The 576,716-nt window shown below is 39.0% G+C and overlaps 6 protein-coding genes, 4 long non-coding RNA genes and 1 pseudogene across 28 annotated transcripts in view; 3 read left to right on the top strand and 8 right to left on the bottom strand.

Annotated features, from left to right (window-relative positions):
• Positions 1–27,941: 27,941 nt before the first annotated feature.
• LOC132669656 (ORM1-like protein 2 pseudogene) lies at positions 27,942–28,544 on the bottom strand (annotated as a pseudogene).
• A 10,027-nt stretch (positions 28,545–38,571) lies between these two features.
• LOC132669154 (uncharacterized) lies at positions 38,572–49,902 on the top strand. The gene is made up of 3 exons (XR_009606029.2): positions 38,572–38,918; positions 39,012–39,148; positions 48,877–49,902. It is a non-coding gene; the product is annotated as an uncharacterized LOC132669154 (long non-coding RNA).
• A 10,575-nt stretch (positions 49,903–60,477) lies between these two features.
• FBN1 (fibrillin 1) lies at positions 60,478–294,752 on the top strand. Of its 2 annotated transcripts, XM_060618611.3 has the most exons (66): positions 60,560–60,724; positions 61,357–61,701; positions 89,289–89,371; positions 91,631–91,729; positions 100,532–100,627; positions 104,045–104,140; positions 167,017–167,214; positions 170,636–170,761; positions 178,099–178,224; positions 183,924–184,082; positions 188,603–188,782; positions 189,416–189,556; positions 191,227–191,346; positions 194,197–194,322; positions 196,007–196,129; positions 199,344–199,466; positions 200,540–200,692; positions 204,398–204,451; positions 206,018–206,143; positions 209,751–209,876; positions 210,825–210,944; positions 211,160–211,297; positions 212,141–212,191; positions 214,055–214,180; positions 216,264–216,491; positions 218,981–219,106; positions 219,225–219,353; positions 220,135–220,260; positions 220,372–220,497; positions 221,668–221,790; positions 222,874–222,999; positions 225,332–225,457; positions 234,417–234,539; positions 234,683–234,805; positions 235,954–236,079; positions 238,090–238,212; positions 239,987–240,109; positions 240,410–240,574; positions 243,153–243,221; positions 243,318–243,443; positions 244,639–244,761; positions 245,413–245,571; positions 248,549–248,620; positions 252,081–252,206; positions 254,989–255,111; positions 258,063–258,188; positions 260,145–260,261; positions 261,222–261,350; positions 261,983–262,102; positions 264,703–264,828; positions 268,544–268,693; positions 269,066–269,131; positions 269,639–269,755; positions 271,544–271,663; positions 273,179–273,301; positions 274,648–274,779; positions 277,191–277,316; positions 277,880–278,086; positions 279,989–280,114; positions 280,364–280,486; positions 283,262–283,378; positions 283,595–283,723; positions 284,814–284,933; positions 289,314–289,545; positions 292,050–292,224; positions 293,440–294,752. In XM_060618611.3, the coding sequence occupies exons 2-66, from the start codon at positions 61,538–61,540 to the stop codon at positions 293,827–293,829; spliced, it is 8,616 nt and encodes a 2,871-aa protein (XP_060474594.1). In that variant the 5' UTR covers positions 60,560–60,724; positions 61,357–61,537; the 3' UTR covers positions 293,830–294,752. The 2 variants fall into 2 exon arrangements, with proteins under 2 accessions (XP_060474595.1, XP_060474594.1); XM_060618612.3 differs by lacking the exons at positions 234,417–234,539; positions 234,683–234,805; positions 235,954–236,079; ... (29 more) ...; positions 292,050–292,224; positions 293,440–294,752 and adding an exon at positions 233,714–233,945 and having other exon boundaries at positions 60,478–60,724.
• On the bottom strand, positions 71,399–90,003 carry LOC132669152 (uncharacterized). Of its 4 annotated transcripts, none has more exons than XR_009606026.3 (6): positions 89,348–90,003; positions 83,256–83,317; positions 79,089–79,210; positions 77,729–77,845; positions 74,677–74,820; positions 71,399–71,752 (listed from the first exon to the last, which is right to left on the bottom strand). It is a non-coding gene; the product is annotated as an uncharacterized LOC132669152 (long non-coding RNA). The 4 variants fall into 4 exon arrangements; XR_009606025.3 differs by lacking the exon at positions 74,677–74,820 and adding an exon at positions 85,324–85,475; XR_009606024.3 differs by lacking the exon at positions 74,677–74,820.
• LOC132669151 (uncharacterized) lies at positions 283,671–330,834 on the bottom strand. Of its 4 annotated transcripts, XR_009606023.3 has the most exons (6): positions 303,433–304,116; positions 291,830–293,179; positions 289,766–289,948; positions 289,217–289,307; positions 286,047–286,140; positions 283,689–283,807 (listed from the first exon to the last, which is right to left on the bottom strand). It is a non-coding gene; the product is annotated as an uncharacterized LOC132669151 (long non-coding RNA). The 4 variants fall into 4 exon arrangements; XR_013556274.2 differs by having other exon boundaries at positions 283,671–283,760; positions 289,766–293,179; positions 303,433–304,123; XR_013556273.2 differs by lacking the exon at positions 303,433–304,116 and adding an exon at positions 330,285–330,834 and having other exon boundaries at positions 289,766–293,179.
• Positions 297,078–299,484, bottom strand: LOC132669153 (uncharacterized). Its single transcript, XR_009606028.3, has 2 exons — positions 297,931–299,484; positions 297,078–297,890 (listed from the first exon to the last, which is right to left on the bottom strand). It is a non-coding gene; the product is annotated as an uncharacterized LOC132669153 (long non-coding RNA).
• Positions 330,835–350,917: 20,083 nt separating the features above from the next.
• On the bottom strand, positions 350,918–382,716 carry DUT (deoxyuridine triphosphatase). 3 transcript variants are annotated; one of them, XR_014137804.1, is made up of 8 exons: positions 382,126–382,386; positions 381,490–381,625; positions 378,971–379,062; positions 377,286–377,330; positions 371,086–371,160; positions 370,879–370,949; positions 352,064–352,177; positions 350,918–351,413 (listed from the first exon to the last, which is right to left on the bottom strand). XR_014137804.1 is itself a non-coding variant. In XM_060618621.3 (7 exons), exons 1-7 carry the CDS (start codon positions 382,608–382,610, stop codon positions 370,403–370,405), a joined length of 501 nt encoding a protein of 166 aa, XP_060474604.1. In that variant the 5' UTR covers positions 382,611–382,716; the 3' UTR covers positions 370,338–370,402. The 3 variants fall into 3 exon arrangements, 2 of the variants coding, with proteins under 2 accessions (XP_060474604.1, XP_060474603.1); XM_060618621.3 differs by lacking the exons at positions 350,918–351,413; positions 352,064–352,177; positions 382,126–382,386 and adding exons at positions 370,338–370,459; positions 382,586–382,716; XM_060618620.3 differs by lacking the exons at positions 350,918–351,413; positions 352,064–352,177 and adding an exon at positions 370,338–370,459 and having other exon boundaries at positions 382,126–382,559.
• Positions 382,717–401,880: 19,164 nt separating this feature from the next.
• On the bottom strand, positions 401,881–502,823 carry SLC12A1 (solute carrier family 12 member 1). Of its 3 annotated transcripts, none has more exons than XM_060618615.2 (26): positions 502,404–502,823; positions 489,842–489,976; positions 489,611–489,686; positions 482,965–483,060; positions 480,863–481,002; positions 479,700–479,810; positions 477,662–477,773; positions 475,590–475,717; positions 456,683–456,767; positions 454,094–454,245; positions 452,834–452,941; positions 452,392–452,515; positions 450,517–450,618; positions 448,231–448,386; positions 444,736–444,835; positions 443,846–443,957; positions 435,535–435,675; positions 432,900–433,006; positions 429,141–429,223; positions 418,979–419,122; positions 416,029–416,160; positions 415,679–415,790; positions 413,758–413,844; positions 404,750–404,885; positions 403,083–403,150; positions 401,881–402,043 (listed from the first exon to the last, which is right to left on the bottom strand). In XM_060618615.2, the coding sequence occupies exons 1-26, from the start codon at positions 502,821–502,823 to the stop codon at positions 401,908–401,910; spliced, it is 3,303 nt and encodes a 1,100-aa protein (XP_060474598.1). In that variant the 3' UTR covers positions 401,881–401,907. The 3 variants fall into 3 exon arrangements, with proteins under 3 accessions (XP_060474598.1, XP_060474597.1, XP_060474596.1); XM_060618614.2 differs by lacking the exon at positions 482,965–483,060 and adding an exon at positions 483,562–483,657; XM_060618613.2 differs by lacking the exon at positions 482,965–483,060 and adding an exon at positions 484,193–484,288.
• Positions 502,824–507,557: 4,734 nt separating this feature from the next.
• On the bottom strand, positions 507,558–516,536 carry CTXN2 (cortexin 2). 7 transcript variants are annotated; one of them, XM_060618625.2, is made up of 4 exons: positions 516,313–516,536; positions 514,649–514,746; positions 508,978–509,064; positions 507,558–508,360 (listed from the first exon to the last, which is right to left on the bottom strand). In XM_060618625.2, exon 4 carries the CDS (start codon positions 508,301–508,303, stop codon positions 508,058–508,060), a length of 246 nt encoding a protein of 81 aa, XP_060474608.1. In that variant the 5' UTR covers positions 508,304–508,360; positions 508,978–509,064; positions 514,649–514,746; positions 516,313–516,536; the 3' UTR covers positions 507,558–508,057. The 7 variants fall into 7 exon arrangements, with proteins under 7 accessions (XP_060474608.1, XP_060474612.1, XP_060474610.1 ...); XM_060618629.1 differs by lacking the exon at positions 516,313–516,536 and adding an exon at positions 516,210–516,259 and having other exon boundaries at positions 514,649–514,683; XM_060618627.2 differs by lacking the exon at positions 508,978–509,064 and having other exon boundaries at positions 514,649–514,683.
• A 16,736-nt stretch (positions 516,537–533,272) lies between these two features.
• Positions 533,273–572,412, top strand: MYEF2 (myelin expression factor 2). Of its 2 annotated transcripts, XM_060618631.3 has the most exons (17): positions 533,274–533,575; positions 538,332–538,540; positions 539,770–539,822; positions 541,042–541,049; positions 541,152–541,245; positions 545,006–545,197; positions 545,956–546,109; positions 546,635–546,684; positions 546,803–546,866; positions 551,988–552,089; positions 553,588–553,638; positions 553,930–553,998; positions 554,242–554,340; positions 554,630–554,692; positions 556,397–556,605; positions 556,685–556,736; positions 563,921–572,412. In XM_060618631.3, the coding sequence occupies exons 1-17, from the start codon at positions 533,415–533,417 to the stop codon at positions 564,082–564,084; spliced, it is 1,794 nt and encodes a 597-aa protein (XP_060474614.1). In that variant the 5' UTR covers positions 533,274–533,414; the 3' UTR covers positions 564,085–572,412. The 2 variants fall into 2 exon arrangements, with proteins under 2 accessions (XP_060474615.1, XP_060474614.1); XM_060618632.3 differs by lacking the exon at positions 554,630–554,692 and having other exon boundaries at positions 533,273–533,575.
• The window catches only part of SLC24A5 (solute carrier family 24 member 5), a 26,429-nt gene continuing 14,372 nt past the window's right edge, over positions 564,660–576,716 (bottom strand). Inside the window, exons 3-9 of the mRNA XM_060618619.3 lie at positions 572,695–572,778; positions 572,498–572,601; positions 572,062–572,162; positions 569,980–570,263; positions 567,705–567,911; positions 565,705–565,806; positions 564,660–564,982 (exon numbers count right to left, since the gene is read on the bottom strand). Of these exons, the coding sequence (XP_060474602.3) occupies positions 564,660–564,982; positions 565,705–565,806; positions 567,705–567,911; positions 569,980–570,263; positions 572,062–572,162; positions 572,498–572,601; positions 572,695–572,778 (1,205 nt within the window). The remainder of the gene's footprint in view (positions 564,983–565,704; positions 565,807–567,704; positions 567,912–569,979; positions 570,264–572,061; positions 572,163–572,497; positions 572,602–572,694; positions 572,779–576,716) is intronic.

Genomic DNA, 576,716 nt, shown 5'->3' on the forward strand with positions numbered 1-576,716 from the left:
AACCCCAGATGATCTCCTTTCCTCAAGAGAAATTGGTAATCATCCTGTCTACTAAATGAGGCATTGGTTTGTTAATATAAAGTTGGTTGATGCACCTATACTGAAATACACTAGTTTGACTTTGGGAATGTTTGAAATGTTAAATATGGTTAGTGCCTAAATCTATAATGATGGGTTCTTTTATTTTTTCCTCCCTGACACATACCTTTATTTCCTAGAGCATTTTAAAGCAAATTCCTGACATTATAGTACTTCATCTGTAAATGCTTTAGAATTCTGGCTACTGCTGAAAAGGGTCAATATTTTACGCAGCTGGTCCAATAAAGGAAGCCACAAGACATGAACCTACTCCATGATAATGCCTCCTCACCTACTGATGGTAACATGTGCATAGTAATTTCTTTGTGTTTGTGTGTGAGTTGACACCAGAGGGCCTCAGGAAGAAAAAGGAGGGAAAATCATATATTCAGCTTACATTGGAGTGTAACTTTGAGGGAGATGAGATTTACAGCAGTGATACCCTTTTTGCACTGTTTTCCTAAATCCGTCTGTGTGGGAAAATTTCTTCTGGAAATCACTGATGCCTACAGATCATTATCTCGGGTGGAGTAGGGCTGAGGGAGGAGATACTGTATATAGAAGGTGAAATTTTCTGTAAACAGGTGGGTATCAGATGGTTCTGAAGTGGGAAGGGCCATGTGAGAATTTGGCATGGAGCTGGCAAGAAACCATACAAAAGAAGAGTGGGACTTTTCTAAAAGGTTCAAGAAATATCAAACAGGAGACTGGATCTCTTACAATTACCTGAGATGGAGGTTTGAATTATTTTACTTGCACTTTTCTTTTTTTTATCTTAGGTGCTTATCCACGTGCATATGTATTGCAAATATTTTCCTCATTTGTTGTGTACCTTTTTAATATTTATGGTGGCTCTTGCTTTTTGTTCTTTTCTGGCTTCTACCTTTGGGGCATGATTACTATTTATATTTTTTCCAGATAAAATTTTTAATCATTTGGTTAAGTTTTTAAAATGACATTGGAATTCTCTGGCATTTATGATTAATTTAGCTAAAATTGACATTTTTACAGAATTGAGACATACTATATCTGTCCTTTTAATTTTTATGTTTTTCAGAACTGTTTTTGCTTTTGTTTTCTTTATATAGGTCATGCATATTTCTTAACTTCTAGGTACTTTATTTTTTGTTCCATGCTTTAATTTCCAGTGAACTAATATTGGAATATAAGGGACTTGTTGATTTTTGTGTATTAATTAGTTAAAGGATAATTTCCTATTAGTTTTAGCATTCTTCCATTTGTTTTCCTTGGTCTTCCAGAAAGGCAATCATCAGCAGTAAATAATAACAATTTTGCCATTTCCCTTTCCAAATATACATATATACATATACATGTATACATATATACATATATGTATATATGTATACATATGTATATATGTATATGTATATATGTATACATATGTATATATGTATACATATGTATATATGTATACATATGTATATATGTACATATGTATATATGTATGCATATATATGTATATATGTACATATGTATATATGTATACATATATATATGTATATATATATATATTTGGAATGGGAAATGGCAAAATTGTTATTATTTACATAACGTTATTATTATACATTAATATATAACATGAATATATATATAATAACATTCATATTATACATATATATGTATATATGTATATATATATTTAGAAAAGGAAATGGCAAAACTGTTATTATTTACTGCTGATGATAACGTATATATACTGTTTTGTTAGCTTCTCTGATTGTGCTGGTTAGTACTTCTAGAGTGATTTTATATCATAATGGTGACAGGATCCATTCTTGCCTTCTATCTACTTAAAAAGAGAATGTTCTTGTTTCAGTGTTTCTCAAAGACCCTTCTGATGTACTTAAAAAAAAGAAAAAAAAAAGAGTTCAGTAGTAAAATGTGTTCTGCAAACACATTAGTATATTAAAGGCTCTGAAATATCTGTAGTAAATAGACTTGGTTAAATTTGTTTAATATATGCTTACCATTTCCTAAAAGTATTTAGTAATGAACCATAAACATCTCGTCTCCCCCCTTTTTTGGTAACACAATAACTATAATCTTATCCAACTAGTGCTTTACGTGTTTAAGCATGCTATTGGGTGTTGGCTTGAAATAATTTTTAAGAAGCCTACTTTACATAAATCCTTTGATTTATATTTTACTAGTAATTGAATAATAAATCTTATCAAATACATTTTAGTATTTAATTCAGATGATTGAAATGCATTTTTCCTTTGATCAATGCAATAAATCATATTACTAGATATAAATCTATAGATATTAATACATACTAAACTATCTAAAATAAACCATTCCATGACCATGGAGTTTCATACTTTGGTGTTCTGTATTTTATTTGCTAATATTTTATTTAATAATTTTTGAGTCTGTCATCACAAATGATATGGATTTCTAGTTTTCTTTGACATGACTAGTAATCAACCTTATGCCAATTTAATAAAATGAATTAAAGTCTTTCCTACTTTCTCTGCACCACAGGCCATAATCGTAGCATAGAAACTCTCTGTTCCTCAAGTATTTGAAAGAACTGCAGGTAGGACACATTGGGTCTGATGCATATTTTGGAAGTAGTTCATTGATAACCTTTTCATTATCTTTAATGGTATATCCAGATTTTCTCTTTAGTTTTTGCGGTAGATTGATGGCATCAATTGGCCCAGTTAATGACCCTCTCATATCCATGTTCTTTGCAGTGTGGTTTTGCAGCTCTTCCCATCAAGATGTGGATTCATTTTTTCTGCATCTTGAGTCTGGGCTGCCCTTCTGACTTGCTTTGGACAATAGAATCTAATACAAATGACACTGTGTCATTTCTAATCCTGGGCCTTATGTGGACATGTGTAACTCTGCTGGTGATTTTTAGTACCTTCTATGTGAATAAGCCTAAGCTAGCCTGCTTATGAGAGAACATACAAAGGAAACTGCAGTGTCCCATCCAAGATCATCCTAGACAAGCCTGTAGCCAGTCATCTTTTTAAAAAAATTTTTTTAATGTTTATTTATTTTTGAGAGAGAGAGAGAGAGAGAGAGCGTGAGCAGGAGAGGGGCACAGAGGGGAGACAGAGAATCTGAAGCAGACTCCAGGCTCTGAGCTGTCAACACAGAGCCCGACATGGGGCTCAAACCCATGCAACATGAGATCATGACCTGAGCCGAAGTCAGATACTTAACTGACTGAGCCACCCAGGCACCCCTGTTTTTTTCTGGATTTTGGGATTAAATGCTTCCTTCATTTTTGTTATTCTTTATTTTATGCTATTAAGACTATGAATTTTCCTCTCAGTTTAGCATTGGCAGAATATGTTTTCAGATGTAATTTTGTCCTTGTCAGATCTTATTATATCTAAATTGTTAATTATTACCACTTTTATTTCTTGTTTTACCATAAAATTAAATAGAAAATGAATATTTTATTTTTTAAGTGTCTTTGACTTTTTCTACATATCCTTTAGTTATAAACTTCCAATTTTATGGCACTATGATCAGGGGATATGATCTTTATAATTCTGAGAACTTTGATTTGTGTGTGTGTGTGCGTGTGTGTGTGTGTGTGTGTGTGTGTATGACCTGAGATAATATTACTTTCTGAAAATAAACACCTTAATTTTTAACTAAAATAAATCCCTTGATTTTGCTTATGGATTAATAAAATGTGAGACTTTATAGGTTGAGTGTTCAATAGTACTTCAGGTAGTTAATATTATATAGGAAAATTACAAAACCAGAAAGAGATAATAGGAAATGAGCATAAGAAATGTTGGGGAATTGCCATATAAGCAGAAAGAGAAAAGAAATCCTGGGTAGCTTTAGTCTTGGTTGATAGTATAGTCTTAACTGTTTTCGTTTAGTTAAAGAAGAAAGTGAGAGCAGGCTTTTTGTTTTGTTTTGTTTTGTTTTCTGAGTGGGCTTTTATGCAGAGACCAAAGACTTAAGATTGTGTAAATGAAGACACCCTGAATGTTGTCCCATCCCCCACTCCCACTTCCATTCATTCCTAGTCCATGCACATATAAGGAATATTCTTTTTGTCACTTGGGGAAAGACAGCAATTTTGCCACTAGGTACCAATAGGTATTACAGTCATGGAGTGTACCTTCATGTGGGTTCTGTCACCTGGGGAGAAAACTGTGGGGTTCCCCAACTGGGTGGCTAACTGAGAAGTCATGGTTTATAATGAGAACAGCCAGGCACTAATGATCCAGGATGTGTAGGTACAAGTAACCTACCAACCATTTCTAATGGTATTACCAACAATAAACAAGACATCTATGCCTGAATTCAAACTGCTACATTATATTCAAGTTGTGTTCTTGATTTATGCCATGGTCTCAGTTGATATTTTGGCTGCTATTCACATCTTTTTCAGCAACAGCCTGGATATGAATTTGATCCAAAAATCAAAAGGAATTTCAGGTTTCACGATTAAAAATACAATTGCTTCCTTATTTCTGTCTCTGACATTAAAAAAATACATATTTTATCTAGTTTTGTTAGGTTTTTAAATTGAAGATTAGGAGAAGAGACGGGAACTAATTATGGTTTGTTAGTAAGCATGGGAATTAGTTATGGTTTGTCTGATGACTTAAAGAAGGAAAAGTACTTTGGGAGAAATAAGTATTGTGTAACAGTAAATCCTGACTAGACTCTGAAATAGATAAACAGAAATTAAATTATTCAGATTTCTTTTGAGGAGGAAGAAAAGCTTTTTTGAACATTCATGGAGGAAACCACCAGGGGGCCTGGTGGTATACAGGCTTGGTAAATTGGAGTTTGCGGTTAATAAGCCTGCATCCTTCATTCAACCATGTGTTAGGATGCCAAGATCCCTTAACAACTGCAGATGTTAGGGTTTTTTTTTTATTGTTTTCTTGCTACGTATCTGTGAAAATGAACAACAACAACAAAAGCCAACAAATTTTAACGAATTTCTTTATCTGAGGTAGCAAATCTGAAGTGCAAAGGGCTGGATCTAGGCCTTTGCTTCATAATGATTACATATATGACAGCAACTCTGCAAACAAACCTATTTTACTTGCAGGTTCAACTTTAACAGCATTTTTGCACAAATAATTACAAACTACGTAACAGTGAGTATAAGTGGTTCCCCCACTTTCTATAGGCCTCTGCTTTTAACTACTCATACCACTCCAGAAGACTACCCTCATGTTCCTTTGTCTAGAAGCACAGGACATCCTCGGTACCCCCACGGACTGGCTTATAGCCAGTGACAGACGATATGAGGATTTGAAGGCCCAGATGATTTGCCTCTACTTGGGTCAACCTCTGTGGTGTGACTTACCCCCTGAACACTTCCATGGGACCTGGCCTAAGACCCTTTCTTAGCTTTTTCCCTTTCCCAGTCCCACTTCCCCTGCCACCTTAATGGTTTCTCCTGGAAGAACTTCCTTAAGTCACTGGCACATAAATCCTTATCTCTTGGGCCTGCTTCTGGGAAACCTGATCCAAGACACAGCTTAAGTACTTTAAGAAAAAAGAAATTTAGGGGCACCTGGGTGGCTCAGTCGGTTGAGCTTCTGACTTCAGCTCAGGTCATAGTCTCGCAGTTTGTGAGTTCGAGCCCCGTGTCAGGCTCTGTGCTGACAACTCAGAGCCTGGAGCCTGCTTCGGATTCTGTATCTCTCTCTCTCCCCCTCCCCTGCTCATGTTCTGCCTCTCTCTGTCTCTCAAAAATAAATAAATGTTAAAAAAAATTTAAAAAAAGAAAAAGATTTAATACAGGGAACTAGGCATTCTCAAAATCATTGAAAGGGTGTAGGAATCAGAGGCCACCATTAAGTTTAAAAATATACTGCCATAGTCACAATCTAAGGGAAGCTTCTGTCGCCACAGGCACAACCACCTCTCAGCAGCCAAAGATAGTGACTAGACAGTAGAACACTGTATCTGGCTACTGTCATGAAGACACCCTGTGTTGAAGACCTTGCATCCAGCTGCAACCATCTGAAACCTATAGCAAGGTAGGTGTGATTCAATTCCAATGTCCTAATCATGATATTGCAACTAACTTGCAGAGCCTATTTCAAATGTAGAACCTAGCTGCAAGGGAGTCAGGAAAATTTATTTTTTTATTTCCGAGTCTTTGCAGTACAGGAAGTCACCCTAGAAGGGGTTGGAAATGGAAGCTGGTTGCCAATTGATCATATTCACAACACTAGAGGTTAGAGGAAATGAATTGGTAGGCATTCATTTCAGAGACCTTGTGTATTACATTTTCTTGCCTGGAACATGTGTCTTCTCTGAATCCCTACTCTACCCAGAGCTTACTAATTGATGCTTATTTTTAGTTTTCACTTTAGATCAGTGTTTTCAAACTGTTGATTATCACTAATGAAAGGATCATAAAATCAATTGAGTATGTATTTACCAGCAAGGGGGAAAAGTATAGAATTAAGTGAAATAGAGTAGAATAGGAAAATGTGTTGTTTCATGAAATGTCTGTTTTGGTTTTGTGTACGTGTGTGTGTGTGTGTGTGTGTGTGTTGCTTGCACTGTAAATTTTATTTCTTAGTGTGGGTCATGGTCAAAAGGCTTGAAAAATAATTCCTAAATATAACTCCCTCATTTCCCTGGCATTTTGAGTCTGGGTGTGGTAATTATCCTGTATATTGCAGAGAACTCTGTAATGTAATTCACTTATTACAGTTCTTATTACCCACACATACACACACACACATGCACATTCAATATCTGTACTCCTCATTAGACTTCAGCTCCCAGAGGAGGGGTCAGATACTGTGTTTCCCTTGCTTTCTGTTACCTTGGCATGAGGTTGGTCACATGGTAGTTTTTTACACATCTGTTGAATGAATAAAGAGAAAGGGATTATTATGGACTCTTGTATCACTTAGCTACTCCTAGGTTTAATAGAAGACTCAAGACTCAGAGAAAATTTGAAGAAGTGCATAAGCTAAAAATAAGATGAACAGGAGAATTGACGCAAAGTAAAAGATATTCTACCCCAAATCAAACAGTAATATAGAACAAGAGCATCAGGGAACCCACAGAAGAGAAACTCTGGCCAGATCAACCTAGAGATTTCTCCTCTAGCCTCACTGCAAAGGCTTGTCACCAGCTCCTTAGTGCAGGGGAATAGGAGACATACAGGAAACATATTCCTAAAGGGTATAAATAGTTTATTGAATAGAGATCTCATCCGAGTGTCGGTTCGTTTATTCTCAATGGGTCTTTATGTACTCTTCAGCAAATCTTGAATTAATGAACCCCTTAATGGTATTATATGTAGATCTCTGTGCTGGGTGTACCTACCTAACCATAGAGGAAGAATCTTGTGAGTAAAGCCAATAAACAGTCCCTTAACCCTTAGAGAATTCTGCTGGAGGACGTGTATGTGCAACTGCTGTGTTACTTAATGAAATGTATGGTTGATGAGTTGAGTAGTAGTATAATAATGTATTAAAAATAATAAATGAATACAACCAGAATGTATAAAATGCGTATTATGTGCCTGGGAATGTGCTCAGAACATTATGTCATGCAACTTCTACAACTCTGGGAGGTTTTAGACATATTTTATAGATCAGAAAACTCAGACTCAGCGACAGCAACTAACTTGCTCAAGATGGGAGAGCAAGTGCATGGCAGTGAGGACTCAAACCCAGATCTGTCTCCCCGCTGAGCCTATGTTCTCAACCACTCTGGCAAAGCAAGTGGTGACTAATTGTCTAATCCTTTTTTGAGCCCTTAATTATTGCTTTCTGCTTCTTTGTGGCCTGAGATTTATTTTAATTTTTCCTGTGGTTGATGGCCCATGGCATAAGATTCCACATTCATATACTATAATTGCAAAAACCTTCTGTGGATGGCCAAGAAAAACTTCCTCTTCAGATTGCAATCACTTGGAAATATTTGCCTTTACTCTCTAAGCTTGCATTTACAGTTGGAATGCATAAGCATTTCTAGTTATTCTGCTTGTCCATTTAAAAAAAATTGTTAGGTACTTACTATGTGTCAGGCAGAGTTCTACATTGGGGATACTGATAGACATTATCTCACTGGAGGAGATAGACAACTTAAATTTGAGGTATATAATATCAAAAGTGGTAATAAGTACCAGTAAGAGCACGCGGAAGGTAGAGAGTGACAAATGTGTATGCAATGTATTTTTTCTAGGATTCTCAGGGTAGGTTTTTATGATAAGATGACATTTGAGCAAGGATATGTAAAAAATGAGGGAGAGAGTCCTATGGATATGTGGGGTAGCACTTTCTAGGCAGAGGGTCAGCAAGTACAAAGGCCCTGGGGTAGAAGTGACTTGACCTGTTTGAGAAATAACAAGTATGACTTGGGTGTGACAGCAATGGCATGCATGAGGGGGAAATTGTAGAGATAAGAGTAAGATAATATAGAGTCGATTGGGCTCTGCTAAGGACTTTAGCTTTACTTAATAAGAAACATTATAGAGCATTGATCAGTGGAATAATATGACTCAATTACTCTTCAGAAGGATCGCTCCAGCAGCTGGATGAAGTCTTTGATAAAGGGAGGCAACAATGGAGGCTGGAAGTCAGACAAAAAGAGGCAGTACCTGAGGTATGAATTGGATTCACACAGCAATGGTGAGGCTGGAGAAAAGAGGTGGAAACCTTGATATAGTTTGAAGATAAACTTCTAGGATATAGCGTCCAGGTGAATGGAGAGGGCTGGAGATACTTCAAAGGAGTTGTCAGCATAGAGATGGGACTGAATGAGCTATCTGAAGAGGGAATGTAGTTAGAGGGAAGAAGAGGTCCTAGGGTTGAACTCTGGGACACCACAGTGTTTAGAGGTTGGGAAGAGGAGGAAGAGCCACCCAAAACAATGGAGAAGAAGTGAACAGTGATGGAAAAGGAAGACCAAAAAGTGTGGCGTCCTGGCCAAAGCCAAGTGAAGGAAGTGTTTCATGAAGGAGTGTAGCATCAACCACATCAAATGCTGTTGAGAGAATGAGTAGCATGGGTCAGATGATTGAGGATTAACCATTGGATTCAACAACATTGCAATTGTTGACAATTTGGCAAGAGTTATTTAGGGGAGTGATGGCAATTAAATGAATGAGAAAAGGGGGTGTGGAGATAGCAGGTAGAACTAACTCTTTCTGGGAGTTTTTCAGAGAAGTGGCCTGGAGAAGGATATTGATAAAGAAATTTTTTATTTTATTGAGACAGAGTGCGTGCATGTGCTTGCAAGTGCATGAGTGGGGAGGGGCACAGAGAGAGAGAGAGAGAGAGGAGAGAGAGAATCTTAAGCAGACTGTATGCCCAGTGCAGAGCCCAAGGTTAGGCTTGATCTCATGACTATGAGATCATGACTTAAGCCAAAATCAAGAGTCAGGTGCTTAACTGACTGAGCTACCCAAGTACCCCTATTTGGTTTTTAAATATGGAAGAAATGACAGTATGTTTGTTCATGTAAATAATCCAGTAGAGAAGGAAATTAGCCTCGAATAACAGTGTGATTATCCACCTTTGAAATGGGAGGCAAGGCAATGCATAGGGACACAGATGCAGGATAGCGGAGGGGTGCATGTAGATTTACCCATCTGATTGCTTTTATTTTCTGAGTAAAATAATAACCAAGGTTAGCAATTAAGAGTTAGGAGGAGAGCAGAGTATTAGAAGTTTGAGTAAAGAGGAGAAAGGGTGAAACTGAATTGAACAGGAAAATGTAGGAGTTCCAGGCAGTATGGGGGCTCATTTGAGTTTTGTGGCTATGAATTCAAATGGAAACAAGTCAATATGTAGTGGGATTTTCTCCAGCCATCCTCAGCTGCTTGGGTGCAGGCCTGGGGGAGTATATGGAGAGTTGGATTTGCTAGGGTTGTGGGTTAGCCAGGCAAGCACAAGAAATTTTTTCCAGGCAGAAAACTTACAGAGGAACAGAAGGGGAAGGGAGTTGGGTGAATGAAAGGGGAATAGTTATAATGATTATTCAAGGTGTCTAAGCTGGGTAAAAGAGGAGACAAGAGTCAGCAAGATTTATGGACAGTGAAAAGGCGACAAGGTTGGATGTCCTGGTGGGGTCAAAGAACTAACGGTGTTGAGGTGCTAAAGAGAGATATCTGGATATATGGGTATGTGATGGTCACAGGGTGGAATGCTGGACACTGAGTTTATAAAGATAGGTATTGGCAATGACACATACTTGTGTACATTGCAACTTGGTGGTTCTTGAAAAATGGCTCTGTAATGTACAGAGGGAAATAGGCATTCCTTGGTTGCAGATAACCTACTATTGGTTATTAAAAACTGTTTTTTTAGGGTCACCTGGGTGGTGGCTCAGTGGTTAAGTGTCTGACTCTTGATTTTTGCTCAGGTCATGATCTCATGGTTCGTGACATAGAGCCCCACATCGGTCTCTGCACTGACAGTGCGGAGTCTGCTTGAGATTCTCCCTCTCCTCTCTCTACTCCTCCCTCTCTATCTCTTTCAAAAATAAACAAAAAAAACTGTTATTTTATGAAATATTGTTAAAATGTTAAAAGAACATGAACTTAATATTATTGTATTATTGAATCATTTTTCCAAAAGAAAAGTATTTGTGTTTTCTTTAGATTTTTTTAAAAGTTTATTTACCTATTTTGAGAGACAGAGGAAGCATGAGTGGGGGAGGGGCAGAGACAAAGGGAGAGAGACAGAATCCCAAGCAGGCTTTGCGCTGTCAATGCAGAGCCTGACGTGGGGCTTAAACTCAAAAATGTGAGATCATGGCCTGAGCCAAAATCAAGAGTCAACATTCAACCAACTAAGCCACCAGTCACCCCTCAGAAAGAATTTTTCTTAAAATAATTAAGAAAATATGAAGACTTACTTTGGGCCTAGGAATTCCACATCTAGAAGTTAATTAGAGATGTATGCTAAGATGTATTTTCACATTGTTCATCACAAAGTTAGATATAATAGCAAAATTGGGGGGGGGAGTTTATGGGAGCATTTATTGATTAATTGTGGAATATTTATATGGTGGAATACTACACAGACATTGAAATATGACATGGAAAAATATTTTTTGACATGGAAATATATTCATCACACATTGCTAAGAAAAGTGGTAGATATATTATGATATGTTTTGGTAAATAGCATAGGTGTGTTTGAATGAAGAACGACTGCACAGAAATATAGCAATAGTTAACTTTGGTTGGTGACATTGTAGATGATCTTTTTTCCTCTTTGTGGAAGAGCTTTTCTCTGGTTTTCAAGGTGTTTTAATTGAGCATGCACTGCTCTTGAAAGAAGAAGATAAGACAAACAATAATTGCTATATTAAAAATTCTACCTTTTGTAGTAACCTATACCTTTTAACAAATATTTCCTGTTTATAACTTGGTTCTTCCCTTAAACATGAGCAGAACAATTCATCCCAAGTTATTCTTAGTTTGATTAGGGCTCCTAGGCTGATAGGTAGCTGAACTTGAAATTCTTAGAATAGTTATCCAACTTCTGTTTCATCTGAGGGATTTTTAATGGCCATAAATTTTTTTTTTCACTCTTTTCACTGTATCTATTTCCATTTGTCACTTCACATGTAGCCTGAAAAAATAATAAAGCAGTACCAATTTCAAGTAAATTCTGAAGACACATCTAAAGAAAGAAATTCTCTTGCTCCTTTTGTAGTCATAAAAAGCTGTTTTTCTTCTTAAAAAAAATCATTTCCCCTATCAACAGACATTTAGCTGATCAGTGGTTCCCGATTGATTTCTCAAATGTGACTACAACTGGCATCCCTTGCCAGCAGTGACTGCAGGTTTCCAGATCACTTCCAAGTTGGGTGGGCTCTTTTAAGAGATATCTGTCCTATTGTCTTTTCTGGAAACAAGCATTTAAAAAGCATGTTTAATCAAAACCAACCATAGTTTTATTTTTCATTAAAGAAAATCTAACAATTTCTTAACATTCTCATTGGGTTGTCATAAGGATTCAGTTTTTTTTGTTAATGGCCTGGTTTGTTTCTGATTTTTCTGTTGCTTAATCTTCTGGGGCATAGAGCCAAGTGCATGTTTTCAACATTCAACTATTTTCTCTACACCCCAGGAAATGTGAAATGTGTGTCACATTCACTGAAAGATTATGCCTCCACAATGGGGTCTTCTTCATTTAAACATCTATTTTTGTTTATCAGTGTTAAAATTCTATTTTCTTGCACAATCTGAAGTGACCAAGTAGTTCTTCTGAGTCCCTTATTCTATTCTTATTCTAATACTGGATTTTTCCAAACTGAACTTTCTCTTACCAATGCATACTTCTAGATTTAAATATGATATACAAACTTTACTATCTTTGTGGCTTGGCTTGATATTTTTTTTCTGTATTATAAGCAAAATTGAAATAGATATGCATATGTCAGAATTTTCTTCATATCAATGGCTCATTGGACAAAGAATAAAACTAAATTTATAGAACATTTACTGGAAAGCCATCTACAATAAGACACTAAATTTTTTATAAAGATGATGTCAGATTAATACTTTGTTTGATTTGGCAATCTAACTTTGACTCTGTGTGTGTGTATGGCTACCTGTGTGTTTCTGTGTGTGTGTGTGTGTGTGTGTGTGTGTGTGTGTGTGTATGTGTGAGATCTCTACCACCAGCTGTACGTGCTTCATTTTTTTTTAACTATAAAATGGATTACTAAATCAACACCCATTTCATTTCTCTGAATTCCCTTTCAATACTTACCCAGATGGATTAATTTTAGCAGAGCTATAATCATACACATACACCTTTTCGGTTGAATGTACACTATGTCATCACTAAATGAAAACAAACTGTGGAAAACACAATTCGGAATGAATGGAAAGTTTGAATTGCAGGATATTTATGGAACTTGTTTCAGAGGCATTGAATCAAGGCTGCTTAGTGATGCTTCCCAGAGGTTTTGCTTTACTGAACAACCAAGATAGTTATTTATAATCAATTTCTCAAGGACTTATTAACTGGTCTCAAAGTAAGGAAAGGTGATTAAAAAGGCTGTATGTCTTCACTTGGAATCTGCTGGATCTCTGAAGTATTTATTAAAATGCAGCTTCTATTTCCAGTTTTAGCTCTGACATGTAAAGAGCTTGGAAGTTGTCACTCCTGCCTTTACAACAAGAAAAAGCTGAACAAACTGAAAATCAGCCTTATTTCTTGGACCCATCAGAGAATTGAGGTTGCAAAACAAATCACCGCCCTGAAATCTGGAGAGACCAGCAAATCTAGAATCCTAGCCGAGATCTGCTCGCTTGGAAAAGAACTCCCGGAATCATAGTATGAACACTTAAGTGGTTATTTTGATGAATTAGCTGGAAGCTGATTTTGTATTAACTTGAGAGTGAAAACCTCCTTGGGGCTATCGTCTTGGAAGTGTGTGTGGGGGGTGTCTGCATTTCATGGGTTTACCTCCAAGAACCTTACCACATTCTCATGGTGAAGACCAAAGAAATATCCCTGCATAGCTCTGGCAGGGAAAAGGGAAAAGCAACTCTTGTGAAATATGACTAAGCATTCTCCATCACAAAAGCCTGTTCTCTGTGGGGGAAACAATACCACTCTTAGCCCACCTAGAGGAAGGGTATTTCTCTGACTATAGCTCCCTCCTCCCTTCCTGTCTCACCTAAGTGGGATGGGGGGAGATAGGAAGCAAACACTGGTGAAGGTTGTAGCCCAGGGATGCAGGCCCACTAAAAGACAGATTTAATCACTTGGCCGCCACACAGATGGGGCTCCAGTACCTCCAGCTGGATTACAGCGGAAAGAACTGCAAGATTCAGACTCCCAGTGGGAGTTCTCAGGGAAACCCAAGGGCAACTGGGGAGATATAAACAAGGCAGTAGAGGAATTTGAAGTCATTGGCACCTTTGGCTACAGTAACATTAAACACAGCCCAGCTCTTAGCCAGATAAATATAAAAACCTCACACTAAAGGCTTATTTACCTCAATTCCTATTAACCAATATAGTATACTGTCATCGAAAAGTTACAATGCATGGGAAAAGGTAAGAAAAATCACTATCCGAAGAGACAAAGTGGGCGCCAGAACTAGACTCAGATACGACACAGATTTGAAATGATCAGATAGGGTATTTTAAATAACTATGATTAATATGTTAATGACTCCAATGGTAAAAGTAGAAACCAGGCAAGAACAGATGGATAATGTAAGCAGAGAGAAGAAAACTCTAAGAAAGAATCAAAAAGAAATGTTGGAAGTGAAAAGTACTGTATCAGAAAAGAAGAATGCCTTTCAGGGGCTTATCAGTACACTAGACACAGCTAAGGAGAGTCAGTGAAAGGAGATGGCAATAGAAATTTCTCAAGCTGAAATGCAGAGAGAAAAAAGAATGAAAAAAAAAATCCCCCAAACCAACAAGAATAGAATATCCAAAACCCATGGGACAATTTTGAAACGTATAACATACATGCAACTGGAATATCAGAAAAAAAGCAGAAGGAATATTTGAATTACTAATGGCCAAGAATTTCCCAAAAACTAATTACACCAAACCACAGAATCAGTAGCCCAGAGAACAACGGGCAGAATAAGTAACAAATGACCATACTTCTGCATATTATATTCGCACTGCAGACAGAGAAGATTTTGAAAGAAGCCAGAGAAAAAGAACTGCTTCCTATAGAGGGACAAAGATAAGAATTATAACAGACTTCTCGTTAGAAACCATGCAAGAGTGAAGTACTTAAACTGATGACAGAAAATCTATATCCAGTGAAATTACCCTTCAAAAGTGAAAGAGATATCAAGCTTTCTCAGGAAAACAAAAGTGAGGGAATTCTTTGCCAATGGGCCTGTCCTGCAAGAAATATTAAAGGAAATTCTTTAGAGAGAAGGACATTGATAGTGTCAGCCACTGAGATAAATAAAGGCATATTAAAATTATTTATTTTTCTTATTCGTAATCGATCCAAAATATAGCTGTTGGTTTTAATTAATGACAATAACAGTGTACTGGGTGATTATATCACATGACAAATGAAATGCAGGACAGTGGTGTCATAAGGGACAGGTGGGAGGCAGTGGGCAGTGGGTGAAAAGGTACCTGTGCTACATGTGACGGGGAATAGTGTTATTTAAAGGTGAATTTAGATTAATTATAAATGTGCACTGCAAACTCTACGTCAAACATAAAAATTGTTTTTAAAGGAGGTATAACTGATAAGAAAAGAGATAAGATGGAATTATAAAATCTTCGATTGATACCAGAGAAGGCAGAAAAAAAGGGGGGAAAAAGGAAAAAGAACAAATACAATGAATAGAAAACAGCTACAAATGGTAAATACATTTGCATCGTGTATCTTTGGCTAAAGTAGAATGTCTTGGACTTGTGCATGCCATGACCTGTTGGAGGATGTTTTCACGACTGCTCAGCTCACAGCCCCAACAGGTCAGGTGTGAGGGCACCCACTGCATTTGTGGGACACTGAATGACAGAGTCCTCAGTTTGGCTTCCTTCGCCTATTCCTGGGCCTCTTTCTCCTTTGCTGCCTCCTTCGTGAAAATAACTTGAATGGAACCCATGGAATGTTAGGCCAGAGGAAAACCCAGGACCAGTTTTAGGGAAGAGTTTTTTCTGCCAGAGGGAGCCTGGGCTGATTATTCTTCTCATATCTCTGCCCCATGGAGCACTCAGGAAAGATCTCTCACACAATTTGTGGATAAGCAAATGCAGGTACCGATGACAATAAACCCTTGGGAGAAATAATCATATAATTTATATTCCAGAATTCCATGACACCATCAAATGATGAGAATAACAAGAAAGTTCTGGCTCCAATTTCACCCACTGGAATAGTCTCATTTCCAGGTAGATTTATCAAATATTAGTTTTGTAAATAAGGCAAATACCATAAAACTTAAAGACTTGATATTGATCTAATAAGTAGTCATTGGATATAGTCAACTGACATAATTGTTAAAGTTTGGGATTCTATAGAGTAAGAAAAGAGCCCTCACCAGTCTATGGCCTTTAGAAATGTTGCTATGCTTTTTCCTATCATGCATATCCTTCCCATCATGCCTTTCTACCTCATCTTCCTCTGTTCAAATTCTATTTTAATCTTTATTTTTACTGTAAAATTAACATGCTCATTTTGTCCCATTAAAAAACATGCAAGTGATTCACCCTCATGTTTGCCACCAAATTAGGTCCTTTCTGCAGCCCCTACATAGAATTAGCACTTACCTTGATCACAATAAATATGCTTTCTAGCACTGAAAGACAGTTGCCTAGGGTTACAACATTCCTGAGTGACAAATGATCCAGTTTTCATCATTCAGTTTCTCCTAGGGATTGCAAGAGTATCTGTTAGGCAAAAAATAGGATCTGCCTTGACTTTCCATACTTCACAAATACTGGTCAGTTTAATTGCCTCAGAGGTTCATCAGATGTTTATCATTGTAAATTATCGTTATAAATTACTGCAGCTTCAAGTTCCCAAGAGGACATTTAAAATATTTTCCATATTTTAGTGTATTCAGATGCTTTCATACAATTAGACTAACATATCCTGAATTGATGTCCCATGGATGTTAATAGCTTGCAACAAAAGTTTCTTGCTGAAATATTTTTGAGAAATTGTGTTAAAGTTACTTTAAAAGATTTTAATTTTTTAATTTTTTTTAATGTTTATTTATTTTTGAGAGAGAGAGAGACAGACAGAGTATGAGCAGGCAAGGGGTAGAGAGAGGAGGAGACACAGAATCTTAAGCAGAGTCCAGGCTCCAAGCCCTCAGCACAGAGCCCGACTTGGAGCAGGAACTCAAACCGTGAGATCATGACCTGAGCCAAAGTTGTATGCTTAACCGACTGAGCCACCTAGGTGCCCCTACTTTATTTATTTATTTTTGCTCACATATTTATTTATTCATTTGATTTATAAATATTATTTATATTTTATATTAAAACTTTATAAATATATTTAAATTTTTTACTAAATATAATTTATTGTCAAATTGGTTTCCATACAACACCTAGAGCTCATCCCAACAGGTGCCTTCCTCAATGCCCATCACCCACTTTCCCCTCTCCCCCACCCCCATCAACCCTCAGTTTGCTCTCAGTATTTAAGAGTCTCTTATGGTTTGCCTCTCTCCCTCTCTGTAACTTTTTCCCCCTTTCCCTCCCCCATGGTCTTCTGTTAAGTTTCTCAGGATCCACATATGAGTGAAAGCATATAGTATCTATCTTTCTCTGTCTGACTTATTTCACTTAGCATAATACCCTCCAGTTCCATCCATGTTGCTGCAGATGGCCAGATTTCATTCTTTCTCATTGCCAAGTAGTATTCCATTGTATATATAAACCACATCTTCTTTCTCCATTCATCACCAACAACCAATTTGACTCCAATTCATCATCAACAAGTTGATGGACATTTAGACTCCTTCTGTAATTTGGCTATGTAATTTTGTTGAAAGTGCTGCTATAAACATTGGGGGTACCTTTGCCCCTATGCATCAGCACTCTTGTATCCCTTGGGTAAATTCCTAGTAGTGCTATTGCTGGGTCGTAGGGTAGTTCTATTTTTAAATTTTTGAGGAACCTCCACACTGTTTTCCAGAGTGGCTGCACCAGTTTGCATTCCCACCAACAGTGCAAGAGGGGTCCTGTTTCTTCACATCCTTGCCAGCATCTATAGTTTCCTGATTTGTTTATTTTAGCAACTCTGACTGGCGTGAGGTGGTTTCTCAGTGTGGTTTTGATTTGTATTTCCCTGATGAGGAGTGATGTTGAGCATCTTTTCATGTGTCTGTTGTAGGTGCCCCTACTTTAAAAGCTTTTTAGTACACTAAATCACATTGCTAGAAAGGGGTTTATTGTTAAATATTTGAACAGTGTTCTTTAGAACACTTCTAGAAATCCCTGCATGGTGAATTTAGCAGTTAACAGACAATTTTATTATTTTGAGTAGACATTTTCAAGAGAAACCATGAGAAGTTTGAACACACACACGAAACATACCTTAGCAACCTTTTTCACGTTGATTTGTTTTTGTGCATGAGCCAATCATGTGTAGGCTTGATGATAAGGTGATGTTTATGATGCAACCAATATTCTGGCTTATTAGAAGAGATGAAGAGATTCTTAGGACAGAGTACTTAAATAGGAAGCCAGGGGTGGGGGTGGGGGATTCTTGATAAAGGACTTTGAAACATGTTAAGGAGTTGGTTAAAGAAAGAGAAGAAGAAAAGAGATGACATCCTTGAAGCTATACAAAAGATCAGAGACACTGGATCTATAGAGAGGACATCCAGAAATGAAGCAGTAGCATTCCCTTCTTGCTCCAAAATACTAAGGAGGCTTCCCAGGTGTTGGCAGTTATGCCATTTTATGCCAGCCTGGGGAGGAAGAGACACATCTGTGGTTGTTGGTGCAGACTTCTTGCTGAGAAAAATGGAGGAAGGCCAGAGATAGCTCACACATGGTAAATAGGGAAGAAAGCATTTCTCCTGGAGTATATTTCCCAAACAAGATGGCCAATGCTAGCCCAAGTTGCTGCGATGTACTTCTGCAGGTTCACGTGGAATGAATTACGTTGCCTCAGGAGACATGGACTGTTTATCTAGTGGTTGCATTCCTGAGAAGGAAGCTAAAGGGCATGTAACAAAAAATAATGAGCTTTGGAGTAAAAAATCTGGATCCCGATCCTAAACTGTCGCTCACAAGCAGTGTGATTTGGGACAAGTTAGGCTTCCCTAATCTTAGTTTCTTTTTTCATTTCTAAAACGAGAATGATGTCTGCTTCATTAATATGCCCAGAATAAATTTTTCACATAGAAGCAGAAGCATTTTTTAACATTCCAAATATATTGGTTTGGCGTTGATTGAAATGAAAACTATAGATACACAAGTTATTTCAAATAAGAAACTTTAGAGACCAAGAAGAAATACGTTTTTTTTTTTTTAATCAAAACAACATTCTGGAAGAGGGAAAACTATGGAGAAAGTTAAAATATCAGTGGTTTCTGGGGGTTAGAGAGGAAGGAGAGGTAAATAGGAGGAGCACAGAGGATTTTTAGGCCAGTGAAAATACTCTGTATGATACCATAATGATGGCTCTATGCCCTTGCATGTTTGTTCAAAAGATGTACAACACCATGAGTGAACTGTAATGTAAACTATAGACTTCTGATGATAGTGTCCAATGTAGGTTCCTTAATTGTAAAAAACATACCACTTGGGGATGGGGGGAATGTTGATGATGGGGAAGGCCACTATGTAGGAAATCTCTGTACCGACCTGTTGATTTTGCCATGAACCTAAAACTGTTCTAAAAAATAGTCTTAATTTAGGGGGGCCTGGGTGGCTCAGTCAGTTGAGTGTCCAACTCTTGGTTTCGGCTCAGGCCATGACCTCATGAATCATGAGCTCCAGCCCTGCATCAGGCTCCATACTGACAGCACCGAGCCTGCTTGGGATTCTCTCTCTCCCCCCCTCTCTCTGCTCTTCCCCTGCTTGTTCTCTCTGTCTCTCCCTCAAAATAAATAAATAAACTTAAAAAACAAATAAAAATAATCTTAATTTAAAGAATCAAAGCACTAGGCTAGTCATTAAAGTTTGTTTAGATGGAGAAAATGAACAAATATTTATATACCGGTTACTTTGAAATTCATCTTAAATCTGTATCTTGTCATCATAACATTGAGTTTCCATTTAAATGTTTGCAAAAATAGTATTGTTTTAATAATTTAAAGACTATTAAGTTGTGAGTACGGATGCTTGCTCTAGGAAACTACAGCTGTTAAAATGTATAAGTGGAAAACTGTTCCCTTAAAATGTTAGCCATTTCTTAAGAGGTTGATTTCCCCCACCAACCTAGTGAAAATTAATCCCCTAACTATTCTTTGAGTGGTTTATTTTATGAACTAACCACTATAAAAAGATTGTACGACCCTCAAAATTATAAACAGATCTGAAGGGATTTTTTTCTTGAAAAAATATCTTACATATAACAAAAAAGTGGCTAAAATGCATTAACTTTAAAATACAATGCAGAAACTGAATTTTCCTCAACACATATAAATATTTGTCCTAATCAGCAAGGTCTGCAACCTGTTCCCTATTCCTTGAAAGCTCATATTCCACATAGCCCACAGTCTGGCCAAACCTCAAAAATTCTAAATTAAATATTTTAAGTTAGAGAACGACAACCCCATCTTTCCTCATTAGGACCTTGCTTCCAAGGGGCTAACCCACCTGGAGGCATGTTTGCTCGTTTAAGAGCCATTCTAACTTAGCTGGGAGATGAAGGACAAGGGAGATATGCACATTTTGGCAATGACAGCTGTCCTACACTTTCATAAAGTTTTCATTATCTCTGGGTTGGCTGCTGACTCTGTTTTGATAGCAGCCTTCTATATCAGCTGGCGGGTATGTGAGCAAGAGAGAAAGAAAGAGAAAGAGAATGATAAAGCAAATTGGCCAAAATATTAACAATTAGTAAATATAATGTATATAGGTGTTCTTTGTACTACTCTTACAATTTTTTTTAACATGTAAAATGATTTCAAAATAAAAAGTTAAAAATAAAAAAGAGGCATGCCGTGAGTTCCGTGTAAGAATCTCCCCAAACATCTCAAGCTGATTGGGAGGTTGGTTTGTACACAGGAAACCTCTAAACGATGGTGGTGCCTAACTTCCTTTTGTCAGCTCTGACTCAGGTAATATATCATGTTCTATGTGGATGAAAAATTAGTAACCTAAAAGGAAAGATGATTTGTCTGAGAAGACATACTACATCCCTGGTTTTCAAAAAAGTTAGGGACATAATCTAGACTTCCTGACCCTGACTCTATGAACGTATAATACTTGACTAGAAAAGTCTGAGAAAGCCAAATGGGCTTTTGCCATCCAAATTCAAACCCTAGTACAGGTGTCTTACAAGAAAGAGAAAAGTGTGTGTGTGTGCTGGGGTGGAGGGTGGGAACGGGGTGGCCTCGACGGTTTTTCCATACCAAGGCTCATAGTCCCAGTGCTTTCCCCCAGCCTCCTTCATCCCTCCCATACGCCTCTTTTAGGAATGGTTCCTGGCCCTGGAGGATTCCACGCCAACCTGGCTCAGGTCCTTATACTCTGAATAGTTATGAAATTTCATTTAGGAGCAAGAGTAAGCCAAGGCCCAGAAAGGAACATATGTTGCAGCAGCTCTGATGCTGGAGCCTGGGTGCAACACAGGGAGTGAGCCAGTAGCCCAGCAGCAGGTGGCCTCGTGGGCCATATGGATGTTCTCCATATGCACACCCTTCTCAGCACCCTGCCAGGGGAGCTTTAGGCAGGACGACCTCCTTTCTTTGGACGAGTTCATCGATTGGCAATCAAACTTGGGCTCAACTTTGACCAAAGCTTTAAAATATAGTGTATTAATGGAAAATTGGGGGTATAATAAGACCAATATATCAGGAAGTAATTGCTGTAGAAAAGATCATTTATCACTCACAGTTCCCAGGAGGAGGGAGCAAGCCATGCCACGGGGTGGGGTGGGGGTGAAGATACATGCGGAAGCATCATGGTCATTTAAGAATCAGAGGAAAAGGGAGGAACTGTTGTTGGCAAGAATCTTTATTGTAATTTCTGCAGGGCTGGATTTATAATTTGTATCACAAGCATTGTCACACACTCCATCTAACTGGACGATTTATGTTATACTCCCATTGCATCCACTGGTTTCTTGAGGCACCAAAATATTAACAATAATGTAAAGGACTCTAATAGAAATAGAGGTAGCAGCAAACCCAGAGGCAAAGGCAACTGTGATATAAAAAGTAGGATGGTTTCAACTGTTCAGAATTGGCTTAATGGCTATGCCAGTTGACTATGAAGAGAACTCTGAGCTTTCTGTGAAGTTCCAGGCAGGTAGAGTTCAGACTTAAGATGGTAGACTTGATACATTTGTGGTCCCTAGAGAATAAAGCTAGATGTGAATGAGAGTTTGAACTAAATGAACTCTGTACCCTATCCAGCTCTAGTACCATAAAATAACATATGGAACAGTTCAAGGAGAAAAGACAGTAGGCCAGCAGGATCCCCAGTCCAACCAAGTCTTGGTTCCTATCTTCTGAACCCTAGACCACAAAGAGCTAGGCACAACTTCTGGTCACAGTAGAGCCAGAATATTTGCTGTCTCTCTGCAGAGACAAATTTCTCGTGATGTCCCACTCAACATGTCTTAAATAGGGTGTTCAAAGGCCCCCAGGACAGGGCTAGCTGGGAAACTGCGTGAGGAATGGGGCACACTACGAAGGCAGAGAAGCAATAGAGGAATACTGTGATAGAAAAGAGGATCCACGATGAAGAAGATGGTTATGTTGGTGTCCCTATACACTATGGTTTTCTGTCATTATTTTACTGCTTATAATTCTGTGCCATTTTAGAATGAAGAGAAAGCTGAATGGGATGGTGAGTACCAGTCTAAGTGTTTGCAGGCATGACCTCTTACTTCTGACTTTGTGAATCCTTGCCTTGGATCCTTGCCATTTTGCCTTCCTAGGCTGCCTCCTAATGCTTCCCAGTTCCTCATATTTCCTTAATAATATCTGACTCATAACTGGCTCTCTAGAGAGTTTGAAAAGGCTTTTATATTGAGTGCCTGCATTGGTCACCTCTGTGAAATCAGTTGGGGGCTTTGCTCTATTGGATCATTTGTTTTTATGCTGGGCCACCTAAGAGGGCATTGGCTATAGTGATATCTAAATTTTCCTTTTCCCCTGTGATGTCTGGTTCCAACCTCCTTGTGGCAGTATTTCAGGGTATATCTCCCTTAAATGTGTTTTGACCACCCAACTGCCAGCTAGAACCAGGACTTAGATATCCTGGGTGGTAAGATTTAATGAGTGACTTTTATTAATTCCTAAGTAATAAAATTTAAAAATAAGTCTTCAGATGCATTTAAAAATGTGTCATGTATTATTTTAGGCATGTGAGCTATGAAATAATGGCAATAATGATGTGTTTAAGCCCATTAAATCATGTAGCTGGCTGAAAGTGTTCCATAAAATAGAGTGGGAGTAATAACTGTAGGTCAAATTGAATTTTGAAAGATGACCACACAGGGACCAGGCAGGCTCAAGAACATGAATATACTCTGAGGCAGAAAGCATTTTAATGGAATTTCCTGAGTTTCACAGAGAACACATGTAGTTTATAAGACAAAGATAGTATGAAGGTGTAGATATTCAGTAACTGATTCAGAGATCAAATCGGATGGCCTGCTGGGATAGTCCTTCCGTAAATCGATCCGTGTTTGACAGGTCCTATGTGTAAAGGAATCTGGCAGGCACGGAGGAACTCAAGGTTGATTTGTTCTAAGGTGCTTTTATGCATCCCATTCAGTGCTCTCATGAACCTTAATGAGGCAGGCAGAGCAAATAGTTGTCTCCCCACCTTACAGATGAAGCAATTGAGCCTGTGGTACCTCTCAAATTCTAATGCACATGTGAAGCAGCTGGAGCTTCTGCTAAAATGTAGATTCTGCTACGGTAAGTCTAGAGTGGAGGCTGAAGTTTTGCATTTCTATCAAATTTTCAGATGTAACTGATGCTGCTATGTGTGGTGAGATCTTATAGGACATGAATGATTCCAAGTGGTCTGGCCGAGAAAAATGAGTTCAAGACATAAATAAACAGGCATCACATGTTTGCTGAACTATTATCCTGATGCTATTGGCTAATTGTTGAAAAAGTATGCAGTGCAGATCTCCATAATAGAACTTACCATAGTGAATTGTATTTTACTGCACCCTGAGCTGCTTCCTCAAGTAGGTTCCTTGAGGAGAAGTAATAGTGGTGGTAGAGGTGGTGGTGGTGGTAAGGGGTAAGGTGGTAGTAAGTAATGACAAAGATGATGATCCTAAAAGTAATAGCTACAATTTATTGAGCACTTTCCTTGTATCAGGCATTGCACTAAGTCCTTCACATTACTGTCCTTAATCTTTTTTTTTTTTAATTTTTAATGTTTATTTATTTTTGAGACAGAGACAGAGCATGAGTGGGGGAAGGGCAGAGAGAGAGGGAGACACAGAATCCAAAGCAGGCTCCAGGTTCCAAGCTGTCAGCACAGAGCCTGACACGGGGCTCGAACTCACCAACTGAGAGACCATGACCCGAGCCAAAGTCAGACGTCCAACCGACTGAGCCACCACCCAGGCGCCCCTGTCCTTAATCTTTACCACAATCTTTCCCATGGGAAGTACTGTCATATCCCTAACCTACAAAAGAGGTATTTAAGAGAGAGAAGGTAATAGCTTAGAGCTGGTTTTCTTTCTTTCTTCTTTTTTCTTTTTGTTGTTGTTTTTGTTTTTTTGTTTTTTTGTTTTTTTTTTTAATATATGAAATTTATTGGCAAATTGGTTTCCATACAACACCCAGTGCTCATCCCAACAGGTGCCCTCCTTAGAGCTGGTTTTCAAATCCAGGTCTGTCTTAAGATAGGGGCCATATCTTCTTCGTATCATTGTCTTTTGACAGCTGGGGGTGAGGGGTGATTTGTTTCTTTGTAAAATGGATATTTTGGGTCAAGAATAAGTCTGGACTTCCTCCTAAGTGCCACAGTGGCCGAATGGGCTGCCCTGATGGAGTGAGTGCTCTGATTCTAGGGATTTCTTAAAATGAGTGAGCAACTGGACTAACTTAGTAGTTTTCAAACTGTTTTACAGAGTTGCTTCAGAAGTGACCTGACTAGGGTGAAATATAGGCCTAAAGGTCAGGCTCTGGACACTCCTCTGCTTTTACCAGAGAAGCACTGTTTTATCTGATTTATAGGTTCAGGTTCTGTGTGAGGTTGTGTTTGGATAAATGTTTCTAATGCTATAAACATGCCCAAAGTCTTTAGACCAGATGACCTCTAATCTTGTCCAAAATTAACATTGTTTAATTTGGTTGAGATCTCAGGCCAGTGAGTGGCCAAGTTTGGATAGAGTCTGGGTCAACGGGCTCTTTCTTCTACCCCATGCTATCCTGATGCCTAGAGCTAGTACCCTCTTCAGACAATTCACTGACAAAGTTACTTCTCAGAGGCCCAGTAGTTTAGGGAAAAGAACTGAAAGTTGGATGACCTTGGTACAAAACCTGACTTCTCCACTAATTAGCTCTAGAGGCTTGAGCAATCATTTATTTATCCATCAGATATTTATTCTATCTCACTATGGACCAGGTAGTGTTTGGTGCATTGGGAATACAATAGTGAACATGGCAGACAGAGTCCCTGCTCTCATCAAAGTCACATTTAAAGTAGTGATACAGAGAATAAAAAGTAGATTGATAAACAAGGTAATTTCTACTCATAAGGATCACTACACATGTGGAAAAATAAAACAGGTAAGGTCAGAGAGTGGAAGTGAGAACCTTACCTTGGGCTCTAGTAGGGGCTCTTGATGAATAGCTCTTTACTTTTTCACCTTACAAAGGAGGAAAAATTCTCTAAAAAACAGAAACATCAACTGAAACAAAACAAGGAGATCCACGTTTCTTTCTAGTTGGATCCATCCTTTGGTGTTAGGTGACCTGTACTCAATGGGAAGGAGCAGACGTACTTCTTTCTTCTGAGACCCCATCTTCAGAAGACTTGCCTGGGACATGTAGGCACTCAGCACATACTTGAGTAGGAATGAGAAAGGCCCACATGTGACAACAAGGTGTTCCAGGTCTCCCCCCGCCACTGCCCCCACCACCCCTTGGTTTTTACAATATGCCCAAGCGGTGAGCAAATGTCATCAGAAGCAAACACTGGTTTCCAGGCGTTTTTGTTGTTTCTTCCTCCTGTCTTGTTTTGGCAGGCAGTTTGCTTTATTCAAAAGAACACTCCACCAGGAGACCTGAGCTCTGGTTAAAGATTTGTCACTAATTGGTCAGGTGACCTTGGGGAGTCCTAGAGTTTTAGAGCACAAAAAGATCTTAGGGAAATTTTTCATTTTACGGAGAAGGAAATGAGATTACAAGACCTTAATGCAATTCAATTCAACCTTAATTCAAGGTCATTTGGTGTCTATGGACAGGTCTAGAACCTCAGGTCTCATGATTTCCAGTACACTGTTATTTCTGTCACAAAATGTTCTCACCCTACTGGGCCTCCAGTACTTCATCTGTAATATGAAGGGACTGACATGGCTCAGGGGCCTATTCAGTACACAGATGTGCTTTGTCCGGCTGGCATGGAGCCGTAAAGTCCTTCCATGTGAGTCCGTGGTGTGGGTCGTCAAGTCTCTGGTTTGGCACAGACCCTGTCACTCCCATTCACCATGCTCTGTCATCTGCTCAGCCCCTGGGATCCTGGACTAGAGGATTTCTTGGATCTCTTCAACCTTGAACACATCTGATATCAAGCCTTCTCCCTTCACCTTTTAGATAGAAGACAGAATTTCTGATGGGAAAGGAGAATCTTTTGGACCAACTTTGTCCCTTTCTGGCAGAAATACCACCCATCAAATCAGAGAGGAATGAGAAATTACAAAAGTTTAGTCATCCCAACCCAGAGAGGCCAAAATCTGACTAAAGGCAGCCTCAGCTTATTATAAATTTAACTCGTAGAAAACCACCTGGCAAGATCAAGAGGTGAACCCCTTTGGGCTTAGGAATAAAAGACCCCTTATAGCTAAAACTCCACCCTTTCAGGGAGACCCCTGCATCACACATGCAGAAAGTATGTGAGGCTGGAACACAGTGTTTTCTGGGATGGCGGTGTCCCAGTGGATCCGGTCTGAAGCTTAGTGCTGGGAGGAGCAATGTTGGCTACAGATATTGGCCTCGAATGAAACAATGACTATGCATGCTTCAGGGAATTTTACTAAGTATGAGATCACCCTGGCTGTACTGGGCTTTCTTCACACAGCCTGTTATCTCTAATTGGGGAGTTAGAAAAGGCAAGGACTTTAAATATCCCAGGGAGCCTATCCCCTGCCCCACAGAGTGAAGCTCTTTCTCTAGCCCTGCTATCTATCCCCCGTCAACAGAACACCGGCCTCAGATCCAGGGAGGGTCTTACCTCCTGTCATTCTGCAGTAGAATGCACACTGCTGCATGGTTTGTTCTGTCAAAGGACCTGTGTGGCCCAAGTGACAAAACGTCAATTCCATTATACCTCATCTTTCTGATCTCTTCATTCTCCCATTTGCTCATTTATTCAACAAATATTTATTGAATATTTCCCTACTATGTACCAGATACATAGTGCTTGAGACCTTCTTAGTTAACTGATATTTTCTTTAATGGCATTTTAAGGGATGCTAAGGGTCTAAGACATGTTTTCTTCATTCACTTTTCTCCTTACACCCACAATGATTGTGGGGAGCAAAAATATGATTTCTCAGATTCTACAGCTCTTTTCTTTCTTCTAATCCTATAGCCATTAGAGAGCCTCAAGGCTTAACTCTCACTATAGACTTCTGAATGATAAAAATAGGCTTTTAAAACTCCTGGCTTATATCTAGCTTAAACACACTTCTTGGGGTGCCTGGGTGGCTCAGTCAATTGAGCGTCCAACTCTTGTTTTCAGCTCAAGTCATGATCCCAGGGTCATGGGATTGAGCCCTGTGTCAGGCTCTACAATGAGTATAGAGCCTATTTGGGATTCTCTCTCTCCCTTTGTATCTCTTCCCTGCTCTCTTCCTCTCTCTCTAAAATAATTTTTTTTGAAAAAAATTATCTTTATTATAAGGAAAATACATGGCAAAACAGAGATGGAAGGTGGTGGGAGTGGAAGATCTAGAAAAAATCACCAAACAAGCTGGCCAAACATGGCTTCCTGCTGTGGAAGAGAGTGATTTGGCCCTTATCTTTCCCACATTTCCTGATTCAAAGAAATCTGCTGTTAGCAGGGCTGGGCCCAAGGAGCTCCATTTTCCTATCTGTTCTCTTCCTGGGAGTTTGGGAAAGGTTGTATAGTTCTCAGGCTTTCAAGATAAAGAAGACTATAAGGAGAAGGAAAAGATGTTACAGCCCTTTGTCATCCCCAGCCCCATCCTTCAGTATTTTTGATGCCAAAGAGACAAACCCCATGGGATTGGGATAACTTAGGCAACAATACTCCAAGCAGTGAGGCTGTGTTGATGAGGAAGTGAACAGCATCATACTTGGCATAGAAGCTGGCCAGGAGGTAGAGTACAATAGGAGAGATGCTGAGGAATTTGCGGGAAGAGATAAATTGGATCCCGTAGTCCATCTGTTCCCAGTGTGTCAGTAGCTGAGCCTTTCCTTGGTCAGGGGTCTCAAAGGGTGTCTCTTTCATTGTATGTAAGAAGACATACATAGCCAGGTTATGGATGACGTTGGTCAGGGTCCAGACAACAGGGGTGCTGAAGAAGAAGATGCTGAGTAGAACCACATGCAACAGTCCTGCCAAGATGATGTAGGCCAGCCAGATGCGCTGGCTATTCATCACTTGAGTGTTGGGGTTTACTTCGCTGTGTGCCACCCATACATTCATCCTGCTGGCTTCAGAAGCCTGTCAGGCTCAAGGTGTGGCACTCACTTCCGCCTTTCTAAAATACTTAAAAAAATTTAAAAACATTTCTTGGATTTCCATGTGAAAACTCAAGATGTTTAAAAATGAACTGTCTCTGTACAGCTAGCTATCCATCCTGGTTTTAGTATCTCTGTCATCAACACCAGTCCCCACCCCATCCCCGCCCCCCTGACCTCATTTTCTCGGTTTAAAAACCTTGTCTTCACTCACTTCTGATACCTCTGATACTCAGCTTCTCTACTGACTTCTTTCATCTTGTTCCCTGTGTCTGTTCCTGTCTCTCTGTTGTCACTGCCTTCTCCCCAGCTCATTTTTGGGTGGGTACATCAACCCCTGGCCCAATCTCTCCTGCACATACACACCAGACAAATGTTCCTTAAACAGTGCTTTCATCTTACCACTTCCTATCCTATGACATCTAAATCCTTTGCCAGGTTTCTGAGGCTCTTCATGGTCTGACTCCCCGCTACTGATCCAATAGCTTTTTCCATTTTCCTCAACATGCTCTCAGGTGGGTCTCTTAATGTTCCTCAAATGCACAAAGCTTATTTATATTCGAACACACTTTTATTCTCAGCCAAGGCAGGCTTCTCTTCTTTCTTCCCTTAGCCTAAATAGATCACACACCTATTATTTGGAATAACTCAAGTGTCGTTTCCTCCATGGACCCTTCATTGGCCAACTAAGCACCTCCTTCCTGTGGGCTTCCACAGGTCTATAGTTTACCCATAGTGTTTAGCAATCATTTACATTAGTCATTCATGGTTTGTCCATTGTGTCTCATATTAATCTCATCTCTCCAAGAAATCAGAGCTCGTTGGTGAGGAGCTATAGACTATACTATAACATATATACTCTATTGTACTATGTTATACCACACTACACTATACTACAGAATTTTGTGCCGAAGCTTCCAAGCCTAAGCTTTTTGGCTGATTGTATTTAGGTAGACTCTATCCACATTTCCCCATGAAATAGGATGCTATTGCACTTCACTGTCCCCTTACAACTCTTTGTGTCAAATAACAGTTGATTCTTATTAAGAAAAAATAACTAGCCATGCTTATCCCATCTTTGAGAATCCTTATCTATGCACACCTATCCATTATACATTTTCGGGCACAGAGTTTATTCTGGTGTTCTTGGCCACATCTTTTGTATTAAATTAAATCCCTCACTTTTTTTTTTTTAATCGCCTACTCACCTGATGTCAGAGGAGAAAAATAGTTTTAAAAGATATTAGAGAGATTAATTAACCTTCAAGATAGGTGTCTTTTTTCTGCCAAAGAGCTAGTCATTTACGTAGAAAAGTCAGTTTCTGCCTTTCAACATGAAAAATAATTTGCCTAGAAGAAACAGGAATATGGTTGTTTATCCTCTGGCAATATATTTAACCTTGAACTCAATGAGCTACAGATCTGTTCTTTTCACAATATAAATTGACTGTCAAGGATTTGTGTACCAAATGATTATGTGCTGCATATTTCTCTCTTAATTCATGCACACCATGTATTGTATAACATTACCTCATATGCCGTAACCATCATGTGTCACATGCAAGATACATAAAATACATCATGAATGTCCCACTAGATATCAAAGTCATCCAAGTCTAATTAACTTATTTTACGGACTCTTTCCTGTTCTTGTCCCAGAACATACAAACATCAGAAATCAGAAGTCAGTCTAAATGTTTGGATACCTTATTGTAGTAAATCATAATATCTTATTTTTCTATTCTTTTGTTATCTGTACATTTAGTCTGGATTTCTTTCAAGTGCACTTCTTGTTTTTTAATGTCACTTTAAAGCCATTTAAAAAATGATACACACAGGAACTCCTTCTCATATCAAATAGGTTCATGAACTGTGAATTATTGCCTGTGACTCATTTACCATTTTAATCCTCTTTGGTTTTTCAAGAGTCAAAAGATTTTGTCTTGCTTCATGGCAGAGCAAAAGTTATACTCCTTTTTATTCAGAAGAATCCATAGATGATAGGAAAATCTGTAGAAGAACATAAAGAAGATTTTCTTCACAAGCTTCATGGACATATTGAGGTTTCTAGCCATTTGGGATCTGCACTACCTCAGAGGAAGATAATACCCAGAACATGGTGGGCACAGAAGGCAAGTTGATGATATGGCCTGGACTCTGTTGCCTTTTCAGTGCAGGCTATTGTATCCACAGAGCTCAGACAAAAGAGAATAGGAGCTCCAGCCCATGACTTTGTGCGTGTACATTATTCATCAAGGGCACAAGTTTTATAAACACATTCCCCCACCCCACATCCATTCCCCTCTTCTTCTGACATGTGCTTTATGAATCCTCTACTTTTCCCATATGTATCAGGATCTGGAGTAACATAGGGAGAGCATGGGCTGGGCAATTTGGGGAGACCCCGTGTCAAGAACGGTTATGCGCCCCTTATCTTGAAAGAAATAGGAATTTATCCTCTCAAGGAAACTTGTCACATTCAAACAAAAAGAAGTAAAAGTAAGAAGTAACCCTGGGGCGTCTGGATGGTAGTCGATTAAGCCTCCAACTCTTGATTTTGGTTCAGGTTATGATCTCATGGTTCATGAGTTCGAGCCCCGCATTGGGCTCCATGCTGACAGTGTGGAGCCTGCTTGGGATTCTCCTCCTCTCCCTCTCTCTGTGTACTTCCCCTGCTCATTCTCTGTCTCGGTCTCTTTCTCAAACTAAATAAGTAAACCTTAAAGGAGTAAGAAGTAATCCTTATGCCTTAGAGGCCTTCAGCCATTAATATTTTAAAAAGCAAGACCTTGTGCTAATTGAAATAGAACCCTCAGGTTATGGGTTAAAACTTGTGGGTTCAAGCAGTCTGAGGTTCTGAAGTTCACTTGGATACCTATTGCCATCAAGGGATCGGTGACTGTGTATCAGGGCTCCCCAACCATCTTGCCTGGAGCAGCTGTGGCTGTTTCCATATTCACCCTGGTCAGGCGGGCTGGTCGGATCCCCAATCTCAGGGTGGAGGAAGCCGGGAGCCTTCCCAGAAGACCACAAAAGACAGGAAAACGCTAAGAAATCTTGCCAACTTGGATTGTAATTTCAGCACTTTTATGACAAATTCTTGTAATGTTTACTCATTTTCCCATTTTTTTTTCCCAGTAAAGGGTATATCTCTGCCTCCCAGGGTTTGCTACATTTTTGTAGCAGCTGTCATTGAACAATGCTTACTTTTCTCCTAGTTTTCATCATGAAGTTAGAATTCATTGAAGTGGGACATATGAAGTATTTTTTTTCCTGTGGTTTTGCGACCATATTGAAGCAACAGCAATAAAGGAAATGGGTGGGGAATTGCTATTAACTCTATTGGACTTGAGTGTTCCCAAACTGAACACATTATCTTTCTAGAAAGTTACTCTCAACTGCCTAAATACTAAATTCCTTTGTTTTTCTGTCCCCAACTTTATCTACTCTCTTTTTAACTAATCTGAAATGTGAATTATTTTTCCTGCTAAATGACATAGAATAACCATGGAACAGTGCTTTGCAAATAATAAGTAGTCAATAAATGTTCCAGAGTGAAAGCAATTCAATTGTGGTTTTAAACTGTCATGCCTGGAAGAGATAAATTCCAACAAATCATTCTTTTCCTACCCTTTAAAATAATGTTTACTTCTTGTCTCTTTTTTTTATATGTTTATTTTTGAGAGAGAGAGAGAGAGAAAGAAAGAGAGAGAGAGAGAGATCACTAGCGGGGGAGGGCAGAGAGAGAGGGAGACACAGAACCTGAAGCAGGCTCCAGGCTCTGAGCTGTCAGCACAGAGCCTGACACAAGGCTCCAACTCACGAACCGTGATATCACGACCTGAGCCAAAGCCAGACACTCAACAGACTGAACCACCCAGGCTCCCCTACTTCTTCTTTCTAATGCATATTAGTAGTAAGCTATATATAGTGTATAATTATATAGTATGAGCAAATAAAAAATCACTCAAAATTCTCTTATTGCAATGATAATATTTTGATATGTATTTTCTTTTGGCATATATAATTACATATTTATATTTATACATGCTCATATATTTAACTTTTTATTACATAGTCAGTGTTTTCCCAAATTATTAAGGGTGTGATTTTCTTTTCTTTTTTTTCTTTCTTTTTTTTTTTTAATATATGAAATTTATTGTCAAATTGGTTTCCATACAAGGGTTCCCATTGTGATTTTCAATAGAAATGCCATATAATGTATTCATATGACTATCACAATATGTTTATTGCTTTTTTGTTAGTCAACAAGATTATTTAAAAAAAAATTTTTTTTAACGTTTATTTTTGAGACGAGAGAGACAGAGCATGAACGGGGGAGGGTCAGAGAGAGGGAGACACAGAATCTGAAACAGGCTCCAGGCTCTGAGCTGTCAGCACAGAGCCCGACACGGGGCTCAAACCCACAGACCGCGAGACCACGACCCGAGCCGAAGTCGGCCGCCTAACCGACTGAGCCACTCAGGCGCCCCAACAAGATTATTTTTAATACAATAAAGCCTTGAATTGCGAGTAACTTGTGTTGTGAGCATTCTACAAGATGAGCAAACATTTCTAATAAATTTTAACTTGATAAATGAGTGGTGTCTTGCAATATGAGTAGTAGGTGATAGCAAAAGTCACAAAAGCACAACTAAACCAATGATTCTTCTCTCTCACTTTCTCACTGTGGGATTGTGGGTGACCGTCTCCTATGCTCAGATGCTCAGTCTCAGGCCACTGGGTTTGGCAAAAATCAGTGATTTTTAAGAACATTGGAAGGCGCTCACAACTGGAACTAGTGTATTTTTTGTCACTCCAAAACACCTATGGACAGTCCTTTGTCTTCCATACCAGAGTAAGCTTAGGAATGCTTTGCTTCTTTCTAGGTCAGCCTGCCTGCACATATAGGCCCTTTCCTCTGCTGCCTTGTTGCCAGTTACATTTAATTCAGTATATGACAAGAGTTTATTAATACTGTACTATAGTCAACATCTGTATGAGTATACCCAATGGCCCCTGTGCAGAAAAACATTGCATTGAACCAGTAGATAGCAGTGATTCCCTTAGTGATAGTGAAGGCCATCCTACACAATAACCCTCCTCTCTCTTGTCTCCCTCACACCAGCCATGAAGGTTTCCAAAGGTAAGTGCAGGTTAATTTGTTTATTTTTCTTCATATTTTGTATTTTCTTTATTATTTTGTATTGTATTACAGTATTGTAACCATTTTTATATGAATATTCTTGGGTTGTGGAATGAATCATCTTGAGTTTCCATTATTTCTTATGGGGAGATTCACTTTGATATGCAAGTGCTTTGGATTACAAGCATGTTTCCAGAATGAATTGTGCCCGCAAACTGAGGTTTTACTGTATTTCAATATTATAAATATTGAAATGAAGATGCTGTGACCATTCAGATATAAAGATCTATTTTTAGTTCTGAGGGTCTCCTTAGGGTTGATTTCTGGCATTGAAATCACTAGGTAAACGTGTTTTGGCATGTTAAGACATTTTTATTGTGGATAGTTTAAAGCATAAGGAAAAGGGCCAGAGTTTTTATGTGAAACCCATGCACCCATCACTCAGCTTCCACAATGTTCAGTTTAGGGGCAGTCTTGCTTCTCCACCACTACCCACACTCCTCTCCCCCTCCTGGGGTTATCTTGGAGCAGATACCAGGCATCTGGCCATTTTGCCCTGGAACTCCTCCTTAACTTTTCCCCTGGCCCTGCACAGCCAACCAGCAGCACATCCCACTGGTTTTATCTCCAAAACATACCTTGTGCCCACTCCCCTCCATCTCTGTTGGCATCATTCTAGTTCAGGCCACCACTCTCTCACCTGGACCACTCCAATAGACTCCTAATTGGTTTCCCTGCTTCTAGTCTTGCCCACTTATCTTAAGGTAAAGATCTAATACTTCCAATAACTATTTTAAGACTAATTCCTATAACAACTCATAATAAATTCATCTTGTAGAATTATTTGAATTTTTCTGTTGAGCATATTCTTTTTTAAAAAGGATTTCAGAGAGTGTTCAACCTGTTTCAAAGAGATCATTCTAGGTGCAACACCAACAAGTAGTCTCTTGACAGAGGAAGTAGGGGTGGGAGGGAGAGTTGTAGGCACAGATACAGATATATTCAGGAATATATAGATGTGATTATAATTACATATATATAGATTATGGAAACAGATACATATTGAAATCAATCACTAAGTGATATCTAAAGTTAGTATATCTATAGGTCTTCTAAAAATATATATATGTGTGTGTGCATATATGTGGGTATATATATGTATATATGTATATATATAACTACATAGAGATCTAGATTATGGAAACAAATAGAGATATTGCCAAAATCAGCCATTAAATGAAATCTAAAACTGGTATATCTGGACATCTTCTAAAAATCATATATATATATATATATATATATATATATATATATTTATATATATACACATATATACATATATACGTGTATATGTGATGTATATATACACATATATATAAATTATATATATAAATTTATAAATATATAAATCATTTATATACATATATGAATTTAGATGGTTGAGGGATAGTTCTGCCTAGAGAGAGGAAGTTAAATGACCCACTGAAGTTTCTTCTAGCTATTAAATTCTGTGAGTCTATGAAATTTCTTGATGTAATATACATTTCCAGGTGAAAATTGAAAAGGAAGAAGCTTATTGCTTTTGAAGACATGATAAAGATGAGCTATCAGGTTAAAGTCAAGAAGACTTTGATTAAATAAATGATGGTGATGCTTACCTACTTACTAAATACAATATGTCCATTTATATCTTGTCTGTCCTGTAGTTATTAAGGCCACTGTTGTCATGGAAAGTCTAGGGGGACTGGGCTGTGGTCATCTATAATGGTCTGTGGAAATTTGTGCTGACTCCTTAAGTTAGAAGACTCAGTTTCTAGCACTTCAACATTTAGAGCTCAGACTATGTCAGACAGCTCTTACTGATGTCTCTAGCTCATTTCAGTGGCAACCAACTCCATGAAGAGTCCCTCCAGCTTCATGCACCTGCAGTGCTTCTCCCTCAAGGCAGTCTCATGGCTGCTTCATGCGTCTCTCACCTCCTGCACATACCTTCTTCTCAGGGAAGCCCACCCTAAACCTGTGCTTGGAGAAATGAAAGAGTTTTTGCTTTGTGGGGGAAAGCTTAGTAGTTAAATGCTCCTTTCTTTCTTTTCCTAGATACTCAGAGTGCTCTGTGTCCACTTGGTAACACACCATGTTCTGACTCTCCCTCTTTCCCTGTGCTGGGCCCCAACTGGTCTTGTGGTAGGCAGCCTCTAAATGGCCCCTGGTGTCCTGCCTGATAGTATTCACACCCTTGGGTAATACTTTCTCTTGGATTGTAGGCTGAACCTAGTGACTATTCTAAAAACAATATAACAATGGATATAGAATGTCACTTCTGAGATTAGGTTATAAAAAGACTCTAACCTCCATCTTGTTTGCTCTCTTTTGCTCTTTCTCTCTCCCTCTCAGAACACTGGTTCTGGAGAAAGCAACCCGCCATGTTGTGAGCCTGGTGAAGAGGCTCATATGGCAAAGAACAGTTGTCACTAACCACTAGCCAGTGAGGATGTGAAGATTGCAAACACCCTCCTGAGTGAAGTGGGGGACAGATGGTCCCCCAGTCCACCCTGAGGTACCTTTCTTGTACCTTTTACCACCACTGCTCCAGCAGATGCCTTGTAGCAATCTTCTTACAAGGGCCCCTGAATGAGAGGCCCTGGGGTAAGCTGCTCCTGAATTCTGATTCATAGAAACTGTGTGATAATATATGTGTTGCTTTAAAAGGTGAACTTTTGGGGTGTAATGGAGCATTTGTAACACAGCAGTAGATAACAAACACATCATATACCCTTCATCAGCCCTCTCTTTCACTTTTCCCTGGGATCACACTTCCAGTAAAGTGCTCACAAACAGGATTTTGTCTCATACGGCTTTCTGGGGAAACTTGGCTAAGATATATTTTCTTTATGTTGTCTGGTAATTATTTGTCCATTTGCTCATTCTCTCTGTGACATGTGATCTCCTTTTATTTATTTGTTTAGCCTAGAATAAGGCAAGGTAAATCCTTTTGATTTGCTCCCTCCTCTCTTTTTCAGCTCAGGACATTTTTCCTCAGTGGTGTTTTGGGCTGTTATTTCTGTACCAGGTTTTCTCATGTCTCTCTCATGTCTCTCTCTCTCTTTAAAAACATTTTCCCTTTGCATTCTGAAGTAGGTTCTCATGTTGATTTTCACATTTCTGATTCAATTTTCAACTAAGTTATTCTCATTACCAACTCCAAATGATAGTGACTTCTCAAATTGATAAAGATAACTTTTATGAAAAACCTTTAGATATTTTAATTAAGTTTTATATTTCCCTTTGTTTGATAAATCTGTTTTTGGGATATAGAAGATTATGGTAATAGCCTGGAACCCTGGGGAACTCAAGAGAGGGATAAATCAGTGCCGAACCAGTGGCACGGTAGTGACTTGAGGACGATGTAGAAAGAGTGAAGCGGGGAGAGTATTACCTTGTTTTAACAACAAGCCCAACTGTATTATAATCAGCCTACATGTTTCCCATGAGAAGTTCCAGCCAGACGATACCATGCTCTCATGTGCTCCCCTGAGGCTGTGCATTACCTTTCTCTGATTTTATCTTCTTTAAAGCTACACTGGATACTTGTTTCTATTAGGTTCCATCTACATCAGAATATTTAGGGTGGGACCACTCTACTATGATTTATTCCAGGAACAGCCTTGGCAGTAAGCAAGCAGTGTCTTTATTTCACAGCTGGGAAAAACTGGTTCATAGAGAAATTAAATAATTTATCCAAGATCAGAAATCTGGGGGAATGGCAGAGAACTTTATAACATTCTCTTATTTGCAGAAATTCTTCATTTTAACAATTACAGTGTTTTGAAATCAGATAATTATGAAAATTTTTTTAAATTAAAAAATATTTGAGAGAGGGGGAGAGTGTGCATGTGAGCAGGGGAGGGTCAGAGGGAGAGGGAGAGAGAGAATCCTAAGCAGGCTCCATGCTCAGCATGAAGCCCCACATGGGGCTCATTCTCATGACCGTGTGATCATGACCTGAGCCAAAGTCAAGAGTCAGATGCCTACCCGACTGAGCCACCCAGGCATCCCTGTTTTTTAATTTAAATTGGGTCTTACTGGGGCGCCTGGGTGGCTCAGTCGGTTAAGCATCTGACTTCGGCTCAGGTCATGATCTCGCTGTCTGTGAGTTCGAGCCTCATGTTGGGCTCTGTGCTGACAGCTCAGAGCCTGCAGCCTGCTTCAGTTTCTGTGTCTCCCTCTCTCTCTGAACCTCCCCCGTTCATGCTTTGTCTCTCTCTGTCTCAAAAATAAATAAATGTTAAAAAAAAATTTTAAAAAATTGGGTCTTACTTTTAGTGAAATTCTCAAAATTTATCTTCAGCACCTACATTCTTCTATTTTGTGGTCTTTTCTTCTTCCCTCTTTTTTCCCCTCTCTGCTTATCTGTAATGTTTCAACCAAGGATCCCTTATCAAAACCTGGCCTTAGCAAAGGAGCTGAATCTATACCCTCACACAAGAAAGGTATTTATTAATGTTTAAGATATTACTTCTTTCTAAGAATTACAAATAAATGAGCCTTGTGGAATTTGGAGGACCCGAAAAGTTAGAATGGAGGGTTGAAGGAACTGAGGTGACAAGTGGGAAAGAAGTGTGGGAAGATGTCTGTTCTTGGCTCTTATAGCTCACCATGTGAGTTCTACTTACTTCTGTTGTTGGTCACTTGCAGTGACTAGCTGGATGCGTCAGGCAGAGTACATCAGGATTACATATTAAGAAAAAAAAAGACTTTATTTTTGACAGCAGTTTTAGGTTTACAGCAAAACTGAATGGGAAGTCCAGAGAGTTTCCAAGCACCCTCCTAACCCCCGCCCTTCCTCACTTCCTCCCCTCCTATCAATATCCTGTATCAAAGTGGGATGTTTGTTATAACTGAGGAACCTCCATTGACATGTCATAATCCTCCAAAGTCCATGGTTTACATGAGGGTTCACTCTTGGTGATGTACATTCTGTGGGATTGGACGAATGGATAATGACATGTATCCATCATTATACCATCACAAAGAATAGTTTCACTGCCTTAAAACTCCTCTATGCTCCACCTAGTCATCTCTCCTTCCTCTCTAAATCCTGGAAAACAGTGATCTTTTTACTGTCTGCATAGTTTTGCCTTTTCCAGAATGCCATAGTTGGAGCCATACAGAATATAGCCTTTTCAGATCGACTTCCTTTCACTTGGTAATAACATTTAAGATTCCTCCATGTCTTTTGATGGCTTGATAGCTTATTTCTTTTTAGTGATAAATAATATTCCATTGTCTCGTACCACAGTTTATCCATTCCCCTACTGAGGGACATTTGGTCGCTTCCAAGTTTTGGCCATTATGAATAAAGCCACTGTAAACATCCATGTGCAGGTCTTTGTGTGGAGTAAGTTTCCAAGTGGTGCACGATTGCTGGGCTATAAGGTAAGAGTATGTTTAATTTTGTAGAAAACTGAAAAAATGTCTTTCAAAGTAGCTGTACCATTTCACATCCCCACCAGCAGTGAACAAGTATTCTGGTTGCTCCACATCCTTATTAGCATTTGGTGTTGTCAGTGGTTTGGCCATTATGATGGGTGGGTAGTGGTATCTTGTTGTTTTTACTTGCAATTCCCTAATGACATATGATGTTCAGCACCTTTTCATATGCTTATTTGCCATCTGTATGTCTTCTTTAGTGAGATGTCTGTTTAGGACTCATCCATTTTTTTTTTTAATTTTTTTATGTTTGTTTATTTTTGACATAGAGACAGAGCATGAGTGTGGGAGGAGCAGAGACAGAGGGAGACACAGAATCCGAAGCAGGCTCCAGGCTCTGAGCTGTCAGCCCGGAACTCATGGACCCTGAGATCATGACCTGAGCTGAAGTCGGACGCTCAACCGACTGAGCCACCCGGGTGCCCCTCATGTCCATTTTTTAATCTAGTTGTATGTTTTCCTACTGTGGAACTTCCAGAGTCCTTTGTGTATTTTGGATAACAATCTTTTATCAGACAGGTCATTTGCAAATATTTTCTTCCTGTTTTGTCTTCTCATTCTTTTGAGGCTCACACTTCTTTTTTTTGTAATTTTTTAAATTTCTTAAATTTATTTTTGAGAGACAGAGAGACACAGAGCACCAGCAGGGAAGGGGCAGAGGGAGAGGGAGACAGAATCTGAAGCAGGCTCCAGGCTCTGAGCTGTCAGCACAGAGCCCAACGCGGGGCTCGAACCCATGAACCGCGAGATCATGACCTGAGCTGAAGTCAGCTGCCTAACTGATTGAGCCACCCAGGTGCCCCACACTTCTTTCACTTCTCGAAAATTTGCATTACCCCATTTCACTTTTATAGAAGTCCTACATTAGTACCTTTTTTCACTAACTGAAAGAAATCTTAGGATTTTCGCTTTTATGAAAAAAGGCAAAAAGTAAAAATGGTGTTCATGTTCAGCGTTCGCTTTGCTGTGAGCCATTATAGAGGCAGCACACACCCCCAGCAGGGACATAGGCACCGTCCAGCTCCTTCCTCGGGAACTACACTCAGCATCTCAGCGTCAACATGCCATAGCTCTGAAATGTGTATGTGGGCATCTGTGCTTTATCTCAATTTATTTTGTGCATCTGTTAGCAAGATGTGTCCTGAAATATCAGAAAAGCCCAAGAAGTTATTTTTTGGGTCTGGGAATGCTCAAAATTTTTCTATGTAAGTCAATGGTAATTGTTTCTCTGCTTTCCACTATTTCAGCCTTGAAGAAATTTTCATAGCAATGCTCTACTTTCGGATAAGGAGCGTAACCTATATTTTAAAAATAGTTTCTTTTTCATGTTCATTTATTTCTTTGTTTCTGAGAAGCAGCCTACAGAGCTGAGGTGATGAGGAAAGAACATTATGCTCTGGTATCCATGGAGTAGGGAGGGCCAAAAAGGACAGATAATTCCTTGTCTGTTTTTAGCTGCTGGACTGCAGACATCTCATCACTAGAAGCTATACAGAGATTAAGGAATGGAGTATGTGCCGTCTGGAACTGAGTTTGCCCCTAGAGATTTCTGCTATAGTCTTTGGAGCTTTAGGACCTTGTTGTCTTGGAAGTTAAACAGATCCCAAAACTGTTTCAACGTATCATATAGCTGCAGGATCAGCCTAGTGTCGCAGTGCTCCTTATCTATGAAACCAATTACGTCCTCCAGTGCATAGTGGAGTATCATTGTAATTTGCATTTCCTTGATAACTAATGATGTTGAACATCTTTTCATGTGCTATTTACATAATCTTCTTTTGTGAAATTTTAATATTGTGTTCATTTTTATGGGTTATTTTCTTATTGAGTTATAGAAGTTCACTATATTTTGATATAAGTACAATGTCAGATATCTATTACAACCAGTTCTCCCTTTGCCTTTGCATTTTCTTTTTTTTATAATTTTTAAATGTTTATTTATTATTTTTGAGAGAGAGAGAGAGAGAGAGAGAGAGAGAGAGAGAGCAGGGGAGGGGCAGAGAGAGAGGGAGACACAGAATCTGAAGCAGGCTCCAGGCTTTGAGCTGTCCACATTGAGCCTATTGTGGAGCTCAAACCGTGAGATCATAACCTGAGTCGAAGTTGGACGCTTTAACCTACTGAACCACCCAGGCATTCCTGCCTTTGCATTTTTTTAACAATGTCTTTGATGTTTTTAGTTTAGATGAAGTTCAACTTATCATGTTTCTTCTTTTGATGAGTATTTTTGTTTTCCCTGTCTAAAAAAATCTTTGCCTACCCAAAGATCACAAAAATATTTCCCTATATTTTTATCTAAAACTTTTTAATTTTTAAAAATTTTTTAAACATTTATTCATTTTTGAAATACAGAGACAGAGCGCAAACGGGGGAGGGCTAGAGAGAGAGGGAGACACAGAATCCAAAGCAGCTCCAGGCTCCAAGCTGTCAGCACAGAGCCTGACACAGGGCTCGAACTCACAAACCGTGAGATCATGACCTCAGCTGAAGTTGGCCGCTCAACTAACTGAGCCACCCAAGTGCCCCTAAGACTTTTTAATTTTAATTATTTATTTTTAAGTAGACTTTCTGCCCAATGTGGATTCCAGTGTGGAGCTTGAGCTGCTTGAGCCACCCAGGAACCCCTTAAATTTTTATTTTTTATGTATGTTCCTTTTAAGATTTTTATATAGGGTTAGATAAAGGTCAAGGCTTACTTTTGTCCATGGGGTTATCGGTTTTACAGTATCATTTATTTAGAAGACTGTCCTTTCTGTATTGACTTACCTTGGCACTTGTATCAAAAATCAGCAGCTCATATACATGTGGGTCTACTTCTGGACTCTCTTATTTATTTCATTGGTCCATGGGCTATCCTGTCACCAGTACCACACTGTCTTGATAACTTAATTATAGTGTAAATGCTCTAACTTTGAGCTGTTTCAAAATTATTTGGGGGGGAACTTCTTGTTCATCCAAATGTATAGCTCCATTCCTCCCAGCTCCTTCTTAAAACCAAAATTTTGTGTATGTAACACAACTATGAGCTGAGAAAGTGTCTGAAAGGTGAAAAAAGAGGACGAGCTGCCTAGGGACCTCAGGATTTAAGGAAGAATAAGGTGATGAGTTTCTGGGTTTCCCTATAGCCTCTCCTATATCATGAACCATGAGTTGCAGAAATCTCCAACCCAGACTGCCAGCAGGTACAGACATTCTCCCCCTGGCAAATAAATAACAAATAACTCTGTTCTCCCTTGTCAAAGATTGGGAAAAGGATAGCCTAACAACAAAACATTTTAGTTAAGGCCGGCCACACTCCATCTAAACAGCAATGGAAAAAACCACAGCCCCCTCTCCTATCCCACAAAAACAGACTGTGTGTCTTTGTTCCCCCACTGTGTGTCAGCAGGTTCTGAGTGGGAAGCTGATCTTCCATTTCCTGCAGAAGCACATGGTGCTGTCATTTCTATCCCAGGGTAGTGTCTGCAGAGTCCAGTGGTCAGCCGAGCCTCCATACCTATCCCCCCCACCAACCCTCAAGAAGTAAAGAAGTGTTGACTTCTTACCAATGTGGAGTCTTTCAGTAAATAAAATGATATCTTCCCACTTATTTAGGTCTTTTATTTATTTTATCAATGGTTTATAATTTTAGTGTAAGAACTTATACATGTTAAATTTATTCCTATGCATTTCATATTTTTATAGTATTTTAAATGATTTATTTAATAAAAATGTCTTTATTTGGCCTTGGAAGATACTTTTGCTGGATATAGAATTTGGGGCTGACAATTTTTGTTTGTTTGTTTCAACACTCTAAAGATATTATTCCAGATTTTTCTTGCCTTCATTGTTTCTGATAAGAAGTCAATATTTACTTGTGCCATTGTTCCCTGGTACATGATGTGTCATTTCTGTATCTCCTTTCAAGATTGTCTCTTCATCTTTGCTTTGAAGCAGTATCAGCATAGTTTTCTTCATATTTATCCTTCTTAGGGTTTGCTGAACACCTTCAATCTGTAAATATAACTTTCTCCAAACTAGAAAAATTTTTGGTCACTATTATTCAAAAATTTTTCTTGTTTCTTCTCTCTCTCTCTCTCTCCTCTCCTTGTATAACTTCAAATATATACATCTTAGACCTTGATAAAGTAAGTCCTTGAGGCTCTGTTAATTTTTTTCCAGTCTTTTTTCCTGTGCTCCTTATATTGGATAAATTTCTATTGATTAGTGTTCAAGTTTCTTAATTCTTTTCTCTATCTTCTCCATTCTATTAAACTCATCAAGTATATTTTTAATTTCAGACATCAAATTTAGAATTTTTTTCATTCTTTTTTTTTTTTGGGGTTTCTATTTCTCTGCCTTTTCATTATGGTCATATTTTCCTTTACTTCATTGATCAGAATTATAATACCTGCTTTAAAAATTCTTGTCTACTCATTCCAACATCTGGAACATCTCAGGGTTTGTCTCTATTGATTGTCTTTTTACCTGAAAATTTCTTGCCTTTTTCTGTTTCTTTGCATGTTGAATATTCTGGATTGTATCCTGGACATTGTGAATTTTAAGTTGTGATGACTTTCAATTTTGTTATGTTTCTCCAGAGAGAGTTGTGGTTTTGTTTGGTTTAACAGGCAATTAACTTTGCTGGGCTCAAGCTATGAACTCTGTCTCTTGGGCAGTAGTTCAAATTGTAGTTCATTTCTTATATCCTTAACTGGGTTAGTTGCAGTCTGTCCACCTATGCAAATTTAAGGGTTAGGCAGATATTTTGGATAAGTATAGACACATAATTTGTAGCTCCACCTCTCTGGTGTTCTCCTTTTTGGGATTCTACTCTCATGGTTAGCAACTGAATTGCCCCAAACTTTATACTCTGTTTCTTTAGTCTAAACAGATTGTGACTTTTTTGTAAAGGTTTAGTCACCCTGCACAATGCTGGTGGTAGGCTGTCTTCAGACTTAAAGTTGTAGGAAATAGGATACACACCCTGTGCCATTTCCTTCCTTTGGGTGTCATCTCCCCTCCAGAACCTACTTTTGTTCACATTCCCAGTCTTTTAGATAATTTTGTTATTATTATTTGTTTTTATGTTTTCCCCCCAGAGTTTACTATTACGGTAGAAGGGTCTAGTAGGAGGTTGTCCAGCCAAACTAAAGGTATTGTTTAAAAAAAGTTTTTGATCCATTTAACAATACATTTTGCTTGCAAATAGAATATAATGGATTCTTTGTATAATCCTATGTCCTATGTCGTTGCTGAATTTAGTTTACAGTTGTAGTCCTGTTTTTTGTAGATTATTTGTGTATTTTACATACATGATCATTTTGTCTGTGGCAGTTTAAATTTTCCCTCTCCAGTGTATGTCCTTTATTTATTTTTCTTACCTAATAACATTGGTTCCAACTCCCAGCAGTTGAATACAAGTGGTGAGATCAGCTCCCCTCCCCTTTGTTCCTTATCTAAAGGAGACAGCATCTGGTCTTTCACCGTTAAAGGTGATGTTAAGTGTATTTTTTTCATAGATCCCTTTATCAGGACATTTCTTATATTCCTAGTTTGCTGAAAGCTTTTGTTTTAAATTGGTGTTTATTTTGTCAACTGCCTTCTCTGTATCTCTTGAGACAAGCATATGTGTGTTTTAATCTATTAATATGGAGAGTTATATTGATTTAAAAAAAATTTTAATGTTTATTTTTGAGAGACAGAGATAGAGCATGAGTGGGGGAGGAGCAGACAGAGAGAGGGAGACACAGAATCCTAAGCAGGCTCCAGGCTCTGAGCTGTCATCACAGAGCCTGACGTGGGGCTAGAACTCATGAATAGCGAGATCATGACCTGAGCCGAAGTTGGACGCTTAACTGACTGAGCCACTCAGGCGCCCCTATCTCGATTTTTGAATGTCAAACCAACTTTACATTCTTGGGATAAAATCCACTAGTTCATAATACATTTTCCCTTCTATGTATTTCTTGGTTCAATTTGCTAAAGTTTTGTTGAAGATTATTGCCCCATAATTCTTTTTTTTAAATATGAAATTTATTGTCAAATTGGTTTCTATATAACACCCAGTGCTCATCTCAATAGGTGCCCTCCTCACTGCCCATCACCCACTTTCCCCTCCCTCCCACCCCCCATCAACCCTCAGTTTATTCTCAGTTTTTAAGAGTCTCTTATGGTTTGGCTCTTTCCCTCTCTAATTTTTTCCCCCTTCCCCTCCTCATGGTCTTCTGTTAAGTTTCTCAGGATCCACATAAGAGTGAAAACATATGGTATATGTCTTTCTCTGTATGACTTATTTCACTTAGTAAAACACTCTCCACTTCCATCTACGTTGCTGCAAATGGACAGATTTCATTCTTTCTCATTGCCAAATAGTATGCCATTGTATATATAAACCACATCTTCTTTATCCATTCATCAGTTGATGGACATTTAGGCTCTTTCCATAATTTGGCTATTGTTGAAAGTTATTGCCCCATAATTCTAAAGGATATTGACCTGTCCTCTCTTTTCTTTGTAATGTCTTTGGTTCTGGTGTCAGGACAATGATGAACTAATAAAATGAATTGGGAGGTGTTTGCTCCTCTTCTTTTTTCTGAATGAGTTTTTGTGGGATTATTGTTATTTCTTTCATAAATTTTTGATAAAATATACCAGTGAAGCTATTTGTGCTTGGTGTTTTCCTTGTGGGAATATTTAAAATTATGAGTATAATTTCTTGAATCGCTATAAAGTCTCTTCAGCTTTTCTATTATTTGCATGTGAGTTTGGGAATTGATGCTTTTCAAGAAAATTTTCCATTTCATGTAAGTTGCCAAATTCATTGGCACAAATTTATTCATAATTACCTTTTAATGTCTGTAGGATTTTTAATAGCATCCCCTCTTTTATTCCTGATAGTGGTAATTTGTGTTTTCTTTTGTTTTATCATGAGGAGTGCTGGATTTATATTATCCATAACAGGCTTTTAGGAATGTTAAAAATATTGGTCTACACCCTGGGAAGGAGGTGTCACCTTGGGCTCCATACCTCCCTGTGGCCAAGGTGAATTTCAGTTAGGGATATGGTTGTGCACTGTTAGCAATTAACATTCCCAGCAACTGGAAGATAGGTGTATTAGCTCAGAAGAAGAGATCTTGGCATAGAATAGCATTATCTACTTTGGAAGAGAAAACACATTGCTTTTTAAGTTTAACTTTTAAATTGTTTTACGTAATCTCTATACCCAATGTAGGGCTCAAACTTATGATCAATCCTGATATCAAGTGTAGTTGCATGCTTTGCTGACAGAGCTAGCCAGGCACCCAGAGAGAACACATTTTAATGTTTATTTATTTTTGAGAGAGACAGAGACAGAATGCGAGGGGGTTAGGGGCAGAGAGATAGGGAAGACACAGAATCCGAAGCAGGCTCCAGGCTCTGAGCTGTCAGCATAGAGCCCAATGCAGGGCTTGAACTCATGATGAGATCATGACCTGAGCTGAAGTTGGATGCTTAACCAACTGAGCCACCTAGGCACCCCGATACCACATCTTCTTTATCCATTCATCAATTGATGGACATTTGGCTTCTTTCCATGATTTGGCTATTGTTGATAATGCTACTATAAATATTGGAGACAGGTTTTAAACAAAGAATTGTCCTCTCTTAAAAGAATAAAAAACATTTTGCAAAGCTTTTTTTAATTAATGTCATTTGAGTATCCACATGCAGTTATAGTATTTATCATTCACAAATCATCCAGAAGTGAATGCGATACATGAATGTAGCTTCTTAATCATTCCCCAAGTTCTAACCCCAAATGGAGATTTGCAGGTCTTTTTTTGCCTGGTATTTGCCAGGAGCAGAGTCTGTTTCTCTTTAGTTACTCAAAATTCCTACCCTTCTTGTCATCAGAATCTGTTTCCCAAAATGTATCTGAAACTCAAAGGACAAATGCTGGTTAATAATAGGGTTATCCCTTCCAGGTTGATTTGTATGTTTATTAGGAATCAAAACTCTAAACTATAAACTATAGGAAAATGCAATTTTAATTAGCTGGTAAGTATAATTTCTTATAGATGCTCACCAGTGTTAACCTCCAGTCTCCAAAACAACCATCTACATCTCCTTTGCCTACTGGCTACTCCAGCCCAGCTGAGCTGCCTTTAACACTGCCACATACAACCAGTAATAAACATCAAACTCACCATCTTCTCCCTTTCACATTCCCAGATTCTCTCCTCTTCCAGTCCTCATTTCTGTTCATCCCCATCCAACCAGTTTCAAGTCTCACTGTTGTCTTCATCTTCACCTGTCTGTTGTTTTTCATATCCAATCATTTACCCGGCCATGATGGTTCTACCATGAAATCACACAGTAATTTTTCTATTCTGTTTCATGTGTGCTGCCACATCCCTGGAACTCATCCTCACTACTGAGACCCACAGGCTGCATTAGCTTCCTGACCTCTTTTCTTAAAAGATTTCTGTTCCTCAGTCCCTTCAGCATGGTGACAAAAAATTCATTTTCTAAATCATGTCATTCCCCTGTTTTATGTTCCCTCTCTCTCTGTCTCTCTCTCTCCCTTTGTGTGTGTGTGTGTGTGTGTGTGTGTGTGTGTGTGTTTGTGTGAGACAGAGAGTGTGAGAGTGAGTGAATAGGGAGAGGGGCAGACGGAGGGAGGGAGAGAGAGAGAGAGAGAGAGAGAGAGAATTCTTAAGCAGGCTCCCTGCCCAACATGGAGCCAGATGTGGAGCTTGATCTCAGGACATTGAGATCGTGACCTGGGCCAAATGAAATCAAGAGTCAGAAGCTTGACTGACTAAGCCATTCAGGTTCCCCTTATGCTCTATATTCTTTAATGAGGTGTATTTCCTGAAGTCCTCAATCTTCTGGTCTCACTTCCTAATCTAGTCTTTCACTCTTTTCCCCCTTTATAGGCCACCTGTTTTTGTCCATTTTCTAAACAGGTTGTATACTTCCCTGTCTTTGGTCCTCCCTGTACAAGAGTTCCTTTTCCCATAGGAGAGAAGAGTTCTACTATTTATCTGTAAAATACTGTCCCAAGTTTTCTACCCTTGGTTTATCTCTTCTTTTCTCCATGGCCTCTCTGGCATAGATCTCTCAATTCCTCCTCTGAATATCTAGAACTCCAATTCTCTACCTACTTAGTACATAAGTATATACTGCTGTATATTGTTAGTTCCATTTTCTTAGTGTACCGAGTTAAAAATATAATATTAGACATAACTATGACCCCGTGTCACCTTTCAGCTGAAGGAGGATCCCAGGCTGGTCCTTTCCTTTTGTGGAACACGTGGGAGAAACTGAGAGAAAGGAGAAATAACTCTACCCAACAAAGGGCTTGTGGACAGGGAGATAGGCTGAAGAATTCCAGGAGGAAGAATCCTAGTACTTTAAAAAATTTATTTACGGGGTGCCTGGGTGGCTCAGTCGGTTGAGCGTCCGACTTCAGCCCAGGTCATGATCTCGCGGTCCGTGGGTTCGAGCCCCGCATCGGGCTCTGTGCTGACAGCTCGGAGCCCGGAGCCTGTTTCAGATTCTGTGTCTCCCTCTCTCTCTGACCCTCCCCTGTTCATGCTCTGTCTCTCTCTGTCTCAAAAAATAAATAAACATTAAAAAAAAATTAAAAAATAAAAAAAATTTATTTACTTGTTAAATTCAAGTATAATTAACATATGGTGTTATATTAGTTTCAGGTGTACAATCTAGAGTTAGCACTTCCCAACATCACCCGGTGCTCATCACGGTAAGTATACTCTCATCCCCTCCACCTGTTTCACCCATCCTTGCACCTACCTCCCCTCTGGTTCTTTACATTTACGAGTCTGGGTGGGGTTTTTTTTGTTGTTGTTGTTGTTTTTCTTCTTCTTTTTTTCTTTGTTTTTGTTTCTTAAATTCCACATATAAATGAAACCATATGGTATTTGTCTTTCTCTGACTGACTTATTTCATTCAGCATTACACCCTCTAGGTACATCTATGTTGTTGCAAAAGCCAAGATTTCATTCTTTGTTTTTATAGCTGAGTAATATTCTATTGTGTGTGTGCATATATATAATACATAAATATATATGCACACACACAAACATACACACCCCCCCATCTTTATCCATTCATCTATCAATGAAAATAGATACTGGGCTGCTTCCATCATTTGGTTATTTAAAATAATGCTGCAATAAACATAGAGGTGCATGTGTCTTTTTGAGTTAATGTTTTTGTTTTCTTTGGGTAAATACCCAGTAGTGGAATTATTGGATTATATGGTAATTTTATTTTAAATTTTTTGAGGAACCTCCGTACTGTTTTCTACAGTGGCTAATTAGGCTAGCACTTTGATCTTGGACTTCCCAGCCTCCAGAACTGTGAGAAAGAAATGCCTATTACCCAAGCCACCCAGTCTATGGTATTTTGTTATGGCAGCCTGAACAGATACAGTGTGACACTGTTGAGATTGGCTTTCAGGTTCAGAGAAGAAGGGCTAACTCTTACGTGCCCCTCCACACACATTCTTATCTAGTCTGTAAATTCTTTTGGGACAATATCTTTTACTTCTCATTATCCCATGCAATACCAAGCAGTATTGTGAATGTAAGAAATCCACGTGCTAACCTGTCTTTGGTATTTCTGGACTTTTGTGCCTCTCTTCACCCAATTCTAATAGACCTGTCATAGTCTTTGGTGGGTATTCCAATGAGGTGGATGTGTCCTAGTGACTATGTAAGAAGATCCATTAGGGTTTTGGAAGAAGATAAAATGGGAAAAATACGTAATATCATGATATATAGGAAATATATATTTTGTCATTCAGGTGACCAAAATATATTTCTCATATATATTTGAGTTTTGTCCACAGTTTCTGGCTCACAACTCCCAAAACTCTTGGAATTTCCTGAGTGATAAGAGCAATGGGAGCACCTTTTGTTATATATGTTGGGCCTCTTTTCCTCAGTTCCTGAAAAGCTTCAGAGCCAAAAAGGTGAAATGGGTGTCTTGTTATTCATAACAAGTCCCTTTCCACCACCATTGGGTTTATGTTAATGAAGTGACTTTGGGAAATCACCTAAGGATGGGGGGCTGGTTGCCAGCAGAACCAACCATGAACAGAGGGGCAGAACTTTCAGTCCCAACCCCTGATTCTTGGGGAGAAGAGATGGGCTGGAAGTTGAATCAAGCACCAATGTCCAGTGAATTAGTCAATCATGCCTATGTAATGAAGCTTCCATAAAAACACAAAAACGAGAGGATTTGGAGAGCTTCCCAATCGGTGAACTTGTTGACATTTAGGGAGAGTGGTGCACTCAGAAATGGCATGGAAGCTCTTCCTCCTGTCCCAGGCATCTCTTCCATCTGGCTGTTCCCAAGTTACCTGCTTTATAATAAACCTGTGATCTGGTATGTAAAATGTTTCTCTGAGTTGTAAGCTACTTTAGCAGATGAATTAAACCCAAGGAGGGTCATGGGAACATCTGATTTATAGCCATTCAGTCAGAAGTACAGGTGACAACCTGGACTTAGGATTGGCATCTGAAGGACTTAGGATTGGCATCTAAGGGGGCAGTCTTGTATGAGTGAGTCCTTAACCTACAACCCAAGAAGAGGGTTGTTGGAACTTACAGTCTGTAGCCGGTTAGTCAGAAACACAGATAACAACATGAGTATGTGATTGGCATCTCAAGTGGAGGGCAGTCTCGTGAGACTGAGTCCTTAACCTGTAGAATCTGATGCTATCTCTGGTAGATAATGTCAGAACTGGGTTGCATTGTAGGATACCTAGCTGGTGTCCAAGAACTGCTCCTTGGTATTGTAAGGGAAGCCCCCCCCCACATACCTTGGAAATTGTGCACAGAATCCCTTTACATATATATGCATGCATACAAAATAATCCTATACATTTTTAATTTTTTGTATGTTTTAGAAAGTACATACAAAGTAGAATTTGCATACAGTATAAATGGTTAGTAATTATAACATTAGTATTGTAAATTTCCTTTGAGAGGATCAAATTCAGGATTTCTATACCTGGATATACTTCAGTGAGCTGGTCGCTTTAGAAATACAGATACCTAGGCCACATCTCAGACCTACTGAATCAGCATGGTATGAGTATCAGGGACAGGAATCTGAAGTTTGACAAGCTCCTTAGTTCAACTTGAAGCAACCCATCCATAGTTCTGCTCTTCATTAAAATATAACCCCCTCATTTTCTTGAAGAGGAAATTGAGGCTCCTGGAAGGCAAGTGAGTTGCCAAGGACACAGCAGATTAGTAGCATAGACCAGACCAGGACCCACGTCTGTCTTTTAATCCATGCTTGTTCTTTCCCAATTTCTGTGGTTGACTTTCAAGCTACAGGCATTGTTTTCTAGAGTTTCCCAGACTCTCCCTTCTCCCATTCTATCACTCTAGACACTTCCCAGGGGTTGGTTATCTGTGGAAAGTTATCTAGTATGATGTCATTAATATTGTTGCTAGCAGAAAATCACATAGAAATACAGCAAGTTCCTGCTGCAGCATGTTATGTTGCACAAATAGCTTGATTTCCAAATGGAACAGAAGGCAAATTTTCGGCTTACTAAGTCATACCTATTGTGATTGAAAAATATGAAAGCATTTGAGCTTTTTTAGATATAAGAAACACAAATGAAGGGTGTCTGACAAACCTATTGTCAACCTAGGTGAGTGGATGCATGGTGATCTTGGCAACGGAAGCAGAGAATTTAGGGGTAGGAACAGGTTTAGGAAGTTTGCTGATGCATCAGTTATATATTTTTGTGGAATAAATTACCTCAAAACTTAGTGGCTGCAAACACCACACATTTATTATCTCAGTTTCTGTGGCTCACTGTGAGTACTGCCTAGCTGTGTGTCTTGGGATGCATGTCTCTCACAGCTGCAATCAAGTTGTTGGCTGGGGTTGTAGTCTCTGTTGAAGACTTCCAAGGTCTTCATGGTTGTTAGTAGAAGTGGCTTCATCTGGAGCTGTTGTCCTGAGGGCTTTAGGTCTTCCCTTGCTGTCAGCGTCTCTCAGTTCCTTGCCACAGGGTCTCTCCATAGGGCAGCTCAGAACATAACAGCTGGCTTCCAGCAACATGAGCAAGCAGAAGAGCAAGAAAGGGCAAGAAAGATGGAATCCAGAGTCTTTCTGTAACTTAATATCAGAAGTGACATCTCATCAACCCTGCCACCCTGTAGCTGCTAGAAGTGAGTCACTAGGTCTAGCCCATACTCAAGGGAAGGAGATTACCCCAGGGCGTGAGTACCAAGAGGTGGAGATCTTTGGGGGTGATCTTGGAGGCTGCTGCCCAGCCTGTGGGAGGATGAGGTGGAGACACCCAGCAGGAACTTGGACTGCTAAATTTGAACCTCTAGGGAAGTATCTGGGCTGGAGATACAGATCTGGGAATTAGTAGCATTTTATGAGCAGGAGGTGAAATCATGGGAATAGATAAAGTCATCCAGGAAGAACATTTTTTTCAAGGTATCTACCATTTACTAGTATCCATGAATTACTAACTTCTTAGAGAAAATTCAAGTTGCAAGTAGGAACAAAAACATGTAGAAAAAGGTAAATGTCACCAAGAAAAGCTACTTGCCATTCCTAACTTGATTAAAACTTTGAGATTGGCCATGGAAACTTGGGTTAGGCCATGTGGCATTTCCTGGTATGATTAGAATATTATTAAGATCCTGAGGAAAGCTCGTTGTCCATTGAACTTCCTTAAGATAGGTGACTAATTGAAACCTGGAACTCTCCTGATGAAGAGAAACAAAGCCTTGTGTGTTTGTCCTCTATCAATTTTAAACTACAGATCTGATGGATCTCAGTGTTTCCAACAAGTTTGGGTGATGAATACTGTAAATATTCATATAATATGATTAATCATGGTCATTTAAAGGCCTCCTCCCACAGGCCCACGGGACCCCTCCCCTTCATAAGCACCCGGCCCAGGGTGTGTCACAGAAGCCTTGGAGAGCTAGAGGTGTGTCACAGTGAAGGATGGGGAAACACCTCATAGGGCTCCTTTGGCCCATGATCTTTCCTCCCTCTGTGCCTTTGCCTCATGCTCATCGGTTCTGCTGGAATGTTCTCCCAGTCTGTTTTATGCAGCCAAATCCTACCCTCCCTTAAAGGCTCTGCTCAAATCCCATCCCTTCCATTAAGTCTTCCTGACTGGACAAGCCCACCCCACCCCACCGCACCTCTCACCTCTCTGGACTTCTGTCTTGGTGTCGTTCATTTTGCAGGCTAATCCCCAGCCATTTTCTGTGCTTGCTTTTGTCTTATTCCTCAGGGGTTGGCAAACTATGGCCCATGGGGCTAATCTGATCCCACCGCCTGTTTTTATGCAGCCTGTAGGCTAAGAATGGCTATTGCATTTTTAGATTGTTGAAAAACTCAAAAGAAGAGTAGTATTTTGTTTCATGTGAATATTACATGAAATTTAAATTCGGTGTCTATAAATATTAACTTTTGTCAGTAAATTTTGTGGAAATTTACTTTCTTTTGCCTCTCTGTCCCACAGAGCCTAAAATGTTTAGTGTCTATCACTTAATGGAAAGTTTGCTGACTTCTGCTATAGGCACTTGATGTCTCCCTCCTGAGGGAGGGTGTAACTTTTCCCGGAGGACACAGTGCTGATACTTTATCGTGGCCTTTGCAGGGTCTACCGTAGTGTGGAGCCCAGAGCTGGTGTTTGGTTAATGCTGTTGGATGTAGCTGAGATAAGGCATTTTTAATTTGTGATGGATACAATGTTATGTCCTTTCTTGCTGTCCAGGCCTTTTCTCTCTTCCCCTCTGTGTTGGGCTGGTATCTGTTATGTCTGGTAGAAAAAAATGACAGGGAATACCAGGGTGGGTCACAGAACTCATGGCAAACACAAATGAAATGAAGTCTGGGAACCAGAGCTTTTGTTTTGGGTGGGGAGGAACTGTTTGCTTTGGGGGATTGAGGTAATGAAAGTTATTTCACTAACATAATTTAACAGTTGCACATGCTTTCTGCCAGAAGTACAACTCGGCAAGCCTCACCCAGGAACCCTGTCTGCAAAATGTGAAGATTAAACACCACAGTGTTGAACAAATTCTCCTCCCTGTTTGGCAGAACAAAAGACAAAAAACTACATATACACCTTGGTTAGATTGTGTGAAATGCACCATATGGACACAGACTAGAGAGGGAAGCAAAAAAAAAAAAAAAAAAAAAAAATTGTGTTAGTAGGTGGGATCATAGGAAGATACTTCCAAAGAATACACTTTTCTTTAAGTAGTTAAAATATTGCTACAATAAATAAAACCTCTGAAAGTAATTAAAATGAAAAAAATTGTATTCCTTCTCTAGCATGCACACATTTTAAGCTTTTTTTTTTTTCTTTTTCACTCTCCGCCCCCCTCACAAAGCCAGAATTTTATGTTGAAGCAGTACATTTTAGGATCCTGAGTATAAATATAGACACAAATATGTACAAATTTTCCTTAAGAGGAATATCTTTGTCATTTTAAACTGCTCTTCCTTAAACCTCACATTCTCTAAAACTGTAAAATGGGAATAACATTACTAACTTCCCACTGAACACAGTGCTTGCATACTCCAGGCTTAGTAAATGGTAGTTGTCACCATAAGGGTCTCCAATGCCCTAGACCTTGTGATTCCTACAGGCAGATATGGCATCTTCTTCACAGTTGAATAGTCAGCTTCTGATAGTGGCTGGCACATTGTGCCTGACTTTCAACTGAAATTGGTTAGATGAATAAATGAGCTAAACAATAATAATAATAAAAAGAAATGGGACATACATAGAGGTAGTCTGCCAACAAGCAGGCAACTTAACCCTACCTTCATTTCTTTTTCAAAGCCAAGACCCATTCATCCATATTACCTTGCAAGATGGAACAACTAAAGCACAGTCAATGGGACGTGGCAGGGCTCCATCAATAGCTGGAGAGCCTTAAGGCTTTCCTCCATACACAGAGCGATAAGGAAGAATAGGGTGAGGTTTTTAAGTGGCCATCGTATCGCCATCTTGAAAGGAAGTTAATGTATGTATCTGTTCATTTCACAAATATGCAATGAGCACCCGCTATGTACAAGGAATCGTTCCGTGGGACAGGATGTGAGGAGGAGCTAGAAACCAAAGCAGAGAGGCAGGGAAGTTGAGGGAAGAGGCAGGGCAGCTGTTATGATATTTCCATTTCCTGGGGGAGATCTTAGTGACTGCAGCATGGAGTAAACGGTGCTCTCAAATAGGATGCCGTGTAGATTCAGACCACAGTGAAGCGCAGGGAATGAAATGTCAGCTTCCCAGAAGACATGGTATTAGTGTGGGTAATACCATGTGTTATGGATACCGGGAGTGGCTCCCATTTACATCAACCCCAGATCTTGACTGAGGTTTCTGTGGGAGGTGGATGAGGCAGCAGTGATGACTTGAAAAGTACCTTTGACTTATTGTCAGAGGCATGGTTCTGAATCTAGCCCTGCCTCTAAGACTAGTTTTTGGAATGTAAGCCAGTTTCTTAACGTTTCTGAATATGAGCTTATTCATCTATTAACAATGGAGACAGAAGTATTTTCCCTCATAAGTTTGTATTAGTTACCTATTCCTGTATAATAGACCACCCTAAAAATTAAGAGGCTTAAAACTACAATGATGCATTTATTCTGTGAGTTCACTGGGAAATTCTTCTGTTGATCTACTGGGCTCACATTTGTAGCTGCATTTAGCTGGCAGCTTGGTGAGGGTGTTAACTTAGCCAAGACATAGTTTTTCATTCCCTACTCCTTTAAGGTGTGGCCATCTCAGGCCAACGTTTGCACCAACATCTCAAGGCAAAAGAGGGAGCTGCAAGGTCTCTTAAGGTTTAGCCTTGGAAGTCATACAATGTCACTCCTACCATATTTCTATTGGTTAAGGGAAGCCACAGACCAGCTCAGGTTCAAAGGGTTGGGAAATAGTATTTACTTCTTGATGAAAGATGATAGGAAATATTTTGCAATCTACCATAAAATTGTGGTCAGGATCAAATGAGATTATGTATGAGATTAGGTATTGTTTTCTGATATAAGTAGGTATTATTTCTGCTACTATCATATATGCATTATATTTTTGTAACTTCAAAATTCTACAACACTCAGTCTAACACTCAACACTCCAGAGCTAGTTTTTTAAAAAAATTTTAAAAATGTTTATTTTTAAGAGAGAGAGTCAGAATATGAGTGGGGAAGGGACAGAGAGAGACACACACAGAATCCGAAGCAGGCTCCAGGCTCTGAGCTGTCAGCACAGAGCCCGACGTGAGGTTCAAACTCATGAACCATGAAATCATGACCTGAGCAGAAGTCAGATGCTTAACTGACTGAGCCACCCCAGTGCCCAAAGATAGTTTTTGATGATATAACTGGTTGTATTATGAAAGATCTATGTGCCACCATCAATGGAAGGAATTAGGGCCACATGAGAGTCTTTAGTTAACTCATTTCATGAAGTAATGATTTAGTTTTCATTAAAAGACCTAGAATTTGATTTTAGAGTATTCTTATTCTCTTAGAAATGGTTTATCTCAGTTTACTCAGAACATCCTTGAAAGCTCTTGAGATGGTGCAGGGGACATCTGGACAGTGTGTGTATGTGTGTGTGTGTGTGTCTGACAAGTATCAGTGCCCCCAGTTTTTGGTAATAGTGTTTTGGTCATGGCATGCATCTTGTTAGGACAATGCATCAAGATGTTCATCATCCCCTGGCCAGGGTTGTGGGCAGGTTCCTTAAACTAGCTAGGCCAATTGGGACCTGGCCTTGAATTTGAACCCTAGTAGGGATGGCAGAAGGATCAAAATGGTTCGAATTTATTCACCCAAACAGTATTACTTTGAATAGGTTCTCCATTTGTTTCTGCTGCATCTACCCAGATCTGCATTGGTTCCCATTTTATTCCAGAGTCAGGTTCAATGAGCCATATCACAATCTGATAATACTTTAAGCAATTTCTTTTTGTTTAAATTGTCCAGAGTTAGTTTTCTTATAGACAGAGACTGCTGACGCAGATATTTATTCAGTAGATATAAAGTAATGGGAGTGGTCTGGAAGCAAAAATGCCAGAAGATTCTAACTGATCAAACAAAGCCAACAAAGTAGTTATCTTTTCTAAGTTTTCAGGACAGAAAATACAATAATTATGACAATTGAAGAAAAAAATTATAGTTCACCAAAACAATATATAAATATTCTAGTTGTCAATGCCTAACATAGTGCTTGACATACGGGTACATACTATAATTATATATTATAATTAATACATTATAAAATGAATGATTAAGTTGGGTGCAATGAAGTTTGAACAAGAGAATCATGAGCAAAAATTCCTCATGAATTTGAGGAATTTGAGGAATTTGAGCAGGTTCACTTACGATGGGTAGAATTCTTTGAAATGAGGAGGAGGAAGAAGGGAATTCTAGCCTGTTAACTTATTTTACAACCAGTGTTAGAAACTGTGATAAGTTTAATGAGAGGTGGCTCCTGAATCAGCAGGCATTGAGAAAAATCTTATTGCAAAGACATGATTTTCTGTATTTCATACTGAATTTTATTACTGGTAACATGCTGCTCTAATATATGCTGATTGCCTAGATAATGGGACTATTTCTTACCTATTTAAAAGTGCATTTCTCTTTCAATGATCAGGATTTTTTTTTCTCTTCATCCCTATGGTTAAGCCATGAGACCTAGTCCCAAAAAGGGGAGTTTGTGGGGCACAGAGCTCCCAACCAATATAAAAAGGAAGTAGAAAGTCCTTGCTCTACTGAAGGAGGAGTCCAAAAAAAAAAAAAAAAAAAAAAATAGGAGGACAAAAAGGGCAAAGGCAAGGGCGCTTGGATGGCTCAGTAGGTTGAGTGTCCGAGTTCGGCTCAGGTCATGATCTCAGTTTGTGGGTTCAAGCCCCATGTCGGGCTCAGTGCTGACAGCTCTGCTTCAGATTCTGTGTCTCCCTCTCTCTCTGCCCCTCCTCTACTCTTCTTTCTCTTTCAAAAATAAACATCTCTCTCTCTCTCAATCAATAAACATTAAAAATTTTTTTTAAAGAAGGGCAAAGGCAAGAAGCAAGCTTTAATGTAAATCTCTCCCTCAGAGGTGAAACTCTGGAAGGCATTTTGGGGTTGAGTTAGGAGTACATAATAGAAATGTTCAGGATTGTTGGAAAGGAGCCTGCAGGGCACCAGGGTTTTCTCTTTGTTTTGTGGGCAAAAGCCTTAGAAAAGCCTGTGTTCAGTTGCTGCTGTACAACATGTCACTAAGCGGGAGATTGTAAGAGAGATTACAGTGTCTCACATGTTGCTGGAGTGCAGGGAAAGCAGGCAGAGTTTCCAGATTCTCCAGAGGGTGCAAAACAGTTCAGAGCATTGTGGGCCCTTCCTGGATCTCCAACAGCCCTGCTTCTCTGAGCCATGGTTCCTCTGCACAGATGCTTTTTCCAGTCTGAAAAACTCCCCTACCTTTCCCTACCTAGGGAGCTTTTAAAAAATGCCCACGTTAAGTCTCCATTCTCGGCTATTTAGGCAGAACCTCCTGGGGCTGGGTCATGGTGTCAGATTTATTTCAAGGTCTCAGGTCATTCTACTGTATAGCCAGGGTTGAGAGCTACTACCGTAAGTCGAGTTATGTGTTTCAACTTAACCTCATTTCCTCAGGAAAGCTTTCCCTGTTCAGTCTCAACCTAGGTGAAGTACCTCTGTTATATATCCTCCAAGCAAGCATCCAGTATTTCTTCCTCATTGCATTTAACAATTGGGTCATTATTTTTTCAAGCTAAGTTTCCCTGTAGACTCTGCTTTGTGAGGGAAAACGAAACAAAACAAACATTCTGCCTTGCTCACCAAGAAGCCAGGTTCAATCATGCACCAATTGGTACATAGCTGGTGCTCAGTAAATACATCTTGGATGAATGATCTCCTCTACTCAATCAAGGATGTGTGACCAAGCCTCCAACTCATTAATCTAAGAGAAGTTTTACAGGTGAGACTTTAAAGTAGACCACATACTTCTAGGACTATGACTTCAAATGGACTCATATTTTTGACAGTTTCACTGTTTTCATCTTTAAGTACACTTGCCATCGCCATTATAATTCTGCGTGGTCAACATTATTATTTCCATCTTACAATCGGAAAGTAAATAACTTGCCCAGGTCCTTGTACCCTATTATCTAGGCACAAACAGTTGCGAATAAGGAAAGCCCCCTTCAACAAGGTTCCTGTTTGTGCTGAGTTCTTTTTCTTCTGGCTTGACAGCTGTGGCTGCTACACGGGGATTTTCTGGGGTCTCTAGTTCCAGCCGCCAGGGCCCACGGTGCGATTTCCTGCCTTCCGAAACCTTTATAATGTACAGGGAACACTGGGCCTTATCTATATAAGGATGCTGTAAATACTGTATTCTCCAAAGTCACTGTGCCTTGCTCGTCCTGGAAAGGCAGCCGTGTGTGTGTGTGTGTGTGTGTGTGTGTGTGTGTGTGTGTGTGTGTGTTTGGGGAGGTGAGCTAGGATTGTCTAGGAGAAGCCCAATCTTAGCTGTGGGCTGGGCAGGAGGACCATTGCTTTACCACCCCCATCCCAAATCTCAGCTTGCAACATTCACAGGCCTCGGAATCAGAGGACTCGCACTCAGACACTTGGAGCATCTTGGATTCATCCTGCGTGCCTTGAAGTGAGCCTCAGAAGAGCTGCCTCGAGTGGGCTCTCGACGTCCAGGGGGCATGTGCCAGCGGCGGCGAAACCTTCCACGCCCGCACACCAGCCCCTGCAGCTCCCTGTGCCGCGGCCCCGCGACGCGCCCTGCCCCAGCCTCCCGGACTCGGGTCTCCGCTGCGCGCCCGGCCAGAGAGGAGCAGTGAGGCGGCGCCGGGGAGGCGCGGGCAGCCAGGACGCGTCTCCTCTCGCGCCGGGGTCGCCGGGGCCTCCGGTGCCGCCGTCTCCAACGCGCGTTCTTGGTGCAGGTGGCACAGCTTTCCGCGCCGGCCGGGCTTCCCAGATCACGGGAGAGGCTAATCTCGGGTCTAGACCTCCCAGCGGCAGAGAGGGCTAAACCGCTACTCCACTTCTTGCCATCCCCCCAGCTCCTCACCCCAAAACGAAAAATCCCAGGCCGGGCAGAACCTGATCACCTCTGTCTCCTCCCAGCTGCGCTAATCCTGCGAGCGAGCGAGGCCCCCGCGCCGAGGCGGTGGCTGGCAAAGGGGAGTGGAAAGGGAGGATGGATGGGGCCGAGGGGTGGGGTGGCGATGAGGGGGATGTAGGAGGGGGTGTCATTTTCTTTTTCTTTCTTTTTTTTAAAAAAGTATTTCTCTCGCGAGAAACCGCTGCGCAGACGATACTTGAAGAGGTGGGGAAAGGAGGGGGCCGCGGGAGCCGCGGCAGAGACTGTGGGTGCCACAGGCGGACAGGCGGCCACAGCTGGGACAGCTGCGGGCGGAGCGGGGCAGCGGCTGCCGCGGGCAGGACCGAGGAACAGCCGCCGCCGCCTCAGGAGCCGGAGCCGCCGCTTCTCCAGTGGGTGCAGCCAGGGTCCCGACAGGGGTCGGGCGGCCACCGGGGGCTGGAGCTGCAGCCACGGAGGCTTTTGCGTTTGCGCCGCGCCGAGGGCAGGGACAGGGACTGGGTGAGGGGCTGTCCCGGAACGTCCACAGCTGGCGCCGGCCCTCCCCTGCCTGACAGCTTCCTGGCCCGGGGCTCCCGGTGCCGGGCTCCGCGTCAGATGCTCGGGGGGCGGTGGCAGCGCCCGGAGCCGGCCGGGGACGGCGCGGCGGGTTTCCAGCCCCGCGGCTTGGCGGAGAGGGCAGTCAGGGAAGTTGGGGCGTTCAAGCGCGCATCGCGCGCCTTTCGTGCCATTAAAAAAAAATAAACCCAGCGAGCCGGCTCCGGGGTTTCGAACCGCTCGGGACATGGGTGCTTTGAGGCGCGCTTTTCAGGCGGCGTCCGGGAGGCCGAGAGGCTGGCTGGAGCCGCGGCCGGCGGGGGCCTGGGCTTGTCGGCCAGCTGTGGACCAAACGGTCTTCACTTACCCAAAGTAACTGCGCCACGCTCAGGCGGCGCGCGGGCTGGGCTCGGGAATGGGGACCCCAAGGCTTCAGCATCCCGATGCCCTGAACGTCTCCCCCGCCTCGGCGATTTGTCTGTTGCAGCTGGCAGGGGCCGCCTGAAGTGGGAGCAGCGCCTGGAGAAGGCGGGAGGAGCCCGGCCCGGGGGACGGGCGGCGGGAGAGCGGGACCCCGGCGGCGCGGCGCGCTTTAGGGCGCAGCGGCGGCCGCGGATCGAGCCCGGGGCGCGGCGAGAGGCTGCGGGAGCCGGCGGCCGCGCGGCATCATGCGGCGAGGAGGGCTGCTGGAGGTCGTCCTGGGATTTACCGTGCTCTTAGCGTCCTACACGAGCCATGGGGCCGACGCCAATTTGGAGGCTGGGAACGTGAAGGAAACCAGAGCCAGCCGGGCCAAGAGAAGAGGCGGCGGAGGACACGACGCGCTTAAAGGGTAATGGAACGGGCCAGCTCCTTTGGCGTGGGTCTCCCCTCCCTCTTCTCCCGAGTATCACGATCCAGAGGGAACGGACAGGGCCGATTCTTGACACCGGAAAGATCCTTGAGAAGATCTCCTGGGGCTACCTTAGAAGTGCAGGGGGTGTCCGGCCCTCGCCCAGTTCGAGGCTAAACCGCTTTGCTGCAACGCTTTAAAGATTGCTGCCCCAGAGGAGATGTCATGGTGAAAAGGAATCTTGGGCCATTGTCGAGGCCGATTTTTGGAGGCGAGAAGGGTTTTTTGAGGAAGAAGGGGAGGAGCTGCCACTGAGAGGCGAGGAGAAGCCCATTCCTTTCCCTTCAGGCCAATTCCGGTTGTGTTCAGGGCAGAGTGCTTGCCTCGTGGGCACCTTTGCAGATGCTCTTTTGGTGAGGGGGTAAGGAGGGGAAGGGATTCTAATGACAGGCAGAGAAGACACAGTCAATGGTTGGCTCTCCACCGAGTTATGCTTATGAAAATTACGGACTGAATTTTCTGGTTGATACTGCCTTTGTGATGTCTGCACTGGAAGCAGAGCAGGGCAACTTTTTGAGAACTTGGGTTCTTTTGGGTTCTCACGGGCTCTTCATTTCATTGGGGGCAGTCATGCTTATGTGGACGGCCTTAAACGGGTGTTTTTAACCGGTGATGTATGTGTGATGTACATGGAATTGAGCATTTCCCAGGCTTCCTAAAGTCCCTATTACAGGAAATGTTTCAGCAGGAAGTATTTACACTAGGCAGGTTGATGGTATAAGGACTGTCAGTTCCCTGAATTGAAGAAGGGTGGGAATATATTTCCCTTAAAATTGTTCAGATTGAACGAAAAATCTGTCCTTATGAGATTGTTTAAATTCAAGCCCCCGTAGAAGTAGTAGGATAAACTGTAAATTTTATCTCCTTGGAGGAGTCTGTGAAATGACCCCAGACAGTATGCACATACAGAGGTTCTTTTGATTCTCATTGTTGCTTCTTTTTGAGTAACTCTGTAGCTTGATTATATGATCCCGAGTCATCAGGTGATGGTGTCCAATCTGATATGCGGCTGAACGTTTCCTTTATTCCTTTTTGTTATGGGATATTTTAATGAGATATATGTAATAAAATTTGTGTTTGTATGGCCTAGGTGGAGGAAGGAAAAAATGCAGTAAACTGAATGGACCAGTTTTTGAGTCTTGGTCTAGACCAGGGACAAGGTGATTGCCAGGGCCAAGCGCTTCGGCTGCGGTAAAATATGCACGATTTTCTGGCCCCGGGAAATAGTTATGATTAATTTAGTTCCATCTTGGCCTTTGTGGAAAATAAATCCAGGATTCCAACAGTGCAGGAAAGGAAATTTGCTTATCATGTTAAGCCTGATTCTGATTAGACAGCAGACATGCATTGCTGTGCAAGGCCCATGGCAAGTTCAACACATGGACTAAAACTCTGATTTTCATACGTTCTCAAAAGGACCTGATTTAGTCTAGTATTTTTCCTTAAAAAAAAAAAATCTCTGCTATATATATTATCATAATAGCTCAGCTCAATGGCATTGCTCCTATAGGAAGAAAGGAAGTGGGGTTTAAATTTGTGGATGAAAGTCTGCAGGGAGACATCAGGCCCAGCCAGACATTTGTCTCATCTCTGTGCTAACACCAACCAGCCTGTTTCCTTGGGAGGCACAAACCCAATGTGAAAACAGAAACTGAGCTTTACTTTGTTGCTTAACAGAATGTCCATAGATTTGCTCATACCACCACTTATTTCTCTTGGGTTTTCCTTTTTTTTTTTTTTTTTTTTTTTACGATTACAGGGCAACACCTCTCTGTGTCCTTCATAGTATTTGGTTACTAACATAGATGTTACTCTATTGTGAGCTATTCATAGAGCCTTCCTAAAAACGTGTTATTAATAGAACAGTGATTATGAGTGTGCCTCATTCTCATGTTATCTATAAGACTTTACATAAAGATTTGAAAAATAATTATAGTTAACATTTGCTGTGTAATATATCATATACTAATATAAAGGTTTTTATTTTTAGGCTTCTCATGTTATCTATAAGGTTTTATAGGTATATGTAGATATATAGATATAGATATATGGGGAGGTAAAAAAGTAATAATTTAAAAGGATATACAGTTAAAAGTCTTTCCTTCTTACCTCTCAGACACCATTTTTGTAAAACTATTATAGGCATATGTATGCATATTGAGATATATATTTGTATACACGTACATACATATACGTATATGTATACTGCGTATCCTATTTAATACATGCAATATACTGTACATACTGTTCTGAACCTTGCTCACTTCTATATATCTTTAATGCCTCCATCTGTTAATTCATATGGATCTACCTTGTGCATTCTCTTGGTGCAAAGAATACCATACATGGCTGGAACAGTTCCCTAATGATGGCTCTCTGGATTATATTATTCTTTTTTTTTTGCTATTTCCAAATTCTCCTACATGCCTATATGTGTACATGTGTAAATTTATATGTGGTATAAGTTAATAAAAGTAGAACTTCTGGAGAAAAGGTTTTCCCGTAGATTTTAAATAAGTACCAATTCTGCTTTTAAATTTGAATAGCATTTAAAAGGTATTTTCTCTGCTTATGGCTCTTAGTCTCCCATGAATAAGTCTTTTAACCATGCCCTGCTGTATAAATCATCAGGAAAAGCATTTGTGGGTAACGTTTTTCCAGTTATTGCTTAAAATTTCTATTTTTTGCTAGTTAAAATATTGCCAGCTTCAAAACTAACCTCTTTGACTGCAGTAAAACCTGTTGACCATTTTGATGGAAATGCACAATTTCTGAAGTGAAAGTGATTTGTAACCCCAAGTCTGCCTGATGCCCAGCTGGTGGCAGCAACTTTCAGCACCTCACTAATATTTCCTCTGGTTAAAATGTGCTTTAAACTCACCAGTGTCCACTGTGCACTCATCTCGTCTCTTCCACCAGTACCTCCTTGTCTTTCTTGGATGTGACAGGTGGCTATGGAATTTGCCTTGGTCATCTTCTTGGGATATGTATCCCTTTCCTGTTCGCACCCCGCCTCACAGACTGGGGATGTGCCTAACTTTTCCCCCTCAGAGACTGTAGTTCTAGCTTGTTTTCTTCTCTTCCATCCTCTTGCAGGTGTTTTGTGTGTGTGTGTGTGTGTGTGTGTGTGTGTGTGTGTGTGTGTGTGTGTTTTCCCCTTCCCACTGGGCAACAGAAGTTGTTCCACAGTGGAAATTTAAGCATCCTCAAGTTTCTTCCCAGCTTTCGCTGTGTTTTCTTAGACGAAATTGCCAATTTCTGTTTTTACAGGAAATCCTTTTTTTATGGAATGAGTGTGGTCCCCATTCACTCTGCAAAAATCGCATTTTTCTCTATTTTGAAAGGAGAATTTTGGAAGCTTCAAAAATGTTTTCAAATAATACATGTATAGTAGTTTTCCTTTGACTGGGGCACTGCTTAACATGTGTGAAGCGACTTTATGAGAAACAATAAAATCCTAGATTTATTGTTCGAATTTCAGTTCACAAGAATGTTTCTCAGCTGAATTCTTAACTTCTGTGATTAGGCCAAATGTGTGGGAGACTATTTGATTTAAAAAAACACACAGCTCTACTTGAATAGCAGTAGTTAGGAACCATTTATCCTAATAAATAAACATTTATGTTATATATAATGCATATATATTATATATAATATATTATCATATTTATAGATTTATATTATAATATATTGTATTATAATATATATTATTATGTTATGTGTTATATATAATAAATATTATTAATATTACCTTTTGCTTTAGCTCTGAAATAGGGAAATATTGCAGGAAAAATTGTCAAAGGGGAAAAAAGTCTTTAGAGTGAAACCCATTTTTCCCAAATCTGATAAGACAGATTGAGAATTTCTATCCTTGTTGCCTGGTTTATAAGTGTATGACACTGGATGTATTTCACATAATTTGTCCCCTATTGCGTACTTTTTTTGTCTTTGTTTGTTTATTTTTTCCAGAGGTCTTGTTACCAGAAAAATCCACACGGGACAGTTGGTACACAGGGTAGATTATGTGCTGGCAAACTCCAAGGGATTAATTACACTGAAGTCTGTTATGCAAATAAAGAACTTTAACAGGGGACACAAAGTTCTGTAGACTTTATAAAGTCCATTTACTTTACAAAGAGGACTTTAAGACTTCATCTGAAGTCAGGTAGGCTAATAATATGGGGAAAAGACTCCTGCAGTGGTATGGTTTGTCTTTGTATTTATTGAAAAGGTTAAGCTAAAATATTGCAATACCTTTAAAAAAAAGATATTTTTAAATAGAAGTTTTTAGCAACTCCACATTTTAAATTAGAAGATGGACACAAAATACTGATTTACGTTATGACTCATTTTGTAGCATTTAAGACATAGAGGTTGTTTACAAAAACGCGTAAGTTGTTGGTATTGCATGTTAACTAAAACATATATCAGCCTACCGTGAGATGAGGTTGAGGCTGATGGAAAAGGAAGTGCAGACATCCCTCCAAGCTTATTAGGAATTCTAAAGATCATTGAAATATTCCTTTGTTGTCTTGTGTGGCTGATGATTAAAAAGATTATATTATTAGGCCAATGACGCTTATCAAGCAAAATACTGAACAGATTATTAGGGTATTTACCCAGACTTTGTTTGCTTTTCCCTTCAATAAAACAAACAACCAATTTGTGAAGTTTAACCTTTGTTTTGATATGAATATAAGATTTCAAATATTTTTTGGAAATAGAAGGAAACTATATTAACAATTTCTTTGCATCTAGAAACCAATCCCACAAATGGGCCCTACTGATGCAACTTAGAATTTTTTTCCATGAAATTTTTTTTAAGAAGGCTGAAATCAGGCCGGAGTTATATGGCAGCCGTTGTTAAGCTTCATTTTCCCATCAGATTATAAAATCATCAAAGGCAGGACTCCTATCATAAGATTTTAACACTAACTGATCATTAGATGGGATTTCAAAGAGTTCATTAATTCAGGAAGCCTTGATTGAAGGCCAGCCTGAATTTAGCTCTGTGGAATGCAGAGACATCCAGCCTGTAGCCTGCAGGAGCTTCATATTTGGTAGGAAAATTCAAATCCATTATGGGAAGGACCAGGAGTCAGTGGGAAGGTAGCAGAGGGCATGGGGTGTAGGATTAAGTAAAAACAAATAACAGCAGGACGCCTGGGTAGCTCAGTTGGTTAACCATCCAACTCTTGATTTTGGCTCAGGTCATGATCGTATGATCCATGAGATCGAGCCTCGCATCAGGCTCTGTGCTGACAGTGCGGGGCCTGCTTGGGATTCTGTCTCTCCCTCTTTCTGCCACTGCCCCCCACAAAATAAATAAATAAAAAACACCTTAAAAAAACCCAGAAATGACAACAACAATTATAGCACTAGTAGGTGACTTTTAGATGACATTTATGTCTCGGGCGCTGCTCTCAGTGTTTTCCATCTGATAACTCATTTGATGCTCACAGCATTTCTGTTGGATGGGTCCTTTTATTAGCTTTTATGGCTGTGAGAGCCGAGGCACAAAGGTTAAATTTTAAGGACAAATTCTTAATATTAAGTTTTCTTTCTCCATTAATTTTAGTTATGGTTTTGGTTTTTCATTCCACTGATCAAAAATGTAGGACTAAGACTTTGGTAAAATTCCACTTAAAATTCCTAATATTCTTCGTGCTAGTTCACACATCCCAAGTATTGTTAATAATACGCTAAAATTTGTCAAACAAGAAACTTTCCCTAACATTTCTACAAAGACACTAATAAAACACAGAAGGAATCATAGAATGTCAGAGTTGGTGAGGTCTTTGGATGCACATATATTTTAGTATTATATTAATTTATATTAATATATTATATTATATTATATTATATTATATTATATTATTATTATATTATATTATATTATTATTATTATATTATTATTATTATATTATATTATTATATTATTAACCTTTGTTAATAATAATTTGAACTTTTAATAATAATTTGAACTTTTACTAAGGGTGGTAGGTAACCATCACAGGTACTGTCCTGCATTGCCCATGGTTCTGAATGGGACACATTCCTCATGATGTCATTCAGAATCTTTTGTTCTCATGTCCTATGTGAAAAATTTGTCAGAATAGAGTTGGAAGAGATGTTTCTCTTTTCAGTGGAAACTGTAATGCGTGTTAAGTTTTTAACCAACATGATAAATTATTTAATTTTTTATGTTTCGTTTTTTACCATGGTTGCCTTTAAGCTCAAAGCCATTAATATAATATAATTTTTACATGAGATTGCAGTAATAATGGTAAATATTAGCAAGCTCTGGTATATCACTGAGGTTTGCACTTTACATACATTAATTCATTTAATGTATAACTTCTTTATGAGAAAGATTATACCTGCTTGCCCATTTAATAGATGAGGAGATTGAGGGATACAGAGTTTCAGTAATTCCTCTGGGGACATAAACTAGTAAGAGACAGAGTTGGGAAATCTGGCCTCACAGTCAGTGCTCTTAACCAGTGTATTTTACTGCTTCTCAATTATAATAAATCTTATACCTGGTAAGTTTATTTCTTTCTCCCATACTCTTGATACTTTCCTTTCCCCAGAATCTTCCCTATCATTGCTGTGGGAAAGACTCAACATCTAATGAAGGCAAATGCAGTCATATGCCAAGGGAAGCATCACTGTGGGAATAGGATTCATCAGAAAAGACTTCACGGTGAAAGTCGGTAGGGGTTGGCAAACAGTGACCCAAGCCCTGTTTGTGTAAATGAGATTTTATTGAAACAAAGCCATGCCCATTTGTTTATATATCATCGACGTCTGCTTTCCTGCTGCAGCTGCAGAGTGGAGTAGTTACGACAATGTGTGGCTGGCAAAACTAAATTATTTGCGACTTGGTCCTTTACAGAAAAAATTTGCCGACCTCTCGTCTATGTGATAAATAAGTGACTATCTACTAGGACTGAGAACTTCTGGAAGGCAGAGTTCTTGTTTGTTTTATTTATCACTAGGGATACTGAGGAGCTGGGTATGTGGTTAGTGTTCAATAGACAATTTTTGACTGACCAGTTTTGATTGACTGGTAAGGTAAATTACATACATTAGAGCTTGGAGGAAATAGAGGAGAGAAATAAGGAAAAAAGTTGAGTGAAAAAGCTATGAAGGGAACGTGTGAAGGGACTGAGGGACATCGAGTATAGTTGGGCAGGGATTGCATTGCACACCTTCGAGGGGAACACTTCATAGTGTAGCCTAGGAACGTAGTGCCCCCTGGATTTGTGCAGTATGCAACTGCCTGTGCTTGTCCGTAGATGGTGACACCGTCAGTAGTGGGAGAGGGACTAAAGGGCACAAAATGTTACTATCTGATTGCTGTGAAAGGTGAGGATGGTGAACTAGTATGGGATTCTAAGATGGGAGCGTGATTAGATCTTTGCTGCTCTGGTGGATGTGTGAAAGGTGTGTGGCTTAGAGGTAGGGAGGCCAGAGTCAGGGGGACTGGGAGGCTAATAGAGGGGTCAGGGTGAGAGTGATTGATGGTCTGAGCAGTGGAGGTGGGGGAAGAGAAGGCTCATGTGACGTTCGAGAAGTAGCATGAGCAGTACTTGGCCACTTGGTTGGTCAGGAGGAGAGGCAAAGGGGAGGACACACCTACGGTGCCCCCACCTCCATGCGCCTTAAAACTTACTATACATAAAAACGATATAGCACCGTTAATAAAAAACTAAAGAGAAACAAAGCATCCCTAGTTCCTCTACTATAAGGAAACAAGCTAGTTTCATTTGTGAGTGTTTTGATTTTCTTATTGCTATGTAACAAGTTACCCCAAACTTAGTGGCTTAAAACAACAACAATTTTATTATTTCTTATGATTCTGCAGGCCAGGAATTTGGACAGGGCACAGTGGGGAATCTTGTTTCTGCTTCCCACAGTGTCTGATGGGGCTGGAGTGAGCGAGATGACTTCTTCACCTATATTTCTGGTTCTGTAGACTGGAGCCTGCAGTACTGTTTACTTTGGTGTGGTTAATCTAAGGACAGAGGAGGGGAATAAAGGAAGCAAAGAGCCACTTGTCAGGCTCTGCTGGGTGCTTTCCAAGTTTTAAAGCTCTCCTCTGAGGCCTCCTGCCTGGGCCTGTCCCTGGGGATGGAGCCACTGAGTGTGTTTTTTCAAATGGAGAAACTGAGCACCAGGTGAAGTTATCAGGCCTTGCTCAGGGTTAAGTGTCTATTGGGCCTGGATGTTGAACAATAACCTTTTGACCTCTGGTCACATGCTTTAGCCCCACGAGTTGACTACGGAGCTGACTTCAATGACTGAGGGCTAGCTGGAGGGGCTCAGATGTGTTATCTGTGTCGGCTAGATTCCTCGGTTCTCTTCCGTATGGTCTCAGATTGTCTCCTTCTCCACGTGGCCTCTCCACATAGACTCTCCAGCAGCACAGCCACACTTTTCACAGTGTACCTCAGGATTCCAAGAGCACAAAAATGGAAGCTACTAGACTTTCTTCAAACTTCGCCTGGACTGGCATGACCTGGAAATCCATGCAAGTCACAGGCCTCATCCAGACTCAAGGGCATGGACTAATAAGCCCTACCTCTTGATGTGTGCACCAGCATGTGTCTGCAGAGGGGGGAGGAATGTGGGGAGACATCTTTGGAGACTAGCTACCACAGTAGGGATTAGGTTTTTGAGAAGGTGATCGGATGTTTTAACTCTAACTTGATCAAGTCCCATTGACTTACTTCTTCATTGGAGATACTGCATTGTATTTTGCTGCTGTAACTTCGAATGAAAAATGCTACATGAACAACGTATCTTCATGATCTGTTAGATTAATGTTAAGGACATTGTTCTTAGCTTGCCCACACTTCTGCATTTAAAGAACTGATGCAACCCAGGAATAAGATTACAGTTCCTCTTCAACTGGCAAATTTTGTTTTTTCAAATATGAGAATTAACAGACTCCTAAAGTTCCCCCCCACCTTTTCCTTTAGCTTTTAAGACAGGGACAAATTTAATGCGTGATCACTTTAATTTATTAACTTAGGTATTTTGTGTATTTTGCCTTCCTTCTGTATGAGAGTTTGCTTTCAGCTTCTGTTAGTAGCTTCCTTTTCTTATATCTGTTGGTGTAATTTGCCTCAGAAACATTTTTGGGGGAATCAGGGATTATAACTACCCAATAAAAATAGATATGCGATTGCCAATAGTTGGTATTATAGCGAACTGAACCCTGTTATTTTTGTCGTAAATGGAGTAGTCACACCGTTAATAAAATAAAATTAACATGAGGAGTACTGTCAAATTTGGATTGTAGATCTGCTGCTCTATTATATATTATCCTAGTTTTTATTTCTTGAGACTTTACCACTTTCTCAAGTGGTTTTTTTTTTGTTGTTGTTGTTGAAATTATCGCTGAGTCTATTTATTCAGCCCTTCCGAGTGGAAGGGAGAGAGGAAAATTCCCTATCTCCACCATTCCCAGCCGAAGATGTATTCCAGACGGCAAGCAGGCTCCGAGTTAGGAGAGCTGCTCCCTGAGACAAGTGATTTGGTTCAGTGTTTTGTTGAAGGGTTGTGAATTCCTAGACCATCAGTCATACTTACATTCAAATATAAGTATCCAAACACATCTAAGTCCAAATATAGTACAACCATTTTATGATGTTAGTGTTGGGAGACAGGATTTATGTGGGCCCTATGGACACATTATGTCTGCTGTTAAGTTCGTGGTTTTGAACTGAAGTATAGGAATATCTCTATTAATCAAGGGAATGTATTCCAGAGACAGGGTTTGTTTTCTTTTGTTTTTCTGTTTCTTCTCCTTTGCCTCCTTCCTCTTTTTTCTTCTTTATCATCAACAGTTTCTCCTTCTTTTCTTCATCCTCCTCCTCCTTCTTCTTTTCTTCCTCCTCCATCATCATCATCATCATCATCATCATCACCATCTCATCTCATCTTCCTTTTCTTCTCTTTGCAGGTAACTTCAGAAGCTGAGCTATAAATAAAATAGAGATGATAGAGATATTAAATAAGGGTTAAAACATTAAGAAAAATAAATTCCAAGTAAAATTTAAAATTTTTACTTGGCAGTCTTGGGATGTTTGAAAAGAAAAAGCAGAGATAACGATTTTTTTAGGAGAGGGAAGGAGAAGGATTAAAGGATGTGGGAGGTGACAATTGGGAGAAAATTCTAGGGTGGAGAGTGCTATCAGCCAGGGATCTGGGCTGGACAGAGCAGGTGCTGCATTCTTACAGGTATGAATGACAGCCCCCTCATTCCAGGTGACCTGTGGCCTTAACTAGCCTCCTCAGGGGACTGAGGGCTTCTGGAGGAGCTAGACCATAAAAAGAAAGACACTTGGATGTCAGAAAAGATCCCTGCAAAAACATTTAGAGGGATTCAGTGGAAAAGCAGGTTAATCCATCATGTATGATGAACTTCTGTGTATGGTGCCATGTAAAGTTTGGTGCATCCCCCTTTTCCTATGGATAATGGCTTATTGTTCACCATTTCTCCTACCCATTGGTACTAATTTATAAGATTGTATAATCAGAGTCTAACAGGTTGGTGCCTTTTATGGGTAACTTTTAAAGACTGTTCTTATTTGAAAGGTTTTTTTTTTTTTTGGCATAGTTAATTATGACTCAGATCTTCCTTTATAGTCAGACCATCTCTCTTTACAAAAATACTATAACTTAGTGTCATAGTGGGACCAAGTCTAGAAACTTACAGATGCTGAAACCAAAGCCCAGAGAAAGTTCATTAAAAAGTGCTCAAGGTACTTATTTTCTTCCCTACTTCATAGGTGTGGAAGCTGAGCCACACAGTGGCAAGAGACAATTTAAGTAGAAGTATACTGTTGGGTACAAGATTATACCTCCTCTTTGTCTTCATATCTTAGAAAGGGTGATTGGTGTCTTGAAGTCCTCACCTGTGCTTCAAATAAGCACACTTCCTGCACTATGTAGGCAAGGACATTTGCCTTGTTCTTGTTTATTTGGCCTTAGGCAGTGCCATCAGCCTCTCAGTGGTCAATCCTGATGGGAAGGTGGGCACTAGAAATTTAGCTCTTCAGTGCTACCTTGCAAGTCAACAGAAGCCTCCATACTAGGTGTGGTTGAGTAGGATGGGGCTTTCCATTGGGGTAGTGGCTAGTGAGAGCAGCCAGGTAGGGGGTGGGAGAATAAGAAGGGGGAGGCTTCTCTGGGAATCTGAAGAGCAGCACCACCTCCTACCACCAGCACCCCACTCACACTTGTAACTGGCAATTAGAATGTCAAATGTCCTGGGACAGGCCATAGCAACCTTAGGTCTGTAAGCTCTGACTCTTGTCTTCTAACTTGCCTGACTCAGTTGTCTAAACTACTCATTTATACTTTAGATTATATTAAGAAACATGCCAATGAAGAAATACAAATCTTAAATTCTTGTTCTTTCTTCCGTATCATCTATCCCAATAATTTTAGAACATCTGCCTAAGCCAAGTGACAACTATTTTTGAGCGTTAACTGCATTTGAACGAGACCTAATGTTTAACTCTCAGAATGAACACCCCATCTCAAGTCTGTTGATATTATAGTCTTTCCAATGGTTCTAGGCAGAACTACATCTGGAGTATCTTTCTCTCCTCTTACTGATGGGGTTAATGTCTAAGGTGATGTGGGCAAGTGCTTTACAAGGAGGGACTTGATATGCAACATTCAAGTCGACAAATAGTTTTTAATCTATCATGGACTGCTGCTGCTTCACACCCCAGAGTTTAGGCCACTGACCTCAAGTTTGCAAATTTTATATCCCATTACCACCCTGTGAGCTCTATACTCCCTAGGGCCACATCGTTGATGTTTTAGCTGGAATCTGAGAAAGTGTCTGAACATTTCCTGAAGAGTTGGCTAGGAGTGATTTGGCAGCTCAGTCATGAAAACCCGGAGCTAGTGGCTGGGGTATACGTTATAATTACCTCACACTGTTTCCTATTTGAGCCTGGTTGTGGGTAGCTGGGTACAGTGGGATTGCTTGTGAGACTATATTTTAAAGGAGCGCGGAGTCATTTTCAATGAACGCTAATAACCATTGGCCATGTTTTTAGGGAGGAGTGGAAGTGTGGACATAGACATGCCTGGAGGCAAATCCTGGCTCCACCACCTACTAGGAAGGAACCCCAGACAAGTGGCTTGATCTATTTGACTCTCAATTTCTTCACTTGTAAAATGAGATTATAATGCTCACCTTTCTGGGTTGTTCTAACATTCAGGGAGATAATACCCTTCAAGTTCCTAGTATAGTGTTTTATGTGTTTTGCTATGGTGATGAGGATGATTATAATGCTGTTATGGAGGGGTTGGAGTCATACAAAGAGGCTGGATTTTTATGGCCAAAGCCAAAAGTTAAACAACCATTGGTATCTGGAGACCACAGTTTCAACTTTCTCATTTTGGAACCGATTACTTCAGAAGGAAAGGGGGCAAACTTGAACTTCAAACATTTTGAAAATATCATTTTAATGGAAATTCTCTTTGCCTCTGGAGGTCTGGTTATACCTAAAGACAGTGTGCTGATAAAGTTTTGATTTTTAAATTTCCCTTACCCCCAAATTGTGTTACCGTTATTGGGAAATAAACTTAACTGAGTGTGATCTCTTATTCATACGGCCCCCTCAACTCCTCCAGAGAAGTTTGTATTTTTTTATTGGTAGCTCTGGTGAACAGGCCTTGTCTCCTTCCTGCTGGTCATTTCTTTTGGCACCGCTCCTTTCACGTGCCCATCATTGTGGCCAAAGAAATGGGGCACTCGGGGGCCAGGCCTGAGTCATGTGGAATGGGTTCAAAGAAGTAAAGGGGTACTAGGTGGTAAACACAGTATCTGCACCCAAACTGAGAAAGCTCCCTTTCCATACACCCAGAACTCCCTCAACTCACTCTGTCATTACTGTTCCCTCTGGGTGCTTTGTGGGCAGACCATCTTACGTGATTTGGGGCCAGGCTGACTCAGATTGGCCACCTCTGAGAGGAGCCATGGCCTTTGCTGTCCAAGTGAGCGTTCCCTTCCCTTGGCTTCAGGCCCTGCAGCAACATAATGCTCATTCAGTACAAAGGATTCTTATTTGTTGTTGTTTTTCTTCTGAGTGCAATTTCTCTTGAGAAACTGAAAATCTTGTTTTTCATTTTCTTTTAATGATTTACACTTTGATTCTAATGAGAGTTGACCTTTAAGAGATATTAAACTACTAAGCATCTGGGAATGTGTAATAAAAACATACATTATTTTAATTTAGGCAATGCTTTGGTAGAGTTCCTATACCCTGCACCCTAACATACCAACCTCTGGTTAACTGATTGGCAATAAAGCCTAGGAAGTTGTGGTTGCTTCGTTTTCATTCACAGGCTGTAGAAATAAGAGCGCTTTCAATAAGGAATAGTTTAAACAGATAACAGTTATTTTTCTGTTTGTCATTAAAAATGCTCAAATTACCTAATATCTCTCATCTCTTTGGGGTAAATCACCCCGTCACCAATACAATCAAAGTTTATAAGAAAACAAAAATATAAAAACAAACAACCAACCAGGTATCTTCTCTGCTTTACTAACTTCCCAGGAAAAAAAAAAAACCCAAATAACAAAATAAATTTTTCTTTTTAACCTTTTGAAAACCTTTCAGGAATCTTACAAGAATATGCAAGCCATTTTTCTTTTCTTTTCTTTCTTTCTTTCTTTCTTTCTTTCTTTCTTTCTGTCAGCAGTTCTGACTTCGTATAGAAATTTTTGAACATCTGACAGAATTCTAGACAACAGTGTCTAATTAATTTGCCCTTGGATGGATTCCCTCTGCTCGTTTGCATTTGGGCCCTTTCTTGGAAATAGGTTGTTAAACACACATTCTCACATACTGAGGAGTCAGAAAACATACCAGGGTTCCTTGCTAAATGATTTCCTCCTTCTCTTTCATATTTCACATGACTATAAGAATTCTTCCACTTGTGAACAGAGCGCCAAAATTCAGTCCGTTTATGGATGGACCTGATACAAATCAATCCCTTTTCCTTCAGACTCATCTTTTGTTAACTGATGGGTTTATGTTGGTCATAAGGAAAGACAAGGGATCCTTATGAAAATGGATCATGTCAAAAAGTAGTTGTAATGCCTAAGGAAACCCATCCCCTGGGCTAACATGCTTAGTTGTTTGCAAGAGTGTGTTTAAGTCCTTTGTCCTTAGATTCCTCGTCTAATGAACATTAACCTTATTTGGTAGCTGCATACTTGAGATTTAGAGAAAAACTTTGGTTAGTTCTTGCCACTTGTGTAAGATGGTAAAGAGGCTGGGGTTGTACTGTTATTATTTCTAATGTTTTATTTTTTAAGTTTATTTATTTTAAGAGAGACAAAGACAGCGTGAATGGGGAAGCAGCAGAGAGAAAGGGAGAGAGAGAATCCCAAGCAGGCTCTACGCTGGTAGTGCAGAGCCTGGTGCAGGGCTTGAACTCATGAAACTGTGAGATCACAACCTGAGCCGATTCCAAGAGTTGGACAATTAACCTGAGCCACCCAGGCACTCTGGACTGTTGTTATTTCTAAATGGGGATCCCCATCCCACTCAAGAATGTTGAGTTGGATAACAGATAACAGTGGGTCTTTAAGGGGCACCTGACTGTCTCAGTTAGTAGAGCACACGACTCTCGATCTTGGGGTCATGAGTTTGAGCCCCATGTTGGGTGTAGAGATTACTTAAAAAAGTAAAACTTAAAAAAAAAAAAAAAGGAGGTCTTCAAGTGAATGAAAAAGGAAGAACGTGTATTGCCCTGGTGGCATGTAGAGAGGAAGGCTATCAGAATGAACTAGATCACATGCTGCTTCAAAGTTGTTTTTTTTACTTTTTAAGGTGGAGAATTTCAAATATATACAAAACTAGAGAGAATAATGCAATGAAACTCCAGGTTTAGCCCTTATCAGTTAATGGTCAATCTTCTTTTATCCACTTCTTTCCCCTGCCAGAGATTATTTTGAAGTAAACCCATGAAAAACCATTTAATTTGTTGTGACCATTTCAATATGTACCTCTAAAATATACGACTCTTTAAGAAGCATAAATATAGTACCACTATTACATTTAATATTAGTGGGGCACCTGGGTGGCTTAGTCGGTTGAGTGTCTGACTTCAGCTCAGGTCGTGATCTCGTGGTTCATGGGTTTGAGCCTGTGGTGAGGCTCTGTGCTGACAGCTCAGAGCCCAGAGCCTGCTTCAGATTCTGTGTCTCCCTTGCTCTCTGCCCCTCCCCTGCTCATGCTCTGTCTCTCTCTCTCTCTCTCTCAAAAATAAACATGAAAAAAGTTAAAAAAAATAAAATTAGCATTAACTTTAAAATACCCTCAGCTATCCAGTGAGCATCACTTTCTTCTTAAAGGTTGTTGCTGTGTTGAAGCTTTGTTTTGGTATTTGGCACCCATTCTGCTTAATTATAGCTTGCAACACGAACCCTATCACACCTTCCCCAGAGCTACAAAAGTGTTGAGAGGACAGTGCTGTTATCACTCAAGCTGAGAGGGAAATCTTCTGGTTTGGATTTCAGGGAAGAGATGTGTTGGCGGTTGAAAGGTGAGTTGCCACGTTCTCCATGTAATGGGCAGCGTGTCGACAGCCTCTGGATTAAGTTCTAGAGACCTGAAACTGGAGAGTTTTTTAGAACATCATCTGGGTCACTCTGGCCTTTGTGTAGCTCATTGTCTTCCTAAGCCAGGTCAGACAGTTGCCTGCATGATCTGCTGGTTTTGCTTGAATTTACTTTTCAAAAGACAAGTCACACCCATATTCAATTACATGCATAAAACACATTCCAATGGCAGCTATGAGTAGGTTTTGAATTATCCACATTTAGAATCTCTACATTGCCTCCGACCCACCCACTCCCCCAAATACTGAACATATTAAGAGCTGACTCATATCTTCACTAGAGGGTATGGGATATGATACTCACTACACAGAAGTACCAGCCTCTAGGAGTGAGTGTTTCTCAACTGTGTTCCTTTTACCATTGCTTTCCTTTTCCAATACATTTTATAAGATCTGTCTTAAAATGTTTGTTTTTGCAGACCTAAGAAAAGAAAACAAAAATACAAAAAATTATGGATAATTTCGTTTATATAAAGGCACACATTCTTGTTAGGGTATTTATGGAAACATCATTCTAATCTCTAATCTAAAAATCTCTAGTACTAATGTTGGAATGTTTTATTAATAAATTCTTTTTGTTTTTAATTAGTGATTTATGACATGTTTCCATTGTGTGGCCATTGTACAATTACTTCACTTCTCTGAATTTCAGTTTCCTCATCTGAAAATGAACACAGCAATATATTTTCTTGGTAGGATTCAGGAGAAGAGTCACATGATCACTTTGTAAATTATAAAGGTCTCTGAAAATTGCTAATTATTACTTTTATTCTACCATGTGTCTTCACATGGACTAGATAAATTCCCGAGTTAGTCAAATTTCCTCAAATTTAAATTAGACTATTCTTCTTAAAATTTTTCCAGGTATCTAAATGTTTAGAATTAAATGTTTATAACTTTGCCTCAGTTACAAAGTTAAAAAAGTCATCAAATTTTTTATGCCTAATACTGTGAATTGTTAGTTTCAATGAAATAATCTTTATAACTACATGGTTTTAGCTAACTTCTGACTGTTTAGAAACTTAAATTCTACCAATGATTTATTTTCTATTTTTTTGTTCCTTGGCAAAAACATTGTTTCTGTTCTGATAAAAGGGATTGGTAGATAAATGTTTTAGAAGACCCATTGGCTCTTGACTCCTAGTAAATAAAGTTTGAGGCACAAGGCCTCTGAAACTTTGGTAGCTGTAAAGTGTTTCTAAGTGGTGCACCTGAAATACGGAAGAATTTTACTTTCATACCCATGAATTCCACTTATGGGTATCTTATGTATTCAGTTTTTCATTGTAAGGTTTTAAAATTAAAAAAAGTAGATGAAATGAAATTGATTTCTTAGTAGTAATTATCTTTTTCATTATTTTAATTTGTTATTTAATTTCTTATAAACATTTGCCTTTTCAATAAATTAAGTGTTCACTACTCTGACAGAATTCTCTCTCACTTTTTGTCTTAGTCAGAGGCACATTTGAAACCCTAACCCTTTGTTTACCATTTAAGACTCAGGTGTTGTCCTAGGTGCTGGGTTGTAAAGATAAATCTGAATTTTCTATCTTAAGAGAACTCCCATTGCAGAAGAGAGGGAAATTATTGGATTCCAAGAGATCTGAAATGCTTGAGTAACTAGAGGATGAGATTGAGGTACCCAGGTAGACTTCAAAACTGACCTCCCTTGCTTCATCTGGAAGCCAGTCTTTCTGGAAGCGGCTCACTGAACTTTTGGTCTGTGAACCAGTCCAGGATACTGTTCTCATATTATAGTTGCTGGTGCGGTGGAACCTTTTGGTCTCTAAAGAAAGGTACAGTAAGGATTAGAATAGCCAATTACTCTCAGTTTTTTTGTTTGTTTGAGTATAGTTGACACACAATATTACACTAGTTTCTGGTATCTACTCCTCGGTTTTTAAGTCCCTGCTTTATTGACCTATGGCTATCTCCTGTTGGCTCTGACAGTCTCGTGCAGGCGTGGGGGATGGCACCGGGCCTGGGGCTGGGCAAGTTCCGATTCCAGCTGCCGCCTCAAGACTATGGAGTGGCCTGAGATGAAGGTGTTCAGTTCTTACAGCTCACTGGGCAGCTTACTGTAGCTGCAGGGACCACGGGTTTGAGTAGCCAAGTTTCCTTCTGGTTGCCTGCCGTGGAATGTGTTTTCCCATAGAAACAACATTTTAAATTGTGGTCAGGTTCCCAGACCAGCCTACAATAGCCTATTTAGCTGATAGAGACTGCTATTTGACTAGCCCAGGGACCAAACCACCACCTATTAACATTGTTTCTATTGGAAAAGCCGTTCTGAGTTTTAAATACCAATAGAGAAATGACATTTTGGAGCTCTACCTGTTTGTCCAATTGGTCCTCAGAACCAGAGTATCAAATCACTGTGCACTACCAGGTCCTGAAGGACCTCATTCTTTCTCCTAAGCCTGACCTCACTGGCTGGTTTTCCCATCTTTCATGGGGCTGCCAGCGCATTCGGAAGATATTATTATCTCCTTGGACAGAGCTCTTGGTCTGAGAATTTCTGGGAAGTGGTAGGAATCATGGTTTCTTCTGTTGGTGGTAAAGAGGAGAGAAGGGAACTGAAAGGATCAGTGAACTCCCCAGACACCACCCGGGTCTGCCTTTCGCTGTGCAGTTCTGGTCCACTCTCTTAGTTTACTTGTGTTTCAGTCATTTCTATCATTTCATCTACCCTTTGGAAAAGTACAACATGGCTTTAGCTTGACTAAATGGAGTAACAGTCAAAAAAGGAAAAGTCACAATAATCCTTAAACTCATAGGTAAGGTCAAGGGGTTGCAGAGTTCTGGGAAGTAGATTTCTCGAAGCACCATGTATGTTCATGGTGTCATTGGTCAGACCCTCTCAGGTGTTGGCAAGATGTAAATTTGAAACATGCACATTTTTCTATTTTGAGGCAATCCATCCTCATTATTTATGGAATCAAATAGTAAAGTTCCAACTTCATAAACAGATACACCTTTCCCTATGTGTAGATGGGAACACCTTTTATATAACCAGCCAGGGGTTCAGTGATGCCAGCTGGCCAGACATAGACTCCCCCTCCCTTAGAGAACTGTAGTGCAGAACTTCAGTGTAGACCATGACAGGAAGTTAGTCCGGTCATGGCCTTTAGAAGCTTGGGGCCCACTTGGATGGTTCAGTAGTTTGTGCAGACTTCTGTGTTCTCAGTGTTGTTTAATCCAGAGGACCAGAAGCAGAAAGTAGGATTAGCACCTACTGTACATAGCCGTGCTTCTGGTCTTCATGGTTCAATGTCTAGTTTCCTGTTATGGTATACCGTGTGGCTTTAAATTCTTCTTTTTTTTTTTCTTTCCTTCAAAGAGAAGTGTGCGCATGCGTGCGCGCGCACAGGTTCTAGTCACCTCTAAAAGATTCCAACAGGGTTTAAATTGACAGTCTAAAATGACCTCTGGGTTTTGGGAACTGTTCTTTGCAGCTTTCTGTTTCTTCAGCTTTCTTAGGCTGTGTATGAGAGAGAGAGAGAGAGTCCCTGATATGGTAACCTAAATTCTTGTACTTTTAAGTTCTTGGACTATTGCTTTTCATCAACACAAAATCCCCGCAAAAACATAGTTTAGGGTACCGAGCAAATGAAACTGTTGATGTGACAACCTCTCTGCTGCCTGTGCTGTGAGTTACCCCACTGGGTGGTAGGGAAAGTGATCCCCCAAGAAGCACCTCCAGACACACCCTTTTCAAGGCTGCACCATGAATTTTGTGACGGTTGTCTTTAGGAATTGGCCACAAATGGCTAGCTCCATCTTTGGTCTTGATCAGTTGCAACAACCTGCCACAGTGAAATGTGCACCAATTTGTGAGCTGAAAACCTTTGTTTCATTGCTTTGGGATTTTTGTTTCTCTTCTGCTAAAGAAATAAATAGAATCAGATGTTCATATACGAGTGTTTTCTCTACACTTATTTTTTTGAAGGAAATACTTTGGTCCCTGAATTAAAAACATTGATAACTTCACTGATCACAATAAATTAATGATTAGCATATCAGCAAAATAACCAAAGTATGAAACCATTATACATTACTGTTTAGCTAACCTTAGCCGTTCAAAATATGTATGAGATATTTTTCTTTAAAAAAAATTTTTTTAATGTTTATTTATTCTTGCGAGAGAGAGAGAGAGAGAGAGTGAGTTGGGGAGGGGCAGAGAGAGAGGGAGACACAGAATTTGAAGCAGGTTCCAGGTTCCGAGCTGTCAGCACAGAGCCCGACGCGGGGCTCGAACTCAGGAAGCACCAGACCATCACCTGAGCCGAAGTCGAACACTTAACCAACTGAGCTATCCAGGCATCCCGAAATATTTTTCTTTTAAATAGATTAATTTATAAGAAATAGTTTTCACTATTAGACAGTTTCCATGTTAGTGGCATTTGCAGCTGGCCTATTTATGACACCAAAGACATAGTATTAATCTTTGTTAATTGTACTTTATACATACTAAGGTACTCCGTCAATGTTATCTTGTGTGCTTCTAAATAGACTCCAGGATATTCTAGGCATTACAGACATTGTTTCTCTGCTTGAAGACCTATTAGTTTTGGAACAGAGTGGGTAGGGACAAGTTTCAGGGGAGAGAATCTAAACATATAATTATTTAAAATATATATTACAGGGGCGCCTGAGTGGCTCAGTGGGTTAAGCGTCCAACTTCAGCTCAGGTCACGATCTCGAGGTCCGTGAGTTCGAGCCCCGCGTCGGGCTCTGGGCTGATGGCTCAGAGCCTGGAGCCTGCTTCTAATTCTGCATCTCCCTCTCTCTCTGCCCCTCCCCCGTTCATGCTCTGTCTCTCTCTGTCTCAAAAATAAATAAACGTTAAAAAAAAAATATATATATATATATACTACAAATACACACATATGGCTCAATACGCTGTGTGTCATACATGTTGCTCTTTGTTTTACCTGTTAAAGAAATTAGCCAAGTAGTCAAGTTAGCGTACTTTTTAAATTTGTTGATTGCTATCAAATGTTTGGAATTAATACATTATTGAGAAAATAAATGTAGTGTTCAAAGAGCCAGAAATAAAATGTAATTATAATATAGCATATGTAGGTTTTTGAGAGGTATGTCTGGTATTGTGTTGGTAGGTTGAAGGGTGGTTGGGATTAATTGGGGAGGAGGATTACCACTATGGGGGAAGTGAAACTATACATTAAAAAGGAAACATGGGCAGGGGCGCCTGGGTGGCTCAGTTGGTTAAGTGTCCTACTTCAGCTCAGGTTGTGATCTCACAGTCTGTGAGTTCAAGACCCACGTCAGGCTCTGTGCTGACAGCTCAGAGCCTGGAGCCTGCTTCAGATTCTGTGTCTCCCTCTCTCTCTACCCCTTCCCTGCTCATGCTCTGTCTCTCTCTGTCTCAAAAATAAATAAAAACATTTAAAAAAATTAAAAAAAAAAAAAGGAATCATGGGGGAGGGGCGTCTGAGTGGCTCAATTGGTTAAGTGTCCAACTTTGGCTCAGGTCATGATCTCACAGTTTGTGAGTTTGAGCCCCACGTCAGGCTCCGTGCTGTCAGCTCAGAGCCTGGAGCTCAGAGCCTGGAGCCTGCTTCAGATTCTGTCTCCCTCTCTCTGCCCCTCCCCTACTCACACTCTGTTTCTGTCTCTCAAAAATGAGTAAACATTAAAGAAAATTTTTAAAAGAAGGAAACATGAAAGAGCAAGTATAAAGATGGAAGAAGGGTCTGGATTTAGCATGTATGTCATGGAGGAGAGGCGTGTGCACCAGTGAGGGCTGAGACGATAAAGGGAAGGAGTGGGACAAGAGGGTGGGGCTGAGAGTGGGCAGGTTAGCCTACCTGGCAGAGATCTGAAGCTGATAGTGAAATGTTCCACATCTTAGGGAGGGTGAAGTCTGTGTCTGGAATGTAAGAGAACAGAACTAACCATCGTGAACACAAAAAGATATTTAGCTATATTGTCCTAATGAAATAGAGAGGAAGGAGGAAGCCAGGAAAAAAGGTGATAATCAGTCTGACAGTGAAACACCAACATGTAAACCAGAGAGTTATTTGCTAATGGAGTTAGAGAATTGAAGAGGAATTTCAGCAGTGGGCTGAAATAAAACTAGTGATTCCTCTTTACAAGTGGGGGACATCAAGTTATAGCTCAGAGAGCTTTCTTCTGAGCCTACCCTGTGTGATGGGGCCAAGTACCCTCTTTACTCCTTTCTGTACTCCCCAGTCTCACCTTGATGTTTGTGTTTTACCTGTTGTGGCGACACTCTTTGCATGCTTGCTTGTCTTCTTCCCAGAGCAAATACTATGTCTTAGTCACTATGAAAAACTGGAACAGTTTATTTATAATTGCATGGTTACAGTCTTATTATCTTACGTTTTAGCAAACTTTTCACCATAGAACAGTTTGAGATTTACAAACAAACCAGAAGGATAACACTACATGATGTAGGTTGGAGAGGTTGGCAGGCTTATGCCTTCAAAGAAGAAAACCAGAATTGTCTGAGTCCCAGCCAGTGTTGACCCAGACAATCCAGAAATGAGTCCCTGGATCTGAAGAGCCCCCTGAAAGCTTGAGGAGGCCATGGAAGCCATTTTCATTACCAGGATTCCAAGTTTCATTACTTGAGATGTTGTGACTGGCAGATGGGCTGGAATAGTCACATGTGATATTCAAATCACTGCTAGTAGATGTGACCTCGGCCTTTAGCAAAAAGGGCCAGGATAAAGGCACCCAAATAACTGAGGAGAGCTTGCAAAGTTTGTTGGAGTAGTAGTGGATACCCTTATTAGATAGTGCTCATGGTTTTTCTTTTATATTTTCTTCTTGATAAAAAAATCTGTCAAAAAAACTAATAAAGTCATGATGTGTGGGTCACAATATGTGTAGCTAATTTGTATATTAGAGGTTTTTTTCATGATCTATCACATTTTTGACAGTGAAAATTATTATTTTTAAAAACTGGGGCAGTGGGATATTAGGATATTACCTTGAGCCATGTTACATGGACAGTCAGCTGGGGGGCATGCCTTTAGGTCCCCTGCACACTTATGCTTGAGAGGAGTAAATCATCATATTTTTCTCCCACAATTCAAAAAAGTAGGTCACTCATGCATGGAGTAGTGTCAGCCTCATTAACCTTCTTGCCCAAGGATTTAAATATGTCACATGTATATGAAATAAAAGCCCACTGAACTTTTTTTTTTTTCCCAGTCTTGTCTGAAAGGGAGTTTGAACTTGGGATAGGAAGCAGAAAGGCTATCTTGCCTGTAAGAGAGGCCAGATTTACAGAAGTGGATTCTGGCTAAGGAATGTGGACACACTGCAGACATCTTGTACACAGGCCAGTTCCTGCAGTGATGTGGTCAGACACGGTAAAGCCCAGCTGTTTGCTCCATTGAGAGGGGCTTTTGCTAGCCCACACAATCTCCAAGTGCCTTGTCTTAACTGGATCTGAGTATTCGGCCTGCTGAGGCTCACCCGCCCCTGGAGAGATTGGAGGTGGGTTGTTGTAAGCATTGTATTCAAAGCAACTGGTAAGAGAAGCTACAGATAAAGACCTAACAATTAAAACAATGTAATAGACAGTGGAAAGTGGACTGTAAATATATTTTTCCTTTTCCCCCTGAACTTTTAGAATACAGGTAAAAACAATTTATGCTTAAATTGGTAGTTTGTTGATGGACCTTTGGTGGGGTTTGTCACTCATTCCCTCATGAAGGCTATTGGGTGAAATACCATCTTGCCCCCAAAGGCATCTCTGCCGTAACATAGCAGTTAAGAGAGTGAACTGGCAGCAGGCTTCCTGAGTTCACATCCCCATTCTTTACTTCCAAGCTGTGGGACCCTGGCTGGTTTGTTTAACCTTCCTAAGTCATAGTGTCTTTAATGTTAAAGGCAATAACTTACCTCAAAGGGTTGCCTTGAGGATGAAATAAAGCAGTATGTTTTTAGCACATAGCATAAATTTCTTTTCTCTCTGAATTTTACTTTGAATTTGCCGAATGCTACTGCCACTTGCACTAAGCTTTAACTCTTGACTGTTTTTGGGCAGCAGGTTGCTGGGTGTGGTTGGGGAAATGAAAAGGAAAAGAAAAGTTTGAATGCTAAACTTTCATTTACACAAAAAAGTAACTCCATTAGAGATTTATCTTCTTTGTTAATGCTTTCTGTGTGAAACTTTAGAATAAAATCTTTGATATGGAAGTAATCCAATGTGTCTACTTTAGACTTTACATATCTTAGTGCTTTCCAACTTAAATAAGACATTCATTTATTTCTAGAATTAGAGCTGTTTTTCCTGTGTGTGAGTAGAATAAATACTACCCAGATTGTTCGAAAGAGTGCTGTTAGTTTGGAGTTCTCAAGACCAAAATTAGCAGAGGAGAATTCTTACATCTTTCTAATACTTTGCACTAAGCCATTTAACCTAGCAATATTTAATGTGTTAATGTGTTAAAGATTCAGTCATTGATTGAGGATATTGGTTGCAACAACTTAAACTGAATAATGCAATACTATAAGAGATAAAATTATCAAAATTAAAAAATTATTAAAATAAAAAAAATGTCAGAGCATGTGAACAAAACCACAGTTAGACAATATGTAGAATTTTAAGTAACACTGTGAAATGAAAACGTGATCACTAATGTAACGGAACTGTGAATGAATGAAACAGTTCATGCGATGAAACAGAAAGTACCCCATTTAGGAGAGAAGATGTTTATACTTTTAAGGTAATTGCTTTAAATAAAAGAGGATGATCAAAGTGTAGCAGCACATGTTTAAAAAAAAATGAACAGTTATTGGGGTGCTGGGTGGCTCATTTGGCTAAGCGTCCGACTCAGTCATGATCTCGCAGGTTCTTGAGTTTGAGCCCCCTATGGGGTTCTGCGCTGAGAGTGCAGAGCCTGCTTGGGATTCTGTCTCTCTCTGTCCCTCTCCTGCTCAAGCACTCTCACTCTCTCTCTCAAAAATAAATAAATAAATGTTTTTTTAAAAATGAGCTGTTATGAATGGGCATTAGGTGTGGATGCAAAAGAATTATTTTCATTTCCCCAGATCCTCATCTCTTGGGGCAACCAATTTTAACCATGTTTGGTTTTAGTTCTTCTCATGTTTCTCTTTATGACACCATGTACTGTGCTTGTACCTCTATTTCTAGATTTAAACAGTATCCATTGGTTCCATGCCATGAAAGATGGGGACGTAGCTCACTTAGATATCTATACCTTTTCTCTCTCTTTTCCTTCCTACTTTTAAAAAAATCATGGTATGACTTTCAGTTATTGGTTATTTTAAAACATTATATAATATACTTAAACCTCTGTCTCTTGGATCAACTACTTTATTTCTCTCCATACCTTTCTTCCTAACTTGATAGCTATACCATTACCTTTACAGGTGCAGGTTTAAAACATTTACATTTTGTTTTGAAATCATTGTAAATTGTAACATCTTCCATGTTTTGTCTGTAGGTTGATTGTAAACATTGAAAAAACAAAGAGGAATGTTTAGATTAGTATGATTTTCAAACACCTTGGAAAATCTTTTTAATATCTTGCTTTGTAGGACTGAAATTACTGATTCTGGACTCTTTTTTTCTTAGCCTTTTCACCATGTTATATGTGTTATTACTCCATAAATACACTCATTCTTGTCAGACAATATGTCTTGATTTTTGTTTGAAAACATAGTTACTCCAACCACAGGACACCTATAAAGGCTCAGGGGTCCTCTGAAGCTATTCCAGGATTTGGTTTGGCGTTGGACTGGACCCAGTGGAGTTGTAATGAGCTGTTAGTGGGGAAGGTTTGAGGTGGTTGACTCTGGCTTGAATTATCATTTCTAGTCTAGAGAAATTTGTGGAGTTTGGAAGGTTTGGTTACTCTAACCCTCACCCTAACCCCCTATCCTAACTTCTCATCTTATTCCCCTTTCCAAGATTCTGAGTTGCCCCAGGAAGTTCTGGGTACTCTGAATTGAAGTTTTGGGCACTACTTTGTCACAGAAGGGATACAGGATTGAGAGCCAGTGGCTTAGAATTTGTAATAAACTCTCCCTTAATCTCTTATAGTGCCTTTTGTTGAGTAGTTAATTTAGGTCAGAAAATGATTCTATCATGATAATAATGCTGTATTGCGTTCATGTCCATTATTTCATCTGATACACACATACACACATACACACACACACACACACACACACACACACACACACACACACACAATGTGGCCAAGGCAGACATTTCATTATGCCAATGTGCAGAGACATCAACTAAAGCTCAGAGAGGCTCCAGCATCGGGTGCATAGTAAGCCTTTTTCCATCATTTTATGTCTAGTTTTGGAGGAATAGGGCCCTTTCCTGGGTGCCTCCATCTTTCTTCCTATCTCTCTTTTTGGCCTCAGCATCAGTCAGTCTGAAGTGTGCATTTTGCCCTGCAGTGTTCTGGGTCCCCTGGGGCTGTGAGAGAGTCACAGGATAGAGCAAAGGCTTCACCTTTGTTCCCAATTCTGCTTGTGCTTGAAGCAATGAGTTCAGAGGAGATGAAGGGGGGGGTCTGTGCTGTTACACATGGTCTGCATATAGATGGAGAGTTTTTGAATACACCCCAACCAGAAGTACTTTATTTATTTATTTATTTATTTATTTATTTATTTATTTATTTTAAGTTTATTTATTTGCTTTGAGAGAGAGGGAGAGAGAGAGTGCATGCAGGGAAGGGGGCAGAGGGAGAGGGAGAGAGATAGTATCCTAAGCAGGCTCCACGTTGTCAGCACAGAGCCTGACATGGGAGTTGAACCCACAAACCATGATATCATGGCCTGAGCTGAAATCCAACAGTCAGACCCCTAAACCGACTGAGCCACCCAGGCGCCCCCAGAAGTACATTTTAGTTACACAGTTGTTTTTAAAGGTTTACTCTTATGGGGCTACAGGATTTATACTAGCAAGCCTTGGAATAGCTACTGTTTGTGAAATTGATTACAAAATGTTTGACCTTATTCATCAGCCCCTGAACTTTAGGAAGTAGCATTAATGTTTAGGCCCTCAGATATGGCATAGTGAAATGAATGGTTTCTTTCCTGTCTCTGTGTGTTCAGTCCTCTTAGTTTCTAGTGTAGAGTTAACTAGATCCTTACAACAGTTGCTCCCTTAAGTTGTTAAATATGTATCATCTGGATTCTGAATGGAAGCTTTGCTCCAAGAAACCTGATGGAGCAGAAATGTCTGTAAACAAGAAACCCAAAGTTACATTGACTTTGTTTTCCTGTAACTTCTGGTAATCAACTGTGTTTCCAAACTTTGGCTAAAGAAATATTTACATTTTTTTGCTTTTATTTTTTCTGACTAATGTCAGCGTTTGCGTTCCTGTAATTCTGGTGAAAGGAAGAATATGGCCACTTTTTAGGAGTGAGCTGGGACACAGAAAAAATATACACAGCTTCAATGAGTAGAAATTTAAAACTTTATATGCAGATTTCATGATGACCTTTCTTAACTAGATTGGTAGGAATTTTATTATTTAAATTAGACTCATATAACTCCATACATTTTTATATCTGTGCGTTGTGATAGAATGCACTACATTTTGCATCTCGTTTTTATTTTTCTGATGTACGCATAGGTGATATTAAGGGATATCCTTATTGGTATCATTATGTTAGAGTCCCAAACTACTAAGCCAGTGTTGGGTCCCATGAGTTTACTTTTTTTTTTTTTTTTTTTTTTTGGTCTACAAAAATTCGTCCTGTTCTTGTAACTCAGAGACATTTTTTTCCCCCTTGTATGTGGTCACATATTGTTTTTTAAAAAGTGTGGAGTTCTTCTAATTGGATCTTTGTTTGTTTGTTTGTTTGTTTGTTTGTTTTAGACCTAATGTCTGTGGATCACGTTATAATGCTTACTGCTGCCCTGGATGGAAAACCTTACCTGGTGGAAATCAGTGTATTGTCCGTAAGTAAATAGACAGTCTGTCATTCTTCATGTTCTTCTTTTGTTGTTTTGGTTGCATGGTGATTCTTAGTACTTGTTCCTTTGTAACTGCATACCATTAATATGTTTATAGCAGAGCCTTCCAGCTCTAAGATTTTCCTACTTCCTCTGAATCCAGATTGGGAAATACACTAAGTTGGTCAAACCGCTGTTGTACTTTAATTCAGTGACTTCCTTTGGAATATTTCTGACATACAGGGAATAGAGCCACAGGGATAATTTGACCAAGAGTACATGTTGCCTGGCTTCATAGACTTTGTAATCACTTGGATGGGATTTTGAAAAAAGGATACATTGCTGCTTTCCTTATTATAATTTCTAACTTTGTTGGCCACCCACAAGCCTACTCAAACCTTGTACATTGAATTTGGGTGGTTGAGGCCAAAGATAGACCTAACTTTCAGAGAGGAAAGGAAGTGGCTAGAGCATCAGATGAAGATGAGTAGAAAGACTAGGGAAGAGCTCACATGGTGCCAGAGATTCCCCCATTGATTCTGCTGCCACAGCAAACGTCCAGATTCTCATCACATACCAGAAATGTTGAGTGACAAACCACATGCCAGAAAAGATGCTATTTAAAGGAGATGTAAGTCAAATTGGTTATGGCATCTGTCCTTTATGAGCTTTTACTGACATCATACCTATGGAGGAATTTTCAGTTTTCAGAAAATTCTATCAGACAGTGGGAAAAGTTAGAGTTGAAAGGACATTAAGGAATCACTAGATCCACTTTCTGTGTTGGCCTAGAGTGGTCTGTGCAGAAGAACAATATTTCAACCAGTATTCTCTTGGTGACCTGAAAAGTTCACCCCTATCCCAGTTCTTGATTTTGACCAGAAGCATCTTATTCATTTGGCATATTGTGCTTTATTTAAGGATCAAAACTGAATCACTAAGAGAGATATATAATGGTATTTGACATTTTCTAAATCAACTTGACAGTGTGTTTCCCTTGTGTTCTTTTTTTAGATATTTATTTATTTATTTATTTATTTATTTATTTATTTATTTATTTTGTGAGAGCGTGTGTGCATGCAGGAGCACGTACCAGTGGGGGAGAGGCAGAGAGAGAGGGAGAGAGAGAGAGAGAGATCAAGATTCCCAAGAAGGCTCCACATTCAGCATGGAGCTGGACTCGGGGCTTGATCTCACAAACTGTGAGATCATGACCTGAGCTAAAATCAAGAGTTGGATGCTTAACTGACTGAGCCACCCAGGCACCCCTTCCTTGTGTTCTGTAGAATCTATAAGAAATGCTGTCTTCAATAGCATTTATTTGAATACTTATGTATTCAAATAAATTGTTTATAGGATCCTTTGACAGCTTATTTCTTAATAGTTTTCAGTCTCCATCCTAAACTTTTTTGGTGTTTGAATGCATTTTCTATCAAGTATATTATTTTTAGCCTTGCACATCTCATTTGCCTCTTGCAAGGTTATACAGGAATTTGAGGAAGAGATAATGTCTATGAGCATAAAAAGTAGTGGCCAAATCTTAGTCTGCTAATAAATATAAATCATTTGCCATTTAGACTTTCCTTCTGGCCATCAGCAGAGCATCTGGTGCCAGCGTATTAGTCCCTCAGTATCATGAAAGTGTAACTATTTTTCTAAAAGATGAACAGCTTCTTGACTGCAGAATCAGTGCTATTGTAGTGGATTCCCAACTTCTTCTCTCAGATTGTTGATGTACATCTTCAATGTAAAATCAAAGCTACTCAATGGGTAGGATCCAGTGTAGAGAATTAGTCTTAGCAGGGCATAGTATTTTTATAGAAATTATTAAGCAATAAGCATTTAAAATTAAATAGGCTCCCAAGACTACCTCTGCAACTCTTCTATCATTAAATTGTAAAGCTAGTATAAAAACAAAATGCTTGTAGGCATATAAATATGTTTAAATGCAGGACTTTTGTTTGTTCTGTTTTCCCTAAATAAGATATTGGGGACTTTTGATAGATTGAGTGCTGTGTGGAATAAGAGAGAGATTGAGAACCACTGGTATAAATAAGGGAGTTGCAGCATTTTACATCCAGAGCTTGTTTAGTTCAACAGGTTTGTTTTTTGTAAGTGAATAAACCTGTGGCCTAAGGTCATGAATCATGAAGGCAAAATTAACGAGGCACCTGAGAGCCCAGGTTTCCTCATTTGAGGGTTGGGTTCCTATAAAGCACCATGCTCTCAAGCCATGTACTTACAGACCTCTGGTTTTATTGACAGCCATTTGCCGGCATTCCTGTGGGGATGGATTTTGTTCTAGGCCAAATATGTGCACTTGCCCATCTGGTCAGATATCTCCTTCCTGTGGCTCCAGATCCAGTGAGTATAACATGTTATTATATATAATATTATTTTGTGTGGTTATGCCCTATTTTCTCCTAAATTTGCTTTTGGCTTTTCTCTTGCCTGCAATACATTTTTTTCACTAGAACATCTGCCTTCTCTGTTCTGCCCAAAATACTTGGAATGGCTTTCCTCAGTCTGGCCTCCCATTTCCTTCTTCACTCTTTATAAGGAAATTACCTATGGGACTTAGTTACTATGAATACTGTAAAGATTATGTTCTCCTGTGTAGGTATCACCTTATTTATCTTTGTGTCTCTAGTGTAAACACCATAAAAGATGCTCAGTGGATTGGTTGTTCAATGAACATTTTTGGCTCAAGAAAACTAGGCATTTTTCCTAGTGGTACTGAAATATGACTCTGATTAAACACTTTTGTAAAAACTGAAGACCCCTACTTTTGCAAAAAGAAGATGTAAGGAGTCATTATGGAAGTTTTGGGGGTGATTTTTCCTTAAGCACAAATGTATTTTCTCTTTCAGAATTTTATCACTTCATTCTGTGATGCCAAATAATACCCACAGTTCATTTTTCAGAGCCTTTCCTTGCTAGTTCTATTGTTTTCATTAGACTTTTGGGGTTTTTTTTTGGTTTATTTTTTTAAGTTTATTTATTTATTTTAAGAGAGAGCACTCACTCAAACTCACGAACCGTGAGATCATGAATGACCTGAGCAGAAGTCAAGAGTCAGATGCTTAACCGACTGAGCCACCCCTGTGCTCCTTTTTGGTTTTTTATTCTTTAAATGTGGGGTCCTCAGCAATGAATTAACTAGAGGAAATGTAGGGATTGGGAAGGAGGTGAGTCATTATTGGTTTTTAAAAAGGTTTAAGTTTATGCCTTTATAAACAGCCCCTCAACACCTTGACCATCATCAAAGCAAAAAACTTGGGTTTCTTTCCCATTGCCTATTTTTCCTTAGAAAATTCATTCCCCTTACAGTGTGTTCTGTTTTTGACAAGGTTTTCAGGAAAAAGTATTGTGGAATAAGAGCATTCTCTTTTGTTTATTGCAAGTAGAGACTTTAGTGTGGTCAAGGTTCATTACCTATTAAGACTCCTAATTTTAGCCCTGGCTCTCATGAGCCAATTAACAGGGTAGGGCAGGTAGTCCTAATAGACATTCTTGGTGCCCACTCACATATCTTTGCATTTATGGATGAGCACAGGTAACTCTACCTTATACCTCTGTAAAATTTTCTGGCAGGGAGCATACCAGGTCCACATGCAGGGCATGCTGGAAGTGCCAGAGGGTTAGTGGCCTTAGAAGCAATTGTTAGCCAGTGACAGACGGAGAGTGTTGGATAAGTGCCCCAGATTCCTTGCCTCTCAATTTGCAGAACTATGAAGTGTGTTCTCCACTGTCTCTTAGAGTTCCCTAGTGGATTAAGCCCCACCTGCCCACAGTGGTAATAGGCTCCATCATGTATTTATTAGCTTCCTTCTTTTCATTGTCTCACTTCCCTACTTCCCTATCAGTGTTTCCTGATGTTACTTATAAAACAGACTACGTGCATTTAAATTATTGTTTTAGAATTTTCTTCTGGTGGAGCATAAACAAAGACAGCCTACTACTAAAGATAGCCAGTTGCAGATTGGGATAGAAACTTCCCATGGGCTGGGAGTTATTTGCTTATTGCATTGAGAACAGCATATTCTTATTTGATCTCAGGTTAGTTTTGAATGTGCATCTTCCAAGCAATAGCAAATTCATTCTACAAATCAAGGGCGCCTGAGCTGAAGGAAATACAGAGAGGTAGACAAGTCAACTGGTGGCATTTACAGGAACATGTTGGACATCCTGATCTCTATCAGGCTGCCACAGAGAATTGCCTAAGGAATGAGGAAGGAGTCTAGATATCAAGTTGGGAACAGACCCAGTTGCTCAGATGGGCCGTGGAACCAACCACCAACAGTGTACCTCTCTGGCAGAGAGAAAATATAGCTGGATGACAAAACTAGGTATCCAGTTGGAAAGGTCTTCAGCATGATCGTGTGAGCTGCTAATAATTTCTCTGTCAAATAAAAATCATGAGATACAGAGATAGGATGTTGACAAATTGGTCGTAGTAGATTTCAAGCTAGCCTCAAGATAGGAGAAGTATAGTGATAGGTCCTGTGGGCCAGATTTAGGTGAGAGACTGGAGTCCAAGACTTGTGGGTAGTACTCTTTGAAGAAGTTTAGGTCCACCTATGGTACCTGCACATTGCACAAAATCTCTGAGTAGATTGCAGATCAGAGTGGTATGAGGAGGACAGTCTGGTTTCATCAAGATATTTGGAGCTTTAAATCATTGGCTTGGACTCTACCTATGCTAATATTGTCTAAATATCTTATAAAATTAAAATGGCAGAATGTTTTAAATGAAGGGTAGCTGAGATACTCAGAATTCATTTCTGATCTTTTGAAGTGATATTCTAGGGAATATCTGTGCTATCCTGTAGAACTTCTTGGCCGCAGTGTGTTTGACAATAAATGTGGAGAAATCACTTTACTAACTTTCCTACTAGTAGAAGGATAACTCGACAGAGAGAAATGTTTGTATTCCCAAAGGGGCAAACTTAGACCATTTATTTCACCAATATTTCCTGTGAGAAATTTTATACTTGTTATGTGATATGGGTCAAGGAGGCTGGGAAAGTTGTGGGGCACTGAGGCTTTAATTTTCTCATTTGAAAATGAAAGGAGTGTTGTTCTTTCAGGTTGTTTTCTACTTGAGTGTGCTGGGACTCTGAGAATAGGAAATGATCTCTTAGTGGCCTGAAGGAGAGACTGCATTTCCAGAAGGTCCAAACTGCCAGCCAGAAATTCCTTTGGGCACTAGGAAGACAGGGCTTCCCTTAATCTATTGGAACTTTTGCCACTGGCCATAGGGCACCAGGGAAAAAGAGAAGATTGGCCAGCCAGAGTCCGAAAAAATGGGGAAGAGGGGCAGAGAGAGAGAGAGAGAGAGAGAGAAAGACAGAGAATCCTAAGCAGGCTCCACGTTCAGTGTGGGAGCCCCACGTGGGGTTCGATCTCATGAGATCATGAGATCATGACCTGAGCCAAAATCAAGGGTCAGACGCTTAACTGACTGAGCCACCCAGGCGTCCCTCAAGCTCTTCTTTAAATGTATATAATATAGGGACACCTGGCTGGCTCAGTTTGTAGTGCATGTGTCTCTTGATCTCAGGTTTGTGAGTTTGAGCCCTACATGGGGTGTAGAGATTATTTAAAAAAATAAAAAAACTTGAAAATATGAATAATATGAAATAGATTATTATCTTCTTCAATAACGTATCTTATTATAAAAGTTGTTACCTGAATTTTATATTTAAGAATTTGGAGATCACTTTTATACTCCTCCTGTTTTATTATTTATGCTTTTAAAAAGGATTTTAAAAACTAAACTCTTTTTTTGAGGTAGAGATTCATATTCAGTTATAAGAAATAATATGGAGATATCCTGGGTACCCTTCATCCAGTCTTCCCAATGTTAACATCCTGTGAAACTATAATATGATATCATGGCCAGGATACTGTCATTGATACAGTCAAGACACGGAAGAGATCTATTAGTGCAAGGATGCCTCATGTTGCCCTTTTCTAGTCCAGTATGGAGCCCAGTGCGGGGCTTGAACTCCCAACCGTGAAATCAAGATCTGAGCTGAGATCAAGAGTCGGGCGCCTAACTGACCGAGCCACCCAAGCTCCCTGAGATACTTTTCTAATGGGGAGTGAAGTTGAAGTCTAGGTTCCTTCGATACCTATAGATGTCCAGTTACTGCAGTGCCATCTGTTTTTGAAAAGACTATCCTTCACCCATTTAATTACTTTTGCACCTTTGTCAAAAATCATATTTGTGTAGGTCTATATCTGGGTCTTTGTTTTATTCTATTTATCCATATATCTATCCCTTCTCCAATACCATACAGTCTTGATTACTGCAGCTATGTGAAAAGTCTTGAAAATGGAGTAGACGAATTCCTTTCACTTTATCATTTTAGCTATTCTAATTCCTTTGCCTTTCCATATAAATTTTAGGTTAATCTCGTCTATACCTACAAAAAAAAATCTTTCTAGGATTTTGATAAAAATTATAGTAAGCCTATAAGTCAGTTTGGAGAGTATTGATATCTTTCTTATGTGGAACCCCTTATACCTTGAAAATTTTTTTATCATTTTCAATTTACTTCAATTTAGGGCTGCTTGTGTTCCCAACAGAAATCCAAGCTCTAAGGGTAGAAGAAAGCCAGGGAAACAATTCTAGAGCAGTGTGTTAGCAAGTTTGAGCAGATATGAGCCAACCACGTGCTGAAAAGTGTGAGGACACTCAGGATAGGAAGGTAGTGCTATAGCTAATCTAGAAGTGACCCTTGGAAAGGTTTTTCAGGGAAGTGAGGAATTTATACGAACAGGGAGGAGAGGAGTGTGTGAAACCCGCTCAGACTTTAGAAATAGTTGAGTCCTTTGCTTTCTAGTCTGTCTTTCTAGTAGTCTTTATCACTACTATTATTTAACCTGTCTTTCTCTGAACTTTTCCCAGCTCTGCTAGGGTTGCTTTGTTTTGTTTTGTTTTGTTTTGTTTTCGCTCTTGTTTTAGATACCTTGGTGAAGTTGCTCTTCTGAGTGGTATGTCTTTAGGTACCACAGGACATTTATGCACTTAAGGAAAAATGTCAATACTGATATCTCTCTGAATGAAAATTATTTTTGTCCTGCCTTGATTCTGGCTGCCCCTGTGGACCTGTCTCAGGTGGAAAGTCCAGGAGTTAGTCTTGCTCTCTAATTTGTCTGCCTGTGCTTTTCCTAGTACCTAAATTAAAGTCACATACCTGCCATATAGATGCTTATTTGCAGATTGCTCTCCGTGTTCTTTCTGCCTCTGTACCTGCCAAGACAATGGCAGGCCTGTAGCTTCATTCCCAACTAATGCTTCCCAAAGAAAATGGTCACCTCAGTCCTGCATCTGTCATTCCCATAGCATGCTCAAATTGTTCTCTTCTGGTTGGTTATTTCATGAGCTGATTTGTACTGGGCTATCACCTAAAAGGAGTTTCTTCGATTCTTCTTGATGCCTGGCAGGAAAAGGCATTCAGCAAGTATTTATTGAATGACCAAAATGATTGAATCTGGAAAAAACATAAAATTTATTTAGGATACTATATAGCTGCAGGTAAATGTCAACATTTTCTGTTAGTTCTAGGATGTTGAGCCTTAACTGAAACTCTTTGAGGCAGTCTGCTCATTTTCTCTTTTTTAAAAGAGTCTATTTACTTATTTTTAGAGAGAGCACACACCTGAGAGTGAGCACAAGTGGCGAGAGAGAGGGAGAGAGAGAATCCCAAGCCGGTTCCACACTGTCAGCACAGAGCCCGATGTGAGGCTCAGTTTCAGGAACCATGAGACTGTGACCTGACCCAAAACCAAGAGTCAGACCCTTAATCACCTTAGCTACCCAGGTGCCCCTTGTCTGCTCATTTTCAATGGGAAGTCCTCATTGCCTCTTACGGCTCTGAGGGTTAACTGCATATGGCAGCTTGGACACTGACACTTGAACTCCGTAGTATTTTCAGTTTCTGGTAAAATCTTCACACAGATTGAGTGTAGGAATATATTCTGACTTGAGGTATTTAAAGCATGTAATATTTGAAAACATCCTTATGGATTTATGTGGAACCCTGGCTTTTTCTAGAGATATAAAACTTGGTCTCATAATTGCCAGACATAAGGGATGCTTGTTCAAACCAGTATAAACTTAGAATATGCATCAGTGGCAATAAAAAATAAAATTAATTCGTGTATATATACTCCCTAAATTGTTCCTGCTGTAGGGAAGCTGAGTATCTAGATCCTTTATTTCCCCACAGAAATCCTGAATGATTGCTCTCACTTTTAAAGAAATATGCTTTTCCCCTAAAGATCTAAGACTCACAAAGAATCTGAAATTCCTTTGGTAAACATGTTTGTGGCAAAGCAGATGGTGAAGATCCAATTATCTTTTCATAAGCTTGTTCCCCCTGCCCAAAGATTCATAGTTCCTTGGTTTATTGGGACCACTGGACTAACTATGCCTTACTATTTCACAAGTCTGGCCAAGGGGTTTTATTTTTTAAAGGAGACATAATATTTTATGTTGGAAAAGGTTTACCTGAAAGACAGTAGAAAAAATATAAAAGCCTATCGGAGATTTTTATTACATTGCATTTTACTGTAAACTTATCGTTTTTCCTGAAAGAATTCATTCTATTTTTCAATTTGAATAATGTAAAGTCACTATTTGAACTACTTTAGCTTTTTATCTCAAAGTAGCTAAATGGCTTTGTTGCTCATGTGGGAATGGAAATTAGCTCTTGGCATGAACCACTTTAATTGAAATCAGTTTGTGGGTTGAGTTCCTATGCTGCTTGACAAATGACATCATTTCCTGTGCTTTTCCCAATCCTCACTGTTTTTCTAAGATAGGATGCAACTAAGTTTAACTTCAATTTTTAAAGCAACTATACACCTTTTCCTGACCTACTTAGAATGTTATCCAAATTTTCACCAAATCTTTCCTTCTGTATATTTGTAGATCTTTAATTCAAAAGCATTTTGCCTGAGACATTTTAGTAGAATCATAGAAGCCTAAAATAACTGTTTTAATCAGTTTCCTGGGTTGCTTGACTTCTATAACAATGCCCCAACACAGGAGTTATTTCTGCTTTTATACATGGGGAAATGAAGATAAAGTATTTTTAATAGCAACCTACGTTAGGGCTGTACAATCGCTTGGAACATAATGGACAACTTGTCAGTCTTAGTTTTTAGGAATAGCTTTTAATGTCATTAACAGGTGGTATGAGTTACGTAAATGAAAATTACCTTGGTAAAGTTTTATATCACACCTACGAGTAAGCAAGATACTACTCTAGGCATATAAATGGTATAATTAATAAGCATGGTGTTTCCCACTCTAAAGAAGCTTTTAGACAAATGGGTTGGGGATAGGAGAAAACAATTTTTAAATAGATTAGGTTATATAATATACATTTCAGAAGAGAAGCATAAAGTACTCTGGAGTCAGAGAAAAAGGGCTCATATCAAGTGGGAGAAGGAGGAGAGAACAGAAAATCAGAAAAGATCAAAGAAAAGAAGATACATTTACAGTGGGTCTTAGACATAGGTAGGGTTTCAGTATTTGGTAAGAGCTGTGTGAGTTGTATGTTGAGGATTAAGGATTGGGGCAAAGAGACAACGAGACAGGTTAAGGAGGATATTCTACCAACAGACTAGAACAATGCGTTTGACATTTTGTATGGCATATAGAATGCACTGAGAAATATTTGAGTGAATGAATGAATGATAAGTGGATCAGGGTCTGAGTCATAGGACATGCTGAGAGTATTCAGAGAAGCCCTAGAAGGCTCATGGTTATGCTGAAGAGGACCTTGAATGCTGAGAGACTGAGGAAGTTCTTAGCACACTGGACATAGGGAACCTTTGGTGGTGCTTCAGTTAAGTGTGTGACATGTTCTTGAGAAGGTGTATCACTTTCAATTGACTTCATTAACTCTTTGGTCCTCTGTGAGGGCACGGTAAGTATTCAGTTCTGACATCTTTTTCCCCATTGTCATGCTGAGATTTGTTTAGCTACTTATGAAAATGGCCCTTTCCCCTGAAGTCCATAGCCACTCTTGGATACAGCAATGAGAATCCTAACAAGGGCTACCAAGGAAGCTGGCTGCTGGGAGGCGTCTTCTCTCTACTCATAGCAGATTTGGCCCCTATACTCCAGGAAAACTGAGCATAAGAGCAAGGCTGAGCATCTGGTTTCTGCTCTTTGATGGAAGGATGGGTTCTCTTCTCCCTATGTAAAATTATGGAGCGTTTTTCTGTGGGAATTTTCTCCCACAGCTTGGAGGGCAAGGTGGAGTAAGCTGAAGTTCCAGTCCCCAATCCTGGCCTCCTTGTATAGGGATGTGTCAACAAGGATTAACGACGCATTCAATCAAGCCTTTAGTCTTCTCCAAGTAGAGTAGATACTGTTTGCAGAGGACTAACTGGAGTCAGCCTAAACACTAGAGAGAGGAGAGCACTCGCCACACTGTCATTTTCCCTCACACGTGTCTTTCGCTTCAGTTTCTTCTAGTGTTTCTTCTCACATCCAAGGCTGCTACCCATGGTCCTTCTGCCCTGAACCCTGAAGTCATACTTCTGTAGGTGATAATGTGAGGAAGAGTGGATTTCAGACATTGTGGGTCTTATTTAGTTTAAAGTTACAGTTTAAACAAGCAGTTCTTTCTGAGCCAAGGCCAGCCTCCATTATCAGGAAGCCTTGTTATTAAATGCTGTTGTATGTAGTTTTTTCTTCAAAACTTCTTTTAACAAGATTCCTTCGAATTTGTCATTCAGACAATTTTCCTGGCCACCTACAGTGGGACTCTAAATCTTTGAACAGGAAAATTATTGCCTTTGTAATCACTACAATCTTCTCTCCTAGAGTTACTCAAGGCACTATTTTCTTGATAGAAATTACAGAAATGACACTGAGTGGGAAGTCCTGCTAAATTAGGGGAGTCATTTAGCATTATTAAAGTAAATATCAAAGAAACAATTACATTGTAACTGATTTTATACACACACAAAATAGCATGCTTAATGTTGTCAATTAGGTTATTTCTGCACAAATATGTGAATCTTGATAAACCATTTTATTTTCTCTCCAAATGACTACAATTCAATTCCTGTGAAGTGTTGCAATATACGTACTTAAACTGCAAAAAGTAAATCATTCTTTTTTTTTTCCTTTTCAAGTCCAACACTGTAATATTCGCTGTATGAATGGAGGTAGCTGTAGCGATGATCACTGTCTGTGCCAGAAAGGATACATAGGGACTCACTGCGGACAACGTAAGTAAACCTTATAAGTATTCTAGATGCTAAACTATGTATATGTGCTGCCGAAGTGAGCCCTAGATGCTAAACTATGTAGACAAATGTGTAGACAGATATGTAGATAAAAAGACTACAGGGATAAGTGCTAATAGATTTGGATTACCTGGGATGTGGCACTTTTATAGATGTCCAGTGAGTCTTAGATATGATCAGATCACTTACCTAGTGCACTTTGCACCAAAATTCTGATTGGAATTTTGGGAATGCCGGTTTGACTTAATTTCTTCTCATTTACCTTCAGCATCCCATTTACCTCATCCTTTTAATGTAGAATCAGCACCCAAGGTGCAGAATTCTTGTTTGTTCCAGATGTATATCTTCTGTTTGATCACTGAACATTTCCACCTCGATTTTCAAGAAGCATCTTAAAAGTATTTCAAAACTCAACCTCATCTTTCTCCCCAGAACATGTCCTTTCTCTTGATTAATGGTATCTGCATCTCTAGTTTCCCAGTGTAGATTCTGCTAGTATAATACTTAGCACATGATGTTCAGCTTGTTGGTTCGTTCATGAACACTGTTGTGTGTGTCTACAGTCAATCAGTCCTTGTACTTTGTGGAAGACAAAAATTACTTTTAAGAAAGCTTATTTTTTATTACACTGAGATGAATATACGTACCCTGCAGAGAATTTGGAAAAGCTTAAAAATACAAAATAATAAAATTCTCTGTAATGTCATCATTCCAGATATTACGTTTTAGTCTTTTAGTGCATATTTCGTACATGAGATCTACTGTATGCATAATTTTCAGACTACTTTTTCACTTAGTATTTTATTAGAAGTATGTTCCATGTTATTAAACATTTTAAAATGTTTTAATGGTTGCAAAATACCCCATTATATAGACATTTGCTATTTATTTAATGAATATTTAATGATGAGCATTTATTCATATTGTTTCCAGTTTTGTCATTGTATACATACTTGCTGTGACGAATAATGTTATTATAAATAAAGCAACATTGTGACTATCTATGCACCACAGTGTGGTAAGAATAATGATTGAGTTTTGTGTAGTCCACAACAGTAGCATGGAGAGAGGAAACACAGGATGACTTCCCCAGTGTGGGGAAACCCTTGTGATGAGTCTCGAGGGATGAGGTGGAGTTCTCTTGTCAGATAATGGGAGATGGGCCTTCTATGCAGCTGGCACAGCATGGGCCAAAGCCTGAGAATGTGACATAGTGTGAGATGTCAGACACAGCACGTGTTTTGGTCTTGCTAGAGCTTAAGTGCTGACGGAGGTGATAGGAAGGGAGATAAAATGAAAGTCATGAGCCAGGGTTTGAGTGCTTTTACACATACCATATCTTCATCCAAAATAGAACCAGGGGAGAAGAGTGAGATAGCAACAACCAAGAACATTCATCTGTTGGATTATTTGCTCTGTGTTTACCATGTGCTAGGCAAATTTTCAAACTCTTCGCATGTATTAACTCATTGGATAAAGCAGCGGCCTCCTGAATTAGAGGCCTCTGTTACCTCTAAAAGATGAGGAAACTGGGGCACAGGGACACCAGTAACTTGTTTAAAGTTATATGAGGAGGAAGTGGCAGAGTTGGGACTTGAACCCAAGCAGTCTGACTTCATGGCCCATGCATTTAATGCTATGAAATGCTGGCCTCATATATATCACATAAATGGTTTACAATGAGAAAGGTCACTGTGGCCACAGTGTAGAGATTAACTGCCGGGGAAAGAAACCAGAAGCGGGAAGATTAGTACCAAGGCTGTGGCTAGAGAGATGGCGTGATGGGGGTGCTGTTGAAGGCAGTTTTGGAAAGGGAATCACGAAGACCTGCTGAGTCTTCCTGCTCCCTTTGGACTAAACTGCCTCATGAGCATCAAAGTCTAGCACACAACAGGCTCTCAGGGAACACGTGCAGAATTAGAAAACCTTTCCTAGACCTCACTTACCTCATCTGTAAAGTGAGATGGTTGGCTGAGGCCACCCCCAAATTTCTTTTCTGCTTAAAATCTTTTCTTTCTGCCCTGATTGTAAATTAAGAGCCAAATCTAATTTTATGATGGGAAATGAACTCTTGCCGTAATTTTGGCCATAAGGGGTTGTGTCAGTTCATGTCCTCTGATCTCAAGTGGATGCCAGGACAGAATTGGATAGACAAGGGAGTTATTGTGGAAAAGGGCTGTAAAGAATAAAGAGGGGGAGAAAGCTAGAGTAGGAGGAGAAGGCCTTCAGACCATGATGCAGGTATGACCCTTGTGCAAGGGGAGTGGGATTGTGTAGAAAGTGCCTCAGACTATAATGCAGCTCCAGGAAGCCTGGGCCAGGCTGATGGGAGTCCAAAGCAAAGATTGCCCGTCAGGAGAGTTCCACGATGGGCAGAAATGCCCTGTCTTTGGACCCCACTGAGTTTGGTCATTGGGTGATAGCAGCCAGGATATATGTGTCCCTTATGTGAACATGAAGCAGATCTGAAGGTGGGGCAGCTGGAGGCGGTCAGCTAGTTAAGCAATGTACAGTAGGATTTCTTGGAGCGAGATCTGAGTGGCTCAACTTGATGACTTCCACAAGGATATAGACATATCGTGCAGGAAATATATGAAGTAGGAATTAATTCGAAAGGAGGTAGTTAGGGAAGCCTCATGGAGGAATGAGATTTGAGCTGGGCTTTGAAGAGTGGGTGGTACTGGCCAATTTGGCTCAGAAGAGCCTACCACCTGTGGATAAAGATGCCTAGAAAGAGGCTATGCGTGAAAGAGTTGCAAGATACTGTACAGAGAAACGTTGTTCAGGGCACGAGCTTTCAGTTCTTACTTTAATGCCTTTTCTGGCAAGTAAAATGTCCCTCCCTCCAGCGTCACTGGACTTATCTCATCAATGGATTCTGTTATAACAGTCAGTTGGGTCTTCATTATGGTGCATAAATATGGTCAGAATTAACATTTTGTTGAGCACAATTAATTGTGTGATTTAACATGCTGCATTTCTGTAATGGTGACAGAGGCCAATGTTTTCCCTCATGGGTACCCTTTGGAAATTAAGCACAAAATCATAAGCAAAAGAGTCAGCTTGCTACAATGCAGTTCTCATCCAGAAACATCTCTTGTAAACCACCACTTTAGAGGCAGAACCGAAAGCATTGCTCAGATACTTCCCAGAATGAAACCGTCAGCATTAACACAGGTACAAACCCACCTATTCCTGGCAGTTTAGCCTGAGATAACTGAGAAACACATACAGAGTTGGAACCGTAGAGTAACTGTTTAAAATGAATCCCGGGATGTTTATTTAGTTTTTGTTTTTTGTCTTTTTTTGTTTTTATTATTGTCCTTTCAGGGGATGTTATTACTTGACTAGCACCTACTTTCAGGTAATGCTCTCGGCTTCTCTCTCCTTATCTTACAGCTGTCTGTGAAAGTGGCTGTCTCAATGGAGGCAGGTGTGTGGCCCCAAATCGATGTGCCTGCACTTACGGCTTTACTGGACCCCAGTGTGAAAGAGGTATTTTTTTTTTTTCAACAAATTTGTATAAATCTGTTCTGGTAGCTAACACTGTTATTGACTTCAAGCACACATTGGCTTTATACAGCTGCTTCATGAATTTTGCTGAGCTCTAAGGGGGTTTCTGAACTGTCACTGGGAAGGTCCCTATGATGACAAGGCAGTGGCTCTAATTCTATGCATGTCATTCAATAATCTTGTCAGTGGCCTGCAGGACTCACTAGTGAGCATATGCATAAGTAGCAGTTGGCGTCAAGGTAAAAAGGGGAGAATTTTCCATAAGAATTAGCATTGAGCTCGTTGTTATCCTAGTAAATTAGAGAAGCGACTCCACATAAAACATCTGTATGGAAAGGAAAAAACTTAGAATGAAGAAAAATACTCTTAAAGATCTGTTAGAACCTACTGGGGACTGTAGTGGCACATAGCGTAGCATCCAAAATTCACTAGAAACATCTATTGCCGAGGAACTGGGCTTTCACATACTGTGGTATATCCATACTCAGTACAGCCCACTGATGTGTGTGTAGCAGTCCTCACTTTTCATAGGGAAACACCAAGGCTCAGGGAGGTCAAGGATGTGCCTACGTTCACACACGTAATGATATGCTTTAATCTGAATGTGGGTTTTCTGTTTAAGTGTTATGCTTACTGCTGCTCCTAATTAAAAGAAGTGTTCTACTTGATTTGCCTACCTATAAATGCAAATTTAATATCGAGATATATTTAGATGTGTAATATTCTTGATTTTTTCCCCCAGCCCCCTGAACTTTGGCTTTGATTGTCTTACCTCTACATTCATAGCCATTTTCTCATCGTTCCTAGTTTTGTGGTGAAGGTTTGGGAGGTTTATTTCATACAACGTTGCAAAAAATATTCATGAAAATACTCATTTAAAATACTAATGAACTTTTTAAACAGCAATCATCACTTTTATCCAAAGTTGTATAAAGATTTTTTTTTATTCTGTGTTGGAAAGTAAAGATTCAGTAGCAGATGTTGAATATATAGTGTATAAGAACAAAGAGCAGAGATTGGTATGTGAGAAATTATTTTCTGTTTCTATTTTTGCAAGTTCACCTAAATTCAGTTATTTGCTGATAAAGCAACAATACCTATTTTAGCAAGTAACTCTAGGTCAATTACTATTATTACTGGATAAATTATATTGTATCTTAGTTCAGTACCACGACATGGTATTGATGAGTAATGCACTGTGAACTCTTGGCCTTTACATTGCATTTGGCATAATTGGGAGGCCCCTTTTAAAACCGTTTCTCTTCACAACTTGAAGTATTTTTATTGACTTGGAGATATTCAGTATTCAGAATAACAAAGATACCCCTTTCAATTAGGTAGTATCATTCCATGGCCTTATGGAAGATGATGTGGAGTTTAAATTGTTGAGGTTAAAATTGTTAGTGTGTAACATGGAAAGTGTTGTGTGAAAATAATTCCTCAGATGATAGTACTACATTTAATTTGTTTTAGAAAAATCACAAATAGGAGGAAGTTAAAGGACATTTTACCTCTAAGAGCGTGATTAATAATTTGCTGCAAAAAATATTGATACCCAGAGTGCAGGCATTGATGATAAAACAGTCTAAAATAAAGGGGGCATGATATTTAACCATTCCACAGTTATTTCTTCAAAGACTTCACCTTTTTAAAATTTTTTTATTTTATTTTTATTATTTTTTAAAAATATAATTTATTTTCAAGTTGGCTAACATACAGTGTATACAGTGTGCTCTTGGTTTTGGGGGTAGGTTCCCGTGATTCATAGCTTACATACAACACCCAGTGCTCATCCCAACAAGTGCCCTCCTCAATGCCCATCACCCATTTTCCCTTCTCCCCTGCCCCCCCACCTCACCCCATCAACCCTCAGTTTATTCTCTGTATTTAACAGTCTCTTATGGTTTGCCTCCCTCCCTCTCTGTAACTTTTTTTTTCTCCCTTCCCTTCTCCCATGGTCTTCTGTTAAGTTTCTCGAGTTCCATATATGAGTGAAAACATGATATTTATCTTTCTCTGACTGACTTACTTCACTGAACATAATACTCTCCAGTTCCATCCATGTTGCTGCAAATGGCAGGATTTCATTCTTTGTCATTGCCAAGTAGTATTCCATTGTATATATAAAACACATCTTCTTTATCGATTCATCAGTTGATGAACATTTAGGCTCTTTCCATAATTGGGCTATTATTGAAAGTGCTGCTATAAACATTGGGGTACATGTGCCCCTATGAATCAGCACTCCTCTATCCTCTGGATAAATTCACAGTAGTGCTATTGCTGGGTCACACGATAGTTCTATTTTCAATTTTTTGAGGAACCTCTATACTGTTTTCCAGAGTGGCTGCACCAGTTTGCATTCCCACCAACAGTGCAAGAGGGTTCCCCTTTCTTTGCATCCTCCTCAACACCTGCTGTTTGTTGTATTAGCCATTCTGGCAGATGTGAGATGGTATCTCAATGTGGCTTTGATTTGTATTTCCCTGATGGTGAGTGATGTGGAGCATCTTTTCATGTGTCTGTTGGCCATCTGGATGTCTTCTTTGGAAAACTGCAAAGACTTCACATTTTACCAACGTTAAGAAATGAAGTGAATGTGTTGAGTTACTATTCTAACCAAAACTGCCATATTACTCAGGGATTTCTCCAAGTCTGGAGTTTAACTGTTCCTTTCGCGATAAGGCTATCCTGAAATTTGTACTAAGATGTAAATATATTTTGGTCCCATCGAGTCTTCACAGTGGTGATTATCTACATAAAACTAATCCTTAAATGGCAGATTTTCAGGCATGTGCAGTAGTGGAGGTTACAGAGGAAACAGACTCTCTTTAATTGTTACCCTTTGCCTTTTGTACCCATGAATACAGTCCTGACCTTCAATGGGAGAAGGGAAACATGAGTGTAATTTCCCTGAGCACGTGGGAGAGGGGAATCTTTTTGATTCCGGAATTATATTTCTACTTGTAGAGTCTTCCCTGTTTCTGCTCTTATGGAAGACATCTGCTTACCTCTTTAAAGAACTAGGGGCAATATATCCTTTTATCCTCAAATGTATGGTCGTGATTTCAACAATGATTAACAAAAATGTAGGACTGAGTCAGGATAAATCCATCCTGAAGCATGGGGAAGTGTTCAGTGTGACTTCCGATGCTGGGTTAATATACTGATTAAGTTGTTTATTACCTAGGCTGACTTATTAAGTTGTTCAATTACCTTGGCTAGTTGCATTATGCTTTAATTGGGATATGGATTTTTATTTTTAAAAATAACTTCCAGGAAGTCTTTACTAATCTCCTTTCTCCTTTCCAGGAGGCTAAGCCAAGTGGTCCTTCTGTACTCTCCCTTAACACTCTCTCCACGCCTGTTTTGATAGCACACATTATATGCAAACAGTGGGTTTCCATGTCTCTCTCCCCAAGTAGGGTATAAACTCTTCAGCAGCAGCTATGGTTTCATCAACTTTTTAATTCGCATACCAAGCTCAATGCCTAATGCAGAGTACATGGCCATTAAATGTTGAACTAGACTTATTTTAAAGCACCAGGAAATCTGAAGATATGAACATATCAGATATGAACAAATGTCTCCTAGAAGTATAATTGATGTTTACCTACTTGTGGATGGTCCTGGATATTTTGCACTGGTATCATTTTAACCAGAGTTTACAGTGTTGAGGACTAACTGAATTTGGCCCTGCCTTTCAGAAGTATGATCTTTCAGGGACACAAGACTGTCATTTTTCAGTTGGCAAGGATGCAGAAAAGAAGGTATATTTTGACTAAAACCAGGTGGCAATAAGCCAAATAAACAACTCCCTCTCATGATATACTGCACACGGAAAGAACCATCTCAAATGTCAGTTACAAGTACTTCTCAGAATAAGTAGCTTTGTCCCTGGCAGATATTGGAACTTCTATACATCTGTAACTACCTCAGAGAGCCAATACAAGTATAGAATACCCTTTGGGGTAGGATCTGGACACTGGCAGGATCTGGACCACTTTGAGCCAAAAAGTGAATCTTAATAATCCATGAATGTAGTGTTTGGATTTGTGATGGTGTCTCTATCACAAGCAGTGGATCCATGCTTGAATTGCAAATCATAACATTCGTTTAACAAATGCCATCATAATATGAAGCAAATTTGTCTCACTTGTAGCTTTTAGCCAGTAAAATAGTGCTTCTTTTTTAAAATTTCTTAGCTAGTTAGTTTCATCACACAAGTGGCAATGATCCTGTTGCCTGTTTCTCTGTACTAAGACAAGGGAAAGTAAAGACCTGTGACTTGTTTGGCCTGCAATGTATACTTGTAAAAACTGAATGTGAATACCTGTGGCTACATTTTCCAGTTTGCCACAGTCTTTACCACTTCCTATTGTAATGCCTCATGCTCACTTCATTCATTCAGTTTGCTTTTTAGCTCCTGGGGGCACTTAAGTTTGCCACCTCCTACTACATTCTACATCAAAGATTGCATCTCTTGGTGTTTTCTTTTGTACCAAAAGTTTCTTTTATTGTTCTTTCTTTTACTTTTTTTCCCTATAAATTTACACTTATGGTTTTCTGGATAACCTCCGGCACCATTCCCCTTCATTTTTGCCTTCTGTCTTAGTAAACTTGGGCATTGAGCAACTTAGTCAACTTTATCTTCTTGCCTACCCTCAGTGGTACAGTATGTTAGCATTTCGTAGATGATTGAAATGAGATTGGTACCTATTTTGGCACTGACAAAACAAGCTAGTTGTGTGTTGCCACAGTTACTGCCAACAAGACTATGTGGAATCACATTTTCTCTTGCCATCTTGCACTAGAATGCTGACTACTTAAAATCTTGTTAAATGCTTTTATATTAAACACAGTGAATCATGTGAGTGGATAAGACTTCTCTAGATAATGATAATGAGAGAAGAATGATAGGGACAGAGCTGAATTTGTAGATGAGGACGTGGTAATGATGAATAGGCTTAGGGAAGAAGAGAACAAAAGATAGGTACTGAGAAAACCTGAGGTACTGAGGAGAAGGAAGAGAACCAGGAGAACCCTGAGCCAAAGAAACTAAAATCAAGTTCAAGAAATAGGTTGACAATTGTTAGACTCTTCAAAGGGTCAAGAAAGAATGAGAGTCACAAAGAAGCCCTCTGATGTAGCAATGGGTGATGTGTAGTGATGTAGAATGTGCCAGGCAGTGTGCTGAACACTGTAAGTGGGCAATTTGCAACAACCTTATTAGGAAAGTCCTATAATGACCCACTTTACAGACGAGTGAACAGAGGCAGAGAGAGGTCAAAGAGTTTGTTCAAGATCAGACAGCTTATAAGGGGTGCAATCAAAAAATGAAACGAGGTAGCCTTTGCACACAACCACTGGGCTATATTTGGGTTTCACTGGAAGAGGTAAATAGTAACCATAGAGAATTTACTGAGGAATTGTAAGAAGAAATCCAGAACTAGGAGTTTTAGTGTAGAAGTAATAGATTTATAAAAAAAAAAAGCACTTTAAGAAATTTGGCTAGGTAAGTAGTTTCCCTCCCTGGTAGAGTTGAGCTAAGTTGCTTTTAAATAATTTTAAGAGCCAAGGGAAAGGAGTGTTGAGTATTGCTTGCATGTTTCTACTGTAGGGACTTAGGATATTTCTGTTTGCTTGATTTTGATATTTTAAACATAACAACCCACTCTTAGAAGGTGATTCTTGTGTGTTTGTAGTATATGTAAATTGACCTCAAAGAACTGAACCAACATTCTGAAATGTAGACATACGAAATGAGTATTGTTTACTGTAGTTACCATGGAAGGTATATAGTTTTCCTATGATATTACAATTCTTCAAACCATATTTGGAAACTCTCTTTTGAATTATCTTTAATTTTTTTAAATGTTTGTTTCTTTTTGAGAGAGAGAGAGAGAGAGAGAGAGAGAGAGAGAGAAAGTACAAGTAGGGGGGTGCAGAGAGAAGGGGAGACACAGAATCTGAAGTAGGCTCCAGGCTCTGAGATGTCAACATAGTGCCCAACGCTGGGCTTGAACCCATCGACTGGGAGATCCTGACCTGAGCCAAAGTTGAATGCTTAACCAACCGAGCCACTCAGGTGCCCTTGGAATTATCTTTAAAGAGTCAGAAATACATTCAAATGAGTGTGTGAACATTTTGCACCCCTTTCTGGGAGGCATTTGAATTTTTAGAAACAGCCTAAAATAGGGTCAATTCTAGTGACTATAGTGGGTAGTCAAACCCTTTAGTTGATTGGGGTTAAAAATTGACTTAGGTTAAAAAGCAGTGAAAAGAATTGTCTTGGATGACTCTTAAGGCACATGGAATTGGATTAATGTTTTAATGTTAAACTTTATGTGAGCCAGTGTAAGATACATACACCTTAATGTTAAACTTTGGAAGCCTAAATGCAAATAACAAGACATTTTCTATCATTACTCAATCTGGAGATCTTCATCATGTGCTATCTGAGTGTAGGCATGGATATGGATTCCTCTCCATCCCGAATCGTTTGTTCAGTGTTAAAATTCCTACTCAAGTCTAGACTCTAAAGACAATATATGGATTTTTGCCAACTCAAGAAAATCTGCTGGATATTTTGCTGGCTATTAATAGATAAATTATAGGGGAAAGCATTATTGAATTGATAGCTTTAAGAAGAAAGAACAATGGGGGGAAATGAGGAGTAGAATAACAATGAAAATGTGGCAATAATTCACAGTCCATCAGAGAAGCATGACAATGGAAGGTAAACTAATCTTTGTTCATCTTACTTGCATCTTTAGGGAATTCCAGTGTTAATGGAGCTGGAAAAGATGCTTAGTTTTTGTTTGTTTGGGGTTTTTTGTTGTTGTTTTGTTTGTTTTTGCACAGTAATGGAAAAATAGAACAGAGGACAGGTTTGTTGATTGTAATTCTGCTTCATTCTCTGTGCAGTTGGTATTTAAAAAACTCTGTTCCTCATAACATATCATCAGATTCTCTGATGATACAAAAATGATGGTTTTTCACAGAGCTCTTTTTAAATGATTTCATTGAACAATTTTCAAAAAAAAAAATAAAAAGAAAAGAAAAACAAGTATCCTGAAAGCAGTTGAGCCTTTATTTCGTAAATCCAGGGAAACAGTGTCTGCGGTGTGAGTAATGAATGGAAAGGACTAACATATAATGACCCAAATACGTAATAACCAGGTAGTGTATGATGGATACATACACCTTATAAAAAGAAACGAGAAGCATGACCTACTCTCAGACGACTGTCTAGAACGCTGCACAGAATTAAGAGGTGATTTTCTTGGGCTTTTTCTCCTGGAGATTTTCAGGAAAGTACTGATGAAATCTAGATCCTGTTTTTCTTTGAAGCCCCTGTTCTGTCTCTCTGAAGGTGTGGGTAAAACTGCACTTCTGATACTAATTGTACATTTTGGGTGGCTATTACTAAAGTCCCCATAATAAATGCCATAAGCTAACTCCATTTCTCAAAGTTTCTGTGAACTACAGTTTTCTTTTGTCTAAAAAGTAACATGCAATAGACTGCTTTCACTGAAATATATTGAGGCACTTGTGAGCCTTGCTTTTGGTATTTAGTCTAAACGGAAAGCAAATACCAGTGTGTAGATAGCAGAGGCAGAATGCCGTAAATATTACTATGCATCTAAAGTGGTATTGCAATATTTGGCAGTTGGTGGATCATTGGATAAACTTGATTTTCCTAGAACATTTCCAGGAAATACATCTGTTGACATAGACATTCGGTTTTTGTGGTTGAGTGACTGTATGCACATAAGGAACATATGCTATCATGCCTCTGGACACTCGGCAGGCCCATGTGAACTAGCAGGACTGGTGAGATGCCATCATAAAGCAGTTTAATTTTTGTCTCTTACTATCCTTCCCAGCCTGCTCCGTGGGCTAATTTTTCCCCTGCTGGTGGTTGAAATGTTCTGGTGCCTTTCAGAATTTCTCTGGTCCCTTATGTGAACAAAGATGTCTCTATTCTTATTGGTTGCTCACGTTTCGTTCCTCAAGCCCTGGATGTCCAGTGGTACCTCCAGCCATCTGGAGCCTCTTTGCTGCTGCAGGAAGCCCTCTGAGAAAGGACCTAAGCCCACTCCACACCAGCTTTCTCTTGCAGTAGTCCACAACTACCTGGTGAAAACACTTGTGCTTTTTTGCCACAGTACATCTTCAGAGTGCAAACCAACTTCAACACAGTAGCCGCCTCTCCATTGAACCACGTCCAAGCATCTGGCCAGCCAGTTTCCAGGCATTAGACGGTTCCCAGTCTATAGTGTCCTTCAAACTGCAGTGGATACATCTCATGTAGTCTGAGTAATCTCTTTGAAGCCCCTCTTATGATTTATCATAATGTGGTCCTCCACCAGTTTCCTAGAGAGCTCGTGAGAGTTCAGCTCTCTCTCAAGGACCCCCTTCCCATCTCTTACTACCTCAGACGTTTATATGTTTCTATTAGGCATGAGGGTTTAAGAGCCCTATGACCAGATTGTCACTACCTCCTTTGCAAATTCTGCATCATACTGTCACACTTGACTTAGAACATAGCATCTTCTTGTCTTGGTGCTTCAACTGAACTGTCCATTTTAACATCCTCTACTATTATCAAAACAAATAATTTGATGCAGCTATTAAATTTGTTATAAAATTTGGTATCATGGGGGCGCCTGGGTGGCTCAGTCGGTTGAGCGACCGACTTAGGCTCTGTGCTGACAGCTCAGAGCCTGGAGCCTGCCTCAGATTCTGTGTCACCCTCTCTCTGCTCCTTCCCCACTCATGCTCTGTCTCTCTCTGTCTCTCAAAAACGAATAAATGTTAAAAATTTTTTTTTAATTTGGTATGATGGTTTCATCTTCAAAGACAATTTGTTTTCAAATTTATTTTTTCTTTCTCTAAGCTCTTACAAACTTTTTAAAAAGATTAAACTAGTTTTTATAAGTTAGTAGCCACACTTTGGATCACTTTGGGTCACTTTTCAGCCTTGGGTACTCAAAACTCTATTGTACCACTGACCAACAGAAATATAATGTAACCTATAATTTTAACTTTTCTAGTAGCCATGTGAAAAAGTCAAAAGAAACAGGTAAAAATAATTTTAATAATATATTGTATTTAACCCAGTATAGTCCAAAGTTTTATTTTAATATATACTCAGTATTAAAAATTGAGATATTTTGCATTCTTTTTTCCATACTAAGACTTTGAATTCTAATGCATATTATGCCGTATCTCAGTTTAGGCCAGCTAAGAGTCACCTGTGGCTACTGGCTGCCATATTAGACAGCACAGCTTTAGAGCTTTGCTTCTAGTATTATATATCAACACCTCACCTAAGGTCTCTGTTAGGTCTCCAGTTTTCCTTCTTCCTGCTGCTGCTTCTTCAACTTAAAAAAAATTTTTTAAGCTTATTTATTTTGAGAGCGAGAGAGAGAGCACAAAAGCAGGGAAGGGGCAGAAAGGAGAGACAGAATCCCAAGCAGGCTCTGCGCATCAGCGCAGAGCCAGATTCGGGGCTTGAACTCACGAACTGTGAGATCATGACCTGAGCCAAGATCAAGAATCAGATGCTTAACCAAGTTCTACCCAGGTGCCGCTTCTTCAACTTTTAAGAAAGCAACATGTTAGAAAACCACAGCCTGTATTGGTATTTAAAAATAAACCAATGTAAAAAAACCAAACAAACAAAATTTGAGGTTTAGGATAGAGTCTAATTTCTCAGGAATTTCTAAGTTGAATTTTGTTTAAATATAAGTGATCAGCAAAATCTTTTGTAGTCATGTCAATTAGATATAACAACTATAGCAAAGGTTTCATAAAGGCTCAGCCCTGAGCTAGGCACTATGATGGAATCAGAAGGAAATTTCTGGTTCTTGTCATCAGGGACTGAAAATCATTTTTTGAAAAGTTAGAAATGCATATGTGAAATACTAAAATAACTATACAGAGTGAAGATTAAGCTAGGCAAAGTAGACGTGGGAAAGTACCACAGACAAAGGGAAGAGACAGTACAAAGATGCAGAGGCTGGAATTGCCAGGGGAAAATGGAGGACAAAGTTGCCCTTAGGAAGTCCTTGCTGTGCTCGCTTTCTCAGTGTTGGAGGCCTCCTATGAGAAAAGAGGAGCCAGCATGATGTCAACTTGCCTAACTCCAAAGAAGTGAAGGCCTATATCAGATCTCTCTGTGGTGCCCTTCTGTTCTACTGAACTATAGCTTCTGTATCGTTTCTGTCTGAGGCAGAGTATTGGGATTTCAAAAAATTCTTTGCATATATAAATTAGTGGGTGGACTAGTCTATTTCTGAAGCTGTTTTAGCTTAATCCTGTGGATAGCAGCCTGGAGACCCTTACCAATTTTATGTGCTCAATTGAGAGTCCTTGAGAACACTTGGTGTTTACGTTCCTAGTAGTTACGACCTCTAGAGAGTCTGTGCTGGTTTTGGTTTATGAATATATATTGGAAAAATATATGGGACTTCGTGGTCAAGATGATGTGCCAAAGTACTTTTTGTAGAACATTAGTCCCTTGGGGATTCCATGAAATGAGGTTTCCATGGTCAATAGCATTTTGGAAACTCTATACCATGTCCTCTTTTTGGAGAGGCAGTGGGTGTATTAGCATATTAGCTCTTGGGAGTTCTTCAGGAAGGTAATTGTTTTTTACTCAGCACTGCTGAATCCATGAATTTTAGAATCCCCATCCTTCCCCGCTTTTCTCCATTAACACCTTTAACATCTTCATCCTGAAGATCTGGAGTCTGATTTTTTTAACAGTTATTTTGAAAGTCACTTGACATCTCTGTGACAATCCCTTCATGTTCTACATAGATATTTTAAATCCACATATGATCCTTATCTGAAGGTGAATATTTGTCTACTACATGTCTAGAGGTTCTTGGAGACAGATGATGGCTATCATGTAGTAACTCACCTTTTGTGTTCCTATGAGGATTCATTTGGCCATAAATTGAAACACCCATTCCCTGGGGTTTGGCTTTCAAATATTCTAAAGTATCACCTAGGCAAGGTGGACTATCCCATTAAGTAGTGGTAAATAAGAGTTCTGAAATATTTGATATGATTGGCATGAATGCCATCTGGTTTTTATCAGCACTTGAGGGTTCTACCTACCAGCACTGGGACTCTCAGATATTCTTGGAACTAGAGTTTCTTTTTCTAGATTGGCTAAATTCTTTTCTCTCAAGGTCAACCTTAAAGCTTATTCCTCCAGTCCTTTCTTGGCCATAGGGAGCTCCACCTCCCAGCTCCATCAATTTCCTTGCACCTTCACTCCCATCATTCCTCCTGGCTGCCCAGGCCTCCTCTATGTTTCTATTTGATGGTCAATGCATGTATTAAATGTTTGGTCTTTGTCATTCATTTTAAGCTACATTAGCCATTTTAGTATTTTATTCCTCTGATGAATTCTTATTTTTCTTGTACTTCATTACATTTTTAAATGGGTGACCCAGTCCATGTCTAAGGGGATGTGTGTGTGTGTGTGTGTATGTGTATTATGTGTATCTTTGTGTGTGTGTGTGTGTGTGTGTGTGTGTGTGTGTGTGTATAATGATGGTTGTTAATGATTATTAAGAAGTAAGGAATGAGCATGTTCATCTTGTCAAAAACTTTTTTCGATTTACATTTACTGATTCTTGTTTTGAAATACTTATGTTAGCAATAAAAATATCTAGAATCCTATTTCATGGCTTTTAGGAAGCCTTATAAATAAGTTATAATATTTTAAGTTTACTTAAAAATATTTTCTTCTCTAAATGAAGCATAAGTGACATTGATTTAAAAATAAGAATATACACACACAGACACACACACACACACACACACACAGGTATGAATATGGATGTGAACATATAGACACACACATATTTTTTAACTAGTATTTTTTTAAAAATTAAATTTGACCTATCAGAGCCCATGATCTGGGAATTAACAAATTTGCTAATCTAGTTCTAGTTTTGGTGATTTGTATATAGTCTTCCAGCCAGGCTATGATGCTTCCCATAGACCAAAGAACAAAAGCTAGGTCTCATTGAGTACCAAACGCAGTGCTGTGAGGAGAGTGGGTGTTTATTAATTCTCTGTTGATTTACTTAATTTAGCTGTGGGATCTTGAAGTTGATGAGAGATAGCATTTAAATATTAAATGTTTGTCTAATATAGCATTTTTAAACAAGGTAATCTGAACAATAGCACCTACAAATGCATCTGTATTTCATGTGGAAATATGAGTACAGATATTGATGGTTGAAATGTGTGGGAAGTAAATTCTGTGGCACACATAAAAGGAAATGTTCTCCAACTTTCCTACCATATTCCCTCAGCAGCAATCCCTTTTCTCTGAACTGCTTCAGAAGAGCTTTATAAGTAAACAATAGATCGGGATATTTATTTCCTCAGGAAATAAAGAATTTTCTAATGGTGCAAATCATAAAACAGACCCATTTCTATCTCTGTCCCTGGAGAGCCCTCACCCTCCTCCTCAGAGGAGACATTGTTGACCTTTACTGTTGCAGGACACTCAACCAGGTGAAAGAAGAGACTTAGAGGTTTGGGGGCAAATTTTATCCAAGCTGAAAATGGTTTTATAAATATGCATTAGCTCTTAGAGATCATTTCTTTCCTAAAGTCTTAATGGAAAAGTCTTATATTCTGTTAGGGATTCTAGTGATTTATTCTTTAAATGAAAACCCATGAACTTTAAAAGACAAAAAGGCAAAGCCATGGCCCTCCAGAAATAAATTTTGATTCGTTCTTTGCATAATGATATGTACGCTTCATTTGCAAAGTGGGGAATATTTTGGAACTTTCTTCTTGTACCATAGGAAAAAAAAGGCAGAAGCATACATACATTTTAATGATATAAAATTGGCTTTGTATAACAGTGTATAATAGAAGTTTGAATTGCCATCTTTGAGGAAAAGAACACTTAAACATCATAGAAAATTCGTTGATTTAAAAAAAATAGCATAATTTGGAGTTGGATAGAGGTATTTCTTTTCAGACCTTATTTAGACTTCGTTTCTTTCTACAGTGTTTTTCCACACTGCCAAGCAGAACAAGCTATCACAAACCCAAACAAAAGGCAATGACTCTGAGAAGTCATTACAGCCCTTTACTGAGCCAAGGTGAAGTGTGCATAAGGGTTGCGTGTTCTCATGCCTCTTCAATTGTTATTCTTTATTTTTTATGAATGAGAGGAAGTGACAGGAAAATTATTTTCAAAACTAAATTTTATTCTGGGAAATCCTCATTCCAACTTGTCAATATCACATGACAATAATATCATCATTTTAATTTAAGATGCCTAATTAGGAGACTGTGTTTTTTCAATTGCCTGACCATTCCTAGAAAACTGGTTAAGAGCTCAGACTCTGAAAAAAAATCCTGTTCTTTATATTTATAAGTCTGATTCTGCTTTTTGTTTGTTTATTCATTTGTTTTGTTCCAAAGTGGAACCATATGGCATCTGTCTTTCTCTGTCTGACTTATTTCACTTAGTATAAAGCCCTCTAGGTCCATCCATGTTGTCTCAAATGTGAAGATCTAATCCCTTTTTATGACTAATATTCCATTGTATGTACATACCCCATCTTCTTTATCCACTCATCTACTGATGGACCCTTGTGATGCTTCCATATCTTGGCTATTGTAAATAATGGTTCAATAACATAGGGGTGCATATAACTTTTTGAATTCGTGTTTTCATTTTCTTTATGTAAGTATCCAGTAGTGGAATTTTTGGATCCTATGGTATTTCTTTTTTTTTTTTAATTTTTTTTTAGTTTATTTTTTGTGAGAGAGCAAGCAAGGGAGGGACAGAGAGAGAGAGAGAGAGAGAGAGAGAGAGAGAGGGAGAGAGAGCAAATCCCAAGCAGTCTCCCTACTGTCAGTACAGAGCCTGATACAGGGATGGAACTCACAAACTGAGATCATGACCCGAGCCGAAATCAAGATTCAGTTGCTTAACCGACTGAGCCACCCAGGTGCCCCTGGATCATATGGTATTTCTGTTTTTAAATTTTTGAGGAGCCTGTACACTGTTTCCCCCTGTGGCTGTACCAATTTGCATTCCCACCTGCAGGATGGTTCTTTTTCTCCACATCTTCACCAACACCTGTTGTTTCTTGTGGTTTGATGTTAGCCATTCTGACAGGTGTGAGGTGATATCTCATTGTGGTTTCGATTTGCATTTCCCTGATGATGAATGACACTGAGCATCTTTTCATGTGTCTGTTGGCCATCTGGATGTCTTCTTTGGAAAAATATCTATTCAGGTCATCTTTCCAGTTTTTTTTAATGTTTATTTTTTTTATTTTGAAAGAGAGAGAGAGCAAGAACAAGCAGGGGAGGAGCAGAGAGAGAGAAGGGAGAGAGAATTCCAAGTGGGCTCCATGCTCTGTGTGGAGCTCGACATGGGCCTCAGTCTCACAACTGTGAGATCAAGACCTGAGTCAAGAGTCAGGTGCTTAACTGACAGAGCCACCCAGGTGCCCTGGTCATCTGTCCAGTTTTTATATTTTTTTGGGGGGTTGGATATTGAGTTGTGTAAGTTCTTTATATATTTTGGAACCAACGCTTTATTGGATATGTCATTTGCAAGTATCTCCTCCTATCCAGTAGGTTGCCTTTTTGTTTTGTTGGTGGTTTCTTTTATTGTGCAGAAGCCTTTTGTTTTGATGTGGTCTCAGTACTTTATTTTTGCTTTGTTTTCCTTTTCTGAGAAGACATCTCTAGAAAAATGTTGCTTTGGCCAATGTTGGGGTATTTTTAAACCACACATCTCAAACCTCACTTATTAGAGTTTAGTATTGTTAAATGTGTCCATAGAAAAGTATGATATTAAGCTGTAAAGAAAGTGTTCAGGAAGAGACGTGAGTTTACCTATTGTACATCAGTTATTTCCCAGGCACTGTGCTAATCACTGGAGGTGTGTAATAGTACATGAAACATACTTACCTCTGTCTTCTAGAGTTACCTACTCATGGGGAAAGCAGAGATTGTAAAAGTTTAAATGCAGAAACACCAAAGTAACAATGTGGAGAAAGGTCATGAAGAAAAATAGAGGGTAGGAGGGCAGAGAACAATGATGCATGTGGGCCGACAGAGGTGACTCTCTGAAGGATGAGAAGTTATCAGCCATGTGAATAGTGAGCAAAAGCTTTCTAGGTGGGAGGAAGAACATGTGTCAAGGTCCTAAGATGAAAAGCACTTGTGTATTTGTGGAAATAAAAGAAGGCTTTACTGGACAGAGTTCAGACAGTGAAGAAGAGTGCAGGAAGATGACATGGGAACAGTGGTCAAGCGAAGACATGGGCTGCTGTGCTGTGTCATCCACACTGGGGAATAAGAACACTATAGATTTTTCTCTGGCATGTTAGCAACCTGATGGCTCAGGTTGTCTCTGAGAATCTGCCATAAAGAGCCCCCCAATACTGACTCAGTGAAGGTGGGAGAGTTCTTTTTTGTAGGTTTCCAATGCTCTTTAAAACCAGAGGTATCTTGAGTTTTATGTTACTTGTATTGTTTCTCCTCTCACCTTATGCTTCTGTTTAGGACTCTGACCCCTGGTTTTCCCCTAGGAAAGTGATTAAACTGGAACTTAAGATGCTTTTAAAATATATCAAACAAGTATGCCATGAAAATGGTTTGTTGAGGTTATCAGGCATGTTGAGATAATTCATGCTTTTGAGTAGACTTCTCCCTGGGGAACGCCTTTGGATGTCATAATAGCAATTCTGGTATCAATAAATCACTTACAGTTTGGACAAGCCATGGCCACCACCTCAGTCATTAGACATATTTGTAATGGTTTATGTGAACAATAACAACAACTACCTAGCAACATACTGTTTGGTCATATCGTTTTTATGATACCACATGTGTTTTTGCCACATGCCAAACTCTTGCTTTGTCTAAAATATATATTGCAAATTAAACAGCAATTATTGTTGGATGCCCACTGTGTACAATACATGAAATCATGATGCATGGTGTATGCCTTTACATAAAAATGACACATTGGTGTTTTTCACTAGTTTTTTAGTACTTTGCTGCCCCATGAGAGAAGGGACTGTGTCTGTCTTGTTTACTGTTTTATCTCTAGTGTTGGGCGCCTAGTAGCTCAGTAAGTATTTGCTGACTGAATGAATGAATAAATGAAGAGTTTTTAGGCACACTTTATTTTTTTCAAGTTTATTTGTTTTGAGAGAGAGAGAGAGAGAGAGAGCATGAGTCAGGGAGGGGCAGAGAGAGAAGGAGAGAGAGAATCCCAAGCAGACTCCACACTCAGCACATAGCCCAATGCAGGACTCCATCTCATGACTGCAAGATCATGCCCTGAGCCAAAAGCAAGAGTCAGAAACTTAACTGACTGAGCTACCCATGCACCCCAGGCATACTTCATTTCTTCTAACAAAAAAGAAATGAGTGATCTATGTTCAGTGGATAGTTTTCCACTTGACCTTTTAAAACCATGAACAGTGTCATATATAGCTAAATGAATTCTCTGAAGTGTTAATACTTTGGAAAAGCCAAACTTATGTGATCCCTTTCACATATGCAGTTCTTATATGCACAGCCTCACTTGGTCCTTGGTACAATCTTGTGAGAATACTCATGTTTTATAATCAAGGAAATAGAAAGACCGTCTGTGTCTCACCTAAGGCAGGTATCTAAGAAAGAGATCTCTGTGTTCTACCTTGGCCCAGATTATAGTGCATCCATATGTTCCCACAAATATTTGCCTGGATTTGGAACTACAATCATCTGTAGGATTATTTAATTCATCTATTATTAATTATCTTTATTTTAGCTCTATCTTTCTTTTCTTTTGATCCCATTTACCTCTTTGATTCTCAGTTGGCCTGCTGACACTTGACTATTTCCATTCTCTCTGTCTCTCAGTCTTTAGATCAAGTTTTGAAATACTAAATTTTATGTGACTAGACAAATCTTTGGGAGTGAATTTGTTGGGGAGAGCTTGTCTTTAATTGTAAGTGGATGTTGTATGATGAAATCGTTTTTGCCTAGGCCAAAGACAAATATAGTGATGGATGTGGGAGCTTAGCTGCAATTGAGCTATGAATAGAATAGGAAGAGAACATGGTCCCAGTGGAGCCTGAGAACACACAGATGTAGAGAATCTGGATGTATGAATGAATTGCTCTGCTCTGCTGTAATCTATGTAAAGTGTGAAATTAGACAAGGTGTAATGGAGTATGTGTTCAGGGAAGGGCTGAGAATTGGTTTTCTTTTATGATCAGTTTGTTTTCTTAATGCACACGTCAGGGGATTTACAGCTTTGTTCTTATTAAAATAACTGGGGATTTAGAGTAGAATAATCTCCTCTATAGCATGAGCTTCACAAGAACAGAGATTTTTGCCTGTTTTGTGCCTAGAATAATGACGGACACATAGTAGATGCTCAGTAAATATTTGTTGAGCAGAAGAATGGACTTGTTAACAACAGGACTGAGTTCAAAGTGGACTGAATGATTTGCAAGTGTGTTGTCGTAATACTGTCTGAGCTAAGTTAACTCAGTGACAGCTCAGGTTGACTCAGGGTTGGTGTTTGATTCTCGTCTGCCCCACTGTACCAGTACATGAAGTTCTTTTCACTATTTCCAGGGGGTAGCTTCCTACCTCTCTGACTCACTATATTTGATTTTGAAATTAAAATTAGCTTTAATTTAAGTTTATAGGAAAGAATAGTAACTTTAGCTAATCTGTGGCTGAAAATGGGACAAGAATGAAAAGAATTAAAATGGATTGCTTTGGATAGTCTAAAGTGACATGGATTAATATGCTATCAGTTTTCTTCCCCTGAGAAACATTCGGTCACAAGGCGATCTGGCTTTCAGAAGAAATTCAAATTTGGGTGTGTGGCTTTTGGCATAGTCTAACATCACTGGAATGGTCTAAGTAGATTTTGTTTCTTTTTTCCCATGCCTTGCCATAGTTGCTCAAAAAGACCCAATCCAATGTCTTGACTGTAAGGTTATCTGTCAGCCATAGGCTGAGCATTATCTTGCCAAGTCTCATTGAAAAGCCAGTTAACGGAGTGCATTTGAGCAGTGTAGAATACCATGGGAAGCCTCTCAGAAAACTTGAAAAGCTAATGTTAGGGGGGGATATAATGTGGAATTTCCTTGGAGAAGCTAAAAGAGCTAAAGATTGATTTATTGATTGATAGTTTGATCTCCAAAGAGCAAGGGTTGTATTTCATGTTTAAATGAAACATGTGCTAGGAAGCTACAGACTTTTAACAGATGCATTTCAGTTGACCCAAGAAATATAAATGTCATGTTTGTTAGAGTTTCAAGAACTAATGGTCCAAAGACTCTGTGTTTTCTTTTAGCCATGGTGCATTCATAGTGGCTGTATGTTCTTCTTTGATAATGTCACAATGTGGGTAGGTATGAGGGTCTGTTGGCCAAAAGCAACAGGAAAAAATGGAGAGGAAGGAAAAGAAAATTAAAATAAGATGTTCGACTGAGAAATAATAAGAATGGTGGATACCTCAGGCTTTCTTTTCTAACTTCAGTAACTGCAAAAAAGAAATGTCATAATCTATCTCTTCAATTTCAAAACTAATATTTTGTAGCTATCCACTGATTCCTCTTTCTTCCTCAAACTCTATAAAATATTAAACATGTTTCAGGAACTTCTCCTTCACTACATAAATATAAAATGTTAACATGAGATTATGCTATCAAAACAAGTATTCTCATCCAATATATTTTAAAGAAATTACAGGCAAAGCAATTACTGCCTTGAGAAACAAGGAAGAACTTATTCCTTTATCCATCACAAATTTATCCTTAGATTCTTATTATTTGGGCTCTTTTCTCCTGTTATCTTTTAATTCAGCCCATCTTAGAATAACATTCCTCTTAATATAGAACTGACTTTAGAATAAATAAGTTATTTAATGAACTCCTTTTTAAACTTCAAGAAGTAAATACAAATGATAATTCTTAGTCCTAATGGTTGTTAAGAGATACATGCACCTGGCCACCCTTAGGGCAATTTGGATGAACTGGATCTAAATGTGCATGGGTTTGATTAAGTATGGAAGAGGTGTTCATTGGTCAGGAGCATTTCCTAGGACATGGAGCCTGAAAGGGCCTGATTTATAATTTAATTTTTCCTTCCCTAACAGTTTGTGAAGGGATAGGACAGGAAGTGCTCTTTTCTTACATGGTTCTCTGGATCCATGTGGACTGAGAAAAGACATAGTTAAAAAACTCCACATTTAAGCCAGAAGATTGCTGAAGTAGTCTCCTCATTGTTCTTAGCATCTTGAGCTGTTCCAAACATCCACAGGTTTCAGAAAGCTAGCTCTAGGCAAGTTGAGACTTCATAGAAAAGAAAAAATTAAAAACAAAACAAAACAACACTAATTCTCTTTCTTCTCTGCTTGTTTGAGAGGGTGGTAGAAATATATGTTCAACTGTATGTAGTTGAAACTGCAATATAAAAAGAAAAAAAAGGCCATTGTTTTATTTTTAATTTTCCTTTCTCCAAATTTTTATTTATATTCCAGTTCACTAACATACAGTGTAATGAACATACAGTTTCAGGTGTATAATTTAGTAATTCATCACTTACATGCAACACCCAGTACTCATCACAAGTGCCCTCCTTAATGCCCATCACTCATTTAGTCCATGCCCCCTCACACATCCCCTCCAGTAACCCATAGTTTGTTCTCTATGGTTAAGAATCGGTTTCTTGGTTAGCCTCTCTTTTTGTTTTGCTTCTTAAATTCCACATGAGTTAAACATGTGGTATTTGTCTTTCTCTGACTGACTTATTTCACTTAGCATAATACTTTCTAGCTCCATCCACATCATTGCAAATGGAAAGATTTCATTCTTTTTTTATGGCTGAGTAATACTCCATTGTATATATATACCACTTCTTTATCCATTCATCAGTCAATGGACACTTGGACTGTTTCCATAATTTGGCTATTGTAAATAATGCTGGAATAAACATTGAGGTGCATGTGTCCCTTTGAGTCAGTATTTTTGTATCCTTTGGGTAAATACCTAGTAGTGCAATTACTGGATTGTAAAGTAGTTTTATTTTTAACTTTTTGAGGAACCTCCATACTTTTCTCCAGAGTGGCTGCACCAGTTTGCATTCTCACCAATAGTGCAAGATGGTTCCCCTTTCTCCACATCCTTGCCAACATCTGTTGTTCCCTGTGTTGTTGATTTTAGTCATTTTGACAGGAGTGAGGTGGTAATTCATTGTAGTTTTGATTTGTATTTTCCTGATGATATGTGATGTTGAGCATCTTTTCATGCGTCTGTTAGCCATCTGTATATAAAGAAAGATCATTGTTCTTAAAATTAAGCAACAAAGCTAGCAGAATCATGTAACTTGTTTGCTTCAGACATGGAATTAGCCATACATTCAATGAATATGGCATTTCTAAGAATTTATTTTTGCTAGGAACTTATCTATTACAAGCAGGTAAAGAATAACTTCCCATTCTCTGCTATGATTGTTACATTCAGGCACTTATCATGACACCCAAAAAGGTTTTCCAGTGCTCTGAGTGAAATCTCTGGTCCTCACATTGCATTTGTCTTGCCTGCCCTCACTTCGAGCTGTGCCCACCACTCTGGTACATAGTCACTGTAGGTGTCTACAAACCTTAACAAGCTGGAGATTCATTTTTGAAACTGACATTTTTTCACTCAATAATAAATCACAGGGGGCGCCTGGGTGGCTCAGTCGGTTAAGCGTCCGACTTCAGCTCAGGTCACGATCTCACAGTCCACGAGTTCGAGCCTGGCATCGGGCTCTGGGCTGATGGCTCAGAGCCTGGAGCCTGCTTCCGATTCTGTGTCTCCCTCTCTCTCTGCCCCTCCCCCGTTCATGCTCTGTCTCTCTCTGTCTCAAAAATAAATAAACGTTAAAAAAAATTTTTTTAAAAATAATAAATCACAGGATGCACTTTGGAGAATACAGGTCTAGGAATGGAACATTAACAAAGGATACATCAAACCACAGACACTTTTAGTTGGTCCAATTCACAGTGTTTCCACACAGCCTGAAAAAATAACATTATTACCAGCAAAAGCATTGTTTTGTCCATAATGTTTAGTCATTATTTCTGTGAACATACTTTTTGAACACACATGTGGAGGCAGGTACTCTATGCTTCTTACCTTGGAGATTTGAATTTTCTTCCTTATTTTTCTCTTTTAACAAATGATCTTAACATGAATTTGAACCATTTGCCAACCTTAAAAGGTTTGGTTTTTTAAAATATTTTTTTCTCAAATACTTGAATCAGTAAAGTCCCTCTTGATTTTCTGCTCCATCCCTGGCCAAAAATATGTATTCTAATCTTCAAATTCTTCTTATAAACACTGTGGTCTAAGATTGTTTGTTGGTATAAAAAGCAAGAATATTTTAGTAACAACTACAAAATAACAGCTTAATTTTTTAAAGTTGAATTGTGAAGCTGCCTAAATCAGTCATTTTGGTGCCAAATGAAGATTTCTTTTACAACAAAATATATGTCATAAATATACTAGTCTTAATGACGTATGCCATCTCAGCCCTTATGGGAAGGAGTTGCAAATAGGATGGTCATGCTGTATTAGCCAGCTCACTTCCTAACTTACACTCATTAATTCATGCATTATGGAGAGTCACCAACACATGGAATATTAAAGTAAAAATGACACTGTTGAATAATCAAAACTGTTGGCTATAGAATCTCCAGGGAAGGAGTGACAGTGAGCATTCTTTGGACCACTTAATTCAAGAAAGAACAGGCTTTGTTTATTTAAGAGGCTAGTTCATCTGTTTCCTGGTTGCATTCTAATTGTGAAAATGCCAGAGTGTATTACAATGGATAAAATGGGGGAAAAAATAAAGTATAATTTAAGTGGGCCAGGAAAGAGTGGTGGTAGATGTTTGAATGTTCCCTTGGAATTAATCAGTGGTTCATAAACCTAAAAGATTTTTTTATCTGAAGAACTGAGTTTCTGACTCAAGTTACACAGGAGAAAATACTAGTTGGCTTGAGAATGGAAAAACCTTGGTTCACATAAATTTGTACACAGATTCCTTTATCATGGGAGAATTGTAATTAGGGATTCAGAATCTTGAGAACATGATTGTGACCTAGTTATTCCTGTACTGCAAGTGCTCATAGGAGGTACTGGCTAGACCTGAAAATAATGAATTAAGAGATTCCAGCTGGGATATGATGAAAGCATTTTTGGGAATCTCTGTATCTTGGCTGGACCACATGGGTTATAACTTGGAGAGGCCTAAACTAGTAGTAGTATATGACAGATTTATAGCCCAATTGATGTTGGGCATCAGAAAAAAAGGCTGAGGTTAAAAAAAAAACGACTTGAAAATTATGAGCTTTAAAAGAATTGACATTGGAAGGGAGGCTGAAGAAGGAAAGCATGCATTCCTTATGAGAAGGAAAATAAAAATAATAAAAGTTGAGGGTGAGGCATTGTATGAGAAGCATGGTGGTGTGTTTTTCATAGTGAACCCCTCTTCTAGGACCCCTTGTCCACCTTTGCTTAATAGTTCTCCATGCTCCCTCTTCTACCTAACACGTTATATAGCTATTTGTGATCTAGCCCTTCCACTATGTTATTGAGATTCATGAGGACGGGGAGTACTTTTCTGCATGACTCCCCCAGCTACTTTGTTTTCCTCAGCTACCAGAGTGGTGTCTGACACGTAGTAGGCTTTCAATAGAAATATATTGAATGGATGAGAGAACAAATGGTATTACTTTAAGCCAAAAATGTATTTTAGTCTGTCTTTCCTTCATTCCTTCCTCTTTCCTTCCTTCTAGCAAGTACTTGTTACATGTGCTAGTGCACAAAGACTGAGGAAACAAGATTTCTGCAATCCTGGAACTTACAGTCTGTTGGAACAAATCCAGTCATGCAAACGATGGTGTAAATGAGTAAACGAGGGAGTCCAGGACAGGGTAATAGTGTTATGATAGACGTATGCGCAAAGTGTGATGGACGTATAGGGGAGAAAAACGCCTGTCAACTAAGAGGTCAAGGAAGATTTTTGGGAGGGGTGGAAAATTAAGGATTTATAGACCTAGAATGATTTGTATGAGTTGACAGGGGGGAAAAAAAAAAGGCTTGGCCTAGAAGAATAAAACGGGAAAACTGGAGGTAGCTCATTGTGAATGGAGAGATGATACTGGAGCAAATGGAGTGTGGAGGTAAGCAAAATGGGTAGTAATTTAAAAATTATTATCTTTACAAGATGTTTTGGTGTTTTCAGTGAGTCAGATATACTGAGGCTTCATAATACTTCAGACAAATAGGTGAGATCATTCACTCTGATCATCTTAACCTTTTCTGCCTCCCAGCTGTCTATTTATCCTTTCCCAACTTGCTATCCTAGGCTAAGAATTAAGCAGAGCTCTAAAGCAGGGTCACTATTTCTCTGCCGGCACATTATTTGGAGTCTGAAGACTTTGTTTTAGCGTAATAACTGTTTGCAAGGCTGTAAAGTCCGTGTTAGGACAGTGGCCCTTTGAGGCTAATTTCGTTATCTGTGATTGTGGGCAGGAGTTATTCTGAGAGAATACTCTTGCCTTCCATGTTATTTATACATGTTATTTCTAATTTCTAATCTGCAAGTGTTCTCTTCTGGAACCTGTTGTTATGATTAGCTCTAGGAATGCCTACCTGTTGAGTAAAGTGGGAGTTCTGTGTTAATTTGATATAATGTAACCTCTAAATTTTAGTAGTTTTAGGCTTAGTATCTTTATATATGATAGGTTTGTCATCCATATTTGTTCATTTAAAATGGCACTTAAAATTAAATGGACAAAGCAACAGTGAGTTTTATAAAATTAGATGCTATTTTATGTCTTACTTGAGTTTCCAAATGGGAGGCTCCTAATTGTTCTGATCTGATGTTACGTGGAAACCATTGCACACTCTTGACCTTTCCCATGTTCTTAATCATGTAAGCATTTCTTGGAGTATTTTCTAGCTCATTACATTTATAGTTTTCTTATTTTATAATAATAAGAATGGGAGATATTTAGGCTATAGATGTATCTGTAGAGTGAGCCTGCACAAAGTAGATGCTTTGTGCATATTTGCTGAATGGGTGAATAAGAGATAATTTTAAAACATACATCTGATTATTAGCAGCTGTCACTGTCTTTAGGAAAAAGTCCAGACTCCTTTGCAAGAGCAACCAGGCCTTTTACAATCTGGAACTGGTAGACCTTCTGGCTTTATCTCATGCTGTCACAACCAAAGATTCATGTTGTACACTTGCATTCACAGCTCTGTGTCTTGACTCATTCTGTCCTTTCTCTCTGACAAATTCTTTACTGATCCACCAGATATGAAACTTTCCCCTAGCCCTACTGCAGAAGAATGACTTCTTCAATATTTCCAAAACATTTCATATGTACTTCACTTTATGTGCTTTTCTCTCCTCTGGGTGGTACACTCAAGACAGAGACTCTATCTTATTTACCCTTGGGTCTAAGAGTCTAATACTGTGTTTCTGACCATAGAAAGGACTCAGTAATTTGTTTTGAATAACTAACTGGAGTGATTGGGTCAGGGCCAGGGCTTGAAGTTCACCTAGGTGTTTTAAATTTAAAAACATTTTTTTTAATGTTTATTTTTGAGAGAGAGAGACAGAGTGTGAGCAGGGGAGGGGCAGAGAGGGAAGGAGACACAGAATTGGAAGCAGATTCCAGGCTCTGAAATGTCAGCACAGAGCTGGATGATGGGGCTCGAACTCACAAACCATGAGATCATGACCTGAGCTGAAGTTGGATGCTTAATCAACTGAGCCATCCAGGTGCCCCAGAAGTTCACTTAGTTCTATAGCCCATCTTACACACTATGAAGACAGAGCCCTGAATTTGAGACAAGGCAGACAGGATTAGCAGGCTGAAGAGGCCTAACCCACTGCTGGGCCATCTGTAGGGAGGAGTGACCATTGCCAGCTTCTAGAAAGCTATGGATTCTGGCCTGTCTGCTCAGCTGGCCCTCTTCAGGGAAGAGTCCTTGAATGGTGCTGTCCTTGATGCCTTGCCGGCCAAGCCTTTCCCAAGAGATCTGGATCAGTCGGTTCACAGGATTTCTTTAGTTGTTTGCCAGGCATCTGGCTAAAGGAAGTATGACAGACTTCAAGGGACTGATGAGAATTCGAGATCTCCTTGTTGGGCCTCAAGTTGTAATTGAGAGCCATATCTTAGGAGCGTAATAGAGATTAGGTTCCTTAGAACTATGATTTTACATTTGCTGAAGCTTATTTCATAGTTAACTGTCCATCCACTGAGCCTTGTAACAGCTTTCTGTGTTATAGTAATAGATGTTGTGATTTTTATTTTTATTACATACTATCCCACAGTGTTTAATTAATAATTCATTGGATTTCGTTACCACATAATAAGTAATAGTGATGTTTAGTACAGAAATGTGATTGTCATTCACTGTGCCATATGAGATAAATGTGCTTCCTCACATGAGCCTCAGATGTGCAGTTCCAACATATAATTTGAATTTTTTTGTGCATTCTGGGCCATAACTCAGACTATATAGATATAAATATAAATATAAATGCAAAACTACAAACTTTCAAAAATCATTGGAGACAGTCCCAAAACATAGGTCCCAAAGGAGATTCCATTCTTAGTTGAAATGCTTTGTTAACTTCTTGTTTTCGGGTAGTATTCAAACTCCTTACCTTGGCACACAAGACCTCTTATGATCTGGTCCTTCCCTACTTCCCCAGCTCTTTCCCCACTGCTTCTGCCAGCAGGTACCTGCCATCTGTCTGTGGAACCATGCCCACTTCCTCCCTTTGTCCTGTCGTTTCACACTTACAGGGTTTTCCAAGTCAGGTTTTGTCTACTTTCAGTGACCTTTGTCTATTGTTTAAAATTTTTTGAAATGTAGAAAAGTATAGAGAATAATGCAACAGCCATGTGTAAACTCTCCACTTGGGATTAACAAATGGTAGCATCTTATGTATTTTGCCTCTATGGGAAACAAACAAACCATAACATTTCTGATAGGGCTGATGTCTCCTCTTTTTTTTTTTTTTTTTCTTCCTAGTTCCTTTGCCATTCCTCTCTCCAGTGGCTTCTGTCATTATGAATTTGTCATGTGTTTTTTCATCTCTACACTTCACTATACAGAAGAGCTCATGGCCATTTGTGAATGTGTAGATTTTGCTGTATACTTTCTCTTCCAGATTTTTTAGGGAATGTTAATTAAGACAATCCCAGTGCTACCTACTGAGAGCTCTGTGATATAGTAATAGACATTGTGCTTTTTGTTTTTATTACATACTATGCCACAGTGTTTAATTAATAATTCATTGGATTCTGTTAGCACATAATGAGCAATAGTGATGGAGCTTCTGGTGGTTTGGAGATTCTTTGTTTTGTTTGTTCTTTTAAATTTATTTATTTAAATTCAAGTTTGCTAACAAATAGTGTAGTATTGGTTTCAGTAGTAGAAAGTGATTCATAACTTACATAACCCCCAGTGCTCATACCTACAAGTGTCCTCCTTAATGCTAACAAACAAATTCATTTGTTGCTATATTTATTTTTAGAGTTTTCTAAAAATTACTGGCCTGGAGATTTTTGTGAAAGTCTTATAAGTTTTAAATTTGATTTGTCACTTTATTGGAAGGTTGGTTGACCTTTCCCCTTACAGTCTTCTTGCCCCCATACCGCAAATATAGATACTAATTATACATAATACATAATTTCTTTTTACAGAAATCATATTACATTTTCATTAACTTGGTAGCTGTAGCAGTGAGAATCTTTCATTTACAATGTTCAGAATTTTTCTCGGAGACCTTTAAAATTTTAACTCTTTACTTAAAAAATATCCTGGTATCAAAGTAATAAGTGTTCATAATAGACAAGGTGAAAAGTATTTTTTATACATGTTCATAATAGACAATGTGAAAAGTATTTTTTTAAGTCAGAAAAGTGCAAAGCTGTTGGAAAAATATACTCATAAGCCTCTGGGAATTACTATTAGCATTTAATATGCTTATTTAAGAAAATTTGGAAAGTGAAGGGAAGTAGGGGCAAAAACTACATACCATACTAATATAATCACAGTTGATATTTGCTTGATGTTATTTCCTTCTAATTTTATTCATCTGTAGATTGTAATTTACTTCACAATCAGGACATAAATGCAGTTCATATTGTATGTTAATCTATACATAAACATTTAAAAATATATAACCCTGTGTTCCCATTTTTTTGGACATGTGGGCTCTACCTTTAATTTTCATTTCTTCTGTTGTATCACTGTGTGTAATATTTTGTGCATAAAGATTTTTCTGTATTTAGAATAAAGCAGAATTATTAGAGTATGGCTATGAGAATATTAAAGTTCTCGAAACATATTGCTAGTATGGTCACACGTGCTTCTGAGTATCTAGGTCTTGGCTTCATATTCTTAACACTATTTCTTTCTAACATAATCAAGAAGAAACTACATTTTTGTTCATCCCTATCAATACCCATCAGCTCTTTATAGAATTCAGTTTTTAAATTTTTATCTTATTTACTTTAAATATTTTTTCAGGGGCACCTGGGAGGCTCAGTCGGTTGAGCATCTGACCTCGGCTTAGGTCATGATCTCATGGTTCATGAGTATGAGCCCCACGTCAGCCTCTGTGCTGACAGCTCAGAGCCTGGAGCCTGCTTCAGATTCTGTGTCTTTCTCTCTGTCCCTCCCCCACTCACACTGTGTGTGTGTGTGTCTCAAAAATAAACATTAAAAATTTTTAAAAATCTTTTTTTTAGATATTTGTATTGTTTACTAGCATACAGATATGTTACATGTAAATCTTTTCCTTATGGTTTCATCTATGGGGGTTAAAGAGCCCCTCCACTTTAAAATATTTGATAAATATTTCGATTTATATTCTTTCAGTGTTTTTATGGTTTTATTTTTACATATATTTGATACTTCAATTTGGACTTGCTGTAGGCTTAAAACAGATGCTACTGAAGTACCATTGTTCTGCCATGCCTAGCTTAAACCAGTGATAAATGCAGTGGTAGATAAATAAATTCCAGGATTCATCTGACATCTTTTTGTATCCAATCGATTCTTATTAGGAGTGTTCTTTAAATCAGATTGATGGGTGTTACTAAAATGTTGGCCAACCTTGGACTTCCCCAACTTGTGCTGCCCCTCTGTGGCTCCATGGGGATCTGGCAGTTGTCTCTGATGGATACGTTGCTCTTATTTTCTGATTGTCCTCCAGCTAGTTCATGCTGGGTTTTTTGGCCTTTCTTTTGGGCTTGTGACTCTGCCTTTCAGCATTACTCAACAAACCCATTTTCCTTAGGTCCTGGAAGGTCTAAAACACAGGGTCATTCATCCGTCGGCAGGATCCTTTCCAATCACCTTTCCTTCAGGATCTGCTTGCCCATCTCCTGCAGACTGGCCAGCAAATGCAGGTCGCCTGGGCCGGCTGGCACACACGCTTCCTTCTTACTAGCTGAAAGGCTTTCTTTTCTAGTTCCACTGCTTCAGAATAAACAAATATTCTGTTTATAGCAACAACATTGTGTGTGTGTTTTTAAAAGGAATGAGTATGGAGTAAGTGATTCAATAACTGATCAAAAGTGGACTTTAAAGTAAACTAGCCTTTGTGAGTAAGACAGCTTTTGCAACCTCCCAGGGTAAATGTGGTGAGCTCCTTATCACTCAGTGTTCAACAGAGATGGGAAAACATTTAAGAAATTGTATATAGCAGAGTCAAGCAGTTTATGAGGATAAACTCAAAAACCTTCTCACCCTAGGGTTCTAAAGTTATATGAGCAGGGGTACCAGGGTGGCTCAGTCAGTTGAGCATCCAACTTCAGCTCAGGTCATGATCTCACAGTCTGTGAGTTCGAGCCCTGCATTGGGCTCTGTGTTGACAGCTCAGAGCCTGGAGCCTGCTTCAGATCCTGTCTCCCTCTCTCTGCCCCTCCCCTGCTGGTGCTTTCTCTCTCTCTCTCTCTCTCTCTCTCTCTCTCTCTCTCTCTCAGAAATAAACATTAAAAAGAAATTTGAAAAATTTTTTAGGTTATGTGAGCATCTCATGTTCCACCTTTGTTTCTCTCAAAGTTTTTCCACCATTTGTAGTAGCAAAAGCACAAAACAAAAAGCCAAATTCTAGGGTCAGTTTAGAAAAAAATGTATTTTCAGAAATACAGGAAAAATATTTAAAAATGGGTTCTCTGCCCCAGGTGGTTAAAGATACAAAGCTTACTCATCTGGTAGGTAAACCAAAGCACACATACACAAAAAGAGTAGCAAGCCTGTATGGCTCAGATAGAACTGGAACATCTAACTGCAGATTTGTAAGGTTTAGTATATGGATGTATCAGTTCATATGTGCGTCTTTTAGGTAAATATAAGAATTGATGAGCCAGTTGGGTTTTTTTTTTTTTTTAAATTTTTTTTTTTCAACGTTTTTTTTTTTTTTTTTTATTTATTTTTGGGACAGAGAGAGACAGAGCATGAACGGGGGAGGGGCAGAGAGAGAGGGAGACACAGAATCGGAAACAGGCTCCAGGCTCCGAGCCATCAGCCCAGAGCCTGACGCGGGGCTCGAACTCACAGACCGCGAGATCGTGACCTGGCTGAAGTCGGACGCTTAACCGACTGCGCCACCCAGGCGCCCCGCCAGTTGGGTTTTTAAAGCAGCTTTTTGGAAACATATTTTATATACCATTCACCCATTTTTAAGTGTATGATTCAGTACTTTTTAGTAAGTTTAGAGCTATGCAGCCATTGCCACAATTTGAATTTTAGGACATTTAGAACATTTCCATCACCCCCAATAAGATCTTTTGTGCTTATTTTCAGACAGTCCCTTTCCTGTACCCCAACCCCACCCCAGTAACCACTAATCTATTTTATGTCTGTATAGATTGACCTTTTCTGGACCCTACATAAAAATGGAGTCTTATGTATGTAAGACATATATAGTCTGTTTTATCTGGCTTTTATTTTGCATAATATTGTAGTATGTGTAGTATGTATTAGTAGTTTGTTCCTTTATTGCTGAAAAATGTTCCATTGTATGAATATACCACATTTTGTTCATGTAGCTACCAGTTGATGGACATTTGGATTGTTTCCAGTTTGGGCTATGATAATAACTCTGCTGTGAATATTCATGTACAAGTCTTTGTGTCACTGTATGTATTCATTCCTCTTGGGTAGATACCTAGGTATGGAATTGCTGGATTGTATGCTAAGTTTATGTTTAACTTTTTAAGGAACTTAAAAGTTCCTTGCCAAATTGTTTTCCAAGTTGGTTGTACCATTCTACACTGTCCTCAGCAATGTATGAGGGTTCTAGTTTCTCCATATCCTTACCACCACTTTTTATTGTTTTTTTGCATTATAGCCATTCTAGTGGGTGTGAAATGGTGGTGCCTCATTACAGTTTCAATTGATAATTTCCTCATGACTAATGATATTAAGCACCTTTTCATGTGCTTATTCATGTATCTTCTTTGATGAAATACCTATTCACATATTTTGCCAATTTTAAAGTTGGGTTATTTTTCTTCTTGTTATTGAGTTACTGAGTTCATTATGTTTTTTGATGAAATCTCTTCATCAGAGATGGTAAATATTTTCTCTGTGACTTGTCTTTACTTTCTTGACAGTGTGTCTTGAAGTATGACAGTTTTTTTATTTTGATGTCAATTAATCCATCTTTTTCTTTAATGAATTATGCTTTTGGAATTGTAGCTAAAATCTCCTTGATTAACCCAAGAATTTAAAGGGTTTCTTTTATATTTTCTTCTAGCAGCTGCATTGTGTTATAATAAAGTTTTGATCCATTTTAATTAATTTTTGTGAATGGTGTTAAGTAAGGGTCAATTTTGTGGGGGAGTCATGAGGATAGCTAATTTTCTTAATATCATTTGTTGAAAAACCATCCTTATTGACTTTCCTTAGCACTTTTGTTGAAAATCAATTGACTCTAATGGGAAGGGTTTGTTTCTGGACTTGCTGTTCTGTTCAATTTGTCTATATCTCTATCTTTACTCTAGTACCATAGTCTATTGATTATTGTAGCTGTATAATATGTTCCATTCATATGTGTCTGTATAATCCATTCATTACTGTAGCTTTGTAGTAAGTTTTTTAGTCCTCCAAGTTTATTCTTTTTCCAAATTATTTTGTCTATTCTGGGTCCTTTGTATTTCCCTATAAATTTTAGCTGCACCTTGTCAATTCCTGCAAAAAGTCCCCCTGGGATAGTGTTTGCATTGAACCTACAGATCAATTTGTGGAGAAATGCCATTTTAATGATGATAAGTTTTCCATTCCATGAACATGGAATGTCTTCCCACTCTTCAATATCTTTTAGAAATCTTTTGTATTTTTCAGTGTGAAAATTTTGCACTTATGTTCTTAAATTTATTACTATAAATTTTATTGTTTTTGATACAATTTTGAATGGAATTTTTTTTAAAGTATTTTTAGATTGTTAATTGTTGGTATATGGAAATATGATTGCTCTTTATAGCTGATTTTGTATTCTGTGACCTTATTGAACTTGTTTGTTATAGTAATTTTTTTGTAGATCCCTTAGGATTTCCTACATACAAGATTATGTTGTTGATGAATAGAGATAATTTTACTTCTTCCTTTTAAAGCTGTATGCTTTTACTTTCTTTTCTTTGCATTACTGGCTAGAACCTCCAACACAGTGTTCAAGAGAAGGACAAAAGCAGACATCCTTGCCTTGTTTCTGATCTTATGAAGAATATTTATTATTTCACTGTTATTTATGATGATAGCTATAGGTTGAAGGAGTTCACCCATATTTACATTATATTTATATTTCATTAAGAGTGTCATCATGAATGGACATAGGACTTTGTCATTTGCTTTTCCTGCACTTATGGAGATGATCACGGTTTTTATCCTTCACTTTATTGTTATGGTATTTATATTAATTGATTTTCAGATGTTATTTTTAATTTTTTTAATGTTTATTTATTTGAGAGGGAGAGGGGGGGGGAGAGAGAGAGAGAGCAGGGGAAGGTTAGAGAGAAAGAGGAAGACACAGAATCTGAAGGAGGCTCTAGGCTCCGAGCTGTCAGCATAGAGCCTGATGTGGGGCATGAACCCACGAACTGTGATATCATGACCAGAGCTGAAGTTGGATGCTTAACATGCTGAGCCATCCAGGCGCCCCTGACTTTCAGATGTCTTAAGTCAAACTTGCATTCCTGGGTAAATCCTACTTGGTCATAGTGGATAATCTTTTTTTATATATAGTTGGATTCAGGTTGTTAGTATTGTGTTGAGGGATTTTGTGTCTCTGTTCATAAGGGATATCGGTCTGTAGTGTTCTTTCCTTGTGATGTCTTTTTTTGGCTTTGGTTATCAGGGTAATACTGGCTCATAGAATAAGTTGAGAAGTGAGCCAAGGGATGTTTATTTTTTAAACTAGTTACAGTCGGGAAGAGGAGAGGATGCTGTAGCAATGTTTCTTTATGGTAGAATTCCATTTAAATATTATTTTAAATCTGTTATGAACAAATACTTTTATAATATGTAATAAAATATATCACTAGAAAAATTATACAAAAATATATATATACAAGTTTTATTTATAAAATATATTTAGCTTATATGAAACAAGTGTGTCAAATTGATATAACAGTTTCTACAGGCTTATTACTTTTTCAAAATTGCAATATAATGGACATATAACATTATATTGGTTGCAGGTGTACAACATAATGACTTGATATCTGTGTATATTGCAAAAGGATCACCACGAAAAGCCTAGTAAACATCCCTCACCACATATAGTTACAGTGTTTTGCACTTATGATGAGAATTTAAGATTTATTCTCTCAGTAACTTTCAGAGGCTTAGTATTACTCTTAGTTTCTATACTTACTTCATCACAGACTGGATACAAACAGTTCTCCCAAGTCTGTCAGCCACCTTTGAGTAGTACTTGTGCAGGCTTCTCCTTCTCAAACTTTCACATGCATAGACATCACCTGAGGATTCTGTACAAATGCAGATGCTGATTCAATAGGTCTGGGACAGGGCCTGAGGCTCTGCATTTCCCTGAGCTCCTAGGTAATGCTGATACTGTTGGTCCCCAGACCACACTTTGAATCCTAAAGCTATGAGGTATAATGCAGATAGTACGATAGATGTGATTTTTTTTTTTTTTTATAACCCTATAATAGATTGCTTTGGGACATATTTTGGTTTTTCAAAGACAGTTGGATTGTTGTTCAGCGGTCATAGTACTCTAGATTATCAGTTGTTTTTCTTGGCCTCTAACCTTCCAGTCCTCCTCTATAAATTGAGGGGGTTGAACTAGAAGATCTTGGAAGTACCTTCCAGATCTCACAGTCTGTGATTTTAAGCATGCATGTCAAGGGAGAATTATGGCTGCATTTGCATTTTCTTTTTATATAAATCGAATACAATAGAAACCCTAAATCTTATGTTATTACCACGGTTCTTAACATGATGTTAAAAACTGATGATAAACATGCTTTCCTAAATTTTGGATGATACAGAAAGATTAGTAACAACATTCAAAGATTTTTCCATGTTGAAGCCTTCAAAAAGTGGGTGGGGGTCTTGTTTAACCATATAGTTGGAAATCCAATTAAAAAAATAATTGACTTGCCTAAACTGTGGAGAGACAAGTAAAATACGTGTTTATATTATGAAATTCAAGTTGACACAAAATAGCTGAAAGGCTTCAATTTCAGCCAAGTTGAAATGATCTCATTTTCCTTTATATTTCATTCTATTTACTAAGATACTTGAAACATTTTCCCCTGTTGCTTAAAAGCAAATGAAAAGGGTGGTAAATCAGTGGTAGAAATGTGTTGTCGAAACCTCCAGGGCCTGTATCCTACGTCTTCAGCACATATTGGTGTGATTCTGCTATTCTTACTACAGATGATTACAGCAAACTCTGCAATGAAGGGTGGAGACACTTGGTCAGCCTCCAAAGAAAGTGACTAATAATTGACCTAATGTACAGAGCACATGAATAACATATTCTTTGGGTAAAAAAAAATACGGTTTATGGGGTGTACGAGAGTTCACATCCCTCTTTCAGTTCTTCCAAAAGATTTAAGATACTAAGCTGCTTTATTACAGTTTTAATTCCTCAGTCTCAAATGCACATTATGCACAAATGCCACTCTGCAATTTAAGAACACCCTCCTGCCCCCAGATTTTCTTGAAGTAGTTATTTAGAATTTTGAAGAGAAATATTGTCAATTTTGTTACATGTAACTTTGCAGGGGCTTCACATTGTAAAAGGATTCTATTTTAGTTTTATATGCCGTTGAGCAATTGTTTCCCTTGGTGAGATTTGAAGCCTCCAAAATATATAGGAGTTTTGTTTGCTGAGGAGATGAGAGCAAAGTTAGAATTTTCCTTTTCTTTTTTCATCACGTTGAACATCACTTGAAAAATACACTTACTGTATTTCTGTTATTTTTGGCTTGGCTGCAAGATATTTTATTTGGTGGATTTCCTTTTATTCATTTAGTAATAATGGGGTCAGCTCAGCAGACCTTTTTATTTTTAATTAACCAACCCCTGATTCTGTTATGTGCTAAGACACATCCATTAATGTTAGGAAGGACACAGATCAAAACATTTTACAGTACTTCTCCCTGGGGGGTGAGATTATAGTTGAATTTCATTTTCTGCATTCCAAGTTTTTGAATATCTCACGAAAGCCATTTTTCTTCATTAAGAGACCACAAATATAAAATTGAACAAAACGTAGGGATTTCCAGATTTATTTCTTTAGCAAGAGAACTTGTTGGGTATGTGTTTAACATACACTATATACCTACTAGATGCCAGGCACTTGGTGATTCTGGGGCGATAAGGCCAGTGAGACCAGCTGTTATGCTGGAGGACTTCAGGCATAATGTCATCATCTCTCCAAAGTATGGTTGGGGTGGGGGGACCAATAAATGGCACCACCAATAAATTATTACCACCTGTAAAGTGCTAATAATTCCATACCTCTCCCCTGGGGCTTTAAAGAGGATTAACTGAGATTGTGTATGTCAGGTGCTTGGTCTAGTAGCTGGTGCATAGGAGGCTTTGGTTATGATTATTGTGCTTTGAACATGCACAGTGCTGGGGAACTCATTATCTCTGGAGGCAGCCCAGCCTATGCTTGGACGTGTTGGGGAAAGAGTGAGACCCTACACCCCAATGAAATCAGTCTCTGAAGCTGCTGTTCCACATGGCATTCCTTTAAATATCATAACTAGCATTTTAGGTTATTACATTAGTTTAAGCCAAGATGTGGTGGTGATTTTCCTGAGAGGGCGTCTCCATTCGTATCAAGGGGGATAGTGAGAAACTGGAGTTTATTTTGTAGTTATGCAAGTATAGAGTTCTTTTGTAGACATGTGAGGACCACCTGGGGCTTTGGCCTTTTACTTAACTAAACTAACTTTTTGTTATTAGTAGAAAATAAGCATTTCAGAAGACAAAGATAGAATTAGAAAAAAAAATTGGTGTTGGACATCTAAAACAGTTCAGACGAAGACACTGAGTCCAGAAACTTCAACTCAGTTCCCTCCAAAAATATCTTTTCTCTGACCTCACAACAAAACACACATAAAATCTCATTGGCTTTGTATCACAGAAATGTTTCTCTGTCCCTGCAGATGATTCCAGTAAGTTTGCTTTATTGATCTGGTTGCGAGGGGTGCTGCCCAACAAATAATCTTATACAATAAAAAGCCTCTGGGGACCATTTAATAGTCAGGGTGGTGTTAGTATCTGCATGATGAAGAGGATTATGGGTGAGCGAAGTTCAGCTAATCACAGGGTTATTGTTCTATAGTTAAGCAGCCACAGCGTCACTCTTGAGCTTTCTGTATGCCTGCCTCCCATACCAAGCATTACAGTCTTCCCCTAAAATTTCCAGACCACCCACTGTAACAATATAGTATATAAAAGGATCCAGATGCTCGGAAAGAGAACGGGTGAAGTGTAGAGCACGCGTGATACCTTCTAGATTTTGAGCACTGTTTTTTACATAACTGGCTCACTAAAGATATCAAACTTCATCTCCAAGTCTCCTTTCCAGAGCATTTAAAAATATATATCAGTATTGAATTTATCACAAAAATTATGCATTTTAAGATTGTACTTGATTCAGGAGTCGCTGTGTTTCCAACTTTGTACCTCTCTTTCAGTATTTCCTAGAGAACAGTGGAGATACAATTTGTAGGGTGTGCACACACACTGAGTTCTAAAGACAAATACAATATGGAGAGTACCATGTACGGGAGCTATAACCATGAGGAAAATGTACTAGATACCTGTAGAGTGTGCACTTGCAAAATGAGAGAAGAAAACTGGCTGAGTACAGATAACTTACTACAATTTAAGGCCTAATTGCTTGGAAGTTCTGCAGATGCTTTGTTCTGTATTCATTCTTGGGAAATGAATATACATTTGGAGCTTAGGCAGCTTTGCAGTGGTTCAGTGGTGGTCTGTGGCCTTGCCAACCTGGTTTGTTCAAAAACAGGTTTAATAGATGTGGCTCACCCTGGCCCCCAAACACTCTGTTCAGGACCGATGACTTATACGAAGGAAACTTCTTCATATGAAACTCACGAATTAACTTATTTATTTCAACCCTTTTATTTTCTCCCACCATTCTGTCTAATGTTGTTTCCCCAGTCCCTCTTTATCACATTACCGTATTAAAAAAAAATACTTAACTGGAATTTTAGCTCTTCCCCTAGAAAGGTAGCTTCAGGAAAGCAGGAACTGGCTGCTTATTTTCTGCTGTATGTTTAGAACCTAAAAAAGTGCCTGGCATATAGTAAGTAGGTTCTCAGCAAGGATTGATGACAAAACTTGGTCTGTCCAGGAACTTTTGGTTCACTTGTTCATTCTTTTATTCCTCAAGCATTTATTGAAGACCTCGTGTATCCCAACGACTGTAGTGGTAGTTAACTGGGTTAAACCTTGCTCTAAAGGAATTTATGAATAGATTTAAAAAATACATTTCTAATGCAGTAAACCTCTTCATTAAAGAAAGCATAAACTAATGAGATAATAGATTTAAAATATTTCATTAAGAATTCTAGAGTCTTCATGGGGCGCCTGGGTGGCTCAGTTAGTTAAGCATCCGACTTTGGCTGAGGTCATGATCTCGTGGTTTGTGAATTCGAGCCCCGCGTCGGGCTCTGTGCTGACAGCTCAGAGCCTGGAGCCTGTTTCAGATTCTGTGTCTCTCCCTCTCTCCGCCCCACACCCCCACTCCTATTCTATCTCTCTCTCTCTCTCAAAAATAAATAAAACATTAAAAAAACTTAAAAAAGAATTTTAGAGTCTTCAGAATCTTTATGAAAACAATAAATATAACTTCCCCTTGTAATTTAAATGCTGTAGCCAGATTATGAGCACAGGGCTTGTATGGGCTGCTCTTCGCCTGATTTAGACTAGGGACCCCCACTTGCAGGGAAGATACTTTCCCCAAACCATGGGCAGAGCTTTTCTATCTTTTTGCAAGCTGGCATGTCAGTATTTGAGTGGTGAGCCACCAGTGGGGCCATCACTAAGTGCCATCTCTAAAAATAGCAGAACTTTATCCTTGAAAATGAAAATGCTTTGGTTTTAAAAATATGTTTCTAAAAAATTTAAAAAAAAAAAAAAAAAAAAGGGGCACCTGGGTGGCGCAGTTGGTTAAAGCATCCGACTTCAGCCAGGTCACGATCTCACGGTCCGTGAGTTCGAGCCCCGCGTCGGGCTCTGGGCTGATGGCTCGGAGCCTGGAGCCTGTTTCCGATTCTGTGTCTCCCTCTCTCTCTGTCCCTCCCCCGTTCATGCTCTGTCTCTCTCTGTCCCAAAAATAAAATAAACGTTGAAAAAAAAAATTAAAAAAAAAAAAAAATATGTTTCTGTTTCTAATGAACCCAAGGCTTGGATTTGTTTAAAGGCATGCACATTTCCCTTTGCTGATGGCAAAAAACAAAACCTTCATGCCCAAGCATGAAGGTCTGTTCCATTTAGAGTCTTCTCACATTGACCCAATTCCCCATTTGTAATATACAACCTGGCCCCCATTTGATGAAATGTGGTATCTGTGGAGAATGTGTTCCGAGACCCCCAGCAGATGCCAGAAACCACAGAGAGTACCAAACTCTATATATACTGTTTTTTCCTATATAGACATACCTATGATAAAGTTTAATTTATAACTTAGGAACAATAAGAGAATAACAATAATAATTAAGAATAAAATAGAGAAATTATAACAATATACTGTAATAAGTTACATGAATGTGGTCTTTCTCTTTTTCAAAATGACTTGCTGTCCTCACTTTTCTTTTGATGATGTGGGATGATAAAATGCTTACATGATGGGATGAAGTGCGATGAGAGATGTGGACTTTATGATGCAGTGTTAGGTTACTTTTGGCTGAGGATAATCTGCTTCTGGACCACGCTGACCTTAGGTAAGAGAAACTATGGAAAGTGAAACCACAGATAAGGGGGACTACTGTACATAAAGTTTCTCTGAAATAGATGCATCCCACTAATCCATGGTCTCTTTGTGTCTAACTGTCCATCAAAGTTGCCTAAGATGTCACAGTACCGCAGCGTGGACCACTAGAGAGAAACCCTATGACCATCTGGCTCAGTCTCTACCTTTTGTAGGGAATGCTATGAAGGTCCAGTGAACTGAAGTTACTAACCAGGGGAGCTAATAGATCGGAGTCTAGATGTGTATCCATTCTCCTAATTTCCAGTGTAGTGTTTCTCAGATGTGGTCTGCTGATCACTCACATCAGAATTGCAAGGGTTGCTTAGTAAAAATGTGATTCCTGTTCCCCAAAGGAATCAATATTGTTGGGGCCTTAGTCCAGGAATTTGCATTTTAATAAGTTCATCAGCTATTCTTATATGCACTAAAATTTGGGTTTAAATCAAGCAACCTGCTTGCCCAGGATGACCTGCCTTCATATTTTCCCCTGCTCAGTAGGTTGACTATATCAACCATTTAAATATTAGTTCTGGGGTGTTAGGGTGGTTCAGTTAGTTAAGCATTTGACTTCAGTTCAGGTCATGATCTCACAGTTCATGGGTTCGAGCCCTGCGTCAGGCTCTGTGCTGACAGCTCAGAGCCTGGAGCCTGCTTTGGATTCTGTGTCTCCCTGTCTCTCTCTGCGCTTCCCCGGCTCAAGCTCTGTCCCCCTCTGCCTCTCAAAAATGAATAAACATTAAAAATTAAAAATAAACAAATATTAGTTCTGATAACCTAAGGACATTATTCTAGTTTGTGAGGTGAAGCCCCTAACGTAGAGAGAGATTATTTTTCCATTAGCGCAACAGTAAGAATATTTTCATTGGAAGGCTATTGATTCAGTGGCTCAATTGGAAATTCTCAGTGAAGTCTAAAAAGATAAATGCGATGCTTTAAAATTTTTAATTGAATCTAATGAAGTTTGAGTTGTCATTTAATATATTCATATTTGCTTGTGTTTTCATAAAAAAGACTTTTTGAATAAATGTTGAGGGCACCAATAAAGTGATTACCTATTTAGTGGGAGGGATTGAGCAGAGGGTGAGTGAAAGGGAAGGAGACGAGAATACTTTCTGTGCTTCTTGAGTTTTGAATTCTGTGAATGTATTGCCTATTCTGAATTTTTAAATTACATAAATCTTTAGAGCATTGACATTTCCTGTGGGACCGTAGCAGGTGATTGCTCTGATTCTGCCCAGTCTACATGAACACATGCTCAGGAATCTAGATCTCCCTGTAGCAGGAGGTAATGAACATTGTAAAGGTCAAGGCCAGGAAGGGAAGGACTGCAGATTCAGCTAATTTTAAGGAAATCACTAATTGGCTTGAAAATATAAGTCACTGGGGCGCCTGGGTGGCTTGGTCAGTTAAGCGTCCGACTTCGGCTCAGATCATGATCTCACAGTCCGTGAGTTCGAGCCCCGCGTCGGGCTCTGTGCTGACAGCTCAGAGCCTGGAACCTGTTTCAGATTCTGTGTCTCCCTCTCTCTCTGCCCCTCCCCTGTTCATGCTCTGCCTCTCTCTGTCTCAAAAATAAATAAACGTTAAAAAAAAATTAAAAAAAAAAAAAAGAAAATATAAGTCACTGAGATTGTTCACCCATACCCATGATCTCAAGACCTCTCCCCCACAGACCATTCATCACTGGGAATTCGGATGACCTTGGGAAAATCACTGACCCCTCTTAGACTTAGTTTTCTAGTCTGTAATGATAGTGATGAAAGTCATTGCTTTTCAATTTACCAGCTGTTTCTGAATGCATTCTTTTATTTAGCCTTCTCAACAACCCTGTGGGGTGGGTGGTATGGTGCCATCTCTGTTGTTTAGGTGAGGAAATTATGGCCCAGAGAGGTTACTTGGTTTAGGAAGGGTAACATAAGGGTGGGGTGTTTAACTTTCATTACCGGAATCTTTTCACTGTAACATGAAGTGGCATGGATTGGACAATTTCTAAGGCCTCTTCTAGCATTATAGTCCTTGAGTATATTAGCTATTCAGGACTCAGTCAACTTTATTGAAGTCCTTCAGAGAAATAAAAAAAAAAAACACTGAAGCCATGGGTTCTCAATTTTAGGAGCTCCCATTTGTAATTAGAGTATCAGAACATGCTCATATGAAGAAGACCAAGGAATACTTACAAATCTAGTACATACTAATCATAAATTATAAATATACTTGAATTTCTCATATCATGTACATACACTGTGAATCTAACTACCAAGAGCATGGGAAAGTCCAGTTCCCAGGGAATAACATCCAAGTCTCTCATTTCCTCCATTAATAATGATAATAATAATAATAATAATAACAACAACAACAACTGCTCTTTGATCACCTAATGGGGTAAAAATTTGCTATATGTTATCTCATTTAATCCTTACCACAATATTATTATCCAGCTACCATAGATACGGAAACCAAGACTTAGAGGTCAAGTGATTTGAGCAGCCATCTTGTAGATGGCATAGTCAGGTCACTAACCAGGATCCTTTATTGGTTTTAGGTATGTGAGCTTCACCTTATGACTGTTTAATCTTAATGTTTGCAAATGAATGTAGGATGGTTTCAGATAAGGACATATGGTAGAGGAAACTTGACTGACCCCTGCCAACACCAAGGGCAAGCGTGGTTTCATGCAATAGCAATTTTAAGTCATGTTTCATGTGTCCATTAGTAGAGAAGAGTCCATGAATTCTGCACTCTAAACCCTTTTTGTACGAGCTCATTTCTTGTGTGCAGCATCTTTTACCTCATTTTGCCTCCTACATATATGAAGTAGGAATAACAAACTTACCCTTACAGATAATAGATGACTGAGAGCAAATGATGAGCGTAGTAAACCATTTGATAGGATTTGTCTCTATAAAAGAAGGGTTTTGTGGATATGTTACTTTCAGTCTTTCTCTTGAGTATATTTTCTAAATTATTTTTCTGCTATTAGATATGAACACTTTCCTCTGTCATTCTTACCTTCCTATATGCCATCATCTCTTTCAATCTCCTCTCCTTTGCCAGAGTGAATCCATTCTGTACTTGAATACTGTGGAAACCTCTTGGCAATTCAAAGTCTTAGCATTTATCCAGTCATTCTGGGAAGCAAGGAGAGTTTACATTGTTTCCTTAGTTCACACAGACGCAGGCAAGGTTCATAGCTTGCCTGGGTTGGCAGACAGTTTTTGAAGATTGTAAAAATTGTGCTTTGCTCTGGACCCTGGCTGCTCACAGAGGTCTGCCTGCCTGTCCTTGGTCTGTGTCCTCGGCAGGCCTTTCACTCAGTCAGACTCCTCTAATGAGAGAGTTCTTGGATTTCAGTCTGGGGGAACCCAGCCTCCACCCACCAGACTTCCTGGAGAGCTCTCTGCCGATGCTGAAAGTGCCTGGGGCCTTGAGGATTGCATCAAGCTCCCTGTTGAAGGGGTCTCAAAATTCCTTAGACATAATTTATTTGTGGCTACAATTTGTTATGAAAGGAACCAGGCTGTTCCAGCCAATAAATTGTCAAAGGAGCACATACCTAAGATAGAGAAAATGGCTTGCAGTACAGAATCCTTATTCCCTTTTCTAGTGCTCTGCAGTCAGTATTTCCAATAACTTTAAATAAAGTTTATTTCTGAGCAGACCCTTGGTTTCTGCTCTTTGCATTTACCAAAACCCTTTGGGTATTTGTTGAGTGGGGGTGGGCCTTTTTATTCACCTGTTTCCTAGTCCGAACTTCAGATAATCAGCGCTTATTTCCAGTGTGAATTCAACGAGCTCTGAAACGACTTTCTTTATGGAAAATCAGACAAGTGGATGTGTATATGCAGTACTGCGTAGCTGGTGGTGTAAGCTTTCACCAGAAAGTCAGAGCCATATAGCACCTGTAGCTACTCCCATATTACATTCAAGATCGTCCTGGCTTTATAAAAATTAGCTATCAGAAAACAGACCCAGCTCACAGGCTTTGCTTCTTTGAAAATGGACTTTATGTCCACACCTATTTAATCTTCTTTCTGAATCTGATCCCTCTACTATTCGTATATCTCTGATTTTGCATCAGTGTATACCGTAGCCAGATATTTTGTATGTTTGTTTGTTTTTTGCCTTTTTGTATAATTTCCTTAGCTACTTCTATGGTATAGAATTAAGTATATAATTTCCAAAGCTAGTTGTCCATGTGCCAAAATAGCCTTTATTTTAGTAAAACAACTTTGTTTTGCTTGACTGTGCTATAAAATGACTTAGATAATTTATGTTTCTCTTTACCACACATTAGAGAATACCTGCTTAGAAAGGGTTTTATATCCTGGCTTAGAGTAGATATAATAGTTAAAACCCTCCCCCTTCTGGAATTATTAAGATATTAAAAAATTAAACCTCACGATAATAATGTTGAAATGATGTTCAAAATGATACTCAAGTATTTATAATTCTTTTTATCCTGGACAACATTATTTAGATAAACTAGATATTCTAGTTTGGAGGAGATATTCTAGAATGGGAAGTAGTTGAAGATGCATAGAAATATATGAAATGTGTTGTAGGATCAAAGCTTCAGCAGTTTGGATAGAGCCAAGAGAATTCCAATAGGGAGGTGAGAAATGGGGTTGGATGCTAGCTTAGCCTGACCAAGAGAGCTTGAGGTGCTAATCATTATTTGTGTTCAGCCTGTTTAAATTTTTCTTTTATAAGAAAAAATATTTTGGGACACCTGGGTGACTCAGCTGATTAAGCATCTGCCTTTGTCTCAGGTCATGATCTCACGGTTTGTGAGTTCAAATCCTGCATCGGGCTCTCTGCTGTCAGTGTGGGGCCCACTTCAGATCCTCTGTACCCCTCTCTCTCTCTCTCTCTGCTCCTTTCCTGCTCTCTCGCTCTTTCTCTCTCTCTCAAAAATAAACTTTAGAAAAAAAAAAGAAGACATATTTGAATGAAGTGAAAAAGCTACTCTAAGCTGTAACATAGCCACTAAAAGGGAAGCCTAGTCATTCAGATCTCAAAGCCTTAAAACTGACAAATTCATGTCCAGGTGGTGGCTTAGTTATATTTTAGGCACAGTGTTCAAGGTAAGTGTTACGTTTTCTTTTCAAATGAGAACCTTGCAAATGCAAACATATCAAATGATGGTCAATGTTATAAGGACCCTCCACAAGATAGCTAAATATGCTCAGAGAAGCCCCGGTGGAAGGAAGATGCTATAGAGGAAAACCCAGCTGTCTGATACCTTTCCTTAAACCTTCACCTGATTCTTTTCTCTTCCCTTTCCCAACGTAGACCCATCTTGCCTAGCCTTCTCAATGAATACTTGGCTTGAACTTCGTTCACTCAACTTTGTCGCTGACACACCCGTTGTACTGACGGAATCCTGGCTTGAATGGAGCTTGCTCAGCTGTGCGTTAGACAAACCCTTCTGGCTGACCTGGTTTAAACCTGGCTTTCTTGACGCCATCTCTGGCATGTTCCAAGGTGAAAAAGGACTCTGCTGCCCTTTCCATTGCTCCCCTGGAGGGGAAACCAATTGCTACTTGGCACCAGAGTTTATCAGGCCCACATCCAGAGTAGTAACATGATGTAGGGAGAATAGTACCGGGCTAGAAGGAAGGAAACCTGAGTTCTAGTGCTGGCTCTGCTTTGCAGTAGTTGTGTGACCTTGAGCAAATCATTTCCCTGGCCTAGCTCAGTTTTTTTGGTTTTCTTTTCATCTGGAAAGAAAAGTTAGGACCTTTCTGATCCTAAAAAATCAGGGAGGCACGTAATGTTAACAAATTTTTGAATGAATGGAGATTTTGGTTCCACGTGCCAATGAATCTTTCTACCTTCCACACTGACACTTTGCCCAAAATATTGGTCCTCTCTATTGTAGTTCAGTAGTATGCACTCAACCCACCTCTTAGTCTTGGGCTTGGGACCTCAAACCCTTCCTTCCTAAGATGAAAACTATGAGCTTGGGACACTTCCAGCTATTTTACATGTAACAGTTTACCTAAACCTTAACAACCATGTAAGGGGCTATTGTTATCTGCACTTGACACGTGCAGGAATTGAGGCTCTCTGAGGTTCCGTGACGGCACAGTGCCTGAGCTCACTACGATTACCTGCCATTGACATAAGAAGTACCTGGCATTTTGTGCAAGGGATCTCAGGGAACCCCTCTTGTTAAAGTCTCAAAGAAAATTATTTCTAACTGCATTTCAGATGCTTAGAATTTATGCTTTGCCAAGCACTTTTCCACTTAATTTTAAATCCAAGGGCATTTCAAGGGGAATTTAACCCATATGTTTCTGTTTCCCTTGTACTTAACTCATCAAAGAGGATTGTTTTGTAAACCTTAGCCTCTTCTTATGAGCACTTTTGAGCTCATATTTGGCTGGCATTGGCTGGATTTTGAATCTGCCATGGCTGCAGCTTGATGTTAAATCCTTCTTTCCAACCACTATTTCATGGTGGTTTCATCCTGTGAATGGATAGAAATTGAAGGTGAATTATAAAGACTCTTCCAAAACTGCACCAAGATTCCACTGATATAAAAAGAGATCCACTAACCTTTGAAGTTTGTTGTACTCACCTAAAACCTTACCCCATGAAGCTGTTGAACTTTGCATGAATATGTTCTATGAGGTTAAAAAATTAAATTCATAGATGCTGCATTTTCTCCTGAAATGATGTAGAGCAAAACTGTCTTTGAGAGATAAGGTAGTTGAGATGTTTAGTGTATGACTGCCTTGGAAAAGCCTTTTAGCTTAGAATCTCCTATTTGGGAAATATTGGAGTTATACAGTTAGTAGAAAGTTTCTTTCAGAGACCACCACTAGAAATGTAGAAGGCAAAACCCTGCTTATTATCTTAGCATGTAGATTAGTTGGGTACATTCAGTTCTGATATCCTGCTGAGTTGGAGAATTAATTAACTTCACATGAGCTCATCTAAGGAATGTGTATAATTGTTAGTAGTTGTGCATGACCCAAAGGGAAGCAAGAAAAAATTTTGTACCTGGTTAGAAGTTCAGTTCAACCAACATATATATTGAGTATCTTGGGTCCCTGGCATTTGGGGCTAGAGAATGAGAGGTCAGAGGCAAACAAGAGACTGTCCCTCCTGGGGAATTTACTGTTCAGTAGGCTATGACGTGTACCACAGGCCAGATGGTGCAAGTGCCAAATAGGCAATGTAAAGGTAATGCAGCACAGGAGATGATGACGTTCATTTTGACTGATGAAGTTGGGCAGGCTCCCTCCAATATGAAGTGTTTAAGTTTGAGCTTGAAGGATGAGGCTTTTGAAGGGGGAAAGGCATTCTGGGATGAGATAACCAGACATGTTCTTGGATAATATAGACGATGCCAAATAGTTTTCCCAGATCTCTGCCCTGTGTGTAGATGTGGGGTGGGGTGAGTCTGTGGAGGTGGATCAGAGCTCTAGAAGCTCAAGCTGGGCTAATGGGGATTGTGCACGGTCCTCAGTAATGAGCAGCTGGGATTAGCATGACAGCCTTTAACTGGGCACAGATTTGCAGTGCTGGAAGCCTTTAGTCTTAGATCAAGGGGAGAACATGGGAAAGTAGGAAGGAAGGAAACAAGACAGTGGAGAAACCGTGTGAAATTTACATAAAAAGTAACATAAATACCATATACACTGAAATTAACATAGCACATTAAATATGTCCTATGTTTGAATAGTGCACAAATGAGAGTCAATTCTTTCAGAGGGAGAAGAAACCAACCAAATGATGCATGCTATGTGAAAAGATCTCTTCTATTCACAGTATCATTATTTAATCCAAGATTAAAGATTTTACATACTTTAGCTCATATCTTTCTTACAAACATCCTGACTGTTATTATCCCTATGTATAATTAAGAAAGCTTAAGATCAGAGAGTAAATAATTTGCCCATGGCCACATAGGTATAGACTTCCATCCCTGTTTGCAGATAGTTACAAAGGTAATAAAAGAATACACACTGCTTACTTACCATAAGCACTAGAACAATGTCAATACCTATTTAGACTTTCCCATCCCGGCTCCTGGAGGTAACTGCCTCTTTTAACACATATATTTTTCAACTGACACCGAAATTGCTTCTGTTTTTTCATGATTTAGGATGGATATGTTTATGAAAACAAAATCATATTTCATGCAAACACTCCAACACTGCCCTGAGGGTTTACATATAGCTCCAGATTTAGGAGTAAAAGTAAGATCACTCATGCTGATACAAATAGTGCTTGAATCTTCAGGGTTGTGATTTAATCCTGATGTACAGGAAGACAACAAAAATGATATCTAAGAGGAGGTGTGAGTGCAAGGGCCTGACCCAAGATTTGAGAAGTCTGAGCTCTAATTCTGTCTGCTGTTAATTTGCTTTGTGACATTGAGAAGATTACGTCACCTCTCTGAGTTTTAGTTTACCCTTGTATAAATTGTATGATCTATTTGAGGAAGGCAAAGTAGTAAGAGGAAAGTACAGATTTTAGAATCAGAAACACCAAAATCAGAATTTTCATTCTGCTACTTAGCCTGTATAAGGCCTTGGGCAAGTTTTTTAACTTTACTTTGAGCCTCAGTTTCCTCTTCTGTAAAATGGAAGGAAAAGCCTTCCTCAGAACTGTGAGAATTAGATGAGGCAGCATGTGAAAGTAGCCAGCCAGCAACAATGTTCTATAAATGTGTGCTTTCTTTCCTTCTTCAATAAGTTTCTTTCCAATTCTAAAATGAGAGAGTCCAAAGCTCATCTTATACATAAACGTTTGAAGCACAAGCAGCTCATAATTATGGAATTTCCTGTATTGAAGGGCTAAGTACTTCTTTCAAATCAGACTTGTCATCAGAAGACTTTCCAAGGTCTGGATGAATCTTTTCAAATTAACAACAACATCTGGGATTTAAAACAAACAAACAAAAACCCAACTCCTCTCACACTCACAGGAATTAGGGGCAGGGAATGGAAAGAGAAGTGTGACAAAATTTCGTTTACCACCCTTTTCCGTCCCCTTCTTTGATCCAGAACAGATTAGAAGGCTAAGACTTTGTTTTTATTGGTTGTATAGACCATCTGTGCCTGCATAGGGTATCAGCACTGCTACCCTATTTAAAGATTGAATAATTCCTCACATTGATGCAAACGCAGTGATTACCTTTCAGTGCCCTTCCAGCCTCTCCCTGCCCACAGGCCTCCTCAGCATTTACACTGGTCTTTGCTTTCTTTTCAGTACATTCTTATTGACACATACTTTGAAATTGCCACTGTTTGGCCATAGCTCCAGGATTCCATCAGTTCCAGATGTCCACTGTATTTGTTTATATTTTTTATGATTGTTATGGTAACAAATCAAATACATATAACAATTGGGAACCTGGGAGGAAGGGGATACTGTTCTTTATTTTCAGTTAAAGGCAGTATATGGAGCCTATCACATTAAACAAGAGCTCAACTGGTTAGAATAGAATAGGGAAACAAAGGTATTGGTGACCTTATTTTGAAAAAATGGAATGTATTTCACAAATGAGATCTGGCAGTAGCTCCTGGGATGGTGTTGATGCATATGACTATTTCTATGTTAGTTGATTTAAAAATGTGTATGCATTAAGAGCAGAGTGTTAAGGCAGGTTAGCAGAGGCTGGTCATGGCCCAACATTTAGATACCTTATCTAGTTGCCAGGAAGAAAAATTAAGTTGATTTTTTAGAATATAAGTTCATGAAGGAAAAATATCTGGAATTCTCCTTTGAATTTGGGTGAAATTTATTTACGTACTTGATCTGCTTTGCTCAGTCTTTTTGCTCTCAACTTTTAAAATACATGCTACGTAAAAATTTTAGAAATGCAATATATTACTCAGATCATTCACTCACATATATGTCAAATGACAAAATCCGTGTACTTGGTGTCTTGGTTAGTAGTCAGTTTGCATCAAGTGATAGAAGACCCTACCACAGTGGCTTAAGCAAGTAAGGGTTAATTTTTCTTATGCTACAAATGAATTTGGAGGTATCAAAAATGTCATCAAGGACCACTGGCTCTTCTTTCTTTCTACCTGACCATCCTTAGTGCATAGGCTTTTGTTCTCATGATTACAGGTAGGATCATGGACTTTCCAGGTATCACATATCTTTCTAGAAGGACAAAAGGATAAAGGACAACGTGGTAATCCAGATGACTGTGTCTCATTTTATCAGAGAGTGAAAAACTTTACTTGACTCGCCATCTTGTAGGCCTCCACCTGCACCTTATTGACAGACCTGGGCACATGTCTACTACTAACTGGAAGGGGGCTAAGGAGAAAGTGACTCTGGAGGGGGGTGGGTCAGCTGTCCACCTGTGCCTTTCAGCTTGCTCAGAGCAAGAATCCAGGCTTGACTTGATCTTCATGTCAGCCTTTTCTTTCGCCCTATTCTGCAAATACCACCTATTATTCACAAGAGGAGGCCAATCAAGAGAGTAGAGCTGATTCAGAACAAATCTATCAGCCCTGCTGAAAGTACATGTCCTGTGGTCTATGGATCAGTGGCATCATCTGTTTTTAAGAATCTCGGAATACCTCAGTAATCTGGAACCATGCTATTTGTGGGAGGAAGGGGAAAGTGGAAGAACTAGGAATTCTGGTAGGTATTTTATATACATGCTTTCATTTACTACTTATACTCCCTGACTGAGAATGCAACCCCAGGAGGCAGAAGAAACTGACTCAAAGGGTAATGGCTTGCTGCCACACTGATCATCATAGTTTTAGGATTCAAGTCAAATGAGATAGATTCAGGGAATCACAAGTAGTTAATTATGGCTTGGACAAAGGGAATGAATAGTGTGTAAGATTATGGGTTTAGACTAACTTAGGAGATGTGTAATTTTTCATATTCATTCATTCATAAATACTTGAGTACTTATTATGGACCCACAGATTATTCTAGGCCCCGGGGATACAGTCTTAATGAGATAAATTATTTATCCTTAAGGCTCGCAGTCTGGTGAAGAACAATCATATAAATCAGTGATTATAGTGGAGGTTAATTAGTGCCACAGAGGAAGGAAGAAGAGAGTGCTTAGGGAAGACTTTCAGAGGAAGGGCATTCCAAGCAGAGGGAACATGAGTTGAGGAACTATAGTCCATGCAGTGTCACTCGACAGGGACCTCTCCTAGGGGAGTGGTGAGAGATGAAGCTGGTAGGGACCATTGCACGGAGTGCCTTAGGTTCTAATTTCCATTAAGTTCACTGTTGTGCGGTTAGAGGAAAAGGGGATCTACAGTAAAGCCGAGACAGTTGGGTTATGGAGGAGGAGCAAATTAAGAAGCTGTCAGGTGATGAATTTTAGAGGGTTTACAGGGATGAATGAGTGGGTGTGTGAAGGCTTCTGTAACACCCCCTCCCAAGTTTGTGGACTGGGTGGTCTGGGCTATGGTGATGCCCTTTACTAAAGTAAGAACAGTGGGAGGGCCAAGTTTCTGGTGGGAAAACGAGCTTCTATCAGACACATGTTTCCACTCACACTGCTTTTCTTAAGTGATGAAAATGACCTTCTCTCCCTAACCTGGCTGCTCTGTCCTGGCTCAGACCAGCTGAGAGACCACCAGGGCATCCGAATGGTTCGTGGCTTGGCCACTTAAAGTCCATCAGACAGGTGGAGTGTCTGTATCAGGCTGCACAGCAAATTAGTTGCTAAGCTGAGACTGAAAACCAGGCCTCTTGACTTTTCTGGCCTACTGCCTTTCATTTCTATGCTTACGGTGTATTCTGCTTAAATAGACGAGGTAAGAGCATCAATAAATATCTGCTGCCATTTGAGGAAAATCAGCTGGAACTTTGTGTGTTACTAAGAATTAGCTACTGACTTCTGTCTGGCTGTGATAACTTTTCTATAAGTTTATTTGTTCCTATGGGGGCCCCTCTTGAGTTACAATTGAAGTAAGAGGGTAGTTGCTAAAGTGGTGGTTGTTTGGTCTTGTGTTACTAACTGGGAAGGGTTTTATATTTTCACTTTTCTTTGAGAATGAAAAGTTCACTTTTCTTTGAGAATGAAAAAGTTAATCTGGACAAGTCACCTAAAATAGTGCCACACTCTTATTAGTTACTTATTAAATGGTACAGAGGTTTATGAATTTTTTGAGGCACAAATATTTTTAAGGATCTGATGAAAACTGTGGACACTCTTCCTCCAAAAAGGTAAAAATGCACACTGTGTATGGGTCAAATCCAGCTGGTTGCAAGTAATGAAACTAGCTAACGCAGAAAGGGAGGCTTGTTCCCGGGATGTCCCAGGAACTCGAGGACAACAGTGCACCAGGGCTTTATCGAGGGTTGGACCCAGGCTCTCTCAGCCTCTCCCTGAAGCCATGTGGTCTTGTTCTTGCTCCTGTCCGCAGACATTGTCCTTCCTCCATGCAGATAACCTGCTATGTGCTTCTTCAGGTACTGGCTGGCCTAGAACTCTGGAGGTAACATCACCTGAGGTTCCTGCCACCTGCAAAGATGAAAACCAGTACTCCCCAATCCGTGTTCGAAATTTCTTGAAGAGAACATGTGATTGCCCCACTTGGATCAGGCACTTAGAGACTAGGGCCCCTTTGCTGTGTCCAGCTTTGTCAGGCTGGTACGTATGGTTTATGTGCAACTTCTGGGCACTTTTGGACCTCCCGGGTCCCAGGTAACTGTGATCGTTAAGAATTATGGACTAGAGAAATTTGAATGCTGATAATCCTGCAGCACTACCTTTTAGCCATAAAACTACTGCCAAAAACAGAACATACATTTGAGTAAATGATGTTTGCATGAGCATAAGACTTAAGAACACTTGTTCCATGCAGGAACTGAGATTTTTGAATATCAGTAGTTAAATCCCAGGATGGTGAAAATGATGTAGATTGAATTATGACACTCTCCAAGATCATTGATATTATATTCCTAACTTTTACCCTTAAAGGTTTGGAAATTCAATTTTAATTATTGTTAACATGCTTTGTAAATATCCAAGGGAATACAATATAGACCTGTTCATATATACAGAGAGCCAAAATCTGGCTCAAGTTGTTTTTTCTTCCACAGTTGGAGAAAATTGTGGTGTTTGGCTTGCCTCTTGGGGCATGTTAAACCACTTTTAATGCTGTCTCTTATTATTTTCTAACCATATGCACTTTCCACACATATCTAACCAGCTGCCTCAGATGAAACCCAATGTCTGGCCAAGCTGATGTAAATCTTTAGTAAGTGGTAAGAGAGAACAGAGTAACACAGTGCCCCTTCAGTGTTCAGACAGTATGCGATTTAATAGTTATAGACCTCATAGTTTCAGGAGCAACTTGAGATTCTTTTTCCAGTTCTATAGAATGGAAATTTCTGAGCCCTCCTCCCACTGGCTGCGTGAGGTACAATTTAGCTAAAACTAGATTGACCTATTTGCCTGTATGGCATAGTATTAATACTTACCTCTTTAGATCATTTACCTGAGATGTCTGGGACATAACTATTACTTCGAAAGAAAATGATGTATATTGTGTAATTGCTATTCTATGCTTTAAAACAGTTGTCCCCTATAAAATGTACAAGTGTCACAGAACATCAAAACCCTTATGTTACCAGTTAAGCTGCCAAGAGGCCAGAAGCTGCCATAATTGTCTAGTTAGTAACATGTTCTCAGTCCTTATAGTAGATCTTAAAAATGGATGACCATGAAATAACAGCAAAAATGCAGTTCTGAGGTTATAATGCTTTTAGTCTTTGGTTTCTCAGAAAATCAGTCTTCTGCCATATTTTGATATCTGAGCAGGCACAGGTTTTTGTCACGAATCTTCTGTTGATTAATGACACCTACATGACTGAGTTTTGGAACCATGGCCTCTCCCATTCCCCCCCAGCTTCCATGCCTGTCTTCTGCACAGTTCACTCACGTGTTCTGAGGAATGCTTGTACTTTCTTCCAACTTGTCTTTCTTCAGTTGAGTTCAGTGCCAGACCCGAGCTGGAAACAGTCTCAGGAATTTTTCATTCATCAGAGGTTTTCTTCCAAAGAAAAATTCTGAGAAAAGGAGGGTCACCTTGAAAACTACTTGATAATATATTAGCATGGTTCAGTGATGCGTGTGTGTGTGTGTGTGTGTGTGTGTGTGTGAGAGAGAGAGAGAGAGAGAGAGGGAGAGGGAGAGAGACAGAGACAGAGAGAGAGAAAGAGACGGAAAAAGAGAGACAGGGGTGGAGGGGATGAGCAACACATACCCATAAGCTAATGACTATTTAGTAAAAGGCAATTCTAGAAATGACGCTTCTTAACCAATGTATCTAAACTATTGCACTGTCATCTATCTGTCTTGATATTACAGAAAGCCCATATTTATATGAGGCATTTCTCAGTTGTGGTTAAATAGCTGAATGCTTGTCCTTTGCTTTACGTTTTTCACCAGATCTCTAAGAACTGATAATATCAGCAGAGTGTGGTATGTATCAATTTCCTGTAGAATGAACTTAGGGCTGGCAGCGAGGATGCTAGTGGTCTTGGATTCCCTTGCCCTGTCATTTCATAGAAGCAACAGTGAAGTTCCTCTGGAGGAAATCCCACCCACACGCCAGGATTCCGTCACATATTGTTGGTCTGAGCCATGTGTACTTAATACTCGGGTTTCTGTGAGAACTGGCCAAACGTGTTGAAGTAAGAATTTCAACCATATAGATTAAATATAAATATGTGAATGTGATCCAACTACATGTTTGCTCGCAAAGAGAAAGGGAACAACAAGAAATTTAGTGAAAAAGCTAAAATGCACAGACCAAGATGTCATTTCATTATATATAGGTTTTATGGCATCGAGATGTACAGATAATATTGTTTTATGCAGGACCAGCCTCATCAGTTCAAATCACCTGATACTCAGTACTTGTGAAATTGGAAGAACTTACATGCTGATTATTGGTAGTTAGAGCCTGGTCTTCCTTCTGATTGCCCATGTCCATGAGTGGCTGGCCATGTATCCAACTACCTGAGCCGGAAACCCACAAGTCCTCCTTGTCTTTTCAGTTTCCCTCACCCTTCACATGCAAACCATCTTTAAGTGCTGTTGGTTCTCGCCTCCCAGAGACATCTGCCCGCTGCTGGCTGCTCCCCACTTCTGCACTACCACCTTTGTCTGGCCACCACCATCTTTCCCTGGATCCTTCAGGAACCTCTCCATTTTCACTCTTGAACCCTCTACGCAGCACACTTAAAAAAATAACATGTTGTGTTTCCAGTGGCTTCCTGTTGAGCTTAAAGCCAAATCCAAACTCCTTACTGTGGCCTAGAATGTGCTGTGTAATCCAGTCCCTGCCCAGTGTTCCAGGCTCATGGCGTGTCCCATTCCCCTTGCTCTCTGAGCCCTGGCCTCAGTGGTCTTCTCTCATTACGAGAGAAACCAGGCCCTCTCCCAACTCAGACCCACTGTTCTTGCTGTGTCTTAAACCTCTGAAGCACTTACTCTCCCTTTGCACAGCTGACTTGCTTCCCTCCTTTCGGCCTCAGTATAAATATCACCTTCTCCAAGAAGTCTTCCCTGATAACGATTCCCACGGTAGCTATCCCCCAATTATTCTCTATTATGGCAGCGTCCTTATTTCATTTGTAGACTAAATCACAGACTCAAATCTAAAATGATTTTAAATGTATTCACATATCTGCTGACTACTTTTCCTGCCAGCTTGTAAATTCTATGTAGTCAGGGACTTATCTCATGCTGCTCTCTGATACAGCACAGTAGCTCCGTAAATATTTGTTGAATGAAGAAATCCTTGATTACATTTTATAACTGTGAAGTTTACTCATTGAACTTGATCATTGAAGTCAGAATGTCTGATTTTATTTTATGCAGTGGTATTTTTTTTATTGTGGTAAAATATACATGACACAAAATTTCTTCATTTTAGCCATTTTTAGAGGTGTATCTCAGTGGCATTAAGCGCATTCACACTGTATGCAACCATCACCACTATCCATCTCCAGAACTTTGTCACCTTCTTGAAAAGAAATTCTGTACCCAATAAACAATAACTCCCCTCTCCTCCCTTCCTCCAGGCCCTGGCAACTACCATTCTACTGTCTGTCTCTATGAATTTGGCTAGGTATCTCATAGTAGTAGAACTTGCAGTAGAGTAATACCAATCAGTTTATTTTTCTTGCCCCTTTACAAACATAGGCCTTTACACTCTCTATGTGTAAGTCTCTTTACAATAATAATTCTATTAGCATCCTTCAGAAATTTAATTCCATTCATATAGAATTTGTATTTGGAAATTAAGCAATATCACAAGGCACTTTTACGATACATGAGTTGATCTAAGAATATGTTGACCCTGGAAAGTTTTATATTTAATATCACTGATCACAGAGCCCTTTACTCTTGTGTTGTTAATCTTGCATTTGGATTGCAGGGGATGTTTTATACTTGGTGGCTTTGAAGAAAATGTAAAAGAACAGATAAATCAAATTGTTATATAATACTATTGTTTTTGTCTTGCTGTTCCATAGCTGATGCTCTGTGGGGAAGCTGCAGTTTGGTTTCACATGGCACTCATGCAAGCCATTTGAAAACTGCATGAATCAGAGCCAGCTGCTTCTTTAAAGTGCAGTTTGCAGACCATGAAAAATGAAGACACTCTATGATTTTATTATCTTGATTGTAAATTTGTCACCCAACCCAGAATTTGACTTCTCTCCACCCCACCACCCCATTTTTTTTTTCTAGTAAAGGTAGTTTGGAGATAACTTTGGGGCAAAGTGAAAATGAATAATGACTTGTACGATGTACACGTGTAATGTATATATGTATATGACAAAGAATGTCAGGTAAATGATGATTCAGATAGGAGGCATTCTCTTCCCCGAACAAGATTGCAGTCCATCATAGGACAGAATAAAATGTGTTAACAATATTGAATTGCTGCTGCACGTAATTGGGTTCCACGGAACTATGGGCTGGATTTGGTGAACTGCTTAGTGTGCATGTTAGAATTAAATGGTATATATCACCTTGTTTCTGCAGTTTTGAATGCTATTTACATTAAAATTTATATTGGTAATACTTTTCTGAATTAAAGAAGTTAAAAGTCAGCAGAATGTTAACAGAAACAGTTTTGTGCTTATTCCTATAACCTATTTCTAGAAAAAAAATTTTTAGAAATTAGTTTTAGAGAAGGTGTACAGATACAGTTACTAAAAGATAAACATTTTGCATAACATAGCTTAGTAAATTTTGCCAAAAGCTCATATTCTTTAAGTAATGCTGTAGAGACCATATTCATACTCCTGTCTTGCATGTAGTATTTTATAAAAATGTATGGATTGGAAAGTATATTTGAAATTTACTGTATAATTAAAAAAAAAAGCATAGCTTGGATGAAATGGAAGAGACAATAATGTACTATTTTCACTAGAAAGTAGCCCAAGAAGGAATTCTCACCCCTTCAGAATTTTTATTATTAAAAATTTCAAACTTACATTAATGTTGAAATAGTAATATAAAGTATTATACATTAAATATTAAATTTAGATTAAATGTTGACATTCTCTCACTTATATACATATAATACTCTCTATGTGCTTATTTGTATATGTGTATATATAAATATATGTGTATATTATATATGTATATTATATATTAAATATTATGTATATATTATATATGTAATATAATTAATTATATAGTATATATTTGTTATATATATATATATATATATATATACACACACACACTCTGTTTTGCTGTATCATTTGAAAATTAAGTTGCATACATCACAACACTTCATCTCTGAACAAAGACATTCTCATAGATAACCACAGTACCATGACCACACCTAAGAGAACAACAATTCCCCAATATTATGTAATATTCAGCCCATATAAAATTTCCCCAGTTGTCTCTTTTTGAAACAGAATCCAAGTAAGGTTGGGTTATTAGGTCTTTTTAATCTAAATAATCTCTCTACCATACTTTTTTTTTTTTTACTCAGATGGGTCATTTGTTTTTGGAAAAGTTCAGAATAGTTGCCTTTGAAAATCACACATTCTGGATTTTCTGACTGTTTCCTTGTGGTTTCATTTGTCTTGTTCTTTACACCTATGTGTCCTCTCAGCTACAAGTTAGATCTGTAGGATTCATTTGATTAAACTTTGACTGTTTTTGGCACAAACTTCATAAATGATGTTTAGTAGTTTATATTTAGTCAAGTCGGGAGTCATGGAAGTATTTCAAGGTGATCTGTGACAGTGTAATTCTGGAGGAAATTAAAAGTTAACTTTTGCTGTTACTGATTCTAAGTTTGATTGCTGTGTTTGGAACCTGGATGGAGAATCCTTCTGGCGTTCCACTCACGTATAGCACTGGGCTGGGAAGTTGGAAATGGGAGTTCATGGTAGTGGAGTGATGTTATGTGTATAAATGTGCTTTCTTTTTTTTTTTTTTTTTTTTTTTTCAACATTTTTTATTTATTTTTGGGACAGAGAGAGACAGAGCATGAACGGGGGAGGGGCAGAGAGAGAGGGAGACACAGAATCGGAAACAGGCTCCAGGCTCCGAGCCATCAGCCCAGAGCCTGACGCGGGGCTCGAACTCACGGACCACGAGATCGTGACCTGGCTGAAGTCGGACGCTTAACCGACTGCGCCACCCAGGCGCCCCTAAATGTGCTTTCTAACACTGGGAGGGGAGAGCCTAGAAATGTGAATTCAATTGACTGTTAGGGCAGCAGAGTAGTGGGTGATTAGCCTTCTGAAATTTTTTTTTGCTGTTTGGTTTAGTGAGCTTGTGGTTAGTAAAATTAATAAAGAACATAGTAAAGTGCCTCATAATCCATCAACACTATTGAAAGGAATACTATGGAATTGGGTTATGTTGAGTAGTGGTGATTCCAGTTCATGAGCTTTCTCACATTTCTAAGGTTAGACCTTCAGGTAGGCAGTCAGCTAACTTGAAGATACCTCCAATTAATAATGGTACATAAGCACTTCTCAATAATGGTAAGAGAAAGAGAGACAGACAGACAGACAGACAGAAAGACAATTTAGAGCCCAAGAAGACAAAGTCGCTTTGGGGAGCTTTTGCAAAACACAGAAGGACACCCTGGCCCCAAGCCGCATCTACTGCATTGGATTCCATGGGGGTGGGAGGCGAGGGGCTGTGGGAGGACAGAGGTCCAGACATTAATATTTTGCGGAACTTCCCAGGTGATCTGCTTATGTCCCAAAGTTAAGAATAATTGGAGTAAGAAGAAATGGCAGCAGTTATGAGACTAATTATCATCATGGAACTTCTTTGCTTTAATTTTCTTTGGACTGAAAGTTCCCTGAACTCCTTCTTGAGGAGGTTGTATTGAAATTCCACACATTAGGAGTCTGATGTGTCTCAGGCCAACCTACCTGGAAGGTAGAAGCATGCTATGACCCTGTCATGGATAAATTGATATCTCATTCTTTTGTTTGTAATTTTTATGGAAAGAAGGATTTAAAATAATTGGAGCCTACTGCCCAAAATTATATCCTTGTGCCTTCCCTGCAGTTTGTGGTTTAGTGACTGGGCAGGAGTGACAAGAATTCAGTGCACCACAATATTCTTTCTTTGTGAATGATGCATTTGCTTCAGGGTGAAGTCTTATTACAAATGAAAGTGAAGTACCACCACAGGTCACAGCATTCTGAGCTGCAGAGCTGGGCAGGGGCCTAGGATCCGAGGCTGCAGATACACATTGGTTAGATCCTAAGTCTTGATAAATCTATGGGGATTGAAAACAGTCCTGAAGCCTCACCACTCAGAATGGGAACATGTACATGCAGAATTTCCCAGGAACTAGCCACACTAGAGTAAACCCATTAAAAACAATTAAAACTGCATTTTAATTTGGTAAAGTCTTGGTCTGTTGCCCTGGTTCATAGAGGTCTTCTAAGGAAGTGATTGTAAATCAATTTGCAAACAGAGAGTATTTTTAATAGTATATTTTAGTTGCATTAGGAATAATGATTTACATTGAGGGAATGAGTCAGACATTACTCAAGCATTGAATTAAGCACATTCCCTGTCTAGTGCTGGGACTATCTGAAAAAAAGAGTATGTAAATTTAGCCTAGTATCACGTAAGTGCTATGGGAATAATTGTAAATAATTGGATTATTAGTAAGGAATTGGGAGTGTGGGCAGATTTTTTTTTTTTCTGTGGTTGAAGTATTGGACAGAAAAACAGCATAACTTTGGCAATCTAAGTGAAGCACAGGACAAAAAGCACACACTGCCAAATCAGAATGACATTTGAAAACCACGTTAATAGAGCATTTACCTTCCAAGAGATTTTTAGATCCAATTCTATTTCATCCAAATTATGCGTCTCCCTCTGCACTCAGCAATTTTTATTGAAAATGTGGACCTACAAATACATTTATGTCCACTTACTAATATGCACTGTCCAATGATCTGGTTCTTTGTCCATAGTGATAAGTATTTAGTGTAGAAATGTGTTAAGTCTATAGATTCTGTTATACATACTCAAACTCTTGGCCAAATATCTAGTATATTTAATAAAGATGGGTCCCCTACGGGCTCTAGAGATGCCTAATGAAAATTGTCAGAATTAACAAGTGCCTATTCCATTCCATGTGTTTCATATTGAGATGAGGGTAAGAACTTGACTCTAGAAAAGTATGAAGGATTATTTTCTTTTTATGAAGGTTTTCCAATGAGGAATTCATGTCTGAAGTCATGAGCCAGTGTCAGACGGGACTGAATCAGATTTTCTTTGTATTTTGTAGTATGCCTCAATTTTGCTGGTGTCCCTCTCAAAACATGTGTTTGCATCTACCCTGATTCTTTGCAATCCTCTATATAAGGTCTTTCCATGAGGTATCTTGGCAAAGTGAAAAGCAAAACCAAATCCAAGCAGTGTCGAAGAGAGGATTGTAAATTCAAATTTCTGTTCCATTATGTTTTTTAAAAGATTGAAAATGACATGCCAGCATGAATCTGTTTGATTCAAACATTTGCACTTACCTCAGTAAATTAAGAGGAGAAAAAGAAACAAACTTAAAATCCTTTCCTTGTTACCTAACATAGAAGGTTTTATCTATTTTTTAAATAAGAGATTATGTTGCTGTGATCTTGCTGGTCTCAGAAGCAATATATGTATATGTAACCATAAAAATAATGATGGCTATTGCCTGAGACTAAACATTTCTCATCCTAGAGCAGTTCATCAGTAATGAACACTGTTGTATGTAATAATGAAAAATTGGAAGCAATTTAAATGACACGCAATAAGAAAATTATTTAATAAATTATGTTATAACTTGATGGAAAATTATTAGCAATTAAAATAATACTTTGGAATAGTATTTACATGGGAAAGTGCTTTTGGCAATGTTAAGTGAAAAAACCAGGATTAAAAATCATGTATTTAATACAGTGCTATTTTGTGATCAAGAATAAAACACATGTGAACTTAGGTAATAACCTAATATGTATACCATATATGTAGCAAGGGTTTCTTTAGGTACAATTACATGAGATTTTTATTTTCTTATTTATGTTTCTACCTTTTCCTAATTGTCTGAAATATTATTTATTTAGAATCACAAAAATATATAATAAAGTGTTAAAATAGAAAAGAAATGCCATATATTAGAGAAGTATTTATTAAATAACTATAGGTAACATTTGGAAGAATTGAATGAAACAATGAACGACTACAGCCTTTGAGTTTGCCCATGAGTTTACTGCATTTAAAAGCACTTTTGCTCCAAACTGTTATGGTACCGTCATGGTGCTGTCATTTTTTCTTTATAGACAGACTGAAATGAGGGCAGAGATTTTATTCAATAGCTCAAGCATTTAAGTTTTGTATTCTTGTTTCAATTCAACATCTATGGAAGAAGATAGTGGATTTTGAACAGACCTGGCATATTATAAGAAATATTAAAATATACCTAGAACTTGACTATCTAAAACTAAAAAATAACCAGGGGAGTAAAAAATGCATAAAAAAATTAAAAGACAATAAACTGAGGAAGTGTCAGGAGATAGGACTGGAAAGATAGATGGGGCTAGAGCATTAGAGATTTGAGGGGAACAAAGGTGTAAGGTTAGTCTTTTGGAATGGTAACACTGGTGGTGTTTATGTGCAATCTACACAATTTTTTGGCCCATTTGCATATCTGGTACTAGTGTTCATTAATATTTTCCTTTAAGTTGAGTTAAACTTTTTTTATTAATCCTCATCATAGCAAACATATTTGTGAAATCAGAGTCTGTTATGTGTATACTCTTTAATAATACAAATTAGAATTAATACATAACGGGGTGCCTGGGTGGCTCAGTTGGTTAAGTGTCTGACTTTGGCTCAAGTCATAATCTCACGGTTCATGAGTATGAACCCCACGTCGGGCTGTGTTCTGACACCTCGGAACCTGGAGCCTGCTTCAGATTTTGTGTCTCCCTCTCTCTGATTCTGTGTTTCCCCCTCTCTCTGCCCCTCCTCTGCTCATGCTCTATCTCTCTCCTTCTCAAAAATAAATAAACATTAAAAAATTTAGAAACAATACATGCCTATTAAAACATGACAATCTAAAGTCATCTTGCATTCCATCAGTGATACACATAGCACATTTTTGCAAGCACTTGCACGGAGAGAGGGAGATGTGAAGATGGGGACTCGACGTTTTGGCCATCCTGTCCATCTCTCAAGTAATACCATAATTTGGGCCTAGTCCTCTTGCTGAACTAGACTGGGTGACGTTTTGTTTTAGGAACTCCTTAGAAGGCTCCCCTTTCCACGTGGACGTTAGGGAGGTGCCATTGACCACAGGTGGCTCATTTTAGCAAGAGAGAAGGGAGAGTGAGGAAGAACATTTAGTGATAAGGAGGAGCTGGAGTCATTACTGCAGCAAAGAAAGCAGGAGAGAGAGAATACGGAGAACAGTGGCATGCATGCAGGTAAGATTCAGTTATTGTCCAAATGTGGTTATGGTCCACCCTGTTCACTCTTGCTGGTACTGTAAAGGAAGAGTTGCTGTTTGGTAAACTGCATATCTATGTCTCATGAGCTACTTAGAGAAGAAAGAAGCAAAGAAAAGTGAAAACCCAACCCAGCAGTTTCATTAGCACACACAGTGATTTTCATAAAACTGTAGAATTCAGTGGTGAAACTAACTTACTGGGGTTATTCAGTTATTTATTATTTATTTACTCCATCCCTGGACTCATGGGAAACTGTGCATTTCTGAAAATGACATGGGGAAACATGTGATGTTGGGTGGTGGATAGAAGCCTATGGTCTCTCCACAACCCTGCCTCCCTTATCTGCCAAGGTCATTGTAGAACAGAAAGGGATATTATGGTCTCGATTTCTATCATGGCTAGGCTGGGGACAGCCTGGCTTTGGTCCTCTTTGCTCACTACATGTTAATCTTTCTTGTTTGTTGGCTGCTGAATCCAGATTGACTTTCTCCGTTTAGCAAACAAAACAACAAAACAAAACAAAACAAAAATGAAGGCAGATTTTGCATCTGGTGAGAGTAATTGGAAGTTCTCCTATGGCCTTAGCTTATCTCTGTTTACTTTAAGATGGACTTTTGCCTAAGGGTTACAGTGATTTCAGAGCAGTGTCCTTCCTCTTTATACTAAATGCCTAATGTCCTTGCATGGGTAAATTTTTAAAAATGCCTACTTGTTTGTTTGCTTGCACATTTTTTTTGTATTTGAAAAAAGATGGACCCAATCCAAAAGAACCAGGTAACCATTTCTTTTGTTCAAAGAACTCCCAGGAAGAAAATGCCATGACTTGCTTCATTGCAAGTTTTGAAATTTTTTCTTTTTCCAGCCTAAATAATAAGACTCTAAGCTCCGTGAGGGCAGGGATGTGGTCTATTTTAATCACCAAAACATCTACATCAAGCACAGGGACTGATTCATAGTGGGCACTGGTACATTTTCTTGAGTGAATGTGTAATAATATGCTATATTTTTATAGGACATCACAACTGTAAAGTGTTTTCCATTTGCTCATTTGATTCTTACAACAGTGTCTTCACAGTGGATAGGAACTGGTGTTTTTATCCCTATGTTGTAGGTGAGGAAGATGGAGGTGAGCAGAATGATCTGCCCAAGGCTTCGCACAGAGTCAGTGATTTGTGGTTCTATCCCTGAAGACTGTTTCCCAGTTTGGAGTCCAGCAAGATGGGGCACAGCTGTTTCTCTGCGTGATGGTTCCTGCTTTCCTGGACCTTCATGGAATTCTCCTTCTTTATTTTCAGATTACAGGACGGGCCCGTGTTTTACCGTGGTCAGCAACCAGATGTGCCAGGGACAGCTCAGCGGGATTGTCTGCACAAAAACACTCTGCTGTGCCACTGTCGGCCGAGCCTGGGGCCACCCCTGTGAGATGTGCCCCGCCCAGCCCCACCCCTGTCGTCGAGGCTTCATTCCAAATATCCGTACGGGAGCCTGTCAAGGTAAACCCCTGGCTGATGGAGCTCTTAATGGATTCATCTTATTTGCTCTGGAGAGCCATTCTCCAGTGAAGTTGGAGAGAATGGAAAAGCGGTGTCAGAGACATAACTTCACGATTTCGCTGACGGCATGATATCCAACTTAGGCATTAGGAGCGTGGATCAAGAGAGAGCAGCTGGTCTCCTTGGAGTTTTCCTTGCCAGCAGCTCCCCCTCCAAACCCAGAGGTGTTTCTGTGGGGTGGTGTGATACTGGTTGCAGTAATGCTGTGCGTTAGAGCAATGCTATGTATAAACACAAAGCAAAATTTGTGAACAAGGTACTTTGTTTTTCTTATTTTTTTCCCTCCATTTGATATTGTTGGAGTTCCTCTGTCTCCTGGGTTGTCCTTAGTTGACCTCAAGAAAATTGTTCCTCTCTCCATTTTACATGCTACATTATGCTTTTTTTTTTTTTTACAAGTCAGAAATAAATTAAGATTTGTTTCACAGTTTTAAATATCCCCAGATGTCGCCTGCTTGCTTCTTCTCCTGTCTCCCATAGAAGCCCTTACTCTGTTTTTGGCTTTTACTCCTATTCTTCCAGCTGTACAAATTCTTTTATTGTCTGGATGTCTGGCAGGAAACAGGAGGAAGTGAACGGAGGCAGTTCAGCACTAAACTGATGGGATTGAAAACTCCCAGGCTGTATCTGCTTCCTTTAGACATCTTCAGTGCTTTTTTTTTTTTTTTAACAAGTTGCAATATTTTCAGAAAATTCAAGGTATGGTTTTCTGAGGCAAATAGATACCAGTTTGGTTTGGTTCTGTGTGTTAATTCTAAGGCTGATATGCAGTAAAACAGAATTTGAGATGAATCACACAGTTCTGTGGGTCTCCATTAAATTCTGCTTCCACAAATTCCACTTGTGATAAACACTGTTGGTCTTGGCTCCTGACTTCTGGGTACAACATACAGCTCCTTTATGTGCCCTTCAACTTGTCCTTCTGAATGTCAGGAGCAGCAAGAAGTCACTTTGGAACAAAGGAATTACAAAGGGGTCTATTGTGTGATTTTATAAAGTAAAGAGTTAGTTTAGTTCCCCCTTTCTTGGGAACCTTAGTTATTTTTCTTACCCTTAGAAGTGAATTTTGAAGAAATTCTTGGTTTTGGTGTTTGGAAGCCAGCTAATACCCGTGAACTCATTGACATAGACCAGAAAGCCAGATTTGGTGTGCCCAACTATCCATCCATGAGTCATTGTCAGAGGTTGAGGCACTGAGACAGTTGGGGAACAGAGAATGATGAGGGAGAGAGAAGAGTGGCTACTCTGTGACTTTGCTGTGCATTTCCTACAATCTAGACCTGTCCACCATTTTCTTTCTGCCCCTTCCTGACTCTGCTATTCAAGAGTCAGGAAAAAGAAAGATTTTTATCAGAAATTTTGTGAAACCCATGAAATCAAAATGGCAGTTATATTGACACTTTGAGAATGAAACTCTTCATGTTTGGGTGTGGGATTTTTTGGAGCAAGTCTGCTATAGGCTTGGGGCTCTGTTATCCTTTCCAGTGTTTTTAGACTTTGGGCCAGATGTGACGGGCTGTGGGCAAATGGGTTCATAAAGGAGCTTATTCTGTCTTCAGTCGTGGAAGGCATGGCCAGCAGAGAAGTGCCCTCCTGTGTATTTCCTCTTGGCCAAAAATTATGACCAACAGGACTATCAAATTTTGCTTATATGTACAATCAATTTCAAATAACATTTCAATAACATATTCAGCATATCAAGAGAATGGAAACTTCTGGTCTCAGATAAAATTGAGATCAGCTATAAAACATAATCTAATTATACTGCACATATAGTGATTCATTTGTGGGCCAGGACATTCCATTTAAAACAGTGACAGTTTGATAGCAAAATAAATTGTTGCTCCTTTAGTACCCTTTCCCTCATGCCAACTTTTCTGAAGAACATGGGGTAGTAGAGCCTTTAAAACTGGTGATCACTCTCTTGTTTCATACAATGAAGGGTAAAACAAGAGAGTACCCTAGGTTTCCAGATTTCTAAAAGAATATGCAAAGTGAGAGAAAGAAAAGTTAGACTGCCACTCTGGGGGTCCTTTATTAAACTAGACTTTTGTGTGTATTTATACACATATATACATACATATGTAATGAAGAGATGGAGAGAATGTACATATATTTTTTACAGTCTTTCCAACTCAACACAATGAGCCTGGATTGATTACTTTTGTTCCTAGAAAGTTCATATGTGGGGCTACATGTGGACCATAGTTATTGGGTGCCAGGGATATAGCAGTGAACAAAACAGAGGAAGAACCTGCTGTCTGGAACTTGAATTAAAGACAATGGGTTTATAAAACAAAACAAAGCAAACAAGCATTTATTCGGTCAGCTGGTGATTCATCCTAAGGAAAAAAGTAACCAAAGTAGGAAGGGTGGTGAGTGACAGGGGGCTGGCTGTTGCTGTTTGGCCAGTGAAGGATGTACTGCTATAGTGAACAGAGACCTACCCGATAGATGGGATGGTGTGAACCTTTATGGAGGAAGAATGATCCAGGCAAATGGGCCACTATTAAAAACCCCGAGGCAAGTGCATCCTTGGTATATTTAAAGAATGGCAAGGAAGCCAGTTTAGAAGGAGAGTGACAGAGAGGGAGAGGAGGTCAGAAGATGAGAGCAGAGAGTAGAGGGGGCAGGTAGAATCTTTTCAGATAGGTGCTTGAGTTTTGAGCTGGGAGGACACACTGACTTACTTTAAAAAGTTTCCCTCTGGTGGCTTCTCTGCCAGCAAAGTAAGACTGCGTATTCATCTCGGGTCTCTCTCACTTCTTAGTCTAATTTCCTGGGTTGTTTAATTTTTACTGCACAAGACAATTCTACAGAATGGAAGGTGAACATTTTTCCATTTCATCTGCATAAAAGCATTCACTGTCTCATATAGTCTCTGTGATCTTACGTAAATTCTGCTTTAACTGAATCATTCAATATAAGTCTTAGAGACAGTTTTATTATAGAAATGTGTTGCTTTTTGATTCTAAGAATTTCTTGAATAACTCTAGTTATTATTGTCAGCCTTTTAATCATTGCATCCTGTAACTTGCAGCTTTCATAATAAAACCCACAAAAATCAGTATAAATATTGCCTTCTACACAAGAGAAGATGGAAGGTGGGAAAATTAACATTTGTGACCTCTTACCAACCGTTACTAACCAACTTATGTTACTCAAAAATTTATTTTACATAAAACAATTGTGAGAAATAGTTTCTCTCATTGTATTCCAAATATTACAATGGACAAATAACTCGTTGACATAAATAGAGTAATATAGACATAAAAACTGTCACATTTTCTGCAGTAACTTTTATATGAATGTCTCCCTCTCTCCCTTTCTCTCTCTCTCTCTGTTTCCTAAAATCTGACAGATGTGGATGAATGCCAGGCCATCCCTGGGCTCTGTCAAGGAGGAAATTGCATTAATACTGTTGGGTCTTTTGAGTGCAAATGCCCTGCTGGACACAAATTTAATGAAGCATCACAAAAATGTGAAGGTAAGAAATACTATGCTTTGCAGTGAAGGGGTGGAGGGGCAGGCAAAACGCAAATCAACGACAAGCTTTATTGTAAATTGTTCCAAAATCCTTCTGTCTTTGTCATTCCTGTGAATGTGTAAATATAATATTCTTACCAGGAATAATATGCCTTTGTGCTAGTGAACCAGAAAAACCCTGCAGCTTTTTCCACTTTTATAGACCCAAAATAAGAGATCCATCTGAATCAAATTAAATATTAAAACATGAAATATTTTTGAACCAATATTTGGGTTAAAATGTTCAAGACACATGTTTTTGCATAGTTCTAGAGACATGAATTTAAATTTAATCATTACGTATCATTCAGAAGGACGTATCTTCTGATTTTTTTTTTTTTTTTTTTAGTTAAAATGTATGTTTGTTAGTTTTTGGAGAGATTAACTCTTCTATTTATGCTCCGAGTACAAGGTTAGTATTTTCTTTTGTGCCTATCAAATGGAAGCTTTTTTAATGGTAATCAAACAGAAAAATAACTGGAGGTAAATTTATACATTTGCATTTAGTTTCTAGATTGAGCTCCTAAAATGTGCATAGAGGGACTATGTTCATATGTACCGCTACTGCTGCTTGCCAAAAAGAGGCCTGGCATCCAAGGCCATAAGAAATGCTTTTTCCATGAGAGGGAAACATCTAGGAAATAAGTAGGCGGCATCCAACTCTCTTTTCTTTGATGAGTGCATGCACCTTGCATGTATAATGGCTGACAGTAATATAGCAAGGTACATCTCTTATCAAATTCAGCAGACAAAACTTCTTCCTTCATTTTTAGCTGTACCTTGTGTGATATAAAGTTGCATTTAGATGCATGCACTTTTGTTAAAAGCAGCTGCTGTTGTGTCTATACTCCTAAACCCCAGCAATGAGGAATAATTCATTCTAAGTCATGGGCTTAGTTCATTAATCTTCTTTGTGGATAGCCACAGTATATCATATGTGGGAAAGACAGCTTCAGATTTGAAGAACAGTTCATAAATGACACATGAGAAGTTTGATATCTACTTGCCCTGAAACTGAGTAATCTGAAATCTGGCACTGATGGAATTATCTTTATGGGTTAGAGTTTTTTTGTTTTTTGGGTTTTTTGTTTTTTTTTTTTTAGCGTTCATTCCTTTTTGAGAGACACAGAGACACAGAGCATTAGTGGGGGAGGGAGCAGAGAGAGGAGGACACACAGAATCAGAAGCAGGCTCCAGGCTCCAAGCTGTCAGCACAGATGTGGCGCTCGAACTCATGAACCGTGAGATCATGACCTGAGCCGTAGTCAGACACCCAACCGAGTGAGCCACCCAGGTGCCCCTAGAGTTGTTTTTAAGTTATTAATCACATAGAATTTATAATAATATGTTCTTGAACATGCTATGAACAGTTGAGGTAGCTGTGAAAAATACATTCTTCCTAAGGAATTAGGACTTTGTAAAAACACAGTAAGTTTCAAAGAACGATAAAGTTGACTCTTCCAGGCCAACGTATTTTAGAAGTTCTGTTGTAGATTTAAGTTAGAAGCAGAGGATGTTGCTACTGAATGAGGCAAAGAACTTAAGTACCTGTACCCTTTCATGTTATAAATTAAAGAACTGGGTATGGTAAGTGCCCTGTTTGAAGTCATTTAGATGGCACTAGCATTTACTTCTTTTGATTCACACTGTGGTACTTGTGATGTCATATTATATTGCCTTCTTTCCAGGATGTAAGCCATAACCTCCAATATTAATATTTATCTTTCCTAATATTTTGAAAATTTTTAGATATTATAGTATATATTTTCAGGTATTATATACATATATCTTTATGCCACTAATAAGCTGTCAGGTTTATAATAGCATGCAAAATCCACCTCAGCAATGGGTTGTGTCTTATATTTTCAGGTTTTCTCAGCTTGATATATTCAGCTTAGATACAGTCAGCTTCAAGATTGAGGGCACTATGATCCATATGACTTGTCCAGTCTTCTGGACAAGTTTTGCTTTTTGGAATTAGATAGCTTCCATCTTGGAGTAGAATTGTTTTCCTGTGTCCCTTGCCTTTCACTCACCTGTCAGTTAACAACTGTCAGGATTGATCACCTTGTGTGGTTGTGAACGAGACAGAAGATGCACAGATTTAATACTCAGACTGAAAGAAAAATCATTCAAAATCCTTTTGTTAATACTAAGAAACCTATTATGGTGCTGTATCCAATGGACAAAAAAATTCAGTCTGAAAATTACTTAATCCTTTTTCACAAATATTTTTTTTTCCGGCTGCATATTGAAATCAGTAGCAAGATAAAAACAGCATACTTTTGGCTAGACCTTTTTTTTTCCCTTAGCCATCTACGGTTACATTAAATTCAGATGATGGGTTTTTTTTCCCTTCTCTTTTATTTTTTTTTATGCAAAATTGATACTGGAAGAGAATGTCCTGTTTGTATTATGTGTACTCTGGCCTGGAAGCTGGTTCGGGCATTATTGCCCTGTCTTACTTGGGTAGGAGAGTAATCAGAAAGTCCTCTGAGAACGTTTGGTGAACTGGGTCTCCTCCTTCAACTCCCTTGCTTTTCTCCAGCTTTATGCCTGTCTATGGGAATGGCACAACTCTGGGCATAGGATGATTGATAGGATGGTCAATAGAAGCAATTCCAGAAAAACTGACCCACACAGTGAAGGGATGAAGAGAACATCTGTGTGCCCTGGGAAGATGGTCAGGCCACAGTGGGATTCTGTGCCCTTGTGAAAATCGTTCTGGCACTTTTCCCATTACTTGGAGTGGCTTTTAAAATGCATCTTCCTCTTGACTTGGAAAGGAAGGAACTGGGTACCTGGAAGCCCACAGTAATTTATTTAAAAAACCAATTCAATAAAAAATTGGCTTTAGCAAATTTACAAGCTGCTAACCTTTACTCCCTCAGGGATGGGGAGAGCAGTTTTTTTTTTTTCAGTGAGATCTGCCTTTTGCAGAATTCTCCCTTCTTAAAATATCCCTTTTCCCCTGAAACTATACCAAATTTTATATCATTACGTGCAACTTAGATTCCTTTGAAATGTAAACGATCAAGCAGAAGTGATCAAGTAACAATTATTAAATTTTCATAAATTTAAGAAGGAATATTGAGATTTATAGCTGTGATTTGAGGGGGGGGGAAGGGAAACAGAGTTCACGCCCACCTTCATTGTTGATTTTTCCAATGACTCTTGAGGGTGCACATTGAAAGAACACACGAGCCTTTTCTTTTTGGAAACCGAGTCCATATTTGCATAGGTTACTGTGGGAGGAAATTAAGAAATAAAAAGTGTAATTAAAGGATTAAGTTTTATTTCTGGAAGAAGTCCCTTGGATTCCTAATTAACCACTAATATTTTGGGACTTAGATTACCGCCAGCCCAGCCTTTAGCAATTATACCAGTGCTGCATGATGCAAAGGACTTTTTAAAAATGTAGCCCCTACATCTGTGTCCTCCCTAATACATGGCCAAAAACCTTAAGACTTGCCCTTTCTGAAATAGTGACATATTCATCTGATGGCTACTTGCTATGAGGGGCTCTTATCCTCTCAGGCACCAAGGACAATTCCTGGGGCTTCTTGACCCACTGACTTACTACTCCTGGGGCTACTTGACTTACAGTTGGGGCCCCATGCTCTGCAGCTCATTGTAAACCCTTGACTCCCACTGTTCAGGGTCACCAGCTCCCTACATGTTGCTGAACACAATTTCTGTGGTGCAGGCATAAGAGCCCTAGGAATAAGGTAGACCTGGCCCTACACCTGGTAATTTCCCCCACCTGTGTGATCTTGGACAAATCAGTTACCAGCTCTGAGTTACTGCAGCTTTCAAATGAGGAGGTTGAACGGGGTCCTTTCCATTTCTGTAATCCAGACTCAATTGTCACATTTCTCATTATTTCCCAGTTGTGATCAGATAGCAGGTGCTGTATGCGGGCATATATGGTATGACTATAAAATAGTAGGGCTGATAATATTTTCAACATGACTTGAAGAATCAGCTTATTTACTTTTTAGCCAGATTTTTTACACTGGATTTTCCTGTGTCCAGGCAGCAAATCTGGACAGAAAGGGCCTACCACTGTGTCCCTTCTTGGACACACAGCAAGAGGCCAGTGAGACCATAAGCATGGCTACTTCCCAGCAGCTTTGCCTCTCCCTTCTGCCCTAAGGAGCCAGGGAGAAGTGTCCAGAACACAGAAGCATCTCTTCCCAGTCAAGCCTCACTTCCCACCAGGCCCCCACAAACTGATTTACTTTTATGGCTGATATTTAATACAGACTGGCTCACAGAAATGCTAAGAAATCCACTGATCTCCAACTCTCTTATGTGGGATCCCTGAATTCTATTAAAGGGAGGTAAATACAGCATGCTAAGAGCCTGGAAAAAATAATAGATTAGTATGAGTTTCGAAGTATAAGTGATTTCGATTCAGATACTTTATTCCGGCCTTTTACAATTGAGGGGACTTCACCACAGCCTGGCCACAAAATCAGAACTCCTGCCCCTGTCACCATGAAGCAACAGGACTGAGAAGCAAGGAGTCTCAGGAAAGTAGAAGGGCCTTAGACACATGAAGAAAAATGGGTATGTCACCGAGGAGAGGACACTAAAGGGAATTCAAAACCATTTAAGCTCCTTCAAATGGAACAATTTGGCCTAGTCCAGTTTTATCTTTATCTGGGTGAAAATTAGGGAGGTGTATACTATGATGTATTTCCTGACTTACTGACCTCTGGGGCCATGCGCCTAAGTGGGATCCCTGCCCCTCTCCCTCTTGCCCAGCCCCTGGCAATGGGAGACTTGGGTTTAACATCACTTTATAAATGAACCTCTTTGTTCTTATTTTGAGTGTTACTCATGCTGGTTTTCTGAAGGCCTCAGGAAAATGCAAGAGCTATCCCTGGGATAGCTATCTCTATCCCAGAATTATAGAGATCAGGTCCTATGCCCATATCTATACTGTGAGTAATAGATGAGTTGATACACATAAAGCATTTAATCAATGCCTCACACTCAATACCTGTCAACTCTCATTATTATTATTGTTGTCGTTGCTGTTATCTTCAGTAAAGGGGCCAAAGCTAACCTAGCCAGCATGTGAAAGATGTCTGCTCCGTCCTGCCAGTTCATTCTGTTTTTTGAATAACGTTTTCTGATGTGTTTTGTCACTTAAATAACCCCTTCGGCTATTGGTGTATGTTAAGTGGCCTTAAAAAGGATGGTCACGGTCATTTATACTAACAGGTAGAAAAATATTTCTTTTAATAGACACTTGTTGTTCACATGATCTTCAATAGGAGTTTAATGACTCAGACATTTATCTTTAGGGACATTTTGAGGAAGGTATGTTTTCTTCTTGATACCTCTGTGTTACAGGGATACATCCTCTTCTATTCTTAAATAGGGTTATTGAATCCTCTAGGCTGAGCTTGTTTGTTTGTTTTTTGTTTGTTTTTTAAGTAGGAGTGTGGCTGGTAAATGCAGGAGGATTGATGGTAAAAAACTGTCTTAAAATGTGCTTGCTGATGTTATGCTAGTTCTAGAACCTTAGGCTCCATCCTTGGTGGTTTCTCAGCCTGACTTTCACTGACTCCAGTAAAATTTCTGCCGGAATAGAAATATACATCTTTACCATTATACAACTTCACAATGACAATGCTGTTTATGTTAGCATTGACTCTAATATAAGCAGGGAAATATTGTTTGGTTTAGCCTCTAGCCTAGCGTAGAAGAATGGGGATTTTGTTTTTAAAAAGGTTAAACTGCATGTAAACAGTGTCGCTGCTGCCTTTTTGACTAACAGGGTGAACTTGAGTCAGAAGACACTTGAATCTGGTCCACTTAGAACTCTATTTTGTTTTACAAGTGAAGAGCAGTACTTAAACTAGAGAAGAAATACTCTTTTTTTTTTTTTTTTAATTTAGGGCTTTCTGAGTGCCCACAGTGTAGTCTGGCCATTGCAATACTCCCAGGGCACTTGGGTCAAACCGCACCTCTCCCTAGGTGAGTGCAGAAAGCCCACTCCTCTTGGAGTCAAGGTCATGCGCTCTGAGTTTACTTTTAGCCTAACAGGAAGTTCTCAATTCCTTTTTTCCCCCTCACTGGTGCCACATCTGTTGACAACTGTCAGTGTCTGAATCTGGTTCTTGAAAAGCTCCCCTTGAAGGAAATGGCTGTATTTGTCCTAAGGAACTTTTACTGCTTCCTTGGAAGAGACCATTGGCCTTGGGCCCCGAGAGCTAACTCTAACCATGGCCTCTGCTGACCCCACAGGGTATTCAGTGGTTTTCAGAGCTTTCCCCACTGGTGCAGATGACCAGACCACCATCTTCCTGTTCTCCATGATCAGTCACTGGGTTTGGGCTCATGGGAAGCATGGAGTCCGGGCTGAGACGGCTCTCCACAGCTCAGGCAGTCCTGGAAGGAGCTGAAAACTGAAGGCTGTCTGCTGATAGCACCCCTAGTACTGGGACAAGTCCTTCCTTGAGAGAGATCTGGGTGAAGCATCCCAGTGCCCCCCACCATTCACTTACCAAACCCGCAGAAAACCATCATCATGGCAGTTTGAGTGCCCCTGAAAACACCAAGATGTCGCTGAGTCTTGGTCAGCGCTCAGACCACATGGTCTCTGTAGGATTTCAGTATCTGCTTTGTGGAAAATCCAATTGTAAAGAAATGTAGGAACTGATGCAGAATACAGAGTAATAAGTATAAAGGGAGATTAACTCAGTGCAAAACATGGAGAGAAGAGGAAAAACAAAATTTTAAACTAAGTGACATTTGGAATCTTAGCATGCTATAGTTAGTTGGTAAAACAGTACATACTTTTATTTATTTTTTTTATAACGTTTTTTTTTTAAATTTATTTTTGAGACAGAGAGAGAGCATGAATGGGGGAGGGGCAGAGAGAGAGGGAGACACAGAATCAGAAGCAGGCTCCAGGCTCTGAGCCATCAGCCCAGAGCCCGACGCGGGGCTCGAACTCACAGACTGTGAGATCGTGACCTGAGCCGAAGTCGGACGCTTAACCGACTGAGCCACCCAGGCGCCCCAACAGTACATACTTTTAGATTTTACAGGGCAAGTCTCTTTTATTTTGCGCTAATGTCTTGGGTAAGACTGTGTTGAAAGAAGAAGCACCCACTTCTGGGTCAATAGTCAATGAATTGACTATTTCATGTGCTGCTTTTATTCTGTAAAGATTGCTGTTTCTGGGGACATGGTTTGACTGGTGTTACATCTGAACCTCCCTTGGTGATGAACAGTTGTATACTGCATTCTGTGAATAGTAACCCCTTCTTTACATTTCAGATATTGATGAATGCACCACCATTCCTGGGATCTGCGATGGGGGAGAATGTACAAACACGGTCAGCAGTTACTTTTGCAAATGTCCTCCTGGTTTTTACACCTCTCCCGATGGTACCAGATGCATAGGTAGGTTTAATTATAAACAGCATAAACAGTGATTTCTACAAACCAGTTCCCTAATGAACATCTTTCTAAACACATTTGTTAAAGGGAACTAATAATTTCTCACTTTATGTAAAATGTACATTTACATTTCATTAAACAGTGGAGCACCGTCTTAAAGAAAAGAGACATCTTGTCCTCTTGTATTAGGATGTTTGCCTCCCAGAAAGAGGGATGATCCAGGAGCCCATACAGATGTCCTCGGTCTATAAATTAACTTTGCAGTTATGTTAAGTGTCAAACCTTCAGTCGTTTCCTGGGACCTGTGTTAATTTAGGTCTGAAATTTTGTAATAATCTCTTAATTGGTCTCCCTGCTTCCTGGCTTCTCTACAATCTATCTTGTCAGATTTATCTTCCTAAAATAGTGCTTTGATTAAATAATTCTTTTGCTCACAAACCTCTGGTAGTTTTCCATTAGGATTTGGAAATTAGTGGTTTTCAGTCTGTGCCCCTTGGATCCTTCAGGTATAGAAAAGGTCTCCAGAGCTGCTAGGGTGGGAGAGGGGAACAGTGAGAAGGGGGAGACTAAGGGGACAGGACCCCTCCCCCCAGTCAGTGCCCCCCACGTGCACACACTCTGCTTTTATCTAGTGGGGTGTTAGGCTTCTACATAAAATATCAATTAAAATAAGGGATTTTGTTATTAAAAATAGGTTTGATAACTGTCAGATTTAATGATTATTAAGACTTACCTCAAAGTCTAGTCTGCTAGAGAAAAGTTCAAGTTCCAGGTGTGTAGCCTAATACTTAAAGACACTCTCTGACCTCTCTCAGCCTTGCTGACTTATCAGCACAGTCCCTGCTTCTCACCCTCAAACAGGTCATTTGTTTTGATTCCTTCATGCCTTTAATCATACATGTTGTACCACTTAGCTCAAGCCCCCTTTCCTGCTTCTGCTCAGGCTCTCTGTCTTTGAAGATGTCCCAGATCAGCTTACCTGAAAGCGGTTTCTCCCTTACCTGAGGAAATACTTCTCATAAATGGTCTTCTAGGGACATTTTATGTCTGTATGTTTTTATCTCCCTAGTTAAGTTGTAAGCTCTCCTTAAAGCCTACATAACTGCTATCCTCACATATCCCTGGTGGTTCTTGGCACAATTCCTTGCATGTTGTAGGCACTCAGTAAGTATTTGTTGAATATCAAAATGAGTACTTCCTTATTATTAGGGCACAGCTAGGAAGCCTATGGCAATGGCCTTGGAGAAAAACAAATTCTATCTTTTGATGTTTGTCTCTGGCCCATATTTTCTGAGACACTCAGCTTCGCATCCTCACCACAAGCCATGAATTTCAGACCCAAACAGAGTTGCACTTGAAATTCTGAATTCCTTTTTACTTAATCATGTAATAAAAGCTGAGGGCGGTCTCTTTAGTTGACATTTGAATAAGTACAACCAGTGAGGGAAGCATATCTGGGCTTTTCCTTAGAAACAACGGTGGTGCCCACATTGCCTGATTTTCCAGGATCTCTCCACATATACTGGAACTGCAGGGAAGGGACAGCGGCTGCAATCCACAGAGCTCCTTCTTCTCCCCAAACTGGCCCAACTAGCACTTGACATCTGAGGGATATGCTTAGCAGAGAGGTAGATCAGAAGTTCTTTCTGGGCCAGAAAATGGGTAGATGTGTTTTTTAACCTTCAAAGAGAGCCCCAAATTATACTAAAATGATTAAAACACATTTACATATCAGATGGTTTACATTTTTAAAATACTTTTACCAAATATACCCATACCATTTACAAAGAAAGTGGGGTATGGGGAGGAGACTAAGATTCATGGGTGACCTCCTAGGTGTGAGCTATTATGGAAATTATCTGACTTAATGTTCACAACCATACTGAACATGAGAAGAAGCTGAGGTTTACAGAGTCCACATAAGTAATTTGGTTCGATTGCTTAAGCAGCTAAGAAGTGAAGTTGCTGAGATCCCAACTTGGGCCCCAGCCCACGGTCCCTAACCCAGTCATTGCTCCCTCCGGAGTGAACACCAGACACAGTAAACTCTAGGCAAGCAAGCTTTCTCCTTCTTTGGTACTTTGTTTGTTGCCATAGTTAGGAACTTGTTACATAAAATGCTCCAAGTGACCTTTCGGCCTTCCCTAATGCTGGTATTTCCTGCCATGGTAAATCACAGAGACACCCTCAACCGCCGCCCACCCCCCACCCCCCACCCCCCCCCCCCCGCCAAATATCCCTAGTGAAAAGAAAATACATACAGTCTCCAACTTATAAACAAATCCAAGGTTTGCTTTTAGGTTGGCTATTTGGAATTAGTAAATCTAACCAATAGAAAACCCCACACGTGGCTAGTGGTATATCACATCTTCCTTATACTTCTCTTCTAAGCATGAGATTCCACCTGTTACCTTTGGCCCCCACATTCTCAGGCTCTCAAACCTCCCGTCTCAGCACTCCCTTTGTCCTGTAAGCTTTTGCAGTATTATTTTATTCTTTTGTTCTGTGATCTTGCTTTGGTGCTTTATAATAACTTGTGTAGGGCGGTCTTTTCATCTTAGTGTGTTCTGTCTCATCAATTCCCAGGAATCCTGATGACATCCTGTACCTAGTTTGGGCCTCACAGCTCCTAGCTCCTGGTTGGACACAACGATGTTAGTGACTGGTTATGAGAGGCCTATTGATAGGCTAGGATGACCCGCAAACACCTATTTAATCCATAATATATTTGTTTTGATAGAATGTGACTTCTGCATTCTGAAAGAAAAGGCCAAGTGGTTCAGAAGGAGAAAAAGGAAGAAAGCTTCCTACCCCTTTTTGCCAGATGTCTTGGCCAGAGCAAATTCAAAATAGAAGAAGGCATCTATGCCTCCTCCTGCCCTCCATTTGTCTCCTCCAAATCCTAACATTCTTCCCCCTCAGCTTCCATAGGTCTTCAGATCATCCCAAAGCCACTCCTTAGCCTCTAGGTAGAATGATCCCACATTATACAATGGTTTCTTTCCTGCTTCCTGATGACATGGAAAACTTCAGGCTGGTGTGCCCAGGGGACAGTTCCTCCAAATGCCTCCTGATTTTCACATATTTTCCCTTCCTTTACTTGTCAGCCTATAGGTTTTATTCCGAATTATAAATATTGTAAATATGTGTATTTTTAACCAAAGCCCTCCTTGCAGAACAAGAAATCAGCCAAATGCTTATTGTATGTGCAGGTGCTGTTTGTAAATCAGAGATTGCCAACAACCCAGATATGGCTGGTAATTTTTTTTAGCTGCAACAGTCACCATTTTGATCAAGTCTCTAACCTACTGATATAACATCTAAGTCAGCCAGCAGGGCAGTAAAATAGTATCATAGTTAATGTGCAAACTAATAGACATTAGCCCATTAAGAGTTTGCAATTGGCAACTGTAGGTCCCAGTTTTGCCCCGAAAGATAGACCACACTGAAAATTATATATACAAATTGTGGTCAAGTATTTATACTGGGTTTTGACCACCAAATTCATTTGAAACTGGGATATAAGCCAGTTTTGAACATTTCTTCCTATTCTTAACAGCGTTTGGTTTCCATGCCCCAAAAATTTACTAATCCCTGAGTATATAAATTATCAGTGGCTTTAAAGCAATGAAAAGTAGAAACTAGGAAGTTTTATTGCTCCTTCTTCATAGGGAAGGTGCCACCTGTAGCTTCACAGAGCTTATCTTGTCTGCCCTCCTCTCTCCGGCCATTTACCCTGGATCAGGCTGCAATGAAACTCACTCTGCCTCTCTGTTGAGACTATTAGTCTGACTGCAGGTGTAGGAACTGGGGCCACAATACCTGCTAGTGTTTTTTTTTTAAACGTTTATTTTTGAGAGAGAGAGAGAGAAAGAGGGAGAGAGACAGAGTGTGAGTCTGGGAGGGGCAGAGAGGCAGAGAGAGGGGGAGACACAGAATCTGAAGCAGCCCAGACTCTGAGCTGTCAGCACAGAACCCAACACAGGGCTCCAACTCAAGAACGGCGAGATCGTGACCTGAGCCAAAGACTGATGCCTAGCCCACTGAGCCACCCTTGTGCCTCCCTGCTAAGTATTAAGTATTTTTCAGAAATAATCTGTATTCGGGGCGCCTGGGTGGCGCAGTCGGTTAAGCGTCCGACTTCAGCCAGGTCATGATCTCGCGGTCCATGAGTTCGAGCCCCGCGTCGGGCTCTGGGCTGATGGTTCAGAGCCTGGAGCCTGTTTCCGATTCTGTGTCTCCCTCTCTCTCTGCCCCTCCCCCGTTCATGCTCTGTCTCTCTCTGTCCCAAAAATAAAAATTAAAAAAAAAAAAAAAAAAAAGAAATAATCTGTATTCTTTCAAGCTGACCCCTAATTTTATTTGATGGTTTGTCTAGGTTTTTTTTTTGTAGCCTTCTTCCTATGATGTTAATAATTTATATGTGTCTAAGTTAGCCTTTTTTATTTTATTTTTAATTGATTTCTTGTAACCTTCAAGGTTTGATGGCTTTGTATTCTTAAGAATGATGTAGATGAAGACATTTATAGGTATGACCTTCTGTGATCAAACCTGAAGGTTAATATTTAGACCTACAGGAAACATAGTGGTGAAGTTTCAACTATAAAAACTTCTTCATTTTATAAAAGCATTTACCATTTAATTTCTTCAGATAGCAAGCATATTTAAAATAGTATGTAATTTTTACAACTTTATTGTGTATGGATATCACTGTGCAGTGATTCACTTTTGTTAAAGGGAGGTTCATCCTCAAGGTGTTAGGTGGATCAAGATGTTCTATACTTAGCTAGCTGCCTCTATTTCACGGTGCTTCCTCACCATGAAGCACTTAACTTTCTACTATGTCACAGGCTCCTTTTTGGTAGCCTAGACTTGTACTTCAGTGTGTCAATGTTGTCATGACAGTCAGACATGATGTAACCCAATAAAAGTGGTATAGAGAAATATGTCTTCCCGTGCTGCTTTGAGAAGATACCTTTCTGCCAAAAAAAAAAAAAAAAAAAAAAAAAAAATCTTTCAAGAACCATTACATCTTATGGGACTAACAACTTGGAATCATGTACATTTTGAACTTGTAAATAACCAGTGCCTTATAAAACCTGTTAGGGCCCCAGGACAAAAGGAAATCTTTATTAACAAGCATTGGATCTGACGGCAAAGTGGCTCACTCCTTTAAAAAAAATCTTGCAAGTCTGACTCACGGTTTCAGTCTGAAAAATAAGAAAGATCTTTTAGAAATGTAGACTATAGTGCAGACTTCATGTTGTTTTAAAATAGATTTATATCAATATTTACCTAAAGTGGCTCAAATTAAGTAGTTTGAAACCAAGGACAACACAGTCTCCCTTCAGTATAGAGACATGTCTTTATAACTAATTAACTGTCACTGCCAGTGATTTTCTTAGTCTCTCTTTTCCTATGGCACATATGGTTGTAATCATTCATTCCCACCTTGGGGATGGAATGTGGGACATTGGCCAAGTGCACCAGCTCGCAGGGGCGAAAGGTGTGAGACGAAGAGAGTTCTGACTGAGTATTGTTCCCAAGCAGGGCTCACCACTTCCCTCCCAGGAGGCGGGAGTGTCGGCGCATCCTGCCTGCCAGAGCCCAAGTGTGAAGCGTAGAGGTGTTGGAGGAGGAGAGGGGTGTTCCAAGTTCCATCCCAGTGATGTGCGCGTGGCTGTGCTTCTTTGTTCTCGCAGATGTACGCCCTGGATACTGCTACACGGCTCTGGCAAACGGGCGCTGTTCTAACCAACTGCCGCAGTCCATAACCAAAATGCAGTGCTGCTGTGATGTTGGCCGATGCTGGTCTCCAGGGGTCACTGTCGCCCCTGAGATGTGTCCCATCAGAGCAACAGGTAAGAGCCCTTCCAGTTATCTGCGGAGTATCCCCAGTTCTACCCCCACAAGCCCAGTGACAATGTGCATGATGCAGATCTAGTGGAAATCCAGGTAAGTGAAAAAGATTCCAGAAAATAAAAGAGACGATTCTCAGGGAAATTTCCCCAGACAATGACTTGGGGGGAAAAATCGAGATCCGTACAAATAATAATGTTTTCTGGTACTGCTTCTTCCTTAGCTTGCCTGTTACCGCTAAGTAGCAACCTTTTCAGAAGTACTTGTCCTCTCTTATTCTGTATTTCTTTTGGCTCTCAAATAGTCCTTAAAGCTCACTTGAATAAAACTCACTTCTTTCAGAGTCTTTCGGTGAGTTACTCTGGATACACGTTTCCTCCTTCCCTAACGTTTGACACTTTCCTCTTGCTTGTTGCCAATTCTTGTTGACTTTTTTTTCTCTTTGTAATACCTCTTTCATCTGTCATATTCCTTCCATTTCCACATAAAGCTCATTTTCTCTCATCTGGACTATTGCAGTGGCCTCCTAACTTGTCTCTATGAAATCCACAGCTGCCGTATACATTTCCCAAAGCATAACTCATCTGAAGTTTGGTTAAAAAAATTATGGCTGGGGAAAATGTAGGAAAAGATGTCCAGAAAATTTTTCCCAGGATGAATTCAGGCAGTATCTAGTGGTCCAAATCACTCCATTTCTTAAAAATAAAATTTTACTACTTGGCAGAGAGCATCTCGTGTCCTCAAATCTGACCCCAGTTCATCTTTTAATTCTTATTCTTTATGGTAGCTTTACTTTCTAGTTAAATTATACAATCAAGCTTTCCCTGAAGCCAGTCTGAAGATTTCTAAACTCAAATATTCTTTTTTTCCTAAAACTTCTCCTCAGTTGAGGTTCTTACTCCCTACTTCCTATCTCTACTACTTTGCCTGTTAAATGCCGTCTTGTTTGTTAAGGATCCTAACATGATTCCCAATATGACCTAATTCTTCAATGTCCCAAGATAACAACAGCTGGAAATGCTGCCTTCTGTCTCTGTGTTCCAAGTTTTTACTGTTGCTATGGCACAAATCCCATCTACTCTGCTTTGTGCCAATTTGTGTTCATGTATTGCCTTTTTACTAGTTGATAAATCTCATTAGGAGGTCTCATTCATTATCATAGTCCCATATTCTTTATGCTTTCATAACACTTCCACAATTTTTAGCAAAATCTTCCTCATAGGAGGCTTCCACGTAGAGTGAACAATTTATTAAATGACCTCTTTCCCGCCAGATTTAAGTAAGAACCGGGGTTATAGCTCCTTCCCAATCTGATTCCTGAATGTTGTGTTTGAATCAGAGTGTTTTAGCAGAGCAAATCAAGGTGGGGAAGGATAAACACAGAGTTAACGGATTACTGTAGAATGTTACACACAGAATGTAAATTTCCCATTATCATGGATTCTACACCTGCTCACAGACGTACTCTAAAACTTCTCTTTATTGCTGAGAATTATATGTGTGGATTAAAGAAGCAATAAGAATCTTCAATACATTTTAATGTATAACAAGTCGTATATTTTGTCTGATTTTCATACTGTCTTTGGACTAAAAATATAGCCCATTGTTCTTAGTGCACTAGGGGGAACATTTAGTAAGTTACTGTTTAGAAGAAGTACATGTTGTCCTACTAAGACACATGTCTTGGGTACCAGGAAAATCACTTTTTAAATATATATGTTAATTTAGGAATCAGCAGTACTGGTGAAGATTCCTTTCTGTGCTGAGGCCTTGAAAAGAGGAGAGAGGGAAGGGCAGGTAGAGGTGCTTAAAAACCTACTTTGGGATACATGAGCAGAAGGTTCTGTTCCCCTGTGTGGCTTTGCAGGGAACTGCTCTCTCATATGTACCACTGAGATACCCCAAATCTAAGATAGGCCCAGGGAAAAGCAGACTGACAGAGAAAAGCTGATTTGCAAATGAGTGTTTTGTTTGCTCAAACATTCTGGTAGCAATGCTATAGAGCTCTAGGCTCTTAACTTAAGGAGAGTGATGATGTGTATATATATATATACACATGTAGGATTATTTTAGACTGGTCAGCTTTTCACCTTGTTAAAAAAAAAATCAGTAGCATCTCCAGGTTACATGGAGATAGGAAAGATGGATATCAGTTGAACAAAACGAGCTGCAGTTCGCTGATCCTGAATGTCAAAGGGGCTCATGGGAAAGTTAGGAAGTTGGACCCACTCGGAGGTTAAGATGAATTTTCCTACTCAGGTTAAGATGAATTTCATGGCATGCTTAAAGTCATATACTCACCTAATTAGCAGAGATCCTGATAAGCTATTCAACTTCTTTTATACAAATCCTAAAAGACTAAAGAAAAAGGCTGAATTGAAGCTTGGAAGAAAACTGAGTCCCTTAATATAATTACTATCCAGTTAAATCCAACACATAGTTAATGAATTCCTCTTCTGTGAATTTGCAGGGCTAGATTCAGAGTGGGAATTAGTTATGAGTTAGTTATTATTCTTGACTTCAAAGACTGGGCACAGTCTTAGTGGTAGAAATGTGGGGGGAAGCTGGTAGCTAGGAAATGATACATGGCGCATCCATAGATCTATGAGAGGGATCACTGTGGTTTGTTAGGAGGGATTGTAGCCTCCTGGTTCAGGGAAGCATAAGCAGTATATAAATCCTTTCCAGATGCAGTCAAGTGCTACAGAATCTGTGGGTTAGTATTACAGATAAACAATAATTAAATGCAGTAATAGAATTCTCTAAAAACGTAAACTTAACCTGAGTTGGAAATATCATATGGGATTGAAGATATTTTAGTAAAGGACCAATAAAGAACAACAGAGTACATGGTAGCTAGGTATATTTAGCCACTTGTAAATTGGCAGATTTTCCCATGAGGTTGAAACAGGAATGTAATTCCATAAGACCTATTACAGCGCCTTAGAATAAGTCAGATTTAGTCCATAAGGAAAAGACTGATATTAACCTAATTTCTGTTACTGGATAAAACTAGTATAGAAAGTATCAATGGGAGTATCCTTGTGTGGCAATGATAATAAAACTGTTAACATTCTGGCAAAAGAGAGAGAAGAAAGAAATTAAAAAATCACGTGGTTAATTTACATATAAAGGCGAACTATAACAAAATATGGCTATTTGTAGGAAACATGAAAATGTGCTAGTAGTTAAGTAAATACATCCCTGGAAACCTGACTACTGTTTTAAAACACCTTTTGGGAAGCTCAGAAAAAAAAAAGGGTCACAAATCTAAAGAGGATTTATTCTGATAAAGACCTGGAATTGTGAGAAAGAGGAATCAGTGTATATGTGAAGTCAGAGGAAAATAGTTGATTAACTCAGGTATTCTAGTTCAGGGAATCATTATGCAGCATTAACACTGGACACACACACACCCCGCCCCCCTCCCCCCGCCCAGTATCCCTTCTGCCCTGTGGGGTGCTGCTTCTTCAACACTTTGTTGTCTTTTACAAATAGATATTCCTCAGGCCTCTCTGCACACACTTCTCTTCAGTTTCCACATCCATCCCTGGGGCTTTAAATACTACCTATCTACCGATAATTGCAAAACTTCTATCTAGCCCCTACTTCTTCTCTAGGCTTCAAACTCTCTTATACAGCTGCTGTGGGACAAATCTACTTGGATGTCTGACATCTCAAAATTCGTATGTTCAAATGGAACTTGGCCTCTATCCACCAGACCTGTTTCCATTGCAGTTTTCCCCATTTAGGTAAATGTCACCAACATCTACCCGTTTGCTAAACCAGAAGACTATGTCATTCTTGATTTCCTGTTCCCTCCTCTCTAACATTTACTCCTTCATGAAGTACTACCCACTTATTTCTAAAATATGCTTCAAATCTGTTCACTTCTGCCCAGTCTCATCACTGCCTCCCATGTCCAGCCATTGTTTTCTTGCCCTTAGTCTTCTGTAACAGCCTTGCCTCCCTTTAGCACATTCTGCATGCATCAGCAAGATCAATCTTCTGAAAATGTTCAGTTGATTACATCCCACATTAGTCTGAAGAGTTCCAGTGCCTTCCCATTTCACATAAAATAAAATCCAGGCTTTTTAGCATGCTTTTTAGAGCTCTGTGGGGTCCATAAATGGGATGGAATGGAGAAGGTGGCATTTGATTCTTCCTTGAAGTGAACCGTGACATAGGTAAAGACTCCTTAAATTTTGGGAGAGGCATGTGGTACACACCCTGGGGGGTTTGCTTTTAGTTTTGAATTACTGTTCCTAATAGTGACTATAGCTATTAAGATGGGAATGAAGCCAGTTGGCTTTTTCCCTTTTCTCCAATTGATCTATGTGGTTTCGTGATTGATTTTATTTAAAGCTGCTTTGATACTGGGTGTTGTACGGAAACCAATTTGACAATAAACTTCATATATTGAAAAAAAAAAAGCTGCTTTGAAACATAAAGGTGTCTTCTGCGGGCCTATGAGGTACACTGCAGCTCAGCTTTTGTGTTCTGTTGTGTCATGCTTTTCCAGAGGATTTCAACAAGCTGTGCTCCATCCCTTTGGTAATTCCTGAGAGACCAGGATATCCTTCCCCACCCCTTGGCCCCATTCCTCCAGTTCACCCTGTTCCTCCTGGCTATCCTCCTGGACCTCCAGTACCAGTCCCTCGACCACCAGTGGAATATCCATACCCATCTCGGGAACCACCAAGTAAGGAGTCAAAAGTCATCTGGTTATTTTTCTTACATTAACCAAGTTAACTTTTTTGTTGTTTTTAATGATGATTTGGTCATTAAATTAGCAGGTCAATTCTTAGATTAACTGTTTGGTTTACAGAGTGTTGTATGTAAGTTTCTTAATATGCCTATTTCATAGAGAAAAATAGCTTTCATCATCCTGATTAATGTCCTTTTGTCATTGATGTTTTGAGTCAACTGTAGGACAGTTAGTTAGCTAGTTACAGGAGAGATTTAAATCTGATTCACAGGGTGAAGTCATAGAGGAGGTATATACAATGAGTTTTATATAGTGCAAAGCAGCTTTGCAAGTAATTTCCAAGAACTGTTTGCCTTTGTCATTTACCCAAACTGGAGGCTTGAGAGCGAGGCAGAAAAGAGGTAGAGGTAGGGAGAAGTAGGCTACTGTGAGGCTGCAGGACCTGGCTACAGGTGATCTCTGTAAGCGGGCATAGAAATATGGTTTATTTGCCCCAGATGATCTTTGCCCAAAGAGAGTTTCCTTCCTTTATGTTTTAGCATCTTGCTCATCGTTAGTGGGTTAGGTGCTGATTAAAGATGTCCTAGTTAAAAATGATTTCAATAGGGTTTCATGTTATTCCTTTAGGGGTGCTGCCAGTCAATGTCACTGATTACTGCCAGTTGTTTCGCTATCTCTGTCAAAATGGGCGCTGCATTCCAACTCCTGGGAGCTACCGGTGTGAGTGCAACAAAGGATTCCAGCTGGACCTCCGTGGGGAGTGCATTGGTATGTGATACATATGGTTAGGTCTGCTCCGAGAGGCTATCACAATTCTGTCCCATGACTATATGGGTTTCCTGTGGCAGCTGTAACAAATCAGCTCCAAGTCAGTGGCTTAAAATGTAGTTCTGTATGTTAGGAGTCCAACAGAGGACTAAAATAACTGGGCTAAAATCAAGATGTCGGCAAGGCTGTGTTCCTTTTGGAAAGAATCCATTTCTTTGCCTTTTCCAGCTTCTAGAGGCCATCTGTATTCCTTAGATGATGGTCCCCTCCTCTATAAAGCCAGTGATATAGCATCTTCACATCTTGAATTCTCTTCTAATTCCCTCTTCTGCTTTTAAGGACCTTTGTGATTACACAGGGACCACCTGTACAACCCAGGAGGCTCCCCCATCTCGAGATCTGCTGATTAGCAACCTTGATTCCCCTTTGCCATGTAGCATATTCAGAGGTCTGGAGATTAGGACATGAACATATTTGGGGAGGGGGTACTCTTCCGCCAACGATAGGGACTTTTAACCTTCGTAATAAAATATGTTGAAGTCATTGCTGGTAGCTTCATATTAAGCCATCTCATCAAAAGTCTGACCATTAAAATAAAGCATTAAAACTGTCCCCAGATTATAAAATTTTGCACATTTTACTAACTCAAATGGATATAACTCACCGATTGTCTCTAAAACCGAAAAGTCATTAAAACTAAGAAACTTTGAGTTGTTGACAAGTCATTTAAGCCAGCAAAAGGAGGAAATGTAACAAAAGAATAATTCATTTGTTAGATTGGAAAAGAACGCCCATCTAATTTTTAAAAATAAGTCCCTTTCTTAGTTCTGTTATAAAGTCTAATTCTGTCATTAGGCAGAAATAAGGAGTTCTTAGTTTCTCATACTGTGTAGTTTCCTGGTGACATTAATACCCCTTCTAGCAACACACTAGGAGAGAGTCATTCAGTCCATAGAAGTCATCCAGAACTGGGTGGAAGAGGGGACACGTAGCCCCCCGTGGTGGGGGGGAGGGGACACACCTGCGGCAAGAAACTTGTGACTCTGGGTGAGTGGGTGGGTTATCTTCCAAAAACCTTAGTTTCCTCATCTTTACAAATAGGAGGATATAAACCAGTTCACTGATAAATATACTGATAGTTCTAAACAACTGTAAAACTAGTGGGAGCCTCTCTGGGTTGGGAGGTGGACTCTGGTCGGTGAGAATAACTCTTTGAATGATGTGTTTCATGTCTTGTTCTAACGTTCTCAGTGGAATTCAACAAGAGATGCTTAGATAAGGTGAGACCCCCTTTTGACTGAAAAATAGAGCTTCAGGAGATACTAGAATTCTGCCTAGAAGCCATTTCTGAAATGTTAGTCTGTTTAATTCCCTTAGGCCAAACTCAAGGAAGAGAAAATGTTTATTAGCTTGGAGTGTTGAATTGCTACGTGTTTGGCATTTTCCTCTGAAAAATGACACAGGAAAATAATACACTTTAACTGCTCAACCGGTTTTCAAGTGGCTTGTGACATGATACATTGTAGTAGAAAGAAAAAAGATCCTTTTCATTATGCTATTTATTTCTGAAAAGGAAAGTGTTTTAACATGTAAAGGAAACCAATAAAATGGTCTTAAAGTTGCGAGTTATTGCTCTCTAATTTCTTACTGAAATATACTGTATTTTGCAGATGTTGATGAATGTGAGAAAAACCCTTGTGCTGGTGGAGAGTGTATTAATAACCAGGGCTCATATACCTGTCAGTGCCGGCCTGGCTATCAGAGCACACTCACCCGGACAGAGTGCCGAGGTATGGTCCTAGCTGGGAACATGCAAAGTTAAGGGGACATATATGCTAAATAAAAGGTTTGCTTCGAAGGAGTTTAACAGAGTTTGAATAACCCTGGCCAGGAGAGGCTAATAGGCTTGTTGCCTTTTGCACTCAACTCCAGATATTGTCACTCAGAAGGATAGCGTCATAAAATCTGGCGGAGGTCCAAACCATTTTAAAAGATGCATCTGTTCCTGTGGGCATATCTTCTTTTCACTACTTTTTTGCCTCATCACTACTGCCTCTTAATTTTTAATCTGAGAGCTAGGGAATGGGGTTGTCCTTTGCTGACACAGAAACTGAGGAAAGTTTCAGGTGAAATTGTATGTAACTGATTTCTTAATGGAATGATCTAAAGTATAAGGAAAGAGTCTGTGACTTCTTGCTTCTTATTCATGTGGTCAGCAGTAGCATTGCCTGGAAGCTGATTGGAAATACAGAATCTCAGGTCTGACCTCAGACCTACTAAGTCAGAATCAGTATTTTTAACAAGATCCCCCAGTGATCCGTAAGCACTTTAAAGTTTGGGAAGCACTACTATAAGTGTTTGTTCACAAAATTTTCCCTTCAGGTTTGTTAATTTATTATGTCATCCTATATGCCTTTTACTGGATGACTGATATACTGTTTCTGCAACAGAAACAAGTAAGATGTTCTTTCAATCCTCAGGAAACTCAAATATCTATGTCTCTATAAATTTGGCACTGAATGAGGTATTTCACTGGTCACTAAAGCCAGATAAAAGGAAGAGAATTCTGTGTTAAAATTAAATACAAGGAAAGGTCAGAAGGTTTGTATCACTTAAAAAAAATTGCCAGCCATTAGTAAGAGTTAGTTTTATTTGTCTTCTTTTTTTTTTTTTAAGTAAAATCTCTTCACCTGAGTTGAAGTCATACAGTTTTTATTTTTATCGGTGACTGGTTTCAGGATCTTTGATTGTGATTCAGGCTTAGAGATTTCTTGCCATTGGTATATTTTAATACACTACCTGTAAATGGCAGTTTAGAGCAGAAGAAACCAGAGCACAGCATGTCCACCTGCTAGTATTTCTATTAATGGCCTACTTAATGAATATAGATAAGGATAGTTTGAATATTTAACAGAATATTTAATATGCTAAATAATTAGCATGTACAGTGTACTAGGCATTTTGCAATATAGAGAATAAACTGAAACCAATATCTAGAAGACTGCACTATGAAATAAGCAAAGAGAAAAGATTATTGAGAGCACTCAGCTGGGGCAAAAGCCAGCTGGAGTAGATGAGTGGTGTTATCGCTCTGAGACTTAATTTACTAGAGACTGAGGATTACCTAAAAGCCTCAAACACTGTCTTCCTCAAGAGCCTAGTGCTAAGCTTATCTCAAACATAAGAAGTTGATGACATACTCACATTTTGGGGTAGATGCAAGTTGCCACAAAACAGAAAGACTGTGTACTTAGCTGAGGAGAAGTACATGACAGACTGAAGAGAAGGGGACGGAAGAGACGGAACTACGGTAGAGAACTTTTAATGGCAAGCTTTCAGTTGATCTTGTGAGGCAGTGGGGAGCCCAGTGGTGTTCTGATAATAGTGAGGAGAGAAAATGCCGAACTCTGTATGCTGTTTATTTTATCCTCGGGCTTCAAAAGATTATAGAACCCTAAAAAAATTCTGCTCAAGAGTATGTGGCTTTTACTATTTTTTGGAGTGCGGAGCAAGTCAGATTTTTGCAAGGATTAAGAAATAAATGAGAGAGAAAAAGAGCGTAGGTTGTTGGCACAAAGATCAGACAGAAGAAAAGCCCAGACTGCCTCAGCTAGTCCAATGACTCGTGTGGAAACCACGGCTGGATCTGCCCAGAAAGAAAGTGCGTCTGAGGGTCAACCACAAGACAGCGTGCAGACGCAGGGTAGACAGAGTAAGCAATATGCCATGAATGCACATTCTTGTCGTCCAGAGGATGTTTAGGGTGCTTATGCGCAGGCACACGTGACCTCAACTCTGCACAGATAGTTCGGCCCCAGTCCTCTATTACACAGTTCCCTGGTATCTGTCTTCTGGGGAATAAGCCTGGCAAAGATTATATGCTCTGGAGACAAGGCAGTGTGTATTCATCCTCCTTGGTGTTCCTCCAGGTATCTAGCCTAGAAACTGAGGGGAACAGATAATCCAGTGTACCGTGTTGTCCAATTTGAGTTAATCATTAATCTTTAAGTGAGCGATCAGATATAGGTTATTCGAGTGACTGTCCTTTTTAACACTTGCATATCAAGCTCCGTTGTTTACTTTGGTGTAATATGAAACACAACACAAAGAAGGAGAGGTGCCCTCATATTTTATTTGCTATAAATGCTTATAAGGTTATAAAAGAAACTAAGAATATATAAACAAGAAAACTATACTTGGACCAGGACTGCCATAAGAAAGGTAAACATTTCAGTCATGTGATTGCTGGTTTTCAGATGGAATGACTTTTTTTTTAATAGGACTTTTGTTTTATTGTTCTGATATAGCTATGAGATCTGCCTTTTTGAGCATGTGTTGAAAGATGCCAGCCAAAGTTTAATATAAATGATGATATATACTGGCTCATTGAAGTAGCTAGGAAAATGGTGAAGACAAATTTTGTATATACGACTGAGATTTAAGGGGCCTAATTAGAACTTAGAGTTAGATCAAATGCTATTATGTTGGCAGTCTTTCTGTCACGTCTTGCAAACTCTAATTAATCATTTTAATATTGGATATCAAGTTTGGAGATGGGTTTGGAATGGAGGGAGGGAGAAATAAAATAATTTTGAGTCCGCCAAGTGAAGCTGTTTCTTCTGTTTTAACTTTAATCTTAGACATCGATGAATGTTTGCAGAATGGCCGTATCTGTAATAACGGACGTTGCATCAACACAGATGGCAGTTTCCATTGTGTGTGTAATGCGGGCTTTCACGTTACACGCGATGGGAAGAACTGTGAAGGTAATACCAGTATGACAGTAAGAGCGGTGTAATAATATGAATCCCCATTTTCCATTGCAGTTCCAATCAGAAGTCTCTAACAAGACCAAGCCAAACATTGAGTGAAAGGTCAAAGCAGCAAATATATTTCACAGATCGTTATGGGGGAGATAAGCATAATTTTCAACAATATTCGTACTTTTAATTACATTTCTGTGAGTCAAATAACATTTCAAATATATAAGGGGAGCTTGTCCTTGAGAGATCAATCCCTAGTGATAATAAAACTTCTATAGCATAAATCGTTACTTCCTAATTTTATACAATCAGAATTTGTACGTGGGTTTTTTTAATAGGACACACCTAACCTCATATATTTCTTTTTTCTAATTGAAGTATAGTTCATATAGGCCATATATTTTTTGTCATTTATAGTCTTTGTGTTTGAAGTGTCTGTCTAGTAATAAAATACTATTAAGAACCTGAAAATGTAAAATTTGTTTGAAACATTGACTACTGAAAACCAGCTATATTGCCTCTTGAATTAATCACCTCATTTGAATTGGGCTGTTTCAAACATTTTGTCTTTTTCCCCTGCCACTTTTTTTTTGAATTGAAAATATGAACATTATTGATGAGTTTCCACTACTTAGACCTTTAGCAAAAAATGAAGAATGCTTCTTATCGTCTTTCCCAACATCTTTGGGAAAGATCCCAAGAATCTATTCATACATTAAAAGAATTTCAAAATTGTTCTTAGAAACATTTTTGGCAGAATATTATCTCAGTGATTCAACTCAAAGACTTAATGCCAGAATTCTCGGTTGGGATAGAATCCTGTTTAAAAAAAAGAAAAAAAATCATAAATTACATTGGCCTAACTAAAGCCTGTAAGTGAAAACACACCATGTCTAGAAGAGCAAGTACCTCCCCCCAAGACAGCTGTAGTATTAAATAAAATAACATTTTGATTAATTTAAAGAAATAACCTTATGATCAACAAATCCTAAAGGTTAACTAACATAGCTATACTCCATAGTCGAGTCTTGTATTTTAAAAATACATTTTTTCCTACCTCTATTTAAAACTGCTTCAGACTTTAAGCTGTCTTCTGGTTTCTGCTTTATAAGAAATCAGGAGGTGAACAAAATACATTTCAAGTTCCATCATTCTTAGTTTTGCTTTTTGTTTTTATTTTTCAATATATTAGAATTAGTATCTCTGAAGTAAATATAGCCATAAGATTGTTAATACACTTTTCAGTTTGTAAACTGATATTTTTTAAAAAAAGTCCTGGTAGCTTCCATTGAGTCAAATTCATATATATATATATGTATGTATATACATACATATATATACATATATGTACATATATATATACACACATACATTCATGAAGTTTTATATATGTTATTATATATGAATTTCAAATCTATGTACATGTATATGTGTGTACATTCAGTATATATATAGTATGTCAGAAAATAAATTTAGCCCTATAATTTTCATGAATATGTCAAAAATTGAGAACTTAAGAATACGTATTTTGCATGGCCCTTCTTGTATGCCATAAAGAAAATTAGCCTTAGACTACAATAACAAAAAACAAAAGAAATGTGAAGGAAAAGAATTCTATTGACTCAGGTTGGCTTCTGTAAGCTTACTCTTCTGGTCATAAGAAAATGCATCCTCTGTATTTTTTCAGATATGGATGAATGCAGCATAAGGAACATGTGCCTTAATGGAATGTGTATCAATGAAGATGGCAGTTTTAAATGTATTTGCAAACCTGGGTTTCAGCTGGCATCAGATGGGCGTTATTGCAAAGGTTTGTGCTGTAAATCATATCCTTCTCCTGCTTTTTTTCCTTTCTATATTGCTTAGAGGTACCACTTTTCCTTCTTGATTCTTCCCATTTAAAGTATTCCTAATTCTGGCTTGAGAAACCTAAGTGGACATCCTTCTTAAGTCCAGCCATCCAGAGAGCTATAGTTTATGCTTAAGATGGCTGTTCTTATTTCAGAAAGGGTATTTGAGATCTTCCAAAGGAACCTGAAAGGCTACACTGCAAATGAATGAGAAGCTGAATTAACAGTAGGTCCACCAACAAATATGAGCAACCTTGTAAATAAGCTGAGTTATTCTTCTAACTTGGAGTTGGGAAATAAATGGTAATTAGGTTTTTCGATGACTGTCATTTGCCACCTCTTACACAACTTCACCTGAACACAATAATGTATACTCTTATTGCATTGATCTCTTCTCCATAGTTTCTTTCAGATTATCTTAAGAAACAAAAAATTTTTGATGGACGACTTATTTAGGTGTTATCAAGTCACATCCGCATAAAGGGAAATAGAATTAAGCAGAAGAAATAAACTAAAACCAAGAGCCATTGTTTAGCTCTGTAGCTCTTGAAATAATCTCATTGCTCTAGGTATGGAAACAAAAATGAAGATTTTTTAAAATATTTTTTTAACGTTTATTCATTTTTGAGAGACAGAGACAGAGCGTGAGTGGGGGAAGGTCAGAGAGAGAGGGAGACACAGAATCCGAAGCAGACTCTAGGCTCTGAGCTGTCAGCACAGAGTCCAACGTGGGGCTCAAACTCACAAACTGCGAGATCATGACTTGAGCCGAAGTCGGATGCTCAACGAACTGAGCCACTCAGGTGCCCCACAAAAATGAAGATTTTTATTTGTACTATTGAAAATTCAGGTTCTAAGAAGAGTCATCAAAATAAATTTGTGCTTAGTGTCTCTTGCCTTACATGGTCAGGGATGAGTGATCATTGCACTTGGGTCCAAGATCCGCATTGAAACCATACTTCTCAAGGAACCTCATATCCAAACATCCAGAAAATCTGTGAACATGCTGCACTCAAAGCCTTCAGCTCATAGTTTCAGGTGGAGAAGTGCTGAGTGTCAAGCTATTCAAGATTGAGAAAGCAGATAAAGTCCTATGATGCCTCTTCTCCAGATTCCTCTGGTAGACAGACAGCTTTGGTAAAGGTGTTATGGAAGAAAGCCTTGTATTAAGTCGTTGGCAAGATGTGCATTTTCCCTAGGCTTAAAAGAGCTTCTATCCCTTGGTTGTTTACCTACATTCTCCATGACCTTCACCTCAGTGGTTCTTAATATTGTGCAAATCTGTCTTCCTAGCAAGAGAAAACATTTGAATTTTTAAAATTTGAAATGGGAAATAGGTTTCTGTACTTTTGAGCCTTGTGCTGTGAGGAACATATAGTTTGGAAGACAAGACCAACACGTAGAAATATTCTACAATGTAAAACAGAATACAACAAAGTGCCAAATTGTGCAGATTAAGTGCTGTACAAGTGAAAAAGAAAGGGGAAGGGAATGGTTGCTGGAATATTTGGAATTAGGCTTCCAAACAAAATAACAGAAGGAAATGTGAAAGCCCCTTTGTGTGAAGACCTTTTACAAGAACACATACTCCTTTTGCTAATCCACAGAGCACACTAAAATGTATTTTCAGTGCCTATAGGCTGCCAGTGACCCCGGCCACAACTTCTCAGTATGAGGTATGGCCAATAGATAATGCTGATGTAATTATTTCAGAAGACACTATGACTTCATAGATGAAACTAGGTTTTGCAAATGTTTGCAACCAGTAAAGTATTTGGAATATTCAAACTAGAAATAGAAACTAGAATAAAGAAAAAAGAAAATTTTCTTGTATGGTGAATTTCTTCTTTTCTGTAGCTTTTCTCTTGACATCATTGGATAAGATTTTCTCTTAGAGCTGAGTATTTAGTTCTGAGGCCACAAAGATATGACTATCCAAATCTAGAATAAACAATGCTAATTTAATCTCTACAGTTAACTAATCTGATGAACAGCATGTCCTCCCCAATCACTCTCTGAAAGTTTGGGCCACAGACCCTCTCGGTCCGTGTAACATCTGTTGTCCTCATTAAAAAGCCTTTGTGTCACTTTGCAGGCTATAGCTGTCACCGTTTTACTGTAGATCTCAGCTTGAACAAAAAGGTGACCTGAATAACTGAACCAATTCGATTACATGTATTTAAATATAACTGCTGTTTTAAAATACAATCTGTACATGGAATCTTGGACCATCTGAATATATCTTGTGCCAAATAACACAAGCTAAGTAAAATGTAGAGGTGTTTCAGTCTCAATTTGCCTTTTTAAGGTCAGAAAAAGGAAATAGTTACATACACTAGCTGTATATTATAAAAGGAGTTGTTATAAAATGACTTGCTTCTACGTGTTACATGTTTTCCAAAACACAATTTGGTACCACTTCTCCTTCCCCATATTAAAGGGGAAAAATCTTTGCTATTATTAGTATGTGCCCAATAAAGTATTTTACCATACCTCCCTAAATATATACATATGATACTATAAAATATATGTAATACTTAGAAAGATTTTTCTCTGCTGAGCTCCAATGGCTTAGTGCTATTGTTGGCCAGAAATGGCCACCAAAATCTTCTATATTCCTTTTCTGTTTCTTTTCTATAGTGTTCCATCAGGGTTTTAGTTCTGTATCTCTTAATGCCTTGCTAGTCATCTCAGAGTGCTAAGATGTGAGTGATACTGGAATGGACGCCAGTCTGAGTGTTGGATGCTAAACAGAGAAGCTTCCCGCCCAGGTCAAAGTTGCAGTCCATTATCAAGCCAGATTTCTGACAGTCCTAGAAGAACTGCCATGTGAAACGTTCCACCAGGACCTTTGTCTTTTAGCTTCACTCTCCTCCTTTCTTCAATTCTGTTTTTGCCTTTGTGATTCTTATTTTGGATTTAAAAAAATCTCAGGAGAGTATTGTTGAAATGGCTTTTCCTGTGGTTAAAAAAAAAAAGCTCACATAGTCGGTGTCAATTTTTGTTACTGTTCTTTCAAAGGGCAATGAAATGCATCTCACTGAGCTTTTATTGTTGGTGCTGCATGTAATTTTCTATCTTTCCCATTTTCAAGTGTTGTAAAAGAATTGTAGACATGTTGTGGTTTCATGTAAATGTCACTCCATTTTTAATAAGTGCTTTTCCCCACCACAGACATTAATGAGTGTGAAACACCTGGCATCTGCATGAATGGACGCTGTGTCAATACTGATGGCTCCTACAGATGTGAATGCTTTCCTGGACTGGCCGTGGGTCTGGATGGTCGTGTGTGTGTTGGTAAGATAATGCCATGACTAGATGGATGGTAGAGATCCACCCTCCGTGGATCAATAAATCCCACCAATGACAAATGCACTCTACTGTAACAGATAATGACATAATTAATACTTGTGGGGGAACAAACCAACAATATCAGTTCTCTTCTTGCATAAGCTGGATATTAATTTAGGAGATAGAAAGATGAACTGACATAAATGAAAACCAGGGGAATCCCCACCTCTCCTTCCCCCTTTTCTTTTCTAATTATGTAGATGTCCTCAATTTTCTCCAACCTTCCATTGTTGACAGTGGTCTTTGAAATTGGCCTATATATGCTCATTATCTCATAGTGAACATTTTCAGGTAGAGAATTAAATGTCCAAAGGGAAGTATAGAATACAAAGGAGGATATGGATAATCAGGAAATTTATGTAATATTTTTGTGCGGCTTTATAAAAAGTTTGAAATTTATTGAGAAATAGATATGAATTTTACCCAAATTATTTTTAAGAATGGCAGTCAGTAAACCCTTTGAATTGGGAGAGAATTGGGCATAGCTGGAACCTCCCTCCCTGTTGGTAAAGATGACACTACTTAGTAAGCCAATGTCCAGAGATTTGTATAATGAACCTTCTATAGATTAAAGTTCCTCCGTTTTGAAAGTACATTTAATTCAAATATTCAATAATTGCATGTTTATTTTGAGGTAGACCACACTTCTAATAAAGATCTTATTTATCATAAGGGGAGTCACTGGTCACCCATCATTAACTTAACCTGTATTAAGCTCCTTCTCTGTGCAGGTCTAGGGAAGACAGAAATGAATGAGATATAATCTCAGCACTTAAGAGTCTCACAGTTGGGTACACCATGATAGTCCCTAGAAAACTGAAAGAGTCTGACAACTGGTTTCCAGTGCTTGAAAGCTGAATGCAGTTTGTGTGGGTTTGTCTCTTTCTGTTGAGACCTAAGAACAGAGGCATTTTCTGTGCGTTAGAACAGGGACAATGGCTAAATAAAGCCAGCTTCAACTTTGACCTGGGGGGTTATTGGAAGCGATAGTGTGATGACAGATGCCTCTTCCTGTTTAGACACACACATGCGGAGCACATGCTACGGTGGATACAAGAGAGGCCAGTGTGTCAAACCCTTGTTTGGTGCTGTTACTAAATCTGAATGCTGCTGTGCCAGCACCGAGTATGCATTTGGGGAACCTTGCCAACCGTGTCCTGCGCAGAATTCAGGTATGTGGTGTCATGGAGATGCCCCCATCCTGCCAGCCTTCTGCCACCATCTGCAATCTTTGCATTTATGGCAAACACGGAGAGAGATTATGTTATGCTCTCCAGATACATCACATACCTTCCTGGGGTCTTGACAGGGCTACTCAGGGTCTGATCACACATTATTCACCCAATCCTAATGGTCATTGGGAACAGGCAGCACGTTTGGAACCCCCATCCCAACCCCTCCACCTTAATAATACTCACGGTCTTTGGAATTCATGCAGCTTGCCTTGTTTTCTAAAGTAGTTTCATAATGTTTGCATTTTGCAGGAACTATTATAAAAGCAGAATTTTACAGAGTGTAAAAGTAAATAATTTTCAGATTACCTGAATATTTCCAACTTTTTTCCAAAAGGCCATGTGTGAATTTTGTTCAAATCCCTCATGTTGATTTAGGTGTGCCTTTCCTAAATGATTTTATTCAACCCTAGGGAAAAAGTATTTTTCTCAATTTGAAGTGACATGGCATAATGAAAAGAAAACTGGTTGGTGACTCAGAATTCTCCCCATCCACAGGCAGACAAATGGCTTAACTGGGGGGTTTAGTTCTTTGTAGATTTTTATTTATTTAGGAATTTTTCTCACCTACTTTCAAAAGGATTTAAGATAGCTTGCAATAGTATGCAGAATTGTAAAATAGAATAATATCGAAATGAATTCTTAGTTTCTTCATCTACAAAATGAATTATTTTAGGTAATCCAGAAGATCCTTTCCGGTTGTAAATTATTTTTATTTATAAGGCAAAAATAGTTTATTGAAACTAAAGCAATAAACTGTCAACATTTGGACACAATTTTAAGGTAGCTTGACATTTACTTTTAATGTCCTAAAATAAAGGTAGATCTAATACTGAAAACAAATAGCTTTGATTGGTTGGTTTACATCTAAGATCCAGTTAGTTCATTTCTGACCTATATATAGTCAATTAAAGATTAACTCACAATATTTAAACATCTGCCATTTTGAAAGTGATATTTGAAATTAGGGATATAGTCAATTAAAGATTAACTCACAATATTTAAACATCTGCCATTTTGAAAGTGATATTTGAAATTAGGGAGTTAGAAGAAATTAAAATATGAGAAGTTAGAGAATGTTAACTGGAAAACTTTAAAAGAAATGGGTAAGGCCAGTTAAGAAATAAAGCTTTATTCTGGCCGATTACATCACAGATTACCATTTTATATGTGATTAGCAATTAGTTCAATTCATGCCTACAATAATAATACTTCAATTATATAGCATAAAATATAATTCTATCTAACAAACATCCCTGTAACTTTATAGTTGTATATCATTAATACTACCCTGCTTGCTGTATGTTACTTTAACTTTTCAAAGTACTTTTCTTACATACTTGGAATTTACAAGATAGACGAGTATCATGAAAACTGGTGCACAGGGGTATAGGTGATTTATTCCTGTCTTCAATATGTGGAAGAACCAAACTTAGAATCTAGGACCCTTGGTGCATACAGTTCTTTGTTTTTACATTTTCCTCTGGACTAAGTACATCTCCAAAGAATTCTTATGATACCTAGGAAAATGAAGTAATCTTATAAAAAGATGACTAAAAGAGACCAGATTTCTTTAAGAAGTAAAGCTTAAGATGAGTTAAACTTGAAGCCCAGCGCCGCTAGCTTCTGTTTTCTATTTCAACACACTTGCACAGAAGAGGTCCACATGTGGAAGTGGTTTCGTTCAGTTTGGTTTCTCCACGTCTTTGGTAGATGAAAATGCCAAATCATGAAGGACCTAAATGGACAGTATCCCTCATTTCAAGAGAGAGGGGAGATTTTAAAAGGTACTGAAAATATTCAGAGGATTCCTTCTTTAGTCAATTTAATGAGAAACTCCAACCTCATCACATCTAACGTCCATCTTTGTGCTCTGGAAGAAAGCCAAGTAAGGCTCTATATTAAGATATTTCTCACTGACTGCTGAATATTTACTCCTCACAGGGATCAGTCAGTTAAACCCAGAGAAGTGGAAGTTTGGGAATTTTCTCATATGTCCCCATACCAGTGCCTCCATAGCACAACACTGAGTTAGCTCTGCAACACCTATCATTTATGAAATGCATGAGCCATGCCAGGAGCTGTGTTCAACACCTTACATGTTCTCCTAGTAAATGCATAGAACTGCCATGTGGCTTCGGTATCCTTATCTCCAATTTGTAGAAGAGGAAACTTATAGAAGAGGAAACTAAGAGGGAAAGGGCTTGCTTCCAAGACCCCCAACAGCAAGCATTGTCATCAGCATTCAAACCAATGTAGACCTGAATTCACTGACTGCAGAGGACAGTGCAAGTACCAGATTCTCCCCAAATGGAAAAGAACAATGAAAAGAATTTGCTTCTATTTAGGCCAAGCATCAGCTAATTTAGCACTAACTGTAAAACTGCTTTTTGTAAAACTGACATGATATTGTTTTTCCTACTTTGTTACTTACAGTTATTTCAAAAGCGTTTTAATTAATTGCTGACATGAGAAGATAATGACAATGCATTTCTTTTTGCTTTCAGTCCCAGGCTTGCAAACACACAACGGCAGCCACTTTCCCAGTTGTTCCTTTTTTGGTCCCATTTAGCATGATTTAAAAATTAAGGGATTTCACCACTTTTCTCAAGTTTACATTTGTAGGAAGGCAGAGGCTCTGAAGGATTCAATCTTCATTTTTAAAATCTGTGTAGTTCATTTGCATCCACTGTCATCAGGAATAGAATTTTCTAGCATGCGGAAGTATAAGAGCTATTTGCATCAGCAGCGAGGTGCTGTAGGCCTGTGTAAAAAGGCCCCTCCCTAATATCCAGTTCTTGTGCCACTTCAGCCCACAAATGATTTGCATTTGGCCTGGAGACTCTGTGTTGCCAGAAACTGTGGGCAGCTAAGGGGACACTTCAGTTTGTTTTCCTTGGATAAAGTACGATTCCAGTTAGGTCTCCATTTTCATCGTTCACTCTCATGCTCCTCTGAATATTATTGGAATTATATGTAAAACATTGCATCAGTTTTAAGTAGAAATCTGATTCCATCACAAATTTGGGTACATATTCTGTATTCTTCAATTTCTTAGTAAGATCTCAGTTTTAACATTATGCAATACTTTGCCTATAGATTTATCATATAGTATCCTGATGAATCTTTACTTTAAAAATACACTTAAATACAAGTGTAGAGGCTTTGTTTTTCTTGTGAGTGCAGACTAGAGAATTTGAAGAGAGAAATGAGAAAATGTTAAGAACTTGATTGTATTAAAAAAAAAAAGTTTGTACTAAGAAACAAAATTATTCCCAAGATGGTGGGAGAAAGTTTTATTAACAGTTAAGAAACCACACTTTAACAGGCACATTTCACTATAAGTGTGAAGTGTTCCCTGGTGGACAAAATCAAATTATAGGAAAAACACCTTTTCCGAAAGTGCTTTGCACAAGGCCTTGCTGTAACTTGCCTATATCCTTAAAACTTGTTTTCCATAGTGATGCGGAGCCTTTAAAATGGGAGCATGGTGTACCAGTGACTCCCTTGGGAGATGCCTCCTTTTCCGGTACCACTTTATTTCAGTTCTACTCACTTAGCAGGAAATGATGTGTGCAAAGCCAAGTGCAGATTGACCTGTTCTGCAAACAAGGGAATCATTTACTATCTGTTAATTTATTGCAGCGGAATATCAGGCACTCTGCAGCAGTGGGCCAGGAATGACATCAGCAGGCAGTGGTAAGGACTTGTTTGAAATTTGCTACCGTAAGCATGTGCAGAAGCAGCACTGGGCTTTCCTGTGGGTTTCCAGTTGGTCCCTTTACACCAGACTGGGGAGGTCTGGCCCCCTCTCTGGCCATCACTGTACCTGGGACTCCTGGAAGCCCCCAGTGGCAGAGTAATTATGGCACAGTGGGTCCTGGGATTGTTGGGTTTGGGTGTTGGGCTCAGTACTGAAGACTGGGTGCTCTCTTAGGGTGGTTGATGAGGACTGCAGTTGAGATACAATGACTGTGGTCGCTCATTCATGAGAAGAGGCAGTCTGGTCCTCCTCTGGCTCTTGCATTATCAAGTACAGTTCAGGGTTATGGGCTCAATTTAATCGTTGGCCATTCACATTTTGAACTGTCAAGTGTTCAGTCATTATAAGATGTCAGTAGGGAGCCGTCTTACATTTTGTAGCAAGCAGCGATAGCAATTAACTAAGTTGGAAGAGTATGAAATATTTCATTTAAGTGTGGGAGATAGAACCAGAAAAATATAGATACCGTAAAAGAATTGAAGTTAAAATGGAGAGTTGGCACAAAGCGCAAAAACAGGTGACAAGAAAGATGAAGGGATTATTTTATTGATATAAAACTAAATGATTTGATTCAGGAAAGCTCTGAAAAAAAGTAGACCGAATTGATTGTCAGTTTATCCTCTTGGTTAATTTCATCATTATGTGTGGATGAAGGTGGGGAGGAGATATTTGGGGGAAAGAGAGTAGTAAAGAAATTTATAATAAATAGTTGGGAATAAAAAAGTTGTGATAGAAACCTGGAGAAAGAAAAAATGTCAACCCTAGCTTATAGAAGAGTTAGGACCAAGATTTGAGACTAGATATTCACTGTCATTGTGCATCACCCTTGATTATAGAGCTCTTCTTAGTCTGTGAGCACACAGAAGACGGAGGACCCAGCCTTATCTGAACAGGGCAGCAGAGGCTTTTCCAGAACAGGTGGCATTTGAATGGGCTTTGCACCAATGAATAGTCCTGGCTCCAGACATTCCTGACACAGAGCAAAAGGGCATTGTATGTTCATGGAAGAAGTAAATAAACAGAGCTCATGTTTTAATTTAATCTTGAAGGTATTTTTGAACCTACAAAAGCTTGAACCACGAGAATGACACAGTCATCTCATTTTTAAGCTAAGTCTGGTGGCATCGTAGAAGGTACATTGAAGAGGGATGGGCTGGCAGCAGGGAGACCAATTGTAGGGACTTGGGCTGTGTGGCGGATCCACTTTTCCATCTTGATGTTTGAACCAGCAGAAGTCCAGGGGCTCTCCCTTAGCCTGATTAAGGATTGGTAATCTTGTAGTTCCAGCTCAAATGCCAAGTTCCTCACAAGGACTGGTGGAAGGAAGATTTGATTCAGAATATCTTGTAGTGGCAAGAAGTGATCAAGCTTTCTCATCAAAGTGAAACTTGATTTTCACCAGGTCCTAAGGTTTTTACATTTATTGTAATGTTATTTTTTTGACAGTTCTTTGACCTTTGCTTTAGAATGTTATTGATATTGAACTCTTTTTGGTGGTGCAGATATAAATGAATGTGCATTAGATCCAGATATCTGCCCAAATGGAATTTGTGAAAATCTCCGTGGGACCTACAAATGCATATGCAATTCAGGATATGAAGTGGATTCAACTGGGAAAAACTGTGTTGGTAAGAAGATTCACCTGTTTTCTAAGACATTTCATGCATCATGCATTCCTTTTTTTGTTGCTTGCAGGGAACTGCTTTTGAGTAGCTTTAGGACTGAGCAAATGGGTGATCTTCACTTTGGGTGTCAGCATGACACATACATGTCTCGATTAACTGAAATTTACATAGCTGAATCCTGATAATTTATAAGTAGTCATGTGTCATGTTCACTCCAAAAAAGAGAAGCTCCTTAGATGTAGAAAATACAGATTGTGAGCCGTTCTCTTGTGTCTACAAAGGCATCCCTATTTTTACCAAGAGAAACAACTCTTCTCCCAACCACTTATAGATTCAATCAAAGAAAATCCAGCTTATTTTCAGTAATAACTGTTCTCTGTTATGTTTAGCAAATACCACTTTTGATGCTTTAACAAATTTTAATGAAGGTACCAGCCAGTAACTAAGAAAACAAAACAAAACAAACAAACAAAAAGAACACCTTTGGTTGGGAAGAAAATGGTCAACATGGGCACCATTATTTTTTCAACTTTCTTCAGTTGCCTAGACTAGTATTTTCTAAAATGTACTGTCCATTCTGTAGTGTAGTGACATAATACTGCAGGTTTCCTGAAGTTGAGCTTCTAACACCAGAGTATTTATTCTCATGGGAATATGCCAGAGTGTACTGAAACCAAAATGTAAGATAGTGCATCCTTTTTATCTGAAAGCAAAACACATTTTACATAAAAAAAAAAATACTTCCGTGGAGTAGGATGAAAAGTAATAGGCTTTAATAAGGATAAAAGGGAGGCCTCAATTATATTTTTACTCTCTAAAAGCCATTTGGGTCTTCAGTGTTAGAACTTACTGTCTTCTGCCCTGGTGGTATTTTAGTGGTAGAGTTTGAAAAGTACTGCTCTAAGGTGGTCAGTTAATGGAACATGCAATAATTTCGCGATGCTGCAGATTGAAATAAACAAAAATGACTTTCTTTTCATTCTTTCAACACATGATCAATCAAGTATTAACTACTTGCCAGGTACTGAACTCAGCTATCTCCCAGACAGCCATTAGTTGACCCAAGAAAAGAAAGTTCCTCCTCCTATTTGTCCCTGGGTAACAAGCAATTTTACTTGCCATGGTTCCTTACTTTACCACTGCACATCCTCTTGGTGTTGAGGAGCTTGCTGAAATACTTGGACCCCTACCAAGAAACTTGTTGCCTTTGATTAGAGAAACAGTGCCTGAACTTTAAGAGGAATAAATTACATTATATAGAACTGTATTCCCCTGGGCTGAGAAAAATGGCCATGTCAATTAAGTAGTTTTTTAACAGCTTACTATGCTATGTTGAACTATTAAAAATGACCACCTCTGAAATATCCGTAAGTTGTCCCCTGACCTCTTGCCATTGTACACATTCTTTTCAAAGCTCCTTCAACCTAACTGTGTATTTCTGTCTCCTTTCAGGAATCTCTTTACCCCAGTTTGTTTTGATACTGTGAGATCATGGCTCTATCTGTGAGACTAGGGCTCTGTGTACAAAGAAAAGAGAGGGACTCTAGAGATAGAACAGAGAGGAAGGCTAACTCTAAATGTCCCAAAACAAGCCCTCAACCATTTTGCCCCCTCTGGCTCTCTGCAGGTCACCTATTCCCCACACACTCTAGCCTTCTCTTCTTCTTCCCTGTACTTCTATTCAGCATAAATAATGTTTACTTTTGTTTTCTAACTTCTTAAAGGATGCAACATGGCAAGAGTAGTTTCTGTCATGCAATGTACAGTGTGCAGGTTGAAGCAGAATATCGCATCTAATAGATGTCTTTGTTGTTAGGCCCGCCTGTAATGTCATAATGGGCAAAGTGGAGGTAGCAATTATTTTCGAAGAAGCAGAAATCTTACTTGAGTATTTTTCACTTGCTGTCCTTCTTCACTCATGGCTTGCACACTCATAAAAAGAAGTAACAGTAAATAAAAGCTTCTTCTCTGCCCCCCTTTAAATCACCTTTCATCTTAGTTTCAGGCTAAACTAGTACATAAAAAAATGAGGATAGGAGGTCTTCAGGGGAGCTGTATAGTTATCACAAAACCCTCTTCTTTCAACTACGGATTTCTTTTTCTTTCCCTAACTTTTATTGCTGTCCCCAAATTAGCCCTTCCCTCTTTGTGGTCTGCAATGACTTTTGAGAAGTGAATTCTTCCTCTCTCACACCCTTAATTTTAGGGCTTATTTTGTGGGGTACAGTTGTCATTTGAGTACACATGGTGTTTTCAAACTAGATTTACAATTTAATTTTTCTGTAAAAGCCTCTCTTCATCAGAAGACAGAAATCATTATTTATTTGAGCAGGCCAGAAAGACACAGAGATGTTTTGGCTTCATCCAAAAAATCACCCCATTGGAAGCAAAAGGGAGAGTTTGGGAGGCCGTAGGGATTCTTCGTCAACAAGTTAAATATATACTCCAAAGTTGAACTGATTATCATCAGGTCAGAAGTATGTTCATATTTCAGATTATGTTTAGAGATATAAAGTTAAGAATCAAAAACCCACCACAGCCGTCCCCTCCAGGGACTGGCTGGTTTTTATCTTAATCATAAAATCCTCGATATAAGGTTCCAGATTCTTCTGGCATCATCAAAGTTTAAGAATTGCAATACTAACTCTTTGGGGAAGTGTTAGCATTCCCTATATCATTTTGATAGACTTCTCACCATGTTGTTTGCTCATACAATAATATAACTTTATACTTAATTTTTCTATAATTTAAGTACTTTATAAATATATTGCTAATTTACTTGTATTTACCACTGTGAACCTATGATGATTTCTAGTACTGAATTGGTGTATCCTTTATGTTAGGGCTACTAGATTGTCAAATGATTATATAAGCAGAATTTGTTGATGTGTAAAAAAAAAAAATTCCTTGTGAACATATAGCCTATTCTATGTCTGTGTGATGTAGTTTAGGCCAACTAAACTATATATAACTATAAACTATATATAACAAACTGTTGAAGTTCCACACTTCCTAAATTACCTGAGTAACACATATCAAAAGTTAGATTTTACATGAGACAGACCTATTATTCACCCGAAAGTAAGGAATTTTTCTGAGCTCTCTGAATCTCAAGTCTAAACTCCTCATGAGAATTATAAACTCTATAGATTGCTTCACACTCTATAAACACAATCGGAGACCATTTCAGTTGTTCTAAAGAAGAAACAACCATCCTAGAACTAACACATATCAAAGTTGGACCATACTTTCTAAATGTTTATTTAGTCCCTTAAATCAATAGGATTAGTCCTTTTAATTCTGGCACAATGAAACAGTTGTATAAAGATTAATGATTTCCAGCAAATCCAAGTTTCTTCCTGTTAAAGAAAGTAAATTGAACAGTATCTGGTGACTTTAGACTTTGTAGATCCCTACTATAAATAATCAGATGAAACCCCTATTTTCCTCAAATTAGGTAAGTTAGGCAAAAACCTGTGGTAGAGGAGTTTTCCCTCCTTGCTTAAATTAATCATTTCATATGACCTTAAAAATTTAACCTATAAAAAGCAGAGAAATTGCATGCAAAGAATGAGCTCCCTCTAAAAGTTCATGTTCATTGGTTTTGCAGATATTAATGAATGTGTGTTGAACAGTCTGCTTTGTGACAATGGACAGTGTAGAAACACTCCTGGAAGTTTTGTCTGTACCTGCCCCAAGGGATTTATCTACAAACCTGACCTAAAAACCTGTGAAGGTAAACTATGTTTTTATTCTTATATTAGGTACTTTATTGTCTTTTGGTATGCCACTGGAAAACCATGAAAATCAGTTAGTCATATTTATTTATTTATTTGTTTATTTATTTATTTATTTATTTATTTATTCATTCATTCATTCAAGCAAGCAAGAAGGGTAGAGGGGCAGAAGGAGAGAGAGAATCCCAAGCAGGTTCCATGCTGAGCCCAACATGGGGCTCAATCCCACAATCCTGGGATTATGACCTGAGGTAAAATCAAGAGTTGGATGCTCAACCAACTAAGCCACCCAGGTGTCCCAGAGTCACCTTTATTTTAGACAATTATATCATTGTAATTGAGATTCTTTGGTCCCAAATGACAGTTGCGTATACTTTGTAAGCTACTATGGTACTTACCTGCATTTGGCATTTTATTTGCCATCATTTAAGACATGAAGAAAATATTACATAGCTAGTAATTCAGAGATCACACTTAAAATTTGCTCCAGATTTCCTGAATAAAAACATTCAGCCATGTGCCAGATTCTGTGCTATAGAGATATGCTCAATTACTATTCTTTTTTTTAAATTTCTTTAATGTTTATTTATTATTGAGAGACAGAGAGACACAGAGCGTGAGCAGGGGAGGGGTAGAGAGAGGGGGAGACACAGAATCCAAAGCAGTCTCCAGGCTCTGAGCTGTCAGCACAGAGCCTGATGCGCGGCTCAAACCCACAAACTATGAGATCATGACCTGAGCCGAAGTCGGTTGCCTAACCAACTGAGCCACCCAGGCGCCCCTCAATTATTATTCTTGATTTTCCATCTAGTCTAGAAAAAAAATCTATCTAGACCAGCTTTACTATCTAATAAAGAATATGTAGTAGCAATTGAGGACACAGTTTAAATATTCCTTCATGCCCAAGACTAGTTTTTAGCAGTAATGTAGACCTCTTTTTGTTTTAGACATTGATGAATGTGAATCAAGTCCTTGCATTAATGGCGTCTGCAAGAACAGCCCGGGCTCTTTTATTTGTGAATGTTCTTCTGAAAGTACTTTGGATCCAACAAAAACCATCTGCATAGGTATTTATTCTGCTGTATCAGTACTGTATTTAGTGTCTACTTTTGATGCAAAAGACCTTATTGCATAAGAGTTTAAGTACGGATAAACAAAGTTTAGATTATCATTATCCCTTGTTTCATGATGCCCTTCTTGCTGTAATTCCAATGCACATATTTGAATGTTTGATAAAGATTTTATTAAGTATCTAATAAAATCTTCTCCAACCTCCTTACAGAAACTATCAAGGGCACTTGCTGGCAGACTGTCATTGATGGGCGGTGTGAGATCAACATCAATGGAGCCACTTTAAAGTCCCAGTGCTGTTCTTCCCTCGGTGCTGCCTGGGGGAGCCCGTGTACCCTATGCCAACTCGGTAAGAGAGAGACAGGCACTGTGGCTATGGGGCCCATCCCACTGGTCTCTTCGCTTAGAAAGAGGAAACCCAGTACTTTTTTCATTTAGGTTCACCTGGGAATTTTAGATTTAATTCCACTGACCTCAATGAAACATAGTGCTGAATAGGAAACTAAGAGAAGTGTCAAGGACAGTAATTTCATGTGATTTGGTTATTATTGTCTATCACACACTGTAATGTGGTTTCCTGATGTTGCCTTCCTAGATCAGCAGTTTCTATGGGCTCTCTTAGAACCTCATACTTAGGGCTTTTTGCAGGCATAGATTATTTTCCAAAAATAGACCGACATAAAGGAACCACTATTCATGACCTAACTTCTAAATCTGTTGCAAAGCTGAGGTTTGAGAGCCTTGCTGATGATTTTATTGATTTGGTGTCTGGGTATATAAATGTGTGAATTTATATGTGTGAATGCTGCAGGCTAGGAGATCTTCAAATTTTAGACTTGGTCTTCCATATTCATGTTACAATAATCATATACTGTGACTCCTATTTTAGAGTTGTTAGCAAGAGAGAAATCTAGCCAATTTCCTTCTTAGTGATCACCTTAGCATGATCTTTAGGGGAACTTTGGGTCTTCAGAATCAGAGGAACTGAGCTTAATTCAAAGAGACATCTCATTCTCCTTCTTCATCTATACAGTCTCAGAAACACCTTGTTATCTTAGACTTATTCATAGCAACGAAATCTAATTCACGTCCAGGTACTCCTTCATGTTTCTTACGCTATGTCATACAAAGTCTGGATATTGTTATCTCAAATTTGTTTTTTGGTTTTTATTTATTTGTTTGTTTTTTACAGATCCTATATGTGGTAAAGGCTATTCAAGAATTAAAGGAACACAGTGTGAAGGTATTTATGATTATTTATAAACCATAAATTTCTGTGTGCAAGAAGAATGCTTATGTTAACTTGGACTGGATAAAGTTGTCATGAAACTTTACAGTAAGAAATATGCAGCAGAGAGAAAAATTAATGAGAATTGCAGAACATAACACATGTTAATTTCACAAGCATATATATGCTGTCGCCAGTGTTGGATCACTATGGCCACAGGGCAGGGTGACTGAAAATGTTTTAGGCTGACCTAAAAGAGTGACTTTTAGAGTGACTGCACTTTCAAAACACTATCAGGAAGACAAAAGTGGAAGTTTTCAATGAGACTATAAAATTTGCATTTTTTCTTGGTTTGTCCTGGGTTTTGTTTGTTTGTTTGTTTGTTTGTTTGTTTAATGGTCATGAATGATATAGAAGGACATACTCTGTTGCCTCGTTTTTGAAAGTTTATGTGGATCCTCTCCAGTCTGCTGTGATTCTTTCTCACGGAGTCCCAGATAGATGCAGGTCAGGGTGACTAACACAACCTGACATGACACAGCAGCTGAAAAATTTTAAAAACAGCAATTAGTCCCATATGTGGAATGAAATGAAGTTTTTTCCTTGCTCACATAAAGAGGAACACTACAACCCCCACCCAAGGTCTTGCTTTCCAAATGATGACTGAATCCTTTGGCCTTTCTCTGGTCCAGACTCACGGTTAATAACTTATCTGACCTCAGCAGCACATTTTGATGTACAAGTGGCCAGAACAAAAAACCCAAAAAGGTAAATTTCCCCTCCCCACTTACATGTCTCACAAGGAAAGATTTCAAATAGATTTTTTACCATCACTCACTTGGAAAGTTAATTCTTCTAAATAGACACAGTGTGTGTGTGTGTGTGTGTGTGTGTGTGTGTGTGTGTGTTAACTAATGTTCCCCTTTTTTGGCATTGGCAAGTATATTTCTTTGAATTAACTTGATGGTGAATATTTTTCCAAGTTAAGTGCAGAGAACATACTGAGTTCCATTAAGCACTGGGAGGGACTGGTACATTTGAGAGAGACTGGGTGAATGATGAATGAATGAACATGAGCATCTTTTGACTCTCCCTAACTCAAGCTGGGACAGAACAGTCTGAGACCATTGCTGAGTTAGAACTATATGCCTTCTGGGGACATCTCAACAGATGACACTTAAAAAGACACTTTTGACTGACCCCACATATTTCCCAGTGGGATTTTTCTTAATGCTCACCTTCACGCAATCTCTTCTTTGTTCATTTGAAAGACCAGGTTTCTGTCTCTACTTATTTCCAGACATCTGATCTCATAAAGCTAATTATGTGACTCCTGGGAGTCTTACCTGAGATGTCTATAGTACCCAGAGCTGTCACCAAGAACTCACACCAACTCCCAGCCTCTGTAACTCAAAAATTACTGGGTTGCCCAGTGGCTCAGTTGGTTGAGCATCCGACTCTTGGTTTTGACTCAGGCCATGATCTCACAGTTCGTGAGTTCCTGAGTTCGAGCCCCACATCAGGCTCTGCGCTGACAGTGTGGAGCCTGCTTGGGATTCTCTCTCCCTCCCTCTCTCTGACCCTCCTCTATTCACACTGTCTCTGTCTCTCTCAAAATAAATAAATCTTAAAAAAAATTACTCGCTAGGACCAATGGAGAAACTCTTATAACTTTGGTAATAGGTGGACTCAGCATGGTTGCTATTCAAAGATCCCAGAAATTCTACATCAACTATTTGGAGGCAAACTAATTTTGTGAATTTGTTTGGTTCAAAATGGCCTTTTCTGTTGTGAGAATAATTATGACCCCTTGTATGAAATAAAACAGAATGATGTTGTATAGATATTTTAACTTCATGCTTTTTTTTTTCTTCATAGATATAAATGAATGTGAAGTATTCCCAGGAGTATGCAAAAATGGCTTATGTGTTAACTCTAAGGGATCGTTTAAATGTCAGTGTCCCAGTGGGATGACTTTGGATGCCACAGGGAGGATCTGCCTAGGTAAATCCTGAGCTCATTACTTTTCTTATGACCATCTCCTAAAGATTATTAAAGAGTCAGTTAACAAGACAAAGTTGAATATTTGGTTTCAAGTACAGATACACACACGCCAATTCAACATTTCCACTAGGATTTATGGTGGTTTCCTTGACAAATAGGCTTCCTCACTCAAGCTCTTTGTTTATCCTTTATACAAAGAGTAGAGAACATGTTAGTGAAGAGAAACTTTAGTTCTATATTGATGTAACTATTCCTTAAATATTACCATCGTGGTTATCATTCCAAAGCTCTTAAATCTGCCCCCATATGCCATGGACTATAGGATACAAGGTGAACAGAGGCAAGAACATTTTTGCTTGATTGAAAACTGTAGCCCATGGCCGCTAGGCATGTGCTGCCATTGGCAAGATGGACAGGTCCTTGCAGGAAACTCTTATGGGTATGAGTGAAGAGTGCCACAGTCCTGAATAGTGAAGGAGCCCAGGGGTACTGTCACTTCTAATCATGGTGGGATTCTCCATGCCAACTGCTCAAGTCCAAGTGGCAATGATATGGAAGATGGGACCCTGAGTTCTTAGAAAGCTGCCCTATGGACTTTTAATGACAGCACGTTTGAGATCCCACAATCGTGTGTGGCATCTGCCAGAGTTATTCTGATGCTACTTCTGTGGCTTCTGACTGCCAGGAATATGTCTCTTGGGTCACTCGTTTCTGAGTCCATGACTCTGAAAATGATGCTCAGATACATTGTGTATCTGAAACCATATTCCTCTGAGATCATCCTTAACCACTATAGGTGGTTAAAAGAGTGATATGAGGGTAAGGGATTCAGATTGTTTATGAGTTAGAACTAACTAACCTTTAAATATAGAACTGTATGGTTTATAGCATAAGCAATATGGGAGGGAAAAGATGGAATCCCAAGGCTTGAGTCTTGTTGCAACCATGGATGTCAATTACTCTCCTCTGGAGTCAGCTTTTGTTTAGGAGGAATGAGCATTTAATGAAAACCTTCTTCTAGGTTCTTCAGTCAAAAGATGCTTCAGTGTTTAATGTAGAAATCATTTTAAAAGATAGGAGCTATCCATCTGATTAGAGGCAACCTGAATGTAGAGTTGCCCCAAAGACTTCAGAAGCTTTCTGACATTAAAGGAAGTTCAAGCACTTAGGTGAATGGTTAAAGACCACACTGTGAAGGAGAAAGAGAGGGAAGATAATGCCTTAGGTTTTAATTACACTTTACAGTTTCCAGACACACAATCTCATCTGAGCCTCACAGTACCGCCCCCCCCAAGGATGGGTGCAACATCATTTTACAGATATGGAAAGTCAGGGACAGGGTTCATAATTTGTCTAAGACAAGCAGCTTCTTAGTTGCAAGACTAAGCTCCGGGTCTTCTGACATCCACCATGTCACTTCTCCTACTCTCCCTTACGATTCCATGAATTTGGGGTTGGGGCTAGAGGTGCCCACATGTGCCCCAAAGAATGTACACATAAGACCATGTAAAGGTGAAAGAAATACTTGAGAAGAGGAATGGATGGCTTTTCTTTGTATTTTTCCTCTTTAATCCCAAGTAAGGCAGTCTTCATTTTGGAATTTAACATTGCACCTCTCCAAAAATGAGGTATGCTGGAGCTGGCTTAAGTGTTCTCCAGTGATAAAGAGTGCAGCTTCCTTGTAGCCAGAGAGCAGACGTCAAGGCATTATGGAGCGCATGCATTGGTAGTAAGCATGTCTGTACAGGGAGCAGACATCTCCCAAAAGAGCATTGTGGGATTTCCCAGAATACTGTTCCTCATGTAGAATTATCAGAAGGTGCCTAAACTTGAAAGGAATGTTTCCAGAAATAGGAGGTCCAAATAAATATGAGCTACCAAAGAAAAGGGAGTCTTTATTAGGTGGGAATACCCATCAGAAAGCCTGAGCTCCTTTTGGAAAAAAAAAAAAAAAATCATTCCGGCCAATAAGTACATCACAGATTATGGTGTTTATTGTACTTCGCCTGACACAACTGGTTGGCAGCTGGGGCCAGTGAAAACAGAGTAGCTCTCGTCAGCCTCCCTGTGTTCCATCTGGCAGATATCCGCGTGGAAACCTGCTTCCTGAGGTATGAGGACGAGGAGTGCACTCTGCCCATTGCCGGACGCCACCGCATGGACGCCTGCTGCTGCTCGGTCGGGGCGGCCTGGGGTACCGAGGAATGCGAGGAGTGTCCTGTGAGGAACACGCCTGAGTACGAGGAGCTCTGTCCCAGGGGGCCTGGATTCGCCACCAAAGAAATTACAAATGGAAAACCTTTCTTCAAAGGTACAATGGTTTCAGTGCTTGATTGCTCCTCTTTTTAGACGGACTGGAGGTTCTGCTACCAGGAGAACTACAGTGAACAACACCCATGTGGCCATCCCTCGATGATCTGAGCGTACATCGTTCACCTGCTGGGTTAACAGACAGCAGATGTTCACTCTGCGACGGCTTCTCCTTCCCCACCTCCAGGACTGCCCGAGGTCACTTGCCTCTCCCATTAGCTATTTATTAAGTGTTAACGTAGATTATAGTACTATCCTAAACCAAATAGAAACAAAAAGGCAATCTTCTTGGGGAATTTTAATTCCATCTGCTAATGCTAAATGATTTTCCCTTTTATCTCCTGATTTCATCTGGGTCACTTCAGTTCACCTGAGTATAGATATTGGGGGTGAGTGGCATGAGAAGCCAATGGCAGGTCCTCTTGGTCCAAAATACAGTGAAGGTCATTCCTGTGCCAAACACATTCCAGTGCCTTATGATATCTCAAACACTATTTCGGTTTATTATACTATAACCTAAAATTCATGTAAAAAAAATGAGAAATTACAGATTTAATCTAATTCCGAAATTGATTTAACTTTTTATGCACAATGATGCATAACTTGTTTACTTTAGCACATGGAAAAAATCATGACTGGTTTCTCAGAATTCCAGTTTTTCAGAGAGTCTCAGCTTATATTCCTGGTATAGATTTTTATCTTGGTTGCCCAGTGTGTCTGGGCCTAGTTAATTACACTTCATGACTAAATCAACTTATAAAACTGGGAAATGAGTATATGAATATTGCTTAATTATTCTTATATAAAAAGTGTAAACTTTTTTTGTACCGAGTGTTCAGTCCAAGAAACCATGGGGATTAAAATTCTGTCTATAGAGACAGTTTCTAGATGGCCTCTTAAATGTCTCCTAAGTAAATTCAAAGGAATTTGAATGATTTGCTTCCAAAGACTGTGGCAATCCATTGCCACAGAAGGACTTATTCTGGAGATTTAATTTGTCTTTCATGACATTTTGTAGAAATGAACTTGTATACTTTGAACTTTAGGTCTTGCTTCAGAAAGACTCCTGAAAGGAGGGGCACCTGGGTGGCTCAGTTTGTTAGGCATCTGACTTCGTCTCAGGTTATGATCTCACCATTTGTGAGCTTGAGCCCTGCATCAGGCTCTGTGCTGACAGCTCAGAGCCTGGAGCCTGCTTCCGATTCTGCGTCTCCCGCTTTCTCTGCCCCTCCCCCACTTGCACTCTGTCTCTCTCTCTGTCTCTGTCTCTCTCTCAAAAATAAATAAGCATTAAAAAAAAAAAAAAACTCCTGAAAGGAGATCACAGGGTACCTATGCAGTCTCCTAGTGTACAAGAAACTCTTTTAATTATATTAGTAACACCTTAATATTAATTGAGAAAAATTTTTAAATTTTATACATAATTCAGAAAATATTTTAAATAGTATACAGTATTTACAAATAGTTTAAATTATAAATGGCATCTTTTTTGCCATTCTTATATTTTAGGTGTATCCAAAGAAGCATCAAAAAGAATAGATGAATATCTCATTCCACTATACTCTCAGTTGGTTGCTGTGAAGCAATATATGCCAGTCATCTTCTATGTGCTTTTAAGTATGGATGCTAGTGGTTTAGAATATTTAGTCATTCATTCAGCAAATACTTAAGTGTTTGGTATGTATCAGGCAGTGTGCTGGGCTCTAAAAGTCCAAATAAACACCCCCTCTACTTCCCTAATATTGCTTTCTAAAATGTAGAAGTTTAAAAGACTAGAAGCATTTACAAAATCATAGTTCTCATGGATCATCACACATTCTTTAAATTGCATATTGCCAAGGGGCACCTGTGTGGTTCAGCCTGTTGAGCGTCCGACTTTGGCTCAGGTCATGATCTCACGGTTCATGAGTTCAAGCCCCACGTTGGGCTCTGTGCTGTCAGTGCAGAGCCTGCTTTAGATCCTCTGTTCCTTCCACACCCCCAATACCCCCCCCCCACTCTCTGCCCCTCCCCTGCTCGTGCTCACTGGCACTCTCTCTCTCTTGCTCTCTCCCAAAAATAAATAAACATTAAAAATACAATACATTACAATACCATACAATACAATACAATACAATACAATACAATACAATACAATGCATGTTGCCAAGACTTTAAATCAGGACCCTCCTGGGTTTTAAATAAGGGCATTGAGGGGCGCCTGGGTGGCTCAGTCGGTTAATCATCCGACTTTGGCTCAGGTCACCATCTTGAAGTTCATGGGTTTGAGCCCCAGGTGGGGCTCTGTGCGGACAGCTCAGAGCCTGGAGCCTGCTTCAGATCCTGTTTCCCTCTCTCTCTGCCTCTCCCCTGCTTGTGCTTTCCCTCTCTCTCTCTCTCTGTCTCTCTCTCTTTCTCAGAAATAAATAAACATTAAAAAATAAAATAGGGGCATGGAAAACTCCTTATAGGATGCTCAGGAACTTTCTGCACATTTTATTTTTCTTGAAGATATCAACGAGTGCAAGATGATTCCCAGCCTCTGCACCCACGGCAAGTGCAGAAACACCATTGGTAGCTTTAAGTGCAGGTGTGACAGTGGCTTTGCTCTTGACTCTGAAGAAAGGAACTGCACAGGTCAGTGATGGGCTCCCCTTCCTGGGATACCCTTTAGAACTCTTCACCTTTAACATATTGCCACAAGAATGAAAGCTGTCCTGATACTCATGTGCTGTCACTTACTGCCTTCATTCAGACATCGACGAATGCCGAATATCCCCTGACCTCTGTGGCCGAGGCCAATGTGTGAACACCCCAGGGGACTTTGAATGCAAGTGTGACGAGGGCTATGAAAGTGGATTCATGATGATGAAGAACTGCATGGGTAAGTGTGTGACCATCTGATCCGCACAGGAAGAGAGGGATTCCCTGAAGCTTTGATAACTCAGAGCCTCCCTCCCAGGATTCCCCAGCTCCCCCAGTGGACTGGTTTCCTGACCAGTGAGTCCAGAATCAGTCTGGGGCAGAGGGAGACTGACATGCAGAAAGCATGAGGGAATTCATGCTGTGAGTTGGCAGGTGGCCTAGGATACCAGTTATGGGTCTAAGAAGTGAGTTTAACACCTGGAAGAGACACCCCATGGAAGAGAGAACAATTCAAACATTAGCTATGTTGGAGGTCACATTATGGGGCTTCTGTCCAACATCTAGAAAAAGAGATTGATTACGCTGGCTGTATTAGATCGGGTTCCCTAGAGAGAGGCCTGAGATGGGGATTTTTGTGAGGTAGTACTCTCAGAAAGAAGCTATAAGGAAGTAAGGGAAGCAAATTAGGGCAGGGAAAGAGGTCTCTTAGCCCTAACCTGATCCTACAGGGGCCTCTGGAATATGAATGGCACCAAAGAGTTGTCCCGCTGTTAGACAAGGAGGCCACATTGTACAGTCCCGTGCCAGCCACTGGGAAGCCCCCAACACGGGGGTGGGGTATAATTCTCGCCTCTCAGACATTTCTGGGTGAGAGGGACAGTGGTTCTCCAAGAAGGGAGTCTGTGAGCCATGGGCAGCCAGGACTCTAACCAACTGGGTGCACTGAGGAGGGCACTGGCCTGGGGTCCTGGACTAGGACACCACCACCATCGTCAACATGGGCCATCACCATTTTGCAGATATCGATGAGTGTCAGAGAGATCCTCTCCTGTGCCGAGGAGGTGTTTGCCTAAACACAGAGGGAAGCTTCCGCTGCGAATGTCCTCCTGGTCATCAGCTGTCCCCCAACATCTCAGCATGTATAGGTAAGGAAGAAGACTTTCAGACCACTTATTTGTCCTCAGCTGTTCAACCCACGCTTCTGCCACAGTTAGAAGCTTCTGTCTGGATGTTAACTATTTTTATTTTCTAAACAGACATCAACGAGTGTGAACTGAGTGCGAACCTCTGCCCCAATGGCCGTTGTGTGAACCTCATAGGGAAGTATCAGTGTGCCTGCAACCCTGGCTATAATCCAACTCCTGACAGGCTGTTCTGTGTCGGTAAGTTCTCTCTTTCATTTTATGTCTTATTTAGTCTCTTCCTAAAACACCCAAACAATGTTCTCTGAGTTTTGTTTTCATCACTAGTTACTTTTACTTTATCTTCCTTATTTTCCTGCAAGTAAAAATTCTTTTCATGGTGGCTCACGATCTTTGGATCTCACCTCCCTTGTCTGTTTAAAGAACCATTTAAATGAAGGATGTTGTATGTTTTAGCTCTAACAAGTATAATTTGAGCCGTGCTGCTTTGAACGGTAGCACATGCTTTGTTTATGCACGTGCGTACCCAGGCAAATCAGCAAGTGATTACTAACCACCTGCCATAAACAAAGCCTGGGTTCTGTGACAAAGACAAAAAACATAGGGTACGGTGTCTGCCCTTAGGTGGTTTAGATCAGTTAAGACATTTCAAAGAATAATTATTGGAAAGAAGACTGTGTTCTGTTCATATCTTACGTTGAGATGGAGGCCAGGTCTGGCACTTCTTAAAGACGGGGTTTTGTGGGACAAGCATTTTGCTTTGTGGACGGTCCTCTGTGGGTTTAGTGGGAAGAGTGGCATAGAAAGCCCTCTGGGTTTATTGTGCCCAAAGTCAAAGTGAAACTTTTTAAAAGCTGCCAGTTTTTGCCTGGTTTGGGGTGTACATCATGTGGAACTGCCAAGTCTCACATGGTTTCCACCCAAAGCCATAAATCAGCCCAAATTTTTCTGAAACATGGCCCAGGACAACTGAGAATTCCAACTCAGGTTCTTGAAAAGGATTGGAATCTCAGCCGATCTAACTGAATGTCAAATTTATAATTGAATATGTGACCCAGAGAATTTCATCCACGTGCCCATTATCATATCTGGGATTGTTCTTTTGTCCCTAGCATTTATCCTACATTGCATGTGGCACAACATGTGCTGTGTAACTGATTGTTCGTTTAACTCCCAGCTGCAACATAAGCATGATGAAGGTAGGGATAGGATGTGTCTCATTCACTATTAGATTCTTATCTCTAGCACATGGTAGGTTTGTCCTTTATATGTGTTGAAGGAATTGAATGACCCAATGACTTCCAGTTGCCCTAGGATGTTTTTGTCTTGTTTTGTTTTTCTTTGGAAACTTTAATCCCATGCCATGATCTCAAACACAGAGCAAGGTGATGTTGTTTTTATTTTTCTTAGACATCGACGAATGCAGCATAATGAATGGTAATTGTGAGACTTTCTGCACAAACTCGGAAGGCAGCTATGAATGTAGCTGTCAGCCAGGATTTGCACTAATGCCCGACCAGAGGTCATGCACTGGTGAGTAGGGCTTAGCTTCCTATGAAATCTTTCAATAACAGGTCCATACCTAGAGTGGTTCAGGGCCCATATTTTGGAGTCAGACAGTCCTGAGTTGAAAAAATTTTTTGTCACATATTTTAGCTGCATGTCCTTAATAAAGATCCTTTGCATCAGATTCCTCATCTAAAAGATAGGGTTCAGATTGCTTGTGTGGGGGAGTGTACAGAGTGCTTAGCACAGTTCCTGGCATATGGAGTATAAAATTTGGTTTCCTTACTGATCAGAATTTTGAAGAATCTGATCTTTTGGTTTATTCAGTGCTACTCAGGGCCCAGATTCTCTGGACCAGCAGCATCAGCATCACTCGAGAATGTGTTAGAAATGCAAAATCTTGGGCCTTACCCAGATTTACAGAACCAGAAACTTCTGGGGATAGATCCCAATAATCTGTTTTCACAAGTTCTCCAAGTGCTAACACTTGAGAACTGTTGCTCTAATTTTCACTTCCTGTTGTATCATCCCGGGCTGGAAGAGCCATGTCGTCAGCTAGAGATGAGAAGGGAGGTAGGTAAGACAGGTTTTCACTTTGGTTTCCGTTAAGAAGAGGCCTTGGGTTTAGGAATCAAAATTATTTTATCTTATCTAGAAAAATCTCCTTGAAAAGCTAAAATATAAATTTGACCATAATAGTTAAATGTTGAAAATAAATATTTTTACTAAAAATGCATCAAAGTAGATAAGCTTATTTTAAGCAAACTTCACCTTTAAAATAGCAGTAAACCAGATGATAGATCTTAGGCATTTACATTTGACAATGAGAAAAATAAAATTCATAATCATTGTTGAGTGATAAATTCATATCAGGAATAAAATTACTAATTAAATGACGGATTTCTAAGAGGGTGCGGATCTTGATCCTGAATAGTGTATTGTAAATCTTGAAAATAGTTTTCTGCTTTTTCACCCAGGATAAATTGATGGGACATTTGGATTTGAGAACTAATTCTCTTATGCAAATAGGCTGAGTTTATTGGACTTTCTCACCCTTTAATAACAGAACTAATATTAACAACACACTATTGTTGGCTTTATTCTCTGCAGACATTGATGAGTGTGAAGATAACCCCAATATCTGTGATGGTGGTCAGTGTACAAACATACCCGGGGAGTACAGGTGCTTGTGTTATGATGGATTCATGGCATCTGAAGACATGAAGACTTGTGTAGGTGAGAAAAGAAAACAGAATTTTCCATTTTGTCTGGGTATTCACAAGCCCTGTTAAATGACTTAGCACTAGTTTGGGTAGTTGATAAATGGATCCTATGGGGAAAGTAAGGATATTTAGGAGCATATTAGTAATATTTCAAAGCCAGCAGTCCAAAGAGCAACTTTCTTGTGACTGTGACATAATGTTCTTGTCAGATATGTTATGTGGACTGAGTTAACCATTGGTCAACTCCACACATACACTTATTTTGTGTCTGTGCATTATTTCTGTCTCCTTAACCCTTCTTCTGTTGTGACTAGAGTCTAGGCCTTTAAAATATTTTTACTAAAGGCAAGCAAAATTTATTTCTGACAAGAATGCGACAAACTCTACAATTGATTGTATTGATGTATTCTATTGCTATGTCTTCAAATTTGTTACAGTTTTCTTCTGTAATATCTAATCTCATTCAGTATTTTTTAAGCTCAGACATTGTAGTTTTCATCTCCAAAAATTTGATTTGGGTCATTTTTCACATCTTCTCTATGTCCAGTCATTCCTCTTGCTTTTTGAGCATATGAAATAGAATTAGAATAACTGCTTCAATGTCCTTGTCTACCAATTCCATCATCTGTGTCGGTTCTGGGTCATTTCAGTAAATTGACTTTCTTCTTCATTATGGGTCATATTTTCCTGCTTCATTGAATGCTTGGTAATTTTTTTTTTTTTTTCAACGTTTTTTATTTATTTTTTGGGGACAGAGAGAGACAGAGCATGAACGGGGGAGGGGCAGAGAAAGAGGGAGACACAGAATCGGAAACAGGCTCCAGGCTCCGAGCCATCAGCCCGGAGCCTGACGCGGGGCTCGAACTCACGGACCGCGAGATCGTGACCTGGCTGAAGTCGGACGCTTAACCGACTGCGCCACCCAGGCGCCCCTGAATGCTTGGTAATTTTTGATTGAATGCCAGACACTATAAATTTTGACTTACTAGGCGCTAGATATTTTTGTATCCCTAGAAATATTCTTGGGCTTTGTTCTGCAACCCAGTTATTTGGAAACAGATGGGTCTTTTCAAATGTTTGATGTTATGCTTTGAAGCAGCAGTTGCTGTAAGGCTTATTTTGCCCCATTATTGAAGGAAGACCCTTCTAAATTATGAGATTTTTCAATCTGACTGGTAGGAACAGGCACAATTACAGGCCTTCCGTGAGCCCTGATGATTGTTCCCTCTAATTCTTTTGAGTGATACTTCCCCTAGCTTCGAGTAGTTTCTTTACCTGAATGCACTGATCACTACTCATCTGAATATATGACAGGGACCCTTTGCAGATTCCCAGAGCTCTCTCTCTCCCTTCTTTCTTTTACTCTTCCTTGTGAACTCTGACTACCTTGACCTTCCAGGATGTCCAGCAGTATCCCCTCAACTCTGGGACACTACTTGGCTCCAACGTTCATCCCCTTCCCTATGCCATGGACTTAAAACTGTCCATACGCTGTAATCTAGGGCGTTTATGGAGCTCACCTAGCTTTTCTTTCTCTCAGGCATCACTGTCTTTGTTGCCTCTGTTGTTTTTTTGCTGGTGTTTCCCATGGGAAAGCAAATTCCACCTCTATTACTCCATCTTGGCCAGAAGTGAGAGTCTAGAATTAAAATTTTAAATTATCTCACATTTGTATCTTCAGAAAACCCTTACTGAATATTTATGAAGCCCTATAAATTAAAGTGAATATCATAGGGGTGACTGGGTGGCTCAGTCGTTTTGGCTCAGGCCATGATCTCGTTTGTGGTTTTGTGGGTTCAAGTCCCGCATCAGGCTCTGTGCTGGCAGTGCAGAGCCTGCTTGGGATTCTCTCTGCTCCTCACCCACTCGCACTGTCTCTGTCTCTGTCAAATAAATAAACTTAAAAAAACCCAGTAAAGTGAATGTCATAAAAAACAGAAAATTTTTAATTTGGGCAAGAAGTGAAGTTTGTCACGACCTGAACTAAGACTAATAGTGCATCTATACTTACTTTTAAAATACGGAATCTAACATGTTGGCAGTCTCAGGCTGAATTAAAATTTTTATCTTGCAACAGAATATGTCATTTTAAAAAGTTTTCTAGACTGTCACATAAACAGGCTCTATACACAGCCTAGAGTCAGTCTGTTTATTTGATTACGTGACCTCCTGCTTGTAGCCCAGATACAGAGCCAGTCTGCTGGGGTGGCCTGCGGTATGAACTGAGTGTGGCAGGTGTGAATTGAGCTCTGTAAATATGGTCCCTTTTTTTGTCTTCTGTCAGGGAGAAAAGTTTTCAATGATACCAAACAGTTATATGTATTAATAATATCTGTATTTTACAGATGTCAATGAATGTGACCTAAATCCAAATATCTGCCTAAGTGGAACCTGTGAAAACACGAAAGGTTCATTCATCTGCCACTGTGATATGGGATATTCAGGCAAAAAAGGAAAAACTGGCTGTACAGGTATGTTTTTTCAATTTGAACAAGAAAATATTTGATGGTTAAGAGACTACTGCCATAATTATCGAGTAACACAAGTTCTAAAACCACTAACATTTTAATTGCATTATAAAGCATTTTGTATAACATTTTTCATTAGCTTACCCTCCCCTTCTTTGAAACTTGTTATACTTTAGATCAGATCTACACTGAAGTTTTTTCCTTTACCTGTGGAAAAAGGCATATTGAATGAATTACCACTATAACACTATAAATATCAAATTTTTATGAGGTTAAAAATAACATTTTTATATTTTATAGTTAACATGCTAATTACTAAACATTCCTATCCCTTTATTAAAGCAAGCCACCCTTGTCAACATTTCATTTAAGGTTTTATAACTGAAATTATTTTTTAAAGAAACATCCTACAATTCATATATTTCATCAATTCCCATCATCTTCCACTTCATTTAATTAGTGTGCTTTTGATGTGCTAAGTTGCTTTACCCCAAATAGTTCCTTGGACTTAGCAAATCTTAAGACGTGATAATTAAACCGTTTGTAATTTTTATTTGCCTAATACCAATAGCTCATAAGAAAACCTTTTCAGAACATTTGTAGGAGATTATTTTATTAAACATCAAGTAAAAGAAGTCACTCTGTGTAGATGATATTGTTTTTAAGTGTTTAGTTGGTGTTTTCAAATTAGAGGACATGATGGTAAGTATGTGGAATAATAATGTTTTACTATAGTTACTTATGGTAATATAACAGATTATGGGATATAACATAATTTAAAACATAATGGAGATCATGGTGAGCTTGAATTAGGTAATGGCATAATTTCTTTACAAATAACAGACTTTGATTCCAAAAGCCAGTTTGGCAAGCCCCTGTGACTTGAAACGAACATTAAAATATTTGCACATTGGCAATGTGGTAAATGTCCTTTTCTTAATTATATCAACATTTTCTTAAGAAAGTTTGCAAAGATATTTATTAAAATTCCAAACTGTCCAATAATGCTAAGTTTCAAATTTATAGATATACAAGATAATGCCAATAATATTACTATTGGTTCAAAAATGACAGGTTCTAGCCAAATTATAAAAAGAAGCATGAAGCTAGAATGCCTTCATGCTCACTATATTACTCTTCATACGAAGCATGACTATGGGTCCATTCTAGTAAATGGCACAGTGTTTAAAATCTCAACGACTGGTCTCTGGGGTACAGATGATGCTTAGCTCAGTGTGTCTGTGGTTCATGCTTTATTGTTAGCTTTCAGGATAAATATAGGACTTGAGATAAGGGGTGTTGGTCTGGCACTAATGAAGGGGAAGGAAGGTAAGATAGTTCCATACTGCATTTTACCTAATAGAGGCCAATACCATTGTTGGTTCAGTTGAACTCCCTGAAATTCAGCCCAAAGAACTGAGAGGCTAGGAGAAAGTTAATCTAATGGGACAGTCTGCATTCCCTATAAGAAAAGGATCTGTAGAATTTCATGCTCCAAATTCCAGCTAAGATACGCATGGACAGAGGCCGATTATTTCAGGCCTGTCACCATGACGAAAGCTAAAATTTTCATGCACTGTTAATATCAGTTCAGGTAAATGAGATATAATGTATATAATGCCCTTGGCAGAGTGCTTGGCATACAGTAGCTGCTGAATAAATAGTGGCTATTGTTGTCATTGTAAAATGAGACGTACAGACAGTGTCTAGAAGCCATTTTAATTAAAGACATAACATGTCTTTAATAACAGTAGTTCAGCAAAGTTCTGTACTACTATTTACTGATACATGCTTGAGACCAGTTTAGAGAAGGGAAATCTTACTCTGTGTATTAAAAGTCTTGTTTTTCATAACTGAGTCTGCACTGTTGTAATGAGAGCCACGTACCCCGTGTTAGATGAGAGGACACCAGTGACACCAGTTTGACATTAAGAACAGCAGTCTTGGGGCACCTGGGTGGCTCAGTCAGTTGGGCGTCCGACTTCGGCTCAGGTCATGATCTCACGGTCCGTGAGTTCGAGCCCTGCGTCAGGCTCTGTGCTGATATCTCAGAGCCCGGAGCCTGCTTCGGATTCTGTGTCTCCCTGTCTCTCTGCCCCTCCCCTGCTCATGCTCTGTCTTTCTCTGTCTCAAAAATAAATAAAACATTAAAAAAATTAAAAAAAGAAAAAAAAGAACAGCAGTCTTGTAGTAAAATGACATGACCAGAAACCAAGATTTGAAGTTCAAGAAATACTCCATTCTTTTCTAAGGGCCAGCATCACCCTACTTTTAAATTGTAGCCCCAAAGGACTTCTCAATTTCATAAAACCCAGCCGGCACCGTAGAGAGAAGATGAGTTTCACAGCCACTTCCGTATCATAGCCTCATGGCACATGATAGCCTCATGTAAAGTAGTACGACTCTGGATTTTACTGGCTAGCTCTTCTGCTGGTGTGTGGGCCTGAACAGCTCAAGGTGCTCTGTAGTTACACAAGCGTTCCTCTTGCATCAGCACCCTTGCAGCGAGGTACAGAAAGAGAGGGTGCATCGGGAAGGGAAGAAAAAGAGGTCCTCTGTAAATACCGTTACTCAACCAATGGTATCACATTTGATTGGAAATGAATTGCACAAACCGGAATTGGCAGCAAGTTTGCTGCACTTAAACACAAGTCTTAAAAAATCTGAGCCAAAATGTATTTTTAATCCCATGTAACTAGGGCTCTATTAGCCTGCTTTTAGGTTTTTTTTTTTTAATTTTTTTTTTAACGTTTATTTATTTTTGAGACACAGAGACACAGAGCATGAACGGGGGAGGGGCAGAGAGAGGGAGACACAGAATCTGAAGCAGGCTCCAGGCTCTGAGCCATCAGCCCAGAGCCCGATGCCGGGCTCGAACTCATGGACCGCGAGATCGTGACCTGAGCTGAAGTCGGACGCCCAACTGACTGAGCCACCCAGGCGCCCCACTTTTAGTTTAAAATTAGTGTCACTCCCAACTTAGAATACCATCAGGTTACCTTGGTGACAGTCATGTTAAAGACAAGTGTTTATAATGTCCCAGGCAACTAATGTAAATAGAGATATGTATCTTACCTAACGGGATAAGCAAGACACAGCACAACTAACAGTGAAGAACAAACCTGGGACAAGGTTTTTGATAATATGTGTAAATGTATTTTTGTACATATATAATATGTATACATACATACAATGTGTATGCTAATAAGTGTATGTATATGTATATGTATGTGTATATATATGTATGTATATATATGTATATATGTATGTATGTATATATATGTATATGTATGTGTGTGTGTGTATATATATATATATATATATATATATATATATATATATGAGAAATGAGTACCCTGTAAAGGAATTATAAAAATATGTATGCTATTTCATAGGGAAGAACTTTGTTTCATGAGAACTGAAAAAAAAATGTCCTCTGGGTTCCATTACAGCTTTGTCTAAATATTTCAGCTCCCTTGTCGTTACTGATTGTTTCCATTTTAACAAATAAACATGTTTTTTCTCCCAATCACTTTAGCAGTGTTCAGAATCCACCCACTGACTTACATTCCCAGCCCACACAGATGTTAAGGGTTTCTTTTTTCTCCTTAAGCTTTGTTCAAATCATGGGTATCACTGAGGGGAATGTTCTATTTAATGGAGGGAGAATGTACATTTGCTTAAAATCTAGAACATGCTCTTCTGTCCCTAGCTTAAGGGGGCTGGATTATAGTTTTTGTGGCCCACATGCCAGGCTTCTTCTGTTCATTCCATATAACTGTAATTAGACAATAAATTGGAAGAAGAGCTAAGTTGCTGCTAAGTGCCAGCCCTAGTGGGTCCCTGCTTTCAAAAATGAACTTCTGAGAACCTACCTCCCATCCTGTGTTCACTCAGTCAGTGAACAAGCATACCATTAAGATCAGAAGAATTGTTTTCAGTTAAAATAGCAGCATATCTGGGTAATTCCATTTCTCAAACACTCTGCTTCTTTTCACATGAGAAATGTTACTCATGGGTCTTAGTCCATGACAGAGAATCATATTCTTCAAAACCATCAGGACTTGGTGAGAATTTGTGCCCATTTCCTCCCAGCTTCTTCTTATCACTGCTAATTGTCCTCTACTGGCTGTCAGCCTGTGAAAACTCCGTGGGTGTTCAGTTAAATAGTCTTGGCTCAAATTTGGATCCAAATAGAGAAATCCAAGTAGCCTTCATGTTTGGCCTCTCCATTTATTCCAATGTCCTCTTCCCCAATGCCCAGCCAAGATCTCACAGTGTGCCAGCTTCACTGTGAGTGATGGCCAGAAGGCAAGAGGGCAGGTGTGTGTGTGGGTGATACAGCGTCTCCTTGTAAGACTGTCAGAGGAGGCCAGAGCAGAGGACAGCACAAAGCCCTTCTCGAATGTCAGTGGAACACACCCAGAACCTGTGCATGGGGTCTGCTTAGACCACACCCTTGCCTATCAAGACAGCCATGCAAGTAGAACCTTTGAGTCTTTGTGAGGGAACTTTGGTGGGGTTAAGGACATTGCAGTGTCAGCCCTAAATTTGCATTTCCTTGCTTTTCTTGGCTTGTGCTTATTCTTAATCTTAAAAAAGGAATTTTCTGTCTGGAGCAAACTTGTGGGGGAAAGAGAACATTTGTACAGAAAGAGACGTTCTTGGCAAGCATGTGCTATGTTTCCTTACCATTATTGAAGAGTAGATGTTTGAATACAGCATTTTGTTTGTTTGTTTTCCTTAATGGGTCAGTTTCTTCTTCTGTTTGCTTTTATAATGAGGTATAGTCTTAGGCACAAGTCTGCCATGGGAATAATTAATAATAGCTGGCAATAGTACACGTGCACATACATACACATGCAAAGACATTTTACTCAAGGATGCCTTTACACTTTATGGCCAACTTTTTCTTTTTTTTTAAGTTTATTTATTTACTTTGAGAGAGAGCAAGAGCATGCATGTGTGAGTGGGGGAGGGGGAAGGTGAGTGTAGAGAGAGGGGGAGAGAGAGAGAGAGAGAGAGAGAGAGAGAGAGAGAGAATCCCAAGTAGGCTCCTTGCTGTCAGCACAGAGCCTGACCCAGGGCTTGAACTCATAAACCGTGAGATCATGACCTGAGCCAAAGTCAAGAGTCAGATGCTTAACTGACTGAACCAGCGCCCCTGACCAACTCTTTCTAATTCACTTGTTACTTGCTAAGAGTAAGTCGTTGAGATAATGACTTAAACAAATATTCACAAAATGAAGAATTGAATATTGGCTCCTGAGTTATCATTTCTCCTAGTATCCTAAAGCCTATGATACATGGCTTCTTGCAAATAGAATTTCTTTTCACCTTGAAAACATTGCAGTAAAACTGCATGCATTTTCTCGAATTAGAAATTTACAGTAGCATATGGGTGGCTCAGTTGGTTAAGCATCTGACTCTTGATTTCAGCTCAGGTCATGATCTCATGGTTTCGCGGGATTGTGAGCCCCATGTCAGGCTCTGCACTAACAGCACGGAGCCTGCTCGGGATTCTGTATCTCCTTCTGTCTCTACCCCTCCCCTGCTTGCATTCTCTGTCTCTCAAAATAAATAAACACTTAAAGGAAAAAGAAATTTATATTAGCATATTATTAATGATTTAAAAAGGGTGGGAGACTCCTTTTAAAAGAAATGGTAACTTTCTTAATTGCAAGATTAAATAGAGAAAGCAAAAAATCCATATGGAAACCTTTGGTAATTAGAAAGTTGGAATTTGGTAATTAGAAAAAGATTAGAGAATTACTAGATTTACATGCTATGATCATCTCTGAAAATTATACTTAGTAGAAAATATTTGTGAATTTCTGGAAGTCTGTTACTCACCAAGATTTTGAAAACTCCATGAAGTGGGACTTAGAATAAAGTCCTTATGTGACCAAATAAATCAGCTCGATTATACTGCTGTGGTCCAGGCGAAAGAGTGCCAAGCAGGAGATAGGAAAATAAGTTCTACGTGGTTCTGGCTCTACCATTTACTGACCTTGGGGCCCTTGAAAGTCCCCATGTTCTTGGGGACCAACTGTACCTCCTCTGAGAAACTGAGAATTCGGAAAGTCAAATTCTGAGTTCTTTCTACTTGGAAAATTCCTTAATTTTATAACATTTAGAAACTTCCATACTTAGGCAATTGAAACTCATTGTTTCTACCTAACTCAGAAGAGATTATGACAAAGAAGGGAAATGAAGATAGGACTCTGCAAAACTGGTCATTAACGCTGCGGGAACTGATTTTTACCTGAGGAAGAAAGAAGTGTTAATGGTCCCATTTGGGAGCCCTTAGGTCAGGCTTACTTTCTTGAATTCTCATGCAAACTTACCAGTATTATCCCTGGGCTGGCCTTCCTCCTCATTTCCTTGGAATGTGCCGTGCTCAATTATTCAGTTGGTTAAAGCTTCCAGTCACAAGTCTAAAGCTCCCTGGTATGTGCCTGCCTTGACCTGCTTTAATAACTCGATAGGTTCATGTGGCTGCCAAGGTTACATTAAAATTCACCCATACAATACATTCTAATTGTCAGAACTTTCTTCCAGGCATGTTTTCATTTTATGATCATTAGTGATATCACAAAATATTTTTGTAGGAAAAATGTCACTATTTTATTTTGTGTTTGCTCTAGAAGTTATGAAGAAGCCAAAGATCTCAGGATCATTTCAGGGCTTCAGAGGGAACATTTGGCAAACAGCATGTTTCCAAACACTTTCAAATCATTTAATTGGGCTTCTTAAGTAAACAAAAGGGTAAACACAAGTTGCTTGCCCGGTTTCTTTTTCATGCCCCTTTTCAAATGATCACTGAAAATTCTTGTAACATTTTACATGCCAAAACTATCCCTCTTGACCTAAGTTAGATGTTGGTTTCCATATAGAGTCGTAGTATCCCTAACTTAGGAATTCTTATTCTTAGTTAACGAAAAAGTTGTTATAAGGTTAAGTACCTGTCCTTCATAATGGATTTAGTTTGGGGAGTAAGGATGCTGGTACCAATTTCAATTCTGATCACCAATAGGGTGTCTTAAAATTCAACTCAATTCTGACAATATCTACCTGGAAATAGTGAAAGATGCCACAGTTTAAGGGCTCAGTTACACAAGACTGTCCTCATTTCACATGCCAATCACATGTCCAGCTTGTTACCTATGCTTTTGAACTACTGGCTATTAGTCCTACAAATTAAAGGCTCCCAACACCCCTCTATCCCATCACAGAACTCCGCTTACTTGCTAGATCACCAGTATGTTATAAAAGAATATAACTCAGGAACAGCCGGAGAGAAGGAATGCATAGAGCTAGGTAGGGGGCAGAGGTGTGGAACTTCGAGGCCCTCTCTGAGCAAGCCATTCTCCTTGAATCTCCACATATTCACCAATCCAGAAGCTTTTTGGATTTTATTGGAGGCTTTGTTACATAGGCATGATTGATCAAATCGTTGGTCATTGGCCATTGATTCAACCCCAGCCTCTCTCCCATGGGGGTCAGGGGTGAAACTGGAAGTTCTAACCCTCTAATCACATGGTTGATTCTCCTGGCAACAAACTCCATGCTTAGGTGAAGTCCAAAATTTACCTCATAAATGTAACAAAATACACCTTTGTGCTCTCATCAATAGGTAATTCCAAGAGTTTTAGGAGCTCTGTGCCAGAAACAGGGATAAAGACCAAGGTTTATTTCTTATAAATCACAATATCAGAGAAAAATAACATTTCACTTTACATTTTATAGCACTTTTATATTATAGAATCCATCTTGGCTAAATTTGGAAATGGAATTTTGGAGAATGGAGAACTTTCAAGAATTTGGAGTCTTTTAGTCATGTTAAAAAAAGAAATGCAACTGAATAAAATGTAAAGGTCTTATTGGCTTTATTCCACGATTTACTCATTCAGCAGCATCCCATCTAGCAAATACAAAGGAGCCCCAAGGAGCTGTACAAAATGGAAGACTTTTTTGGGGGTGTAAAGAGAGATAGAAACAAGGAAGGAGCAGATGGTTTCAGACAAGGTCACCTTTCTATGGGGACAGAAAGAGTTCTATCAGGTAGATTACCTCATTAGTGCTAACCAGGTAACTCCAGGTTGACTGGTTAAAGGTTTCATTCCTGGGAGAGGCTGCAATTAAGTTAGGTATTAAGCCACGGTTTGCTGATAAGGGGCTTAGCACAAGTGACTCCATTTTAATCCTGTTGTCTCTTTTTAACAGTAATATGACCTTAATCTGGTACTCCTTTTACAGAAAAATCTGCATTGGATTGATTTGAATTTTACATGAAATATACCAGAAGGCTTGGGTCTCCAACCTGCTAGAACTCTAAGAAGTGAGAGGAAAGATGGTTCACTCACTGCCTTAAGGAAAATTCTCTGCTAATGCTTGAATTAGCAATACCTGAAGTAAAACTTTTATAGAAATAAAGCATAATTAAATAATACAGTAATTCCATTTGAGAATAAAATATATTTAATACATAGTATTTGAGTGAAAAAGTTTTCTAGTATGCCAACAACATTGTATTCCTTTGTACAAGATATGAAAACAATGTGCACCATTACTTTATAGTTGATTTAATAAAAACATCGGGAATAGAAACATGTGACCATGAGTGTTGATACCATAGAATGTTAGGCAAACCACTTTTTAAAGTCTTCAACTTGAAAGAGGTTCATTTTGTTTTGCGATGACTGGACACATTAAAATAATGGAAGATACTTAGAATTAATAATAGCAAGTAGCATCATATTGTTCTTTCTTTATAAATTGGAATTTAAAGCTGTCCAATATATGCAGTTATATATGTGGATGCTAAACCAATCTACATAATACTGTGGAAAGTGTGAAAGTGAGTCAACTGTTGAAGTTGCTAGTTGCCATTGCCGAGTTATTTAAAAGACCAAGAAGGCATTTGTGCTACTGTTTTTTAAACCACTGGTTATTTTTCCAGACATCAATGAATGTGAAATTGGAGCACACAACTGCGACAGACATGCTGTATGTACCAACACGGCAGGAAGCTTCAAATGTAGCTGCAGCCCCGGGTGGATCGGAGATGGCATTAAGTGCACTGGTGGGTTGGAAAACAGCAGCAATTGCTTCTCATGAGCTGCCTGGACTATAAACATGAAGATATTTATTCTGTAAAAAATTTGTATACTATTGACTTTAAAGGTCATGCTTTCTGTTCGTAACGATGTGACTTTTTTCCATAAGATCTGGATGAATGCTCCAATGGAACCCACATGTGCAGCCAACATGCAGACTGCAAGAATACCATGGGCTCTTACCGCTGCCTTTGTAAAGAAGGATACACGGGCGATGGCTTCACTTGTACAGGTAGGCTTGTGTGGGGAACAACTGCGGAAATGGAAATCAGAGAAGCCAGGTGTTTCACAGCTTTCAGACCATCAGGTTTTTGCCTGAAGTTTGGGTCAGTTATAGACAACTTCTAATAGAAAAGATTAGTTATGTGAAACTACATGCCTGTGGAATGGAAATTTGGAGCCAGGTCCATTAGGGAGACTTCAGAAGCTACTAAAAATACATACATATATACAGTTATATAGTTGATGGGTATCATTGTATGCAATGATGTCATTACTTTTTTAAAAAAATTACACTTCTTTTTATAATCCTCAGCCTTTATATTTTTGTGCCTATTTCTCACTGTGGGCTTCGTTCCTATACCAAACCTGAGTGAGCTTACTGTACGAAGCTATGTTTGAAGGGTTGCAGATGTTCTAGATCTCAATAAGATACTGAGATCCATTTCATATGACTTGAAAGCATTAATATATCCTGAACATTCTGCTCACAGGACATCACTTAAACATAAAAGAAACTAAGGCCCAGTCAGTGATTTACCTGGAATTTTTCCAACTCATTGAAAATTTTTAGCATATTTGAAATTGTTTATGTCTAACTCAGTGAAATTTTGTCATCATAAACCTTCCATTACTTCTTAGAAAATATTCAAAGTTTCACATATCAGACATACATGGTCCATGTGCTTGATATTTAATGCCTGTGGTTATTAGCAAAACTGAGTCAAAATTAAGCCGACAGGAACGTTTGGCTTCCTTTGTAGTTGCTGTCCCAGGTGTTTTGCTGCCCATCTGAGCTGAGTCTGAAACCTAAGAAATAGGCACAAATCATGGCATGTTATTTCCTGTCATGGATGTGTCCTCATGTGGGTGACCCTGCTTGAAAAAGCCTTAATTTGAATGATTCATTTGACTTATTATTCATTTTACATCACTAGGGACAATTTAGCATTCAGGATTCTGAATCTGAACCCCATGTTCATGGACTATTCAATACTAACATTCAAAGGAGAAAAAAGAATGAGTTTAAATGTATCGCATAGAAATTTGATGAAACACTGCAATACTCAGGAAGTTGATAATGATAAAAAAATGTCAGATGTGAGGAACTAGGAACCTCCTGACTAAGGAAGAGTAACTTGTGTTTCTTTCTGGCTGTAGATCTTGATGAGTGCTCTGAGAATCTGAATCTGTGTGGCAATGGCCAGTGCCTAAATGCCCCAGGAGGATACCGCTGTGAATGTGACATGGGCTTTGTGCCCAGTGCTGATGGGAAAGCCTGTGAAGGTAACTGATGGGGAAGCTGCCGGGGCCCTTGTAAAGCCTGACAAGATGAGGTTATTTAAACATTCCTGATTTTTTTTTTTTAACTGAGGTGTGTTTTGGCTTCACATCTAAGCTGGTCAATTCAGTTTGTGGAGGTATTAGGTCTCCAGCTGGATGATTTCTCTTTGTACAGAGAAAATCTCAACTTTCTGACCACAAGCTGCATGGCCAACCATGGCCAGATGGTCTACACGAGTACACCCATTGGCCATAGGAGAGAGACACTAACCAGGTGTGGTTAACTCAGTGTGACTTGTTTATCCCCATTGCTGGGGGAGAGAGCTCAAAGTGCCCTGATAATGTCCTGTTGAAGGATTCTCTTTAAATATGTTTTTAATCTCTGCTATGGTTTGGTTTCTAGAAATAAAAGCTTTAAAATAATAGAGCAGATAATCTTCTCCATATGTAGAATAATGTACTGGGTTTGTCTCACATGGTCTCTAAATATCTAATACATGTGAATATGGAACAATCCTTTGCAAATCCATTCAGTAAGGGATAATGTTATATGTCATGCTGTCTCCCAGTGCAAGTCTCTGTCTTTCTGAGAAGTGTTGGTCAGACAAGAAGAATCCTGGGAGCCTGTTGGCTAAGGCTGGCACCCACTAGGAAACACAAGGTTCTTCTCTTTCCCCACACTTGTCAAATCTAAGTGCATTATCCCTCACTGACAAGAATTAGTGTCTACCATGAACTAAAAAGATTTCAGTAGAAATAAACAAATGATAACCATTGACAGTAGAAGTTTAAACAAGACCCTGATTAATGTCATAACTAATAATTGTTGCTTGGTAATTGGACATTAACTCAAAATCAGTCTTTAGCTATGGCGTGTATACTAATTCCCTCATACAGTTCTATGTAAATACTTTTCTTTGTTATGGAACCATTAGGTGTTCTTTATACAGTTTATATTAAATATGCAGAGTTTGATATAAAATTCTTCTGAAGCAAGAAACCAGATTATGCTCTTGACCATGTGCCTAATACGTTGTTTACTTTTGTTACTCTGAATATCCAAGGAAAACAGGTACTGTGCCACTTCTGGTAACCTAAATAGGCACAAAATTTTGCTTCTTTTCATGCTATAAGGGAAGGTTGTGTTTGTTTGTTTGTTCTTAATATAAATCATTGCCTGCAGAGTGGTTATAGCTATTTAAAGCCAGTCTCAAGGCTGATAATGTGCCTGTGTGTCAATTACACACGCAGAACATTAATGTGAGGCGGGGACCAAGGCCTGGAAGAAGTGTCTGCAGTTTTGGATCTCCATCAACAATAGCAAGCACACAACATAGCACTAGGGATACAGAAGATTATAAAACTGATTACAAAAGTTACCACAAAGCCTTTGTGGTCTGTAAAATTTTATAACCCACGATAAAAAACAATGACTGTATAGATAAGAACAACAAAAGAATTTGGTCTAAGGTAGCCTTTTTGACTTTTACTTCACAAAAATGACATGGATCTATGTGAAAGACCAGAAATTATATACATGTAATGCTTAGCCTGCTGCTTGGCATGTAATGGAGGCTGAAAAAAGGGAGCTCTCACGTAAGAGGCTTCACTATACTTGGCAAATCATCTAACAGGCTTTAGGAGAAGCATGTGGATTGATGTTAGGTGGTCTTCATTTTCTTTTTTTTTTTAAGTTTATTTATTTATTTTGAGAGAAAGAAAGAGAGCACAAGCAGGTGAGGGGTCAGAGAGGGGGAGAGACAGAATCCCAGGCAGGCTCTACATCATCAGTGCAGAGCCCAATGCAGGGATTGAACTCACAAACCTTGAGATCATGACCTGAGCTGAGACCAAGAGTCAGATGCTTAGCCACCCAGGCGCCCCAGCAGTCTTCATTTTCTTGATAACATGAGGTGCCTAATGATACTGGGCAGTTCCTTTAGCAAAATAATAATAATAATAATAATAATTAATAATAATAATAATTTCTCCCCCTTTGTATCCCTCCCCAAGATATCGACGAGTGCTCCCTTCCGAACATCTGTGTTTTTGGAACCTGCCACAACCTTCCCGGCCTGTTCCGCTGTGAGTGCGAGATAGGCTACGAACTGGACAGAAGTGGCGGGAACTGCACAGGTAAGACGTCCATTCCCATCAAAATCTGCTCCCAGGTGTCCTGAGGACCTGGCTCTTGGGGTATCACTGGGACCTCACAAGAATATTCACAGAGTCACAGAATTAATTTCCTGGAACAGGGTACATGTAAGGATGCGGAGGAAAGAGTGGCAGACGATTGAAGGAACAGAGTTTATAGCCTCACAGTCAAGTTTGTGGCTATAGAAGAATGTTCTAGGGGTGCTCTGGCTGAAAGGTCTCCCAGCCATTCCTTTTCTCCTTAGGCACATTTTCAGAAAGGTTCCTTTTGAAGGCCGTGCACTGGGATCATGAGTTTTCTCCTGGCACTTCTCCATTGTAACACCCACTCCTTCCCATCGTGGCCTGTCCGTGGTCACCAGAGAATGTGATACAGAGAGCGCAGCCACCAATTTCTAGTGTGTAGATCATTTTCTTATAGAGCAGGGGACTCTCAGGGAACATAAGAAAAAAAATTAGAAAAGCTATAGGCCCTCTGTGGACCGTCACTTTGTTCCCTTTGGCACTGAGTTAAGACTTTGCAAGACATCTGCATTCTCTTTCCTGGGCCACTGGTCTATTCAAGGATATTGAGGAATCATGTTCCATTCTGGATAGGCCCAGAATTTCAGGGGAAAAATTTTTTTTTCCAGTTACCTAAACAAGCTGTGATTCAGTAGGTCTCCAGTTTATGACCACCACCACCACCACTATGACCACCTCCCTGAAATAAATCTAGACCAGGGTATTCCTCCCAAAGGCATTCTTCTGTCTTTTTTGTTTTGGTTTTTTGTTGTGTTTGTTTTGTTTTGTTTTGATGGAAACTCATGACACCAAGCCAGGCCTCTAGCATGCCTCAGGAAGTTGCCTCTCCAGGACCCATATGCCTTCCTCAGTGCCCCAGCTTACCATCAGCATCGTTCTGTCTGACCTCATTTCTATTAGTCTTCCCTGTCCCTCCAAGTTCACATGCAATCTGAGCAAATGAATTTTCTGCAGTGGAACCTACAGGAAGGTTACCAGGTCCACAGTAGGCTGGGAGGGAAACCCAAGGAGAAAGGTATCCTCATTTCCCGTTCTCTTCTCTCTGAGTCAGCTTGTCTGTTCTTAAGTATTTCATCAGTGTTCAAAACAGACAAAAGGATTACACGAGGTGGAATTTGCCAAAACCCACATCTTAAATCCGGAAGTCTGTACATATTTTTGGAATAGAAACTGAAAGGGAAATATTCCACACAGCATCAATGATGGGAGAGTGACTCTTAGCAGGCTTGAGGAAGCACACTAAGCCTTGTGCGTGTGTCTGCCTTGTACGCAGCTGCACCGAGGCGAGCGTGCCCGGTTGGGGAAGCAGCAGAAGTTGCCTGCTCCTAAGGGTTCCCTGGGACATCTTGCTCTAATTTGATGAAATAACAAGCCACACATATTAAATATATTTTCTTAAAACCTGTGTCTGAATTTTTGGTTGACCGAGGTCACAGTAGTGTTTTCCTTTCAGTTACCTTGACTGGAATATTTTTCCTAGTTCCAAAGTTATATTTTCTCCTGATGACAAATTTGAATGCTAAATGTGTTCCAGGGGAAAAAGACCAAAGACTATGACATATTTCCTTCCTGAGGGGTTTTTATTTCAGAAGTGGAAGACCGTATTTCTAGGTGTAATGTAACTAGTAACTCTTAAAATTCTTGTTGGGAGCCCCAGATCCACTGCTACCGTTGTATGGTGACGTCTGCCCCACATTGGCTGATAATTGTGCCCTTTGCTGTGTGGTTTTAGACGTTAATGAATGTCTGGATCCAACCACGTGTATCAGTGGGAACTGTGTCAACACTCCAGGCAGCTATACCTGTGACTGTCCACCCGACTTTGAGCTGAATCCAACTCGAGTTGGCTGTGTTGGTAAGATCTTAAAACTTTTTAGAGAGTATACTTTTACTTTGAAAGCAGCATTGAACATTCCATTCTCAAATTTTTAAAAAAGTAATACCATAAAAATTTAAACATTGCCTAAATCTGATTTATACTTTCAGTTATTTTTTATTCTGTAGGTAAACTCCCAGTATATGTGTTTGGGCACTTCTTAGTTTCGTGGTAAAAGTAAATTGCAGTTTTTAAACAGTTTCTGAAATGGATTTCAATATCCAGCCCTCACATAGAGAGAATATTCTTGACACTCTTTTGTTTATACATGGTAAATAGATACCCGCTCTGGAAATTGCTATCTGGATGTTCGACCTCGAGGAGACAATGGAGATACAGCCTGTAGCAATGAAATTGGAGTTGGTGTCTCCAAGGCTTCCTGCTGCTGTTCTTTGGGTAAAGCCTGGGGTACTCCTTGTGAGCTGTGCCCTCCTGTGAACACATGTAAGTGTACATCCTCCTGTTTATTATTATTATTCCTGCTCAGGCCAGTTCTCCTTTCTAGATCCACAGGACAGAAGCTACAGAAAGAGGGAGCTGCCTCCAGTCTCTAGTCTTTAGTCAGGGAAAGGAGATCAAACCTCTCAGCCCTATTGAGGGACCCCATTCCCAATTTGGGTGTCAGAAGAGTCCCCAGTTGGCTTGTACTAAAAGGGCAGGTGGGGCAGGCAGGTGACATTTCATTTCTATGTGAGTGAAAAGTACATAGCGCTATTTTAAAGAAGATTTTTACAGGCTAGGTTACTTATATAATATTGCTTACCTTCCAGGAACACATCGATAGATGTGTGGGCTAGTTATCAAAAGCTCTAGGATAGGTTAGACACTTGGTCCCTGGTAAAAGAAAAGTGATTAGTTAAGTAAATACAAAAGGGAAGGTTATTTCTATTCTTATGGTATTACTTGAAAGAAAGCTTTAGAATGTGATTTTAAGGACATATATAAGTCTCCTAAAAATAGAAAAGGCTTCACATTTTTCTAAGTGGGTCCTATATGAGGATCCAGTCAGATGTGGCTTCTTAGGCAAAGGTTGATGCTGCTGCTAACAGTGTATATTGGGATAGGTACTGATTCTTTCCCTGCGGAAGGCTCATTTATTCACTTTTTCTAAAATTATTTGTTGGGTACCTAGAGTGTGTACTCTGAGTGTGCAAAGATGAATTAGACTAGATTCTGCCCTCCAGAAGTGTACAGCTAGCAAAGTGTGACCCAAACATAAAAGCTGTAATTGAGCGTAGGTCTCAATAAGGGAAGAAAGAACAGAAACAGTGCCATGAGCAGGAGAAGGAACACTCCTCGCTCCAGTTAGGACTCTATATCACTTGGCACCAATGTAACTCTGGGCAAATTACTTAGCAAGACTTGAACTTCCTCATTCATATAATGCCTCATAGAATTAAAAGAAGTCGTTCATGTCAAGCACTCAGCACAGGGATGAAGGCTTAGCAGGCACCTTCTTTCTTCTCTTCAGAAAGGGAAGTCAGTTCTGAAATGGCAGAGATGGTGATGACCTTGTGCGTTTTTTCCCTGGGCCTTGAAGGCAGGGTGTGACCTGAAAAAGGAGACTTAAAAAGAGTGTATGATTAGAGGAAGAGGAGGAAAGAAAAAATGAAAGAGGGAGATAGTTAATTTCATTGACGTTGAAAGAAGCAAACCAAGGTGTTTAAGTAGGGGAGTCAGCTCTATTGATTAATAATGATTAGCAAAGCAGAGTTCCTGGGTGGCTCAGCTGGTTAAGTGGCAAACTCTTGGTTTTGGCTCAGGTCATGGTCTCACAGGTTTACTGAGATCCAACCCTGTGTCAGGCTCCACACGGAGCATGGAGCCTGCCTGGAATTCTCTTTCTTGTACTCATAAACAAACAAACAAACTTAAAAAAAATTATTAGTAAAGCAATGGGTCCACACTACCCCAAACTGGATCAGACCTGGAACTGAAATATATACATGTGTACATTTAGGCATATACACATAGCATTTCAGAAAGCCAGGAGAGGGATTATCAGATTTGGAAAGATTAGGATGGTTATGAAAGAGCTAATTTTTATCAAAGCTCACCAGGATGACACAGCAGATTAGGTTCATTTTTTTTTTTTTAAGTTTATTTATTTATTGAGAGAAAGAGCACATGCACGCACACACACGCGCGTGCGCGTGGGAGGGGCAAAGAGAGAGAGAATCCCAAGCAGGCTCCGTACTCTGCACTGAGCCTGATGTGGGGCTCTGTCTCACAACCTTGAGATTGTGACCTGAGCTGAAATCAAGAGTCAGATGCTTAACTGACTGAGCCACCCAGAGGCTCCAGTTAGGTTCATTCTTACTCGCATGTTCCTGTAAGTATCACACTGCTGGTGCATGGCACAGAAATAAATGTTTTTGAATGAAATACTTGAATGACAGAATTAATGGAGAAAATGAAAGGACAATGTAGAAAGTTGGTTTGGGAAACCAAGGGAATCAGTATTGCACTCAGTAAAATAGAGGGGCAAGAAAGATCTCTAGGCATTAAAGACAAAAGTGGGATGGGAACCAGGAAAGAACAGCTTTCCCTAAGGTTCTGTTTGGAAAGAGTTTTGGAGACAGGCTGATTAACATTATTAAGGGAGGCAGTAATTCCCAGGAAGTAAGGCTGAACAAAATGTAAAAATGGAGGAGTTTGTTAGAAAATAAAAAGGGGAAGAAAATCTTTACAAAGAAGTAGTGATGACAATAACTACTACTTCATTACTACTAGTGATGAACATGAAGAAAACATGTTCACAGGAACATGAGGCCAGGAGGGTAGGTGGTGGGTCCAAAGACTGAGGACAGTGGCCTTCCATCTTTCTGGCACCCTTAGTAAAAGCCATTTGAAAATAACACGCATACACACAGTTGTTAACTTGCTTAAGATGGGCGGGGTAACTGCTAAGGATTCCTGAAAATGAATATTTTCAGTTGGCTATGTCAGTATTTCTCTTGAGGATACTATTTCTAGAAATTTTAGATTCAAAAGAACTCCATTTGATTTTTCGTTTCAATAGCTGAGTACAAAATTCTTTGTCCTGGAGGAGAAGGTTTTCGGCCCAACCCTATCACTGTCATCCTGGAAGGTAATTCTGTATCCTTGATCTTAAAGTATGCGCATTTTGAACTTCCTTGGGTTTATTTACAGTGCTGAAGAAATGCTGTTGTTTTCATTTTGACAGACATTGATGAGTGCCAGGAGCTCCCAGGACTGTGCCAAGGCGGGAAATGTATCAACACCTTCGGCAGTTTCCAGTGCCGCTGTCCAACCGGTTACTACCTGAACGAAGATACCCGAGTGTGTGACGGTAAATGGTCCTTTAGGAGGATCAGTTCTTTCAGCTATTGAGAACTGACCTCAAAAGCCAGTATACAGTCACCAGTAAAACTAAGAATTTAACTATATAGCGCAATGGTCTAAACATGAACCTAGCCAGGTAAATGTGCCGTACTTGTGGCAGCTTGCATGAATGTTACTGATGGCATATCATTTCTGATACACCCCAAATATTCCTTTTCTTCTGAGAAAAGTGGAGTTTTATTATCTTAGGCCATTGTCTCACTTATGCCTGCAGTTTTCTGGGCTCTTTAGAAAAGCCATTTATATTAGAGTAGCTCAGGTCTCATTTCAAGGACTTCTGTATTCTGGGAAGCACTGAGTTCCTCTTCTTCCTGTTCTTTACCACTTATCTGTACTAATGAACCAAAATGAGCTTCTCTTAAAAAGGCAGCCTCTTTGGTCTTATGATGTAAGTGATAATTCCTGTTCATCCTGTGTTATTGGAAAGATGGAGAATATTGACCGCTTCTGGCTTTCAAAGCACTTGGGCCATAGACTGTGGTGGGAAAGATGGTTTTCATCTATATGAGGGAGTCACATGACTAGTTAGGGAGATACTTCCCTGTATCCTGGAGGAGAAATATGCCTCTGGCTCTCCAAAAGGCTTATGAGGTGACTTCGATAAAGGATGACCTCACTGTGTATTAATTGAGTATCACAGTGTATATAACACAGCTCTAAGACCCCTGGAATCAACAAAGATTAGAGTCAACCTCTGTGTTTGAAAATGGGGATAGAGGTGTTAAATACCTACTTCCATTCTACCTTACCAGTGCAAATTCATGAAAGTGGTTGTTGAATGGCTTCAGGGTCTATTATATTCTTCCACAGATTTTGTGAACATATGACGTATTAGCGGTCTTTCTGAAGGATTTCTCCACATCTCCATCTCTGCATGCCTTTCAGGATGTTATGGACTCCTCTATTAGGAACTCTTATCAGAAGGCAAAACCTTTTTTTCTGGCACTTCCTTTCCTGAAAACATACACATTAGCATAGGCAAAGGGCACCGATGAATTAAACATCTATTTTTGTTATCCAGATTTCAAAGTGCCCTGTGGATTTTCTCCTCCATTGTCGACATTTATGTTGACACTGAGTATCAGGCCATTCCAAAGAGTGAAGCTTTCATATTCGTATACCACTTTCTGTCTGGATTACAGATGTGAATGAATGTGAGACTCCCGGAATCTGTGGTCCGGGGACGTGTTACAACACCGTCGGCAACTACACCTGCATTTGCCCTCCAGACTACATGCAAGTGAATGGGGGGAATAATTGCATGGGTAAGTTCAAGTTTTTCTTAACCTTGCATGTCCGATCTTCATCTGTGAAGAGAAAAAGAGCTTGTAAGCCCAGCACTTGGTCCTTAGTGTTATGTTACTCATCAGACCGAGTGCTGCCTGCCACCCTTCCACTGTCTTTGTGAGAGCCTCCTCCCTTGTAAACCATAAGCTTGGCCTTTTTTCCCCACCTTGTGTGGGTGGTTGGGAGTTTTCTTTAAAATGTAATGTTGGAAAATCCCAAACAACGGTTTAATAGTACTTCTTTTGTTTGACTTTGGGTGTATCTTTATACAATTATATTTACAGCACTGACTTACAGTATTAAAACATCATGAGTCGGAAATGAGAAAATTACTGCCAAATAGCAGTGGAGAATTGTTACTAAGAGTCTGGGTGGAGAGTCGTGTAAAGTTTATTAATGCTGCGGCTCCATAATGACTTAGTTCTGTGGCCCCAAATCCCAGGGAATACATTTCTCAAAGTCCCCTTTCTTATAGCGGCAGATGTGGATAGAAAATTGGGTAAGAGCAGGCTGTTCCTGCTCTCATCCAAGTCAAGTTACAATAAAATCCAAAAGAAACATACTCCTTGAGTATCCTCTTAGACATCCAGTGTGCTCTCCCCATGGTATCACCATCCCCTTCCCTCTAGATATGAGAAGAAGTTTGTGCTACAGAAACTATTACGCTGACAACCAGACCTGCGACGGAGAACTTTTGTTCAATATGACCAAGAAGATGTGCTGTTGTTCCTACAACATTGGCCGGGCCTGGAATAAGCCCTGTGAACAGTGTCCCATCCCGAGCACAGGTGAGTTGCACCATTACCAAAAACATAGGTTGATAAGTTACCCATGGATTGTTGAGAGAAATGAGTCTCAGCCAGGCAAGAAAAAAGTCCGTCGTTTATCTTCCTAAGCAAAAAATTAGCTCACAGAGGCAACTGTGTAAGTTCACAGTTGATTCTGGTCCTTCCAGCTGAAAATTGAGTCACAGAGCACACTGTCTAATTTGTACACTAGTTCACTCGCCAGACTTACAGACTCAGCATAGAGGGGAGAAACAGAAACACTGTTATCGTTATGGAGTTCACCACGTAACTGAAAGACTAGAAACGTTAGGCGAAGCGATATGACAAATAGGTGAACCATATTCCTATTATTCTTACTTATTTATAACTGGTCTTGTTCCAAAAAGAATTTAAGGCAGCCCACAAAGATTTAAATGTAAAATAAGAAGGCCTAAGGCAAATGGCAAACAAGGGTAAGAAACTTGGAGCAAGGAGCGAGGCTAATACGCAAAAATCCAAGCTGGGAATTTCTACACACTTGCCAAAGATGAGCAATAAGTTTGGCTCCAAACTTTCTAGCAGCTCATATAAAAAGGGGGAGATAATCAAGTCTAAGAGTCTCAATGACTATAAAGCAAACTAAACACTAAAGGAAAGTGCAACTCTTCATGGTACTGAGATTGGAGAGAAATTTTTTCGTATATCCTCATAGAGAAAAATCTATGTAATGTTATTTGTTTAAAAACAAAAAAGTCTAAGGACGCCTGGGTGGCTCAGTCGGTTGGGCGTCCGACTGCAGCTCAGGTCACGATCTCACGGTCCGTGAGTTCAAGCCCCGCATCGGGCTCTGGGCTGATGGCTCAGAGCCTGGAGCCTGCTTCTGATTCTGTGTCTCCCTCTCTCTCTGCCCCTCCCCCATTCATGCTCTGTCTCTCTCTGTCTCAAAAATAAATAAACGTTAAAAAAAAATTAAAAAAAAAAAAAAAAAAGTCTAACCCATGTCCTTAGAGTAAATGAAGTGAAATGGTGCGTGGTTCTTATACGGTAAATGATGACATCATTTACTAATGTTCTTATTTAGAGTTAAATAAACTGTGATGCAGTTATTGATAGTATTCTGTAGTATCTACTCTGTTCCCCACAGTGATCTGTAAGATACTAAATCTCTTGTCTGGTTCTATCTGATTGCATGTGAAACAGAATATTCTTTTTTTTAGTAAAATATACCAGTTCCTCCATTGTTTACTCTAGAAATAATGTATTAATCATCACTTAGAATTACCTATGAGTTATCCACAGTCTGCAAGACGTCTCTCGACCAGGGGTTGGCCAGGTACAGCCCCTGGGCCAAATCTAGCCCACACTAATTTTTGTGTGGCCCAAAGCTGAGAATGGTTTTTACGTGTTTTAAAAGGTTGGGGAATATCAAAAGAATAATATGTTATGTCCTGAAAAGTATATGAACTTCAAATTTTCGTGTCTATAAATAAAATTATATTAGAACACAGCCACACAAATTTGATTACATATTTCCTGTGGCTGCTTTCATGGGATAGTTCAGTAGTTTTAATAGAGACTACACAGCCTACAAAACCTAAAATATTTACTCTTTAGTCCGTTAAGAAAGAAATTGCTAACCCCTGATCTTCACCAATGGTCTTCAAATCTTTTGATCACACATACCTATCAGTTAAAAAGCAGGGGGGTTACACCTATTTGATGTGTGCGTTTCCATGTAAAAGTATATGTGTATATATCTCTACATATATTTTTCAACTAGATTGAAAAATGCATTTATTATTGCATTTGTTATTTTCATGAACTGTTCTATTAGAAAATATATACAAAATTAATCTTTTAAATTAGATTTTGTGAAGAGAAATGAAAGGCTTAGTAGTTTCTTTTTTATCTTAATGGATCATTGTGTGTTCCCCTAGAGACTGTTTTGGAAACCCTTACTAAAGACTTTCATTCCTTTCAAAAGTATCTGAGTTAAGAACGTGCATATTTTTTATCTAAAATGCAAGATTTCTTATTCATGTTGAATCTTGGCCAAATCTAGTCATGGCTTTTCATTTAGGTATGTAATCTGCACACATTTTAGAAGTTCCTGAAATATGTCTGGATGACCAGTGTCAGCTGGCATTATATTTGTTAAAAGTAGACAGTCAGATATGAAGGAAATAAAGCAGTAGAAGAAGAACATGCTACATTTTGACCAAACTACTTTCAGAGACGGTTTATACTTTTTAGTGGGTTTGACCAATAAGGCAATGACCACCTTGAGCTTAAATTGATACCATGCTATATCAGTTACAGTCATGATCTGGAATTACAGAACCTCTGAGTTAGAAGGACTGCAGATGACATTTAGTTCATCCTCTGTTATCAACTTTGATGAATTCAGACGAGCAAGAGAAAGATAGAAGGTCGGAGGAGGGAGAGAGAAAGAAGGAAAGAGCTGCACCAAATGAAATCCAGCTCCAAAAACTGAAGTAATGACATAAGTTGGTTGTTTGAACTGAATTAGTCATTAATAGACCTGATGTCAAGAACTTGGCTAGATTTGCTACAGTCTCCCCCCAATCTACTGAGGAAATGATTTTTGTAAGCATTCCTAAAATCCCAGATCCCTTCATGTGAGTGGAAAGAGGCGCTCTTGCCAGTCCCTGGGTTCAGAGCTGAACAACATCCTTCTAGAAACCCAAATTCCTACAGGCAAGCTCATACAAATGCGTGGGCTGTGATGTGGAGACCTCTGTTTCTTCCTCAGTATTACGTCAACATGAGGTCGCTTTTCATTCAGCGTTTGCCTTAAGGACAAGGTTACAACATCTGTGGGGATTCTCAGATTTATTTTTTATTTTAAATTCCTCAAAATACAGATAAATATTTTGCAAGATGTTTCCAAAGTAATTTCTTTCGACCCAGTCATTGCTCTTTGCTGACCCCTATTCTCACTCCTCTCACCCCATCTTTGTTTAATGAATTACTGCAGATGAATTTGCTACACTCTGTGGAAGTCAAAGGCCAGGCTTCGTCATTGACATTTACACCGGCTTACCTGTTGGTGAGTTATGATGCCATTGTTGGAATTTTCTGTGTTTGCCTTTGTGTTTGAAAACAGGAATACACACCCTTATTTTTCTCAGGTTGTTTTTTTTTTTTTTTTACTTAGAAGGAAAAACTAGTGAAACAATGCCATTTAGTTTTATTGAAACACTGATTCTTACTTTGAAACAAACCGCAAACACCCCGTGTCGCTCCACCTAATTGGCGGCAGCATTCGTTGCTCATGATTAAGGGGACTGGAAAGCTTTTCACAAAATTACAATCAAGCTTAGTTAAACCAACCCTAGGCATCAACAAAGGGAGAGATTCTGGGAGTAGGGCCAGTTGACGTTTGCTTTGACTATAATTCCCAATCTTTCCTTCTGACTATGACATGAGTTTAATATGACTTTTCATACCAATCTTTATGTGTGGGTTGTACACATAAAGCACTTTAGGGGATCAGTTTTATCTCACATGGATTCTCCTCAGGTTATCTGATTTGGGAATTTCAGATGTGCAATAAAAAAAAAAAAAAAAAAAAAGAGGCCACTCCACTCGGAGGCCCCATCTGGTAACTGGAGCAGAGACCACTGCAGTGCTCGAGATGCTTGTGCAAGATTCAGAAGTCTTGCACAGCATTCGGCCAATGGAGGCAATGCCTTTGTGGTTTAAAAGAAAATAACATAAAAATAGATGGAAAGCTATTGCATTCTCAGAGTTTTTCCCCAGTGTGATTTATATGCATCCTCAGATGCCCGTCTTAAGTCCGAGCAGTTGTGTCTAGTAGCAAACATCACCACTCGCTTTGTTCCACCTTCTTCCTAATAAGTAAACTGAAATCCACATCAGCCTTTCCAATGACCTTGTTTAAGAAAACAAGGGTCTGGTCCAGCAATCAGCCTGGTTCTCTTAGTGCCAAATCCATATGGCTCAACAGTCTAGTCAACGTCCAAAGAAACTTCATGGTTTGGAAAGAAAAACTGCTAAATGACATTGGCATGAAACACCTGGCCCTCGCTGCTTTGTTTTTCCCCTTCCCAAAACAGATCTTTTCATCTCCCTAGAATCTCCGATCCAAAGATAAGTGGTCTTTAATAATAATGACTCTCCACGGACAGACCAAGCATGTCCCCCAGCAAGGCCTGCCCTCCGAGGTTGGCAGCAGGCAAAAGACTGGAAACAGCACCAACGTCGTCTACTAGTTGAGCTGGAGACATCTCAGACATCATCCAGTTCAAATGCACTGCTTTACAGTTGAGGGGACAGGGGCCCAGAGAGGGGAAGGGACTCAGCCGAGGTCACCTAGCTAATTAATAACAGAGCCGGGACCCAAATCCAGTCCTGACTCACAGCTTGCTTTGCCTCAAGCTCTTGAAAGCTGGAAATGTGATAGTTAGCAATATACTTAATGTTACCAAATTCCACCATGACAAAATATTTAGATGACTGAGAAACTTTGTTTTATTTGAGCTTTATACTCTCCTTCTGAAAGGTCTTAAGATTGTTGGCATATAGAACCCATTCGTATGGGGTTAAAACTATAGCAAGTTTATTAATCTTGTCTTAAAATATAAACTTCTCCAAGTTGAAGTTCAAATGAAATCCAGACAGGAAAAGAAAATACAATTTTTAATATATCCTTTTGCTATTTTATGCCTAACAATGGCTAGAAATTTGACCCAGTCTATTATTGTTAAACTTGATAATACATCACTTATATTTAAAATAAATGAATGTGAACATAATGTCTCACATTTTAAATAATAAAAGAATGTCGTCTGAATTATCTTTTTGTTTGCTGATCATTCAAAGTTGTGATGTTACTTTGCATAGCCTTTTAAGAACGTGAATGGCAAATATGTGAAAAATCCAAAAACATAATCACCTGCATTCAAAATAGCAATATACTCTAAGTTGTTTTTTTCCATTAAAGAGATTATTTTTCCTTTGAACAAAATCAAACCCTTTAGAAAAGGATCTAAAATAAACCTGTGGTCTGTCAAACTTCTTCAAAGCAGGTTGGCTTTAGAGTATGATTATTCTGAAATCGCGGTGTCTCTTGTAAGCTCCACAACTGTGGCCCTTCTTACGACTTAGGCAAACAGAGTCCTTGCAGAGGCTCCTGACTATCATATGTATACGGAAGTGTCTCAACGGCGAGGTAACACAAACCTAGTGGGTTGGAAAGACCAAAGCTTTACATCCCTTCACAGCTTCTGAAGCACTTTGTGAAATTCCACCAAGCAGTGGCGGAAGGGCCCTCCAGGATAACAAGTAATTTGATTGTGGTTTTGTGAAGATTGTTGACTGTGACGTGCAAAAGTCTGAGGGAGATAGGATAGCCTGTTAGCGGATTCCTCGTGTCAAATCCTGACTCTGCCTCTTATTAGCTTTGTGGTCTTTGGCAAGTTTCTTCTGCTGGCTTGGCCTCAGTTTCATCATCTGCATAGTGACAGTTGTCACAGTACCTGGAGACCATCTCGTAGAGTGGCTGTAATGATTCAGTGAGTAAATCCAGGTTGAATGTTGAGAAATATGCCAGGTACACAGCAAGTGAGACACTACTAACACTCTTACTGTTATTATCCTAGAAGACACTGAATGGTTGGGAGTTGAGAGCAGGTCAGAAAGAGATTGGACCACCAGGCTGGTGAGGAGGTGAGACCTGCCCACAAGGCCACCTCACCAGCCGGCCAGCCCTGCTCTCACAGCCTGCGTTGTGGCTCTGCTGTCACTCCTGCTTGGATCCTGTTTTAATGCTCACCGGTCCCAACTTCCAGATACTGGTTCTTAATTTACCAAATTTTAATTGGTGCTTAACATTGATCAGACGGCATGGTAGGGTCTGGTAACACAGTGGAGTTGTAGCCAGCCCCAGCCCCTGGCCTTAGGAAACCACAGTCTGTGGCTATAGCCCTTCTCAGTGCTGGCCCCCACAGTCAGCATGGGCCTAGCTCACAGCCCCAGACCTAATGTACCTCCTTTTCAAAACCATGTGAAGGAGGAAGGGGATGTTGAAGGGGAATCTGAAAGATCAGAGCTGGCTATGACCATAAGCTCCTCTGTTCTTCACCAGCTCTCCTTTCCCATTCTAGCCAAACACCACCACACACTTTGGGTAGAGTGGCCGTTTATTCTCAGCTGTCACTTTATTCTATTCACCCAGTGCATAGTGCCCAGGGGATACCAAGATGGCGCCTACGTGGTTTGTTTCAGAACAAAACCAAAAAGATTCTAAATCCAGATAGACACATGAGTGTCTGAAAGCAGTTTAGTTATTTCAGTTTGCTATCAACTGATGTCCCCCCTTTCCACTGTCACCACCCCAACACACACATACCCACCAACACACCCACGCACCCACACACCCATGCACTTTCTCTTTTTTCATTGTGGACCTTATGTAGAACATGGAGTTAGAAGCTGCCGACTCTCAGTGCCGTGCTGTCACTCATGTGTGGCTGCTCTGTTTTCAGATATTGATGAATGCCGGGAGATCCCAGGGGTCTGTGAAAACGGAGTGTGTATCAACATGGTTGGCAGCTTCAGATGTGAATGTCCAGTGGGCTTTTTCTATAATGACAAGTTGTTGGTTTGTGAAGGTAAGTGATGTCACTATATCATGTCCAGGAATGAGCCAACTGACAAGCTACTTACGCACACACACTTGGCCAATTTCACAACATTGGAATTTCACAATCCATCAAGCTCTAGCAATAGTGTAGGGCACCATGTGGAACATCATTTTTTCATGGAAAAACTTCCCTAAGTCCCCGTGGAAAAAGCAGGACGTGCACTCCCCAGCCCCATCCTATACACAATATATTAGATTTCCCAGCTGATATAAGAAAGCCTTGAGTTCCTGGGTGTGTCGCATAGATTGCTTTTGTTTCTCATTGCTTAAAAGTGAGCAGGAGTGGTGGGCGGTCATCTTTACTTGAATCTCAAAATTAGTGTTCCCTTCCAAACGGAGCCTGTGCTACTCCCAAGTGAAAACAAGGTTAATGCAAATATTCCAAATGCATGAGAGAATTCCAAATGGCAAGAACAGCAAATTTGATTTTATATGAAGAATGTTGGCATGTGTGCAAGTGGTACTTTTTTCATTTTCACATTACCTCCCCTTGCCATGTGCATGTACTGTGATGCCGTGCATTCCTCACAACACTTCATATTCCCCTACATCTGGGGAAGATAGTGTACTTTCACATTTTAGTAAAAGGGACATTGCTGGTTATTAAATATACCATGTGCCCTAGGGTAGCTGGAATAATTGTCTATTTAATACTTAAACTTGGGGCCTCTTGCAGAATTTTTGTTCTTGTCAGAAAGGGTTATTACCCCTTAGAGCATGTATGAGAGCACATATGTCAGTATTTTAATGTTAAAAAACCTTTTTTTCCCATAGACTAGGGACAACTTACAGACCATGAGTAAAGTTATGGCCCTAAGCACATGCTTGTTAAATTCTCTTCACCAGGCTTTTAGCTACTATGGCCAGGTGGGCACATGTTACTGCCTCCCGGAGAGGGGTAAATGGGGTGATAGCCGTTCAGAACCTTCCTTAGGAAATAGTCATCTCAGACCTTGGCACTAGCCCCTGTGCTTTGGAAGGCCATCAAGGATAAGGTGTTCCGGAGAGGAAGCATGATGCAGGAGAAAAGAAAGGAGCCCACAGCAGAGGAGCTGATGATGGTAAAGTAGCCTGCCTTCCTCATAGCCAGTCTTCCCCCTTTCATAAATGGCTAGGATGCCTGCCACCTCTCTTGTTCTCTTCTATTCAGAGATCCCAAACCCTTAGGCATGGTCACCCATGATGGCCAAGTTAACCCAGACCTTACTGTCCATATGAGATTGAAAGCCTATAGCTGTACCAATGTAAAACACTTTGCTGTCAGGGTAGTACTCAGTGGATATTGAGATTACAAAGCACTCCAACTTTTGGTGTCCGTCTCACAGAATATCCATTCTCAGGGTGAATGTTTATTCCGGGGTCAGCTGCTTCCCAGCACACTCTTAGCTCTCAGAATCAGAAAATGAAGGTTGATTCAATACATGCCTCCATAACCCTGAAATTGGAATGGATTCCAGAAATATTTAGGGAATACTCATGCATCTGTTCTCCCCAAATATGCATATAATCCGATGCTTGGCATCTGATGCCTCACAGAAATGCCTGTCTGTGATGCCATTTGGCTTTTCCAATGATGGGCTACCTTCTAGCTTTCTGTACCCTCTTAAGACCAGGGCAGACCTGCTGGGAGAGTGGTGCTGGTCTTGGGTCCAGTGGAACCCAAGCAGGCATACTTCTGCCCTGTATCTGTTACCCAGAGAGGCACACCCCACCCCACCCTACCCCACCCCACCCCACATTAGGCAGCAACTCCCACTGACTGACAGTAAGTGCTGAGGTTTTCCCGCCACACAAGCATACACCTGTGAGGCACAGGTTGATGTATTTGCCGCCCCCTTGTGGGAACTTCTTGGGCTGAGTCCACTTTTTTGTAAAACCCTAATACTGGTGCTAAGAGCCAGCTCCCTTCTGTGTTCCAGACTATTCCATTTATTGGACTTAACCCGAGTTAGATTGTTTCATAGGAGCAGGGGCAGGGAACATGTATTTTGCCCCAAGGCATATCCTGGACTATGGAGAACTTTCATAATGTCATGAATTTGAACTATATTATCTACCTGATTAAAAAAAAAAAAAAAGGCAAACAACCCCCCTGAGTATAGTCAAAGCTTGGAAGCACAGAGTATCCATTTATTCTTTTCTTTGATAGTGAGAGTTGGGTTGTTGTCAGTAGTTTTATGTGCAGCCTCTCATATTAAGTTTCCTTGATTTGACTGCCATGTGGCAGTAATTTAAGCCGGAGCCCCTACAGCCCTGAAGTGCAAGGCACTGCCTGTGAATCAGGAGCACCAGTATCACTTGCGGGCGTATTGGAAATGCAGAATCTCAAGCCATTCTCCAGACATGCTGAATCAGAATCTGCTTTTCAACAAGATCCCAAGTGATCCCTATGTATACGAAGGCGAAGCAACCCGATGAATCGTAAAACCCTGGGGCTTTGAACAAATGCAACATTTTCTAGGATATTCAGTTTATACTATGCCAAGCGGTGGTCCTAGCAGCTGAGTGTATGACTTTTCTTTTATACACAAGCATCATTAAAATCCACATGTGGTCATAAACCAAGTACTTGCATTTACAAAAAATATCAAAAACGTGGAAAAATTAGAAAAGAAGTCTTAAAAGTCTTCCACTATCTGTTCCATGGAACTGATCAAAATAAGAAAATAGAAATCTATTTTAAGTGAGAGCCTTTGTTGACTTGCCCCACATTCTGTTCTCCTTCTAATTAACTTCTCTTCTGCTTGGAGATATTGACGAGTGTCAGAACGGCCCTGTGTGCCAGCGCAATGCCGAGTGCATCAACACCGCGGGCAGCTACCGCTGTGACTGCAAGCCAGGCTACCGCTTCACCTCCACAGGGCAGTGCAACGGTAAGTGGCTCCCCACTGGCTGGGTGGGCCCGCCAGCGCGCCATCTCTAGCAGGCTTCAGACATCTGGATTTTTTTGAGAAGGTTAACTTGAAGAACACCTGAGTTATGGTTTACACTGCTGAGTTCTAGTCACGAGGCCAGCAAAAAAGGAAAACTGTTGAAATTTCTAAACCCATAGAGATGTGATGTTTCCAAAACGAGACATATATCATGTGCATACATAGATTTCAGATTGGCTCATCTGCTGCCCTGCTCCAAACACCCCCTCCCTCAAATACACACACACACATGCACACAGTCTCCTAACCAGTCCTCAGGGACAGATATTTGTTTTTTTCCTTTCACATGATCCCCCTTAGGGTGGGAGGTTGCCACCGTTCCAGCCACACACCCCAATTCTATAGCAAACCTCTCCTGAGCTGAGTCAGATTAACCTGCATGAACAAAAAGAACCAACAGCACCACTTATCCTCCTAAACATCTTACAGAACTGAGGGAAGCAAACATTAACAGCCTTTTATTAGCCATAAGTCACCTACAGTAAAATGAGAAACTGTCCCCTAGAGGTTAGGTTATTTCATGGCTTACTTTTGTCAAGGATGCGGTAAAAGTAAGAAGGATGAGCATGTTAGCACATATGGATGGTCAAGTTTTAAGTATCTGACGGCATCTTCTAGCCAGTGGCACCAAAATTGAAACACCAGTGTTCTAGCCCAGAAGCAAAATTATACCTCAGAATCATTTTCATGTGAGTTTTTGAGTAATTGTAAATCATTGTATATTTAGCATGGAGGTCAGGAAGAATGTGTTGTTTTGCTGCGGTTCATTTCCCAAGAAGTTTCCTGGATATTTTATGCATTTGTGAATGAAACAACACAAGGGAACATGGTCAAATTTTCCTTGGATTTCCTTGCCTACCAGCGATTAAGTGGTAGGAAGTGCACCGCTCTCTGTAGGGTATTTTGCATTGTTTTATTAGACCTTGGTGGGAAGAGGGTGTAATAGCAGAACAAAAACTCACTTTGAGAATCAAGGCTTGTTTTGTTGGGTTTAAAGGAACATGTGCAAGTGTTTAGCATTTTGTCAACAAAGCGGTTGTTACCCATGTATTAAAAAAATAGGACAGGAAAAATGGGGACGTCTCTGATATGAGTCACAATACCCTAGTGTAACTTGGCATTTATAGCATTTCCCTGCATTTTGCTCTTAATTTATATTTCTTTGAAACTGGGCAAAATAATTCCAATCAAAATAAAGAACTGCTGATAATACAGAATGTGTCGTTTCACACCATTTCACGCTCAGGCAAGAAGTGGGACAAGCTATTTATACATCAAGACAGGGCGTCCAACCATGGCCTGCTAGGGCTTAAGCCCTGCCATATTTTCTTGTAGAACATTAGCACAAATAAAACTCATCCAGCGCTAACCAATGATAAGTGCTGTGAATGAGTGTCATTTGTAGCCAAGCTCACTTTTCCTCACTCATTGGAATCCTCAGAAGGGAATGGACTTGAGTTTTGCAATTTTTCAGCCTCTAGGGTTGAAGACTTCACTCAGGAATCATCTTCATTTATATCTTTTAAAATCTTTTAAAATGTCTTTTAACACTTTGCTCATTTTAAGTCTGTTTTCTCCAATGGGAATAATCATAACTTACTAGGTTAACAAGCATTTCTAGATAGGCGAGCAATAGTTCCTAAGCTACGGTATCCCAGTTTCTCCATTAAGATGATATATTCAAGGTCACTTAAGACTTTTAAATTGTATGGTGATTCATCAGCTGTAATGTTCTATAATTGGAAGGAGGTAGTCGTAACAATGGCAGCCTGAGCACAGGAAATAGATGGGATATCTTCTCTTCTGGTATGAGCACAACTGCTCTGTGTGGCAAAAAGTGTCCATTTCCGGTTGCTGTCTTCTCAGTAGGAAAGACAGGCCAACAGCAAGTTTGCATTATTTAACTGGAAGCAGGGTGTCACTGTGCTCTACAGAATCTATACTCTAGTTGACATTCTTGCTGTTTGCTCTCTTTTATGACAGTAGGACAACCAGGATGATACAGGGCTCTTCAGATGACCTGTGCCCTAAACATAGAATTTTGAGAGCTTTAAAAATTAGAGACATAAGTAGGCATGTAATCACGTCATTTGTAGATTCATATAATAAATTCTGCCCCCTTCCCCCCCTCCCCGCCCCAGATCATCAGATTTCAGGAGGGCAACAAAGATTCAGTTGATGAGAAATATAATTCAGGGCTTAAAGACTGGCAGAAGCAAGATGACAGGGCATTCCCTTGAATGAATATGAATAAAAAGAAACATCATTAAGATTGTCAAGTGCTAAAAGGAGCCATGTGTAGACATGAAGACTTGGTTAAGATGGAACAAAAAGTTATAGGAGTAAGACAAAACAATGAACTGAAACCTAAACAAAGGACAGTGTGGGTTGTCCATCAAGAAAACCTATCTTAGAAATGGGATTTGTTTGACTTTGATATATATTTCCAAGGGAAGCTATGAAGGGTCCATGACTTGAGACACCAAATCTTGACTAGACAAAATACTTAATTCATTCCACGGTCTGTGATACTGCGTGGGCAAATTATCAAACAGATTATCTCCCGGCTTGGTTTCTTCTTCCCTATTCTACTTCTAATTTTTCTCATCTTTCAGAACATTTTTTTTCATTGTTAACATACTCTGAATGTGCCCAGTAAAAGAGCATTAGTTTTAACTGATTTTGAGGTAAAAAAAAAAAAAAAAAAAAAAAAAAAAAAAAAAAAATATATATATATATATATATATATATATATATAATGCCAGTATCTGTTTTACTGGCTTGGTTTAGAGCTAGGATTAATCCTGAGCGTGATATCTAGAAGTAAGTTACTTAATGCAGTTTTGTCCCCTAACTCTACCTAAGATATTTACGATGCTTTTAATCTACAGATCGCAATGAATGCCAAGAAATCCCCAACATATGCAGCCATGGACAGTGTATTGACACAGTTGGAAGTTTTTATTGCCTCTGCCACACCGGTTTTAAAACAAATGCTGATCAAACCATGTGTTTGGGTGAGTACGTGATTATCATTTTATTTTTAACTTCTATCCTATCGAAAAATTCATTTGCATCTGAATATATATAAAAATTGATACTAAACCTTCAGTATTAATTTTGCCATTTATAAAATGAAAACACAAGTAGGTGTGTAGCATTAACATCCTTTGGTATTTAATCTTTGGCAATCTGAACACAATAAACCTCTTCCTTGATATTCATTTGGCTGCCAGGTCAGAAAAACTTTTGACTACAGGAAAAACAGAAAGATACTAAGACAAAAATACTTTCTATTAATGTTAATAGCCTATTATTTTATTAAGTCTATGGGTTTGCCTTATTGGAATAGAGTGCAGCTTTTGAGTGTTTGAATATGAGTATTTTTTGAGAAGGGTCCATGGTTTGTACCATATCCTCAGAGGCAAATTTGTAGATCCTATAAAGGCAAAAAAAAGACCCCGCATTTTTCTAGGGGAAAAGAGCTCAAGATTTTAAAAAAATCTCTTCCCCCTTGCTTTCAGTGCTGAGTCAGGATGCTGATTTAGAATAAATTCCAAGTATTAATCAATCACTTTCTCTCTTTTCCTTCCTTTTTATACTTTAAAGCAATATCCATTAAGGATGATTCATGAACATGAATCAGTTTCACAACTGAAAAAAAGAAGAATCAATAGAGTAATGTTTAAAGAGCTTACCTTTCACTATAATTGGGTTCATCCATTAGGGAACATTCTTACAAAGTCTTGTCTTCTTCAGAGCAGATGACAAGTTTTATATTAAAGGAGTGTAATCAGCCCTGCTCGTCCCTGGAAAGTTAATCCCTGCATAGCAGTGACACCTGCATCTGATTTATCTGGAACCCTCTACCGAAGAACCTGCCCTACATAAAAATGTCGCTAGTTTGGCTAAAAATGAATCAAAGCAGCAGCCCTTGATTGCTGGCAGGGTGACTCATGTGGATGCAGTCTTCAACCACAGACACACACATATTGGATCACTTTGGGGTCAGCAATAGCTTTCTGGTTTAGGATCACCGATAACTTATCTTCATGTCCAAAATTTGAAAGGAAAGGAAATTGTAACTTTAAACACTGCCTTTGGCTAACCTGAGGGGTTGTCTTCCAGTCCCAGAGCCTCCTCCCCTTTGCCCTCGCCCCCCTCCTTCTGCCTCACTCCTGCAATACCAGCAATATCAACTCTCTTTTGTTTTAATTCTTTATTTCCTCCTTAATATAATGTACACCTGCTCTATAAGAAAGACGTTAGCTGTTGTGGCACAATGCTCAGACATAAAAGATGCCCAAATAGCTTTACAGAATAGTCAAAGAGAAAAGTCACAGACCAATAAAAAGACAAATAATAACACAAGAATGTATCAGAAGAGGTATCACATTGGGATACTTTAGAAGAGTGAGTTTAGGCACCAGTAGTGGGAGTGATCATAGGTCTTTAGGAGTGGACTGGGAAGAAGGAAAAGGTGTCTAAAATATCAGGTGAGTTAGAAAGCTCATTTATTTTGTTGCTGATTTCAGGGTAATGTCAGGTGACTCACTGCTTTTTGGTAAACTAGAGTGAGAATCTTAAAGGCTGAAGTTTGCCAAAGGTGGCAGCAAATCAAGACCCAGATGCGCTCAGAATTTTCCATTTCCAAGTGAAAATATTTGAGAAAAGTGGCAAGGGTGGAGAATTCTAGAAGTAAATAGAGTAAAATAGTTCTTGTCCAGTTCTCATGTCCTTAGCTTGCCTCCTTTCACATGCCAGCCCAGGAGACGGTTTATTCCCAAGGTTTAGGTCCTCGGCTCTTGCTGGTTGCTCATGGGGAGCGACCACTGCTGGATCCAATACCAACATCAAGAAGTTCTTAGCCTACACCTGATGCTTTGTGAACCTCACCATGCCCTTTAATCCCAGGCAACCACTCACCTCTTCTGTTAACGACCACGTTTCTCTACGGCCTTTGTTCCTACTAGACATAAATGAGTGTGAGCGAGACGCCTGTGGGAATGGAACTTGCCGCAACACGATCGGTTCCTTCAACTGCCGCTGCAACCATGGTTTCATCCTCTCCCACAACAACGACTGTATAGGTGTGTATGCAAATCAGTGCCTCACATAGGAAGTGCATTTAATATATGCTCTTCGTAATTAGCAGCCTCTCCAGGGTGCGATTTTGTTTTCTGAAATATATGCCCTCTTATGTGGCAACAATTGGTTAAAGGATTTGTCAAAATAAGGTGCTAATTAAATGTCAACTAGAGTAATGACTGCCATGACTTTTATGTAAGTGCTCATCAGCAGCTATAATTTTTATATACACTGTGCTGTGAATTAAATACATTTTTTAATGAATTGATTACATCTTAAAACACATAAAAGTGATACTTTGTGTAGAAATTACATAATTCAGGAATAACGTGGACCCATTTGTCTCAATGTTGCGCTATAGACTCTCTTAAAATAAGTCAGTTATTGGGGGGCACGCTTGGCTGGCTCAGTCAGAAGAGCCTGGGAATCTTGATGGTGGGGTTGTGAGTTCAAGCCTCATGTGGGATGTGGAAATTACAAAAATAAATAAAACTTTTAAAAAGTCAATTATTAAATCTATAAAATCCTCCTTATAAAACATGCTATGTTATTTATAAGTGAGAATAATGATCCAAATTTTGCATTGTTGCTAGAGGCTAATTTTATATACTTCTAATTATGAGAATAATTAATAATACCATCAGCTGTATTGTGTGTTAGTAATTCAGTTTTAGCTTTTAAAAATGAAACCTAAAGGAAGATCAAGGTGAAACTCATATAAAGTTGTAATATAAATTATCAATCTGTAATTAATAGAACAGCGTAGTCTTGTTAGGTTTTAATAGGTGAGTAAAGCCAGGTGTATTGTTACAAACTAGATATTTATTGGAATTTTTCATGTTTGGCTGAGCCAGCAAAAGCCTCTGAAATTTCAAATAAGTATTTTTCCCTTTAAAGGTTTTGATCATTGCTGGAATTATGACATTTTCTTTGGAATATATCAAAGGGTATTTTTTTGGCAGATGTTGATGAATGTGCAACTGGAAATGGGAACCTTTGCAGAAATGGCCAGTGCATCAATACAGTGGGGTCCTTCCAGTGTCAGTGCAATGAAGGCTATGAGGTGGCTCCAGATGGAAGGACCTGTGTGGGTGAGTGCTGCCTCAGAATTTCAGAAAGAGATTCCAAAGTATGTTCTCCAAGACCAAAGAATCCTGCAGTCTCTGTCAATATCCTTCCTTCAGAAGGCTGGAGAGAAAAAAAAAATCAGAGTGGAATTACAGCAGTCCTACCTGTTGACTGCGTGTGTGTGTGTGTGTGTGTGTGTGTGTGTGTGTGTGTGATATCTATAACACACTTCCCTATTATGTTTTAAAATTAAGTTATTGTAATTACAGAGAATAGTTAAATTGTTAAATTTCACAGAAAGCTAAATTGTTCCATAAACAATTGTAATTTGCTTTCTTATATTTATTTTCTTTAAAACAGCTTTGTAGAAATCTCTTCTATAATCTTTTGGGTGCTCTCAAAAATCTTCATACCCATTAACTTTTCACAAGCTACATTTTTCTGGAAATATTTAATTTGTGATAAGTCACATAAAATATAGTTGTTCTGTACACTTCTGAAAGCTGACAAAGCTTCTTTTTATTGAGTCATTAATTTTTCTCCATATTAGTTTTATGTATTTCTTTGATTTGATTCCAGTTTCTTGGAATTTTAATTGCTTGATGGAAAACATGCCAGTGGGAACCTCTTCTTTCTTTCTCCCTTTTCTTTGCAGATATCAACGAATGTCTTCTAGAACCTGGAAAATGTGCACCAGGCACCTGTCAAAACTTGGATGGGTCCTACAGGTGCATTTGTCCACCTGGGTACAGTCTACAGAATGACAAGTGTGAAGGTAGGAGGGAGAGGGCTATCCATGTTTGGAAGCGAGCAGTATTGGTTACTGCACTGGCATTCTCAAAGTCCATTTTTGTGATGGTGTGCTGGTGTCTTCATTTTGCACTTTATCAGAAAAAAATCCAAGAGCAAAGGGTGTGGCTTATGTTCTCACACTCAGCTGATGAGGCAGGAACATCTAATTCTCATGCTGATATCTGATGACACTGTTTTGCTCTGTGCCTATGAGTGCTCATATGACCCTGACTCTTTTCCAGGGTGCTTTTAGGCATCTTGTAAAAAACCCTGGTTTTCATGTTTTTAAGTATCAGTAGGTTGCAACTAAAAATAGCTTCATGATTTCAGCTAAAATCTTTAAGTGACCACATTCAAGGTTGAATGATTATGGCTATATAATTTATCTACGTTGTTTGACCTATACAGCAGTGGAAATGTGTTACTACAAATAAATTCTCAGCAAATTTTATAGTACTGCATTCTTCAATTCATATGTCATTGAATTAAATGAAGGGCATTAATTGCTAGAACTTCATAAATAACTGGGCTAAAAGGATTTTTAAGAAGTCACCTAGTTCATGCTCCCAAGTTTAAACAGGTCTGTATCTCATCCATAATGAGTAAGAATTTTCTCCATTTCTCCACTTTTAATATCATGGAGAAATTTTATCATATACCCAGTTTACATCATAGTCAAGTGATAATATTCTAAATGGAAACAAATTATTCCTAAATGCAAATTATTATGTGTTATTTTACTTTCACTAAATAAAGATCAACTACTCCATGATTAATGCAAAACTCCCCTAAGATGAACAGAATGGAAATGTATAGAAAGAAAAATGACTTCCCAAATACTTAGTAATGTACCCATTCCACCATCTTTGTCCCCCTATCCTTATGAAGTCATCACCTACAGGTTAATTTCTACTATAAGAGAAAGAATCCTATTGGCAATGACAAAAACAACAACCAAAAGAAATACTCGAGCATTTTTACAAAAGTTGGCTTTTCTTTTAAGAAATGGTTGGATGTGAGAGTAGTGGGAACATGAGAATGGAGTCATTCAGTCAGCAGCAGCTCAGAATCGTTGATATACCACAAGCAATGTGATGTAATTAATTATAAAGACAATGTAATAACATAGAGTGATGAAGAGACTGGTTTTTCACTGAACAGGAAGATCATGACTTTGAGCTGCACATTTTGAGAATACCTATTGTGTAGTATTTACAATATTAAGTCAAGATGATGGAATTAATTTCCCAACTTCCCCTTAGTGGGACCTCATGGGAAGGAACTTGTATAATAGGAATACATTCTGATGTAGGTGTAGAACTCTTTGCACAAATGCAAAAATAAAGAGCCCCATGATATAAAAGATACATGTTTTGTTGGGAAAAAAGGTATCAATAAAAATAGCATGGCTCAGAATCAAGACTTACCTCTATTTTACTACAAATTCCAGCTGAAAGTCAGGGGAAAAGATGGGTAAGTCTGTTGGAAAGAGTGACCACACTTTTCCCAAACATGGGATGATCATGTAATTCACTGACCAAACCAAGACAGTTTTAAGGAGGGGTCTGTTAATAACAAGGCTAGGACAACAGGCATAACTAGGACTTTCCTAGGAAAACCAGAGCATATAGTTACCCAAGCTATTCAAACATCACTGTAGACCACCTTTAATCAACCCTTCCTAGTGCTAAGGTATGTTAATACGCTAAAGGAAGTATATCACAATTATAAGTGCATCAACTTCCTGTTATCTATATGACAAAAGAAAAACTACAGCCTATACAAGAAAGACATTTGTGTTTTGAGAAAAATTAATCTGCAAATGAAAGTTAGGGACCTCATCTTCTGTGGTATCTTTAGCTTATACTTGACATAATTATTGTCATGAGTGTTAGTATTCTTGTTAAATTCATAGTTTTCCTAATAGCATGGAGTATTGGGAAAAGCACTGTGAATGGATGGAGGGAATAAGTGTTTCGTTCAAAGGTCTAGATCTCTCACTGACTCATTGTCAACACAATTAAAATTGTGTTGTGGTGACTCTGGAGTTTCTTGCTTCTTTTCTAGCTTAGGGTGGTAGGAAATTACCTTTTCTAATTGGCCAGGAAACTCAGTCTGGGTAAGGGATATTTCTTAATGTATCCTTTAGAAGGCACTTGCAGATTCCATTTTTACAATAAGAACTTTCAAGATTAATTTTTTAAATTTTTTTTAACGTTTATTTATTTTTGAGACAGAGAGACACACAGCATGAACGGGGGAGGGGCAGAGAGAGAGGGAGACACAGAATGGGAAGCAGGCTCCAGGCTCTGAGCCATCAGCCCAGAGCCGGACGCGGGGCTCGAACTCGCGGACCGCGAGACCGTGACCTGAGCTAAAGTCGGACGCTTAACCGACTGAGCCACCCAGGCGCCCCTCAAGATTAATTTTTAAAAAGATATCACAGCCTAGAGGTCCACTCAGCATGATGATACAGGAAAAATCCTTATTGGAAGAGTTGTACTTTGTACTTCCACACTTTGCATTTGGTATCTGATGATGTCTCCATTGTGTTTTGGCTTTGACACATGTTAATTCTTTTAGATATTGATGAGTGTGTTGAAGAGCCAGAAATTTGTGCCTTGGGCACATGCAGTAACACTGAAGGCAGCTTCAAATGTCTGTGTCCAGATGGATTCTCCTTGTCCTCCACTGGAAGAAGGTGCCAAGGTAACTGCCTTTGAAGGCTTTAGACTTTCATTACTCTGTGTTTATTTGTTGTGGTTTCACTTTCTTAAACATGGCAAAGCTTTGATTCTTTGTGAAAGAGAAGATGGAGAGCTTTCATTCACTCAGAGGTCTAATGATTACCATATGTCAGAAAGTTCATTTTTACTTTTAAAGTTGAAAACTCATCCATCAAGTTAGGGTTGCTTGTACAACAACTGCCCTGGCACTTGAACCTGTCTCTCCCTCTAAGAACACGGATGCTGATAGGTCACTCAGTGGGGGATCAGCCATGAGCCACTGAATACTGCAAAGCCTGGGGGAAGTTCAGCTCCATGGTCTCTGCCTCTGAAGAGGTGACTTTGCATAAATGTGGCCCAGACTCTAGACTTTCAGTCCAAAAAATGCAGATTAATCCACGTGCTTTCAGGATATAGTGCCCATCCCTCATATCACAAGTTTTCTAAGAAAACAAACTTGAACTGACCAGGATTCTTGCTGGGACATCATCTGTTTTCAGGAGTAATATTTGTGAACTTAAAAAAAGGAAGCCTGAATTTAAGCATAACACGGGCTATTATATTATATCTCAGAAAACTGTTTAGCTCGTAGTAAACAATGCAATGGTGTGTGTCTATCCATTTATACATACTAGTTTAATGAATTTAGAACAAAAAGCCCCATGCACACTTATTTCTCCCCTCCACCTCAGGGTTTTGTTGTTTGTTCTTTTATTGTTCAGGTTTTTCTTCTTGGTTATTTTGTTATGTTTTGCTTCCATATTACTAAACAAGAGGCAAGGGATATCATTTCAAATTCCAAAAATTGGGGTTTGGTCTCAGCTTCGCCCTCTGTAGCCTAAACAAGTCATTGGATCTTTGGGACGCTCAATTTCCTCATTTTAAACAACCATAATAATACCCGGCCAACCAATCGTACTAAATACGTAACAAAACTTTGTTAGTTTCTGAGTCTTTCATAGAGTCTTGATGAACTTTTCACCTTTCAACTAGCCCTTTTGTTAGCCAATATTTAGAACTGTGAAGGGGGAGTTGAGACTTCTCTGATTGATTTGATCTCATAGGTGGCTGTCAGAAGCCCACATGGATTTCAGGCTTGTGGGTGGGGTGATAGTTGATTCAAGCAGATATTCTGTTATGGTACAGACCAGCCAGATAAATTCTAAGTCCTACTCCCTTGTTTTTGTGTGCCTTTGGCTTGGCCCAAGTTTGGAAAGAAAGCAGTGAGAAGCCAGGTGTGAATCTGCCGATGTGGCAGGCCAGAGGAAACTCATAGGCTATTAATTCAATTTGCACTGGCCTGTCACAGAGGAGGCTAACGCTGCAGGAAGAATCAGCCCAGCTGTGAGCAGCCTTGCCACATGCTCAGCTCCAAGAGGCAGAGCCAGACTTGAGGAATGCAAGCAGGGAAAGTGACTTTTGTAGTTCTGATGAAATTTCAAAGGTCATTAAGGGCTCTTTGCAGATGGACTGGTAAACAGGCATCCTAGTGAGTCCTAGTTAAAGTGTGTGGGCAAGCATAGCTCTCTTTCCCAATGCAAGGCACCTTTGATTAATAAACCAAATCTAGAGAATCACCAAAAGCAGATGTAAATCTCCCACAGGACACAAATTTTGCTGAAGCCAGGGAGTTAAGAGCTGGGTTTTACTTACAAGATGACAAATTAGGAGTCAGGCTTCTATTGCCCATGAAATGAGAAAATTCCACAGAGCAACAGATAATGTTTTTGAAGGAACAATTGTGATAAGACTCAGGTCAACAGATCTTGGCACCTGAAGGCCACAGATATAAAGGGACCACTCCCACTTAACAAAGTTCACTTTACAGTTTACACTTCGTGTGTTTGAGCCTGCGTAATGGCGAGGTTTTTCTTTTTCTGGAGGTGGGTTGGTAAAGTGATGCTGGCGAGACAGGGCTGATTTATGGAGCAGGGTTAATGATAAATGAAAAGGAATATCTAGGTTTAACAGAAACATTTTAAGGTGGAAGACAACAGAGACAATTAAGTTTTAATATATTCATTGAGACATTTTTGTGAGTAGTCACTAAATGATACCTTAAGACAGTTGTAGGTATAAATAATAAACACGAAACATTGTATGTGACAATGAACTTAAAGAATAAAGCGAATCAAAAGGTGTCATTAGAGAAACTATATTCGTTAAATCTTGAAACTTCTCAGCAAAGCGAATATTTGGAGGGCAGGCATGTCACAGGGCAAAGACTGGCTTTTAGTGCTCTTGATCTTCAGAAGATTCACTGAAAGATACCTCTTAGGTCTAGCTGTAACCAATCTGGAGGTGGAGTAAAAATTAGCGAGAAAATGTATCTGGAAGAGTTGGTTGAAGAAGTTGAAGAAGTTCATTGGGGAGGCCAACTGAATTAGACTTACCAAAGCCTGGTATATATGTTTGATTGGTTGATATTTTTACTTTAATTCATGAAAATTTTTCTGATACGATCTTTGGCAACTCAATTATTCTTACACTGTCTCCTTTGTCACGAAATAAAAGCTGAGAAATTGTCTTAACAGAAATGCATAGGTGGCTGTTATTAATATGCTGCCTGGGGTTGAAAAACAGTGACAGGAGAGAGCATACCTGATCATACATAAAGAAGGGGCAATTCCTCAAAATGGATATGAAAGCATTTCCTTAAAACATGCAGATTTTAGCCTCCATGTAACTAGAGGGGAGTCTATAAGGCTTTGGATGCCAAATTTGAGGGGACACACTCCAGGCTTCTGGATGAGCTTACTTTTTAGAGCCACCCAATTTGCTCTATAAGAAATGGAAAAGTCAGTTTCCAAAATTATGTCAAGCAATGCTGGAGAAGTTTGTAGCAACTAGATCCCATCTTCCATGTTGGAGTCACCAAAAAATAACCGATATTAAAGAAATGTATTCTTTGAAAGAAAAATTATTCTCCCTCCTATCTACCCATCTCCCTGCCCTCCTCTTTACCTTCCCTCTCTGTTGAGCTAAACAACCTTCTGTATCGTGTGTGTGTGTGTGTGTGTGTGTGTGTGTGTGTGTGTATAAAATCTGCAGAAAGCCCCAAATGGCGTTTTGTAAATAGCAACTACATCAATAGCTGCTTCAGTGAATGACCATTATTGTCGTATTTTTGCCAGTCCACAAAATTGCCACATCTTTATTTGTTCTGTGCTTGGAATCAGGGGTTTTATTTGGGTTTATTTGGTTGTATTTTGGCTGAGGGGACCCAGAATAAACAACCTGGTGTGAGAGCATAGTAAGTACCAGAACTGGGAGGCCTACCTTAATTTAGTATGCTCACTAAATATTACCCAAAACACATGTAAGCACATCTGTCAATGGAGGGGTCTTGTGAATTATTCCACTTCTTAATGTCCCCACCCGGAAGTCACTGATGATGTCAGCTTTGAAATGTGATAGTGTTGGAGTTTGTTGTTCACATCAAGTTATTTTGGAAAATTGGCTAAAATGAGAAATAATAAAGTGAAAGTCACATGGATGTACTCATCAGATCTCACTACGAAGGTTATCTATGACTTTAAAGATCTGAGCTCAATTACTGTTATAGTCACTTACGTTATGGAATATTACTATTGTAATGAAAAGAACAATTTAACAAGATGGATTGTTTCTCATTCACTATTATACAGTAACGATGTAGTAGGAAAGCATCTAAAGGGTCTCCTGGATTTATGCTGCAGATTTGCGAATGAGCTACTGTTATGCGAAGTTTGAAGGAGGAAAATGTTCATCACCCAAATCCAGAAATCACTCCAAACAGGAATGCTGCTGTGCCTTGAAGGGAGAAGGTTGGGGTGATCCCTGTGAGCTGTGCCCCACTGAACCTGATGGTATGTCTACCATCTGCACTTCTCTTTTGGCTATTCATACAGCAGCCTGGCTGTGAAATGAGAAATACTGGGTGTAGCCCTTCAGGAGAATAAGACAATTTAATTTAACTGTAAGTCTACCCACAATATTCATTAAGATGATTTTAACTCAAGAGCTGGGTAGTTGTTTCCTTCTGAAATGTGCTATGAATCAGGGCAAGCGGTAGGCACTGGGAGCCTTGTTCACTTACTCTGATATCTGGGCTTTTCTTGTTCGGTTGTTTCCTGATACATGCAGCCTGTGGCAATCTGGCCATCACTCACTGCTTCGGGAACAGCCTGTAGCTAGTTGCAATTAGCCTGTCTACTAACAAGCGTTCATCTCTACCACAGAGGCCTTCCGCCAGATCTGTCCCTATGGAAGCGGCATCATCGTGGGGCCTGATGATTCAGCAGTTGGTAAGTGGCCTGCACTGGATTCTCAGCATTTTTTAATATTCTTAACCAGCCTCTTCCCTGCCCTTTCTCCAGCTGTTCTTTTTTCTCCACATTTATCTTGGGAAATAAAGCTCTAATTTTTGTCTTTTGATTTAGATACGAATTGTATTATTGTATTATATGGTAACATGATATTGCAATATTAGATATTTCATTGGTTAGACAGTGAAATGATTATAATTTACCTTTGTGTTCCGAAAAAGGTACCTTGGGGGTGCCTGGGTGGCTCAGTCAGTTAGGCCTCCAACTCTTGATTTCAGCTCAGGTCATGATCTCATGGTTTGTGAGTTAGCCTTACATCGGGCTCTGTGCTGATAGCACGGAGCCTGCTTGGGATTCTCTGTCTCCCTCTCTCTCTGCCCCTTCCCTGATCTTGCGCTGTCTCTCAAAAATAAAATAAACAAACATTAAAAGAAAAAAAAGAAAAAGGTACCTTGTTATTCACTTTTTTTTAATCCTTTACTTAAGATATGGATGAGTGCAAAGAACCAGATGTCTGTAAACATGGGCAGTGCATCAATACGGATGGCTCCTATCGCTGCGAGTGTCCCTTTGGTTACATCCTGGAAGGGAATGAATGTGTAGGTGAGTAATAAATCGGTTTCTTCCATAAAGATTTTACAGATTAGAAATTACGCCAGTTAGCATTCCTGCTAGGAAGAATAAGTACCAAGATTGGGACAGAAATAGGTTTTGTCCATTCATTCATGCGGCATTCATCTAGCAATACTAGCTGAGTACCCCATGTGTCCAGCACTGTGCTAGGCTCTATGGCTACAGCAGTGACCCAAGCCAACATGGTCCCTCCTTATAGTCTAATGGGGAAGACGCTGGACACATCTGAAGAGATAGTTGGAAAGGAAAACATTATAACATATTCTTTTAATTTAAAAAAGATTGTTGATGATCATAATTGTATTCTCTCAATATGTAAAATACAAAATTTATCCAGATTTTATTACATTTAGTAACGTGAAAGGCTATGTACACAGCGTAAACTCCTCTTGTTTTTACTCTGTTATTAAAATTTCAGAGAATGGCTCCTATGTCTGACCTTTGAGCTCTTAATCCATACCAACTCAAAATTGAATCCAAGTATGATGTCTAGGTCTCTAAAAAATCCAAAGAAGTTCAATTTAATCTGAATTAATAATAGCATAAATGCTGAATGTTTGTGTACATTAGAAAGCGTTCTTTCCATACAAGAATCAGGGCATGAGGACTTCCCCCAAAGCTGTGGCCTCGGAAGCGTAAACAAGTTCTAGTCTTCCTAGGCCTTAGAATGTAATGTTATGCAGATTAACTTATTTCCATTTACCCTGCAGCTCTAAAAATCTATGATATGTGATTTTTATTCACTTGAAAGAGATGTAATATTCTGGACAGTGAAATGCAATTTCATAGCAGAACAAAAGCAAAGTTGTCAATGTTTTCTCTTTGGAATCTTCAGTTAGTGCTTCTCTGTGCGTGACAGATGAGCCTGCTCACCCAGGTCTCTGTACCACACCTTCTTGCCTTTGCTTTTTGACTCAGAACCCAACATGAAATGTAACCCTGATGGCAGTCCATTACTATTCCGTGTCCTAGATAGCTAAAATAACAATGTTATTTCTCAAAAAGTTCCCTTTCCCAGAGGAAGACATTCTCCTCAAGAGATGTGTCAGAAGAACAGCCAGTATTGTAGGTGGATGGGTTGGGAAGCATATATATTTTTTAGAGCTCCTTGGTAAGACTTGTTCTCTCTCCACAGTTGTTTACAGAGATCATACCCTAAACATATTTCTTTGTAGCTTTTCTTCTGCCTAACGTAAACCATCTGGTTTCAACAGAATCAACAAAAAATCTGTGTGAATCTTGATTTTATCCAGTGTATTAATTTTGCTTAACCTCTGGTCTCTTGCTTTGTGTAAGCGGAGTCTTCTATTTTATATCTGGCAAAACTCCATCATGTTTAAGGCTTCTTAGAGAATGATGTAATGTGAGGCCAAACTGGAGATATATTTCTAGGTTTATATAAGTGAAAACTTTTGACTTGTGAGAGAAGCCTTGTTTTAACCCTTTGAGCATCTATTCCCAGTAGGTTTACCTCTTCATAATACAGGAAGCTGGAGAAGCTCACAGAGAAAAGCACTATGAGGGCTGGAAGCCCAGATACTGTCACTGTTAGTGCCACTGTTACTTAGCAGGTGAAATTTCACAGCTATAAATCTGAGGAGATAAGACATGTGCACTCCTTTCTTGCAAAGACAGAATGAGAATAAAACAAGATGCTACAGATCAAAGTACTCTGATAGGGTGAAACGTATCATTTGAGTCCAAGCCCATTTTTTTCTTCATTTGTCGTATTTTGAATACACTCTTGGTCACTTGCAGATACTGATGAATGTTCTGTGGGCAACCCCTGTGGAAATGGCACCTGCAAGAATGTGATTGGTGGTTTTGAATGCACCTGTGAGGAGGGATTTGAGCCTGGTCCAATGATGACTTGCGAAGGTAAACCTCTTTGCAGAATAGTTGGTTACATCTTCTGATCATGGAGACAATAGCTGGCTGATTACGGTCCTTGATATTAAATCCCACCCAGGGTGTGCAGAATAAAGAACATCTGGCCTGATGGGCCAAACCGTCACTTCTCCTGAAAAAGGTGGAGGTGGTTCGTGGCACCAGTTATGCTGCCTATCATGCAGAGCTCCTGTTGGTGTCTCCCCACTGCTAGTATTTGGATATAACTCCTGTCTTGTTTGCTACCTTCTATTTTCCATTTTCCCCTTCCTTTTTTTCCTTTATCTCCCATGCTCCCTTTCTTTTTTCTTTTTTCCTTTCTACTCATATCTGCACACTCATATCTACTCATATCCACCAACATCCTGTGACCATCTGGGGGCAATCACAGCAAAAGAGGTTGCCGATACCCTGTAAGCATCTTCCAGTGTCTAGTAGGATAGATGCATGGAGAGAAGGGAAAGAGAGGGAGTGTCTAGCACAGTGGATCTCAAAGGGTGATCCCTGGATCAGCCACATCAGCATCACCTGGGAACTTGTCAGAAATACAGTTTCTCAGGCCTCCTCCCAGACCTCTTGAATCAGAAACTTGAAGAGTGAAGCCTCGCAGCCTTCCAGGTAATTTCTGATACACTCTCAAGTCAAGAACCACTGGTCACAGAAGTGAATGAAGGTGAAGGTAGACAGTAAAAATGGTATGAAAGTGAGCTCTTCATCAGAGATATGACCTGTCAATACCACTGTCATAGTAGTTGGTCAATCTTTAAAGGCTATGACTAAATATGATCTGGGGTCTCACTGATGTTCTCAGTATCATTAGACTTAGAAAGAAACATGATAATCAAGATGGTCTGTTTTGACCTGCTTTTGCAAAACACATTCTGATGGTTCCAAACAATGAAATCTGTAAAAACCACTTTTATCTATTAAGAGTAAAGCCTATTTAAGGCTGTCACAGCCATCAGTGTAAACTTAGCATCTCCATAAGTGTAAAATTATTCAGAACACCATTTGCTTGGGCACAAGAATCACTGTTATTTCACAGGAGCCTCTTTTATATGGGGAAGGGGAGGTGGTTAATGATATTGGATGGGTCTGCTTTTGTTCTGACTGCAGTTGACTTGACAGCTGTTTTGACTGAATGGAGTAAAGCTGATCCCCATCTTATGTGACTTTAGGGAATGGCAAATGGTCAACTTAAGGCTTCAAAACCAGCATTTCAGAAAAGCTCCCTCTATATATAATTTCTTAATCTAAATAACACTGGTAATTATACCAGGACAATAAGCCTGAACTGGGACTGTGCTAGGAGCACCAGGATACATGATCACCCTGCCTATACCAATTATAAAATAACCAACTCATTTTATGATTCTCTGAAAACAAAAGATTGCTTGGTGCATCCACGTTGATGACAATGCAACATTTCAACTTTTGATAAAAATAGATTTTATTTTTTTGGTTGATGCCATTGACCCATTATTTTCATGCTACCTTCTGCTGCAGATATAAATGAGTGTGCCCAGAATCCTCTCCTCTGTGCTTTCCGGTGTGTAAACACTTATGGATCATATGAATGCAAATGTCCTGCTGGATATGTTCTTAGAGAAGACAGAAGGATGTGCAAAGGTAAGACATCCACATTAAAGGTCATCTAAGCTGAGGGGGTCTAACTCTTATCTATAAGGAAAATGTCTCTCCAAAGCTTCTATTGGTAGAGGAAGACTTTGAATCAGGAAACCCTCCTGTAGTCCATGGACAATATGGGGGTCGTCATCACCTCCTTTCCTCCCAAACTGTAGCTTCAAGCATCATCAAACTGAATCAAGGGCCACCCTGCAGATCTTTTTGAGCTCACTATGCATTGCATGCCTATGACATGGCAGACACTCTGTAGGATGCAAAGATATAAAGAAAAAAAGACATTTACTCACAATCAAGAAGCTCAGCATGAAGAGGTTGAGACAGAGATATAAATAATTGTATTATGGTGTGATAAGTGAGAACTGAGAACACGAAGGAGTATGATAATATTAATTAAATAATTTTTAAAAGTCCCCATCACTAAGGGATGGCATATTCCAAGAATGGGGATAGCATATGGAATCTACTTTAGCTAAAGATTTCCATGAATAATGCTTACTGAACCCATGTAATTACTGGGGCACTAGAGTAGGCTCTGCAATATGAAGTTGGGTAAATCATGGGGCTCCCTGAAGAACACTGATTTGCTCCTTCAAAGTCTTAAGTGAGAAGATCCTTGTTCCCTTCAGATGGGTTAAATAGGATTTTTTCTTGAAGATGAAGAGATTTCCTAACAAAAAGCTCTACATCACATTCAGGATAAGTCCAAATTTCTCAGCTCAGACCACATAAAGGAGGAAGATAAAGAGAGGGAAATGCAAGAGGACAATAAGGAATGAGGAAGACCCCTCCACACCAGGAAAAAGGAAATGAAGGAGGGAAGAACCAGTAGAGAATATGATTTTTGTGAATGTTTGTCTTTTCCTCAAAGTGTAAAAACCAAAGCTTTAATTATACAACGACTCTTCTAATATTACATCACACTAATTAATATTATATAAAAATATCATATATTATGCTTTCAGTATAGTTATCATACAATGGAAGCTTTGGCTTCTTAAAACATATTGTAATTATAATGACGTTGTTATAGCTGTCATTCTATCTTGAAAGATTTAGAGAAGACCTTTTTGAGTTGAATTCATCAAAAAGAATTAGCCATACTTCCTGCCTTTGAAGAAATTATCCATTAGGGAATAATTTCTTCAAGTTCAAAGGTGGTTAGAAGACTCCTTTCCAATCTTAGGGGGCCAGCACCCACAGTACAAAAGGAAGTAGGTTAACACTGAAGTAGCGTAAATGAAACCTGATTGCTTGAGACCATCTCATGCTTAAAAGGCAAGAAGTTAATGAAGCTTATTTTATAATTTGCGGTTGTACGTTCTTTCCAGATGAGGATGAATGTGAGGAGGGAAAACATGACTGTGCTGAGAAGCAAATGGAGTGCAAGAACCTCATTGGCACATACATCTGCATCTGCGGGCCTGGGTACCAGAGGAGGCCTGACGGAGAGGGCTGCATAGGTAAGGGAGTCACTGCCAAAGGAGCTTTGCAGGAGTCAGAAATGACAAAGGACAGAAGGGACTTGGGGTCTGAGTCCCTGTGGGCAATGTGTTCTTCGTGGACAGACCCATCTTGCCTCTCTTACCTTGTGTCATGATTTTCCTTGGAGATCCCCTTGGCTCTCGATTATCAAGGGATTCCATGAGCACTGCCATTCTCTGAGCTGGCCTTTGCCAACTTTCTCAGCTCATTTTGCTGCCATGATTTGGCACCAGGTGTTTCCTCTAATTCTTTGCTTTTTATTTTATTTATTTTAATTTTTGAGAGAGAGAGAGTGCAAGAGCAGGGGAGAGGCCAAGGGAGAAAGAGAGATCTTAAGCAGGCTCCACACTCAGCTCAGAGCCTGACGCTGGACTCAATCCCATGACCCTGGGATCATGACCTGAGCCGTCAGACCTCTGGAATCATGACCTGAGATGTCAGACGCTCAAATTACTAAGCCACCCAGGTGCCCCTCCTTTACTTTTTATACTTTTTTTTGTTGTTTTAGGGTCATTTGTCTTTACGACATTAGAATGTCTTTCTATTGATCCAACTTTGCTATTAGCACCCTGATGTTGAATTACAGATGCCAGGTCCCTCTGAACCAGGAATATCACTAAACCAGTGGGATCTTCCACCAGAGAATCTGTTCTTGTCTAGAGTGAGGTCCAGGCACTGGTATTTCTGAAAGTTTCCTAGGTGATTGTAATATGGATCCTGCATTGAAAACCACAGCTTCAGATCAGGGATTGGCAAACTATAGCTAGAGGGTCAAATCCAGCCTGCTAGCCTACCTCCTATTTTTGTAAATAAAGTCATATTGCAACATAGCTATAACCATACATTTGTATATTATCCATGGCTGCTTTCATGCCACAAAGGCAAAGCAGAATAGAGTGAATGCAACAGAGACCATATGGCCTGCAAAACCTACAAGATTACTATGTATGATATAGTAATGCTAAGTATTATTATAACTTAGAGAAAAAGTTTCCGACCTCTGCTTTAGACCATCAATATAGGAGAAAACTATGAGAAAATTCCCATGTGTCCTTTTTAATTTTAATAATCAGTGACACCAGAACAATAAATTTTATGTTGTCAGTCAAGAAGCTCAAGAACCTCATTGTCCCCTTACCCTGTAAGGTACAGAATTAAACAATAATTGAGCAGACTTTAAAGATTTTTTTTAGTGTTTATTTCTGAGACAGAGAGAGAGCATGAGTCAGGGAGGGGTGGAGAGAGAGGGAGACACAGAATCAGAAGCAGGCTCCAGGCTCTGAGCTGTCAGCACAGAGCCTGATGCAGGGCTCGAACCCACAGACTGCGAGATAATGACCTGAGCTGAAGTCGGATGCTCAACCGACTGAGCCACCCAGGTGCCCCTGAAGAGCAGACTTTAAAAGCACAGAAAAAGTATTTGGACTATGATCATGCACTAGATCTTCCAGGTTCAGTGGTTCACCTCAGTTGCACATTGGAATCAGAGAACTCAGCTCCCACCCCAGACATTCTGATTTAATTGGTCGGGGGGTGACATGGGCATTGGGATTTTTAGCCTGTTTCAACACTACCCTAAATGTCACCTTTGAACTTTCTGCCTCTCATAATGAGATGCCTGCCTTGGGGGCTCAGAACTATTCTCCATGAGATGCACTTAAGCAAATAACTTTACGATTTTTCTAAAAAATCATCAGATAATTCTAAGAATCTCCGGCTTGTTTTAATGCCTTTTTTTTTTTAACCTGGGAGCCTGGTTTATGATTTATTATTCCTCAATATTGTTGAAGTATTATAATAAACATAACCTATATTGAATTGGAAGATTATGTGTAGACAAGTCTGAGGTCAAAACTGACCCATTAGAGACATTATTCTGAGGAAGTATATTTCTTCAGCATGTTGATCTTAAGTATTTATGTTTTTCCCTTCACTTGAAATCATCCTTTTTAAGAACAGATATGGAAAGTTTTAAATTTTATTAAGTTAAATATGTGTATGTACATAAAATGCTGTTACCTACCTTTAAGCACATCAAAATACCATCAAGTATGGTTTTTAAAGGATGGAAGTAGACACACACATTGTGTATTTGCTCACATGTGCAAACTCCATTTCTAGAAGGTTACGTGAGAAACCAGCTGTAGCACTGGTCACCTCCCAGGAGGGGTGTTTGGTGGCTGAGGAATAAGGGAGGAAGGGGCACTTTTGCTCAATACTCTTTTGTACCTTTTGAATTGAGAGCCGTGTGAGAAGGATATCTATTCACAAATTTCAAAAGAAAGAAGAAAGAAAGAAAGAAAAAGAAAGAAAGAATGAATGAATCCATCCCTGTACAATGTAGTCAGGTGACTGCTTTTGTTTCTGATCTTTCGATCACACCACACAGATGAGAACGAGTGCCAGACCAAGCCGGGGATCTGTGAGAATGGGCGCTGCCTCAACACCCGGGGGAGCTACACTTGCGAGTGCAATGACGGGTTCACGGCCAGCCCTACTCAGGACGAGTGTCTTGGTGAGCACAAACAGGATGATTTCGTAACCCCGAACTCCATGCTGGGATGCTTGTCACCCACATCGCTTATTTGAAATAATAGAAATTGTTAACATTTGAGGCAGGTTCATATTTTGGAAATGACTTAATGACTGTGATTGTCCATGGGGCTTAGCACCACCCTGAAGCTAAATTCTTCTTTCACTAATTGTATCAATGAATCACTTGTTTGGAATGTCTTTCTCCGCTGCCTTTTTAAGCCCTTGGTGCTCAGGGTCCGATTCCATGTGTTTTTCTGCCCCTGTCTCTGCAGCATGACGATCCCTCCGTATTTCTGAGAGCAGATAGAGATACAACCTTGTGCACGCTAATGCCTTCCTGCCCACTTACTGAATTTCTTGTCTTGTTTCCCTCAGATGTCCTTTCTCTCTTACTGCTGTTTCCAGCTTTCCTTTATTGCTTCTTCTCACCCAGGGTAAAGTGTTATATCCTTTTTGAGTTTTATGTTTGACCAAATTCTTAATACATTGTTATGCTCATAAAGCTCCATAAAAACCCTCTGTGCAATGTAACGTCCCTTCCAGACAACCGGGAAGGGTACTGCTTCACGGAAGTGCTCCAGAACATGTGTCAGATCGGCTCGAGCAACAGGAACCCTGTCACCAAGTCTGAGTGCTGCTGTGATGGCGGGAGAGGCTGGGGCCCCCACTGTGAGATCTGCCCTTTCCAGGGTACTGTGGCCTTCAAAAAACTCTGCCCCCATGGCCGAGGATTTATGACCAATGGAGCAGGTACTTCACTTATGGTCCAAAAATACTTGCAGGGAATCTGTTTGTTTGTTTTCTGAAAAACAGTTGAGAATATGGAATCTACAGTATGGGCTTAGGCTGAGTTGCATGGTTTATACATCAACAAAAACCCTTTATTGTATCTTTGTACAATTATCTATTGTAATCTTTTAGACAGTCAAGGCCAGGCTGCTAAAGTGTCCTTGATCCATCTGATTAAGTTGTATGTGCTTGGGTCCCTGCCCCTGCAATACAAGGAGTCCTCAACTTTTAAACAGAGGTTTGTTGTCAGTTACTGGTTACTCGGAATGTAATTTTTTAGATAAACCTTGGAATAAACGATCACTAAATTCCTAGACTAGTCCACCCATATGTATTTGCACTCGTAAAATTGGCCAAAATAGACTGCATGAAAGAAGTATAAACGATGCTGATATACTGGCAATTAAAACACAGTTGCCTCTGGAATAGCGCAAGCTGCTTTCAGTTGGGAAACATGGGGAGGCTGTCCACGTCTCTGAGGTCGCCCCAAAGACAACTTCCAGGCCTGGGCTTGTCACCAGTAACTGCAATTGTTTTCAGTCTCATGAAATAGAATGGAGAGAGACTCTTAGAGCTCCTTGGGAAGGCATTGGAAGTGAGAGGAGAAGAAGGAGAGTAAGCAGGATTTGTGTTGATGGTTGAAAGATGTGGCCAAAGGTGGAATAATAGAACTGGATGTGTGGAGGCACACAGCCAGATAGATTAGGCAGGGTAACCAAAAGCAATTTATGATTCTTCTGAGGATGTGAAAATCAGACGGTGGAGAAGATTCACTTCTTGAAACCAGTCAGGATAGGCACATTGCATTTCAGAGTAAACTTGAAAGAATTCGGAAAAATAACATCTGTTGAAATAAAATGGTTGTTTGGCAATTAAAGGCTAAGAACTTATTTAGTCTTGGCACCCCACCAATCACTAAGGAGACAGGTGGGTCACGATGTGGAAGGACAGTGGGTTTCACGCTCCACAGTACATGTCGACCAAGTCTTTCTCCCTGTGGTGGAGCTGGGATTAAGATCTCTGTTCCTTATCAGGCTGCAAAACCCAGCCCAGCGACCCACCCCAGAGCCTTAGTGCTTCCCTTACCAAGGGATGTTTGGTCCCATTTCCCCAATATTATGCAATGTGATATTTTGGGGGATTAACTGTAAATACAACAAAAAGAAAAGAACCTTCCTCCTTATTCTGGACAGGCAATATTAGAAAAAAAATGGATTTTTTTTTTTTTTTTTTGTCAAAAGAATCTACTGCTATGATCCATTTATGGATCAAGCTTGCTTGATGGCATGAGATAGAGCAAGGAGCTAAATATGTCTGGATGAGATGGTTGTTCTATAGACCCAGAGGGGAAAACTGTAAATTTAGAAAACCAATTCTTTTTAAAAAATATTTTTAATGTTTGTTTATTTTTGAGAGAGAAAGAGAGAGATCACGCACATGTGCAGGAGTAGGGAGGGGCAGACACAGAGGGAGACACAGAATCTGAAGCAGGCTCCAGGCTCCAGCTAACAGCATAGAGCCTGATGCGGGGCTCGAACCCATGAGCTGCAAGATCATGACCTGAGCCAAAGTCAGAGGCTTAACCAACCAAGCCACCCAGGCGCCCCCCAATTCTTTTTAAAGAATTGATTAGTTACTAGCCTGATTAGTTATTATACTCTCATCCAATGCAGTTATTCATTTGCCTTTTGTTATAGTTACCATTACATATGAAATTCATGCTGTCATCTCTTTGGCTTAATTTCTTAGGTCTATAATACAGTAACAGTTTATTAATATTTACAGTGACATCACCTCTACATATTAATGTTGTCCGTTTTATAATGTCTTTCTTATTTTAACTTCTGACTGTTAAATTAACAGATATTGATGAATGCAAGGTTATTCATGATGTTTGTCGAAATGGGGAATGCATCAATGACAGAGGATCATATCATTGCATATGTAAAAATGGCTACACTACAGATATAACTGGAACTTCCTGCATAGGTAAGTGCTGTATTTTTGATGTTCAGATAATTATTCTGAGTGGAAATTACATATTATGGGAAAAAATATAAATCCTCAAACTGAAACACTAAAAAGCCTATGTAATTTCATAGGAAAACATAAGACAATGATCAAAGACAACACAGAGTTTACCTTTTCTTTTCTCAAAGCTAAAATTCTCTGTTAGACCCTGTGGGTACTGACCATCATTTTAGGGTGGATGGTCACACTGTCTCTTTTTGATCATAGATCTGAATGAGTGTAACCAGGCTCCCAAACCCTGCAATTTTATCTGCAAAAATACAGAAGGGAGTTTCCAGTGTTCTTGCCCGAAAGGCTACATTCTGCAGGAGGATGGAAGGAGCTGCAAAGGTAAAGTATAATTTGCCTGCACCCACTCACCTGCCTTCTGGGCACATGGATGTATTCCTTGTGCATTTGAGGAATCCACAGGCAAGCTGAAAAATCCCCCCACTGGCAAGAGGTGCTTCCCTGGAGTTAGTTCCTCCCTGGGACCTCCCTGCCACCCACTCCTATGCTGGCTGGCTGGAGGTTGAGGCCAGGGAGATTGCTGGGGACTGCTGGCAACAGCCATCCTCACTGCCTGCCCCTTGGGCATCCATGGGAGTGGCCCATGAGGGTGTCGGAGACAGCAGAGCCAGCTCTGTAAGGCCCAGGTGGGGCAGATTCCTACTTGATTATTTCCTTTCTGCTTTCTGTTTATCATATTTAGATAGCCAATCTATCCAACAACTAGAGCCCAAGCCTCCAGCATTGTCCATCCTCAGATTAATCGGTGCCTAGAAGATATTGTGCCTACCTAAGTAAACACTTTGTCTAGGTTTTTGTTCTGCCAAATAGGGCCATTCCTGCCCTCCAAGAGCTTATCTAAGCCATAAATATCATAAAGAATTAAGAAACAGCAGAACTTTATGTGGAAATCCCTCCTCAACCAGAAGTTACCCTTTGGAAAATTTTGTTGGTGTAAATTTACTCCAAGAAACATCTTCCTCAACAATACGAACTTCACATATTGAGTGAATAATAGCACAAGTGAATCAGACTTAAGGGTAATTTTAAAAGTGAGGGATTTGGAACAGGAAAGGTAGACCAGATGGTAGAATAAGAGCTAGAGAGTTCTGCCACGAAACCTTGATGGAGCAAAAAGCAAATAAGGGAAGTTAAATGGTGGGGTGGAATGGAAGTGGAGAGCAAAGAGAATTAGGACCCTCAACCCTTTTCTTGTGTCTGCTTAGAATTAAGAGGCTTATAATATAGGATGACATAATGAACAATGCATGAGGTTTCCCTATGCAGCACAAATCCTATATAATCCTGTAATTTGGGGAGAGGAAGTTGAGAGACGTAGTTAAAAATTCTGACTCTCTTAATATAAGAGTTGTTTACAGCTTTGTTCTTCTCAAGCATAGAACTTCTCAATCTGTGGATCACAATGAGCTCTGGGCAAGGTAAGGCTAGAGCTCAGAGCAATAAACTTATTCATGGAAATAGAGAACCAAATTAAAGAGAAAACACCTCTCAGCGTGGATACTATCTGTACCAAGCAGAACAAATTTACAGCATTTTTCTAGCCTGTGGGAGCAGAAAATCCTTAAAAATGTCTAAAAAGAGAAAAAATGGAAATTAAATGTACTGTAGTAACTGTGTTTTTTCACAATGTATAAAAAGCACAAGTAACACTTTCTTTGTGGTTTTAGGAGTGGGAAGAGTAGGGACATGATTTTTACAGATCCTCTTACAACATAAGTCCCTTTCTCCTGTTGTTCTCATGAGGTCTAGATTCTTCCACATACTTGGCACATAGGACTAAAGATCAAACCGTGTGGTGCAGATACATGTACTACTGAAACTGACAGAAAAGAGCCTCAAAGGGGAGCCCAGGGGAGATGTGGGACCAGCACTTCCCCCCATGAGAGCTGGGTAGGATCCAGATAAGAGGAGAGAAGGGGAGCCAAGATGTTCTTGGAGGTGAGAACAGCAAGTGTTGCTGTTCTTAATATGTTGTAGTTAGAAAATAGTGTCAGAAACCACTGAGCTGTCTCCCTCACCTGTGTGCAGGTAAGCTTCAGCAAATGTGTGACAGTGCTCTAGCAAGGCTCGTTGAGTCATAGAAAGGGGAGGCCCCACAGCTATGTAAAGAGCATGGGACTGGCTCCATTTTGAGAGAAGTCGGCACTGGGAGAAATATGGGGGCTTGGGGGTTCTTTTGGTTTAGGTCCCCTCCAGATGTTACTCTAGGCAGGAACTGGCACTTATCTTCAGCTGCAAGCACAGCTCTGTGTGCAGTGACCAAACAAGGTAGGAAGGTAGATTGGTTCCTGAATACACCATGATTTTTTTTTATATTAATATTCAGCTAAAAGCTGGAACATAGTTTGTATCTCTTGATGTCTTTAAACAGCAGTGGCGTTGAGAATGAGCCTAGAAATTCCGGCAATGAGGAAAGAAGCCTGGTCAAAGCGGAGGATTTTATTGAAATATGGAAAATAATGTTGCATAGATACTGTAGGCAGTTTTTAAATGTGCTATTAGCTTATCAGAGTGAGTTTTTCTTACCTTTGCTTCCTTCTTGATTGCTCAATTTTGTTTTACCAAAGGAGAATCTCTAAAAAAAAAAAAAAAAAAAAAAAAGTCAATTTGGTTTGATTTGCTTTGGTTGAACACCTCATTTGAGCAGATTCAAAACAGCAAACAGAAAAGACCTAAGCAAACAATTTAATTTCCAGCCTCAACATTTCTTTCTGTAATTCAACTTGAATAGATCTTTTCAGCACTCTGGAAAATTTTGAGAATCCCTAATCTTTTACTTCATTGTGTAATTTATTTAAAATGTCACAATTTATTTGAAATTCCTTTGTTGATAAATTCCTACATTCCTCTCACGGAAGGGAATTGGGATTTCCTTGGATCCCCCAAAGAGCTACATTTTTTGGTCTAAATGGAGACCACATTTTAGCTTTCAAACCTTTATTTGCTTGATTCCTCCCAGCCATTTACTGCATCTCTATTCTGGCCACAGTCATTGGAGACATACAAGTCAGAACTCAGAACTCCTTCCTAGGCCAGTTGCTAGGTACCTGTGCTCTCAGTTTGACTCCAATACTCATCTTACATATTTTTTAATAGATCTTGATGAGTGTGCAACTAAGCAGCACAACTGCCAGTTCCTGTGTGTTAACACCATCGGCAGCTTCACATGTAAATGTCCTCCTGGATTTACCCAACACCATACCGCCTGCATTGGTAAGTGGAGAGGAAAATCCCTATAGGAAACGTAGCTGTTCCTTTAAGGAATTGTTTTCTAGTTCCTCTGTTGGGATAAGAAGGCAAAAACTAAAAAAAAAAAAAAAAAAAAAAAAGTACAACAGAAAGTGAATCATCACTCTCTCTTCCTTTTAAACAACAGAAAGTGAGTTCAGTCCATTTTAATTCCCACTTTTCCCCAACTGCTTCTTATAGATAACAATGAATGCACTTCTGACATCAACTTGTGTGGGTCTAAGGGTATTTGCCAGAATACTCCTGGGAGCTTCACCTGCGAATGCCAGCGAGGATTCTCTCTTGATCAGAGTGGTGCCAGCTGTGAAGGTGGGTAGGGGCCTCAGCTTGATGCAGCTGGTAATTCCTGGTGGAGATAATCTGTGTGACTGTCAAAATCTTCATTATCACCCTCTGTGAGATAGCAGAACAGAGCACAGGACTATCACCCAACTGAAGATGGGGAATATTTTTCCTGGTTGGCACAGGTATCATATCTTAGAGATCCATCTTTTGTCTCATGCTTGATCATGTCTAAACCTGTGCCTTTCCTCAATATGTGAAGACTTTATCTGCTCAGTTATTAATGTAATCTAATAGGGCATGAACTAGTCAAGAAAAAAAGCTAGGTTCCTGAATTTGATTCATTAATATTCTAGTCATTGGATCCAGAGTCATAAAAGAATTCCCCTAATGTGGATTAAATATATGAAGAATGACTCTTCTGATAATAATATAATTAAAATTTTGAAATTTTTTGTTGGATTTTATTTTTGTACTGACATCTTTTGGTTTCTAACTCTAGCATGAATAAAAAAATACAAATAATTTACACAGCTATCCCATAGAGTACTCTTGTGCCTTACATTAGTTTCTTCATCATTTTTACTTGTCAACTTTACCAGGGATATCTAAATGTCTTTTTCCTTGGACTTATCAAAAGCTCCAGAGCACATATTCTTGAAGTTTTGGTGGAAGAATACTTTTTTAGGGGTCAGATTTCTTATTAAAATTGCCTTTTTTATATATGCCTTTATATTTATATAATTTATATAAATATATTTATATAATTGCCTTTATATATATGCCTATATATTGCCTTATATGCCTTTACCATGCATATAAATGTTGCTTCAGAGACCAACTCTGAAACAAATGTTGATGTGGCTTAAAGCTGGCTCTACTTTTTTTTTTTTTTTTTTAAGTTTATTTATTTTGAGAGAGAGAGGGAGAGTGAACAAGAGCACAACTTTGGGAGGGACAGAGAGATAGAGGGAGAGAGAGAATCCCAAGCAGGCTCCGTACTGTCAGTGCAGAGCCCAATGCAGGGCTCAGTCATATGAACCAGGAGATCGTGACCTGAGCCGAAATCAAGAGTCAGATGCTGAACTGACTGAAACGGCTCTCCTGTCCTTCTCAGATGTGGATGAGTGCGAAGGAAACCATCGCTGTCAGCACGGCTGCCAGAACATCATTGGGGGCTACAGATGCAGCTGCCCCCAGGGCTATCTCCAGCACTACCAGTGGAACCAGTGTGTCGGTACGTAGTTTTTCCTTGTTACTATGGTGAATCACTACTGGCTCCTGTGAGTCAAAATACTGCTTTCTTTCTGAAAACTTTAAACGTGTCATTAAATCAACAATATTCACTTAAAATTGCCCTCACCTGGTTGGAACCAGAGGAAAGTTGTAGCCTTTGCAAAATAGCAAACGAAGAAAAAAGATAATGATAAAGGTACTTGGAGAGCATCGGAAATGAAATGCCCCTAGAATCCCTTCACTCTCAGTGTCCCCCTGCTCTTCTGCTGCATGGAGACACTGGCCCACACTGCAGGTACACATGAGGGCCAACAGAATCCTACCTCAGCCTGAAAAATATCAGCCAGCCAGAGGCTATTTTCAGTGACTCTCGGCCTGAAGACACAGAAGTGGTCCCATTCAGCTCTACACATCTTTTGGGCAGAGTGTGAGCAGCAGACACAGCAAATTTTTTCATCATCACTAAATTCTTTTGAAAATTAAGGGAGACTCATGAACTTATTAAATTGAAATTATGTAATTTTTGATTTCATAATGTCATGGGAAAATAATCTCAATGCACACCAGAGAATCCAAACACTGTGAGTTTAGAGGGACCCCGGATCCATTTATCCAAAACTCTTGATTTTACTATAAAGACCTCAAAGCCCAAGGAAGAAGTCTGTCCTTAACCTGGTTCCTTTGTGACATGCTTGCAGCTGGAGCCCCAGGCCCCTAACTTCCTGACTTAGGGCTGCCTTTCAAGTGTCATGTTCACTTGTTTTTTTGTTTTGTTTTGTTTTTCATTCATCAAGCCTCTACATAGCACCACTGCAAGCTTGGTGCTCAGGTGAGCTGTTCTAGCTACCACACTCTTGGGAAGAGAGCCTTCCTTAGCAAAGAGGCAAGGATTACTGCTTCGTGGGTGGCTGCTCCACATCTCAATGCTTTGCTTTATTCCAAATGAAGATACATTTGGTGTGTTTTAACTTATCAGAACTGGATCTCTCTCATTTGGTTTGATTCTTTTCAAGGCACGGTTTTGCAGAAGTGAGTAGGGTTGGCTAAAAGGACACCAGTGCTGGAAGAGTTTAGACTACACAACTTACTGACAGCCTTCGTCTCCTCTTCCTACCTTTAGTCCAGGAATAGTGGAGATGGACAGGTCATGTCTTCATTGCCTGGAGGCTCTCCTTTGGCCCCATGAAGATCATCTCTGGCTGGGAGTTCTAGAATAAATAGATTAAGAAGCAGTAAGAGGTTTGGGATTTTTTGATGTCCAAAAGATACTAGCCCAAACTGGGCTCATAATTCTTGAGAATGAGCATTGCCTTGGGCCAGAATGGCTTCCCCAGAGCTGTGCAGAGCAGATCTTTTGAACCAGCCCTCTCTGGATCCTCACTCATAGGCAGCCAGAATTTCACTCTTAGAAGATGGATGGGTTTAGGGTCAGGGGCCACTGCAAGGGGCCACTGCATCTCATTGTTTTCTAGAAAATATCAAACTTCCAGGTGGAGTTGGAGTTGAGCCATGTTGACCCAGAGAAAATTTGTAAAAGAAAGTCCCTCCTACATTTTCGAATTCTCTTATTGGTTCTCCCTTAACACCACAGCTAACAAACACTATACAAGCCTAATGCTCAAAAATTTGATTTTACAGGACAGAGTGGGTAGGTTTCAGTCTGCTTTCAAGGAGGGTGTTTGGAGAATCTAATGCTGTTTCGATAAAATTAAAATGTCTCTTTTTCTAAAAAAGGATAAAACTCTCACCAATTTTAAGTATTAACTGATAGTAAAACAAAGATTTTGGAGTACAGAAAAACTGCTCCTGGAGCCTTTTGCTCCAGGGTGCACAGGATGGAAATGGTCAGAAGAGTGCAAAGCATGTTAAACAAATCGTGTTTGTATATTGATGAAAAGGGTGAGTACACAAACAGACTATTTTCAAGCAATAAACACTGAACATTTGCCAATTTCTTATCTTCATTCCTGCTCTGCTCCATCCCAGTTCTCTAATGCAGATAAGCAAGTTTAATTTAAACTTTATTAGACTTTCAAGGAATAAAAAAAGGTATAGTAAAATAGAAAAGAATGTGAAAGAGGAGGAGGAGAGTTCTTGGCTGGGATAGATATTTATACTAACACAGATAGATCCTCAAGGCTAGAAAGACCCTTACAGATTATCTAGTCTGGCCTCATTCCCAAAACACAAATCCTTCCTCAAACTCCCTTGATTGTCCTAGTTTGACTCAAATACCATCTTGAAGGGCATTCACTTTCTCCCAATATAGCCCAATTTAGGTATAGAAAACTTTAATTCTTAGAAATGTTTTTGTTTTCATAGAAAATGAACTATTCCTCCCTCTACTTCTAACCATTGGTCCTATTTCTGTCCTTTGGAACAATACAGAATAAATCTAAGTTTTATTTTGATGGGTCTTGTCATACATATACAGACATGGGCCTTAGAGATTTTATCAGAGTCCCAGCAGGAAATGGATGGCTGAGCCCAACCAAAAGCACAGGACAAAGGAGAGGAGGCTGTTGATGCTCCATGCAGCTCAGCCTCCAGGGTCTGAAGATAGACATGAGGGACAAGGAGAAGACACCCAGCCCAGGGATATTCTTTCCACCAATGTAAACCCCCTAATTTCCTCATTCATTCCTTGGTGCCCATAGTCTCCACTGGTATCTGTCACACACTTCATCTCTGATTTAAACTAAGGGGAAAAGAACAAAGACAATGGCATATTTATTTCTGTTCTAGGAACCTTGGAGCCTAAATGATCTTAAGTGTATACTTGAGAGTCCTTGGACATAAAGGTTCCCAAACAGACCTGTAGCTAGGCACTGAGTCATAGCAGGCAGCTCAACAAATGGCTTTCTTATTGTATATCTATTCCTTCCACACAGGGAAGAAGGAGAGAAGGGAGAGGAGGAAGGAAGGGATATATAAGGAATAATATAAATATTATACATATGCAATCACCCTGCGCCCACCATTTCTATGCACCTGTTTCTCTAACTTAAAAACAGATTTTTCTTAGAAACAATTTTGTTCTGTATAAAGGAATCTACCTTAGCAAATAAGGTAAAACCAATTAAAGGGCAAAGGAAGTAGCAGTTTAAATGGTGATTAGTCTCTTGAGAGATACTGTGGTCTAAATAAAAGCACGTGACTGCTTTGGTCAGACAGACCTGGGTGTACATCTCGGTCCTGCTGCTGCTGTCAGGAGACCTCAGATGGGCTTTGTGAGCCTCACTTTCTTTATCGGTAAAACAGGGATTATAATACCTTCTGCCCATAATTTTCAGGAAGGTTAAGTAAATGAACGTGAGGCACCTCATATTCTGTCATGCAATAGGCATCTAATAAATGTTAGCTACGTTTCCCCTCCTCCCTTTCATTGGAAGTATTTGCTGAGTGAGGTGCAGGCCAATCTCCCTGTGTTCAATTGAACATATGCCTGAAAATGGGCCACAGCAATTAAGAAATGTCCTACCAGCAAGCTTGCAACCTGCCCTTATGAAGACAGGCCTACAAAAATCTATTTGAGATTTCAAAAAAGTATAAATTAGAAATAGAGAGATACTCAAGGTTTTTCCCCTCAAGTTGATTTTTCAAGTCAGATTTCTTTTTCCTGCTTTTTACCATCAGACTTGGCAGGTCCCCGTGGGTAGCAGTCCTGCAGCATCTGTCTCTATTGTGGGTTTTTTCCAATTATTGCTCGTGAAGTCTGCACTGAATCTCTTCCAGCCATACTTTGCTTTAGACACGGCCCAGACACTCTGGGCAGGAGGCTGGTTTGGATAAGGGGGGGGCCGTTCAGAGATGGGAGCAGACATACCAGAAGGCACTATTCATCCCCAGGACAAGCACCTGGGGGCTTTTTCAGATTTTTGAAAAGGAAGTACAAGCAGGGCAGACACTTCCTGCAGGATGTCAGCCCTTGCCAGCCCTGCACATCCTGAAAACGGAGGACTGGAAAAGCAGCCTCCAGGAGGATGGCTAGTCTCTGCCTCGGAGACTGTGGTCCCGTTCATGGAGAACTGCAGGACTCCTTCCCTCCCACCCTGAACCTTGAACCAGCCCCGCATTCTTCACAGGAGGCTCGTGTGGTGCGAAACGCACTAGTGTTGGCTTCAGATGAGAACTGGAATCTGTCGGCCCTCGGAATGCCATCCCCTAATGCGCTCCACGTGGCATATTTGACCTCAGCGACCACATTTGCCTACTGCATGGCAAGAGGCCACATCCACGTCCGCATCCCTCTCTCCCCACTCCAACCACCTCGGCCCGCCCTACCTTCCTGAGTGCTGGCTGAGAGCCAGCTGGCCAGCGGTCCCCGGTAGAGACGTCTGGCCGGTGTCACACACACAGTGTCTTCTGGTTTTCCCTGCAGATGAGAACGAGTGCCTCAGTGCACACATTTGTGGAGGAGCCTCCTGTCACAACACTCTGGGCAGCTACAAGTGCATGTGCCCCGCCGGCTTCCAGTACGAACAGTTCAGCGGAGGGTGCCAAGACATCAATGAATGTGGCTCTTCGCAGGCCCCCTGCAGTTACGGCTGCTCCAACACTGAGGGTGGCTACCTGTGTGGCTGCCCACCTGGTTACTTCCGGATAGGCCAAGGGTAAGCACTGGTTTTCCGGGCCGTGGCTGGAGGCTCTCTTGTTCCTAATATCATTAAGTATATTTAACTCACAGTGACCCATCCTAGTCGAGAAGAACCATACTTTTCATAATCCTGGAGTTAATTCTGGTTAGCTCTGCAAAGGTTTTAGGCTATATTATTTGAAAGGAGACATCAAAATTTCTAGAAATTCATAGACTCTGAAACCAATTGTAAATACCTTGATATATGGTGTCTCTATCTCATTCTCTTGATCTTCGCATCTTGTTGGGAAGTGATTCATTTCTCTAGAAATGCAGGGGCTGACCCATGACAGAACTGGACTCACACTGCATATTGCTGATCTCCCCTTCTCCTGAGGCAAGCAGGATTCTCTCTTGACTTAAAATGCCTTCTCCTCTAGCTACCGTTAGGAGAAATCACAAAGATACCTGGCTTTAAAATATATTTTACATCTCAGACTTAAGTTTACATAAAGAATTACCAAAAGAGCATAAAATACGAGAGCTAAAATAATTATTGTATCCTCCTGGTAGAATACTTTACCACATTGTATGTGTGACTGTTGGGGAAGAAAAGACATATTTTTTTTTTACCCAGTAATTTAAAAGTTTAGTGGTAAGTTTTCACAGTGTAGGCCTTTTTTCCTGCTGAATTAATCTAGAGTTGGATGTCCATGTAGTGTTGTCTATGCTGTTAAGGAACTCAAATTTTAACATTTTCATTAGGAACACATAGACATGAAATATACATACACACATGTACAGCCACACATACACATCCCACAAAATCACATATTCCATAATACACATATATGTATATATCAAATTAGTGTAATGTACTGGCCTTTGATTTCTTGACACACAAACATCAAGCAATTCATTTTGGGTCTGTGTAGACTTGAAGGTGAAAGAATGTTTCATGGGAAGCACACAGAATGCCAGCAATAGGACACAAATTCCCAGATGTTTGTGTCTGGCTCTCAGTAGTCTCATTCTTTATAAGTTGAATGCCAGAACCATTTTCCCAGCAAAAATTGTGACACTCCAAACTGGCTTCTGGCCAGTGGGACTTTGTAGTCACACTTCTTGTAAGTGGTGTTCCAGGGATATGAAAATACTGGAAAGGAGTTCTGAGAAAAGAACCAAAGCCTGCAAATTTGGGATTTTTCTTCCAATAACTTAATCATTATGTGAATAGACACACACACACACACACACACACACACACACACGATGAGCAGTCATCATTTCATCCATTTTGTTTCTGCACATTTCATGCAGCAAGATAAAGGAAGAACAAAGGAAAAGTACTGGGCTCTGGCAGGATTGCAAAACCTAGTATGAACCCATACATTGCTGCAAAACACAAAAAGTAGTCTGCTTATTGGCATTATATTTTGAATCTCAAGAGCATCAAGAAAAATGGGTTATAAAAATAGGCCAATTACTACAGAAAAAGTGATAAATATTTGGTCTTCATTATGACCCATTAGTGGAAATCTACCCACTTCTAATAGTTTGCGCTTCTCCATGAATCACTAGAGTGGACCCTGCCTCAAAATAAAGACTCCTAGGATCATTCAGATATTTCAACACATTTTGAAAAAGGAGCCTGGTAAATACATTCCAAGAGGCCTATGAAATAGTAAGCAGAATAACAAAACAAGGTACTTGTGAAACATGCAAGCCTCCCTTCGTAACTTGGCTTTGATAACTGAAAGGCAAAGAAAAACAGCTGAACTAGTTCTCTCTTGGGCATGGGTTTGTTTATCCAGCCTCACATGAGTCAGAGCCAATGGCCCTAGTGGTTTTGAATGACTTGAAACAATTTCCCATAGTTGGGCAAGCTCTAATACATGCATTTTATACATTGCACATCTTTACAGTTTATTTCTAAGTCAACTTCAGTTCTACCTAGAACTTTCTTTATACCTTCAGTAGCTTCAGCCAAAATGAGTGGTCAAACAATAGAAAGTTCTCAGAAGCTGAAGTGATGAGGGCTGGTGAGTGTGGTAGTGGTGGAGGTGGTGGTGATGGGGTCAGTGAAACAGGAAGAGGACAAGGAACTGAACACAGACATCTCCTACCTTTCTCACTTTCTGTTTCATAAATAGAGGACACTTTTCTTTACCCTCCCAAGTCACATGATCTCCCTCATCCCCCACTCTTCCCCTCTTTCTACTCCATGTCCCCTCCTCAGAAGCATAAGGACAGCAAAACACCTGGTACAGTGGGGGAGAGGGGGCAGAAATGAAGAGGCAAATAAACATGCAAAACAGGACCTTGAGAGATAGTAGAAAGGAATCCACTCCAGGAACTGGGACTCAGAGCCTAAACACAGAGGACTTCAGTGTGGCTCTCAGAACCAGCCAGTCACCTAATGGATGAATAACCAGTGTCTCAGTGTCACCAGGTGGGGTCCACACTTCACCAGAACTCTTGTACCACCTCCCTCATCTCCCAGTTCTAATGAAAAAGGGCTGTGCTTCCCTTCTTCCACAGGCACTGTGTTTCTGGAATCGGCATGGGCCGAGGAGGCCCAGAGCCACCTGCCAGCGGTGAAATGGATGACAATTCTCTCTCCCCGGAGGCTTGTTATGAGTGTAAGATCAATGGCTACCCCAAACGGGGCAGGAAGCGGAGAAGTGCAAACGGAACAGATGCCTCCAACATTGAGGTAGGTCAGAAGGTAGTTTCTCCTCATGTCTCTTGTTGCAGAAGGGCCTTCCAGATGCCTGTGGTTTCCTCCAAGGATGTTCCAAAGTGTGAAAAAGCTCCCTGGGGAGAAAATCCAGACATTCCCTGAGCTCTAGGCTGCATTTTACAAGAGTCTGTGGGACTCTCTGGAGTTTCTTGCTGCTTTTAGGGAGTGGCCATTCGAAGGTTTTCACATACTTGCTCATTTCCTCTGTCTCGCCAAAAAGAAAGTCAAACACCCACCCAAAGTCTGCTGAAAAGCAAGGTCTGAGATCCAGGACAGCAAGTGGGCAGAATCGTGAAGTGACATAGTGCTCTCTCCACGGGGACGCCAAGTTCGGAAAGCTAGAGGCTCCTCTACTGAAAAGAGCCATGTGGAGTGTGAGGGAACTTGGATTCTAGACAAAAACAACATGGAGCTCAAGCAGCCTGGTTTTCTTCGCCTACGGCTGCTGCAGCCTTTCAGTCAACTCAGAAATGCACAGATATTCACCCAGACCTCTGGCTCCAGGCCCGGAGAATCCAACACATGTGGTCCCAGAGAGGCAAGCAAGAAGCCAGGTGAAAAGCATTGAATATTAGCAGATCATCAGAGTCAGGAAGTAGGTTCCTAGGCGTGTCCTTCAGAGGAGATGATTTTGCATCAGTGAACAAAATGGAAATAGGCTGGTTCTTTCTTAGCACTGGTGCTCCAACTCATCCGTTGTGGTTTGGGAAAGGAGATAAGTCTACAGAAAGAAAATAGTCTATTGAAACAGTGGTTTCCAACCTCGAGCATGCGTCTGAATCACCTGGAAGCCTTGTTAACATGGAGTTCGGGGAGACACCCCCAGGGTTTCTGATTCAGTAGGTCTCAGGTGGCACGGAGAATTTGCGTTTCTCAGATTCCCTGGTGATGCTGATGCTGCTGGTCCAGGGAGTACACTTTGGGACACCTGCATTAGAAGACCACCAAGTCATTTCAACTTGACTTTCCTCTTGACATCAGTTTAATGTTTTTTATTATTATAAATGTGTGCCAGTTTAACACATTTGTGATTTAAACAAAGTGTTTTATGAAAATACGCATTTTCGACATGGTATATACAACATGAGAAGGCTGTATTAGTGGGAGATTCGAGTCACTTTTTCCTTAACATGAGAAATAAGTGGCATATTTTCAATTAATTTAACACACTGCCATGTGTCTTTCCAGGACCAGCCTGAGATAGAAACCAACGTGAGTCTCGCAAGTTGGGATGTTGAGAAGACGGCCATGTTTGCTTTCAATATTTCCCACATCAGCAACAAGGTCCGAATCCTGGAACTCCTTCCGGCCCTGACGACTCTGACAAATCACAACAAATACTTGATCGAATCTGGAAACGAAAATGGCTTCTTCAAAATCAACCAAAAGGAAGGGATCAGCTACCTCCACTTCACCAAGAAGAAGCCAGTGGCTGGAACCTATTCATTACAAATCAGTAGTACTCCACTTTATAAAAAGAAAGAACTTAATCAGCTAGAAGATAAATATGACAAAGACTACCTCAGTGGTGAACTGGGTGATAATCTGAAGATGAAAATTCAGATTTTGCTTCATTAATTCACCATACAGAGACCAAATAATTAAAAAAAGAAAAACAACCAACGATAGATAGGTAGAACTGAATTCTTTCCCCCAATCAGAATCTTCATATCATAGGTACAATCTTTCACCAAGTAAATTTCTATAAATAAACACTATTCTTATATTACAAAAAGTGAGGTACAGGTGACTACCCTAGTTCAAAACAACCACTTTCTCAGGCTTCTCATGTGTGTAGCTGAGCTACCTTGTCATATGTGTTGACTCTTGAAAACTGGGACACGTATTTTATTGGGGGTCTGCCATTCCTGCTGACGTGTCATCCTTCTAGCCGATGTACAGGAATGTGCTTTCAATCGATGGACTGCTCTGTATTTTTCCAAATTTTTAAACTTTGCTTCTCCAAATACAAGTACTAGGTTGGCCAATTATAATATCTATTTGGTGCTAGTAAATTCTCAAACTAGATCTATAAATGCACTGTAATATTTACACAACTTAGAAACCAAATTACAAATATTCAGTTCAAATACTTCATTAATTTCAATCAACCAAAGTTAGTTCAGTAGCTTATCTCAGTTATGAGCATAATACATTACATGTAAATTAAGTGTGTGTATACTGTAATCGTGCTATTTTTTATCATTGAAACATTTATAAACTAGAATAATAATGCCCTTAATGTGAGGGTTTGTAATGGTGCTTATTAAGACCAAAGACTTGTTAATTGTATACACCAAGTGGTAAGGAAATTTCTGTGACTGGCCCATGCGTGCATGGAGGTCTGGGAGGACCAAGCAGCAGCCTCAGCAGCCAGAGGATCACCAGTGCATCCTTCATCACACCTGTGCAATATGCCAAGATTACCCTCGGTCATTCCTGTCAACAAGGGGTCCATGTCATAAATGTCACAATAAAACAGTCTCTCTTTTTTTAGTGTACCCTTGGCTTTGTGTTCTTGCATGGACATGGGATTTGAGGGGGCTTTTCAGAGGCTAAATAAAGTTTCCTGAATTTAAATTATCCTGGGTGTGGTAGTGACAGCTCCAAAAGGTGCCAAATGTATAACCACTAGCAGAAAAATTAACATATTTGAGTTAGTCCCTTGTTTTTATTCATTAAAGACAGCAGAGTTCTTTCTCGCCAATGAGAAATTTAGACTGTAGCATCATTTCTAAAACATGACCTAATTAATCCTGTGACTTTTAAACCACTAGATTTAAGTATTTTAGGATATCAAGTTCAGTCATTGTCTTAGAGCACATGTGTTTCATTATAAAAGATTTATCATGCCCTCTCCCCTCAAATAGTGTTGGCAAGCCTTAGATGCTTCATCCTTTCCCCCCCAAACATCTGTTGTTAGTCATCGCTAGTCTAATTACAAAAGGATAATCCCACATTGATTCCAATTGAATGCTATATCGCTCTTGTTTTTTGACTGTCATAATTTGAAGATGCTGTTTTATTTTAAGTGCGATATTGAATATTTAACAGTTAAGCTCACTGAATTGATATGAAATAATTCTTAAAATCCCCAAGGACAGTAAAGGGTGGTAAATTTAAAGGTGAAGTAAAATTGCTACATGAAGGAGACAGAACCCTTGCAAGACATAGGAAATTCCTCTCAAAATCTTCAAAATGCTACACTAAAGAAGATGGATTAGGTATGTTCCATCTTATTTCAGAAGACAAAATTAAGGTTAGTTACCATGAAGTTAGGTGTAACATGCACCTTCCTAATTATTGAGCTGCCCACTGAGGGATGGATTTCCTTGCAATGTAGTGAGCTGTCACTCTTCAGAGGCATAATGGTGGCCAGGGGACAAGGATACTTTCTTCTACCTAACAGGCCATGAACATCTTGGAATATTTTTTGTATCTCTTATTTTGCCATCCAAAAAAATCTTGCTTGTAATAGGTGCTAAATAGAAATGAATCAAATGACTATTTTGGAAGCAATTTGTACCTTGGTTAGGAACTTAAAATATTACTCCAAATTTCCTTCTAACTCTATGCCTGTGGGTCTATGATGGAAGTGTACTAAAATTGTGAGAGAAGAATATACAGCATGCAGTAAGCTACAGTTTGCATACAGAAAATGTCTCTGATAATTTAACCAGAACTGCATTATATTCAATAATGGATTTTCTTTATAACAAACAACAGAAGAATATAGAGTTGGCACATGGTAGATCACTTTGATATTTTTAATAGTCTCAGTCTGGATTGTATTTATTTCAGAGCCAACAATTTTCAACAGCATATTTTCCATGTTTCTGTCTGTAACAAAACATTTTCCTCATTGTTCCATTGTAAATATTCCTCTTGTTGGAACCTTTTTAATCCTGAGATTGAAACCTGTACCTTTTAATTGTCTGTGACCTTTCAATTTTACTTTCAGTGGTTGACAAACTTGGTTTTGTAAATCTCTCAGAAGCTTGAAATCGTCTTGTCTCTACCCCCCAGCCCATTTCATTTGCCAATAACTATTTTGTAAGTAGGGTTGAAATGAACTCAGCTGGCCTTGTGAAATGTTTAAACTTGCACAAACAACTACATTTTTGTTCAACAAATAGCACTTTACTCAGCCAAAATTGCTTTGGACATTGCCATTACAAATACTGTTAAACTTCAGAGATCATGTTTGTAAATTAGATGAGCCAAAATAAAGGACAATTAGGTTGATACTATATTAGTATACTTAAATGTTATATATGTGTAAACTGTTAGAGATGTTTAGATCACAGTTTTGTCCACGGAATGTACTTTATTCTTATTTTAACTGTAGTTCTTAGAGATATATTGGAAATGTAATTATTGCATGGTTTGAGGACCTTGGTTTTTTTATTTTGAGAGAGAGAGAAAGCATGAGTCAGGGAGGGGGAGAGAAAATCCCAAGCAGGCTCCGCACTGTCAGCACGGTGCCCAATGCAGGGCTCAAACTCATGAACCACGAGATCATGACATGAACCAAAGTCAGACGCTTACCCAACTGAGCCACCCAGGCACCCCAAGGGCCTTGTTTTTAAATGCTAGAAGAGGGGCGCCTGGGTGGCGCAGTCGGTTAAGCGTCCGACTTCAGCCAGGTCACGATCTTGCGGTCCGTGAGTTCGAGCCCCGCGTCAGGCTCTGGGCTGATGGCTCGGAGCCTGGAGCCTGTTTCCGATTCTGTGTCTCCCTCTCTCTCTCTGCCCCTCCCCCGTTCATGCTCTGTCTCTCTCTGTCCCAAAAATAAATAAAAAACGTTGAAAAAAAAATTAAAAAAAAAATGCTAGAAGATTATTGATGTGAGAAGAATTAGTTTTCACATACAGAACTGAAGGCAAAGCTATTTCCCCCTTGCCAATTTTAAGTAACACATTGTTAAAAAAAAAAAAAAAAAAGCAGCAGCAAACCAACTTTTGAAACCCCAATGTGAGCCTGACTTCTAACATTACGTATTGTTAGGAATTGATTCTCAGTACTGTAAGTTTAGGGTTAGAGAGAAACAAAAAGGCTGTGAATTTGATTTTGCAAATTTCCATGTGTATCTATGACTGGGCTCACTTATAGGACTGAGTCTCAATGAAAGGTTCTGACATTCTCACAAATGTCTGTATAAACATGAGGGTCTTGTATATTTGACATTCGACATACATCTGACAGGACCTGGCAATGTCACAAAATCTGTTATTTCAGCTAACTGCTAATGAATCCAAAATGGTTTTTCTGGCACACACAGTCATAAACCTCTTTTTAGGACATGGGCTGTTTTGCATCCTTGAGCCAAGCCTGAATTATGACCTCTACAAACTGATGTTAGCCTCATTTTTTACTATTTGATGGTGGAAGGTGCATCATTTTTAAATGGATGAAGTCATAGCAGGTAAGTGGGTCTGATTTCCTGCTAACTCCACTCTCTGCTCTCTGTCCACTCTTATTTTCTTCCACATAAAGGAATATCCACTGTTACTTTTAATCCCCATGACTCTTCCCATTTCATAAATAAAAGCATCATTACCCTCTCTATGCTCCCTTTTTCTCCTTGAGGGTTGGTTGTAGTGTCATTTAGAAGGCATCATGCTCCCTATTTCTAGAACCTTGTGCTCGCTTCGGCAGCACATATACTAAAAATAGAACCTTTAGCTCGGGTGGAAGTGAAGCAGCATACAGGTCGAATGGCTTAGGAGAAAGCCACAGCTCCATTAAACGGTTGCTGGGAACCTTCCATAGCCCACCTGAGGTGTTCCTTGCAGCTGTGCTGGGAATTGCAGAAATTAGAAGAGTTCTGTTTCCTTTTTAACACAAAATTCTCTCTGGGGGGAAATTAAATGAAGCCTAAGTGATTCACTTTTTCTTCTGGAAGTGGAAACACTGAAAACATCCTGGTGGTGAGGGGAGACCTGGGGGGATGCAGTTGGTTAAGCCTCTGACTCTTGATTTCAGCTCAGGTCACAATGTCACGGTTCATGAGTTCTATCCCTGCGTGGGGCTCTGCACTGACAGTGTGGAGCCTACCTGGGATTCTCTCTCTGCCCCTCCCCCCTCCTCAAAGTGGATAAATAAACTTTAAAAAAAGAAGAAGGAAACATCCTGGGATAATCACATATCCCATCGATCCCACCAGACCTCTGTCAGAGGTCATGGTTCTGTGTTTCTCTCTGCATGGTGACCTCTGCTTTGGGTGTCCCCTGTGGCTCTGCTAGGTAGAAGGCCAGAGCTCTCAGGAAAGATTAATGGGAACTTGATATATCAGAATTCCAAAGCATAGAAGGCTGGATATTTTTGTCACAACATGAAATCAGCATGATGTGCTGTTTAGCCTTCCTTGTCTTTGGTCGCACCAAAATTATCCACCTTCAGTGTCTTCTCCACACCTTTCTAGGCCAGTCTCGTGATTCAACTACAGTGATTCTGTGTTTCAGGCAGGATGAGGCCTGCTTGCTACACGTTTGTAGATTGACTATAGCAGACTCTCTTGTGGATCATTCATGGTAAGCACTGTGCCCCCGACTCTGTCTACCCCAGAACCAGCTCCCCATCCTGCCTGTCCAGTCCACACCCACACCCGCCTCACTCCCACTGGGAAGCCACAGGGAAGACAGGGGCACTATTCTTGCAGGCTGAGCTCTCAGTCTCAAGTTTTTCTCCCAGGGTCTACGATTCTTGGTTCAGAGTTCTGACTTTTCTTTGGTTTATGAAGAAAGTTCACTGAGAGCTCAGTTCAGACCCAAGGTCCTAAGGAGTGCCTGGTCCAGAGTTTTGACACTACAGGAAATCTGAGGTCAGAAAGCTGTGTTCAAATCTTAGTTCCCTTTCTACATCATTTAGCCAGGGCAACTCCTTGATGTCTCTAAGGCCTGTTTTCATCATCTGTATCTATCTATATCCATATCCATATCCTTATCTATATCTATATATCTAACACCGCTAATTTAAACACTTGTGAGGGCACCTAAGTGGCTCAATTGGTTGAGCATCTGACTTCGGCACAGGTCATGATCTCACAGTTCAGTCTTAGAGTTTAAGCCCCGAATGGGGCTCAGTGCTATTCGGGGCAGAGCCCACTTTGGATCCTCTGTTTCCCTGTCTCTGTGTCCTTCCCCAGCTCATGTTTGCTCTCTCTCAAAAATAAATAAACATTAAAAAAATAATAATTAAAAAAAAGCACTTGTGAGCAATGCCCTTCTGATCCTTGCCTCAATGCTGGGTAATTATCCTTGTGCACAAGTTCAAGTGTCTTACCAAAAGCCTCTCACCTTACAGAGGTGGAACTGAGACTACAATCCCCAGACCTTCTGACAACATAGCACGACTCACTTGCCAGATGAAGAATAAATCAAATACAATATATGAAATCACAATAGCAATCTGCAAAACTGCAAAACTACAAATTATATTTGTGATTCAAGATCCAGGCTCCCCTCTGCTTTTCCAGCAACCAAATGAGGACAAGAAAGGTGAGCAACCCCTGGCACAGCCTTCCTTCTTCCCCTCTGCCTCACCTCCCTCCACCCTCATGAATACTCATCATGACCCTGTAACCCATTGCTGCCTCCCCATGTCATGGGAGACCTCTGATGGCAAAGATTCTGTTTTGTCCTCATAGCTCCGTTTCCCAGATTGATGCCTGGTACACAGTAGACACTAAATATGTGTTGAATGGATCAATGACTGAGATTGGAGGAAGTAAAAATACAGGTGAAAATAGGAAAAACCCATGCAAAAGAGCACCCCATTTCCTCTCTCTCCTCCTCTTCCACTCCTTCTTTTTCTCTGCTTTTCTCAACAAATATTTTTTGAACACTTGCCTCTTGCATGAAGCACTATAGACAAAGGATGAAGGGCGCAGGGTTCCTAGTCTACTGAAACTTTGAAATAAGGGACAACAGGGCAGCTCTCTCCCCATTGTATCTATGGTGAGGACATGGTTAGACTTTGCAGGTGCCTGAAGGAAGTTGCAGGTGGAGGGGTCCTCACCCCCCACAGTCCTAGGAGGCAGGAGGCAAGGTAAAAAGTTCACTAGTAAATTCACCTTTGACATCTGCAAGGCCCCAGTTCTGGATCTTTATGAATCACCAAAATTAGAAGCACCATTCTAGCATATCTCCCCCAACGTAATGCTGAAAAGTGGTGATTTTCAGTAGGGGGTTTATGGTTAGAGTTAGATTCCCAAGTTTAAATGAAACTTACCCTGAAACCTAACACTGAAAAGCAGGCAGAGTTGTTTGGGTTAAAGCAGATTTAGGTAGCCTGAGGTCTCTCCACTCATTCCCTTCTAGACAATTCTTATGGAAAATGTAACTGAAAGGTCAGTTACGGTCTGACTGATTCTACAAATATAAGAAAATATCATTTATAAACTTAATTTTAAATGTTGACAAAAACTCAAAGCCCATTAAATAAATAAGTATAGAGAGATGGATGGATAGAGAAAGAAAGAAAGAAAGAAAGAAAGAAAGAAAGAAAGAAAGAAAGAAGAAAGAAAGAAAGAAAGAAAGAAAAGGGCATTATAGACACTGTATCAGGTAAGGAAGTTGTACACATTTTCACAGTATTTCTATGTAGCAGAAACTGACTAGATGCTCACCAACCATTTGTTCCTCCCGGGCCCACAAAAAGACTGTGTCTCCTAATTTCCTCTGTAGTTTTGTGCTGTGTGATGGAGTCTAACCATTGGGATGTTGGGAGAAGTGATATATGCCATCTCCAAGTCTAGCAAAAAAATACATATGCAAGAAAGTACATATCCATACTCCCAAGAAATAAACTTGACTTCACTAAAGCCACTGATATTTTGGGATTATTTGTTATAGCAGCAACCACTAATTACCCTGACTAGTATAAATATGCATACATAAAAATATATGCATATGTGTATAATTATAATATTTATATTATGTATAATTGTATATTATATTACATTATTAGTCAGGGTAATTAATATCATAATTTATATTATGATAATTTTTTAATTACTTTTTTTAATGTTTATTTTTGAGAGAGAGAGAGACACAGAGCATGAGCAGGGGAGGGGCAGAGACAGAGGGAGGACACAGAATCTGAAGCAGGCTCCAGGCTGTGAGTTATCAGCATAGAGCCTGGTGTGGGGCTGGAACTCATGAACCATGAGATCATGACCTGAGCTAAAGTTGGACACTTAACCAACTGAGTCACCTAGGTGTCCCTATTATGGTAATTCTTTATGTATACACACACACACACACACACACACACACACACACAAACACACACACACACACACATCAATGGCTGTCAACCTCAGCTGCAACATTATTAGAATGACTCAGGGAGGTTTTTAAAAAAAATCTCACTGTCCAGGCTATACTCAGATCTATCAACTCAGAATCTCTGGAGTTGGGGTCAGATAGTATCAGTTCTAGAAGCTCTCCAGGTGATTCCAATTGGCAACTGAGGTAGAGAACCACTGTTCTAAATGTTCGAGGCCATTGTAAAATTCTGACTTGGGAAAATTTTGAACTTGGGAAAATCTACCAGGTAATTCTGATATGTATCCCATCCACTACTGACACTGCTAGTCTATAGGACGTTGTATTATCACGAAAGAACATTAACCATGGCATTTTCTAACTCTGCAAACTGTATCTTTTCAATGGATTTTGGGGTGCAGCATAAGTAGGGAACAATCAAGCAGCAATGCAGTGTATATGTCGCAAGGTAGTTGCTTAGACTCATTAACCAGCTATTTGATTGTCACTCACACTAGCCTTGAGACAAGATTGCAGCTCTTGCCTCCATACTGGGTATTTCCCAGAGAGTCCACATCTCCAATGTGAAGTCAACAAAATGTTGAGGAAATCTAAAAATATTTAAATCAGAAATATGGCTCAGTGAACTCAAGTGTCCTCATACTGCTCTTCACATTATATAACAGGAAAATGTTAATTAGTTCTTTTGAAGGAGACAGTTCTATGGAATGAAAATAGAAACTGACTTTTCAAGAAGTGATCAGCTTCTGCTAAGAGTATGCACGTTATATGGTGGAGTACAGGGTCAGGTCACCAACGAAACCACGTACTGCCTCCAGGCTCACATCACTCAACCTTGAAATGCTGAAATGAAGGCATGGGGCTATTTGCCAGGAATGGGTGAATGCATTCTGTCACCTAAATTTAAACCTTTACTGGGTCGCCTGGGTGGCTCAGTAGGTTGAGCATCCGACTTCAGCTCAAGTCATGATCTCACAGTTCGTGGGTTTGAGCCCCACATCAGGCTCTGTACTGACAGCTCAGAGCCTAGAGCCTGATTCAGATTCTGCATCTCCCTCTCTCTCTGACCCTCCCCTACTCATGCGTTCACTTGCACTCTCTCTCTCTCAAAAATAAATTAAAATAAATAAATAAACTTTAAATGTAAACCTTTACTATGCTTCCCACAAACTTTTGGTTCAGAAAACCACAAAAGAAAAACCAAAGACAAAATGAGAATTACAGAAAAGTAGAATGCTGTTGCCAATACAAGAGTCAGAAAAAGTAACTTCAAAATATATTTCAAATAAGAATGCTGAATTTTATTGCCATGCACTTCATGTGCGAGGGAAGATCCAATTTCTCAGATAATGAGAAAAATGTGAAATAAGGAATCATTTCAAATAAGTTTAAATATTATGATACATTCAATGCATGTAATAAATTCCCTATGTTGAATATGAAGAAAGAAATCCATTTTAATTAAGAAAAGCAATCAGGGAGGAGCCAAGATGGTGGAACAGCATGGAAGTTTTTTGTGTGTCTCGCATCCATGAAAAACAGCCAGACCAACACTAAACCATCCTGCACACCTAGAAAACTGATTGGAGGATTAACACAACAATCTGCACAACCTGAACCACAGAATTTAGCAGGTACGTGGCACGGAGAGGTGAACTTGGAGAGCAAGAAGGAGCAGGAAGGAAGGTGCTTATGTGAGCAGAGAGAGGATGGAGACTGGGGTGGGGGGCAGAATATGGGAAAAGCACCCCTCCCCAAAAGCAGCTGGAGAGAAAGTGGAAAATTGAAAACAGCCCTAAGAACTGAATTAAAAAGGGAGAAAGGAGAGGGTTTAAATTCCATTAAGACTGTAAACAAAGGGAGCGCAGTCTGCAACTCCTCAGCTCAATACCTGGCAGTGCTCTGGTGGGAAGGGCGAATCTCCAGGAGCAGAGTGGGGTCCGGGAGGTTCTCGGGCCACACGGGGAAAAGCTGTTCCACTGCTGGGAGGACATTTGGTAGAGACTGTTGAAGCCAATGGGTCCCAGCAGATCCCAGAAAACAGCCACATTCGCTGGTGTTGGGACAAGGTCATTATGGGTGAAGACTGCTGCCAGATGTGTGTTGTGATTTTCCATAATCCCTGAAAAGCTGCTGCTACACTATCCCGCAAACTTTTTCTGGGGCAGGCTGGCAGATGGCCACAGTCTTGGAGCACCAGCAGCAGCAGGGTCCAGCAAGTGTTCCTGGGTGCAGCCGACATTTGGCTATTGCTCAGTGAGACCCTCCCGCAGAGGGCCGGAATGGGTCAAAGCCGCAGTCCTTCAGAAGTAAGGGACAGGGGAAAACAGCCACATCTAACACAAAACTCGGAAGAGAGGTACTGCCTGGGGCCTGGTCACAGAGAGTGAAAAAGCTGGGAACCGACAAGAGCTGAAGACAGAGGACAGGTGCGCGATTGCTTATCCGGGAGAACAGACTGGGTGGCGCCATTTTCACCGCGCATGCGCAGACGCACCTAGGAGCTCTGCAACAATCCACCCCAGTAGGCTAGCAGCGCCATCTAGTGGAGAACGGAGCCATTACACTGAGCCCCACCCAACTGGGCCAACTTCTCTCTTCCAGAACACAAATCTCACTGCCTGCTTAGTTTATGGACTATAAAGTGCTACATAGTCTGACTTCTAGGGGAAAACGAAGTAATTTCAGTCCTACTTCAAACTGTTAGCAGATCCATCTATTCAATTTTCTTTCTTTTTTTTCTCTTTTACACTATTTTTCTTGAATACAGAAAGAAAAAATTCATTTTCATTTAAAATTTTTATTAAAAATATTATTCTTTAATTTTTTTTACTATATTTTTTACTTTTGTGTAAATTTTTTCAAATTCCATTTTACTTCCATCATTTTAGTTTAGTCTACTTCAGTGTATTCACCTTTTCAAATTTTCAAGCAATTTCTTTTTGTTTCTTTTTCTTTCTCTCTTTTTCATTTCTTTTTTTTTCTTGAATGCAGAAAGAGAAAAACTTCATTTTTACTTTCAATTTCTATTAAAAATATTTTCCATTAATTTTTTACTATATTCTTTGTTTTATGTAAATTATTTCAAATTCTATTTTATTTCCATCATTTTATTTTAATCTATTACAGTGTATTCACTTTTTCAAATTTTCAAATGATTTCCTTTTTTTTCTTTTTTTTCTCTTTTCGTTTCTTTTCTCTTTCTTGAATACAGAAAAACAAAAAATTCATTTTTATTTTTAATTTTTATTAAAAATATTTTTAATTTTTTTCTACTATATTCTTTAATTTTGTGTATATTTTTTCAAATTCTATTTTACTCCCATCATCTCATTTTAGTCTACTTCAGTGTATTCATTTTTTTCAAATTCTCAAATGATTTCTTTTTCTTTTTCTTTTCTCCCCCCCCACTTTTTTTTCTCTAATCTGTCAAACCACTTTAAACACCCAGACCAAAACACATCTAGATCTAGCATCACTTAGTAAATTTTTGTGTGTGTGTGTTTTTAATTTTTTAATTTTAATATTTTTTTTAATTTTAATTTTTCTACCTCATTAATTCCTTTTCTCCCTTCAAAATGACAAAACGAAGGAATTCATCCAAAAAGAAAGAGCACGAAGAAATGACAGCCAGGGATTTTAACCAACACAGATAAAGCAAGATATCTGAACCAGAATTTAGAATCACAATAATAAGACTACTAGCTGGAGTCGAAAACAGATTAGAATCCTTTTCTGCAGAGATAAAAGAAGTAAAAAAATGGCCAGAATGAAATTAAAAATGCTATAACTGAGCTGCAATCACGGATGGATGCAGTGATGGCAAAGATGGACAAGGCAGAACAGAGAATCAGCGATATAGAGAACAAACTTACAGAGACCAACAAAGCAAGAAAAAAAGAGGGAGATTAAGGCAAAAGATCATGATTTAAGAAGTAGAGAAATCAGTGACTCATTAAAAAGGAACAATACCAGAATCATAGGGTTCCCAGAGGAGGAAAAGAGAGAAATAGGAGTAGAAGGGTTATGTTAGCAAATCATAGTGGAAAACTTTCTAACCTGAGGAAAGACACAGACATCAAAATCCAGGAAGCACAGAGGACTCCCATTAGATTCAACAAAAACCGACCATCAACAAGGCATATCATAATCAAATTCACAAAATATTCAGGCAAGGATAAAATCATGAAAGCAACAAGGAAAAGCCCCTAACCTACAAGGGAAGACAGATCAGGTTTGCAGCAGACCTATCCACAGAAACTTGGCAGGCCAGAAAGGAGTGGCAGGATATAGTCAATGTGCTGAATCAGAAAAATATGCGGCCAGGAATTCTTTATCCAGCAAGGCTGTCATTCAAAATAGAAAGAGAGATAAAAAGTTTCCCAGACAAACAAAAATTAAAGGAGTTTGTGACCAGTAAACCAGCCCTGCAAGAAATTTTAAGGGGGACTCTCTGAGGGGAGAAAAGATGAATATATATCAAAAGCAACGAAGATTAGAAAGGACCAGAGAACACCACCAGAAACTCCAACTCTACAAGCATCATAATGGCAATAAATTCGTATCTTTCAGCACTCACTCTAAATGTCAATGGACTCAACACTCCAATCAAAAGACATAGGGAAACAGAATGGATAAGAAAACAAGATTCATCTATATGCTGTTTACAAGAGACCCACATTAGACCTAAAGATACCTTTATATTGAAAATAAGGGGATGGAGAACCATTTATCATGCTAATGGTCAACAAAAGAAAGCCAGAGTAGCCATACTTATATCAGACAACCTAGACTTTAAAATAAAGACTGTATCAAGAGATGCAGAAGGGCATTATATCATAATCAAGGGGTGTATCCACCAGGAAGACCTAACAATTGTAAACATTTATGTGCCAAATGTGGAAGCAACTAAATATATAAATCAATTAATCACAAGCATAAAGAAACTCATTGATAGTAATAGCATCATAGTAGGAGACTTCAACACCCCACTCACAACAATGGACAGATCATCTAATCAAAAAATCAACAAGGAACCAATGGCTTTGAATGACACACTGGACCAGATGGACCTAACAGATATATTCAGAACATTTCATCCTAAAGCAGCAGAATATACATTCTTCTCCAGTGCACATGGAACATTCTCCAGAACAGACCACATACTGGGACACAAATCAGCCTTCAACAAACACAAAAAGATTGAGATCATACCATGCATATTTTCAGACCACAACTCTATGAATCTTGAAATCACCACAAGAAAAAACTTAGAAAGGTAACATATACCTGGAGACTGAAGAACATCCCACTAAAGAATGAATGGGCTAACCGAGAAGTTAAAGAGGAAATTAAAAAGTATATGGAACTCAATGAAAATGATAACACCACAACCCAAACCTCTGGGATGCAGCAAAGGCAGTCATAAGAGGAAAGTATATAGCAATCCAGGCCTTCATAAAGAAGGAAGAAAGATCTCAGATACACAACCTAACCTTATACCTTAAAGGGCTGGAAAAAGGACAGCAAATAAAACCTAAAACCAGCAGAAGAAAGGAAAAAGTAAAGATTAGAGCAGAAATTAATGTTATCAAAACCAAAAACACAGTAGAACAGGTCAATGAAACCAGAAGCTGGTTCTTTGAAAGAATTAACAAAATTGATAAACCACTAGCCAGTTTGATCAAAAAGAAAAAGGAAAAGACTCAAATAAATAAAATCAAGAATGAAAGAGGAAAGATCACAACCAACACAGCAGACATACAAGCAATAATAAGAGAATATTATGAGCAATTATATGTCAATAAAATGGGCAATCTGGAAAAAATGGACAAATTCCTAGAAACATATAAACTACCGAAACTGAAACAGGAAGAAATAGAAAATTTGAACAGACCCATAACCAGTAAGGAAATTGAATTAGTAATCAAAATCTCCCAAAACACAAGAGTCCAGAGCCAGATGGCTTTCCAGGGGAATTCTACCAAACATTTAAGGAAGAGTTAACACCTATTCTCTTGAAGCTGTTCCAAAAAATAGAAATGGAAGAAAAACTTCAAAACTCTTTCTATGAAGCCAGTATTACCTTGATTCCAAAACCAAACACCCCACTAAAAAGGAGAACTACAGACCAATTTCCCTGATGAACATAGATGCAAAAATCCTCAGCAAGATATTAGCCAACTGGATCCAACAATACACTAAAGAAATTATTCACCACGACCAAGTGGGATTTATACCTGGGATGCAGGGCTGGTTCAGTATCCACAAAACAATCAATATGATTCATCACATCAATAAAAGAAAGGGCTAGAACCACATGATCCTCTCAATAGATTCAGAGAAAGCATCTAACAAAATACAACATCCCTTCTTGATAAAAACCCTCCAGAAAGTAGGGATAGAAGGATCATACCTCAAGATCTTAAAAGCCATGTAGGAAGGACCCAACACTAATAACATCCTCATTGGGGAAAAACTGAGAGCTTTCCCCCTAAGGTCAGCAACAACACAGGGATGCCCACTCTCACCACTGTTATCCAACATAGTACTGGAAGTCTTAGCCTCAGCAGTCAGACAACACAAAGAAATATAATGCATCCAAATCAGCCAGGAGGAGGTCAAACTTTCACTCTTCACAGATGACATGATACTCTATATGGAAAATCCAAAATATTCCACCAAAAAACTGCTAGAACTGATCCATGAGTTCAGCAAAGTTGCAGGATATAAAATCAATGTACAGAAATCGGTTGCATTCCTACACACCAATAATGAAGCAACAGAAAGAGAAATCAAGGAACAGATCCCATTTACAATTGCACCAAAAACCATAAAATACCTAGGAATAAATCTAACGAAAGAGGTAAAAAATCTATACGCTGAAAACTATAGAAAGCTTACGAAAGAACTTGAAGAAGACACACACACACAAAAATGGAAAAATATTCCATGCTCCGGGGTAGGAATAACAAATATTGTTAAAATGTTGATACTACCGAAAGCAATCTACATATTCAATGCAATCCCTATCACAATAACACCAGCATTCTTCACAGAGCTAGAACAAACAATCCTAAAATTTGTATGGAACAAGAAAAGACCCCAAATAGCCACAGCAATCTTGAAAAAGAAAAACAAAGCTGGAAGCATCACAATCCCAGACTTCAAGCTATCCTACAAAGCTGTAATCATCAAGACAGTATGTACTGGCACAAGAACAGACACTCAGATCAATGGAACAGAATAGAGAACCCAGAAATAGGCCCAAACATATGGCCAACTAATCTTTGACAAAGCAGGAAAGAATATCCAATGGAATAAAGACAGTCTCTTCAGCAAGTGGTGCTGAGAAAACTGGACAGTGACATGCAGAAGAATGAACCTGGACCACTTTCTCACACCATACACAAAAATAAACTCAAAATGGATGAAAAGACCTCAATGTAAGACAGGAAGCCATCAAAATCCTTGAAGAGAAAAGAGGTCAGAGTGGGAGAGAGCCAAAGCATAAGAGACTGTTAAAAACTGAGAACAAACTGAGGGTTGATGGGGGGTGGGAGGGAGGGGAGGGTGGGTGATGGGTATTGAGGAGGGCACCTTTTGGAATGAGCACTGGGTGTTGTATGGAAACCAATTTGACAATAAATTTCATATATTGAAAAAAAAATCCTCAAAGAGAAAGAAGGCAAAAACCTCTTTGATCTTGTCCACAGCAACTTCTTACTCAACACATCTCCGGAGGCAAGGGAAACAAAAGCAAAAATGAACTACTGCACAGCTTCTGCACAGTGAGGGAAACAATCAGCAAAACTAAAAGGCAACTGACAGAATGGGAGAAGATATTCACAAATGACATATCAGATAAAAGGTTAATATCCAAAATCTATACAGGACTTGTCAAACTCAACACCTAAAACAAATAATCCAGTGAAGAAATGGGCAAACAACATGAATAGACACTTCTTCAAGGAAGATATCCAGATGGCCAACCGACACATGAAAAAATGCTCAACATCACTCCTCATCAGGGAAATACAAATCAAAACCACAATGAGCTAACACCTCACACCTGTCAGAATGGCTGACATTAACAACTCAGGCAACAAACAACAGATGTTGGCGAGGATGTGGAGAAAGAGGATCTCTTTTGCATTGTTGGTGGGAATGCAAGCTGATGAAGCCACTCTGGAAAATGGTATGGAGATTCCTCAAAAAACTAAAAATAGAACTACCCTACGACCCAGCAATTGCACTACTAGGCATTTGTCCATGGGATACAGGTGTGCTGTTTCAAAGGGACACATGCACCCCCATGTTTATAGCAGCACTATCAACAATAGCCAAAGTATGGAAAGAGCCCAAATGTCCATTGATGGATGAATGGATAAAGAAGATGTGGTATATATATACAATGGAGTATTGCTGGACAATCAAAATGAATGAAATCTTGCAATTTGCAACTACATGGATGGAACTGGAGGGTATTATGCTAAGTGAAACTAGTCAGTCATAGAAAGACAAAAATCATATGACTTCACTCATATAAGGGATGAACATAAGGGAAGGGAAACAAAAATGATATAAAATGCTCTGTCATAAATATGGAGAACGAACTGAGGGTTGCCAGAGGGGTTGTGGGAGGGGGGATGGGCTAAATGGGTAAGGGGCACTAAGGAATCTACTCCTGAAATCATTGTTGCACTATATGCTAAGTAATTTGGATGTAAATTTTAAAAAATAAAAAATAAAATTAAAAAATAAAGAAAAGCAATCAACTTTTTCCAATCTGCTAACTAAATGTTAAATAATATTTAAGCAATGTCTACCTGAAGACACCAAATTAGTCTGCCTGGAGCAGTCAGGTGTCAGTCTGACCACCCCTAAATTTTTCCTAGAGCAGCAGTGCTTCTCAGACTAGAATAGACACATTCATCAATGGCAGATCTTGTTAAAATGCACATTATGAGTTTGGAGGTCTGGGATGAGGCCTGAGATTCTGGATTGGTAACAAATGCTCACGTAACACCCATACTTCTCCAATACAACCTCGCTTACAAAAGCAGGTGAATGGTTCACAGTTTGTTGTTTGCAATTTGAACTGTTTCAGCATTATTTATCTCAGTTAATGAGTGCTCTTGGTGCATGCAAGAAGAGTGCCTCACTCAGCTGGTCTAGTCCCAGCCCTTTCGTGCAGCCTGCAGACCATGCTTGCTGTAGTGACATCCTGGTGCACTGCCTCACGGTTTACCGTTCCTGGTCTATGACTGATCCACGCTTCACATTCAAGTCCATAGCTATGCCTCCCAGCCTGCCTCCACTCAACAGTACCAATTCTCATCTCACACAGAATGTCTTTCAAGAAGATATTTAATGTGGAATTTGTGTCTAAAAATTTTAGCTCTCCCTAAATGAAATTCCTATATCAGGGAAATAATTTTTAAATTGTTTTGCTATAGTTTTAGATGTTACATTTCCTAATGGTGTGTGTGTGTATGCACACATGTGTGTTTATGTGCCCCTTTTTAAAATGAAGACCTTACATTTTAAATTTTTTCTTGGGGCGCCTGGGTGGCTCAGTCGGTTAAGCATCCGACTTCAGCTCAGGTCACGATCTCGCGGTCCGCGAGTTCGAGCCCCGCGTCGGGCTCTGGGCTGATGGCTTAGAGCCTGGAGCCTGCTTCTGATTCTGTGTCTCCCTCTCTCTCTGCCCCTCCCCTGTTCATGCTCTGTCTCTCTCTGTCTCAAAAATAAATAAACATTAAAAAAAATTTTTTTTTAAATAAATTTTTTCTTGAATGAGACACATGAAAAAAGTTCGCCTCCTACTGACTGGACATTATTCTCTATCAGCTATTGTCAGAATACACTGGTGTAACTTACTTTACTTTTCTTGGGGAACCTCTGTCAGAAGAAGTTAGGAAAATATTCATATGTAAAAAGCATGTCAAACACTGTCATTTAAAAAGAGCTTCAACTGCCTTTTTAAAAGTGAGGATAGAGTCTGATTTATTTTTTTAAGATATGCTAAACTGTGTTGGCTCAAATTGACTTCAGATAATCCATCATTCCTTCATTGCTCTTGTCCTCCTTTTAAAAACACATTGACACAATTCCCAAAGTCTCAACATACCAATATGATGAGATGGTTGACCCTCATCAACTTGATATTTTATGCCAGGCAGAAGTGCTTAGCAACATCTTCCAACTTAGAGATTTCATCATGCAACTCATGTCTATTGCTCGTTTATAAAAATATGAAACAAGGTCACCTCCAGCATGGTTTCTTCGCTATCTGTTTCCAAAGAGCTTAATAATTGGCACCCTCCCTTCCTTGTCTGGCCTCCACTCCATTGGTCACAAACCACAAAAGCACTTTCATCCAAACAGATACACCCATTTACTCACATACTAAGCAACAAGTATACACAAAAATACACTTTAAAGGGTGGATCCGTGGGAAGCCGAGGAAACTGGACCTGTGGGGGAGGGTCATACACAGAAGAGAATGAAAGAGGTGTGTGATGGGGAGGGTAATGGGCGGCCTATGGAGGAGATCATCAAGGATGTAGCACAAGAAATTAGTTTCGCTTATGTTTTAACCCAAGATGGTTTTTGCCTCTTATAAAATATTTATTGAGATTTGCTATGTGCTTTGCACTGTGTTAGGCTTTATGGTGAATATAGACAGGGTATACAATATTGAACTCGAGGGATTTACAATCTACTGACAAAACTAACACAAATGAAGCCACTGCATGGGAGAGCTTATACACATACATACACACACACACACATGCACAGAAATACAGAAAATGTTTGGTTTCTACAATGTCCTGAGCATTTCAGAAATATCTCAATTATGCCTCACAACCATCCTGCAAAGTTAAGTACTACTGATTCCTTTTGATTGATGGAGATCCGGGGCCTGGGAAGCATAAGTGATCTTCCCAACATCACACAGCTAACAAGTAGCAGAAATGGAATTTGGTCCTGAATTTATATAACTCTGTTTTGGTCCAAAAAAAACCTCAGTATTTTAACCCAATAAAAGCTGCTTTCTTGCCCCAAATCGGCAAATGTTCTTGGTTGTCTGGGCTTTCCTGGGAGGTTAATTTCCAGGTGGTGACTCAGGAATCCAGGCCCCTTTCATCCTGAAGCTCTGCTATTTCCAATATCTGGCATCCAAAAGTATCAATGAAGGGGAAGAGTGAGTGATGATGACACATGAGATATTATAACGGTATCCACCCGAAAGCAATATAAATCACTTTTACCTCATTGACCATAATTGGTTTCATAGCCCTAGTAAGATGCAAAGGGAGCAAAAAATGGACTTGCTGGATACTTGTGTCCCAGAGACAACATGACCTAATGGGAGGAGAGCAGGTATTTTTGGCAGCTGGCTAGGAATTGCTGCTACAAACTCCAAAGTCACTAAACATCATGCTTCTGAACCATACAAGGAAGAGCTAAATTATGTGGTGCTAAGTTACAATTCCTGAAAGAAGTTCAAAGAAGTGGGAAATCATAAGCCTGGAGCAGAAAGAAGGGAACCTGAGTAAGATGCTGAAAAGTGGGTATGAGGAAGACATTTCTGGCTGAGAAGAACCAGAGTGAACATGCAAAGTCGAGAAGATAATGATGTGCTCACAGTCATGTTATAAGACGTATTTATCAGTGCATCACATACAGGGACATGCATCACAGGCTGAGTTCCCAGAGCTTAGTAAGTGCTTTTCAGACAATACAGACTATAACCTTCCCAGGGACTTCTCAAAATGTAAAGTCACAGAGGCCAGAAACCATGTTATGCATGCTGCATTTTGCTCTTCAGTGCCCAGAACTTAGCAATGGCTCAGAAAAGATAAATTGTGAATGTTCTATGAACAAGGGTGGGCTTTCAAAAAATGTGAAGGGTAGATAATCTTAGGTCTTCCATTTCCCTTGTCTCCTATTGGGCTTTTCATTGCCTAAAAGGAGTTATAAATTCCTTGAATCTTGTGACATTCATCTTTCCCACAAAGGAAGTCCTAAAATTTGGTAAAGGAGTAAAATAGTGGAAGTGGTGAAAGATCATTTCCATCAGAGATGTTGGAGAAAGCTTCTTGGAGATGTGGTGGTCACAATAGGCCTTTACATCAAGAATATATCCCAAGTGGGGGCCCTGAGTTGGGCAAGAATGGAGTGGGCAGCAGTACTAGCTAGAAGGCACAGTGCAGAACGGGAGTAAAGTCATGAGATCATGGTCATGGAGGGGTTAGAATGCCTGCCTAGAGTGCAATACAGTGGGTTGCTTTGGGAATATTAGGAATGTTCATCCAGGAGTGTATAGAATTGCCTGAGAAGTTGGGAACCTGACACAGTAGAACAAATCCAGAAGACTCTTTCATTTTTTTTTATTGCTCATCCCTGATCACATGACCAGTGCCCATTTATCTCATCTGGCATTTAGGCATGAAGGCAAGAGCTGTTTGTGCCTCAATCATTCACTGAAAGCATGAAATCCTGCACAAATCCAGGCAGGAGACCTCAGCAAGGTGGTGGTTTGAGAAATGGGAGGGAGGGAGTAGAGTCAAGACCACACATAAGGTGAAATATTCTCTTTCCTGCTCGGCTGCTCTATTGAGTGACCTAGGGAAAGTCACTTGTCTCCTTGTCTCATTTTCTCACCTTTACCTGGTCCTCTGTGTGTGAATACCAAGGAGACATGATTATAGAAGAGGTTATAGAAGACTAAGAGTAAAGGGGCTTGTATAAGACCTTGTTAACAGAAAACAAAGGTGAAGCAAGTGTGACCAGGACAAGTGTGACCTCCAAGTCTCTAGAATGACTGACACCTCAGGCAGTGGGTGCCTTAGTGGCTGTGGAATCAAGGACCCATGGGAAGATGGAAGAAATGAAAACAAACAACTGAGTTCATCATGTGTAAGTAAAATTAGCAGCCACAGAATGTGATTTTGCTCCAGAGGCTGGAAAAGAATAGTAACATATAAGAAGTAAAACTCTTAAGCTTGTTAAAGGCCACTAGAACAGTAGGAGGGGATCTAGTGTGGCAGGAAGAGACAGCAGTTTGGGTGGTGGATCTGAGCAAGAAGGTAAGTCTGTCTATGTTTCAGTTCTCACCTTTATAAGAAGACATGGTGGTGCCTAAAAGCTGTCCTGGGTGACCTCCTGAGTTCCCTTGCTCCCCTATCTCCCTCTTCTGAGCCCACCCTCTGTGCTCCCAGCTCTCAGATTCTATGAGAATTAATGCTTGGGATGACCTGGTTCAAGTCACTCTCCATTCTTCTGGCTCCTGTACAGATACAGAAAGATTCCTGGCAAGAATGTGGAGCCCAGGGGCGCCTGGGTGGTTCTGTTGGTTAAACGTCTGACTCTCGGTTTTGGCTCGGGTCATGATCTCACCATTCATGGGTTCGAGACCCACGTCGAGCTCTGTGCTGATGGCATAGATCCTGCATGGGATTGTCTCCCTCTCTCTCTGCCCCTCCCCTGCTCTCTCTCTCTCTCTCAAAAATAAATAAACATTAAAAAAAAAAAACAGAATGTGGAGCCCAAGACTAGCAAATCACACTGGCTAATGTGGCATCTCCACCCCACTGTGACTTAAGTGATGTGAATCCCCTTTTGAGAGAATTGACAGAGGATCCTGTGCTCCAAGGGTTGAATCCCAGGCTGAAGTCTTGTACGTTTGGAAAGTACTTTCCAACTTGCAAAGTGCTGTCATGTGGGTATGTTCTCTCTGAGACTGAGGATGATAAACAACCTGATGAGCCCAGGATCTGGCTGCTGTGTGTTCCAAGGGAAGGGAGGCCTTCCTGACCACATGAGGTGCCCCACACCCTCTTCCCTCCCTTTCTCACAGCCTTCCAACCCCCAGAGAGTGTTGGAGGAGATGAGCTAGTGCTCAAGGCTCCCAAACCTGGGTGAGCTCCGGCCACCACCTCTGTCTCTCAAACACAGCCAGCTAAGAGGAAGGATGCTCCGGGCTCAGATCTGTGGCTGGAACCAGAAAATCTCCGGAGAAGGGCCGAGCAAATTGGGTCAGACTTCTGTGCCGGGATAGGAGATTCCTTGGAGTGACCGGGTGTGTGTCAGCTGCTAAATGATTCCACTCTCTTCCCCCAGCTCCTAAGCCTCCGCCCTCCCCTTAGGGACCTCCAGCTGCCAAGGAGTGCTCCACTGCCCTCTGGCTGCTGTGGCACGTGTGCTCAATAATAATGAGCATTGTTTATGGAGCCCTTAAAATGTGCCGGGCAGTGTGCTAACCACTTTACAAATGTAACCGACTCACCAGCTTGGAACAGAAAATGAGGTCACATTCTCTAAAATGTGAGCATTAAATGCCTTTGCATCCATGTTATGTCTGTGTAAAAGTTCCAAGACCCCAGGAAGTCTTCCCTCCAAAGGGTCATTGCAGACCAGTACTGCCTTAAAGCGTTAAACCCAAAACCTTGCCTAGTCCGCCAAGGAACCTCATTCTTTCTGGCTGTGTTTGCCACTGCCAGCAGTCACTGTTGAGATTCCACAAAGCCCCCACTAGAGACAGCTGCTCAGTGAAATTGATGACCTGGCACCTGAGCTGACCCCTGCCCATTCCAAGAGTCCAACCCCTTCAGGCAAGCATTTCCAGAAATGGGAGCAAGTCCAAAGGCACTGTGGATGTCAGAACATGCACCTGCCATGTTCCACTGTCCTTTGTCAATGTCACCTCAACTCAGGACCCTCAGACATCAAACACCAAGAGCCAGGGCACAGCTCTGCTCTTCCTACACAGTGCTCAGAGTTCACACACAAAGTTATTTTTCCTGACTCAGCTACCCACTGTATTTTCTACTGAGCTATGGATTTCGTTCCTGAAATGGTGAAGAAGGGATCACCCCTCCATATGTAACATTAATCCTATTTCCTGTCTCAATATGACTGGCATGTTTTTCAGGGAATCACCCATCTTATTATTTGCAGATTATACTTGTAATTTTTCACACCCTTTTGCATTATTAGCTCCATTTTACAAATGAGGAAAGGCAGACTAATGTTAAGGGAATTGCTCATGGTCACACAGCTAAAAACTGGCAGAGCTAGGATTTGAACACAAACCCTGATTAACAGAACTGTTCCACCTCCCTAAAATGTTCCTGGTTGGTACATCCATCTAAGTCAAAGTCAAGGAAAGAGGTTCCTTAAATAGGTAAGTGTGTTTCTTTCTGGAGCTCATGAACCTGGGGAAAATCATGTGGAGGCAGCCAAGCTGAAAGCCCTTATCTGAACTCCATTGGAGAAGACAAACACTCGGGTAGTTTGTGAGTGGCCAGGACATGGTGTGCCACATGTGGGGTGTGGTCATTTAGCACACGTGTTGGCGTTGGACTGTGGCCTGGCCTGGCACTCTTACTAGGCCAACAGCCTGGGTTAAGAAGACCCAGGAGACAAAATATGAGAGAATCTAAAGGCATGTGTGCCAGCTCTGAGCCTCTGTCCATTCCTAGGCTGGTTTTTGGCCTCAAACTCAGCACCAGCCTCCCTGGCCATAATCACCTCTGCACTGAGGCTAAGGCTTTTTGGGCAGAAGCCCATGGGAAGAAGGGCTTTATCAGGTCTCACTTCAAAGTCATTTGGAAATATGAACTTGACTTTTCCAGCACCATCCCTGATCACCCTCTTCTATCCCAATAAAGGCCTACCACGGCGAAACACTATCTGCTCCAAACAAGAAGTTCAGATGGAAAATATTTGAACAGAAGTTAGATTTGAGTCCCAGGCAAGTGCCAAGTAGCTGATGGAGAAATCAGAAAGCGGGAGTCTATGGGTACACAGAAGAGAAGGAGCAGGTGGCTCTGAAAGAGACCCATATTCTGGGGTAAGGGTAGAGGAATGTTAACAGGAAGTAAGTGGTAAACCACCAAGCCAAAGCAAATACAGAATCCAAAGCTGCCCATATGGCTTATCCATAAGGAATGTTGCCAAGAAAGAACACAGCAGGGAGGAGAAGCGAAGTGGAAGATTCACAGCACGTTGTTTAACAGCCAACCACAGTGAAGGTGAGCCAGCAATGCATTCTGGGCTCTACCTCTTAAGTAACTCAGGTGGGGTGTTTCTGCCCCTTAGACCTGGGTATAAGAGGCTTGAATCCTATCCCTATTCCCTACCCCCACCTAGATTTTTCTCTGAATTCCTGAGGGCTTATATTACGGCTGTCTCCTCTACCACTCAAGCTTCTACTTTCCAGTATGCTTTGTCTGTTGTGCACCATATTGACCCAGATATCAAACACAAAGACCCACCCCCAATTTCTACACATTTCTGCCCTGCCCCCTTCCAAATAGACTTTAAAGGATTCGGGTTTGAGGGGAGATGGAGGAGAGGATTCATCATGGTGATGTAAAGCAAATATTATAGATGGCAATGTTTTATTCTTATCATATCTGCTTGTTTTGGACTTTTTTAAGGAGTGAGTGAACACATTGCTACTACAGGTGCCTCAATGATATCTCTTTCATGACAGTGTGTGGATGGATTTTTTTAAAATATAAACATCAGATAATAACTATAAATATGGCTAACATTGGGAATATACCATGTACTAGGCACTATTATGTATAATATATGTATAACCAAATACATATTTTATAATATATATATCACCAAATACATATATTGCCAAATACTTAACTATTTCCTTATTGAAAACATCAAGGTTTTATCAATACTCTCTCATTTATGACACTTCTTGTGTGCCTGGCTGGGTCATTTGGTTAAGTGTCCGACTCTTGATTTCGCTCAGGTCATGATCTCAAGGTTCGTGAGTTTGAGGCCCGCTCAGGTTCTACACTGACAGTGTGGAACCTGCTTGGGATTCTCTCTCCCTCTCTCTGCCCCTCCTCTGTGTGTGCTCTCTCTCTCTCTTTCTATCTCTCTCTCTCTCTCAAAAACAAATACATAAACTTAAAAAAAAAAAAAGAAATTCTAACCCATACTTTGATTCCCAGGCTTCTTCATATGGGTGATAGGAAAAAAATTAAAAATCTCAGTTAAAATTTCCAACTGACCCTCAGTATAGGTTCTATATCCCTATGAACAGTCCTTGCTGCCATTTTCACTTGTCCTTGATGTCATTTTTCATCATTGTAAGTAGTGTAATTAGTTATCCATACACTTACTTGTCTAATGTCTATCTACCCTACTAGGTGCTTGATGAGGACAGAGACCACATCTACTTGGCTGACTGTCCTCAGAACCAACAAGGCCTGCCTGGTGTGAAAAAGATGACTTTTTATTTAGTCTGTCTGTCTCACCCATCTTTGAAAATGAGTCCATCCCCTACAGAAAGTGGCCTCACAAAATAGAGACACCACTGGATATCCATATAAGCAGAGGCCTCATGACCAAATTGGGAGGGATGGGGGTGAGGATGGGATCCCTACACCAGTTGTGATTTGGAATAGTCTCTAAGGTCCTTTCCACTCCCCAAATCCTGGAATTCAGTCACACGGCCAGAGCTAGGATGCGAGGCAGGAGGAGTGGAACCGCATATCTGAACAGAAAGGATTTAGGCGACTGAAGAGTTCTTGGAAGCCATTTTCTTTCTTACTGAAAAAAATTTTTCTTAAAAAAGGTAATTTTTTTGAAACTCATTTCTCTGGTTGCACAGGTAAATGAGGTTCAAGGGAGTAACAAAAAAGTAGAACCTAAACTTCTTTTTTTTCATTTTTTTAAATGTTTATTTATTTTTGAGAGAGAGAGAGACAGAGAGGGAGTGGGGGAGGAACAGAGAAAGAGGGAGACACAGAATCCAAAAATAGAGGATCCAGGCTCCGAGCTTTCAGTACAGAGCCCAACATGGAGCTCAAACTCACAAACCGCGAGATCATGACCTGAGCCAAAGTTGGACACTTAAACAACTGAGCCACTCACGTGCCCCTAGAACCTACATTCTTAAGTGCAAAAAAAAAAAAAAAAAGTATTACCAAAATTCTCAAGGCTTAAATAAAAGATGCATTTTTCAGTAGTCTCAAAACACTAGGCCACTAATTTTCCATGGTTCATGCCTTTTTACATTCTGAACTGAGAAGCATTAAAAGAACTGTGAATTTCCCTTTTATTGGAATTAGGAATAAGATTTCTTGTTAGAATATAAAACAGTGAAACATAGTTTACATATATTACATAAAATTATTTTTTTAAAGACTTCTCTGGAAAGAGACAGAAATGTATACAATGGAAAGTTGAAAATTCTCCAATTTCAAGATGAATCAGCAAATAACTTCTCCATGACAGCGACCTGGGAACCCCACTGAACAGATAGACCTACTTTTAATGGGAAATCAGCTCTATTTCCTGGCTTGCAGGAACAATTATCATGTGAAGACCTTTTCTAGGTGATATGTCTATGTCTGTGCCTGTTGAAATTTATTAGGAACAGAGCATGATATCCCAGGACAGTATTTACCCACAGGAAAGGATATGTGTCCAATGGAATGTGATTGCATCAGGCCTCCTCATCCCACCCAACCTTTCAGTCCTGGCTTTCCCATAGGGTGCAAGATGTTTTGTGTAGCTGCCAGCTGTTAATTAGAAATTTTCTTTCTTGAGATTTGTTTTTAAGTAATCTCTACACCCAACCTGGGTCTCAAACTTACAGCCCTGAGATCAACAGTCACACACTCTACCAACTGAGCCAGCCAGGCACCATATTTCTAGGAAAATCAAACCCTTGGCTTCATGCTTACACATCCCCAACCTCCCCACCCCCAAAATGTTAATTTTCCCTTGCTCCAAAGGAAAATGCTTTTGCCAAGCATTCCTATTCCTTAGCAACTTGTTCATTGAAAGAAGGAAGTTGGGGAAGGCAAAGAGGAAATAAAAGAAGAGATGAGATGGTAATTTCTCTCCTTCCCTGCTCTCCAGGAAAAGGGTTGTGTTACACAGAACTGTCTTAGAACTACTGAGATGCATATGGGTCATCCAAATTATTCTGGCATTTCCTGGTGCTCTCTTTGGTGCCCTCTTATTTCTGAGATGACACTGCCCAATGTGTAAATTACCTGTATGTTCTTAATTAATGGAATCGATGCATTGTAATCCCAGTGGAATTGGGCATAGAGCTTGAGTATTCAAGGGTTTGAGATACTGAGGCAATGGCACCAATCTTTGTTTAGTAATTCCTTTATCTTCCTCCTAACTCTGAGTCCACATAGTTGTCGCAAATTTTTATTCAACTCAAAATTAATTTTCTACAGTAGTGACATAAATGATGGGCAATATCTTTTTTTTCAATATATGAAGTTTATTGTCAAATTGGTTTCCATACAACACCCAGTGCTCATCCCAAAAGGTGCCCTCCTCAATACCCAATGATGGGCAATATCTTGTTTCCTTCAGTGAAAACAGGACCACCTAGAGTTGAAAAGATATCTTCTTCCTCCTCTCACAAACCCAGAGTTAAACAGCCCAGACATACTTTTATATGTATTGGTCACCTTTCATCTGTCTGTCCAGCAACTCTCTCTCTTTCTGGAAATAGCCATGCCCTCTCTCTGGGGAACTTCCTCTAACCAGGTAGATCTTATTGGGGTAGAAAGGCTGGACCCACCTGGGAGTCTGCCTAAGTTTCTGATACCCTGAGAAGTTGTCATATTTCTCTAGCAAGATGTCCAATGAAGCATAACTTGAATATGCTTTTAGAAAATATACTGCCAACAGCTTTTATACCTATGTAGATGCAGAAAGTCACCCTGGGATGGACTATCCTTGATGTTTCCTTGTAACACCTGAATGGTCTCAATTAAGCAGACTTGGCTGCTCTCCAGGGAAAAGGGTGTGTTACACAGAACTGTCTAAAAACTATTGAGATGCATGTAGGGTTCAGCAGGATTAAAGCCTCTCCTATGGATTGAGATGGTCCTAACAGAGGTTCACTGAGACATCAGGTGACCCAAAGCAGAACCCCTTGTGCAGGGAGTCTGGATCAGTAAACAGAGCTACTATTTTGGGGGGAAAACTAATTCCAGAAGTATAGCTGGAGTTACAATCTTACTGGCTCTTCTAGACCAGCCACCTTGGTGTGGTGGCTATGTTTGGGAAGCAATAGCTGATCCTTTACATAGAGCCAAAGACAGCCTAAACCTTGAACTCCAAGGGTGAGGTGTATCCAGAGCCAGGGCAGGACCTGGGAGGGGACGTCTCATCACCACAGTGGACAAGAACACAATGGAATCCTGCTAACATGGTAGGTAGAGAAGGTTGTCAAATAATTGGAACAAATAAAAATGTAAGGCCCAGGTATCTATCGAAATCAGCAAAATGGGTTGTACTAGTGACACTTTCCATACTCACCTCTATACCTAAATATTCACTCAAAAGTTCCTTTTTAAAAAAAATTCACTTTTCTGTCAATGGTGCAAGAATTGGAAAAGAGAGAGTGATTTTGTATGAATGGTTTATAAGTCAGGAGGCACTTGCAGTAGATCACTGAATGCACATGACTAAACAGTGTTTATACATTCCCCCCTCCACATCCCATGATCAAGTATTTCACTATGTGTGTCTATTACTTCAGGGTCAAGGCTGAGTCAGCTTCATTTCAATTTCAGTGGAGAAATATTTTATAAATGAAAAATTGAGACCTAAAAAGACCCCCGAAATCAAAACTCAAGAAGGTTGTGATACTTTGTGGTACTGGTGTCTAGCACAGTGCTTAATGAGCTTGAATCTACAACTAAACTGTCTTGGTTCCAATCCCAGCTTGACCACTTCCTGGCTGTGTGACTTTGGCAAAGTTACTCAAGTTTTCTGTGCCTCTCTTCATACAGAGATACTAATAGTACCTATTTCACAGGCTTGTAGCAAGGATTAAGTGGGTGAAACATATACAATTCGCAGAACTGTGCCTGACACACAGCAAGCACTCAATAAAGGTCAGCCAATATTATTACTACCAAACATAGTTGCCTACACAAGACAAATAACCCACTGAAACTGTGGCATCCGTGGTGCAGATCCAACAAAGAGCAGAGGCCAACCAGTCATCCATCACCAACCCAAAAGGTGCCTTCAGTTTCTCATCCCAGTAATTGAGGACATATGTTACTCTACAGAGTCCTGATGGGAAATGGTTGATGGTTCTTCTCCTCTGAAGCTCGGGAAATGAGAAGGAAGAGGAGATGGGAAAGGGGAGGAGGCTGAACATTTTTATTTTCTTATGTTAACAACTCTAACTGACAAAGGGTATGAAGGGAATGGCAATAGAATATAAAAATGCTTTGTGGAAGGTTCACATTTACTCGTATTTTTAACTCCACTGTGGCTGATTAGTTCATGGGAAAAAATGACAAAAAGGAATAAAAACCTGACTATGAATCCAGTATCAACAATTTGCAGCCATAGTAACCAAGAAAGTGCAACTCATGAATTGAAACAAGAAGAAAAAAGTGTGTGTGTGTGAGTGTGTGTCATCAGGAAGATGTCAGGAAATGATTACTGAGTGAAGAATGTAGTTAACCCCTGGTGGCTCAGCAGGGCAGTTCTGGATAGTCCACATGCACACCCTGGCTAACATGTATGTCAAAGGTTGTCAAAGAAGTTCTAATATCTATTTGATAGAGTTTCCAACTCAGCTGTAAAAATTCACTCAAGGATAAAATGACATACAAATTCTCTAACAAGAATTTCTTGATTTTATTTTTGGTTTAAATCAAATTTGGTTTGCATTAGTTCAGCCCAGCTTCATTGCAGAAAGACAATAGGGTATGTGGCTTCTCATATGTTTCCATAACTAGCTCTGGAATGACTTGGAGCTGCCTTATGAATACAATTCTGGATAAAATACAGCAACCCAGGGCTCAGAACCACACCCCATCTTCTTTACCTTTGGCATAGAAGTCATCAGTTTCTTATTTGTGTAGGCAGGCACCAGCAATATATGGTCCAGGACTCTGGAAGGAAGCCCAAGCAAGTGCCAGTGGGTTTGGGAAGTCCTGGGGTGATCACCCAGATGGGAGTGATAGGCGATTTAAGAACCATCTGATTATCAAATGTGGGGCTGTCAGCATCTTTAAGGGCTATCTAGTCCAATGAGCCATATGATGCTTGGATTTTCCTTTTCTTTCAAACTTTGTTCCAAAGAGGAGGTTCATCCTATGCTCAGACTCCACCCTTGAGAAGGAACTCTCCTCCCCATGGGGCAATCCATGTAGTTTTGACTGAAAAAGACTCAAACTGAACAGAAATATTCCTCCCTGTAAATTACCACTCACAGCCCAGTAAAGCAAATCAAATATTAATATATTTAAGGATAGATGGCTAACTGTCCTCAGAAGACGTCTCCAGTGTAAACATAAAGAGCTGTTGACCATTCTGCATTTAGCTCCTCTCCTCTCACACCCCCAGAGGACCTCTTATAGTCCCTTGAGTGAGCACAACACTCAATGAACATTCTGTCCAGAGTAGGGAAGTAAACTCATTATTAGCTCTATTATTCTGAGATTTTACTACAATCAATGTAGCCTCACATTTACATAGATTCTAACAGCCTAATGGTATTTTGGACTCATAATGAACTTCCCACTAAAATTTGTGTGATAGACAAATTAAAGATGCTTCTGGTCATCACTGGCCAATTCTGCTCTATTCCCCAGGCACTTGAGAGGAATACATGTCTCCAACCCTTGAAGTTAGCTGACTATGTGACCATCTCTGGTCAATGAAAAAAAAAAAAATCAGAGGTCCCATATGTCAATTCAAAGTTGAGACATTTAAGTACTCATTCTCAACTTTCCAGCCCGCTTTTTCCCATCATAGCAATTGTCAACTCATGTGTTGATTAGGAAGCGTCATGGATTGAATCAAGCTGGAATGCTCAGCCAACACACGGAGGACAGATGCCCTGGCATATTGCCTGGACATGCAGCACACTTTGACTAAAAAATAAACTTTTGTTGCATTATGCACATGATTTGGGGGTTATTTGTTACTGCAATATAAACTAACTTTCCTGACTCAATGTATAAGTTATTTTTCATAAGTAGAATCAGATTTCCTACCTCACACATACCCCTACACTACCTTTTCATATTTTAATAATTGCTTTTGAGGTCTGATTAAGGAACTTCTATTTGCTTTTTCTCATGAAAATTAGTTTTAATTCTCTTAGTCCAATGGCCAGTTCTATTACAATCTTTAAGATTTTGATTCCATCAAATAAAGGTATTCACTCTTCCTACTACCTCCTTTACATTTGAAAGTATTACAAATATATTTAAAGACTGGAAAGAGGACATTTCTGATGACATGCCTTTCTTAGTTCTCCACCCTCTATTCTCACAATAATGTTCAAGCCTAATGAAGTTTGTTCTGGGCTTTCTTAACTCAGTATAGAGGTTTAAAAAAAAAAGTCACTGGGGTCTAATAACCACTGGAGATCTTGTTTTTAGCTTGATGAAATCTCAGTTCTCATAATAAAAACAAGACATAACTACAGGAAAAATATATATGATTGCTACACTTTATTCAGCTCCAAAATCATTCCATTTTGATTCTTACTATTCTCAAGGAGTGGAAAACATAGAATTGTGGAAAATTCAGGCTGCAATCAGGTTGCTTACATTGAGAGACAGCTCCAGCAACATCATTGTGGCTAATCCTGCTGGTTATGCACCTAATGGCCATCTTCCAATTCTTTTCATGCTAATCAAACCCTGACATTGTTCAAGAGTGCATAGACTTTAGAAAGTACAGGCCACTTCCCCTCACACCAGTTATGGGGATTATATTTCCCTTGGCCAGTCATTGCTTCGGGAATGGCCATGTGATACAATTCTGGCTACTGAGATAAAGGTAAAGTCTGGAGAGAAATTTCTGGGAAATTTTTTCTCACTCTTAAAAAGAGCTGCAGTGAAGTAGGGTTCTCTTTCCCAGCCTTCAATATGGATGTATGAGAATATGATAGAGATGCCTCCACCATCTCTCACCACTGGAGGATAAGCATGAGAATAAAAACTAGCACAGTTAACCTGGCAGGTCAAAGATGGAAAGAACTAGGTACTCTACTCCATAGCTGGGTGCTGAATTAACTGGTTTAGGAACTGCCTCATGACTGGACTTCTTATAGGAAATAATAAATCTCTTTACACTTAAGCCATGTTGAGTTGGGTAGGTCTTTTGTTACTTGCCATCAAAAGAATCCTGACTGATGTTATCATTAAGAAGTATTTCATTATAAACATCATTATGCTGTTTTATAAAAAGTACAACCAGTATAATAGATAGAGGAGGAGGAAGAAGAGAAGAGGGAGGGGTAGCAATTGCAGCAGCAGCAGCAGTAGTAACAGTACTGGTGGTAGTAGTAGCAGTAATGATAATACCGGCTTACAATTATGTGAACCTGCTTAGTGTGAGGCACTATGAGACGCATTTTAGAGAGCTTAATCTAAAATTCAAGACCATACTTTTACTCTTCCAATCTAAGACCATATTTCATCCATTCTGGGCTCACCACATCATTCTGTTCTCTTTTATACCTGGACCCTGACATTCAGAGAAACCAAGAAATTGGGTCACCATTAATGCAACATGCCACTAGTCTCCGTCCATTCACAGAGCCCGTTCTGCAGTCCACTGGGGCTGTCACTGGTTGTTGTTACACCAGGATCTGCTACTTAGGTGCCAGATGGAAGAAGAGGGGATACAATGGCAATACAGCTCTTCATGGTCACTTAACATGTCCCAGTTGCTCACTGAGCTATTAGTTGGGAAGAGTCTCAGAGGAGGGCAGGGCCAACAAGGGACTCAGTCAGTGGATATCCCACTCTAAAATGGTCATTCCTGCCATTAACAGACTTTAGTGAGGCTATGAAGATGGGTAGGACACAACAGTGAATTTGTTGAAAAGAGCACAATTGTGTAAAACATGAATTCAGAAGTTAGACAACTACAGTATCAGGTTTCATTATCAGCCCTGCCACTTGCTTGGTCTGTCAGAAGGATTGCATTATCTCCCTAAAGTATGCTTGATTTCCTCATCTATAAAATAAATGTGCCTGACACCTAGTAAAGATTCAATAAATCATAGTTATTATTATTCAGTAGCCTATCTGCAAAGAAAATGTACTAACATGCTGCCTTGGGCATGTTAAGAAAACCCTTCACTAGTCTACCTTTGTCTAAACACAAAGCAACAGTGAAGACTAAATTCTGATGACTGCATCTAGCTATGCCTGAAGACAGATGAACTCTGGATGTACGGTTCCTTTTCTAAGGGAATTTGAATTGGGTTCCTGTCACTGACAGCCAAGATCAGTTAGGATCAAACTCAAATCTTTCCTCTACAAGCTTTCTCAGCACTTCAGTACGTGACACAAGATGATTCACAATCTTCTAATTTCTGTATCGCACATTTCAATAATCACTTGTATTTCACTTGATTTTGCTACTTAACCGGTTATTTTAGGAGCATATCTTGTTTTCCCAACATGTTTTTAAGTTTCTCAAGACAAAAGCAATGCACTCCACTTATTTTCTGCCACAAAACAAGGTACAGTTCTGGGTAGATACCAGATTCAAAAAAAACCCACAATCAGCAAGGTGGTTTTCACTGGAACCTAAGTCAGGTTCCCTGCTGAATTTAGGCATTTCTGAGCATGTCTGGTAACCTGGCATGATAAATATTCCAGGAAAGAACCATCCTAAAAGAGAACAGAGTCAGGCACACAAGCTCTGTCCAGCAAAAATGCTTCAGTCAACCTAGATACAAGGGAACTCTAAACATTATCTGTAATATGCTGAGAACATCAGGAAGTGCTGTAAGGGGGCCACTGTAGGACACTGTGGATTTGAGCACAGTGCAGCCTTGGAACAGTGATGGGGAGTGGTGCCATTAAAGGCACTATAGACTAAATGTTTGTATCCTCCTCCAATCCATATGTTGAAACCTAATCCCCAATATGATGATATGTGGAGGTGGGGGCTTTGCGTGAGGCCTCTCGTCATGAATGAGATTAGTGCCCTTATAAGGGAGACCTCAGAGAGCTTCCTTGCCCCATCGGCTATATGAGAACACAGTGAGAAGATGGCCACGCAGGAAGCAGGAAGCAAGTCCTCACCAAACTGTGAATCTGCCAGTGCCTTGATCTTGGACTTCCCAGCCTCCAGAGCCTTGAAGAAACAAGCGTTTGTTGTTTGTAAACCACTCTGTCTATGGTATTCCATTATAGCAACCAAAGGGATGAAGACACAAGGCCAGCTTCAACACCGGTGGTGGCAAAGAATAAGATCAACAGCAATTCTGATAACATGAGGCACAGAGATTGTGGTGGTGTAGTGGGAGCTTATAAGCCCCATGGTGGTGGGACACAGCTGGAAGAGAAGCCCTGGCATCTAGTCAGTGATAAAAATCTTGTTACTCAGTGGGAGCCTTCTAGACATTCTCTGAGGTTTCCCAGAAATGCTGGGGAGACTTTGTTGGGAGTCTGAACACTGTACATGGCACGGTGTCTTGTGGTACCCTAGAGTGGCATTCTCTAGGGAAACATGAATTACACTTGCAAATTAAATTCTCAAGGACAAGTACTCCAGTGCCATGGCCAGACCACCATTTGGCTGTGAAGGAGTTGAAACAGACCTGACCTCCTCTTGCTACTGTGGCATGTCCCGCTCTCTGGTCAGCCTCTCACCCCAGCTGCTTTTCCTCTGAGTGGCCCCTGGATCGGCAGGAGTTCAATCACACTGGGATTCAACCTGCCCAGTTTCCCCTGTCCCTAGGAGGTCCCACAGTCATACACTACTTTTGGGCTCCAATTCTACTTAATTTTTAAAAACTGGATTCCTATTTGTGTCTGTGTCTCTATAGTTTTTCTTAGAATTTTTTTTTCCATCAGACTCTTAATTATCTTATTTCTCATTTCTCCTTCCTCTAAGAATGGGTTTAACTCTCAAGGTGGTCTGAAGGCATTTGATATAAAATGCAGTCTGTGGTATTCTAAGTTCTTCGCCCAACAAGTATCCATCAACAGGAGGTGACCCAGAAGTTTGTGATGGCACCAAAGGATAGAAGATTGGTTTACTCAATCCCATATGTTTCATTCTGTGGTTTGTGAAGTACTGAACTAAGTGCAGAACCAATTCCCTTAGAGGAAGTTATGGATTTGTGGAAGCAATGTTAACACTTTAGAGCTACTAGGGTACTAGTGACTAAATCTTTGTTTCAGAGTTTTGGAAAGTGCCTGCCTGTCCTCTAACTTCCTAAGGCTGTGCCAATGCCCACAGTCCACCTTACTTCTTCAGTTAAGTGGGCCTAGGTGGCCGTCAGTACTTGGGTTGTGGATATACCCAGTGCGTAAATGTTATGTGGTGTGGTCACATATGAACTTCAGAAGCCAAAGGGGGTCTCCAGGCTCTCTGATGCTCCTTGATAGTTACTGGGCACCCGAACTGAGGCCAGCACTTCCTGGCTAGTGTGAGAGCCTCACCTTATGCCCTTCCAAGTTGGTCCTTCAGAGTGAGAAGAGGGAAGCCATTACCACATGCATTTCCTGCATTCTTCTCTAGGCAGACACAGCTGCAAGGGTACTATGGCATAGGAGAACGTGGGTAAACAGGTTGCAAACTGCTGTTTACAGTTTTCTTTTCATGTTTCAAAAGGAGGCCATCTGTGAGAACAGAATGTTCTCAGTGTCATCACCCACAAAGAGAAAATGCAGGCATGTGGGCATTTGGGACGATGCTTCCTGGTAACTTGTCCAATTTTAGCTGCACTGAACTCAGTGAATAAACTTATTTTCCAAGGATAACAAAAGCAAAAATAAACAACGGGTACTCCATCAAAAACTTTTGCACAGTGAAGGAAACCATCAGCAAAACAAAAAGACAACCTACTTAATGGGAGAAGATATTTGCAAATGATAAAACCCACAAGACATTAATATCTGCAATATATAAGGAATTCAATATCCAAATTCAATATCCAAAAAAAAAAAATCCTATTTCAAATGGGTAGAGAACCTGAATAGACATTTCTCCACAGAGACATATAGATGGCCATCAGACATGTGAAAAGATTTGGAACATCACTCAGCATCAGGGAAATGCAAATCAAAACCACAATGAGGGGAGGGGCCAAGATGGCAGAACAGCTTGGAAGTTTTTTTTGCATCTCCCATCCATGAGATACAGCCAGAACAACACTAAATCATCCCGCACATCTAGAAAACTGATTTGAGGATTAACACAACAATCTACACAACCTGAACCACAAAACTCAGCAGGTACCCTGCACGGAGAAGTGAACTGGGGGAGATAGAAGCCACGGAGGGCCAGGAGTTGTTTTTGCTTGCAGATACGGGACGGAGATGGGGGGAGAGTTTGGGAAAAGAAACCCCCTCCCCCCCCCCCCCCCCCCCCCCCCCCGCCACTAAAAGCAGCCGGAGAGAAAGTGGAAAAGTGGAAACAGCCACAGGGACTGAACAAAAAAGGGAGAAAGGAGAGGGTTTAAATTCCATTAAGACTCTGAACAGGGGGAGCACAAAGTCTCAAACTCCATAGTTCGATACCTGGTGGTGCTCTGGTGGGAAGGGTGAATCCCCAGGAGCAGAGTGAGCTCTGGGGGGGTCCTTGGCCCACACCCCCTGCTTGGAGGACATTTGGTAGAGGCAAAGGCCCCAGCAGACCCCAGAGAACAACCACATTAGCTGGTGCTGGAACAAGGACCTTAAGGGTGAAGATTGGTGCCAAATGCGTGTTGTTACTTACCATAATCCCTGAAACGTTGCTGCTACATGACTGCTTGAACTTCTTCTGGGTGGGGCTGGCACCCAGCCGCAGTCTGGGCATCAGCAGCAGCGAGGTTTCCCGAACGTTCCTGGGTGCAGCCAGCACCAGCCATTGCTCGGTGAGACCCTCTGTGAGAAGGTCTGAGCGGGTCAAACCGCAGTCCCTCAGAGGTGAGGGGTTGGGAAACACAGTCGCATTGGAGATAAAACTCAGGAGGGAGGTGCTGCCTGGCAACCTGACGGCTTGGTCACGGACAGCGTAAAGGCAGGGAATGGAGGGAAGCTGGAGACAACGGACAGGTGCATGATTGCTGAGCGGGGAGAACAGAGACTGGGTAGCTGGGTGACGCCATAGCTTCCTGAGCATGCGCATACACACCTACAAGCGCCAAAACAATCTACCCCAGTAAGCCAAGCAGCGCCTTCTAGTGGAGAACAGAGCCATTACACTAAGCCTGCCCAGCTGAGCCAACCTCACTCTTCAGGATCACAAGTGTCTCCACCTGCTTAGTTTACGGCCTGTAAAGTGCTTCACAGTTTGACTTCTAGGGGAAAACGAGGTAATTTCAATCTTATTTCAGTCTGTTCATTGATCCATCTTTTTATTTTTTTCTTTCATTTCTTTTCTTTTTCTTGAACACAGAAAGAGAAAAGTTTTATTTTTACTTTCAATTTTTATCAAAAATATTTTTCTTTAATGTTTTTCACTATATTCTTTACTATTTTGTAATTTTTTTCAAATTCTATTTTACTTCCATCAATTCATTTTATTCTATTTCATTGTATTCATTTTTTCAAATTTTCAAACGTTTTCCTTTTTTTTTCTCCCTTTTTTCTCTAATCTATCAAGCTCCTTTCAACAACCAGAACAAAACACATGTAGGATTTAGCATCATTTATTTGATATTGTGTGTGTGTGTGTTGTTTTTAACTTTAATTTTTTTTACCTTATTAATTCCTTTTCTCCTTCAAAATAATCAAATAAAGGAATTCACCCCAAAAGAAAGAGCAGGAAGAAATGACATCCAGGGACTTAATCCACACAGATACAAGCAAGATGTCTGAACCAGAATTTAGAATCATGATAAAAAGAATATTAGTTGGGATTGAAAATAGACTAGAATCCCTTTCTGCAGAGATAAAAGAAGTAAAAGCTAGTCAGGATGAAATAAAAAATGCTATAACTGAGCTGCAATCTTGAATAAATGCCACGGTGGCAAGGATGGATAAGACAGAGCAGTGAATCAATGATATAGAGGACAAACTTATGGACAATAATGGAGCAGAAAAAAAGAGGCAGACTAAGGCAAAAAAGAACAATTTAAGAATTAGAGAAATCAGTGACTCACTAAAAAGGAACAACATCAGAATCATAGTGGTCCCAGAAAGGAGGGAGAGAGAGAAAGAAGTGTAGAACGGTTGTGTGAGCAAATCATAGTGGAAAACTTTCCTAACCTGGGGAAAGACAGACATAAAAATCCAGGAAGCACAAAGTACTCCCACTAGATTCAAAACAACCGACCATCATCAAGGCATATCAGTCAAATTCACAAAACACTCAGGCAAGGAAACAATCATGAAAGCAGCAAGGGAAAAAGGCCCTTAACCTACAAGGGAAGAAAGATCAGGTTTGCAGCAGGCCCATCCACAAAAACTTGGCAGGCCAGAAAGGAGTGGCAGGATAGATTCAATGTGCTGAATCAGAAAAATATGCAGGCAAGAATTCATTATCCAGAAAAGCTGTCATTCAAAATAGAAGGAGAGATAAAAAGTTTCCCAGACAAACAAAAATTAAAGGAGTTCGTGACCACTAAACCAGCCCTGCAAGAAATTTTAAGGGGGACTCTCTGAGGGGAGAAAAGATGGAAACAAAAACAAAACAAAAAAAGACCAAAAGCAACAAAGACTAGAAAGTACCAGAGAACACCACCAGAAACTCCAATTCTACAAGCAACACGATGGCAATAAATTCATATCTTTCAGTACTCACTCTAAACGTCAATGGACTAAATGCTCCAATCAAAAGACATAGGGTAACAGAATGGATAAGAAAACAAGATCCATCTATATGCTGTTTACAAGAGACCCACGTTTGACCTAAAGACATCTTCAGATTCAATGTAAGGGTATGGAGAACCATCTATCATGCTAATGGTTGCCAAAAGAAAGCCAGAGTAGCCAAACTTATATCAGACAATCTAGACTTTAAAATAAAGACTAACAAAAAATGAAGAAAGGCATTATATCATAATTAAGGTGATATATATCACCACCAAGAAGACCTGACAATTATAAATATTTATGCTCCAAATTTGAAGGACCCAAATATATAAATCAATTAATCATAAACATAAAGAAATTCACTGATAATAATACCATCATGGTAGGGGGCTTCAACACCCCACTTACAGCAATGGAAAGATCATCTAAACAGAAAATCAACAAGGAAACAATGGCTTTGAATTGCACCTGGACCAGATGGACTTAACAGATATATTCAGAACATTTTATCCTAAAGCAGTGGAATACACATTCTTCTCCAGGGCACATGGAACAATCTCCAGAATAGATCACACACTAGGACACAAATCGGCCCTCAACAAGTACAAAAAGATCAAGATCATGCCATGCATATTTTCAGACCACAACACTATGAAACTCAAAATCAACCACAAGAAAAAATTTGGAAAGATAACAAATACTTGGAGACTAAAGAACTCCTATGAAATAATGAATGGGCTAACCACGAAGTTAAAGAGGAAATTAAAAAGTTCATGGAGACCAACAAAAATGATAACACCACAGACCCAAACCTCTGGGACATAGCAAAGGTGGACAAAACAGGGAAGTATATAGCAATCCAGGCCTTCCTAAAGAAGGAAGAAAGGTCTCAGATACACAACCTAACCTTATACCTTAAAGGGCTGGAAAAAGGACAGCAAATAAAACCTAAAACCAACAGAATACAGGAAATAAAGATTAGAGCAGAAATTAATGCTATCGAAACCAAAAAACAGTAGAACGGATCAATGAAACCAGAAGCTGGTTCTTTGAAGGAATTAACAAAATTGATACATCACTAGCCAGTGTGATGAAAAAGAAAAAGGAAAAGACTCAAATAAATAAAATCAAGAATGAAAGAGGAAAGATCACAACCAACACAGCAGACATACAAGCAATAATAAGAGAATATTATGAGCAATTATACGCCAATAAAATGGGCAGTCTGAAAAAAACGGACAAAGTCCTAGAAACATATAAACTACTGAAACTGAAACAGGAAGAAATAGAAAATTTGAACAGACCCATAACCAGTAAGGAAATTGAATTAGTAATCAAAATCTCCCAAAAAACAAGAGTCCAGGCCAGATGGTTGCCAGGGAAATTCTACCAAACATTTAAGAAAGAGTTAACACTTATTCTCTTGAAGCTGTTCCAAAAAATAGAAATGGAAGGAAAACTTCCAAGCTCTTTCTATGAAGCCAGTATTACCTTGATTCCAAAACCAAACACCCCACTAAAAAGGAGAACTACAGACCAATTTCCCTGATGAACATAGATGCAAAAATCCTCAGCAAGATATTAGCCAACTGGATCCAACAATACACTAAAGAAATTATTCACCACGACCAAGTGGGATTTATACCTGGGATGCAGGGCTGGTTCAGTATCCACAAAACAATCAATATGATTCATCACATCAATAAAAGAAAGGACTAGAACCACATGATCCTCTCAATAGATTCAGAGAAAGCATCTAACAAAATACAACATCCTTTCTTAATAAAAACCCTCCAGAAAGTAGGTATAGAAGGATCATACCTCAAGATCTTAAAAGCCATATAGGAAAGACCCAACAGTAATAACATCCTCAATGGGGAAAAACTGAGAGCTTTCCCCCTAAGGTCAGCAACAACACAGGGAAGTCCTCTCTCACCACTGTTATCCAACATAGTACTGGAAGTCTTAGCCTCAGCAATCAGACAACACAAAGAAATATAATGCATCCAAATCAGCCAGGAGGAGGTCAAACTTTCACTCTTCACAGATGACATGATACTCTATATGGAAAATCCAAAATATTCCACCAAAAAACTGCTAGAACTGATCCATGAGTTCAGCAAAGTTGCAGGATAAAAAATCAATGTACAGAAATCAGTTGCATTCCTATACACCAATAATGAAGCAACAGAAAGAGAAATCAAGGAACAGATCCCATTTACAATTGCACCAAAAACCATAAAATACCTAGGAATAAATCTAACGAAAGAGGTAAAAAATCTATACTCTGAAAACTATAGAAAGCTTGTGAAAGAACTTGAAGAAGACACACACACACAAAAATGGAAAAATATTCCATGCTCCGGGGTAGGAATAACAAATATTGTTAAAATGTTGGTACTACCCAAAGCAATCTACATATTCAATGCAATCCCTATCACAATAACACCAGCATTCTTCACAGAGCTAGAACAAACAATCCTAAAATTTGTATGGAACAAGAAAAGACCCCAAATAGCCACAGCAATCTTGAAAAAGAAAACCAAAACTGGAAGCATCACAATCCCAGACTTCAAGCTATCCTACAAAGCTGTAATCATCAAGACAGTATGTACTGGCACAAGAACAGACACTCAGATCAATGGAACAAAACAGAGAACCCAGAAATGGACCCACAAACATATGGGCAACTAATCTTTGACAAAGCAGGAAAGAATATCCAATGGAATAAAGACAGTCTCTTCAGCAAGTGGTGCTGGGAAAACTGGACAGTGGCATGCAGAAAAATTAACCTGGACCCCTTTCTTCACCATACACAAAAATAAACTCAAAATGGAGGAGAGACCTCAATGTAAGACAGGAAGCCATCAAAATCCTCGAGGAGAAAGCAGGCAAAAACCTCTTTGACTTGGTCGCAGCAACTTCATACTCAACATGTCTCCGGAAGCAGGGGAAACAAAAGCAAAAATGAACTATTGGGACCTCATCAAAATAAAAAGCTTCTGCGCGGAGCAGGAAACAATCAGCAAAACTAAAAGGCAACCAATGGAATAGGAGACAATATTTGCAAACAACAAATCAGATAAAGATAGATCAGTATCCAAAATCTATAAAGAATTTATCAAACTCACCACCCAGAAAAAGCAAATAATCCAGTGAAGAAATGGGCAAAAGACATGAATATAGCCACTTCTCCAAAGAAGACATCCAGATGGCTAACCAACACATGAAAAAATGTTCAACATCACTCATCATCAGGGAAATACAAATCAAAACCACAATGAGATACCACCTCACACCTGTCAGAATGGCTAACGTTAACAACTCAGGCAACAACAGACAGCCAGACCAACACTAAACCATCCTGCACACCTAGAAAACCGATCTGAGGATTAACACAACAATCTGCACAACCTGAACCACAGAATTCAGCAGGTACACAGTGTGGAGAGGTGACTGGAGGAGAGAGAAGCCGTGGAGGGCAGGGAGCCACTTTGCATGTGGAGAGAGGACAGAGACAGGGCGGTAGAATACAGGAAAAGCACCACCACGCCGCCCCCCCCAAAGCAACTGGAGAGAAAGTGGAAAAGTGGAAACAGGCAACAACAGATGTTGGTGAAGATGCAGAGACAGAGGATCTCTTTTGCACTGCTGGTGGGAATGCAAACTGGTGCAGCCACTCTGGAAAACAGTATGGAGGTTCCTCAAAAAATTAAAAATAAAACTTCCCTACAACCCAACAATTGCACTACTAGGTATTTGTCCCAGGGATACAGGTATGCTGTTTCAAAGGGACATATGCACCCCAATATTTATAGCAGCACTATCGATAATAGTCAAAGTATGGAACAAGCCCAAATGTCCATTGATGGAGGAATGGATAAAGAAGACGTGGTATATATATATATATATATATATATATATATATATATATATATACACATACATACATACATACACACATACACAATGGAGTATTACTCGGCAATCAAAAAGAATGAAATCTTGCCATTTTCAACTACGTGGATGGAACTAGAGGGTATTATGTTAAGCGAAATTTGTCAGTCAGAGTAAGACAAATATATGACTTCACTTGTATGAGGACTTTAAGATACAAAACAGATGGACATAAGAGAAGGGAAGCAAAAATAATATAAAAACAGGGAGGGGGACAAAACATTAAGAGACTCTTAAATATGGAGAACAAACAGAGGGTTACTGGAGGGGTTGTGGGAGGGAGGAAGGGCTAAATGGGTAAGGGGTATTAAGGAATCTACTCCAGAAATCATTGTTTACTATATGCTAAATAACTTGGATGTAAATTTAAAAAATAAAAAAAATTAAAAAACACTCCACAATGAGATATCACCTGGCACCTGTCAGAATGGCTAGAATAAAAAAAAAAAGAAAGAAAAGAAATAACAAGTGTTGGAGAGGATACGGAGAAAAGGTAACCCTCTTGCATGTTGATGGGAATGCAAAATGTTACAGCCACTATGGAAAACATTATGGAGGTTCCTCAAGAAACTAAAAATAGAGCTATCATTTGATCCAGCAATTCTACTTCTGGGTGTTTAGCCTAAGAAAATGAAAACACTAATTCAAAAAGATAAATGTACTTCCATGCTCTTTGCAGCTTTATATATGAGGCCAAGACACAGAAACAGCCCAAGTGTCCATCAATTGATAAGTGGATAAAGAAGAGGTACACACACACACACACACACACACACAATGGACTATTACTCTGCTGTAAAACAGATTGAAATCTTGCTATTTGCAACAGCATGGATGGACCTAGAGGGTATTATGCTAAGTGAAGTCAGTTGGACAGAGAAAGACAAATATGGTGTGATTTCACTTTTATGTATCTAAAAAAACGAAACAAATGAACAAACAAAACAAACGGAAACAGACGGAGAACCAAAACGGAAATAGATAAGGAGAACCATCTGGTGGGTGCCAGGTGGGAGGGGAGGTTGAGGGATGGGGGAAGTGAGGAAGGGGATTAAAAAGTATAAACTTCCAGGTATAAAATGAATAAGACAGGGTTATAAAGTACAGAATAGGTAATATAGCTAATAATAAGTAACAACTTTGTATGGTGACAGAAAGTACAGAATAGGTAATATAGCTAATAATAAGTAACAACTTTGTATGGTGACAGATGGTAGCTAGATTTATTGTGCTGATCACTTCATAATGTCTATAAATGTTGAATCACCTGAAACGAATACACTATTGTATGCCAAGTACACTTCAATTTAAAAAATATACATAAGTACAAAAATAAATAAAACTGCTCTTCTAGTTGGTCATAAAATCCCAGCTTGGAAGCAGTCCTGTCTGTTTTCTAAGAAATGACATTCTAGTGCCAGAAATTACCACCTCAGTCATTTTATTCTGAGGGAAATAGGGGTAAGAAAAAGAAAAATGAACATGTAGCATGTGGTAAATGTAAATGAAAAAATTAATTCCTGGTGGTGGCTGAGTACTTTCTGTCCTGAATAGGGACACAATTTAATTTTTATTTCAGGTTTAATTAAAACAAGAATGAGCATAGTTTAAAAAAAAAGAGAGAGAGAGAGATGAGTTTTAAAGTGGTTCTCTCTTGACGCCCTCCCCAGTCTACGTCCACACAATGCCCTGGAGGCAATCACACCACCATGCATAATCCTGGATCATGAGCATAGATATCTATTTCTCCATCTATCAGCTTTAAATGGTACCAATTACTCTTAAAATAACAATTTAGCTTTTTTATATTATCCTTCACCTTCCTTCCCCCTTATCCTCCTATTCTTTTATATTACTACTTTCAATTCTTCCCCTGGTTACTTTCGTGACTGTAAGTAACACATTTACATCACTATTTCATCCTCCATCAACCTTGGTCCACATCTCAATTCCTTTTTTTTTTTTTTTTTTTTTTTTTTTTTGTGGAATAAACTACAACTATAGACATGGTCTTTGCATTACCAAAGCTGTTAACATTTACATATGCTCTGGTGCCGGGCATGTGTGTGTGTGTCGTCTCTTGATTAATTTAAAAGGTAAAAGTGAATTTGCGGAATTTCTATTGTTGAGTGAGTAAATATGGCTCACTGCTGAACCAAGTAGAGTACTAGGATTGTATTTTCTTCCCAACAGATCATTGGGGCTGTGTAGGGGGAAATATTTTTAGCATCAAGGCCAAAAGGATTCTCTTTTGTTAATACATTATCAGTTGCTTAAACTCACACCTCTTTATTGTTTTCATCATGTTTGGACAAGTCTATCTTGTCAAGATTTTTGTTTTTCCTGAAATTTCAAATGGCTGTTGCCTTTTTTCTTATGGACAAAAGAATAATGTGCTTTTATGATTTCCTACAATTTTTTCATCCCTCAGTCAATGCTGTCGATTAAGCTTGGCTGCCTCTTCAAGAAGTGTATCGTCTGGTTTCATGACTGACATCTCAGACTTCCCTTTCACTGCATTCTTGGGTTGGAGCCTCTATTTCCCGAACCTCATGTTTACTCTTTCTTGGTTTTCTTTCTTATTTTTTTCTAACATGCATCCTTAAATAACTTTAAGCAAGGATGCCCTTGTCTGGAAAGATCTTTATTTTGACCTCACACTTACTGGGTCGTTGGTCTTGATTCAAGATTCAAAATCGTCAGCCTCAAAATAATTTTCATAAGTAGAGTTAGGAGTACACTTTCATAAACATGCTTCCTCAAAATATCATCAAAAATGAAAAAGGGCAACTTCAAAAACAACCTCTTTGTGATTCTGACTTCCGCCTCGACCCTCCGTAGAGTCAGATTGCTCAAAGATCACAGATAACTGCCTCATCCAAAAACTCATTTTCAACTGGGGCCAACAGTGGACCATCCATGAAACTGCTCCACTGACTGGTAACACAAAGGAACTTCCCAACACATAGGAGTTTCAAGCACTCAGGAATTGAGCATTGTGACTGGGACAGGAAGGAAGAGGAAGAGCCAGAGAACAGACACCAAGTGGGGGCCAGAAGAAGAGCAGTGGCACTAGGAATGTGAGAGGGGAGAGGGAGGAACTGAGGGGAAGGAGAGGGGAAATATGAAGAAAGAGTATTTTCTTTCCCTCCTCCTTATCCTCCAGATATTTAATAGTTATTACTACTTTTGTTTCTTCTATTGGTTACCTTTGTCACTTTAAGTAACACATTTATATCACAGTTCAGAGAGAATTATATCAATATTAAAAAAGAAAAGCAGAGGGTTGATTGGGCTACTATTTTTTATATCATTTTATTGAAATATTACTGATATATAAAAAGCTGGACATATTTAATGTGCACAGCACAATGCATTACGTGACAAATATACACTCCTGAGACCACAAGCACCATCGAGGCCATGTGCTGATTTTCAGAGCTCATGTGTGTAAGACTGCCTGTGGCAGGGGTGGGGGCAGGAAAGGGAACTGAGGTCCTAAGGCACTCACTTCCTTCTCCATGTCCACGGAGAGGCCATGGACAGAGAGACTTCAGAGCCGAATGACAAACATGCCAGATACCAGGGCCTTCTACCCAACCAGACCCAGGAGCACAAAATGCCACAGTGCAGCCAAGATCCAATGGAACCTGCTGCCATATTAGCACCTCCAGGGGTCTAGCCTTGGAAGCACCAGGAAATGGCACCTGGGAAGGGAACTGGCACCTACAGAGAGAGTCTCACAGGGGCGGAGACCTTGACAAAATAATGCATTCAGTGGCAAATATCTATGAGGGCTTGGAATGGACAACCATCAGAACTAGGTATAAGTAGGGGCGCCTGGGTGGCTCAGTTAGTTAAGCGTCCAACTTTGACTCAGGTCATGATCTCACCAGTCGTGAGTTTGAGCCCTGTGTCAGGCTCTATGCTGATAACTCAGAGCCTGGAGCCTTCTGTGTCTCCCTCTCTCTCTGCCCCTCTCCCACTTGCACGCACACATGCTCTCTCTCTCTCTCTCTCTCTCTCTCTCAAAAATAAATAAATAAATAAATAAATAAATAAATAAACAAACAAACATTAAAAAAAAAAAAAGAACTAGGTGTAAGAACATGTGAGATATCCCTAGAGATGCCCAGAAATACCTAGGGGAGGCGGAAGGTCCCTCTTCACACACATGGACCCTTGAAATATGAATCATGACCATTAGCTCAGCTTTGAACCTGCAGCTTGGGGAGACTTATGGATCTATGAGGTCAGGTTGATAAGGCAGAGAAAACAAACTGTCATTTTACAATCTTTAAAGGGCCCTCCCTGGTAACAAGCTATATGCCACCAAGAGACACAATTCAACTCAATCTTTGGAAACCCAATTAAGGTGGCCCAACCTCCATAGTTCAGCTTCCAATGAGTAATTTTGCAAATTGATAGAAGAGACAGGGAGAGCCCAGTGGGGGGCGGGAGGGGAAAGAAGAGAGAGAGAAAGAGATTCTACTTTTTCCACTCCTTTTTTTCTCTATCCCTTTACTTCTCTTCACTTAATACATACATAGTAACTTGCCCAATATTTTTGTTGGGGAAACTACCCTCTCCTACTCCAAACCAAGTTTTCCATGCATAAAGGAGTCAGTATATTCTTAGAAAGAATGTGGAGAGATTTGAATTCAAACAAAGTAAAATGCCACTTCCAGAATTGTAGAGCTTGTGAGGTGGATAGACATCATCCAGTAAAACACTTTGCAGATTCACGTGCTCATCGTCCACTGTCACAGGAGTGTGGACAGGTAGGGGGCCGGCCAGTGAAGGGACCTAAGAATCCATCCGAGCAGAGGCTGAGGGAGGAGAAATGGACAGAGTCCAGAGAGCCTCACAGCGGGGACCTCGCAGCAGTGACTCTTGGAAACTTGCTGTACAGCCCTGGACCATGCAACTGCTTCCAATCACCAAGAAGGTTAGCAAATTAAGAAGTTATCAAAAATATTAAGGGTAGAGCCAGCTGTTGTCAACTTTATCCAATCTGTGTCATAATGGTCACTGTTCAGTGCCCCGTCCCCCCACCCCCGAGTCCATCACGTCACTGACAATTCTGTCTGTTAAGTCGCTCTGTTTTCCTTCCCCTACAAAGGCCTGTGGTTTCCTTTCCTTGACATCGCCTTCTGAGGAACTGGGGCCTCCCTGCACCTCGCCTGATGGTCATTTGACTGCACGCAGTGACTTCAGCATGGGTAGAGTGAATGTACCTAGATCTTAGCATCTCTGCCTCTGAAGGAAGATTTAAAAGGAAGGTGAGATGCTATAGAGGAACACTCCAAAAAGTAGATGTGTGGATGGGTTTCCAGCCAAGATGAGTCTTCAAAGGCAACGCAGCTCGGGGGACAGGAAACCTCTTTTTGTCCCTCAGTTTCAGTTTCCTTAGTCACAGAATGATGGTGGGGCAAGGGTTGGGGAGCAGGGGTAGAACTAGGTCGAAAAGAGCTCCTAAGTTTCTTCCCGCTTCTGGAAAGCAGTGTCCTATAATGCTGCGGGGAAAGAGATTCTGAGGCTGCCTCACAGCTACATGGGACAGTGGGATTGATACCTGCCTCAGATTAGTGTCCTAACGGGTGTCCCTTTCTGCCACTGCCAATCCTCACCACCCTTCTCTCCAGGATCCTAAGAACTCCTGCTTAAATTCATTGATGCCATCAAGGGCTCTGTGTCAACTTTCACACTGATGACCCAGACGAGATGTTGAAACTTGCCTCACTCTGCCTGCAGCCTCACGTATGTGATTGGTCAAACATGCCACCCTGGTTGTCTAGAAATTCTGTTTTCCCAGTGCTGTCAGACACCTGAGTTTGGTGACCATTCTCTGCTCTGCAACACTGTACCAGAGAAGATGTCCATCTTTCTTTCTTTCTTTCTTTTTTTAGTGTTTTCTTTATTTACTTTGGGGAGGGAGGGGCAAAGAGAGAGGAGAGAGAGAATCCCTAGCAGGCTCTACCTGTCAGCATGGAGCCAGATACAGGGCTTGAACCCACAAACCGTGAAACCATGACCTGAGCCCAAACAAAGAATCGGACATTTAACCGATTCTGGGCACCACCAGGTGCCCCAGATGTCCATTTTTCTTGAATTTCCTTCTGGCTTATGCTAAGATCTGTGACTGTAGTTTATAGGTCAATTCTGCATCTCTAGCACTAGAGGATGCTGAAAAGAAAAAGGTCATTTCTTCCTAAATTTGTATCCTATATGTGTACCTCCAGAACTATTAAGGTTTTAAGAATGATAATTAAAGTCTAACCAAGCTTCTTTGGTGAGACATCTCTTGTCTCCAGTACTATATGTGTAAGTATTAGTAATAACTTAAAATAAGCATAATTCACCAAAGTCTTTCATACAATTAGCTTTGATTTTCATCCTTACAATAGGAAAAGTAGACATTATTATCTCTATCAAGCAGGCAGAACTCAAGTCCTGGGAGTTCAAATGATCCTGACACACAGCTGAGAGCAGCAGAACTGGAAACGGAATCTAGATCCTTTGACTAGAGGCCCACAGAATTGACAAGAGCAGGAAGTTGGGGGAAAAACTTGGAGAAGAAATTGAGTGAGGGGATGTGCAGCCAGCTTTACAATAGGTCACCCCCATCCCTTGCTCTGAACAGGATCCAGGAAGCTTGGGTTCAGAGGCAGGTCATGGGAATAACGTTATAATTACTGAGTGAAACAGCTGTTGAAATGAGCCGCAAACATTTTGGCTCCCTCCTCCCTTTAAGAATCCTGTATGCTAGTGGTTTCCAGTCCATGTTTCTAGGAGCCTTTGAGTTTGTGAAGCTTCCTGAGGGCTAACACGACAGCATGGTGGACACATCTCCACAGTGCCACGTTCATCTGCTTTAGATATTGGGCATCTGCATGAGATTTAATTTGAAGAAAGAACATTCTGCTACTTAGGAAAAGTTTTTGAAAATCATTATACAGGACTATTTAACCTCTTGCCCATTGAGTTCTCCAGGACATCTGGATAATTTTCAGCCAAGGAATTTGCCATTAAAAGAGGTAAACCGTGACCTGTACTGACACAGAGGGAGCTAGGAGCTGGGGTAATGATCAGGCTTAAGACATAGGATGTAGACACCACAGAGACATGGTCATCCAGGGTCAAAGGAGGTGGCCCACCAAGGTTGAGAGGGTGGGAACTCAGAACCAAGCAGGACCACATCAGGGAATGCGTGGGGTGCAGAAAGAAACTGAGAAATAGACGTCAAGGATTGAAATTCCAGGTTTTTCTCACATGGACACCAGAATTCTAGTAGTTTCTGATGGTTCAGATTGGGCATCACTTCCAGGAGCCTCAATGCACCAAGTTCAACTGAAAACAACACCAGCCACATTAAAGAGCATTGAGTCTTGTCTTCTGTTTCTACCTGTTGCTCTCATAAGTGTGTGAAATCAGCATTCAACCCTGTCTTACTGTGAGGCTTCCTGAACTCTAGAGATTCTACTGGTGAGCCTGGCTCATTTCAGGTCGGGATCTGGGGACTAGGTAAAGAGTTAGGAACAAGAATGGACACAGGTTCAAACTGGATATGAAGATGACTAAATTTAATCATAAGCCATCATCATCACTATCCTGAACCTGTTATAGAAAATCAACCTTTTTTTTTTTTTTTCACCACAAAAGAAAAATCAGAGATCTTGTCAGAAATCACTTTGGGGATTCTGAAATAAAGACATTTCGGAAGCATGAAAACATGATCATGTAGCAAGACCAGCAATGTAATTGAATACTATCCTTTCCTTGACCTTTGTATCATAGAAACAGCAGCTAATATGCAATATTACCTTGGAGAGGAGGGTAGGACCTTGGGAAGTTGAATCCTGGATATCCAAGGGTTTGAAGATTGAGGTGGAGCACTGGTCTGCCCATAAGTTGTGCACATTAATTCCTGAGCACTGCAACCACTCGGCCTGAGCCATCCCCCTGGTAATTACACCTCCCCGCGGCAGCGCCCCGAACTCAATGTTACATTAGGCAATTGTGGTGAGCCTGTAACCTGATAGCAGCACATTATGTAGTTATGTGGGAACTCTGGTTTCTGGAACAGATTGAGGTTCCCAAGCTCTGGTCTTGTGCTGTTTGGGCGTGTCTTTCACGAAACACTCCTTATGTAGAAAACAGACTAAAACACCAACACAGTCTTTGGGATGTTTCTCAACAGCAGCATGAAACTGACCCGTTTCTTCCAAAGGATTCTTGCCAAAAAGGAGAAAAGTTGCTAAAAACAATAAATAATCCTCTTCTCTGACATTTGTCACCTAACTTGCTTAAATACTGTGCTTTTGAGTAACTTTTTTTTAATAAAATGTAGTAAAATAGTTATTCGTCACTAATGCTAGAGGTACTTTAATTTCTTGTTTCCTAAAGAACCCATTGAACCTGATAGGGAGGCCTAAATGTAATGTTACAGATTTAATAAATGAAAATGGGTGGGGAAAGGTACTGAGGGTTGAAGTACCAGTTTTCACACTGCCCGTGCCTAGTTATCCACCCTTGATAGAAGCTGGCTTCCAGAAAAGAGGAACAAACGGAAAAGCAGCAGATTAGAGAACCCACTCTATCCTTCAAACTGAGGGACTTGTCATTAGGCACTTACAGAAGAAAACTGAGAAATTGGGTGTCTCATCCAGTGGCAGCAACCTTATCAGTCTGGACTTTGCGAGCTGTGCTCCCATGTTCTCAGCTTGAGGATTCAGATGATTTATGGGGACTTGGCTCCACCCATCAGATATCCTTGCAGGTTACTTCTAAAGCCACACCGGGTAAGTTGGAGAACATGGATTTACCATAGACCAGGTGGAAGTGGGAGCCTGGGGCAAGGAGAAAGGAGAGTGGACAGATGAAGAAGGAGAGGGTCATTGGCCGAACTAGGAAGGGAGGGCAAGGACTCAGAAAAGCACGTGAGGTTTTACCTATCTCTCTTGGGCATACATAGGATAATTTTAGGCCTGATGTGACACATGAGATACACAATCTGAGAAAAGAGAATTTTGGACAATATATCTAACGCCTGTATCAATGATTTGGCTTGGTCACATGAATGAGTAAGTACCAGGTGCCCAGCATAACGAGCAAGACCCCTCTTGGCCCAATGCCCTCGGAGCTCCCTTGTCAAGCATGACTGTGCCAATGTGTGGGATGTGTGCAGGTGACACACCTGAAGGCCTGTTTCCCATCAAACTCTAGGGGCAGGTATGCTGGCTTAGTTCCACCACATGCCCGTTGGCCACTCCCTCTTGAAAGGGCTAGGGAACAACCTGTGATGCCATATCTTAGGAGTTTCCAGAGGGGAGATTTTTAAAGTCTGGGATGATGTTGCTTCAGAATTATGGGCCAAGAGCTTTCCCATAAAAGAATATTTCCAAAGGAAGGAGAGTGATGACTCAGGTATGCAAATTCTCACTAGAGGAAATTTCCAAGAATACCTCAGATCATAGACTATTATGTTTTTCTGACCTATAGGTTGTATTTTTTTAATTTTTCATTTCAAATTAGCATCTCAATATTTATATTTTTATCAAATCCAGTGCAATACTATAGCCCCACTGTTTGCTAAGAGACTTCAGCTGGAAGGAGCAGACCCAGGAAGCCACAAAAGTACCCAGTGGAGCCACACTCCCTCACAATGTGCAGTGGGACCAGAGTGGGCTCTGAAGAAGAAGAAGGCAGGCCAGTGACCTAGAGTCTAGTGAGAAAAGAAGAATGGTCCAATTAGATCCCCTTCCTAAAATTTTGGGGCATGGGCAACTGAGATATTGACTTAGCTGTGAGAAGTTCAGGGAGGCGGGGGGCTGGGATGGCCATCTTGAGACATGCACTAAATGAGAAGATGACAGAACAGATGTGGAGAAAGGGAAGGGGAAGGGAAAGAGGAGAGGAGAATACCCCTCTAAAAAGTGTGGCTTGGGTTCCTGGCAACATTCCAAGTTCCATGAGTTCTTGTGGTGCCTCATTTTGTGTTTTGGAATTTCTGTGACTCTTTGCTTCCTAACCCTCACAACTCCCTACCACCACTCCCAGCAACTCCCCTTCCAGACTACCACCTCCCAGAGGGGGCAGGCTTTTCTGACTCTCTGTCCTTCCAACCATGAGCAGGAATGCCTGAAGAAAACGTCTCTCAAACTCCACCTGGAATTACCTCTAAAGCCACCAAATCAAGAGAAATACAAACTATCAAAAAAAGAAGAAAGAAAATATAAGTGAAAAAGGAATAATCATAAATTAGATGTAAAAGATCTGATCACTATGGAATAAATGTTAAATTTAAACTTTGAAGTTACAGTTTCAACTACAAAGTGTTCATACTGAAGAAAAAAAAGAAGAACAAAAGAGGGCAACCGGTGAGCAGAACAGGAAAAGGCTGAAAAAAATTTTTAAGAAAGAGTGAACAAAAGAAAAAAACGAGAGACAACTCAGACATTCTTTCCACAAGAAGAAGTGCCAAAAAGGGATACCTACTGTGTGCTCCTTGCTTTACACATGTTATCTTGTTGGATTCTCACAAGCAGCCCTATTTTTACGGGAGTGCAAACATGAATGCAAAATAGGTAAGTTGCCAAGAGAGCTCGAAAGCAAAAAAGAACAAAATCCCTTGTCTGGCTGGCTGCAGAGCTGATGTTCTGAAGGAAGAACACGTTTGTCTGAAGAGTCTCCAGTCAGGCAGGCCTCTAAGAAAAAGCTCATAGGTGTCAAGGCTAAGTGCCGGAGAGGCGGCCAATCTTTAACAAGTTTTCTCACCTGGAAGTCTCAACAACAAAATGTTGAGGATCCTATTCTGTCGAGCGTGTGCAATTGTTGGGACTTTCCATGCAGCTGGATCTTATACAAAACAAATCCTGGCCTGAGACACGATTACCACGAGAGACAGCTGTGGGGTGGGACCCGTGTGTAGCCTCATCCGAGGTCAGTATTGAGCAAACAAGATCAGGGAAAGAGGGCACATCTTGTAAAAAACCCTGGGTGATACTTGCCAGAGGAGGAAACTGCCAGTGAGAACAGCACAGCCTCACTGTGGCTACGATAGTAGGTAGCCTATAGTGCCCGGATGTAGGACATTCACCGGTGGGGGGAGTCCTTGTTTTCCTTACATTTGGAAGGAAGACTTTATACCCAGCACAATTAGGAAAACAAGACAGCTACAGAGTTTGAAACAGAGTTTCCAGTGACTTTGTTATAGATGGCCCAACAGCTTTGAAGCTCAAAGCAGTTTCTTAACCCTTCTCCAGAAAGTGATGACATTCTGGAAGATATCCCTGCTCTATAAGGGAGCGCATTTGAAAGCCGAAAGACCAGAGCAAATTATGCTAGATTATATACTGCAAGCTCAAGGCGGGCAAAAATTAGGACTTGGAAATCCTGACTGCCAGGTGAAGGTTTTGTGCTTTGGTGCCCTTGTTTTATAACACCCAAGGGGTCTTGTATTATCTCTTCCTTATTCACTCATTGGTCATATATATATATATATATATATATATATATATATATATATTGAGATATAGATGCCTGAGATGTGGAAAATACTGTCAAGTGCTAGAAAATTCAAAGAAGACAATCTTAGCCCCTGAGGGCTAATGTTATGTACAGCAGCCTTCCATTGTGGGACTGGGAAATACTACATCTAAATTCTCCATTGTAAAGTTGGGAAAATAGAAATTATTCTATATAAGTAAAGTAAGTGTTTTGTGAACATAGAAAGAAAATTACTTTGGTCAGGAGCAGTCAAAGAATGCTTCATGAGGGGAGGCAAAGAATAAGTAGATCTTTCATAGGAGAAAGAAAAGTAGATTCCAAGTAATAGAAATTGTCTATGCATGGCTTTGAAAACAAGAAAGAGAAGACATGTTTGAAAAATAGCATCTAACCCCCTATGCTTGATTGTTGTTCCAATCTTAATTGGAAAAGTTACCAAGAGTCAAATCATGAAAAATTTTGTGTGCTAACAGGTTAGAATTAAAGTTGGAGGTGTTACAGTTCTAAGAAAAATTTTAGAAAGGGGAGTGATATGGTTATGTTTTAGCCTTTTAAAATAAAATAATTATGATTCAAAATAAACGTGGAATGGGACGCCTGGGTGGCTCAGTCGGTTGAGCGACCGACTTCGGTTCAGGTCATGATCTCATGGTTTGCAAGTTCGAGCCCCGCGTGGGACTCTGTGCTGACAGCTCAGAGCCTGGAGCCTGCTTCTGATTCTGTGTCTCCCTCTCTCTCTGCCCCCCTCCCCCCATGCTCTGTGTCTCTCTGTCTCAGAAATAAATAAAAACATTTTAAAAAATTAAATAAATAAATAAACATGGAAAATTAAAAGGAAGCATTTATTTTTTTTTTTTAATTTTTTTTTCAACGTTTATTTATTTTTGGGACAGAGAGAGACAGAGCATGAACGGGGGAGGGACAGAGAGAGATGGAGACACAGAATCGGAAACAGGCTCCAGGCTCTGAGCCATCAGCCCAGAGCCTGACGCGGGGCTCGAACTCACGGACCGTGAGATCGTGACCTGGCTGAAGTCGGACGCTTAACCGACTGCGCCACCCAGGCGCCCCTAAAAGGAAGCATTTATAAAACTCCCTCTACAACCTACTGAAAATGGCAGTGAGGGAATTAAGGAAGACATAATCTCCAAAGACAAAAAAAAAAAAAAAAAAAAAAGCTGTTGAGGAGAAATCAGACAAGACTCTCCAACTGCATTTTGAAAGATGGAAAGCCAAAAGAAGAGGAGTAGCTGACTGAGCAGAGAGAAACCTAGTAACACCTAAACACCTAATAAAATCTAAGAGGAAGCCAAGAAGAAGCAAGATGTGTTGCTTCAAAAAAATTTTGAAAAGGTCAGTGATTGATGGTCCCTGATATTTATGAAGATGAAGGGAATGGAGAGGGGCCAAAAACAAAAACTTTTCAAAATCTGCGTAAGTTACAGATCCTTCCCTATGCCTCACAGCTAGGTGAGTATCTCTCTCCTGCCCTAGTAAAAAGCAAGATATTTGCTCTCTAGAGATGCTGAACCAACATGATTCTGGACTCAGTAATAGCTGGGAGCTAGACAGAAATTGGATGAAGTGAAGTCCATCATTCTGAAGCGTAACACTTCCCCAAGTTTCATGGACTTAGCTTCTTAAGTATCCTTCCCTTAGCTCCATGAATGTTGACATTCAAGTTTATGCTCCCCATGGACGAGACTGGCAAGATACTCTTAGAGAAAATGACCAGCCCCAAAAGAAAACTGACATGGTGATCACCAAACAAAATGCCTGGGTCCCACCTCATCCCTCTACAAGAAAGCCCACCAGTCAGTATGTCCTACAAAGGGCTTCCAATAAATGTTTTATTCCTTGACATCTCAATGTAAACAGGCAGCCAAAGATCTCCAGATGTATGAGGACATTCTCTAGTATGAAAGATAGATTTAAAAACCCAAGCAACTACAAAAAAATGGGAAAAAAAAAAACATGGAGGAAAAAAAGAGGCAATCCAAGAGAAGAATCCTTCAAAAAACTCTTACCAATTAACAGTTATTGCATCCATAAAACAAGGTACAATAAAAAGGAGATAATAAGTGAACAAGAAAAATCTCTAAACATTACAAATATAAAAGTAGAAATATTTTTAAATGAATAAAAGACTTGGCAGGTAAAGTTGAGAAAGCCTTGCAGAAAGTAGTACAAAAACATAGTGATGAAATATAACAAAGTAAAATACCCACACCAAGCATATCATTATGAAATGTCCATATACTAGGGATATAGAGAAAATCCTAAATATGTCTAAAGAGAAAAACCGTTCACAATGGTGCTGGATTTCTTAACAGTAACACTAGAAGCTAAAAGAAAAGAGAAATGACTTCAAACTTCCAAGGAAAATAAGTTCTTTCTCCCTAGGATTTAAATACCTGGCCAAACTTTCATTTCAGTATGACATTAGAACAGAAGTATTGATAGATACGGGAAGTGTGGTAGACATTACTTATGTTCACCAGTATTTGTTTCTCCTTTCCTTCCTGGTACCTGGAACACTGTACTTCCCGGACCTCTCCAAGTTAGGTGGGGTCATGTGTTCTAATCAAGTAGGTATATGCAGAAGTAATGTGTCATTTCCTGGCCAAAGCCTTGAAGAGGGACCTATGAGCTCCATGTTTTCTGAAGAGGCCTCCCGTTGAAATAGTGGAGCCATAAGACTGAAGCATTTTGGATCACTGAATCACCACATGAAAGACAACTGCCCTGGAGGGTTGCCTGACCTCCAGCAGACTTGTCTGAGCCAGAAGAGACTTGATATATTAAACCATAAACATGTGAGGCTTATTGTTGCTGTAGTGTAGTCTAGGCTAACCTAACACAAAACCTATCATAAATATTTCCAACTGCACCATTTCTCAAGAAGTTAATGACTATCTGATAGCCCAGCAATTCCACTCATGGGTCATATACCTAAAAGAAATGAGTGCATGTGTCCAACAAAAAGATGGAACGGGACTATTTATAGCAGCTGTATTTATAACATCCAGATACTTTAAATTCATACCACATACCACAGCAAAACACAAACAAAAGAACAAATTACTGGTATATGCAACAACATAAATGACTCTCCCAAGCATAATAAGGAGTAAAATTGAGCCAAAAAAGAGTACATACTTTTTGTTTATTTACATAAAGTTCAACAACAGACAGAACTAATTGATGGTGATAGAAGTTGCAATAGTGGTTACCTCACTGGAGGTGGTGTGATGGTGGAGGACATTGACTGGGAAGAGGCATGAGCGAGGTCTGTAGAGTACTGGAGATATTCAGTATCTTTATGGTGCTTATATGAATAAATATTCAAAAATTAAGCAGGCAGGACACAAGTTGGGTATACTCTACTATATGTTTGTTGTACCCTAACTGAAAAAAAAAAAAATAATTAAGAAACTACTGGAGACTGTGATTCATCAAAATGAGGACATAAACCAAAAGTAGAAAATCATGGGATCCAGACATAGGAAATCCCCAGAGTACAGAGATGAAGGGAATTGCTAAGAAGATGGTCAGTCCCAGGATGGCAGCTGTACAGCAGGCTGGAGAGAAGTCAGCCATGACTGGAGCCAGCCAGAGCCAGAGGGATAAAAGATAGAAGCATCTAGAAAAAAGGAAAAAGAAAAAGAAATGGATAAATTATCTTAGTGTTTGATTCCATTTAAGGGAGTGTTACTGTTCTATCAAAGAATTGGTGATAAATTAATGATAAACATATAAAAAAATAAGCAACAACAAAAAAAGACGCTATTCTTAATGAAGTTAGATAAACATGCTACCATAGTACACTGTATGGCTGAGCTATAATTTAGCAAAATATTGCTTTAGAATTGCATTGGGAGGCTAGGAAAAAGAAAGGAAGCTGGGAGGAGTGTGCAAAAACTGAGTATGCTAAGAAAGCCGAATTCTCTTCAGCTGCAGAAAACCAGTCGAATGCCTACATTTGAAAAAAAAAAAAAAAAAAGGAAATAGCCACATGCATATTATTTAGAAACACGAAAGTAAAGAAAATAAGCCCTTGCAAGTGTTTCATTCGACTTAAGATGGAGAAGCGTAGGCAGAGGACTGCTATTTTACATTGTACACCTTGTTGTATCATTGACTTCTAAAGCTACATGCATGAAATATTTCACCACCATGCTGAAGCAATTAGAAAACATTTCAGAAAACTCCGAGATCTAACATAAAATTAAATAACTTATTTCAAAGCACATTTTGATTCCAATTAATTTTTTAAAGACAGATTTATAGTACCTAGTAATTTTCATTGGTAGAGGAGCGGTTTGTGAGAGGTTGTAAAATCATGCTGTAATCCTTTCAGGGATCCAAAAAGCTGGGACGTCAAACTCTGTCAGCCCCAGGTGTTTGCTTCAAAGAAAATAGGAGTCATGAGAAAAGTACGTTCTATCAGCTTATCAGCTCTTTCACAGTTAATAGCAATGATAATACTTGACAGTGGTTTAGAATTTTTAGATGTAAGCACTTTGGGTCACTATTTTAAATCCTGGCTGTGCAATTTAAATGTGCTTTTTTAAAAAAAATCAGGTTCTGTTAAAGGGAGCATGGTCCCATTAAAACAAGGCAACCTGTGCCTAGCAGGGGCATGTCCTGCCACTTCTGCAGGGTTATTAGAGCCACCAATGTGGGGAAAAACAGGTAGTGTTGTGTACGTTAAGATGGCTAAGAGTAGCAAGTAGCCAAAAAAATTCAACTCAAAATGGGTTAAACCATAAAAAGGAAATATATTCAATCATCTAAAATGCTCAGAGGTAGAGATACCAGAGAAGTCCGCATCAGGATGCAACAAGGATGCAGTTCTCTTCTGTTGTTTTGGGCTTTAAGAGACATTGGTTTTAAGAGACTCTTGGTTTTAGGAGACATTCTGCCAGCACTAATGCTTCCTCTTTCACGCCTGCTGGGAAAGAGTGAGCCTCTTTGATAATTCCCACCAAAAGTCTCGAATCTGCTTGCACTGGGTAGGCTTGGGTCCCATGCTTACCATTGAACCAAACATTGGCCAGAAGATGAGATGCAAACAAGCACCAGGTTAGCTCAACCTCCCTGGACCCACACTGATGCTAAGTGGAGGAGGGGAAATGGATGGAGACCAACCATAAATGTCTCCAAAGATACTTAAAAAGGAAGAAAGCTCAGAATGTGTTGGCAAGTTGTACATGGACTATCTTAAGATTATCGTGCAGCCCATATATTGTCACCTCCAAATTCTTATTTTTAAAATTTTTGTTGAAACTTGAGAGAAAGCCAACAAGAGCAGGATATATGCAAAAGCAAATGGGGATAAGTCGTCCGCAGGGAAAGCATTTTTCTCCTACTAGAATAAAGACTAGGAAAAGGCAATTCTATGGTGATATAAAGGCTTTAGATTTTTTGACTAGATCTAGTGATCTCAGAACAATAGTTGAACCCTAAGAAAGTGCCTAAATCAGGGGTGCCTGGGTGGCTCAGTCGGTTGAGGGTCCAACTCTTGGTTTCTGGTCAGGTCATGATCTCACAGTTTGTGGGTATGAGCCCTCTATCAGGCTCTGTGTTGACTGCTAGAAGCCTGCTTGGGATTCTCTCTTCCTCTGTCTCTGTCTCTGTCTCTGTCTCTCTTTCTCTCTCTCACAGTAAATAAATAAACATTAAAAAGGTGGGGGTGCCTAGGTGGTACAGTCAGTTAAGTATATGACTCTTGATCTCGGCTCAGGTCATGATCTCACAGTTTGTGAGTTCAAGCCCCACATCTGGCTCTGTGCTGATGGCACAGAGCCTGCAGAGTCTGTCTCTCCTTCTCTCTGCCCCTTACCTGCTTGTGCTGTCTCTCCAAATAAATAAATATATAAATATATAAATATATAAATAAATATATAAATATATAAATATATATATATAAATATATATATATATATATATATATATATATATATATATATATGTATTTCCTGGGGGAAAATCATAGTATAGCAAGCTAAAATTGAAGAGTAGTTGTGGTACATCTGAAAGGACTTGTGCAAAACATCAAAATATGTAGGATTGGATTCTCCCAAGATTCCTAGATGGAGTTATTTATATTCAAAAAAGGATAATAATGTCCATCTTACATGGTGTTCATGAAGATTAAAACAAACTATTTGTTTTAAGTATGTTTGAGGAGTTAAGCATGAAGCAGTGAGGAGAATATGAATAACTGTTGAAGATTGAAAAAGCTACCAAAGTTCATAATTTAAGATCTTTCTTAATTTTTGACATAGCAGTAAGTCTGAGAAGTGTTACACTTAGCTGTAAGTAAAAGGCACTTAAAATGTAAAGATGTGTAATTGAGTGCAAAATTACACTACCTTTGACTCCTTTTATTACAACAGAGACAGGCCTGCATGTATGGATACTGACATGCTGTTTCACCATTGCACCTATTGGAGGTCCATTAAAATTGCAGCCCTAGTCCCAGGAGGGAATAAATTGCGTCTGTAATGCTGGCCTTGCAAACTCAAGTCAATGGGTGATGGAAAATGCCACTCAGTGGAAGAAAAAACACATAAGGATTCCATAATTTCAACAAATGTGAAAAAAACAGTATTCTGGTGTGCATATGTGTTCGAGAGAGATTGAGTGATCATTTTAAGATGTCTGAATTTTGTCCTTCTCATTCTGTTTGCATTCCTTTGGTCAATGTTTGTTGTAAATACTGTAGCTGAGTATTTGATCAGCATTCTTATTTAGGCTGGACTGCTGCCACAATAGAACCATAGTCCTCAATTTGCTCTACTATTAATCAGATTATTTATATTAATCATATGACCTTTTAGCTCATTGGCATTATGAATGCCAAACAATCTCGGGTGCTTGGGTGGCTCAGTCAGTTAGGTATTTCACTCATGATTTTGGCTCGGGTCATGATCTCACAGTTTGTGGGTTCAAGCCCCAAGTCTAGCTCTGTGCTGACAAGGTAGAACCTGCTTGGGATTCTCTCTCTTTCTCTCTCACAAATAAATAAACAGGTTTTTTTGTTTTTTAAATTGCTAAACAACCTCAAATATGGTGGGAGTGAACAAGACTACTCTGTGAGCATGGATTGCATTCATCACTGGTCAGTACTTTACAGAACACTAGGTGTATTTTAGGTGAATTTTTAGTTAGATTTATTTATTTATTTATTTATTTATTTATTTATTTATTTATTTATTTATTTATTTTTGAGAGAGACAGAGTATGAGCCAGGGAGGGGCAGAGAGAGGAGACACAGAATCTGAAGCAGGCTCCAGGCTCTGAGCTGTCAGCACAGAGCCCAACGCAGGGCTGGAACCCATGAACTGCGAGATCATGACCGGAGCTGAAGTCAGATGCTCAACCGACTAAGTCACCCAGGTGCCTCATAGACTAATTTTTAAAAAGGAGAGAATAAAGTGTCAAATGAATATATTTCATGTTGCCTAATATCTCATTGTATTCTCTCTTAAATGGGTACTTAACAATCGTTTTGCAAAATATTCTCTAGATTAATAAATGCCCTAAAGCAAGTTTTAAGTATATTTGTAGCTATTACAAATATGAAGAATTTGTAACAGCAAGTTCATGAATTCTTGTGTATTAAGGTGGTAAAACTAATCACAAACTAAATTCAAGATGTATTTCCGGTGCTTCCGTGACATAGCAAATCTGACCCCAATCCCTCAATTCTCTGCAAAGTTTCTCGTCAGACAAATGTGACGGATGATATAAAAATGGCCAAAGTTTGTAAAGACATTACCGTCTAGCTTCATAATAATAATTATGATAGTAGATCCCATTAAACACTGATCAGGGACCAAGCCCTGTGCTAAGCATTTTGCAAAGCAAGTTTATTTACTCTTCAAAAACAGTAACATGAGCAGTATAATTTCTCCCATTTTACCATAAGAGGAGATTGCAGCTTGGAGAGGATAATTAACTAGCCCAAATATACAGGTGGTAGGGGGTGGAGCTATGGTTTGCCTCCAGGCAGTCTGAATTCAAAGTCCATACCCACAGCTACTCTACAATAGAGCTAAGACTGCCAACACTTTATGGGTTTTATTCTGGGCTTCCATCTTTTTCACTTGAAGGGTGTTTCTTTAAAACATGCCAGTTTTTAACTTTTAAATACTTTTCCTGTTATTATGCCATATTATAGCTTTCTATTCAAAAGTGGAAAAGGTAGGGGCGCCTGGGTGGCTCAGTCGGTTAAGTGTCCGACTTCGGCTCAGGTCATGATCTCACAATCTGTGAGTTTGAGCCCCGCGTCGGGCTCTGTGCTGACAGATCAGAGCCTGGAGCCTGTCTCAGATTCCGTGTCTCCCTCTCTCTCTGCCCCTCCCCTGTTCATGCTCTGTCTCTCTCTGTCTCAAAATTAAATAAACGTTAAAAAAAAAATTTTTTTTTTTAAAGTGGAAAAGGTAGGGACACCTGGGTGGCTCAGTCGGTTAGTCTGACTTCAGCTCAGGTCATGATCTCGCGGTCCGTGAGTTCGAGCCCCACGGTCAGGCTCTGTGCTGACAGCTCAGAGCCTGGAGCCTGTTTTGGATTCTGTATCTCCCTCTCTCTCTGACCCTCCCCCATTCATGCTCTGTCTCTGTCTCAAAAATAAATAAACATTAAAAAAAAATTTAAAAAGTGGAAAAGGTAATAAATTGATTGTATAGATGGCTCTGACTTACGATGGTTTGACATAGAATTTTTCAACTTTTCAATGGTGTGAGACAATACAAATTCAGTGAACTTTGAATTTCAATCTTTTTCCAAGGTAGCGATATGTAGCCTGATACTGCCTTGTGATGCTGAGCAGGGTCAGTGAGCCACAGCTCCCAGGCAGCCACAGCATCAGGAGGGTGAACAACTGCTATACTTGCAACCATTCTGTTTTTCACTTTTAATACAGCATTCAATAACCTATACGAGATATTCAACACTTCATTATAGAATAGGCTCTGAGTTCATGCTTTTGCCCAGCTGTAAGCTAATGTAAGTGCTCCGAGTATGTCTAAGGTAGGCTAGGCTAAGCGCTGATGTTTGGTAGTTGAGGTGAATTGAATGCCTTTTCACCTTATGACAGGTGTTTCAGGAAGTAAACAGCATCATTAGTTGAGGCAGATCTGAATTTCATTTTTATATCTATAAAAGGAAGACAATAAAATAGTGTTTTGGTCTACAGTGGAAGAAAGCATACGTGTGTGGGATAAATGCAATACATTTTGATGATATTATTTAAATCTCTTTAGATTCTCTTGAACTGAGTTTATAGCTCTGTGTTTCAGACCTTTACAGAAAAAGTTACCCAGATCAGGATGATGAATGTGTCTTCAATCCTCAATTACTAACCTGTTACTGCCTATCATGGGCTCTTTATGAGAATGGTATTTCTAAACTAAAGATAAAAAACTGTTTGATAATAATATTTTTTTAAGTTTATTTATTTTGAGAGAGACAGCGCAAGTGGGGGAGGGGCAGAGAGCAAGGAAGAGAGAGAGAATCCCAAGCAGGATCCGTGCTGCCAGTGCAGAGCCCGTTGTGGGACTCAAACTCACAATCCGTGAGCCCATAACCTGAGCTGAAACCAAGAGTCCAACACGTAACCAGCTGAGCCGTCCAGGCACCTCTTGATAATAATATTTTAATCAAATCCCACCTACTTCAGATATTTGGAAAATTGTTGTTAGTCGAGATGTGCAGAAAATTACCAGAATTATTCCTACATGATTATAAAAATTTATTCTATGACCCCTTCAAATCAACCCAACCCACTTTCTTCATGTTCCAACTTCAATGTTTCAAGATAAATATTTAGCAGTCGCCAATTTTTAAAAGCAAGAGGTGTTCATCACAGTTTTAATTGTCATAATTAAAAATATTGAAAAACAGAAAATAAACCAAAAGACAGAAAAAAAATGCTATCAAATAATCACCCTTTAAAAAAAAAAAAGTGCTCCTTGGCTGGTACTTGATTTCAGTGGTTCTTATGTTATAGAATCCTCCTGACAAGCATTTAGATCTGGATTTGTAAAGATTAGGCCATAAAGATGTTTCTGCTCTTCATTTACTTGGAATAGCAAAACCACTTCTGGCACATAATGTGTGCTGGTTTGAAACTGTTTTGTTGCTTTTTTTTTTTTAAATATGAGTTACTTAGAACACAGTAAATAAAAGCACTACATCTTTGTATAGCTAGGTCAATTTGAGGAATTATGTAGGGCTAGCAGCAACAAAATGTTCAAGTATTCACTAGTTTCATAATTTCAGCAACTTAGTAAAAAAAAATCTGTTCCTATTAATTATTTGTGGTGTTTGGGGAATAAATATGCTGATCATTCTTTTGCAACTCTAGCATGTATGCAACAGGACCCTTTTTAAGATTGGGACCCTATGAGGTACTAAAGCAAGCATTCACTTCTCTCACGCTTGAGGTCACAAGTTTTTGCAAGTCAAAAAGGTTGAGCATGCCAAAAACATCATGCCGCACACTACCAAATAAAAGAACACTGTTATTCTTACAAGGAAAGGTTTGACAAGACAGGAAATAGGCAGGGTAAGAGAAGTTTACTTAATACTGAGACTTATTTAACCATCGTGAAGCCAAAATACAATGACAGTTAAAAAAAATAAACAAATAGTTGTTACACAAAACAAAACCCCAGGATACATGGTCTCTAGTGGAACTGATTATTAGATTTTTAGCAAGTACAGGAAGCGGATAACCCCAGAGAACCCTCGCAAAATTTCTAGACATCTTCCCTGTTTACTTTGGTCACATACCTTTCCCTCAGATAATGTAGATTAAAACAGTTTTAATTGGTGGGTTGAAATTTGAACAAGAAAAAAAAATCAGTCTTAAAATGCTGCAAAAGAATTTCATTAAAGGGAATCATTTTAAAAGTTGCGTTCTCCTAAAAATGAAGAGGGAGGAGGAAGAAAAAAGAAAATGGAAGATAGGAAAAATCTAGCTGTTCATTACAATTTTCCATTTTTTGTTTAAACACAGCAGGAGGGCAAAGCTGCTGGCTTTGCTTCATCCTTGCAAATGCCAGGAGGGATTATGCAAACCCCACAACCACCCAAATCTTATTTAAAGTTATAATCATTGTTCTCATTTAATGACTTTTGCCTGCTTTCACTCAAATATTGCTGCATCTTGTTTTCTGCCAGTTTGGACCCACTGGGAGTTGTCAATTCATAATTGCAGATAAACCTTTAAAACAAAAAAAAAAAAAAAAAAAAAAAAGAAATACTACTTTCACAAAAAAAGCAAACATCAAGTGACATCTAGTGGATGTCTGCATATTATTTTCTAAGGCCTCTGAGTAGCAATATATTCAACAATATGTTGTCTTAACATTGCTTACAGTTTTTGTTTCTCAGGTAAAGCCTCTGTCTTTTCCTAAGACAGAAAGACAAGTTATTAAATAGGAAAGTTGCCATTTTCTCTTTTTTCTCATGGTTTTCTCAAAGAAAAAATAATTCTTTTCATTAGTATGTGAATAACAATTCTCAAGATAAAACATCATGGACATAACTCGTCTGTAACTCACACCATAAGCGTGCAAAAAAAGTCATGGTATATCCAACATTGGACAAGTATTTGGGCAATTATCCACTTTGCAGATGGTTCTTAAGATGACATTTCAAGTCCCCAATTCCCCTGTTTATCTATAATCTTAAAGAACCTTATTAACTTAACAAATCTATATTTAGTTCAACTATGATCCCCATCTCTCTTTAAAAAAATTTTTTAGGGGCGCCTGGGTGGCTCAGTCGGTTGGACATCCAACTTCAGCTCAGGTCACGATCTCGCGGTCCGTGAGTTCGAGCCCCGCGTCGGGCTCTGGGCTGATGGCTCAGAGCCTGGAGCCTGCTTCCAATTCTGTGTCTCCCTCTCTCTCTGCCCTCCCCTGTTCATGCTCTGTCTCTCTCTGTCTCAAAAATAAATAAACGTTGAAAAAAAAAATTAAAAAAAAAATTTTTTTTTTAATGTTTATTTACATTTGAGAGAAAAATAGAGTGTGAGAAGGCCGGGGGCGGGGGGGCGGGGGGGGGGGCGGGCAGAGAGAGACACACACAGAATCCGAAAGCAGCCTCCAGGCTCTGAGCTGTAAGCACAGAGCTGGACGCAGGGCTCGAACCCATGAGCCTTGAGATCATGACCTGAGCCCATGCTTAACTGACTGAGCCACCCAGGCACCCCCCCCATTTTTTTTTTTTTTCCTTTAAGAATGCTGCAGGAGAATTGTGCAGGTATCTAGGTGCACTGTCCTTAGATGGGTAATTTTTTCTTGTTCATCACAGATTATTAAAGAACAGTGACTTAGCCAGCGCTACACAGGGAGCAGTTGAAAACTTAACTGGGATTGGGATTGCCTAACAACTCCTCCCTAGTGATGTCAGGTGTCTGAAAGGGTCGTGGAGAATAAATGATTCGCATTGGTTGTCTAAAGACTGCATTTGTTAAAGAGACAGAAAGGGAAATGATTGAGGAATTAAAAGATGGTGTTTAAATTTAGTATTTTCTTTCCTTTCAAGGAAAGGAAACTTGGAATACGCAACTGTAACCCAAAAGCCAGCTGTCTGGCTGTCCCGAAGATTTCCAGTCTTTTAGAGTCACTCTTCATTTTAATAATAAAACACACTCACCCACACCCACAGAGTCCTGCATGAAGGCCTCCTCTGACTTCCTGTAGAAAATCTAGCATCCCCTCCATCCCTTCCAGTCCTCCAATCGTTTCAAGAATTCTTGAGAGCCCTGCTCATTCTTAACCTCATCTCTGCATCAAACCTCATATTGCTGTCTCGTTCTTTACCTACTGTGGCCCAGATGCAAACTTTTCCGTATTTTGTGCTCCCCCAAAGCACCCACCAACACTAAAGCGGTGTGTGCAGTCAACTTTAATGAAGTTTGGGTAAGAGGAGGGAAGCTGCGGCCCTACAGATGGCTCAACAAACAGATTAAAGTAATCGGTGCAGTGATACAATGTCTGGGGTTTGTTTCAAAATAATTCATTGGGGTTGGGGATGGGGGTTATAGAAGAAACAAAATCAGCTATGAATTGATCATTGTTGAAGGGGGGTGAGGAGTACCTGGGGTTCATGCATTTTACTTATGCATATGATTGAAATTTGCATAATATATATTTAAAGGAGCAAGTTCCTAGGCAATCTCTGATGCAAGAAGTTTCTTACCAGCTCTGGTCCCTTCTTCAGTTAGCCTTCTGCATGAGCTTCAATGCCTCTCACTTCTCAAGCTGCCCAAGCAAGCCTTGAGCTCTGGGACCCACTCTAACACCTAGGGAGCCCATCAGAATGATGCTGACTCCTGAAAACTTAAGAAACCAGTTTTCACCCCAAGAGGAATTCTGCTCAGGTTTTACAAAATACCCAGCTCAGGTAAAAGTGACACAACTGGCATTGTGCCTGGAGTATACAGCCTTTCGAAAGGTTAGTTCTCTTCCTTCTACAATTTATATTCTAATCGGAGTTCTCACAACTGATTCTAACAAAAGTTGACACAGATAATTATGTCAGGACAAAGCAGTTTAAAAGATGATACTCGGTGCCTACAAATAAGTTTTGGAAAGAAAGCGCAAGGAAAATGTGGCAAATGGGTAATTATATTTGGCTTCTAACCAAAAGATGTTCAGTGTATACATTGTGTCACATAGAAATAAAACTATCTTTAGAAATAAACACTGTCAGGGGTGCCTAAGTGGTTCAGTCATTAAGGGTCTGACTTCAGCTCAGATCATGATCTCATGGCTCATGGGTTTGAACCCCAAGTCAGGTTCTGTGTGGACAGCTCAGAGCCTGGAAACTGGTTTGGATTCTGTGTTTAAGTCACGTCTCACTCCGCCTCCCCCGCTCAGGCTGTCTGTCTGTCTGTCTGTCTCTCTCTCTCAAAAATAAATAAACATTAAAAAAATGAAAAAAAAAAAGAAATAAACACTATATTTCTATTACTAAGCCATACTGCAGTAGCCAAGGGCTAGGCAGCTATGCCTGAGTCTCATCAGGGATGCACTGGAAGCCTGAGAGGTCTAAACATACCTTCCTCTCCCCAATACCATTAACTTGGTGGGAGGGGAGGGAGGCACATTGGCATGGAGCCCACGTGGTTAACCAGCTTCTCTCTTACCTTAATCAGCATCAACTGGGTCCTTTCACTTAATTTTGTCTGCTTTAGCCTAGAAAATGCAGGCTTTGCTTAGTGCAGCTCTGAAGTCACCTGAGATTAATGTTCAAACCCCCAAAAGGTGTGCTTATAAAGAGAGGACGTGAAGTTATGTAAGGAAAAAGAGTTTGCACTTCACAATGCATGTGCAGGAAGAATAAGAGAATTCACTCCGGGTGATGACGCTAATGATACAAAGTGGAAACTGTTGTGCCCAAAAGAGAGGAAAGGGGTTCAGAAATTTGAGGATGGGGAGGGAGAAGTAGCTGTGGCTTCTGCAGCCACTTGCCAAATGCCTTTGAGCAAGGGACTCGGAAAAGTGAACGTGTTAGCATTGGCATGTGCCATTGTCCCCAAACACATGTGAGACGATGTCAGCACTTACTTCTGGCACTAAATTGAAAAAAACACTTCCTCTCTTGCTGCCAGCACCATTTTTTCTTGCACTCACCCCTGGAGTTTGTCAGTTTCCATTCCAAGGAGACCCGACAATGATTCCAGGGAGACTGGCTAACATATTCCAGTGAAATTGCTGGCGGACAGCGTGAGACGGGCATGGGGATAAGTTTAGGCTGAAATGAATTAGGAAACATTTTTAAGTTACCCTTTGAAGTTTTTATTGCCTTATCATCAAACAGCGTCTCTTCTTTTGCTGTATATTGATTTTTCTGAGTATGAAAAAGTGTTTCATCTCTTCTATGATAATCAAACACAGTCTCAGTTCAACGGGCACCCTCTTTTTTTTTTTCTGAACCGTGTTATTCCACATATCATGGAATTATCCCACACTCTCCCCTCTACAGGACCTTTAGACAGCATTAGTCTTCTTCTAATATGATTTTTCCTATCATTCCCAACAATATAACTTTTCCATGCCAAACATAGCTGCAGGGGATTATATCATTATTTGCCTTTGTTCTGTCAAAGTAAATTTTATGGGAGCTTCCTGTCGTGGGTGCTGAGCTATGCTACTATTTGTATGCTACTATTGCCTGCCTCTCTAAGATGGCAGAAAAAAAAAAAATCCATGTCAACTAAAATTTAAGCCATTATATTGCCTTGGGTGGCTCAGTCGGTTAGGCATCTGACTTCAGCTCAGGTCATGATCTCACAGTTTGTGGGTTCAAGCCTCGGGTTGGGCTCTGTGCTGACAGCTCGGAGCCTGGAGCCTGGTTCGGATTCTGTGTCTCCTTCTCTCTCTGCTCTTCCCCCACTCTCTCTCTCTGTCTCTCTGTCTCTCAAAAATAAAATAAAACATTAAAAAATAAATAAGTAAATAAATAAATAAATAAAAGTTAAGCCATTATAAATCCCATGGGGGTTTCAAACTGGAACACACTTGGGATTTTATTTCCCTCTAAGTATAATGCCCTTTCTAATACTCAGAGTGAACGGACTTGCCGAAGACTATTTTGTCACAATACTTCCCCCCTAGCCCCTGGCACGTTGACGAAAAGTTTATTACTTTCCCACACACTTGTATATATATATATATATATATATATATATATATATATATATATATATATATATATATTGGTTTAGTGTTCACACCTGAGGGGAAAGTTGGCTTAACTCTTTCCTAGGTGGAGAAGGGGTATTAGATCCCAAGTCAGGAACCCTGGAGTCTACTCCTACAACTGCCAGTTTGGTTGGTTTTGTGACCCCAAGCACATGATAGCCTCCCTCAGTCTCAGTAGTTCATTTGTGATCTAACAATGTCTCTAGTCTCAGCAAGTTTCATTCTCAACTTTGTTTTTATAGTTTCTTAGTTTTTCTCCATCCTTTGTTGTCCTCTGTGTTTATTGCCTAGCTATTCTGGCAATGGCCTCTTAACCTCATTGTCACAGACATTAAATTAATATCAATCTTCCTGAGGTTCAGCTCTGGGGTTGTTACTCTTTGACCCAACTCTTCCACGGCTGGCCATTGCTTCCCTGGCATTTAGGACCCCCCAGAGCAGACTAGCAACCTCCCATTCCAGAACAGTCACCAGCAATTCCTACCAGTCCTTTGTACTCCACTCTGTTTGCATTTAGGTTTTGCCATTTTACTGAATGTGCCTTGTGCCTCTTTGTATTTTCAAAGCATATCACATATTGCACTGATTTCTGTATTCATCTTACTTCCTTTACTAGATGTTAACTTCCTGAGGATAATCACTACCATTTATTGGCCAAATATTCTTTGCTATGGACTGTGAGATACTTTACATCCATGATTTTTAGATTTTCTAATAATGTAAGGTGGATATTATTATCTTTATGTTTCAGATTTTGAAGACAGAGACTCAAAAGTGGTTAAATAATGTCAAGGTCACATAGCTAGCATGTGACAGCTCATGTCTAGAAAGTGTCATCTAGAAAAACACTAAATTGAATGAACCATGATGCTCACACTTGCCCAGCACATGGATGGTAGGCAAATACTGTATACACATGAATTAATGAGTGAATGATGGTGATTTTGTACCTTAAATACAGCCCCTTCACTTTAGATAACTGCCACCAGGTGGCAGTAGTTTGACACAGCCATACAGTCTGGTCTCAAAATTCACTAAATACAATAGGAGAGCCCAAAGGGACCCTGCGGATTATCTAATGACTCTCCTTACTTTATGCTAAAAAAAAATTGACCAGCTATAGGTCACTTTATTTGCTCAAGATAATTTGGTTAGTAAAACAGCAGAACTTAAACTCGAGTTTAAAATTCCCAAAGCTAGTGCTTTTCTATTATACTAACTTGTATGTTTTTTCTTCAAAATTTGTAATTTATAGTCATAATATTCCCACATACTTTCAACATTAAAAATATTCATTAAAATAGTAAATATAACCAAAATTAAACAAAGATATTTTTATCATAAAATTTTAAGATTTTTTCTTAAGGAAATACTATAGTTTCCATGTTTAAAGATGTTAAAATACAAATAATGCAAAAAGGGAACAATTACTAGCAATCCCAACAGCCAGAGATAATCATTATTTTGGTACTTTTCTACCAGAGGTTTTTAACTCATCTGTAAAATCCATTGTTGAAAACTAGGAGTGAACCAAGATATAATTTAGTAACTTGTTAATCTTTAATTTTCTCTAATATCTTACTTTCATAAAAAGTTATTACATGTTTTCCTTAGGAGACGTCTTGGATCCTTTTAAAATTCTCCCAACTTAACCATGTTTAGTTGCTCATAAAGGGAGACCATTTTTAATTTCTTTCTCTCTTTTTCCTTATCCTTCAGTGAGAATTACAGTTTCATTTATGTTTCCTTTTTCTCATTCTCTTTTCAGTAAGGAAAAGAAAAAGCACTGTCAAAACAGTGTCTATAATCCATCTCCAAATAGAGAGGTGTCTTCAGCAAAAGTGATTTTATTTTCACTTTTGAGAAATGATTTCCCCCCACCTCTTGTCTCTTCTTAGAATGATGATACTAGAGGGTATTTCTCAGCTAAAAGGATTGGGTCAGTTACATAAAATAGTATATTTTACACTAATGAGCAGAGGTAAGGTGGCTTTAAATGCCTGATCAAAGATTCCACTATTGTCTTTATTAGAATAATTACATGCCAGGGTGCCTGGGTGGCTCAGTGGGTTAAGCAACCGGCTTTGGCTCAGGTCATGATCTCTTGGTTCTTGGGATTGAGCCCTGCATCAGGTTCTGCACTGACAGTGTGGAGCCTGCTTGGGATTCTCCCTCTCTCCCTCTGTCTCTGTCTCCACCTTCCACTCCTGCTTGCTCTCTCTCAAAATAAACTTAAAAAAAAAAGAATGATTACATGCCTCTTAGCATGGGTTTTGCATGTAAGCTCTTTCTATATTTAAGGATGCTCTGAATCTATAAATATTACTACTAATATTATCATTGAACATTGGCCCATGGCTTCTATCATTCTCTGTAATCTGCGGTTCACATGATCGACAGTCTATTACTGCTACTTTAAGGGCATGCGGTAGAGGTTATCAATAGAGACAAGAAGTTGGGGAACAGAGTGAAGTATAAACTATTAGTACTCTCCTAACAGGGATCACTATTGGAGTTGAAGATGTGGGGAAAAGTAGAGAAATGAGAAATAGAGCCAAGAGTGACTTGGTTAAAGTGAATGGTTAAAGCAAGATGCTTCCGGAAGCTCTACTGAGAATGCTCTAAATAACAACTTGGACTCACTACTCATGTAACTAAGCCAACATATCTGAGGTCCACTAACCTCAAACTCTGATATATACACTTTACAAAACTCCAGGTGCCTATATGTTAGCCCTCTAGCCTTCCATCATTCCTCCATTGATAAGATGGAAAATGAACATGAGTTAATAATCATTTGGTATCTCCTTCTGGGTGGGATGAAGAGGGTCCTGTAGCAGGAAGTACTGTGTAGGGAAGGTGCTCTGAAATCCAAATCTTGGGCCTTGGCCTCCCTATCCACCGAAGCCATTTGCTTAAGTACTAGCTTGTGGCTTCCATTGCAACTGGCCACCATGGTAATTTAACTAACGGAGCATCAGATGTTTGTAGGAGTCTCTCTGATTATTTCTCTTCTGATGTATAAAGTACCAAGGACAGGAGTGGATAGTGGGCATCATTAGTGAGTGAGAAAGACCTGTCAAGGGAGAAGAAAACTACCTGGTCTCTGCCTGAGAAGTTACTAAACTGATAGTATGGTAATTATTAGTCAACTTGTAGTTAATCTAAAAATCACAAGGTGCAGTCCTACATGTGAAAATGATGCTTCTCTTTGGCCACCAGTAAAAACCTTTGGTTTCCTTTCTGCTGGGAGGGGAAGAACTGGCCCTTATAAATGGACCCTTTTGTTTTCCTTTTCCTACCAACTAAATCCACGTGGTTGGGATAAAACCAAACTGATAATGAGCTCAAGAACCAGCACAGTGCTTTTTTTCAGACCACCATTTGGGTGTTCTATGTTGTAGTTATTCATTATACTGTACACTTCTGTTTTATACACTTTTCTAAATGTTATATTTCACATAAAACAAAGTAAAAATGGTATAAAATACGCGAACTCTGCATATATAACACAGAATATTTGTCTCCAGTGAGCCCAACCCAACTGACTGGTAGGATATGGTTTTTCACATGGCATATTCTTTGCTTTTTCATTAAATTTGCTGTCTTAGGGAAGTTCCATGAGTCTGCCCTTATGCCACTGTAAAGAAAAAACTCAGCTTGTTTCCTTCCTATGTAGGAAAAAACCGGGTCTGCCCTCGTTTCTTCCCTGTTTGTCTTCTTTACTACTCAACTAAAACACTTCACTTCTGGTCACTAGTTGTGCAGAGGCTTCTCCCTACACCAAGCAATTCTTTGTAATACCAACAGGGTGTCCTACAATTTAACTCAGCTCTGACACTAGCTACCCAGAGAGGGTCAGATCTCACAGGTTAAGGGCTCAGTTCCACAAGAATGCCCCCCGCCCCCAATACACACTTCAGATTGCCAGTTACAAGCTAAGGTTGTCACCTCTGCTGCTCACCAAATGGCTATAGATTAGAGGTTCCAGGGACCCCCCCTCCTTCAGTTCAATTTCCTAGACATCTCACAGAATTGAGGGACACACCTTGGTTCACCAGTTTATTAAATGATATGGTAAAAGATCCAGATGGAAGAGGTGAGTAGGGCAACGTATGTGGGGTCACAGAGCTTCTACACCCTCTCCAGGTGTGCCACTCTCCCAGCACCTCCAGTGTGCACCAACCCAGAAACTCTCCCAATCTCCTATTTTTGGGATTTTATGGGGGCTTCATTATTTAGGCATGATCCATCATTAACTCCATTTTTAGCCCTTCCTCCCCTCTCAAGAGATAGGGGTCAGGACTAAAAGTTCTAAACTTCTCACCATGACTTGGTCTTTTTAGTGACCAGCCTCCACCCAGGAGCAATCCAGGAAGCCACCCAGAGTCACTTCATTTGAACAAGACAGTCATCACCCAGTAGATTACAAGGGTTTCAGGAGCTCTGTGTGAGCAACCGGAATCAATGACCAATATTAGAACAAGAGATGCACCTAGTGCTCTTATCACTTAGGAAATGACAACAGTTTAGGAACTACACGCCAGGAATCGGGGGCAGAGACCAATATGTATTTTCTCTTATCTCACAGCTCCCATCTGCTATAGATTAAATGCACTGATCCTACCTAGTTCCAGTCGATCAGGTCACATATGACAAACCTAATTAGTTCCCTTTCTGAGTCTTTAACATCTAAGATCTGTCATACCACTAGAGACCTTCTATAGCCACCCCTCCTCCCACATTCTCCCACCCCAACACACACTTTTTCTACAAACAACATCCCACCCCGGAGATCTTCCATTTATCCCTCATGAACACGGTTCCAAGTCTCTAACTTTCAGAGTAGATTCAGATGTAAACAACTTTCCATAAGTCTGGTGCCCAGATGGAAAGACACCAGGAATGAATACACTAGAGGACTTTCATTCACCATCTCTTCCATTCTGTATTCTGTCTACCACTTGCAAGACTGAAGGTTGCACAGAACATGGGCTTCAAAGCCATAGGACCTGAGTTTTAAGAGTGGTCTTTCAGCTGAAATGTTAAGCAAGCTACTAAACATCTCTGTGCCTATATCTGTCATCTATAAAGAATGTTTTCTCGGTGTGCCTGGGTAGCTCAGTTGGTTAAGCATCTGACTTTGGCTCAGATCATGATCTCACGGTTTGTGGGTGTGAGCCCCATATTGGGCTCTGTGGTGACAGCTCAGAGCCTGGGGTCTGCTTTGGATTCTGTGTCTGCCTCTCTCTCTGCCCCTCCTGCTCACAAACACACTCTCTCTCAAAAATAAGTAAACTTTAAAAAACATTTTTTTAAGTGTTTTATCTACTCTCCCACAGGTATGCCATGAGGAAAAAAACAAAAAACAAAAAACAAGCATTTTCTAAAAGTGCTTAATACACTGAATTTTCAGTAAGTGGGAACTAACATTAACAGTGTAACTAAGACCGAATCTCTTGGCAGTCACATCATACCATTTGTTCTTACTCAACTGTTACTACGTATTGGTCAGTGTTCAGAGGACAGAATCCACTAGTTTAGCAGAATGGGATTTATTTAAATTTTATTGACTGCAGAAATAATTTATATCATGATCCAGTATACACATGAACATATGAATATGTAATTCAAACAATGTTCACAATATTTACCCAGTTGACATGTGTTGTCCTCTGCTGTTTCTCTATTTAATTTTTAAAAATGCATTAGAGGAGTTGATTTCATGACTCACTAGTGAATTGTGACCCATAGATGGAAAATACTACATTACAGGTTACGAAATGGTCTAAAGAATCACTGGAAGGACGGAAGACACACACTCCAGCCTGTGCTTCCAAGAACGGGTTGCTGAGAAGCTGCCAGCTCCAGAAGCACTCCATCTACATGACCCACACTCACAAAATGACGTCTCACGAGCTTCCCACTAGTGCATCTGACCAGCAAAGCTGAAGTGACCCCGACAGCCCTTGTGCAAAGAAGCCTGGGCAATACAGTGCAGGCAATACAGTGCACGCCTTCAAGGTTGCAAATGATGTTAAATCAAGCAAATCCACAGAATCAGCCCCCTACCTGTGATGAAATACTGCTTACTCATATTAACTCAAAAGTACTTGGGATGGGCAAACCCAATGGCCTAAACACACACCATTACTCTACTTTTTCCCTATTAAATTGCCTATTTTCTTGGCTATACCCTATCACAGTGAGAGAAAGGTACACAACTTGTACAATTTATTTGATGGAACGAAATCAGGAAGATGAACCAACTGGAAATCCCCAGGTTGCATCTCCTTTCACAAACATAGTTCTATCCAGCCAACCGGGGCCTACCAAAAGGATGATAGGATGATTAAAAATAAAACTAAAAAATAACCTGAGGATTCTCTTCTTCCCAATGTCACAAAGAATCTTAAGATCAAAATCACTTTTGAGAGCAATGGAGAGAAGGGATGGACAAGGAGTAACTTCAACTTCTTATTATCTTTTTAGTTCACTTTGTGCGATAATTTGTATCTGTGAAAGAAGTCAAATTTATGGAATGAAAGGTACTACTTATGATTTACAAAGCAATTTAATAAGCTGAGAAGCAGCATTTAGTGAATTAAATAATACAGGGAGTTTTGGATCTGTAATTGATATACATTCCATTAAAAAAAAGAAACACTTTGTATTAGGTCACCACACAGATTTATACAACATTCAAATGTATAAAAACACAAGCAAGTGAGTTCCTTTGTGACCCCAACTGAGGTATCTTTTCCTTAATTAATCCTAAGACAACCAGTTTTAGTAGGTAACACTAATAAGTTTACAAAAGTATAAAACACCAAAACACCTTAAGCAAAGACTCTTTATTTTTAAGAAAAGTATGTTTTCTCATTTTCTATTCTTGGAATAAGTTTTAATTCTTCCCAGTAGAACCAAAACCTCCTGAACCCCTTTCAGTGTCATCCAAAACCTGAAAAGACATAAAGGTGGTGTTCAGGTGGTTAATTTCAGACCCTCTGTCGGTTCTCTCTAGCTCCTAATCTGTAAAAATTTTTTATTCCAGCTGTATCATCCTTTCAAAAAGGAGATTACAGAAAGAAAATTAAATTTTAAAAAAGCTCCATAAATAAAATATTGGGCAATTTTCAAAATAGCTAGAGAAATAGAATTTTAGAGTATATTTAAATGATGTATTATCCAAAGTAATGCTACAGAACAGCCACGAAAAACATTTCAAGAAATTCTACGATTTTAATTTTGCTTAAAATAGGACTACTGTATGTGCTATTATTTAGTTTCAAATAGCATATGAAATGCTTGAAATTGTAGTTTTCCCTTCACTGAAGACGGTACATCAGTTATTCCCAACTCGGCTTTTATGACACTTACCTGAACTTCTTCTATTTCTGGATAAAAAATCCGTTCACAAATGAGCTGTGCAATTCGATCACCCTTTTTGACTTCAAAAGAAGAAAGAGTTTATTACTGATATTTTATTGACACATTCTATCTTGCCTTAGAGGAGTAAGCATGTGTTATTTAGACACTCCTAACTCTGAAAACTCACATTCATGTGATTGTATGTAGTTAACGTACCTTCAAACTTTTCTTTGCCAAAATTAAATAGTACAACACCCACATTTCCTCTATAATCTTCATCTATGACGCCAGCTAAGGAAAAGAAAAACAGCATTAGCATGGTTTTTATGCTACCAAAACACTGAGGGCGTACGATGACCTCAAAATCACTTTTCTGCAGCTGTGAGGTCTTTAGCCTTGCAAATGGGTAAGTGACTCTTGCTCTGGAACTATGTAAAGTCTCAAAACTAAAAAATGATATTACTAAAATGCAAATACATAGAATTCATAAAACAGCCCTGATTTTCCAACCTGTCACCCTTACAAGTGGTGACCGTTTCCTATTCTAAACTGGGAATAGGGACTTAGCATCTCAGATAGGTCATCCTGAATTGCTCACTCCAAAACCACTGTTCTTCTGCTGCACGCCTGCTAAAAAGACTAGGAGAAAATAATGATTGGGTTGCAAAGGCTTCTCCTGGTAGCAGCTTCCCACTAATATCCAGATTGAAATGTGATTGAGTCATAAATAAAAAATGTCAAGAAGCCGGAAGATCTGCTGTGGAAGAAGTCAAGGCTGACACACTGTTAAGTGGCAGTCTAGCAAATATCAGAACAGTCATTTTTGCAATAAAAATGGAGCTGAACCTTTCAGTTCATATTCTTCCTTTCCTTTTAATGTGAGCTACCATCCTTTCTTAGAGCATGATCTCTCAGAAGACATTAGCACATAAGCTTAATAACAAGTACACTTTTATGTGAAACCATGTGTCATCAGTACCTGTTTGAGATTATAAACACGAGGACAGCAAATCTTTGCAGGAGAGAAACTTGCATCAGGGCCCTGCCTTGGCCCAGAGAGGTACATTTCTCAAGCTTGTTAGCATTTCAGTTTGGGTCAAGAATTTAAAACATTTCCATAAACACAAGCACAGATAATACAGGTGCACCAGGACTTCCCATTTCCTCTTTTAATATTAAGACAGAATTCACAACTCAACGGTTTTCAGTGTATTCAGAATTGTGCAACCATCACCACAATCAATTTTGGGGACTGTTTTCTTTACCCCAAAATAAAATCCCCTACCTTTTAGAAGTCACTTCTCTTCCTCTTACCTCTACCCACCCTCCCACCCCACCCCCCGCCAATTTCCTTTTATATATGTTCATTCTTTCCCCTCTGTTTGGAAAATGATAGGATTCATGTGATCCTAATTAAATCCTAATTACTAGTAACACCCTCCTCCTAAACAAACAAACAAACAAAATCCTCAAAGGAAAAAAAACCAGGAATGTACCTCAATGGGTATTAATACTGGTTGGCCAGACTCATAATTATTTGAAAGTAAACTGAAAAAAAAATTTTTTTTAAGAACAAGGTTAAGCATTCCCTTTCAATTTTCTCAAAGAGTGGGGGGGGGGGGGGGGGGTGGGAAGAAAATTTTTAAAAAAGTTCCAGAACGGGGAAAACTACTCAGATTTTTCCAGTGGATTACCGTTGAAGTTTAAATGAATCCCTGTGTTTTATGAATGAAAGTGAATTTAAGCATTCTTAAAAGTTCCTGACACAACACTTTTAGGAGTTTGAATTAAAGTAAATTTTTAACAGTGGGAAGAGTGAGTATGAAAGTAGCAGAAAGGCAGCAGAAGTGGTTCATATCATGTCTAGACTGAAGAAACAGTCTATTCTTTTCTAGTTGTACAGAAACAAATTCAAAGACCAATTCAAAGAATACTGAAGCCTGTCTTCTTTCCCCACTGCCACCTGACCATTAAATTAGTCCTTAATATGTACTGAAAGAATTGACAGAAAGATGGGACCAGCTGTTTTCTATATTATTAATATGCGGAAAGTTCTGGCTGTAGAGAACAACGTGGATCAGATTCAGTGTAGAAACCCCTGCAGAGACCATGCTGTTCCATGCTGGAACAGATGACTCCAGAAGGCCATGTAATCTCCAAGTTGGAGATCTGAAGTGCAGTCTAGTGCTCACTTATCTAGAAAGGGTTCAAGGAAGACAATGTGGACCAATTTCTGAACTCTTGGTTTCTACTTTATAAGAAAAATTTTACATTACCCAAATAGTACACGTACATAGAAAGTAAAAGCTAATAATGTTCCTCTACCCTCCTTCAGGGAGCCAATGTTACAGTAAGAGATTCTACGTATTACTTTCTTTTTTCCACTTAAAATATCAGACATCCTTTGCAATTAATATATAAATAGGAATCTTAGTTGTTCTTGAAAAAAATTTTTTAATCTTTATTTATTTTTGAGAGAGAGACAGAGTGTGAGCAAGGGAGGAGCAGAGAGAGAGGGAGACACAGAATCCGAAGCAGGTTCCAGACTCTGAGCTGTCAGCATAGAGCCCGACGTGGGGCCCGAACCCACGAACCATAAGATCATGACCTGAGCCGAAATCAGACGTTCAACAGACTCAGCCACCCAGCTGAGCCACCCAGACTGAGCACCCCTTAGTCATTCTTTTTAAATCTGAGATATGGAAATACAGTACCATTATCCCTGTGTAACTATTCTCTTACATGCTATCACTCAGGTTGCCTTTGCATTTTTGCTATAATATACAAAGCAGTCCTTTACAGATGTCCTTGTGTATTCGTGATTTTCAATCTCATCAAAAAGTTTCCGAAAAGCACTTTCCTGATCAAAGGGTGTGTACACTTTAAATTTTAGTGGATATTTCTGGATAACTTTGTGAAAAAGGTGTAGCAATTCAAACTTCTATCAGCAATATTTAAGAATGCCCATTTCCAAAGTCCTTGGTAGTACCAGATGGCAACAATCTTAAAAAAAAAAAAAAAATTCTGGCCAATGTGATGAGTGAAAAACAGTATCTCCTGGCTTTACTGTGCATTTCCCTGATGACTAGTGAGGCTAGAATTTTTTTCTCTGCATATTTGTTGCACATATGTATGTCCTCTTCTATATTTTGTTTACGATTTTTTTCCTTATTTGTTTGGGCATTTAAATTCTTTTTCCTGTGGCCTGCAAGCATTTGTTTTTACTTTCTGGTATCTTCTACCATACTAAAACACTCCCTTTTTGTAAAGGCCTTTGCCATATATCTATAAAGTAGTCCAAATCAGACTCATATGGTTGAATGTCTTGAATTCTGCAAAGCCAGATATCTACCAAGGTTTTATGCTTGGCACACAAAAATGTGAAAAGCCCTTTAACTCACTAAAAGAAATGAAGTCGTTTGAAGTCAATTAAAATGTATGGCAGGAAAAAAAAGTGCCCTCAATTAATACTTTTTTGTTTTTTAGCATGAATGCTAATAGTACGAAAAATCCAATAGTTCCAAGTTTAGGTATTACTCAAAGACAATTTGACCTTCAAGAAAAACCCAAGACATTCTTTTTCTACATAAGGAACATAAGCATCAGGGATATTTCTCTTCATGAGAAAGCAAAAAGTATTTTGAAGTTATCACTGGAAAAATCATACATTGGAACTGGCAGGGTAATTAACTGACTTCAGGCAAAAGTTTTACTGTGTCAAGACTTTGGCATGTCATTTGTTGGAAACCTTTAGTGAAAACTACCCACACCTACCAGATGTGGATTCTGAACAGAATCCTGCATACTCAACTTTTCCCTTTGACCCTTATTTACAGCCTGGGATTTCTAACAACATCTCTCTTTTGAAACAAAAGTGGTGGCCAACGATGATAAACCTGTGCCTAAGAGACATTTTTAAGACACTCTGCATCCAAGAACACACCACAATGTGATTTTAGGAATAATACCACACCAACCACCAGGCAAACTAACTTTCCGTTTCTTTTACATGAATTTTTTTTCAGGAGGTTGTTTTAAACAGCAAAAATGAGTAACAAAGTCAGAAAGAAAAAAAATAGCTGCCCCATTTAAAAAAAAAAATCCGTGAATTCTCTAAGGGACAAGAAATATAGCTTCTGGGATCTAAGACGTGCCAAGCAGTGTTAGATGCTTTACATGTATTCTCCTTTAATCCTCCCATCCTTCTGAGGCAGGCACACTAATTTCCATTTTATGGAAGAGGAAACTGAGGCTCAGAAAAGTAATAACTAGCCAGTTAATGACAAAGCTGGGACCCAAATCAAGTTGTTACTCCAAAGCCCATGTTCCTTTCACAACCCTTTGAAATTTCTTTAAAAATATATCCAATCTTTTATATCCTAAAGTTATAGTCCTCAATTACCATACTTGATGTTATAAAAGTATTTTTGGAAAGCAAGCATAACTGAGTCCAGGCAATTCTCAACCCGAGTGGGCTGTCCATTCTTGCTGTCTGTGCCAAACTTGGCTCCTTTTCAGTCGCTAAGAAAGGACTACTTTGAGGATTCTGTCTTGCCTCACAGCACCACCTAGTGACACCAAGGGCAGAAAGAGAGACGGCCCAGGGACAGTACTCATTCCCTACTTAAGGCCTGCAGTGCAGGTAACAGTGACTTTATTTAGCATAGTGCTTGGTTGGTGCAGGGATGGGGTGAGGTGAAACCCAGCATTGAATTGCAGTGTAAAGAACAGAGGGACTGTAGGGGCGCCTGGGTGGTTCAGTCACCCAGTGGAGTGTCCACCCAGTGGAGTGTCCACCCAGTGGAGTGTCCCACTCCTGATTTTGGCTCAAGTCTCAGGTGGTGACCTCAGGGCCATGGAGGTGGAGGGTGGCATGGAGCCTGCTTAAGATTCTTTTTCTGCTTCTCCCTTGCCCCAGTTCCCCATGTACTTTCTCCCTCTCTCAAAAAAACAACAAAAAAAGAACAGACAGATTAAAGGATTAGAACCATGGATGAAGATTCCAGTGTTCAACATGTCAACTTGGACTCATCTCTGAGACAGTTCTTCATCTGTTAAAAAGTAGCTTTGTAAAAATGGAGGTGTTTAGAGAATGAGGCATATCCACTTCTTGGAGGGGGAAGACGTCTAGTTAGGTGAAGCACTCGGCTCATAATGATGGGAATTAAAGTCAGAACAAAGGTCAGAATTTCCCTATAGTGAGGGGTGGTTAGGGAACCTACAGCAAGAGGACAGCACAGACTGGGGGCTCTTCATGAAAGGGGCTCCATGATGAAGTTGTTGGCTTTGGGAGACCTGAGTAAGGCTTGATTGTAAGGGAAATCAGAGCCACTGAGGACTTGTTTGACAAGAAACATAGAAAGGGAAGCATAGTGAGAAGTTTTCTTTTCTCACTCAGGGAAAGATTTTCTTTTTACATTTTGCCAAACAGGGATGGTTCTCTCATGCAGGTTAAAAAATTTCTTACAAGATTGACCTGCATTTTCTATAACTTTGGCTTAAAGAATTTCCTTCTTTTTTTAAATTTTTTTAAGTATTTATTTATTTTTGAGAGACAGAGAGAGAGAGTATGTGTGTACAAGCAGAGGAGGGGCAGAGAGGGAAAGACAGAGAATCCAAAGTGGGCTCTGTGCTGACAGCAGAGAGCCCTATGTGGGGCTGGAACTCTTGAACTGCAAGGTCATGTCCCAAGTCAGATGCTTAACCGACTGAGCCACCCAGGCGCCCCTTGCTTAAAGAATTTAGTAATTACTGGGGCGCCTGGGTGGCTCAGCTGGTTGAGCGTCTGACTTCAGCTCAGGTCATGATCTCGCGGTCTGAGTTCGAGCCCCGCGTCGGGGTCTGTGCTGACAGCTCAGAGCCTGGAGCCTACTTCAGATTCTGTGTCTCCCTCTCTCTCTGCCCCTCCCCCGCTCATTCTCTCTCTCTCTCTCTCTCTCTCTCTCTCTCTGTCAAAAATAAATAAAACATTTAAAAAAAAAAAAAGAATTTAGTAATTACTGCTTAAGTAATTTTTTAATTATTTAAGCAAAACATAATTGCTTTAAAATGACATAAAAGCTTTTCCTACCTTTCTAAAACTAACTTTCTTCTAAGAATGGAGTCATTTTTGGACTAAATGCAGATTATCACTAAGCCAAGGCAAAAATCCTATCCATCAGATAATGTCTAGTTAGCCTATTAGTAAAATAACATGTATTTCACATAGTGATCATTTAAAATTAGATATAATCAAATAATACTTGAAACTACCTCATAATTTGAGAGACGGAAATTTCTAAAAAGGCAAAACACAACAAAAATCATTTCCTATTGTTGAAGATAAAAATAAGACCTGTCTTTTGATTACTACCTCTTAAGCAAAGGCAAAGTGAATACATACACATATTTACAGAAGGAAAACGTAAACACATTACCTCCTACATCTATGAAGTGTTTCGCAGCCAAGCCAGAACGGGGAGCTAAAAAAGAAAAAGAAAAACAAAGAAAAGGAGAAGTTGGCTACTTTAAGGCATGTCACTCTCCTCCCCTAGAACATCTACATCTTAACTTTAGCAGGTGGTCCTGGATTAAAGAATATATTTATTATACTGTGTTAAAGGAGGAAAGAGTGTAGAGAAACCTGACATAGTTTAATTCAAAAGCTGCTTAAACCACTCCCACAGGACTTGGGGCCATGGAGGATGTGGAGAAGGTGTGGCAGTGAAGCCTTGGGCTGCTGGGGTAGACTGAGAGGTGAGCAAGCCAAGGGGACTCTTTTAAGAAGTCTGGCCACAAAGGGAGGACTGTGGCTGGCAGGGACACAGGACTGAGGAAGGAGACTTGTTTTCAGATGGGAGGTCTGGGCATATAGCAGTAGAGATGGGAAGAGGGCAAAGGAGGGGGCGGGGTGAAATAGGCATCAACTTAACCAACCAGTGGCAAAGCCTAGCCTAGAACTTGGGAATCCCACTCATGATGCAAATGCCAAACGACCCATCTGTATAAACAAATGAACCAGAGGAAGAGAAAAGGCCTGGTATCAGTCAAGCAAACTGTCAAAAAAACAAACCTTAAAAACTCATTCCCACTATGCTTTTTATTCTTAAAATGAAAACATGAAAAGCTAACATTATACCTTATACTTGCTGACTTGAGCAACAGGCCTATCGTTAATTATTCTAGCTTCTAGTTTTCTGTTCCAGAATACTTCAATCAGGCACTTTGTCAATAAATGCTGCCTCTTCCTGCTTTTCCTTTTATTTCATTCCATCTCCCTGATCTCCCCTCTCCCCACCACAAATATTCTCAAAATGCAGTCAAATACTGCCAAAAGGAGATGAAAAAAGAACCCATCTCGTGATTCTTTTAAAGGCGGAAGTATTAGCAGTTCTCACACTCATGGCTAACAAGATGGTGGTAGTCCAGCCCCTTCCCCACCACAGTTCCATTTGTGCCTTTAGGTTTACTCTGAAGTTAAGTTACTCTTGAAGAAAGTTTTGAACTCTCCAGTGACGGGTGATTTGCTTTCCATTTTGTCATAGCTCCTCCTGCTATAAGGCATACCCTCTAGTGCCTTGAAGGGTATCTCTTGACAGTAAGACACCCCATGGGAGAACACCCAAAGGGGGAAAAGGCTAAATAAATGGTCTGACAGACTCTGGAGTGAGGAGAAGCCAGAAGTTTTACTTAGCCTTATAATGCCATGTGCCATTAACCCCAGCCTGCCTCTTTCCTTACGTAACAAATATCAGCCATTCTCATTACCGTCTTCACATGTGACCTCATATACAATCTTGTCCTTGGTGGGGGAGCTCCAGTTAAAAATCACCTGTATTTTCAGTTTCTCATTGAGGAGCTGAGAGAACACACTCCTGGGCCAATGTGAGCCTCCTAAAAGCTCAAGGAATCAGAAAAAGAGGGAGGCAAAAAGCAGATAATTACATGAAATCTAAAGTTTCCAAACGGCTGCACTTGCCATCATAGTTGGCACTTCTTTATTTTAGGACACATGCCAAACAGTATCCATTCCCTCACTTATACCCTAAATGGAACTAAGATAAAGGAACAGATCATAAAGGAAGAGCTTGACAAATAGTTACCCATGCCTTAAATCACTTACCTACTCTTCCATAGCACCCAGAAGGAAGAGCTATCTGAATGTCCGTTTTCACAAGGACTTTTTCCATAGGTGGTACTGTATAATCATAGGCACTAGGAAAATAATGAAAGAAAGTAACCAGTATTTATTCATAAAAGTGTTTCTATACGCTCTTCCTTGTGACTAAGTATACAGAATTGCTTTAAATAGATTTCATAAAATAATCACAAAATTCATGCAATCTTACATTTCAGTAACCAGTCTAAGAGTTCAGTACTCGAAGTTTCCAGTTCATATAAAAAAGAGCTTATGAAGAAGATAGTGGTAGATATTCTCTTTTAGTCCATCATGAAAATTGTGCTACCTTTAGATATAGTCATTCTGGCAAATATTTTGGTTTAAGAGGTATCAACATGTAATTTTGTTCTCCCCTGAACAAAATTTTGCTGGGAAACTGAAATACGTATTAGCAGGAGGGGGTGGAAAGGCACACTTTTAAAAGTTGTATGCTTCACTAATGCGATATAAAAAGAGGAAGATAGGGGTGTTCACGTGGCTCAGTCAGTTAAGCATGGAACGCTTGATTTCAGCTTGGGTCATGATCTCACAGTTCCTGAGTTCGAGCTCCACATCAGGCTCTGAGCTGATAGCTTAGGGCCTGCTTGGGGTTCTCTCTCTCCCTCTCTCTCTCTCTGCACCTTCCTGCCCCCCCCTCAATCATGCTTGAGCAATAGCGCTCTCTCTCTCTCAAAACTAAATAAACAGGGGCGCCTGGGTGGCTCAGTCGGTTAAGCATCCGACTTCGGCTCAGGTCACGATCTCATGATCCATGAGTTCGAGCCCCGCGTCGGGCTCTGTGCTGACAGCTCAGAGCCTGGAGCCTGCTTCAGATTCTGTGTCTCCCTCTCTCTCTCTTCTCCTCCCCCATTCATGCTCTGTCTCTCTCTGTCTCAAAAATAAAAAAAAAAAAAAAAATTAAAAATAAATAAATAAACTTTTAAAAAAAAGCTGTGTTGCATCTGTATTGCTAGCCTTGGTAGTTAACCAAGCTTACCAAGCTGAAGCCTTGTTCCTCACAGGTTGGGGACAGAGCTGATCACTGTCAATAGGCCCTGGAGAAGGACACTGCTGAGAACCCAATATTCTAAGATCCACCCATCAAATGCTGCTACTATTGCTCTTACTGTAGCCCCCTTCTTGATAGAAATTTAAGAGATTTTACAATGAGCAGAACAGTTAAGTTACTTTGGAGACCTTAGTGAAAACTAGTAAAGCAGTATTAACATTTTCACTTCTTTCATTGGAATTTCCTCTTTCCATAGTTAAGCCCTAATTTATTAAAGAGGGAAGTTATTTCCATGTCTATCTCAGTATACAGTCATCTCTATTCATTAGGAGGATGTTAAAGTATCTTAAATCAACATCTCTCATTTGACTCACAACAGTGCCCAGATATGATGCAGTCAAACTACATCAGTCCACGTTTAGCCACGAAAACTAAGGGACTGACCACATCCCTTTCAGCTCTAACAGTCTATACCTCACCTTCCTTTTTCTATCGTCACACACTCCTTTCTCCCCTCCTCCTGTGCTTATGACTGAGACCAGTAGTTCTCACATTAGAATTACCCGGCATGCTTTAAAGTAAATCCTAAGGATTTAGTCCTGTATTAAACACCCATAACCCCCAGTATCACTTTTCACCTACCTTAATGGTTCTAAGAACTGGGCACAGTAGTCAAGGGAAAAAAGCACTGAATTAAGGGTCAAAAATTTTATTACATTCAAGCCCTTAAGCAATCAGTTCAGCTCATCACAAACTCCCTCATCTGTAAAAAAGTAACACTTATCTACTTCAGTAGTGCCCCGAGGATTCAATAAAAGTGCCCACAAGTAAAGGCTTTAGTAGAGGGAAAAGGTGCTGAACAAAGCAAAGGGTGGTAGGTAGTATTACTGACATTCCCACTGCTTTTCTGATTTGTACCCTTTTGACATTCCCAGTCCTTGGGCAGAACTTAAATATGGACATACAGAAAAATTTTACAAATCCTTTAAGGCAGAAGCATCGTTCAAGAATCCTCCTCATGTATTTTCATACTCAGCACCTATACTTCCACCTTAGCTTCTCTTCCTGTTGCCCACTGCATCACCCTCAGGCCACTCCTTAAAGGCCAAGGTGGGCCTTATTCATTTCTACCTTCCACCTGGAAAGGGTAAAATAAATGTTGCAAAACAAATAATGCCTTGGTGGACATTTACATGTAGTTACCATTCTTCATGCTTATCCCAAATCCTTATTGAATTTATGCTAAAGAGGAAAACTAACATTTTCAACAGTAAAAAAAAAAAAAAAAAGACTGAAATCCTACATAAATGCAAAAGGAGTTTGTTTTTGTAATCTGTTAAGTGAAAGTTTCAAGCTGTAGCAGCAGATGGCAAGAATATAAGCTAACCTGAGAACTCTGCAACTCCAGGCCTGCACCTTCTCTGCGTGGGGTAGGGATGCCACGAGCAGAAGGCGGCGGGAAATCCCCACTCACCTGTACAGGTCGTAGCCCGCGGCCCGCGCGGACCCCTTGCTCGGGGCGGTGGCGTGCTCCGAGAGCCGGACAAAGCGGAGCCGCATGGCGTCCTCCGCAGGCCGAGCCCGCTTGCTGGGGGAGATGGTGGGTGTCGCTTCAGAGCAAGGCATGGCAGAGCAGAACGAGAGAAAAGAGGGAACAAGTGGACTCAGAATGAGTCCAGCCGCCAAAAATTTAAATCTCCCGCCAACAACTCCTCGCCCCGCCCACCGACCCCCGGACGAGCCCACAGTTCTGGCTGAGAGGGGAGGCGAGATTTAAACCCTTCTTGGAAAGAGGATTTGGGAAACTACTGCGCCTTTTCAAGCTTTTCCAACTCAGCGCACGGGTCCAACCTGCGCGGGGACGGCCTCGGTGGCTTCCCGCACACACAACAGGAAGGAAGCATTTCCCTAGGGGCTGCTCAGGCTCCCACACCGCTCAGACCACCGCGGCTTGCTCGGGGCCCGCCCGCTGGTCTCCTCATCTCCCTCCTCCTCCTGCTCCTCCTCCTCCTCCTCCCCCAACCTGGGCGGCCCTGGGGAGGGGCGGCCGGGCTCCCAGCCTCCCCACTCCCTGCAAGGGGTGTCCTGTCAGTCTGGGCCCCGACATTACTGGCGCCGCGGCAGCCCCGACTCAGGCTGCGAGTGCTGGACAGCGGCCGGGGCGGCCCCGCGGCCTCTGCTCTCGGCGCTGCGCTGCGCGCGTCTTTAAACACTGAGCGGAGCAAACACGGAAAGAAATGGTAGCCGAGAGCCGGGCGAGGGCAGACGGGAGTCATTTGCCCCGAAGTTTGGGCGCTGGTTGGCTGGCCCGCTCCCGCAGGCGCTCTCCGGGTCTGCACCCTAAAGATACGTCCGGGTAAAATGACCTCGGAAGCAGTAACCGCCGCCGCCGTCTGACGAAGAGCGCAAGGAGGCGGCGCATGGACCGCCCTTGGGCTGGCGCAGGCTCTGGGCTCAGGCGGGAACGAGGTCTCCGCCTGCCTCCTTGGACCCTCATCTTTTTTGTGGTGTCTGTTTTCCAAGGCTATCCGCGAGGCTCGGAGCCTGGGCCCTGCGCGCAGTTGAGTTACCTGGGGCGGCGCCCCCCGCGGCCATGGCACCACAGGTTCTAATCTCAGGGGTCCCCAAAGTAACGGAACCGCACCACCATGCAGATGACGGTCGCTGAGCTCAGTGCTACGTCCCAGGCCGTAGGCCAGGCAGCGTGTTCCATTCCTTACAGTACCCACAGTGCATGGCGTGTTGTTTACCCTTCAAGGGGGCGGGGGCAAGCATCTCAGGATGATCCCAAGGATAACTCAGTTGAAATCCTAGCACTGTTTCATATGACCCCACAGAAACACAGAGGGGGGACCCCAGTGCCTGGGATTCGAACGAAGATCCTGGGCTACCCTGGAATAATTTACAATGGGGATGAGGAAATAACTTTCTAGATAATTGTAAATTGACTTTTCTAGGATATAAATATCTCTAGTTATTTCCAGAACTGATGCAAAAATCTGAAAACTAAAATGAAATGCACCTTGTCAAGATAAACGCAAACAATAGGTCAGTTTTAGAAAAATGACAGAAACGTTAGGGTATTGTTGAGGAAGTTTCCAGACTTACCTGCTGTGCCTTTCCTTATTGGCCCCACCTCTGCAGTCTCTTACTGGTTCCATTTAAATGTTGGAATTCCTCCAGATGACGTTATGGATTATACTCTACACTCTCTTCTCTTGCCTTTAAACATCTACCACTTAAAGACTCCCCAAACCGATATCTATAGCAACATGATATGGGTCCTGCTACTTCTCTAACCTCATCTAGAGCCATCATCCTGCTCACCTCTGGTGCTTCTGGCCACAGTGGCTTTCTAACCGTTTCTAGACCCATCAGACTTACTGCCTGGGAGTCTAGACACACCCGTCCTTAGATAATGTTTCATGTGTTTCCAGTCTCAGCTCATCTCAGAAGGGCTATTTCTGTTAAGGGAAGTCCCTCACCACCATTTTCTATCACAATAATTTTTTCTAGTCACATCACTTATTACTACAATCTGTATTTCATTCATGTCTTTTGTATGTATGTATGTATGTATGTATTTTTGCTTGTTGTCTATATGTTCTAGTAGACATAAGCTCCAGAGGACAGGGACCACATATGTTTTCATTCACTAATGTATTCCTGGGGCCTAGCTTAGTTCTTGGATCAGAACAGTGCTTGATAAATATTTGTTGTATGAATGAAAGAGATCTTCTTGCTTGTTAAAGCCCCTGTATATCTTATACAGGCCCCTGTATAGGATCACTTCTCAAAATCTTTTGATTTTCCTGTCTACCCCTTTAATTTTTAATCAATGTGTTTTGTTTTGTTTTTCCATGTAATGTTTTTTCAAGGCCCGCAATGAAAAACTGGCCTACCCCTCCACCAAAACACTCCCCCAAAGTTCACTCCTCAGGGGCAATGCTTCCAACTTTTTTGGCTCTTTCTTCTGGAATGTAACCCCCTGTTTCTAAATCGCATGTTGCTATTTTTTTTTAGTGGCATAGAAATTATCTTTAAAATTAGGGTAGTTGAGGATTAAGTCTTTTACTCCTCTTTCCACCCCATTCTGCAAATAGTTCTGTAGCAATATTTGGATAAGTCAGTAGTATTTATCATGACTGTGTAAATATCATTCACTGTTGAGATGAGTAATGTGATATTATTTTTTTTTTTACACATGTCCCCCTCAAGTTAATAAATATGTTGTTCTTCCATTTGTCTTTGGTGGTGGTGTTTTTGATTCACCTATTGCTTTTTTCCAAATGCTCCAGGGGATCTAGTACCTTACATCTATCATATCAAATGAAACACTGAAACACATCAAATCACCTATCCGTTTCAATTTCCCCCTCCCTCACCTCTCCATTCTCTTGCTCCAAAATGTGCATGTGACTCTCTAGTCCTGCTGAATAGCTGTCATCCTGACACTTCCCTTTGCCCTTTTCTTATATTGGAGACTTGGTTTTAGGAATCTAGTATCTTCCTTTTAGTTTACTCCTTTATTTTGCTGAAGCCCTTTCTCTAGTAATTTCCTAAGGAAGTTCACATTAGAGATTCAGTCCTTGCATATCCTAAAATGTAATAACTGTAATGACTCCCTTTACCCAGACTCAAATAAAAGTCTCACTTCACTTATGAAACTTACAACCAGCAGTGAGCTCTGCCTTGTCTTATCTCTTACAATATTACCTTATCATTGATTAGCCATATACAGCCATTGTGTAATTGCCTTGTGATATGCATTTTATCTTTCACTTTAATAAGAGTTATTAATTTGTATGAAACCTTCAAAGCATCTACTTCAGCGTTTTATACAAAAGTGACTTGTTTGGCTCTTTGTAATCCCTAGTCCCAGGAAAGGATTCTATTTCTTCTGTTAATGTGGATAAAATGTTTATTATTTTCACTTTGCATCTGAGGACATTTTAGATTAGAAAGAGAAAGGGGTATAATCCAACTGCAAAAGGTTAGGGCTCCGAACCAATAAGCATATCATAGGACATTCCTTAGGACAATTGAAATAGAACTTGATATGAAAATACATCTTTAATTCCATACACTACAGCAAAGAACTAGACATGTTCCAACCATAGTGTATTCCCTGCTGTTTTTTTAATCACAATATAATTATCCTATCAGTCATGCTGATTAATTCAATTACATACGTCCAGTGCCAACTTGAACCTGTTGAGAATGTAAGTCGGTACTTTATAAGCCATGTTGTCCTTCCTATCTTGACCATTAAGATTTTTCTATTTTTAACAAGGACTTAATGTGATGGTTACTTTATGCCAAGTATATTTTAAGTGTTTTATGAATACTAACTCATTTAATCAGGACAACCAGAGGAAACAAGTGTTATTATACCCATATTACAGGTGAGGAAACCAAATCACAAAGGATTTGCCTATGATCACACAGCTCACAAGTAGAAAGAGATGGAACCAAGATTCAACTCGAGGTCATCTGACTTTAGAGTCCCTGCACTTAGCCACCGTGCTCTGTAGGTTTACATGTGCCTACTGAGACTGTGGTGAACTCTTCTTGATGCTAAGCCTGCTACTGACTATGTTCCCCAGGTCTGGGAAAGATGTGTGTAGTAAATTAACCAGGCATTCTTAGCTTCACAGTTGTTCACGCCCTTCTGGTTGAGACACCAGGTCATACTCTGGGTTTTTCTAACATCACTGGCTGCCTCTTCTCAACCTCTCTTCCTGTTCAAGATAAAAAGCCTTGGAGTCCTGCTTCCTTTTTCTCTGTCAGATCTTCCCTTATCTAAAAATAGTTTCCTCCTAGGGTAACATGTAGTGCTTTACCCTATTTGGTTTTTCTTCACAGCATGTACTACTATGTGATATAACATATTTATTCATTTCACCTGTATGTTGTATGTTTTCTCCTCTAACATATAAGCTCCATGATGGACTTGAATCTATCTTAATTTGGGTTCTTTTCAGATGTTCTGTTTCTTTTTCAAATTGTATTATTACTAATTTTATTTTAATTAATTTAATTATGTTACTATTTCACATTTCCCTTTAGTTATTTAGAGATTTCGCTCTCTGACTTATAATTTTAGATAAAACATGCATGCTTAATTCATCGGTGTCTAAAATCTGAAACAAAGTTATTGTCTTTCTTCTGGATAACACAAGGATCTTCGAATGCTTTAATTTCATCACTCATTCTTTCAACATATATAAAATTATTATCTAGTATTTTAGGTGTATCTTTTCTTTGAATCTCAATAAACATTATTAGTATCACTACTTTTTAGAATTATTTTTAAAAATGTTTACCCAGACTTTTATCACTTTCTTTGCTTTTCCTTCTGCATCTCTGATCTCCATCTGGGATCACTGTCCTTTTGCCCAAACTTTCGGTGGACTTTTTCAGTTTTTGTCAGTTTGAACTGACAAAACTCTTGAACACTTCCTTAGGGTTCTATGACAATCATTCAGGAATGGAAGATGTGGGAATATTAAAAGAAAATTATCATAATTCCCCATAACCGCATAGCTCTGCTTATCTGAATTCAGAACATTCCACCGTGGGCAAAAATACTTCATTTACCATGCCACGGTTCACCTTTACCAGAAATATGTGTGAGCCAAGAAAAGGCAGAAGCCACACTTTGGGTTCTGGTACCAAAAGATAGAAGTTCTTTGTTTCAAGCCCAGAGTTTTTTACACCATGGGCAAAACACCAGAGTAATGCTGAGGATAGGTGTGATGTATACCTATCCTTTGGGGAAGGGCAATTGAAATAAGGGAGATAGGAAAGAAGAACTCGTATACAGGTAAATAAATTTCAGTAAAAAGTACATATGTTTGTTGACTATCTGAAAGTTTGTCCTTTGGTCCAGAATACCATCAGCCTCCAGAATAGCACAATACCTCCTAGAATACCTTGTGTTCCCTTAGGAGTATCTATAGCCCAATTTGAAAACACTAGACTAGCATATAACTTGCGAATTCACAAGAATGTTTCTGCCAGGCTCTTAAGAAGAACACAAAAATCAAATATATGTAGGCTTTCAATTTCATAAGAGCAGCACATGGATCGTAAGAATAGAAGTAGCTCAGGAGCTCGACATTATGTTGAGTGGCAGTTAAATAAAGCAGGTAAGGAGGAAGCAAATCGTTAACAAGATAAGCATTTATTACTAGAAACTACTTTGGACTAATTCACAAATGACTGCCACATGGTACTACAAAATTCAAGGGGATCGGAATAGTTAACATACAAACCCAGAACTGCAGTTTTCATGAATACACTGAATACCCAATCTGTTAACATGATCACCATGAAAAGCTGACTCTGAATTATGCCAGTGTGTAGGAGTACCAGGAGGTGAAATTTCTGTATTTACAGCCCATAGAAGGACATTTTATTTCCTTTTAAAAGCATCACTGAGTTTTTAGGAAGTAAAGAAAATAAAAACAGGTAGCTTGAGAGCCAGGATACACATGAAAATCACCTAGAAAGCTCGGTCAAATGCCCATGTCCAAACCCTACTGCAAACTGACTACTCAAAATCTCCAGGGTGATTCTTATTGGCCACCTCTGGTTAAGGACCATTGCTTTAGGGAATTTATTTCTAGAGAATCTGCTGGGGTCGATGCAGAGGGAGAGAGAGAATCTTAAGCAGGCTCCACAAGTAGGGCTTGATCCCACTACCCTGGAATCATGACCTAAACCAAAATCAAGAGTCAGACTCTCAACCAATGGAGCCACCCAGGTGCCCCAATTTTACACCTTTTTAACCATTCTAAGACATGTGAAGGTCTGTCTGCCTGCTGCCTTTAACAGCACAAACTGGTAGTCACAAAAGCATGCGTCTCTTGGGGAAGCTTCTAGATCTGGGATCAATAAGACTCACAAAAGCAGGCCAGGTCTGTTCCTAAGTGTTCCCAGGGATGGGCTTATTTTCTCACCTTCCCTGAGAGCACAGGTGCCTTTCCTCTTGGCTCCATCTGTTGGGGACCATCTACTTCCTTCTGCTCCTCTTCCCCAACATGGGCCCCATCTCGGTCAGGTCCGTTTCCTGGATGAAACAAATGGGTCCAGGGAGCAGGTATGGAGAATGAATGTGGAAAAAGAAGATGATGTTAGGGCCACACTGGACAGTTTCAGTGTGAGTGGAAACCCACTGGTTGGTTGGTTTGGGGCAAGTGAATATATGACAATCATTCCGAGCAGAACATGAGCATGAGAGTTTATTATATCATCGAGGGTAGCTCCAGGGGAAAGGATGCCTAGTTAAAACACTACCTCAGACAGTTTTGATCTCTCTATTTCTCAGGTCTCGTTGGTTGCACCTGATTTCCTCCACGACATTAAACAACCGTTGTATGATTTTTCTGTTGGTAGCACACAGTTTTTCCAAATTAAAAAAAAAAGACAGGAACAAAAAGGTTATGCTTTTCATCTATGTCTGTGTAAACAAACCCAGTAATTACCATAACTCAAATTGCTGCTGAAATTCTCCATATTTTAATGTGCACACTGTTGCTCTTGCTACTAAATCTCTGCATATATCCTGGGAAGTTAATCCTGAATTAGGAAACAGAAAAACTGATTAAAATAAAATTGGGCCAAGTCCATGATTTTTATATTCATAAGACTCAAAATTTCTGTGAGGAAATGTGCAATGCAAATTGAATTATCTTCCAGAATAATAACAAAAAAAGAGAAACAATGGTAAAATATGGGTATCCATGCAGAGAGATGTATGAATTAGGCTTGCTAAGGTTTCAGTTGATTGTGATTCAATATTCTGCTGCTCTGAAACAACCTTTACTTACTAGGCTGCACAAACTCAATTCTCTTCAGTCGGTAGTGGATATTATCCAGTTTTCATGTAGCAACATTTCATCAAATTTTACACCTGTATCAAGAGAGGTTTGTTGCTGAACTTTGAAGAAAGCATTATCAGTCCTTATAAGCGTTTTAATCACTGTCATTCCTGATTGCCTTTAGGACAAAAGTGCAGTTGTAAATGTTCAAAGAAAAGTCAGGAAGGTATAAGAGCATTCTTTGGGCATCTATTGGCCTGGGCTAAGTGAAACGGACTATTAAGGAAATAATGCAGAAAATTCGAGTCTCCACATTTTCTTTTAATAAATTGGAACTAATCTGAATGTTTTCACTACATATCTTCCTTATATTCCCCCAACCCCCAGACCCCCTTTCCATCCCTCTCTGCTCTCTGTCCCAGGAGGCTGACCTGTTTGGACCTCACCAATGAGCTCTCTTGTCCTCTGGCTTGCCTTGGGGTTTGACAATACAGAGCTCCAGCAGGAGGTCAGTGGGGTAGGGGAGGGTAAGTTCTGGGTCCTCTCTTGATGGCTGTGTCCCTCCACTGAAGACCCCTGCTCTTGCCAAGGTTGCCCTTTCTTCTAGGCTCTAGAAGCTACATGCTCCCCTTTCCCTTCACGCCTTCTACTTCAGGGCACTACTTTCTCCTCTGTGGTTTTGATTTCCCACATCTTGGCCCTCACCTTTATAAATAGCACCTTTAGTAAACTCTCCTTAAATTATCCTGATTTGAATGCTCTGTTTCCCATTACAACTCTTACAGAGACAGACTCTGTTTTATCCAGTCCTATGTCTAAATTCTCTTCACATTCTGGGGCCACCAATATCTCTTACCAGGACTACCGAGAGATGTCTCCACTTCCACCTTTTATGCCTCAAAATCTTCTGAAGTTTTCCCATCACAAATATAAAATCCAAATTCCTTCCCATGGCGCAAGGCCAGTTATACTCATCTCCTTGGTTCTAGAGCATACTGATTTCTCTTTTGCCTGAGGACCTTTGTCCCTATTATTCACTCTGCCTAGATTGTTCTGTTCCCTGCTTTTCAGGTAGTTCACACAATCCAAGACAAAAATTGAGTAAGGAGATGGATTTTATTCAGTCTATTGCAATAGGAAACACCACAGATCTAAAGATTAGAGTGCATATTAGTTTCTTATGGTTGCTGTAACAAATTACCACAAAATTAGTGGCTTAAAATGATAGAAAGTTATTACTCTTATAGTTTTGGAGGTCAGAAGTCCAAAATGAGTCTTATTGGCTAAAAAGGGCTGTACTCTGGAGAGTCTAGGGGAGAATCTGTTTCCTTGCTTTTTCCCACATCTAGGGCTGAATTCCTTGGCTCATGGTCCCTTCTTCTGTCTTCACAACCAGCGGTGTAGCATCTTCTCTCTGACTCTGCTCCTCTCTGCTTCCATCACACGGCCACCTTTTGTCTATGGTCACGTCTCCCATTTCCCTCTTACAGGAATATTTGTGATTATACACAGGGTTGACCCAGATAATCTGGGATAATTGTCCCATCTCAGGCTCCTTAATCACATCTGCAAACACCCCTTTTTCATAAAAGGTAACTTTTATAGATTTTAGCAATTAAGACCTACATCTCTTTTATGGGGCATCATTAGCCTACTACACTATATCCTAGAACAGTAGTTTTGCCTTAGATCTTTATAGGGAGTAGAAATAGTGGAAAAGGAAATATTTATTCCTGTGTCTAGCTAGTTTTAGAGGGACAAACAATTCTAACATCAGCTAATTATTCATGAGACAAGGAACAGAGTCTATGGCTGACTTTGTCAGCTGATGTAGGGAAAAGGGGAACGGTTTAGGTTTGCTCTTGTCACAGGTAAATACAGCAGTCACATCCATAAGTCTTGAGAGAATTATGAGAAAGAGTGGACAGCAAGTCTTATCTAAACCTGTGGGGAATGGTGGTTCATTGCAGTTTGCCATTTTCTAGAACACAAAAGGGTGGGCGATTTGAGGGAGAGGGATGTTTGGGGATATTTCTTAACCATCATTGTTTTCCAGGAGCATAGAGTTCAGGTAACATTAAACATTGTCAGCAACTTCTCTTCCTTAAATAATTTTTCGTAGATCCCCTCACTGACCACTCTAAGTACACCCTAAGTTTCCATTATTCTCTGTTACAGTTTCCTCTTTATTTCTTCATGGTATTTTTCATAATCCATAATTATTTTGTGTATTTGTTTGTCTATCAAAACCATAAACTTCTTGAGCACGGGGAACACGGCTGTCTTATATTTGAAGAGCTTAGGACAATGTGTCTTCATATCTTCAGGACATTTTTGTTGAATTGACAAAAGAAGAAATACCAGATGGCCAATAGACTCAGGAGAAACTGTCTAGTAATGACCTCATTGGTAGTAAAAGAAATAAGAATGAGAATAACAGTGGGATAAACAAAAAAAAGTCAGAAATCCCAGGCAGGAGGACCCACGTGTTCAGAGACACAGACGTGTGTGTTAAATGTGAGTCACAGCTGGTGTGGGATGGAGGCTGAGCTGGTGGGGTGAGGCTCCACAGTTAGTCAGAAACCAGACCCCAAAGGAACTTGGGATTTATACTTCCTATTCCCCTCAGTGCCCTGCATTCATTCATCCTTTCAACAAATATTTGTTGAATATATTTCGTGTGCCAGGCACTGGTCTAGACGTTGGGGACATAGGAGGAAACAGAACAGACAAAAATAAGTCCGAATAAATAGAAGTGATTGAAATAAACAGTTCTGAGTATTAAGGAGAAGAGCAAAGCAGGAGGGTGAGATGTGGAATGTAGGTTTGTGATTTATAGAGAGTGGCCAGGAAAGGCCCCCACGAGAATATACTATCTGCCAGGTGTGGAGTTGAGGGGCAGGGGGCCTTTAACCAAACTTAAAGGAAGTGACATCCTAGAGAAGGGCATTCTAGGCAGAGGGCACAGCAAACACTCAGATCCTAAGGTGTAAACTCACCTGTCAGATGGCTGGTGTGTTGGGGTGCCTGGGTGGCTCAGTCAGTTAAGTGTCCAACTCTTGATTTGGGCTCAGGCCGTGATCTCATGCTTCATGCGTCATTGGGCTCTACACTGACAGCATGGAGCTTGCTTGTGATTCTCTCTTCTCTATATGCCCCTCCCTTGCTTCTGCTTTCTCTCTCTCTCAGAATAAATAAATAAACATTAAAAAAAAAAAAAGATGGCCATTGTGGTCTGAACAGAGTAACTTGGGTCTTACAGTTGTCGGAGATGAGATCACAGAAGCGGGGGAGGGGTGCAGTTGCAGGGCCTTGTAAGCTTCTGTAAGGATGGTGGCTTTTCCACTAAGTGAAATGGGAAGCTATTGGAAGATTTTGATAAGGGGAGTAACATACTGTATTTCATTTAATAGGATCATTTGGGCTGCTATGCTGAATGAGACAAAAAGGATCGAGGCCTGATGCGGGAAGACCCTTCAGGAGGCTACTCAGTGATCAGGGGAGAAATGATGATGGTTGCACAGATCAGGGAGGTCGCAGCCGAGATGGTGAGAAGTGGCTAGATTCTGGATATATTCTGAAACTGGGTCAGATGTGAGGTGAGAGAGAGAAGTCAAAGATGACCCCAAGATTCATGGCAAGGATGGGGTTGCCATTTACTGAGATCTGGAAGAATGCTAAATGAGCAGCTTTGGGAAGGGAGGCCAAGAGCTCTGTTTTGGACACATTAAGTCCAAAGTTCACAAGTAATACTTTTTCAAAAGCGAATTCGTTTTGTGAATGTACCTGCGAGCATTAGGAAATCATAGAACTGGTGTTCATACCTCTCCAATGTGCTGATTGCATTAGTGGCTGCATAGTTTAACACCACTCAAGAGCTGTTCTTGCTTTCTTCTCTGAACTTCCTACCTTCCCTGAGAATATTTCTACCTCTCCTTTGTTGGGAGAAGTACAAGGAAAATTAGAAAATTTAAGTACATAATTGCTTTGGAAGTAGAAAGTCCATATGTGAAATAACTCCTTTTGCTGATCTCTTGGGCATCCCGAAGAGCAGACAAACTGCATTCAGAAGCTCAGGACAACCACCAGCTTTGGGGACATAGGTGCATTGGAACGGAGGCCCATGCTTTGGCCCCCAAGGCTCTGCAGCTGAGTGCACAGGTTGGCATGTCTTTCCCCAGTAAGTCAAGTGTTTAGCTTTGGGCCCAAACAGCCCTCTGCTGAGAGGTCATCCAGGCTAAGAAAGCAAGCAAAGGCTCTTTGCTTCCAATGCCATTGCTCTCGCCTTCTCTGAAGCCGCAACATTCATAACATGGAGCCTGCTCTCACACTCTGAGTTCCCCTTCCATATCCCTCATCTTGAACTGTCCAACCTGAAAATATACTCTGCTTTGCTGCAGAGTCATTCCATGTAAGTCAATTTTCCAGATAACTGAAGCTTAGCTGTCCTTTGACGTCACCTATGTGAAGGAGAATTGTTCTGAGGATGAACTGCACCATTCTTGCTTTCTTAACCAGAGTACCTGGAAGAGAACTGAACGTTTCTGCCGGAAGGCTGTCCTCTCACAATGATGATGTCCTCTGGCTCTGATGAGGGATGTAGAGTCTGTGTTTGCTACACTTAATGACCTCAGACTGCCATGTTTTTGAGGTGTGGATTTCTTTTTCAAAGTGTTTCTTGTTTTCTTCTGCATTACCCTTGCTGTCATTCATTGTTAGTTTCTGCCCACTTAACGTGTTGGAAAACACTGACTGAAAAACCATGTAATCAGAACTGTATATGCATATACTGTCTGAGAACCTTGATTTAGTACTAGAGGATCTCTGAAGTCTTTTTCAGTTTTAATTTATTTTTGTGGCTCTAGATTTCCTGGAAAATGGGCATAATTAATTATGTGTATATAGTGGGTTTTTGTTTGGATACTTCTCAGGGTGTTTGTAACTTATTATCTAAGTCCTAACTTGTCTCTTAGTGGCTGATATATGATCTTCAGAAGTGTGAGATACCATTTGTGACAGAATTCTAAGATGGCCCCTTCATGGTCACCCTGTGTAATTTGCTTCTCTTCAGCTTGGGCAAGACCTATGAGTATGATAGGATGGCACTCCAATGACTAGGTTACCTTCTATGTTTGGCAAAAGTAAAGGGATTTTGGATATGTAATTAAAGTTTCTAATTAGCTAGCTTTAATGTAATCAAAAGAGAGATCGACCCTGGTGGGTCTGGCTTAATCAGGTGAAGCCTTTAAGAAAGGGTCTAGAGTGAAGAGGTTTTCTCCCCTGCTGGCCTTGAAAAAGCTAGCTGCCATGATTTCTATAGTTGCAAGGAAATTAATTTAGTTAGTTAGCAACCACGTGAACTGGAAGCACCTTGAACCTCAGATGAGACCACAGCCCCAGCCAATGCCTTGACTGCAGTATTGTGAAACCCTGAGCAGAAAACTCAGTTAAGTGATGTCTGTACTCTCGACCCATGGAAACTGTGAGATAATAAATGGATATTGTTTTAAGCTGATAACTTTACAATAATTTATTATGGAGGAATAGAAAATTAATACAGCATCCTATTTGGATTTTGTGTTTAAAAAGGTAAAAGAGCATACTGCACTTGCCATGCATGGGTTCACACAAACTTAATCACATTATGATAATTACCTCACCCTACTATGTATGGACAATATCAATTCTGAGGTTTATGCAGGCCCGGAAATAAAACCCAAGAATTTATTAAGATTATGCTTGTCCATTCCTGAGAATCAGCAAATAAAACGTGCAGGGCTGTTGTGGGAAGTCCAAGCCAACATTTCTCTATCAGTCATCATACCCAGGAGAGAATCATAAGTTTAAAAAAAAGATCTCGGGGCGCCTGGGTGGCTCAGTCGGTTAAGCGGCCGACTTTGGCTCAGGTCACGATCTCGCGGTCCGTGAGTTTGAGCCCCGCGTCGGGCTCTGGGCTGATGGCTCAGAGCCTGGAGCCTGCTTCCGATTCTGTGTCTCCCTCTCTCTCTGCCCCTCCCCCGTTCATGCTCTGTCTCTCTCTGTCTCAAAAATAAATAAAACGTTAAAAAAAATTTTTTTTTAAATAAAAAAAAAAATAAATAAAAAGATCTCATGTTAAAAATAAAAAAAGCTAAACTAAACTAAACTTAGTGGATATGAGGTGGAGTCAAAGTGTTTTTACAGTGATTTTTTTTTTGCTTACTTATTTTATAGATAAGTGCAGCACAATATAATGATGGTACAATATCTTACATTTTTCATAACTTTATAAAACTTTTTTAAAATGTTTATTTATTTATTTATTTTGAGAGAGAGAATCCCTAGCAGCCTCCGTGCTGTCAGCACAGAGCTCGACCCGGGATTTGATCTCATGAACCCATGAGATCATGACCTAAGCCAAAATGAAGACAGTTGGATGCTTAACCAACTGAGGCACTGAGGTGCCCGAGTGTTTCATAAAACTTTTTAAAGCTTATTACATATGGCCCTCACGATATATGTCACTTCAACTTGAGGTTGTATTTAATTAATTTAATAATTAAATACAACCTGGAAGGCAAGTAGTTTAGTTATTTATGGATGTCATTTAGAAAATTTTTAATTCCAGTATAATTAACATATAGTATTATATTAGTTTCAGGTGTGCAGGATAGTGGTTCAACAATTCCATACATTATGGGTTTCATTTTTACATTATTTAAAAAATACTCTTTTTGAGTAGTCATTATTGACACGGTAAAAATTAGATTTCTCTCTCACATACCTGTCCTTCATTCATCTTGTTTTCCTCTTTAGAGTCAACCCCTACTGGTTACCTGAGCATTCCTCTAGAGGTATTCTATGCAATAACAAATAAATATTCAAATTACCAATAAATAGGTACCTAATGCTCACTAGGTGTGATTAAGTAGTTTAACCTATTTTCTAAAAAGATAAATCTGTATCCCTGATTATGACAAATTATTACCTCAATGTATTGATAAAATTGAGTTGTTAATATTTTATTTGGGATTTTTCTGTGTTTATTCATACAAGGAAGTTATTTGTCCTTTCCAGTTTTCATGGTCTGTTGTCTTTTGATATTGTTATGGTAGTTTCCCAGAATAACTGAAGAAGGGAAAGAGTTTTATCTTGCTCCATTCAGAAGTAGCTTAAATAGAATTGTAATTATCTCTCCTTTGAAAGTTTAAAAGGTGTCACCTGGAAAAAAATTCTTTGGGTTGATACCTTTCTGCAGCTAATTATTTGACAATCTTTGTGTTTTATTCTGAATTATTAGGTTTTGTCAGGTATTTTATGTCTTCTTCTGTTAATTTTAGTAAAAAATATAAATTTTACTGGAAACTGATGTATTTCACTGGAATTTAAAAATTTACCAGGCTAGAATTTTATTTTTTATTTATTAAAAAAAATTTTTTTAATCTTTATTTTTGAGACAGAGAGAGAGAGGAAGTGTGAGTGGGGGAGAGACAGAGAGAGAGGGAGACACAGAATCTGAAACAGGCTCCAGGATCTGAGCTGTCAGCACAGAGCCCGATGCGGGGCTCAAACTCACGAACCACGAGATCATGACCTGAGCCCAAGCCAGACGCTCAACTGACTGAGCCACCCAGTTGCCCCCAGGCTAGAATTTTAAAGAGCATTCTTTAAAATTCCAAAGTTGTACCAATAGTCTCTTGCCTGTCCATAAATTTATAAATTTGTATGCATTTCTTTTTTATCTTTCAATGTTTCTTTTTTTGTTTTAGTAATAATAGCCACAAACAGTACTTGAGTTTGCCAGCTGTACTGTTTTTGTCTTTTCTGAAAATCATGTCTAACACTTAGTTACCATGAAGCACTCCGCTATTAATACACATGATTTCATTTCTTTGCAACAACCCTCAAGGGTAGTTTTGTGGGGTTTTTTTTTAACATTTATTTTTGAGGGAGAGCGAGCGAGGGGTGAGGGCAGAGAGCAAGGGGGACAGAGGATATGAAGCAGGCTCTGCCCTGTCAGCTCAGAGCCCAAAGTGGGGCTCAGTCTCTTGAAATGCACGATCATGACCCGAGTTGAAGTCAGATGCTTAACGGATTTAGCCCCTCAAGGGTAGATTATTAATCCTCAAGTTATGTAGGAGAAAACGGATTCTTCAGGAGGCAAGGTAGTGATCCCTCCACTACTCAGTAAGGCAACTGAGACTCAACTCTTCTGACTCCAGAAACTGAGTTTTTGATTTTACTTCTCTACTTTTCTTCCTCAATTTTTTGAAAACAAGTGTTTTTGAAAACACTTTTTCTGCACAAAAAAGGAAGGCTGACATCATTGTTTCAACATCAGAAATCCTCAAAGAGGTGCATAAGACTGGGCATGCCTTGCTGAGGAGAGGGGGTTCCACCAGTGGAACAGGGCTGATGGTGCAGGAGAGCTGGTGGCTCCACAAGGGTACGTGGGCCACCTGCTGGGGCTGGAGCAAGGTCTGACTTCTTGGCCATTACTGCAACTAATTGATGGGGGTGTTGTGAGCTGTCAACAGCTGGGATGCAGTAGCACTAAAGTGACTCGCACCCCAAGAGAAATTTCTCTTCTCCCCTTGTGGAGTTCAGACAGATCTCACCCTCAGGTCGGTGTGTCCCTAATCTCTGCAGAGGGAAGGATTAGAAATATCTAGTGACCTGGGGGGCAATATCCAGTCAGCCAGGGCCCCATGGGGCACTGAATCTTTTTCTTTTTTTAAGTTCATGTATTTTTGAAAGAAAGCATGAGCAGGGGAAGGGCAGAGAGAGAGGGGGACAGAGGATCTGAAGCAGGCTCTGCCATGACAGCAGACAGCCCCATGCAGGGCTGGAACCCACAAACTGCAAGATGATGACCTGAGCTGAAGTCATCCTTTAGGGACTGAGCCACCCAGGTGCTCTGGGCACTCATTCTTTTAAACCACAATGATGACAAGCAGATGTGACAGGACTTGTTGACACGGGGACCTCCACCACACCTCTTGGTCAGTGTGACAATCTTCCTATTTAATCTTAACTAGGGGTCTGCTTGATATCATCTTGCAGGGCCAGTGTACAGCCTGAGAACAGTGAGACCCAGGGCCAGAATTGCCCATCCCTGCGAACTTTCTTCCTTGTATTAGGAGACATGCACTAAAAGCTGATTTTCTCCTGGGCTCAGCCTCTGTGGAAAGCACATAACTTTCTGGTACCTTTCCAGGGCATTTGTGAGATGCTCCACTCCACCTATGTCCGCTTCCAGTGCTGGGGTGGCCTCACTGGGTGGTCTTTTCTGAATACTCTTTGTATCCAGCAAAATGGATCCCACTCAGTGCTGTACTCTGGCCTACCTCCACTTTCTCATCTCCAGATGCAAATTGTGGACAGGTTAGTGGAAGTCTTTCAGAGTCTCCTGTGATTTTTTTCCTCTGGAGTATTGGTTGCAAGCTGACCTTTGCTGAATCTTGTCCCAAGTAAACTGTAGCTTGATTGGTTTTTTTGAAGTTTTTACTTATTTTGAGAGACAGAGAGAGAGAGAGAGAGAAGAGGAAGGGCAGAGAAAGAGGGAGAGAATCCCAAGAAGGCTGGGAGCTGTCACTGCAGAGCTTGTTATGGAGCTTGATCCCACGAACCATGAGATCATGACCTGAGCTGAAATCAAGAGTTGGACCCTCCACCGACTGAGCCAACCAGGCGCCCCCTAGCTCAATTGCTTTTTAAAAAGTTACCATGTTGTTGATATACTTCCTTAGTTTCCTACTGTGATGCAGATCTTTCCTATTTTCATTTCTTTGGTCCTTTCAGGGGAGACAGGATACTCAGTAGAGAAAGAAAGTCTTTGCTCCAGCTGTGCTTGTGATGTTTTTTGTTTTTTTGTTTTTCTTTTTTGAACAGAAGTCTGGTCTTCCTGCATTTAAGGTATCTGTAGGACTTACAAAGAGAAACACTATGAAAATTAGTGATTGAATATTTGGATCTGAGACTTCAGGGAGATGTGGGTGAGAAATACAAATTTGGGAGACATCAGCCTATGGTGGCAGTCAAGTCACAGGAATAGGAGAGACTGCCTGGAGCAGGTTCCAAAATATAACAGATCATCAGTTCCTCTCCCAGATTCTAATTTAGCAGGCCTAGAGTAGTCTCCAAGAATCTACAATCCATTTTTTTTTGAAGCTTCCAAATAAAGATTTCTAGAATTGAGTATTAAGAGAAGAACTTGTAAGACAATGCTCCCAGAATGGTCCTATTTAGGTACGAAAGGTTTATGTCTATTGCACATAGTTATGTTGTAGGGATGGTGGCAGGGTCATCCACTGAAAAAGTGATGAAGATTTTGAGAAGCCATGATGAGGAAGAAGTGGGGATACTGTGGAGGAACATAGACAAAATGAGAGGACTGAGAGTTAGACACCAATGAAGGTGATTGTGCAACTGTCTCCTTCCTACTCAGAAAGTTGAGTGTAGACAGGAAGATGAACGGTTGGCTTAATTGAGTTGGGTGAAGCATGGGACAAGTACAGGGCATTAAGGGCTACAAATATCTGCTGGTGTCTGACCACTGCCTCCATCCATTCCATTTCCTGCTGCCCTAACCTAACCTACTCTGGACCTCAAAGCCACAGTCCCTTCTGCCACCTGACCCCTTTCTCTCAGTCCATGTACCCTTCTTTTGTTAACCTGGAATCCAGGGAAGTCGCTTCAGTCACTATCTTGCCGGGAGCCCTCAGAAAATTAAATAACTAGTTTAAGGTCAAACTACTATAAATGGTGAGATGAAAATTTGAACTTAGGCCAGTCCAAGTTTTGTTTGTTTTAAGACCACTATTTTATAGGACCCCACAATGGGAACGGTGATGTCCCACCAGACCCTGGTTAATGAAGGACTTATTGCCCCAGCCACCAGGAATGCAGTTAGCAGTCAGACTTCAGCTCCCAGGCCCCTCAGGGATCCCTTGGCTGCAGAGAACTGCCTCACCCAAGGTCACACCCCTTCGTGGGCAGCACACATCCAGTGATAAATAAATAAAATATAAAGGCCCGGCCCTCTCAGCCCTGCTTGGGACTACTCAGAAGGAACTTTCTGTCTCCAGAGCTCCCTGTGACATTGGCTGAGGCTGTCCTCGGGCCTGCATCACAGCTCACCTTTCCTTCCACAGTTGTTGATCCCAAGAATACTCCTTAATAAACACACTCCATGCTAAATGCTCTTTCAGAGTCTGTTTCCCAGGGAACCCAGTGTGCAACAGCCTCTCAAGGATATAGGAGCCAGACTTTCCTGTTACAGAAGTCCTATTACTTCTCACTTTTCCCAGAGTGTTTCTGAGAATTGTCAGGTCCAGAAGAAGCTGAATGCTCCTTCCCCTGGTCACAGGGACCACATCTCATATAGTCTTTGGATTTCAGTTCTGTAGGGCTCAAGAGAGATGGCTTAATATGGGGCTGAGTTAGGCAAACGGTCCTGGATTTGGAGTGTGGCTAGCCTGCTGCTTAAATTTTGCTGACTGTTTTTCCCTTTTCCTCCCTAGTCATCCTCCTGAGCTGAGTCTGGGCTTGGAATTCCTAATCTTGATTCCCAGTTTCAAACAAGCTTCAGACAAGGCAACTGATTGAAAAAATTTTTTTAAGTTTATTTTGAGAAAGAGAGAGAGAGACAGCGTGAGCTGGGGAGGGACAGAGAGGGAGAGACAGAATCCCAAGCAGGTTCTGTGCTGTCAGTGCAAAGTCTGAAGTGGGCTTAAATTCACACACCCATGATATCATGACCTGTGTGCCAAGATCAAGAGTCAGACGCTAACTGACTGAGCTACTCAGGAGCCCCACAACTGATTGAATGTTTAATGCTCACATTTGATATGCCATTGTACCGTGATCTTAGTGACTGAAAAGTAAAAACATGAGCTAGGCCAAAGCAAACAAATTTCAGTGCTTTTATTTCAGGTTCATTGTTTTCCTTGTATTTTAGCAGTTAGAATAAACAGTCGAAACATGTTAGGAAAAAAAATTAAGTCATCCATCAGAAAAAAAAATTATAGGGTTTTCAATGTGATTAAGTATAATAAGAATACTAACAAAAATGAAAAAAATCAATACTTGCATGTTATATACAACATACAATTTTGTAATTTTGTAAGTTTCTCCACTTTACATTTTAATTATTCTTTTCAATCCACACAATCACTATATAGAGTAACTAAGTATATGATTCAGGATATATTTGTTTATAATGGTTTGAAAATTTGTGGTATTTGGTTTTCAGTTAGACATCTATGAAGATTTCATCTGTGTTAACCACTTAATTAGAAAAAATATGCAATGTACTATGATGGAGATTTCAAAATATTTAGTAGGTGAAACAATTGAAGTTTATCTATTAAAATGGAATCTAGTTTATTTAATTGGAATATTGTTGCCTTCTAATCCAGCTAACATACTCTTCAGTCAGCAGCAAATTGAAGCCCTATGTTATCAATGATTGCTCAGATCACTCTAAGTATATAAGCTATGTTACATTAAATAACCTTATTTAGGTAACTGCTTTAAACATTCTGTAGACTCAAGTACTTCTTAAAGTTTTCAGTTATTGATTTTCAAATCTTCTTTGTAGGTATAAGCCTCTCAGAAGGCCAAGCATAATCACAGTTCCTGCCCAGCCGGTCTTTTCCTTTGATAACCACCCATGGTTACTATACCAGCCTGTCAATAAGCATTTAATGAAAACCTGCTATGGGGCTGAGGCCTCTACTGGAGCTGAGAAGCAAACAAAAGATTAAGTTTGCCTAGAGAAGCTTACAATCAAGTTGGTGGTTTTCATGAGCATAAGCCAGCATGGTTTCCTTGATTTTCTTATTTATCAACAGCAACAAGAAATTGTTTTTCTAGGGGTAGCATTGAGTTGGACACCCTCTTAAGCTGAGAGAGGAAAAAAAATAGCCCCCAGTAACTAATAAAAAAATGACATAATTTATGTGGAATCCTGTACGATTGTCTCCAGAGGTTTGCATATCCATCTATCAGATTTATAACATAAAGTACCACACATGTTTCTTAATTATCTACACATTAAGTTAAGATGTGTTCTTATCCTTCATGTATTAAGAGTAAAATGTCAGCACATTTTTGTGGTTTCCTCTAACTAGTAAAACAGGAGGGAGGTTCTTCGTGAGGATTTCCAACCAAGCCATGTACAACCAATCTGATATAGATCCTTTTCTCGCCACTGGAAGGCTCCTGACAGCAATGGAAGAAAAATTTTAAAAGTGACAATTACTACAGGCAGTAACATCACTAGTCATCTGAGCTATTTAATAACCAGTGGCCTGAAACTTTTATAACCCTCCCCCACAAAATGAAAGCATAGACGTTATTTTGAATATAGATATTAAACTGATATATTTCTTGGATAATACAAATATCTATAAACCAGAAAAATAGGCTTAGGCACTGTAGAGTAGCAACAAAGCATAACTATAAATTTTCACTCCTCTTTAAATAGAAAATTTGATCAAGCAATACCTCTCCTTTTTGGATGGAAATGATATTCCTAGTAGTTTAAGTCTCTTATATTTGGCAGGAATCTCAGAAAACAGCTATTTGAACCCTCTCACCCAAATTGGGAGACTGTTCTAGGTCTTAGGTGGATAGTTCTCCAGTGTAGACCTTGAAGACATATTAATCTTCACACACAGGAATCAGACCATGAGGTATAAACGTAAAATAGTTGGTTTTCATGTTTAGCTATCACTGCTTGAGTACACATTCATATTTACAACAGGTACACTTCTAACATTTGTGGGATGGAGGGTAAGAGTGGAAATGGGAAAGTCCCCTGCCTTTTTCTCCCACCCTGACCTCTTCTAACAGAGCAAGGAGCCTCCTGAACATGCTATAGACTCTATATCTCAGGACCACTCCCAGAGAAGGAGCCCATGAGCCTCAGAGGCTGACTTAAGGCCTGTTAGGCAGGGAGTTCCAGGGTCAGATTCCTGGAGCATGGTCTGAAGAGGAAGCCAGGGTTCTACGTGGGCATATGCCCTGGCCCCATGGGTAGGGCACACCGGATGGAAAGTCCAGGTGGGGCCTTCTAAAGCCCACGGGCTCCAGTTGGCAGGGTCTCAGGGTGGCATTTATTTTCCTTCACGGTCTAAAATCCCACATGTTCCAAATTTTTTTAAACTTTCCACCTGAATAGTTTGGACTTTTTAAGTTGATTAACCCATTTAGCTAAGATTTCCCTGTAACATTCTTAAATATCTGCAGTGATACTTACAGAACAATGAGATTAGCAGCTCTTGAGTGTTCCTGTAAGAGTTCATTCAGGCGAACTTGGCGGTAACTCTGTGGACAACATTCAGGTTTTGTTGAGGGCAGTTCTACCAGAATTATGAATGATAATCTATCTTCTTCCCTCAAATAGTGGAGAAGTAGAAAAGCCTCACTTTAAAAAATTACAATTATTTCATCCATATTTGGAAACTAACGGCGTTTTAAAAACTCATGAGAATTTTTGGAAATATAAAGAGTAAGACAAGGTTGTCATTGTGCAATAGTGGCTTATTAAATTCTAAGGGAAAAAGCAAGCAAGCAGAAGACACGGGTAATAGTAAAGAGAAGATGAGAATGGCCAGATCTGGGAACAGGTTTGAGGTAGAAGAAAACTAACTGAATCTTGATACTTAAGAACATAAATTATATCCTCACCTACACTGTTTAGGCTCTTTGAATATTTTATCAGCACAGGGGACTCGTTCCAACTAAAAAGTCAACCAAGACTCACTTGGAAAAATAACTACATTGATGATTTTGCTTTGATGAAAGTAATATTTGTCATTATATTTCATTGGCTCAGAAACCAAGGCTTAGATGTATGATTTGCTCAATTATACGAAAAATCTTTGTCAGATCTGGGCAGTTTATTATACACAGTTTATAAATTTCAGCTCAGGGGGCTCCTGGGTGGCTCACTTGGTTAAGCATCCACCTTCAGCTCAGGTCATGATCTTGCAATTTGTGAGTTCGAGCCCCACGTGGGGCTCTGTGCTGACAGCTCAGAGCCTGAAGCCTGCTTCAGATTCTGTGTCTCCCTCTCTCTCTGACCCTCGCCCATTCATGCTCTGTCTCTCTCTGTTTCTCAAAAGTAAGTAAATAAACATTCAGGGAAAAAAATTTAGCTCAGTATTTTTTCTACTAAATTTGAAAGGCTTTAGTATCTCTCATTCTAATTTGTTTCAAATTCAGCTCCTAATGTAGTTTATTTAAATTCTGTAGTTTAGAGGTTTCTGTGGCCCTTTTCCTTGAATATCTAATCCAATTCAAATGTCAGTTCTTCTACTTAATTCTTTTGTCCCAGCCCTTTTCATTATCCTCATGATCACAACTTCATTCAGCTCAGGCCACATGGGGTAACTTCCGTCTTCTGGGTTCTCCAGAAAAGCTCCCCACTTCATATCCATCCTACAACATGTGCCCAATCCAACTTTCACAATTCTTGTTCCAATTGCGTATTTTCTCAGATCCCTTTGTTAGTTTTCATTGCCTCATCAGGTTAAAATTTCTTTGTTACTTGTGTTATATTGTGAGTCAACTACCTTGATCTACTTTGCACACATATTGACTTAAATTATTTTAGACTGATGGGTATGTCTCCTGTTCTATAAAATTAAATTTGAAAGAAGACTTCATAATATACATCAATAATCTGGTTTTTTAAAATCTTTTTTAAAAAGAATTAATTTCATATTAAAACTGGAAACTAGTTTCTAAATCCTCATATCCCATAATATGATTGGAAAGCACTTGAAAAATGCAGAAACCCTGGATCTTGAATAATGAAATTCTATAACAGATAATGTTACTTCTTGATCATTAAATCAACTGTTGTTTTCTTTTGCAGCTAGTTAGACAGTAAAGTAAAAATTAAGGAAGACAAGTCCTTACCTTTTCCTTGACTGCTTCCAGTTCTGCATCTGTAATTTTCCACGGGGTTTCTCTCTTTAATTTCTCAGCAGTTGTTAAATCTTTGCAGCTTTCATGGAGACGATATGGTTCAATCATCTCTTCAAAGACTTTCCAGCTGAAATTGGAATTATAAAGGAGGGCTCACAGTGGGAAACTAACTCATTATTTCACAGATACTCCAGGTATGACTGGCTCTGCTGGCTGCAGAATCAGAGCTGAATGTCATGCAAATCTTTTAAGAATTATCTTTGCAGGGGACTTACTGTGAGTAAAGTCATGGATATAGTACTGCCTCCCTACCCAAGGCAAGGCCTCAACATGTTTGAGGCCTTGTTAGCCTACTGGGTACTAGATCCTCAATATAAACGCACCAACACACAGAGAGCAATTATTCTGCAAATACACTTACTACATGGTATAGTCAAAGACACAGTTGTAATGTAGACATGTTAGCCCATAAATAAGTTTCCATCTGCTGAACTGAGTTTCCATCTGCTTATTGTACAGACTGTATGGGAGACATTTATGGATTAATGTGGGAGATGAGCTAGGTTCCTTGGGGTGGGAGCTGGCAAGTCCTGCCCTCCCCTTTAGTCCAAGCACCCCACCCCCTGCTGGCAGGGGGCTGTGGACAGCTAGAAGAATAATAAATTTAATGGTTATAGAGCAATTTGGATGTATGCTGCAAATAATGGAGCTTTCGTCCTTCTGATGTCTGCTGTTGCTGCCTGAGATTTTTAAATGACTGTTTTTCAGGTGCATGTTAGAGAAAAGAAAACAAAAATCAATAATATTTTAATGTCTAAAAATCCAAAGCCATTTTAGAGCAATTAAGAAGATGTCATTGAGTAGAAAAGTAGCAGTGCTATCTCACAGCTGTAGACCATTTTAAAACTTGCTAGAAAATCTCATTCTTGTCTTTCATAAGAATCTCATAGGATTTTTTTTTTAATTTTTTTTTTTTTTACGTTTATTTTTGAGACAGAGACAGAGCATGAACGGGGGAGGGGCAGACAGAGAGGGAGACACAGAACCGGAAGCAGGCTCCAGACTCTGAGCCATCAACCCAGAGCCCGACGCGGGGCTCGAACTCACAGACTGTGAGATTGTGACCTGAGCTGAAGTCAGACGCTTAACCGACTGAGCCACCCAGGCGCCCCTCATAGGATTTTTTTAAAACAGTAGTACAAAACAAAGCTTATAATTTATGAGAGTAGTTGTCTTTAGTGTGCTACTTTAAGATGATCTCAAATATAAACAAGATCTTTTGGTTTCATATAATGTAGCTTACTTATAATTTAGTACCTTTGAATTGAGGGGTAACTAAAATCAAAGTGCTGTTAGGTTAAGGGATGCCTGGGTGGCTCAGTTGGTTAGGCATCTGACTTCAGCTCAGGTCATAATCTCACAGCTTGTGGGTTCAAGCCCTGCATCGGCCTCTGTGCTGACAGCTCAGAGCCTGGAACCTGCTTTGGATTTTGTGTCTCCCTCTGTCTCTGTCCATCCCCTGCTCATGCTCTGTCTCTCTTTCTCTCTCAAAAATAAACAAATATTAAAAAAAATTTTTTAAGTGCTATTAGGTTAAGGAATTAAAATATGAGGAGATGAGTTCAATGATCTCATCAGTTGCCCTGATTTAGGATTTGCAGATCAAAGTGCAGAGATTACAAAGGAGAACATGCCAGTGTGCCTTTGTTAGGGATAGAAGAGCTATGTAATGTAGTAGAGTTCTGACATTTTGACTCATTTAGAATGATAGACAACACCAGAGAACACTGATATGCCTTATTATTCTTTCAGCTACACAATACTTCTATTTGTTATTCCTTCCAACAGTGCCATGCCTTCAGAGACCTTTGGCAGTAATCTGTGCAATGCAAAGACCCTGGCCTAGGAGAGAAGAGCCTGAGTTCTTAGTCCTGCTCTTCCATTGTCCTCCTGGACCTGGATAACCTTGCCTATAATAGGTCATGATGGTTGCTCAAAGCTGGCAATGAGGATTGGTGTGATGGTTAGTTGTGATCTGGGTAACAGTGCTGAGAAGTGTACAGTGCCCTGTAAAACCAAGGCATTCATTTTACTGAACAGCCACAGGACTGAGGTTAGTACTGACTCTCTGTTTAAGCTCTCCACGTAATTATTTTGATCAGACTATGTTTTCTTTGCATCTCAACCCTGGTACTCACTAGGAAGACCAGTTCAAAAATAGTTTCCTAAGAAATGGAAGTAGAGTAGAGGTTGCTTGCTGTCTCCCTGGTATTCATACTATGCCCCTTTGGATGGGAGTGACTCCATCCTCAGCATCAGCTAATCAGGACAATTCTATTCCTTCTACCAGAGCATTTGGCCGGGGTAGACACATAGCCCAGGCAAGGTTGACCAAGAGGCACCTAACATCCCATTGACCACAGTAAGTGGCTCAGTGGCTCAAGCTGGTACAACCTGAATGGAGCCCATGACCTGAGTTCGATGACTGAAGAAGAGACAAACCTTCTCTCCCACTGAACATAAATAAGCAAGTATGTAGATTGCTATTGTCTGTCATCCTGTTTTTATGAGCTAAATCAATTTGATTGATGATTTCATAATGGAAGGTGGGGTAGAAATTATGGAAGCGAATTAGTCCTTGATTACAAAATTAACCTTCTAGATCAAACTTTGCCTGAAAGCCAAAACATAATTGGATTTTTCACTTATGTTTGCAAATAATTTTCATTATTCAAGTCATTGTAAGTTTTCTTTTCCTGGTATTGAAACGTGCTAAGTGACACAATAGGTTATAATGGGACTGTATTTGCCCATTTACTTTGTCTGAACTCTTAACGGTTCCTTGTCTATGTTCGTCTTTGACTTCATCCTAAGGTTCATCCCTGAGCTGGCCATTTTCCATCCTCCTAGCTAGGTGATGCAAAGGTGGCTCAAGATTTCTATTCTGATTCTCATTAAATCTGACTTTTCTTTTTAATTGACTCTAGAATAGGCCAAGATTTACATGGTATTGAATGTAAATGCCAATGAATTCAATTTTAAAAATTAACTTATACCTGCCCTGCCTTCCCCATCCTGTTCTTCACAATAACAAAGTTTAAAAATTTTTTAATTGCAAAAAAAATTTTTCCCTAAGTTCATGTAAGATTTCTTTTCTCAAATTAATATACCAGTTGTTTTGTGACCACTTTAGTAGCTTCAAACTAAATTATCCAGTTAATTGCTTCTACTTTCTCTTTAATTTCTGTATAAAGATTGTTGTCTTTTTGGCCTATGGCTTTTAATTCAGCATATTCAATAAAAAATTAATTTAACCACAAGAGATTTTCAGTTTCTCCAGGCTCAATTATTTTCTCATTAACTTTGCTTTTATACTCCCTTTCACCCTTGCCCAGTCATATTTATAATGTTTCTATGATAAAATATCTCCATCAAGACTTACTGATGTTTTATGGGTAGCTAAAAGATTTATTAGAGGTAACTTAAGGCATTTAACATTAGCCTCCAACTTGGGAATCATTGACAAACTATTGTCGACATTGTGTGCCACCTGGTGACCAAAAAAAAGCCCAGTGATGGAGAAATGATTATTAACAGTAGATAGGGGCTGCCTAGTCAAGAAAAGCTGAAGTTGAGCTGGTGCTCTAAGCGTTGGGCCCTGGAACCAGGGCCGCATCAGCCCAGAGGAAGAGTCTTCTTCCTCTAATTGAGCCACTCAGAGGAGATGCCTTTTAAAAATTATCACAAACGCCTCAACAAAGTAGGTTTAGAGGGAACGTGCCTCAACATAATAAAGTCCATAAGTGAAAAACCCACAGCTAATCATCAACAATTGTGTAAAACTGAAAGCTTTCCCTCTAAGATCAGGAACAAGACAAGGATGTCCACTCTCACCACTTTTATTGAACATGGTACTAGAAGTCTTAGCCACAGCAATCAGACAAGGAAAAGGAATAAAAGGTGTCCAAATTGGTAAGGAAGAAGTAAACTTTCACTATTCGCAAATGACATGCTACTATATATCAAAAACCCTAAATATTCCACTAAAAAATTACTAGAACTGATAAATGAATTCAGTAAGATCACAGGATACAAAATCAATGTATTGAAATCCATTGAATTTCTATACACTAATAATAAAACAACAGAGAAATTAAGAAGATATCCCATTTACAATTACACCAAAAATAATAAAATATCTAGGAATAAGTTTAACCAGGAGGTGAAAGACTTGTGCTCTGAAAACTATAAAACATTAATGAAATAAATTGAAGATGACACAAACAAACGGGAAGATAATGCATGCTCATAGATTAGAAGAACAAATATTCTTAAAATGTCTATACTGCTCAGAGCAATCTCCAGATTTAATGCAATCTCTATCAAAATACCAACAGCATTTTCACAGAACTAGAACAAATAATCCTAAAACTTGTATGGAACCATGAAAGACTCCACATAGCCAAAACAATCTTGAAAAAAGAAAAACAAAAGAAAAAAGAAAAACAAAAAAAGAAAAAAGATATCTGGAGATATCACAATTCTAGACTTCAAGTTATACTACAAAACTATAGTAATCAAAACAGTATGGTACTAGCATAAAGACAGACACATAGATCAATGGAAGAAGATAAAAAACAAGAAACAAACCCATGATTATATGGTCAATTAATCTTCAACAAAGGAGGCAAGGGCATTCAATTGAAAAAAGACTCTCTCTTCAACAAATGGTGTTTGGAAAACTGGACAGCAGCATACAAAAGAATGAAACTAGACCACTTTCTTACATCATACACAAAAATAAACTCAAAATGGATTAGAGATGTATATGTGAGACCTGAAACCATAAAAACCCTAGAAGAGAGCAAGGAAGTGTGACAGTGGCCATAGCAATATTTTTCTAGGTATGTCTCCTGAGCAAGGGAAATAAAATCAAAAATAAACTATTGGAACTACATCAAAATAAAAACCTTCTGCAAAGTGAAGGAAACAATCAATAAAACTAAATGGCAACCTAATGAGTGGGAGAAGATATTTGTAAATGATATATCTGATAAACTGTTAGTATCCAAAATATATAAAGAACTGACACAACTCCACACCCAAAAAAGTAAATAATCCTGATGGGCGGAAGACATGAACAGACACATCTCCAAAGAAGACATACAGATGTCCAACAGACACATGAAAAGATACTCAATATCACTCATCATCAGGGAAATGCAAACCAAAATTACAATGAGATATTACTTCATACCTATAAGAATGGCTAAAATAGAAAACACAAGAAAAAGTAACTGTGGTGAGAACGTGGAGAAAAAGGAACCCCGTGAAATGTTGGTGGGAATGAAAACTGGTGCGGTCACTCTGGCAAACAGTGACTTTTTTTGGAGGTTCCTCAAAAAGTTAAAAATAGAACTACACTGTTATCTAGCAATCATACCACTGGGTATTTTATCCAAAGAATACAAAAACACTAATTTGAAAGGATATATGCATCCCTATGTTGATTGCAGCATTATTTACAATAGCCAAATTATGGAAGCAGCCCAGTGTCCATCGACTGATAGATGGATACAGAAGAGGTGTATATAGACACAATGGAATATTATTCAGCCATAGTAAAGAATGAAATCTTGCCATCTGCAGCAACATGGATAGAGCTAGAGAGCATAATGCTAAGTGAAATAAGCCAGTCGGAGAAAGATGAATACTATATGATTCCACTCCTATGTGGAATTTAAGAAACAAAACAAGCAAAAAAAGGAAAAAGAGAGAGAGAGAGACATACCAAGAAATTTACTCTTAACTATAAAGAACAACCTGATGATGACCAGAGGGGAGGTGGGTGGAAGATGGGTGAAATAGGTGAAGGAGACTAAGAGTACACTTATCACGATGAGCACTGAGTAATGTATAGAATTGTTGAATTACTACTTTGTATCCCTGAAACTAATATTACACTATTAACTACACTGGAATTAAAATTAAAAACTTAATAAAAAATTATCACAAAGTACCAGATGTGCTACCAGTGGCCATCTGTGAGATTTACTGAATGATCATTCTCTGTTTTTAAAATAGGGTTACCTTTACATATTTGAATAGATTTGCCAACACCAGATACGTGACTGTTTTACAGAGCAATATGGCATCAGTTATGGTGGAAGACCAAAGAGAGGAGAATGGCACTTCCAGCACCCCTCTTCTTGGTGGTGTTTTGTCTTCACACCAGGTGACATTAGCTGCAAACATTCTTTTACTCCAATATAAAATGGATTTTGTTTTTTGCATCTTCCTCAAGACCTTGAAATATCAGAGAAAAAGATCTCCAAAATTGTGAAATCTAATTCATTTTTTTTCCTGAGAAAGGGAAATAGATCTCTTCATTGTAGGATGGTGAGGATATTAGAAACACCAAATTAAAATGGAGTCTAAAATCAAATTTAAGATACCAGGACAAAAGCCAAAATGCCTGGTCCTTTGTTTCTTGCTACTCTCCATAACGTCTGCTGCCTAAAAAGAGAAAAAAAAAACATGGCACAAAGTTCAGGGTTAGTAAAATAAATTGTGTCTAGACTATGATGGGCACTCAAAGAATGGAAAGACATTAGTGGAAGAGGTACATTGACATTCTTCATGATAGGACAGATAAGACAGGTATGCAGGGGGTGACCACAGCAGCTGGGCAGAGAGGAGCATGGAAGAAAGGCAAAGAAACAAGGACTTGAGTAGAGAACACCAGACTGATGGGTATAGAGGCAAAGGATACAGGAGCAAATTAATCAGTAAGCACAGACAGTCCTTAGCTACTGCTAAGACAAACAACAGCAAGAGGAATTTGGCTGCAAGAAGTAGATGACTAATTTGTGCCCAGCATTGAGCCAGGGTCTCTGGAAAATCCAAAGGCAGTAGGGTACACCGTGACTACCCTCCAGACAACAGTAAATGGCTCTATGCTTGCAGAGCTCTGGCAGGCTATGGCCTGTTGCAAAGTAGCACATGCTAGGAAATCATTGTACCTGCTGTGTTATGAAATAGAATGCATTTCCACCAATTAGAGACACAAGATGAGCCTGTTTGATCACATCACTGCAAATGCCAAGAGGTGATGACTTAGGAATTAAAATTCTTCAAATGAAATGTGGGAGGTTACCAGAGATTACTACATGACAACCCAATTCATATCAGAAAGTTAATTACATTTACCAAGGAGAATTATAAACTTTGTTCTTAATTTTTCTTAAGTATTTAAAGCTGCAGAAATAGAGGAATACAAGGCATTGGTGGTATATATGATATGAAGACATATTCCATGGTAATAACCAAAATGTAATCTGTTGATTATAGCTTTCTTATCACAATTAAAACATTTTGGGGGCGCCTGGGTGGCTCAGTCAGTTAAGAGTCAGACTCTTGGCTTCAGCTTCAGGTCATGATCTAGAGGATCATGTGTCCAAGCCCCATGTTGGGCTCTGTGCTGGCAGTCTAGAGCCTGCTTGGGATTCTCTCTCCTTCTCTCTCTGCCCCTCCCCACTTCTCTCTCTTTTTTTTTCTCTCTCTCTCAAAATAAATATTTTTTTTTTAAAAAAGGTATTTTGTAAAGCCACTTTAATTGATCCATAGCCTTAGAGGAATCATGAATACCCTCAAATAACACAAAGTTCAATGTTGCTGTTTAGTCAATAAGAATGCATCTTAAATCTAGATGTTTCTCCATTAGTTATTAAACTCATCTAGGATCAAAAGGAGGGAAGGGCAATAAGACTGGAGTGTGGGACTGCAACCCATCAAGAACTGCAGGCGAAGGGAGAAATGACTGATGGCCAACAGAAATGAGAAGAGGTCCAACAGGCCACCGAGAACCTAAGCTATACTGAGATCCTCGTTTCCCTTTGTAGTCTCAACCTTGAAGGACCACTCCACACCGAATCAAATGTGCTAAATTGCATCCAGATGTTGGGGCGCCTGGGTGGCTGTCAGTTGAGCATCTGACTCTTGATTTTGGCTCATGTCATGTTCTTGCAGTTTGCGGTTTTGAGCCCCACATCACTGCACTGAACTGAGCCTGCTTGGGATTCTCTCTCCCCTCTCTTTCTCTGCCCTTCCCCACGTGCATGGAAGTGTGCTTTCAATCTCTCTCTCTCAAAATAAATAAACTTAAAAAAAATTTAAATTGTATCCAGATGTAATAGTAAATATGATTCTGGACTGTAAACAGTTGAAAATGTTTTATAATTGCTAAATTATCACTAGGTATTTTATTCAGTCTCAGCTTTAATTTCCAGGCAATTTTCTTATACCTCTGGGAATTCCTGTGAGAATCTAACCTACAAGTTGTTTTCACATATATGGACTTGACACATTTAACAATTAACAAGGGTTAAAAAGATGTCATGATCTGAAGACATTTAAACAATTACTTCAATTTTGTCATTTTAAAATTTTGAAGCCAATACATTTCTTTGCCAGGCTTCAGTTTTAGAGGACCCCCTGCCTCGCCAAATTTCATAGCTTGACGTGTTGGGTCCCTAGTGCCCAAAAGTGAAAATGGCCATGGAGGGTGGGTTCTGTCATTGTGCCAAGAAGAGTCAAGCTGTTTCTATCTTTTCTATCAGAGCTCCCCCTGCAGGATGCCCCACTAGGAATTTTAAATGATGAAAGCTTGCCCCCGACTGCTCAGTCCAAAAGAGTCTGAGCCCGTACTTCCTGCTATTTTGGCCACCACGGAAAGCAAGAACAGGAAGGGCAATTCTAAAATGCTAACTAACCTGTGTTTCAACAGCTCTCCCTCTCAAGCTCAACTTTACCATAAAACCTTTTCCTTCTGTTAGAATTTATTTGATAGCTCGGCATGATTATTTGAAGTCCTTTTTTATTATATCTTATTAGGCAGTCACTGCAGTGAATAGATAACATTTCTACCCCTTAATACTCAACACAAAAGAAAATGAGAGAGTATCAGGGGTAAACAATGGATCTTGTTAAATGTTTCATACCTCTCTTTGTTTGGCTTAATGTTGATGTCTCCAATGATATGGATATCTGCAAATTTTATCCTAAATTTGCTCAGAAGGGAAGCCATTCTGAAAACATAAAAGAGAAATACCCCATCACTGCATGTTTCGCTATTTTCAGTCAAAGAGGTTTGTGTTTAAGATACCACAAGCAGTCATGTCTTATTTCAGGTTCACTTTCACACAAAGGCTGTGGTCAGGGTTTGATTTTCATCGCAGTGTATTAAATGTGGACCAAGCGATTCCACCAAAGACAGAGAAATTCAGGGAGGTACAAACCCTGGAAACAGAGAATCCAACCCTGCATTCATGTTCTAGGTAAGAAAATATAGAGCTGTACATTCTTCCTTATCATTTTCGGGGAAAAAAAGAGGACAAGTTTTAACATTACTGGCTATTACCTTGCTGATAATTTTTATAGAGTTACTGACAATGTACTGAAAAACTAATAATTGTGTCATATATATTGGAGGTTCTTTCCCTGGCAACTGGAATTTTTTATATAATTTCAAAGTTACAGAAAAATTGCAAGGACAGCACAAAAAAATCCCAGATCCACCAGCTGTTTATATCTTGCTCTATTTCACTGAACACTTTTTCTTCCTTATATATAGCTACCTCTATCTACAACCTTCTTTTCCTTCTTTCTTTCTTGCCTTCGATCCATCTGTCCACCTGCCCATCTGCCATTTAAAGTAAGCTGCAGCCATCAGGTCCCTTTCCCTCTAAACACTTGGGTGGGTATTTCCTAAGAATAAGAACATTCTCTTATACAAACCGAGTATAATTTTTGAAAGCAGGGCATTTAGCACTGATGCCATACTATCATCTAATCTACCGACCAATTTTAAATTTCATCACTTGTCCCAATAAGTTACTAGAAGCTTTAAGAAATAGAAATTATTATATAGAAATTATTATAGCTATCATGTTACTTTCCATTTAAATATGACTCTCTTTAAGAGGAATTAAATCTATATATCTATGTCTATGTCTATGTCTATGTCTGTATCTCTATCTCTATCTCTATCTCTATCTCTATCTCTATCTCTGTATCTATATAATACCCTTCCAGGACAGAGGAGAAAACATGAAAAATTACTGAATAAAAGCCTGTCATTATTTTGTGATTTCTGGAAGGCCTCAGGATGTAGTCCTACCATAAGGGAGCAAGGGCCACTCAAGGTCGCTCTTCAGATTTCCACCAGAGACCTTTGGATGCACCACATTCTCAATATCCTTGCTGCCTCCACAGCCACATGTCAGACCTCTGTGACTAAATTAATGACAAAGCTGCGAATTTCCACGGTGGGCACTTATTTATTTTTTTAATTAAAGGAGTTTTCAACAGTTATTCATTTAAACTCTTTCAAACTACAGATGAGAAACTGGGGACCCAGATATGTACGGTGACTGTGACAAAGTCTTGCAGCTCGTTGGTGGAAGAGCTGGGACAAGGATCGGGTTCAGTCCTTTAGTTCTATTTTAAGTGTACTGTGCGACAGTGACCACCACAAATCAAAAGGTTTGACCCCCCACCCCCACCCCAAGGAAGCTATTGAATACAAATCCCTTCGGGCTTTTCGTTTCTTGGATACATTTACTAGTCAAACCAAAACAAACATTATACAAGATAATGATACTCTCAATAAAGAATTGAGATGAGACTTCTGTGTCAAATTCCTTTTAAAAGCATTTGTGGCAGGGGATCAAGGGACATGAAGACAGTGATTACAAAATGTATGCAATTTATTGACCAGAAAACCAAGTAGACACGAGGCTTATTGCGGTGGCTTTATCTTTAAATCTGTTGTGCCTCAAAAACACTTAAAGTTCTTAAAATTAAAGGATTGAAACAAAAAACATTCCAAGTGTTCTAACAAATGAGTGATGAGTTACTCACGCAATTTTTTCTTCTTCAATGCGGTTGATCTTCCCTCCAACATAGATCCTTAATTTACAGTCTTTCCATTTTTTTCTGAGAGTCAAGATATAGGGGATAAGGAGTGTTAACCCTGAAGAAAGAGTAAATTATGACAGAAAGTATAAGCATATCTCACTGAAAGAGAATGAATTGCCTTATATCTTTATTCATTCCCCCATTTGTTGCTCCTAAATAATTTAAAATCTCTGGGAAACACAGAAATATTATTCTTAAACTGATATCATTTTCATATACCTTCCCATGCAGTTTGTTAAATTTATCAACACAGTAATTTTGCTCCCTAGTGTATATTCTGGAATTGTTTTTACCTCCGTCATCAAACAACCACCACACATCAATTGTGCCTTTTCCCTGTTTCTTTTTAAATTGGGTGCTGGCTTCCACTAGTTTCTGGTTGAACTCCCCCACGTGCATTGACTGGATTGTGCTCATGCTGCTGTCTGTAATGAAAGAAAAGTAGTATACCTATTGGTCTTTTGAAGAAAGAAACAAAATAACTTGCCAATAAATCTATTCAGGAAAATAGAGGAAGGGTCATGAATTTTAAGTGTTTTTATAGCTATAGGTAAACAGTGAGCTATGAGAAGGGGAGATAAAGGTCAAGTCCCACAGTAATTTAGGTTACCTTCAATAGTCCAACAAAATATGATATTGGTTTTATGATTACAGTTTTCATTATAAAACAGTAGATTATTTTCAAGTTCTTAGTAATCTCCAGGGTGGAATTTATTATTTAGACAGGTAATGATGCTAAGTTATCTGATACAATAGCCCAAAACCCCCATTTTACAAAATTTCAGATATAACTCAATCATATTTCAAATTTACTTGAAACTAGAACATGTGGTGATTGGTTTTCTAGAGATAAGCAATAGAATCAGAACTATTTCTTCATTAGAGCATTCAATGAGTACAATTGGTATAAATTCCATGAATGTCTGCATTATGAAAGTGGCTGGGGACCAAATGCATCTTGACTCTATGACCCTTTGGACCTAATGTCAGCCTGGCTTGCTCTCTGTTTTCAAGGAGACTCCTGAAGCCAAGGAAAAGCCATGGAGCTCTATGAATGAGATGAAAAAGCCAATACGGAAAGACAAAATTCCTTTACTGGAGTTATAGATAAGGGTGCACATAAAGTACTTAAACATTGTTTTGATGCTTTTTCCACCCTATCAAGGATACATTGAAAGTCTGCTAGGGAATGAGGCCAGTTTGAGCAGGACCCTCACTCCTATTTGCCAGTAAAGGTTTTTGTTGCTACACTGTATATATTATTTCTCATTTCCATGTCTTTTAAAGTTGTGACTTTATTGCTCTATTTCAAAGAGATGATGTCAGCCAAGTGCTTAGAGTAGGGCTGACAGCTGCTTCCAAGCTTCCTCTCTGATCTGAGAGGTTCTGAAGATGCTTTGTTCTATCTTTTGCTGCTTCCATGTTTTGGGCCTGTCAGTCCTGAAGCAATTATCTTACATTGCTTCTATCTCCCTAGGACTTCTGAGGGAGAAAGTAAATATCTTTACAAAATGGACCAAACTCTGCTCCCACTTACATGCAAATCAAAGCATCCAGGGGACTCATGCATTAGTGTCTGGAGGTAGGTTTGTCCTGATCTAGAACTCAAAAGAGTTGTCAACCAGCGAAGGCCCAGAGCAGTGAAGGGGCCTACTTTAGAGCTGCGTTTGAAATTTTAGGTGTTGGAAATAAAACATAACATCATTTTGCTTTTCTGAGCAATGAGACATGTTGACTTTCAGAAGAGTACCTCTTTGCCAAAAGATTTGTGATGCAGAAACAGGCTTCCAAAATAAATAATAAGTCCCTTCTCATTAATAAGAACATTGATGCTTCCCTCCTCTGCCATCAGCTAAAGAATAGTATTGGGCTATGACTTCTGAATTTTCCATTGCTTTTCGAGACGGTAACTAACATTGAAAGACTGAATGGTAGAGCAGATTCAATGAATAGTTAACATGTCTCATGAATAAACCAAATAATTGAAAAGGAAAGAAGATAGTTAGAATCTAGATGGTCTTATTCTAATATTTACATTCTGAAAGTCCTGATGTACCTCCAGCTTTAGATTCAAACACATCATTTTCCTAGACAATGTCATGTTAAGGTACGTAATATATAATAAGTTTTCCTATAGCCCATGGAATATTCCAGAAACCCGAGGGTACTTCCAGTATTTGAAGGGGGAAATGTTTATATTTTATGTTATAAATATGTTGTAAATATGTTGTAAATATATAAAAATATTGTATTACAGGTAAAATTTCATCCTTGGACTATAGTAGGAAAACAAGCAAACAGGTCCAAACTTTTTCCAGGGTATTAGAAGGCCTCATTGAAGAACCTCTTTGAAAGAGGTCAAACTAGCCTATAAGCCTGCTAAGGTGCAATATGGATCTTGCTATTTGATATAAAAAACCTCCCAGAGAAATAATCTTTTCTGGGCCTCATACCAAGTGACTTCAGTTAAGTATAGGATTATTTGTGTACGTTAACATTATAATTTTCTACCAGCAGAGGTCGCTGTGGACCTCATTAAACTTAAACCCATGGTTTTTCTGGAAAGAAAGCAATTTCTTATTTACAAAAAAGTTATATATTTGAATCACCTATTTATAATTTTTACAAAAAGCTCTCATTCTGTGGTCTTTCGTTACTGGGGTGTATATTGGACATTCAGAGGTTGAGTGTACCTCTCAGCTGAAATCTACAGGTAATTGGTATTAAGAAAGTTCCTAGTCCAGAATTCAGGTTTGTGATAAAGATAGCTGCTTTTTGAAACTAGGGTTCTAGCTGGATCCCTCATTTACCTGTACTAGTTAATTTAAGTCTCCTTAAATGTCTGCAAGGTGTGTGTGTGTGTCTGTGTGTGTGTGTGTGTGCATGTGTACAGATAAACCCATTTGGGTATTCGTTCTTAAATTTCTATCCCCTTTCCTTTTTAACTAAGAAATGTCTATTTTACGGCACTCCAATCTGCTTAAGCACTTCAGGACTCCCAAACCAAATATTATTATTTTAAAATTAAGTTTTTACACTTAGAATGGTACAAAGGGCTTAATGTTATTGATAAATGACAACAATGTCTACATTTTATCTGTGCTATCGTCTTGAAAGAAATGTCTTTCAGTCCTGAGCTACACTCAATGCCCTCAACATCTTAGATGCTGACTTCTGACCCCTATAGATACTCAAGCAGTGGCTCATTTCATAATCTTTCTTGCAAATTTGGAAAGCACTTACCTTTCTTAGGCGTTGGCTTAGTGATGTTCAATTGGCTGGCTTTTTTAAACAAGCCTCGGATGCCTCCACTCCCTTCTTCACATTCGTTATCTTTGATAGTGGCTTCCAAAGCCAGCCGCTCCTGTTCCAATTTCTCTAATTCATCTAGTGAAAGAAGACAAAACTCACTTGCTTAACTCAGTGACAAAGTTTCTAGGAGCCATCTCATAGACTATTTTAATATAAACGTGGTGGATATGCAATAAAATTAACATCATGTGATTTTTCCGTATGATTATTAAAAGGTAATGCATATCAGTAAAGTATATTCAGAAAGTAATAACTAGCTTGGAAAAATATCTCTATGTGTTGTTATAATACATGAAATCACTGGGCCTTTTATTTGTGAAGGCAAGGGAGGCTATTTAATGACATCTTTATTCACTTCTGGCAAAAACCAAAATGCCAGATCCATTGTACATAAGATCTTGTACACTGTATGCCACTGATTTACTGACCTAAACTACTGTGTCAGATATTTTACAAGTAGAGGTGACAAAATTACCAAAGTATACTGGTATATATCAGGCACCCAACAATGCCTCCTGAACTGCAACGTAAAAGTAGACAGCAAGAAGTAAGGAAAGGTAACCAAACTTTATAAAGGCTTAAATAAGCTCCAAATAGAAATTACAGTGAAAAATATCCACTAACAATTCTTTCAGATAGGCAAAATCCTTTCTGGAATGAGTGACCAAAGGGAAAGAAAGAAAAGCTGAGGTTTCTGTGTGCCTGTCCGAGTTCAAATTGCTAAGAAGGGTCTCACAACACTCGAGTCTGGAACAAGAGTCAAGCTGTGCAGCCTCCTGTCCAGGGCTTAGACCCACTTTCCAACCTTTGATGTTGCATCTGACTGCCTTTTATCTTTTTTGGATTCTGATTGTGACGAAAAATTCCTAGCTCCTATGTAATGCCCTGCATCCCTCTCTGACCTCAACCTACATTGGGTCAGGGTAAATAAGACTTTAAAAGCAGTCATGGGACAGTGCTTTAAGAATGATGGGCATTCTTGCTTACAGTGGGCAAGGTGGCCTCTTGTCAGATCCCCTCATCTTCTTGCTTGCTGAGAACAGAGCCTTAGAAAATGAGCAATGTTCTGAGGAACGGAGTGGAAAACCTAGATTCAGTGTTATAAAACACTGGTAGGGCTTCTGTAAATGTCAACCCTTGGAGCCCGTTGCCTTATCTATCTGGGAAGCGAAGCTATACAAACTCTAGATTTATCAATTATGTACTAACTAAATCTGTCAGGACAGTCACATCCCTAGACGGTGCTGTTATTCAGCTACACAGAATTGTCTGGCTGCTTTCCAGGTCTTAGCAATTAATCTTTTGCCAGTGGCATGAGATTTAAGGTCAAATCACCCATGTGATTTCCCCAAAGCCTCAAAGGTTCTCAAGATCAGCAGCTATAGAAAATCTGAGAAATTAGACTGATGGTATTAAAGCTCAGACAGGAGTTGCTTACCCCTGACTTTTGAAAGGTGAACACAAGCTGCATTGCACTGGAGGTCATGACCCATTACAGCTATGCTGCTGGCTTTATGTGACATTAAGCAAGTCGTTGACTTTTCCTATGCCTCTGATTTCCTATCTGTGAAATGGAAAATTGTAACCCTTCCCCTTTCCCACTCTCCCAGCTTTGCAAAAAGAACAAACAACAGTTTCTGCATGGTACTTTGTTGCTCCTTAAAGACCAAAGCAATGAGTGTGTTCTATAGGCAGTGTATTTATGCAACTTCTGGAAATGGGCTTAGTCATGCAAAGCAAATTGAGTATTTTGAGAAGCCTGGGAGTTATTTTAGCAGTTACCATTTATTGCACACTCTTTGGGTGCCAGGGATTGTGCTGCATATTATTCCTTCCCAAATGCCTCTGAGATAGTTGCTATTGTTATCCTCATTTTGAAGATGAAGAGACTGAGGCTCAGAAAGGTTAAGTGATTTGTCTGATGTCACCCAGAAAATAACAGGGTTCAAATCCAAAGAGGTCTGCTTGACTCCAGATCCTGCAAATTTCCCTCTATGACGACCTCTTGCTGTTTGCTCATTACTATTATTTCAGACTTGTCCCTTTAACCTCCAACTCTTCATCGTCAGATGAACCTGGACACTCTCAAGCACGTGGTGTAATGTCAGGTTAACTGCCCTATGCTATGGTCCCTCAAATGTACCATATAAAGGGAGGATCCTAAAGATGCAGGTACAGGCTGCCCCAGAGCAGCCCCAAAGTATCATGCCCTTTGCTTTCATCTACTGTTTGGGGTGCTATAGGGGCCAGTTGAGGGGTCATCTACCCTTTGCTGTCGTCCGGAAGGCGTGTATTTGTGTGCGTCTTTGGGGGCAACTGCCAGGGCCATGCTGGGGAAGGGTTTCTTTTGCTGTACTTTTTTGGCAGACTCCAGCACACCCTGTGATTAGACACAAGTTGCCACATTCTTTGTCCTCTAGTTTGGACAAAGGAGGAAAAAAGATAAATCCTCCTTTGTAACAGAGTCAGCTGGCTGAGTGAACTGGGAGCTACTCCAACTATTTGCTCAAAGGTATGTACACAGCCCATCCAGGACAGAGCAAACTGCAAAATCCCAGGCCCCAGAGACAAAACCAGACTTTGCTTAAATGCGTCAGATTCCGCGGTCCCCTCAAAGACAACAGACAGAGGCCGACGGAGAGAGTCTGTTCTAAGGGCTAAAATCTGCTTGCTTGGCCCTCTTGGATTTTCAGATCCACACGGTGGTCTGCTCACTTGCACAGTGACTTTGCAAATTCTTATTAGAGTTCATTCTCAATTATTCCCTTTGTAGGTGATCTAAGGGCTCCTCCTGTGCAATCCATCCTTTTCTGATTTCAGTGCTAAGCAGAAGTGACGGTTTGATTATCTGTTCTGAATCATCTATCTGGTGTACACAGCTTGCTTCTGTTCACATGCGAGTCAAGAGCGGACTTTGTCAAAACATTTCTTTCAACAAGAGTACTCGCCAGCTGACTTGTGGACGTGTGCCATTGGCCACAAAGGGGGGTGAGCCAAGGGAGTATGAATGGAGAGATATCAACGGATTCCCACGAGCACAAAAATAAAAATTACTCATTCCCTCACGACTGCATCTGTGATGTTCAGGATTCACAAAGCCCTTTCCTCATAGTCTCTTATTTGATCCCAACACGAGTACGGGGATGCAGGCAGAACTCGTGGCATTCTCCCCATTTTACTGGGAAGGAAACTTGGGCTCGGACAGTTCAAGGTTGCACACTGGTGATGCAAGCCTCCTGCTTCCAATTCTAGCTCCCTTGTTCCCATCCTTCCTCAGCAATAGGCCCTGACTGCCAATAGCTGCCTGTTGAAGAAATCCACAGTCTGCATTTTTTTGAAGAAGCCATCCCTAAATCTCTCAATTAAAGAAATTTTTACAATGCTCTATATTTCCATGATACTCTGCTTCAAACTTTATTCCAGCAGACATAACTGTATGACCTAGACTAGTTTTAAGACGCATTTTTTTTATGCCCTCTAGACTGCAAATTCCTGGAGGGTAGCTTATTTCATACTTCATCACCTCCATTTATTGAGAGTTTATTTTGTGCCAGGTACAATGCCAAGCACTCTGCAGCCATAATATCCTTTAATCCAAAACAATACATCTGTGAGCTAGGGGCTATAATTATTTCCATCGGAAAATGTGAAAAGTGGGACACAGAGAAGATGAGTCATTTGACTAAGGTTACACAGCCAGAAAGTGTCAAGCTGGGATTTAAACCCAAGTCTGACTGATTTCAAAGTCTTCACATACTGCCTCTCACATTCTCAGCTGTGCCCAAACCTCCCTCCTCGTGCCTACCATCACAGTAAACACTCAAGAATAGTTTGTTGGGATAAAAGAACAAGTCAATGCTATTCAACACAGTTCAATACAGTTGAAAGTATCTCTATAATGGAGGGAAAACAAGTGAATTGTGGTCACAGATGAGCATGTGTAAAATTATGTGGAGGGGGATACAAAAGACAATGTTGAAAAGGAGTGGGGTTAATGCTATATACAGAGTTATAGAAAGAGGACATAATAGGGGCTGTTGGCCCAAACCAGGCTGAAATGTCACAGAGGGTAGGACAGGCAGGACTGATCACAAGAAGGAGAGGCAAGAGGAGAGTCCTTTCCCTGGAAAAACCCACCACCTGGGCATCAGATAGGAATTTGAATCTTCCATAATAAATAATTCTATAGTCTATTACAATTTACAAAACCACAATGCGAGAGAGAGAGAGAGAGAGAGAGAGAGAGAATAAGAGCCTGCCTTTCTCTCATTCCAAGATTAAGAGAGTTTCTGAGGTTCTAATGATGGAAGAAAAAGCTTAGACCTTTCTGTTCTCTCACTTGAGTGGATTTGTAACCAATTCCTCAGATATAGTCCCAAACGGTTCTCATGGAGAGAACAAAGAGTGACCTTGTTCCATGTCTTCATGCAAATGCCAAAACCACTTGAACAGTAGTTACCTGTTTTCAAGTCGTTTATAAATTGATTGTATGATAACCAACGGGAGTGACTATAGTTTGAAATTCAATTTAGTTGTCAAGATTGCCTCAAATGTTCTATCCCCAGTCTTTATATATATATATATATACATATATACACACACACACACACACACACACACACACACATATATATATATAGAAAGATGTTTTCAGAAATAGGCAGGAGTCTACACATTACAATTCACTTTGAATCTCAAGGATGGAGAACAGTCAATTATCTGACAGCAGAAAAGGGAACAGGGAAACCCACTGAGGAATCGCATCACCTCCCATTTCACAGCATCCTTTCTCTTTATCAATTATTAAATTATGATTCTTTCCTTGGTCAATCAACTCAAAGCTGTAAATGCTCACATGAATCAACGTGACTTACCCCAGATGAAGTCTCATTGAATTGAAGGCAGGAAGCAATCCTGCAGTGGTCGTCTTCCAATCAAGTAATTATTTACTACCCTGCCATCTGTCTTTATTTTGCTAAGCTACTCCGTCAGACACAGCAGAATCCCCATGCTCGGAGATGGTCATAAATCGTGTAGTACTTACATGGAGCACTTGACCGCAATATATTGCGGATCACGTTTCATCATTTTATTCCTACCAGTGCAATTTGGACTCTTTGTTGTAGATGGCAAACTTGCTAAATACCCCTGGGAAGCTAACAATATGAAATATTGCATTTTTTGTGTTCTCAGGCAATAAATTAATTTATTAAGAGAAACTGTCAGCCATCAGTATTGGATGAGTTGCTGCAGTGTACAAGTTAGAATGTTATGAGCATCGATCTTATTTATATGAAAAAGTTATTCTCCTCACATAATCCTGTGACACAGTATAGAAATAATTGTCATTAGCTGGTAAATTACCTATAAAGCTGATTTCTATTCACTGCTTTATTAACTACAGTATATGGGCACTCTGAATTGCTAATATTTCCTTTAAATTATAATCTGTGATGACACTGTGGTGCCTGTGTTGGAAAAGCTATGATGATAATCATTAACATAGTATAATGCAATACTTAAGATTTATCAGGCTCTTATTAAGCCCTATATTACAGTATAATATAATGAAACACAAGCTTATTTCTTCCAATTCAAAATCTAATATGAGGGTGGTGTCATAAATTACATAAACTTCAAAACAATGCATGGAAATGTGGCATAAAGTTAATTTCTATCATTATGCTGTTGTTTTTCTGCATGTTCTTCATGTATTTGTATAACACTTCTTTGTTTACTCTAGATAATTGGTACTTATAATTATTTTATTAGCATCCAACTGTATTTTTCCTTTCTTAAGAAACAGAAATATTTCAAACATCAAAGTTGATATAAATTGGATACATCCCTTGGTAAATTAAAAGGGGATGCAGTTCACTGCCAGGATTCTTTCAGAAATACTAAAAAAATTTGCTTGCTGTATTGCCTTACAGGACTAAATTGATGGTGCATTTTGGTGGATGGAGCAGGAAAGGGTAGGAGTGATATTTTCCAGCTACCATCTCATCTTTCAGCTTGAGGAGATCAACATAACATACAAAGAAAATGTGTAGGGGCGCCTGGGTGGCTCGGTCGGTTAAGCGTCCGACTTCGGCTCAGGTCATGATCTCGCGGTCCGTGAGTTCAAGCCCCGCGTCGGGCTCTGTTTTGACAGCTCAGAGCCTGGAGCCTGTTTCGGATTCTATGTCTCCCTCTCTCTCTGCCCCTCCCCCATTCATGCTCTGTCTCTCTCTGTCCCAAAAATCAATAAACGTTAAAAAAAAATTAAACAAAGAAAATGTGTAATCTTAGTCATTTTCCTCTCTAGATCTCCTTCTTAAAAGGTAGACTGGCAGTTTCAAACAGACACAGGTTTGAATCTTACCTCTACCAACTGCTAGCCTTGTGAATCCTGGGTAAACCTCAACTTATTACCTGTTCACTGGGGCAAAGATAGTACACTCTTCATAGGGTAGTTGGGATGACAAATGTTATAATATATGTGAACATGAAGCATAACACGTGGCACATAATAAGTGCTAAAAATGGTTAGGGGTGCCTGGCTGGCTCAGTAGAGCTTGTGACTCTTGACCTCGGGGTTTTGAGTTCAAGCCCCACACTGGGCATGGAGCCTACTTAAAAAAATGGTGGCTCCTGTTGCTGCTAATGTATTAAGTTCTACTAGAAAAAAATATAAATCAATTATGAACACTGAATGAGAATTAGTATATCTTTCTGCAGATGTAAAAGATCCATAAAAGAAAATAGGGGCATAAGACAGGAAGCCTAAAGATCTCTTTGCTACATTTTTGCACAGGATAGATTCTCAGCTTTATCTTTTAAAGCTCTTCATACATAATCATAGAGTATACATATCACACAGTGGTTCTCTATCCTATATAAACGCTTGATCTTCAATTTCTTCTTCTCCCTTACAATACACTGGATTGGCTGCATCAGGAAGTTCACCTAATCCTCTTACATTGCCTTCTGTTATGAGGGAGACAATCATACATGGCCAAATAGAATCTGGACCATCAGGCACTGGCACTCTCAAATCCCTTTCAGGCTTTTCCTTCCTGATGAATCAGTCAACAAACTCCCGATCCTCCTCTACCTGGAGACCAAATGCCCCAAAAGAAAAACAGGCAACTAGAGAGCTTGCTCTACCTCCAAAGAGAATTGACACTATTGTGCACAATCGTCCTCAATTTATCACTCTACACTTATAAATCTACATAGCTAATCATCATTCCTCAACTCTTTTGCTCTAATTTTAGAAGATGAAGCTTTTTTTTTTTTTCTGTTTCAGACCAACTCTTCCATCCATGTCTATCCCATGATTCATCCTATTCCTCCAGAATCTTACTCCATGGGTCATCCTTTGTTTTCATTTCCATCTTCAATCTCTCCCATTATCTTGTGCCCATTTCCTCAGTGTGAAAACATGACCCTCTCTTGTATTCTAAGGTCAATGGGTCTTCCTCTGGTAAATCTCAATCTCTTTCCTCTCATTTGCATCCAAACTTCTCAAAGTGGTGGGCCACATCCATAGTCTCTGATTCTCTCCTCAACCCACTCCAACCCAGATCCTGCCAACGCGACTCTACAGATAAGATTTTCACTCAGATTATCTGTGCTGTGTCAATTGCATTTCAGGAACAATCTCACTGATATTTCCTGCTCTATTTGACAATGTTGATGATTCTTATTTTGAGCACTCTATTCCCGTAGCTTCTGTGACACCACAGATTCCTGGTTCCTTTATCTTTCTGAGGGCTCCTTTCCTGCTCATCCTTTGGGGGCTTTTTCCCTGTACTTTGGGGCTCTCGACTACATGCACTCTTTAGATTTTATTTTCCAGTGTCATTGTTTCAAGTTTTACCTTAACTATGAATTCTCCTGTACCAATCCACTTGGGTTGCCATAACACATACCACAGACTGGGTGCTTAAATAATAGACATTTACTTTCTCATAGTTCTGTAGACTATAAGTCCAAGAAAAAAGTGTTGGCGGGGTGGTTTCATTCTGAGGCCTCACTTCCTGGATTGTAGATGGCTGTCTTCTTCCTTTCCTCTGTGCTTGTCTGTGTGCTAATCTCATTTCATAAGGACACCAGCCATATTGCATTAAGTCCCACCCTTGTGATCCTATTTTATCTGACTTACTTCCTGAAAGACCCTATCTCCAAACCCAGTCACATTCTGAGAAATTAATTTGCTACAGAACTCTGGGGGAGCATAGCTTGGCCCATAACATCTCCTAAATGTGCATCTCCAGCTCACACTTCTCCTTTAAGACCAGGACTATCTAACTGCCAGTTGGACATTTCCGGTAGAATTTCCCACAGGAGATTGTTTAAAACTAAACCAGGAGATTGGCTTCATTAAACCTACTCTTCCTCTTGTGTTTCCCATTTCCACAGGCAGTATCACCATTGATGCAGTCAGCCAAGGGGTCCTTTTTCACTCCTCCCTTTTTCATATCCAACCAACCCCCAAATGCTGCTCTGTGTGTCTTCAAAGTACTCCTGTCCTTTCCTCTCCATCCCTAGCTCTAGTTCAGGCTGTTTCATTTTCTGCCTTTGACTTTTACAAAAATCTTTTTGATTTGTCTCTCTGTTTCCATTCTAGCCCCTGTAACTGAAAGAGTATGAGATGTAAACCCCAATTTGACCACATTATTCCGTCACTTAAATCTCTTCAATGGTTCTGCACTGTCTGCAGAATATTTCTACACTTTTTAATATGGCAAATGAGGCTTTTAAAATCAGGATCTTATATCAGCAGCCTCAAATTTCACTATTATCTGCTTCATACTTCCTACTTCAGTAACCTGAATCTGCTCTGGGTAGCCCATATACCCCATCCTTCCATAATCCTGTGTATTCACACCTTTGCTTGATGCTCTGGTCTTTGTCAGGAATGCTGTTTCCCAAACTCATTTCTCTTTCGCCCAACATTGCCTAGTTAACTCGACTCATCCACTAGATATCAAATCTAAAGTAACTTCCTCCAGAAAGACCTCTTGGAGTAAGATGTCCCTCTCTCTTCTCCATTATACTCTACAAATATACTTACTAGCACACTAATTAGTTTTGGTCTACCCAGCACCATCATTTACACCATGTCTGGTACACAAGAGACACCCAAAAAGTATCTCTTTGTTTTAGTGTTGGTCATCAGGGGACTCTATTTTCAAGTTCATCTGAAGAGATAAGTCATGAATTAGTGCCCTGTCCTAATATTTCAATGACTATTTAGATGTGTCCTTTATCTCATTCATAAGTTTAAACATAAGTTATAACAAAAAACTAAGTTTAAACATAAGAGGGTATGTTTAACCTCTTAAGATTAAACAAGTATACTGGGGCGCCTGAGTAGTTCAGGCATTTGAGCATCCGACTTCACCTCAGGTCATGATCTCGTGGTTCTTGAGTTCGAGCCCCACATCGGGCTCTGTGCTGACAGTTCAGGGCCTGGAGCCTACTTTGGATTCTGTGTCTCCCTCTCTCTACTACTCTCTTACTCACACTGTGTCTCTCTCAAAAATAAATAAACCTTAAAAAAATTAAAACAAACAAACAAACAAACAAGTAATCCTCTAAAGGGAAAAAAGCAGAGTTACTAATCTGAATTAGTGTTTCGGCCTCGGACTTAGATTAGTGATTCACAGCATGATACATTCAGGCTCATTTCCATGTTGGCTGAAAACCCATTCATAGACTCTTAAAAACAAAATACATGGTTTTTTGAGGAAAGAATTAATCTCTATTTTCTCAAACATCTTGCAGAAATTAATTCAGCAGTTTATTTTACCAAAGGTGTTTATTTTCAGTGATGCTGGCTTTGTAGTTTTGTGATAAGAATAATAATTTATGACTGCCCTGGATTATTCCATATTTTATTTTGCAGGACAAAGGCCGTTTGTGTTAGCAATGGAGAAAACACTGGGGAAGTGTATACACCTCAGGTCAGCACAAGAACATAAGCTCTATCATTAGGGGGTTTTGTCTGTATTGTGCACTGCTCTATCCCCAGCACCTAGAAAAATACAAGGCATGGAGTAGGTGCTCAATAAATATCTGTGGCTTGAATAAAGAAAGTACATACCTTGCACTTGAAGAACCTGAGAGATGTCAAACCCTTGGCTGATTCTGACTATGACCACACCAATCTCAAAATCAAATGCATCACTGAAAGTGAAAGCAAAGTGGTTATTTAAATGACCCCTTTAATCTTGAGGTTTTGTACTAATAGTAAGAGAGTCTAAGACTCTCAATTCTAAGATTTTAACATAACTAAACTATGAAAATTCACTTGAGAATACAGCCAAGAGCTGATGCCTTTTGTTAGTTTGTTTTTCTCCCTTTATGCCTTTTAAAAATGTATTCTGGATAAAGGTAACTGATTCATTTACTCTGGAACCAATTTATTCAAATAATACTGTCACCTAGAATTTTGATTAAGAGCTTGTTACATGCTTTTAAAATAATTGTTTCATTTCTAATGTAAGCAAAACAATCACTGAAATATTTAGAACAGAGAGTTTCTAGGCTGCAAAGACCCTTTGAAATTATCAGCCAAATCCCTACTTATGGAGAAAGAATCCTACAACATTTCTGACATCAAGTTCCCAGTTAAAAATATCTCCAGTTCCTTTAAGGAACTTTCACCATTGACTTTGGGCAGACTGTTTGAAACAATGCTTTTTCATGACAACCCAATGCCGTTGGCTGTTGTGCCTTCTCTACGCTCAATCCAATAGAATTAGATTTTCTAGAAGGAAAAGAAAGGCTCTCTTTCTTTTATCTCTGTTCTTGTAGAATATTTTTTTCTCTGCTCCTAAATATGGGGCAAACCAATTAGTACTTTGAGTTCATTAAAAATTTTCTCCTTGGGGGTTCCTTTGTTCAGTCTCAAATGGATCGGAAGCCTAGGACCCTTTCCATAGAAGGTCACCCTCTACCAGAAATAATGCAGTTTGTGATTATCTTATATAGGCAAACAGGTTTCTAATAGCCAAAGTGAACCTGAATTTTCAAATAATGATATGAATAAATTCAGTGTAATATGAATATCCATTCAAAATTCAATCTATAAGTGATCTTCACTTAGCAACACAGACCTAGCAAAAGTCGCCACAAAATAAATTCCTGATAAGTCTTGTTTCTAATTGTCCTTGATTGTAAAAAGGAGATGATGTGTTCCACAAAAAATATTTGGGTTCTGTGCTAGGAAGAATAATTTTAGACTTCCCAAAGACATCCACATTCTAATCCCTGGAACCTGTGAATATGTTACTTTATGCCGCAAAAGGGACTTTACGGATGTGATTAGCTCAGAGACCTTGAGATGAGATTAACCTAGATTATCTAGGAGGGTCCAGTGTAATCACCAGGGTCCTTAAAGTGCATTTGGGAAGCAGAAGAGGAGGTGAGGGCAATGTGGTATGACCCATCAAGAGCTTTGAAGATGGAGGAAGAGGGCCATGAGCAGTGGACTGCTCTAGAACCTAGAAATGGCAAGGCTGGGGATTCTCTCCTAAAGCTTCCAGAAGGGAATATAGCCTAGCCTATGCCTCGATTTTAGCCTAGTGAATTAGTGTCAGACTTTTAACTCACACATCTGTAGGCTATTAAATTTGTGTTGTTTTAAGCCACTAAGCTTGAGGCAATTTTTTATGGCAGCCAATGAAAACTAATACAGATTCAAATTAAAATTAAGCCATACCTAAGAATATTATAAACATTTAAAATCTTTTATCTAAAGAAAAATTATAAAATTCTATATTATTGTAATAATGCCCCCATGTTAACAGTAATACTATGCTTTACTCTTACTCACAAAACCAACCAAAATAGTTAGAAAGGGAAATATAATACAGTATGGAGGTATGATGGTCTTCCCTTCTATATTGACCTCACTGCTGTGGTAGTAAGGTCATTTAGCCTTACTAAGCCAGCTAAGTTTTATACTAGTATAAATTTGAGCCACCTTAACGCTGAACTTTACTACCAATAAGACCAATTTGGTATAAAATCCAGAAGTCTCCTTGGCCTAATATTATTGGGTTTGATTATTTTGGTCCCTTTAGATTTCTAGAATGTTTCAAAGGTGGGCACATTGGAAGATGACCCCAGATAATTTTGTATCAATTAATGGACACTAAATGACTGATGGTTTACATATGTCTTATTTGCTTTAATACTTTTTTCCCCAAAGACAAAGATGAAATTTCTTTCCTCTCTGTCCCCCTTTTTTTCCCCAGTGGTAAAGATGAAATTTTATTTTAGAATCTGGATGACAGAGAGCAGCTCTAATTTATTTCCAAGAATGGTCAGCAACTGACTGTTTCTAAATATATCAAAATGCTGGTTGGTGAACATGGTAAAATTCTACCCTGATCACCTGCTTTAGCCTTAACATACTGAACTTAGGGTATCACCAGGGGCCAAGTGGCAACATTTGGCATCCAGACTTTATACCTTCGGGAAACACAATTCAGGAGAATGCATTTAGTACACAAGTTCCCCATGTTAGAAGGATTGTTAAGTGAATGTGTTTGGTCAGTAAACGCATACAAATTTCAGATGATGAAAATTATTTTTTTATACTTCTTTTCAATACACTAAAACTAGAATGCTTTTATAATGTTCCTTAAATCTCTCCCAAACAATGATAAATACAATGCTCATTCTAGCAGGGGCCAGGACATAGCCTGGTATAAGAAGCACTGTGAATACATGTGCTTGTTTTGAAGAGGTGAGGGTTTCTTTCCTGTGTATTACAGACTTTTAAAGTTCAGCCAGACTTCTCAGGGCACATTCCCTACCCTGTTGTATGGAATCAACAACAAAACAACAAAATATCCCATTTCCATTTTCAGAGCTTTTGACAAAAGATAGCTGTTAGCATAGCTAACATTGCCCCCCTTGAGACAAATATGGCTAAATATTTTCAAGACGGGAAGAAAGGCTCAGTTTTCTAGAATGGCCACTAAGGGTACTCTGAGCCTTTCCATATGTGTAGACTTCATTTTCACTTATGCAAAAGAAAGAACCAAGCCAGGTAATACTTTCGCTATACATGTACTATTGGAGGCAGCATAGCATTTTGGTCATGAGCTTACACTTTGAATTTGGATAGTCCTGGGTTGGAATTCCAGCTATGTCACAACTGTCATTTTCTGCATGTTACTTAATTTTTAATGTCTGCATCTCTCCTTATAAAATGGGAACAGTATTAGCACTTACTTCAAAGTCTTCTTGTGGGAATTAAATGGGATAATTTGTGTGAAGGACATTAACCTGGTGCCTGCTAGTCTCTTAAAGACTATCATTATGACCCTTGTCCCAAGACTTTTCCAATATATAGATATTAGATGTCACGTCCCATTTAAAACTCACTTTTTGTCCTTAAACCAACCCAGAGACACTGATATATGAAAGCTTCATATCAGCAAAGAGGCATCTGAGGCTCAGGGGTAGTAAACTCCTTATCCAGGGCTCAGAGGAGATGACGACCGAATTGGGCACACCAGCCAATCCAAGATTCCAGGTGTTTTGAAAGAACACTTCCTTCCTTACCTAGCTGTCCTTTGCTTTTAATCTTATGAATAGGTTTTAAGACTGCAAATCTTAATAATTACCTTTTTCTTTGATACCAAGTTTCCTCCACCCTGCTTCCTCTGACACTATGATCCCCTCAAGTTCTATTATTGGCAGTGTTTCTTGCACTTTGGTAAAGAATTCAGAGTACCAGGGGAATGTCTTCTTCTCAGGCAATTTAATCTGGTACAACAGCACCTGTTATGTACTGCCCTGGTTAGTGGTTTGTAAACAAGAACATGTCCTGAAAGCCATCACTTACTGTATGATTCCCACATAGTTCTCAATCTCTGTCAAGGGAGCTTTCCTCCAGTTTTTTTTATATCCGATCACCAGAGTGTTGGGTTTCATTCTTCCTAAGCCCGAGGCCTAAACAGAGGAGATAAACACATGGGCAATCCTTTCCAGACCAGGAAACTACCACTGCAAATGAAAAATAATGTCCAAAAGAGCACTGAAGTAATGTTCTGAAGATTCTGAAGATTAGATTAGATTTTAGAGCATGTCCTTCATGCCCGTACCCAAGCATAAAATAGAAAGATTAGTTCTAAATCATCTCAGCCATAAATGGATTTTAGATGACAGAAATGTAGCTTTTCTAAATTAGCAGTCATTTGCATTTCTTCTGACACACTCATTAAAATGGTTCAATAATTTAAATCAAGTGAGGGTCGGCTTAACTGTTGGCATGCGTGTTGTAACTTAGTGGTTCAAAGCTCATTTCCACCTGTTTTACCCATAATGTCATTATCAATAAAATCCATGTTTGGAAAATTCTGAGATACAAGGATCACTGAAACTCGTACTTGTATTATTTATCGAAGAGTAATGGCGCTATGTCTCTAGGACCTAAGCTTCTTACCTGACAGTATCATTAATAGCCATCTTCCATATCAGGTTTCACTCCCCGCCCCCTTTAGATGACAGGATATGGCTTCCAGTTAATTAAACTTAATTTGGCAATAGTATTGAATACCTATTAATTACAAAGTGTTATGTCAGGTGCTGTAGAAGAGCAGTGAAGCATATTCTTTGGCCTTAAGGAGTTTGGAATAAGGTGAAGAAGGCAAGATACACACAAATAATTATAATTCAAGTGCACATGCAGTAGGAACTCATATGGAAGCATAAGGGAAGAAAACCTGAATTCTAGCTGTGTCTTCATGGATGGCTTCAGGGGAAAGGTGCCATTCATTCCAGATCTTGCAGGTCAGTTAGAGGTTGACAAGCATGGAAAAGAGAGCAGTGGGAGTGAAGGAAGAACACTCTGGGTCACAGGAGGAGTGAAACCAATGACCAGAGCAGAACACATTAAAGGGGACAGTGGCGAGCAGGAGGAAGCAGGCATTGATGGAGGGTTCCTGAAATAAACTTTGCCTCCACATCTGTTGTGTTTCTCCTAGAAATGTCCAGGTGGCAAGATAACTCCTTACAGCCATCGTTTGGTGCTCAGCAGATACACGGCAGGATGGAGCTTGTCTTTTCTGTGACTACAGTTTGGGGATGTGGTCATTTGTACCATAAATTCTTAGAAGCAAAGAAGTCTTCATCCAAAATGGATGGTCATAATGGTCAGTGCTTCCCTTTAATACCATCCTGTCTTTCCCTTTGTACCCCACTTTTCTTTAAGGAAATTCAAGTGAACAAACTTTCTGCATTGTCGAATGTTTTATGGTTTCTTCTGGATTAATATAAGACTTGCTTTCCAGGCCTGTGTCTTTTTTCTCCCTGCTTATTTCATGTCAGACCACCCATTCCTTATTGAAAAGTTTATTATTTCACCAATCTTCCAAGATAATTTTACCTTAAATGTGTAACCTTCCCAACATATTTCACCACAGGGCTCCTGAAAAGTAACTCACTAAAGACAATCAGCTTCTTAAAATGACACCTATTTCCATGGTTTGGCAAATTAGTAACAGGTGAAAGGATGCTCATTGGGGGTAATAGGTCTTTCAGAAATGGCTTCTGTGTGCAGCTACTTTGCAAGAGTTCTTCAGGAATATAAGAGACAAGAATATACCAAATACTCTTAATCTCCAAAGTAGTACAGTTTATTTTTTCTCTCCTGACTGCATAAGCATCAGTGTCACCTGGACGTCGTCCTGAATTTTGTCATTCCTGTAAACGGTAACTCTGAAAGCAAATACATCATTCAGTACATATAGAATCAGGGCTTTCCAACCATATTAAAGCCAGAATGATTAGAAAGCCAAGCGCTACAGTTTCTTGGGGTCTCTTGGATTGTTTGAAGAATGGTTCACCATTCTATTATGATCAGAACTGGGGAAAGACTCTGTGTACTAATTATGGAAGGGGAGAAAAAAAGGAAAGAATAAGGGAGAAAAAGATAAGAGAACCAAGGGCTTCCATGTTGAGCCACAGAGATTATTACATTTTACTCAACATTCTGGAAATAATTTAGGAGGATAGGGAGATTTTTACGCCTAGATCACCATGCATTTATTTAGTTGAATCTAGCAGCTTGCCCTCGCGCCATTCAAAGAAGAAAAAAGGAGCAGAATGCCTGACTTGAGTATTGCTATACGCAGTATGAGATGCAAAAATAGTTTGAAGTTTTAATAGGATCCTGAATGTCGTCAACCATCAGAACAAATTTGCATTTCAATAAGTGTGGGGACAGAATGTATGCTGGTGGCCAAAGGCAACCTCATTTCCCATTTCCAGCATATCATCCATAGTTCATTGTAATAGAACCTCTCTGCTTTTGTTTTAGTTTTGCCTCTCCTCAGGAATTCGAAATGAGTTCCTTAACCATCTGCATTGATCTCTGATGCTGGGCTGCCTAACGGGAGCCATTCACTTTGGGAGCCTCATTAATAGGGAGTGCTAATTGTCTTTTGCCTCCGTACTCATTCCCTCAGTGTCAGCCTTACCTGAAGGAGACTTCGGACACCATCTCTGAAACAGTCTGCTGCCACTGCAGCATAAAAAGCCTTGATTTTGTTCTTGATAAGCCAGGCCTGCTTTTTTGCCATGCCGCTGTTCATCTCTTTAACACACAGCTTGCGTGGTCCCTGTACGACACGATGAAATATTGGTTAGAAGCCCTGCTATTATCCATTGCGCTGCTGTTGTTTTCTAAAGGACAAAAATAGCCAGCAATGCCCCATCGAGTTAAGAAGTGGGAAAGAGGGAAAAACACCTCACAAACAGGGGTCACGTAGACTCAACCTTTTGGAGCAGGCCTCTGCTGCTCCCATCATTCACTTTCCACCCGGAACGTCCAGATGCATTAACACCTGTTTAATTAACTGCCTCATGCCAATGAAAGAAAGAGCTGAGGGCATCACGGCACAGGAGGAAAATACTGAAAATGCGAATGAAGAAATTCAGGATAAATACACAATCAACCTTTGACTCAATAGCAAGAGGTATGTTTAAGAACACTAAGGAAATCTCAGCTAGACCCCAATTTGAAGAAATGGGCAGAGATCTTGGCAGTCAGAACATGGTGGGTTGTCACTTTCCTTGTGTAATGTTGACCTACCCCCATCCAAATAAATTAAGATTTCCCTCTCACTCAATGAATTTCATGGGAACAGAAGTTCATATACCTGTGGCATAGGAAGAATACGGGAGCTTAATAGAGAAGAAGGTAGGTATTGTGGTGGTAGATCAAACATTTTACAATTTTAAGATTTGAGCTCTGGAAATTCATTTCAACTAAAAATTTGATTCTTTTTCTCCTTCCTTACAGGTCCAAGCCAAGCCTTTTCTTTGCAAGTTTCAAATCACCCCTAAAAGTGTTTCTGATGATCTATAATGTGCCTGATAGGATATGAATCTATTTTCCTAGGAAATTCTTCCAACTCATGAACAGATTAGGTATGTTGTTGAATTGTCTTAGATCTATTACAAGCTACCTAGGATCTTGACAAACGCAGTGTGTAGGTCTGGAATGAGGCTTAAGATTCTGCATTTCTAACAAACCCCCAGGCCATGCTTGGAGTCACAGTCTTAGAGGGTCTTTGACTAGAGAGAAAGGGCTTGGGATGTATGAAAAAGATACCAGGATTTGTGGTCTGCAGAAGTGGTTTCAAATCTAAAATTGGCCGTTTGGAAGAAGTTAATTATTTCTGAGCGTTGCTATAATTTTCTGAAAACAGGGATAAAACCTCTAGCCTGCAGGGTTGTTTTGAGCAGTAATGATAAAGTGCCCAGTCTGATGTCTGGAATATAGTAGGTGCTCATTCAAAGTTGGATGATTTTTATAATCTTAAATGAGTTTTCACAATCTTGTTGGAGCCCCAGACCTATTTCTACCACTGTGTTTGTTCTATGACAGAGTTTTGAATTGGGAGCCAGAGCTGGTTCTGGCACTGGCTGGCTGATACCCTGGTGTGTCATGTGCCTTTTCTTGGTGTGGGTTCTACATTTTAAAAATAAGGGAATTGTCTAGTTCATCACTGTCCAGTATGATAGCCCTTACCCATTCGCTGTTGAGCATTTGCAATGTGTCTGCTCCACACTGAGATGTGCTGAAAATGTAAAATACACACTAGATTTTGAAGCCTTAGGATGGAAAAAAAGAATGCAAAATATCTCAATATTTTTTATATTGTGCATATTGAAATAATAATATTTAGGATGCATTACATTAAATAAAATGTATTAAACTTTTCTTGTCTCCTTTTACTTTTTTGATGGCTGCTAGAAAATTTTAAGTTACATATTATGTTTCTATTATGCAATACTAGACAATCTTTGGTCACTTCCATTTTAATATTCTATTTGAAATGGATCAGATTCGTTATGTACTAATTTTAGTATTTTTTCTAGAACTTGCCAGCTTTTCAGAAGACTTGTCAAAAACTTTTTAAAACAGTTTGGATGGCTTACATTAAAGTTACAAAACAAGAACCTTCAAAGATGATGGGTAAGTAAAGATACAGGGAGGACAGTTATTAAGCCAGAAGACCTAAATTAAAGAAAGATGTGCCATTATGGATAAAATTCTGCTTAGGGTTCTAGAATGTCCACGCATTTTGAACTGTTAGTTCTCTTTGGGCACTCTAGACTCCATCAGCTGCAAAGAAAGAAGAGATATTTTTTCAGGGAGGCTCAATGGTAACAGTATCCATGTGACAGAAGAACAACCAACAGCTAGAAAAGGTATTGGGCCATCAGTATATTGAGTTGTACCACAATGACTGTGCACCCCTGGGGAAAGTGGCATTGATTTAAATAAATGCAGTCTAATGTATGTCTATTATTGTTACAAAAATCCAGATTAAGCATTAATTGTGACAGAAAGATGTACTTTAATGCCTAAATTTGCCATATTGAGAAGTCATAAAAATATTTCAGACAGAATCTCTCTTTGCTAAAAGCGATTATAGTATCATTGAAGCACACTTACTAATGTGAGGCAAGGCTGCAATACAAATGTAGTAAGGAAAAATAAGCTAACAAAGAGGGAACACATACTCGAATATAATTACTCTCAACATTGAAATATGTCATAGTCACAAAAATGGATTTTGCCACTCAATTAAAATATTATAGAGATTAGCTCAGTTAGGATCCAAAATATGAATGCATAAATTAATTCAGGATTTGAACAAAGAAGCCCTAAAAGTCTTGTATATATTAAAACTTTGACATTGATTGAGAAAAGGGTAAAGAAATTCTAATTATTTAGTCTGGAGAAGTAGTTGATGGGATGCTACCTCAAATAAATGAATATTACGAAAAGAATTTGCGAATGAGTTCCAACATCATTAGGATCAAATAGAGAAATTTGGGCCAAAAGCAATGTTCTTTCCAACTTTCATTTTTCAAGACACTGAGAGTCTTACTGCTCTGTCTTTGCTTTCATTGCCGCTTTGGTTGGAAGTGTGGGAAAGAGAATTTTTCCTTTCCGATTTGGTCCATATTTCATCTCACCATGTGCCTAGTGCCCATTCTCAGGTCATTTCATTTTTCCTGCATTGTGCCATGTCACTCTCTTATGAACATCATGACAGAGCCTCGATGACTAAAGAATAATAGATGCATCTATAAAAATGCATCAACTTGGTGGTTGTGAACATTGAGACGAAGAGGTTGAAGATAGAAGAAAAAATGAAAACTTTAGTTTCCTCTGGTTCATCTGTACTTGAACTGCCCTCTGCTGTGCCAGAGTTAGGAGTTGGTTGTGTTCCCTGAGTTTTCTGAAGAGTGTCTTTGAATTCAAATAGAGCTTTAGGTTTTATTAAGATGTTTTCTAAATTTTAAGAAAAAAAAAAGAGAGAAAGGAAAACAGTAAGGGTGAAATTCTGTTAAAAGGGGATCTACGTAAGGAAGCTGGTCAAAAGCTATCTGTCATCTCCTTTACCATGAGAGGAGAGCAGGACAATCAAGGTTTAAGGAATGTGAAAGAGTAGGCAAACATTAATCAAAATAGATCTACATCTTGGCACACTTATGTGAAATGAGTAGAAGAATGCCAACAAACCTCAGGTAACATTGCCTTTGGAGAGGGAGAGAGCCATGTGCTAAGTGGTTTTAACAAGGACTTCAGCTTGAGCTGTGGTTTATTTCATTTCAAAAGTGAGTAGGAACATTTATGACAAAAATGTTAACAGTCATTAATTAAAAGAAGTAGGATATGGGTGTCATTTTATTTTATATAGTCTAATCATATGAAATTGCCTGTATTCAACAGTTTGGACCAACAAAAATGTAAATTTCATATGCTTCGACATAATATTTTTCTTAATGTTTCAAAATAAAAAATAGAAACAATCTAAAAAAACTTTATTTTTCAGCCACCAGAACAGCACAATGTACTTAATAAAAGATACCACCGTACACTTGAAAGTCTTTTGCAATTTTAAGACAAACAAAATTTAGAAAAGAGCTAAGTATTGCATTTGGGGGGCAAAAAAGGCTTTATCTGATTTGCATTCTAAATCCCAGATCAATTGGATCAAGTTTCCATCTTTAAAGTATATTTGTCTTTGATTTGTTTTCATAAAAATTACCCTGCCTTTAAACTAAAGCTGAGAAGTATGTGAGTGAGTGACTGTTGAGGCATGCATGATGCCTTCTCGCACGGGGAAGGTAAATGTAAGATGGCACCAACTGAGCAAGGTATACCCAGAGAACTAAGGGTACAGAAACCCAAACTAAGTTATTGCAATGATTGATTTTATTATTGCTCTAACTCCTATGAATGAGATAAGTGAGGAGACTAATTGACAAAGAAAGGCAATGTGTGTTTATGTTGGGAAAAGAGGGTAGAATTGGTGGAGATTGCAACCCCTGACTTAATACTTGCTTGTGGCTGAACCCCTGAATTAGACTACGCTTGACAATATGAGAAGATACTAGAAGGTGGATTCCTACTCCCTCTGATCTTTCTATGGTGATAAGAATGAAGCACAGAAGAAAATTACTTTTGTTCAGATTTTCTTTTCAATGTTATATTTTTGAGAGAGAAAGAGACAGAGACAGAACGTGAGCGGGGGAGGGACAGAGAGAGAGGGAGACACAGAATCCGAAGCAGGCTCCAGGCTCTGAGCTGTCAGCACAGAGCCCAATGCGGGGGGCTCGAACCCATGAACCATGAGATCATGACCCGAACCATAGTCCAAATGCTTAACCAACTGAGCCATTCAGGTGCCCCTACTTTTGTTCAATATAAAGCCTCTGGGATATAAGTATATCAATGATTTATCATGTGGTAATTCAAAGGAGAAGAATAGCCAGCATTTTAAGTTACCAAGCTGGATTCCTTAAAAGAGATGCCCATATTTGTCTTGATGAAGGTACCTCTGAAATCTTAAGGCTTGTAGCAAAGAAGCAAGAAGGAAAAAGGCTCTGGTGGATGAGTGTAAGAGTTAGTTGAATATTTGGAAGGATACAGTGGGGGCTTGGGGTTCAGCCAAAAGAATAACTCTTTAAATTCAATTCAGCAGCTTTGAGGGCTATGATGTCTAGTCCTTTAAAAATGTCTCTGTTGTAGGGGCACGTGGGTGGCTCAGTTTTGGTTAAGCGTCCAACTTCGGCTCAGGTCATGATCTCACAGTTCATGAGTTCAAGCCTGGCGTCTGGCTCTGTGCTGACAGCTCAGAGCGTGGAGCTGCTTCGGATTCTGTGTCTCCCTCTCTCTCTGCACCTCCCCCAACTCACATTCTGTCTCTCTCTCTCAAAAATAAATAAACATTAAAAAATTTAAAATGTCTCTGTTGTAGAAAATGGCAGCTGGGCCACACACTTTCCATCGACCCACCAGCATCGAAATACCACTGAGCTCTGAGTCTTGCTCCTTCCTTGTAGTGTCACCACATTTCAAGTTAGCTCTTTTTTTAAAAAAAATTTTTTTTAACGTTTTTATTTATTTTTGAGACAGGGAGAGACAGAGCATGAACAGGGGAGGGTCAGAGAGAGGGAGACACAGAATCTGAAACAGGCTCCAGGCTCTGAGCTGTCAGCACAGGGGCTCAAACTCACGGACCGCGAGATCATGACCTGAGCCGAAGTCGGCCACTTAACCGACTGAGCCACCCAGGCGCCCCTCAAGTTAGCTCTTAAATAACTGGAGGCCAGCAGAGGGTTGGAGCACAAAGCCAGCTATCCTATGATTAGTTGGCAGGAATACGTACCTTACTGTTCTATCATGATCATGTTGGGTACCTAAAAAAGTCCAAAAATCCAGTGTCTGGATCCGGTTTCCTTAAGAAAGGATGCTTCCAGTTTTGTTGAAAGGGATAGATTTTTGGAATGAAATGGCAACTATGGTATACCAAAAATAATGATTATGAAAATAACAATACCAACAGTAACAACTACAATTAATTGAGCATTTACTGTTTGATAGATGCTGAGCTGGCACTGGAAAGATCATCTGATAGAATTCTCACAATAGCTTTGTAACATAGGTGCTAATGTTGTTATTATTCTTCCCATTTTCTAAAAAAAGAAAGAGCATTGAGGCACTGTAAGACTAAATTATGTACCTAAGGGACTCACAGCTAACAGGTGGCAAAGAGTGATTCAGAACTTGACCATGTGTCTCAAAAGCCCATGAGCACCAGCTTCCCAGAGTTAAAAACTGCATTGTCACCTCTCAACATTATCTTTTCTTATTTGACCTTTCCCATAGGTTGGCCTAACCACCAATAACTGTGCTTTCGGAAAAAGTTTTCTGGTGGTATGCTGACCTCCCCCCATGTCACTTTCCATCTGTTTCTTTGCAAAGATGATTGACGACGAAGTCTAGAGTTGAAAAATGCTGACAGCATCTGCAGCCCCAGGAGCTCACAGAGAGTAACTAACTGGAAAGTCATTAACTGATGCAGTAACTATTTCCTGGCCCTGAGAGAACCTCAGGACCTGGGAGCATGACTCATGGGCCTTACTCAGAGAGACCAGCACAATGATATATAATGTGGTCCAATATACCTGTCAGAAAACAGGGCTATTGGAGGCACAGACAAGGATGCTTACTTCACGTGATACTCCACAATCATGCTCTTTTATTAGAGTGAAAGCAGCAAAGGGTTAATTAAAAGCAATATCTCTTGTCTCTATTAGAAGACCTTTTCTCCCTTGCCAATATAGGACTGTTCATACTCTCAGTTCATTTCTTCTGTCCTAAAGACTTTTTATTGCCTGCTAAACTAAGTTTTCTCTAAATTGCTGAAGAAAAACACCCCAAACTGCTTATTCCATCAAAACCAGCTCCTGTATTATATTGACCAAAATGAAATTCAGTAATCCAGGGCACAAAAGTTGATAATATGAGAGAAGGGTGCTTGATAAGATTTTTAAAAATCCTCTGGAGTCACAGTTGGTCATTACTTAACCTGTCAATCTTATGTAGTTGGTAGGGTGCCTTCTACTCCCCTTCTGGATAATTGCATTGAGTTCTATTGTCTCCGTTACTAGCATATGAGCACTTAAAGGAAGGAGAATGTGACCAACTTGCTTCATACAGCAAGTATTAGAGTACTGCCAAGTATAAAAAGATGCCTAAGTGCTGGTCATGACGATGTGTGGTAAATTTGTCCCTGCATCATGGCCCAGCTGACTGGCCCCAGAGTTACATGGCTTCCTGACAGCCCTATTCCTGACAAGGACCGGAAGTTTGGGTAGTGGTACCTGATTCTATCAGCACTCCCAAGGACACAAGTCTGCTAAGGCTTTCTCCTCATGAGGTAACGCAGAGCACAATCCGGTGGCCTGGACTGACATCCTGGTTCTGCCGCTTTCTTATCATGTGACCCTATGCAATAATTCAATTTTCTTGCATCTCACTTTTCCAACCAATAAAACGAAAAAAGGCATTCTTTGTTCCTTCCCACCTCACTCGGCTGTTATATACCTCAAATAAGAAAAACTAGGAAAAAGCTTCAAAGAATTGATAGGTACTATAAAAATACATTGAAGGAGCTAAGAATTTTGAGTTGTGTGTATGAGAGGGAGAGAGACAGAGACAGAGACAGAGTTTGAGGTAGAGATGGAGGTAGAAGGTGTGAGATTGTTATGGGAACACAAGTAGAGATAGGCTGATTTGGAGGACTTGGACTTACTATTTTATTAGAATTTTCATGCTTTTTCCTCACTTTAGAGATTGGTAATTGGTCAAGAATCATGGTTAAATTCTTAGCATCTACTTTTAATACCTCCTGGGAAAACCATCAATAAGTTATCATTAGCCTACTACATACTTCCTAAAAAAAGGAATTCATTCAGCTCCAAATGTTTATCTAAGGCATGGGAAACTTGGTTTAATTCCCTAGATATCTGTAGTGTCATCAATTTTATCCAAATATTTAATCTAAATTCTATGTGCTGTCATTTCAGGACATTATGTCTGGTTTTCTCCTCATCAGTTAATCTATATAATAGTACTCTCTGGCTCATTCCGTGCTTTTATATTTCTGTGGACAGTTACCACCCCAAATGCCTTCATTTTATTTCTGAGCCAGTTCTCTTTTTCTTGTCTCAAAGGCCATCATTTGGAAATATTTATCACTTTTAGTTGGTCTCCCATGAAATCTGAAACATTTTTTATCTACTTATTTAAATTCAGGATCACGGCCTTTGCTAGTCCTTGCTCTATGAATCAAGGAAAAGGGCTCCTGTCCAAACTGCCTTGCCATTTTCTTATCACTGCCTGTAGGCACTTGGCTCGCCTAAAACAACACAAGGTGAGCAGTGAGGGAAAGCACCTTCCTGGGATGAAGTGGCTCTTACCACAAAGACTTCGCAGCAGATGCAAAGGCCACTGTTCTTGGTAAAGGCATGAGTAATGTCCAAGAGAGCAGGTCTTGTCATCGGTCCCCCTGTTAAGACAATGCACTGGGGCCTGGAAATGGAGAAAAGAAGATGTGAAACTGGCCGTTTCAAGAAGCCTATGAACCAGAACAACCCTGATGGAAATGGCAGGAACAGAGGGTTTGGCAAATGGGACAACTTCTCCCCTAAATAGTTCTTGGGTTTCTCATCAGAATTCTTGAATCATCCTACCTGTTCATCTTGCCATCTTTGTATTCTTAGTTCATTAGTCATGGCAAAATGTGAAGTATAAAAAAGGTGGTCTTGGGTTTACCCCTGTTTTCTTCCCTCCAGATACTACCCTATCCTAAATCCCCAATGTGACCTCTTACTCTCCAGCTGGCCTTTTCATGCTGCTTTCCTTCATCTTCCTTGCAAAGCTCATTTTTTTTAGGCTCCATTCAAAATAAGATATAACTAATGAAGAGTTTAAAATGTTACTTTTCCTAAGAGAATTCAGTAAGCCACAAAGCCTTCAGCTGAAAGAAGACAGCACCAATTAAGGTTTTGGGGGATTTGGGAACATCTCTCTAAAATCACACTCTTGGATCACCTCTCTATTTCTGTGCATGGAAGGTGACACCTGGCATTATGATGGTTTATAGTTGAGAGTGGGCATAGCTCAGGGTGGAAGAGAAGAAACACTCATTCATAGAGGTGTTGTCATGAAAATGAGGCAGTTTTGTAGGACTGCCTATTCTGAGAATATACCCATAAAGTGTATCACTACTCTAGTGCATTTGTCTCCCATAAAGGAAAACCACTTCCAATGTAGAGCAATGCCAAGATGCCTGAGAGGTTAACTGTACCTGAAATTTTTCACATGGTCTTCCACGGTCGTTAATTCCAGGGCATTGTCTAATGCGCTCACATAAGAAAGAGCCTGTGTGGAGGAGCCCCAGTTCACATCTGTGGACAATGGAAGAATTTGGCATTAAAAGCATTGACCTTCCCTCTGTGTAAGCTGTTGCCTTCTATGATTTTCCTTGGCTATCTCATCAGTGAGGAGTGCCCAAATTAGAGAGAACACAATATGGCATTTCCTAGAGATACCATTGTGTCCTTTTATGAACACTTTATGAATTCTTAGAAGTGAGATCTCTCTTTCCAGCTAAGGGTCAGACTTTAAAGATTCGGCTCCAGAAATTTTGCTTGGTGAGAGAGGCTATGTGACAACCACGTTGCAGGTGGATAGACTTGGAAAAGGTTAGTCCCTAAGTAAATTCAAAAGGTCTTCATAAATTCTTGAATTGAAAAAGAAAAGAGGCATTTCTGTAAACACAGATAGTGTGTAGCAATCTTTATATTTTGAATAGTAAAACTGAATAGCTCAGGGATTCTTCCTCTTGGGTGTCTATAAAGAGAGCTTGGCAAGCATTTTAGTTTGATGTTGTAGGGCCTGATCTTCGTAATAAGGGAGGGAAGTGCTACCATCTCCTACCATTTTTTTTTTAATAAATTAAATATTAGATGGGGCCTCTAAACTTTATAAGAGGCAGTCCTGATGGGAATGTACAGACTTACTCCAGATGGTAGATAGAGTCATCTCCCTAGTCCTGCTTGGAAGAGGCAGGGAGATGGTGGGGAATAATTATCTGGAGGAAAAAAAAAAGACTAATATTGAGTTAGTATTGATTGCACCAGGTATTTAGCATACCTTAGGTTACTTTGTTCTTATAAAACTCCTACTAGTCAAATGGATATTTATAAGTAAAAAGTGAACCTTGAACCATTCCTCATACCATGTGTAAAAATTAACTCCAACTGGATAATGGGCATAGATTTAAGATCTGAAACATTAAAACTTTTAGAAGAAGCTTGTGACCTTAGATTAGGGAAAGATATCTTAGATTAGAAGCAAAAAGCCAAATCATAAAAAAAAAAAGATAAATTAGACTTTCTAGAAATTAAGAGAGGCGCCTGGGTGGCTTAGTCGATTAAGCATCCAACTGTCATGATCTCACAGTTCATGAGTTCAAGCCCTGTGTGGGGGTCTGGGCTGACAGCTCAGAACTTGGAGTCTGCTTTGGATTCTGTGTGTGCCTCTCTCTCTGCTCCTCTCCTGCTACTTATCATTCTCTCTCTCTCTCTCTCAAAAATAAACATTAAAAAAAATGAAAACAACAACAAAAAAGTAAGGTGACTTGGTTAAAAGCAGGGAATAGACTAGTCTGGAATCAGGCCTCGTGCTGACAGCGCAGAACGTGCTTCAGGTTCTGTCTTCCACTCTCTCCCTCTGCCCCTCCCCAGCTTGTGTTCTCTCTCTAAAATAAATAAATGTTTTTAAAAAAAGAAATTAAGAATGTCTGTTCTTCAAAACAAACTGTAAGGAAAATGAAAAGGCAAGTCATAGCCTTGCAGAAAATATTTGCAAAACACGTACCACTAAAGGATTTACATCTAGAGTATATAAAGAACTCTCAGAACTGAATAATAAGAAAATAAGTAGGCACAAGAAAATAAATGGGCAGAAGATTTAAACAGGCATTTGACCGAAGAAGATAGATGGATGGCAAATAAGATATTCAATATCATTAGTCATTAGGAAAATGCAAGCAAGTCATAATGATAGGACTCCACATCTATTAGAAAGTTTTATTTATTTTTTTAATCAGCTGACAATGCTAAGTGCTGACAAGGATGTGGAGCATGAGGACTTTCATCCCTTGCTGGTAGGAATAGAAGATGATACGGTTTCTGTGCAAAACAGCTTGGCATTTTTTTATGAAAAAAAAATGTATATACACACTCTTACTACATGGTCAGAAAACCCACTCTTAGATATCTCACTCCTAGAGACATGAAAACAGAGGTCCACATAAAGTCCTGTGTGTGCATGTTTATAACAGCTTTACATACAATCATCCCAAGCTTGAAACAACCCAAATGTCCATCAGCAGGTGGATGCAGTTCTTAAATTTTTCAGATATATTCATACAACGAACTACTACTCAACATACATGAACAATCCACTTACACATGCAATAACATGGATGAATCTAAAAACATCCTGTCAAGTGAAAGGAAGCATACACAAGGCTACAAAATGCATCATTCTATGTAATACTCTGAAAAGGCAAAGCTATAGCAACCAAAATCAGAACAGTGGTTACTAGGGGCTGAGTCAGGGGGGGAAGAGATCAAATACACAAGTGTGAAGGAACTTTGGATGATGATGGAAATGTCCTCTGTCTTGGTTGTGGTGGTGGTTACAAGACTGTGTAAATCTGTCAAAACCTATAGACTGTACATCTAAAGGGGATGTATCTTACCATATGTAAATTATGCCTGATGCGTAAAGTAGTAAAGAAAACAGCAAACAAATCCCTCTAAGCTAGTTACTGCCTCTCTACTTTCCTTGTGCAGTACAGGTAGGGGACATAGGAAGGTGGCTGGGGGCCATCTGGCTCCCGAGACTAGGCCTCTCTGTACCACACTCTGCTCTCTAGCTTCTCCCAGTTTCAGCCTATCCTTCTCGTTGATTCAAAAGTTAACACCCAAAGTTCAGCTCTAATTGAATGATCTATGGCAGCTTCTTGTTGCTCACAGAATCCTTAGCATGACATTATGCTTCGTATTTATCTGGCCCAACCTACTCCTCTGCCCCTTCTCCTTAGCACCCAAGAACTCCATCTGTGTTACAGGCCTTGAGCCATGTTCCTGCATGCCTCCTAACTTCATTCATACTTTTCCTTCTGCCCAGAATAATCTTCCCTGACTCTGTCTGATTTGTTCATTTAAAAAATATTTATTAAGTGCCTACTGAGTGTTAGTCCTGGGAATGCAAGCCACGAACCAGAAGAGTCTTCCTGGACAACCCTAATCAGAACTAATCGCTCCCTCTCCTTTTCTCAGTAGTTCGCTCATGTCATTGCATGGTACTTCCTATATTGTATTATGGTTACTTGCTTGTATGAGGGTCAGTGAACTCCTTGAGGATAGGGACTATATCTTATTTAGCAGGATTCTGAGAAGGTGATATAACGGGGTTTGGTATCATACACTCTACTTAAAATGTCAGCTCTAGCTCATCCTGTCACCTTGACAAACGGTCAACTCTTTGAACTTCAGTTTCTTCATCTGTGAAATGGGTCTAATGATACCTGATATACAGCATCATTGTGACGATTCAAGGAGTGCTTGGTATATATGGTATATATGGTTAACTATTATGTTATATTTTTAATATCCACTGTTCACATAGCACACCTAAGCACATAGGAGGTGCTCAATAAACATTTATTCAATGAATGGTTAGTTAGGGAGTGCTTTTGAAACCCCCTCCTGTACAGTCCTTATCTTACCTGGTTTCTTATAAGTCACGTATATATAGAGGAAGAACTCGATGACATAGGTGATGACAGCTGCCCACCAGTTGATAACAAACATGACTGCACAGCACAAAACAGCTCCAAAAAGAGATACCCACATGTTGTAAATTCCATATGCAGGTCTCCATCCTGAAATTAAAAAATCTCAGTGCATAAGAAAAACTTTCACACTATTACTTTATACCACTACATATGATTAGAATGCAGCTTGGGGTGCAGGTTGAACATCCGCCTTTGGCTCAGGTGTTGATCTCACGGTTCATGGGTTCGAGCCCCACATCAGGCTCTGCCCTGACAGCGTAGAGCCTGTTTCAGATTCTGTCTCCCTCTCTCTCTGCCCCTCCCCCACTTGAGTTCTCTGTCTCTCTCAAAAATAAACTTAAAAAATTTTTTAGATGCAGGCAACAGTTTTTCCTATCATGAAAATCAGAACTTTTAGGTCAAGTTCCCTATTCTGTTATTAGTTTTCTGTGACCTTGGGTTCCTGGCCTATGAAGGCATACTAAATAAGAATGCTATAAATATAAAAAATGTGTTACTCATGGCCTCTTTGTATTTCCAGCATGCCCCAATAGTCTTCCCAAACTATGAAGTCTTAAGCCTCTGATATCTATGCCATCAGGAGTTAAAAGGAGTTAGGAGAGATGGAAAGAGTAGGGTCTAGTGGGGAGGAGGGAGAGACACTCCTTGGTGGCCCAAGAAAGAGGAGGTTAAGACAACGGGCTTATTGTTCCTATGGAGAAGGTAGAGCTTCACCAAAAGTCAAGCCAGTAACTTCCTGATAGTTCTGTCTTTACCTTCTTTATGTTAAGAGGATAGTGATTGCCCTTTCAGAAATAATAATCTATGAGAAAAAGGGAGAAGTTTTTCTGTAATAGCTTTTAAACCTGATGCATTAACGTTTTACATTTTACAGTGAAAATATTTCTCATGGTTCATATATGTATGGAAGTTTCCCATGTTCCTTGCAATGAAGAAGCTGGGAGACAGTATGGTCAGCTAGGGAAGTTCTGATTTGAAGGGTATTTGGTCTATGGGTGAAATACATATTAAATTTGGAGTTGCCAAAACACAACAGAGCGTTCAAAGTCTTCAGGAGCAATTTCTGAAATGGCCACCAGATGGAAATAGCACATTGAGAACATCCCTGGAAATGCCTTTATTTTTCCAAGTCTGGCTGTATGTGCGTGTGTGTGTGTTTGTGTGTGGCAGAGGCAGTATGTGTGTCATTTTGTGGGTTTGTGTATCCATGTGTCTCTGTGTTTTTTTTCCCTCTCTCTTTTTCTTTCTTCCTCTTTCACTCCTTCCTTTCCACTCTTTCCCCTTCCCATCTCTATGATTTCACCTTGCTTTTCAAAGATGAACATAACATGGCATGGAGGCACACATTTCTATACTTGTTGTATTCACTGACTAGAACTTTCTGTTCTCTGCTTAAAAGAAGACAACACAAAAGAAACAAAAGTTCCTCAGTTTTCCTCTGAAGCCCAGTGGCCTTGAGTGGACAAAGGCTCCCCTTCTGTCCATATTTTGTCTTATTGGCAGCAGGTTTTGCAAAGGAAGCTTGTGACCACAGCAGGCCCTAACAGAGTGGAAATGTGTTTACATCCCTGATAAAGGCTCTCATGGTGAAGAACTTTCTGAAGGTCAATAGTGATGAGTATCTATTCTGGTGGAAAGGTAGAAGGAATTCTAATAGCGAATGAAAGCAAGGAAGAGGTGAGAGGTGACTAGACAGGGAAGGTTCTTTGGCGTGAAATTTTGCACCACTTTCAACCACAGTCTGAGGAGGGCAGGGATGCCACTGGTTTCAATACGAATCTGCATCGACTGTACTCAGCAGGTAATTATGGGAACTACTCATCCTTCTCTTCTGCACCATGGGCAGGAAACAAATTGATAGTAAGGAAGTTTCAAATATATACATTTATTCCACTTCTGTGGTCACTTTCACCCTGGAAATAAATAGTGGTGTTTTTCTACTGCTGAAATAAATGTGGTTTCTCTTGCAATGAATAATTTATTGCCGCAGGAGAAAATTGACTTTACGGTTGGTCAAAAAGGCCATTGCTCAAATGATTCTTTTTCTATTTCAGAAGTCACCCCCCAACTCACCAAAATAAAGTGGATTACGCTGCCCACTAGGATATAAGGAAATACATAAACACAGATTGAGCACTTTTCACGGACTTATTTCATCTTATTGAGACAAACTAACTGCCTTCTTAGGCTTATTTTAGTTACGAAAAGTCAACTTACCCGGAGATTTGGCATAAGAGGCATGGAAGCAGGAGAAATTAATAAGTGCATATGAGGCCAGGAAAAAGTTGGAGATGATGGGGGCGATGGTGTTCAGTTCCGCTGTGAATGAAGCAGAAGTGAGCATGTACATATGAGTGATGAGACCAGGGGCTGAACAGCTGTCACAGCCTGGAAGCTTGACTTTATTTGGAAATTGAAAACATAGCTAGCATTTGTCAAAGTTTAAGAAGTTAGTGATTTTTCTTTGGGGTCGCATTCATTTAAAAATATTTTTTCAGCCGGGGTTTCCACAAAGTAAGATACAAGAAAACCTACCAATGAGAAAATAGAAAATAGGCAAGACCTGTAATTCAAGTGGGCGTGGGTAGAGGGTTTGGGGACTGGGCAGATGATAAACTCCCCTGTAGGTATTCCAGAGGTACCATATCTTCTATTCTTTGTCTGCTGTGGATACAAGGAGAAATTATTTTCCTCCTGTGTCACTAAGCTCTGCAGTGTGACAGATTAAATACCAGGGCACCAGCAATACCCAATTGGAAATCTCTATACCCAACTTACTCTTCTTGACTCTCAACTCTTGCTAGTCATTTGCCGCCCCCCCCCCTTTAAACATTTCTAGAGAGTTCTACCTCTCAAGGTGTGCCAGAAAATTTTTACCCCAGTACCTAAATATCCAATATGATTTAATCCTAGCTGAATTGTTTACTGTATGATATAGGAAATAATTCAGAGACATTATCATTTATCTGTCAACCACAGTGATGCAAATACAGGTGGCATCTGGGTGTGATTCTAGACCATAGATGCCAGCAAGGAATACGCAAAAATGGCTGCCATGAAGTTTGTGCCATGAAGCTAGTCTACACTGTTCTCAGTGATTTTTAAGGATATTATTTAATTTATACAATTTTCTAACACTTGGGCTATTTGATCACATAAATGCATTATAGGGCAATGATTTGAGGTGTTATGCTTAAGTTATAGAATGGAAGCTTTTCTGTAAATAATCACTTTTCATTTAATCTTTTAAAAATCTAAAAAACACAGACAGTCATATTTTCTACCTCTTCAACCTTGTAGAAATCTTATGAGGATTCAGGAATTACAGTCACTTCCTGAGTTCATGTGATGATGAGGGGCCTTTGTTGTTTAGTGCCACTGTGCTGAGGAAGGCTCTGCCCTTCTAGGCACAGTTATCATGGCCTTGCTTTTGGCTTCTTTTCCTCTGATAGGCTCACCAGCAATGGTAGCACCTTAGGGAGGAATGAGGAACGTGCAGGCTAAAGATGATGAATGTGCCTCTCCAAGATTGTGCAGCTGTTCCTATATCGCTTTGGAGAGGAAGCCGAGATTACAGTCTGGGTAAGTGGTTCTCAAACCTTAGTGGTCTACAAATCTCCTGAGGAACTTGAAAACATGCAGATTCCTTATCCCCAGAGACACTGATTCTAATTCTGGGGTTGGGTCTCAAAAACTGGCATATTAACAAACCCCAGGTGATTCGGATTCTGATATAAGTGGTCAATGGACCATATTTTGAAAATGACACTTCAATTCTCCTGCTAGCTGCCAAACCAGGAGAGGTAGAGACAAGTGGCACCTGGGGAAGACTCTGGAATTACACAATATCAGAGAGCTTGGAGGAAGGATTCTCTTGCGTTGGGTTGGATGGATTTCCAACATTCAGATTCAAAGTCTACCTCAAGTCCTCGAATGCTCTCTACACACAAGGATTCCTTGGATTAGACAGACTCCAATAATCTGAATTGGGATATTAAACATAAAACAGGTAACTTGTCAAGCTAAAAAGAAAACCCTAACAGTAATCAGAAGAATTCCTTGGCTTTCAGGAAGCAAGAGAAAACTACGAACCAATAAGAATGAAGGCCATGGCTATAACAAAAGTGAGAATGTATCCTCTCAGGGGTTCATTGTTTTTCCCATATCCCTTTGCAAAGAACTGCAGGGCTTTGTAGATGTTGTCCTTGCACAGCGCCTAATGGAAAAGAAGAGGAGATATTCGTCATTTATATCTATGCACAGTCATTTTCCCTAGGTGATTCAAACAAGAAGATTTGGGGAAAGATGAAGTGGTACATGATATAGGCACAAGTTAACACTGCAGTTTATCATTCTTTATATTATTTGAATCGATCTTGACTATGTGGCAGACAGCATTTGAGCCAGATGCAAACGTTAAACTGTTTCAGAAAATGATGGAAGATGATTGCTCGTGAGAATGAGTATTTCAGCTTGATCCAAGTTTAGTGGAAACAGACGTAGGGAGAGGCACATGCTCTTGTGCTTGTATCACCTGGAACACTTTGGGTGCACTGACGAGAGAGGCCAGGGCTGAGGACAGCGTTGCAGAAAAGATGCCAGCAGTGATGAGGGGGCCAAACCCTGACACCATGCTCATGACCTTGAGAAAAGACATTCCAGTAAGGAGACTCATCCATCACACAATTAAAAAAGAAAGTCAAAATTTTATCCAAATGCTTCCCTTTCTACTTTCTGTGATTTGGAATCTCCTTTACAAGTTAATTGCTTCTAACCAGATTGCCCCCCACCCCTGCTTCATTCTCGAGTTCCTCAATACTTGTTTTTTTCAAAATGGACATGGCCATTTTGTTGTCATTGTTTATAACAATAAGAAATGCTCACCACAATACATCCAGAAGATACTGGAAAGAATAAATAAGGAAATGATTTCAAGGACTTTGACAACATTACCCCTGTCTTTTTGGGCATATGTTTCCTGGACAATGGGAAATCCTATCCAGTAGGAACTGGTATTTAAATAAGTTTTGGGGAGGGCTCAATTGTTTTCTGGTCTTCCGAAAAGCTTTAGACTTTCTTGTTCTTCCTGCACATAGAAGCTTTTGAAACATTTGCTTTCTCTGTGATCATTAAATAAAATTTTAGATCTTAGACATGATGAGATTCTATCAATTTAAGGCATATTTTGGAATAATGACTTCAACTGAGTTAATTTCTCTTTGTTGGTTGTTAAAATGTATGAATGAAGCCTTCAAGACAAATTTGCCTCTCCCTCTGCTCACCAATCATTCAGACAAATTGATGTTTCAAGTTCTGCAGCTTTCCCAACTTCCCTTCTTCCTCCCCCCTCTTTACCTCCCCTTTTGCCACTCACAATTTCCTTCTTGGCCTTGTTTTGCAGGCACTCCAGGACCACATTGGGGCCCTTTCTTAAACTGAAGTCCATGCACAACGTGCATTCCAAGTGCTAACTATCTAAGTCTCTCCTTCTCCCCGCCATGGAATCTTTCATAATTGATTGGAAGATGCATAATGTCAGGTGGTAATCTTTCTCTGGTAATGCAATTCATACAAGGGCCCATTCTCTTCCCCCCACAGTAAACGTAACCACAGGATTTACCACTACATAATGCCTATAGGGTTCCCTTCCCTCACTCATGAATTGTTCCTTGCTGAATTCAAATGGATCCACAATCAATCATTTGCAAAGTCAGAAGTTTCATTATACTCCACATGACATTCTACAAATGAAAATAGCAATCAACTTTTTTTTTTTTTTTTTGGCCATTCAAACCTGGAAATTGTTCATCAGCCCATATTCACATGGTTCATGCCGACATCTTGAGAAGTCGTAGCCCAACCCACAGGCTGCTGAACCATTGCAGTTCATCCCAGAAATGATTGTGTCATTCATGCTTCCAGTGGCATCTCGGACCACACAGGCTCCTGGGGAAACAACCATGGCTTGTCATTTCTTTATAAGTGTTCTGCCCCCTATAAGGTTTTCTTCTGAAATCATAGTTTACTTTGAGTCTGAGCAGGTCCATTGCCATCCTCTCTTGTCATTCTGGGATCAAGTACCTGGAGGTTCCCATTCTCAGAGGCTTGAGAGCGCCCCCTGTCTCTAACAAGCTGCCACTTCCACTGCCTTGGGTGCTTTAAGTCCAAGCTTTCACCTACCTCTTTAAGACACTTGGGGTTGGAACCCTATTACTTTCTGAAATGCACATGGCAATGCTTTGCACATAATATGTATTCGATTCATATATCTGGCTTGGTACTACTGATCAGGTGTTTTGCAGGTAGAAAGATTTATTTTCTCAACGGTGAGAGAACCAAGGGGTAGCATTATTGAATTCCGGTAATTAAGAGAACTGAGCCCTTGTTTTCAACTAATGATAGTCCTTTCATAATTATTTAAACATAGCTATAATTCTACTTTATATAGAATTTTAATGGTTTAAATAATAAAGAAATGGAAGGTAAAATATTAAGATTTCCTTGGTACTATTAATGGTCAAATAATATTCTATCAAATATCAGTGTATTCCATTATTTTTATACATTTTGGTATTTCTGTTATTTTCTACTATAAACATTCTATTATGAACATCTTTGTACACAAAATTTCCTTCCATATTTCAACATATTTCTCTAGGGTAGTTTCCTAGAAATGGAGTTATGAACTTTTTAAAGATTCTTGATAGATATATTAATCACTGACTTTCCTTAGGAATTTTATAACTATAATCTCTGCCACTATGTATTTGATAGGATTATTGAAATATATGACTATACATGGGAAATATGTAGAAACTTTTCTGAACCACCTGAAGGATACATGTTTTGCAAACTAAATCCCAACCAATGAAACTGTTCATTCTGCAATTCCAACTCCAGACAGTAGGAGTCATCATCCCTTGCTATTAACTTCAAGAGAGGTCTCAGTGACAGGTACCCTGTCGGGTGGTAATCTTTCTCTGGTGATGCAATTCATACAAGGGCCCATTCTCTCCCCACCACAGTAAACATAACATGATAGGACTGCTTAAACAGTTGAAATCATGGATGTTGGTTACCAAGCAAAACTATCCATTCTAGATTTTACCTTTATGCTTTGTTCTTTTATGTTGAGCTGACTTTTCTGAATCATATATTTTGGCTTCTGCATTATACAACTCCCCAAATTTCAGTGAAGCCAAGCCATGAACCATAACTAATGACAGGCTATAGACCTCACGACTATCCTCCTCTCCAGGGAAAAGTATAGAAGCAGATTTTCCGCCCCAGGCAAAAACTGAAAGATTCTCTGAAATCAGGTCTATAACTTTACTCATTCCTTCATTTTTACTTCATGTGAGACAGAAAACCATTTGGGAAATTTAACTTAAGGTGATTTCAATGTCATTTAAAAATGTGTCAATTTTCTAAAGTATTGGAATAAAATCTCTTTACATGTAACTAAACTTGAAAATGCCACAGCAATATAGCTAACATTATCCATTTTCCTCAAATAAGAGACAGTGAGAGGAGCAAGAATCTAAGTTAACTGTTTTGCTTTTTTCTCCACAAACCAAAGTAAGATAAATGCAGTTCCCCAATTTCCTTTAAGTAGAGGACTACTGGGATGTGCCCTTCAGCAAAATGGTCATCCGGGCTTCTGCAGTGGGGAACTACACTCTGTGCAGTGCACAGAAAAGAGTTTTCTTCTCTGAATGTTCCACATTGCTTCCTCTCCTACTATGGTATAAGCATGAAGTGACCCCCAACCAGGAGGAGGTGTGGCTGCAGGCACCAGGTGGAATGAAAGTCAGCTTAGGAACAGCAGGTGCATTCACATATTTTCTGTTCACTGAGCAATGTGGGGGCTGGCCACCCACACTGCTGGCAGCTGGGTCTTGTTCTGATTTCCTGCCAACTAGTGACAGTGACATTTCCATATTAGGGACAGTTAGTGCAAGGAGGAGATACAGTCATCAATTCTAGATCTTTCATATTTTCCTAAGCCTTTTTGTTTTTGTCTTGTTTTGCTTTTGGCTTCTTCTCTCTGGCTGTTTCTCACCTCCCTCCCAAGACAAGGGAGGTGGGTGCTGGGTGGTTGCAAAACATCTTTGGCAGGGGGGATTATCACCTAGAGTAGCTAAATTGGATTCTCTTTGTGTTCAGGCAGAATGACAATCTTATTAACTCTATCCTAGCCCTGACCCCGAGACACCTATATTATAGCTTAATTGCATTCAAACCCCTAAAGCATCCAGAGGGGAATAAAAATGTTGTCTTTAAAAAAAACTTTCTACTTATGATCCATTGAAAGCCCACTGGACATGAAAGGACTAGACTCCTTGTAATTCTGGAATTCTTACACCAAAGACATACAACTTACCTACACAAATAGCAACTCCTATGTAGGCAACAGTGGTGATGAAAATGGCTAGCATGGTTCCTCTGGGAATGGCATCTTGGGGATCCTTTGAAAAAATAATGTGGTGGAATGAAGAGACAATGTAATAAGAAACAGAAATGACTTGGGGTTATTACTATATTTCAAATTTTTCATCTACCCTTCCTGAGGCACATTGTAAAGAAAAGATCAAGCAAATGGCAAAATGGTGAGCTTGAGTTTTTTCTGGAGGTGTTCACGTGTTCAGAGTGAATAAAGAAACCTCTAGATCTTCATGCTGAATGAAAGAGATCTCTAACTGTCCAGGACGGAGTTTTTATAGAAAAGTAAACTAGTTAGATCACTCACTAATGCATCTCCCTCCCTTTTATCCCCTGGGAATTTCATGCAGATGTATCTGACCTTAAAGTATTAGGGGAAAGACCCCAAACACACCCCACACATTGATACACATCGAGAATATCCGTGTGTGTGTGTGTGTGTGTGTGTGTGTGTGTGTGTATTAGTTTTGTACCAAGCATAGGCTTGCTTAAAAAAAATAACTTTTAAGCAAAAAGGATGATGTACTAAATTCTCCAACCCCTCAAATTTCCCTTTTGGAATCTAGTTCAGGAATGACTGCAATGGGAGATATTTGATTTTCATAAGCAGGCATAAAGAAAGAGGCAAATTTAAGCTTATACCAGAAAATGGGCTTTTCTCTTGCTTATGAATGTATATAAATTCACTGAGCTGAGCTGACATCATATATAATATACCATTTTATATCCCATTTTGGGGGCTAAGTCATATCATAATCAATTTCCACACAGCATAACTTCTAAATAATTGAATTCAACTTAACAGGGATTATTAAATAGAGATTTTAATGTATTCATTGCTTATACAGGACAATGCCTGGCATATAGTAGGAGTCAATAAATATTTAATTGAGGGAGGCACAATCTCGGTAGATATTAGTTCCCCCACCAAAGGACCTGAGATTTATCAATACAAATAAGCAGTAAATGCAGCCAAAGTTTGAGATTTTTTTGTTTTTGTTTTTAACTTAAATCTGCTGATCAAATCCATCAGAGAGGGAAAAGAAAAAAAGGGGGGGCGCCTGGGTGCCTCAGTAGGTTAAGTGTTGACTTCTGCTCAGGTCACGATCTCACAGTCTGTAGGTTCGAGCCCCTGGTCGGGTTCTATGCTGACAGCTTGGAGCCTGGAGCCTGCTTCAGATTCTTGTCTCCCTCTCTCTCTGCCCCTCCCCCACTCATGCCCCCCTCCTCTTAAAAAATAAACATTTAAAAAAAACACAACTCATTAGAGAGGCCAAGTCATGGTAAATGTAAACCCAACCTCACAGCTGGAAATAAAATATACAAACAAATTTTCCCCTAATGGGAGTATGCCAGTCCTATGGAGCCACTATGTGATCATTAATTCCTCCCCATTCTTTTAGGAATGTCTGCCCAGGGGAGTTAAGATGGTGGAGTAGTAAGGGACCCTGAGCTTGTCTCATCCCTGAAATGCAGCTAGATCAGCATCAAACCATTTTGAACACCCAGGAAATTGATCTGAGAATTAATGCAACAACCCTGCATAATTGGAGCCAGTGAATTTGGCAGGTACACGGTGTGGAGAAGTGAATTGGGGGAGAGAAAAGCTATAGAGCCACAGAGGGTAAGGATCCATTTTCATGGAGAAATGACAGAGAAAGAGAAAGGCAGAGAGTGCAGTGCATGGGGATCGCACAAGAAAAGCACTCCCCTTGAAAGTAACTGGAGGGGGGGGGGAATACTCGCAGGGGATTGAACAAGAAATCTGTTCCCCAAAAATCACTAAAGGAGAGAAAGGAGAGGGTTTCAATACCACCAAGATTCTATAAACAGTGGAGCTCAGAATCTGAAGTTTCAAGCTCAGTGCCTGGCATTGCTTTGGTGAAAAAGTAGGGTGAATCCCCAGGAGCAGGCAGCATGGTCTGAAGGGTCACATGGAGAGAAGCAGTTTCCCTGATTGGATAGCATTTGGTAGAAGCCATATGGCCTCCCCACAGGTCATAGGTCCCAACAGACCCCAGGGAGTGGCCACGTTTAATGATATTAGAACAAAGATGCCAGAGGACAGCAAAACCTGGTGCCAGTTGTATGTTGTGATTTGCCATAAACTCTGGGTGTCTGCCACTGCACAATAGCAGGAACATTCTCCGGGGCAAGCCAGCACCCAGCCATTGCTCAGTGAGATCCTCCCCCAGAGAGTCCTCCAGAAAGCCATGGGAGTTTCTGAAGTGTGGGGTTTAGACACACAGCCCCATTTGAGATAAAACTCTGGAGGGAAGTGCTACCTGGCAGGCAGGCAGCTTGGACGCAAACAGGGTAGAGGCAGGATCAGACAGAAGCTTGAGACAAAGGAGGATGCTTGATTGTGGGCTGGTTGAGGGTATGGGGTTCCTGCACCAGAGACTAAGGAGCTGAGTGAAGCCATTTTCACTTCTAGCGTGCACACATGTATCAACCTCAGTAAGCTAAGCAGCACCACTAAGTGCATAACAGAGCTACTACACCAAGCCCTGCCCACCTGAACCCTCCAGGCATATCCCCCAGAAGACCAACACAAATCCCTTCCACCTGTTTATTAATTTATGTACTATAGTGTGCTGTAAAGTTTCAGTTCTAGGGGAAACTGGATGTAACTTCATTTGGGTTTCACTTTGTTTGCTGGTTTGTTTATTTGTTTGTTTTATTTTTAATTTTTAACTTTTTTTCCTTTCTCTTTTCCCAAAGAAAAAATAAAGGAGTTCATGACCACTAAATCAGCCCCGCAAGAAATTTTAAGAGGGACTCTTTGAGTGGAGAAAAGACAAAACAAAACAAAAAAGACCAAAAGCAGCAAAGAATAGAAAGGACCAGAGAACATCACCAGAAACATCAAATGTACAGGCAACACAATGGCAATAAATTCATTAACTTTAAATAATCACTCTAAATGGACTAAGTGATCCAATAAAATGATGTAGGGTATCACAATGGATAAAAAAAAAATAAGACCCATCTATATGCTGCCTACATATAGACAAGAGACTCATTTTAGACCTAAAGACATCTACAGATTGAAAGTAAGAGGATGGAGAACCATCTATCATACTAATGGAGCTCAAAGGAAAATCAGAATAGCCATAGTTATATCAGACAAACTAGATTTTAAAACAAAGACTGGAATAAGAGATGAAAAAGGGCATTATATCATCATTAAGGGGTCTATCCACCAAGAAGATCTAACAATTATAAATATTTATGCACAAAACTTAAAGCACCCAAATATATAAATCAATTAATAACAAACATAAAGAAACTCATTGGTAACAATACCATCATAGTAGGGGACTTCAACACCCCACTAATAGTAATGGAAAGATCATCTAAGCAGAAAATCAACAAGGGAACAATGGCTTTGAATGACACACTGGAGCAGACGGACTTAACAGATATATTCAGAACATTTAATCCTAAAGCAGTAGAATACACATTCTTCTTGAGTTCACATGGAACATTCTCCAAAATAGATCACATACTGGGTCACAAATCAGCCCTCAACAAGTACAAAAATATTGATATCATACTATGCATATTTTCAGACCACAATGCTATGAAACTTGAAATCAACAACAAGAAAAAAATTGTAAAGACCACAAACACTTGGAGATTAAAGAATATCCTACTAAAGCATGAATGGGTTAAACAACAATTTAAGAGGAAATTAAAAAGTACATTGAAGCCAATGAAAAGGAAAATATGACCATCTAAAACCTCTGGGATGCAGCAAAGGCAGTCATAAAAAGGAAGTATATAGCAATCCAGGGCTTCCTAAAGAAGGAAGAAAGGTCTCTAATACACAACATAACCTTACACCTTAAAAGCTAGAAAAAGAACATCAAAGACAGCCCAAAACCAGCAGAAGAGGGAAATAATAAACATTAGAGCAGAAATCAATGATATCAAAATTAAAAGAAAAATAGTAGAACAGATCAACAAAACCAGGAGCTGGTTCTTTGAAAGAATTAACAAAATTGATAAACCCTTAGCTAGATTTATCAAAAAGAAAAAGGAAAGAACCCAAGTAAATAAAATCATGAATGAAAGAGAAGAGGGGTGCCTGGGTGGTGTCGTTGTTTAAGCATCCAACTCTTGATCTCTGCTCAGGTCATAATCTCACAGTTTGTGAGTCTGAGCCCCATGTCAGGCTCTGCACTGATGATGTAGAGCCTGTTTGGGATGCTGTCTCTCCTTCTCTTTTCCCCTCCTCTCTCTCTTTCTCTCTCTCAAAATAAATAAATAAAATTTTAACAAAAAGAGACCACAACCAACACTGCAGAAATATAAACAAAAGTAAGAGAACATTATGAGCAATTATATGCCAACAAACTGGGCAATCTGGAAGAAATGGACAAATTCCTAGACATATCCTACCAAAACTGAAACAGGAAGAAGTAGAAAATTTGAACAGACCCATAACCAGTAAAGAAATTGAATCAATAATCAAAAATCTCTGAATAAACAAGGGTCCCAGGCTGCATGGCTTTCCAGGGGCATTCTAACAAACACTTAAAGAAGAGTTAACACCTATTCTCTTGAAGCTATTTCACAAAATAGAAATGGAGGGAAAACTTCCAAAGTCATCTATGAGACCAGCATTGCCTTGATTCCAAAACCAGATAAAGACTCCAATAAAAAGAACTACAGACCAATCTCCTTGATGAACATGTATGCAAAAATTCTCAAAAAGATACTGGCAAATGGAATCCAACAATACATTAAAAGCAGTAATCACCATGATCAAGTGGGGTTTATTCTTCAGCTTCAGGGGTGGTTCAACATCCACAAATCAATATATCACATTAATAAAAGAAAGGATGAGAACCACATGATCCTCTCAATAGATGCAAAAAAGCATTTGACAAAATACAGCATCCTTTCCTGATAAAAACCCTCAAAAAGTAGGGATAGAAGGAACATACCTCAAGATCATATATGAAAGATCTACAGCTAATATCATCCTTAATGGAGAAAAACTGAGAGCTTTCCCTCTAAGGTCAGGAACACAATAAGCATGTCTATACTCACCACTGTTGTACAACATGGTGTTGGAAGTCCTAGCCTCAACAATCAGACAACAAAAAGAAACAGAAGATATCAAAATTGGAAGGATTTGCTCTTTGCAGATGACATGATATTCTGTTTGGAAAACCCAAAAGACTCCACCAAAGAACTGCTAGAACTGATACATGAATTCAGAAAATTTATATCAAAGGATATAAAATCAACATATAGAAATCAGCTGCATTTCTAGACACCAATAATGAAGCAGCAGAAAGAGAAATCAAGGAATTTATCCCATTTACAATTGTACCTAAAACCATAAAATACCTAGGAATAAACCTAACCAAACAGGTACAAGATCTATACACTGAAAACTATAGAAAGCTTATAAAAGAAACTGAAGAAAACACAAAGAAATGGAAAAACATTCCATGTTCATGGATCAGAAGAACAAATATTGTTGAAATGTTGTTACTGTCCAAAGCAATCTACACATTCATTGCAATCCCTACCAAAATAACACCAGCATTTTTCACAGAACTAGAACAAACAATTCTAAAATTTGTATGGAACCAGGAAAGACCCTGGATAGTTAAAATCATGTTGCAAAAGAAAACCAAAACTGGAGGTAGCACAATTCTGGACTTCAATCTGTATTCCAAAGCTGTAATCACCAAGGCAGTATGGTGCACATAGATCAATGGAACAGAATAGAGAACCCAGATTGGACCCATAAATGTATGGCCAACTAATCTTTGACAAAGCAGGAATGAATATCCAATGGAAAAACAGGTCTTTTCAGCCAATGATGTTGGGAAAACTGGACAACAACATGTAGAAGAATGAGCCTGGACCACTTTCTTACATCATACACAAAAATAAACTCAAAATAGATGAAAGACCCAAATACGAGACAGGAAACCATCAAAATCCTAGAGGAGAAAACAAACAGCAACCTCTTTGACCTCAGCATGAAAGACCCAAATGCAAGACAGGAAACCATCAAAATCCTAGAGGAGAAAACAAACAGCAACCTCTTTGACCTCAGCCACAGCAACTTCTTACTAGAAATGACTCTGGAGGCAAGGGAAACAAAAGCAAAAATAAACTGTTGGGATTTCATCAAGATAAAAAGCTTTTGCACAGTAAAGGAAACAATCGACAAAACTAAAAGGCAACCAACAGAATGGGAGAAGATATTTGGAATTGACATATCTGATTAATGGCTAGTATCAAAAATCTATAACGAATTTATCAAACTCAACACCAAAAAGCAAATATTCCAGTGAAGAAATGAACAGAAGACATGAATAGACACTTTTCCAAAGAAGACATTTGGATGGCTAACAGACACATGAAAAGATGCTCAGCATCACTCATCATCAGGGAAATACCAATCAAAACAATATTGAGATACCACCTTGCACCAGTCAGAGTGACTAAAATTAATAATTCAGGAAACAACAGATGTTGGCAAGGATACAGAGAAAGGGGAACACTTTTGCATTATTGTTGGGAATCCAAACTGGTGCAGCCACTCTGGAAAACAGTATAGAGGTTCCTCAAAAAATTTAAAATGGGCTACCCTATGACCCAGAAATTGCACCATGAGGTATTTATCCAAAGATACAAAAATGCTGATTTGAAGGGGCACATGCACCCCAATGTTTATAATAGCACTATCAACAATAGCCAAATTATGGAAAGAGCCCAAATGTCCATCAATTGACAAATGGATAAAGAAGATGTGGTATATATATATAAAATGGAGTATTACTCAGCAATCAAAAAGAATGAAATCTTGCCATTTGCAACAATGCAGATGGAACCAGAATGTATTATGCTAAGCAAAATAAGTCAGTCAGAGAATGATAAATATAATATGATTTCACTCATATGTATAATTTAAGAAACAAAAGAGATGAACATAGGGAAAGGGAAGGAAAAATAAGATAAAAACAGAGAGGGAGACAAACCATAAGAGACTTGAATATAGAGAAAAAACTGAGGGTTGCTGTAGGGAAGATGGGTGGGGGGGATGTACTAAATGGGTGATGGGTGTTACCATCACTTGTTGGTATTTGTTGGGATGAGCACTAGTTGTTAAATGTAAGTGATGAATCACTAAATTCTACTCCTAAAACCATTATTACACTATATGTTAACTAACTTACATTTAAATAAAATTTAAAAATAAAAAATAAAAAAAGGAGTATCTGCAGATAGGGTTGGTTCTGCTACATGTATACCCAGCCTTCTCCTTCCGAACTATTATCTCCAAAAGTGATTTCAGCTAATAGATGCAGTTGAGCAACACATCAAAAGAAAAATACAATTGTGGTTGAAATGGGTCCCTCTCAATCTCCCAATTCATGCTATATTTCAAGTTTTATTTTATAGATTAACTATTTCTTATGATCTGAGTGGAATGCAAAGATTAAGTGAATAAAGGCAATATTAATTTAAGTGGGAATAAAGAAATATATGTAAGGATAAAAGGTGTGGCAATAAAAGGCAGTTGTGTACCTAAAACATGAAAACTTTGTTCTTATGTAGAACTATCTGCTACAAACTGTGAAATTACTTACTTAGAATATACATGAGAGACTGGACCCAGTATAAATAAGGATGTCAATATCTTAATAATCATATATTCACATTGTCTGCTCTGGCTCCCTTTCTCCTAGACAGGGACCAGGACTTTGACAAATTCTTAGTTTTTACTTTAAATGTTAGTTTCCATCTCCCCAGCAGTTACCTAAAAATCGAACCTTCTTTAACCTTTTTTAAATTAAATATTATATATATTTTTTGTTAAGATAGAATACACAGCAATCCATTAGACTGCTGCTTTTGGAGTGTCAACCACATCCTAATCTTGCATCTCTGAAACCACATCTTAACTGTCTTGATTAGATTTGGGTACCCCCCAAATCTTCTCCTAGGAACATATTTACAGATTATGCATTAGTGAGTTAACAAATGGAAAGTTCAGGGTGGGAACTATGTAGCATTCCCTTGGGCCAACACTTGTTGACTGTCACTGGCAGCCTGAAGTGCCATCCTGTGAAGGATTCTGAGGCTGTGAACAGAGGTAACATCTTGCATATCCCTATAGTGTGTAAATAATACATGCTTACTAATCTGAAATAAATCTATTATGTTGTGCTATTTCTGATTTCACTCAGAGAAATACAGGCCACTCTGGCTTTTGGTCATGTTAATTATTATTTCTCAAAGTGTTCTCCTTTCTAGATCTTCATGACTCCATTCTCTATTGAGTTCTCTTACCTCTTAGATAGCTCTTTCCCTTTTTCTTCATGGACTCCTTTTCTACCATTAATATTTTGAGGGTCCCTGGGCACTGTATTGGTTCTTTTCTCTCTTCTCTTTGCACAGACCTGGATGAACTCATCCACACCATGGCTCCCAGTCCTGTCCAAGATCCTTTCCAGAGTTCCAGACTCATGAATCTAGTGACCCGCTAGACGTGTCCACTCTGATGTCCTTTTGCTATTGCAACCTCAATGGCCAAATCTGAGCTTCTTTTTCCTCATCAATTACAGCATGGAATCAATCAGTGGGTTGCACCCAGTATTCAAAGAATACGATAGAATAGAACTGATGTGACAATATCAGAAGATACCATTATTAATAAAGAACTGTTTGGAGAAAATTTATATGTGTGCACTTGATTTGATGTATAATGTTTTCTGCCTGCAGATCATAGTAGAAAACACTCTTTCCATTTCCTCTCCTAACCCTAACAAAAGCTAACCTCTTTGATCCATTCCCCCTGCCATGGTCTTAATTTAGACTCATGCCATCTCTTGTCCAGAGCTGTAGTATCCTTTAACTGGTCTTCCTGACTCCAGTCTCCCTACCTATCACCCCCTACCCTTTATTCCATCCTTACAAGCTGCTAGGAGGCTCTCTGTAAAACACGTTACTCCCTGACCTATGTTCATTAGTGTCTCTAGCTAGTTTGGGGATAATACACAAACTCCCTTTTCTGTAGTCTAAAGAATCTCTGAGTTCTATTTAATAGTATATAGTCATGTATGTGTTGAAAGTTAAGCTTAATTGCAAAATCACCAAATATTTTTAAGCAGAAAGAAAGCAACTTTTTACAATACTATGACCACAAATGCCCTGAAAATCATGACAGGACATCCTCTGCAGATATATTCTGGTTCTTTGCTTACTCCCAAAGTGTCAGGACACACAGCAGATCCTTTATAAATATGTTTATTAAAGTGTTGCTAAAACTATTTTACTTGCATACTGTACCACACATAAAAACTAATTTTCATCAGCAGCATCTTTCTCTGTGCCTTTCTCTATTCCATTCCATCTACTCCAAATGTCCCTCTCTTCTTTGTTCTGTAGATGAGCCCCTATCTGTCCCTTGAAATTTGGATTGAATGTCCCCCTCCTCTGAAACCCTTCCCTTACTGTTTCAGGGACAGGAAATAACTGTCAATATAAAAAAAACAATCTGATTTAAAATGGGTAGATGATCTGAATAGACATTTCTCGACAGAAGACATACAGATGGCCTTCAGACATATGAAAAGATGCTCAACATCACTCAGCATCAGGGAAATGTAAATCAAAACCACAATGAGGGGAGGGGCCAAGATGGCAGAACAGCATGTAAGTTTTTTTTTTTTTTGCGTCTCCCATCCACAAAATACAGCCAGATCAACACTAAACCATCCTGCATACCTAGAAAACTGATTTGATGATTAACACAACAATCTGTACAACCTGCACCACAGAATTCAGCAAGTACCCAGCACAGAGAAGTGAACTGGGGGGGAGAGAAAACACACTGAGGGCAAGGAGCTGTTTTTGCTTGCAGAGAGAGGACAGAGACCGGGACGGGGAGAGTTTGGGAAATCACCACCCCCCCCCCCCACACGCAAAAGCAACCAGAGAGAAAGTGGAAAAGTGGAAACAGCCAAAGGGACCAATCAAAAAAGGGAGAAGGGAGAAAGGAGAAAGGACAGGGTTTAAATTCCATTAAGACTCTATAAACAGGGTGAGCACAGAGTCTGAAACTCCATAGTTCGATACCTGGTGGTACTCTGGTGGGAAGAGGGAAAACCCAGGAGCAGAGTGAGCTCCAGGGGTCCTTGGGACACACCCCCTGCTTGGAGGACATTTGGTAGAGGCAAAGACCTGAGAGAAGAACCACATTAGCTGGTGCTGGAACAATGAAATTAAAGGTGAAGATTGGTGCCAGATGTGTGTTGTGACTTACCATAATCCCTGAAACGTTGCTGCTAGATGATTGCATGAGCTTTTTCTGGGTCGGGCTGGCACCCAGCTGCAGTTTCTGGGCATCAGCAGCAGTGCTATCCCTGGAATGTTCCTGGGTGTGGCCAGCACCAGCCATTGCTTGGTGAGACCCTCCCCCAGAGGATCTGAGTGGGTCAAAGCCACAGTCCCTCAGAAGTGAGGGGTTGGGAAACACAGCCACATCTGAGATAAAACTTGGGAGGGAGGTGCCTCCTGGCAACCTAATGGTTTGGTTACAGACAGTGTAAAAGCAGGGAGTGGATGGAAGCCAGAGACAAAGGACAGGTGGGGAGAACAGAGTTCCAATACTAGAGACTGGGTAGCTGGGTGACACCATTTTCACCCCTCCCACGCATGCACATACACTCCTACAAGCACCAAAACAATCCACCCCAGTAAGCTAAGCAGTACCATCTAGTGGAGAATGGACCCATTACACTAAGCCTGCCCAACTGGGCCAACGTCACTATAGGAACACAAGTCTCTCTACCTGCTTAGTTTACAACTATAAAGTCCTTCATAGTTTGACTTCTAGGGGAAAATGATGTAATTTCAATCATATTTTAGTATGTTTGCTGATCCATCTATTTCTTTTCTTTTTCATTTCTTTTCTTTTTCTTGAATATAGAAAGAGAAAAAAATTATTTTTACTTTCAATTTTTATTAAAAATATTTTTGTTTAATTTTTTCTACTATATTATTTAATTTTTGTAAATTTTTCAAATTTTATTTTACTTCCATCATTTCATTTTATTATATTTCATTGTATACCTTTTTTCAAATTTTCAAATGTTCTCCATTTTTTTGTCCCCCTTTTCTCTAATCTAGCAAGCTCCTTTCATCAACCAGACCAAAACAAACCTAGGATTTAGCATCATTTATTTTATGTTGTGAGTGTGTGCTGTTTTTAATTTTTTATTTTAATTTTTTTTACCTTATTAATTCCTTTTCTTCCTTCAAAATGATGAAATGAAGGAATTCAGCCCAAAATAAAGAGCATGAAGAAATGACAGCCAAGGACTTAATCCACACAGATACAAGCAATATGTCAGAACCAGAATTTAGAATCATGATAATGAGAATACTAGCTGGGTTTGAAAATAGATTAGAATCCCCTTCTGTGGAGATAAAAGAAGCAAAATGTAGTCAGGATGAAATAAAAAATGCTATACCTGAGCTGTAATCTCTAATGGATGATACGACGGCAAGGATGGATAAGGCAGAGCAGCAAATCAATGATACAGGACAAACTTATGGACAATACTGAAGCAGAAAAAAAGAGGGAGCCTAAGGCAAAAGAGCATGATTTAACAATTAGAGAAATCAGTGACTCATTAAAAAAGGAACAACATCAGAATCATAGGGGTCCCAGAAGACAAAGAGAGAGAAAAAGGGGTAGAAGGGTTATGTGAGCAAATCATGAAAGAAAACTTACCTAACGTGGGGAAAGACACAGACATCAAAGTCCAGGAAGCACAGAGGATTCCCATTAGATTCAACAAAAACCAACCATCAACAAGGCATATCTTAGTCAAATTCACAAAACACTCAGGCAAGGAAAGAATCATGAAAGCAGCAAGGGAAAAAAAGTCCTTAACCTGCAACAGAAGACAGATCAGGTTTGCAGCAGACCTATCCACAGAAACTTGGCAGGCCAAAAAGGAGTGGCAGGATATAGTCAATGTGATGAATCAGAAGAATACACAGCCAAGAATTCTTTATCTAGCAAGGCTATCATTCAAAATAGAAAGAGAGACAAAAAGTTTCCCAAACAAAAATTAAAGTTCGTGACCACTAAGCCAGCCCTACAAGAAATTTTAAGGGGGACACTCTGAGGGGAGAACAGATAGAAAAAAAACCAACAAAAAGAAAGCAAAACAAAAAGACCAAAAGCAACAAAAACTAGAAAGTACCAGAGAACACCACCAGAAACCAATTCTACAAGTGACATGATGGCAATAAATTCGTATCTTTCAATACTTACTGAAATGTCAATGACTAAATGCTCCAATCAAAACACATAGGGTAACAGAATGGATAAGAAAACAAATCCACCTATATGCTCTTTACAAGAGACCCACTTTAGACCTAAAGTCACCTTCAGATAGAAAGTAAGGGGATGGAGAACCATCTATCATGCTAATGGTTGTCAAAAGAAAGCCAGAGTAGCCAAACTTATATCAGACAATCTAGACTTTAAAATAAAGACTGCATCATGAGATGAAGAAAGGCATTATATCATAATTAAGGGGTCTATCCACCAAGAAGACCTAACAACTGGAAACATTTATGCTCCAAAATTGAAAGCATCCATATATATGAATCAGTTAATCACAAACATAAAGAAACTCATTGATAATAATACCATCATAGTAGGGGACTTCAACACCCCACTTACAGCAATGGAAAGATCATCTAAACAGAAAATCAACAAGGAAACAATGGCTTTGAATGACACACTGGACCAGATGGACTTAACAGATACATTCAGAACATTTCATCCTAAAGCAGCAAAATACACATTCTTCTCCAGGGCACATGGAACATTCTCCAGAATAGATCACATAATGGGACACAAATCAACCCTCAACAAGTACAAAAAGTTCAAGATCATACTGTGCATATTTTCAGACCGCAACGCTATGAAACTCGAAATCAACCACAAGAAAAAATTTGAAAAGGTCACAAGTACTAGGAGACTGAAGAACATCCTACTAAAGAATTAATGAGCTAACCAAGAAGTTAAAGAGGAAATTAAAGTACATGGAAGCCAATGAAAATTATAACACTCCAGCCCAAAACCTCTGGGACGCAGCTATAACAGGAAAGTATATAGCAATCCAGACCTTCCCAAAGAAGGAAGAAAGATCTCAGATACACAACCTAACATTATGCCTTAAAGAGCTGGAAAAAAACAGCAAATAAAACCCAAAAACAGCAGATGACAGGAAATAAGAAAGATTAGAGCAGAAATTAATGCTATTGAAACCAAAAAAACCGGCAGAACAGATCAATAAAACCAGAAGCTGGTTCTTTGAAAGAATTAACAAAATTGATAAACCACTAGCCAGTTTGATCAAAAAGAAAAAGGCAAGGACCTAAATAAATAAAATCAAGAATGAAAGAGGAGAGATCACAGCCAACACAGCAGAAATAAAAACAATAAGAAAATATTATGAGCTATTATATGCCAATAAAATGGGCAATCTGGAAGAAATGGACAAATTCCTAGAAACATATATGCTACCAAAACTGAAACAGAAACAAATAGAAAATTTGAACAGACCCATAACCAGTAAGGAAGTCAAATTAGTAATCAAAAATCTGCCAAAAAACAAGAGTCCAGGGCCAGATGGCTTTCCAGGGAATCCTACCAAACATTTAAGGGTTAACACCTATTCTCTTGAAGCTGTTCCAAAAAATAGAAATGGAAGGAAAACTTCCAAACTCTTTCTATGAAACCAGTATTACCTTGATTCCAAAACCAGACAAAGACCCCGTTAAAAAGGCGAACTACAGACAGATTTCCCTGATGAACGTGGATGCAAAAATCCTCAACAAGATATCAGTTAACCAGATCCAACAATACATTAGAAAAATTACTCACCACAACCAAGTGGGATTCATACCTGGGATGCAGGGCTGGTTCAATATCCACAAGAAAATTGATGTGATTCATCACATCAATAAAAGAAAGGACAAGAACCACATGATCCTCTCAACAGATGCAGAGATAGCATTTGACAAAATACAGCATCCTTTATTGATAAAAACCCTCAAGAAAGTAGGGATAGAAGGATCATACCTCCAGATCTTTAAAGCCATATATGAAAGAACCAACGCTAATATCATTCTCAATGGGGAAAAACTGAGAGCCTTCCCCCTAAGGTCAGCAACAAGACAGGGATGTCCACTCTCACCACTGTTATTCAACATAGGATTGGAAGTTTTAGTCTCAGCAATCAGACAATGCAAAGAAATAAAAGGCATCCAAATTGGCCAGGAGGAGGACAAACTTTCACTCTTCACAGACGACATGATACTCTATATGGAAAACCTTAAAGATGCCACCAAAGAATTGTGAGAACTGATCCATGAATTCAGCAATTTGAAGGATGTAGAGTCAATGCACAGAAATCAGTTAAAATTCCTATACACCAACAATGAAGCAACAGAAAGAGAAATCGAGGAGTCGATCCCATTTACAATTGCACCAAAAACCATAAAATACCTAGGAATAAATCTAACCAAAGGGGTGAAAAACTTATACACTGCAAACTATAGAAAGATTATGAAAGAAATTCAAGAAGACACAAAAAATGGAAAAAGATTCCATGCTCCTGGATAGGAATAACAAATATTGTTAATATGTCAATACTACCTAAAGCAATCCACATATTCAATGCAATCCCTATCAAAATAACACCAGCATTCTTCATAGAGTTAGAACAAACAATCCTAAAATTTGTATGGAACCAGAAAAGACCCCAAGATTGCCACAGCAATCTTGAAAAAGAAAACCAAACTTGGAGGCATCACAATCCCGGACTTCAACCTATACTACAAAGCTGTAATCATCAAGACAGTATGTACTGGCACAAGAACAGACACTCAGATCAATGGAACAGAATAGGGAACCCAGTAATGGACCCACAAATGTATGGTCAACTCATCTTTGACAAAGCAGGAAAGAATATCCAATGGAATAAAGGCAGTCTCTTCAGCAACTGATGCTGGGAAAACTGGACAGCGACATGCAGAAAAATGAACCCGGACCACTTTCTTACACCACACACAAAAATAAACTCAAAATGGATGAAAGACCTAAACATAAGACAGGAAACCATCAAAATCCTCGAGGAGAAAGCAGGCAAAAACCTCTTTGACCTGGTCGCGGCAACTTCATATTCAACGCTTCTCCAGAAGCAAGGGAAACAAAAGCAAAAATGAACTATTGATAGTTCACTATTTTGACCTCATCAAAATAAAAAGCTTCCGTGCAATGAAGGATACAATCAGCAAAACTAAAAGGCAACAGGCGGAATGGGAGGAGATATTTGCAAATGATGAATCAGATAAAGATAGATTAGTATCCAAAATCTGTATTTATTAAACTCAACACCCAAAAAACAAATAATCCAGTGAAGAAATGGGCAAAAGACATGAACAGACACTTCTCCAAAGACATCAGATGGCCAGCCGACACATGAAAAAATGCTAAACATCACACATCATCAGGGAAATACAAATCAAAACCACAATGAGATACCACTTCATACCTGTCAGAATGGCTAACATTAACAACTCAGGCAACAACAGATGTTGGCAGAAAGAGGATCTCTTTTGCACTGCTGGTGGAAATGCAAACTGGTACAGCCACTCTGGCAAACAGTATGGAGGTTCCTCAAAAAATAAAAAATGGACTTACCCTATGACCCAGCAGTAGCACTGCTAGGAATTTACCTAAGGGATATAGGAGTACTGATGCACAGGGGCACTTGTACCCCAATGTTTATAGCAACACTCTCAACAATAGCCAAATTATGGAAAGAGCCTAAATGTCCATCAACTGATGAATGGATAAAGAAATTGTGGTTTATATACACAATGGAGTACTACATGGCAATGAGAAAGAATGAAATATGGCCCTTCGTAGCAATGTGGTTGGAACTGGAGAGTGCTATGCTAAGTGAAATAAGCCATACAGAGAAAGATAGATACCATATGTTTTCACTCTTATGTGGATCCTGAGAAACTTAACAGAAACCCATGGGGGAGGGGAAGGGAAAAAAAAAAGAGGTTAGAGTGGGAGAGAGCCAAAGCATAAGAGACTCTTAAAATCTGAGAACAAACTGAGGGTTGATGGGGGTGGGAGGGCGGGGAGGGTGGGTGATGGGTATTGAGGAGGGCACCTTTTGGGATGAGCACTGGGTGTTGTATGGAAACCAATTTGACAATAAATTTCATATATTGAAAAAAAAATTAAAAATAGAACTACTCTATGACCCAGCAAATAGGTATTTATCCAAGGGATACAGGTATGCTGTTTCGAAGGGGCATATGCAATCCAATGTTTATAGCAGCACTGTCAACAATAGCCAAAGTGTGCAAAGAGCCCAAATGTCCATCAATGGATGAATGGATAAAGAAGATGTGGTATATATATACATACACAATAGAGTATTACTCAGCAATCAAAAAGAATGAAATCTTGGCATTTGCAACTACGTGGATGGCACTAGAGGGTATTATGCTAAGTGAAATTAGTCAGAGAAAGACAAATATCATATGACTTCAATCATATGAGGACTTTAAGATGCAAAAACAGATGAACATAGGGTAAAGGAAGCAAAAATAATATAAAAACAGGGCGGGGACAAAACATAAGAGACTCTGAAATATAGAGAACAAACAAAGGGTTACTGGAGGGGTTTTGGGAGAGGGCATGGGATAAATGGGTAAGGGGCATTAAGGAATCTACTCCTAAAATCATTGTTGTACTATATGCTAACTACCTTGGATGTAAATTTTTAAAAAATAAATTAAAAATGTGTGCTTACAGGGATGCCTGGGTGGCACAATGGTTAAGCATCCAACTCTTGATTTTGGCTCAGGTTATGATTTCCCAGTTTGCAAGTTCCATGCCTGCCTTGGGCTCTGCACCAAAAGTGGGGGATTCTCTCTCTCCCTCTCTCTCTGCCCTTCCCCTGCTTGTGTTCTCTCTTTCTCTCAAAATAAATAAACTTAAAAAAACATATGTGCTTATAGTCTGCAGAATTTTACGTTAGTGACCTCTGATACTTTTCTAAATCTGAGAAACTGGAAGCTCAACATCCACAGCTAAATTTCATTAAGCAGCCATACTTACTATTTGAATCATTTTGAACAAGTTACTTAATTTTCTGAGCCTCTGCCTAATTTATTTTATTCCATATCTCAGCTCAAGAATTGACCATGACACTGTGGTCCCTAATATGACAAATCTAAATGCTCTTATTCATTCACTCAACAAATACGTATTGAAACCTTACTAGCTCTGAGGATGCAGCAATGAATATAACCAAAGGTAAGGTCCCCACTCTGACAGAGTTAAGCACCTCTTGCTTAGGTCCCACCAACAGCTATTTCCTTTTGCACTCTAAGGTCATCCAGCCTCATCAGGGCTTCTCCAGTTAAACTGTGAGGGACGACTGTCTTTTTTCTTCTCTACCTGGAATACCTGTATATTTTCTCACCAACAGTCACTATGTAGCTTTTGCTCTAAGTTCACCCTGAAAAGTTACACCCTTAAGGAAATCATCCCAGACTTAACAATTATTTGTTTACTATGTTTATTTCACAATTTATTTAGACAGTACATGTGGTTTTCATTTGTACATATCTCTTGACAGCTCTTGCAAATATTTCTTGTCTTCCAAAGTTGATTATAAATGTACGAGTTAAAACCTGTGTCTTCTTTTTTGTGTATGGTAGAGACTGTTTACTATCCCCTAACATCCATTCTTATCTTCCTCCTTTTAATACTAGAACTCCCTAAAATTCAAAGTACATGGCTGCCCAGCTAGAGACTACATTTCTTAGCCTTCTTTGCAACTAGGTAAGGTCATAGAGACTAAATTCTGGCCAATGGAATGTCCGCAGAAGTAATACATGCAAGGGCCAGGATTTCTTGCCCTCTACTTCCTTAATCCTCTTCTTATGGGCTGGAACATGATCTTGAAAGTGACCAGTCATCTTGGACAGTGCCGGTGAGGGCAAACCAACCCAAAGGAATGTTAAAACAAGAGAGGTCATCTGGGATTCTGAGCTACCTTTTGGAGAAGATTTTTGTTATTCTACTGCATGACCTACGAGCTAAGATTTTTATCCAGTAGAAAAATAAACTTCTTTCTTGTTTAGGTCACTGCTATCAGTATTTTATAAAACATGCAAACCAATAATCTAACATAATGCTCTTTATGGTACTTGACATAAAATACTATGAATGGAGTGCTAAATAAATACTGATTGAATGAATATATGTATATATATTCATGTGCATATTCATATGTATATGTATATTCATATGTGTATATATATTCAGATATATATATCTGAATTCAATAAATAAATATTCACTAATAAAGTGATTTGGTGGGGGTGGGGGTGGGTTTTTTCCCCCCAAATGTTATGTATTCTTGTTCATTTTGTGTTTAAAAGAGAAAGGCAGGTTCTGATTTTTTTTCACTGAGCTATATTCCTTTTCTTGGAAATGTTATATACTATCAATATACTCTATTCTTCTAATGTCACTGAATAAGAGTTTTGGAAGGAATATCTGAAATAGGATGGTCTGGCATTAAATGTTGGCATTAAAAGAGAGAAGTTTTAAGTAACTGGGACCCATACAGAAATTTCAGTTTTAAAATTTGTAGAGAACTATGGTCACTGTTGACCTCTATAGCTCATGCTGCTCACCTATGTCACCACCACTTCCCAGGACCACAAAAGCAGAGGAAACAACATACCTCCAAATCTCCTGAGATATTGGCACCAGCAAGAATCCCAGTAGCTGCGGGGAAAAAAATGGCAAAGACAGAGAAGAAGCCTTCACCTTTTGTGAAGCTTGGCCCAAAGTTTTCCGCAAATATTGATGCTGTAACACAAGTAAAGAGAAAATTATCATGTAGACTTTCTTTACAGAGTATGAGATTGGTTTCCTTTAGTTTCTATCAATGTCTTGTGTAAATGTTTCCCTATATTTTAAATGGAAGGAACTTGAAGAGATTGGTGTACTCCTGACAAACCTCATACTCATGTTTGCCGAGAGTCAAGGTTGTAGATTTCTAGAACAGCTCTGAAAAACTTTTGTGCCAACAGAGACCCAGGCCTCCTGACTTTTTGAATCTTTCTAGATTGAAAAAGGGGGAAATGGAGAATGTTTCTCATGGCTATACTGGCATATTTGCAAATATACCACACACGTGCACTGCCCTATACACACACAGCTACCTTCTTCCATACATAAATACTCTAATCAACACACAGATTTTCTATGCTTTTTTTTTAATTGTAGGAAAGCCCTGTGGGTGAAACTATCTTATGATTTTGCTACTTATGTTTACCCTCCCCATTCCCTGCTCCCAGATATTAGATCTTAAATTCTTATAGCAAATTCTCATATACAGAAGTTTAATATAGTGAAGATCCTTGGTCATAAAACAGTACTATTCCATGAGGTCTCAGCAAATTATTTAAATTAGAAGCAAACAATGCAGAAGAAAAACAGAAAAAGGAAGGGAGAAAAATGCAAACAAAAGAATCTGGCCTGATGCAAAAACAAGGAAAGAGAATTTGAGTCATCAGAAACAATACAGCAGGAGCTAGAAGGACTCAGAAAATATATAGCAGGAGCTAGAAGGAGGGAAAGGGATAGAAAGGAAAAAGGACATTAACATACAAAGCAAACAAGACAAACTTTACAAAGAAAAAGAAACAGGTAGAAAGGGGTGATGGGATACCTAAAGGAAACAAATACTAATAATAAATAATGAAGAGAAATATTTTTTTAAATCTCAGCAGTGGATTCTTGAGTAAGCTAGAATGGACAGCTAGGAAGGTGTACAAAGGTAGAGTAGAATTTCATGCTCAGTATGATTCCCTCAGGATGATACACCAGCTCCTACAATCTTTTATGCTTGAAAACCTGACAGTGATGCTTAACTAGATAACACTAGATAATCCTAGAGATAAGCAAGGTACAAAGAAGTTTAGAAGGGGGCACCTAGGTGGCTCCGTCCATGGAACATGCGACTCTTGATCTCAGGGTTGTGAGTTCAAGCCTCATGTTGGGCATAGAGATTACTTGAAAATAAAATCTTATGAGGCACCTGGGTGGCTCAGTCCGTCGGAAGCCTGACGTTGGCTCAGGCCATGATCTCACAGTCTGTGAGTACAAGCCCTGCGTTGGGCTCAGTGCCCAGAGCCTGCTTTGGATTCTCTCTCCGTTGCTCTCTGTCCCTGCCCCACTTGTGCTCTGTCTTTCTCTCTCTCTCTCTCTCTCAAAAATAAACATTAAAAAAATTTAATTTTAAACACAATAAAATATATATTTTTTAAGTCCAGCAGGAAAAGGACTATGTTGGACTTTAGTACTCTCAATGGTTGAGCAAATTGCCTGACCTATGTTCTCTTTCCTTGCTCATACAACTCTACTTCTGCTATTTGATAGCAACAACAATTTGTCCTACACTTGAAGGTTTTCAAGGAACTTTTGCATCCACTACCTTATTTACTTCTCAAAAATCTCTTCTGGAAGTTATTGTTATCACCCACTCTTGGTCAGGGAAATTTGAGACCCAAACATGTTAGGTGACTGGTCTAGCTGGGAAGTAGCAGAGTTGAGACTCACTGTGGATTTCCTGAAACCAACCCCAGGCTCTTCCCTGGATTGCACTGGCTGGGATTGCACTGGGATTGCACAGGCTCTTCCCTGGATTGCACTGGGATTCTAATGGCTGAAGTGGGGGACACAGGGATGGTGATGGAGGTGGACAGGGGAGAACCACTGATTGCAAAGCAACTAATTTGTCACACGTACCTTGGTAGTTAAAGAAACCTCTGGACTTCTTCTCATTGTTGGATGGAATGACGGTTCCAATAAAGAAGTTTGCAATAGCAATGAGAAGAATGACCAGAAGTATCACTTGAGCCTGGAATGACAAAGAAAAAGGAGGCCAACTTAGATTCATTTAACAACTCTTCACCTAATTGTAAAAGTAATGTCCACTGAAGAAAGATTCTACCTGGTTATTCTGATTAAAACTACTATCCAATAGGCAATAGTGTATCCTTGTAGGATACACTACGTCTGATCTGAGTGTAGCTGTTAACATTTTCAGTGGGCACATCTGCTTGTGCACTTGAAGGTGACATTTCAAAAATATTCCAAGTACTAGATGGTAACTTGCTGCAGTGTCCTCAGGAACATAAATGGAGTCCAAAGTTTTATCACTGATAGAGTTTATTTCTTTTCTAGACAGACTGCCTATGGATTCTTTCTTACCTTTCCCAGTGCTAAATGCAACAGAAGTATGAGAACATGATGATTCATAGAGCTCCTGTGATCCCTCATGCATCTGATGTTGGGCCACCAGTGTGTGCTCAGCACAAGCAATTTGCAAGGTTGACCAATCAAATTGTCTTTCTTTATCCCCCCTCTCCTCCTGCTGACATTTCAAGAGTCTTTTGGCTTGGCATTCCCATATGCTGCTCCCTCTGCAGGGAACTCTTTGCATAACTATTTCCTTCTTCTCATCCTTGAAGTCTTAGTTACCTCTTCAGAGAGGACTTTCTTGACCATTGAATCTAAATAATAACAGCTATCATTCACTGAGGGCTTACAACAACAGAGACAGATTTAATTTTACCGGTATTCTTTCAGATAGATAATACCACCAATAACTGTATGAAGTAGGCAACCTTATTATCATCATTTTAAAGATAAAGAAACTGAGGCACAGAGAATTTAGGCAACTTTCTAAAAGTCACACAGATGTAAACCAAATTCAAATTCAGGTGCTCTGACAACAGAGCTAGCGCTTTAAATCTACCCTCTACTGCCATGAAACTACATTGCGTCCCTGAGGGAATAAAGTCATTGTAAGTAGATTCCTCTTATTTTGTATCTCAGTGCCCTGTTCAGTTCCTTTATAGCACTTTCACAACTTACTTTTTTATATTTACTCGTTTATCTACTTGATCATTACTCCTATTCCCACAGACCATATGCTCAACTAGGGCCAGGATTGTGCCTGTTTCGGTCACAACAGAATATCCTAGCCTAGCAAAATGCCCAGCATATAATAAGCCCAGCACATAATAAACACTTAATTAATTTTTGTTTGATGTGTGAATGTATAATCCACAAATAAATGCCATATGGGAATGTTTCCCATTGCCTTATGTAGGTGGGTGACTTTGGCCCCCTTTGTATCTCTGGTGACCTCTTGAGGTCTAAGCACTGCATCTCCAGGCACTTAAGACCAGTTGCAATTATACCAGTCACTGTAGAGTTATAAATCAGGAAAAATACATGCTCCTGACATGCAGAAATTTACTAACTGTATTACTATTAGTTAAATCCAGATATTCTCTAGTTCCAGGGCCTTATCATGCCCCCAAATTTGCTCCTGTACTACTGTGTCTCATAGGAGAATGATAGTTCCTGCCTCTATTACCTTCTCCCATCGCACTTGCCATTTCTTTTGGGCTTCAGCACCATAGCCAGCTTGAAATGGGATACCAGGGGTGTGACCTAGGAGACCCAGTTTCCAGCATGTACCACTGCTATGATCATAAGGGGTCTGTGTGTGAAAATGGCAGCAATGTTGGTGTGTATGTCACATGGTGACAGCATAAAGAACAAAGCCCAGCCCAATCAGGTGACGCATGAGCTGGGTTGTGACTGCCTGGACCTCATGCTCTGAGGGCTTGGTGCTCTTCCCATTGCTAACCCACAACTTTTGCCATAGCAAGTAATAATAGCAATTCTTTTAGAATACAGGGTTTGTTCTATTCCTGCAATTTGGCCAAGACCTGAGCAGCAGTGGGCGATAGCACCATTTTGAGAAAATCACCTTTGCTTCCCATTCCATTCCGGCTACTGAAATTCCTAAAAGAATCACCACTGTGATGGAGCCTATTATCCGGATGTCATTGGTTGGATCCACCATCATTGAATTGCTCTCCTGGAACAACAACAAAAATCATTAAAATGGTTAGAGATGGAGCTTTTTTGGCTTCTATGTCTTATTATAGAAGAGACACTGTGCACTCATGTCTGGGGCCCTATAGGATAATAGAAAAATGAAGTGCTCCTAAATCTGGGATGAACATTATTTTGTCCTATAATAATAGGCCATTGTTAGCCAAGTTTGGAAATTCTAGATGGTCATTCTACTCACAGATTTTAAAGCTATTGTAGCACTAAGGTAAGTATGTGCCCTTATAAATACAATGTTTTCTTTCAGAAGAATGACTAGTTACTTTTGTGTGTCAAGGGGAATCTTAGAGAAATAAAAATGAGTGGTTTCCAACGTGAATATTGGAAAATAAGTGTCATTCAATTAAACTACAGAAACCAGATAATGCATGTCTTGAAGATCATGTACCTTATGAACTATATACTTCACTCATTTATTCATTTAATTTTCAAATAAGGGTCCTGCTATTAATTGGATTCAGTGAATGCTATTACTTCCATAAAAGGAGGACTAGAAGTTAGTTCACATACCAGCTAATTAACATGGTCACATACATACCGTCTAGATGGAGCACCTAAACCAGGAAATGCTTAATTTCCTGCAGTGAGTTATTCGAATGTTTGAACTTTCTTTCCCTTTCGGAAAATATAACCATAATAGTAATATTGCTACTGAAAATAATGTTCATCATTTATCTTTTGTTTCATATTTTACACAGTATTTCATTTGTTCTGTACTGCATTTCTATTAAATACATAGAACAGTATTATTAGCTCATATGACAGATTTGAGAAAAAGGGTTCAGAACAATAGAGGGACTGGCCCAGAATCCTCTCAGCTGATAAATCTGAGAGTCGGGATTCCAAGCCAGTTCTGATGCCAAGCCCAGAGCTCCTTCCACTATATCCAACTTCCACATTCTACAGAATAAATGTATTTCCTCTCATCTTGCCATGGCGATAACCCCTAGTGCCCTGAAAAGGCAAATTGAACTGAATTATCTTACTTGGCTGAAAAAAAGAAAAACTTTTAATTACCTTAAGAAGATCTACCACTGTTTCAGCAAATCCCACCACATACATAGCAACAGCCACTGCATTGGCAAAAGCAAAGATCAAGCCTATAGACCCACCGAACTCGGGCCCTAAGCTTCTGGAAATAAGATAGTAGGCCCCACCTAAAACAAAAAATGAACATGTTTTACTTTGAGGAACTGCTAAGGGATTTAGTTTATATGACCACATAATTTTGAATAATTTTTATTCTAATGAAAATATTGTAAATTCCTAATAATTTTAGGAATCTTGTATCACTTTAATGAATAACTTAGCCTTTTCTTGTACTCTGAGAACTGTAATAGAATTTAGTAGAACTATCCTTACTTAGTAAATTCGGATTTATCGAAACCTAATTGTATACAAAGTTTACAAATAATACAGCAAACTTTACCAAAACAAAATGCTTTGCCTTTAAAAAAAATTCATTGGTTTGCGGTGCCTAGGTGGCTCAGTTGGTTAAGCATCCGACTTCAGCTCAGGTCATGATCTCACGGTTTGTGAGTTCAAGCCCTGCATTGGGCTCTGTGCTGACAGCTCAGAGCCTGGAGCCTGCTTCGGATTCTGTGTCTCCCTCTCTCTCTCTGCCCCCCCACCCCTGCTCATGCTCTATCTCTCTCTGTCTCTCAAAGATAAATAAATGTAATCAAAAAAAATTTTTTAATTCATTGGTGAGTTCAAATCAATGATGTAACCAATGAAAAAAACTTTGTATTTGGAATGTCCAGGAACAGGCAGCCCTAGGCAGAAAATGATGCAGGAGATGTATATCATTGCTATTCTAACTTCCTTTCTGGTATAATTTTCTGGTATATATTTGCTGCATAAAAAAAGTATTTGTATAGTGCTATGTATTATCTACTCTATAAATCAGAATTGGATCTCTACGCTTTTAGCTCAAGAAGGCATGATTATTGCCAAATACCCACATGTGTATGGGTGGCCAATGGGAAGAAAGATAGAGTTTGGAACAACTGTTTCTCCTCTGGACCTTGAATAAGGTAGTTCTATATATGGCCATGTACCTATGTGCACAGGGAAGCCTGAGCTGGACTGGTTAGCTTCTAGAGTGTACTGAGAGCAGGTAAAAAAACGAAGTATTGAGAGGCCTAGATAGCTAGGTGTTATCACGAACCATAGTAAATTAATGGCTTTCTACAGTGAGCTAGTCTTAGAGTGGACAGAATTGGTAAGGGAATGACACCGAACAAACATATCTCAAAACAAAACACAACTATATTTTACGGAAAAGGAATTTCCTCCACTGTAGTAACTCCTTTGGGTTAAAGGGTCAAAGCTCTCTTTAAAAATGTAACCAATTATCTGGGTGGAGCAAACTGCCATTATTTCCTTTGTCCAGATTACATTAGATAAATTAGCTAGCCAGTCACTTAGGCTTGGTCAAAGTGATAGACTAGCAGGGGAAGCTCTGAGAGCAGGTGTATTTGTCAGAGGAGGAGGCTCTTAGAAGGCCCTGGGAAGGGGCACCTGGATAAGCTACCCAAGCTGAGGCCCCAGGAGTCAAACAGAATGGGAGGGGGAAGGCAGGAATTAGAACAGCAATGATAAACCTCACCCTCTTCATTTTCTGCCTTAGCTTGCATATTCCTGGATGATTTAAAAGTAACTCTTTGTTATGTTTGTTGGTTTCTATTTTCTTCTTAAGGATTTTTTCAGGCCTGTTAGCCCCTAGAAGTATAGCGTTGGGGTGAAATCTGAGGGCTACCTAAGCAGGAAGTGTCAGCCAGGGTGCTGAGTGGGCCTGGCAGAGAGCCAGCAGGGCTCATCCAAGGTACAAAGCAACCATGTATTTTACTGTAATTATCTATGCCTTCTTTCTAGACACCTGGTCACTCTCTGTAAACATGTTTAATCACAGGAAATAGGTCAAAGAAAACATCTAGCGGTCTCTTAATTTTAGTTGAGAGAATTTTGCCTTGATGTTCAAATTTGGGTTAGCTCACTTTGTTTTAAGGCTTTGGGGACTAATTATTTAGATGCAGATTTTACTTCCAGCATTAAACCGACTCTGGACATTACTCTGTAACCAAAGCTTGTCGTCATAAGCAAATGAATTGGCTTACCTCCTCTTACTACTCCATTTGTGCAAATGGCAGACATAGAAATACCTGTGAGTGTCGTCACTACCACACTCAGGCCAATGATGATGACTCCAAGACCTGCAAAATCCCCCAAGAAATGTGTTTGGCTCCAGCACGTCCAGAGGCAGCAGTCTGAATTGTCAAAGAAGGATCAGTCTCCCCACGAAAAACCTGAAATGTTCTAAAAGATCCCATTCCATGAAGATCTAGGAAGCACCTGAAATGTACTAAACTTTAAATTAAAGCCACATCCAGGAATCCTTTCCCAAGAGACACCGGCAAGAGGTATGCAGCCTCGCCTGGAAAATAAAACATTCACCTACAGAATTCTGAGCATCTGGAAACCATGAGCTGCAATGCGCCAGAGAGATCCGTTAGAGACGATCCCACCGCTGACCAGCGTAGACCAGGACTGCACTCATAGTACCTTATGTTTCCTTCTGCATCCAGGTCACTTGTATAGTCCACCAGGCATCAAGAGCATTGGGCTACTTTCTTGTTCCAGTCAAAAAGGAATATATAAAAATTTTGCCTACCCGTAGCAAGTGATGAGGGCATTAGATATCTTAGAAATGTTACCTCCACGAACAAACCCGTTAGTTGCTATTGCAGAAGTTGACAACCCAGTAATAGAAGTTACCATGGTGGAAAGAAGAATTATGAGAACTCCAAGACCTGTTAGCAATGAGAGATAGAAGATATTACATTTTACTTTTCTGACTTGGATTCCCTGTTGTTGCAAACTATATACTGCCTTGAATTTAAGTTTTCCTGTCCATGCCTGGGCCCCAGTGGAGTTCCTTTGTGCTCAGGAGAACCTGGTTGGCCTGGCATAAAGATCAAGTCGGCGGCCTGCTCATTACGATGGAGGATGGTCTCCAAAAGTAAACACAATCTGAAATGCGGCCCTGGAAAGGAAAAGTTGACTTCTGCTGGTGTCCTGGGAGAGAAACTACCCTGGCTGTGAAAAGAGAAAACATGACATCTGACCTTCTCTCTTGCTTGAGAAGAACCTGAATGAGAAAGTTGGGGGTTTGACAAAGGTTAAATCCTTCCTCATTTTTCTCGCATCTCTCTTGCCTGAAGGAGAAAAAAAAAGAAGCCAACTTGGATTACCTTTGAAAACACTCCAGAAAGGTCAGTGGTGAACTATCTGAGTCTCTGTTGCCTTTACCTTACAAATGATCGTGCGGGTCACAAGTTTAATTACCTCCTCTGACATATCCATTTGTGGCAATAGCAGAGGTGGATAAACCAGTGATACCAGTCACTGTCACGGCTAAGCCGATGATAATCACACCAAGACCTCAGTTGAGAGAGGAAAAATAAAGGCAATTAAACAGTGCAACAATCCATCAGATCGTTCACATAAAAGCCAGCAAATGGAGGGTAATCAACAAAGAACCACATCTGAATTAACAAGTTGGCCTGGAAATCACCAGAGTAAGTGCTCAGCTTTGAAGTTTTCTGCCTGTAGTAGCACAGGGCCTAGAAACCGAAGAGCTAAAATGTGCAGTGAGAATTGCCCACAAATGAACAACAATGGCTGGTCAAAATGTAGTGGGAACCCCATTTTTTGCGCAGTTCTAGACACCTGTAAACATAATAATTGGTCAATAGGATTCCAAGCTGCCTTTATAACTAGACAGGAAATGTTCACCCTTCTAGATAACTCTCTTTTTATGTACATTTGGTTGTGTAGGAGTGGAAAATTACATCCAATGTAACAAATTGTTTATCTGGCAGATAAGTAAAGTGGAAAGAATCAAACTGAACTATGTTCACTTATTGGCTTTGTGACCTCTGGCAAGTTACTTATTTTCTGAGCCAAAAATGGCAATGAGATTAGAAAGAATACATGTGTAAAAGTGGCTAGCAGAGCACATAGAACACAGTACATGATCAGTGGCACTGCTTTTTGATTGTGTCCACGATAGTTATAATAGCTGCTGCTTACTGAAAGCCCACTGTATATCCAACTATGGGTCAAGTAGAATGAGAAATGCAAGGAACAAATAAAATGAAATGAAAAAAGCTGCCCTCAAGGATCTTATGGTGCAGAAGGTCAATGATTATAAGAGGGAGAAAGTGATAAACCAGAATTCAGAGAAAGGCAAGGCTGCTTTCAGCTTCAGGAAGCACACGGTCAAGAGGATACTGAAGGGTAGCAGAATATGCTATCTCCAAATGTACCACTTTTGCATAAAGTATATTTTTAGCTAACGGCGACAGAAAAAAAGCAGCTACCTTCCCATATTTGTCTGAAAACAAGGCATAGATTTGTAAAGGTGTCTCTACTTTCCTCTATACCAGGAAGGACAGAAGTTAATGATCAGAGGTAATTCTAGACCCTTACTGGCTGGAGTAGTGCCAGAAGAACCTACATAACAGCCTTGACTTAATTTCTATGAGTTCCCTCATGTATCTGCCTTCCCACAATCTGCCATCCTAGAAACTCAGTCCTTTTCCTTTGTCTTGTCACTTCTCTAAGAATACATTGTTCTTTGTTAAGATGTTATGTAAGCCAGGGGCCCCAGGGTGGTTCGGTCGGTTAAGCGTCAGACTTCAGCTCAGGTCATGATCTCATGGTTTGTGAGTTGGAACCCCATGTTGGGCTCTGTGTGGACTGCTCAGAGCCTGGAACCTGCTTTGGATTCTGTGTTTCCCTCACTCTCTGCACCACCACTCCCTCAGCCCCCACTCACACTGTCTCTGTCTCCGTCTCTCTCTCAAAAATAAATAAACATTGGGGCGCCTGGGTGGCGCAGTCGGTTAAGCATCCGACTTCAGCCAGGTCACGATCTCACGGTCCGTGAGTTCGAGCCCCGCATCAGGCTCTGGGCTGATGGCTCAGAGCCTGGAGCCTGTTTCAGATTCTGTGTCTCCCTCTCTCTCTGCCCCTCCCCCGTTCATGCTCTGTCTCTCTCTGTCCCAAAAATAAATAAACGTTGAAAAAAAAAAAAAAAAAATTTAAAAAAAAAAAAAAAATAAATAAACATTTAAAAAGTATTTTTAAAAAGATGCTATGCAAGCCCAAGTTCTAACCACTCTGATGAGTTACTCATTGCTGAGTCTTCTCATGTGGACACATGATGCACATGTTAATAAATTTCTGATTGTTATTCTCTTGTTAGGTTGCCGCTTGCCACTGTTAATAAAGAAGTTTAGGGTCACAGGCACTGAAATCACCCTGGTTCTAGTGAGAATGCTCTTGCCTACATATGCTCCCCTACATAAAATGGATGCTTCATAATTGTTGTTGGCAAGCTGTCTTGTTCCAGGGATAATCAGAACAGTAGTCATCTGAGAAAGGCTGTGATCTCTCTGGCCATGCCCTGGGAAAAGGGGAAGTGGAAGGAAATGAAGGACAGACATAAATGGAAACAAGGTATTGGAGGTTGCCTCTCTTGATGGTCCCAGCTGTATCCTGGCTCTAAAAGAAGTCTCTAGGCTATTTTACAGTTTGAAGTACAGTAGGAGGAGGCTAACTATAGGCATGAGATACAAACTTGGACCATATGGCTTTGGCCCCTACAGACTCTTAAAGCTTGGAGTTGCAAGAAATAGTTGCACTAAATTCTTTGAATCTATTGCAGGGATCCTTTGGTACATATTACCTCTACATCACCATGTGGCCTGTTCTTTGCACCTCTACAAGTAATTTCTTCTTATCTTCTGCACACTATTTTGCTTTTGCTTTTGTTTTGAAGACATTTGATATCAAATGTTTAGCTCACCCCAGCAACTGTACAGAACTAAATAGTTTGTATTTCAGGACATTAAACCTACTTTGACTATTATTTTCATACCCTTATTTTCCCTTTGCTTCTATTTTCCCAACAATTCTTATTTATTCTTTTGCACTGTATATATTTCTGTAAACCATTTGAAATCCTAGAACAAAGTTTTATACACTTAAACAGCAACATATTTTCTTTTCTCTCACAATCAAACAAAAAAATCCCAGGGTAAAAGGCAGGTTAGAGAACGTTCAGTTCATAGTTTTTTCAAAGTGTGGTCCTTAAACCACCTATTTCAGGAAATACCTGAAGTGTTTATTAAAAATGCCCAGACCTGTTGGGATGAGCACTGGGTGTTATATGGAAACCAATTTGGCAATAAATGTCATATAAAAAAAAATGCCCAGACATACTAAGTTGGAATCTTTCAAAGTGAATCCCAGGATTCTGTGGTTTTGGAAGCTAACTTCCCAGGTAATTCCTATGCACCCCACAGTCTGAAGACTATCGCACTACCCTAGCCTATCTCAAGTTGTGTCTGTCTAGACAGCACAGTTATTTAGCTTTATCTTCAAAGAATTGATTGGGAAACAGTGAATCCAGGTCCTTAATTTTCAGATGAGAAAATGAAACTCATGGAATGACTTGCTTTAGGTCATACCTCTTTCACTCCCTTCCTCCGTGCCTAATGTTTAAATTTATTAGAAACCATCTTGCCCCAGCCTAAGTCTCCTAGACAGAGAAAAATTTTATGACATTTTGGGTTTATTCTACCATTTGCTTTTGGGGAAAAGACAGCCAAAACTCTTGGCCCTAGAATGGTTACCCAAGGGCTGTAGCTACTGTTACTCTTGGCTCCAGCTTCTTTCTGACTTTGTTCCTAGGGTCTCCTCTTGAAAGGATCTTCCCTAAACTATCCCAAATCAAGGAGAAACTACTTGTATTTGCTTCTTTTCTTACCCAATAAAGGGAATCTAAATGGGACCCAAAAGGTGACTTAATCAACTCATTTAGCTTTAAGTTCACAGCAAAGGCCAGTAAAACTGAGTAAGGGTGGTAATAAGTTTCTATGACTCACTAAAGTCTACTTTCTGAGAACTAAAACAACAACAAACAAACCTTCATTCAAAGGAAAACCCACTAGACACCCATTTAAAGTAGGATATGACTACTTAAAGGAAAGGTCCTTATTAAAACAACACTGATGTCTGAAAGTATAATACACAGTTTAGCAGAAGATAGGGTTCTTCATGTTTTACACTTTTGCAGTAAGCATGAAACTGGATTGACTGTAAAGAGTAATGTAAGATCTGATTAAGGTTCAGGTTATTGCTTAACACATGGATGTTAAATAAGTTGCGTTAGAAAGAATTACTCTTGCCCTTGGCTACACTCACACCTCCAAACAAAGTAATGCTGCTTGATGATCTCAATAAGTTACTAAACTGCCCTTAAAAAACTAATTTTGCATGAAACCCTGGGGCAAACACTTGGCAATATTAAGATGCAGAATTTCCATGGGACAGCATCTACTTATTTTGGACCCTGCGGCTATAAGCATTCATTTGATATGCATCATAAAGCTGGCAAGCAGCCCTTTGTCAGGAACCCAGCACTTGCCAAACATGAAACATGGAAAAACTATGGGAACTGGTTCCAGTGTTTCAATTTACAGCTCAGCCCTTTCTTTTTGCGAGTTAGTCTTCCAGTCTGCCTTGAGGACCGAAGGCTATAAATAATGACTTAGTACCTTTGAATGTGAATTGGGATACGTTCTGGAGTAGTATCTAAAAGCACATCTGAATCTCTATGTTCTTGACACTAATGATTTATAGGTCTTCTCCAAAAGTGGATTTGTAATACGTTTTCCATACATAAAGTAGAACGTCACTAATTTTTATCACATTAAATCAGGAACTTTGATAAAATTCAAGGAAATTTTTCGTATAAATTATATCTATATACTCTTGATTAAAAAAAAAAAGATTTGCCACAGGAAATCATGTTTTAAGTAAAATATAATCTTCAAAAATGTCAAAGAATCACTCAAAATAATCTCAACATCATGCATTTTCCATTAGAAAAATTAGTAGTAGGGTCACCTGGGTGGCTCAGTCAGTTAAGCGCCCGACTTCAGCTCAGGTCATGATCTTGAGTTCATGAGTTTGAGCCCCACGTTGGGCTCTGTGCTGACAGCCCAGAGCCTGGAGCCTGCTTCAGATTCTGTGTCTCCCTCTCTCTCTCTGCCTCTATCTCCCTCTCTCTCTTTCTCTCTCTCAAAAATATATAAAAACACTTTAAAAATTAAAAAATAATAAAAATTAGTAGTAGTTACACATGTTATCTCAATCATTTCATCTATCACGTTTAAGCCTCTGTCTGGCATATTTTATTAATCTTTGTTTTCTTACCACTGGTACCTGAAAGTAACACAATTATTTTCTTTGGCAAATGTTCAACAATTCAGCATTTCTATTAGTCAGGTCACATTGTTCCCACTTTTCCCACAAGCTGTTCTTGTTGAGTGAAATTTTGCCAATAAGCATAAGGGGGATGCACAAATGTCAGTATGTCCCAAACTATGAATAGTACTGTTTAAAATATATGTGTCCCTACAGATCTGTACACCTAAAACTTTAAGAACAAATAGAAATATTAAATTGAGCATTTATCTGGTTGGTAAACTGGAAAATTCCAGTCTCCCAGAAGTTAACGCTACACTTTCCTCTCTGACAAACATGGTCAAAGAGGCAAAGTAAAAGAGCTCGAGTGCAGATTATTTCTGTGACCTCCATCTCACATTCAGCATTAATGGTGAAAACAAGTTGCTTATTGAGCTTATAACTGACACTGAAAATGGCATACGGGGCATGGGGAAACATGCTTACCGATTCCAGCTTCTCCAACAATCCAAGACAGGCGAATGAAGAGCATGACACCCCAGATATTCAGCATGCATCTTACCTGTGGGCCAAAGGAGCATTGAAAGGGATATGAGAAGTGATAGTGGGGCAAAACCCAGCCATGTCCGTAACTCTGCTGTCCAGGATGTGCTAACATTTAGTCCACTAGGACACGGAACAAACAGATTTCATTTGGAAACATAGGAGCTTTCTCACCAGCACACCTTTCACCCATCCAAACTTCACAACGCCAGCTTTATCCTCCTCTTCCTTGTTTTCAACTTCTTCATCTCCAGGCATTCCATCTCCGTTAGCAACCCTGTCAGCTGAACCTGGTGCCACTGCTACGTTCTGTATTTATACAGGTAGCAAAAAAACACACAATATTTGGTCAACAGAAGTCTCCAGAAAACTTTCAAAGGCAAATCAAAATAATTGACATGAAATTTTGGACACATCAAATTCTAGCATGCACATAAGGTAAGTATTTTTTTGCCCTGGGAGCTGATGGATTCATTTTGTGAGAGATTTCAGGCGCAGCAAAGCTGCAAAGGATCTTGGGCAGTCCTACGGGTGAGAATATTACCTTAGGGGAAAATGGTTAGATTTAGGTAAGTTTAGAATACAAAAAGAACAAACAAAAGAAAAAGAAACAAAGGCAGCCTGAAAGTCTATCAGAAGTGAAAGAGGGTCTTTGAGGTATGGTAGGAGGTTAATGTCATTGATGCAGGCTAACTGGACTTCTTTCTATTAACCTCCCTGGGCTTCATCTTATTCACCTAAAATAATGATAACAAAACTTCTCTAAACATGTCACAGTATCTTTAAGAAGATTGAATGAAAGAACACATAAAAGCATTTTCTTTTGTAAATTTATGTATTTGTTTTTTTTGTTTTAACTTACTTTATAGAGAGAGAGCAAGAGAGAGTTAATGAACAGGGGAGAAGGAGAGAGAGAGAGAGAGAGAGAGAGAGAGAGAGAGATTGAGATCTGAAGCAGGCTCCACACTCAGCCAGGAGCCGGACACAGGGATCCATCCCAACAACCCTGAGGTCATGACCTGAGTTGAAATCAAGAGTCGGACACTCATCTGACTGCGTCACTCAGGTGCCCCTATACGCATTTTCTTTAAAAACAGGAAGAAAAGGGTTAAAGTTCTAAAAATATTTAAAGGCACTGTTTGGCTACAAGGATGCTATTCCTGTAGAGGAAGTTTCTTTCAGATTCGATATGCCTTTGCCTGAGAATTGCTGGATGTGCTGGTAGCATTGTACAAAGGGTAAGAAATCTTATGACTGACTACTAGAAAGGTAAGCTGAGTACAAATAAGAAGTAAGTAGTATAAAAAATGTTAAAAGCTTATTTAGTGTTTTTTTTGTGTGTGATCCAATTTTGAAAAATAGCTTCCTTGTCAGTAAGGATAGTCTCTGAATTCTACTGGGGAAAGAAATAGCCCTGTTTCTCTCAAGTGAAAAACACTCTAACTTCTCTTTTAGATATGACTTTGAATAATTTCAGATACACCCACTTAATTTAGCCTATCTGGCACCTACTTGATTCTAATGGATAGACTATATATCCCAGTGAGTTCCCGAAAAGCAATCTTTTCCAGTAAGGGGTTGAAACCATTGGGGGAGTCTCTTAGATTCAGCATTTAACTACCATTATTAAAGAACAACTTTGGGGGCACCTGCATGGCTCAGTCGGTTAAGCGTCTGACTTCGGCTCAGGTTATGATCTCACAGTTCGTGAGTTCAAGCCCCGCGTCGGGCTCTGTGCTGACAGCTCAGAGCCTGGAGCCTGCTTCCCATTCTGTGTCTCCCTCTCTCTCTGCCCCTTCCCTGCTCATGCTGTGTCTCTCTCTGTCTCAAAAATAAATAAACATTAAAAAAAAAAAAAGAACAACTTTGTTCTATTTAAGTGGCCTACATTAGTTTAAGGCTGGGACGATGTGTCCCCCTATTACTAACTGAGATGTCTCAGACAAGGACAATTTTTTTCCCCTCTAAAATGAGACTGGCATGAAATAAATACTCAGTGTTTACTATAAGGACTTTATTTGAGGGCAATCAAAGTTTTTGTCCTTGCCATGTTTAAGAGTTATTGCTTCTCTGGGCTTTGGTGTATCTTTAGCATACCCACTATAATCTGACTCTAATTTGGGCTGTTTACTCCAAAAGACTTTGACTTCTTGTCTTCTTGTTCTTCCATGTTCTTCTACTTCTCTATGTCAATAAGAATTTCTTCCGAGTTTGTTCTCCCACAAATTTTTTTTCATGATACTAGTGGACATTTGGGTAACCGATGCAATGCAATGTGGTAAGTCATTGTATATTAACTAGAGGATGTGGGTTACTTCTCCGAGATGCCAACAAAGACCCTACCATACAGCAGGTCATCAATAAACATTACTGAATCCATAAAGTAGGCTTGGAGGCCACCTGATCTCTACCACTTAAGAGAAGATGACCTCATTTCTTATCCATTCCTGCCTCCTATTTCCTTTCTCTTCCATCCCTACTGAGGATTTCATTTTTCATTGTTTTCTCTGTGTAACCCACATTAAAGAAGGGAGAAGAAGAGAATGAATCTCAAGTCAGATCATCTTACTATTTTCCAACAGCATTGCAGGGGAGGGGTAAAACTGAATCACAAAGGAAGCTGAAATTAATAGTTAAAATTTAGTTTTGAATTACCCGAGGAATATCTTAATCTTAAGCATCCTCTGTCCCTACTTGTACAGATAATTGAAATCTGACATCATATATTCATATTAAAGTAAAATATGGATAAACAAAGTCTACAGAAATTGAGGCTGAACTAGCAGGGCAGAAACTGGTTATCTATACCAGCTAGAAACGCAAGTCACGGATGTAATTCAAAAATTTCCAGTAGCTCATTTTAAAAATAAAAGGAAATTAGTGAAATAACTTGGGTTCAGATTTGAACCCTTAAATTTTAAAAATATACCTAACTTTTGTACAATATCATATTTCTAATCTTTGCAATGTAATATTCATTAGCTATGGTGGCAACCCACCTTGTAGGAGGAACCTGAATCATGGACTGCTTTAATATGTTTTACGTAATGGATCTATATCAAATATTATCATTTCAACATATAATCAATATAAAAACAGTGATGAGACATTTTAATTCTTTTTTTTTTTAACACTATGTCTTTGAAGTCTGGTGTGCAGTTTACAGTGATACCACATCTCAATTTGTACTAGCACGTTTCAAGTGCTCAATAGCCACGTGTGGCTGGGGCTATTATATTGGAGCACACATGTCTATACATTGCAGTCAATTACAGATGGATGGAACATTTGAGGTTTTTCTCCAGGCAGTTAAAAATCCTATTTTTTCTCTGAACGGATTCTACACTCATAAGGCAGCTGCGTGGTTCAAATGTAACTTTAACTTTCCGTAACTAGAAAATCAATGAAAGCAGAGAATTGAGGAATGTGATAAAATGCCCAGGAATGTTGAAGAGATTATTTGGCTAAGAAATTCATTTATTTGATTTGATTTGAGAAAAACTTTTAAAATTGACAATATTCTAGTTAATGAAGATCTCACAGCCAGACCATCAGCAGCTACTCATTCAGGGAAAAGGCAATTTCCTTTTCCTCGGTTAATTGGGGATCCCATGAGACAGAGCCTTAGTCACTTGCTTTTTAAAGGCAGTCTTGGGAATAAAACCTATGTTTTCTGATAAATCCTGTATTTGAGGGTTTGGTCCAGGAAATTGCTTTGCTCCCAGCTGAACTCCAGTGGTAACTGTGACCCTTACATCTGGATTAATGAGAATACCAATGACTGTAAAAAACATCTTAAAAAATTGGCGAAAGGATGAATAAGATATTTAAAATTTCCCCTTATATGGACATTTCTATCTGATGGATGCCCTTCTGGGCACAGTTTAATGGTTCTTCAATTTATCACTAGGACATACACTATGAAGCAAAAGGAATATTCTATGAGGGCTTGTCAGGGAAATCATCATATATGAAAGTTAGTAGGGAAATAATTTTCTAAAGCTATTCAAAAATAGAGTCAATGTAGGGTGTTCAACTATTTCTTAGGTGAATGTGTTCAATCTGCTAGAGTTTCCACGTTTTCAATATATTTATGCCATAGAAAGGAAAAAAACCTTTAAATGTATATTTCTTGCCCTGACTATAAAGCCCTGATAATACATTTATAAGTACAGAATCTATTTCCATTGCTTACTCGCTTACAGGAGCTTAAAACTCACTGCACCATATAAACTAGGAGGCTTGGAATCTAGTTTCAGCTATGCAATTAATTCAGGGTGTGTCCCCCAGCAAGTCACTTAACCTTTCCTGGATAGTGCCAAGGAGGATAAATCCAATGAATTTTCTGAAAATCTTACTTTGAAGTAATTTACTCGAAGGCAAAATCATTTTTCTATGTTTGTCATCTTCCTCTTCTAACATGGCAAAGCAAAACTTGGTTTCATTCTTAATAAATGCCTCCTTTGTGAGCCTATACAGCAATTACAAAGTCAACTTATCATCAAAGTACTGAAAAGACTTTTAGTTGAGGGTTATGGGCACTTAATGGCTGTGAGCTATAACCAGTGGCTGACAGACTCCTGGCTGGTGCATATTCTTGGGACCAAAGTCTCAAAGAATAGAAGTTTTATGATTGTTCCCTGAAACCAGTTTTTTCCCTCATACTTTGAATTAATTTGTTTGTTCATACTCCATCACCATAAATGATGACCCACCACCTTTCGTAAATGCATTTTAAACTGCATAGCTTTAGGGAATGATTATTAATTTACCAAAAGTTTTACCTGTGCATTAAGTATTCAGAGAAGGTAAAATAAAGTTCATTAGGAAGAGAAAAGAAAGAAAGAAAGAAAGAAAGAAAGAAAGAAAGAAAGAAAGAAAGAAGGCAAGATACTTCTCCTCTCCAGTATTGATAAACTAGTAAAGCTTCAATCACATGCAGTTTAAGGGGTAAATTCCTAATGGGTTTTGCTAGATGATAAAAGATTATTTTATTTAATATAAAATGCGTGATTTTTTCAGACCCCAGAAAAATTACAAATGCATTTCTAGCTATCATCAAAGAAGAAAAAAATAAGTGTATTTATTCTTTAAATTCTAACTAGATGGGCACCTGGGGGGCTCAGTTAGTTAAGCGTCCAACTTCGTCTCAGGTCATGATCTCATGGTTTGTGAGTTCGAGCCCTTCATCCAGCTCACTACTGTCAGCATACAGCTGTCCTTAGATCCTCTGTCTCCCTCTCTCTCTCTGCCCCTTTCTGGCTTGTGAGCATGCTTTCTCTCTCTCTCTCTCTTTCTCTCTCTCTCTCTCAAAAATAAGTAAACATTTTAAAAATTATTAAATAAATTATAACTAGATAATATTTGCCACTATACATGTTTTTAGGTTTTCAGTCTCAGGATGGTAGAAATTTTAGCCCATCTTAGAGAAACAACTCCATAAATATTTAGGACTATATGATCCCCTCCCAGTTGTTTTAAACTTTCTTTTATTATTGAAATATTTAAATATATGCCATAGTAGGGAGAATAAATAGATCTCATGTGCCTACCACTGAACTTCAACAGTTATGAACATATGGCCAGTACTATTCCACTTAAACCTCTCACACCCCTGCCACTGGATTATTTTAAAACCAATCCCAGCAAGGATCAGAGAATTTTTAGGGTTCATTTCAGCATGAAAAACACGATTTTTTAAAAAAATTTTTTTTTAATGTATATTTTTGAGAGAGAGACAGTGTGTGAATGCAGGCCAGAGAGAGAGAGGGAGACACAGAATGTGAAGCAGGCTCCAGGCTCTGAGCTGTCAGCACAGAGCCCGACTTGAGGCTCAAACTCACAAACAGCAAGATCATGACCTGAGCCGAAGTCAGACGCTTAACTGACTGAGCCACCTAAGCACCCCGAAAAACACAATTCGAATCACATTCCTATATTTTACTAATCAATGTTATTATGTTTGTACATTACAAGCCCTTTGTGATAAATGGGAATATTTTAAATTATGAAAGTGAGAGGTTTCTTGTTTTAAAAGTTGCTATAAACCATGCCTGTAAGTCACTACTAATGGTCACAATTTATTATAGTATTTTTACTGTACCTGAAAACATATAGTTCACACAAAAATTAACTTATATTTTTGATAACTTAGGCCTAAAGGTAGCTATGTGTGTAATAAGCAGTGTAAGAAAGTAAAATCAAGGGGTGCCTGGGTGGCTCAGTCAGTTGAGTGTCCAACTCTCGACTGGGGCTCAGGTCATGATCCCAGGGTCATGGTATAAAGCCCGGTGTTGAGCTCCGTGCTGAGCATGAGCCTGCTTAGGATTCTCTCTCTCCCTCTTCCCCTCTCCCCCATCACACTCTTGTTCTCTCTCTCAAGAAAAAATTTAAAAAAAAAAACAAGAAAATCAAAAGATTCTTAATATTTTCCACATATACACGGGAACTGTTAGTCTATTCACCACCTATCACTGAACTAAAAACTAAAACTTCTGATAAGTATTAAAATGAGTCTTTAGTTGCAGATTTTCACTCCAGCAAATATTTTAGGGGTGACCACTAATCCTCCTTCAAGGCACTTATTGCCTCAATTTTTATGTCTACTTAATTGGGCTTGGTGAGGGGCGCCTGGGTGGCTCAGTCGGTTAGGCGGCCGACTTCGGCTCAGGTCATGATCTTGCGGTCCGTGAGTTCTAGCCCCGCATCGGCCTCTGTGCTGACAGCTCGGAGCCTGGAGCCTGCTTCATATTCTGTGTCTCCCTCTCTCTGACCCTCCCCTGTTCATGCTCTGTCTCTCCCTGTCTCAAAAATAAATAAACATTAAAAAAAATGTTTTTTGAAAAAAAGAAAAAAAAAATTGGGCTTGGTGATATTTCTAATTTGGGATAGCCCCAAGTTGAATGCTAAAGTTCCAAATTTGAACTTTAAAACATTTTAGAAAATACTATTTCCCAGAGAATGCATTTGTAAACCTTTGTTTGTCTATTTAAAGAAGATAAACATTTATACATTGGTTTATGTACTTTAATGTTTGTTAACCTGATTACATGTCCTTTATTTCTACCCATAACAAAGTCATTTGACATGTAAAATAAATCCTGGAGAGTAGAGATCAAATCTCTTTAACTCACTTTATACAGCATCTTGTATATAAAAGGCTAATAAATGCTTTTGATGATGACAACGAAAATGATTGAGACCTACAATTAATTCTGTAGGAGAAAGAGAGAGAAAAAAAAAATTCTGTAGGAGAAAGCAACATGATCTTTTGGCACAGTCCCCAAAACAAGAAAGGAATTGAATCTCTTGTTCTGCCCATCAGGGCTGAGATGCAATTTCTTCTTTGTGGCTGAGTTTCACTTCCTTCTGTAGCTGTCAAAATAAACTGAGGCAAAGTGAAATGGGAGAGTAGGCTGAGGATGGAAAGAAGCAATAAAGAGCATGGACTCTGGGGGCACCTCGGTGACTCAGTGGGTTAAGCACCCAATCTCAGCTCAGGTCATGATCTTGAGGTTTGTGAATTTGAGCCCCATGTCAGGTCTCTGCTGTCAGTGTGGAGCCTGCTTCAGATCCTCTGTCCTCTCTGCCCCTCTCCTGCCTGTGCTCTCTCTCTCTCTCAAAAATAACAAACATCAAAAAAAAAAAAAAAAAAAACCAAATAAATAAAAAGAGCATGGACTCTGGAGTCATGCAGACATGGGTTCAATTTATTAAACACATGACTTTTGTTTCTTGATCTTGGAAGTTTTTTGACTTAGGTTTTTGTTTTCTCTTATAAAAGATGCATAGGATTTTACAGAAACTTTAGAATCTATAAAATAGCAATAATAATAGTACCTACCTTGAAGGTGTGTTATAAAAATTGAATGAGAATTTGTCAAGTGTGAGCACCTTGTCTGATAACAAAAAATTCTCGGGGCCCCTGGGTGGCTCAGTCGGTTGGGCGTCCGACTTTGGCTCAGGTCATGATCTCACAGTTTGTGGGTTTGAGCCCCCGCGTCTGTGCTGACAGCTCGGAACCTGGAGCTGCTTTGAATTCTCTGTATCTCCCTCTCTCTCTGCCCCTCCCCTGCTCACACCCTGTCTCTCTCTCTCTAAATAAACATTTTAAAAAATTCTCCATAAAAAGTTTGCTTTTGAATGAGTGTATGTAATCCTTTCTATTCACAAATTACTTTTCCTAATGCTTTTTATTCACAGATTACTTTTTGTTGCTAACAGCCTAATGACACAAGTGTGAAGTCGTTCCATTGTTTTTGCTTTGAAATATTCTCTAAATGGTTGGTTTCCTTAAAAATAATATTGCTATCTTAATTTTTGTGGTATTTTATTCTTTGTATAGACAGTCTATTTCAGAACACTGACTTTGAATTTTTTTTTTTTAACGTTTATTTATTTTTGGGACAGAGAGAGACAGAGCATGAACAGGGGAGGGGCAGAGAGAGAGGGAGACACAGAATCGGAAGCAGGCTCCAGGCTCTGAGCCATCAGCCCAGAGTCTGACGCGGGGCTCGAACTCACGGACTGCGAGATCGTGACCTGAGCTGAAGTCGGATGCTTAACCGACTGAGCCACCCAGGCGCCCCTCAGAACACTGACTTTGATAGAAAGGCTATATATTTTCCTGATTCTTATATTTTTCTGAAATGCTAACAACAATGGTGGTTAGTAAAAGACTGAAAAGGTTCCATTTTGGTTAGCCCTGTAGTTAGGAATTGTGCATATAAAGGTGGCCACAGATTTGCAACAATGTGGATGGAACAAGAGTGTATTATGCTAAGTGAAATAAGTCAGTCAGAGAAAGACAAATGTCATATAATTTCACTCATGTGGAATTTAAGAAATAAATGAACATGGGGAAGGGAAAGAAAAAGAAAATAAGATAAAAACAGAGAGGGAGTCAAACCATAAGAGACTTTAAATATGGAGAACAAATTGAGGGTTGCTGGAGTGGAGGTGGGTGGGGGGATTGGCTAAATGGATGATGGGTATTAAGGAAGGCACTTGTGGGGATGAGCACTGGGTATTGCATGTAAGTGATGAATCACCGAATTCTACTCCTGAAGCCAATACTATATGTTAACTAACAACACTGTATGTTAACTAACTTGAATTTAAATTTAAAAAAAAAGTAGAAATGAAAGATAAAACCATGATCACTTAATAAAGTAGTTTAGTAACCAAAAAAAAAAAAAAAAAAAAAAAGGTGGCCACAGGATTATGCTGGACAGTAAAAGTACAATTATTTTTACAAACTAAAAATACTGGATTAATCTTTACCAGATATCTAATAATCATTATATTTTTTATATGGAAAGAACTCCAATGTGCATTGTTTAGTGAAAACAGTAGAATGCACGACAATGTGTAAAATGTTTCAATATGTGTTTGAAAAAAATACAGATGGAATATTAGATGAGATAGAGATACTTATATATGTATGTTTGTATAGGCATAGAAAATTTCTGGGAGGATTTATAAGAAACTGACAGTAATGATTGTCTTGGAGAGAAAAACTGAAGATCTATATTAGATAAGAAACATTTCAGTATATACTTTTCAGTACTTCTTAAATATTTTATTAGTGTATATTTTACTTTTTGAGTAAAAATCAGTGAATACAAAAATTGCCATCATCATTATCAACAATGATTTGTTCAGTTTCTACCCATTGTAGAAGGCAACATGCTAGACTTTATATGCATGTAAACTAGTGTTCACAAACATCCTACAGTATCAGTTGAAGTTATGTAGCTTATATAATATTGCAGAGAAGGTAAAGGATGGAGCCATTTTTTCCTGCTTTTAACTAGGGTTTTTTGGAAATCTATAATTCATAGCCATCTGTATAGGCATTTAGCTCTTTACTACAGAGAAAATAAATGGATTTTTTCGACTATGGTCTCAAATCATTGGGATTACAAATTTTGTCAATATGTATCATTCCTAGAGTTTCAGTGAAGGTAGAGACTTAAAATAACGTCTTTCAAACCTATTTTTTTATTTCAACTATTACAACAACCTTGACATATAATTTTTTTTCTGACTTGGAAGTTATAGCCAGGATTCTGCAAAAAATCCAACTGGTTTCTGTCTAAATATGTTGTCACTTAATGTAAATATACAATTCTTTTATGGCTTTTTAAAGCATTATACTCGGGTACAAAAAAAATATATCACCAAACTTGTACTATGTCAATTGCTTTCCACTTTTAAATTGTTTGAGTAAATATTATCATTTATAATTTTTTGCATACAAAATTGGTAATGTGTCTGAGTATTATTATGTAATATTTGTTCTATTGATCATTTCTAGTTGTGATTTGGGGAACTACCATAAAAATGTCAAGGGCCACAAGGAGGTAACAGCATAGCTCATTACACTATAGGTCTTCATCTTTCATGGGAGGGAGGGTAAGCAGGAGGAAAAAGAATCAAATTCACTAACAAAGAAGAAAGGGATGAATTGACGAAGTCTCAGATTGTTCATGTCTGGTATCAAAGGATAGCACAGAGGTAGATCATATGGAGAGGTGGACTGGGCCCTACAAGTTTAGAGACACTAGTATATAGATTCATGGTTGTATTAGAATTCTGCTCCCAATTTGGCTATGTGGGTACTTCTGTGGGATTTAATGATGAAGTGTCTTGATAACTGAGGGTCAAATTCATAAAAAGAGTAACTTATTACTATACTCATTCAGAATGATTATTCAGGGCATTGAGCCTGAACCTAATTTTTAAACTATTTAATTTGCTATTTCTTTGTATCTGAGAAAAAAGAGCTTTACATCAAAGTTAAGTCTTTGTGTCATTTTCAAAAAAATATGATATCCCAAACAGCTATGAAAACTCAAATGCAGCTATTGCATTTCAACTACGTTTGTTCAGATTGGCTTTTGAACAACCAACCATTCCCGGAGAGTTTTTCTCCCCTTATGTAAAGATTTACATAAGCTGTGGCTTTAGGAATTGTAAATAAGCTATGTTTCTCTCTCTAGAACATTAGTCCAAAGAACAATGTGAGTTTACTCCATTTCCTTATTAATGGAAATAGACTTTTATTTTGTTTTCTTGCAAACTGGGGGACAAATATGAGAATATTTAAATTTTGATGATGCTAATTTTACAAAGGATGAGCTTTAAGACTTATGTGGAATGAGGTGGAGTATGGTGGGAGAAATTTCAGATCTTTTTAAAGAGAACTTTGGCTCATTTTACTTCTTCAGAATAAATTGAAATCCCTTTATAATGCCCTAAGTTTCTTTTTCTGTGCTTTTTGAAAACTCCTTGTGCCCTCTTCTCGCAACCAACTTTTCCCTCTTTTCCTTCTCCCCCTTCTCTCTTCTTTCCACTTTCCCACACAAAGCAAAGTGATACCTGGGTCTGATCTCTGGAGCTTCAAATCAACCCCCTTCTCAAAATTTTAATGGGGGCCGCCATTTTTTTCTGACATTGTCACATTGCTAACTTCTTTTGATCAAAGCACCGAATATCCTAGATAAAGGCTAAATCTTCTATCTGTAAAGAAACCAGCCATTCAGCAGACTGTTGCAAATATAGTACATGGGACAAGTAAAGCCTGGCGAGGAGAAAGGATAAGGGTACAGCGTTCAGAGCATGGGCTCCGCTCAGGAAGTCACTCAGCCTCTGGTGGTAGGATGCAGAGTCAGGGACCCCAAGCAGCCAAGGAGAATATATTTTAGAGATGGGTTTCCTTGTGGAAAGAAGAATGAACAGAAACTAAAGGGAAAACTTCACCCTTATTAGCATCTTCCGTGAGAGCAATATTCCTAGACTCCCTAATGTGGGTAACCATTTGATAAAATTAATGTTGAATGAATGGATATGAAAGGAATTGTTCCAATCAATTTTTTTTTACCTCAAAACCTGGGCAAAAGTAAACTACATTTGGATATGTGACAGCTAATTATTCTTTTTAGCAAGTAATTACATCCATAAAGAATGATATTCATTCCAAAATGTGTTCCAGAAGAGCAGGAAGATAAAGTGCATCAATATATTTTAGAGCAAGTTATAGAAGAAGAAATCTATGAAGTTTATCAATGATTTGCTACATGATTAGAAAAAAATGCTACCTCCTGCTTCTAGCAGATTTGGGAACCCATTATTGATTTTCATTAAATAATGAAAAGCTTAGCCATTTCTGTACTTAAATTTAATTCAGTTACTTTTATATGCTTAAGAGCATTCAGGAGCCTCAGGCAAAGTTTTGAAGAGGAAGGGATAAAATGCTGAATCTTATAAATCTTGGGTTTCTCTTTAAAGAATATAAAATACCCATGTGCTCTAAAGGCTGACACCACAGTATTAACTACAGTAAGCTCCAGTGATGATTTTTCGTTTTTTTGTTTTTTTTTTCCCCTCTTACAACTGTTGCAGAGGCATTCATACTAAGGTGAAATTAGCTTAGTATCTGGTTTGGAATGTTTAACAAAGTGTGCACTGAGTACACTATAAGTTTAAAGAAAATATAATGCACTGCCTCACTTTCAGAGCTAATTCTTTAGTTCTCGGTGCTCAGTAAATATTTGTGAAACACTCCGTGTATTGTCTAGTTATTGGGAACGAGGGACAGCTGTGTAAGGAAGGAGGGTGGTTTGGAATAGACTTCTCCACAAGACACTCTGACATTCATAGCATGATTAAAGAGCAGGAGATCACCTGAAGGAATAAAGGGAGGGAGGATACTTGCCTGTGCCCTGAAGCTTACCTTGGCAAGTTGCTCGTGAATCTCAAGCAGGCTGGGTCGGTTGACCTTGGGCCCACTGATGCTACCAGTATTGCGATAGTACTCAATCTTGGGAACAGCATCCACGGTGTTGTGGCCAAAGGTTTGTAGGTAGTATGTGTTTGTGTGAGAATCATAAGCATGAAAACTGGCATCTGTTTTAGCGGTTTCTCCATTTTGGAGGAAATTGTCATAGCACTCCTGATTTCCAGGCCTAAAGCTGATTCTGAATCTGTTCTGGGTTTCATCTCCAAAAGAGGTTTCCTCATAATGTGGAGGATCGGTGTTATTATCCACAGCCGCGCTGCTCTCGTGGCTCTCATTTATGACATTAACTTGAAAGCGATTGCTATTACTGGGCGCTGAATCCAGAAATACATTGGAAGAGTTGTTCAGTGACATCTTCCAAAATGGATTTTTTTTTTTTTTTGGACTAAGCTGTCTACTTTATGGTTGTTAAAAAAAAAAAAAATCTATGTATTTCCTCCTCAAAATAAACTTTAATGTGTTTACATTAGGGAGCTCCTGGCCTTTGTTCTAGAAGGACTCAATAAATAGTTTCTTGATGTATTGTTTCTCTCCTATACATCCTTTGAATGTTCTTCAAAGCTGCCATTGAAAAAGAAAATTAAACTCGTTTCAAGTAATATAAATACATTTAAGTAGGCATAGGGGTATGAGGGCAGAGTTTTCTGTTACAAAAGATATAATATCTTAAATTCATTCCATTAAAAATTACCTGTCCGGGAACTCTAGTCACCTGAGCAATTAAATCCCATAATAAATAACTAGGGACCTGCTTCAGCGAACAGAATTTTCAGTGGAGTCATTAAAATATTATCTATGTTTGTAGCATTTGTTTGGACTGAGTGCAGTTGGATTTAATATGATTTTAGAAAAGATATAACTCTACCAGTGAGTACAGTAAGAGATGATGAGAATATTCTCAGTCTGAAACACAGTTCATTGACAGTACTAAATGTTGAAACTGCAAAGTATTTTTTATAGACATGAATTCATACTATCTAATAATGATGATTATATTCCATGATGATTATAAAATTTAAAAATATTTTTTAACTTCTAAAAAATACATGCTTGTTAATTTTTAAAAATAAATCCGGTGAAGATGATAGCTTTGTAAATTCATGGATCTTTTACTAGCCTCTCATCTGCTCATACATTTATGTTTTGCAAATACTATCATGGAATCTTTAAAAATATATGGGTATTCAGTGTAACGAAATAAATCTCAGTCCTTAATAAAGGTGTACGCTATATTTAGGTAAGATAATCATGCCCTGTTAATTCTCTTTAATGAAATAGTCTCAAATTCATTGAGAAGCTTTTAATTTGACTGAGAGACAGACTACATAATCGCTTCTTTTACCATCCATGATATGAGCCATCTTAGAACATTCTTTAGTGAGATTAATAGTTCTTTATTGATAACCTAAATTTTGCCTTTTTAGAAAAGCAGACAAATGCAAACAAAACCGTGCCTGTCTCCTGAAGTCACTAGGCTATTTCTCTGAATTAAAAAAAATATCTTAACTTCAACTTGCAAAGAACATTTTTGGGGGCGAAACTATAAGTGAGGCTGTTATCTCTTTAGTTTTTATAGACCATCCCATGTCTCTTCATAGTCCTTGACATCCTCACCTTTACTCCATTCCTCAGAATCTACTTTATGACATAATATTAAGTGTGATTTTTACCCCATCCAGAAATGTTTAACTTACCATCAGAAGAAGCCTTCTTCTCAGGAAGCTTTATCTGTTTCAACACCACCCAGGCATATATGGGGCATCTAACTTTCACTCCAACACCTTGGGCTTCTTATTGGTTAGAACCTTCCTTGAAAGAGGTGACTGAGCAGTGATTGGCCTGGAATAATACCATTGGCCCTGCCCAGTCATTAGCCCTGAGGAACCTTAAGTACTTCATCAACTAGTAACCAGTAGTAAATCATTAATCCATTTAGACAGAAAGTCACATTAAGTTTCTTTAATTCATAAGGGAAGTTGGGTTGCTCAACAGTAATAATCCACCAAAATATAATCAGTGCTTCAGCTGTTTGGGGCTAAATAAATTCAATCCCATTGTCTTCACGATTCCTGGTGGCCTCCTATTATTTAACATGTACAGCAAAATCTAGGCCTCCAGAGATAATTTCTATACTTTGTAACTAGAAAATGGTATTTGAGATTATTTTCTTTTTTATAGTAGATATTAGCTGAATTCTTCTCTGCATGGGAAGTGAGCAGACTGAATGTAGAATCGGTGATTTATTGAAAATATTTCTACCTAGTGGAAAAACTGAAGCAGGAATGAAACCGTGGGTAAGGTTCCCAGTGGCATTGCTAAATGACCTTTTTGTCTCTACCTGGCAAAACATTTATATCAAACCCGTTTTTTTAGTGTTGTTGAGAGACAGGTTTTGCTCAAATCTGTGAGGTGGTGATTATTAAGACAGCACAAACAATTCCTCCACACAGGTCCTGTCACTGGTTTTCAATCAGATTGATTGAATGAATCCACCTTGTGTTTTATAAGAAACTACCCAAGTGATTTCCACCTGCCTGAGCAGCACCGTTGTGGCAAAACACAGTGGTTAGGAGCAAGACTCTGAAGTCAGTATACTCAATTTGCATCCCAGCTGTGCCACTTCCTAGCTGCGTGAGCTTTGGCGAATTACTCAGTCTTTCCGAGCCTTAACTTTCTTATCTGTAAAATGCTATTGTGGATAATAATGTTATCTACCTTGTTGTAAAGTTACTGTGAAGATCAAATGAGTTAATTTGTGTATAGGATTTAGATCAGCACTGGTTTGTACTTAGCACTTGCTTTTACTATGTTGGAAATATTTACAATTGACTGCTGACTTTTACTTAGTCATATCCAAGATTCCAAAGTGAATTGTTAGAGATTGGGATAGGTACTATGCCTATTAAAGTAGGAGGAAAGTTAAGTTGGTGAACAGATGCTGGATTGTAGAAAAGGGTCTGGAGATACCTAAGTAAAACTCCTCAGATGCTCTTAGGTAAATGTCATGCTAACCAGCCAGGCTAATGCCAGAGGCTGTTTCAAAAATAGAGACAGAATTACAACTATGTACCACTAACTCTTTAAGTACAAGGCATTTATCTGTTCGACAAAAGGTTCTGACTCCCCACACAGAAGGCATGGGAATTACGCCTTTCAGATTCAGATTCATTTCAGATTCATCTGGGTGTTGCTATTATTTAGAACAGCTAAGATGGGGCTGGTACTCAAAATAAGTCCTATTCCCTGGTCCTGGTGGGAAGCTTTGAATTCGCTTGCAGTTACCTCTGCCACCTCTAGTCCCCTTTTCCTTCAACCATTCCCTCAGCTCCATCCCTCTTTCAGGAGCCCACCTATTTATTCCTTAACCTTTTCCTCTGCCAAAGACTGTGCATGCATCTGATAGTGGTCAATTTTGCTTTTTCCTTGCTGTCTGCCTGTCCGACTGCAGTGTTGTGTGAATTAGTTTTAGTTTCGGTCTTACATCAACCAGACATTTTTGTTCTAACCCTTTTATCTTAACCATGAAATGAAAGTCTTCATTCTCTATTAAGGGGATTCAGATGTTCTGGAGCAGATGGGAGATGGTTTGGGGGATATGGATGAAATTACAACATCCATAAGCCAACTTTGAAAGGTAAACTCAATTTAGGCCTTTCAGACATAGGAGTAAGGTAATAGGAGGAAAATGTCTGGAGGTATGCTCCTCTATTTTTTCTCTTGTCTTCTGTCATGGGGCTCTAGGAAAGGGGAAGCTAGAGGATGATATGACTATGACATTGGACTCTCCTAGAAAACTTAGCATTTCATGAAGTTTCCATGATATATCCATACTATGGCCATCCTTCATATTTTTTATATTGTTTCTGGCTCTGAAAATACAGACACTGACCACTCTTTCCCCACCCCCCCCAAAAGTCTAAGGTGAACAATAGATCATGAATAAATGCTATGGATAAAGACACTTTTGGTTAAAAGAATTTCTGTTTAGTGGGATTGAAAATAATACTATGGTGGAATTGATGAGATATGAAAAGCTTGTGAGTGTTGAAATTTCAGAAATAATGCTCATACTTCATAAATTTTCTTGTGTTTTAGGTTTTAGGGTCTTCTTTTTGAAATAAAAATCTGACTTTGTTGTGTTCTAGTCACCAAAATGCAGGGTCTTGTTGGATGTCTTCCCTGGGAGACAAAAGGTGCATCTTGTACTTAGCTACATATCTTAGCAAGTACTTTAAAAACCTGGTTCACAAAGGAGGTGCTTAGTGTCCTGGTATATACAACTTTCAGTGTGTCCAGCTGACTTGGCTCAATGAGTTGTTCTTGGACCAAGCTAATAACTGACTACAAGGTGTCCCAGGCCGACACTCCTATACCTACTGGGGCTCAAAGAGCCTCCTTGAGGTGTGGGCTTGGTCCAGAAGATCAACAGCCAACACAGAAGTATTCTAAATCTATTAGGAGACAGAAAGTATCAGGGAATCATATCTGACACAACTGGTTTTGGAGTGATCTGAGCAGTAACCATAGTTCTAAGATATATAGAAATCTTGAGGATAGTGTCTGGGAGCACAGCATGATGTTTACAAATAATGACTCTGACATTAGACTGCCCATATTCAATTCCTAACACAACCACTCTCTAGCTTGATGACCCTGGGAAGTTATGTAATCTCTCTCAGCTTCAGTTCCTCATCTGTGACACTGAGACAATAAAATGGAAATAGTAGTGTTGAACTCAAAGGATTCATAAGGGGATCAAATCACATAGTAAATGGAAAGCACCCAACTTGGTGCAAACTCTTAGTAAATATTAGTCATTCTTTTTTCTGTGTGTTTGGCAGTTCTGTGTTCTCAAGTGGCACAAATAGTTTCGTATTTATTTATCTCCTACTATATTCCTCAATTTGATAACCATAAAGAGTCAAAATTTTGTAGCTGTTAAGAATTTTATAATAATATCCTATCTTTTCATTTATCAAATGAAGAGAATGAAGGTTGATCAAGGAATAATTTACACTAAGCCATTGCTTCTTTAGGTTTGAGAATCCTTATTAGTATTACCAATGAGGATAATAAATGATTGCAAGGTATGTTTCAACAAGGTTTTTATGGTTTTCATATTGCTTTCACATTCATCTTACATCACTTGGTCCTCTCAACATTCCTGCAAGATATGCAGGATAGGTTTCTTTATCCTTGTTTTTGTAGATATGGAAAGGTTCCTCTTAGACAGCTTTATAGGTCATAAAGCTTCTTGGCTAAGTCAACATTAGAATTCAAACCACAGAATTGGGACTCCTAAACTGAAAAAATTTTCATAACATCCTAAATCCTCATTCATCTCAGATCTCTGGGTTTCCCGATACGTTCACAGAGTTCATAGGGCACTAGAATTGAAAGGGACATTAAAAATCCTCTGGTTAGCTTCCTCACTGAAGTCCATAGAGATTAGATGAGTTGGCCAACCATACATGTTTATTGAATTTAGTGGATGAAGTGAGCCTCTTCCAGCATGCCTGAGGAGATTACAGTTGTATCTTCCATGGGTCCCAGTGGCATAACTCTAAAAAACCATAAAGGTGGAACTCTCACGCAAGTGCATATTCAAATGTCCCTTTATCAAATTCTTCAACTTCATCTTCCCATGTAGAGGAAGGCATGCTACTGTACGGGTCTAACAGGATTTTGAAGCATCTAATAATAAGAAGTCCTAAGAAGATACACAAAATCCCTACAAAAGCAAAGCCAGTTTTTTGTTCCAGAGTCAACGAAAAAGCTGATACTTCATTGACGCTCATCTTAGCTGAAGAGTTGCCACAGTAGGTACTACTCATTATTCACTGTCACATCATTATGGCTCTTCAGAATTCCTGCTGGAGTCACCTGTTGGCCTAAATACAAAATAGAACTCAGTTTAGTGTTATTCATATACGGTATTGAGCAGGTAATTGTTTTCTAAAATCTGGCAGTTTTCAAACCCTCTTGACTTAACTCACAAAAGATGTGTGAAAACATCATCAGATATGGATCAGCATCAAATTAGCATTGGAGATGCTATTTCTATTGTAGTAATTACTGAATTGCCTCGGTGGGCAAATGAAACTGTACCTACATGCACTAAATATAAAATCAGATATGAAAGTGAATATTCAAATAATGGACCCTAGAAGTTTGGATTCATTGTGAGATGGTTAAGTCACTACTTCTTTGAACTGAATTGTCATCTAATTTTTACTTCATTTTTGCATGTGTAGATAACACCATAAATAATCATAGTGTGTGAGCTGGTCAAGCTCTCTAAGGTCCATGTTCTAAGGTCTGTCTCCAGTGCCACTTTGTCTGATACAGATTCTGATCCTTTTAAATAGGTATAAAGTCTCTCTTTTCATTCCCTTAGCTTTCAGATGTATGCATTGTGTTTTCTTCCCCACTACCACTCCGTATGCTAGATGTTAATTTCTTAAAGAGGTAAATTGTGTTTTTAAAATTATTTTAATAAGAGCCGTACCCAACAGAGCATCCTGCAAGTAGCAGGCAACAGTAGCTGTGGATCATTAGCCATTGCCCCGCCATCCCCATTAGCTTTCAGAACACCCTAAATGGACATAAAATCCAAGTTAAACAGCATGTTTTCTATAAACATTCAGCTTCACAATGAGCTCCCCAGTTCTCTTCCCAACCAGAAGCTTACTCCTAAGCTTGTACTCTACTGAGATTTTAAAACTACAGCAAAATTGTTCAGAAAGTGTATGTTAGGGGCGCCTAGGTGGCTTGGTTGGTTAAGCGTCCGACTTTGGCTCAGGTCATGATCTCACGGTCCGTGAGTTCAAGCCCCACGTCGGGCTCTGTGCTGACAGCTCAGAGCCTGGAGCCTGTTTCAGATTCTGTGTCTCCCTCTTTCTCTGCCCCTCCCCTGTTCATGCTCTATCTCTCTCTGTCTCAAAAATAAGTAAACGTTAAAAAAAAATTTAGAAAAGAAAGTGTATGTTGGATTGAAGCAAAACAGATTTTCCCACTTGATGTGTTAATTAAGTTAATTAATTAATTAAAATTAAGATGAGTTCATTAGATCAAAGTTTACTAACACACAGCCACCCTTCTTGAGAGGACTGTCATTAAATAGCTTATCATCTAAAAACTGAGAATAATAGATTGCTAGTGTTTGCACTTTTATTGTTGCTTTTTCTAATAATTTTTAAGAATTATTTATTAAAATGACCGACCCTTCAGATTTTTTTTGTATTCAATTTTCAGAAAACCACTGAGACAGAACAGGGATGGGAGGTAAGGAATAAAGAAAGGTAATTAAAAAGAACAAAACTTGTAGCTTTCAAAGTTATTCACCAATGAATAAACCAGTTAATATTTAATGATATTCTTTTTATTATGGTTTGGATTACAAAACAGCTTTATCTTTGTCTTCAAATCTTAAGTGTCAGGAATATTTAATACATTCTGGGGTATGCTGTTATTTGACTTTTTTAATAAAAGGAAAAATACTGTGTTCAACTTCTCTGTTAAACTTCTTTCCATCAAATCATTTTTTTCTGCCCTAATACATATTGGTATAGACTATACTTTGGTTCTTTTCTTAATTTAGTATCACTTAAGTGGCTCAGAGTGATTTCTCTGATTGACCTCTTGTAAGTACTCCTTATCTTGTAGAAGACATGAGACTGGACTGAATATCTAATGACCTTGGGACTTAACTAGAACTTTTTTCTGATGAAATTTCTACTTTTATTGCTTTTGTCAGTTAAAGGTCTTTTGCTGAGATACATACATCCTCTGGTTCATTTGTTTAACAAGTAGAGAAACTGAAAAGCAGTATATTTATACATGGAGATGCTGAACCAAATATTTGTCATGTAACAGACTGATTCAGCCAAGTAACTAGTCTGAATTCTTTCTTCACTAGAGCCATGACCTTGCTAGGCTATATCATTTGATAATTTCAGAGAGCATGTGTATAAGAGGAAGCAATGAGCCTGGTTTACTGATGGACACTGTGGTGTGTACGACAGGCTCCCTTCCATGAAGGATTTATGTCCAGCAGCTGGGAGTGTTGCCACCAGATGGTCTTTGGCTGTAGCCCCTTTCAAGGAGAGCTGCCTCATCCAAGGTCACTTCAATTCCTAAGGCAGATCATTTTTTAAATATTTTTAAAAAATATTTTTATTTTATTTTTAAGAGAGAGAAAAAGAAAGAGAGAAAGAGAACATGAGTGGGGGAGGGGCAGAGAGAGAGAGGGAGGTACAGAATCAGAAGCAGGCTCCAAGCTCTGTCAGCATAGAGCCTGATGCAGGGCTCAAACCCATGAACTGTGAGCTCATGACCTGAGCTGAAGTCGGAGGCTTAACCGACTGGGCCACCCAGGAACCCCAACTGATAAGGCAGACCGTTTTAAATGTCTGATTAATGTGAGAGCAAAAGACCTGATCATCTTGACACAAGGGAGTGCAACTCTAAAAAACCATTCTAGCTCTAGAGTTGTTCATGGAATAAACCAAGACTGTCACTGGTTCCACGTCACAGCTCGACTTGTGCCGATTCCTGCCTACTTTCTCACTCTTCCACAGGTGTTGAGCCCAAGGGCACTACTTAACAAACATCCTCACACTAAACTCTCAGAGTCTGGTTTCTGAGGACCAAACGTAATAATCGGTGGTACAGAAGTGAAAACATCTCGGCAGTTTTCATAATCTACACTTTTTTTACCGAGTTAATTTTGCCATTATGAAGAAACAGCCTAAACTATGTATAATTATGATATTAGTTAACTTTATATGTTTTTAAAAATCATAATGTAGAAAGAGACACAGGGTCATAGCTGATCATTAGAAGAGTTAAGTCAGTTGGCTCTTAATGATTAATCCACTAGACTCTGTTATTCTTATTAAAACCTATCGACTAAAAAATAAATAAATAAATAAATAAATAAATAAATAAATAAAACCTATTGACTGACCAAACAAACAAACAAACAAAAAGGCATTTACTAGTTGTAGCAATAAAACACTCAATTCATTTGTCAATATTAAATTAAAACACAGTATCTTCCTAGTTAGAGATATAAAATTATGCTTTTTATCACAATCATCTAACATAGGCTTTGTTCTGAGAGTCTCAAACAATCTGTGAATTGAGCTACTTTACTTTTTAAAGGAAAAACTCCTACTTCTCAAGTACTGGTTACAGTTCCCAGCATATCATAGATATCCAATAAATATTTTAATTGAATCAAAGTAAATTTATTGAAAAATATAATTTTTTAAGAATAAAGTTCTGGGTCCTAAGAATCTAATTGTTGAATATCCAGAAAACATATTAAAAACATTTAACATTTAAATGTCAAAATGAAATGAATAAAAACAACTTTTATTTGATTTCAAAAAAAAATTGGCCTCAAAGATAAGTATCAAAATTCAGCAGCTCATTCAGAGTTCAGTGTTTCTGTTTGTTTTTATCAGGTTGATTAATAAGAACATTCCTGGAAAGATTCACATGATTTGTACTCAAAGTGATTCTAGCCTGTAAGGGAGAGGATACATGCACAAACAGGAAAAAAAACGGTATAGGCTTCTACAAACAGAATAAAAGGAAAGGAGGAGCAAACTTGTATTTAACATACACTGTATACCAAACACTGTTTTACATATGTTATTCTATTTAACCCCCATAATAATCATACAGGGTTAGTAGTATTCAACATATTGATGAAAAAAGAGATTCAAAAATCAACAAATTTAGAGGAAATAGATATTTCACCCATTTAAGGATCAGGAAAGTTTTTTTTTGTAAAAGATTGTATTTGAGATGAGTCTTGAAAAAAGACAGAAGATTTAGATATGCAAGGAAGGAAACAGCATGACAATGAATATGAAGGCAGAAAAGTGCTGAATTTATCCAGAGGAGCAGTTTGTTCAGAGCAATTTGATACAAGCAAAGAGGAATATGGGAAACAAAACATTGAAAAGGTAGGTTGAGCCAAAATGTGAAATCTCCTGACTGTCAGGCTAAGAGTTTGCAATTTATTTGCCTAAGGGCTGACTGGCTTGGTGATGAGACAAAATAAACATAGATTTCAGGGGGGACATCATAGGAAATAAATGTTCCAGGTAAGAAGTAATGAGGGCTTGGACTACAGGGTAGATGAGTGGGAGAGGAAATGGGTTCAAAAGATGTTTATAAAGATATGAGGGATAGTTTTGGCAAATAATGGAAGTGGGCCATGGAGAGAGGTATCAAAGATGACTCCACTCTTTTAAGCCTGAACAAGTGTAAAGGCAATGTTTTCATCAAACAAAATAAAGAAAATACAAGCAAAGTGTAAATTTAGTAAACAAAGGGTTTAGTTCTGGTCTTAGTGAATTTGTTGTGTTTACATCTGGCACATAATAGACATCAATCAACAGGCAGGGTTTTTTTTTCTTTTTTAAGTTTATTTATTTATTTTGAGACAGAGAGAGAGAGAATGTGGACACTCGTGGGGGAGGGGCAGAGAGAGAGAGAGAGAGAGAGAGAGAGAGAGAGAATCCCAAGCAGGCTCTGCACTGTCAGTGCAGATCCACACAAGGTCTCTATCTCAAGAACCCATGAGATCATGACCTGAGCCGAAATCAAAAGTCCAACACTTAACTGACTGAGCCACCCAGGCACCCCTCAATAAACAGTTTTAAATAAATTAATCCAGGTCATTTTGCCCTGCATAAAATCACTGGTGGGGAAAACATCTTAAGGATATTATTGCCAAATAGAGTTTGTGGGGAAGAATGCCTCCAGGACACAATTTAATACATAGAAGCATTTACAGATCAAAACTTAAGGAAAGAATTGCTGAGTTTTTCAGGAAAGGGGAGACCAAGGAAGATGACAAGTGTATTCTAACATTTGAAGAGTTATCCTGGAGGAAGCCAGATCTACTTGTTCTGGATGGATCCAGAAAGCAATTTTGATGTCATCCCATTAAGGTTCTATTTGCAGTTACCAAAAAAGATTGAAAATGAAAGAAGCCTAGCAATGAGCCTCAAAGAATCCCTCTCTTACAAGAAGAAAACAGGATCTGCTAGTAGAGTTGTGTAAGGAATGATCAGAGTTCTAAGTGAATCTGCAGTAGGAAGTTCACCTGGAACAAAGGAAGCTAGAGTTTCTGAAGGTGCTGGTAAACAGTGTTGAATTCTTCAGTGGTGATGGAAACAAGTGCTGAAAAACAGGACCCTGGGTTTGGCATTCAGACTTTTTTCACTGCTTTTAAAGCTTCAGTTGAGTGTCCAGGGGGGACAATAATTGAAGAGGGTTTTGGAGTGATGGGTAATGAATAAATGAAGCCCAATGCTAAAAGAAACTTGACAAAAAGGAAGTTTTATTTCCTTTACTTCCACAAAAATTTAAGTGCATAAGTTTAGATCATTAGACTACTTATTTCCAATAATAAGGACAGGATTATATATTCAGCTGTTAAAAGTAGAGCCAAGTAAATACACTTGGGGTTCAAAGAACTAGGAAATTTCCATTTTTAACCAAAAATTGGGTGACAAAGAACAGAGGTTTTATTAAGATCTTAAAAGGAAGAACTTGGACTTTTATATTCATTTGAAAATTCTGCCTTATGCTAAAGATGAAAACCAAATACAAGTCAAGAAAAACAACTAAAAGGATAATATTTAAAGCTTGAAAAAAAGCCTGGCCATTGCTGTATGCTGTGGACAGACAAGCAAATTAGTAAAAAGTTAAGCAATTGCCTAACAATGTGTTCAGCAAATAGATGCTCTTAGTAATTTAAGCCATATGTGTAGCAACTGAAATACCAGTATTTATAGGCCTAAATTTTTCAAACATTTGCCCAAACTTTCCATTTTACTTGCTCTGTGAAATGAATAACTTATACTTTCAACAGCAGGTATAAAATTTTTGAGAATATACTGCTAAGTGCAATGAACTTTGTACCTTTCTATTGATATAGAGCATAATTAGATTAAAAAGTATTGTTAGTAACAAAATATTGTTAAAAATAAATAGAAGTCTCCAGTTACAACACTGATTTCTTCATCATTAATAAGATATCCAAAATTACTCAACAATGTGGATAAAAGATACATTTTACTTTCTCTAGTCCATAGAAGAGATGGAAATGCAAAACAAATCAGTATGCTCTGTAAAACAGACATTTTAATGCCTACCTCAGAGGGAAAACATCATCTTAATATCTTGTTTACTGGGAAATAGAAAAATGAGAGACATTCAGACCATGAGGTTACAAAACCATGATAAATAAGCCCTGTTGAGAAAAAAGAAATGAATTTTCAAAAAAAGAGTAGATGTAGAATTATGTGGTAAGAGTCATTTTAAACATCCTACACCATAAAATATGGGTTAAAAGATCAACATTTAGGTCCTTTAGAAATGAGCAATTGAGTTGAAAGTACATCATTTCCTTCATGGCAATTATCAGGAGCTGGGATTTCTAAGTCCTGATGAGTCATAGGATTGGGCCAACAGTATACCAGTAGACCAAAAGGCCAAAATCTCATTCAATGGCTTTGTAGTTAGTAACCAGTAAACAAAGTCTATCTTTGATCAGTCATACAAATCATACCATTGTGAGTAGTCAAGCAAATAGTATTTTTATACCTAATATATATATAGCCCTTCATACATGTAAATGTTGTGTTACTTTTTTCTTCTATGAATAAGCTTACTGATTAGAAAGATAAAATTTCACTTTTTAGAAACATATAGTATGCATGCAACAATGTGCAACTGCAGAAACCAATATTGAAGAGTATATGCCCATTAAAAAAAGAACCTCTAGCATTTTAATCAACAGGTTTTTTCCTTTGGTTTATTTATCTATTAATGATAGTCTAAACAGTTTATCTGAAATAACAACTATTATATTGGAATATGGTGTTCTTGGTGAAAAGTATTTTGATGTTAGTTATCAGATATAGTAATCTTTAATGCTCATAATATGGATATTCATGATTTCATGGAATGAGAACTATAAGAAATATCAGGCTTAAAAAATAATGAATCCTCCCATACGCACATAGACACATCCCCCACTCTACATCAAGGTTATTAAATCCTATTCAAAGTAAACAGGGAAAAAGAAACATTGTTCAGTCTGCTTCTGCACAGAGCTAGTTGATCATTAGGAATGGAATGTGTTGGAATCAAAGGAAAACCTTAAATTACAAACCCAGAAGTCTTCATCATGATCAAGTGCAAACATTTCAGGCCTTCCCAGAAATCCAAAACCTCAGGATCTGCCAGAATTGCACCCCCCCTCCCCCACCAACCTTTCAGATTTCAACCTTAAGAGAACTTCCCTCTTAAGAGAATCTTCACATAGCTCCCCAAGGACTCTGACATTCAATCTTTTCGAAACACTGGAAATCTGGTCTGAAAATTTTCAAAATGTCTTACTAGAGAAATGTAGACTGTCATTATCATTCTGCCTTGTTTGTCTCCAGTTCTCTTTGGACATGTTAAACTAAAGAAGCATAGCATCAGCAAGCTAACTGCACACACACATTTTTTTAAATTTATTTTTTCTTTTTGGCAGCAGCACCAGCACTAGCAGAAATATCAGGGCTCTATCCTCCTTTAGAATTTGAACTGACCAGACCTGCAGGATCCATTCGTGAGCCCCCCTACCCCCCGCCCCTGCCCCCACCTCACCACCCCCCACCCCCGCCCTCCCCAGCCTCCTTTCCCACTCCTTAGCTTCATAAATACAAGAGAATGAGGACATGCTTCTCATCTGAACCTGCACTGGAACCCTGTCAGTTAATGCGGAGGGTAGGGGGAGAAAGTTACTTCGAAGGCAGCGATGTCTCACCTTCCATGTTTGTTGCCATGGAGATGAAATCCAGCCAGTAGACTTAAGTGTTGGCAGGTTTGTCTGTGTTCGCTGATCGGTTCGGTTACAATGTAAAAGGCGTGTCCTGGGAACCTGCGTGGAGTCACAGTACCGTGGTTAGCGCTCTCCTGGCCTACGTGTGTAAATGTCTGTATCTGCCGGTGAGAGATAGAGGACGTGGGCGCTCGTGAAGTACGTGTGCGCGCGCGTGTATTTGCAGGAAAATGTGCCTGATTTATTCGTTGTGGCAGAGTGTAAACATTGGCGCGCGCGCGCGTATATGTGAAGGCATCTGATCGTGTGTGTTTGTGAGACCGAGAAGAGTTGGGAAATGAGAAGGGGGAAGGGAATCGGCCACCGCAGCAGCAACAGGCTCTATCTATTCTCAGTTTTGCTAAAAAGAAAAAAAAATAGGTGCTCATTTTCACTCATATCACACTGCAGGTTAGCAATCGGAGTTCATCGCCAATTTAATTAATTTATTGTTAAGATCCTTGTTTTCCTCTCTTCTGCAGCAGCATCTGTACCGCGGGCATTTTGTTGTGCTCGTTGACCGCAGTCTCAGTGAAGGAATAGACGCTAGATTCTTCTTTCTTCTCATCCGATTAGAGAAAGACGAGAATGAAAGTGTATTGGTTTAAGTGGGGACTGCATGCGTCATTTGGAGTTGTTTTCTCCTACTCTTGACCTTTTCTTTTCTACGCAAACCCAACCGGATCCTTCCCCCCAAGCTCCCAACCTAGCTCGCCGCCCCACCCCCGCATTTTAAGACAGGAGTCTAGGCGCTGTCCGTAGTGCTGAAAAATTGCGTTGTAAGACCTACCTAGTACATAGAACACACCAAGAGAGGAATGCTCCATAAAAGCCCATATGTAGTTGCAAGGCACATTTTCTAAAGTGTTAAATACATAGAATCTAAACTTAAACCTCAATGAAAGCAAAGCCAAACAAAAACAAAAGAAAAACAACAACAAGAAAACCTTTCCCCTCATCCTTACTTAGGGGTGTTGTCCTACTCAGTTATAAGGCTCCAATTCTAATGTTTGGATACTATATCCAGAACCTTCAAGTTACAAACACCTGTAGATTCTCTAAAAACTTGATTATTGACCTTGGAAATTATTAAATTGTCAGCTATTGGGGAAAATGTAGGTGCAGAATTGGGTCACTGTGTAGAAAAATGCTGAAAACACATCATGTAAAGGTGTGTTAGAATTCAATAATAAAGTGAAGACAAGGTAATGGTCATTCAGAATATTTATGTATTCAGGAAATTTCATGGTCTTATAAAAAATTCTCAATGTATAACTTGTAGTTCATATAAGACTATACTCAAAAATTTTATTCATTTTTTTTTAAAACCATTAAACACCCCATAATATAGGTGAACTAACTGCCCACCAATAGACTGCAAAAGTTATTCCAGTAACATGTTCCTAACAAAGGTTTTAACTGGCTTTTTTTAAAAGCTTGCTAAGGTCCACATCTTATTTTGGTACTATGCCAGAGCAGTGCTTCTTGAAATTTAGTATGAGTATGAATCATCTCAGGATCTTGCTAAAATGCAGGTTTTCACTCAGCAAGTGTGAGTTTGGGTCTCAGATTCTGCATTTCTAACAAGATCCCAGGTGATGCCAGAGGTTGCTAGTTCAGGAACCACACTTCAAGTAGCAAGGTTCTAGAAAGATTGTATTATGGCAATGCAGTCACTCATAGAGTATGGGAAAGGAGGTCGTTTTCTTCCTTCTATTGTTCTATGTATGTTTCTAGACTGCTGTAAGAATATTCTATTCACATAAGTTCAGAGGTTAACCATTTTGTTTGTACAATATTAACAACTATAAAAAACTTTATAAATTTAATCATTTGATCTTGATTTGGCATTGTCCGGACACATACCACTGTTTATTTCACTCTATATTTTTACAGTATAACCTGCAATCACCCATTCTTTTTGTAATCCAAGCTCATGGAGAGAAACTAAATTATATGATTTTACTGCTTATGTATAGGCCTCAGTCCAAGGATTTTTTGTCATGATTTTATGCTCATGATACTGATTTTACAAATCTGAATGTTACATATCTAATTCTTACCCAGTTTAAAAAGTGGGATAGGGCCATTGTTTCATTGATCATTTGAGTAAATGCTGATCTGTTGTGTCCCTGACATGACACATGTATACTTAGATTTTGAAGATTCCTCTGGATGGTTTTCTTGTTTTTTTAAAAAATCCATTTATACATCAGTTGATACAGTGCTTTTAGTTAATGCTTTTGAATTGACGCCAAAGGAAAGTTTTTACTATATATTAGGTTTCTAGGTATGTGTTAGTGCATGATCTTGATCTTTTTCAAGCTATATGAATGGTGGTGATGTTCTGGAAACTGTGCAAATGACTCATTCAGGAAAGCATAATGAATTAAAAATCCATTATGTTCCACTTTCTTTGCTAGATGCTAGGATACAAAGACTGATGATCTTTGGTCTCTGACCTTGATGAGATACATTGCAAGACAACATGGCAAGTTCTACCAAGTTTTATAGAAGCACAGAGATTAATGATATATATTTTATTCTCTACTGCCAAAGAAGTGATGAAGAATAGCAAAATAGATAAAACCCAGAACATCTGCATTTCAGGTCCTTGCAGCATTGGCCTGCTGCTCAATTTTTATTTTAAAAAATTGTTGAAAGATATGAAACACATGAATACTTTTCTAATGTGCACATGGTTAATCCATACTTCTGGATAGTCTAGGATTTATTTTCAGAGAAATCCAAATTATTAGAAAGATAAATATGTGGGTGGCATTTTTTAGACCTCCCCCAAGCAGAATTGCCTTTACTATGCTTTGACATTACATTTTCAGTTTATATGCAAATATTCTGTATAAAACAGTCTTCAGTTTATATGCCCTGTTCTAAGTGTACTATAGGGTTGCTAATAAAGACTTGGACTTGCCCAACATATCACTTGGTATTCTATATATAAATTCTCCCTAAAAACATTTCTATTAATGCCAATCTCATGACTTGAACTTTCATACTTCTCCTCTTCACTTAAACCATCCCAAGGTAAGTGTTATGTTCTCCTCTTATACACAATGTACATCGTGTAAGTGATTCCATTTGCCTTTTCTTTTAGTTACAAGGGATGTCAAAGTCAAATTAACAACTAAAAATTAGTACCTGTGTAAAATATTAAGGCTTATATTTGTGTTCTTTCTCTATTGCCTTGACTACTGCAATTTTGTTTTCTCAGGTATTGGTATGTTATTTTCTTTTAATTGCCTGTTGTAATGTGTGTCCGCATATAAATGTCCTCGCAAAATCAGAAATGAAGTAAAGAAATTAAAAATAAGCAAATAAATACATTTATTTTTCTACCTTTTGGCTCAAAATGTTAACTACCTTTTGGGTATATATGGCTATTCTATAAATTTGTTGTTTTTTTAAGTAATTTTTTTAATGCTTTTTTTGAGAGAGAGAGACAGAGTGTGAGTGGGGGAGGGGCAGAGAGAGAGAGGGAGACACAGAATGTGAAGCAGGCTCCAGGCTCGGAACTGTCGGCACAGAACCCAACACTTGGCCTAAACCCACGAACCATAAGATCATGACTGGAGCCGAAGTCAGACACCTAACTGACTGAGCCACACAGGCACTCCTAAACTTGTTTCTAATAAGATGCTAAACTATAGAAAAAACAATCATGTAGTTAGCTATGAAGATAGAATATAATTTATTATGACTCAATAATAAAGGTTAAGCTAGCAGAAGAAATTTTCAATTTATGGAACTACATATCAGCTTTATTTCAAAATACTTTGTTTCTCTGTTTCTTCTTTTATATTGTACACAGTGTCCTTTATATGACTAGGACTTTTTTTTATGTCAGAGAGTGGAAGTGTTGATTATCTAACTTGTTCGGAAACATGGTAACTATAGAAATTTAAAGAACATGACAGCCCCACTCTGATGAATATACTTTTGAATGAGGGTGTCACAAAGGAGGTAAAAGCAAGAATTTCTTTAACAAGACAGCTCAGGATTCTTCTCAGAGGAAATTTTGCTTGCTTTGAATTCTTGCTACCCTGGCTCTAGTTGTCTTCTTGCTCTCAAATTATCTATGGTGGGATCATCTCTCAAACTTATTAGGCCAACATGTCACCCTCAGCTTTTCATGGAAATCAATGTCATACCTGACTGGTTTGATTATTTTTTCTAAACTAAAATGTCTTAATGTAGCTGGGTCTTTTTATTCAAAATACTGCTATTTACTCAAATATTTGACACTACAACTTTCAAATGCAGAATTCTAAAAAATGTATTAAAGACAAATACAAATTATTTTTGTTATAGACATTAAAATATTAACCCAAATGCTATTTCACTTAAGATGGTATTGGATAATTCATTTTATCAAAAAGTCATCTGTTTATCTTTAAGAAATACATTCCTACTTGGGTGCCTGGGTGGCCCAGTCGTTTAAGCCTCTGACTTTGGCTCAGGTCATGATCTCGCACTCTGTGAGTTTGAGCCCTGCATCAGGGTCTGTACTGACAGCTCAGAGCCTGGGGCCTGCTTCGGATTCTGTGTCTACCTTTCTCTCTGCCCTTCCCCCACTCGCACTCTGTCTCTCAAAAATAAATAAATAAACCTTAAAAATTTTTTTAAAAAGAAATACATTCCTAACTATCCTGAGTGTCATTTTTAGCTACCTATGCTTTTGTTCTGTATGAGTGGTTTTAATTTTTTTAGAGGGTTAAGATTGATTGAAATTACAATAAGAAATATATGCCCTCTACCTAAAAATACATATAAGCAGATAATTCTGCTCAAAACCCAGAACATTCACAGGCCCTTGGAAGTCCATTTCTATAATCCTGACGTAATCCAAAGAACAAGTTAAAAATTTCAGCTATAAATGAATGGTTCATCGTCTTGTTCTAACTTTTGCAACTAGGTATTGACTGGCTTAAAGTGCTGTATTTTTTTTTTAACCACTCTATTAGTTTTCTATTTTCTTTTCTTAGAGTTCTTCCTCTAGGTCATTTTACCATCTGATCTCTGGAGAGTACCAATGCTGAATATGCTGAAATAGGATTAGAGAGTACAGTAAGTAATAGGACGATTAGATTTGATTAGAAAATGACTATGGGATTTTTGTCAACAGTGAAGAAATTATCTAAAGTGAGTGGACTCATGAGTGAATTGAGCATGATGACACTTCAGTGTAGATAATGATCTGATGTTGGTCTGTTTGATGAGTACCATTGAAAATGAGATGTTATGTTTTGCTGGTAAAATTTTCTGCAAAGAAAAAAATGCACTAAATGTTTCAGTTCAGAGTGATCTATTTAAATGAAGTTTCATTTAATTGGCTTTAATTTACAGCCCATAAGCCTTAAATTGTTTCATTTAAAGTGTACTTCAAGCCCTCTACTATATTTACTCTTGAAGCTAATGAGTATGATAGGATACCTTGGGCACAATCTCCACAAATATGGGAGCCATAACTATGGTATAATATATTTAATTGGTTTAAGTTATTTTACTGGGTTAAAGAAACAAAGAATCAAAAGCAGTTTATTTTGCTGCATTTTATATTTCTCTAATATGAACCAATTAATACATAATTGGCAAGTAAGTATGTCAATAGAATATGGAAATCAATCAGTTTATACACAGTTTTCCTTGATACATTTGGGTTTAACTACCAAGTGAAAGCAATTTAACTCAAAGTCCACACTAACAGCTGAATGCAGTAAACTGTGGAGGAAAGCAGTCCTATACACATGCCCATTCACCTCTTCATCCTCTTGGCTCAATTTAGCCACATGCTCTGTCTTGAAATTGCATATTAACAGTTCTTCCTGGTCTTTGTGCACTTGTCCCTGTTTTCATAATTCAACTTTCCTTATATATTTCTACACCATTTGTTGAAGAGACTGTCTTTTTTCTGTTGGATTTTCTTTCCTGCTTTGTTGAAGATTAGTTGACCATATAGTTGTGGGTCCATTTCTGGGCTTTCTATTCAGTTCCATTGATTTATGTGTCTGTTTTTGTGTCAGTACCAAACTGTCTTGATGACTACAGCTTTATAATATAGCTTGAAGTCTGGAATCATGATGGCTTCAGCTTTTCTTTTCTTTTTCAAGATTGTTTTGGCTATTTGGGGTCTTTTATGGTTCCATACAAATTTTAGGATTATTTGTTGTAGCTCTGTGAAAAATGCTGGTGGTTTTTTGATAGGGATTGCATTGAATGTGTAGATTGTTTGGGTCAGTATAGACATTTTAACAATGTTTGTTCTTCCAATCCATGAGTATGGAATGTTTTTTTTTTCCATTTCTTTGTGTCCTCTTCAACTTCTTTCGTAAGTGTTCTATGTTTTCAGAGGGCAGACATTTTACCCCTTTGGTTAGGTTTATTCCCAGTTATCTTATGTTTTTTCTATACCATTTACAGCTGCAAATGGTATAGATTCCTTGATTTATTTTTCTGCTTATTTCATTATTGGTGTATAGAAATGCAACAGATTTCTGTACTCTGACTTTATATCCTGTGACTTTGCTAAATTCATGATTAGTTCTTTGCTAAATTCATGATTAGTTGTAGCAATTTTTTTGGTGGAGTCTTTTGAGCTTTCTACATAGAGTATCATGTCATCTGCAAATGGTGAAAGTTTGACTTCTTCCTTACCAATTTGGATGCCTTTTATTTTTTTTTTTTTTTGTTGTTGTCTGATAGCTGAGGCTAAGACTTCCTGTACTGTGTTAAATAGTAATGGTAAGAGTGGACGTCACTGTCTTGTTCCTGACTATAGAGGAAAAGGTCTCAGTTTTTCCCCATTGAGGATGATATTAGCTGTGGGTCTTCATATATGGACTTTAGGATGTCGAGGTATGTTCCATCTATCCCTACTTGGTTGAGGGTTTTTATAAAGAATGGATGCTGTATTTTGCCAAATACTTTTTCTGCATCTACTGAGAGGATCATATAGCTCTTATCCTTTCCTTTATTAATGTCGTGAATGAATGAATGAATGAATGTTGATTGATTTTCAAATATTGAACCACCCCTGCAACCCAGGAATAAATCCCACTTGATTGTGGTGAATAATTCTTTTTATATGCTGTTGGATTCAATTTGCTAGTATCATGTAGAGAATTTTTGTATCCATGTTCACCAGGGAGACTGACCTGTAATTCTCCTTTTTAGTGAGGTCTTTTTCTTATTTTGGAACCAAGGTTATGCTGGCCTCATTGAAGGAGGTTGGAAGTTTTCCTTCCATTTCTGTGTTTTGGAACAGTTTGAGAGGAATAGGTATTAACTCTTCTTTAATTTTCTGGTAGAATTCCCCTGGGAAGCCATCTGGCCCTGGACTTTTGTTTGTTGGGAAATTTTTGCTTACTGATTCAATTTTTTTGCTGGCTATGGGTCTGTTCAGATTTTCTATTTCCTCTTATTTCAATTTTGTATGTATTTATATGTTTGTAGGAATTTGTCAATTTCTTCCAGATTTCCCAGTTTACTGGCAAATAATTTTTCATAATATTCTCTTATAATTATTTGTATTTCTGCAGCATTGGCTGTGATTTCTCCTCTTTCATTTGTGATTTTATTTATTTGGGTCCCTTTTCTTATCTTTTCAATAAGTTTGGCTGGGGGTTTATCATGTTTATTTTTTTTTTATTATTTTAATGTTTATTTATTTTTGAGAGAGAGAGAGAGGAGGAGAGTGATAGAGGCAGAGTAAGGAAGGGGCAGAGAGAGAGCGAGACACAGGATCTGAAGCAGGCTCCAGGCTCTAAGCTGTCAGCACAGAGCCCGATGCAGGACCTGAGTCCAAGAACTGTGAGATCATGACCTGAGCAGAAGTGGATGCTTAACTGACTGAGCCAATCAGGTGTCCCAGTTTATCAATTTTATTAATTCTCTCAAAGAACCAGTTCTTAGTTTCACTGGTATGTTCTACTGTTTTTTGTTTCTATATCGTTTATTTCTGCTCTAATCTTTATTATTTCCCTTCTGCTGGCTTTAGGCTTTCTCTGCTGTTTATTTTCTAACGCATTTATTGTAAGGTTAGGTTGTATATTTGAGAATTTTCTGGCTTCTTGAGGTAAACCTGTATGCAATGTATATTTTTAACTTGTATTTTTAACTGTGCTAGTATTTTCATTAGTTTTGTAAATGTTTTTGTGGTGCTCTGGTTGTGAAGTTGCATGGGTTTTACACTGTTTCCCATTCCTCCACCCCCAACCTTTAATGATTTTTTTTTTTCTCCTGAATATTATCAGTTATCTTTTTCTTTGAGCGGGCTTTATTATGTAAAGCAGTTTTAGGATTACAGAAAAACTGACCAGAAAAATACCATATACCTCCTTCTCCCCTTGCCCCAACGTTTTATCTATTATTAACATATTGCATTAGTGTGGTGCATTTGTTATAATTGGTGAACCAATATTGATACATTATTATTAACTAAAGTTCATAATTTACATTAGAGTTCATCTTTGTGTTGTTCAGTTCTGTGGGATTTGACAAATGGTTATTGTCATGTATCCATCATTACAGTATTGTAACAGAATAGTTTTACTTCTCTAAATATCTGGTGCCAGACTTACATATTTTCCCCCTTCCACCCACCTGCATCATGAACCCTTGGAAACCATTGATCTTTTCCCATTTCTATAGTTTTGTCTTTTCCAGAATTGTATGTATGGAGTCATATACACTCGTTTCTTTCTCAGACTAGCTTTTTGCACTTAGCAATATGCATTTAAGCTTCCCCCATGACTTTTCATAGCTTGATAGCTCATTTCTTTTTATTGCTTAATAACATTCCATTGCATGGATAGACCGAAGTTTAGCCATTAGCTTTTTTTTTTTAACGTTAACTTATTTTTGAGAGAGAAAGAGACAGGGCGTGAGTGGGGGAGGGGCAGAGAGAGAGACACACACACAGAATCTGAAGCAGGCTCCAGGCTCTGAGCTGTCAGCACAGAGCCTAACGTGGGGCTGGAACTCATGGACAGTGAGATCATGACCTGAGATGCTTAACTGACTGAGCCACCCAGGCGCCCCTAGCCATTAACTTATTGAAGAACGTCTTTGTTTCTTTCAACTTTTGGAAACTATGAATAAAGATGCTATAAATGTTCATGTGCAGGTTTTTATGTGAACATAAATTTTCAACTTATTTTGGTTAATAACTAAGAGTGCTATTGTTGGGTTGAATGATAAGACTATTTTTAGCTTTCTTACTGTCCTTCAAAGTGACTAAACCATGTTGCATTCCCACTGGCAGTGAATGAGAGTTCTTGTTCCTTCACGTTCTTCATCAGCATTTGGTACTTGTCAATGTTTTGGATTTTAGCCATTTTAATAGCTATGTCATGGTATCTCAATGTTTTAATTTGAATTCTCTAATGACATAAGATACTGAACATCTTATGCTTATTTTCCATCTTTGTATTTTCTTTGGTGAGGTGTCTATTCAGAACTTTTTTCACTTTTTAATGGGGTGGTTTGTTTTCTTATCATTGATTATTGTATATTTTGGACAGATGTCCTTTATAAGATATATGTTTTGCATAGATTTTGTCCCAGTCTGTCTTTTCACTTTTTTTTTTAGTGTTTATTTATTTTGAGAGAAAGAAACAGAGCACGAGCAGGGTAGGGGCAGAGAGAGGACAGACACAGAATCTGAAGCAGGCTCCATGCTCTGAGCTGTCAGCACAGAGCCAGATGTGGGGCCAAACTCATGAACGGTGAGATCATGACCTGAGCCAAAGCTGGAAACGTAACCGACTGAGCCACCGAGGAGCCTCTGTCTTTTCACTTTTTAAAGTGACCAGTTATTTTCAGGGGATAATTTTGTAGAACAAGAGTTGTTTTGTTCCTCTCCCTCCCACCCTGCCAAAAATGTGTGCATTGTCGAAGAAGTAACACTTGAACACTAGATATCAGATTTCTAAAACTAAGCTAGCCAAATAAAACTTACACTTCTCATATTCCAAGCAAAACTAAACTGAATGAGTGTTTGGTAAGATACAAAGTCACTTTAGGCAACTACAGAAGATAATTAGAAAGGTTCACATAGGGGCTTTATATTTCAATACTACCTAAAAGTCAGTAAAATTGAAGTTAGTGACTCTTGGATAAAAGAATACTTGAAAGTAGGAAGATTTTAAGGAAAAAATATAAACCTGATATTTTGAGGACTGATTAGTTTTAGTAACTTTTACATAAAACCTCTGCATACATATTAGTTCTTATTTTACTGCTCTTAGATGAGTCTTAAACCAATAAACAGCTGGGACTAATAAGGTCTGATTTTTCAAATGCATTTTTGACACAGGTTTCCAGAAATATTAGGAGTCTAGATGTAGAAATCTAGGTTGAGGTAAATGAACACCTATATAAACCTATATTTCCTCAATGACTTCGGCACTGTCAGAACATTTACCTTGACAGTTGTATTACCATGCAATTTCTTTAATAATCTGAAGGATAGCTCAAAGAACTCACAACTGAGATTTGTTGATGAAGTCAAAAGGATAACATCGATATAAGTAAGTATTTTTACATATTTAACCTTATTTAGAGATATAGACATTCCTAAATGTAACACATACAATGAGTAAATGGATGAATGGACAAATGCATATAGTAAGTTTACTCTTTTTGCCAAAAGGCTTAGACATTGTGCCAAATATTATCTGTTGATACTCAGCACCATCCTCACCCTTCTATATGCCTCCTGTATGTGATATTTCTCAGAATCTGTTGCCAGCAGTATTCTAACCAAATTCTACCAATGAGAGGCACTGGTGTAAAATTTAAGAGGATTTTTTGAGTCCTAGCAAAAGCTCCTAGATCTTTGTTCCCCCAGCCCTAATTATTGTGTAAACCTCTAAATCTTTGGGCATGTAATCCTACATGAAATACCTACAGTGCTTGACTGAATATTGGCTAATGTTTTTAACATGTTTAAACAGTTTGCGAGGGGGAATACCATGATGTGAAGTCACTCCAGCCTACCATTCTGCAATATACTATGAAAAAATGTAACACATTTGTACACTACTGAAAAACCATTGCTTCCAATGAACTAGACTCAATAAGCAGCCATCAGGAATGGTGTGTCCCTTGTTTTAAAAGGTTGCAAAGGGAAGGATTTGTGGATTTTGTTTGGTGTCATGAAACTGGGGTAACACAAATCCAATGGCATCACCTAAGTCAAAGGAAGTTATTTTTCTCCCCAAATAAGAAATGTAGGTGTAGGCAGTCTGGGGGTTTTACAATGGCTCAGTAAGGTCATCTGTGTTTCAGTTCCTAGTTTTCTGATCTGATATCCTTAGCTGTGGCTTTTGTCCTTATTCCTGTTCCACATGGTTTCCAAAGGGATACTCCACCCTCTAGCTTCACGGGACAAAAAGAAGGCAAAGAACTTATTAAGAAAGACACTCTAGGAACACCTAGGTGGCTCAGTCAGTTAAGCGTCCGACTTCAGCTCAGGTCATGATCTCACAGTTTGTGGGTTCGAGTCCCTCATCGGGCTCTGTGCTGTCAGTTCACAGCCTGGAGCCTGTTTCATATGCTGTGTCTCCCTCTCTCTCTGCCCCTCCCCTGTTCACGCTCTATCTCTGTCTCAAAAATAAATATTTTTTAAAAAATAAAAAAAAAAGGAAGACACTCTAGAATCCCTAGTGTATTTCTCTTTACAACTTCTTAGATAGAGCTGTGTCCTATGGCCACTCCCAGTATGTTAGCTGGGCACACTGCTACTCTACACAACATTGTGGTTCTGTCAGCAAGGAACAAAAAGGGAGAATGAATATCATTGAGGAAACTTGCAGTGTTCTAAACCATTAGGCAAAGGAGTAAACAAAGCCAATGTAAATGATGTCTTCAGAACAACAACAACAACAAAAAACAAAACCAAAAACACTTTAAAAATAGTGTTGTGTTACCATAGCATGGAAAAAACTATTAAAGCAACTCAGTCATTTCAGTAAAAATTATGATCATTAGTATTAAGTTCAGCTGTATATAATAGAAAGACTGACTAGCAGCAATTTAATCAGGACAGAAATTTATTTCCTCCTTTTGGAAAGAAACTTGGAGTAATAATGTGAGGGTTGTTACTGTGGCTTTCTAATAATGAGCTGATCAGTCTATTAGTCTATTTTTCTGTTCCACCATCCTCAGCGCTTAGTTTCCAATCACAAGGTCACTTCATGGTCAAACATGGTTGCTGTTGCTACAGACATCATTTCTTCATTTCAAGCCAGGAGAAGAAGAATGCAAGGGAGGACAAAAGAGCCATTCCTCCAGTTAAGTTAGTTCTTTCTAAGGAAACTCCTATTTTGTCCTCTCATTTCTGCTTATATTGTACTGGCCAGAACACAGTCACCTGGCCAGCCAGAGCTGCAAGTGAGGCTAGGAAATAGTAACTTTCAGCAATTTTCAAAGTCACCTTAGATTCTATTATTAAACAAGAAGAGGAATATGGATTGTGTTAGTTATTATCTCATTTGTAGGATTATCTTCAAATATGCAGGACAGTGTGTGGATTGAATTTTATTTTTCATCATTCTAAGAAATCTATTTTCTCTTCCAAACATGGTAATTGAAAATTGAGAATAGCAGTCCCACAAAAGGTAGTTATTTAAATGAAAAACAATACGTGCTATAAAATAATCATTTTCATTAACACTCTTTAGGTTAGGACTAAGTCTAAAATGATTAAAAATATTACCACAGAATACCCATTTCTTTGGACAAAGGAAGCCCATTTCATGGAGTTATTTAACAGGAGGAGCAACTATGCCTATAGGAAGGGAAGCAGGGTAGAGACATTAGATTGGCTCTTCTGATCCACCTTTTAATGGAGTTACTGGGGTGAGATTGAGGAAAAGGCAGGGTTATTTAAGTTAAGAAATTAGTGAATAAAAATTGAGACAAGTAAATGTCTAGGAATTATAGGAGTCTTTAGTCTTCAAAGAAAAAAATCTCCAAATATTGTTTATAAAAATTAAAATTAGGGGCGCCTGGGTGGCTCAGTCGGTTAAGCGTCCGACTTCAACTCAGGTCACGATCTCGCAGTCCGTGAGTTCGAGCCCTGCGTCAGGCTCTGGGCTGACAGCTCGGAGCCTGGAGCCTGCTTCAAATTCTGTGTCTCCCTCTCTCTCTGCCCCCCCCCCCCCCACCCCGTTCATGCTCTGTCTCTATCTGTCTCAAAAATAAACGTTAAAAAAATTTTTTAAAAAAATAAATAAATAAAAATAAAAATTAAATCTGTTATTGGGTGATGACCCCGGCTTTGTAAAAGTTGAAAAATGAAACAGTTATCTAAGGAATTCAAGCAAAACCCATTGTATTATCTGAGTTATTTGAATAATTGAGGTGAAAGTGGGATTTCTGCCTCGATTATTCACATAATTGCCTTAATTCTAAGATTCATTTGGTGGGTAGAGACCTTTCCTCAGGATGTATTTTTAGAATGCTAAATGTGAAAAATTAGACTCCTAAATTAGGCAAAGCAATAGAAGGAGGGAGTGACGGGGGGGGGGGGGAGAGAGAGAGAGAGAGAGAGAATAGTAGGTCATTGTCAGAATAAATCTATACTTTTTTCCCATACTTTTTCTAATGACAATAACTGACATCTACTTTTTTTTATCATAGAATTAACTTACATGATGAAAAGGGAACTATATATGGATCTCAGATATAACCCATAGTATTTTTTAAAGTCATAAATTCCTTTTGGAGTTTCAGTTCTTTAAAGTTTGGAAAATTAGTGGCTCTAAATCCAGCTGTTTAATTTTACAAAGCTAAGTAAACTGACTTAACAATCATACTGTACTTTCTGGTTGACTTCATATTGTTGTTGGTCTTTGCCTTCAATTCTTAAAGACAAATTAAAAGGATGATCATATCCAAGTTGCCACTCCATTCTCTTCTTTGGTAGCAGAACTCTGGGCAGTGAGCCAAACTGAGAAATTATTTGCCAGCCTCCCCTATAGCTGAGTGTGTCATATTACTAAATTTTGACCTATAAGTCAAAATGTTGTTTGAGATTCTGGATGCCTCTTTACTGGACTGCTTCTGGCTTCTACTGAGGACAGGTGCCTAGATCTCCAGTAGCTATCTTGGGCCATAGAAAGACATTAAGAATAGAAGCCACACATTAGGTTGGTGAAAGATTTAGAAGAAACTTGAGCCCATGATGACTATACCTGTTCTAGGGTGCCTACTTTTGCACTATTTTTACTTAATAAAGTAGAAACTTTTATTTTGTTTAAGACACTATTATTTTTAATCTCTGTTACTAGCAGGTGAACACAATTCCTATATGACATTAAAGTATTGGTTGAAAATATTTTAGAGTTCTAGGGTTAAATTTCCAGGTATGTATAATGGTCTCTTTAAATCTCCTCTCTCTCTCTCTCTGTCTCTCTCTCTCTCTCTCTGTCTCTCTCACACATACACACTCCAGTTTGTAAGAAAGAAAACTAAGTATTTGTAGGAAGTTGTACCAGTAATTCATTTTGTGCAATTATAAATGATAGCATTTGCAGTGGGAATTTTGAGAAGATAAAAACTAAACATTACTAAAGAATTTCTCAGCATGTGTACATAAACTTCAAAAAAAAAAAAAACAGTGGAAGGAAGGAAAATACAGAAATATATTGTAGCAATAGAATGTTAATAACTTTTTTTTCACCGATTTAGCTAAGGTAAGTATATTTATAGCAAGAGAGGAAGAAAACATCTATAGAGCAGTCCAATGGAGTAGTATCAATAATTTTATCTTTAGAAGCTGCCCCAATTCTCTCCATCTTTTAAGACCCAGCTCTTCTATGAAATGCTCAGCAATCCTTCTATAGGAATAACCTTTGCCCTTGTTCCATTTATTAGGACCAGGACTAAGTTACAATGAGGGAAGCATTTTTCTTAGGCATGGCACAACATTTTAAGAGGTGCCAAAAAGCTCAGTAATCAATAAAAATATTTTAATGAAATATTTTAATTAGCACACTACAGCATGCAGTCCAGTCTTTTGTTTTATAAATAAATTTTTAATTATGCTTCACATTTATCTCAATTACAGCACTGAAATAGAGCTTTTTATGAATGTTGTCTCCCAACAGTACCATACTCATTTTCATATTCCTCATGTGCCTACTACTCTGTGTTAAGCATGAAGGTCTCTTAAAAAATATTAAATTGAATCTATTGAAAGATTTTGCAAGAAAATACTGTATTAGGGGCAGCAGGATTAAATTTTCATCATTAAATTCAACTATAGCAAAAGAATAACAGAGGATAATGGATGTTTTGAAAGTGCTTATAATTCAGTTCTATGGGAAAATCACCTGACTTCTCTTTGACTAAAACCCTGCTCAGCCTGGAGAGATAGGGAATTATAATGCTACTTTATATTCATATAGCACTTTGCCCTACAAAAAGTGCTTTCTTTTAATTCTCACCTTAATCCTGTAAAGTAGGTATTATCGTCCTTATTTATTACGGAAAGATTGAGAAGTTAAGTGACTTGCCCAAGGAGTTATAGGCAGAAAGTGGCAGAACTGAGGTCCTAACCCAGGTTTTCTGTGTCAAAATCCACTGCCTTTCTGCTATTCCAAATGCTAAGTTTTGGGATTGACCAAGGAGAAATAATTCATGCAGTAACTACAACAGCGTGTGTTGTGTTTGTTAAACGATGTCAGTAGCACCCTAAACAGCAATATTTTCCAGGTGTGCTCCTCATGAGTAAAACTGTTCTGATTTTTATGTGTGTACGTTTGATGAAGTAGCTCAACTCTTCTGGTATAGGATCAGATGTTCCAAGGTATTTTTTGGTTGAGCGCAGAAACTTACATAATTAAAATGTCAAAGAACGGGGTGGGGGGAGGGGGAGGGGGGATGAGGAAATTATGTACTACTTGAGTATTAGTTTCTAGCTACCACTTTACCACTAATGTGTATGTGATATTCTGCAAAGCATGTAAACCATACAGGCTTGCTTCTTTATGAAAAGAAACATTTGGGAAGGTCTTTCAGCTGAAAAAGGTTATTTCAATGTGAAATACTATTACAGTATTCAAGAGTTAGGAATTAAGTTTAATGGGTTACTTTTTTATATTTAGGGGGAAAAATCTAGGACTATATTTTAAAACTCCATACAGTAATTAAATTTGAGAGCCTATAACTGCTTCAAATATAATTTTCACCAACATAAACACAACTCCAAACCAAAATGTCCATGATCAGCCAGTCTAGTAGAAGCTTTCTTCTGAAAACAAAACAAAACAAAACAAACTATAGATTCTCCTCAGGGGTTGCTATCCAGAGAATTAAAAAACTTGTCTTCTTTTTATATGCCGATAGCTGAATTCCACAGGAAATCCTCTTTCTTAAAAACGACCAGAATTCAAAGAAATTCAAAGGTATTCATTTTGGTGAATTGCAACCTGTCATCAATAACTATTTATTGAATGTCCACGGGGTGCCTAGGCATTTAAGTGGCAAGTGATTTATTTGCATTATTCAAAGGATTTCTAAGGCGAGTCTGAAGATTTGCAGACGTCTTTAAAGATGCAAAGTGGTGTGTGCTTCTCTCATTCAAACTGCCCCTACAAGGAATGAACTGAATAGTCTGGGTTTCAGAGCTCTAGGGATTTCCAGCACTCAGATCCGACTTTTGTAAGCGAAGACCCCATTGGGTGCCAATCGATAGGCGGGCTGGTGGTCAGAACACAGCCCCACCAGGGGCTTCTGGACAAGTTAGGCCCTCCCTGGTCTGAAGCAGGGCTGACTGCGGCAATGGCGGCCCTGACCCGCCACCCCATCCCTCCCCCCTACCCCTCCACTCCCACCCCCCACTCGCGGCTCACACCCTCTCCCAGTCTCCCAGCCTCGACCGGTTCTCGCGAGATCCGGGCAACTGAGCGCTCGGGGCCTTTTCAAATCGGGATCCGTTACCGCTTTCCCGGCCGCCGCCATTGTAGTGCTCGGAGCCCCTCAGCGCAGGCGGCCGTGGCGGAGGCGGAGGCAGCGGCAGCGGGATGGCGGACGCCGACAAGCCCGAGGTGCTCGGGGCCGCTGGCGACGACAGTCCGCATCAGCAGCCAGTGGAGCAGCCGGGCGAGCCGCGGCGAGAACCGCACCCGCCGGAGCCAGAGAAGCAGCCGCCGCAGCACAGCAGCAGCTCCAATGGCGTTAAAATGTATTGTCTTTTCCTCCGGGGACCGGGACGAGGTGGGGGGCGGGGAGTTGGCCTCGGAGGGGGGCCGAAGCCGGCCTGGGCCTCGGTGGGGGATAACTGCTCCCGGGCCGTAGGCGGCGGGAGGAGCAGGTGCAAGTAGGGCCGCTCCCAGGCCCTTCCCTCCCGCCCTGGCCCGGGAGCCGGGGTGCGAGCCGGGGGGCCGACGCCCCTCCCCTGTTTCCAGCCGGAGACTGCGGGTCACTCCTTCTTCCCAGACTTCCAGCTGGAGAACCTTTGAGCAAAGCACGGCGGCCGCCACTGTCTGGAGGAAAATGGTCCCCCTTTTAAAGCCCAGTACAGTAGTTAGTGTTCATCACTAGGGAGTAACTAGGGATGACATCATCGGACATTTCCTCTTAACTACCGAGAACGTATTTAAAAGGAATAGTCCCCGATCTCCCGGCCTCATTCTGAGCTTTATAAGTTCAGTGTTTGTTGTTGCTTTCTAAACATGTGTTAATTTCTGAATATATATATACACGCCACAGAGGAAGTTTAATAATGTGCTGTGAGCCTAAATCCATTGTGTTACCCTTGAATTGGTAAGAGGTTATTCAGAAAGGGAAATATGCGTGGTTCCTTGGTCCCCCACATCCCTCTCAAATGTTTGTAAGCCTTGCAGGTTATTTTTTAAGAACTCCTTGTGTGATGGCTTGTTCTTAATTTTGGTAAAATGGTAAAATAAGATTTTTTTTTAATTGGAGAAAGCCTGACGCTTTTAAGATTGCCCCTGTCATCAGTGTCTAGAAAGAATGTAGTTGACTCAAATCCATAATAATTTTTAGTTATAAGGAACTGTTATGCTCCCCATTGTTCTTGTTATATAGGGGGATATGAATCAGGCATTCTTTTGCATGTGCCCAGCTTTTTAAACTTGAAGTTGAAAGTATGTTAATAATTTACTGAAAACATCCTTTTCCTTCTCTCAGTTATGCCTCAGAGTAGAAAGCAGTGAACATATGGTCAAACTAAAATAGAAAAGAGAATTTTTCTTTTCTTTTGTATAAGAATGTTTGAAGCAGTACAGTAAGACCTGGACTAGTTTGTGTAGGAATTGGTCGCAGATAAGATAGCTCTCCCAGCTCAGTTATGACACTCTTCCTCTCACTTGGGTTTGAATAGGATAGGTTGCATCTTCCAGGCAGAATAGAGGTGCAGGTGTAGGAGATTCGACCTTGGTGGAATTTGTTCCTAGGTGCAGAATGGTGCACCTCAGTAACTGAGCATCTGGAAAGGGAGCACTTTCTACCATGCATGCCAAAATATGGGCTCTCAGGGATTTGGCCTCATAAATTCTAATAGAAGGCATTGGAATGATAAAATTGGTGCTTTTTGTTTATCTCTAAATGTGGGCTTGCCACCCTTTTCTCCTAAACAAAAACCACAGTCTTGAATTACAGAGAGAAGCCCTACTATACTTGGGTGTGATTAGTATAATAGTGTCCATACAGATAAAGCTGGCATGTAAACCTCCCAGATCTAAAAGTCTCTAATCCGTTTTAAAGTCTCATTGTGGGTTAGCTAGACAAGAGGACAGAGGTAGGAAAAGAATCTCTTTCACTTCAAAGTGAGGAAAAGGAAAATATTAAGTAAAGAAATTAAGAAATGCTAGTAGAATATACAAATGAAGATTCTTTTAATATTGTTTATAGTTAATATCTCTCAGACCTTCCTGTTTTCCCAAGTTGAATAAAGAAGCAAATCTACTCTCAAGGGTTTCTTGTACTGTCAGTTCCATAAGAACCATATAATGGTCCAGCATGGGTCGGTCATTCATACTGAAAAACTAGGAACATTTACCTGTATCAAGCCAACAACCTTTTTTTGACCCTGTGAACCAACTGGAGTAGTTAACAATCTAACACATAACCCTTGACTACCATACATTTTTAAGGGTAAGAATTCACAGAGGTAATAAAAATTACCAAATATTGCCTTAAAATATGTATTGCTTAGAAGAGAACAGAGTGCCACTTACCAAGGTTGAAATGACTTTTGCTGAGGTTAATCCATAGTCACTGAGTATAGAGACCACTATGTCTTATTCATCTTTGTATCCCCAAGGCCTTATGTTTATAAAGGCCCAGTAAATATTTGTTTAAGAAATGCAGAAGTGAACTTTTATGATTGTGAAACTTATACACAGAGAATTTCATGGGCATGTTCACATCTTTTGACAAGAAATTAAAGATGTTTCCCTAGGTTTAGTCTTTTCTTTATGCCAAAATGGTATACTAGCTATCCTTTTCTTAAGTGAACAGGAGGAAAAACAGCAGTATTGTTACAACTCTTCATTATTTTCTGTGTGATTAACATCTTGGAGTATATGGAAATTGAAAGTTACATTAGGGTATAAAGTGTTGTGTAAAATATTAAACATCGAAGCAAGGTGAAGTGTTTGAAGTAGAGTAGTATTTTTTATTATATTAGGAGTAAGAATGGAACTGGGCTTAATTTTAGATTTCATACTATAGCATGTTTTTAAAACCATGTTTTAAAATTATGTTTTCTTATTTGATGTTGAATATTGATTTTTCAGAAATTTATAACTTCAGTGGGCATAATTCCGTCTTAAGAGTAGATAACATTTTTGTGACTTAAGATAGTCACAGTCTTTATTTCAAGTACATTAAAGGGGGTGGTTTAAGTGAATAGTTTGAGCATTATTACAGGGAATTATGGATATAGTGCCAATATTTGATATTATGTAGCATCATTTCCCTAAGAGTTTTCACCTGTATCTTAACTGTCCATTCCATAGTGTATTTATGACATAAAAAGAGTTTAGGAATTGAATATTAAATTGTTTGTTTCTCAATAATCAGACCATACCTCTAGCCATTAAACTGGTCTGCCTTCCACAGATAATTTATGCACTATAGATGAGCAGTGTAGTAATATCTTTAATATGCCACTAAGTGAGGAAAAGTTGAAGAAATTGCTCTCTCTGGTCATACTTGGAATAAATATTTTGGAGAGGGTATCCTACATTAATATCATTGCTTTCAGTGGAATTATCAGATTGTTTTAAGCAAATGCTTACATATAAGCATCTTCTATTCATATAAGAATAGAAGAACATTGTAATTCAGAACTCTGTGCATTTTTCACAGTTGGTTTCATTCAGGAAGAAAATAGGTAGGAGAAGGCATACTTAGCTAGAGACTATATAGATGTCTGCTTACCTAAACAGAGACAGTTATTTTACAAACATTCATAGAATACAGTCTACTGTGTACATACATTCTCTGGGTGCTTAAAAGGAAGAGTTTGTTCTTGTATCTACTGTACTTAGAACCAGAGTAAAGGCCTCTGTACCTTTTGGCCGCTTGCTGCCATTTTCAAAAGTCGCACACTGTTCAGACAGGTAGGTACTTGCTGGAGCTGGGACAGTTGTGAAGACTTACTCTAGGCTGTGCCATTTCTGATGAGGGAAGATGTTCCATTGTAATGGTGTCCCTGTCAAGGTCTGAAAAGGTGGCAAAGCAAGTTTGGCTCTAATGTTTCTTCCTTGATTTTAGCAGTTTTTCTGGCAGACGGCAACACCATCTGTGCCCAGATGAGCATGGGTTCTTAATTGACTGTTCATTCAAAAATTAGTATTTATTGAGCAACATGTTGTGTGCAGTCACCATGCTAGGTGCTGCTCATACCAATGCAGATAGTTTTCGTTCTTACAGAGTTTTTTACATCCTATATTTATGGTTGTGTTGTTACCTGCTCAGAAAGGTAGTGTCTAAAAATATCAATATCACATGGAACAGATGACTACAATAAGACGTGTGTGTGGAGCACTACAGTGTATAGAGTCCCACAGTTGGTTGGGTTAGAAGATAAGTGAGCGCCTGGATTATGAAACCTGGTTGGTTGTTGGAAAAACCCAGGAAGCTTTAAAAATTTTGGATTTCTGAATGTCATTTCCAGAGATTTTTATTAGTATGTGATTGTGGAAAATTGCTTTAAATTAAAGTATTAATTAAATAGTTTTAGATTCACTAGAATAATTAGTGATTTAAAACCTATTATTTCTTCTGTAAAAGAAGATTCCTTTTGATAAGTAAGTTGCATTTTTAAGATATATACCCAAATTTTTATCTATAGGATTTACTTTAAGTATATACTTTTATGTTATGGATGGTTGGTGGGTAGCATCAGATCGTCGCATTGTGATTACAGTCTTACAAATTAAATGTTTTTCCTGTTAGGGTCTCATTAAAAAGTTGATTTATAAAATTTTGATTCGTGTTGTCTTTTAAGTACTGCTTCCTACCTCCGTTCCATCCCATCGTGTAGGTGATAACTACTAGTAAAAATTATGATTCTATGAAATACCCTATCTTAGTTTATAGGTTAATACATAGAAAGTGTTGAGTATGAACATATTAGAATACCTTACTAATTAATTATCCTGATCAAAGTTGGGAATAGAAAAAATTATGAGAGTCATATGAGCGTGTATGCATGTATAGATACCATAATATAACTATGTATTTTAGTTATGTTTTTAAGCAAACTTTATGAGAAGTTTGGTAATATACCCAAATTCTTGCTCTGAAATGGCATTGGGTAATTTCAAAGCAAGCAAGCTGACTCTCCAGGTCTAACTTGGTGGAGAGTTTTGAGAAGTGAAGTGATAAATATGCAATATTTATGTAATGTAGGCTTCCATTATTAGAAACATGACAGATTTTCTTCTTGTTTTGTTTTTAATTCATAGGGAAAATGATGAATCAGTCAAAGAAGATAAATCTGAATTAAAAGAAAAATCTTCAGGAAATAAGAAGGCCAATAGATTTCATCCTTATTCAAAAGATAAGAATTCAGGCACTGGAGAAAAGAAGGGTCCAAATCGAAACAGAGTTTTCATTAGCAACATCCCATATGATATGAAATGGCAAGCTATTAAAGATCTAATGAGAGAAAAAGGTAACCATTCCTGATAAACCCACTGTTGGCTTATCTTCATATAGAAGGGGGAGGAACTAAGCAAACTTTTTTATTCCTCTGAACCACACAGACTCAAAAAATTGATTTTTGTTTATTTCTTGACACATGAATTAATCTTTTCCTCTGCTCTCACTTGACAACAATTTCATTACAAAGTCATACGGATAAATGAAGTTTTTTTTTTTTTCCCATTTTAGTGGTATAGTAGTGAGCCAGCATATGCATGCCACCAAGAATTTTGTTAAAGTGATTGCTTTGTCTAGTTGAAGTTTTTATAGATTTTTAAAGGACTATTGCATTAGTTAAGCAATACATTAGCGTGTTAAAGTATGAATAATAAGGTCTGATTATTTTTTTCCAAAAGCTGTTTTGTTATTATCTTGGTGGATTCTGGAATCTGGCTGTGGAGTTCATTTTGTTTGCATTGTCATGAATGCCATGATGCTGTCTCTGCAGTTCTATATTAAAATTGCGTTACTGCTGTTGCAGTTTTGTTTTTAGAATAACTTGAAAAACTTCATTTTATATATATGGTTGGTTTTGGGGAAAAATAATTTTAATATTTGATCTTGTAAAAGTTAGTTTTGTTATCTCTTGAAAAATTGAGTTTCAACAGTCCTGCAAACTATGTACTTGGCTTTGAGGCTGATCTCTTCTAATAAATAAAAAAAACCTTGCATTGGTGTATCTGTTGTAAGGTGACAACTATTTGATTGGTTTTATTCATTGACTTTATTTAGAAAGTGTGTGGCTTGCTGTGAAGCATGACTTGTAAATTTAGTTTACTGATGGCAAACATGATTGAAGACATTCAGGTAGAAAGTCACCTTAAAACAGCTGTTGTGTGTAGGCGACCAAAGTTATTTGAAAAGTGTTAATGTTGATGTTTTTAATATGATAGGTTAAGGGACCATTTGTATGTATATGTGCATTTGTTCACCAACTATATCATGCTGGCCAAAATATGATCTGTAGTATGAATTAGGTTAATATGGTTGTTAGCTTTTTTAGAGAATGTGGATGATGTACATTTCAGAAAATTAGTTAAATTTACATAGCCATTGATAGGAGGTATGTTGGTCTGGTTTTGATTGTTGGTGAATAATAGGTGCTTTTCTGTAGAGTTGTGCACAGGTGTGCAGTAAAGCAAGATATTGGTGTTTAAATGTATTGTTTCTTGGTATCTTCCTTTTGTATGTCTTATGTAGTCGGTGAGGTTACATACGTGGAGCTCTTTAAGGATGCGGAAGGAAAATCAAGGGTAAGTGCTGTGGGCCATAATCTGCTTGAGGTTTAAAAGTTCCTCAGCAGTTTACTTTTTTGTATAATATTTGTACCAGTTTTTGGAAACTTAAGTTTCATTTTGTTTTACTTTATTATGCAAGATTTGAGGCTTTATACTAGCAAGTCTGACATTTATTCAAACCAAACTAGCTGCCTGGAAGGGATGGGTTTGTAAATGTTCATAAAGGGCATTCACTTTTCTAATGCTTTAAGGTAATGCTTCTTCTTAGCCAAGAGATTTTACTATAGGATTTTTTTTGTTGTGTTTTGATGTCTTCAAGGATATTCTAAAAGTTACTGCATTGATAATATTCCCTAAGAGTTCTCTGACAAGCCCATAGCTTAAAGGTGTTAATTCAGAATGTATGTTTGAAATTTACATTGAAGAACTTAATTTGGTAGCCTGCAAGACTACATAAGAGGCAGTGCTCTGACCAATTGGTATGAATGACATTGATGATTAAATTGACATAGAAGGAATTGGTTGATAGTAGGTTTTGATTTTTAGCAACAAGAAAGCAATACACTGAGGAATACAATGGAAAGCTTTAACAGTGTTCAATTCTATTGCAAAAACCAGTTGGTGCATGAGAAAAACTTTGTCATCACATTCAAATGGCACTTCGAACAGTAATGACAATTATTTTAAAAATGTATAGGTTTGTTTCTGTAGCATAAGTGATTATTTTATATACTTAAACTGGATGCTGTTAAATTGTGTGCAGCCAGTTTTCTCTAATAGAGAAATTAATTAAAAATGAGATTATTTCCTATTTTTACCTTAATAAAATTGAAAGATATACATTAAAAACAATTTGTGCATAATACATCTTTTGAAAATAGTCGTAACAATGGAAGAAGTGTTTTATGGAAACCTTTAATTTCCTTGAGTTACTTTTGATTGAATTTGTGAAAATACCTTATTTAGTCTTAACCTAAAGAAGAGTCCTCTAAAAGTAAATATGTGCTCCAAGCTTGTTAAATGCTAGATGCTACTGCCTTTAAATAGATCGATTTAAACATTGACAGAAGATTTGTGGTCACTTGCTATTATGTTCTAGAAGTGTAAAAGATAAAAAGTGATTGTATTATCAATTGCTTTTCATGACTTAAATATTAGAGTTTACCATTAACTTCGTCTACTGATCTAAAACTTTTCTTCTTTTGCATATATTGACAAATCTTCCTGGATATAGGGTTGTGGGTAAGAATTTTTTTTAAGTTTCTTAAGTCAAATTTAAACTTCTGATTAAGAAAAAGAAAATTTAGTATATAAACATTTCCTATAAATTTTTTCCCCATTAAGTGTTGTTGAATTCAAAGATGAAGAATTCGTAAAGAAAGCACTAGAAACTATGAACAAATATGATCTTAGTGGAAGACCCCTGAATATTAAAGAGGTAAGATTTCTTATATTTGGAATAATTTAAACTTTTGGATATAAAGACATGTTTTCTTTGGATTTTCATCTTGGGGGATGTATTTCTCTGGCTACTCCTTTTTTTTTTTAAAGCCTAGATGCTTATTAAAGCATTATATAATTGAAAATAATTTTGCTTGTGCATGGTTTCCTGTTTGCTTTTAAGCAGTTTTCCTATATATTTGATTTGTTCCAAGTTGTTATAAGCAGAGGTGCATGATTTTAAAAATGCAGGTATTTAAAGATGGCAAGGTTTATGTATTGACTTTATTTGGTATAGACATTTTCAGTTTTTAGATTGTGTTGTTTAACTTGAGAATTAGATATTCTTGTAGTTGATAGTAAAGGGTGCTTAATAATGCAAATACCTTATGGATTTGAATAAAATTGATACTCACTTTTAGTTAAAATCACCCTGAAACTATGCCAGATTAAAATTTAAGAAAACTTGTGAATCTGTTAGTGAAATTTGTAACTGGAACTTGGAAACTCCTAAAGTGGGTATGTTCCCTTTGTATGGAACAGTAGTATAATACATTGACAAAAGAATAATCGGAAGATCCTTAAAAAACTATGTACACTTAAGTGTAATTGACCTTGGTAATGATTAGCTTGAATAGCAGTCATTTTCATTTCTTCCTTTAGTTCATATTGTTAATCTTACCTGAATCGTTTGATCATGGACCAGTTATGTATATATTTTTGCTAAAGTCTGTGTTAGAAATGATTGAGGATGTACTTTAGGACCCTGAAGAGTCTCTACCAGCAAGGTTGCAAGTCTTTGGTAGTAGAGCATTACTGTCAGTCACAGTTTAATTTGGTTGAGTAATGATAAGAGTCCTAGCTCACTTTCTAGCTCTGTGACTAGGCAGGTTACTTATTCTCTAAACCTCAGTAATTATAATAGTACAAATGGTAGTACTTACCTAATAGAGTTTTTATGAGTATTAAATGAGATAACATGGTAGAGAATTCAAGCTCTGGCATCAGATAATCTGGGTGACTCAGGGCAAATTACTTACCTTTAATTACTTAAAAAAATTACCTAACTTTAATCACTGTCTATTTCTTTATCACTAAAGTGAGAATGATATTAGAAGCTATCTGATAGTTTTATAAGGTTTCAGTTAGTATATGTAAAACATTTAATAAATGTTAGCTACTAACTATAATTGTGATGTTATTATAAAAAGCACTTAGCACAGTGCTCAAAATATTATATAACTACATAAGAAATGTTAGCTGTAATAATAATTGCTTGTTGTTATTCCAGTCCAAGGTAGGAATATTCCTGGTTGTTGGTCTCTTGATTCTGACTATGAGGTGATAATGGCTTAAAATTAAATCCCATGCTACCAACAAATACAAGTATTCCAAATCCCTTTATTGGAGTCAGCTTTTGAACTCCTCTAATTCTGTTTGAGCCTGGGGGGTTTGTCCGTCCGTCCTTTCTCCTTCCTTCCTTCCTTCCTTCCTTCCTTCCTTCCTCCCTCCCTCCCTCCCTCCCTCCCTCCCTTCCTCTCTCTTCCCTTTCGTTTTCCCTTTCCCTTTCCTCTCCTTCCCTCACTCCTTCCTCCTTTCCTTCCTTCCTTCCTTCCTTCCTTCCTTCCTTCCTTTCTTTCTTTTGATTTTGACTGGGAAGTAGAGAAAGTTTAGACTTGTACTCTGTGCCAGCCATTTACATGGTGGTTTTTATGCTAAAGGACAAGCCTATGTTGTTTGTGTTCTTTTAAGTTTTAGCACTTCCTCTATCCTCAGTAATATATTAGAGACCCTAGAATAGAGTTATATGATCCAAATTGATGTAGGATACTTCCATTTTTAAATTTTTTTAAGAGGGAAAAATAACTGAGTTTGGCCTAGCTAAATGATGAAGTATTCTTTATTCAGTTAACTTTATGGATTATTATTACTAAAGGTCCCTTTCCTGGGAATATCTGATTTACAAATGGATGACTGGGCTCAGTGCTAAAACTACTAGTGAGAGTCTAAGAAAAAATATATTTCCAATATTCCTTTCCAGATATTAGAATTTTATTTTTTCATTATATTAAATGGTGTTAGGAGCAGTTATAAAATTTAATAGGCCCTCTAATAGCAATAACAGGTAGTGACTGGCAGGCTGTCCTCCAAGGGGAAAAGAGGAATAAAAACCATGTTACATAGTGGCTACTTTGTTTTAGATAAATTGTATTTATATATGTTTTATATTTTATTATGCATATGTGTATATGTATTTTTGTGTGTATATATGTTTATATATATGTCAAAAATATAAAAAGACAAAACATACTAAGATGTTAAGGACAACAGTGTATCTCAATATTTTATGAAGCACCTCCCCTACCCCTCCTTCTCCCCATAGGTAACCACTATCATAAATTTTCGATTTGTGCAAGTTTTTGAAGCTTTAGTTAGACCTGAAACATTTATTATTTACTAACTTAAAAATTTTGCAGCATTTTTCAAAACATTTATTTCTTTATTTCTGTATTTCTCTTTATTTCTTCATGGTGAAAAAATACTTTGGAAGCTACTATACCTTTATTAATTGCATTTAGGTTTTTTTTTTTTTTTAATTTTTTTTTAACGTTTTATTTATTTTTGAGACAGGGAGAGACAGAGCATGAACAGGGGAGGGTCAGAGAGAGGGAGACAGAATCTGAAACAGGCTCCAGGCTCTGAGCTGTCAGCACAGAGCCCGACGCGGGGCTTGAATTCACCGACCGCGAGATCATGACCTGAGCCGAAGTCGGCCGCTTAACCGACTAAGCCATCCAGGTGCCCCTGCATTTAGTTTTTCACCTTCTATTCTCCCAGCCTTCCTAGAGAATTTATTAAGGTCATCCAACTTTGTTTTTATTAATATTCCCAGACTGAGACTAGCAATATAGAGTTGATGGTTACATTTATCATTGTTATTTGGTATTGCAGATGATAGTCTATCAGTGTGTTTATGTGTCTTTTTGTGTGTGTTTTGCATTCCACCTGGTGAGATAAGTGAGAAATACATTTAAACTCAGTATTTTTATTTTGTTTAAAGGTAGAATATTTCTCTTATACAGTTAATGAACTTAAAAAAAAAAGCAGTTTTTAATATCATTATTTGCTTGGACACTTAGCCTTTCTTTATCCCTCCCCTTCATCTCAGATCATAATCCATTGTCAGATCACAATCATTGTTGAGAAAGGAAAAAGGTTGGAAAGTGGGTAATTGTATTTTGTTTAGGAATGAAACTTACACATTATAATAGTTCCCCTTTACCCCAATATTCCTGGGTTTTGTAACAGTCTGTTCCACTGCTGAAAAGCTTTGAATTAGTCTGATTTGGCATTGCCTTGGGCATCCAGTGGTGAGAATTCACCATTACTGCATTTTAGCAAGAAAAGAGTCACAGTAAGTACAGTATTTTGTTCCTCTTTGAGTTATATATATTTATGCGTATGTGTCATGTATTTGTACCCTAGTATAAGGGCAGAATTAAACTAATTTCAAGTTCTTAAGTGACTTTAGTGATTGGAAACGGGTATTTAATTGACACCCCTGGAGACTGAAATCTTTTGTCTGTCCACAGGTTTTTATGGGACTGAATTCTCTGGATAAGAAAAAAGCTCACTCTTCAAGAGGGCCAATAATTTGAGCCAGTTGGGATAGCTACTGTAGAATTTGAAGTTGTTATTTTAATGATACAGATTTACTGATGTATCTAGTGGTATTTAACATTCAATGTGTGTTATAGGATCCTGATGGAGAAAATGCTCGTAGGGCATTGCAACGAACAGGAGGATCATTTCCAGGAGGACATGTACCCGATATGGGATCGGGGTTGATGAATTTACCACCTTCCATTCTCAATAATCCAAACATTCCTCCTGAGGTTATCAGTAATTTGCAGGCTGGTAGACTTGGTTCCACAATTTTTGTTGCTAATGTAAGTTTAAGCTTTAGTCTAAAATTTTGTCATTCAGATATTCAGTTCTAATCATGAGGTTATTAAATTAGATGAATGGGTTGTAGGTTTAGAGAACATTTTGCTGATTTTTAATGAAAGTAAGTGAAACAGTAATTATTGGAACTCAAACCCAGTTTAAGTCTATATATATATATATATATATATATATATATATATATATACACATATATATATAAGGTTAAAGTGTAAATATGAGTATTTAGTATTCTTTAAAAGTGAACTGTGGAATTTACAAATACCTATGCAGTTCTTGAACATGTTTACTTTCATTATATGGGACTTTTGTTCATATTGGTAAATGGATTTCTTTCTTTAGCTTTGATATTTGATATTTGTGAATGTGCACATTGTAGTTGGTTTGTCATTTGTTCTAAAGCTTTTGAAAGTCAGTGATATCAACAGTACTTTCAAAAATCTGAATTTCTCTCAGTAAAAATAGATGAGCAAGTTTCACATGTACAAAACAGGATTGAGCAGATAAGAGGCTGTTTTGGAAATTTAAAAAAAAAATTAAGGATAAGGAACAACGTTGGGTGAAGCTTGATTGATTTTAAACAACTTAAGATGTTTTTATTTGAATACTGTTGTTGATGTACCATCTACCAAGAAGTATAGTTCTTTATAGTTTTTAGAGTTGAGAAAAGATTTGTTTGTATTATTTATAAATGGGGAGAGGGGTTTATTAGGTATGTAACTTTATGTAATTTTATGTTAAGCTTGACTTCAAAGTTGGTTGGAAGAAGCTAAAGGAGGTGTTCAGCATAGCTGGAACTGTAAAACGGGCAGATATTAAAGAAGACAAAGATGGCAAGAGCAGAGGAATGGGCACAGTCACTTTTGAACAAGCAATTGAAGCAGTTCAAGCAATTTGTATCCTGATTTACACTTTAGCGCTATCTAATATGGTTGAAGAGCTTGATACTGTTTTGTGGGGGTCATGGAATTTAAAGTTGCCTGGCTTGGAAATGTGTATTAGACTTTAGTCTCCAGCACATAAAACCTTTACTATGTCCAAGTACTAAAGTCACTCTTAAAACTTGAATTAGCCATATTATGTAAGCCTGGTATGAACTCTTCTACTTTCTCTTCCTGCCACAATGAACTGTATGTATATCCGCTGTCGACAGTTGATGTAATCCGTTGTGCATTAATGCAGTTGCTTTAAATGAAGTTTTCCCCCAGTGGTTGACTTACAAGATTATATTTTATTTATAAAGTAAAACTATAAAGCAAAGACTTCAAGATTTTTCTTTGAGTATATGGAAGAGACTAAAATAAGTAAAATAGTAAAGATGTTGATTAAAGTATTAGAGGTAGTCTGACTCTAAGATTATTAAAAATGTGTGTTCAAGTATAATTTTATAGTCAACTGGTTTTCCTTGACCAAACCAACAGCTATGTTCAATGGGCAGTTTTTGTTTGATAGACCTATGCATGTGAAAATGGTGAGTTCCTCCATATCACTTCAACCTCCCACCTCTTCAAACTTGTATCTGCTCTCCTCTGCATTGCAGATCTGTTTAGTTATGAATTAACCACACAATAAACTTTTTTTGCAATTAGGATGACAAGTCTGTCCCTCATGAAGACTACCGCTCACATGATAGTAAAACACCACAGTTACCACGTAAGTAAAAGTTATTATTAGAAGCAGAGCAGGCTATATATTTTTTCAATTTTATTATATGCTAAGCAAAACTCCTTATTTTTGCACCTATATCCCAAATTGCCCACAGTTTAGGATTAGTTTGGCATCATAGAGATAGTTTGTCATGATTGCTGAGGAAGACTGAGAAGATAAACATGTACCTTTTTTTTTCTTTTTGGTAGTTTTTCCTTATTACAAAAGCAATACATACTAAAAAAAATTGTTAAGTTCATATACATGAAGGGAAAAAGAAGTCCTTTTAATTTTACCACATGTAGTCTCCATTTTAATATTTTTCTGTATTTTTTATGGTCTTTTTATGTTTTTTTTTTACATAGTTGAGTACTACCATATAAATAATTTTTTTTTAACATTAATCTGAAGTATTCCATGTTGGAAAATTCTTTTCACATGTTTTTATTGGGTGTGTAATAGTCCATGGTATGGATGCTCCCTAAGTATTTCACTGTAATGTTAGGTATATTTATTTGTTTTAATTTTTTTTTTCTTTTTTTAAAATTTTTTTAACGTTTATTTATTTTTGAGACAGAGAGAGACAGAGCATGAACGGGGGAGGGTCAGAGAGAGAGGGAGACACAGAATCTGAAACAGGCTCCAGGCTCTGAGCACTCAGCACAGAGCCTGACGCGGGGCTCGAACTCACGGACTGCGAGATCGTGACCCGAGCCGAAGTCGGACGCTCAACCGACTGAGCCACCCAGGCGCCCCAAATTTTTTTTTTCTTTAATTGCCAACAGAGTAATTCATGTCTTTCTGTATACAAATATTTGGTATGTTTTTGGTTATTTCTTTCAAGTATATTTACAAGTTCTCAGGTGTGCATATTGATCAGTATTATCGAATTATTTTCCAAATGGTTATAAAACATAATGTACTTAACATCTTTGTCTCAGTGTTACATCTGCAAAATGAGGATGAGGATAGCGCCTATATCATGGGGTTGGCATGAGTGTTGCATGAGTTAATATATGTATAGCACTTAGAACAGTTTTGGAATAATTAGACACTCAAAAACTAGCTCTTCTTACTCTTTTTACTGTACCTTCTCTGATTTTTATTAAGTTTTTTTTAATGATAAAATATTTTAAATATACAGACAAAAATAAAATTACTCATGTAGCTATCATAGGCCATATTTGTTATAGATGATTTTCCTTTAAAATAAAATTTTACAGATAAGGTTGAGACTCCCCCTCTCTCCTGACCACCAGATACCATACCAAGAGGAAACAACTTATGAATATAGTGTTTATTGTTTAAGTTTTAGTCATTTGGATACACATTTATACATACACAAACATTATAGGAAATGGTTTTGCTGGATTTAAAATTTGGGGTGAGTGACATCCTATTGTATATATTCTGCAGCTTGCTGTTTTTGGTTTAATATTGTTTTTGAGATGCATTATATTGATGTAGCTCTAGTTCCTTAATTTTTTAATTTTTTTTTTTTTTGAGTGGGGCGGGCAGAGAAAGAGGGAAAGAATCTTAAGCAGGCTCTAGGCTCAGCACTGAGCCCCACACAAGGGGCTCAAGCTCCCGACCTTGAGATCATGACCTGAGTTGAAATCAAGAGTCGGGTGTTTAACCGACTTGAGCCATCCAGGCTCCCCAGTAATTTCTGTTTTTCTAAGATTTTTACTATTTTTGTTCATTTTCAGATTTATTGGCATAAAATACCCTCTTAAATTTCTTCTACATCTATAGTTCTTTCTTCTGATAAATTCTGAAGGTTTGTAATTTCTCTTTTTCTTGGTCAGTTTTGCTTAGAGATTTTTCAGTTTTATTTGTGCTTTCAGTTTCATCTTAATTTCTGCTCTTTAATATTTTCTTCTCTCTATTTTTGGGGGTTTAGTTTCTTATTTTTGTCCAAATTCCTTAAGTTGAATGTTTACTTCACTAATTTTGTAGGCTCTCTTTCCTAGTAAAAGTAGTTATAACTATAAATTTAGCCGTTGCACACAAGTTTTGCTATGGAGTATTTTTATTGTGATTTCATTTTTATTAAATTACTACTATGACTTCTTAAGCCATGCAGTTTTGAATTTCTAAATGTATGGGGCTTTTTATTGTTAATTTTTAACTTATTGTGGCCAGAGAAGATAACGATTGTGATTTTTGGAATAATTTGGACTTTGTATTATGGTCTAATATAAGGCACTTTTTTAATACATATTCTAGGTGTGCTTGGTGAGTGCAGTGTTCTGTATATGTCCATTAAATCAAGTTTGTTAATCCATTTACATTGTCTACATTTACATCACTACTAATCATCATGTGTGCTTGGGCTGTCAATTACTGAGAGATGTATATGGTAAAATTTCCCACTAGAATGTTGGATTTTCTTTTTTTTGTTGTTGTTTGTTTTTTGGTTTGTTTTTTTTTTTGGTTTTTACTTTAAATATTTTGACACTAACTTAGTAAGTACATCTAAGTTTTAGAACTGATACATTTTCCAAATGAATCAAAATTTTATCACTAAGAGTGATTTTATCTTTAGTAACTAAGTCTCATCTAATATTGATATAGTTATAACAGCTTTGTTTTGCTTATTCACATTTATTATTTATGTGGGTTAATTCCCATTATTTTACATTCTATTTTTGTGCTTTTTACAGATATTTTCCTCCTATCTTGCTTTCTCATTTAGTGGTTAGCCAGGATTTTTAATATATCTGTAAAGTCTGAAGTTAATATAACTATTCTTTTACTCAGTAATAGAGTGACCTTTGAATGCTTTAATTCTAATCACTTTTTCTATTGAATTATATGCCGTTATTGCTCATTGTCTCAGTTCTGTATTGCTTTTTTTCATGCCCACAAATTAGGCATTACTACTATTTACCATTTTCTTGGCTTACCTTTCTCTACTCTCACAGACCCTGGCGCTAATTTTTTCTCAAAGCATATATTTTAAAAGCTCTTTCAGTGAGGATCTGTTGTTAGTAAATTGTCTCAATTTTGGATAGTCTATAAATGTCTTCAAAGGTAGTTTTACTGGTTATACAGTTTAAGATTGATAGTTATTTTCTCTCAGCACTTTGAAAAACCCCACAGTCTTCTGGCTTCCATTGTTGCTATTAAGTTGGCTACCACTTAAAACGTCCTTTCTTCACAGGTTAGCTGTGTTCTTCATGTTGCTGATTTTAAGATATTTGTCTTTGGTGTGCAGTTTTCTGCAGTGTTGGTATGAATTACTTTTTATTGGGCTTTCACAATCGAAGAATTCAGTTTCTTTTTAAGTGAACTCTGGAAAACTCTCAGTTCATGTGTCTTTGAGTATTTCCCTTTCTCTCTTTATAGGGCAGTTTTTTCCTGCCTCAGCCCAGTTTACCTTATCACTTAGAGTGTCATCTTTCGAGATTTCTGCCTGGCTTTCTGCTGGGGCTTCCGGTTTACTTTTCCACTATTAATACTCTTCTAGTTATTTAGATAAAAAATATTCTCTGTTGTATTCAGACTTATTCTATATCTCTTTTTGAGATTCACATTTTTATATATTCTTTATTGAGATATAATATGAACTCATACACTTTGACAGAATCAGTTCGTTATTCGAGTTAATCATTATTAATGTCCCCATTTTTCCCTTCCTCCCTTCTTTTGTTCAAATTATTTTAACTTGTCAAATGGGAGCCTCCTTACTGCCAATGATGCCCATACTCTTACTTTTGGTGAAAGCATGATTTCCCAGAGCTGTGAAGATTTTTTTTTTTTTTTTTGTCATAGAGATATGAGATTGGCCTAGTCTCAAAGAGTCCTGGTTCCTTTTAGTAGAGAATGATTTCAGAGATGAAAATATGAGTCCTAGGTATAGACATGAGAGTATTGTTGATAGTCAAGTATGCTGTTGCTTTCAGTTAGACCATTTTTAGGTACTAAGCTGTTATCTTTTACCAGATGACATTGATCTTTTCAATTACACAGCATGCTTCTGTATTTTATCTTAAAACACACACACACATTTTGTGTGTGTGTGTGTGTGTGTGTGTGTGTGTGTGTAGATAGATAGATAGATAGATAGATAGATAGTATGGTTTTCTCAGCCCCTACCTCTTAATTGCTACATTGGCTAGCAAGAACATACTCAGATTTAATATAGTAAAATAAAATAGTTCCCACTCAACTGTTAAGTCTTTTTTTTTTTTTTAATTTTTTTTTTTTTTCAACGTTTTTTATTTATTTTTGGGACAGAGAGAGACAGAGCATGAACGGGGGAGGGGCAGAGAAAGAGGGAGACACAGAATCGGAAACAGGCTCCAGGCTCCGAGCCATCAGCCCAGAGCCTGACGCGGGGCTCGAACTCACAGACCGCGAGATCGTGACCTGGCTGAAGTCGGACGCTTAACCGACTGCGCCACCCAGGCGCCCCTCAACTGTTAAGTCTTTAAGGTCATCAAATTAACTTCTTAAAGTCTATTTTCAACAAATTTAATTAGTTTATTTTAAGAGAGGTAGTAAAAGGAATACTGGATTTAGAGACCGAAAACTTAAATTGTAGTCCTAACTTAATCACATAGCTAAATGGCATTATAAAAGTAACTTAAGGTCTCAGAAATTTCCTCCTGTGTGGAAAATAGATGTGAAAACACTTAAGGTGCCATATAAATAAATAAATATGTCATGGACAAAACCAGGTAACGTAACATTTGTTTTATTCAATATTTTGTTTTCATTGTTGTTGACTTTTTAGTTGGATTTGAACCATCTTAAACATAATTCTATTTTAAGTGGTTTTACAAACTCGAGCAAGATTCTCATTTTCAGATATGTATACCATTTATAAGGTATATAATATTATTCAAAATCCTCTTGGTATTTGATTAGTCCTTTTTAGAATGCCTTGAAACTAGGATAGAAGGTAGGTCTGCTTCATAAAATACTTCTCATTAATAAATGGTGTTATAGTGAGGCTTCTTCACTGTGCTGCATTCTGATGAAAACAAGAACCAGTGCTCTTATTTGCAAATTTGCAAAATTTTGGCAATATTACGACAGGCATGTAGCTTAAAGAATTTATTTAGTGCCAGTTAGTTAATCATATACGGGCTGGTAATATCATTTTCATTTATGTTTTAGGTGGTCTTGGAGGCATTGGAATGGGACTTGGTCCAGGTGGACAGCCTATTAGTGCCAGCCAGTTGAATATAGGTGGTGTAATGGGAAATTTAGGCCCAAGTGGTGAGTATTCTCACTTTCTTATTTCTTTTTAATGATACATTGCTAAATTTATAAAGCTTACATTTACTAGTTTGTAATAGTGTTTAAAGGATTCTGTTTTATAGTTGAATATTTAGGATTTCATTCAGCCTGAAAAAAGAATGAAACCTTGAGACCAGAGAACATGAAATAGAGTGAGCAAAGGTCAAGAGGGTTCCTCTGACGCTAGCTGTGTTGTAGCTAGCCGTTTAGCACTTTGGATTTTAAAATGTCTTTGAGGCAGGAGGAGAATGTTTAACATAGTGTCTCGTGTATCATGGATATACAGTATTTGTGGAATGGCTGAAATGCTACCCTATCAAAAGCAAGTTAAATTTGTATTTATAGCTGGGAAGGTAGCTTTTCAGAGAGCTGTTTGTCTCTTTACATGGACTAATTTACAGTTTATCTCTGAAGATTAGTTTTTAAACCTTGTGGTTTCAGAACCCTTTTATTCTCTTCCAATTTGGTGGCAGTCCCAAAGTGCTTTTGTTGACATGGTTATGTCTGTCAGTATTTACTGTGTTAGGAAATAAAACTTAGAAATTTAAAAATATTTACAGATTTATTTAAAATAACAGTTATCGACTTGTATTAACATAAATATAATTTTTAAGAAAATGTTTTATTTTCCGTTACAAAATATTAGTAAACACAGTGGCATCGTTTTATCTTTTTGGATATCTCTTTAATGTTTGGTTTAAGGCAAGACAGCCGTGCTGTTATATCTGCTTCTGCATTTCGTTTGTTATATTGCATACATCATGTAGTTTCTGGAAAATTACACCTTATATTCATGACAGAATGAGAGTAAACAGTCAAATAATATCTTAATATTACTTGATGAACAAAATAGTTTTGACTTATTGGACCCCAGACCATACTTTGAGAACTGTGTCTTAATTGATAGAGTACTAAATGCTCTCAGATTCCTGTTTTTTGCTGAGATGCTATAGCTAAACTTTAAAAAATCAGTGTAGCTATGGTAATTGGTCTGAATGAAATAGAAACTTTTATTCTTAGGCCCTCCACCTTCCTAAACAAAGGCTTTTTTATTGTTTTTTTTACTGCTCCCTTAGCTGCCATGTTGAAAGGAGTCCTTACTTTCTGACTCGATCTCTAAATCTGCTGTGGTGATACTTGTGTGTGTGTGTGTGTGTGTGTGTGTGTGTGTGTGTGTGTGTGTGTGTGTGTTGAAAAAAAAAATGAACAGTTACCTAGTCCTAGATATTCTCTGCTTGAATGTGTGACCAGTGAATTTTGTTTTCTTATTTAATAAATATTCATAGAGGCCTTTTGAAGACTCATGATTAGACAGCTGCTGTACATAGCACTTTAAAGCCTCACATGTGTGCCCCACTGCTTCTCTAGCATTCCGTCATGACTAGACCAGTGGTATCTTTTGCTATATTGCGTTATGTCATTCTTTAGTCCTAAAAATAAGATTGACTGAACGTACATACTATGTATTTTATTTGAGGTATGGGAATGGATGGTCCAGGTTTTGGAGGAATGAATAGAATTGGAGGAGGTATGTATAAGCATTTGTTTTTTGTATGTACCCAGTACCATGTTTAGTAAATTAGAAGCTGTGTTGAGAATTCTAAGGGAAAAAAAAGTCATAGTTTATTGTTGGCTCATACCTAAAGGCTGCTAGCAGAAACTGAGCCTAGTACATACTTAAGAGATGGGAAATGATGTGTTAAGCCCCTGCACAAGGTAGAGTGGATGAAGAGCTTACTGGTGAGACATAACATTTACAACATGTACCTTTCAGCTATATAGCTAATAGTCAAATCTCAAATTAATCTTTATTCCGTAGGAATTGGGTTTGGTGGTCTGGAAGCAATGAATAGCATTGGAGGATTTGGAGGAGTTGGCCGAATGGGAGGTAGGTAAATGTAGGAATGGGCACTGTAGAGGTCTCCAGAGGGCATATGGGGCATGGCGGGTAGGGACAGGCATAACAGGACGGGGGATATCATATAGCATGTGAGGTAAGTTGGTAAATCACAGACTTTTTGGTATTTGTGACTTTTGTCATCTTTCCAGTTTACTTTCATTATGTTCCTAAATGGATTACCATGTACTGATACACTTGAAAAAGGGTTAATTTGTTGCATAATCTTTTCAGAGCTGTACCGTGGTGCGATGACTAGTAGCATGGAGAGAGATTTTGGACGTGGTGATATTGGATTAAATCGAGGCTTTGGAGATTCCTTTGGTAGACTTGGTAGGGCTGGCTGCATATTTCTCCTTTTCCTTTTTGCAGATTATGTTTTTCAAAGTCTGTTTCCTTTTTTTGTGAAAAATTGGACATTGATAATGTTTCATGTAATTTATTGATGAAAACCACTTTAGGAATTTTAATGTACTAGCTCTCTTTTTCAGTAAATTACATATTTGAACCTATTTCTAGAAGACTTACACTTTTTGGTTACTGTACAGCTGAGAGCATAGTACCTTGGGAATTTTAAAATATGATTCTTCCAATTAATTAGTATCTTTCCATCCTTGTTTAGGCAGTGCAATGATTGCAGGAAGAATAGGAGCTTCTAACATGGGTCCAGTAGGATCTGGAATAAGTAGGTTTAAATTTTACTAGAATTTATTCAGTAGTATTTGAGTGCTTGCAAAAGACTTTGCAAGAGTAGTTATTATAGTATAGTAATATTTTGTTCTTATGTGTTAATATGTCTTGTCATAATTTAGAGAAACTTTGAGAGTTACTGAGCTTTTCTGTTTGATCACTGTTTGAAATTTCTAAACTAACTTTGAATTTTACCTCTTTGACATTTCTGAACTAACAACAGAGTATGTGTTAACTGTCAGCTAATCCAAGAAGCTCCGTTCCAACTGAGGAATCTGGGGATTTCCTTGATCATGTGTCAGGAGGAACTTTTGCTTTAGCACCAACTTTGTTTCCTTGCCTATTGTCTACAACTGCTGTTGGTGACTAGCTTATTTCATGTGTGAATATCTTGTGTCTTTTGCCCCTGTTACAGCACCTCTAGAGACTTCCTGAGGTTGAGAGCTAAGGTTGAAAGAGATGCTTATTTCCTTTCCTCTTAAACCTTTCCTGTGATAGAATCAAGAGTAGTTGGGGAATGCCACATTTCTTCCACCTGTTTCCTCTACCACATTTTAGGCCTTATGTTAAATCTTAAAACATGGCTCAGTTTTTGATCTCTTTTGCTTACTGAGCCATGTTTCTGTGAGCTCTCCGTACTTTATTGACTCCTTTAATTGATTGAAACCTCACAAATAGGAAATACAGCCTACTTAAAGTTTTCTAAGGGCAAATTCAGAAATCCTGTCAGCTGAAGATACTTACTTCCATTTACCTGCTTCTCATTCCTTTTCATAATTTTTTTCATCCTTGGCCATTTTCCCAGTAATCCTAACTTCCCTACTTTCCTTTTTTACCTCATGTTTGTGCTTCTGTTTCCCTAACTTTAGATTTGTTATTCATAGAAAGCCAGTGTGAGGGTGGTTAATTTTTGAAATTTCTCCATATGGGGATATTAGGTACAAGAGAAAAGAAAAAGTTTTGGGAATGTATAGGATTGGAATAATTAAAGGGGACTCAGTGCATAAGAATAAATTTGGTATGAGCTATGAGTTAAATTCTCAAGCTCTGGCTAGAGGGGTGTGATTCCATGTTTTTCTATCTCCTTAAGTTCTATGTAATATTGAAATTAAAAGTTAAGTTTTCTGTGGTTATTGAAAATTGAATTGATATGAAAAGAGAAATTGCATGTGAAAATACTGAAGATACTGAAGTGAAAACAATATTATGTAGGAGAGTATGATAAGAGCAACAGTTAATGTGTTGGGAGTTGTAATATATTTTTTTGTTTTAGCAGTTATTACACATGGTATTAAAAAATAAACATGATAAAAACTATAATGTTAATGGATAAAACAGATAATTTACATAACTTAAATGATGTTATTTTATGATTGGAATAGAATTTTTTAGAAGTATATATGTGTGATGTATTAACGTAGTGGCTAGAATTAACAGATTGTTAGCCATTAACATTCAACTAACAATGTAGATCAAATTAAATTCTATTTCTTGGAAGATTGTTATTTTGTGTGTATGAAAATAATTTTATGTTTATGTATTATCTACTTATATAAATGAATTAATTTTTTTCTCCCTTTCTTTCTCAAAAATGATTTTGTCCCTCCTCTTTCCTTCTTCCTCTTCTTTCTCCTTTTTCTTCCGTTTTTGAAAAAACACCAAAATTCCCCAATCCCCCCTTTCCGTTCTTGAAATCCAGGTGGTGGCATGGGTGGCATGAACAGTGTGACTGGAGGAATGGGGATGGGACTAGACCGGATGAGCTCCAGCTTTGATAGGATGGGACCAGGTATAGGAGCTATACTGGAAAGGAGCATCGATATGGATCGAGGATTTCTGTCCGGTCCAATGGGAAGCGGAATGAGAGACAGAATAGGCTCCAAAGGCAACCAGATATTTGTCAGAAATGTAAGCAACTAAACGTAAAGGATACTTAAAATTATTTTTTTCTTTGTATATCTGTTACTAATACCTTTTTTCATTCTAGCTGCCTTTTGACTTGACTTGGCAGAAACTAAAAGAGAAATTCAGTCAGTGTGGTAAGTATACTAATGACTGCAGATATGATAATATTGATTACAGAGGAAAAACTGATTTTAAACCTTTAAACACTGTGTTTAGACCTTACCTGTCCAGAAATCTGTTCCTGGATAGTATGACAGGTCTAATTCCACTTGAAATAAATTATGCTGCTCTCCTCTGACAAGGAGCAGTGCAAATTACTTCTAAATAACCAGATTTAGAGTAGAGCCTGTCATTGTCTTCTGTGGAGAAAGAGAGGGCTTGCTTTATTACCTGATTTTTGAAAGGTTAGTATATCATCATTGCTTGCGTTTAAAAAGATTTTTTTCTGTGGAAAGTACTAATGAAGGGTATACTTATTTCCTTGTTTATAGTGGAGTGCAGTGCATTGCCAACATGACCCCAAAAATGCTGACATCCAAATGATGTGGGAGTCCATCAATGAGACCCATTCTGCACATTGTTTCCTGTACAATACAGGAAACTTAGCTGATAGCAGAGAACCCACTGCCTGGAGTTCCTTAGACGGGTACATTCTGGTGGCCCTTCTAGCTCTTTTATAAACTGTTCTTGGCTGTGATGGGCACTATGTACAATCTTGATATATTCGTTAGGTCTGTAGAAGATTAGGTGGTTTTACTACTTGAAAAGGGGACTTTTGCTGCTGGGAGAAATAGTGTGAGTGGAACAGCGTAACAGATTTCCTGCCAGTATTTTTCTGCTGTTGCGTGGTATCCCAGAGACTCTCTGATCACAATAGTAAGCTATCTGGGTGGCCTGTAGTGATGAAAGGAAACTAAAAGTGGTACATTCAGTTCTTGAGAGCTGACAGAAAGTTAAGAGTATTTGGAATATATATTTACTTTTTTTGAGATCACGAAGGGGATAAGTTTAGTGTTCTCCCACAAAAGTAGCCTTCAGCTCTTCTCATAAAGTGGTGGTGATCACTTAGGATCATGTGGATATCATCTGTGTTCTGAGTACCTGACTCTGTTGTAGTAATCTGTTCATAGGTTTTTTTTTTTTTTTTTTTTTTTAACTATTTTTTGAGAGAGAGAGAGAGTGTGAGCAGGGGAGGGGCAGAGAGAGAGGGAGACACAGAATCCGAAGCAGGCTCCAGGCTCTGAGCTGGCAGCACAGACAGCTGATGTGGGGCTGAAACCCACGAACTGTGAGACCATGACCTGAGCCGAATTCGGACACTCAACTGACTGAGCCACCCAGGTGCCCCTGTTCATAGGTTTTCTTCCCTCTTAGATAGAGGCTTTTGATGCAGGAACTGCATCGTTTCATTCTAACATTTTTCATTGCCTCCGTATATATAGGAAGAGTTTATTAAATGTTTATGAGTGAGTTAAGTATTCTGAGCAGATCTTCATTCATTTATTCAGTTACTTATTCATTCAGTCAATCAGTCTACAAATAGTATGTTTTTGGCAGTCTGCTTGTCATTAGAATTAGACATACAAACAGTGAAACATAGTATCCTTGCCTTCAAGGAACATGCAGTGTGAATCTGTCAAAGATGTTCTTTTGACTCCTTTTGTTGATTATCTTTTTTTTGGCTTTCATGTATATTCAAGTAAGAGAAACTTAATGTTTTTTAATTGTAAAAATGTTAAAAATGAGGTAACTATTAAAACAGTTACCATGAACAGAAAACAGAATTGTAATGTTGTTTTCCAGTGTTGGTAGTGTTTGTAGGAGTAAGAGGATCTATCAGGATGAGTCAGCAGCATCTGGCCATGAACCCCATAGACTGCAAAAGAATGGACATGTTAGGGCCTTAGTGAATACATCAAATGAGGAGCAGTGGCGGCAGGTATAGGTCATATCTGTTGTAGTTTCAGTGAAAAAAAAACAGCGCCAAATGAGATAAATTACATTTTTCAAAGTAGAACGGAGACACGAAAAGAACAAAGCGTAGTACACAAATGACATTACTGAAAATGTGACCAATATTGATTTGACTTTTCTTTAGCATATGTGTAGCAGGCACATTTCTTTTTGAGGTCACATGTGAGCAAGGCTTGCAGCAACTTTGAGGTCTTGTATTGAGATTCTTGTTGGAGTGGCATTGATTTGATAGATGGACATTAGCAATTCAGACGTTTTCTGAAAGGAAAAAAGTAGTATCCAACTCTACATTTAAAAAATGTGTACAGCATTTTAGCTAATAAAATGAAAGGTGGGGGCGCCTGGGTGGCTCAGTCAGTTAAGTGTCTGACTTCGTCTCAGGTCATGATCTCGCAGTTTGTGAGTTCGAGCCCGGCATCAGGCTCTGTGCTGACAGCTCAGAGCCTGGAGTCTGCTTTGGATTGTCTGTCTCCCTCTCTCTATGCGCCTCTCCCATGCTGGCTCTCTGTCTCTCTCTCAAAAATAAATAATCATTAAAAAATTTAAAAAATAAAATTATTTTTTTAAAGAAATTATTATTATTTTAGCTCTCCTCTTAGATCCTTTATTAATCTATAGTATCGTGAGTATAATGATTTTTATTTTTCTTATCAATTCTATTGTAAAAGCTTCTGATTTTTATTTAGATTTATATTAAAGTAATGCCATATTTATGGCCTTTTGTAGCAACGTGGGTGGAACTGGAGAATGTGATGCTAAGTGAAATAAGCCATACAGAGAAAGACAGATACCATATGGTTTCACTCTTATGTGGATCCTGAGAAACTTAACAGAAACCCATGGGGGAGGGGAAGGAAAAAAAAAAAAAGAGGTTAGAGTGGGAGAAAGCCAAAGCATAAGAGACTCTTAAAAACTGAGAATAAACTGAGGGTTGATGGGGGGTGGGAGGGAGGGGAAAGTGGGTGATGGGCATTGAGGAGGGCACCTTTTGGGATGAGCACTGGGTGTTGTATGGAAACCAATTTGACAATAAATTTCATATATTAAAAAAAATAAAATAAAGTAATACCATATTTAAATAATTCCCCACCATCTTCCTCTTTTTAACCTTAAAATGCATTGATGGTAAAGAAAATAAGTTATGGGAATATAGAGTTAAGTGTTCAGCTATTGGCAACTATGGAAGTTACCTGGCTCATATGAATTGAACTATCCATTTTTCTGCCACAGCACTTTATTTTCAAATCTTAAGAGAGTTTTTTCTTTCTTAGTATGAGAAGTTTCTTTCTAACCTGTTCCAAGTCAATAATGACCTCTTTCACAGTAAAAGTCAGTTTTGTTGTTGTTTTTTCCCCCTTGAGCCCAAAGTGAGTAAGTATATCCTTTTGGTTGCTTCTTAGTAAAAGTCTAGTGGTACTCCATGCATCTTCCCCAGACAGTATCTGTCGGTAAATGGCTCACCAGCAAAGCCCTGTGCTTACCAAATGTCTATACAAATCTTCCTTGACTTACAGTGGGGTTACATTCCAACAAACCCATCCTAAGTTGAAAATATAGTAAGGTGAAAATGCATTTAATTACACTTAGCCTACTGAACATCATAGTCTCACCTAGCGTACCTTAAACATGCTCAGAACACTTATATTAGCTTATAGTTGGGCAGAATCATCTAACACAAAGCTTACTTTATAATAAGGTGCTGAATATATCATGATTATCATTGATTAAATATATATCATGAATATATCATTGATTAAATACTATACTGAGTGTGAAAAATAGAGTAGTTGTGTGGGTCCAGAATGGTTATAAATGTACGGCTTGTTTACCCCTGTGTTTGCCTGACTTACTGAGAGTTGTGGTTCATGGCTGCCGCCCACTATCACTAGTATCATACCACATACCACTAGCCTGAGAAAAGATCAAAATTCAAAGTACAGTTTCTACTGCGTATCACTTTTGCATCATCATGATGTTGAAAATTGTAAATTGAACCATTATAAGCTGGGACCATCTATAGTGGTTAACTGTCCTTGATGGGGCAAATACAAAGGCCAAGAAAATGTATTTTAGGTTATACTACCTCAGTACAATATTTCTTCATACTTTGTAATTTGGGGGAAATTGTGTTCACATATCCCCAGACATAACAACATGAAGAATGAGTGTAGTAAAATAGATCTTTTTTTAATCCTACCCTATGTAATTCCTCAGTGACATGCATTTTTAAGAAGGCTGAGTATAAATAAATTAACTGAACCATTCAGAGTTAGTTGTAGTTTGTGCTAACGGACTAATGTAGACATAGTCTTTCAAACTTGCTCCTGTATTTATTACACACTTTAGCTATACTCTGACTTGGCTTGGTATGAGGCAGGATCATAAGATTTTAGAACTGCAGTGCAAGGAAAGCCCGTTGAATTATTCCTGCTATAAACCATGTAAACAAATATAACTTTGATCCACAGATTTCCATTATGTAGTTTTCTGGATCAGTATGCTTGTTAACTGGCTAGAAAATAGAGATTTGGGTTAGATTTTATTTACTAAACCACGTGCTGCTTCAAGGATGACTAGTCGACTTTAACTCTGGCATATTTTAATAGTAAAACATAATGCAGTAACAGTAAAAATAATATATGAAGAGCATTCATTGATAGTCCTTTTGTTTGTAAAGAAACACTAAAACTTTGTTTTTTGTCCCTTATATCATAATTACAGCTTCTTACAGAGTATCTGATTTTGCTTTTTTCTTTTGTGGTTATGTTACACTTTCACTTTGGTAATGGCTTTTATTGAACCATTTATTTATTTTTGCTTTAATTTTGTCTATTTTTAGATAATGCTTTTATATCAGCATTTCCCAAAGCATACCCACAGGATGTTAATAGGCTGGATTAAATAAAGTGACAAGGTTTCTTTCACTGCAGGATAAGTCATTTTTTAACTAGTATATGTAACAGCAATATGTTTGACTATTCTGTTGTACTGATTTCTCATTGCATACTATTTTGTCCTATACTATTATTAAAATAGCAGTTCTATTTTCGTTTTTCTTGGAATCACACAAGATCAGTAGATATTTAAGTCATTTAAGAAAGTCCTCAGACTTTGTAATATGTAAATATAGCCAAGGGGGTCTGATTTAATTATTGGAAACTAAATTTTTTTCTCCTCAATTATTTATCTTTAGAAAAGTAAATTATCTCAGTCGGTGTTTTTATGGGATTAGAAAACGTAAAACGCTTTCTGGTTCTATGCCTTGTGGGAGTTTTGAACAGTCTTACCATGAAACGAGTATCTATAAGCCAGTTTCTGTAGCCTGAGTGTTCAGACTGTAAGAATGTGGAAGCATTTTGGTGGAGAGACCTTGTCAGATTGAAAAGCTGTGAGATCATGGTGGGGTCAGGAATTTGGGAGTCTGACTGTTGATTCCTAAACTGATAGAGACAATTTAAGAGAAGAAAAAGAGCGAGAGAAACTTGAAAGATTGAGACAGATTTTGCATGAGATAATTACGTATTTTCCTTTGAAGTTTTGAAGTTCTTGGCTTGAGTAAAACTTACTATTGCTAATAAAGCTGATGTTAAGAGAAGCCCTAAGTTTTTATGAAAGGTGAAAGTAGATAAGGAAGAACCTCTAACTTTAAAAGCCCTTGAAAATTCTCCACAGTAATCCACCGAAATCACTGTACTGTGCTGTCTTTGACCAAGGTATGCTTTAATTAAACTTGCTTTTTCCAGGTCTCAGCATTCACAATATTAAGAGGACTCTGGAAATTGCTCTGCATCTATCTTTAAAGTTTTTTAAAGTTTCATTTTATGTTGTTTATTAGAAAATGTGATTTCTATGTTTTTTGTTTTAACGAATTGTAGGTTGGTTATATATTGTTTGAATTTACTTTAACCATGATAATATAATTTTTTCTGGGGATTAATCTGTTTTATAACTTCTAGAACAGTTAAAGGCTCCCTGGTCTCGGTTACAATATCATGGTTTTGACTCATGACATTTATTAACTTGGACCATTTAGGTAGGGTGAGCAGTTGATTGCCAGTTGGTTTAAAAAAATGCAGTAAGGGTGCGATTGGGGAAATGGTTGAAAAAACAAAAACAGAGTAGTCCAGGATGTTGTAGATAATAAATCATTCAGATCAAGATTTAAACAGGAAAAAAAAAAAAAAGATTTTCTACTCCTGCATTGAAGTTAAAATAGATCCTATCACCTGGCAAAGGGCTTATGCAATTTTTTTTTTTTTTTATAAGGCTTTTATTATCTCCCTCTCCTTTTTTGTCCCTTTATAGAACTAAATATGTTTGGCTTTCTAAGTATGTTGCTAGACTAAAATTAGCCTGTAGCGATTTGGCTACTATATAATATTCAAGGAAAGGAAATACGGTAAGTGGGCACACAACTCCCCTAAATGTGTGTGGATCTGATGATAATACATCCCAGTTTGCCTGGGGATAGTCTCCTTTTCATCTGTTATTTGTGTGTAATTACTAATCACTCTCCATTTTACTCTCAAAGGTGTTCTGGTTTGTGTGGTGGATGTTTATGGATATTTTGTAATTTGATGAATGATTTAATGAATACCAGCAGTGATATTACCTATATATGCAATAATTGTCTGGTTTTCTTCATCCTCCTCGAAGCTTCTCTGAGGTTCTTCTTTGGGCCTTACCATCACTGTTACTTTTATTGATTTAATCTATGCTATCTCTTCCATGCCTATTTCCATAACCTATTTGGTACCACTCTTACACTGGAGTTCAAATTGTGGTATTGAATAAATAAAATGGCACTGTGGTTAATAAGTAGAATTAGTGGGGCCCTTTGTGGCCTGATAAAAATTAAAATTCTGGGCAGTTGCTACTATTTGCAGTGGTGAAGTAATGAAAAGGAAGATAAAAGGGAAAGGAGAGATTGGGGAGATTGGGCAGAAAGTGAAAAAAAATTTTTTTTTTCTAAAAGTAATTTTGTTCATATTTGTAAGTTTGTTATTGTGCATGGTGACCTGCTGGCATTTTGTGCTGTTTGCCTTGCTGCTATAAATTTACTTCAGAAACTAAGAATTTAATATAAAAGTATTTTTTTATGTTCTACTTTAATAAAATATTAAATCCTAAGCAAATTTATTTTTATTCCTATTTTGTATACTTTAACATGTTTATATTCAGAATGTAAAATGATGAGAATAATGTTTATATGATGTTATTTTTAAATCATTAATATTTTTAGCCAGCTATTTATCATTTCATTGGCTATAAGGAATATCAGACCTGTGTAGTGAGATGAAATCCACTTAAACTGACTAGTAATTTTATAATTTTTCTTTCACAGGTCATGTAATGTTTGCAGAAATAAAAATGGAGAATGGAAAGTCAAAAGGCTGTGGAACAGTCAGATTTGACTCCCCAGAATCAGCTGAAAAAGCATGCAGAATAATGAATGGCATAAAAATCAGTGGCAGAGAAATCGATGTTCGCTTGGATCGTAATGCGTAATTTTAAACCACGGTTGGAACATTCTTACATCTGTTTTGCTGAATCTCCTAGAAAAAGTCATTTTTTTTAGTAATACTGTATGCTTACAAAAGCTGTAAAAATGAACTTTTAAAACTCCCACCAGCTTTTAACAGTATAGTGTTAAATATACTGTGGTTTTTGTTAATCTCAAGTTTGGGTTTTTAAAGACAGCAAGTTGGTCATTCAGTTTAAATGAATGGTTATACTGTTTTTAATGAAATAAGCCATTTTTCTTGTTGTTACTTTCAGTACTACATAGTGGGATTTGTCCAAGTTTCCTCAACTTTTATCAACTTACTGTAAGGTAAAACAGATGGTTTTTTCAAAACTTCCGTTTTATATATGTAATTGTCCTTGAAAAGAAAGGGCTCAGACAAATTAGGATGTGATTTTGGGTTGGTTTTAAATTACTTTTCTTGGTGATGAAGAATTACTGTAAGTAAGTTTTAGATTCTAAAGTTCAGGATATTTTTTATTTGACTTAAATGAAGAAATGGAGTTTTCCTGCTCTTCCTTCTCCCATCATCCACGTTTTCCACATAACCCTATTAATATCAACCTCCACAGCCCCTTATTTTATTATTTCCGATGATTCCAAGTTCATATAGAACCGATAATGTGGTAATCCCCAAGTATAATAATAGGCAGACTACTCCCAGCTTTCTGTCTAGTTTCCAGCCATTGAAGTGAACTGCTGAAAAAAGGAAAATAATAGAAATGTTGAGAGAGATGGTTATGTAAGTTAGTCCTCTGCTGTTCACTTCTATAGGAGCTGATGCATTTATAAATGCAGTTTTAATAAACCATGGAACACCTAGGCACAGCATATCAAACACATTGGATCCCACGATGTTAGACATAGCCATATCTCCTTTGCCTGCAAAAAAAAAAAAAAAAAAAAAAAAAAAGCATGTTGTTAAAATGTGCACACCAATGCTGTATTTTTATTAATAAGCTTCATAAAAAAACACTGGAAATTTTTTTTTGTTTGTTGGTTTTGGAAAATTGTTATTAGAACAAAAGTCTTACTGAATTTGTATTTTTTAATTTTGGGGGGGTTAGTATTTAAAGTCTTAACATTTATTTAATAATAATTATCTTTATTTATTAAACCATTTTTCAATAAGGTCTGTAGATTACTTGTTGCTTTTCATTCTCATTTAATATGGTTAATTATGATTTAATGCACATTTCAGATAAGTATTATTTGGGGGTTAGATTTAGTGAAGTTAATCTGCAATTAAATAGTAAACCCTTCCTCTTGAGTCACTCTTTTTTTTTTTCTTCAAAGTATGCTGAGGAAATTTTTTTTTTAATGTTTATTCATTTTTGAGAGACAGACTGAGCGAGGGGAGGGGCAGAGAGAGAGAGGGAGACAGAATCTGAAGCAGGCTCCAGGCTCCGAGCTGTCCGCACAGAGCCTGATGCAAGGCTCCAACTCACGAATCATGAGATCATGACCTGAGCTGAAGTCGGACGATTAACCGACAGCCACCTGGGCGCCCTGAGGAAATAAATATTTTTAAAGGTACTTTTGCTCAGTGTATTTCAGCCAGGCTTGAAGAATGGGCATTGCAGCACGAGGGACCTAGCTCTTACCTTTTCTTGCAACCAACACGCTGGCAATCGTGTCTGGCAGGCTTGTTCCTGCTGCTAATAAAGTAAGGCCCATTACTGTGTCTGGAATTTCTAATGTTTCCCCTATAATAAACATAGATACTACAAGTTATAAATCTTATAGATTCAGTAACCATTCTCTGCAGTTATTTCAGATATTTCCTTCCTGAACAAAAAGAAAATAGGCACATTTAGATTTCACAACCAATATGTACTTAGATTTTAGCTAGAAAAATATTTGGATAAGATTGGCAAATTGGGTAATACAGGTAGTACAGATTTTTAATGATAGATATCTAAAGATATTTAATAGACAAAATTCTACTAAGGAATAATTCCTCTGCCTGATAATGCCTACCAAAGGTTTGGATGTTCACTATTAACTGATCAAGGCTGTTGCTTAATATATGCTAATGATAAGATTGGTTATTTTCTGTTTTGCAAAGCATTTTCTTAAAGTCAGAATTAAACAAGTTGTTTATAGCTATTTTTAACCTATAAATGTGTTAACATGGTACACATTTTTTAGGTCCTACTTTGGTGATATACCTTAAACAAAGGAGAACAAAAATCGGGTTCTACCTGAATCTTCCTAACATCATGTTCCCGATTTATTAATCCTTCTGTTAAGTTTGATGTCAGTCCAGCATTTTCCAGAAATGTGTTCAGAAACAGAATCAGAGGGAAGTTAAATAAAAAAAACATGTAACTGCTCTTTTAATGTTGCAATTGAATACTTACCTTAAAGTCTTTTTCTTAAAATGTCAATTAAAAGTACTTTAAGTAGCTGTTTATTGCATGCTTTATATATTGATATTGGAATTATAGTTGGTTGTTAATTTTTGTTACTGGTTTGCCAGAGTTCATATGTACATAAATAACACTAATATTTATCATCTTGGGGGCTGTTCTATGATCTGTTACTTGATTTTGCTCTTTTCCTGATTTCCTATTGTTAAGTATATTCTGGCTGAGAAAATTTGGAGAGATTTAATATGCAAGCTAATTGGACTTTTTCATCCTTGTCATTAAAAGAAAAGAAATACTCTGCTTTTTGCTAGCATGCTATTCTAAGTCATACATTAATTTGGGGAAAGTCAGAGATCGGCAAGCTTTTTTTGTAAAGGGCCATGTAGTAATTATTTTAGGCAATGCAGGCTATATGGTTTCTGTTGCAAATATTCACCTCTGCCATTTCAGTGTGAGAATATCCACAGATAATATATAAATGATTGGGTGTGATTATGTTCAGTAAAACTTAATGAGCAAAAACAGGAGTCCTGACGGTTTGGGCACACAGACCATAGTTTGCTCACCTCTGATATGTTCATTTGGGTTAACCTTTCTGGGAGAAATTCTTGATTTTTTTTTTTCCTATGTTTATATTCAGTGTTTTTCTTTTGGAGTTCTGTGAAACTAGAGCTGATTATGGCCAGCGGTAATATTTAAATTTCAATCATGAAGGTAGTAGAAACCTAAACTTAAATTTTATTTTATGTACTTTTCACCCATTTCATAGTTGGTTTGTATTGCCATATCCAAAAGCAAAGTGAAATGTAATCCAGTTAAACAGTGAGCATGTACTGTTTTCTCAAAATATTGTCCCTTTGCTATATTTTTCATTGTGGAATAGAATTCAATGGATAGAGCATATTGTAGACCCCATACAATGTGATTTAATTATTAGCATAATAGGAGGACATCCTGTGTACTTGATTTCATTTATAAGAAGATCCCTTGACTTGTAACTCTAGGCTGTATAATATTTGAGAATATAGTTGGTATATAATACACAACTTACAAACCCCTGAATGATCTTGCTGGTATATTAATATTTAATCTTTTTGTAAATAGCAGTTATCTTTAGTCTTTGTGGAAAGAGAAATTCCTCCTTAGCTAGACTTTTAGTGAATATAAGCAGTTCTTCTGTGAAACTGATTATTATCTTTCTTAAATTGTGCTCTTGTACTAAAGATACATACCAGTTATTGTGACCATCCAAACCAGGATATATGTAAATGCAGATATCCATAGTGCCGACACGAAAAAGGTTATCATAAAGTAATTTTTCCAAAACTTTCTTCTACAATCTGGTGTGGTTAGAAAAAGTAAGGTAATGATAGGAAGGGATAGTACCCAAAAAATTCTTTGTAAGTCTGCTTCAGGCATGTTGAAAACACTTGGTGGATCTGTTGAGGAAAAAATAAATGATTTTGAGTTTTCTCAAATGGCCAATTAAGTTGGAAATGTCCATTTAGAAAGCTATATTGAAATAAATTAGCTGTATCAGTTTCTAAGAGGCTATTTAAAACATTTGAATACCTCATTACTGATATTGCTGGCAAAAAGGAACTAATTGAGACTTTAGGGCAGACAGTATAAAATGCGATACTCAGCATTTCTTGATTTGGGACCTAAAATCCATCAAAATATCTTGGATCATTCAGTAAATGTATTCGACATAATGTTTATTAAGTGTCAGTTGGACTTCTCTTGGTTTTCTACAATATGAATGGTTTTTAGTAACTTTTTTTGCTTATGGGACTAACTTGCCTTCTACCTATTATAGCTAATATAGTTGTCTCTGTCCTCCAGTATTGATGATGTCTCTAGCCTGCCCTGTGTATCAGATAATGCATACTTAAGATGTATAAAACAATTATAGCATAATATTTTTATTAAGTTGAATATTCCATTCTAAATATCATTGTGATTTTTGGGGGGCTTCAAGTTTTCTTTCTTAACATTTATTTGTTAAATTTGGAATTCACTATAATTCTTAGGAAGAGCCTTTAAGAAAATAGGAACTAGTATGGAATCTACAATATAACTTATAAAACTTGAGTATGTTCTTTTATTTAATTTGTTTTGTTAAGTTAGTGGAAGACAATATATTGGATAAAAATAAGAGTTCACTTTAAAATTATTTAAAATTTGCATGGCATTTACAAAATAATGTACTATATTGTAATGTACCATTATAATGTAGCCATGTATTGGATCAAATTACATTACAACTAATGCCAGTAAAATAACTCATGAAAAAATTTTCAAAGCTTCAGCCAATGGACCATTAAATAATATTAGATATAATTTTAGTGTAATGAAAAGATTCTTTTGGTTCTTTTGAATTTCTTATTAAAAAATTTAACTTAGCAATATGCCACTTGCACCTGAAAGTCTAGAAACTAATTTTTAGAAGAAGGGGAAATGTCATGTTGTAATTTTTTTAGGTAGTAAATTAGAATAGCTTCCTAATGTACTTAGGTAAATTTAGAATCTGTTTCATACAACCACTTTGTAAAAAACTAATACATAAATTTCTGTTTCTGGCCCTAGATGAACTTCTACTAAACGCATTTATCCACATGTTCTGCAACTGCTTCAGATGACATATTTAAAACTAGTTTTTCGCACACCAGCACTTTTTCCTAAATTCCACGTTTTTGTAAGTGGTGTTCCCCTTTTCTCAATCAGTCATGAACGAAATCTCAGAATTTCCTCTGCTCCCTTTTCTGACCTGTACAGTCTTTCAGTTGTCCCACCTTGGTGATGCTTCCCCTGCATTGTCTCTTTTATTCCTACTCCTTTGCTCTGTCCAGGCACCTACCAAACACACCAGCTGTTTTAGTGGCTTCTTACAGACCTCCATTTCTTTTATCCTCTAATTGCCCTGCTCAGAAACCTGCAGATTTACATACTAGCATATAAGGCTCTCCTATTCTTTACTATCAACCTTTAATCTGCTTCTTTAACGTATACATTCTGTGCTCCAGGTATGCAAGTCCTTGACCAGGCCTTTTGCTCATATTAATTCATTGGCCATCAGTTTATCGAATATACTTTACTTTTACTTCTATGTTATTTACATAACAGACTTCTGTAACTGTTAATTATTGGTAATAAATCAGGCCATCAGTTAAAATCTGATCTGTTCCACAAGGCTCAGTTTAAATGCTGCCTTCTCTGTGGTTATCTTTCCTAGCTTTTATACAAATTTTATACAGTCTGCCCCATTTAGGAACTACAGTTGTACTTTATTTTCTCCTCTTTATAGTACTTCAACCTTCGTCTTCTAGCTATTTTCTTTTTTCTCTATAGTACTGGAAGATTCTTAAGGATAGGGACCACCTCTTCATCATGTCTGAATATCCACAGTGTCTTTTACATAAAAAGTATATAGTAATTGCGGAATCAAAATGAGACTCAAGTTTTTCTAGTGAGTAGATTTAATAGTGGGCATGATGTGCTTATTACCTTCAGAAACCTGACTAAGACCATGTAAACTTAAAGGAAGCTGAGAGTAGCCAGAATCGTCATGAAAAATCCCACTGTCAGTTCTTGATTGCCGACGGATGAGTGGCTGACCCTCGTCTTCCCATCCCATCAGTTGTTCTTGCTCACTTCTCCTCTCCGTAGTTTCGGCAAGACAAGTGCAGCAAGGGCTGAATTTCTTTATAATATATTGGTTAACTTTAATGTCAAAACACAGCACCAAAACATATAATCCATATATCAAAAGCAGTAAAGTTCCTTCATACCTATAAATTAGAGAAATTTGTGTATTTTAAAATAAAAAAACAAAGGTTTTGTAGAGCTACTAGTTTGGGGGCAGTATCTGCTTAATAATTTTCCAACACAGCAATAAAACAAGCAAATAATATTTCTAGGTGTATTTTGGTTTTATAGTTGTGTCCAGACTTGGCTACAGCATTATTATAAATTTATGCATAAAAGCTTGGCATTCATTTCTATATTTCAAATAAAACCAAGGATTCTAAATTCATTGTCTTCATTTATACTTTACAAATTATAGGCATAAAAAATGCTTTGAAAATAAAAATTGTAGACTTTCAAAATAAAAGTTAAACTAGTGAATAGTGATGGGAATTCTCCATCTCAGTTCATTGACAGCATGCATTCCTCAAAATATACAGTATTTTAAAGGAATATGGTTTATCTGTTAGTTCATTTCAACTGTATCTATTCAAATCTGGTGTAAGAATTTTGTGTAAACTATTCAGAATATATAAGGCTTTGGGACTTTCCAGTTTACAGGGGTTTTTTTCATTTTTGGTTTTTTTTTTTTTTTTTTTGATATAACTAAATTTGGCTTGTAGTCACAAGACAATAAGGATATTTAAAAAATGAAACTACATCATAGGCACTAAGAACTGTTGTCCCATAGTCTGGTCTCCTAAAGAGTTGTGATTAGGTAATACCACTACATTTGAACCTTTCATTTACCTTTTATTTTATAGCCAGTGAAGCTCTGCTACACTGAAAGCACAGAATTCTTGTTTTCCCTAATGGAGGGAGCATAGGTTTGGATACTCTTACAGTTATTGTCATTGTCCCTTTAGAGACAATCATTAGGACAGTCATTGTCACTTTAAAGATAACTGCTGAGTTCCAGAAGGATCCCTACTATAGGCAATAGGCTTTCTTTGGGAGACAGACTAGATTTCAGGATGATTCATTTAGAAATTCTGCTCCCTGCAAGATTTTAAGTTTCTTGTCTGCAGGTCTTATGCAGGGTTGCTAAGTTGTAATACTCCAGAAAGTTGTAAAACTCCAGTTGTAATACTCCAGAAAGGTGCCATTTACATTGTTTTCTATTTTTCTGGTATCCTGTAGCATTATGCAGTGCACAGTCTATATGGCTGTGCATTTTACATTCCTCTCCATCCCTTGTGACTCCTAGCATGGTGATAAACCCATAATAGATACCTGGTTCTTCTTAGTTGAAAAAGTTATTAGCTGTCCACTGAGTCACCCTCTTTTTCATTTTCTTGCAACAGCAAGACACTGGGAGGTAACAAAGCAAACAATTGCTAATACCTATATATTGTTGATTCTTAGAGGAAGAAGGCTATAGTTGTTGCTAAATGAACATCAGAGAGAGAGTTGGAAGAATTGAAAGATTTTAAAATTTACTTCCTCCGTCATTTCTCTCCTGTCTTGTGACTATGACCACTTCTAACCTAGGCAAGGTAAACCACCCAGTAGAAGAAATGACCCAACTGCTGGGGCTTTAATTGACAACAAAAGGGGAGACTGAACAGGCTGAGGGGTGAAGGAAGGGTGGTAATGTCCAGTGATTAGTGAGACAAGGAGACTCACATGACTGAAGAACTTTCAAAGGGAAAACCTAACCAGCACCTGTGATGAGGAAGTTAGCTCAGAGGCATGTGGGAAAATGGTACCAAAGTGGTAGGTAATTGAGAAGTGACTGAAATAACATTTCCGAAAAAGACATGTTGCTAAACCATTGGAATTTCATAAAAACCCTCTCTGTAATTGTGTTTTCCATAAGAGTAATGATCATTTCAAGCTTACCAGTAAACTTGGTTGTCGAATATTATGCCAAGAACTGCAGCTACACTAATTGCATATGCTGCACAGTCTCTGAATAAGGGCCAACATGATAGCGTTGAGGCCTGTAAAATGATAATTTACTGTTTCCGTTACAGTGTAACTTCAAGTACATGCTTAGCACAATACTAAAACTATACGTTTGTAGCTAAATATTGTAACCTTTTGCATTTTGCTTAGAGAAGGAATTTTAAGAAAAATGGTGTTTCAGAACCTACTCTGGTTTTCATAAATTTGACCAAGAGCTATTTGTGGGTTAACTTTAAATGAAATACATGTTTTTCTACTGATTAATAAATTTGATTGAACACATTACTAGTGCCTTGTTTGTTCTGGACCATAAACCATTTTTGTAGTGTGTCAAGACAATAAATTTGTGGAGTAAAGTTGTTTTACATACCACATTAGATAGTAAGCCACAAGCTGCACAGATGCCAAAGAGGTTATACATTGCAGATCCAAGAATGGTGCTAATGCCAATGTCTCCTTTTGTGATAAATACACCTATAAGCAAGGTAATTGCTACATTAGTGCTACCAGACTTGAAGAAGATAAAATCACATAGAGTAAGCAAAAAATATAAGGAGCAATATTTACCCAGGAAAGCAGTAACCAGCTCAGGAGCTGAACTACCGGCTGCCATAAAAGTTGCACCTGCAACATCCTGAGACAGTCCAAGGGCTGCAGACAAATGAAATTATGTGAAAGTGACAAAGGGAATGTCTCTATAACTAAACATTCAAATCTATAGCTTCACAGAAAAGCACTAACCGTGACTTAAACTGGAAAAATAAAGCATGCAGGTTAAAAAATTAGAGGAACCCAGTCTTGCTCTCTCTATGAATCCATTACTTAATGCTTCCTTAGAAGGGGAGAGAAGGCCAGAGACCATGGGAGCTATACTGCAACTCCGTGTTCTAAATGCCAAGATGCAGGGTTTTGTGGGACCCAGAAAGAACTTTCTAGCTGGGTGGCTGTAGGTGTATGGCAACAGCCAGACTTCTTTAAAATAGTACTGTCAACAGTGCTCCTGTACAAGTTGATGAAACTGAGGTATCTCAGGAGTCCTAATCCAATTTGAAAGAGGAGAAAAAACGAATTGGTAGTTTTTAAGATCTGTAAGTGAAGCTGAATTAGGATTATTCACAAATTCGCAATTTCAACTGTGTCAATACAAATGAGAGGAAATTAGTTCACTAAAAACCAAATAAGAATTACTTTTGTATAATTACAGTCTATTGATTTAAAACCTACAACCATTAAAATTTTAGAGTACTAAGCCCAAGAAAATACTAGTATTCAAATCGTTTGTGTATATCCCCGAGACTTACAAGCACAGCCACTGTCTTCAGTGATGAGATGAAGGGTCTTAGGAAGTTTTTGGCTCTTTCAATTTTAGAACTAAGGGATCTACTATGGGAAGGAGAAGAGAAAGTCATGTTGAAAAGACTACCTTGTTTTGGGAAGGCTTAGACAAGGTTGCATCAGAAATCCCCAACTAGGTTTTACTGGTACATTATGAAGTAGCCTATGGAAGTAGCATGCTTTTTTATTCTTGGTGTGGCAGATTGTATTTTACAAAAATGGCTACAGTATTTGTGTCCTGGTGATTTTCCAGAACCTTTCCATTCCCTGCCTCTCACCCCCCGCCCCCCACAAAAGTGGAGTTTATGTCTCCCCCTGTGACCACTTTGACTAACAATATGGTAGAGCCATAATATTTCTGAGGCTGGGACATAAAAGGTGACAAAACTTCTTCATGGTTCTCTCTAGGGACCTTTGCCTTAGAGCCCTGAACCACCACACAAAACCCCAGCCACCGTGAAACTCCTGTACTGGAGATACCTCATGAAGAGCCCATACAGAAATAAGAGGTGCCTGAGGAACCCCTACTAGTTCAGCCCCCAAATTTTGAATCTCCCCATCCCAGGCACCAGACATGTGAAAGAGAGGCAGCTTTCGGATAATTCCAGCCTTCTCTTCTGACTATAACTGCATGAGATGCGTCAAGCTGGAACTAACAGCTGAGCCCAGGAAACCCTCGCATCTGTGAGAGGTAATACCATGATAGTTTTTTTAAGCCACTGGTTTTGGGGTGATTTGTTAAGCAGCCATTGATAGAACACCTGGCTATTGTTGTACTTACTGAGTACCTACTATGTCAGATGCTTTTTTAAGTGCTCAGAATGTGGCAGAAAAAAAGACCAATGTTTCTGTTCCCGTGGAACTTTAATTCTAGGGAAAAGAAACAGACAAGATAAGCAAAATATGTGTTATGTTAGAAATAGCAGGAAGCAAAAGCAGGGAGTGGGGAGCATATAGAATGTCATGAAGAAAGGATTGTAATTTTAGATTGGGTAGCCAGAAAGGCCTTTGCGGAGAAGGTAAATTAAAAGTTTTCAAGTGAGAGAGCTAGGCACATATGTAGAGGCAGACTTCACTTTACTGTGCTCCACAGATAACGTGTTTTCTACACATTGAAGGTTTGTGGCAACCCTGTGTCAAGTGTATCTGTGCCTTTTTCCAACATCATTTGCTAATGTCATGTGTCTATATCACATTCTGATAATTTTCTCAATATTTCAAACTTTTCCCTTAGTATATTTTGTTACGCTGATCTGTGATCTTGGATGTTACTCTTGAAACTGTTGGGGTTGCCATGAACTGCACTCAGATAAGACAGCAAACTTAACTGATAAATACTGTATGTGTTCTGACTACTCCCCCGCCTGGCTGTTCTCCTTTTTCTTTCCCTCTCCTAGGCCTCCCTATTCCCTGAGACACAATACTGAAATTAGGCCAATGAATAACCAACCCTACAGTGGCCTCTAAATGTTCAAGAGAAAAGAAGAGTTGCAAATCTTTCACTTTAAATCAAAAGCTGGAAATAATTCAGCTTAGTGAGGAAGACATGTTTTAAGCAGAGATTGGCCAAAAGCTAGGTAGGCCTCTTGTATCAAACAGTAGCCAAATTGTGAATGCAAAGGAAAAGTTCTTGAAGGAAATTACAAGTGCTATTCCAGTAAACACACAGAAGGTAAGAAAGCAAAAACATCCTTATAGCCGATACAGAGGAGATTTTAGTGGTCTGAATAGAAGATCCAACCAGCTACAACATTCCTTCCAGCCAAAGCCTAATCCAGAAGAAGGTCTCTCTTTAAGTCAATGAAGGCTGAGAGGGGTGAGTGAGGAAGCTGCAGAAGAAGTTTGAAGCTAGCAGAGATTGGTTCGTGTGATTTAAGGAAAGAAGTCACCTCCATGACATAAAAGTGCGAGGGGAAGCAGCAAGTGCTGATACAGAAGCTGAAGCAAGTTATCCAGAAGAGCTAGCTAAGATCATTAATGAAGATAGCGAAACAATAGATTTTCGATGTAGACAAAACAGTATTCTATTGGGAAAAAGGTGCCATCTAGGACTTTCATAGCTAGAGAAGACGAGTCAATGTCTTGCTTCAAGCCTTCAAAGGACAGGCTTTTGTTAGGAGCTCATGCAGCTGGTGATTTTAACTTGAAGTCAATGCTCATTGGCCATTCTGAAAATCCAAGGCCCTTAAGAATTATGCTAACTCTATTCTGCCTGTGCTCGATAAATGGAACAATAAAGCATAGATGACAGTATATTTATGTACAACATGGTTTATTAAATGTCTTAAGACCACTGTTCAGACCTGCTGCTCAAAAAGAAGATTCCTTTCAAAATATGACTGCTCATTGACAATGCACCTGGTCACCCAAGAGCTCTATTAAGAGATGTACGATAAGATTAATGCTGTTTTTATGCTAACACAACATTCATTCTGCAGCCCATGGATCACCATTCTAGATCCCATTAAGAACATTCACGATTCATGGGAAAACCATCAAAATATCAACAGAAGAGGAGTTTGAAAGTATTTGATTCCAACTCTCATGAATGATTTTGAGGGTTTCAAGACTTTAGTGGAGGAAGTAACTGTAGATGTGGTAGAAATAGCAAGAGAACTGGAATTTGAAATGGAGCCTGAAGATGTGACCGAATGGCTGCCATCTCATGATAAAATTTGAGTGGGTGGGGAGTTGCTTCTTACGGATGAGCAAAGAAAGTGGTTTCTAGAGACGGTGACGATGCTGTGAAGACTGTTGAAATGACAGCAGAGGAATTAGAATATCACACAAACTTCGCTGATAAAGCAATGACAGGGTTTGAGAAGATAGACTCCAATCTTTAAAGAAGTTCTAGTGTTAGTAAAAGGCTATCAAACAACACTGCATCCTATAGAGAAATTAGTCATGAAAAGAAGTCAATCGATGTGGCAAAGTTCATTTTTGTCTTATTTTAAGAAATTGCCACATCACCCCAACCTTCAACAACCACCACCCCGATCAGTCAGCAGCCATCAACCTTGGGGCAAGACCCTCTACCAGCAAAAAAGATTATGATGCGCTGAAAGCTCAGATTATAGTTAACATTAGGTAAAAGGTTAGATAAGGTAAAAGGTAATAGGTGGCTAGATCATGTAAGACTTGTGAATCCTAGCAAGGATTTTGGCTTTTATTTTGAAAGATATGGGAAGTGCGTGGAAAGTCATCCACCTCCTTCTTGCCAGTGATGCCAGCCCCAGTCATGAGGTTATTTGGTC

The sequence above is a fragment of the Panthera onca genome, chromosome B3 (genome assembly GCF_046562875.1).
Source record: "Panthera onca isolate mPanOnc1 chromosome B3, mPanOnc1 haplotype 2, whole genome shotgun sequence".
Taxonomy (NCBI): domain Eukaryota; kingdom Metazoa; phylum Chordata; class Mammalia; order Carnivora; family Felidae; genus Panthera; species Panthera onca.

Coding starts and splice junctions, on each gene's coding strand:
- SLC12A1 (XM_060618615.2), bottom strand. CDS start 502,823: ATGTCACTGAACAACTCTTCCAATGTATTTCTGGATTCAGCGCCCAGT. Junction 452,942..454,093: donor GGCTGATGAACAATTTCCAG/GTTTGAATGGCC, acceptor TCTTTTCTCAAG/GTCATGAGCATGGTGTCAGG. Junction 403,151..404,749: donor TGGAAGCAGTCAAGGAAAAG/GTAAGGACTTGT, acceptor TGTTGTCCACAG/AGTTACCGCCAAGTTCGCCT.
- MYEF2 (XM_060618631.3), top strand. CDS start 533,415: ATGGCGGACGCCGACAAGCCCGAGGTGCTCGGGGCCGCTGGCGACGAC. Junction 538,541..539,769: donor AGATCTAATGAGAGAAAAAG/GTAACCATTCCT, acceptor TGTCTTATGTAG/TCGGTGAGGTTACATACGTG. Junction 546,867..551,987: donor TAAAACACCACAGTTACCAC/GTAAGTAAAAGT, acceptor TTTATGTTTTAG/GTGGTCTTGGAGGCATTGGA.
- DUT (XM_060618620.3), bottom strand. CDS start 382,291: ATGACTCCCGTCTGCCCTCGCCCGGCTCTCGGCTACCATTTCTTTCCG. Junction 381,626..382,125: donor TCGGGGCTGCCGCGGCGCCA/GTAATGTCGGGG, acceptor CTTGCTCTGAAG/CGACACCCACCATCTCCCCC. Junction 371,161..377,285: donor ACACTTCATAGATGTAGGAG/GTAATGTGTTTA, acceptor TCTTTTCCTTAG/CTGGCGTCATAGATGAAGAT.
- CTXN2 (XM_060618624.2), bottom strand. CDS start 508,303: ATGAGTAGTACCTACTGTGGCAACTCTTCAGCTAAGATGAGCGTCAAT.
- FBN1 (XM_060618611.3), top strand. CDS start 61,538: ATGCGGCGAGGAGGGCTGCTGGAGGTCGTCCTGGGATTTACCGTGCTC. Junction 104,141..167,016: donor TGGACCCCAGTGTGAAAGAG/GTATTTTTTTTT, acceptor CTTTATTTTCAG/ATTACAGGACGGGCCCGTGT. Junction 261,351..261,982: donor AGATGGAAGGACCTGTGTGG/GTGAGTGCTGCC, acceptor TTTTCTTTGCAG/ATATCAACGAATGTCTTCTA.